Here is a 569,402-nt window from a genome sequence, read left to right on the forward strand (position 1 = left end):
CAATTGATTTGTCTCCCAGAAAAAGTGCTTCAGTGAAAACTTCTATTGGAAGAAAAACTGCTATTCACAGACTGAAATAAGCTAAGCGATTAGGTATTTCCCAAAAATCTGTAAGCAGAATTAAGATGGCCTGTGATCTCAATTTGAAATTACGAACCACGTCGAGTAGGCAAATGTGGTCGAAAGCGTAAACTAAATGACAGACTGGTTAGAAAACTAAAAAATATTACTACAATGAACAGAAGAAATACAACAAAACAATTGACTGAACAAATAAATGAGTACGGAGCGAATGTTTCAACTAGAACTGTTAAGGAGGGTGTTGAGTGCAGAAGGCCTAAAGGCATGTAGGCCAAGGAAGAAACAACAGATGATCACGCCTGCCATGGCCAAGAAACGGCTGCAATGGCCGTTTCTTGGCCTACATTTGGCCTTGGCTTACAAGGCTTCACAGTTGAAGATTGGGAAAAGGTAAAAACTAACCTACAGTATGCCTATATATACTAGTCATCGCATTTATAGCTTATTTTAATGTATTTTATTAAAATGGTAAAAACTATTGGTATATCAATATAATGATGAAATTTACTACGTAGGCCTATCGTACCGTACAAAACCTATAACCTAATTTAACTTAATTTAACCTAACCTAAAGCAACAGTGAACTACAATTCAAATTGTTTTTCCAGGTATGCTTCCCTCTGATGAGTCCCTATATTCCAGATTAGTGATGAGAGCTCTCAGTAACGTCCGTAGACAATGTGGGGAACAGTTTAACGAAAATTGTATTCAGCAGTTTGTAAAGTATCGAACGTCGGTAATGATTTGGAGTGTAATGTCTGTAAATGGCCCAGGAAGACTGTATATAGTAGACAAAACTATGAGACAGGACCAGTATTTGAATGTTTTGAAAAAAAGGCTTATTCCCCAAGCAAAAGAGTGGTTCCCGAATGGCGAATATATTTTTATGCACGACGGAGCCCCTTGCCACGCAGCGAAGACTGTGTCAAAACTTTTCTCCGTGAATCAGAGATCAGTACACCTTCCATGGCCCTGACATGAATCCAATTGAGAATCTGTGAGCTATTGTGAAGAAAAGAATGAAAAATCACAAAGTTACAACTCGACAAGGACTTATTGAACTGTTAATACAAGTGTGGCACCATGATGAGGAAATTAGGAACACCCCCCCCCCCCCCACCCCCCCCATTTCCTGATAGGTCGGATGTATAAAGATGAAATGAGAGGAAATCTCTATGTAAGCACTCAGAATAACTACCTCTACTAGGAAACAATTTGGGTAAATGTTTTCCGTGTTGTGAGTGTTGTTTGATCCAACTATTTTATGCACTACATTTTTATATTTCATAAATATTTACTTCATTATAAATATAAGTCGCAGTTTAACGATAAAAAGCAGTACAGGAACGGTAATCTTGTAATGATGTAGATTTATCTTATTAAATTATATGTGAGGTTGTGCCTGAAATTGCAAGAACCTTTGTATACCTCTATAACATTACGCTGTTGCTAGGTAAATTTTTTATTATGTTATTAAACTTGGATGGAAATTATTTGAATAGATATATTACTTAATTGTGAAATATCTCGTTCTAGTTAAACCCAAAATTAAAATCTCTTCAAAATAAAATTTCGTTACTGCTTTTAGGCAATCTGTGTAAAAGTATGTAAATTTGGATAATTTCATAATTTATCAGCATTCACTTTATATTTTGCGTTTCTTGCATCTTAAACACTAGTAGTATCTAAAAGATATATTTTAACAACAAAAAAATAAATTGAGAATGTATTTCCTGATTTATACTGTACTTAGTAGTCGTATTACGCATAAATATATTTCAAATTTACCAATAAAACGTAATCACAAAGATGCAAAAATGTAGGTAAAATGCAACACGTTCCTCGTGATTAAATATAAGTGTATGATGAATCTTGGGGCATTGCAAAAAAGCTCAAATGAAGCACTGGTAAAATAATATAAATTTTACCAATATTAATTTTGGTTGCCATAATACAATTAATACTGGAATATTTAATATTCATTCACCAGTGCTTAAAAAATAGGTGTTTTTATTTATCAAAATTTCATATAATGTAAATGTGCTTAAAGGTGTATTTATCTACATAGATACTATAGTTGTTAATTTTAACGTGTTTTGTAATAAAAAAGAGTTCAGACGTTTCTGTACGTTTAATTTGCTACATATAAAAAAGCATATTATCGCACAATAATGTTTAAATACCGTGATTAATACTGACCCAGAATAAAGAATTAATGGTTTTATTTTGTCTCACACGCGTACAGAACTTTTGGTAGCCCGTAGCTTTAACCTTCACAAAGAGATGAAACTAATTAAGTTATACATCTCCAATAATGTTTGATATTGGCATATACATTACTAGTTAAGGATGCATCAACTTTGGATGATAACAGTAATCTAAAAGCCACTGTTATCAGTCCTGTCTGATGGTGCGATGTATTACTACATGTAATTATGTGTCAGGGAGGTATAAACTCAGAATGATATACAGTCATTTACAAAGCAATTGTTATCAGACCTGTTTGATGTAGTGATTTACACTGACATGCAATAATGAACTACTGATGCAATATTTACTGACACGCAAGCGGTCAGTCGGTAAATCTTAGCTCTAATTACCTACTGTCTAGTATTACTGTCAAATATTGAATCACGTAAACGTAACATTTTTAATCGCCTATACGATAAAGAATTTTGTGGTGTAACTCAAATGTAATCACGTGTTCCTATGTATTATTTATTGATATTATAGCTTCATATTAGTTAGATTGTGATGCTGGCTATTAATCTATGTTATAAAATGGCATTTATCCTTTGTAATGGTAACTTCAATGTATAGGTATTGGTGAAATATACGCCATTACATGAAGTTACCCCGATGATATATGGTACCCTCCACGTGTATGAATTGATTTTATGTACAATAAAAATGTTAAAACTTTGGATGTAATTAAAAAATTGCAAAAAATCTACTCATTGTAATCTTACTCTCAATTTAAGCCATAAATACAGCTATGTAATTTTATATGAGTTACAAAATTTACATTTCAATTTTTTTATAATAAATATAAAAACCTTTTTTACATCTTTACAGCGTACGAATTTGTTGCTAGTCATTTGTAAGCTTATGAGGTAATTCGTCGGACGTGTACGAATATTCAAAACTTATAAGACAGGTTGGACGGCTGTTTTGGGTTTTACGGCAATCAGAAACGCCTTTTGATGCAGGTAGTAGTTTGCCCTAACTTCAATTTGAATTGTAAATTTTTTAATTTTTACTATCTTGCAGGTGCGCAGAAGATTCCATCGCATCGCTTTTATACACTTATTGTGTCATAAGTGCGTTATAACATGATTCTAACCTGTCACAGACACGTGAATGTAGGTTCTTCCGTAATTTAGTTAAGATATAACAAGCGAATAAGTAGTAAAATAATTTAATAAAGAGGAAATTGCTGTGTTGTAATAGGCACAAGAAGAAAAAAAGGCTTCAAAACGGCCTAACTGAGTAGCAATATGAAATATTACAGAAAGTAATCCAGGCAGTTTTTCATTTTATAGTGTGCTATTTAACTTTGGGGGACAATATAGCCTCAACATAAAAATGTTAAGCTTATTACGCTGAACCAATAAACCTACAGGTTTACTGTCCTAACTTTCCAACAGGTCTGGATGAACGTTAAACTCACAATGTTGTTGAGTGTTATTAAATTTGTACTCAGTAATCCAGAAAATTAGCAGAACCACTACTAAGTTTGGAGACAATAATACGAATTTTAATCTCATTACATTCTTTATAATAACACAGAAGTTCAGACGAATTAGATTATTGTAATATGTTTGTTATATAACAATATACATACGCAGCGTTGTTTTATATTTTATTAATATCACTATTAATCCCCTTGAAATTTATTACAAAAATTTAAAATAGAAACGATTTATCTACACCATTTTGGAGTTTATATATTATGCATATTGTGGAATTTAAGAAATTCAAATTTGTGCAGTATTAATTTTGTTGTTACTATTTATTTACTAACGGCAACCCCAAATAAAAAATAGGAAATAACATTAAATAAATCAATAAATCAAAATAAATTAATTTTGATAAAAATAAAATCCAAGTATTTTATTCAACAAACACCAACGAAAAATGCACGATACAGTAACCTACTCAATTTTTCGAAAATCTTTACATTTTTGACAACATAATCTATAATGAACACTATAATCACAATTATTTAACAATAATAAAACATTATTGAATACTTATTTTTAAATTTAACAATTACATAACTTATTATATAAATAATATAAATATTTGAGAAAAAAACATGATAAATATACAACAAAAACATATTTACCACATCAATGAAAACATATTGAAATTCCACATCAATAGGTTTAAAAGCTCTTTGTTTCATATTCAGTAAACTATAAGATATTTGAGGTTACACAAGCAACTAGTTACTTTGAATCACCCCTACAACAGGTAGTACACATTATATTTGCGCTATAAGGCAGTAAAAGGAAGACTCAAGCAGTCTAAGGAGGACTGTTAGTTTACAGCAGCGATTACCTTTTATGTTCAAAGACGCTATTTAGGGACCCACTCACCACATAATGGCCTGCTGCAGAGTCTCCACTATCACTCGAGGGCTCTTTATTCTTGCCAAACTATAGTTTTTCATTAAGTATGTAGGGGTGGGTTAAATTGAATAGTATCGCTTTGTTTTACTCTAAATGTAAACAATTTTTTTCTGATGAAATTTCTTCTCACACATATGTCTATAGCAAATTTTTTTAGAAAAAACTATATTATAGGTTAAATATTACTAACGTATTTTTTTAAGATTACACAGGCCTTTCTTACTCATAAAAATGTAAGGAGGATAAACAATATAGGAGTCCCCTTACAATATGTGGCGTATCAAGCTTCGCTATTGTTGAATGTGAGATTTACAATAAAATAAAAAGATCGTTCATGCATTGTTAGGATAGTAAGAATTGAATCTTGAAATAAAATGGTTGAAAGTATTTGTATTCTTTTTAAAAGCATTTTAGTTCTATTATCTTTAAACGGGTGATGATGTTTGTTCAACTTGTTTAGAGGAGTCTCATCTAAAACAAATTGTAGTTTAACAGAAATAGATACATTTCCTGTATGAGACAAAATGTTTTAGAGAGTTCCTTAGAAGTTGTTATTTTATTCAATATTGATAATACAGTATATGATTCGGTATTAAAAGGAGGATGTTCACGTACATAACAACAAGCTCTAACAGAAAATCTCCTTTTCGACCAATAACGCAAAGTGTGATGTAGTATCAAAATTGTTTAATAGGGCTCGATTTTAAAAATGTTTTCTACAAGATATTTGAATGGTTTTAATGGCTTTTAACATAAAAATATGCACTATTCACTTTCAATTAGCTATCTAGATCTTGATATGGGTAGAGAATAAATTTGAATAAATACTTAGGAGCATCAAAATTCTGTTTCAATAAAAAAAATCTACATGATTTAGGCCAATTTCGTATAGCGTGCCCCCAATACCTGACTCTGTTGGAAACACAACATATGAATTGCAGCATAAAAATACACAATAGAGAATATACAAGGCCGCGTAAACCAGCTACGGCTGCATCTAGCTTGAAGTTTTATGGGTAAAGATAAACCAGTCTATCTTTTATTTTTGTTTTAAATTTTGGGCATCCATAGTAAAAGTTATGAAAGTGAAATACTTTATCACGTTTATACGAAATACAAGTGTCATACCACTAACATTTGAACTGCGGTTAGTACCTGAACACTGTCTACATCATTCCCTATCAATATTAATTGGTGTTTCAGCTGTTAAAAAAAACTAAGTATCTGTTTTTTTTATCAAATATATCACTCAAAACACGATAACAAATAGAGTGCTCGGAGAAAAAAATTACAATCATCAACAAGAGCTCCCAATAGTAATAATACTGAAAAATATTGTTATCGTCCAAGGATTCAAACTATTGTTTGTGTACGAAGAATGCATAAATACGTTATAACAATAAAACTAATTCTCTATTATTATTTAAGTATTTATATATTTTATACTACATATTATAAAATGTTTCAGAAAAAACCTAAAACTAGAAACCTCTGATCTGTCCCTCCGGAGCTAAGACAAGCATACAGGCTGTATGAAGGTGTATGCATATATTCTAAGATATGCAAATGCTATAGAATATTTCGTTGTCTAGCCTAAGATTGTCTGTGCTGGAAGTAACTTTAAACTAGTCTACGAAAAACTAAAAAATTTTCATACACAGAACTACACGGAGATACTTTGGGTATGATTATTCCACAGTGGAAGATAAGTTCATCTTGGAGTCATTTAATTCTGCACAGATTGATGAATTTTTAAACCAGAGTGATTGGAACGTATATAAAAACTTACATTCATTTAGTTTACAATGAATTGTACTATTCTTAATATCTTATATATCTCCCTAGTAGAAATATACTATTATTTTTATATTATTAAAATTACAAACGATATTGTAACACATATACTATAAGTATATAGCGCTCTTTTAGTAAAATATTTGCATATTAATTCTTTACTACGAATCACACCAATAATTTGGATATTAATAACAACTGAAAAGTAAAGTAACTACCGCCATAGGAATATATTTTTAAAAAAAATCATTAAACATATGTGTACATGTTGTCGTGGTACTTTATCATTATGTCAGATAGAATGTCAAACATTATAATGTATAAGGAGTTTTATAAAATCAGACTTTTTTTATGAAATCGAATAAACGAGCAAATTTACGTAAAAATCAACATATTCGTGTAAAAGAAAAGTGAAATGAATCTTATATTTATGCAGCTTTAAAACTAAATAATTATTAAAAGTTAATAAAATTTTTTTTACAAATATATACACTTTCATGAAAGTTGTTATTCAATGAATAAAAAAAAATTCAATAATTCCTAAATTCATTAGTAGAATTTCATTATTTTAAATATATTTATTTTTAAGTTATTTGAAGTTAAACTGAAACATTTTTTAGCACAAATAGTGATAATTATCTTACAATTAAGAAGGATTAAAATGGTTTCATCGGGCATATAGAGGAACTTTTTATTTATCTTCATTAACTATATAAATATTCAATTAATACAAACAGCACAATGAAATAAAGTCATGAAAATATTGATACATTTAATGTCGAGGCTAAAAATACTATTATATAAATTAATATAGATTCACATGATAGCATGAAGTAACCTATACAAAATGACATTCTACGTAAGGGAAAACAAATCTCGTTTATAAAATAAAATAAAATACAAGAGAGAGTACTAATAACGTTGGTATTAGGTTCTGTATTAAAATTTTTTCCGATTAAAATGATATGAGGTTCGATTAATAGATTTAATTATTTCAATTAATTAAAACCCCACATAGAAATAATGACCGCAATACAATAAATGTCATAACGACCAATTGCAGAGAGAGGAGAATTGTTTATGGCATTCCAATATTATAAAATCCCACCACTGTGCATCTGGTCTCTATTATTGTTCTTATGAAAGTATTAAGATATATATTTTTAAAACCTTTTAAAATATCAAATACATAGTACATATTCATATACCATTATTTATTGCTATTAGCATTGATACGCCTTGAATTATTTACGTGTATTTAGTGTTCATGTAAATGACAATACACGCCTTTATATTAAGTGTTTTATATAGCACATTCATAATGTACATTTCTTGGATAACTATCTGGGGGTGGAGGTAACCGTTGGTCCTGAAGGAGTTAATGAACTGTTATTGCTGAGCAAAACGTTATATAATTATGTATTGTAAAATTACATTAATTGACAAGGTTTTTATGGCTATACTCACCGTAAAATGGTCTTGGTTATAACTAACCCAATAATATGTTTAAGCAATGCTTTTTTAAATTGAGAGTTATTTAATAATATAGCAGTAGCATCATGTTTAGAGACTGCAATCTTATATCTTCCTCTGTGCATGACCTTTTCACACATTAATACAATATAAGTTATAAGAAATAAATAGAATAAAATTAAATACCACAGTGAACAATGTGCATAGAAATGTTGAAGAAGAAAATTGTATTGGCTATTCTTAATTTAATCAATATATTGAAAACACTCCAACTAATAATAACCTTTCATTTTGTGACGCTTTTCGAAAAAAAAGCTATCTTAGTCAAAAAGAAACAGACACATTCGTAGAAATTACATTTTTTAAATGTGCATGGAGTTGACACATCATTTGTGACATTTAAAATATGTTTACAAAGCTGTACGTAAAAGAGTTGTACATTTCTTAAATTTAGTACATTAAAGGCACCCCTTAATAAAAGTTGTAATATTGAATTACCAAAGTTATAATTACATGCAAGCCGCACTGCGCCTAGTCTTGGCCGAAAGCATACCTGATGTCACTCAACAGAACTGAGTTTAAGTTTATTACTCTTAAAAAGAATTTACCTAACTCCTTAGGCAAACTTATAAATAGTTTTCTAGCTTATATTGTCGAGTTCCAGTAAGGAATATAATTTCATCCTGGATATCAAAAACACGTGTTTGTCATTGAATTGAAATCCCGAACAAATACTTCTCTTTGATATTATATGACATGCATTTATGCTCCAATGCAGGAACGTCATATCAAACCTCTTTTTAATAATATCTTGCAAATCAATAACTAATACTTATGTTTTAAAATATTTTTACTACTCGCAATATACCTTTGACTTATATAAATATTTATCAATATTAGGAACTTTTCCTGATAGGTCAGATGTACAAGATGAAATGAGAGGCAATTTCTATGTGAGCACTCGTAAACACCTATAATAAATACCTGTACTAGGGGAACAATTTGGGTTTATGTTTTCCGTATTATGTGCGTCATATGATAAATCCATTTTATTCACTCCATTTTTATATTTCGTAAAGATTTACTTCATTATAAATGTAAGACGTAGTTTAACGATAAAAAGAGGTACAAGAACGGTAATCTTATAATGATGTATATTTATCTTAATAAATTATATGTAAAGATTGAGCCTGAAATTGCAAGAACCTTTGTATATCAATCTATATAATTACGTTGTTGCTAAGCTAATACTTTATTATGTCGTTAAAGTTAGTTGGAAATTATTAGGGCTTCGATACATTACTTATTTGCGAAATATGTCGTTATAGTTAAATCATAGCTTAAAATCACTTCAAAATATAATTTCGTTACTGTTTTTAGGCAATCTGTGTAGAAATATGTAAATTTGGATAATTTTAGTATTTATCAGCATTCACGTTATATTTTGAGTTTCTTGCATCTTAAACATTAGTGGGATCTAAAACATATGTTTAACACAAAACTAAATAAATGAGGATGTATTTCCTGATTTATACTGGACTTAGTAGTCGTATCACGCATAAATATATTTCATATTTACCAATAAAATGTTGTGACAAAGATTAAAAATGGTAGGCAAAATGCAACACTTTCCTCGTATGAAGAATCTTGGAGCATTGGAAAAAGCTTAATTGAATCACTGGTGAATGAATATAAATTTTAACAATTTAAATTCTTTTTTCAATAATAAAATTAATATTGGAACATTTATATTAATTTACCAGTGCCTCAATTATAGGTGTTTTTATTTATCAAAACTACATACAATATACATGTGTTTCAGTGTTTTTAGTTTACCCAGATACTATAGTTGTAAATTTTGTCGTGTTTAGTAACAAAGCACAGTTGAGATATTTATGTAAGTTTAATTTTCTATATTTAATATGGCATATTATCGCACAATAATGTTTAAATACTGTGATTAACACTGACACAGAATCATGAGTTAATGTTTTTATTGCCTCACGCTTGAACAGAATTTGTGGCAGCCCGGAGCATTAACCTTCACAAAGATAACTGATTTGAAGAAACTAATTAAATTAGACCTCCTAATAATGTTTGATATTGGCATATACAGTACGTAATTGTTAAGTATAAAACAACTATGATTGATATTAAGTTATCAACAAATCCATTGTTATCAGTTCTGTCTGATGGAGCGATGTATTACTACATGTAATTATGAGTTAAGGGGCATGAACTCAGAATGATATACAGTCATTTTCAAAGCCAATGTTATCAGACCTGCTTGATGTAGTGATTTATACTGACATGTAATAATGAATTGCTGATGCAATATTTACTAACACGCAAGCGGTCAGTCCGTAACTCTTAGTTCTAACATTTTATCTATAATATTATCTTCAAATATTGAGTCATGTAAACGTAAAATTCTTAATAAACTATATAATAAAGATTGTTGTAATTTATAAAAAATGTAATCACGTGTTACCTATTCATTATTTACTGATATGGAAGCCTAACATTAGTCGGAATGTAACCCTCCTGCTCTTTATCTATGATATAGAAGTTCATTTATACTTTGAATTAGAAACTATTAATAGTACAAATGTTTTTCAAATATAAGCTGTTACATGAAATTACTCCAATGATATATAGACCACTCTAAATATAAGAATTGATTTTTTATATATTTGATGTGTAAAGCTTAGGATGCTATTCGATATAAACTGTCAGCAATGCCAAAAAAGATAGTCATTTTTGTACTAGTCTCTATATATGCCAAACATTAAATTTTGTAAGTGTACATGTACTAAAAACTTTGTTTATAGTTTTAAAAATCTTCGATATCGTAAAACCTTTTGACGTCTTAGCAGCTTAAGAGTCTTGCTTACGAACATTAAATTTTTCCTCGCTATTTGTAAGCTTATGGGGTTTTTTATCGAACGTGCACGAGTATTCGAAAGGTGGGCCATTCTTAAAGCCTTGCTGATTTTTACCAAATATATCTTTGACAAAAAAGTTGTTTTTAATTTTTTGATTTTTATTTATTTTGGTTTTATTGTATCTTTTACTTTATTTTTGTACACAAGGTTCCAACATTGTGTTGTATTAAGTGCTTGTTTAAAGAGATTTTTTCCTCAAGGAGAGTAACAAATCTCACGACCGTCACAGTGCTTTTAAAATGATTTTTTCATATGTAAAAATACTCTAATTACAATTATTGTTTTAATAATTCATAAAACCTACCTATAAAAATTTCAAAATCATGAAAATACATTCATAGATTTATATTAAAGTAACTTTTTTTAGGTGATGTTGTTGCAAAACATAGTATCATTCCAGAAAAAATAGTACAATTTTGAGTATTTCCATAGTATTCGATGACTAACTTCAAACCTAACTTTTTTTTAAGACAACCCGTAATGAGTACTATTTTAAATATAGAGGTTTTTCAATAAAAACAATGGAGACTGGCCATGATTTAAATTTTTTATTTGGCGTGTGACGGTTGTGAGTGTTTCCTGATGCTTGTGAAAAAAATGAAATTTTTCGTTAAAACTAACCCTTTGAACTATAATATCATCGATGGTACTCAATTTTTTGTATTATTTATAATTTTTTGTTATTAGTTTAATTATATTTTTCCCAGTTTTTTTACAGAAAAGGAAAATTACACACAGATTTGGATTTATTAGTTTATTATAAATTAAATGCAAAAATTTTACTGAAACAAAACCTAGAGTTAGTTTTTTTTTATAACATAATAAACGTAAAGAAGAAAACAAAATTAAAATGAAACAGAATTTGAGAATACGATCAAACTGTGAAACTTTACTGGAGCACAACCTATGTTGATAGACTATTTATTTTCACGTTTAAAGTTATATCAAGGTCTTTAAAGGAAAAAGATTCCTCTGTGTGATGTGACCTCTGTTAAAACGTTGAATTATATCTTTGAGTTGGACTGAGGCGATGTCCTCGGCATTAGGGAAAATACATTTTCCACCAGTTGTTTTTCTCAAAATTGTCACCTCGCAGTCACCATCAGCATACATTTTCATCACTTGTCCAATATAATGGGTAACAGTCTTTTTGTTACAAAATCTCACTAGAAAAAAGTCACCATCGGAAAGATTGTTGACAACACTTTCTGGTTGATTAGGAGAAGTAGGGCTAGTAGAATTGTGCAACGTTTCATCTTCATCCGAGCTATATACTTGATGATATATATTCATTCGAGACTGTATTTTTTTGGATTGTAGACCACCTAAATCTTTAGTTAAGGAATAAAATAAAATTTATTGTTTATTTACGATTAAACCTTATTAAACGTAAGAAAAATATTTTTTTTAATTTAATCATAGTATTAAAGCAAAGAGTACATATATTATCATTTTCTGTTTAGCTGAAAAATATTTTTATTTCATTACACTGAGATATTAAGATGAAATTAAACTGTAACAAACAATATTAGTTATAAGAAAAAAATATCAGTTTAAAATTATATTTCCAAAAAACAAGACATGTGAAATATTTATGAATAAAGATATTAAAATTAAATAGTTTAAAAGGGATACTAGTAGACGGGCGTAGAAGAGTTGATATCAGCATTCAATAAGGTCATGGTCATATGTTGTTTGATGGGTACACATTGTCTTGTTTTTCTGCAGTTTATGCACGACAAAAATCTACAGTTCAGCTTTTTTGGACCATCTTGAGAATTCCAGACAACCTGGTGAAGCATCATTGTATTCTTGATCGGCAGCAAATTTAAATCTTTTTTTAAAATATCATCGACTTCTATCATACTGGCTCCTTCAACATGTGAAATAAGTGGTCTCATGTTGCCTATAGAGGCCAAGAAACTGCTCAATGTTTGCTACATCTTTTCCCAGACGAACTGCAGAGTCAGCTGTTCTTTTTACAGTACCGCCAACACCGTCAGCAATGCTTTTTCCGTGTCCAGCCTCACTGAAATTGTAAGAAGCTATTTGGAACCCACCCAAACAATTCATAAAGTGACAAAACAGGAAAATGTTACTCTTATTCCTGTACTGTTTTGTAGGTCCATTGCTCATGATGGGTAACCCTAGTAACGTTTCTCGTGATCTTCTTTTATCTTCCTAAATATAGGGAGAAGGTGAGCCCCAATTGCAGTTGCATCATGACGATTACATAAAGAGACTGTGCAAAATGTCCTGATATTGATTACAGAGCTATCTTCACACATGGTTTTAGCTAGGTAAGCACCCGTATGAAGGGCAAGCTGTTCATTCGAAGCTCCGAAATGACGACTTTGAATTTCACTTGAGTATTTCAGCTGGTAGTTTTCAGAAAAATCTACCACGATGAATACTTCATCATCATTCAAATTAGTTCTCACGTACTTTGAAAACTTGCTTTGGTTATGCACTCTAAACTTATGTTTCATGAAAAATACTATCTGAGAACATAACTTTGCTTTCAAAAGTTTGTAATGTACATACGACTTTGACTTTTCTTAGTAACTTTTCACAAGTCTTGTCTGTCCATTTTTAACTCGTTCCTCTGGAAATTGTTTTCCATTCATTAGTGGTATGTAATTGAATCCAATGGTACATCACAGCTTTCATTGAATAAAAATCTTGTTCGACTTGCACATCGTTACATTCCCTATACATGCAAGTTTTTCTTGGTCACATCACAGCAAAGGCTACTCACTAAATCGTTCAAATTAACATGTTCTATAACTTTATATTGTTTACGTTTTTGAAATATGAATGAAAAGTTTTCATGGTATTTTGCACATGCAGGTATCTCGCTTGTTAGTAGGTCTATTAACTACCCAAAAAGATTTTAGTCTGCAAAAATGTGGATATGAAATCTTGGGCGCCCTGGGTAGAAAACAAACTTTTTGTGAAGAGCACAACATGGAATCCGTTAGGTATCTTAATTGCTTTTTTAATTTTTTTTCTAGTAATGGTATCTTTGCGTCCAGGAGTAGGGAAAGAATGTTCATCATCAATAAAGAATTTTTGCACTAAAACCTTGATGTTATGTGAATTTGCAATACGTTTTTTATTTCCAGGCTCTTGTAACTGAGTACTCTTAACTGCCATATCGTTACCTACATTTTCACTGATGACTTTTTTCTTCCACTGTTCAGCCTTTTTCTTTTGATGTTTCAATTGTTGTTTTTCCAATTGCGTTATCTTTTTCCTGTATTTGTCTCCTACTTTTTCGAAGTCTTTTTTTTTCTGCTATCATTTTCATTGCCTCTTTGGTTTTCAAAAACAGGTTCAATGTGTAAGTCTGTAGCTGCAGACGGTAAATTTGGTGGAGGATTGTTCATCAACAAAGTTCTCAATTCGTTGCTGCTGAAGTTTATTTTTTGCGTGTTTATGGTAACGCTTTCTCCATTCAGCTCTTTGTTTTCTCTTTCCACGTTTACTCAAGTCATTAATACTAGGAATCTTCTTTTCTTCTCTTTTTTTCCTACTGCGTTCTTTTTCTTTTTCTTTCATCATAGCGTATTTTTCAGGATCTTCACAAAGCTCTCTCGTTGTTTTCTTTTTTCTCTCAGCTGCAGCTTTTCTTTTGTCACTAGGGGGTGCCATCTTTTTTTTTATTTCCATTACTTGGTGGTGTATTCATTTCTTTCAAGTATAATAGTTATGTTCTGTAAAACCAATTAAATAAAAGAAATTGCTCTAAATCTAATATCAAATGAAAATAATTTAACTATTCTTTACGTGTTGAAATTTCAAATTTATATTTTAATTTTCGTAAAAATTATGTATTATAGTATAATTAGGTTTTAGATATATTTTTTAATTCCTAATATTTAATAAGGAAACGTAATTTATCATAAAATATACTATACAAGCAACATATATTATCATAAACTCTTTATCACTCACGACCGGCTAGATCTGCTCACGACCGTCACTTTCTGGGTGTGACGGTCTTGTGACGGTCGTGAGTGAGTGTGACGGTTGTGAGGACCGCATGGTTTATTATTTTTTGTAGGGACACCGAAACATAACCTCAATCGCCATTCCAACAACCACTTGTGTGAAGCAATGCACACACAGTTTATTAAAGTTAAAAACTTTGTAATTCTTTATTGACACTTCAAAATAGCATGAAGGTCCGTGAGTAATAAAGGTTACGTAGGCATGAATACTTACATAAATGATGGAAATACTGGAGAACTTCAAACAAAATCATCACAAATTACAGACCATGCGTGGTTCAAACACTTCCACTATTCCATCCAGCTTGGATATAAAACTACTAGTGACATCTGGCATCAGTTATGAAAAACTAAAAGTTACTGTGACTGTCGTGAGTTTAAACTTGAGTGACAGATTAAAAATGCTGCTTTTTACCAACTTTCACTTTAAAAAAAAATACATCGAATGAAATAATAATAATACAAAATGCATTCTTTATTGAATCAAGACTACAAATAATTTTTATTCCGAAAAAAGGCTGAAAAAAATTTAGTTCAAAACGGCATTCTTAGCTAGGGACAAAGGACGGTCGTGAGTTCAACCATAGTTTTAAGGAAAGGAAATGTGGAAATAAACATAAATTATTACCTTTAAAAAATAATATCTATTAAAAAAACATATTTTACTACGCATTCACAAAAAAATTGGGTTTTTTTATATTTAAAAAAATGCTTTTAAAACTAAAAAGGACAGTAAAAAAAAAAACCGCTATGAGAATTGCCCAGGTACAAGTCGAGATGGTCAGCTGTTTTGGGTTTTACGGCGATCAGAAACGCCTTTTGGTGCAGGTAGTGGATTGTCTTGACGTGATTTTAAACTTTTTTTTCTATTCTCTGGTTGGTTCACAGACGTTTTTTTGCATTGTTCTTATAGATTTTAAATGCCATAAGTACGTTATAACATGGTTATAACCTGTTAAAGACACGTTAATGTAGGTTCTTCTGTTATTAAGTTGAGATATATCAAATAATTAGGTGGTAAAATAATTAATAAAGAGGGAAATTGCTGTAAGGTAATAAGCACAAAAAAAGAAAGTCTACAGTTCGGCATAAATGAGTAGCAGTATGAAATATTACAGAAAAGAATCCAGGCAGTTTTTCATTTTATAGCGTGCTATTTAACTCTGATAGTCAACATGGCCCCAACATAAAAATTTTAAGCTTATTACGCGAAACCAATAAACCTACAGGTGTACTGTTCTAACATTTCCAACAGGTCTGGATGAACGTTAAAATGAAAATTTTTTGAGTTTTATTGAATTTGTACACAGTTAATCAGAATATTCGTCGAACCACTACTGTGTGTGGAGACAAAATTTTAAAAAGTCTAACATGTAAAACTTAATATATAATACATGACTCCACAGACTACTATAAAATATGAAAGATTGCATACATAATAACTTAGAAGGTCAAAAGAGTTACATTATAATAATACGTTTGTCAAATAAAAATTTACATAGTAAATAAATAACATGGTTTTATTTATTTATTTATTAAATTAAAATTTTTACATAACGTTTAAATAAAAATTATTTATATATTATGCATAAGGAACTTTAGCAATAAAAAATTGTGAAGTAATATTTTAGTTACTATTTATTTTCTAACGGCAACCCCAGTTTACAAAAATATGTATACATCAATAACAAAATGGCTGATTATTAAAACTAATTATTTCAAGCCCATCGTTTTATTTAACAAATACCGAAAACTAAATAGACGAAACTAGAACCCACTCCAGTAAAATATGAGTAACAGGAACTGTTAAATAACTATGGGAATACTAACAGTGATAAATAAATTGAGTACTGCGTTTAAATAAATTATATATGTGTCACCTAATGTTAGTTTCCACGCTTAATACCTGACGTTCTTACCTAACGTCTCTTTTTAATTTGGTAATTCTGCTACGAAAAAAATTCTTGTAAATATTCCAGGGTAGCTTTTCAGAGGTATCTTCGTTCAACATACATCTTGGTTCACCATATGTTGAATGAAAATAGCCAATGTATTTCAACAACTAAATCATATTGATATGTTTAAACACATTGCAAACATGTAGATAAGTATATGTTAGTAGATTTCAATGTATAATGTTAAGCATTAATAGTACAAAAAGGTGTAAATATAAATAACCAACTATTGCATTTAGTTTTGTCGTTTGCATGCAAGGTCCTTACAAAACTCTTTTGTCAGTGAAAAATAAACAAGCCCTTTTGTTCTGTTAAATATAAGACTTTAGTTATATTTCCATTTTAAAGTGTGGGAAAATGATACCCTAGTAACAAAATAACTGCACAACTGGTATTGAACTACAAGGCATTTACACGGGAAGATCTCAAAGCTTTATTTACCGTAAGGCCAAACCAAACTTAAATCATGTAACTAACCCATATCTTCTCATTCCCCTTCTGTGCCATTGATGAAAAATTTTAAAATTACAAATATGTTAAAAAATCATAATAAAAAAATTATCATTGTTAATTTTATCTGGTACATTTAATGTTTCTTTTAAATTTCTATAATATTTTTATTTTAAAGCTTGCATAAATAAATTTTTATCATAAAAAAAGGTTTAGCAATGATACACTGAGGGCTGTTTTCTTTTTAGCTAAAACGCATTGCAGCCATGCATGTTTACTTAAAATAAACTTGACAAGTATATGAAGTTCTGTAGTACTTTCTAAAAATGGCTAAAGTATACGATAATTATGCAATAGATATTTTTTGTTATTTTTGAGGTAGATTATCACTCTACATTTAAAATTAATTAACAGGTTTGTTGTAAATATACCATTTAGAAACACAGGAGTTGTAGTTTTAACAAATAATAGCAATTATAGTCTAGATAAAAGGTATGTCAGTAATATAAGTTAGATTTAAATATCTTAATAAAAAATTATCTAGATATCCGAGAAAACTAGTTTCAGGAGACCTCAAAACATCATAATAAAATAACTAGCATACTTTAACAAATAATATTTAAAAGAGAAGTATTGTTTTTTGATAGACAAATGCCCAACCATACGTGTAAAAGCTCTCTGTTTCATATTCGGTAGACTAGAAAATATTTGAGTTTACACAAGCAAATGGTTACTTTGAATCACCTCTAAACCAGGCACTAGACATTATATTTGCGCTATAAAGCAGTAAAAGGAAGACCCAAGCAATCTTAGGAGGACTGTCAGTTTACAACAGCGATTACCTTTTATGTCCAAAGACGCTATTAAGGACCCACTTACCACATAATACCCCAGCTGCAGTGTATCCACTATTACTGACGGGTTCTTGCATCTTGAAAAACTATAGTTTTTTCTTAAGTTAGTAGCGGTGAATAAAATAAGGCAATATTGGATTTACTATAAATATACCAGTCTTGTATTAGTAAAATTAGTTTTATAATTTATTTCTATTTATGTTTCTACAAACACTAATACCTATCTTTTAAATTATTAAAAAAGTAAACTGTATTAATACTAATATTGTATTAATAACGTCTCTATCTTACGACTACAAAGGCCTTTCTTACACTTAATAATATAAGAAGGATAAACGATTTAAGAGTATATGTATCGCGTAGCAAGCTTCGCTAGGGTTATGCATTGTTAGGATAGTAAGAATGGAATCCTGAATTAAAATGATTAAAAGTAATAATTTTAAAAAGCATTTTAGTTCAATCATCTTCAAGCGGGCGATGATTTTTGCTCAGCTGTGATAGAGAAGTCTCATCTAGCACAATTTGTATTTTAACATAGATTGATACATTTCCTGCATGAGACGAAATTTTTTTGAGTTCCTAAGAAGTCAATATTTTCTTTTGTATTAGTAATATTTTTCGTTATTACAGGAGATGATTTTCACATACATAACAACAAGCTTTAACATGACACCTACTTTTGGACAAATATCGCAGTGTGAAGTCAGTTTTATAACATTCTGTGTATGATTAAGAATTACCATTGGTTACAAATTATTACATACTCTGATTGTATAAAAAGGTTTAAAACATGTTTTCAATGAAATCCGAATGGTATGAAGGGTTTTAGTATAAGAGTATGCATAATACACTTTCAATTGGCTATCTTATTTTGCCATGGATAGGGCAGAAGTTTTTATAAATGTATAAGAGAATCAAAGTTTTGTTAAAAAAGTCCACATGGTTTCGGCCAATTGTGTGTAGCTTGCTCTAATACATGACTCTGTTGAGAACACAACAAATGAATTGCAGCATAAAAATAGACAATAGAAAATATAAAAGGCCGCATAAAACCAGCTACGGCTCCATCTACCCTGTAGTTTTATGGTTATAGATGCAAGTCTATCTTTTATTTTTGTTTCAAATTGTAGACATCCATTGTAAAAGTACTAAAATTTCAATACTATTCCTTGTTTATTTGAAATAAAGATTTTATACTATTAACATATGAACCTAAGTTAGTACCTGTATACTGTCAATATTATATGGTCACTACTAAAGAGCGTTTCTGATGTTACAAACACTAGTTGCTGTTTATTTGATCACATTTATATCACAGAAAACACGATAAAAATTTAGTGCTAGGAGAAAAAATTAGAATCATAAACAAGAGATCGAAATAGTAATAATACATAAAAATCAGGTAAACCTCCAAGGTTTGAAACTATTGTTAGTGTACAAAGAATACATAAACAAGTTTTTACAGTAAAAATTATTTATCTTTTAAAATGTCAGTATTTCCATATTTTATACTTCATATTTTTAAAATTTTTCAGAAAATAAGCTAAAACTAGAAACCTCCGTACTGTGCCTCCAGAGCTACGGTAAGCTTATCAAGGTGTATGTATTATGCTAAGATATGCATACTATAGAGCATTTCGTTGTCCAGCCTAAGCAACAAAATGATTGCTTTAGTTCAGGTTAGTCCTCGAGGCAAATTTGAACTAGCCTGCGATAAAGTAAATATTGTTTTAAATAAATATGAACTCGGAGATACTTTAGGAAATATGTATGTTTATTCCACATTGGAAGATAAATTTTATCTTGGAGTCATTTGATTCTGCACACATTGACAAATCGGTATAACAGAGTGACTGGACGGTATATACTGACTTACTTTTTGTTAGTTCCATGAAGAATTGTACAATCCCTAATATCTAATATATCTTCCTAAGGGAAATATAATATTAAGTTTAATTATTAACATGAAATACGAGCTTGTAATTAACATACTATGTTGCTATAGCGCTCTTTTAGTAAAATATTTGCGTGTTAATAGTTTAGTACGAATTACACCAATAATTTAGATAGTAATAATAAATGAAAATTACATTACTACCGATGTATAAATAAAATCATTAAATATATGTGTACATGTAGTCGTGATAATTTAATGTATAAAGAAGTTAGTAAAAGTCAGACTGTTGTGAAATCACATAAACGAGCAAAAACTACTTATAAATGAATACATTCTTGAAAATGAAGCGAGAAGTTTCTCTTACATTTATGCAGCATTAAGTTAAATATATCTCAATAAATAATATTATTACACAAATATACACTTCCATCAAAGTTGTAATTAAATAATCCCAACAACAATTGAATGGTTCCTAAATTCTTTAGTAGAATTTAATTATTTAAAATATATATTTTTTTAAAATTAGTTTTCAAGTATTTAATTGTGGTATTTATCAAGCAGATTCTTTCTTCTTACAACTACATATCTGTAACATAGGACATTACAGAATTTGCTTAGTTAATTATTTTTTTATCTACAAACATTTCATTCAATTATTAAGATTTACCACACACTTACAAAAAGACAAACATGATTTAAGATGAGGCAAGCTTCTTTCGGTAATGAAGCAGGTCAAAACATAAACATTAAACATCAGAAATCATGTTGAGATCGTACCACTTTTCTGACGAACATGACTATATTCCAGGAGTCAATACTCTGACAATGTCCGAATCCAAGCACTACACTAGGAACAGGAGCTAAAATCCAACATCCAAATTTAATCCACCCTTCATCCCCTAGCTAACTTACGCGTTGAAAACTAGGTTGCTCCCTCGTGCTCAGAAATAGTGGAAGAAACATCGTACAGTTTAATAATTACACATCAATAATATACCTGATAAGGTAATGAAAACACCTCTTCATTTAGAATGCATTAATTTATTATACATTGTAGTCTAGTTATTTTCGAACATGATAGAGCTATAGTCTGTAGCACCATTAGATTCCAGACACTCCACTAAGATAGAGGTGAACCGCAGCTAAACCCACATTCACATTGAATTAACCCATTCGACCACGTGAGAGCATATTAGTAAATTAGTTTTATTCAAAATCAGTTAAAAAATTATTGAAACTTCAAACATACGTATAAAGCAACGAACTCCTAAACGTTCTAACGGCAGTTTGTAAATTCTCAACTGAAAATCATTTCAATGTTTTTGCTTTATTAAAAAATCAAGGTAAATATATATTTTACATAACGGATTGTATTTATTTTGAATCTTTTAAATTTTACCAGTTACATATACAAATTAAAAGTAAAAAATTTAATTACATCAATACGTACGGTCTCTCAAAGGATAGACATTAAGCAATATAACAGTGCAATTTAATAAATTATTCCTGCCACCAGGGAGCAGCACAGCACGATCTCCCACTGTCGCTGTCACGTATTAGGAACATTGTTCCCAGCGGAGTTGAAATGAATGGTACTAAAATACTACAATATAATTCTATTAGTATGCACTTCTAACAGCCAAACATAGATAACCTTCCTCGTTAATTACCAATGTGTTCCGTATATATAAATTACCGCATGTATATATAAACTGTAAATGTTAGGACATGGTGAAGTAATAGCGATCTTAATTTAGGAAGATAGTTATCTCAATTACAACTAAAATTATAAATACAAATGTTAGGAAAGATGTTAAATTGTTAATCACACAAAACATAAAGAAACAGACTTTGATGAACACTCACGTTATCCAAATATGTTTAGGTTCAATATTTGAAATATAAAACAATATGGTCATTTCATATGTAATAACCTGGTAATACAACACACATGCATGAGGTATCTGTTGATTCCATTTGGGTAACATCACAGAGTAGTATCTGCAATGTCTAAATATCTTATTTGACATACTGAATGACGTATTGAATTATTTCTTTTATTTCGTTATTCTTAAAACATAAAATATATTGTTTAAACTATAAGGTAAATAAAATATGTAACTGCGTTATTATTAAGCGCAGAAAGATTATAAAGCAAACAATGTAGTAGGAGTTGCAAGTTGTCGACAAATCTAACCATTTCCGTGGCAGTCTATATAACAGCCAAAGTTATAAATCCCTCTTTATATAAACAACAATATGTAACATTGTATTCTATCACTGGAAAAAGCTTAAAGATACTGTTTGAGAAGTGATTTTGCGTAATCATCTTTAAATCTTAATGGTCTTCTAAAATAGGTGTTTTAAACATGTTTAGTTATAAATCTCAATAAAAGCTTTGTTGCCTATAATTTTTCTCCTGTTATTTATGTGTTTATATCATATATGTTTTCAAACTAATCAAATAACTTCAATCATACAATGATAAAGCATTTATCTGGTCAAAGAATTATAAATAAATGTTTTTAGATAAACATAAAAACACACATGATTGTAATCGTACCGCAGTTTTGGGTTATACATCACATATGTGGACAAGTATCGTGAATTCTTTTTTACCTCAATCAATATTGATATCGTTTTTTGCCACATTCAAAATCACGAAGCGTTCCAAAACATAAACCTATTTCTGAGGATTGATTCGATTCTTGGCTGGTAAAAAGAAGCTAATAGAGGCTATAATTTTAATAATCCATCTGCTACCAATTATCTTGCCGACGTATGACAAAATATTTTGGCATATAATGCATTACATATGAACATATACCTCTAGAAAATATAAATTCTAAATATACTATATTCCGTTAAATGTGTAATAAGCAAATCTAAATATTGAAAACCATTTTAAATTTAAATATCTGTAGTGACATGTATTGTTCATAGATTAGAGAAAATTACAGTTTTCAAACTTTCAGGAAACTCCCTTCCAGCTGAATTAGACTTTGTATTTACATAGAAAGTAATCTTTAGCAAATTTTTAAGTCTAAAGATCAGTTTCCTATCCATATGTTGAGTTGACTGACTTACAGGTAAACAGATTTGACATGGTCCTAGCCCCTCGAGTGACGGATGTCCCTAAATAACCATTCAGCCATTAAATATAACATTTGTCATTGTTTTTTGCATGTGACAACACAATATCCTGTAAAACTGACACTAAAGCAAGTCAGCTTCCAATACAACACACAATTATAATAAAAGAACGAACGTGTGTTATCAAAGTAAAATAGCCCTAAAAACCATATTTTTATTTAACAATATTTTATTTTTAAACCAACAATTTTTTTCGAAACCAAAGTTTTTTATACGATTGTGCAACCACGCTATCTTTTGACTACTGTCGGCTTGGCAAATTTTTACTGATAAAAGAGTTATTATTTACAAAGTATATAACAATAGTAAAAACATATTAGAGTGCATATATAATGGTTATCAAAACACTAACATTTGCTATAAAAATTAATATTTTTTTATTTAAAGGTCTCTATTATCCGTTTTACCACCTTATTTAACAACAAATTTTTAAATTATAAAAAGTATTTAAAAGGTTTTTAAGGAAGAGATAATTTATTTACTGCTATAAAATAAAAGGGATGAATACTAAATAAAACTACTTGCAATAAAAATACATATTTTTAAAAATAGTTACACGATTGTGATAATAACAAAGCATACAAATAGAAAATATAATAAGTAAATTTACGTCTGAGTTAAACAATCAATGTTGATTAGTGTTAATAAGTGATGTTTATTTTAATATGAATATTTTGTTCCGATGACATTCAAGAGGGAGAGGTCTAAACTATAATCCGGAAACCATATTTTACGTAACGTAACACACCAGAATATATTCCACAAGACACGGGTAGCTGGTTTAAAAACTGCTCAGATCAAGACAAGTGGAAACGTAGTTTCTGACATTTATAAGTATTAATTGGGTTTAACAGAAAAGGGTTGCTAGTATAGCTAATTCGTCCTACAAACCACCATAATAATCTTGAAACTGGGTAACGATGGGTTCCCGATGCATGAATATTTCGAAGAGCCGGTGTGCATTGTATAGCCATAGTTTTGAATGATCCTAAATAAGACATTTACTCTAAGAGAAAAATAAATCATCAGATTCATTCGCTTTAGTGGCCATGACTACAAGAGAATGCTAAAAGGATAGAAAATGAATATCAATAATTTTTCTCAGAGAACTGTCATACTGTAATAGATAAGAACTAAAACAGGATGTATTTAAAAGTTTTACAGCGAACTCGCAGATAATTGCTTCGGAACGAAGGCTCTATAACAGTCTCCGCTGATAAAAGTTAGGTGATGGCAGCGGAACCAACAAAGCTTTCATTTTACGTTTTAGAAACAGAACATCCCACGCTGACCTGTCATTAATTTCCTCTGAGCGTAATCAGAATCCCAGTTTAGAATTTAACAAAACCCTCATTTGACATTTAAATGTCGAAAACTATTAGGCGAATAAAAATATAATAATTCGTAATTGTAGTACTACATATACAAATAAATCAAAGAATATAGTTTGTTCTTTTGAAAAGCTTCGTAATTAAGAATGTATAAACATAAGGTAAACAATTAAAAATTGTCTTACCAAATGAAAAATAAAAAATGGCATGAAAAACTAAAACACTAGCTCTGCGACACATCTCTCTCTCTCTCTCTCTCTCTCTCTCTCTCTCTCTCTCTCTCTCTCTCTCTCTTAACATCTCTTGGAAACTCATGTACTATACTGCTGGTGTTTAAATATTAAATATTTCTGTATTTGCTGCATTGCAATTCAACTTTTCTATATTAGTGTAGAGTCTTCAAATTTGTTAAAATCACACATATATGAATTTCACGAACAGCAATATAGACTTAAAACTATAAAAGGCCACGTCAACCGGCTACGATTGCATCCTGCTTGTATTGTTATGGTTATGGGATATGTAAATCTATCTGTTGTGGTTGAACTTAAGTACATGCATTCATGGTAAACGTTTAGAAAATTTCATAATTCAGTGTCGGTCATGAAAATTCTTTACTTTTGAACTAAAGCCAACGTTATAATTTACAAAATATATAACACAACATTTTGAGAACTGGAATCCACCTCTTCTTCATGAGGAGGAGGGCTATAATACTTTCAAAAATAACCACCCTCCCACCTGACGAATAGAATACGTTCTAATGATCGGGAACGCTGTGGTATTCCTTTTGTATCATATAACGATATGGGAAATGTCCGAACTCTTAATATACTTTTAAAACTTCCATCGTCAGTAACATAAAGAACAGTTTATGTCATTGTAATCTCGAGCTGATATTAATATTATTTATAGGTATGAGTGTTCTAATTAGGCAAATCATATTGATAAGGATTTGACCGTGTCATAGTTTAACACTTTCAATACCCTTCAATTTGATCTCCACCATGAACCAAAATACCTGTTGTATTATTTCTTAAGGTAAATTCTTTTGGGACTTTCCTTAAATAACTCTTTAAAGAGTAAAAGTAAACACTAATTTCTTAATTATATGATGCAAATATTCACTTTATAAATATTCACGTGAGTTGTGTCGTACTTATTACTGTTACCTCTGTTCAGCTAAGCTCAGGTTAGTTTTCAGAATACATTTTATATACTGGTTAACCGTTTTTTTGCAAATAAGCATTACATACTCATCCATTTTTCTTTTCCTTTAATCTGAATGTAAGGCTAACATTATTTCATAATTATTAAAACGCCGTTTAAAATACAGTAAAAGTCTGGATTCTGTGGAAGAAGAGTTAATACGTCCTATTTTTAAGAATAAAACACTATATTCCACAGTTTTACATATTTTAATATTTCTAGTATTACCGTATAAAAGATTTTCTAAGCTAATAGAAAAAAACTGAAACAGAAAATGTATTAAATATTCTTTCAGAACGTTGTCTCTGTAGCACCCTCAGTATGGTAAATGTTTGCTGATGGTGGGGCTTGTCAGAATCATAAAGCTTTCATTTAATGTCTGATCAAACAGAACCTCCGATGCTGACCTATCGTCATTTCTTCTGAGCAATTTGGAGGGTAGCGTTTAACTAACAGTGCCCTTGTTTTACATGCAAGCTTTCGATTACATGCATTAGACATTAAAATTGTCTCAAAAACATTGTCAAAAACAGGTTTGTGACAAAAAAATATTTTTTGATCCCCTTAATCTATTAACTTAGTTTATCGCTATCAAGAAGGTAAAAGCAGACCATGAAATAAATATAATATGTAAATAAACTTGATTTAATTGTATTTCATTATTTAAAATACACAAAACCTAGTTTTATTCTTGATTATTAATCTGTGACGATTTATGAAGTTTATATTGATTATAAAGTTTTGATATTCCAAAACTAATAAACTAAAATATTATGTTAATAATTATATATATGTTTACATAGGAAATAAAATTTGTAATACAATTTCTCTAAGATACCTAATGATAAAAAAAACTCTTCTATATGTATTTTTCTGTTTTGTTCACTAAAATCTATAGAAAGTACTCAATGCTTCAAAAAGTATAGAAAATTCGGAGCCTGCTTTCAAGATATATTTTTATATATACATATAATTTAAAAATTGATCCCATAAGGAAGCGGCCACAGCAATAACAAAATAAATAAGCAGTATTCATAACAATAACAAGGGTAATGCAAAAATTGTGAAATGGAACTAAATTCAAATTAAAATGCGTTACAGGAATTCAGAGAAGGAAAGATAAGAAGAAAAGGGAATAATATAGATAAAGGATATAGTGTAAGTTGTTTTACAATATTTTGGATACCAGAAAATGGCTGATAAACAAATAAATAATATGTATAATCTATAAAGTATTGAATGCAGTACTTACTTAGACGTTGTTGAGTGCAGTACAAGTTTCATAGTTTAGATAAAACTGTACTGTCCTTTGTGCGTATTTATAATTTTTAAAAGGTATTTCCGTTTGTTAAATAAATATAATATAAATCAGAATTTTAGAATGGTACTAAAATTTAACTTAAAAGTAGGATATTTCACAAAGTCCTGTGTAGTGTATACTGTATACTGTAAGGTAATTATAACGCCTGGTTGTTATATTCACTGACAAGCATCGGTCAGTCATGTCGGTAGCACGCTGATCTGTATCTCGTTCTACAGTTTAATCTATATGTTCCTACATCGTTTACAGACCGCGTTTGTACTGTGTTTACAAATTTATAAACTATTGCTTTCAGTTAATTGTTGTCCAAAGTTAGTTAAATATTTTAATTGATCAGTTTTAATTTATATTGTTTGAAAATATTAACGGAGAAGGCAAAAACTTTCAACTATGTATAAAAGAATAAGGTATAGTAGAATAAATAATATTGAAATTCAAACAAAGATTCATGTCTCACAATTTTCATTGGGCAATGATCTACTATAAAATCCAAAACGTTTTCTATAGTAATATATTTCAATAAATGAATGTGTTAATTATGTTAGAAAATCATAGTATGACGAAACTCTCTATAGTAACTTTATTTTAAAGATTATATTAATTTTGTTTAGTTAAGAAATTTATCATCAAAGCTGTGGGGATAAGTAAAAAAATATATTGTAAATAACAATTATAAGTATTTAATTTTCTTTCTTATATATATTTTTTATGTATATTTTCAAAGACGAAAACTGGGGGCTTGATTCGCTATGGCCTTGGAGAAAGTGTTTTCAAAGGGAAACACTAATTGGCTGCTGCTGTGACGCTCTTTTGAGTAAACAATACAACTTGAATATTTAATGTGGCTTTTAGTGTTAATTATTACATTTAAGATATTGAAACACAGCCCATATTAATTTCATTTTGAATTCTTTACCATGCACTTCGTTACATTGCTGTAAATACTGTACAATATTTCTCATAATTGTGTTAATTTCTTTCAAAAATATTTATGCTAAAGTTATTTACATAAGTATTTCAACAAATATAGATAAATAAATATTAATAAAAAAACATACAATGTATTTTAATACATATAACAGTATACTTCTTGTTATTTTACACTTATTTGTCAATGCTAATCTGTTTTATTAATAAAATTATTTAGATACAAATGTGGTAGCACTAACACCTTATTGGTACAATATTTTTTATTTTCAATGTAAATTTGTTCCATATTTAGCTGATAGTAAAATGATTATTAATTTAAGCAGTCTGGCTAAAAAAAGACAAATGTATAGATAAAAAAACATAATACACTGAAAACAGTTATGTTAATGTTAACTTAATGTTATAACTTTATTACTATCTCTCATTTCCGACCACTATATAAAGCAGGATAATATATGATTATTACATTGTCTCAACGATAATTTATTTACATAGGCAATTTAAACTATTAAAGTATAACACAGAAATATACGATTTTATTAAATGTAGGCTATTGGATTTTTATTATACCTAATAAACACAAGCTAGTGCTATTGAATTCTCGAGAAAAAAATAGCTATGATACAGTTCGTATTTAACCAATGAAACACAATTGATAACAATTTACCCTAAGACAGTTATGTGACAGTAACCTCATAATTTTGCCAGAACGATCGTTTTCATCTAGCCATTTGAAGCAAAATCTGTCTTAGACTTCAAATTTAGTTACTAAATGTATTTTTATTTCACGAGAGAGTGGCTAAATATATATTCAAGTTCCAAGCTATTACAAGGTTATTATTATTATTAGGTAATTACAAGGAAGATACTGTTCTTCGAAGCTGGTTATAAAGTTGTTACAGTTTTTCCAACCTAACTTATTATTTAGTACCAGAGAAGAGCGTTTTCTTTAAACAGTTTCGGGAATGCTTGTAGTAACCTATAGAGAGGGAATTCATTTGATTCGGCAATTTCAGTGAGACGCTCGTTATAAGAGACTCGGTCTCCATTACCATCGAATATAAAATTCCATTTATAAAGTTTATTATAGATTAGAAAGATATCTGAAGTTCCGATATAGGCCCGCCTATTATGTTAGCGCCAATGTACAATACAAATTGAGTCATAGAACGTATAATTTGTCAGGCTGTCATCGTGCTGTCGGTATTCTCAACGTGTGGGGTAGTGATATGTCTTCTGTGTTTGTCGGAGCTATGGTATTTACAGATTTATCGCGCATTAAAAGGCCTAATTTCCCGTGTACTATTCTAAAATATATTTGAGAGTGAGATAGAATATTTCTTAAATAATAACTTCGTCACGTTGTATATGACCATCAACATGTTAGACACTAATTGGTCCTTATGCTGAGGACGTAATATTGCTCACGTGACCATCATTTTGTGTTTTTTGTAAGTATCATTACTCAGTGCATTGTTTACCCATTCCCTATTACTTTGTTTTTTAGGTTCAGAAGGTTTTTCCACACCTAAGTTTAAACCTATAAATAGATTTAATTGACTTTTACGAACAGGTTCAAAAGTAGGAGCAGGATTTTTATTTAAGTGTTGTAAATTAAATTGTATAGAAATAGTCAGTCACATAAATTTTCATACAAGTATCTTTGATGTTAGTAAAGATAATTTTGTATATGATATAATGATAAAAAATTTTAAATATATGTATTATTCCAATTTCACATGTATAATACATTTAATGTAGCCCATTTAGTTACTGTCGATTCCCCAATAACAATTGTATTACTTTTAACATGCACCCTCATATTTACTCCTAATTTAATTCTCTCCAACGTATTTATAGTTTTTAGTAGTTGTTCGTAATTTCTGCAATGTAAACTATATCTGCAATACTCTACATGCAAACTTAACACGAATGATTTCTTAAACAAAACTATTATTAATATTTTGTTTTAGATTTTTTACCCGATTCTTTGTGTAAATGTAATGTTTAATCACTTAGAAATATTGCATGTTACACCCACAGAAACTCTGAAAATTAAGGAAACTATATACAAAATGTCTATAATGAAACAATATTTGTTTGTAATTTGTAGTTCTTGCAATGAAAAGAAGTTTTCCTTTGGAGAAATAGTCAATAAAGTAGATTTATCTCCATTTTGCAACGGAGAGGAAATTTTCACTGGAGGTAGCGCTGAATATTCGACTCTTGTCGTGGATTTGAGTACAATCAAATTAGGTTTTCTTATGTATTAACTCTAATCATTGTTTCGGTTTGTTAAAAAACAAGAAACCTATAGTTTACGCTTCATACAATGTTTATTTAGTAACACACAAAACATCAAATTATGTTCCACAGTGCAGTGTTGTATGCTTACCCAAATTTTTCTTGTTACATGTATTAAGTTTCTTTCTAAGAACCATTATATTGTAAAATACAGTGAATTTGAGGTGAATCTAAAAAGACTCAATGAAAAAAATGGTGAATAAGCAGTCGATCACTATAAGTCCATCATTGAGATATGTGTGTAAAAACGGGGCGGGGATTACGCGATATTCGGACAAGCTACATGGATCTGGACCAGGATTACATCAACCAAGCTCTGTTGAGCTCCAGAGCTTGAGCTATAAATCTCTTACCAGTGACCTCAGAGTAATTTAACGTTATATTACTTTAATAGATATTACTCAATTTCTCATAAAGATTAACCATAAAATCAATTTTTCATAAATGTATATAGGTACTTAATTCAGCTTTACTAGTAACTCAAAAACATGCACAAGGCATTTTTACAAAATGTTAAAATGTATTCAAAGGTTACATTTTTAAATAATATGTACGGTTTACTAAGAATGTTAGTTTTTCACTTCATTAACATTGTAATCTACAAATTATATCAATTGTATTATTAAAGGCACGTTATTCATAATCAATTTATTATTAAACATCAGATTTGAATTAAACTCTACAAACCACTCAAATTACAGAAGTTTTTAATAAAATAAAACCATTATAAGTTTAATATATGTTCGTTCTTCGATCATTTTTATTGACTATTATTAATTTTTAATATGCCACGGCCAATCAATGAAATAGTGACATGTTCCAACAGTGGCATGTTTCGAAGGTTTTCCTTTATCGTTGGACCTTAGGAGCAATGAGAATAGAATGCTTCATTATAAAATAAAAACAACTCAACACTAAACAATGACACGTGCAATATCACGCACTCGTAGGAGGCTACGACGTGGTAGGTTCAGTCCTCCACTTATCGTTGCCGCGTCCTAAAACTGTATATATCTATATTGGTTCTATTTAGGATTGGAAGGATAGCCCAGTGTGTGGAAAGGTCTTTCAGTGTACTGCAGCTATTGCCTGTTTCTTTGAAAGTCAAGACGTGTCTACTCTACAAACATCAACTAGTGGCCATGTGATACAAAGCAGTGAAAGGACAGCCTAAGCCGAGTAAGAAGGCCTGCCGGTTTACTGCAGCTACTGCCTGTTTCATTCAAAGTCAAGAAGTATCTCCTCAACAAATATCAACTAGTGGCCATTATATATGTGATACAAAGCAGTGAAAGGACGGCCTAAGCCGAGTAAGAAGGCCTGCCGGTTTACTGCAGCTACTGCCTGTTTCATTCAAAGTCAAGAAGTATCTCCTCAACAAACATCAACTAGTGGCCATTATATATGTGCTACAAAGCAGTGAAAGGATGACATAATCGAGTAAGAAGGCCTGCATGTTCACTGCAGCTATTTATTGTCTTTTATGTTCATTGATATTAGGAAAACATTGCTAAAAAACTATGTCAATTTTATTTTATATATTTACTTTCTGCATAACATTTAATTTAATTTATGTATTAAATAGAGCAAGAAATTTTTTTTAATCGCTTTCTGTATTTCTACTTATATTTACGATTTAAATTGTTGAGAAATTAAAGTGTACCTCGAACGTATAGAGCTGCTAGTTCAATCCTAAACTTTATATTACGCTCAGAGGAAATTAACGACAAGTCAGCGTGGGAGGTTCTGTTTGACCAGACGTTAAATGAAAGCTTTGTTGATTCCGTAAAGCTCCGCCGTCAGGAAACATTTACCAGTGGAGAGTGTTATAGAGACTGCGTTCTGAAGCAATTATCTGCGTGGTTGTTGTTCCATTTTAAATTTGGACGTATCTATTACATTAGGACCGCTTTCTATCATTAAAACGATATTTAATAAATACATGGTAACAATTATAATATTTAGCTCATAATGCATGTCAATATTTAATTTTTTTGCAGCAATTTAAATCGGTTTATTTCGGCCGTTTGATAAATATGCAATACTATCAGGCTTACATACATTTTTTGGGTGAAATAAAAATTAGGGAGGGTTTTTATCTGTGTTTATAAAAAATAGTCAGGTTTCTAAATTTTTTCTGAAAACTAATCCAAGCTTAATGAATCAGAGTTAACATTAATGCAAATTAGTTAAATAGCGTAACTGAAGGAACACAACTACAAAATACTAAGCTGCTCAAGGATGGTATGCGGCCACCAACTTGTGCAACGTACCACCGCGAGGACGGCGCTGACTAGAAGTCACATTATTCTGAGCCAAGTGGATGTAGTGGACCACTAAGACTAAATTTCAGAAACTACGGCTCCTCTCGTTATGAACACTTTTTACACCTGTATTACGTTTCTTCAGGACTTGGGACGTTTTACTTATGTGGCGTAAAATATCGGTTCCGGGATCTTAAAGTTGCTATTCAACCTCTATCATAATAATATCAACGCCAAATGAATTTTTATAAAAGGCACTTAAACATTTTAAAAGAAACATGTTACTCGTATTTGCATTGTTATTTTTAGTGTTAAAGTGATTTAAATAATTTAAAAACTTATGTCTTTGTAACACTATTGCCGAATAATATATTAAGATATTATATGTAATACTTTGTGACATTCTCCAAATGCAACCAACATATACCGTATGAAAAACTTTTGTATATCCTAATTACAAAATTAAAAATTTTTTTTTTGTTATTCAGAAAAGTCACCTATCGGTTCATTAACTCTAAACCGATATAACGTTCGTATTCGCTAAAATGTGATTCTTTAGGTATTGTCCGATTGATGATTGAAAATGATTACGAACTTTCGAATTTAGATTTATTTATATAATTATCTTCATAAAAATAAATAAATTAGGACTGCTACTAGGTATTATGTCATTACAACACCAAGTCTTAAATTAGCAGTTTATATGCAGTAGTTATAAGAAAGGGAATAAAAATGACGCCGTTGTAATAAAAGAGGAAGCCTTTATGGATTGGTTAAAAAACAGGGAATGGTAATAGAATTATATTTTACTGTCATTAAATTCAATTCCGCTGGGAACAATGTTCTTAATACGTGACAGTGACAGTGGGAGATCGTGCTGTGCTGCTCCCTGGTGGCAGGAATGATTAAACTGGTGCTTATTGTTTATCAAATTTACAATCTAATGTTAAATATTGTCTCTGCGGGTTCGTTGGTATAGGTTAGTTTTGCATTGAGAGGACGTATATATTAAGTCCAGTACTAATAATTTTAAATATTAATATCAATATGTAAATTTAAATTTTTTAAATAAATACAAACCATTGTATGATATCTATGTAAACTTGATTTTAATAAAACTTGATTTTAATAAAAAATTACGATCTGTTTTAAACAATAATAATTATAAAATACACTTAGATTAAATAGAATTTTGTGTCTTTGTATGCATTTATGTATGCTTGAGTTTTCAATTATTTTTTTAACTGATTTTGGATAAAACTGCTGCTTTGACGTAGCTGTGGTGGCAAGGGTCGATTTCATGTTACTGTGTGTTGAAGTGTAGTTCCCCCTCTTCTAAGCAACTCCTGGAATCTGACGCTGTCAACGGCGTCTTCTGCAAAAAGGTGTCATGCTCGCCTGAAGAGATCGTTACTGGTTATAAAACACGCTCTACACAATTGACCTAAACCATGTAGACAGCTTTTATAAGAAATATTGATATTCATAATCATTTATAAAAATTTTCTCATTATCCATGGAAATAATGAGATATTTATTTGAATGTGAATAATTTAATTTTTTTTATCAAAAACGCCTCAACAAATCAGATTTTTTTATTGCAAATATTTTCACTTTTTCATATAAACATAGTTTTCAATGCATTTAAATAACGATGATTCTACATCATACACAGAAATTAATAAAACTGATTCCACAATTTGCGTTACTGGTCCAATGACAAAAGAAAATGTTTCTGTTACAGCTTGTTCTTCTATTTGTGAAAGTCTTCTTTGTGTGTATTCTTAATATACTTTTAATAATATTTAAAAATACGATTTTTTGAAACTCATACAAACATATTTTTCCCCTTAGAAATTATTCCCTTACTTAGTCCATCACTTTTCGTTAAAATACGAATTGCTCCAGTGACACTTATGTAACACAGAAGAGCAAAAATCAACAATCAAGTCATGAGGATTGAGAAGATTAATGCTTTTAACAGGAACATAATATTTTATTATTTCTCATCTCATATTCCAAGATTATATAATTGCTACATTAAAAATTTATAAACAATCACTACTTGATTTTTAGTTCGCATGCAACCCTAGTGATGCCTTTTATGCAATACATGGTGGGGGTACTCTTACATTGTTATTTGAGTTTAAATTAAGAAAGGCCTTTGCAGTCCTAAATGTGCCTTATAAAATAAGTACGTTTATCACATTAACCCGTATATTTATTTTTTAATAATTTTAATAATAAATACAAGTGTGAATAGAAAATTTAACAGAAATAATTTGTATACATACTATTACTATATTACAAGATTGTTTTAATTTTGCAATGACACAAGAAATTAGTATTTTATTTTATCAATTACTATACAATTAATAAAAAATATTGTTTAGCAAAATGCAAGAACCTGTCAACGATAATGGATAACATTACCTGGGGCATAATCTTGTGAGTGAAGTTTTAAACAATAAAGAGTAATCGCTGCTGTAAACCGACAGTCCTCCTAAGTCAGATTGGATCATTATTTCACTGTTTAATAGCGCAAAACGATATATAGTGCCTGTGGTATAGGTGGTTTTACAGGATCCAGTCTATTTGCTGATTGAAATATACTATGGTAAGGAAAATAAATATTAAAAATATCGCATAATAAATTATTAGTGATGAAATGAATTAAATTAAAGTCTTAAGAGAGAAACACAATAAGGTTTTTCAACTGGGATTATAATTTCTCATAAAGAGTTATGATAGCTACGTAATTAAGTGCAGTAGGGCCTCAGTTTAGATAAAGCTTCAATAAGTTCCTAAAGTGAAAAATGTCTTGCAGTTGAACATAAATTGTAAAATGGAAACCAAATTCGTTTACTATCTTATGATATAATGAGTAAACATTATTAGAAAATATGATAATTGGTTATCATATATTTATCAGAGGCTAATATAAGCCTTCATGCCTTAATGTTAAATGTTACTTCAATTTATCCAAAGTAATAGCGGTATTAATACATTGTTAAATAATTTAATACTACCTTATAGTATAATATTGAAATGCTGATACTAAGACATTACATAAAGGTTACTGAATATTAGGATAACAAACACAAATTAGTAAATAATGTTTGATGATATCACAGAGCGCAATAATTATATCTAAATTAGCATAATGATACTAAAAAGTGGAATCTTAACCTTATAATTTCTTTATTTTTCCCATTTGATGACGGGAAATTAAAAGGGTAAATACAAACTCATCAACACATCCAAAAAGCTATTAGTATATTTCAAGAATAAAAAATCCATAATATAAAATGTTAACAAATCAGTTATTAAAGGCTTATTTGAGACAAAAAATGTAGGACACATTATACTCACGATATTGAACAATGAGCCGAAATGGACAAATGCAATAAGATTGGAATTAAAAAAAAAAAACGTACTGACAGAAACTTAATACTTCTACAGAATGATAATGAGCCAAAAAATTAATTTCATATACGCAGCTTAAAAATATAAAACAGCAGGCAGCACGTAGTGAAATAACCGTATTGATCATAGTTTAATGTATATGGTGGTTGATTGATTAACATATAGACAACTACGTAAAATGGATTTAACAAATATTGACCAAAGATAAAGACACGATTCTGCGAGTCGAAGACTGGAAAAACGTGCATACTGTATACATAATACTGTAAAATCAAACTGCTATTGCATTATATTCAAGCAAGTTAGGAATTATCTAGGAGTAACATGACACTAAACTATTTTTATTGGCTAATCTCTTATTGGGGATCACACTGACAGGATAACACACGCGTTCGATCGGCTCCTTAGTTTTTGTCTAATTTCAGTAGCATTGTTTAATTAATCAGATATAAAATTTATCAGTTTGAGGTATTTTAATCAATATTCATCCAGTTCATAATAGTTTCTTTCAATCCAGTATTTAATAACTTTTCAATATCCATTTTATTTCGGTTTAATTTTAAGGTTAATGTTCCGGTCTCCACCGCAGTTACGATCGGGATCAAAGGGCTAGGCTGATCGCGCTATCTATATCTGATAGGAAGCCAGTTCTCCAACGATCCCTGTCCACGTCGTCTGCATCTAGTCCTGTCAACACAACAACAATGCCAGCTGATAAGACGACCCAACTGCTTGACCCGGCGCTTGTTGAGCGTTGTGTCAACAACTTTCTATCGGGCGAGGATATTTTTCGGAAAACCTGTTTTCACGGATGTCCGAAGAAATAAGGACCATTGTTGAAGTGGCAGTGCGTGCAGCCCTTACGGCCGTCAATGAACAAGTGAGAAAACTGCGAGATGAGGTGACCAACTTGACAGCTGTATTGACTGATCTGGACAGTAGGTTGGCGGAAAGGACGGACGATCTGGAACAATACCAGCGGGGCGAAAACCTGCGGATTTTCGGAATCGAGGAGACTGTTGGTGAGGACACTGACGAGTTGGTGGAGGAGTTGTGTCGGGACAAGTTGGGGGTTGAGCTACCACCGGAGTCCATCAGTAGAAGCCACCGCGTCGGTCAGCAACCCCGTCCAGCGGCTGACGGAGTGAAACGGCACCGCCCTATCATAGTGCGGTTCACCAGCTATTGTCAGCGTCAACGAGCATTCTCGGCCAAGAAGAACCTTAAAGGGTCCGGTATCTCCATCCGAGAAGACCTGACTGCGCGCCGGATGGAGGTCTACAGGGCAGCAGTCACACAACATGGACCGAGGAGTGCTTGGACCCTGGACGGGAGAGTTCTGTGGGTCGACCGACACGGCAACAAAGGCGCGGCGACAAGATTGGCAGACCTGACCTCGGCGCAGCGTCTCACCAATGTTAACTAGTTGTAAGTTTTATTTCTTTTTCCACTTTTATTTATAATTTGGCAATAAAGTTTTAGTTACAAATGCTAAATTACTATTTCTTTTTTCCAGTTTATTATTTTTCACAAAGCATAGATATACATAAATATTTATATATTTTAATTTTTTCATTTTAAATGCCTTAAATTCAGGTTCTTTGATTGTAAATATAAATTTTTTCACTAATAATGCTTTCGCTACAATTTAAATCTAAAGTTTCTAATTTTATCTTACTTTAAAAAAATTCCACACTCAAGTATTTTATTCAAGCTACAGTATAGTTATAAACCTATTTTGTCAATTCACAACACTTTAAAATATAAATATATATTATTTATGTTCATTTACTTAAATATGCAGTATAATATTACAATTACTAATTTAGCAATGATTTCATTTAGTTTGTTGTAAGCTCAGATATATATGTTTAGTTTTATATAAAAACACAGTATGTGTTGTATAACAATTATTAATATTATTAGTTATTTAGCAAATAATTGTACATTTCATGTTTTTTTTTTTTTAAAAAAACAAGTGTTTCCATAATTCCTTTTTAATACATATTGTAAAAAAATTCCATATATAATCAATATATCAGCCAATAGTTTTAGGTTTATGTGCACATGTACGTATGTGTGTTTATGTATATGTGTATATATGTGTATGTATGTATATGTGGGTAGGTATGTGTATATTCTTCTTTATAATATTTTACAGTTCTGATTATTATTATTTAATTTTTTTTAGTATAAGTAGAAATAAATTTTTATGTTTACATTATTGCATATTTGTTTAAAAATTTAATATGTTATATAAGTAAGTATCTTGCCGATACCTTGTCAGTGTCATGATTAGCCGTAAGTTTAAGAGTGCATCTTGTGTAAATTTACAATGTTTTACAAAAGTATGTGAGAATGTATGTTGTATGCTAGGGTTACCCACAATTTCGTGTCTGTCGGTGACGCCTGTCGCTCGCTGCCCGCGCTGTCGGCCTGGGGTCCCCGGCTGATGGTCCCGCCCAGGGCGATAGCGCTCTCCCTCTCTCACAAATTATCTGCCGAACACTTTCTCCCTACGATAATATTCTAAAGGCAGCTCACGTTAACGCTCAATCGCTTTTTTGTTATATTGACGATTTCATAACTATATTTCGCTCGTCACAGTTTGATTTCATTCTAGTTTCTGAGACTTGGCTCAAACCTTCTTTGAGTGACAGGGCTGTTGAGTTGACGGGATAATCCTTGTTCAGGAATGACCGTCTACATAAGGATGGCGGAGGTGTCGCCGTTTATGTCAAGTTTCACCTTCCTGCTTCTATCCTTCTATAATCCGACACATCCAGAGCTGGACGCCCAGAATATATGTTTGTAAGATGTCAGTGTTAACAGATCACCCATCTTAGTTGCCGTCTGTTACAGAGCTCCTAACCTTGGTTATCTTGCTGAATTCGAACATGAAGTTCTTAAGCTCTTGGCTCGCTCCAGTCATGTTATTGTTATGCGGGACTTTAACACTGATTTACTTGGACCAGTTACCTACGATCAAAGCTTTTTATCAGACTTGTTTTTTCTTGTAACATGACTATACTACCACTTCATGCCACTCACCATACTGCCACTGCCGACACCTGGCTGGACATAATTGCTGTCGGTGACCCGACTCTCATTGCGCACCATGGACAACTGCCTGCCCCTGGACTTTGAAAACATGATTTAATATTTTGCATCTACAAACTTCTTCTCCCCAAACCCAATCCAAAGTTTATTAAATAAAGAAACTAAAAACATTGATCTTGACGTTCTGATTTTCGATACTTCCAATATTTCTTGGCATGAAATACTATTTTCTGATGACGTGAATGATATGGTTTTTCAATTTAATTCCCTTATTCTTCAACTGTTTGATAAACATGCTCCAATAGTCTTCAAACGTTTAACAAAAAAGCCTGCTCCCTGGATTACTGACTTTATTCGCCATCTGCAAAGACAGAGAGACACCGCTTTCCGCAAGGCTAAGCGGACAAAGAATCAGTACAATTGGAGCTTATATAAAAGGCTGAGGAATCAGACACAGCAACAAATTAGAAATTCTAAAATTTTACTACAATTCTCTTTCTCAGAAACAATCAACTAAAACCCTGTGGACGAAACTGAAAGAGCTGGGAGTGGGCAAATCTGATGGTGACCAACAAAACAAATTAAATCCAAATATAATCAATAACTTTTTTGCTAACGTCCCCATTGATATGTCCCGTGCTCGTGATTATGTCATAGAGCTAGAGGCTTCTCCGCTTGACGGAGCTGTTCATCAGTTTTCTTTCAATCCGGTGACTGAGGCTGAGGTATTCAGTGCGGTCATGAGAATGTCTAGAGCAATGCAGTCGGGGCCGACAACATTCCAGTCAAGTTCATTAAGAGCACTCTGCCAGTCACCCTCCCAGTTATTATTGCAATATTTATTAAATCTTTAATGTCCTCAACTTTTCTAGATATATGGAAGCGTGCTTAAATCCGTCCCTTAAATAAGTGTTCTCCTCCTAAAGCTCCATCTGATTTAAGACCTATTAGTATACTGCCTGCACTATTTAAGTGTTTAGAAAGAATAGTCCACCAACAGAAAAATGCTCCCGTTTTATTGGCAGTATCAATATTTTTCTTGGTATTTCAATCTGGGTTTCGCCCTCACCACCGTACTGCCACAGCCCTTTTAAAAAATCACAGAAGATATAAGACTTGCTATAGACAAGCGACAAGCTACAATTTTTACTCTATTCGATTTTTCCAAGGCTTTCTACTGCGTGTTTCACCCTCTTTTATTGATCAAATTAAAGAGTTATGGTTTCTCTGATGGTTGTGTCAGATGGGTGGGGTCATATCTCTCCGAGCGACAGCAGCGTGTCGAGACTGACAATGAGTGCTCCGAGTGGAAACCTGTCACCCGAGGGGTGGCTCAGGGTTCTGTACTAGGACCACTTCTTTTTACACTCTACAATAATGTCATAACTACTAGCATCCGACACTCAATGTTCCATCTGTACGCTGACGATTTACAAATTTACCGCCACTTTTCACCTAATGAGATCGACACTTGTGTACATGTAACGAACTCTGATATTGATTCAATAGCTTCTTGGCCTTGCAGACATGGACTGAAATTAATGAAACCGAGACTAACTGTATTTTAATAGGCGATCAAAGGTTTATTACTAAAATCGACATTAATACTGCTCCAAAACTGATACTGAACAACAAAGAAATAGTTTACAATGAAAAAGTAAAAAAACCTGGGATGGGCTGATCAGGTGTCACTAATGTGTAATAGGGTTTTTGCCTGTATACATGGCTTTAAGCGATTTGCACAATACTTGCCGTTGGATGTTAGAGTGACGTTGGTGAAAAAACTATAGTTTTACCTCACTTCAATTACTGTGACGTGGTGATCAATGGCATGACTGTTAACCTTTCTAATAAAATTAAGCGTGCACAGAATTATTGTATTCGGTTCATTTTCAACTGACGACGTGATGATCACCTTATTTTGAGCAATTCCCTATTAAAATCCAAAGACTTCATGTACAAGAGATCTTCATGTACTTAGTCTGTTGCACGCACTAATGCACAATTTTTGTCTAAGTTATTTGGCCCCAAGTTTTGTTTTTATGTATGATATTAGTGCACGTAGAACTCGTAGGGGTGCATCTTTATTATCAACTCCAATTCATAGGACCCCACCCCCCCCCCCCCCCACCCCCCCCCCCCCCCACCCCCCCCCCCCCCCACCCCCCCCCCCCCCCACCCCCCCCCCCCCCCACCCCCCCCCCCCCCCAGTTAGATCAAACAACACTTCACAACACGGAAAACAATTTACCCACAATTGGATTTATCCTAGTAGAGGTAGTTATTCCTGAGTGCATATACATAGAGATTTCCTCTCATTTCATCTTTATATACATCCCGACCTATCAGGAAACAAGTTCTTAGTAGAGGTAGTTAGTTATAGTTTGTTATAATGAGTGCATCACATAGAAATTCTTTCCTCTCATTTACATCCTTACAACATCCCGGACCTAATCAGGAAAAGTTCTTAGTAGAGGTTAGTAGTTGCTTATGAGTTGTTTTATGAGTGCTCCACAATAGAAATTTCCTCTCATTTCATCTTTACACATCCGACCTATCAGAAAAAGTTCTTAGTAGAGGTAGTTGTTATAGTTGTTTATGAGTGCTCACATAGAAATTTCCTCTCATTTCATCTTTACACATCCGACCTATCAGGAAAAGTTCTTAGTAGAGGTAGTTTGTTATAGTTGTTTATGAGTGCTCACATAGAAATTTCCTCTCATTTCATCTTTATACATCCGACCTATCAGGAAAAGTTCTTAGTAGAGGTAGTTGTTATAGTTGTTTATGAGTGCACACATAGAGATTTCCTCTCATTTCATCTTTATACATCCGACCTATCAGGAAAAGTTCTTAGTAGAGGTAGTTGTTATAGTTGTTTTATGAGTGCTCACATAGAAATTTCCTCTCATTTCATCTTTACACATCCGACCTATCAGGAAAAGTTCCTAATGTTGAAAAATGTTTATATAAGTCAAAGTAATATTGCGACAACAATTGTAACAATATTTTAACAACATTTTAAAACACGTATTAGTAAAATGATTAAAAAAACATTATTAAAAAGAGGTTTGATATGTTCTGCTTTGGAGCATAAATGCATGTCATAGAATATTAAAGAGAAGTATTTTTTCGGGATTTCAATTCAATGAAAAACACGTGTTTTTTATATCCAGGATAAATTACATTTCCTTATTGGGACTCGCAAATAGAACTACGATAAAGTAATTATATGTTTCCATAAGGAGTTATGGAAATAATTTGTAAAAGTAATAAACTTAAACTCAGTACTGTTGAGTGACATCAGGTCTGCTTTTCGACCAAGACTAGGCGCAGTGCGGCTTGCATGTAATTATAACTTTGGTAATTCAACATCACAACTTTTATTAAGGAGTGCCTTTAATGAAATAAATTTAAAAAATTTACAACTCTTTTTATAGATTTATAAGCTTATGCAAAATGCCACAAATAATGTGTCAACTCCATGAACATTTAAAAAGTGTAATATCGACTAATGTACCGACTGAGATAGCCTTTTTTCGAAATAGGCGTTACAAAATATAAGGTTATTATTATGAGTTAGAATGTTTTCAATATATTTATTAAATTAGGTATAGCCAATACAAGCTATATATTCCAAATGTCCACGCAAACGTTTAATTGTGATATTTAATGTGATTCAACTTGTTCCTATTTACCTATATTGTATTAGTGTGTGAAAAGTTCATCCAGTAGACGAAGATATTAGATTGCAGTCTCGAAAAATAGTGCTATTCCTATATCATGTCAAAACAACTCTCATTCCCAAAAAGCATTGCTTAAAACTTATTATTGGGTTGGATATAACCAAGACCATTTTACGGTAAGGACTGCCATAAAAACCTTGTCAATTAATGATATATTACAGTATATAATTATTTAACGTTTCTCTCAACAATAACATTTCGTTAACTCCTTCAGGATCAACCTCCACGACCAGAAAGATATCCAATGAAATGTACATTATGAATGTTCAATATAAAACACTTAATATAATGGCGTGTATTGTCACATACGTGAACAATAAATACTCGTCAATAATTCAAGGGGTGTCAATGCTAATAGCAATAAATAATGGTATATGAATATACGAATTATGCATATGCTATTTTTAAAAGGTTTAAAAATGTATATCTTAATTATTTTTATAACAACAATGATAAAGAACAGATGCACAGTGGTGGGAATTTATAAGGCTGGAATGCCATAAACAATTCTCCTCTCCACGCAGTTGGTTGTGATGACATTTATTGTATTCCGGTCATTATTTCTACGTGGGAGTTTTAATTGGAATAATTAAAGCTACTAAACGAACGTCATATCGTTGTAACCGGAAAATATTTTAATAAAGAACCCAATATCAACATTATTAGTACTCTCTCTTGTATTTTAGTTTATTTTACAAACGACAGTTGTTTTCTTATATGTAGAACTTCATTTCGTATAAGTTACTTCCTGTTATAATTTGAATCAATATTATTTTATATGACGGTATGTTTGGGCTCGACATTGTATGTATGAACATTTGTGTTTATGAAAATGAATAAAGTTATAGTTAATAGGTCCAAAGAAAACTTTTTAATCCTTCTCAATTGTTATTAACACAATTATAACGTTAAAATTAGTTTTTCTTTCAGTATGCATTAAATATCTAAAAAACCGACATATTGGGCATGGTGACTTTATTGTCAATGCATTGGCCAGCGAAAAATAATATTCGTTACGTGGGTCGTAAAATATGGTACACTAAACAGTTTTTTCAACATGTTGCAGCTTTCATAATGAGATCTTTCAGTGAGGGTGACTTTGCCGTTGGGAGTAGGTTTGAGATTTTAGAAGAGTAAATTTAGATAAGAGTAATTTAGATCATTTTTTAATTTTCATTTGACTCCAGGGAGTGTTTGACTTCTTTTTTTAATAAGGACTCCATCATTTAAAGAACTACTGTCCTTACGTCAACTTGTAAAATAAACACCTATTGTAGTTAAAACCTACTATATTTGCATGAGAGAGTTTTAAATTGTCCTAAAAGCGTTTGTGGATATTATAAAATTAAATTCTGTAATGGAGTATACTCCAGGTAACAATTTAAATTATTGTGGTACGTACAGGAATTAGTGGATCACTGAAAAAATACTTAGTTGTCACGGTACTAATTACGAGCGTACATAAAGTGAGAGTTGTAATAAAAAATATCCTTTTTTACCTTGCTAAAATACTAATTGCTTGGACAGGTAACGGAACCTGTGCTAACATATAGGTAGTTTTGTTGAAAGGAGAGTTCTTGTTTAAAAAAAAAAAAAAAACTAAGTAATTAATAGTAATACTTCATTGTCTGCCTTTCAAGATCAGAATTTGCATCGTTAAGTATTAATTTATACTAATTTTTAAAACGTTGATTATTACAAGTTAACATATTAGACGAATGAAAACAATATGATTGATTTAAAATATATGTTCATTAATTTAGGGTAAGAAGTTTAGTGGTATTGTATTAAAAGAATATTGAGATTTAATTAGCTCAAAATCATTGGTTAATAAGTTTAGAAGTATTTTTCTTTTTTTAAGATGTAATTGTATTCAAATACATGCTCGGCAAAGACTGATCTTTGGAATTTTCTATTCTTGAAAGGCTTCTAGCACTAAATTTAAATTATTTTACAGTCAATTATACATTCATTTTACTGGAATGTTTTTTGATAATATTTTAATCTATAAATCCTACCTGTATAATGCTATGTATTTTTTATGATATTATGTTTTAAACTCATAATATTGTTTTATTAACTAAAATTATACGAATACAACAAGGGAAACAGTACGGGATCATGGGATTTTGGGAGTTCTTGTACTTTAAAATCAAAAGTCACAACTATTAAATCGTAACGAATAAATTCGTAATAATAAATATGTATGATTGTTTTTGTTACATTTTATTCTATTTAACAGTAAACAATATTGTAAGTTTACTTTTTAATCGTAAAATATAGTAAATTCAGTTTAAGAATGTTGACACACTGACCCTGCATTTTGTGCTTCAATAAATCCCTTAATGAACGAAGTAATCACTCTATATTTTCCAGCCTTTCCAGCATAAACGACTCAAGGAAATCAGGGTTTCTGGCGTGAAATCAACTTCAGTTACAATATTAATGGTTCTTGTTTACTTTAAATTGCATTTTTGTAGGTTTGGCTATAAGTCTATAAGTTTTTCTCTCATTCTTATATCTCTAAAACATAACTGATATATAGACTTGAAATTGGCATTAAAATTCATTGCTGTGACAGCAACTTCGAATTCAATGAAGTTCTTTGTTACTGTACAAGATTTAACTGATCGTTCGGGAACATCTTAACATTTTCTTTCCGTATAACTATGATACCAGCAAGAAAATTGTAACATTAAATAAATTAAACGGAAAGAAATATATTAAAATGTTTTTTTACATATTTTCCTCTGTAAAAAACACAGCGTAAGTACAAATTCTCCATTAACTCTATAAAATAAAGAGTATTTATTTTGACACCCCTTTCCATGTGTTGCTTTAGTAAAACATACCTTTGATTTGCTGTATTCCGTTAATAAATATATCAAGGTAGGGGTTCGCTATTCTGCACGACACGTAACAGGGTCTACTGGAGTAGCACGCAAGCTTATACGTACTTGTTAATAAGTCTGATACTTAAAAGAATGTATGATTGTAATCACTTCACTAATACATTTATTTCGCAATTATTTTCCTTTTCATAAAGGTTACCTATAAGAACTGTGCGAAAATACGTATTACCGCCCAATCAAATTTGACCCCCAAGTGCACGTACCTCAGTTGATCCTGATTTTGCCTAAGCATAAGTTTACTACCATTCAACAATAACATTCTATTTCCCAGTTAGATTTTAACCGTTTTAAGGGACAGAACTAAACATTATCCTTCCCTCTAATAATAAATATGTACTTAACAGTTTTATTATATTTCTAAATTTTATTAGGTTAATTCAGAATGATTTGATTTAATTATATAAACAATATAAAATTTTCATAACTAACTTGATTGATGTCAATGTATAATGCTTTTTCAGTCTTCACATGCAATTTTGGGCTCTAAAATAATATCCCGTAAAGTAATATGATATTGAATAACATGATAAAGATGGTAAAATTTACAACATGAAATTATAAATCACATAAAACAAGTGTGTATTTAAACGTAGATAAACGTCTCTAAACACCTTTAGACCCGCAGCTCAGGTATGGGTCTAAAGGTGAGCCTGTCCCATTATCTGGCGGAGCTGATAAGCAACGGTCCGAGCGCTCCTTATCTGTAACGTCTGACCCCGGCCGCTCTACAACATCAACAATGCCTGCCACCGGGACCGACAAGGCCGCCAGAGTTGACGCGACTGTCGTCGCCGACCCTCGTCGGCAAGCACCTTTCTTCTGGCGACGTCTTCGGCCACTCGTGACCCGCATCACCCACGAGCTGAAGGGTGTCGTGGAGGAGGCTGTGCGGGCGGCGATGGCGTCCGTCGGCGATGAGGTGGCAAGGCACCGGGAGCAGGTGGGAACCTTGACCCAGCGGCTAGAGAGGAGATGGACGACCGACTGCAGGGGCGCTGTGACGAGCTGGAGCAGTTCCAGCGACGCCAGAACCTCCGCATCTTCGGGGTGGAGGAGACGATGGGGGAGAACACCGACCGCATCGTGGTGGAGCTCTGCAGGGACAAGCTCGTCAGCCATCTGCAGGTCGCACCGAGTCGGCAGCCAGCCCAAGCCCGGGCCCGACGGTAGGAAAGAGGCATCGGCCTATAATCGTCCGCTTCGTAAGTTACCAAGACCGGCGGACGATATACAACACGAAGAAGAAGCTGAAGGGCACGGGCACCACGGTGCGGGAGGACCCTGACGGCGCGGCGACTGGAGGTGCTGAAGAGGGGTGACGGCGCAGCACGGGGTCCGCAACACCTGGACTCAGGACGGCAGGGTGCTGTGGCTGGGCAGGGACGGCAGCAAGGGAGTGGCGACCCGGCTTTTCCGACACTACCAACCAGCTTCTAACTGATTAAGTATATTTTTTTACTATTTCCAGTTCTGAAATTCTACTTCCTAATTAAGCTTTTATTTATTTTCTTTTACACTGTACATCAATATTTTATTTTCTAATGAATTTCTACGAAATTATTTTTATTTTGTTTTAAGAATTTTAATTGGCTATATAATTATAACTTTTACTATTAATTTATTCTTTTTAAAAATTATTATTAGAATTATTATAGCACTAAAACAAAATTTGAATTCACTACTACCATTTTATTTATTTTCTCTCAACTTACATTTTAATACTGATTTATTATTATTACAATAAGAACCTGCAAGCTTGCATGCATGTTTAAATTTATTATGAATAATATTAGAGTAGTAATAACTTCAATTAATTTTAAGTTTATATTTAAATGATAATGTATTATTTTTTCTTTGTTTATGGTATGCGTGTGTGTGTTAAATGCCCTGACCCGCAATGTCACTGTCGCGTGTACCGCGGCCGCTCGCCGCCTGGAGTGTCGTCGCGCCCCTGCTCGCCGCCGTGCACGGCTCTGACAGCCTCGCCCCGAGCGGGCGCGCCTCTCCGCCGTCCCTGCCCGCGCTTCTCTGCCGTTCTCTCGCTCCCTACAACAATTTCCTGAAGGCCAGCACACGTTAACGCACAATCACTGTTTAGTCATATTGACGAATTTCGTTCCATTTTTGAGCCATTACATACCGACATTATCTTGGTCTCTGAGACTTGGCTAAAACCAACCACAAGCGACAAGAGCATTAATTTAGCTGGCTACAATATTTTCTAGGAACGACCGTCTACACAAAACGTGGTGGTGGAGTCGCAGTTTATGTCAAGTCTCTCAGTTTCCTACTTCCATCTTATTCTCATCTGATACAACTAGAGAGGGACGGCCTGAATTTATGTTTTTGGATGTCAGTGTCAACGGGACGCATGTTTTAGTCGGTGCATGTTACAGGGCCCCCAATTACCGGCCATCTTGCCGAATTTGAACACACACTCATCGATCTTATGGTTCGTTACAGTCATGTCATTGTCATGGGCGATCTTAACTCCGATTTGTTAGGGCCTACCACATATGAAAAAACCTTTTTGACCACAAAGTTTCAGTCATGTAACATGTCTCTGCTACCACTTCAGGCCACTCATCACACTGCTACAACCGACACGTGGCTTGACATCATGGCTGTTTCTGACCCGACCCACGTTGCACACCACGGACAATTTCCTGCCCCTGGACCTTAAAAGCATGATCTAATTTTTTGTGCCTATAAACTCCATACCCCCAAAAATAAGCCCAATATTATCAAATATCGCAGATACAGGGACATAGATCATGCTTTCACTTCTCACAGATGCTGCTGCTTTACCCTGGCATGAAGTAACCACTGCCAATTATGTAGACAAAATCGTTATCAAATTTAATGCTTTACTTACTAATTTATTTGATAAACATGCCCCAATCATAACTAAAAGAGTAATCAAAGCCCCCTCTCCATGGATGAATGATTTCATATAAGAAATTTGCAAAAGCAAAGGGATTCCGCCTTCAGAAAAGCTAAACGTTCTAAATCCACTCAAGATTGGGAGGCATATAAACGTCTTTAGGAATCACACGCAGCAGCAAAATCCATAACGCCAAAGTTTATATTTTACCACACAACACTTTCAGAGCCTCAGTCCACTAAATCACTGTGGAGTAAAATTAAAGACCTTGGTGTGGGTAAATCCAATATCAGTCCACCTGTTCCGTTTGACCTCAATATATAAATGATTACTTTATTAATATCCCTGTTAATATATCTGCAGCTAGCGATTATTTTGCTGAGCTGGAGGCTGCTCCTCGACAGGCTGCTGGCCGCCAGTTTTCTTTCACACCTGTGAGTGAGGCTGATGTGCTTGCTGCTTTCGCGAGGATGACCAGCAACGCAGTTGGGGCTGACAACATACTTTGCGCTTTCTGAAAGATACATTGCCAATCACCCTTCCTGTTTTAGTAGTCATTTTCAATTATTCTTTAAATTCATATGCATGCTCTAGTTCGTCCGTTGAGAAAAGTGTCTAATCCGCAATCCCCTTCTGGCCTACGTCCAATCAGTACTCTCCCTTGTCTCTCCAAATGCCTTGAAAGAGTGGTACATCAACAAATTTCATCTTATCCTGAATACCTATGACAATCTTATCTAAATACCAGTCTGGATTCAAGCCTAATCACAGCACCACCACACACCCTAATTAAAATCACCGATGATATCAGATTGGCAATGGACAAGAGACTAATCGCGTTTTGCTTTATACCTACCATTCAGTGTCAAGGTTATGCTAGTTAAAACTCTCATACTGCCACACTTCAACTACTGTGACGCTGTGATCAGTGACATGACAGTTGAGCTTTCGGACAGGCTTCAACGTGCTCAAAACTATTGTATCAGATTTATTTTCAATCTCAGACGTTATGAGCATGTGACATCCATTTTTTCAAAACAGCTATCACTTCTGAAACTTCAACAACTTCGCCAACTTCACATTCTTTCAACTCTACATTCAGTTATCAGAAACAAGTCACCTGTTTACCTGTCCCGAAAATTTCAAATTTATTTCCGATATAAGTGAGCGACCTACGAGAAGGGGATCCACGTTACTCTCAATTCTGTTCATCGATCGAACTTCTTCAGTAGGTCGTCTCACTGTCTGTTCAGGCATGTCGCCTCTGGAACTCTCTTCCTGATGATATCCGTATTATAGAAGGTCGGGCTCGTTTTGGGGCGGGGGTCAGGGACTTGTTGCTGGGCGGTCTGTAGGGTGGCGGATGGCGGTGCTCGTGGCGTGTTTGTGGTCAGGCTGTGTGTTTGAGAGAATGATTGTAGGAATAACAAGAAATTATTTAAAAAGTAAATTGTTAATTTAAGTTTTAATTTATCTTTGTTTGAATTTTCTACATATTCAGCTGATAAATTTGATTTTTAATTATTACATAGTAGTATATATTTTGGTTAAATTTAATTTAAAAATGGAATTTGTTATAGTTTTAAGGTCATTAAAATGTAAATATGTATATATAAATTATATATATATATATATATATATATAATATATATATATATATATATCTGTATATTATGTGAGGTTGAGTGGTAGAGAGGGCTAAATAGCCCTAACTCCGCCTCTTGAATAAAGGCATATTTTCATTTCATTCTAATAAAGTTGATATTGGATTTACACAGCAAAGTAATAAAAAAGTCGATTACTAATATTGTTAGAGTTATAAGCATGTATATTATGTGAGGTTGAGTGGTAGAGAGGGCTAAATAGCCCTAACTCCGCCTCTTGAATAAAGGCATATTTCATTTCATTCTAATAAAGTTGATATTGGATTTACACAGCAAAGTAATAAAAGTCGATTACTAATATTGTTAGAGTTATAAGCATGTAACTTTTAGCACTAAAATACCACCTGTAAACTATTACTTAATCAAATAATAACAATGGTAACCTTTACAAAGTGTGCATCTAAATAATTAGGGAAAACAACTAACTAAAGTCCTATAAAGTGCACTAATAACGTTGTTATTGAATTCTGTAAAAGCTTCTTATTTCAATGAGATTTTGGCTAGTGTACGGGATTCAATGAACAATTAAAACATCTACACAGAAATAATAGCCGCAATAGTATAACTACCCATTTCAATCAATACAGAGAGGAGAAATTCCAACACTGGGTTTGGTTATTGCTCGTACGAATAGTATAGCTTATTGCAAACGTATTAAAAGTTATATACTAAATAAAAAACGTAATACATTTACTTAAAAAAAAGTATTGTGAATTTATTCCTACGAGCTATGATATGCCTGAAATAAAATACTAGTATTTAATGTACAAATTCATTGTGTTATATTAGCTATCCTCTAACCTATTTCTTGCTTCTTTTTTCTGTAAAATTTATGCTGTAAGTATCAAACATGAGCTTATATATTTATCATTTATTATGAGGATAGATTTCATTTCTTTCACATAGTATAGTATATTAAAAATTAAAACCTGAAAATATCTCGTTTAATTATCCCGATACGTCCTGTTTATGAGCTTTGAACATTTATCCAACAGCTAAAATCTCTATAATAGAAGTTTCGATAAAACGTGTAGAGAATTGTTTCTGTCTTAATTTCTCAATGCTGTTATTTGACAGACTTCCTTACACTACTTTGGTCATACACATACTGCTTTAGAGCAAAAATATAATGGCAAATAGTTATTTTTTGGTGAATAATTTCTTACTAGCGCTGGTTTTTGACGTAAAACTTTGTTGCCTGAGACTGTCAGATTAACAAGTTATCTACTGTCAAACATAAGCAATATATTGGAACATTTTTTAATTGAGAGCCTAAAAGAAAGCTATAAACAAACATAATAAATCACACCCATGATATAAAAAGTTTATTGTAGGACCCAAACACTTTCATTGCAGTACATATAGCCTACATTTACCTAGTAATACTATGTAATACTTGTGGCATATAAAATCATGAAATTACTAACAGAACACAATATTTTAGTGTAAAAAGATCAATAATAACCTATTTTTAAGGTAATTAATACTCACTCGTGAAATAAGTAACTTTCATCGAAACAAATCTAATAACTAAAACCGAGAGAAACAAATGCTTCAAAATTTCTAGATGAAGATGATGATTTTTTTGAGTCTTTTAACATATTGTTACATAACGGTTGCAAAATCCAGCCAAAGTTTTCACCATTTATATCAGAAAATCTATTTGTTTTAATGCTATTTTTAGGTAATGCTGAATCGTGTACTATACGAACTGTCAAAATGGGTGCGGGTCAGGTCGAAATTATAATGTCGATTGCCAGCTTCAGGATTGTTTTTTACAGATTCTGTTATATTTAAAAAATACAATCCGTTCCGTAGTTGTAGCCTCTTATTCTAGAATTAGAAAACACTAGTTTGTACTTCTTAGGTATAATACAAAATATTTTAGCCTATGATTAAATATGTCGTTAAATTTTTATGCTATACCCTAACAGTTTCAATTTCCTCTGTAACTAAATTATCGTTGGGACAATGCTATATTTACATAGAATCATACACTTTCATATCGTGTTTAGAGTGGACGAATAGTAATAATGTTAAAATTTAATATCTATAACTATATTTACGTACATTCTTTTACATTTATCTACTTTGTCTGTTGTTTCCAATGGTCACTCGTCAGACGGATAAAAATAGTAACTGTTTTGAGCATCAGCCGAATATTAGATAAATTTACAATGAAATACATACATTTAATTGTATTTTTAAGGTGTTAGTGTTATAATGTTTTTACCTTAAATAGTGTAACTAAGAGTGTTGAGTTTTAACAAATCAGTGTTGAAATATTTACGGTGGTAGTGCTATTATATTTCTAACTTTAACAAATTTGTAAGCAATGGTGTTGAGTTTTAACCAGTGTGGGACTTTTTAAATTATTTTTATGAATATTCAAGTATATTGCATTTTTTGTTGCATTTCCAATTATTTCACTATATTTTAATATTTAATTAGGAAAACAATTTAGGAGTAAATGTTTTTGAAAGAAAAACCACAATAATGGAAATTGTCGTACTGTATATAAAGTATTGTAAAGAAATATGTAACAAACTATTAGATTTTATAATTTTAGGCTATTCTATAATATATATTAAACGCACTAATTATAACTAAATGCCACATAAAATATTAAATCGTTGCTGTTTAATTAAAAGAGCGTCACGGCAGCAGCCAATTAGTGATTCTGTTTGAATACACTTTCTCTTAGGTTACCAAGATCAAGTCGATCCAAGTCAGTAGCTTTGTCTCTTTGAAATGGACGATTAAAAGAAACTTGGTAAAAACATCTATATAATATAAATATATACTTGAGATAAATAAAAGTTACGAATATATTAGTTGCTACTGATCTATTTATATATTTAAATAGGTTTAGAAATATATTTCTTAAAAGCAATAATTTATAAATTTAGCCGACTCTGATTAATTTACTGACTGCTTTCATGTCAGTCATTATCACAACGTTTATAAGACGTTATATATACCTCGCAGTATACATCACTACACAGGTATTTTGGGAAATATATGAAGTAGAAGGTGAAATGTTTCTGTATTTTTATATTCTTATTTACTTTATTTTCATTTAACCAACGGCAATGTCTTTTTAAATAATACAATGCACACAGATAAATAAACAAAATTTTATTTATTATAGTAAAAGGCTAGGCTATAGACATGCAGATAAACAAGAATTCCTTACATTTTTTAATGAAAGATAAATCATTTCTAGAGATACGTATATTAAAAATAACAACCAAGCAAATTATGTAATAAAAACAATAAACAATTTTAACATAAATTTCATTTCCTCTGTATACATAAATACTACTATAGGATCTTAACTCTTGAATGCAAAATCCTAATAAACTTCGTAACTCCCCTTAGAGAAATACATTATTGTAAACTAGTAGGTATTTATATTAAGCACGTATTAAAACATGAGAGATGTTTTATACCAACTTATCTGCTAGTAGATACTGTTCTAAGTTGTAATTGAACTTTGAGGAAGATCACACAATAATAAAAGAAATAAAAAGGGCCGAGCAAAGAGCCCTGATATACTGCAGTTTCTATAATTAAGATATCTGATAAGTACATTCAACTGTTGATGGCCGAGCAGTCTAAGACGTTGGACTAAAAGTCTGAGTTAAGATAGCATGGGTTCAAATCCTGACTGTGACCGAGGCACTTTTTATCCGTACCATTGACCTTGTACTGTATCGACACTACCCTTTATTCTGTTTGACGAAATCCTCTCACAGGCCAGTGGCCCATTAGGGCGGACAGAATAAGTTTTAATAAAAGTATCAGCCTCTCTGGAAAAAATAAAATAAAATAATTACTATCTAAATCATTACAGACAGATACCTCGGCAACAATGATTTTCTAATTTAATAATGAAAATTTCGTGATCAATTATATAGAATACTTTGACAAATGGACAGGACAATCTCTAGTTAAAGCGTTCTCACCAGAGAGATGGGCAGGTAGGATAAACTTATAGATCAAAGCTAATGCAGTGCTTAGTGCAGTGTTTTAAGTGAGAATTAATTTCGTTTTTCTTTATGTGATAAAAATGTAAATAGGCTATTCAATAAATAAAGATTACTTTTACAAATAAAGCTATTTCTAGAACGAATTCCTTGACAACTAAATGTAAACTATATGTTTTTAAACTGTCTTGGATTATATGGGTGTTTTATTCGATAAGAACATTATAATTGTATTGGTATATAATATTTATGGAACTGTTGGGAAAGAAATGGAAGATGAAAGACATAACGCACAAAGCGCAGATTTTATTGGGTTATGTGCTATAATAATACATTCTTCCTCTAGAACGGATGCAATATAGTTAGAAATTGTTAGGTAACGCCCCAGTACATAAGTTAAAGCCCTGCACATCCTCAAAAATTAACAGCAGATGCACAGCTGTTTATTGTTCCAAGTTAAATTTTATTTTATTTTTATTTTATTTTATTTTACATTTCAACGGACATCTCCATTTTTACAGTTTTGAACAATAATTAAGCAATGAAAGTAAACAACCACAGTGACAAATAGAGCAATAACGATTAATAAACTATTTAAGTGACGAAACGGATATAAACTATGAATGACAATAACGTAATTAATTATTAGTGTACCGTGATTTGAACTATGGAAAACAACGAACAATAACAGCAATAAATTAGAACGAAACAATGAGAATAAAACGACGAATAAACAAGAATAGACAAGAATTAACAAGACACAATATATAAATAATATCAATATACATTTGATGGATTATGGCTATTTGAAAATAATTCAGCTGCCTGAATAGTAAACGTGATAAGAAAGAAAATATAAAATTACGTTTGTTTTTCCCCCAAAAATTCCAGGATAGTGGAGCCTGAAATAAATTGTTTTCTCCAACACTATATGGATTATCCATCGTCTTCAAAGTGGCATGTATTGTAAGTAGAGAACTTGCGTATTATACCAATAAATTCGAAAGTTTGAAGTAGAATAATTAGATATTTACTGCAACCTCCACTTGATGTTCTTCTATTGATTTAACTGTAGTATATTCTCGTTTATAATCCCGGAAAAAAGTCATAAATATTAATCGGCAAGAAGGATCTAAGACATCTCAATCAACATCAGCTCCAGAGTAGGCATGATATATCTACAATGAACCTAATAAATTACGAAACTAGAGGGGCTAACGCCGACACAGGTCAGTAAAATACAAAGTTACTATTACTTTTTAAAATATTTTTTTTCATTTTCATTATCATCGTTATATTAGTTTCTCTAACTTCTTCAGTATCATTTTGAGTACAAATTTACATTTCCGAAAAGGATAAGAGATATTTTTTATTCAAATAAAATTTGATGTATTGGAAGGCAAAGTTTTCTCCCAATTTTTCTTACTTTTAAATACTTCATATTAAACTTATCAATCATATTGACAACACATTGTGTTTTAGAGTTTTCTTATGTACAGTATTATTAAATTAAGGTATTGATTTTAATGTTTAATTTTTTCCTGTCATGAAGTACTTATTTCTTGTATCATCTAATAGTATGGCCGGTCAAAGAGAAACTGCTTATCTCATTTTAACCTTTAACGAGATTTGAATCATATAAACTCTTCGTAATTATTAGCTGAGAGCATATTATTGTTGATAAGAGAGAACACGCTTTCCAATTCGCTAATGGGAAGATAAGGGTTAATTTCTCTGTAGGACCGTATCGGTTGCGTTTCTCAAGTGTTTGACTTGAAATAGTACGTGCTGCGTGAATTATGCGCTTAAACCTCACAATTCCGCGTCACATATTATTTAGCGTACAATAGATACAAGTATTTATGTAAGACATGCTTTATTTATATGTTGGTAATAGAAACGATTTGAGCTTTAAAATATTGAATTTAAAACACTCGAAATATTCAACTACTGCGGAATTTTAAGTGACATACTGGTACGTTATTTTTAGGTTACTTTAGGTAACATAAATAACTTCCCATACAGGTATGTCACGGCTTCGATTTACAATAATTTTATGCGATGTAATCAGGTGATGGAGATAAAAGTAAGGATATGATTGCATAATGAAATTTAACATGCAGGCCACCGCATGCATTTGTATTACCTAATTAAAATTTGTGATCCCGTCTTAAGTGCATAATGTGTTTACCGATGGTAGAAGGATATCTATATGATTGAAGAAATGGTACAATTTGTCTTCCTTTTCAAAAACAGGATAAACCAAATCTCTTATGAAAAGGATGCCCTGCAGCTAACTGGATGTCATAATTTCTCATCATCTCAATTACAAAGTTTGTGAAGCTTATAACCACCAGACCTAAAATAATATATCTTGTGTTATAAAACATATTTTGGGAACAATTTAAGCTGTTGACTTGAAATTTTGAGTAGATTTTTACTTTTATAAATGTACATCCACACAGTTTCGTTTTTCTATAGGACATATGGAGTTCCGTACTGGTGCTTGCCCTCCACTGATTTACCTGAGCGTTGGTGAAACCAAACATACGCACTGTGTGTGTGTGTGTGTGTGTGTGTGTGTGTGTGTGTGTGTGTGTGTGTGTGTGTGTGTGTGTGTGTGTGTGTGTGTGTGTGTGTGTGTGTGTGTGTAAAGAATAGCTTATGTAAAAAAATGTATTCAATATTAGTTTACGAAAGAACAAGAGTTTTTATAATTAAATCAATTCAAATTGTATTTTGAATTGATTGTTTGCGGTAGTGACTTAATAATTTCAATTTTATAAATATCCAATTTTATTACTTCTCTGATAGGGAAAGCAAGTTGTATAGCTATATGTGTTATTATGTCACATGGTATATATCATACCATTGTGCACAATTTATTAATTATTTATTTGGTGATTTTCTCCCCGTTATAATATTTACCCGCAAGAACAAAATTCTCTAAAGCTCAGTTAAATCTCATAGATACACGATAATCGTAAACTTGACATTGGTTTTATACAAACGTAATTTATTTCAAATTTGAAATCTGTTTGTTAGGATGTATGTGTTATTTAGTGTGGAAAGACTTACAGACCGACAAAAATAGAATTACGCCTTGCCTTCTGGTGGTAGGGCTTGCTAACGCTCAGCCAAAAATGCAAATATTATTATAATCAAGAACAGTATGACCGTTTTACACAGCGTGTATGCGTATGTGACACTTATAAGGAATATCTTTGAGTAAAAGGGGGAAGGGAAGCCATAGTAATTCATGTTTACGCTCTAAACCCTTATACTGTTAAAGAATCACATCAACTGCTATCCATACCAACACTTACATGTATCCTCCTCATTACATTTCACCTCATTATCTGCTTCGTTCCTGGACATCCATGTATGTAAAAAGGTCAAATCTGCATTTCAAAGTTCTATCCATCAGGTGTAAAAGATCATACATTTTATTATCAATTCCTGCATCCTACAGGGCTAAAATTGTTTTCATGGCCTTGTTTTGTAAGTTACAGAGTGTTATTGCACTGTAGCTATTCTAACCAAGAATAGAGTAGTAGCAATTATGAGGGTGGCCACAAGTTGATGACTCTTTTCATAAATGCGGGCTAATTTCAGGATGTGGACGATATCCATGAAGTTTTGACGGATATATAACGATGTTCAACGTCCTAGAAATTCAAGATGTACGTATACTATAGTAACGGAACGGCTTGTAAGAACTTAGAATGCCTGTAATAATAGTGACAGTGAAAATGAATGATAAGGGTTTGTTTACAGTAACGAATATGAGATCGTATCCGAGACTGTCTTGCAAGATATGATATTCAAATAATAGCAAGTGAGAAAAGTTCGGAGTTAAGTTTGTTCTCCTATATGATTATTGCATAGGAAAAATAATATTTTGAAGAGTAAATGCAGTTAAATTGGTAAAAGAAAGTATGTTGAATAAATTTAGCATTTATTCTCTCTCTCTCTCTCTCTCTCTCTCTCTCTCTCTCTCTCTCTCTCTCTCTCTCTTCTCTCTCTCTCTCTCTCTCTCTCTCTCTCTCTCTCTCTCTTCTCTCTCTCTCTCACTCTCTCTCTCTCTCTCTCTCTCATCTCATCATAAAACGCCGTCTTCTCTCACTATTTCAGCATAACTTTCTCACTCTCAAAGACTGAACACCAGCAACGCTACTATAGATAATACGATTACTAAATCAAAGGAGCAATCACTCTAGAAAAAACAGCCTTTAGTGCATAAATAACTCAAAGGTATAAGGAGAATTTCCAGAAATTCAAATGTACTATCGTAATATTATTGGCAATCGTTTAATCAGTTTGGATTTTCTTCAAATTAAATATAAATTTATAATTACATTTCTTTTTGACAGATATAGAATGGATGGCTAATGGAAACGTTAGTCTCAACAATTTAATAGTAATTACAGAAATGCTATATATATAAAGACCTGTGTTAAGAAGTTCTACCATATTATATAATAAAGTACAACAAATATGAATATGATAAAAGTAATGACATATTTAATGAAATATTACATACCAATTATATTAATAAAACAAGTTATTTACTATTCCTGACATGAAAAGAAGTAACATTTTCGTTAAACCAAGAGGAATAACAAGATTGTAAATAAATAAATCGATATTTTATTTTCCAACATTAACATACGTACATGTTTACAATAAATGACAATGTTCGGAAGTCACTGACCAAAATCAAGTAGCTGGTCAATGTAAAAGACAACCAATACATAAATAAACAGTTTATAGCTTGCCGTTATATAAAAAAACTAAAAAGTCAACAGACTGCTTTCCACGACGTCTGCTAAAAACTACGAACAAAAGAAAGACGTATAGTACATTTATATAAAATATAAAGTAGTTATTAGATTGTAATTAGATAATGTAAAGAATAAAAAAACAGTTTTGAAAAAATATAAAAATACAAACTTACGTACTAAAATCATAAATAATTTTTCAAAAATGTGTAAAAAAATATTTTATAATATTTGAAAATATAATAAATACATTGTATAAAATTACAAACAAATATCTGAAAAATCTCATACGATAGAACATCCACCCATTCTATAAAAAAACATTCACAAGCACACACTACTATGATTATGATAGTCAAGAATCAAGAATCAAGAATCAAGAATCTTTATTTCCAAAAGTACATTACAATAATAATTTGTTCACACAAAAATTACATAAAAAAGTATATTAAAGTACAATGGATAGGCACCTCTGAGCTATTAGCTGAGTTGAGGTTGCCATCACTAATTATTTTAGGCAGATGGGCCTGGCAGCTCCTCTTTCAAAGTAAGATATACATAATTAGAGTAATGAATAAACCATACCACTATTTAAAAACAAAGCACAAAATTAAGTTGTATTTCATAATGAAAATTTCAATACATTACATTACCACAACATATAAAAAAATAAAATTACTACATAAATTCACATACACATACATACATATACACAAATCCACACACATACACATACACACATACAGATACATATTACATTTATACACATTCACACATACATACAAATACACACACATAAAACATAAATTTACAAACACATACAATTACTGAAACTTATAAACACACATACAAAACACCACTACAAAAGATACTTAGACACAATAGATAAAGATGTAACCATTACACACTCATACAATAAAACAAGTCTTCAACAAAATATCTAATTTATGAGTCGCTCTACATTAACAATTGTAAAAAAAGCCAGGCATTTCAAACTTCGTATGAATGTACCCAATGTTTTTCGACGAGGACACATCGAAAGGTAATTTGTTATAGAGCTTCGGAGCTATGAATGTATAAAAACGCTTGTAGACTTCTAATTTAGGAAAAGGAATAGTTACTCGGTTTTAAAATTTGTAACCTAATCGAGTGAACATTTACATTTCCCAGTGTGTGGCCGCCTCTTGAGAAAAATATTCTGAGTACCCTATAAATGTACAAATATCTAAGCGGAAGTATTCCAAGCTGAATATAAAGAGGAAAAGAAGAATCACGCCGATTAGCCCTGACAATAAGGGTTATGATCAATGATCTTGTTTTTATAATTAATAGGTCGAATAATAGAATAATAGGCCTCCTCCCCAACATGAAATACCATATTGTAATTTAGTGTTAATTATAGAATAGTAAATAGTTTTCAAGACAGATATTGGACATAAATACTGAAGAAAATAAAACTTCCTCAATGAATTGTTTAAATAGTTTTTTTACATTCAAAATGTGTTTCCTCCAATTACACCTTTCATCCAGAATAACCCCCAGATACTTTATTTGTTCCACCCTCTCAATTTTAACGCAACCCTGACATGGATTTCTCCGAAAAATTAAGCATTGCTTGCATTTAAAAAATATATATCTTGTTGTATGTCTTTTCTATTTCTTAGAGAAAAAATTCATAAACTTCGTCTTTACGCTCAAGACCATCCTATTTCTAGCAAACCACGTTTTCAATTTGTCAAGGTCTTCTTGCATTACGCTATACACTATTTGACTATTTATAGTGGAATAGCAAAGGGCAGTGTCATCTGCAAAAACAAGTTAGGGAACCCGATAGATTTCCATTACACAAGCTATTAATATAGACTAAAAATAGTATTGGACCCCAAAAACAGACCCTTGTGGTACTCCAAATTTAATCGGGAGAGTTGAACTGACGGAGTTCAGAAATCTTACACATTGAGATCGGTTTGTTAGATAGCTCTTAAACCATTCATAAGGGATACCTCTAACTCCAGCTACCCAAAGATAGTCTAGTAAAGTTTTAACATCTTCAGTAGATTTTTTGCCCATAAACCCAAATTGATTTGCACAAAAAAACTTATTAGAATCTAAAAACTGAAACCAACCTGATTTTCATAATTCTTTTCCATTATTTTAGAGACAACAGATAAAAGAGAAATCGGTCGATAGTTATTGAGGATCTTTATTGGAACCTTTCTTGTGAAGTGGGACAAACTAGTGCAGTTTTTAAAGAGATAGGAAAGATACCAGTTTCGAAACTAAGGTTAATTAGAAATGCTAACACAGGAGACAAGATATGACCCATTTTTTCATTTACATGCGCTGAAATACCATTAATACCAGGAGACTTGTTTAGACTTTTAAACTGTTGATAACAGCTAGAACTTCTTCAGAAACTAGTAGGATAGCAAAAAAAAAATGAATTATCCGAAAAACTTAGCAGGGAAAACATTGGGTGTACATATGATAAATCAAAGCCATCAAAACAGTTCAGATTCGTTCATTAGGTTTTCAACTGCATTAACGAAAAAAAAGACTGAACTCATTTAGCGACAGCTTGACAGTCTGAGATAAGTTCTTCAGGCCTGGATAGAGAATAAACACCTGGAATGTGATGTTTCCTCTTTTGCGAAACCAAGCATGTTATTAATTGTTTCCCATTGCTTCCTGAAATCATATTTATTTTCCTCAAAAATATTCTGGTAATAATGTATTTTTTGTTCATCAATATCTTTTTTCAACTTTTCCTATAATTTTGAAAAAAACCTTGAAATTTTGGATCGTTCAATCTTTTTTTTGATTTTTTATACAGTAAGTTACTAAACCGCTGACGCTTGCAAAGATCAATAGTCATCCAAGGCTTTAACAAACTTATATTTAGAGGTGATTTTGACTTTATACATTGAATAGTCCACAGCCCCTCTCAATTCATCAGCAAACAATGAAAACGATACATTGGCATCGTTTTCTTCACAAATAACTGACCAGTTGTACGTGCTAAGAAAACTTTCCATTTTGACAAAATCTGTTTTATTTTTAAATTCAGGAGACAAAGTATCCTTCTCTTTTGACAAATTTGGAAATAAAATATTACAAAACTACTGCATCATGGTCTTGCCTAAAAGAAGTTAAAACATCAGAATTCAAAGCTACATTTATCTCTAGTTCTAAAAAATATATGATCTAAACAGCTATTTCCTCTAGTGGGTGAGTCAATCAGTTGATCAAGGCCATTACTTGACATAATCGCTAAATACTCGTCGACGAGCAGTGACCGCTTAAGCAAGCATAAGTTCATATCCCCGGTAAACAACTAAATTCCGATCTTTGGATTCCAGACAATAAGATATTTAATTCATCCAAGAAAGATGCAGTAGTAGTGAATGTGAATGCAGCCTATAAACCGCCACGATCGCAACAGAAAGCCCAACAGACTCAATGTCAACAGTGACCTTGAGAGCGTCAGCTGATTGCATAGTAGCGCCTGATCGTCTGGCTTCATATCGATCACTCACATAAACAATCACTCCACCTGATCTGTAGCTATCATTTACAGTTTGCATACTGGGTTAATACCCACTAATTAAATACTAACTTATTTCACATTCGTGTATCCAAAACTTTCTGTTAGTACAATTACATCTGGCAAAGAAGGCAAAGTATTAAGATAAATTAAAAAAGAATCAAAGTTTTCTCTTAGACTAGATATATTCTGATGAAATATAAAAAATATCTAGTTTTGTCTCAAACAATATTGATTGTTAGTGTTTACAACTTTTTACCAAATAAAAACTTACTTACAGTTTTTTCAATTTGCTCCATTGAACTAACCAATAATAAAGGGATCACCCTGAGCCTTCCTCAGAAATATTTTGCCATTTCTTACCCATATATATGCATAATTCCTTTCCTGTTTCACCGATCGTGCAGCAGCCAGTAGTTTCCTCTTGGTAGGACTGAGACTCTCGTTAACGTAGGACAGTATTAGCAGTGGACGAAGTGTAACCAACGTCATGTGAGTTTAGGTTTCTTTTGACTCTCCGTTTTTCTAGGAATTTTAGCTTGTCTTCTCGTCTGACGAACTTAGCTATAATTCCAGCAGGACGGTCAGCATCATTTCTTTTTTTTAGACGGTGGCAGACATCGATAGCTTCTCTGGAGATGTTTATATCGAGAGCAACGCCAACCTTCTTCACAACTTCGTACACGTCTTCGTTTTTGCTTTCAGGAATCCCCTGAATCTCAAGTGTGTTGTGCGCATATATTGCTCATTGTCCTCAACCCTGAGCTCCAAATCATTAACCTTCCTTTGAAGCTGAATATTTTCATCCTTAAATCTTCAATAAGCTGAAGGTACTCAGTTAACTTAGCGCTTTGACTTTTGATTACGTTGTTTTGTTCATTAATTTGTTCATTAACAAAACTCAAACGATTTGATAATTTCAGACTCAATTCGCTTATGGTCATCGGAAGCTTCATTGAGCTTTTTTTAGCACATCAGACAAAGCTGTTCTGATATCAGACTCCGGGCCACAAGGTGACTCACAAGACATACTCTTCCTTCTACTCACAGCACAAGATGGACAGCGCCAAATTTGCTTCTCATTAATTATGTAGTCCACATCTTCTTTGGATAAACTAACACATGACGTATGGCATAGCCTCTTGCAGTCTGAGCAACAAATTTTATGCCTAGGTTGACCGGTAGCTTTTTTGCAAACAGAGCAATCAGACATAATTTTATAAATACTCACGGTCACTAAATTAAATAATAGGCTATTGCAGATAATATACGGGTAACATTAATGCAGATAGTAAAGTGCTAAAGCATTTAAACACGTAGAATATTAGGCTATGATTCACTGCACAAAGGAGAGCGGGAGCGCCAGGCAAAACCGGTCTGCACTGCTCAGCGTCTGACTCATAACAGTTTACACAATCAGGTTAAAAGTGATTTAATAATGATGTATATACTGTATTAAGTGGTTGCATAAAACTTAAATTGATACATTTCGTTAAAAAAAGCGATACTATGTTTTGTAAACAGTCAAGATTTTAGTAATATGATAATAGCTGTGTTTCGAATTAAACAAGGTGAAAGTACGTCATACAACATGTTGATTATCAGGTTGCATGCAACATTTGAAGTCTATATAGTTCATTCCATTATTGTAGGTAGATATAAAAACATACAACTATACAGAATGAAATGTCTACATCCCTCCCGCATAAATAATATAAATTATAAAACCCCACTGAGTGATAAGAATCACAAACGCTCAGACAATAATTAAAAAATATGTAGGTTCTTTTTATTTATAGGTTAAAGGTCAAATTATATTTCGAAAAAATAGCTAAGAAACATTTCTTGACAGAATGGGAGTAACCTAACACGAAATATAACTGTTAGTTTAGGAGTGTAAAATTATGAGACAATATTGATTACGAGAAAAATAAATACCGGTATTTATTGCATTCCGATATTGAAAAACGTGCGAAATGTATTTCATATTTTTTATTGCTATCATACAGTTTTACTTATGGCGTGGTAAATGGTTGAATATTTCCCCTTTGGCTGTATTGAGACGTGTTATTGTTCTGGAATAATGTATCAAGCCTTCCAGTCGACATAATTTATTCGGTTTAAAAATGTTGGAGGAAGTTGGAAAACTAGAACTGGAATCTCATGACTGTAAGTTATATCGAATTTAATAATTATTTAAGTTAATGCATGCCATCCAGCTGATTACTACTAAACGTGTTTTTTTTCTTTGTCTTATCAACGTGAAAATTTAAGTAGTATTTAAGCAGAAAGAAATAAAATAATATGTTTATAAACTAATTCTTCTCCTCATTGTAATTAAACTTTAAGGAAGTACTGAATATCCCCTAGTACACTGTCCTAGATGTGTGTTTTATCACTTATAAAGCTACGTATATTCACTTTAAACACTGCTTCATTTGTAAATTGCGTATCCTCTACAAGGATCCCAAATTTTCTTTAGTACAAATTATTTTGTAATTAACTGCACCGTTACTGATTATATCACGGTAATGCTACTCATAGCAGGCTAGGTTAGGTTTGCACGCAAGCATATAGTTACGTGGGGTTGTTTAAGTTTAATACATACATGTAATATTATTTTAATCGGTTTTTGCCACTTAATAGTCTGTTCTTTAATTTTCTCGTTAGCAAAATAACTACCAATAAGCATAATCTGTAAATGTTCATTTGTGCTCAACTAAATCTCAATGAGCTTGTGCACATTAATTGAACACGATGTTGCCAATACATAAGTGAAGTTTCATGTAACATTATAAGACTATAAGTTAGTTAATGTTTTTAACGTGCATATAGTCAGACGTATGGATATAAGTTTTAATAGCCTCTCGAGTAACACCTATTTCCTTAAATAGAATATACTGAACCAGATTGTAATTTAGTATTGGTATGATCCATATACATCTATAAAATTCAAACAGTGATTTGTGATGAGGATTTATAATATTTTTACATGTAATTTTAGGAATTATAATATAAACCTATACAGTCCTAATACAATAGTTCAATATTGAATAAAATGATAACACTGGTAACCTTTAATATTTAAATCTAAATTAAAAAACCAATCTGTGTATTGAAAAATTATTTAAAATTGTATGTGCTAATCATCTTGATACTCCATTCTGTATTATTATCGTTTTATAATTTAATGATGTGTGATTCGTTTAAAAATTACTTCAATTAAAATCCTCACACGGAAATAATAACCTTTATAAAATTAATGTCAACACGACCCGAATATGAAGAGCAAAATAGTTTAAGGCATTCCAATAATGAACAACCGCACCTAAGTTTATTTGAAGTCTAATATTCCTTTATATAAATGTTAACTCATAGCGTAATAAACCAATTAAGATGTATAAATTTATAAAGTTAAAGTATTACTATTAACATATATTTCCTAATGAAAACGTATCTATATATATATATTATTACTACTCGTAATGACTGGCAAATTATCAATAGGTATTCAACGTTTAAATAAATTTTATATTTAAATATACAAGTTATGCTTTATGCCTTTCTATACTTTTTTACTTATTTGGGGATTGTATTGAAATTATTTTAAATACTGTAATAAATTTCAATTTATATATAAAATATAAATACCAAGACTTATAATACAAGGTTTGATGGGTTGTGTAGAGTTAAAATGTTTATTATTTAATATAATTGATGTTGTTGACACATGTAAGTTGGCGAAAACAACATAAAATTATATTTGTTGAAAACTTATTAAGACTTTTGCCGTTGTACAGAATAAAAAATTTAGATATGGATATTCCTATCGAGAGACATTGACCGTTGAAGAAAATTAAACCACACTAAAGTTTAGATAGAAGATTCAGGTTACAAATTATTGGAAGTAATAATAATCGGGACTAGACCATCCAGACATCTAAAAATATATATCGTATCATAATAGTAGCTTTTGGGACAGTCAGGATAATCCCTCATCCATATCAGAATGTACTTTAGGAAAGTTCTTTTTTATTGAACACATTATCCGACATTACAAAATTCCGAAGAGATTCAAATAAGAATAACATGTTGCCTAATATTTTTACTTATCATAATTATTTGTATGTATGTATAATATTTTATTTTACGACGCCTTATATTTTATCTTTCATTGATATATTGCTATCGGTTATCAATGCTACATTACAATACAAAATACAAAATATTGGTGTGCACATTACTCATCTATTCATTTCTTAAAGTTCTGATTGATTCTAGGTATAATCTATTATAAACCAAGCAGTAAATATTTTAAAATTATATCTCTAATCTCGAGTTTGCACTTATAGAACTAAGAAGTTAATGATTAAAGTAATTAACGCTTTAATCTGGATTATACAAAATTTCAGTTAGCATATTACTGTTTCAGTGTGGAATGCAGTGACAGTATCAGAAAAAAATATTACTAACAATATTTATAATTGATATCAAGCACAAGAAATGAAACGGTCGTTTGGGGGACTGATTATCTAGTTTATTCATTGGATATAACTTTTTTAAATATATATTTATTATAGAAGAAAATTAAGAAACAAAAGCACAAGATTTTAAACAATGAAGTTTTCAACTTCAATTGTTTTATGTTAAAAAATTAAAATATTTAACCAATGAGTTACGAACAATATTTATAATCACAGATATATTAAGTTTCTCCAGCCGTACATGTGTGCTGTTTTTACAATAACGGTGTTTCAGTTAAGCGAAATGTAACTGTAGTACACTCTTTCCATTTCTATAAAGGCCTATGTCTAAGTGTATACAGGGTGAAAAAAGTAAGAACCCTCCCTACTCTATATTTATCTAAAGTTTAAATAACTTGTAGTGAATTTCAATGTGTGATTGATTTTGAAAACTTTTTTATTCCGATATTATGAGACTTTTTTGGGTACTCCGAAATTTTAAACGTAAAAGCCTCGCAAGTGATCTCTCATTTGGAATAGCATAACAAAATCGTGAAAAAAATTTAAAAACTAGATATGCCTATCTCTTTTCCCATAAGTATAAACCAGAATTTCCAGAACAATATTTTTAACTTCCAAGGTTGCCGATGTCAAAAGTTCGAACTAAAGTCCTCCTGCTATCTGCGATGAGACAAGCATAGGATTGGCCTCTTTCTCACGTTTTGCCAAGTCCGAAGTGGTATTTATTTGCTTAAAATAAGGTATCTTAAATCTTCAAAGTTTTGCACAGTTTTTTTTAAGTTATGAATTTAATGATACCCCATAGTAAAAGATCCATATGTATAAGGATCGCTCAGGCTACACCTACAAATCCATTGACCACATAGTTGGTATAGGATGCTTCCTATATTTATTTAATTATTTATAGGAATCTTTATATTTTTATTAAGAGAATTGTAAATTAATATAATAATTGAATTGTAAGATTGTGAGCCTTCCAGCAGTGCTGAATTTCTTGTCAATTCGGGTTCGAGGAATGCTAGAAGCTTCCTTTTGTCACTAGGTATTGAGCATAGGATACAGGTCTGGGTTGGATGGGTACCATCCAGTTCAGACATTGTGTTTGCTAAATTTTTGATTGGCCAATGATAGGTTGATTAGATGGTGGGAGGGATTTCTAGATCCTTCCGGTGGATTCAACCACGTTTTCGGGGGATTCTTTGCTGTGTGCTCAGAGAGAGTAGTCGTGTTAAGTGATAGCCTACTCTTGCCGTATTGATTTTTCGGCAAAAAGGTTGAGTTGTAAGATTAAAATTTCTTTTCAAAATTTAAAGTCTCAAGTTTGATTTAATTAATCTATAATAGTCATTTTGGTTACTTGGTGAAGTCTTCAGGAGAAGTGCGAGGTACTGTGAAAGTTAGAATTTAATATTGAAATAGAAAATTACTTGTTGATATTTTCCTGTTCAATTTGGTTTAATCACGAATAATCTACTGAAAAAGAAAATTTATTTAATCTTCTGAGATTCTATATATCTTTTAACAAGTTCCTAAATTTAACATTCAAAGCCAAGCGGATAATTCTAGATAATTCAATAATTTGCAAATTGGAAATTTACAGAAAATAAGTAGTTTGAAATTGATACAATTTTGAGTTTAACTGGTTGGACATTGTGTTTGTTCATAAATTAAATATTAATATTACCTTAATTTGTTTGATTTTTATTTTGAGAAGAAGTCTTATTTTATTGTTTGTTTCATTTTATATTTGAAGAAGATTATTTTATTTTGAAGTTTAATGAAGATTTTTATTTTGAGTTTGTGTTAAAAAAAAATTAGCACTGAGAACTGAAGGACACAATTATTGAATGATTGATTGATTGTTAATTTTAAGACTGGACTTGTGAACTATTGATGGGTTAAACATATGAAATAATTGAGAATAAATTCAAAGTAAAAAAGATAGCTTGGCGTTGCTGTATTATTGATTTTAAAATTTATTAAAATTACTATTATTTTATACTGAGTATAATTATTGAATTCCGTTGGAACTTGTGCATTCTTAAAATAAAGGGTTATTAGTTCAGAACACAATTGATCGCTCTTATACTAAAACAAAAATAGTTGTAATTGGTTTATAGAAGATAACCCTACTATAGACAAGTTACAGTTGGGTTCCCAGGAGATGTTTTACATCACGCTGAAAATGTGCTGGGACTCCATGCTGCTAGAAGGGAAAGATGTATTTATCAAATTCATGTAGATTTTTCGTAATAACAGTACTTATTGTGGGCAAAATTGATTCTTTTAACAAAGCAAATACAGTTATTTATTAATATTCATTTTAATAAAAAATTGTCAACAGCTTTAATCTCAAAAATCTCGGCTAAAGTATTTTCTGGGTATTTTTTGCAGGATTCACAAAAAAACATCGAAATTCCTTGTATAATAGTACCTGCAGTAGTGCTTGTTTATATAAAATATAATATTGTATGCACACTTCACAACTGCCTATGTACTTTCTATTTCAAAATCTGCAAAAAGACTCATGAATATAGGAGGTGAACACTCCTTTAAAACCTCTCCCTCGTCGCTTCACTTTATCGTTTACGATAAAAATGACCCATTACACTAATCATAACTGCGTTAGACGTCGTTTTCACCCGCTTGAGATTCAGAACGTAGTCTTAAAACAAGTGATCCTCTTGTAAAGTATTTCATATTAGCTGTCTTTGGTACGAAGGGTAACAAAATGTAATCTTAGAGTGTAAATAACCCCTTGCCATCTCCATAATAGAGTGTATATAAATTCAAAATAAAATAAAACTAATAATAATGCTTACAGTTATATTGAATATAAATCTATTGTAATGTACACTATAACATATATTGCCTTGTATATGAACATGTAATAAGTATAATTTATACATTATTGATATACATAATATTTGATTACACGTCTGAGAATAATACGACAAACTAATATGGACGAATGGTAAGTTAAGCGAGAGATTTTAGTTTTTCCTTTTGGAAGAATAAAACATATTGTCATTAGGTTTGCCTGAAAAATAATATGATTAATATATTATTTAAATATATGAGCTTCTTGGAATCTCTAAGATCTCTGATAATGTTCAACATCCAGATTCAGGACATAAACATTCTTTAACATCTTTAACAGATTTCCGAAACATCTACCTACTTGATATTTCAATAATACGTTTAGCCTTTAGAGACGTGCATCCATATTAACTACAATAAAGATTTTATACGCATACAGGGTCCTACATTTTTCTTTCAATTTATTACTAGGCTTTTCTTGAAAATAATTTACATCTAGTTCTAAGTCAATGTTTATTTGCATACACACTATATAAATTGTTCTGACTATTGGTATAGTCTCATACGGCCATTATGGTATCTATTCCAAAAACGCTCAATAACGCTTTTTCTAAACTAAAACTTTTTCCCATTAAAATACGTGCCATTATACGTTGTTTTTATTAAATAATCATTACATTTGTTAATATAAAAAATTCCTAATCATAGAGATATTTTTGGCGCTAAAAAGTAAGCTAGGGAATTATTTATAGTTAAATAAAGGTTACATAATTATTGCAAAGTGTTACGACTTAAAATCTTTAGATAGTTTTACTCACTGAACCAAACAGGTTTAGATTAAACCATACATATATTAAAAAAAAAAATAAAAAAAAATAAAAAAAAATGAAATCTATATTACATAATAAAGTAACAGTTTTCAGTTTCTTAATAAAAAATATGAAACTCTCTTCACTTCAAAAAGATTCAACTTTTACCACTAAATAATATACCCTATTTTGAAGTAGTGTCTTTGTTTGCTCTATATCTCTTCCTGCCACTTTTGCGTTAAATAAATTTTATTTGAACATGCTTAAAATCAGGCATACACCTAATTAATAAATAATATTAATTACATAGCAAAGGAAAGTGTGTAGAAAAAGTACGTTTACGGATATTATCCTTCACACAGTGAAACAAGAAAGCGCAACACTACGTTTCAAGATTGCAATATGTCCTCTTCCAGAGGTAAGTACGATAATATACATGAATGAAATCCATGTTAAAACAAAGATATAATAAAATAGTCAAGCATTTGTAAAGAATTTAGCCCTTTAAATTCTGTCTTATCTTCATTATTACGTTACCCAACGGAAATTGGTTTATCTTGAACATTAGATGCACATGTGGTGTTCGTTTAAACTTCCAAATACTAGTATTTGATATAATATATATATATCTCAACTGTAGTTAAATATAGTTATATAGGTTCCCGCTGACAAGTATTGTACTTAGCGGGGCCTCAGAAATGTATAATTTCTTGAATAAATGCAATTCAATTCAATTCAATATATATATTATATATATTATATATATATATTTACATTAAATTGTATAAATGGCAATAGCCTTATTTAATTTCAATAAACATTGAATCGCAAAAAGTGTTTATTGAAATTAAATAAGGCTATTGCCATTTATACAATTTAATGTAAAATATAAGTCATTTGACAGGTATTTGGTCTTCCGATCATATGTTAGTTTGCTTATTTAAACTCATATGTGACAGATACGGCCAAATACAAAATAATTGAATCGGAAAAAGTAAGCGCTCTGTGGTGTAAATGGTAGCACATTCACCCGGCAAGTGAGAGATCCGGGTTCGAGTCCCGGCGGAGCAAGTACTTTTTGCGATTCAATGTTTATTGAAATTAAATAAGGCTATTGCCATTTATACAATTTAATGTAAATATAAGTCATTTGACAGGTATTTGGTCTTCCGATCATATGTTAGTTTGCTTATTTAAACTCATATGTGACAGATACGGCCAAATACAAAATAATTGAATCGGAAAAAGTAAAGCGCTCTGTGGTGTAATGGTAGCACATTCACCCGGCAAGTGAGAGATCCGGGTTCGAGTCCCGGCGGAGCAAGTACTTTTTTGCGATTCAATGTTTATTGAAATTAAATAAGGCTATTGCCATTTATACAATTTAATGTAAATATAAGTCATTTTGACAGGTATTTGGTCTTCCGATCATATGTTAGTTTGCTTATTTAAACTCATATGTGACAGATACGGCCAAATACAAAATAATTGAATCGGAAAAAGTAAGCGCTCTGTGGTGTAATGGTAGCACATTCACCCGGCAAGTGAGAGATCCGGGTTCGAGTCCCGGCGGAGCAAGTACTTTTTGCGATTCAATGTTTTATTGAAATTAAATAAGGCTATTGCCATTTATACAATTTAATGTAAATATAAGTCATTTGACAGGTATTTGGTCTTCCGATCATATGTTAGTTTGCTTATTTAAACTCATATGTGACAGATACGGCCAAATACAAAATAATTGAATCGGAAAAAGTAAGCGCTCTGTGGTGTAATGGTAGCACATTCACCCGGCAAGTGAGAGATCCGGTGTTCGAGTCCCGGCGGAGCAAGTACTTTTTGCGATTCAATGTTTATTGAAATTAAATAAGGCTATTGCCATTTATACAATTTAATGTAAAATATAAGTCATTTTGACAGGTATTTGGTCTTCCGATCATATGTTTAGTTTTGCTTATTTAAACTCATATGTGACAGATACGGCCAAATACAAAATAATTGAATCGGAAAAAGTAAGCGCTCTGTGGTGTAATGGTAGCACATTCACCCGGCAAGTGAGAGATCCGGGTTCGAGTCCCGGCGGAGCAAGTACTTTTTGCGATTCAATGTTTATTGAAATTAAATAAGGCTATTGCCCATTTATACAATTTAATGTAAATATAAGTCATTTGACAGGTAATTTGGTCTTCCGATCATATGTTAGTTTTGCTTATTTAAAACTCATATGTGACAGATACGGCCAAATACAAAATAATTGAATCGGAAAAAGTAAGCGCTCTGTGGTGTAATGGTAGCACATTCACCCGGCAAGTGAGAGATCCGGGTTCGAGTCCCGGCGGAGCAAGTACTTTTTGCGATTCAATGTTTATTGAAATTAAATAAGGCTATTGCCATTTATACAATTTAATGTAAATATAAGTCATTTGACAGGTATTTGGTCTTCCGATCATATGTTAGTTGCTTATTTAAACTCATATGTGACAGATACGGCCAAATACAAAATAATTGGAATCGGAAAAAGTAAGCGCTCTGTGGTGTAATGGTAGCACATTCACCCGGCAAGTGAGAGATCCGGGTTCGAGTCCCGGCGGAGCAAGTACTTTTTGCGATTCAATGTTTATTGAAATTATATATATATATATATATATATATATATATATATATATATATATATATATATATATATTACTGGTTTACCACTTTCTTATCAGTATAAGGGGATATCATATGCAAACACTTTTTATACATATCTGTATAATTCCTATACCCATAACTAATATATTTTGTATTTACTTATTACTCTACTTATAACTGTTATGAGAGTGAGTGTTATGTGCAATGCGAATACTATCAGAGTTGTGCGATGCCATGATTTATACTGACATTTTATTATCATGAATTAGTGATACTTTGTAGTTAACGAGCAGCTCTTACACTAGACCTTAAGTACTACTTTCAAATATATAAAAGTTTAAACAGAAAATCTACTAATATCAATCATAGTGTCCAACTTTTTTGGGTCTCTTCATACGAGCGTTAACTCCAGGTTCCATTCTGTGCATTAGGTTTTATGTATTTTTAAGCGGAAGGTAAAATAGAGCTGAATTCAACATTCGCATTGAATAAAAACTTTCCCACCATAGCTACGTTAATTTTATGTGTTGTGACATACATTTTAGAACTGTGTGGCAACACAAGGATTTTTTATAACTTGACACAATTTCAGCGAACGAATTTTTTTCTGAGTTTTTTTATTCCTTGGTTTGTGAATTGTATCGCGTGGCAAGCTTTGACTATCAGGAGCTTTTACATTACATAAATCAGCCTCCTCATGCAGGTAACGGATTGCCTCGTCGTAAATTTGGATTGTTTGTTCAAATTTCGTGCTACATTTCTATTTCGATGATCTTGGCAGAGCACAGACATTTTTGGTATAACGCAACTTATTTTATATAATCCACTAGTGATGAGTGAGTATTAATATGCTTCCAAACCGGGAAAGATACATTAGTTTGTCTGTTTTTCAGTTTTTTATTAAAGAGTTAACAGCCAATTTAGAGAGCTTTCGTTGGTTGTTTGGTTTTATTCCGGGGTATTCTTTCTTAAAGTGGAAACCTAAATCTTCATTCATCTGGCTTTTGAATATCACTATTTGATATAGTGATGCACAGAGACGGAACCATAAGGTGTGGTGTATATTGTGTTGAGTACAGCTGGCGGTAATCTCTCATTTCGTTTTCGGTGAAGAGCTCAATGTGAATTATTTTGTTTATGAAATGTAGTTGTAATTATTGTCTCGCCTAAAGCTGACTTTAATACTATAGATGACCTCTAGTGTTCTTCGATATTTTAGTAATTCCGTCCTTTCCCGTGAATTCAAATTATTTTGAATACGATATAATCGGGTTAGTAATATAGTATATAGTAGGGTTAGTATAATAGTAGGCTTTGTTCATCTTTTCATTGTTATAAAATTGCGTGCTATCAAGCTTGTGTTTTTATCGGTTTAGTTCAGTAGACATTCGGTAAGATAATATCTATCAAATCTAGAGGAAATACTCAAGCTGAGTAAAGTAATCCAAAAATTGTAGATATACTGCAGATTTATTAGAGAAACAGGAATGCACATATTACTTACGAATACAAAATATTCCACCAAATCAGTTAATTAAACGAAATAAATTTTATTAAATAAGTAATTTTGAAAAGTCATAACAGACAGTTTAGTGTCGAAAAAAGTAATGCAGTAATGTATCTAATTACAACATTCTGATAAGTAACGGCTGTATACAAACATAATCAGTAAAATATATAAAGTAACAAATAAAATAGTAATAATGAAACAAAAACTACAATATCGTTTATTAAGATGGCACTTACATCAATTAATGACATAGAACAGGCAGGAGATTCTATTAAAACTGTAAAATTTCTATGAATTAAAATTTTTTGCATGAGAATATAATACAAAACTCCGTAAATTTAACGAGTAAAAAGTTTAATATAAAGCTATTCCCAATATAACGTGAAAGAACTGAGGCAGTTATCGTTTTATAGTGTCCTGCTTTAATCTTTTGCCAGTATACCCGCAACGTAAATATGTTTAGCTTATTAAACAGAGCCAATAAACCAAGAGGTTTACTGCCAGAACCTTACAACAGGTCTGGATGAACGTTAAACTTGCAATTCTATAGAGAGGTATTGCATTTATTCGAAGTGAACTAAAATCTTCGTAGCACTACTGCTTCGTTTGGTCGTACGTGAGTAGATATACCTAAGCATTAAATATAATCAATAATATAACCCCTTAGAGTACTATAAAGTAAAAAATAATGGACTTAAACCTTCAACTAGTAATAGGTTAAAATTATAACCTATTGGGTAAAAGGTTATATTTAATTTCATTCTGTTATTTAAATGGAAATTCACATAGTTTCTACAGGTAAATACAGTTTTTAATAAACTTTCATAATGTATGTTGCAAAGTTGATACATCGTTAACATAATAGCGATGGCAAATGTCAGAACTCCTATTCAAACCTTTTATTTTAAATGAAGAGAATTTCATAGAAAGTTTTCAACTTCCCTTTGGACTTGTAACTTATTTACTTTAGAACTTTTAATAACAACATGTGTTACAGTTATATATATTTTACAAGATAATGTTGCACAATAAACATTTTGTATCCATTGCAAATTTAGAAGATGTTATTTATAATATAAGTATTCAGAAAATATTCAAGACTATGTATTTATTAAACGTCCTAATAAGAGTTATATTTATATTAACTAACTAAAAATTATCTGAAACTAATAATTATATCACTGTTATTGACCATATTTTAGCGTATAGTACTATTATAGTACAAAAACAACTTGAGAAAGACACTATTTTCAAAATAAGGCTTCTAAAGAATTTATTGTAATTATGTATTTAGGTTATAAAGGTATGTAAAAAAATTTCAATTTATTACGAAAATAGGACTCTAAATAATAATATTCAAGTGAGATTGAGGCATTTTGGGTAGAAAATTAGTTTTAGAACTTTATATAATATTGTGTAAATATGTTTAGTGCAGGAATAATAACTGAATATATCGGTAAAGGATTCTAGAACACTCCGTATATATTGAAATGACATTTAAACGTTATAAACACATATCACTTAATCGCTGTAGAAAGCAATAAGTTCACATTTATACGAGCAATAACAGTTAACAGATCACAGTGGTGGGATTTTTCAATATCGGAATGCCATAAACTGCTTAGCCCTCCCTATAGTGGTCGTGATGGCATTTATTGTATTGCAGTCATTATTTCCATGTGGGAGTTTTAATTGAAGTCACTAAATCCATCAAACAACCACATCTCATTAAAATCATGGTTAGTTACTTGAACACACATACACATTACTGAGTTATTAGTGTATTTTGGGTTATTTTCATAAAATTTTCATCTTCTTCCTTAGAAAAAAACTTTTATTTTTCACAGATTACCACTTTCATAATGTTATTAAATAAATGGCATATTATTTTACAGAATGATGTTTCAGAGCTCAAATATTCATGGCAAGACTGCAAAAATTTTATAAACTAACTAGGTCTCACTTGTTTGTTCGAATAGTTGATATCTGTATAACACATAACATAATCATACTACATTTTTAGGTACAAAAGTATTTCAATTTTTAAGTACATATTTATTACTTGAGGGAGAGAACATATTCTATTTCTGCATGAAATTAAAATATCTACCTGTTTTTTATTACATAGGTAACCATGATGTAACGAAAGAAATTTTAGTATACATAGATTACTAATAAAACGAAGTGCAAAATATACAATTTAAGTTTTAGACCTAATTATACGTTATTACAGATTGTGTGTAACCCCAGAGAAGTCTTTATGTGACAAATTTTGTGAAGTGCTCCTACCTTGTTGACAATAGTAACATTCAATGAAAAAATTATGTTTTATATCACAAATATGTGATTCAATATTGGAGGGTTTTATTGGCTTCATAACTGTACAATATATATATATATATATATATATATATAAATTTTATCGAAACTAATTTGTCCTGTAACATGATCTTGCATAAAGAAGGAATACATATAAAATTTTTTGTAAGAAGTTTCTAGTTAACGAACTTATAGGCTCGCTGTGTGCCATACTTTTTTCAACTATTTTTGTTCATATTGCTAGTGACATAAAAGGCTCCTTCATCAGTAGAACTATACATCTTTCAATGTTACATTTTATCTCTATTTCCTTACAAAATAGTAGCAAATATTTTATCTTTAGTTGTTATACCTTGCAAAAGTAGTATACAGTAATGTCCTATAACGTGACCAGGCAACAACAGGTAATTTCCTTAAGGTGGTGAAATCGTGAATATATACGTACACACACCGACATAGACACACACACACACACATTACTTTAAGGGTGCGCTCTACCACTCTGGTGAACGCTGATGCAAGGGTTTTGAATCTGCCTCATTGTAGGCTCATATTTTGAGCTATTACAAACATATTGATGTCATTTAAGTAACTAAATATTTGTATACGTGCATTAGTTTTTGAAACTTCAATTTCGATTTAACTTAAGCTGCACATCAGGTGGAAAGTTTTTAAAAGAAGGGTATTTTCAACGTTTCATAAAATAGAAACGTAAATTTTTATTAAAGAATTAAATACAGACATTCGTAGATTGGAATATAGTAAGAGTAAAACTGCAAACTCTTTATTAAAAAGTTCTGAAGTTAATGTACAATGAGGCTGACATGAAAGGTCTGCAAGCGCTATTCAACGCTCTGTCAGCTGGCGCGCGTGGCAGCTACAGCCAGAAACCGTAGGCAACTCTCCCACCACTACCTGCTGGATATTTCCCCTCACCCGCTTTCACTAGGTTATATAACGTGTTGCCTTTCAGTGTTGGTGTCCCTTCAAGTTTGTTGATTTATAATATCTATTCATACATTAATAATCAAGTTCCTATCTTGCACAAATGAAAAATTGTAGTCAATATTTTGTTTTTAAATAATAATGTATTATGAACAAGTATGTATAAAGTATGAACTACAATATTTTTATTTATTCGTCATCCGATCAGTGTGAAAGGGTAGGATCACAGGCGCCACTGAGCTCACGGGCGGCGGTGTCAAAGGACCGCGCCGCGCCGGGTCTGTCCAACGGCCATGGACGAAAGACTACTTACGCGCCACCGTGGCGCGCCCATTCTATGAATGATCGTGTCGTGTGGAAGCTGTCACATACATCTTCATATCACCGAAATAGTGTTGGCGAACTCTTTCCGTAACAATAAATTCGTTAACGTGTAACAACTACCTCTACCTCCTGGGGAATAATAAATTATTGATTAATGTCAATATTTTCAAAATATGAGTGACATACCTCATTATAAGGTAATTTGTTTAGTGCAATATTATAGTCTAACTATAATAGTTTTTATTTGACTTAATGTATGATTGCTTCATTTGATTGTTAAACCAATCTCATTACATGAGCAGCTATTACCCATTACAAAATAAAAGAATTAAAATTATAACATTTTAAATTAAAATTCCATTTTTAACTTTTTACTACAAATGCATATTGCCAGAACTAGTTGACCCAAGATACCCTGGAGGGCTTCTTGTGAGAGACAGACTAGATGTTTTATAACTACAATTTTATAGAGCAGCTGATATAGTAATTCATTTAATTCACATGTATACCTATATTATACCTTTCAGTCATAGAGACTAGTGGTATGTTAAAAAACAAACTACACAATTAAATATGACAGACAGGTCCGTAGCCTATGTGTTATTAGTTTCAATGCAACATTAATATTTTCGCGTAGTGAGGATAATATAAATTGTATTTTTATAACTAAAATGAGTTGTTTCCAAAATTTGAAGAAAGATGTTAGAGACCTTTAATTCATTTTGCATCTGTATACAGGGTGAGTGGCTCATGGTGTGACAAAATTTTTTGGGTTATAATGCAATGTAAATGTAATACAATGGTGGTTATAAAATAGTCTAACTCCAAAAATTAGGTCTTAAATTAATTATATTCAGTTTTTTTCTAAAAAAACCCGTGTTTTTGTACGTAAATCTTAACTTCTCAGCAAAGTATAGACATATGTGAGCAAACTACATCATTTTTAGATTCTCCGTTAAATTTTTAAAAAGTTATCGGTTCAAACGGTAAAAAAAAAGAAAATTAAGCTTCAGGTCGATTCAAAATGGAAAAGTTGCTCAGTTTAAGAAAAACTGAAATATCATTGAACCCCATTATACTGAATGTTAATATACAAAATTTTTCTTTTTATTATGATGACCCTAAATAGTCTCGAACTCATAAGATTTAAGTAGATACTGGTGGAAATTAATACTGCACCCTTTTAGAAATATTCAGGTTTATTAAATCAATTCAAATGTCAATTATTAAACCTTGTATTCCACCAAAACAATGTTTTTGAACAATAGGTTAAAATTACTACTTCCTTAGGCAAGGCACTTTCGATTTTAATATTGGCTCACTGTCCTCTAAATACGTGAGTATAAAATATAAAAAATAAAATAATAATCTTGAATAAATCTGAATGAAATAAATTAATAGGCTTCTTCTCAAAACTAATAAAATAATAATAATAAACTTCCTTCAAATTAAATTCTCAAACAAAACTAAACAGTTCTCAACAGGAATTTTTCACAAGTTCCTACAGGATATGGTGCAGCACCTGCAGGCTCTTAATTTTTACTACAATCCTTAGAATTTCAATTAAATTTTACGTTCGACTTTAATAAATTACTCCTTTACAATTCATATATATATATATATATATATATTATAGTCCTCACTCAACAGAATTTGATCGTTAATTTCAAATTTTCAAATTCCAATTTTTAAATTAATTCACTTCTTAATTTTGCAAATTTCAAATTTAGAAAAAATTAATAATTCAGTCAAAGTATACTTAGCTCTTTGGTCGTGAAAGGTCTTGGAGTTCGGTATTAATATAATTTTATACCGACGGATCCTACGCCCGACACTAGTTTTAAACTCGCACTAAAATGACTTTACTCTCTCGCTTCTCAACTCGAAATGGTAGCAGAACGTGGTTTCTCGGCCTGCACCGACTACGCTCCTGTTCCTGCAGGTCTGTTTAAATCTCTCCCAACGCAGGTTTAGACCGCCTAACCAAGATAGAGTCCACTGTAAACTACTGTTTAGCATTCACTGCCATCAAGTCTGGTCTAGACCAGATTCCAAGCGCGTTGTGCCTGCCGCTGGATTACAATATAAATTTACTTTTTTATTCCCTATCCATTTACAATTCTTAAAATAAATTTTTTATTTATTAAATTTTTGATTTTTATTTAAAGTATACCATGTAATTGGTATACCCATCTTTTTACCACCACACCCTGTACACAAGAATGTGTCAATTCATATTAAAAATTTTGCCATTTAATAGGCTTTTAAAATGGTATGCCATATGACCATAGTTAAGTATTCTGTTTATCTACTTATATCGGTTTCAATATTAAAAAAAGCGCAAGCTAAAAAAAAGATTTAAAAAATTTAATAACAACTGTACTTAATTTTTTATGTTTTATAAAATGCCTCATAAAATAAGGAATTTGAAGATTACCAAAAAGTAAAGCAGTTTAAAATAATTTGTGTGCTAGTTACGGATTAATGGTCACATCCATTTATCAATGTTTTAATTCCGTATCTTATCACTTTCACCAGTACTGTACATTCATTCCTTATCTTGTTTTGTAAGACCAGTGTCCACATGAATTACTTCTACCTCCAATAAAATATTTTTCTGCTCAATTTAGTCAAGTGTAGGCTGCCATGGAAAATCACTACTGGAGAATACGCTGATATGCACTTTATTTACGGGTTTTGTGATGGAAATGCGCATGCTGCCCAAAGAGAGTATCAAGCTGGATTCAAATAGCAAAGTTGCTAAGTTTCAGAAAAACTTAAATACCATTGAAACCCATCGTTTTACCACACCCTGTACACAAGAATGTGTCAATTCATATTAAAAACTTCGCATTTAATAGGCTTTAAAATGGTATGCCATATGACCATCGGCTGGCACAGGTATTTACGGGTTTTTTTTATGTGCCGGGTTTTTTTTTAGAAAAACAGAAAATAATTCATTTCAAACCTAATTTTTGGAGTTAGACTTTTTTATAACCACCATTTTATCACATTTACATTGCATTATTACCCAAAAAATTTTGTCACGCCAAGAGCCACTCACCCTGTATATACTCAGTGTAATATACTCAGGTAAATTTTTATCCTATACAATTTGCTAAGTAAAAACTGTAATTTCTCTCATGTTGGTTTTGTAATATTTTGCTTGATTGTAATTTTAATGCCTTGTTGTGACTTTGTTTTTTGTAGCTGAATTTTGTTATGTTACTATTGTTCAATTCTGTAAAGTTTATTGTTGTTACAAACTTATAATTACATTCTAATTTGGCAGACGCACAGAGAGTGACATGTAGCTGTGTGTATAAGTCGTAAATTTGAACTGAGCTCATAAAATTTGTAATTTTTTAATATACTGTTATCTTTGATATAATGTATCTAAAAATTTACTTTTAATGTACATTTAACTAACCACATTGCTGGTAGCGTAGCGTGGTTAGTTAGTCTTAAAAATCTTATGTGATCTGATAATTCTAAAAAAATGAAAGAATGATTATATTTACAAGAAAATGTGTAGGTTTACATTATGTATCAAAGAATTAATAAAATTGTGTTAGTTTTGTTGATAACATTAAAATTATTTAAATTTTCTATGGTTTTCATAACAATTCCTGCCTTGCCCAGTTTTTCCACGTATTCCAGATCGGTAGAAACTCTAACCTGACAATATCACTGGAATGATTGCGTTTCTGTTAGTTTTCAAATATTTCAGTAGACCGAATTTAAATTAACAAAAATAAAATATATTTTACTAAAACGTTTTATTGCATAATAATAAAAGTATTTTGTACCAACGAGTAACGGTAGGAAAAGTACCGGTTACAGTTTCATACTGATTTAGCCGATTTCCACACTACGTGGCGCGAGTGCGTTGTTATGAGCCGTACGCCACCGAACGCATTTCTTTCGGCAAATAACTGAGATGCTCCGTAGTCCTGATACTGCGATCTCTGGCCTGTGGTACATCGCAGTCTTAACAAATCTAAAACATGCACTGTAATAAAATTGAAAGTGTCATGTAATGTTATTCACATGTAATATTTGAAGGAAGCCACTCCCAGTCTGATTTTTTCAATAATATATTATGTATCATGTTTTGTCGAAATTATACTACAATATTTTATATATGTTTAGCGATAGTTTTCATGTCATGTGTATCTTTGTGTCCATTTACTGTCAGTATATAGGGGCAGACTAATGTGAATACATGTGGCGTGGGTAAAGTGGCTGAAGAGTGGGCTAGTAAGCCCATCCCTGTTAAAAACGAAGCTGTGCGCTCCACACACACGTCGAAGTCGGACGTCACGCACCTGGCTCGGGTCCCCCGCTTGGCAAATGTCGGAGGCGCTCGGTAAGTTCCGATCCCTTCCACAGCAACTACTCATTGCCCTCCCTACAACCGATTTTGCCAGCGCTCCAAGCGGATTTTTGAAACATCGTACTGCGATTTCTGGCCTGTGGTAGAGCGCACCCTTAATATGAGTTGCATGTATACAGTTATAAAATATACTACTCGTAAACAGGTAGAATGTATAGACTAATTATTATCAATCTGCGTTCCTAGTAAAGTAAATAGTTAGCTAATTGTCTAATAATTTAAAATGTATTCGAAGAGACCTTTTATCAACAAAAAAAGCTCAAAAATTACCAGTTGTCAATCACGGGTTATAGAAGTGTGGTTTGAGAAATTCTGCAACGAGGACGTCATGTTGTGTGACGTATTTTGAGTGAGTTCATGGTGTGTGACGTATGTTGAGTAAAGTAATGAACACTAATGTAACATTGACGTATTTAATAAGTCAAGGCTGTTGGTAAAAGTTTTTACACATTCAATGTTCGATATATATTTTTTCAACTTTTACCAACGGGCTTCGCCTAATTAAATACGTCATTCTTACATCAGTGTGCATTAGGTCACTCAACATATGTCACGCATGACGTCATCGTTACACAATACCTCAAACCCCACTTCTGGTTAAAAGAAATTAACGTTTTTAAACTTTAACCCCTAATATCCATCCCTGATGATTGCAGCTTTGTTGCTGAAAGGCCTAAAGAAAAAATTTCTGTAGCTTTTACTGCTATATTTTTTTTCTAGTAAGAAGAGTTTCTTCCTAAAAAATGTACATATAATTTTAATACAAGCTCCCACTCGACTTTATGTTACTACAAGATATTTGCAAAGCCCTATTATGTTGTAATACTTTAATAAGTAAACATATTATAACGTAATAAAAAAAGTATTTACCGCGATGAATTATGAAATAAAAATATATTTCATCTCTCATATATATATAATATATATATATATATGAGTTGCATGTATACAGTTATAAAATATACTACTCGTAAACAGGTAGAATGTATAGACTAATTATTATCAATCTGCGTATCATATTCTGGAAAATAAACTTTTCATAGTGTTAATTCCCTGTAAGGTTTATTCATAAAGTTTAAAATATGTGTATTTGTTTTTAGTTAAATGTAAACAAATAAAAAGCCTTATAACCTTCTTTAGACATGATGTATATATAGTAAATTAAAGTTCTGGCTAAAATTTTTAAAGTATTTTCCAAAGAAACTTTTACTACTAGAAGAAATTTTAAATATAATTTAAATTACTCATATAATAAATTATTTTTTTTACCCGCGTAAATAAAATGTTTTATTTCCCAAATAAAAAAAATCTGGTAACCCTTGACGTTTAAAATTATTTAAATTGTGGAAATATTTTTAAAATTTACCAGATTGCTATTACGTCTAACTGGCAGTAGTTTAAGTTGACGTGTAAAGTGACCGAATATATACTAGAATATTAAATGAAAAAATTAAGGTGTAATTAGGTGAATATATTAAAATATAATAAAAAAACTGAAATGTATTAAAAATAAAAAAATATACTTTGTTTGTTAATATTATTTAAAAATTTTCAGTATCAATTAAAGTAAAAAAAATCCATCGAAAGCTCTTAATTAAGTGCTCTCTGAACAGACATTTAACGCTCAAGCTCCAGAGGTTAGTAGAGCTGGTTGATGTAATCCTGGTCCAGAGCCAGGGAGCTTGTCCGGAGATCTTGCTACGTTATTTACACATAATCTCGCTGCTGGTCCTATAGTGACCGGGTTCTCGATCTCCCCCAATTTCATTAGGTATCTTTAGGTAAAAGAATAACAACAATTACTCAATAGGATGTTTAACCTGTACTAGTAATACAAAGGTAATAGATACACCAAACTACGTGTCACGTAACAGGTTTCACTGAGGTTGATTGCAAAATATTTGTTCTATAGCTCGTTTCATTATCCAGGTTTCCTGTGGATGGAAACCTAATCATTCAGAAAATAAATTCTTAAATTCCTCACCCAAACCTCATTTCTTGCATGAATATCATAGGACATCCTAATCTGTGTTAAACGAAGTCTCAAGCCAAATTTAAAATATGGGGATATATTTATCAAGGAACCTTCCCAGTAACATTACATTTGCAATTTTAAAACGTGTAAAAGCACATCATACATATATAACATCAATTCAGTATTTATTTTTGATTGTAGAATGCACCATGATACTAGCATTCCATTCAGTTACAAATATCAAATATAATTTAAATTACTCATTCAATTAATTATTTAATATTTACCCGCGTAAATAAAAATTTTATTCCCAAAATAAAACAATCTGGTAACACTTGACGTCTATAATTATTTGTAAACTGTAGAAATACTTTTATAATCTACCGAATTGCTATTACCTCTAAAAGGCAGTAGTTTAAGATGACGTGTAAGGTGACCGAATATATGCTAGAATATTGAATGAATAAATTTGAGGTTCAATTAGGTTTATATATTAATAATATAATACAGTATAATTTATAAAAACCGAAATATATTAAAAATACAAAATTATACTTTGTTTGTTAATATTTATTACAATTATATAATGGCAATTAAAGCACAAGTCCATCGAAAGCTCATAAGAGCCTTCTAGATAGAGATTTAACGGTCAAGCTCCAGAACACATCAGAGCTTGGTTGATGTAATCCTGGTCCAGAGCTGGGGAGCTTGTCCGGAGATCGCGTCATCCTCGCTACGTCATTACACATATATCTCGCTGCTGGACTTATAGTGGCTGGATGGTCAATCTCCCCCTGTTTAATCAGGTCTCTTTAGGTCAAAGAATAGCAAAACTTACTCAGTAGGTTGTTTAACCAGTACTATTAATACAAAGGGAATAGGTAAACAACACTACGTCACACGTAACAGGTTTCACTGAGTTTGATTGCAAAATATTTGTTCTATAGCTCGTTTCACTATCGAGGTGTCCTGTAGATGGAAACCTAATCATTCAGAAAATAAATTCTTAAATTCCTCACTCAAAACTCATTGCTTGCACGAGTATCATAGAACTCATCCTAATGTGTGTTAAACAAAGTCTCAAGCCAAATTTAAATTATGGGGATATATTTATTAAGAAACCTTCCGAGTAACATTTCATTTGCAATTTTTTGCTTTGAATCATATTTACCTAAAATACCAATGTATATATTTTCAGTAATGCATATGATGTGATATGTTTCATTTTCAAAATATACGAAGCCAACATAGGGTTATATATTATAATTAGGGTTTAAAATGGTGCTTGTGTGTAAGCCTTTGAATAAAAAAAAGGAATAAGTAAATTTTATTAATTAAAAAATTATTAAATTAAAAATGCATTATATAAATAGTTAAGAAAAAATAAAAAGACATAGTGTTACAGTTATTAAATATATTTTTAAACAGAAAAACATATATAACTACATTTAATATAGGATAAACTACTTTATAAATCGTCCTTTGTGTAAAAAATGAGTTCAAACTCAATGATTTATTTTTCTCGTGATGAAATAGAAAAATAAAAATAATATTAGCAAATACATGTGATTTTAATTTTTTTTTATATTTGAATACGGATTATAATACTATCCAATGTAATGCCTATAATATATAATGATTTTCATATTTAAGTCCTATAATAATTAGTTTCAAAGCACACTGTATTTGTTCTTTTCATTGTTCATTTAAATAGTCTGTTTTAAATACATTTATTGCACTTTTAACAATACTAGCAATGTTTTGGACGGATTTACTATCATTATCATTTATCAGAGTAGGTTTAATTCCTATTAACTAATTTCGAATATTACAGTATCACTTTTTATTACCACATCCAACATTTTTTATGACTTTTATTTTCAACTTATAGGTGTGTGGCGTATGTAAAACGTAGTCATTTATTTAATGTGACGTAAAACTACTTAGTTAACCCGTGACAGCACCTTCTTCTGCGCTTCTGCACATTGACACATATACATATTTCGATTTTATTTGATAATTTAGAATCATTTATACCATCTCTCACTTTCACGCCTTATTTACCATTCTTAGTAAATATTTTTTCATTATTTAATAATGTAGACTTTTAATTTTTATGCTACTGATAAGTTAAGGTAAGGTATACTTATATTATAGTAAAAGTTAATATATCATAATAAAATGTATAACACTAGAAAACTAACTGTATGTATAAAGTCTGCATATTTTAAGCCACAACAATAGAGTTACATCAATCATTTGTGTACGATTTTGGTGGAAGTAAATTTAACTAAGCAGTTCATTGGCTCCTTGGTATTTAGGAGATCTCTTCCTATGGATCACCTGCCAATTTTTAAATTCATAATATAAGAAAAATACAAAAACTAATAATAAGAAACATATTTTTCCAACTAACCTAAAGTATACGTCAAAGACGAAAGATAAGAAATTTAATCTCACGTGTCTATGAGAAATTATAATATCAGTAAAAAAAACTTAGATAACATTATATTATTTTGTTATTGTTCCTTACTACTGTATATTTATAAAATGTAGTGTCACAATTTATTGAGGTGTTGTATAATAAAGACTATAAATAATATCTTATTTCAAGAAGTAACACTGTATGAACATGTCACTATATTGTCATTTAAGGGCGAAAATCAAACTAGTTTATCATAAAACACGATTAGCAATGAGAAACTGAGCGATTTGTTTGCAGTGAAAGACGCATTGCTGACTTGCATGCCTGCTGACATTGTGGTTTACAAATTTTTAAAGTTCCTGGTGTAATCTCCAAGAATTTCTGGCGTACACATAAATTGGAGTTAATAAAATATTTTACCGTAGAAATATTGTTTATTTTAAAGAAAACTGTAATAATTCGTAATTTTATTTTAAACAGTTCAATAATTTTTTTTACATAACATAAAACTGGAGATAAATAATGAGAATAATAGTAACACCTTTTCTGAAATGAAATATCTGGAAGGAATTTTATTTAAAAAAATCTTGTATGATATAAAAACTAAATTAAGGAGAACTGACATATACTACAATGAAACAAACAACAAGCTACATAACCAATTTTGTAAGTAACAGCAATAAACCTTTAAACACTTTTATGTTTTTTTTTGTTTATACATTTTAAATTTTGGATTCTACATCTTTGTCACTTAGTATTACACCGTGGTTAGTTTCGGGACTTTTGTCCATTTTAAGTGCTCTAAAGTTGGCAATAGGTGACGTTTATGCATGTATGTAAATTTAAAAGATTATTTGAGATATTTTTGTATGTATGTATACAAATTAAATGGCAAAGCGTAAAATCAATAAACAACATAATTAAACGTAATAATTTCGTTGTATCCAAAGCTAAGAAATGTAAATTGTAATTTGAAACAAAAATTATTATACAGATAAAATATATTGATCCTTCAAAATCTTTACTATAAGATGGGTAACAATGCATAAATGAAATAAATCACGTTTCCCCCCCCCCAAAAAAAAACAGCATTTATAAATAATGTCGTCTTCTTCAGCAAACCTCACAGGATTGCCAAGAATTCATAAATAAAACTGCCCAATAAGACCACTAGTAAATTTTCAAAGTACTCTATCTTTTACTTTAGCAAAATACTTGGACATCAAAATTAAAGAACATTACTATTTATAAACTTACATAAGACTGAACAACAGAATTGAGAATATAATTAAAATTTAAGATACATATCTATCCAACAACAGTACGAATGTATCCATCAATATAACAGTTATACACAAATGTGCTGATTCAAGAAACAATGCATGGAATGTAAGATAATTTTACAGAACAAACCGTTAAAAATATATAGGAAATTACAAAAGAAAATACTTGAATTCACAAAAGTAAGTGCAAGACAAAATACGTTACATTTAACTACAATCACTACATCAAAATCAAAGGATTACTAATAAGATCACAATTATCACGATTATTGGCTGACATATTCCGTGACAACATAGAAGACTAATTGTTATTAAGAGATAAAAACAAACATCTAGCACAAACAATTCATTACTACAGGTATTTTGATGATATAATTTATCTCTTCAAAGGAAATGAAAGACAAGTAAATATGTTCATAACATACTTATAACAAATCCATCCTAAAGTAATTTTCTTAAAGAAATTTAATAAAATAATGCATTAAACTACCAAGATTTAATTATATCCAACATTAAAAAAGCACAATTTCAATATTTACAGAAAACCAACATACAGAGGTTTAGTTATCCCTTCCTTACCAAAATCGACCAAGTAACGAATAATGGATGAATTTAAATCAGTAATCGATAGATTACGAAGACTTTGATAAAGAATTAAATATTATTAAATTATTGCTCAAAATAATGGATAGAAGAAGAGCATGCTTGGTGTGTAATTAAAATTACAAAGAAAGAAAGAAAGTGAGAAGAAACAGGAAAGACATATCTAATACATTAGATCAGATTACCTTTGTAAACACAGGCACACAACAAAAGATCATTTAACCATGTTGGATTAGACAAAATTAAATGCAACGAATTAAAAACCTTCATATTAGACATACTGGCCGATTCTCAAATCAGATTTAATGAACATATAAAAGCATTGAACACGTAGTAAAATTCAAAATATAATGAAATTTAAATAACACAGGCCAAACATACAAAATCATGAAAAATCCATACATCGAAGGTGGTTTTTAAATTCTCCACACAAAAACAGTCACATATTGTCAATTTAAAAAAATTTGAAATAAAAAAATTGCTTTAATTAACCCCGTTGTATTAAATAATGCAACGATTTTGTAACAACAAATGTTTATTTAACAGACTTTTTATCGATATATTAAGATTACATATAAAAATGTAACAAAACATTTAGCCACCAAGGCAATCATGTGTAAATTTGGATTCAATAAATTAATAATCTCATTTATTTATCTTTGTCTTAAAGTACCTTAAGATGTACTCTTTAAATCGGAAATGAACATTGTATAGATAAAAAACTACAAAAGTGTTTGAAGTTTTATTCTGGTTACTTACATCACTTTCGAGGATGAATTTCTAATATGCTTTTAAAGTGAAAACTTATTCAGCCAATTTCCCAAATAGGTGTTAACAAATCGTTACTGAGTATTCAATATACAAGAAAATATTTTAGGTAACAGAAGCAACTTGTTACTTTGAATCACCTATAAAACAGGTAGTAGACATAATATTTGCGCTATAAAGCAGTGAAAGGATGACCATAGTCGCGTAAGGAGGCCTGACGGTTTACAGCAGCGATTACCTTTTATGTTCAAAGTCGCTATTAAGGACCTACTCACCACATAATGTCTCAGGTGCTATGTGTCTATTATCATTTCCGGTTTCTTGAATTTTGCAGTAACAAATATAATATCAGTAGTGTGTATTATATAATAACATTGGATAGTTAAATAATTAAATGTTAAACGCGTTGGCCTACTATGAATTGTAAGCTATTTTGTAATTAAGTTATATGATTTAAAAATTTGTTTTTGTGAAATCTCCATTAGTAATTTCTTTCGCCAAGATCCCGTAGAAGAGATTTGTTGTGTGGTTAATAAAAGAATGAACTCTTAATTTTTTAAGGAAAAGCTAATATTTTAAAGTCCTTTCCTAGATTTAACCTTACATAAACAAAGTTACAATACACCACCCTACATATCGCGTAACATACTTCGCCAAGATTGCATGCGAAGTAAAAATTCAAATAAATCATAGTTCTTTTCGAAACATATGAAATATTGGTAACTGCTATTTTACATTTAATAAAATAATACACAAAACATTTGAGATTTAAAAGGTTACTTTAAAAATTTAATCGGGCAAACATACAGATATGTAGTACATAAATGAAAACCTAACACCATTACGTCAAATTAGAAAGACATTGTGTCGGCCTGCCAATGCCTTTTATTTATATTTTTTTATTCGATATATTATTTATATTTATTCATATATCATTTATTTACATCACAGTACATCATTTTCCACCACTGCTTTTGATATAAAAGGCGTTGTATAAAACATTTTAAGTGTATAAAAATTCCAGTTAGTTTTAAAGTTATCATGTAGGCGGACAGAAAGAGAAATACATTTAAAGGAGGTGGGATGGATTTAAACAAAAAGGCAGACTTACACTATAAATGATTTATTAAACATAGCTGTTATATAAGAAGGAGACCGCAATTAGTCGAACAACCGCAGGTATTTGTCACGCCTGTTACATAAAATAGTAATACATCCAAAATTGGCTACGAAATTATTGGGGAATCCTGTTTTTAAACCTATTTAATTTAATATCAAGATCGATAAGGGTTTTAAATAATGTAGTTTTAATGCCAAGACCTTCATATAGTGTGGCAAAATACACATATCTAACCTTGAATTACGCAAAAAACATTAATAATAATAAAAAATTCTCTGCATTCCATTATAAAAAAAACCTTTAGTTCCATCTAGAGAGTTTTCACAATAGTCATGGAACTATTTCTAATGAGGACATATAGATGTGATAACAAAAATATAATGTAAGAATATGATGCTTAATTTGTTTTAGTAGCTATTAAATACATTTTATCTCTATCATTATGAAGCGAGTGATGCTTGGTACTCAAATAAGTCATTATGGTGAGCCGTAACGATAAAAAAATATATTAAAATTTTTCAAGAGTTTGCGAGTATAGTCTGCACTGATTAATTTATTATAGTTGATCAGGTATAAAAATAATATATTTCTTTCACATACAGATGTACGAACCACGAGAGGCAATACTGGTAGATGGATCAGTATCCCAAACTTTTTTGAGAGTTGTAAAATAGTAGTAGTGTTTGTGTGAGTGAAATAGTATTTAAAAGTGTTTAAAGTGTTATTAAAACTGATTAAATAAGAAGGTTCAAAGATTATAATACCACTTACTTGAAAATAGCTAATTTCGTTCATGCTTTGGTTATGCCATTGAAGTCTGACAGTTGCTTTTTACATTCAAGAATTTTTGTCACGGATATATTCATAATTGTTTATGTTATTTCTGTAGAGAGTGCACCAATCCTAGACTCTGTCAGCAAATACAAATTAATAAAAATTGTACAGACTACAATTGAGAATGGAAACTACGAGTATAAAAGGCCGCGTAAACCAGGTACGATTGTACCCAGCTTGTATGGTTATGGTGATAGGATATGCAAATTTATTTGTTATTGCTGCACTAAAATGCATGCCTCCATATTAAGTGTACTGGAAATTCAATAACATTTTACGTCTGAATTGCATTCTCTTACTTTTGAAATGAGGCTAGCACTTTCATAGCGCCAATATTTCGAATGGAATAATGCGGTTTCTGCTGTTAGATATTACCTAGTTTATTATGTTATTAACTCCACTTATAGGGTTATCTATTTATATTAATGTAATGAAAATAACTAAAACCCTTTAAATTAAAACTTTTTATTACATACACGTGTTTCGGTTTTTAACCATCTTCAGTGTACATTAACCTCTAAATAAATAAATAAATAATAAATAATAAACAATGAGATATACACATGTGGACCTTTTAAACATATGTTAAATTTAAATGACACAGTTGTAATTTTTCTTATTAGTAATCTGTATTTAATATTTTAATTTTTTCAAAAATTGGATTTGTCTTATTTTTCAGATTACTATTTAAAATGTTATGAGGATCTTTATTATAATTTAGATAAATGTGTAATTCTTCTTTTGTGTTTAACTTCTAATCTTAATGGAAAGCACTCATTTGAAATTTATAGAAAAACAACCCAAACAGATCTTCTAATACCATCATCCTCTAACTATCCTTGGAAATACAAATTAGCAACATTTCACTCAATGGTAAACAGAATGTTAAATATACCAATGAGTGATGAAAATAAAAATAAAGAAATAAAAATAATAAAATACCTAGCTGTCAAAAATGGATATCAACCCCAAATTGTAGACAAAATGATTAAAAAGAAAACAAGAAAAATTAATAAAACCAACAAAATACTACCTAATCATAATACTACAGAAATTCAAAAAATATATATGTGTACCATTCAATACTAAATTAAACAAAGCTGTTCGAAAAACCTTTCAAAATTCAAAATTCTCCATCAGACACCAAACAAAAAATAATACATTTAAACTTATTGAAAACAAAGTCAACCAAATGATGACAAACAGGAATTATACAAACAATCTGGAGTATACAAAATTAACTGTAGTGACTGTGAAAGCTATTATATTGGGCAAACTGGAAGAAATTTTAATAAAAGGTTTAAAGAACACATACAAGCTTTAAAAACAAATAACATGTCTACAATAAAATCAAATTTTGCTGAACACCTATTGGAGACTGACCATAACTACACAAATATTGAAAAGAACATGGAAATTTTAGATATCGAAAGGAAAGGAGAGAAGTTAAACACAAAAAGAAGAATTACACATTTATCTAAATTATAATAAAGATCCTCATAACATTTTAAATAGTAATCTGAAAAATAAGACAAATCCAATTTAGAAAAAATTAAAATATTAAATACAGATTACTAATAAGAAAATTACAACTGTGTCATTTAAATTTAACATATGTTTAAAAGGTCCACATGTGTATATCTCATTGTTTATTATTTATTATTTATTTATTTATTTAGAGGTTAATGTACACTGAAGATGGTTAAAAACAGAAACACGTGTATGTAATAAAAAGTTTTAATTAAAGGGTTTTAGTTATTTTCATTACATTAATACCTAGTTTATATTTTGTTTACCATTAATAATAAAAAGCTAAATTTCTTCTTTGGTTCTCATTGAAAAAGAAAAAATATCGACACACATTGCATAGTTGTATTTACGTTGAATATTCTAGTAAACTGGAAGCAATTACTCTAAGAGTACGAAAAATGAGGCTTCTATAATAATTAGTACTTCTATAAATAAAATAATTTATGCTTAATCATTAAATATTGTTAAATATTTTCAGAATTACTGCAAAAATCATATACGTTTCAAATGTACATCCGACGTAGATAAAAGTATATATATATAATATATATATATATATATATACAATTACAAAATAATTGAATCGGAAAAAGTAAGCGCTCTGTGGTGTAATGGTAGCACATTCACCCGGAAAGTGAGAGATCCGGGTTCGACTCCCGGCGGAGCAAGTACTTTTTGCGATTCAATGTTTATTGAAATTAAATAAGGCAATTGCCACTTATACAATTTAATGTAAATAGAAGTCGTTTGACAGGTATTTGGTCTTCCGATCATATGTTAGTTTGCTTATTTAAACACATATGTGACAGATACGGCCAAATACAAAATAATTGAATCGGAAAAAAGTAAGCCCTCTGTGGTGTAATGGTAGCACATTCACCCGGCAAGTGAGAGATCCGGGTTCGACTCCCGGCGGAGCAAGTACTTTTTGCGATTCAATGTTTATTGAAATTAAATAAGGCAATTGCCACTTATACAATTTAATGTAAATAGAAGTCGTTTGACAGGTATTTGGTCTTCCGATCATATGTTAGTTTGCTTATTTAAACACATATGTGACAGATACGGCCAAATACAAAATAATTGAATCGGAAAAAGTAAGCGCTCTGTGGTGTAATGGTAGCACATTCACCCGGCAAGTGAGAGATCCGGGTTCGACTCCCGGCGGAGCAAGTACTTTTTGCGATTCAATGTTTATTGAAATTATATATATATATATATATATATATATATGTATATATATATATATATATATAAATATATATATATATACTTGCAGTAGTATATACATGCAGTTTTATTACAATTTATCCCGTCTAGCTTAGCTATTTGAGGGGAAAAATCTACAATTAAAATTACATAATATTACCTATTGCTTACATTTTAACATTTATATAGCAGTAATTGAATATTTATGATTGGAACATACATATTTACTTAAATTAAGGAAAGATATAGATATTTTAAAACAGTTTAAACTGTGTATGTGTGCGTGTGTGTTATTTTAATTGGATGGTTCATGTTTGATGATTATGGTGTTGGCGTGTTTTTTACAGTGCTTGTGCGTTGGGGATTTTTTCGTTTTGTGCGTGAGAGAGGTTGTACTGCAACTCACTTCCAGTCTTTCTTGATCGTGATGACGTTGAACTTGTTATGTTGACTGACAGAATTAGATTGCTTGCTGGTTGTTGTTTTATGTTGCCTATTCCGTTGTTTAATTTATGGTGAAATATGTTTTATGTTATTCTATGTTATAGAGTATTTTTGAGTGTTTATACATGTTTGTTTACCGTGTTGAAATAAATCAAATGTGTTATGTTTGAGTGTAAAATCTGTCCTTACTCTTGTCTACCTAGTGTTGTGAGAAAACCCCGGTGTGTTAATGTTTCCCCCCAATTTGTGGCTTTATTATTTTGTGTTCGTGTGATACAATTTACCTAATATCTATGAATATGGTAAGTAGACTAATCCTTCTTTCCTTCAATGCTACTTAAATGGGTAAGCCTTTTTAGTTGTTGCTTAAAGATAGAAGATGATATTTTTTAACTTGATTTTGAATTTATTTACTCTAAGTTCGTTCATAATTTCTTCAGGTAACGCATTTAAAAGCATTGGTATCCTAGTTTGCAAAGTACATTTTCCATAACTATTTGCATATCTATTTACAATATAAAGTCTCCTTCTTAATTTATAATCTACATTTTCTAGTATCCTATATTCTTCATTTAGAAAGTTTTGTTTATATCTATATACTTTGCAAGATTATCAAACATCAAAATTCCCAACAGTCTAGGTTCAATGCAAAGGGAACCAACACTTTCATATATCCTACATAATATTTTCTTAAGATGGATCAGTTTATATTCTGGAGCTGATAGTAGACAGATATGCCATATACAAACAAAGATTGCACTAGACTAAAGTATATTATTCTCTTTGTAGCCATTGGAAAAATATTCAGTAATTTTAGTACATTTGTACAGAAACCATTTTTAACATATTTTTTAAATAGGTTACATGCGATTCAAACTTCATATTACTGTCCAAAAGTATACCCAAGATGTTTGATAGTTTGATGAAAAAACTAGATTTTGAAGCTGCATTGATCTCTACAGTTATTTGTTCTAAAACATTTATGAGAATGACATAAAATGTTGACATTATTGTTCTGTATAGTGTTTCTTGGAGTTTTGAATATTATTGCTTTTGCTTTTTGAGAATTTAGTTTTATTGAATTAAAAAAAAAAATACTTTACTACCAAATCAAGATCCTGTTGCATATTATTTAGATCTTTATTAATTACATAGAATATTATTATCGTCGGCATACTGAAGTATTTTACCTTTTAATTTTAAACTTGCTAAAATCATTTACATAAATGTTAAATAATATTGGAGATAGGATTCCTGCTTGTATCAGACCAAATTTTTTGTTCATATCCACTACTGACAATTTGCCCTATACTAGCAAACAACTTTCTATCTTTAAAAATAATCTTTAAACAATTCTAATAAAGGACCTCTTATTCCTATTTTTTCTAATTTATTTAACATAATGGTATAATCAACAAGGTCAAAGGCCTTTGAAAGATCAGTTGCTACTGCAGCCAGTACATACTTGTTTTCATTCAGTGATTTGTTAATTTCATTGGTTAAACATTCTAATAAATCTATAGTTGATCTGTTTGGCATAAATCCATATTGAGATTTATTAATTACTGAGTTATTTTACTAGATATTTTTTTAGCTGTTCACAAATATAGTGTTCTAGGATCTTTGTTATTACTGAAATTGAACCTATAGGCCTATAACATTGTAAAATCTTTTTTACTACCGCTCTTATGAATTGGCCTCAAGTAAGTTTTTTTCATGTCAATAGGTTATTTTACCATTCTTAACAATACTTTTCACCAAATGTAACAAAATAGGCTGTAGATATTACAATATTGTTCTTTATATCCTTTGGTCTAATTTGGTCTGGACCTGGTGCCGATTAGGCATTTAATTTATTAATTACTTTAATTATCATATTTTCATTTATTGGTTGAAAATACATACTGTGAGTTAATCCAGTGTCATATGGTTTCCGTCATGAAAGTCTTGAATAATATCAAATTTGCTATCAGTCATTTCATTGTTTTATACTTTCAACTGATGTTTTGAAAAAATCTTTTAAGTCATCAGCCTTATTTATTACATATGCTACACTATCTAGAACTAAAACTATTTTTTATATTTTCATAAACTGACGGTTTTTTCTTTTTATTAACAACACTATTAAATTATATCCACGTTTTTCTACTGTTTTTCATATTTTTCCTTAATTATTTTAGAATAATAATTATTTTGCTTTACAATTCTAATTCTGTTTGTTAAATTATTTCTGGCATTTTTTAAATAGCCTCATATAAAGTATGTTATACCTATCTCGTTTCCATTGTGTCCATAAATACTTTTTATGGTCTATTAGAGCTCTAAGTTCATTATTCATCCAAGGGTTGACTCTTTGGGTTTTTTTTTCTATTTGATACCTCTCTAGTAGCCATTGCATAGATTGTATTGAACTTATGAACTAGTGTTTGATAAATGAGCTCGGTATCTCTAATTGCTATAATAGATAACCAACCTTCACCTCAAATACCTTCATTGACTAGTCTATCTTTTATGATGACGTTATTATTTTCTATTGTATTACAAACACTACTATTTAAGGTTATAATTTTTAAGACTAATTGTTAATCCTGTCCAGTAATGATCTGATAGTTTTTCTTCTACTATAAATGCTGTATATTCTTTAGCTATGGTTCTAATATTGATATGATCTAGGCAAGTTGCTACTAAATTATTACCATACAGTTCTACCCTTGTGGGTTCTTGAATTGTATTTAACGTTCTATTTGTATAAAGGGACATTTAAATATTCTTCAGATCCATACATGCCCGTTAAATAACATATATTGATATCTCCAGCCATAAATAGGTGTTTAGCTCTAGTGCACTAGATTTGATGTGAGAAATATTTCCAATTCCTCATTTAAAATTATTAACATTTTGACTTGGAGGTCTATAGAAAGCTCCTAAAATAACATATTCTTTTTTGTAACTTAATTGTATAACAAGGAACTCTGTTGAATTGAAATGGAATTCTAATGTTATATCTTTTATTTGCAATTCTTCTTTAGTAAAAATCATAATTCCCCACACCTCTACGACCCGTAGGCCTACATTTAGCTACTGAATTGAAACCTGACAGATTATAAAAATTACTTTCTTCCTGAGTTACATTAATTTCTGTAAGTACTATGACATCCACAGAATCTAAGGTGTTGCACAAAACTTAAAAATTAAACTGTCCCAATGTTTTCGGAAACTTCTAATATTTGTACTTATTAAATTTAGTTTTGATTCTGTTTGTAAACTATTTTTATTTAATAAATTTGATGCATCTTTCCAATCAGATATTACATTAAAGTTCCCGTGAATATTCAAATCGATTTCTTCTAAATCAATTGTTGATATTGGTTAATGTGACGTTTGAAATTTAGGCTGAATTGAATTTTTATTTTTTTGTTAGTGTGAGGGATTTTTACTTTTTGTGCAAACCCCTTATCCTACCTTTTCCAGATCTGATTCCGTAAGAATTCTGAAAGCATTTGACTGGTTGTCTTTTTTTTCAACATAATTCTATTTCCATTTAGCCATATGTACTTAAACCCTAACCTATCCTTCACTTCTTTGGTTTGTTTCATTAGTTCTGATAAATAGGGAGTTAGATGATCATTGAAGTATATTGCCCTTTCTGGATGAAAATTTTCCTATATGTTTTGCACTTGGCCTAGACTTACGTGCACTACGGACTACTGTGTCTCTGATGGCTCTAGTCGTACACTGCCACTATGATCGGCCGCCCGGCGAGTGTGCTGAAGGTAGTCTGTGCGCTGTGATGTCTTCTTTTCTGAGCTCGATATTTCATGGCCTGGAGCAATCCTGTGATCTTCACTGGGACGTCTTCTTTGTCGTCTTGAGGAATACTGGTCACAATAAAATTTCTACTCCGCCCATACTTGTTTCTCCATTTCCATTTCCATTTTCAAATCCCGCATCTGATTCTTCAACAGCACAGACTTTCTTCCATCTCCTTGACTCGGTCTATGATGTTAGTCATAGTTGCCTCTAGCTTACTAATCATTTCAATTATACTATCGACTCTTGAGGCAATTTTATTCTCTTGCCTCAGGAACATTTTATCCAACAGCTTTTTTCAAGGCTATGTAAGTAGGATCATCACATTTAGTTTCTTCGTCTGTCCAACTCTACACTTTCTGTACGTGTTTTTACTTATTGGTCTGCACTTCAAACATTCCCACTCAGACTATACTTTACAGTCTTAGCCTTCCAAGACGTTTTGGTTAGCCCTGCACAGGTTGTAGTGCAATTCGCCTTACATTTACCACATGTAACTTTTTCTCCATCACCTGATATTGACTTTTTACATCTTCCACAAAACATCTTTACGTTATTAAGACGTATGACTGACAATTAATATGTTTTTTATTGTTTGATTAGTAATGAAGACTGTAATGTCTAACCTCAATCTTATAACCTCAAAAGGTACCGGACAAAAATTTCTTCTGCTATCAACAATGTAGACGGTATTTTCTAAGTACAAAAACCTTTTACTATATTTATAAAACAGACCCTTTCACACCATATTAAAAATGTTTTACTTCATAAATTATGTATAGTTACAAAAATTTCAATGAATAGTAAGCAGCTCTGAAAAACGTGTGTGAATAGGTGAACTGCCATATATATATATATATATATATATATATATATATATATATATATATGTGTGTGTGTGTGTGTGTGTGTGTGTGTGTGTGTGTGTGTGTGTGTGTGTGTGTGTGTTTTGTACTTTTTGCGATTCAATTTTTATTGAAATTAAATAAGGCAATTGCCATTTATACAATTTAATGTATATATATATACAGGGTGTTCTGAAAAAAGGTGCCCATAAGTCAGGGCGTGATTCCTCACATCAAAATAAGAAAAAAGGTCTAATTAACATAGGTCCGAAAATGCTTAGTTTACCAAGTTATACTAGGGTGAAAGATTTCGTCTGAATTTCAGTTCCCCTGCTGCAACGAAGCCCTACGGGTATTTGTTGGCTGTTAATTAAGATGTACAATTTAGCGTACTTTATGTAAAATGAACTGAAAAAATTGAATAAAAACCGTTTCCAGACCTGTAGCTACAGTAATTTTTAAGATATGTGACGAAATACGCGAAACTTGGTCCCGAAAAACAAGTTACATTTAGGTTTGAAGCAGAATTTTACTATGTTAAATGTACACATAAACACAAAATATTTTTTCACGGTACTTGTAGAAAATTTAATTTCGAAGAGACAGATGTAAAAATAGGTCTATATAATAGACAAACGCAAACTTTAAAAAATAATCCTTAATTACATACAAAACGCATTAAAAATAGACAAAATCTGTTAAGCTCTCTACAAATGTAATATTGAAATTTAAAACAGCTGTTTTATTAAAACAAATTAATGAGTTACTATTATTTTTTATCAAGTAAATATTTTTAACAATCATACATTATCATACATAAAAAAAGTTATCTGAATTATCATTCAACAAAAAAGTTACACTTGTCCTAAAAAAACTAACCACGTCACAGTAAGATGTTCAAAATGTTTCCCCTCATTCAAAATACAAGCATCCAGCCGTCTTCTCATAGACTGCCGAACTCTTTTCGAAGATCCCAGGTGTCTCACGTATCCTTTGAATCCCGTTAACAATCCTTATTCGCAACTCTTCTATGGTATCCACAGGCGAGTCGTAGACAAGCGTCTTTAAATTGTCCCATAAGAAAAAGTCTAGAGGATTGAGGTTCAGGTGACCTTGCAGGCCATGCTACTGGGGCTCCTCGACCAATCCATCTGTTTTGGATATGCTTCATTTAAAAATTCTCTTACTTGTAATGTGTAATGAGCTGGAGCTCCATCCTGCATGAACCACATGTTTGTTGCGTGTGTTATAGTGGCACATCTTCGAGTAACTCATTCAGATTAGTCGTCAAGAAATGTAAATAATTTTCACCATTGAGCGTATCAGGTAAAAGCTAATAAAAATTTTATCACCCAGAATAGCAGCCCATACGTTTATAGAAAACTGATATTGGTGACGGTTCTCTGAAATAGCACGTAGATTTTCAATTGCCCACATGTGAGTATTGTGGGTGTTAAGAATAGCCATTCTTGAAAAATTTTGCTTCATCAAAGATAATGTAATTTAAAAAATGTGGATTTCTGCACCTTTGGATAAGCCATTGGCATAGCTGAACACGAGGAAAGTAATCTCGAGGCAAAAGAGCCTGGACCCTTTGATAGTGATAAGAATGCAACTGCTGCTCGTGTAAAATCTTCCAGACAATTGAATTACTAAGCCCGAAATCCAAGGCTAGTTCTCTAGTACTTCTTCCAGGATGATTCTCTATTTCGTCCAACACGCCCTCCTCCAATTCAGCTGTACACGTTGTACGTGGCCGTCCTGATCTACCAACTTTTTCCAGATTTAAAGGTTCCCCGTCTCGCTTAGCCTTCTATGAATGGAAGAAAACATTTTATGATTCGGTAACTGTCTATGAGGAAAATGTTCCTGATAGAGTCGTCTAGCCTGACGACTGTTGCAATGTGCAAGACCGTTACATTAAATGCATGTCTGCCTTTTCACCATTAGTGTAAAATAATATTCATATTACCTGCCATGATGAATAAGATATTATTAGCTATCAAAAATTAACTTCAAACGGCACTCGCACTAACTTGTATTAAAGTACAGATCAACACACGCACTTAATGAGCAATGGAAAAATAGCTGCTTGTAATGTTTATTTAAATTATTATAAACAATGTTACATTGTTAAAACATATGTTTTAAATAGAAATTATTTTGTTTCTCAAATCAAATATTTTAATAAAACAGCTGTTTTAATTTCAATATTACAATTTGTAGAGAGCTTAACAGATTTTGTCTATTTTTCATGCGTTTTGTATGTAATTAAGGATTATTTTTTAAAGTTTGCGTTTGTCTATTATAGACCTATTTTACATCTGTCTCTTCGAAATTAAATTTTCTACAAGTACCGTGAAAAAATATTTTGTGTTTATTGTACATTTAACATAGTAAATCTGCTTCAAACCTAAATGTAACTTGTTTTTCGGGACCAAAGTTTCGCGTATTTCGTCACATATCTTAAAAAATTACTGTAGCTACAGGTCTGGGAAACGGTTTTATTCAATTTTTCAGTTCATTTTACATAAAGTAACGCTAAATTGTACATCTTAATTAACAGCCAACAAATACCCGTAGGGCTTCGTTGCAGCAGGGGGAACTGAAATTCAGAGACGAAATCTTTCACCTGTATAACTTGGTAACTAAGCATTTTCGGAAACTATGTTAATTAGACCTTTCTTTCTTATTTTGATGTGAGGAATCACGCCCTGACTTATGGGCACCTTTTTTCAGAACACCCTGTATATGCTTAAGACCTCACTCACTTGAGTTAATTCAATTGTCCAGATCCCCTCCTGAAGAAGTAACGTACACGTTTAGAGAGTAAGTGTGTTTTGCAACGTATTTAATTTGAATATTATGCAACTTTTGTAAATATCCTAGCATGCTTAAAAACTTTACCAGACAATGAAACAACCTGGAAATCAATTAAACCTGTATATTCTGCAAATGTATATCGATATTGTCTTTTTAGTAAGGACATTTACTAGCTTCGGTGATAAATACTCATTTTTACGTTTATCGTCCAGGAACTAACAGTAAAATATTTATTGTATATACTATGTTTTTTTGGTTTAGTGGGTTTTTTCTAATACAAGTTTTATGAAAACAATCTTAAAACAACCGCCGTAAACATAATTAAACGGCAAATCATCGTCAGAGCACTATATATACAAGACAATGTAATATTATCGCTATACATCTACCATTAGAATCGCTTATAAATAAGTGTGTAAACAAGAAATAAGTTCAGAATTTTGAAAAATCCATATATTTATGTTGCAATGCAGGCTCTGTAACACTCTCTGCTTGTCAAATGTTTGCTGATGGTGGCGCTTGTCGGAATCAACAAAGCTTTCATTTAACGTCTGATCAAACACATCCTCCCACGCTGACCTACCGTTAATTTCCTTTGAGCGTAATATGGAGCGTAGGGTTTGACTATCAGGGTGCTTTTATTAAATAGAAGCTATCGGTCACGTATACCTAGATATAATATATTACGTTTAACAGGACATGTCACACTTCCGTTCTGAATACGGTATTCGTTGACTACATTTAGCACATGTATAAATCATTATACTTGTGTAAAAATAATTCTAAATAAGAATTTAATTTTTTTTGTTTAAATTATAATAATAACATTTTAAATATTTATTAGTATATGCTGAATTATTAATAACGTAAAACTGATCCACCCAGATCTTCTAAAAGTGATATTCGTATTTTTTGCTATATTGCCTTTGAATAAAAAACTCATGTAACCTCTCATTGTAACTATAGACTCATTTCAGTTATCCAAACTTGAGTCACACCCTTGCACTAATTCCAGAGTGACAGGAAATTCCGGATGGGTAAGATGAAGGGTCAGTCCAATTATTAGACCTGTGTCAGCCTCTTCACGTCAAATAATGGAAGGGACGGTTCTCCTTCATGCTAACACGGTTAAAATATTTCAGGAATAAGAGAGCCTAACTCATCCCACAGGCATCATCCGCAATAACCAAACATAAGTATAAGCTCTTTTAGACTAATATCTCGACGTTTGTGGTCAGTGATCTACAGCTCCATGTTTTCCTGTAGAGCATCCACTGGAGCTCATAAACCAGCGCGAAGTGAACCCTTTCGAAACGTGAGTTTCAATCTTTGCAATAGATTTTAGTTTTGGGACAGTAAAACTCCTCCCAATCTGTCATTAGACTATACTAATAACAAGAACAACTCTTGCGATGCAGAATTATAACAATATTATAATCATAACAATAATCGGTCAAAATAATTGTGAAATCAACCCCATCCATTCATGGCTACAGTGTCACTACGTCAGTAGTTATTTAGCACACAGTTTTTACATTAAAAGTTTATTATGCAAAAGATATTAAAATATGTAACAATTCATTTTTATAGCCAGCTCTTCCCAACGCCCAAAGTTGTGATGTATACCACTATGTAATAAAAAGTTCTGGCTGTTATACTAAAGCGGAGAGATTTTCGACAACATGAAGTTCTCTTTATCTAGGTACGGTACGATAATAACCATTAACCAGGCAATATTGTATTACCCATTTTTATAATCTGCAAATTAGGGAAATGTTTCATTAATATAAATATTTATCTTTAACTAGATATTATTCAAATATATATCTAATCTAAATATTATTTAATGCGATTACCAATGAATAAATTTCTATAACTATCATTTAACTATGGGATGGGCTAACTGAAAAAAGGAGTATAGTGAGAAAGCTATAAATTCGTGCTTAACGGAAACAATCGATAGGGAGTTATATCCTTTAGCATCCATATACGTTATCTTCTATACAACATTCATTACAATAAGTGGATGTGCTGAATACATGAAGTTGTGATGGAGTAAGTAAAATGTATATTTGATAGGTAATTAAAATAATAATGTAACATAATTCTATACAGGCTAATGAAGAGGAAAGTTATCCTATAATTTGTAATATTTAACATTTTATATCGGCTTATTTAGGCATTTACTAAAGGTTCTTTTAGTGGCCATTTTAAAGAGACAAAAATAATCAGTGCGGCTCAACGTGGTCTTGGTATCTAACGAGAAACTGTATTCAGAATTCAATAACAGAAACACTAATTGGTTGATTTCGTGACGCTCTTTCAATTTCACAATCCTGCTTGAATATTAAATGTGAAATAATATGGTAATATTGTACCATAGTTCAAATTCATTTATGCTGAATCGCGGTAGGAAGTAGGCTCTTATTAACTAGACGCGGTGTGTGGACATTTTTTTTTTGTTCAGTTGGACCGGCAATCAGCTGATCGGTCAGTGACGTATCGGGTGATGCGTTTCCTCCCGGCTCGCTGGTCAGTTCGAGTCTTGAAGCCACGACGAGAAGGTCCTGTTGAGAATCGCAGCTCTTCCTCTAACCCTATAGTGTGGGATTTAGAGTAATTCCATTTTTTATCGCGTGTAAATTTAATTCAAGTTTTTTAATTTTTCTTCAGTGCGTATTAAATCCCTATCAGCCTCCGTAATCTTCAAAGTAGTAAGTCCCGTACCAGCGTTTAGTTAATATCTTTGATTTTTTATACTGTTGTAATTAAAATTTCTAAAGTTTCCCATCTTTCAGAGTCTGAGAATTAATTACATTTTTTGAAGTATTGTGAATTAAATTTTGGTCATAAAGTTAATATCAAGTTTTGTGTTATATTGATTTTGAGTATTTTGAGAAGAGAACTTTTATTTTATTTTGTTAATTTAAACCATTTTTTGAGAAGTATAAATTTTTAGTTTCATTTTAATTTTAATTCATTTTTAATCAGACTCTTAATTAGATTTGTTCGATTGTGTGAAGTTTTGAAGAAAATCGAATCAAAAGTTTGTAAACTTTGTTAATTTTTTTGGTAAACTTGAATTTCGGAATAAACCAAGTATTTCCGAAAAGTTGTTTAATTTATAAAGTATTAGCTCCATATAAATTTAAAATATGTGCTATAAAAACGGTACAATATTATAGATGATGATTGTATAATTATCCTCATATTTGAAATATTGTAAACGATATTGAACATTTTTGGACTTTTTAGTGACTTTGGTTAAATATGACAGTTTCTTTTGCTGTGATCTTTCTTTTGAAAATATTTCTTAAAGCTAGTTGCTTTCTACATCATGCAAATGCAATTAAATAAATAACAATAAAAATAAGGTCAAAATATAAAGATTTAGAATAAAGATATACTTTAAATATTTTATATGTGTTAAAACTCTATGGTTTTAAATAAACAACTGAAAATCTGGAAATTAGTTTATGTGATGGTGGAATACATATATATATATATAATTTTAGTGTTTAATGAATTATTACTATAATAAGAGGCAAGTTTAAAAAATTATAAAATATAGTTTTCTTAATGTATGGAATTTATTATTCTTTAGAAGGTCATTTGTTCCAGATTCCGAGGACTAAGTTTTGACGCCGTCAGATCTCAGACACTGCGCTAAGAGGAAGGTGAACTAAAGCTAATATAACATTCGCATTGTTTTAACCCTCCCCAACATAGCTACTTTACGTGAAGAAAACTCGGTTGCTTCTCCGTTCTTAGAGATTGTATCGAAAACATCGTAGTGCACTGTGTACCTGATGAGACAATAAGGATTCCTCATCACATAGATTACACAATATTTTATATATTTTAGTCTAGGTGTCTCTTATGTCGAAAACATGTAAACATTCGTTTTGACGTTTTTTTGCAGAAATGTTCCAGATCTCGTCAGAGCTAAATGACGCCAAATTCCAGTCGTCAAGTCTTGTGACATTGCCTTATAAGGAAGGTGTACTGAAGTTGAAGTTACAATAAATTTGCATCAGTTACGTATTATTTTAAAGTTCTTGGTTATGAGTACCGGAGACTACCTGACTTTTATATAAAGTTTCACATGACTATAATCATTTATTGTGAGAACTAATTATATCTCCAACGTTTCTGGTGTATCAGACTTATTACCCCGATGAGATATACAAATAAAAGGGTCTCGGAAATCTATTTCGGTCAAAAAGTGATTAATTATAACCCTTATCATGTAAGTATTGTCTAAGATATTTACTGATGCAACTTTCAGCCACCTGTTGTTTGCCTCAAGGTGTTTTTCTGTTACTGAAATCATTATCGCCTATTTATTGACACTATGCTACAAATGCTTTTCAATAAATCAATGAATTGTTTATAAGATATTGAAATGTTAAATAATTAATTTTTAAATAATACATGAATAAATGGGCTCGTGAGTAATTTACACTAGAGAAACAGGTAAGCCAAACGTTTGAAAAATGAAATTCCGGTTCAATTTTAGAACATTACACACAGTAGTAGATGAATTTGATGAATTTGTTACATTAAATACGCAATTGTGTATAACTAATAGATAATTATTGTGGTTTACTTTTTGAGCGTTGATTGTTTCTAACAAACACTCAATGATAGTCTGTGACGGTGATTTGACAACAAATTGTAGACTCAATCTCTATTTAACAATATATTACTGTCTTAGTGTAGCCTACAGATGATTAAAATTACTTGCTGTTCGTAGTTACATTGTTTCAGGGTAAACCTAAATGGTGGTCTGTAAACGTAATATGTCAGCAGACGTTGGGCTTTACTCTTATACTACAATTTGTTTATAGCAGTGGATTTGGATAAGTATTGTTTACATTGTTTGTTTGCTTTTTTGGACTAATTACTGATATGTTAACGTACCGATGAGGTATAAAAGCAAGCATAGCAAACAAGCAGTAAATATTAAAAGAATTAAAAGAATCACCTCACTAAATATCTCATATAAAATAAACTGAAATTTTGATGAATGAAAAATCAATCTGAATTAAACATCTTAGTAAAGAAATAAATGGATAAGATATTTTACACACACACACACACACACACACACACACACACACACACACACACACACACACACACACACACACACACACACACACACACACACACACACACACACACACACACACACATATATATATATTTATATATGTTTGAATATTTTAGTTCCGTATTTACATTTTTGGTTATTTCCTTCCTATTTGTTGTTCTTTTGATATTCGTATTTTTGCTATATATATAGTATTTCTCACTTATTTAAATGAAAAACGAAGATATAAAGCTTCTATATTTCGTGGGATTTGATACCCTCATCTTCAGGAAGCAAAAATATAAATATCAAAAGAACAACAAATAGGAAGAAAATAACCAAAAATGTAAATACGCAACTAAAATATTCAAAGGCCCAGCTCTTATATCATTAATTGCACAGAAGGAAATTTGGAAAGGTAATTTTATCTTAAATTTTAACCATTTGGGTATTTAGATTTAAGAAGTAACTGATGGGCTTGTTCGATATTTTTTAATTTTAGTCTATTTAAATTTTCTTCGGGAAAAGGGAGGACTTTATTAATTCTTTTAAGCTCATAACACTTCAATTTTGCCTTTTTGTGCTCTGCAGCATGTTTGGCCAATGGCTTCTCCTTGTCTGTATGAAATATATCAGAAATATTTTTAGGAGTATATTTTCTATTTAGTCAGCTCCACAAATAAGTGGGTGAGGAATCTTTAGCCAGTATTTCGTCAACTAGAAGATATTTGTGTTTAAACAAGCGACTAAATAAAATACTTTGATTCATCCTATAAAAAAGATAGTACAAAAAATATTTGCCCTATAAAGGAGTGAAATGATGATCCAAGACGTGTAAGGAGGACTGTTTCATTAGTGATTCAATTTTATGATCAAAGTCACTGTCATTAGGGCCCTATCCACCACATAACGGCCCAGCTGCAGTGCGTTCATTATCATAGATGGTTTATTACAACTTGCAAAAGCAATTACTATTTATAACAAGTGTATGGGTGAATAAAGTATAATTAAATTTTGAACATTTTGTTCTAATCTAAAACTAACGAAATATTTCGATATATATTACATAAATATTGTAACATTTAGAATTAAGGTTATTACATTCTTTTTTGTTTTAATTTCTTCACCATACTATTTAAAATTTCATTCTTAAACTTTGTGTATACATAAAATATTTACCTTCGAAGGCAAATTTAGGACTCTCTTACACATTAAATTAAACATGATAAAAATAAAGTAGAGATTGTCTTATTTTACCTGGTGACATTAGGCCTAGAAGCCCTCTCTAAAATTTAATCCCGGGACCGACGGCTTAAAGGAAAATTCGGAACCACTACCAATGACCGGGCAGACAGGCAATCGTCATAATCGTGCAAGGACCTAATTGTCCAGTGGTCACTTATCCATGCATCAGCCACTTTCAGAATTCTACAATCGGCACATACAAACTGTAAGTTATTTATTTTAAAGCAGCTTGTTCTAAGATGGGGAATTCGCAAATTGAACCAATGGTATCGCAGATGTTCCTAATACCATCTTCGAAATAAATAAATTTAAATTTATTTACGAGGTAATTGAAAACCCCTTTTAAAAACTGTAATAAGTCAAATATCACTCTAAAAGCATTTAAATCATGCTTGTAACGCCAGGATCTGCAGATATGAAGGGAAAATGTGAACATCTTACATTGAACCCATTGAAAAAAAAGTGTTTTTCTGAATTATACTGTAAAACAATCTTGAGGCCTATTAGATAGGGTATTTTAAACTGTTTAAAATATGCACAATCATCTTAAAGTGAGGTATTTTTGGTGCTCAATTATGTGATTGGGCCAACATGATAAGAAAATCAATCGGAACAATGTGTGTATAACTGAGAATAATGAAATTACTGAGAAAGTATAAACGATTAAGCTATCTTTAAAGATTGCTAAAATCTGTTTCATCTTAAAATATACGGGTGTTTCAGATGCAGAGGAAAAAGGCGTTACAGACAATTCTCATTTTGATCCATGGAATAATATACAGAGAAATATGAAGTGATAGTTCTAAGACTCTGCTTATGAAGTAGGATCGCCATTGTTTGAAACATATTTCTATAGTATGATAATAAAATTAGAAAGATATTCTAAATAAATAATTAGATATTTAAAAGTCTTACTATCTCATTCTTAATCACAGTCTTGTCATGAATAGTTGGGAAAGTCGAATAAATGCTTATAGTAAACATTTTATGCGATCAAAGCAACTGAAATGTTCCTGTTTTTTAAAATAGTTTCCTTTTTTAAGCACGCTTTTATATATGAAAATGAATTTTTGTCAATAATAGGGTTGGAAACTATAAATGGTCACGTAAACCATATACGATTGCACACACGTAAATGTGTTCCGGTAATAGAATATGCAAATATATATGTTATTGTTGTACTGAGATACATGCATCAATGTTAAACGTACTTCAAAATCGATACTGTTATTACACATCTGTATTGCATATCCTCAAAACTGTAATTGAGGAATAGTTTTTTAATACCATCAATGCAATGGAGAAATTCTGTTAACGAGTTGCCAGTTATAAGTTAGAGTTTCGGTTTAATTGATCACACAACTTGTTTAAATCACACACAAAATGCAATACCACTTTCGTGCTTGGTGGAAACATATAAGAATGCCGATAAACAGTGCCTGATAATATCTTTATTAAATCTTAAGTTGACCGATATGGTTTTAATATATATATGTTAGTACGAAAAATATATGTACAGAGTGATTCTAAAATCCTGTACGGGCTTGACAGTTCCCGAACCTCAACAGTTAAAGTAATACAATTTGGTAGGCCTATAGCATTGTTGCACCTATAAATCTACTTTATGAAGTAACGACCTTTAATACAAGTATGGTAAACTGACAATTTATATTTTATATAAAGAATAGAAGAAATTAATAAAGTAGTATGTAATTCGTACAAGGAATGTGTATGGAGTTAAAAATTCGAATGATATATGCAACATTTGTGATCATGTATCGTGAATATGTCTATATTTTCTTCATTCAAAAGACATCACCTTTTCATCGTTCAATATAATATTGCGTCTCGTATAAAGCATAAAAATACAAATATTTCTGAAGATGAAAACCTCGACTAGTAAGATATATTGCTAAAATTTGCAGTAAATGGAATATTTCTGATGCATCAAGATTACTCCCATCTACAAAAAACCTTATCCGTATATACTCAGCTTCCTAGTGAGAGAACCGGTGTCTGGCAGAGCAAGTACGTTTTTCGATTAAATATTTATACAAAATTAAGATTGGGCTATTGCTTATTACATAAATTTGAATAAATCTATAAACTTATTAAAATTTATAAATAATAGTAACCTAATAAAATTTTAATAAACATTAATTATCAAAAAGTACCTGCTCTCCAAGACTCGAAGCCGGATCTCTCACTTCCCGGTTAATTGCGCTACTGCAACGCCTCAAATTCATTTCTTTTTACAATTCACCAATTTTTTAGTTGGCTTCTTCTGTCTTATATGCGTGTGAATAACCAAACTACTATATCATCAGAATACGAAATACTTGTTAAACGACTTTCATGTAAAATTCAATAAATTTGTATAATACCAATAGCCTAGTTTAATTTCAATCAATTTTAAATAAAAAAACTTACATATTCTATCGCCGCGCTGTAACACTTTGAGCTGGTTGTGATAGTAGCTGGTTTATGCTGTTTTTTTATAGTTTTCATTCTATAATGTTGTTACTCTAGACGATACGTGTATGTTCCTGACAGAAATGTAAAGTTTAAAGAATTCTTAGAAAAATATTTTAGAACCTTTTGACTCTTTAATTCAAAAACAATTTTGGACACTCGCAATCACAAAATGTACGCACTCATTACTCTGTAAAATTTCCGTGTAAGGAATGAGGTAAAACCATTAATCTCACAATATTACAAGAAAGTTTAAGAAAACATATATTTCCAGTAACATTATCTTTGTATAAAGGGTTGAACAATCTGTTATAAAATGGATTATTAACTACGTTGTCCTATATGAGTACCGCATTTTTATGCAGTATTTTATCGACCGTCAAAAAAGACTAGGGAACCCTCAGTCAAGTTTTCTCTCCGTGTGGTGAAACCACTGCTGTAAAGTAATGTGGTCTGCCTTACACGGCTTGGGTAATCATTTCACTGTTTCATAGGCCATACAACACTGCTATTACATTTTGGGTGGTGAGTATATCTTTAAGCACTGACTTGGGCATAAAAGGTAATCACCACCGTTAACTGAATGGCTTCCTCCTTCCACTGATTTATAGTTTAATTTTAATAGGTACCAACTGCTGTGTTTTGAGTAGGTTCTTAGTCTCATTAACTTTGAACATTAAATATAATCTCTGATTTAATTGACAGGTCTACTCATACATAGGCTAGGCGTCAATAATACTTGGTAATAAATGTAAATTGAGTATTTCGTTCAAATAGTATATGCCAGTCTACAGTATTTTACCTAATTATTAGTTAGAACATTTGCTTAACACGATCATGAAACAATAAGTCAAGTTATATAGATTTGTATTTAACTGTAGAAAAACGTAAAGCAACTTGCAGTTTAAAATAAAGTCCTCAATATGTTACCATGTATAGCAATACTTAATAATAAAATTAGTCATTTATATGAAAATATATCCTGGGAAACTATATATAGGGTCATTGTTAATCTCTAAACTAAAGTTTTTTTTAAGGTAATTTCTCGTGAAATAAATTCATATCAAATACTTGCAAAGGATAGACAATCTACGGGAAGACATGCTGGGAATATATTTTTTCCATAGGTAAATACATAAGAAGCCTTACATTGAACAGACTGTTGCAATTCTTGGTTTACTTATATCGAAGGTGGACTTAAAATGTTGGAATCTTATCTTTAATGAAACTCAGGTAAATCAGTATGTGATACATACATTGATATGTGTATAATCAAATGTTGTAATCGGTTTTAAATTTATCACAATAGTTTGTGTAGTTTAATTTAAATCTGATCGTTAATAATAAATTCATTTTGAATGATAAATACCTGCCTTATTACAATTATTCTAATTGAACACTAATCTATTCCAATAGCTAAAGCAAACAAGAGTATTTTGATAATCGATATTAATAGTAAACGTAGGAATTTCCATGCCAAGGTTGTAAAAGAGACAACTTTCATTCATCCAGTGTTCAATTGAATTCAGTATATAACAAATAAAATAAGATCATATCAAAAGTATATGAGTAATTTGGCAAAATCTGTTACAGTTATATAACATGACATAAGTCCAAAATATTTTTAGCCCACATAAAGACGCCAAGAGCTCACTGGTCAGGGATTTAACGCTCACGCTTCAGAGCTCAACAGAGCTTGTTTGATGTAATCCTGGTCCAGAGCCAGGGAGCTTGTCCGGAGATCGCGTCTTCTCTGCTACGTTATTACAATTACATCTCACTGCTAGACTCCTACTAGTCGAGGGCACAAAAATCCTCTAGTTAATTAGGTTTTTTGATACAAAAAATAACTTTTTAATTTAGTTTATGAATTTTGAAATCAATACTATTAGTACAAAATGATGAAATGGATGAATAAATATGTGGCACAAAGTGCTGAGGCTAAAATTGCATTATTTTATTACTTACATTAGAGTACTTTTATAACATTCACATAATTCCAGTATTATTTTTAATGTTATTTTAGGAAACCCAAATGTTTGAGTTTTTAATACCAGAAATAGAGTAAAAAGTGTTCTTATTGTTTTAGGTATAATGAAGATTTTAATACAAGATAGGTAAGCAAGACAAGAGGACAATGTTGTTTATTGTATTATACTACATAAATTTAATGTAAAACTGGTTAGAAACAAAACACTATACTTGTAAGACGATTTAAGTCTTTCTTCCTTTATACTATTTAATAAAAAAAAATTAGATTTGACATTTAATAAATCCTTATTTTTATAACGGCATACACGGTTTAGTATAAGATACACATTTCAAAATCTGAAACACCAATGATATTTAATTATACAACAGTGGAATGTTTTGCCTATATAAATACTTAGGCTATTTTTTTACCAAAATAAATCTAATATATTATTGTTACAAATTGTGAAACAACATTCTACTTTGTTTAACGGTAAAAATTCTTCTAACATTATAACATACAGAGTGAGTTTTATGTCCTGGCACACCTGGATATAATTTAAACGGCCCGAGATATATATGTGAAACCTCGACCCTACCTATTATAACATATTTTTTTTAATTTTTCAAGTTGTTGAAAATTTTGCCCCCCTTTTCTAAAGGGGGGTAAAGGGGGGCAACTAAACATTTTCAAATACAAACCCCTATCATGTGACCATAACATAATCAACATAAGTTTCTCACTGGTAGAAATCCAATAATGCAAACTAGAGGTCTCTACGTTTATTTTAAACAGATTTTATGACAAATTTAACAATTGAGTAAAAGGGGGGGCAACTAAACATTTTCAAATACAAATCCCTATCATGCGACCCCCCTCATTTTAAAAGGGAATAAAAAAAAGAAATCCAATAATGCAAACTAGAGTCTCTACGTTTATTTTTAACAGATTTTATAAACAAATTTACAATAATAAAATCGGGTAACTGTCTTGTCCTGTTTATCGTAACATGAGTCAACACTAACGCAAATTCAAAAAACAGTTACCAGTTTTAAAATGTAGCAGGTGTTCAAACTGTTTCACCTTCGGCTGTTTGACAGTGTGCTAGACGTGTGTCAAAAACTTGAGACATGATAGGGGTTTGTAATTTGAAAAGTGTTAGTTGCCCCTTTATTCAATTGTAAATTTGTCATAAAATCTTGTTAAAATAAACGTAGAGACCTCTTAGTTAGTATAATATAATGTTTAACCTTAAAATAATGTTATTCTACTTAAGATGTACTTAAAGTAAGAGCATGGCACATAGCTAGCTCTTCTTCTACCCAGGTGCCTGGTTTGCCACCAAATCATTAATTTCATTTCATTACTAACACCGCTAGAAAATTTAGATCCAGACGCATTGAGACGTAAGATTTTACTTTATTCGTTACATATCGTAAAATGAACAATATTATTGAGAGTATTTTATATATGAATGGTTTAGTTTTAGATTAATAAAACCTCAATGATGTGTGTGTGTGTTGTGTGTGTGTGTGTGTGTGTGTGTGTGTGTGTGTGTGTGTGTGTGTGTGTTCAGTGTGTGTGTGTGTGTACATTATGAAAAGGTAGTTCTCTGTAGGAGTTTTTGTTCTCAAAGTCGTGAAATAAAAGCTTGGTTGATTTCGGCAAGCACGGCTGTCAGCAAATATTTACCAAGCAGATAGATTTACAAAGACAGCGATCCAAACAATTATGTTGAAGATTTATTTTAAATTCCTTATATTCTGTTTTATTTCATATCTTTTATCGGTATTTTAATTTGCAATAACTAATCTAACTACAAGTGTTAAGTAAAATTATTAGTCGTTTCCCTCTCTATAAGTGGTAATATTAAAATATATTTTACCATATACTGCGTTATGACGATAATGACGTAGCATTAATGTAACCAAAAACTTGACAGATGCCACTTTTAGCCGAAGCTAGTAAATGTTTTTACCTAAACGGTAACGATTATTTTGATATGGAGAGTTACCTTGTCCAGTTACAATACTTTTCCAACATAGCCAAGTTTCCAATATGCTAGACACACATTCCCAGGACTTGAATAGACTTTAAAAAATCTTTTAATAAAATGCATTATAATATTAGACGTGACTTAAATTTGTTATAATAGAGTGTTGACATTTTGACACTAAAAATTCGTTATGTAAAGATTTGGACACTATAATAACTAAAGGTAATTTTTTTGAAAATCAAGAATAAAGATTCGTTGTATGAAATCTCTGGCTGGTTTAATATCTTGGAGATAAATGAAATTAATTAACACTAAGCTAAATATATCTGCTATATATATAATTAAGCTATATATAAGCTGTATATATAAAAGCACGTGGTATTAAAAAATTATATAAATATTAAAATTTAAACTTACTTATATTTATAATATTCGTTATATGCAGTTGTTATTTCACAAATCGTATTAATTATTATCTTGCAATACTTCATTATGTATTTTGTTTTTACAGCAGTGTATGATTTGTTTTCAATAAATTAATATATATCAATGTATTACCAAATCAAACCATAAGGTATCCAAAAGCCTTAACATTGACGTTAAAATTCAAAGGAGAATACTGATTACTTATCTATATATCGTTTATATATATATATATATATATATATATATATATATATATGTTTTTTAAAACCATCAAATGAAACTTTGTTTATGTTGACAAAGGACGCCCTCAATAAACATTTGCCAAGCCGAGATCAGTCTACAGATAGCATGGCGTGACAGTTATCTACAACACTCTTGTTGGTTTTAGACATAGATGTATTTAAAGTATATATTGGTTCACGTTTATAATAATTTGAAAACAATGAGTGTTATCATTCATTTTATATTATTATGTATTGTGTGAGAATGCTGAAAGCGGAACTGCTCAATTGTTGCTTATACAGGATTTAAGGACAGAGAAAATAAACATAACGTTCAGAGAACATTTGCATTTTATGTATACCAACTTTCCTTATAGCATGAAACAGTACATACAATTTTATGTTTATTAGTTCATTGTTTTTGTGAACACATTTCCAAATGCTTTTCATTATTTCCTGTTACGCAACATTTATTCTAATAATAATATTATTGCAATTTGTAAGTAATTCAAACGCTGAATAATGTCAGGAGCCCTGAATTTTAACACCTGTGCAAGAACATAAAAATGCTCATTGCTCTTTTATCCTCTAAATTGGTCACAATATCATTCAGAGAGTCCCTTTACGTTGTTTATTTGCATATTTACAATGCCACGAAAATGATCAGTACAATGATTTAATAATCCTGAAACATTTTGCTACGTGTGTCGCGTGTTCACTTTTAAATCACAAAGAAACACATTTTACTCTACTACAGAACAATGTAAAGAACTTTAATTGGCTGCTTAATGGGTAATTAGTATGGCAATTTGTCATGATATATGTGTTTTAGTGCTCTAGGCTTTGGACCGGTTGATTTAGGTCCCCGCTAAATGTCCGTTGGGTTCCAATGGTTTTAGTGTTGTGTAAAAAACGTGATAGAGTTAACAAATAAGTTTATTAATATTTAATATTTTAATAGGTATTCTAACATTCCCTCAGGCACTTGACCTTTTCTGCACTCTCAAGAACTAACAATAAGTTATAGAACTAACTGACTCTCTCCTGCACTGTGCGGCGAATGTATTACCATAGTTTTGACTTATCAGCTGAGCCTAGTATATCAACTGAAGGAAATATTAAAGATTTTTTATGATTGAAATTATAGAAAACAAGCTGTATTAGGCACGCTTAATACTAGGCTGAAACTAATTGATTAGAAACTAAAGTTAAATAAATTAGAAATAGGCAAGAGGATTTTTATTAGTTTTCCCAAACTAATTGAAGCCAAGGTAAAATTAGGCATGTATTTATTTCCACAGATATTGCAGTTTATTAAGAATATCAATGTGGGTTCCAGCCCAAAATTTTAGAACAAATAAAAACCGCTTATATCTGTTTGAAAAAGAGAGATAAAGTGTCATAAGAAATCATGGAGCCGACAATTATGAGGAATGCGAGAAAAACCCTCTCACAGCATGTAATGATTCGGTATGATATAATTCCAGATGAAAATTATGGTAAAATTGGAATATAGTTTTCGAAAAAACTGTTCGTTATTAAAAAATGTTGTTTTTTATTATTTCCCAAAAGATATGTCATAGTTCACGTAGTAAATCTTATGGATTTTTATAAATTTTTGTACTTACCGCCATTTAGATTGATTGTGAAATTCTATCTTAAACAGTAAGTATAAGCCCGTTTAATGCCATCCATGTCTCAAGTATGAATTTTGAATATTATTTCGAAGGTTAAGTTCTGGCTGTTATATTGACTGGCACATTGGCGGCAAGAGCTGTCGAAAACACTCAGCTTATTCTGAAATGATGTTATTTAACCGTTTACCATTTAATCATATAGTTTTATGAACTTAAAAATTTAAAATTATTTTTTTCTGCTTTTATTTCATAATTTTTCAGTATAATAACAGTTCCTTAAATTAATTTTACAAAATAAATTAAATAAATATTTTTTTAAAGAAGTAATAGCTTTCTTTACACTTAACGAGGACAATAAATTTGAATCATTAAAACGGAGCTAATTTTGAAGCATGTCGTATGTTCACCTCGAATGTCGTTGTTTGCATTTACAATTCGTAACATATAGTAGTATCGAGAACAAACTATATATTCGAAGGAAATTTAATGAATTTGGAAAGATCTGGCCTTTACCCTTATTTATTATTATTTAATACGTTTCGAACAGAATGAAGCCATAGCCATTATTTGTTTTATGAAAAGTAGGTAGTAAGTTAAAGAATTTAATTAATAGAAGGTTTCAGCTGTAAGGGCCAATAGTTATAACACTGTAAGTGACGTCTATTGCAAGGAATATTAAGCCATTATATAAGTCATTTTTATAAAACGAATATAAAGAGTGACGGTATATTTTATATTGACACATTTTTTTTAAATTTATGTTTAAGATAAGACATATTCTGTAAAGAAAGAAATAGGTTCTTTTTTCATAACTCCTAAAAATTTTCAAGTGAAAAAATATATCCACTAATAAAACCTTACAACTTCCATAAAGCAAACAAACAAGAAAATATTTTTCCAGCAAAGATTTTATTTTGGATATTAAAACAAAATATTAAAAAGAAAAAAATATACTACATAATAAGTAATAAAAAGGGATATTTGGAATACTTTTAAGTATATCATTGAATATTATGACTGTAATATATTAAAAATAGTTCTAGTAGCCTTAGACACCTTTTCAGTGACAAACACTATTCATATATTTTTAGAATATTGTATTTAACATATTAAATTATCACCGAACGGTTGGCAAAGTAGGTCAGACTGTGATTAGCAATTGGAGGATTAGGAATTGTATACTGTTTCCTAATCTCTACGCAATAAACCCTTACTACAGAGATGCATGGGAGTCTGAATGTACCACTTGAAATGTGGATTGTAAATAGAATTTCTTAGATTAATTAATGCATTGATTGTTTTTGTAGTGCTTATTATTAAGTCACTAGATTTAGTATTATTCTGTTCTCTGTTCCGGAATAAATAATTATGATTTAGGTATTCTTAAAACAATAAGAACTCTTTACGACTGTTATAAAACTATCGATTACTTGTAAACTAAAAATTAACACAGAAATTAGTTTTCTATGGAATTTTGCGCAGATGTCCCATACTGAGTTGTTCTTAGTGCAACGTTGCAGGTTCTATAACATATTAATGTTAAGTAAATATAATTATTTAGTTACAAAAACCTTTGATAAATGTTGTTATTTTGAATTACTACATTTCAATAACTATATATAGGATATTTATGAATTCCAAGTCATGAAATAAAAGCTTCAATTCATGGCATTCTTTAATTTTAATAGAGGTTGCATTGCTTTCAAAAATTACAATAGTTATATTCGACTTTTCTGTTGGCGACTTCTACTAATTTTAATTTGATTTAAATATCTGAAATTCACTTCGGAAGAGTAAAATATAGAGTTTTCGGTAAATATTGTGTTTTAATCATAAACAAACAATATGTATAAATAATACAATTTACGATAATTTAGAAAATTTTTTATAATTCACTCAAAATGCAATTGACGCAAAATGATCTGAACCCTTATTATCACAGTCAAAATATAATATCAAGATTTAATAAAACACTTTTTAGAACGTTCAAAATAAAGGTAAGTAAATAGAAATATATGCAAGTGAGAACTAGATCCTTAATGTCATCGTTTTGGTACCCTCTACAGCTGAATATGCGTAACCCTATTAAATAAAATTGTTCTCTTATAATTATAAACACAGTTTCTCATAAATAATGGTTTTTCATCTACATACTCTTAGTGATAATTGTCAGATGATTGATTAAATCAAATAAATAATTTTATCGATTTATAAAGAAAACTTTAACGTATTTGTATGCAGTCCTGAGTATTACAACATCAAAACTTTATTATGTTTAGATTAAAGCACTATTATACAAGTAAAAGCAATGTAACCTTTATATGTAATGAGCTTACTTTGTTTTATATTTAATTTACTCTTATTAAAATATTTTTAAGTTTTAAAAAAATGTTATATTACAGATTTTAACTATAGTAAAATTGTAAATTTGATTACCAAAATAACAACTTGCTGTTCACTCTAAAAATTAATAGTGGTATTTCAAATATTTAGGTGCTGTAGTATTATTTTTTTACTATTAATTCTAATAATCTTGTAGTGTAAATTTGTGTAAATTAAATAGTTTATTTCCCTTAGATTCCTTTTGCTGAGACAAATATTGCACTCTTTGCCATTGATATACCGGGTGTCCCACGAAGAGGTTTAAATGTTCGATTTTACATTACTTGCCAATTTATGCACCGAATATTTTTACACTGGACACAATTCATTCAATTGGTATTTAAAATCTTCTGTGAAAAGTTTAACTTTCTAGGAATTGGTGAAACATAATAGCGGAACTTTAAAAACAGTAAAAAAATACAATATTTTTGGTTTTATAAAATTATTCACTGTAATGTTCTTGAGAAATAAAGCATTTATTTTACAAAATTAGATCATAGCCTATTAAAAACCTACAATTACAGTCCAAAACTATTCGAACTGTAATACATCCACAGAGATACACTGATAATAGCCCTTAACAAACGGATCGTAATGTCTTACAAAAAGATTCTCTGGTATCCGGTTAAGTTCCTCTTCAATTGATTTATTTAATTCCTCATCATTATTAAAGCTACGAATATAAACTTGTTTCTTTAGATGGACCCATAGGCAGAAATCACATATAGTTAAATCTGGGGATTTGGGTGTCCAATCTAAAAATTTACTCCCACGACCAATCCATCGGCCATGAAGGTTGTAATTTAGTAATCGCTTAACAGGATTTGCGAAATGAGGAGGAGCACCATCTCGTTGGAAGATTGCTTGATCCATTTCTGAAACCGTAAAATGAGGCAAAACTTTATCATTTAAAACCTTTTCATACCTATTCCCAGTCAATGTACTGTCTGAAATGTCGTAGGATAGCACCCCATTACATGTGACAGCTGCCCAAACAGTAATTGATTTTGATTTGATTAGAGTCTGTTCAAGAATGTGTGGATTAACGGTGTTGTAATAATTACAATAATTCATATTTTACAGCACCATTATGGTAGAAAAGGGACTCCTCTGAAAACAATTTGACTATGGCAATTGGGATCTAGCTCTAGAAACTCAATTATAAGAGAACAAAACTATACTTTACTGTCAATTATTTTCAAGAAAATTATGGACTAGGTGAATTTTGTAAAATTCAATTTAGTTTTTCTTAATCATTGTCTGTACTAAAGACTTTGGAACTCTAGTTTCAAGTTTAATCTTCCTTAGTGATTTCGGTTTACCTGGAAATCGGAGCATTGATGCGCATACTAGTACTGCTCGTTCGTCATTTGATTCACTAGAGTACTTTTTACGACACTTCCAGTTTCTTTCTAACAAAAGATTTTTCCACTTAAAAATTCCTGTATTGCTAGGTGGTTCAACTCCTGGGTAGGCAACTTGAAACCGTCTAATTGCTTCTGTAAAGTTTCCAAAAACCATAGCCAACATACAACAATTTTTGTTCAAACATTAACATCCGATTCTCGAATTTATAACTGTAATGAAGGAGGTTAGGTAATTTTTTTATAGCACAAGCAATATTCTTCAATCAAACAGCTGTTTTCATCAATGAACGTTATTGAACGCTGCTCTTAAAAACCACAACGCAGTAATAATATCACGCAATTCAAGAAATGAACTTTTATAGGAATAAAAACGGTAAAATTTTTAATATGTCAATATTTAGTTTCTACAATTCTTAAGGAGCTTTAATTTTCAAAGAATATTTTTAAACCCTACTTTACTAATTGTGAAGCAACTTTTCGATGCATGAATGGGTAATATAAAATCAAACGTTTAAACCTCCTCATAGGACACTGTGTATAAAATAACAAAAGGACTAAACTATTAATAAATGGTGTTTCTCAAGAGGATTTGCAAACAAACTGGCTGCCTGGACGTATAAGACTAATTTTGAAAACGTGTTTAGACTACCTATACATAATTTTGAGACTATAGTTTATACGTATTTTATTACAGCGTCAGTACCCATTGTGTGGAAAGGCACGACAGCCTGTGATAAGAATGACATCATATCATACTTTTTACAATATATTTTAAAGTGTGTCGTCATTATTAATTTTATTATCAGTGAAGGTGATTAGGAAGCCTTACTGTTAATTATTTATTCTATTAAGCATTCATTTCAAGTTCTGGCTATTCTTCCATATAGTGTAATTTAAATATGTTTCGTAAGATAATACCTTGTAAACTGAGCAAACCTTTCATTTTGGTAGTACTAATTTGATTATTCAGTTTTATTCTGACTTCATCCTATTCAAGGAAGAAGTTCCTGCCGCTTGTACAGTCAATGAACATATTACAAATCACTCTTCTTCGTTGATTTAAAGGTTATTTTGAAATACAAAATATATATATATATATATATATATATATATATATATATATATATATTAATGTAATGAAAATAACTAAAACCCTTTAATTTTTTTTATTTTCATTACATTAATATATATAGATAACCCTATAAGTGGAGTTTTAATAACATAATATATATATATGAAATATATATATATGTTTACTGCAGTAAATTATTAACGAAATTTGGAATAATGCACGTAAATGCTGCAATAGAGAGTTAACGTTATGCTTATTAGAGTCGTCCACAGAAGTTCAACAATAACAGATACATATGCATGACCTACCATCATAAACACTTCGAGCTGGTTGTAATAGTAGCTGGTTTACACTACCCTTTATAGTTTCTATCCCCTAATGCTGCTACTTGTGTCGATACTTGTACGTTCCTGACAGACACAAATATAGAGCATTCCATTGAAAATGTTTAGGAAATATTTTACTGTTTCAATCAGATGATAGTTTTTGATACTTGGCAACACATAAACTACTCATTAATTTATACCGAGTCCGTGTAAGGAATGAAACCATCTTTTGATATCACCTTATTAAAACAAAGTTAAAAAAAAAACACTTAATCCTAGACTAAATAAATGTTTATATTAATAGTTAAAAATGTTACATTACTTAGTAAATTATTAACTGCGTGGTTCTATATAAGTGCAATAATTTTATGCAGGAGTTTGATCTTCCATCACAAGTTAAGTATCCCTCCTCGTGACAAAATCACTGCTGTAAAGTGAAAAGAGATATGGTCCCTTACACGATATATAATAATTTCAGTCCTTCATAGTCCATATAAAGGCTATTATATGTTTTGTGGTTAGTAGATCCTTAAGCACTAGTTTTGGAAATAAAATTTTATCATCCACGTAAACTGAATTGTTTCTTGTTTTTACTGATTTTTAGTACACATTTAAAGGCTGCTACCTGCTATGTTGTGAGAAGGTCCTTAATACTGTTAACTTTGAACATCAAAGGATACGTCTGCTTTAATTTGACAGGTCTGCACGTAGGGTAGACTGCATTGATTCTTAATGCATAATGTAAATTTTATATTTGGTTATACTATAGGCCTACTGTTTGACTTCAATATTTTAATATTTTTTTACTTTAACATTATTTGTGTAACACTTTTACGATTAAATAAATCAAGTCATATAATTTAGTCTATAATTGTGCCAAAATATAACACTAAATTATGCTTACGAAAAAGTTTGTTAAAGTCTTACTATTTATAAATGTTTTATAAACTTAATAAATATTTGTATATGAAATGAAATCCTTGGGTATTTAATAGGGTTAATGTTTCACTTCAAAACATAATGGATTTTGTAAATGAGAATGTAAATTCTTGCGAACCATATAAATCCCAGATACTTGCAAGGAACAGCACATATACCAGATGAAATGCTATATAAATAATACGCAATGTGCCTTAATTCTGATCAAACTGTTGAAATTGTTGTCTATATCGAATATAGACTTAAAGCTTTGAGTTCTTATCTTATCTTGAACACAGGACAATCAGTATGTGTTCTAAAACAAAATCGTTGAATCTGTTATAGTTTTACTAAAATCTGATCATTAATAATACATTATTTTGTAATAAAATATACCTTTCTTACTACAGGTGATGTGTTCGACCAAACTAGTTAACTGGCTAGCCTAAATTATAGGTGAGTGAAAAATGTCAACTTTACGAAATGCAGGATTTAATTTGTTAAACGGTATTAATAGTTGACGTATTAATTTCCATAACTAGTTTTAAAATAGATTTTTTTTAATAAATCCGGGTTCCAATTAATACAATCAAATTCAGTAGATAAATTTATGATAAATGAAGAATCGAGTTCATAGCGAAACTTGCGAAACTAAATGAGAATGCTATCTAGAAACTGTTACAGTGATATAATATGGAATAGGTCACAAATGTATAAAAACTATATAAAGACAACTAGAGATTACTGATCAGCGATTTATCGCGCACGCTACACAGCTCAACAGAGCTTGGTTGATGTGGCCCTGCCCCTAATCCAGGGAACTTGTCCGGAGATTTTATTACTCATATAGCTCACTGCTGGACTTATACTGAACTAGTGCCAGTAATCCTTGTGTAATTTGTTCTGTTTTAATTAAAAGACTATATAACGTTATTTACGTATTTTAGATTATTATTATTTTATATTATTTATTATGTTTATCACAGAATTTATACAAGATGTTTACATATCTAAACACATATAAGACTTCGCATGAAAATTTTATGTAAATGTTATATAAAATAATGTGTTTATAATTCCTATACTATAATAAGATTGCTAAAATAAAAAAAATAAAAAATTTAAATTAAAAAAATTTTTAATTTATTTCAGCTTCTAAGTGTATGAAATTAAATCATATTAATTTATTTCTTTAATTTATGCAGTAATATTGAAAAAAATTAATGATACATACATTGTATTGTGCCAAGAAATACAGACCGTAGAGTTTACACTTAATATTAAGTATTGTGCACCTAAGTTCTGCATGTCCGCGTAAACATTATGTATTATATCTAGGTACACGTGATCGACAGCTTGCATAAAATATAAGCACACTGTTAGGTAAAGCCTATCCTTTCTATTGCACACAGAAGAATTTAACGATAGGTCTATGTTTTTTTCGAAAAACTTTAAACGAAAGCTTTGTTGATCCCGAAAAGCACCGCCGTCAGCAAACATTTACCAAGCAGAGAGATTTACAAAGACTGCGAACTGAAACAATTATGTGGAAGATTGTTTCAAAATTCCTAACAAAATCTCTGTTTTACGCTGTATCATGGCATTATAATTTAAAATAAACAAACTCACAATACATTGTAAAATTTTAAAATCATATTTTATTCGTAATACTTTGCAATATTACATTAATTGCACCGAATATATTACAGTTTTGTCACGATTATATGACAAAATATTAAAGATTTTAAAACATTAAGGATTTCATTTCATATGTCTATATTTTCAAAATAAGTAAATTATTACTTTTTTGTTATTGACAGAGGACGGCATCTACAAACATTTGCAAGCGAAGACTTTCCCGACAGAATGGTGGGAAAGTTATCAAAAAACCCTCACGTTGATTTTAAACACAAATGCGATACAGTAAATATTTTTTTTCTTATCAATGTTTAATACATTTGTGTTGAAATACTAACCAACATTATTGCTTTAACGATAGGAAAATACAGAATATTTTTTGTAACATGAAATGTTATATTTGTTAAATGTATCTGCTTGATGTATTAAGCTTTATACAAATGCATCATTAGAGGCAGTAAGGAAACTTGGTTCCGCTCCTCATTTCGGAAGTAGATAAACAGATTCGGAATGTATTTTTGTGACCTTCACTTGATTTAAAGATTAAGCTATTTAATATTATATGCCTAAGACGCACATGTATTCATAGGTAAATCGAGTTCAAATCCGCTAGTATAATATATTTCTAATAAGAATATAGCATAATATGTTAAAACCTGAGGCGCTACTTTTCACCTACCATTATTTAAATTATTGATTGCAAACAAAAAATTATATTACTTCAAATATCTAAAATTGAACCAGTTAAATAATCAAAATAATCTTTCCCAAAAAACTATGATTAATGGCATTAATGTATTCATTCTATGAAATTAAAACTAACCAACAATGTAATTGAGCAATAGCGTATTGTAATAGCAATATACAATGTGCAGCAGTTTAATTATTCCGGCCACCAGGGAGCAGCACAGCACGATCTCCCACTGTCGCAGACACGTATTAGGAACAACATTCCCAGCAGAATTTAAATGAATGGAACTAAAATACACAAATCTTATTCGACTACAATACAACCAATATTTATCACACCAACGCCGGATTTCTTTTTCAACAAGTCGAAAAGATTTATTTTTTGACTTGTTCATAACTTTTAATTATCGTATTTATTATAGTGCTATATATCTAACCTTTGGGCAGTAATACCGTTATAATATTTGTGGGCTTTTAATTAGCTTCAAACGTTCTTCGTGTTTGTAAGACTATTGGTATATGAAACATAAGCAGTTATTTTCTGTGATGGGTGTAAAATACTATTAGCCTTGAAATACATAACGTAATAAATAACGATGAAAGTTATGACTCTTACAAATATCCTACAAATTATTAATCACACAAGTTTATAAAGTTGGTTAAAAAGTATCTGGTGATGTTCATCCTCATTAACTCATATTATGATAATTTCTCCTATCGATAAATATCTATCTTAATGTTAATACGGTTCATTAAAGCTTCAGTCTCGATTATGAGTGACTATGTTCATCCTAATTGTGACATTTCGTACTATACCTCCGTACCGACGAGTACCAACGTTCATTTTCAATAACCTACATAAAGACTTCCACCCTGATCCGATGAAAAACCATGTACATCACCATTTAGTCTTATTATAGTGTTTCCTTCTTACCGACAAGTATCACGTTCAATTTAATTGAGGTGCATTTAAGTTTTAGTCGTGAGCCAATGAGGTACCATATTTGTTTTTTTTCCTTCTTAACGTTCAGTACGTTCTTTTCTACATGTTTATAAATAACCACGCTCAGTGTTCTTAAGGTAAATAAAAGGGTTTAGTCCTTACCTATTGAGTAAGCATGTTTAGCCTTATTAAAATGTATAATTTTTTCCCTTCGTAACAATGATGAAGCATGTCCAGTGTAGTTTAGGTACAGTAAGAGTTAAGTCGTGAGCTAATAACATTTAATATAGGTAATTTTTATGTTTAGTTTTTTGACTTACATTGTCAATTTGGTGCGGATGTACAGTACACCACGTGGTTAAGTAGAATGTGTCTATACCATTTAAAAAATTGTAGCCATTATTCATATTTTGGTTTTCATCCGTACTGATTATTGACTATGTTCAGTTTCAGTAAGATACATCAAGGCTTTACTCCTTAACCTATAACTAAGCTAATTACAAAGTTGTGATGAGTAGAACTTTTCCAAATGGTAAAACTTTGCGAAATAGACAATTGAGCCGGCGAATTAGTGACTGATGCTACGATAGGCTGTGGTGGTTCAATAGTTGTGGCTGCAATCAATGACAACTGACTGTCAAGTCGTGGTTAGATCGAAAGCGTGATGGGTATTTGATGAAATAAGAGCTGTGTGAGTACTTGTGACGACGTGAGAATATTTCAATCAAGTTGAAGGTTGACATGTTTTTGTATAGATATATTTTTAGGCTATCTATTCCAAGTTATTACTTCAACCGTCAAACTTGCAGGGGTGTTTGTAATTTTTAAATTATTTCAAGTAATAAATAAGGAATATAGTCCGTTTTAGTAAATATATAAAGCGTAGAGTATATACAAAGCAATTTTTTTTTCAGTATTTGGGTTCAAATCGTTTCAATCAGTATAGTTCGATTCAAATCTTCGTTTGAAGGAAAATATTTTTAAGACCTGCCCGTTAATGAAAGAAAATTCGAGTTGTACAAATTAAGAATATACAGCGCGCTAAAATATATATATATATATATATATATATATATATATATTATATATATAAATATATTGTAGGTCTGAAAATTATTGATATGATTGAGTCATATTGCATGTAGTGTTTGTTTAGACCTACTGCCACTAATACCATCATAACAGTATAGAGTTTGCGGATTCTTAAGCACATACACTATATACTCCATCCCCTTAATTTGCGGGGCACTGCCTTAGAATCCCCTCGATAAAGCACACTTGGTCTTTGGCGTCACACCCAAGATCTTTTACTCAAGGCATGGACACGGTCAAGACATTTTACCATGATTTATAAAAGGTGATTATTTAGTGAACGGACACAGTCAAGGCTCTTAATCCCCCCCCCCAGTTTAAATATTTCACAGTTATTTCATAAGTTACTATTACATATGTTACAAATTATTCACTGCTTCTATAGAGCAACCGAAGTGTGTGGCACCAATGTTACAAATTATTTACTGCTTATATAGAGCAACTGAAGTGTGTGGCAACAATGTTACAAATTATTTACTGCTTATAAAGCGCAACTGAAGTGTGTGGCAACAAGGTTTTTTCACCATTCATGTAAAACAATAGGACTATTCGCTTCCAGGATTTGAGTATTCCTCATTAATAACATAAAAAAGATCCCATGTTTCATTCATTTACTAAGACAAAGAGGTCAAGGTTCTTGTGAATTTGTGTTTTATTTCTGGAATTAGATATTCCAAAATTATATACATTTATTATTTTATTGTTAAAGATAATACGTGCTTTCCAAGTTTTTTAAGTTTTCTAAAGTAATTGAATCTCTTTATTCTGCACTTGATTTTGATTTTTTTATGATATAAGCGCATATAAAATAATGGTTCTTATTTGTAAATTCTGTATAACCAATAAGCGAGCTATTTAGCTATTATATTCAATACTGTATAAAAAAATATTTAAAATAAAAAATGTTAAATTGAGATGATATCAAAATAATTTTACTTATAATCTGAAAACAACTTTAAAACTGTACGAGGTATATTGTTTACATGTTAGAAGGAACAAATAGGTTTTAGAAATGCAACTTATAGCCTTTAAGGTGTCTTATTGCCTAAAATGTTCGGTATATTTCCTAATAACCTAAGCATACAAATAAATTCTATATTAACGTCTAATTATTATACATTTTCTTGTAAAAGCTAATTAAATTAAAATTTTATTTTATTTCACATTTTAAATTCAGTTCAGTAGTTTAAAGGGACACCCTTTCTTATTCATAGAAATTAATGGCAATGAACTTGGAAATCTATCCTTGAAGTTTTAATTTACAAAAAGACTAAGCTAAGTTACTATTTCGCTAATAATATGTTCAGTACCAGGTCCTTTTATATAGAAAACTGATTCCGCAAGAAGTAATAGTGTGCCATAAGAGAAGATTCTTCTATGTTAATCAAAATGTGTATTAACTGGCAAACTTACTTGGACGGAAAGAAAGCTATAAATGATATAATTAGTAGCATTTGAGAAATACGTTCATTCTATCACCAGGGCGATATTTGGATAGTTAACTGATAGTATAATGTAACATAAATAAGATGCTTGGTTTTTACAATGCTGTGTAATTCTGCATCACGTTATCACATTTTACTATTTATGTTAGTGTAGCTTACTTAAAAACATTGTATAATAAAAAAGTTAATAGATAATATGTCTGCCATTTATATGCATAAAAAGTAAATGTTGTTCTCTGCTAAACACGACAGGAACCATGCACTTAATTTAATTTGAAATTATCAAAATAGCAAAAAGTTGTTTTATGATAAAAAAAAAAATAGATTGCATATATCACTGAGTTTCCCACCAAAACAGAAATTCCAAGTATTTCGAGAGGTGCTAGTGGACTGAAAACAGCAATTAAAATGTATAATATGAACTGACTTTCAGTACACGTAGCATCATTTGGTGTTTTGTAAATATGACTTCAACATTACTTTAAATACAATTTAATACAATTAATACAATTGTGAATGAATTTACGTACAAGACATATAATTGAAATTTCTGGACATTGAGGCACGGAATATTTACAGTGTCTGAATAAATAGGGAAACTTACATGATCCGACGAGCATTTTATCCCACTACTACAATATTGAAGGAATAAGTGAGTTTAGTGAAAAAATGAGGAAGTAAACACAATTTAGGTGATGAATGAAAGCGGTGCTTATTCAGGCCATGCTCACGGCTACTGCGCTGACTTAGAGTAATGTCAAATTGATGTAACGATCAAGTGGGTGCTATATCCAGTGTAAATGATTTAGGTGTACCTAATTATCACGTGGGAGTATAGCTTGGTGTTACGAAGGAGTAATCGGTGAAAGTGGTGGTAGCTTGATTAAATGCGATGTCTGCAGGGAGTTGATCAAAGGTCCTGCCCACTTAATCGACTGTTAATAGGAGTCCTACCATCCAGCTTTGCAGCGCAGAACCTGGCGGGATCGTAAAGCGCCTGTAGGATCGGTAAAGACTTATCGGATAGGTACGATACCAGAGCGGTTGTAGCCGAAAATATAGGTCGTGTGTTTGTGAGCCGTATTCGTGATACGTTTTTTTATACGTACTTAAAATCATTACATAGATCATCGTGTCCGTTGTTTTTGCTGAAGACCTTTTGATTCCTGGAATTACCCAATGCATTGTAGGCTGACCCGTCTGTAGCAATTTAACTAAAATTCTTGTGAGAACTTTCCTTCACAGGGAGAAAATAGAATAGAATAGAATATTTATTTATTTCCATTTTTTACGTAAAATATACAGAAGGTGGCCAAATTATTAGACTAGACTGCTTTTTTAGCGAAGAATATAAAAAAAATTTATTTTAACAACTTGTTACATCTTAGATCACAACAAATACATTTTTTTAATACTTTGTGTGCATACCCTTATTCTTAATTAACATTTTTATTCTATTTGGCATGCTTTGGACCAAATTTTTACAATTACAAAGCTTCATTTATTTATTAGGCTAAATATATATTAAAAACACAATTTATAAAGAGTCAAGGATCTTTACACATGACAAATACTTTAATACAGAAAATGTTTCTTAAATTTAATAGCGGTCTTCCAAATAACTGTTGTGGAACGCAGTCTCAATATCACTCTTAGCCTGGTAAATATTAGCTGAGGGTGATGCTCGTCGGAATCAACAAACCTTTTATTTAACGGCTTTGAAAGAAAATATCCTACCGGTTAACTCTATAACGCTAACTTGCTTTTAGCCTGCCTAACAATTGGTTGGGTTTAACTAATATTACAACAAAATTTTACAGATAAGTGACGTTTTACAAAAAATACTAAAACGATTGCAATTAATTCTGGCAAGACAGAGATGATTAGAACTTTCTTGTTAACTTTACCCCATTTACTATTTTTAAAAAAATATTTGCCTCTAGTTTATTCCAGGTGACAATTAATAATACAAATACAATAAAATTATGTGGACGAACTGTTTATCTACTATATAAAAATTCATAATTGCAAGTTGTCTTGCTAAGAGCTAAACCGAGAAACACACTAAAACAATAAACAAACATTAACTATAAAGTTCTTGAACAGTATTTTAATGCAAATAGCAAAGAGAAAGGTATTATCTAAATTTTACTCCAAAGTGCGACAGTGGTTTGTTAGTACTTCCTTATAAGGGAATATGTTATTTAGCCACTGTTCTAAAAACCAACTTCAATAAACAACGCTTTTGCATCAATACTTAAAACTGGATGTTTCATTGACATTGTTTATGGTATTCATACTATAACTGCCAAAAAACAAAGGGTTTGACACTATCATATCTCAACGAGCCATTCTGTTTCATTAAGTATTACAAAAAAAATTAAGCTTATATCATTGAAAAACTAATAATAGTTTTCATCTGTTATAGCAAGAACTAAACAAAGATATTCCTATATTTGCCTTATATCGGGTATAGTTTACAGTTATTGCAAGGAGATTATATTTGTCCCGATGTAGTATGCAATTATTTTAATTGATTGGGCTAACGACGCTAATCAAACTTTATGAACAAAAACATATCAAATCTTGAAATATTCTTATTAGATTACTTTATACTACATAGTAGGATGGCAATAATATTCTATAAACTATAAAATGTAAGTTATATTGGAATATTTAGGCATTAATGCTAAGGTCTTTTTAACTACCCTTTCAAAGAAACAAAACGTTGCCTGGCTCGTTTCCTTTGGATCAAAAGGGCTGTGAATTTATATTTTTGGTTTAGTTGTTTTAAAAGGAAAAATCCTATTTTAGAATCCGCTCTTGGATTTTTTATACCATGACTCTTAAGTGTACTTTTAAATATAACAACATAGTATGCGTCAAGTATTTAGTTTAATGCTAACGCCAGATTAAGCCTCACATGTTTTATAATACTATTAAGATAAACCTGATTTTGTATTTTTATTCTGTTACGGTGGTAGTATCAGATGAAACTATCTACTGCTATCATATGAGATCCATTTTCTGATCTGTTCCTTTTTCTTTGTTCAACATAAACAAAACTAGTGTTGAGTTGTATTGAATTTTGTATTGAAGCTATGTACGTTTTTTCCACGTTTTGAGTTATATTCGTAAGATTAGAGGTAACAATGGGCTCACTGATCTAGATATTGAAAAGTTTCAGACATATTATGCATTAGAAAATTACTAATACTGGAGTACAAGGCACGTGAAGGAATGTATGGGTCGTTATTTTCATAAGCTATCAAACTATAAAACTCCCAAGCATGGTGTATACCCAAAAGGGAGCTCCTTGTGTGGTTGTAACGAAGTAAAAGTACAAAAGCAGGTTTACAGCCATAAAAGCAGCCATCCTAAAACTATTTTAAATGCAGTGAAAAAAGATATTTACTTGCTTACTGAATCCTTACCTTTGAAAATACTGCCCTCCTGGACAAACACAAACCAAAACGCAAGTTTAAATTACATAGTTTGGTCAAAAGTTCCTAAAAACGTATTTTTTAGGTTGGAAACCATCAGTCTTTTCTCAGGAACTGTAAAAGATACATAGTTAAAATATTTTTAACATGTAAACTTACATATTACCAAGCCTCAGTAATAGAATCACTGCATTACAATTTATATTAGCAGAGAAAATTGTTGTAGGTGAAACGTTTGTTATAAATAACAGATTAAAAAACTTGGTTTTAATAAAGACAATACAATAAATATTGGACTGTAGCTATATATTACATATGCGGAACATATATAAACCTTTTACCTCCCTAGTCAATATAGTTCCTGAGGAAATTGTTTCTAAAGTTAAAAATCTTAACGAGGCGGGGATCGGTGTTTCCCACTCCCCTTATGCGAAACGGTATAACAATAGAAACACTATATGGCTGGTCCTATTTGCTCTTTTAGCACAACAATATTGCTGAAATATTTAATATAGCTTTGTGTGCTAATTTGATCTGTGCACCAGGTTATTTTACATGGTAAGAGGGGGCTTGCCATAGGCCTGGGCGATATGCTACCAGATATAAAGTTAGCCTTAATTATAAGTTATCTTAATACTTGGTTACTTATTTTGTTTGCAAATCACATGAAATAGATAGAATATTATTTACTATAGAGAAAACAAATATTCAAGCAGCTATGATCGTAACATCTGCTATAAAACAGTAGTTTATTTAAATATATACATTAACACCACCCAATTAACAATTGAAAAAATATACTAGCTTCATATTTCGAAATAAAAACTACATGGTTTCAATCTACGATTTTAAAAGTCATAAAATCTTCAACAATTGCCTGAGAAAAATCGTTTTCATTAGTATTAAAATCGCTACCCCCTATTTACAGAACATGTTCTACAAATACATGATCTAAAAATAAATATGCTAAAAAAACATTATCAAACATCTATTTTATATTATGATGTAGCTATTGTTTGCAATGTGTTTCTTATAATATAGGTTTATGAGATAAATTAATATTAAATAAGCAGGAACAAATTGAATTAGTAATCCACGGACGTAAGCATGTATCCCAAATTACCAAATAACTTAACATAAATATAGTGATGTTTGTGTGAATTTCTTCTCAGGAATATTATTTTCGACTATAAATGAATACTGACTTTTACACTTTGTGTTATTATGTCTAAACCTCAATACTGGTTTGTGAATCTGCTGTGACATCATATGTATAATCCCAGGTTTACTATTGAAATACGAGCTGTCAATATTGTGTAAGTATTGTGGTACATGTGCTATCATGGATAAATATTGTTGTTTACTATTTGAGTATTTACTGTAATAAATAGAACTTCAATCATCATTGAAGTTCTATTTATAGAAATATAAATATTTTTGTTCTAGAGATTGATATCGATACTGTCCGAAAAGCTTGTACAATAGTATAAATAAATCATTTATTATAAACATTTTATAAATTTTGGTCTTAGTTACAAACCGATAATGTTTGTAACTATGATCTGTCAACACATGTGTAGTCACACGCTCTCTCGACCTCTCACTGTTATTATATATAGTTGATCTACACATTTTATAATATCACAGTGCAGCAGGTACAACGGTTTTCGCAAAATAACAGGATCAACCAACGTCGATCGCGGTTGTTGCTTGGATGGGATGGGATGAAATCAAGTCATTGCTAGCGCCTGATTGTTGGTTGTCACCTTTAAGCCGTAATTCCCCAGAGTGTTTCTTAGACCAAATTCACCTGATAAAATAAAAGAACTTTACGTTATAAGTGTTGTTCTTACATTTTATATTTTGATTGATAATGATTAAACCTCTATACAGGTCTGTGTTCCCACATTAGATGATTGCGCCCAAGCCCACTCTCACAGTTTGTTACTGTCTGTCTCTAAGGATGACTATCATTGTTTATAGTTATTGTTCGAACTGTTGCTGACAATAACTGAATACTCGTATGCGAACGTCTAAAGCACTCTTCGTTATCTGTTACTGTCAGTGTCTAGGGATAACAATTTTTTTTACAGTTTGTGTTTTGAACGTTGTTACAAAACCTTAATACAGGCCTGTGAATGTGAATTAATAACATATGTATGACTACACGCTCTCTCTCTCTCTAGCAATCTATTACTCTCATTCTATGGAATGGTATTTATATTTAAATTTTGTGATTAGATTATTTATAAGAAAACCTCAATAGTGGTCTTAGAAAAATATGGCCACACGGTATTTCTCGCCATCTGTTTCTGTTATTGTCTATAAAGAAATATTTTGCCTTGTATTTAATGTTTTATATTTTTCAATAAACAAATATTGTTTTAAATGTTTAGAAGGATTTATAGATATTAACAATACCAAATAATTTTATTATTACAGCATATTAACCCGGTAATCTACAAGAAAAGGTATTGGAAACTTTAAATACGGAGACATGATAAGTATCGTGACTTATAATATTGTAATATGGTAGTGTCTTATGAACCTCTATATTATAGTTTGACAGTACAATATAAATACGTTTATTAGTGATACAAAAAAATTGGAGCAAAACCTTGTCCGTCATATATTACAAGCTAATCATTGCAATGAAGTTAATATTCATTCTTTAAGAATGTAATATATGTTCATAATTGTAATTTATCCGCTAGCTATAACATTAGTAGCAGGATTTGTTGCGTTCATTACAATTTATCTTCACACAGAGTTTAGTAAATTAAATTAGAATACTTAACTGTTAGTATTCTAACTTTTTAAATGTATTATTATCAATTATTGCTAGTTGTACAGCGTGTTCCGTAACTTAATTGGCAAGGATATATTACAATATTAGTCATGTTAAGACTAAAATTTCACCATACGAACTTGTGTCTCCGGTGATTATTTTTCAATGTTTCTACATGTATGCGTGTTTCTACCTCATGCAATCCAGGATCTACTTGTGCATTAGGGATTTCAGCTTATATCACTGCATAAACTTCATTTGGCCTTATCCCTTAAACCTACCAAATCAAAATGTGTGGATGTGGCAATCCTCGTTTCTGCCAATCCACAGAAAACTAAACACATACTGTTTTACGTTGTGTTCCATTAAAGATTTCAACTTTTGTCTAAAGACTCTGGCTTTAATATCATTACGATCAATGGGTGATTACCATGGGAATAACTGCTCTTTGATTTCTATCCAGCGCGGATATTACATTTCAGCTTGCAATATTACCTCGAATAATTTCTAGACACGTTTGATTGTACAGTTCTCAAAAATCTACTTTGGACAAAATCGTCTGTTAAAATGCCTTATCACAATGTCAAGGAAGCCCACCAGTTTAAATTAACTTATGTGAAAACATTCATAACATTGTTAATTAAGGTTGGTTACATAGCAGTGTTTAAATAATATTTAAAATGCATTAGATGATTTAAATTCGTCACTGGCGCGATCTGGAGTAAAAATTTGATATTAACTTTTTATTTACTATCTGCATTGCACTACTGATCAAGCACTGTTTACTTAATATCTGATCTAATTTAAATGTAAACAGATGTTTAGCTAATTTTTCGATATAAAACTGCAGGTGTGAGCAGCTGTTTTTGCCAGTTTAATTTTGATTATGAAAAGGAAAAACGACATATTTTCTGAATTTCAAAATATTCCAGGTCACTTTTCTTATGTTTTGCTTCATAAAAACCTTTCCTGAATTTCAATTAACATTTTACAAAAGGAGTTAACCGAATTGGTCCAGCAGTTCTTGAGATTTGCGCTTACCAACACATTTTTCAATTAATTTTTATTTCTAAGGGATAAGATATATATATATATATATATATATATATATATATATATATATATATATATAATATCAAAATCACCTGTTGGATTAAATTTAAGACACAGTTAATTTAAATTTAAATTTATTATTCAAACATTTTATTTATGTCTGTGTTTAGGAAAGGTTACATGTTTAATTAATTTACTTGTTTTGATACCATACGTTTTTGTTGTTTGAAATGTTTTTATAACCTCCATTCTTTTGTTTGTTTATGTTTTATTATATACATGCTTTTGATAATGTTACTGAAAAGTAACGAAATATTAAGCATTTCGATTTGAATAAACGTGTTTTGTATTCTTTTTATAACTATATATAACTATATATAAAATGGGGGATTTTGGGGGCAGCTCAAAAATTTTAAATGTAAAGCCCCATCAAGTGACCTGTCATTTTCAAGCCCCTGATAAAAGAAAACAAACAACGCAAACTAGAGGTCTCTATCTTAACCCAGTAAGCCAATTGAAAATTGTATAAGCCAGAATAAACTACTTACAACATAGGAATAACTAACTTTTGGGACAACTAAAAACTGTCACTTTTAAGCACCACTCAGTTAATCTCTCATTTGTTAGGTATTAAAAGGAAAAACAATCTCAAACGATGTATGGGTTTAAATAACCTTACAGAGAATCTTACAGAAATGAGTGATGAAATCTGTCAACTCAAAAGATGTTTAGAAAATGAAAAGATGAAACGAAAACAAGATCTAGAAGAGTCTCTAGTAATGGAAGGGATAGTTGACACTGAGCTTGCTAAATTGAAAGAAGAAGTTGTCAATCTAGAGAAGCAAAAACACGTTTTGAAGCAAGAAAACGACTCACTAAATAAAAAAATTTTTACATTACAATCCGAACACAATAAATTGGAAATAAATTTTAAAGTACTAAATGGAAAAAATGCCAAGAATAATGAAACTTCTGAAAATAAATCGATCTTTCTAACGCCAAGAAGAACATTCAGACAACAAAATGGATCCCCTAAACGATTTACACTTGAAACATCAAATCAGTTTTTCTTCTTTGGACAGAGAAAATTCCCCAGCGCAAAATGATCGTCAGGACTGTAAGGTTACTACCAAAGCGCAAGTCCATCGATCTGAAAATGCCCCACCACCATCTGTAAAACGTGAGACATGTGATCCAAAACACTGTAAAAAAATCGTAGTGTTGACGGACAGCCAGGGGAAGGATATACATCCCTACATTCAAGACCTTGTTGGAGATTACGATGTTTTTGTGTACTCTAAGCCGGGAGCTAAGTTAAAGGAAATCATCTCTGAGGGTAAACCTTTTGTCAAAGACTTATGCAAAGATGACTTTGTGATATTGTTAGCCGGCACAAACAACATTAGTGACCATGACCCTAGTCAGCTCTCAATCGTTCATGGACTTAAAGATCTGTTGACACTGCAAACAGATACGAATATAATAATTAACAGTGTTCCTTATCGTTATGATTTAAACCATCTTAACGATGCAATCTTCTATGCTAACCTGGCAATAGCAAGAGTCATCCGAGAATACAAGGGTAAACTCAGATTGACGTATGGCGAGTTGAACGCATCCTCTACAGAAAACACTACACACGCCACGGACTCCATCTAAACAAGCATGGAACGAAGGTTCTGAGCTATGCGATTGCTAAAACTGTCCAGTCACGAGTCCAGCCGTCTGTGCACTCATCTTCAGGACTTTGTCCGGCCTTGCCTGCAGAGGCTTCAAAGTCTACCAGCACGACCACCTGCCGCGGAGAGACTGTGGATCTCAACCGCATAGAGCCCTGCCCCGGCCCCGACCCAGTGGGACCGCCCCCTACCACCCTGCCGCTGCCGATGGTCTCCGACTCTTCTGCTACGGTGTCAATAGATTCGCTTGTGGACTTTCCTCCTCTTGGGCTAAGCCCTGTACATGTGAATAGCTCTCTTACTCTAACAAAAAAAATACTCATCGTGTAACCAGCTTAATAATGAAAAAAACTTTTCTTTTTTAGACAATCTGTACTTAACAATCTAAACTTGACTTCATCTTCACAAAAAAATGCGTTTCCTATAAAAAGCAGAATGAAAATTTTTAGCTTAATCCATTTCAATGCTCGGAGTATTTGTAATAAAATTGATCAAATAAATGTTTTTTTTGGACGACACGAATCCCGATATAGTTTTGCATCTCTGAAACATGGTTACATGATGATAACTTAAATAATGCTTTTTTTCATAGTTATAAATTAGTTTCTTTTGAAAATAGAAGGAACCATGTAGGTGGAGGCGTTGCAATTTTTTCAAAAACTTTTCTGTGCACAGAAATCATGGAAAATGTAAAAAGCTTGAGTGTGGAATCACATATAGAGTTGACAGGTGTATCATTCTCTTTTCTTAGAATTAATGTAGTTGTTATCTACAGACCTCCAACTGGTAACTTTTAAATTTTTATAAATAGACTAAATGAATTATTTCTTTATCTTGAGTCTTCTAGTTATAGCACAATTTTATGTGGAGATTTTAATATACCCTTTCACAATCTGACTAATCAAGAGTGTGTTAATGTTAATGACCTGTTTCATTTATATAGATTTGTAGCTCTTATAAAAGATTTCACAAGAATAACATCCACTGGTAGCAGTATTATTGACAATATTGTGACTAATATGGACTCTAATCAAATCTTGCTGATAAAAAATCTTGACATATCTTTTTCAGACCATAGAGCTCAAGTAGTATATTTTAATATTTCACCAGGTGTGTGCCATTTAAAAAACACATTCAAATAAAAAAACGTTATTTTACAGACAATGATTTTGCTACATTTACAAATTTAATGCAGGCGGAGAGATGACCAAGTTTATAATGCTACTGACACAAATGAAAAATTTGCTACATTCTCAAGAATTTTTAAGTATTATTTTGATATAGCTTTCCCGCTTAAAACAAAAAAAAAACAATGTTAGAAAGAAACAGCCACAGAGATGGATAACTCCGGATTTAAAACGTGACCATGAAAACATTAGTTTTTTTACTCTCCTTATCACGGACACACCTGAAATCGAACAAACAATTAATGAGAGGAAACGTGAGTACAAAATTGAGGTTGACAAAGCAAAGCGATCTTTTCATGATAATCGAATCATAGATTCAAAAAATCGTTCAAAATCAATTTGGAAAACAGTCAATGATACCTTGAAATTGAGGCCACAAAAAGATAAGAAAAATATTGAACTAAGTGTCAATGACAAACGAATAAGGAATTGCAATGATGTTGCAGAGTATTTTAACAGTTTTTTTTCAGGACTGGGGCGGCAATCCCTATCACAGCCTAGTAGGGCTTACAACCCTGTGGATTGTATCACCGCACGCTTGAATAGTATGTATCTTTCTGAGGTGTCAGTTTCAGAGGTTGAGACGGCGGTGAGACGGCTGAGGAGTACAAATGCCGCTGGAGTGGATGAGATTCCTTGCACAGTGTTAAAGAAAATTTTTCCTCCTATAAGTGTTGTATTCTCTCACATTTGTAATTCCAGTTTATCTTCAGGTATATTTCCAAACCTCTTAAAAATCAGTAAAATCATTCCAGTCTACAAATCTCACAGTAAACAACTACCAGAAAACTATAGACCGATTTAATTTCTATCGTCCTTCTCAAAAATTCTTGAATCAATAGTCTGTCAAAAACTTGTGGCTTTCCTAGAAATCAACAACATTCTCTCTACTCAGCAGTATGGCTTCCGCCAAGGGAAATCCACTACATCAGCCATCTTCAATTTTATAAACGAACTATCGCTTTCTTTGGACAATAGACTTTATTTCCTTTGTGTTTTCTGTGATTTAAGCAAAGCGTTTGATTCCGTTGATCATAATATTCTCCTTGGAAAACTAGAAAAATATGGAGTTAGAGGTCACTCTTTTCAATTCATGAAGTCGTATTTGTCTGATAGGAATCAAACCGTCCAAATCCATGATGGCCAAAATAAAGTTTTCTCATCATATAGAGCTGTTACTTGTGGTGTTCCTCAAGGCTCTATTCTTGGTCCTGTATTATTTCTCATTTATGTAAACGATCTTCCAAAAATTTCAACAGACCTCAAAGTTACGATGTTTGCTGATGATTGTTCTTTTCTTGTTTCCAATAAATCCCCACATTTGGCTATATCGAATTCAAACATCCAGTTGCAAAGTTTAAATCAGTGGTTCAATTTAAATAAACTTAAATTAAACATCAGCAAAACTAATATCATCCATTTTCATCTAGGGAACACAAACCAGTTTAATATCCAGGGTCTTATCAAACTAGGAAGCGAGGAAGCCAAGCAAGAAATCTCAGTTAAATTTCTGGGTTTATATATCGATAATAGGCTCACATGGGGCGGCCACGTGGAACATGTCTGCAAAAGGCTTCGAACCATGGGATTTGCTCTCAGCCGTCTCGCCAAGGTCTGTAGCCAAGAGGTTCTACGAACAGTATATTTTTCTCACGTTCAATCGATTTTGACGTACGGGTTAATGTTCTGGGGTCCATCCAGTGTAGTAAATTTTAATAGAGTATTTGTCCTCCAGAAATGGTGTTTGCGAATCATCTCAGGACGTAGGAGATTCGAAACTTGTAAACCTCTTTTCGGTGAATTAAAAATACTTACTCTGGCGGGTCTGGTGGGGTACGAGCTATGCTCTTTTGTTAAGGGCAATCCAAAGCTTTTTGTAAGCAATGGACACTACCATCAGTATCCGACCAGATCAAGAGGGCTGATATCTGTGGCTGCACATAGTACTAGCGCATTTGAGAGGGGTCCATATCACTTGGGTGCAAAAGCTTTCAATGCATTGCCATTGAATATTAAAAATGAGCAAAATCTACGTTTATTTAAAAAAAAAACTAAAGACACACTTTCTTGATAAATGTTTTTACTGTGTAAGAGATTTGTTAAGTTAGATATAGTTTTAGTATTTTGACGTGTAATGTAAAAATTTATTTTGCATTTACGAATAAAGATCTTGAATCTTGAATCTTGAAATATCAAACGTAGCAAATAACAAAAGTTTAAAGAAATATTGGGAATTCCTAACTGCAGGAGGACTACATTCCACTAGTTATGAACTTTGTCCCGCAATATCTGTTGTTTACACTAGTCTTATCACTGATTCATGTTTTCAATACCATCAGTGTCTTGCCGTACTGATTTGAGTCACATTATTCCTTAATTTTATCATGGAGATAAGCGAACAGGAACGTATTACATTGTTAATGATGCGTGGATATGGTGATAGAATTCAATCATATGAACAAGTGAGACATTTATTTAATGAAACATTTCCTGATAGAAACCCTACATCAAAATCTGCTGTTGAAAAAACAATTAAACGTTTTGAAGAAACAGGCTCAGTGAAGAATCGGCCTAAGTCTGGAAGACCGAGATCAGCAAGGACTGAAGACCATTGTCTGGAGTTGTTGATGTCTGTTGTTGAAAACCCGCATGTGTCAACAACTGCTTTGTCAAGAGAAGTGGGGATTTCTCAGGGATCCGTTTGTAAGATTTTACATGAAAATAAATACAAGCCATACAAAATTCATCTTGTACACGAGCTGAACGAAGATGACTTCGATCGAAGGGTACAATATTGTGATGAAATGATGAGCAAAAAAGATAACCAGACATTAAAATTAAATAATATTGTATTAAGTGACGAAGTAACCTTCATGCTAAACGGGGAAGTAAATAGACACAATTCTCGTCACTGGAGTGATGTTAATCCTTACTGGGTGCAAGAACAACACACTCAACATTCCGAAAAAATTAACGTTTGGGTAGGTATGATAGGAGGTCAAATTATTGGACCATTCTTCACTGAAGGGAATCTTACTGGTGATGTGTACTTAGGTATGCTCCAACAACAAATAATTCCAGCAATCCAGGCATCCAGAGATGATTTTGAACAAGTTTGGTTCCAACAAATCGGAGCACCTCCACATTATAGCCGGCAAGTCCACCACTACTTGGATAATGTTTTCCCAAATCGATGGATAGGTAGACGTGGGTTTATTGAGTGGCCCGCCAGATCACCAGACCTGTCACCACTCAACTACTTCATGTGGGGTTATGTCAAAGACAGAGTGTACAAAACAAAGCCACGAAATATTGATGATCTGAGAAATCGGGTTGGAAAGGAAATACATGGGATTCCTCAACAAACATTGCAGCGAGTTGTATCACATGTTTACACCACACTAGTGCATTGTCCAGCCGCTGAGGGGAAGCAATTTGAACACTTCTTGTGAAACGTTAAGCTGGTAAGTAATGACAGGTATCTGCTTAAAAAATACATAACGATGTTAGAAAATTCTTATTAAATATCTCTTCTTTTCCTTTATAAGGAACAATAAAAAATACGGGTTTCATTAGAATTCTCCACATTTCCTAGTTTATACCTTTGATGAATACCTAAAAAATGAGAGATCAACTGATTGGTGCTTAAAAGTGACAGTTTTTAGCTGCCCCAAAAGTTAGTTATTCCTATGTTGTAAGTAGTTTATTCTGGCTTATAAAATTTTCAATTGGCAGTCATTTTTTACTGGGTAAAGATAGAGACCTCTAGTTTGCGTTGTTTGTTTTCTCTTATCAGGGGCTTGAAAATGACAGGTCACTTGATGGGGCTTTACATTTAAAATTTTTGAGCTGCCCCCAAAATCCCCCATTTTGGGTTTGTGAATGAAGCAGTAATTATGCCCAAAAGGTACCTCATAATATAACATAAATGTGTGGCGAGTTTTTTTTTCTTGTGTGAGCCGTTACAATATTAGTCGGGGGTCTCCAGATTTTTTATTAACCCTGTATATATATATATATATATATATATATATATATATATATATATAGACAGAGAAATATTATTTTATTAGCGTAACAATGTATAATTAAATAAGTTGTTTCGTAATGAAATAATAATTATATTTTCACTTTGTCAGTTTTATACGTTTAAATGTACATAAATACAGTAAAATTTGGATGAAGTTTTATACGATTTTCAAAAATATCATGAATAATACTCTAAGCAATAAAGCAATACTAGTGACTATAAAGCCCATGTTGATATATTTTATGTGATTATTGTTCTAGAGATAAATCTTTTTATTATATAAATAAATTTTTAAATTGTTTTAAATAAAGCATTTACAATATTTTTTGTGAATTTAAATAATATACGAAAAATGAAAAGCGTCATTAAAAGTACAGTTTAATTAAATTTTTTATTACAGTTTAATAATTTGTTCAATACGTCAGAACAAACAATACCATACTATTTCTAATGTAGCCTCAATTAATTGAAAGTTTAAAAAAGGTTAATACACATTTTGCTACATAACATAAAACAAACTTTACTATCGTTTTCCACTATAAAATAATTCAAAAATTTCTATAATTTCAACAATTATTGCAAATAAAATAGTAGTAAATATTTGCATGTTACAAAATGAGCGGTTGAAAATCTTACAATTATTTAAATTTAAAAAGTTGTTCTTAATTTTACAGTTATAACAGAAAGTTGAATAAAATCTCTTTGTTTCACGTGGCTAGTGAATCAATTGTTTCATTTGCGGCAATAGTATTTATTTCACAATTCTTAAACTATGATGCAAGGCTATTTTATCTAAACCTAATAATAAAGGAAAAGTTGTGAAATCGGTCATTATAAGTCCAACAGCTAAATATATGTTTAATAACGTAGCGAGGATGACGCGATCTCCGGACAAGCTCCCTGGCTCTAGACCAGGATTACATCAAACACACCCTGTTGAGCTCTAAGGCTTGAAAGTGAAATGACTGGCCGTTGACTTCTTAATGTCTTTATGTGCTTTCAATACGATTGAGGCTTACTATACGTTACGTATTTTAACAGATAAATGTTTCAAACTTCGTTATAATCTCAATAAAATATAATGTTTTACATGTTTTATATACGCGACTAACAAACCTAAAATTGATGATCTGATAGTGATGAGTAAGAGTGATCTAATGTATAATATATAATGAAGCCTAAGTATTTTTTACATACAGAACAACAATTTGTAATTTCAGTTTTTTTTTTTTTTTTTCACGCGAACACAACCGCTTATACATTTTCGCGACTGCAAGCAAAGAGGTAAACCCACCCACATATTTTTTCACTGCATCATACTGTCATAATAATATTCCTTTCAACATAATAATATTTTAAGCAATTATGTATTACCATCAAGTGTATGTTGAATGTTATTGATATTGTGTTTAAATAATATCTTATACATTTAATGCAAAATCATAGATTCATTTAACTACACCATGGCACGTGCCGATTGCGCGATTAAAGCGAATTGTTGCGTTTAAGTTAAAATATCTATTGAAAAGAGAATATTTTAATTTTTGAAACTAATGAAATAAGTTGACAATAAAAGCAGAATATAACGCAGATTTGTAAACAACACCGTATTAAATATAAAAAAAAGGTTAATAGAAATTGCGTAATAGCACACATATTAGCAAATTACTGGTTGGTATTCTAAAAACACAGCAGTTTGTCAGAGCCAGAGAGTTTAAATTAGTAATACTACATGGGTCACCCCCTAATAGTGTCATAAGTTACATTGCAAAAAGTAATCTACAATAAGATATACTTTTATAAAAATTTAAATAAAATTTATTGGCATATTATAGTGGATATATTGGAGTCTCTGCATTGGACATATTACATAAAAGCAAGATATGCAGAGCTGCGTGCTGTTGACAAGTCTGACCTCTTGCGTGTCAGTCAATATAACAGCCATAAGTTATAATTGACTCTCAGTCCACAACATTGAACGTTGTGAATATGTTCAGTAACGGGACTGGCTTACAGCTATGTTTTAACATTTACGGAATAATAATTTACTAAGTAAATATTGCTCCACGATTCACAGTATTTGTGACATTGCTACTGATGTGGGTACAGATTTTTATTAATGTATATCCTAATATATGTGGGCCAGTAATTAAAACTAATCAAATCATAGACGCTGCTTGACTCTTGGGTTTAGCTTCTACGCTAGTAAACTCGCATGTTCATTGTTACTTTAGATACATGTTCCTAGCTGAAACAAGAGCACTTCCCTACCTGGGCCAACAATTACATAAATACAATAAAATAACTTCTTAAATATATAGTCGAAATTCTATGATCATGTTGATACGTAATAACATTCTATTATGGTAATCATGAAATCTAAGTCAGAAATAATGCACATTTTTACAATAAGTTGACGTTTAACTTGACTATATATATGGCAGAGTTTAAAAATATTCTTCAATAATAAATCCTTATATATAATTTTGGTGCTCAAAGTTTATCATTATTTTAAGAACTGCATTAAACTAATACATATTACCACACCAAGTATATTGGGCACTTGGTTGAAGGGATCAAAGCTTTTTCCGTATTTTGTTTAAGATAATAATTGTTTGTTCAATGGAGGTATACATATTTTACATTTAGTATACTATATTTATTACATCATAATTAAACTGCTTTAAATATTATTCTTGTAATTATAATATTAAAGCCCATCAGTAGTCATGGATCTGCCCACATAAACTAAGATATAACATTGATTAGGTATTAAATATATAAGTTATATTTTTTATAGAAGGATCTACTTATTTTACGATGCTAAATTAATTGAATAGTCACCCACTTATTTCTTATATAATGAGTGTAATATTATTGAAACCCAACGGATTGTTTGGCAGGCTAAGAGCAAGTTAGCGTTAAAGAGTTAACCGGTAGAAGCTCTGCTTTCAAAGCCGTTAAATGAAAGCTTTGTTTATTCCAACAAGCATCGCCCTCAGCAAATATTTAGCAAACGGAGAGTTTATAGAGACTGCGTCCCAGAACAGTTATTTGGAAGAGCACTTCTAAATTAAAAATACTTTTCTGTTTTAGATGTATCTGTCTCGTGTAAAGATCTTTGAAAATTTTTGAAATTGTGCTTACAATATATATTTAGCCTAATAAATATTTGAAGGTTTATAATATAAAATATTTTACAGCCTTTGTGTTTTTCAACATAATACTAACAAAGCGCAATGAGTTTTGGCAAGACTTATATATTAAGACAATATATCAAGACAAATATTAATAGGACTTGCTTAATAACTTTACCCCATTTACTGTTAAAATAAGAATTTATGTTTCTACTTAAACTAGTATACAATTAAATAAATAAATACAATTAAAATAATGTTAGTCAAACCGTGAATCTACTATGTTTATATGAATCACTAAATACGTTGCTTATCGCTAATCTCAGTGAGAGCTCGACCAATTAATTTTTTAATATTCGATGAGCTCTGAGGAAGGTTTATAAACGAGACCATGTAAAAACAGTTTTCTTCTAAATTTCTGAAGTGTGTAAAACGATTCAAATATTTTCTATACGTATTCATACTTTCACTTAAAACTGTTAAATCTTTCAGCTGAAATCTATCAAAGAGTGAGAACATTTGTTTACTTTTCAATTTCAGAAAATATTTAAAGTAGGGTACTTAATCAGTACGTTACAATGCAAATTTTAAAAACTAAGATACTATCAAATCCTTTACTTCAGATAGCATCAATTACCAACTAACCAACTTAGGAATTAGAATTAATATCTACATTCTCTTTTCAACTCACCATTATGGTCTAAGCTGTGAATGATTGCTCAACTGGTCTTCACTTTGTGTTTAGCATTTTAATTGTTGTTTAAAGAGCATCAAAGAGATGGCAAACTCTTTCCCTTAACGGGAAACAGAACCTTAAGAAACGGAAGTAGATGATTTCTGATGAAGCAGTGTTAGATCCTAAAATTGCAAAATGTTTATTTTTTTTTCTTGGTTACTACAACAATATTAACTCAACTGTGGATCCGTAAATACATTAACCAGGAGTAAATTAAACGGTCGCGATTAACACATTTTACCGCAGTTACTTTGTTAAAAAGATATATTTTCTTAATCGGGGCAAAAAGGCTAATTCCAGGTATGGCACTTTACATATCTTGGATTAGATGTAAGTAACTAGTGCTGGAATTATAATAATGTTAACCCAAGTATATCTTTAAAACCAATTTCTTGATTTAGTCTAAATTAATTCTAGGACCGTCAAAAAATTATAGTGGAAGTTAATATAAACGGTCGAAACGGCCTATTTTTGACTGCAGTAACTTTTCGGTTGTATATACCCTTTCTCTTTATGAGGAATAACATAATAGTTCTCATGCAAATTATATTAAATTACAATAAATATCATGGACCGAAAATAAATTTATAAAGGCTGAAGAAAAACATTTTCGATAAAATTAAGTTTGAAAGACTTATATGTATATATTATTAAATCAAGCAAAAAAAAAATCAATAAAATTATTAATACAATTTTGATTCTCTTATCCTTGGATACTGAAGTAATATATACCTGATATATCTAAAAATTTTTTTAAATTATCATACTACTTGATCATATATAATTTCACTAATAATGCTACTCCTGTCGATTTATAGAGGCAAGACTTTAAGAAAGATTTAAACAATTTCTCAGAACAATATAATTTAAAAAAAATATTGATAATCCGGTATTCATTTTTCTAAATACATTTTTGACTGACATTAAACAGCTTTTGTCACTTTAAATCTGCTTTAATTTTTCAGCTTTTCAAATAGATTGATGTAAATATTTAATTTCTTTGTAAAGTATTATGTAGGTAAATGCTGATAAAAGAGGGAATCTTAACCTACAACTTTAATTCCACATTGCGCTAATGAATAATCTAAGGATATAATTCATAGGAAATGCTTTGCTAATGTTTAATTTATTATCAAACAATGTTAAAAAATCCGCCCTAATAAACATTGAAGAGAATGCTGTTTAATAAATCAGGATTAAAAATATCAAAGAGATGGAAAGAATAAGATATAAGAAAGCAGAAATTTATAGTTAGTTTAGCGTAAATTTATCAGGAATATTATATTCACCTATACAAGAGTATTAGATTGTACACTTTGTGTTATGACTAAACCCTAATACTGGTTAGAGAGTGTGTTGAGACAGCGTAGGTTTAATGCCAGGCTTACTATTGTAATATTTTACTGTCAATGTTGGGTGGCTTTTGTTACATTATATGTAGAATATTGAAAAAATATTTTTGTTTACTGTTTTAGTATTTAGGGTCGGAAGTCACTATTAAGCCGTTGCTCCCCAGGTTAAGTTTTAGAAAGTGCTCCTTGTACTTTTTACTTTACGTTATGATTGTTGTTACAGTTTTTTGTTTGGATTGATTATTATTAAACCTCTATACAGGTCTGTGTTTTCACAGCAGATGTTTGTTTCCATGCTTACTCTCCCTATTTGTTACTGTCTCTCTCTAAGAATAGGTATTGTTGTTTAGAGTGTTTTTTTAATGTTCCAGACAAAAACCTCAATACAGGTCTGTGAACGTCACTTAATAGCATATTTACGACCACACGCTTTCTCTCTAGCTATCTATTACTCTCATTCTATGGAATGGTATTTTTTATTTAAATTTTGTTATTTCATTGTTTATGACAAAACCTCAATAGTAGTCGGAGAACATTACGTGAGAGCAAACATAGCCACACGCTATATCTCGTTATCTGTTTATCTCGTTGTCTATTCATATATATCTTGCTTTACAGTTTATGTTTGGCTATTTGCATTTGGTAATAAATAAAAAACATTTTTTTAATATTTTGTGGGATTGGCTGACTTTATAACACGAAATAGTTCTTAATAGAAATTTAAACCACGTTGGGTGCTATATGTTAAATCGAGCAATCAACATGAAAAGGTCTTGGCAACGTCAAATAAGGGTATATGATAAGTAGCGTGACATAGAAAATGAAAATATAATGGCTTATCATGCACCTCTATATTATATTTTAACAGTAAATAAGAAATAAGTTAAATTTTCAGTATTACCAATTAAAAAAGAAAAATGTACAACATAATCTTGTCCGTCATATATCAATAGCTAATCATGGCAATGAGGTTATTATGCTTTCTAAAAGACTGTAATTATGTCATTATGTAATAATTGAAGCTTATCCGCCGGGTATATAAGTAGTAGCAGGATTTGTTGCGTTCATTACAATATGTTTACACACAGAGTTAGTACATTTAATTATAATACAGGTATATTGCATGTTACTATTCGCATTTCGGAATTCTAATTACAATACAAAATTTCAAATAAAAAGTACTCTTATTAATAATTATACAGCGTAATCCAAATCTCCCTCGGCAAATATATATAACACTAGTATATATGTTAAGACTAACAGTTCACCAAACAAACACGTGTCTCCGGTCATTCGTGTTCCATCTTTCTAACTGTATGTTTATTCTATTTTAAGAATTAATATCTTAAAACTAATAATTTTAAATCGTAGCAAACTTTAGTCAAGTCTTTGAGATAAAATAAGGGCAATTATACACATAAAACTAAACTTACTTAAAAATGGTGTTCATTATAACGTTTTAACTTTGAATCTCTAAAGGACCAGCATTTATATAAAAGAATTACAACTATGATTTTGTTTAGTGTAATAAACACAATTAAACAAACTATATCGAAATCAAATATTAAATAACTAATTTACAATAGATATTTTGTGAGATTACATGGCTTATTCTGAGTTTCTTCTCGAATAAACAACAATACACGTTTTTAATAAACAGGTTTTGTGTAATCCTAGGTTTACTAATGTAATATTTGACTGTCAATGTTGGAAGGCTGTCGTTACATTAGATGTGGAACAATGGATAGATATATTTGTTTACTGTTTGCGTATTTAGGATGAGCATTAAGCCATTAGTCCGCAGTTTAAGTGTTAGACAGTCCTTATAACCTCTTTAAGTTATGATTGTTTTCGTACAGTTTTTTTAAAGATTGACTATGATTAAACATTTATACAGGTCTGTGTTGTCACAGCAGATGTTTGCTCCCACGCTCACTCTTACTATTTGTTACTGACTGTCTCCAAGGATACGTATTATTGTTTAGAGTTTTTGTTTGGACCGTTCGTGAACCAAAATTAATACTTGTCTGCGAAGGTAATGTAACAAGAATTGAGAAGTCCTAGGCACTCATTCATACTATTTTACTATGAGTTGCTAGGGATAAGTACTCGTATATTTATTAACGGTTTGTGTTTTGAATGTTGTACAGGCCTATGAACATTACGTGATAGCATATGTATGACCACTTAGAATGTTTGATAGCTTACGGCAAAACCTCAATAAAGGTCTGATAACATGACGTGACAGCAAATATTTAGCTAGATGCTTTTTCTAGCCATCTGTTTCTGTCGTTGTCCATAAACATTTATATGGCATCACAGTTTATGTTTTTCTATTTTACATTGATTTTACACAAGATAAATACATTTATCACCTGTTACAAAAAGGACAAATTTGCAGTATAATCATGTTCCTCAGAAAATACAAGCTAATCATGACAGTAAAAGTAACATTAATTTTTAATACAGTAACTACGTTCATTATTTTAACTTATCCGCCAGCTATAAAAGTAGTAGAAGGAATCTCGTTATCCATCCCAGAATAAATTACATTAATATTTAAAGAGCAATTCTTTGGGGCCCAGCGGTCAGATATCGAAAAAAAGTTTTAGGAGGACAATTAAAATACACAAAATATCTTTGCAAAAATCTATAAATATATTAATTAATAAATAGCTTAAATAAATATAACAAAACTTTAACTATTGTTGGCCGAGAGAATAAATAATAAGTTCGTAGTAATTACAGTCGATGCATGTATAGTGTATGATGAAGGAGTACTGTGACGCAGAACTTTATAATAGGTTTTGCGTGAATTTATCAGGAATATTATTTTCGCCAATACAAGTGTAATAGACTTTACACATTGCGCTATGACTAAACCCCAATACTGGTAAAAGAATGTGTTGAGACAGCGTATATGTAATGCCAGGCTTACCATTGTAATATTTTACTGTCAATGTTGGGTATCTATTGTTACATTATATGTGGAATAATGGATAGATATTTGTGTTTAATGTTTGAGCGTTTGGGTTTGGAAGTCACCATTAAGCCATTACTCCCCAGGTTAAGTGTTAGAAAGTGCTCCTTGTCCTTTTTACTTTAAGTTATGATTGTTGTTACAGTTTTTGTTTGGATTGATTATGATTAAACCTTTATACAAGTATGTGTTTTCACAGCAGATATTTGTTTCCATGCTCACTCTCCTTATTTGTTACAGTCTGCCTCTAAGAATAGGTATTATTGTTTCGAGTTTTTTTACTGTTCCAGACAAAACCTCAATAAAGGCCTGTGAACGTGACTTAATAGCATATGTACGACCACACGCCCTCTCTCTAGCTATCTATTACTCTCATTCTATGGAATGGTATTTTTATTTAAATTTTGTTATTTCATTGTTTATGACAAAACCTCAATAGTAGTCGGAGAACATTACGTGAGAGCAAACATAGCCACACGCTATATCTCGTTATCTGTTTATCTCGTTGTCTATTCATATATATCTTGCTTTACAGTTTATGTTTGGCTATTTGCATTTGGTAATAAATAAAACAACATTTTTTTAAATATTTTGTGGGATTGGCTGACTTTATAACACGACATAGTTCTTAATAGAAATTTAAACCACGTTGGGTGCTATATGTTAAATCGAGCAATCAACATGAAAAGGTCTTGGCAACGTCAAATAAGGGTATATGATAAGTAGCGTGACATAGAAAATGAAAATATAATGGCTTATCATGCACCTCTATATTATATTTTAACAGTAAATAAGAAATAAGTTTATTACCAATTAAAAAAGAAAAATTTACAACATAATCTTGTCCGTCATATATTACTAGCTAATCATGACAATGAGGTTATTATGCTTTCTAAAAGACTGTAATTATGTCATTATGTAATAATTGAAGCTTATCCGCCGGGTATATATATATATATATATATATATATATATATATATATATATATATATATATGTAGTAGCAGGATTTGTTGCGTTCATTACAATATGTTTACACACAGAGTTAGTACATTTAATTATAATACATTAAATGTACTAATGCATATAATTCATATTGCATGTTACTATTCGCATTTCGGTATACTAATTACAATATCAAATTTCAAATAACAATTACTCGTGTTACTAATTATACAGCGTAACCGTAACTCCCTCGGCATATACATTACACTATTATACATGGTAAAACTAACATTTCACCAAACAAACATGTCTCCGGTCATTCGCGTTCCATCTTTGTAACTGTATGTTTATTCTTTTTTAAGAATTAATATCTTAAACACTAACAAATTAAATCGTAGCAAACTTTAGTCAAGTCTTTGAGATATAATAAGGGCAATTATACACATAAAACTAAACGTACTTAAAAAATTGTGTTCATTAGAACGTTTTAACTTTGAATATCTAAAGGACCAGCATTTATATAAAAAGAATTACAACTATGACTTTGTTTATTGTAATAAACACAATTAAACAAACTATATCGAAATCAAATATTAAATAACTAATTTACAATAGATATTATGTGAGACTACATGGCTTATTCTGAGTTTCTTCTTGAATAAACAACAATACACATTTTTAATAAACAGCAGATCTTGAATAATTTATGCCTAATTTAATATATTTTTTATAAATTCACTGTAGTCAGGTGTTTTAACAGCAATTAAAAATTACATTTACTTCACATTTAAAATTGAAATTATTTCTGCATAAAACTTAAATATAAATTGCTTCATAAAAATAAAAATTATGCTTTGAAATATTATTTCAGGTTTCATTTTATCTGTCCCTGTCAATAACAATAATTTTGAAGATTGAAGACATATTGCATGTTACACTTATGTACATTTTAAAACATGCCTTCTGTATAATATTTTCTTGTGAAGGGTTTTCATGTAATAAAATTAGTTATATTTGTTCTAACGAGTTGTTTTCCTTTAGAGAATAAGTCGGTAAAATAGATAATTATGCATATTAGAATAGATGGAGAAAAGTTTCTCTGAAACTTTCCGACTCTTTGGAAGCTTTGAGGAAAATTAATAAACAACTCTTATAATTTTTACCTATAATATCGTTTAGTTTTTGTTAAAAGATAAACAAGGCAATACTATGTCTTTAGTATGCAATGTAAATTTTTTTTATAATAATAATCATATTTTCAATTTGCAAATTGACAAGTTTAAACTTTTGTGTTAAATGTCTAAACTTTCTGTTTATATGTAAAATAAATATTTATATCGTTAAATAAGTTAAGAATATTTCGAAGTTTTATACGGTAAAAAAATTCTTAATTAAATATTCCCGTAAGCAATACTAGAGGCCCTTAAATCCACGTTGTAATGTTGATTTTAATTAGTGTTCTAGACATCAATATGCATATTGTAAAACCACAATATACAGGAGTATAAAATAAAGCATTTATCATAAAACTAATGTTGATTTTAGTCTTATTAAATATTGTTAACTAATACGAAGAATTTTAAGCGTCTTTAAAAGTACATGTTTCTTAGTCGATTAAAAAAATAATAGTTCAGTACATAGTTATTACAGTACAACATACAATAGGAACACTATTTCCAATGTAGGCTCAATTGTTAAAACAAACTTAAAGTTTAATATGCACTTTGCAATATAATATGAAAACATTTTAATACCGTTTTCCACAAGAAATAAATTCAAAAATGTCTACATTTCAAAAATATAGAACACTCCATTACAGATCAAGAGAGAAACGTAATGTTACAGACGTTTTGTATCAGTGAACGATGACAAATGTTACCGGAAAAATCCTCTTTCCTCCATAATCCTTCCATCATAAAAAAACTACAAACAAAAAGTTGAGTACATTTAGATTATAACAATTTTGCAATGTAAATATAATTTTATCTTAATTTTCACTAAAAAATAAATAAAATCCTATAACATCAATTACTACAAATATAATAATTATAAATATTTGAATGTTTTAAATTGATCGATATAAAATCTTTACGTTGTTTGAATGTCAAGAATTTTTCCTAATTTTACAGTTAAAACAAAATGAGGAAAACACTGCTCTTTGTATCACGCCATAGTCAACGAATTGCTTCATTTGTAGTAATAGCATTGACTTCACAATTCGTAAACTATATTGCATATTCTTTTCTTCTGAACAGACTTAATAAAAAATTTGAGTTTGAGCACCCAGGCACTATAAGTCCAGCAGTGAGATATATGTGTAATAACGTAGCTAGAATGACGCGATCTCCGAACAAGCTCCATAGCTCTGGACCAGGATTACATCAACCAAGCTCTGTTGAGCTCTTGATAGTGAGGGTTACATATATGGCCAGTGACTTCTTAATGCCTTTATGTGCTTTCAGTAGGCTTGAGGCTTACTATACGTTATATATCTTTAGCAAATATTTCCAAATGTCTCAAACACTTTTTTGATATAATCTCAAGACAAATACAATGTTTAAACGTTTTATATATTTTGAATAACAACAAGCCTAAAGTGATGGGCTACTAAAGAGGAATACGAGTAATTTAATGTATAATATTTAATTAATTCTAACTATTATTTTTACATACATAATAACAATTTGTAACTTTTGCTTTTATCAATTTAATTTTTTTTATTCGCGAACACATGCGCTTATACATTTTCTAGACTGCAAGCACTAAGGCAATCCCGCCCCCCCCCCCAACATCTTGTTTCATTGCATCTAACGTTTCATAATAATATTTATTTCAATATAATATTATATTTAAACAATGATTTTTTTTTTTTTTTTTTTAATTAATTAAATCTATAACTCTAGAATATACGTGTCTGCAAGACATCATACTCTATTACTAAACCTAAACTATACTCTTGATGTTCCTGAACTAGTTACAAAAGGTCCCTGCTCTATCCTATCTAACTTAACCTAATTTTTTTTTTTATTAACAATGATATTTTCATAAATTGTGTTTTAAAATTCATCGATATTGTGTTTAACCCTTTGAGTGCCGGAGCATCGCTGTCAGCGATCCCGCATTATATGCAAGAAATGCCAGATTCGCTGTTAGCGACTTCTGCAGTAACGGTTATATTTTATATTGTATTTATCTAAATTGGCTCAATGACTATACATACGCATTCCAAAGGCTTCAACGTAACTTTTGATGTAGGTTTTGTTATATTTTGGTTAGAATCTGATTTTTACGGCGGTTGTAAGGTGAGCGCGTCAATCGCGTTTAGAATCGGCCGCTACGCGGACGAGCCGTCACGTGTTCTGTTTGCGCTGCTGTTTATTTCACAAATGACATTGAAAGTTTTTAAATGTAAATGGGTTTGTAGTGTTAGTATCTTCAAATTATTTTGTTTGTGTATGTTGTTCTAGTCTGTGTGTAAGTAGAACAATGACGGCTGCGAGTTACGGCGATCGTAAGCATCTAGTACTTAATACGTTAGTATAGTTTTTATGTGTGTTCAGTGATATTTAAAACTCATAAAACATAGTCGTAAAAACATTGCTGACAATGAAGACCTAGTATTGCAGGCATTAGATTTAAGCATTATCAGTGTAGACAATACTCAGAGTGTTAGGTTAGGTTAGAAAATTTCTGGTTTTGTAGTGGTTCATATTTTCATATTTATTTTTCAAACTTTATTTATAAGTATAAAAAAAATATTTATATGTCTTTTTGTAAATAATTAAATGGAGTATAAGATAAAATAACTAAAAGTGAAAAAATAATATATTTCAATAATACTAACTTGTGTCAAAATTTAAAAAAAAATAAATGTTTTTGCTCAAACAGGTTTTGTTAATGATTTTTTTTATTTGTATAAAAACGTTTATTAAGTTATCAATGTATTATATGTATAAAGAAAATATATTTATATAAAAAAAAACAAAAACCCAGGACTTTATACTAATAAATCAATTTGTTATGAATTTCTAACCGGACCCTTGCAGAACCAGGCATTTTCGCTCGGCATTTTATGCATATATGCATACCATCTAGCAAAACGCTGCGGCACTCAAAGAGTTAAATAATATCTACGCAAAATCAGTTGTTTCATTTAACTACATCGTGGCACGTGCTATTAGCTGTTGCGTTTATGTAAATGTAGCTATTTATATGAGTATATTTTAATGTCTTGAATGTAATTGAATAAGTTAACAGTGTTATGTAGAATACAATGATTTCTAAACCACACCGTAACAAACATAATATAATATCAATAGGAATTACGAAATAGAGCCAGAGAGTTTTAACTGGGCATACTACATACATGGGCCACTCCCTAATAGTGTTTGGACGCGTTTGTTGAAGTGCGTATCGAACGCGAGTGTTTGGCGCCGGAAAATGGATTGTCATTTTACATGTAGCGTCTGGGCGAATCAGCCGACTTCCTTATATCGAGTATTCCACCGGCCCACAAGTGCAGTTTGTATCTTTTATTCTTGTGTACTTTAATACAGTTGTTAATAATATCCTTGCCGTGAAAAGATTTTCGTTCTAAATGATTTATCACATGTTTTTTTTTAAAGGGATTTTAGTAAAAACCTTTCATGATAATTACAGTATATATTATTAACGTACTATGCAATAAGGCATGTACAATAATAGTATTGCATCTACAATGTAGCTATCATGCGGCATGTATTGGGATATAACAACAACATATAGATTTGCATATCCTATCACCGCATAACGTTGAGCTGAATGTAAGCGCAGCTGGTTTACGCTGTCTTTTATAGTTCTCTCCATTGTTGTTATTCCGGCCTACATTTGTATGCTTCTAACCGACAGAATTTTGTAATTAGAAAATTACATAAATAGAGATTATAGACAGTTTCCACTGTTTTAATCGGAATTTAAATTTAGACACTTGATATCACAAAAAGTACTCGCTGTCATGTTACGAATCATTAGAACGATTTAAACTGACCGTTTCATCTCTCATAATTAAAGAATTGCATAGCAACAAGAATAAGTGAATACATCTAGCGTATAGTATAATGAAAATACTTAGTTACCAATTCTAGTTAATAGGCTTATATTACATGTTTTGAAGTATACAATTCTAATTCAATATTCGTGTTAACCAGTCTAGATATTGACATCGGGAACTTTACATTAGAGCGCGTAATGAAAATCAAGAAATACTTTTATAAAAAGGAAAAAAAATTTAATTGAATAATATATTCAATATATTGTATTCTCTGTACAAATACTCGAACAAATAACATGAAAGCAAGAGATACAGAGCTGCGTGTTGTCCACAAGTCTGACCGCTTGCGTGACAGTCAATGTAACAGCCAGAGGTTATAATTAACTCTCAGTCCACAACATTGAACGTTTTTAAGTGTTCAGTAACGAGACTGGCTTGCAGCTATGTTTTAACATTTACGGGATAATAATTTATTAAATAAAGTTTGCTCCAAGATTCACAGTATTTGTGTCATTGGTACTGATGTGAGTAGAGATTTTACTTGATGTACTACGTAATATATGTGGGATATTATCGTTAAATAAATCAACGTGTCAGTCAATATAACAGCCAGAAGTTATAAATTAACTCTCAGTCCACAAAATTAAACCTTGTGAAGTGTTCAGCCATGAGACTGGCTAACAACCATGTTTTAACATTTACAGGATAGTAATTTAATAACTAAAAATTAGTTTACGATTCACAGTAATTGTTTTACTGTTATTGTTGTAAGTACAGATGAATCACGTAATAAATGTGGGCCTGTATATCAAACCAATCAAAGCATCGACGCTGCTTGGCTCTTGAATGTATTTTCTACGCTTTAAAACTCCCATGTTCATTGTTTCTTAAACGTTCACACGTTCCTAGCTGAAACAAAAGCTCTGCCCTACCTGTGACAACAATTATACGTTTTAAGGGCTATACAACACAGGAATGTATATTGGTACCTTTTCAAAACTTAAATCATATAAAGTTTAGATTGTAAAAGGTCTTGTAATAGAACTTACGGAAAATTTCTAGGCATTTGACTTTTTTTAAATATTGGAAACGATAACAGTCATAAAATCGTAAAACAATCTAAAAAAATTTTCTCATAAATATCTAAGTTCTTTGACCACGTTGATAAGCCATTACGTGCCAATACAGTAATCGTTTAAACTAAGGAAGACATAATACAAAATTGACAAAAGTTTGAGGTTGAACTTGACAAAATATATTGAAAAAAGTTTATAAATATCCCCTCATAAGAAATCTAATTGCATTTTTCTTATGCTACATGTTTATAATTTTGTAATTTTATTAAACCAGAAAAAATTATCAAATTTTGTATATTGGCCACCCAGTTTAAGGGATCAATGCATGTTTTAAATATTTTATTTAAGGTAATGATTTTGTTTTCAATTAAGGTGTTTAAAACTTTTATTTACAGTTCTATGTTTATGACATTATCACTTGGTCTGCTTTATATATTATTTTTATAATTCTAAAATGAAAGCACATTAGTAGGCATGAATCTGCCCACAACAGCCAAGAAATACAATTTTCTAGGAATAAAAATTTTATTTTTTAATCGCATAATGGCACTCATATTGCATAAATAATCAGAGTAATGTTATTTGAACCCAACCTATTGTTTGGCAGGTGAAAAGCAAGTTAGCGTTAAAGAGTTAACCGGTAGAAGTTCTGCTTTCAAAGCCGTTAAATGAAAGCTTTGTTGGTTCCAACGAGCATCGCCTTTACCAAATATTTACCAAGCGGGGAGTTTATAGAGACTGCGTTCCAGAACAGTTTGTTTGGAAGACCACTGCTAAATTTGAGAATAATTTTCTATTTCGGAAATATTTGTCGTGTGTAAAATCTTTGAATTTTTTGAAGTTTTGTTTACAGTATATATTTATTCTATGTCTTTTAATATAAAATATACTACAGGTATATTATAAACTTTTGTGTTTTTTACAGACAATACTAACATAGCGCAATTAATTCTGGCAAGCCATATATGAATAGAACTTGCTTGATAACTTTGTCCTATTTACTGTTAAAATGGGAATTTATGTTTATACTCTATCCATGATACAATAGATTGAATAAATAGAATTAAAATGTATATCATCCCTTTAATTTACTATATATAAATTAATCGCTAAATTTGTTGTTAAACCCTAATCTCGGGGACGGCTTGACCAATTTGGCCTGTTCTTTTTTCAATATTCGATTATGTCTGAGGAACCTTTATAAAGAATAACATTCAAAACCCTTTTTCACATAATATTTAAGAAGCGGGTTAAAACGATAAAATTATTTTTGACACGTAAGTATAGTGTCACTTAAGCTATTATAGGCTACATACTTTTTCAGCTGAAGCCAATCAAAGGGGTAAAACTTTTTCTTACGTTTAAATTTTATAAAATATTAAAAATACAGTGCCTAAGCCTAAGGTTATGATTCAAATTTCCAAAACGGAGATACTATCAAGTTCTTTATTTTACATTGTATAATTTACAAACTAACCTACTAAGGAATGAGAATGACTATCTAAATTATATTTCATATCCATCATAATGGTCTGTGAATAATTGATCGAAACTGGTCTTTACATTGTGTTTGGCATTTTAAGTCCTGTTTAAAGAGCACCAAAGGGATGCCACACTCTTTCCCTTAATCAGAAACAGAAACGGAAGTAGAAGATTCCTGATCAAAGAAGTGTTTTTATTTTAACTTATATCCTAATTGCAATAATTTGTATTTATATTCTTGGTTAATAAAACAATATAAACTCAACTGTGGATCTGTAAATACTTAATCCGTAAATTTGATTCTCTTATCCTAGGACACTTAAGTATCCTTGGATACATATGTATCTGATATGTCTACACTTAATTTGAAAATTGCTTTTGTTACTTAAATAAATTTTGCTACTTCCTACAATTTTGAGAATTAGGACTTTTAGAAAGATTTGTATTTTTCTCAGAACACTTTACAGTTTGGCAAATATATTGATAACATTCAAGTTTTTTAATACATTTTTACTGGCTTTTGCCACTTTAAATATACTCTTATTTTTCAGCATGTCAAATAGAAATGTATAAAATATATATTAAAATCTTTTAAAATATTATGTAGTGAAACACTGATAAGAGACGAAAGGTAACCTACGACTTTTTTCCAGATTGCGCTAATGAATGATCTAAACGTATTTTGAAACCTAATGAAAATATTCCATGTTTTTAGGTATTGTAAGGTAAAATATATATTTACCAAAATTACACATGTTTTTTTTAAGTAATACGTATGTTAAGATCACAATCACTAGAACACTACCTGCATGGAAAATGTTTACCAAATGAACAAACAATACTTCTACTGGTGATAGCAACAAATATCTATTCTAAGCAAATGATAGTGTTATGTAATCAATCTACTCGCACAAAATAACTTTATTGTCAGTTGTTACATCGCTATATTTGAATCGTAAAGCTAATACATAGAGACAATAGCTATTTCTGGCTTCCTTGTATTTTTGAAAAATAAAAAACGTTACTCGTTGAATGAAGGGCGCTCGTCGTAGGTCAAACCGCATGTGACGTAACAGACTGCCGTGAGGTAGCATGGATAATTTCAAATCTATTCCTCATTCTATAAGGCAAAATTTCTTAATATGTCCCATTTTAAAGTGCCACGTGATTTTACATAAATTTCTTTAAAGTTTATTCTGAAATTTTTCCTTCTGCTAGAGGTATGTGCGGGTAGAAAAACAGGTAGACTGAAATTTAAAACTTTGCAGCCTCAAACAATGATAGCTTTCGCTTACCAAACGCCACTTTTAATTGTCTGCGCTTTAATTAAAATCACAGATCTCTGTTGTATAAACACGTTTTAGAACTGCAATAATCAGAGGTTTTATTACGATTGTAAAATAATTAGCTGATACTTTTTTACAGTTTGAAGCTTCCCCATAAAAGTTTTTCGTTTGGATTTGACTTAATTTGAATTGCAATGATGAAATACTCAAAGAAGATTCAAGTAACATTACACATGTAGCTACATAACAATCATTCTGTTGATGTTAAAACTACAGAATGTTATTTTCATGTGTCATAGAAGTAGTGAGCAAGTTTCTTTTAAGTGTTATGTCCTATAATTCTTTTTCTATTTATTTTTCGCACTACTTTTTTAATAAAAGCTGGATTAACAGCTTCTAATCCTTAGGATTTGCGAACACATTTCCAAAAATAGAAGACCTCCTGACGACATTCGGATTTAATGTACCCCCTTACTATTACAAATCCATTACTATACAGAAACTCAACTTTGGAGTTGTAAATTTCAAGTTGATATTCCGGAAACTCTTAACTAAACCAAAGTTTTACAATGAGCGTTTGCGATTTGCAAGGTGTGCCAAATCCCAGTATCAACAGACTCGCGCATTCTTCCAGTATATTGGAAATAGACTAATCCTATTTGTAACCCTAGTTCATCGGTTTGATATTTTTACTAGTATGAACTTGTTACAAAAATTTAAATCTAGTATCGGTTGTGGTGTAAGTTATTCACCAGCTTAGGTGATAACAAGTTTTTATTTTTATTTAAGCGTGAATGGGATATGCAAAACAATTTCTTCGCTCTCATTGCTATGATATTTATGGGAAATTTAGAAACAAATTGAACAGCATATCCTACTTTTGTAGGGGTTTTGAGCGTACATTAGACTTGCCGGAAAACGTATTAATAATATTACGTAACACGCCCTTCTTTCCTGTTTTTCCTTAAACCACAATTATTATTTTTAGTAACGTTTCCTTTTAAATACAGCACTGTAAGAATGCAGCAATTGTAAATAAAATAATTCCTTACAATACTTTTATTATGTATAGATAGAAATGTATACCTCTCGACTTTAAAGTTGTATACCTAAGCTTAATGCAATTTAAATAGGGTCTATTTGTTACTTCTTTGCTACGTTATAATATAATCAAACTCTTCAATTTACAAATCCCTGCAAAATTCCAATAGGCTAACCAAAATAATAACCTTTAAGATGCTCTTCTATATAAAAATAATAACATATATTTTCTACAACAAAAACAAAAGTTAAAAAGTACCGAATATTAAAACAGAGTTTCATTTATTACTGATTTATAAAAAATTCGGACAAATACTATTAAATACTAAATAATTTTATAACATTTTTACCACATACGTACAAACAAACAAACGCATACATTCACTTACACATACACAATTAAAGTATCCTGTGTTGAAACCATGTAACTCGCTTCTTGTTAGTATTAATTTAATCAATTTTTTCTTTTGGAAATAATATCTCCGTGGAATAATAACCTAATCGGTACTCATAGTAGTTTTTTTTCGCACAAACTGTGTAGCTAATTAAGGAATTAGGGAGGAACTTATTTCGCGCCCTATACGTATGTAAAAATTATATTTCATTTATATTTGTAGCACCGTATTCAAAATTTAGGTTATTTATACCTATATTTCTAAATATAGGTTTTTAGAGATATTACACAGGTACTCATGCAAATCTGATACGGAAAATACAACTATTACAAATTTTGAACATAGCTTTCTATTTCTTTTAGGACCACTCACTTCAAGAGATTTTATAAATAAACGTAAGTTAATTCATTTGCATAATTGACTGACATTTAAAGTTCAATCGTCAAATCACTCCCCTGTATTTTAAAATAAATTATTGAATAATGAGATGATTTATAGAAAACCCCACCTCTGATCCTCCAGGTAATATTACATATTTCACTATAATTAATGCAAAATTGTTCTTAAAAGAAATTGCAAACTTAAAAAAGTCATTTGACACTTACAATAAAACTAATTGTAGTTATAGGTGACAAAATTTCCTTAGAAAAATTCTTAAACAAGATTCAATTTTAATACGTAGCTATTATATAAAAACAACTAAACTAAATAATATATAGATATGAATTAATACATATAATAACTAAATATTCAAATATAAAAATTAATAGATATTTACAAATTATATATTAAGCAAAATTATACTAAATAGTTAGAATTTTTACAGGGAAAACTACGATTTGTGCATTCTTAGAGTAGTAAGAAAAGTAATTAGCTCTCTGTGAAGGCAGTTGGTGAGAATATCGACACTCCGGACCTTTTGACTGTGTCAGCCACTGCAAGACGTTCCTAGGGGACTGCGGCTCGGAGATGGACCCGTGTGATGGATGAGCTGCAATCTCTCTTAACGAGAACAGTACGTAGGGGGTCTTAAAGCCCTCCCATAAACTTTTAGAGTGGCTGTCAACTTTTCATGTCTTATCTCAGGTATAATTACTAATACTGTATAATTTTCACGTAAAAAGCTTTCCAAAATTATTTTATTATGAAACATTAAAATATATGCACACGTACTTCCTTAGTCTATTTGGGAAAATTAAGGGCAAATATAAAACCCGAGTATCAATTTATTTTTTATGACATATTTCAATATTTTAAAAACATAAATTTACGTTTAACATATATAGGAGTTCTCTTATCTTCGTCATCCGGATTATCAATGGATGATGCATTGTCACGATACACAAAAGCACTTTAGTGAAGTACTTACAGTTCTAGTTTATGGATCTTTGATCATGTAAGAACATATTAATTGAGTGTGTATTTTTCGGCTTCATCAGTAGTTGTATTGTGAAGGTATACAAAGAATCAATAACTGATTAAACTAGGAAAGAACATGTCTCATATGAGGTATGCTTTTATTACTTGGTCTCTAGTAGCTTAAAACTTTGTTGAAAAGATTGTTTTTCTTTTTTTAGAAATGCGCAGTTTGACTTACTGCAATTTTCATGGAAGGACACATAACATAAGGCGATATTATTTTGATGCTTCCCTATTTGTTTATTTCCTAGCAATTGCCCATGTTTCCGCAGGCAAATACTTAAAGGCCAAATAACAGGAATTTAAGTCACTTCATTTAAAACTATATTCTATACGATCCTGAGATATTAACCGAAATATATTTCAATGTAATGATCCATTTTAAATGTAAATTTATAGTCCAGTTTTTGGATCTCTGAAATTGGAGAATGAAGCAATTCTTATATGCAGTAGTAAAATTGTTCGAATTTTCTCTAATAATACCATGATGTCTTACGAATAACTCCACCCGTTCCAGGAACAAGACCAGCAGAGAATAATCCACCCTTAAGGAATTATGGTTTTAGTTAACACACGTATAAGCACTTTTAGAAGAATAGTCCACCCTTAAGGAATTATGGTTTTAGTTAACACACGTATAAGCACTTTTAGATTCAATTATTTATATTTCCGACACCGAGGTTAACTTTGCTATGTTGACCCGACCAAACAGTTATACGTATGTAACGTACATATTACATGCCTACATTTGTTAAATATTGTCTACTTATGACTGTTGTAATATATCCTATGTAAGACATTTCTGGTGCGGTAGTTGAGTTTTATTTGTTGCCCCGGAAATATACATAGGTGCAGGTATGACAAGCCTACTTATGTTAATATAATACCAAACAAAAAGGTGTAATTTATACTATTTTGTAAATTTGCAGTAAACGTTCATGTGTATTACACTGACAACTGCATCTAAACGTGACATCTACATTACACTGCTAGTAATGCACTGCATTCTGAATATTTGCTAGAATCTACAGTTACAATAATATTTGTACTAAAAATATAAATTATATTGTTTGTACTGTCGTTTAAAAATTATTATTGCCTTTCGTTTACTGTATGCTTTAAAAACTATAAATTTACAGATGTAAATTTAAAACTTAACTTAATCTAATAAACCGCATGGTTGTTTCGCCATATTTATGTATTTGTATATAAAAGTTCATTACATTCTGACAGGTTCTTTGAATTAAACACATGTCCATGCTGCAATGCTTTTATAATGGGAATATTATCAAATTTAGAGGCTAGTGGGATGGAGCCTTAAGTTAGGCAAATAAAGTCTTCTAAATGACGTATACTTAATTTTAAGTCTGTAGCTAATTTTATTCTCGAAATTTCCTACATGCAAGAAAAAACACAGAAATATACAAAGACGTTCATATAGACAATATATTTTTACGCTTATCCCCGGCAGAAAAGAGAAATCGTGTCCATATACTGAGTGATAGGTTTCAGTGAAGCTCTGCTAAATTTCATAGTTTGAAATACACTATAATAGAGCCCTTTCCTGAATATGGAAATGAAGTTAAGTACAAAATTCATAGTTGAAGGAAGAGAGTTTCCTCTAATGTCCGTTCTAAGTCATTGAGTTAGTTTGCATTTTAAATATTATGCTGAGGTTAGAACAGACAGGCAGAAGGTACTTGTTTCCAACCCCTTGCGTGATAGGCTTCGATAACGCTCAGTTATAGATTATAAGAGTATGTTACTTTATGGAGTAATAGGGAAAGTCTCGGAAGTCATAAATTGAATTTATTACTTTAAAAACAATTTAAACATATTGCTTTATAAATTGTGTATGATGAAGGAACCTTAAATATGTTTGTGCAAAATTAATAATGAATTCTGATGATTGTTTCGAAACTCAGTCAGTCTCCATAACAATTTACGCCTGGAAACTATTTTCTCGTGCCGCCTCTTGTTAGAAATAACAAAGCTTTAATTTAACGGCTTAGAAAACCAATAAAACGAGCTTCCTTACTGACCTTTTCACCGTTAAGTTTCTCTGTGTGTAAAAGTACGCACACTTTCTATCAAGTACACATAGATAGAAGTAATTTTCAATTTTGTGAGTTAAATCGCCCTCTCTCGCACTACCTCTCTTTCTCCTCGCATTCATGAGTTTTTTTATTTTAAATATAGAAATTATTGATTACAATTAGCAAACTCATTTTTAAATAAAGGTAAAATATGTTTCTAGTATAATTTTGTAACCTTTAGCAAAACATATCACGTGGTTCTAAGCAAATGTCTGTATGTCTGTATGCTAGTTGTCTGGAAGGAATATAGGCGTAACTCTATTATATAAAAAATTTTGCATGAAGCTTCATTGATACATAGGTCTCGTTAGTGCAAGGTTTTCATCGGTTTATGTGTTACCACAATCAAATTATAAGCACCAACAGCAGAAGAAATATATTAGAAACTAATCTGAATATAAGCTTATGAGATTATAACGTGTGACATTTAGCTTTAGTACCCAAAATCATGTAGCTCAATTTATGTTGACTTAGAACGTAGCACAGAGAAAAATTTAAAACGTGTAGACTTTGATTATTTAAATACAAATCTCAAACGGAATTTTATGAACAAAATTGTAAAACTTTTTATTGATTTCTTGAGGTATACGTTATCCTTTTCGTGAAATTTGTTTACTTCATAGACAATAATAAGTTTTATTACGGTGCACATACAACTAGGAAATTTGGTAGAACTCAGTAGGCTGAAACAATTTTGTTTTGTCTGGTGAGGGATGTAAAAATTTATTTTCTGTAGGTTTTCTGTCTGTCCGCATACTTCTAGAAAAAATTTGCTTGAAGTAGAACATGAAACCTTATAAAATTCTGTTACTGACCGGTGATTTGGGGTACTCGTACCTTGCATATATAGTATAAGGAGTAAGCTACATTATATTTAAATCACCCATTGTTTAAAGGACAATTTTATCTCTTTTTTATAATTGGTAAATTTTCGTATATGTGGAGGTCAGGGTTGGATTTATCCTATTAGTAATACCGGGCAAGCCGTAAATTCTAGTTTTACTTACTTTTATAAAGATATACCTGTTCAAATCAATTAAATTGTTAAAGTAGTATATGTAGACTGTAGAAATTAATTTGTAAAACTAGATATCTTTGCTCAAAGAATGGCTTATGCACTCTGCGTAAATAATGAAAACCTTATATTTTTAATATGTGTTTCAAGTAAAATACAGGGTACATTTATGCACATTATCTGATCACATATCCATAGGTATGTTAGTTGCCTTGATAAAGTGAAGACGATTCAGTATTGAGTTACATAAACAATCAAAACTTGAGACCCTTATTCAGAAAAGGATTTCTATTCTGAGGTAATAAATTTGCAACCGACGTTATTGTAGATGAGGAGCTTACTAGTGTAAAGGCCACTTGTTATAAGCAAATCAGTGATTGGATATATTGATATTTCACTTGCGTGGAGAATAATATAATCTTGACTAACCCTTACCTGATACAAATACGTCAACAATTAAGCACATATATTGGGATTTATGGAATGTAAACTATTATTGGTTCCATTTTAGAGCAGACAAAGTTCAATTTCGTGACCATATACTTCACGATGTTTAATGTTGTGATGTATACCGAGAGGTAATTATAACTTCTGCTGTTATATTGACTGACACGCAAGCGGTTAGACTTGTCGACAACACGCAACTCCTTCTCTGTTCCGTAGTATATTCTGTGTGTTTACATTTTACACAGTAAATCATAGAAAACTCATTTAATAAATTGGATGCATGAAAATAACGGGTTTTTAATAGAGATTTATCTGCAATTTTAAATAATTTAGTCGACATAGGAGTCAATCAAGCTTATTGCTGTTCGTGTTCTCTAAAGTGAGCCAAAAGATATAAACAGTTGGGATTAGCTAATTTCGTTAAACATTCATATTTGATACCTATTACTTTACACTAATAATGAACTAAGATGTATTTTTAACTAAGAACGGTGTTTATACTGGTATATTAACATATAACTCAAAGGACGTTTCTGCTCATAACCTTTATGGCTATTAAATGTCACATAAACTTTGCACTTAAATTGCACCTATAATATAATTACATCCCACTGCATTTGTTGAACAAAGTATCTGCTACATCATGATATCATTAAATTAAGTTTTGAAATAAACTGATTTACATTCTTTAGTCTTTCCTACTTTCTATTTGGGGATAACTATAGACGGTTAGTATGTCGTTTTTCTCTAGTATTTAGATGTTTATTGATTGTTGTAAAGCAAAGGATAACTAATAATACCATATGAAAAATGCTGTATTTCAATATTATGAATATAAATTTCATTTAAGGTAACAGGTTTTTAAAGATAAATATATATCTCGAATACGGTACTGTTCCTTATCAAACAGTTTCAAATGTTATAGATGTCCACTACATGTTTTGGAACTACCGTTAGATCATTAAGTGTTTTAAGAAAAGTTTAAGTGGATGAAATGGGGTTTCATAGCTTAAACACTAAATAAATAACTATAACATAAATTTTCAACTTTATTACCTGGAGTTCAGAAACATTTAATGGACATGTACATCATTTTGGAACTATCTAAATAAGGTATAGTAGCATTAGTTCGTTAAATATATACAGTTCCAATTATATAGGCTAGTCAGTTTAAAAACTATATGTGTTAAAATAAAAATGTAACAATTTTTAAGTATTGTGACTTGTATATTTCAATTAAAAATATCTAAAAAAAACTGAGTATTGCTTTAATAATTCTTTAATTTTTTTATTGGGTGAGCTTAGGAAACCTATCATTCATGTGGCTGAAAATTCTTTCTGCTTTTCTGTTAGTATAATATATCGTAAACGAACTGGCCTATAGACTTGAAATTCAGCTTGAAGCTTTATTTATATATGATAGACACTTCATGGGATCTCGTTAAGCCTTATCGATTATTTTTTAAATTGGCCTCGTGGGTATTAAAAATAGCAGATTACATATCGAATTCAGTCGAACTTGTCATTCTATAAATGTTTAAAAGTCAAGCTAAATATCCTGTCGAAAGGTTACAACCACTTTTATGACGGTTTATTTTGAAATCTAGGGTCTCTAAACTGGCTCAGTAATTTGGATTTAGCTTTGTGACGGGAGATTTTAATATTATTTTTAATTTATGACTCAAGAACTTTGTTCTTACGTACTTTTTAATAATTGTCATTTTTAATTTATTTATTTATGGATAGCTGCCTTTGTCCCCCATACGATATATATATATATATATATATATTTTGAAATAATGATTATTTGTATTTGTACATAGCTGTCTAATAATTATTGGCTCTAGTTTTTAGATTGACTGGCACGCACGTAATCGTACTTCTCAGCAACATGCAACTTTTTAAATTTTACTATTCAAACTATATATAATAATGTACGTGCTTTACGGTGTGTTGATAATTTTACGGTTTTTTTCTCTATTGATACAACATAAAAAACCCTAAATTAATTAATTTTACGGTTTAAATTAATCTATAAAACCCTGAGAAAATAAAATTTAATAAAAAGTAATTGGTATTTATCGTATTAGAATTAATCACATTTTTATATAAGTAGATTACAGTTTGGTTATATAGAGTAAGATCAAACAGCGATGTTTCAATGTATAAGCACATAATATCTTATAAAAATATATTGCGAAATTGTCCATAAATAAATCATAAAAGATAAATCAAAGTTCAATAACTATCAGAAAGCAAGATAAATACATTGATAGGTACAACTCTCTAACGGAATAGTCAGTTCTTGTGTGGATATCATACACACTTTTAGAAATTAATTATACTTATGACGTTACATATGAATTGTATGAATCTATGAAAAATATACAGTGAGAAATACATAATTGTTAGATTTGTTTTCAATAATGTACCCGTACATTTCGACCTCAACAAAAACTAACTTGCCTGAAAATTTATTTGTGTTTTGGTGTTAACTTTTCTATCGATTTCAAAGAAAAAAAACCAAGCTAATTGCTAATATAATGCAAATTAGGTTTTTGATCCTAGATAAATGCGTAGTGTATTATTTAGTATCAAGTTCACATGTAATATCTTTGTACAATATAAAAACTTTATTAACACCAAATGTTTAAACTGATTACTGTATTTATGAATGAAAAGAGTTTCATTTGAAATAAGATACGTGTTGTAATAACTTTTTTTTAGATATTACCAGATTATTTAAGTCATAGTCAATACTTAGTGTTCATATGCTATAGAAAACTATATGTATTTTCTCTATATTTCCTGTTATGGATTACAAGCTTTATCTCGCTTGTAGGTAGGTATTAGTACGTATTTTTACTAAGTTTTGTGTTTGCAACCATTTTAGCAACTATAATACCTTACTATACAATTTGTATAAATTAATATCGCAAGAATAATTTCGTTATGGTAAAACCGTTTGCTCTATTAGTGTTCTAATGCACTAAAGTTTTGCAGTATAAATAAAAAGCATTATCATGTGGGTGATAATAACTGAATATTCAATTTACCAGAAATTAATTCTGGCAAGTGTCTATTGACCTTTTGTTAGGAAAAGATATAAATGTCATTCTTGCTCACCGTGGTCTTAGAATAATTAAATAAACTGTATTTAAACAGAAACACTAATTGGTCCCTTAAATGAAACTCATAATAAACGGTTCTATCTAAACACTTATCTTGGCTCCGTGGCCTAGTTTCTAAAATTACGATTACAATTATTACTTTTTGTTATTTCTTTTAAAACGTTTATTTGTGTGACAAAATTACTGATTAAATGCAGTATGAAAATCTAGATATACCCATATATTTATGCAATTTATGTATGTATATATACATATATTTAAATATATACTTTTAGAGCAGTTTTAGAAGAAACTACAATTATTTTCTGGAAAATATTGTAATTAAAACTTTATCAAGTACACTTTATAAAAATATACAGAATAAAATAAATAAACAAAAGAAGACACACCTGATAATAAACTTTCTAAATGTAAATAACAATTATGAAAACTAAACAAGTTTGTATTGGTAATTAAAAAATAATAACATCATATAATAGAATAAAACTTTGAATTTAGGTAAATTTCTAGATCAGAATCAAAGGATTCTAATAGAACACAATAGTTTAGCGAATGTTAAGATATATGTATACATGAACAGTTTGAGATATATATGATATATCTCATGACACACACACACACACACACACACACACACACACACACACACACACACACACATATATATATATATATATATATATATAAAACTTATGAGATAATTTCTACTCTATGGTTAATAACCTATTCAAAAGTTTACTGCTTTGCTGTTATAGTTTATTTAGAAAAGAAGTTGAGAAACCTTATTTGCATCTAGACAGGAAATCATGACGGTTAAGGGTCGGATAAAGTCCTATGATTATCCACCTACTATTTTACATTTATAGCGACTTTAATGTGTTACTTTTTTGTATACAGAATTTCAGGGATGGCAAGGCCAGTTATAAACCAGCCAGAAGGGAAACGTCCCGTAATAACTTATTTAATAACAAATCTATTTATATATTTTAAATTTAATTACGAAGTTCTTTGCTAAGTGTCTAAGTATGACGTTACTTCACCTTTTATGGTATACTTTACAACATTGGTGTCAATAGTTTTATTTTCTAATGAATATTCGGCATTTATAGTACAACACGTAATAAATAAATATTTTACTATACATAATAAAAATATTATGTTTTTTCATATATAAAATTATGGTCTAATTAGATACTATAAAAGAGAGATTCGTCATTTCTTTTTAACATCCGCCTTATACCAACTTTAACATGTATACCATTTTCTTTTTTAGCTGAATATTTAAAACATATACACGGCTGTCAAGAATGAAAATGTGACACATGCATGAAAAATATTATAAGAAAAATAACCCAAAGTTTACTTGATAACTATAATTTATCAAAAACTGATAACGACATTGCTTATATAAACTCGAGTTTATTTCTTGTAAGAAGATCAAAAGAGTATAACGTTCTCCCTTACTCACTAAAACTACATTGCACCGAATAAAGGGAGGATATCGTTGGAAGATTCTGAGAGCTTTACACCCCCGAAACTGGATTTATCCCTTGCCTTTAGCTTTATTTAATAACGAAAGCTTTTATATCTCGGATTTAGAGGGTGTTTTAATACGGAAATTAAACACTTTATAGCAATATTTGAGTTAAAGTTTAGTTTCAGTTTAGTTATTTGTTTAACCATTAAGGGTATTATTTACGTTCACTTCTTCACTTATAGTTTTTTTTTTAATTTGTATATTCTAACCTATGAATTTAATTTGCTATTTTGAAAATTAGATCAATGTGTGCAACAGAGCGCCTACTTAATTAATTTTTATTCCTAAAAAACCCATATTAATTATGACCACTGTAGCTTTTTTTACGTTGTATCAATTATAAATTTTAAAACTCCATATAAAACTTCTTTTATCATATTTATTTTAGTCACCACACCGCCTCTAATGAGTGGCACGTTAATAATAATATCAACAAATAAGCACGGCTAAATAAAATAAACTTACTTAATATAATCTCTAATTCATAATCGAAATTCACCTTTTAAGATGTACCGTTTGGTACGATATTCAGAGATAAGATAATAAGGTGGATTGATTTTAGGTTAGTAGTTGGCCTGTCGGCCGGCAGGGGCGGTGCTGTCGGGGCGGCGCTCGTTCACCGTCAGTTGGTGTATGCCTCCCGCCGCGACAACTTCGCCCGCTTGTGCAGTTGCGCTGTGTCAGTGGTAATTTTGTGTCTGTGTTGTGATTCATCATGAATTCTCCTCTGAATGTGGAATGAAATATTTTGTGAGTAAATTACTATTAATATTGTTAACTACAGTTTATAAAGTTTTATTGACTTTGAAAAATATGTCTAAAAATCACAAATAATATCACATGTGTACAATTATTTTAAATTATACAATATATTTATATAAAACATATACATTAATTATACTATATTGTACATTATGTATAGTATATAGTATACATATTTCGGTATTTTAAATGAAAACATTATTAAATAATAATGTATTGGGCAATTGAATAACTTTAATAGTTAAATACTTTATGTAAACAACATAACGACTATTTGTGTGCAAAAGACTAAATAATAGCATTAAGGTAAAGTTATACTAATATATAGAAATTTTACATTTAAAAAGTATACTTTCATATTACATATTTTATATATTAACGTATACGCATAACAAGTTATCGTGGACATACAGCGAAAATTAATAATTTTAAGTGGAAGTACCATTTAAATTGCTAATAAAGCCGTTTATACGGCATTGCAGGTTGGTACGAATCGATATTGAAATTCGTTCAGCGCTTTGCAAAACTTTACATAATTTATACAACTTATTTGGTTTTGTGAGTATTATTGATAGTTTTCCTCTGGGATATTACTGAAGCACTTTGTTAAATTTGTTTATAACTGAATAATACGTACAGTAATAGTAATCGTGTCATAACAAGCACAAGTACTTCTACGAAGTGCTCACATAAACTGCAGGTGTAAGTTTTTATTGCATGCACTGTTACCTCATGCAAAAGAAAATATATATTATTGAAAATATTCTGAACCTAAACCATGTAATTTATAATTATGCAAAAATAAATGCTTAATAATGGTTTAATACTGTTCTAAAACATTATAAATACTATGCGACTCATCATAACCAAACACGAAGTGTAACATTGATCAACCAATCAGGAATTTACTATTTATTACCTTATCCTTGTTCTAAACCAAACTTAAATGAAATATAATATATTATGAAATGTTTAAAATCATGCATCATTTAATGTTAAAATCTTTGCAGCCAGACGGTCAAAATACAATACTACAATAAACATTTTTGTTCATTTATTATTTTCCAATTTTATTTTATTTCAAAAAGTTGAAAATACTTTAAATAACATCTGGTGGAATTATTTGTTTCAATCTTCATTGTATTAATTTTTCGTTAAAAAATATATGTTGATGTTTAAGATTGAGCTTGAGTTACTACACGAAGTTTGAGTATATTTGCAATTGAACTTCAAAAAGTATTGAATGACGGAATTTTAAATGAGCTTGATATCTTTGCAAATTTCAGCACTAATATACTGATATTAATAACCGGATACGTTTAAAGTTGTGTAAAGTTAACCACGGGTTTCCTGTATTTTTTTGAAATTGCAACACCCCTTATATCAGCCCCAGTTCAATCTCTGTTTATTGTAGTTAGAAAAGAAAATATCAAGTTCTATCTATAAGACATGTTTAAAATACGGGTTTTACATTAATTATAATGGTAGAATGTTCGTTTAGTGCAAATAGTTAAGGCAATGATATTATAATAGTTTTACTACTGATTTCAATCAGTAGTAAAATAAGTATCGTGATAGTACATTTCAATGTAGCGATTTTAAATTGAGTAAAGATTGCATATATTTTTTTGAATAAATCCTAACTTAATGAAAAATATCAGTGAATTGAACAGAGAAAATAATGAACTCAACATTAGTATCCATGACGTTATGAATTTACGTTTTTGTTGAAAAAAGAGAAAACATAGAACGGACACTAACGTTCTTGAACTTACATTAACTATTATACGAGTCACATAAGGCAAGTGAGCGAAGCTAACATAGGTTCAATACAAAGGGCTTAAATTTGCGCATTTCCAAAGGCCGAGAAACCCATGATTTGGTGTAATAATGTTTAAAAAACCGGCGTAGTCACTGGACTTAATAATAATAATAATAATACAGTTATTGATAACAGAAAAACAAAGATATAATCTGTACAGCTGGTTTTTGGAGGAGCCAAAACTTCATTCCGTCAAGCAAATTAGAGGGTAGAAATGAACACAGCGAACCAAGGTATTTTTGTGAAGACAAAAATGTTTTTTGGAAAAAATTTTTAAAACATGTTTACAATTGAATAGTTTTAGTGCTAATGCGCAATTAAAAATGTCTGATTGTTTAGAGTAGTAATAAAACTTAATGTAATGAGAAGTAACAACTTTATGTAACTTAATGTAAATGAGAATTAACACGTTTGTCAAATATACCTAATGTCTTTTCAATTTGGTTCATGTTACGTTAAAGGTAATAATATATAACTACTGACCAGTTTTACTACACAGCTAAGTAGCTGAGATCCCTCGGACAGATCATAGGTGATTCAATAGCAGGTACTAAAATTCTATACTGTTAATTCAATCCCTAGAAACGAAGAAATATGATGGACTGTATCTCCTAGGTAGTGTTAAAATCTTCCACTCTCCGACTTTAGTTTTATGGCTTTTTCAAAATACCGTATATTCCAAACAGAGTCGAGAAATGGGAACATCGAAAGACTATCACTTACCCATAAGACGCGATCAATAGTTTGGCTTTACAAAATGCACATGTCCATCCTGTTATATTACCATTAACTGAGTGCGGGTTTCCGAGTAATGTAAAGTGTTTTATACATCTTAAAATACAGGTAAACATGAAATAAGAAATAATATTTATTAATTATCATTGTATACATATATTAAAAACTCATTGTAACGTATTTTCTGATATAATTAGTTATTAATTTGACTTATAATATAATTTTTGATCAAGTAGTGTTTTGTATATTTCAACAACAGAAGTACGTTTCCTTATGGTTGTTTAAAAGTACTGGCATATGACCCCCTGGAATTTACTTTATGTTACCAGATCAGCTCAAAGTCATTGGCGATTGACCTCATTAGATTCGAATTCCTGTATATTCTTTTATATCGCCTTAGTATATTTTGGGATGTTTTTAATTTGGTTAATTCCTCCTTTTATACTTTGAAGACTCTCCTTGTGGCATTCTTAATGAACTCCGTAGAGAAGATGGTAAGGTTCTCATTCTAGTATTCAAACTATTACATTATCCAAAAATCTTAACGTCATAAAAATGTACCAAAATGTTTAAAATTGCATTGGTCAAGCTCTATAAACCATGGGTCACGACAGATTCAACTCTAAATTAAAACAGTTATTTCAAATTTGCCTAAGTACATTTTATATTTACCCCCCCAAAAAAAAACACGCCTTAGGGAACTATTTTCTCGTAATCAAGTTTTAAAGCCATGATTTGGTTATGTGTTATCAACAGAACCAACAACAATGAAACAATCCTGTTCATATCAACAATCTTTTAAAACCTTTCTACAAGTGTTTAAAATTTGGTTCATAACCGTTCATTTATATTATACTTTATACAACTCTGAAATAATTTGTACAATGTTTGATATTATATTATACAGATTTTTATTTAAATACAAAATAAATACGGCTTAAAACATTTTTATTTTGTTTAAATTCGTCTCGTGTTCACTAGAGAACCTCTCTAGTTGTTCTTTTTATTAATTTAAACCAATTAAAGAATAATTACACATTTTTACATTAAAAATATAGATACAATGTAAATAACAGTTTCCTTTCTTGAATAGTGGAACTTTATTATCTGTTTCAAATCTATTTTGCTGATTTGAAAATATGATATTGGTGGTGAATATTGCAGTAAATTATATCTATAACAATAACTAGAGATCAAGAAATTAAAAATACTCTTGTATTTGGATTTGGCTACGAATATGGCGCTCTTGCTGTTTTTAGTTAATACACGAAATCACGACTTTAGTATATGCGGTTTCATCATTTCATATAATGGATTTTCATGCACTTCTTTGACCGCAAGTGACGCAGAGCATTTACCTTGATATAAAATTAAGGTCAATATCACAGATAGGAGGCTTTAAATAATAATTTGAATCGGACGTACTCATAAATGTGAATCTAAATTGCCATATTAACTTATAAAATAATATTTTCTTTGGTGAAGTCAAATCCACTGTTGTAATATTCATTTGGTGGGTTGATCGTGATGACGTCGTTGTATATAAAAAAATGATGCTGTGTAGTATTTAAAACATGGTAAGGTTTTCCTTACCTATATATACACTTATTTAAAATTAAAATTATTATTTACAATTTTTCAAATAACTTTTGTCTTAAAAAATAAATATTTGTCAATTCTACATTGAAAGAAGTATTATAGAAATTAACTTCTTTATGTACCCTGTACAACGTAGAGAGAAATTCAAAAGGACCTATTGATGTTTAACTCACATCCGACTGTAGGTTATTACTAAAGTCTGCAATGATGAATAAAGTCAGATAACACACCATAATGTGTTGTACTATACACGAGTAGATGTAATTTGAAATAATAGTGCAATATTTGACTTGAGTTTTATATTTAATCCGCTTAAGTTCCATACCAATTCTAGAATTATGCACAAAAGAATATAAGTAATATTATGTAAGAAGTTTTAGTACACATTACGTAATGAATTTGAAAATGTGTAAGAATGAATTAGGATTAGGAGATGCAAAAATAAGATTATGTGTAACATGAAACTATCTATCACGCCGTCTGCGTAATAATTTATCTTTTTTTATAATAAAATATCGTTTAATGAGTATAGTCTTTTACGCAATAATGAATACATGACAGATAGTAAAGATCATTGATGCATTATTTTGAATGAGAACAGTTTAAGTTATCCAGAAACTATTGAGTTATAGTTTGCAATAATGTGTGGATATTGTTACTACAAGATAGGAGTAAGCACTATTACTTTGAGTCGTAACAGGCTTCGCTAAGGTTGCATACAAAATTTCATTTAAGTCTCGAAATTTCTTTGGTTGGATGTACTAATAGATCAAATGAAGTTGCGTGGAAAATTTAGAGTATACATATGACATAATTTTTTATTTATCTCGCTACATAATATATTCGCATTTCTTTTTATTAAAACTTTTTCCATATGAGTTAAAAAAAAAATTAAACACCAGTTTAGTGTAATATTGTATCACATTTGTTTGGATAGTTAGTATACATGCGTTATTATGTCATATCCTTTATTCTATGAGCACTAAGTTTGTTTAGCCATTGTTTCATTCTGCTATTTTCTTGTTGCCATCAGGGTATACTATAACATCTATGTAAAATTAATTATTCGCCCTCAGCCAAATCTCGTACAGTGACACTAATCGTATAGAAATAAAGCCTCGATGACAGTTTCATGCGGGCAGATATACAGACCATATATAGTCAAAAGAGCTATAAGTAGCACCAACTCTGTGCTAATATAAATCTTACTCTGTGTAGTAATTAAGCCTCTTACAAAAATTGTGTTCTCTTAGTAGTAAAACTTTGCAGTATAATTTTCTGGACAAAATGTTAATAACAGTCTATGAGAATGGCTTAGTCGGACTGGTTAAAAAAAAACAATAGAGGATGTTTTCTCTAAAGTTTGAATATAATTAACAACAAAATCATTATATGATTAATATATAATTATGTATGAATGTTTTCAAAGTCTTCATAATGTGACGAAAACTGTTTTTACTATTGAACTAGTAATAACTAAACAATTTCTAGATATAGAAATATTTCTTTATATATATATCTCTTCATATATATATATATATATCTTCATATATATATATATATATACATAATAATAAAGTTTTAATGATAATATATATACATAATACTAAAGTTTTAATGATATATTTCTGTATTGGTAGAAATATATACGTTTAGTGCGTTTTTCAATTCACCTGAACATTTGCTCAAAAATGTATTTTGTATTATCATTTTATTACGTAAATATAAAAAGTATTTACAATACTTTTGCGTAATCTCTATATTTATAAACATATTTCTGAACAAAACATCTTGATTTAAATTAAATAGCTTTTATATAGTACTAATTATTTGGTTTGGAACAAGTAGGCAAACAAGATATTCAGAAAATATAATGAAACTAGTGCCTCATAAACATATTAAGTGGTAAAACATTTATAAAACATATCTTGATATTTTACATCTTAAACTTATACACATACATTTATATAAGTTGTATATATAATATTCATTTTACAATAATTTAATTGTTAAGAAATAATCGGATAAAGGACTCAAACAACACGAAATGTCATGATTTTCGTGTTTAGTAAAATATAACAGCTTTTTATTATATTTTTTGAGATAAGAAATAAGTAAATATGATGAAAGAAGAACATCAAATACATTTCTAACAGCTACAGAAGAAAGTTACGTCGTTCTGTCAACAACCTGTGATTTACGACAAAGGAACAAGCGTGCGGAAATGGTGACGGAAATGAGTTGGAAATGAAATTTAGGAAGGATATCGTAATACCCTAGAGCTTCCCATTACACGGACAAAAAACTCTTTGTAGATTTATTGTTATTGTTAATTTTAACAATGGCCCATAGACGATTTAAAAAACTTATAGTTGAAAACAATACACTAATAATTTATTATGATAAATTTGTATATTCTACTATCTTGTAGTAAAAATATCCACCTATTATTGAAAACTATACGTATTACCCCAGTAATACGTGTTGTAAGAATTAATATATCATTAGTTAACGGCGGTTCTCCGTTATGAGGATAATCTCAGTAATATAACTACTAATTTACACATTCTGCTTATTTTGTTACGTTTTAAACAATGCCTACTTTTTTGCATTTGAGCTGTTCAAAATATTTATGTGATTAAAACTGTAATGAATATAAATGTTATCTAATGTTTTATATTAGGCAATTACGCACAATTAAAGACTTTATCTCTTTATTCTTCTCTTATTGATCTAACCCTGGATATTAATAAAACAGTAATTAGTTAAAATACATTTAGTCACTCTTACCACTGAACAGAGAATCACACAGTTCTGACCCAGAACTAAAATCACAAGTCACAATATTTCTTCAACTTCCCAATGCACAGAAATTATAGTTCAGGTTTAATTCACTGATTCATTTTAGTTCGAATCTCCAGCTTACTAACGATTGTACACAGTGAAGTTTGGTATTACTGATCGTCAAAAAAGGTCTTGAGTAAGATTCATCACACATAATAAATGGTTTTAGGTAGGCTATCAAACTCTTGAGCTGTTATAATTACAAATTTTCCACAGATTTTTCAGTTTTTTTTTTATCGTATAGAATTTATGGATTTCAACAAGCTGATATTATTTCACCGTGCGTCTTTCTAGTTCTGTAAATACACGAAACTCGTAGATTATAATACTGTATGTAGAACGTTGGGTTATAAGTAAGATACAATTTATTACTCACATGTAAATATTAAACAGCTGGAAATAATCATGAATGAATTTGGTTACGCCATACTAATGTTATTGACCCACACATTTAAGGTCTGCGAAGCCAAAGATCTAACGGGAAACCTGAAGAAGTTCAGCACATTTATGTATTGTAATCTTTAAATTGGTTCATAAATAAAGAAAATTGGTTCATTAGCAACAACAAAATATGAGTTTCAAACATATATCAATATATAAGATCAGAACATATCCCTTTGTATTGGTAGTCCTAAAGAAAATAGGACGATAAAACATTTTAACAATAATGAGTGCTATTGTTTTTGTAGAATATTCATATTTTTCTTAAAACCAACCCCTCCGACATAATTTCAAGAATTGTATTGCAGGATTGATAAACTAAAGTGTGTATGGAAACCAATTCCGCGTTTTAAATGAGTCGAAATACTTTCCCCCAAAACAATGTATTTGGTCAGGAAGACTTATTCCTGATAGTAGATTATTTATATTGATTCTGCAAGAGAAAACTATATTGGAAAAAAGGAAAGTAATTGTAGAAAATGTTTCACATGAATAGTTGGAATTGTGTTCCACACAAAGCTGTTAATCGTTTACGTAACATACATCATTTTAGATATATCACTGTGAATGGCTACCAAATTTATTTAAAATATATACTAGATCTGCTAATAAGAGTTCAACTGTCTAGTAAATAAATATTTAAAAGGCACAGTTTGGTTTATATTTATTTTAAATCTTACATAAATTAGTCGTATGGGGACAAATTTATACATATTAAAAGTTCAGTCGTACACAAATTACATTATATAACGTTGTAATATTTCGGTAGACTTTTCTTGAACACAACACACAAATTAACCTTTTTACACAAAGTTTTAAATATTTTTTTAATCAGCGTGGATAAAATTTTTAAATAGTTTTAAAAATTAAGTTCTTTTAATTATTTGATTTATTTACATAGTTACCGATTATCACTTTCTACAATAAAACTGAAGTCTGTAATACAAGTTTTGGTATTTATTAGTGGGAAGCATAATCGAGAACCAAATATTACTGACTATCCGAAAATATAATTTACTGAAAAATACACAGCTTTTTCTAATGCAAACATATTCCAAGGATTCTTAATTGTCACCAGCGTTCCGCCTTAGATGGATTTTACATCTCATTTCCGATAAGTAATAGGTTTTCCTTTTAAAATTCTGACACATGGCGGTATGTTATTCATATAGTGTGTACGGTTAAAATGGAAAATGTAATAGAGAAAAACGGTGGTACGGAATTTTTGTAATATCCTGTATAGTATTGTATAGCCTCAATAATATGGTTGGAATAAAAAAACACATTGTTCAGTTACTACCGTGCTGGTTAAATCAATTACAATCTTACAAAATGCACAACTTGAAAAAAAATTATCTTCGAAACTTTACACTTTTTCTTCTGCCACAGCTTATCACCGCGTAATGGAAAGTTATCTCAGCACTTATATTCATCAGGAAGAACGTCTTGGTTCTGTATAAGACGATGTGTGGTTGGTAGAACATGATGTGATGTAAAGTAAACACTACCATGTGACGCATATAATAAAAATAAATGACTTGGTTACTATGACTTCTTATTGAAAACACTTAAGTATACTTCACTGATATACTTCTTTTAAGATACTGTTCATTTCTATTCCTAAATATCATTCATGAACTTTTACTATGATTTTGAAATTACATGTATATCAAATTAATCTCACTTGCACATTTCTCTAAAAAAAAAACAAAAACAGTTTCGTTTTAGCCGTAAACAATCCATTTCAAATACTTTGCATTTGTCATCTTATACCTTTTTCATTTTCTTTAAATCAAGAGCATGATTGTGTTTTTAGTATATTCTTTTTGAAATATCGAGAAGTTGGCCTACAAATTGGCCAAGAGAGAGTATGGGTCTGTTATATCTTTGTTTAACGTATGATACAAATTATGTAACCATAGGAATGTCATTTGCACCTTTTAGCGAGTTTAGTGATGTCACTTTGCACGTTGCATTGGTGGGAGTACGGAAATTAGTGACGTAGACTTAATCTACGAATTTCTGCTCTTGAAGCCAATAGCATTATTTTATCGTAATGCACGTTAACAGGGCAGTATAAGGCAAACTCACGATGAAAGTATTTATTTCTTTAATTTTAGGGAATTTGATTCTAAAAGGATTGAATACTACAGCATAGCTATTAATTTTTATGAAGCATTACGAATAATATTCTCTAAAAGTTTACCAAATATATGTTTAAATCTTTAAACAGTATCTCAGCTATGAGTGGCAACATGTATATATTTAGTCAGTATTAACTGTACTATAAGTTATACCAAGCTGTACATATTTGAAAGATGTTTTTATTCAAAATATTTAGATATTAAATGGTAACTAATTTATTTTTGGACATCTCCACGAGAAATTTATTAAAATAACGTATAAAATTCAAATTATTAGAAAAACCTTTTAATGATCTTTGAAGTCACATACTTCGTGAACGTTGTGGAGGTTTTAAAATACCTCAGAGATTTTCATTTCTTTATATTGGTTATTCATTAGAAATACAAACCTTATAAATATCCAGTGATTTATTTAATATTTGTTTTACAAAGTGACGGGAAGTTTTTACCTCAAAGCAAAACGCTTTCTAACGAATGAATTGCATGACTGGCGTTTACAGGTCTGAAATTTCCCTTTCTATCACGCGAACAATCACGACAGATTTTCCTTGAAACTTTTTTACGTGTAGATTGAGTTGTGAAGCAATTATGTTTGGTTTGTCCTTTTCACCGCAAGAAAAATATTAAAATAATTTATGAAACATTCGCATCTGTTTTATCAGATAACATGTCAATTTATGGGTCATTTCAAGTGTAGCGAATGTGTCATGAATCCGATTAAACTAGATTAAATTCAGATTAGAACCGGAACTTAATATTTGGAAATGTATGTAATGCGCTAGTTTAAAAAATTAACAGTGTTACTTTTCAATTGTGAGAAGAAAATTACTCTCTTGCAGTCTAACATCTTAATACGTTTATTTCCACTATCTTTGCAGATATGAACATAAAGAATTCTGGAAACGTTCCATTAGAGTAAATGAAAATATATAAATCGTAATATAAATAGTAATATTATAATATTTACATAATTTGCTATTTTCCATGAATTACCTCTATAAACAAAACAAAAAATCGTTTAAAATTTTAAGCCTTAGAAGATAATTAAATCTGATTTGCATATTGTATCTAGAAATATCACGGATACACTCAATGGGAACCACATAAGATATCAGTAAATATTAGCTGGATTGTGAATATTTGTGTATTTTTGCCCTATACCTTCAATCATTACTTGGTAAAGATAAAGATGATATTATTTTAAATTGTGAATCTTAAGGATGTGCAATGAAAAGAGATATTTTAGGCACAATTTCGTTTAGTTTTATGATAGATTATGTATTGACAATGTAACACAAGAGACCAAGGTAACGAATTAACGTAAGATTGCACAAAAATAATATAATGTTTAAGGTGCACAAGCAGTTAAAAATGCATTTTTCACGCCGTGTTTGTTAGATTTGGATATGCAAATTGAAGTATTATTTTACTTCCAAGCTTCTTAACCAATGACGTATGTGATGCTGCGATAAGGTGTGAAGCGAGAACCATGAATCTTTCATCTTGATTTGGCATTACTTCATGGCATTACTCGTTTAGTGTTGACACGTTAATAGCTCAGAATTACATCTAACTTCATCCAAGCTGTTAGCTAAATGTTCTTTTAAAACATATTAGTGCACATTTTAATATACCCTACATTACATCTATACATTGAATAAGTACTACAACACATCTGCATTAGAGAAGTACTAATGTTGTAATAAATTTATAGGTGAGGGATGAAGGGTTTGAATTGTTTAAAATACCAAATTTAAAATGCTTTGACATATGATGATTATTATAGCTTGACAAACATAGGTCTAATACTGTATGCGCAAATGATTATTAAATACCCAAATTTAAAACTTATTTTGTTTTAAAGGTATCTATTTTTTCTAAGTATTTAAATGGCCAATGAAAAAATCTTTTCCACTTAAAAGATGCATGTGATCTCATATACAGTTTATATACCCAGAGTACGGTACTTAAGTCAAAACAAAATATTTATAGCAAGTTTAAATAAAATAGGTTTACTGTCGCAATATCGCACTAATAATATGCTGATGTATCAATAAGAAGTTAATCGTATTGTAATTATTACAGTGTGTAGCTTGAGGCACATTATGACAGGAAATTAGCACTTCTACATGTATAAAAACTATTAATAAACTAAATTTTTTATATATCATATCATAATGTAGTGAAAGTTGGTAATATTTTTAGGTAATAATACATTTCAATGAAACCTTTATGATTATTTTTTATGATTTACTATCAAAAACTTGACTTATACTATTTTGCATTCAATAATGTATTCCATAGTTAATATTTTGACTCATCGCGTGCATAATAATGAATAAATACGTTAAAAAACTTTTGTGTTACTAGGTTCTGTCCTAATTATAGAGAGAGCATATAGGAGTGTATTGTATCTGTAGAACTCAAAGCTACATTATCCGAAGTTCAACATAATCCCTCGTGCCTAATTAATTCGAGGAAGTTCGTTTGTTCATTTGCTCCATTGTGTCTCACATACAGTGGATGCTCTTAAAACCTTGTTTCAAATTAATGAATATATGATGCTTCTTAGAAGCATCTAGTTTAGGATTTGGTCTATTACCACTTTACAACAATAAAACAAAAAAAAACAATATTCAGTATATTGTTTGTGTAAATTTGTTTACAAAAATCATTACGTACCATCCAATGACCGTAACTACAGTACCAACCAATGAGGGTTAATAGTAGAAGAAGAATGCCTGAACGTTGACCTTAAAAAGTGGTCTAAGAATTTATTTGTTTTATGGATTCACTTTGCTTTAAATGACAATTATTAAAACTATTGAATATGAATATTAAGACCTGGGTTGACGCAATATCCGTTGTATCCTTGTAAGTGTTAATTACAACTTATGCATTGATTGGTGATTGATTTTGAAAATATTTTATCAACAACTATATTCTGCTCGCACTTGACTTCAGAACTTGAAGTTTTCATTCAAATAAATAAAAATTCTAAAATATACCTTTCCCAGTCCCAAAATATGTTTAATCCCAAGATTTGCTGTATAGCGCGGTGTTAACCACGTCCTTGCAGACAAGTAAATATTCGTAAATATATAATAAGTTACGAATCTTAACATGACAGAAAAGTATTCTATCAAACAAATTAATCACATGGAGTACATTTCAATAACATTAAACGCAATATCTGTTACATGGAAATAAATCTCCATTTAGAAATTTAAATGCAGTATATTAGTTGGTTCTTAAGATATCGTGCGGACAGCCGTACTACAGGATACGAGAAAATGGGGTTTATTGTGTTTTAGATATATAATTGGAGTCCTTTGAATACCTGACTGTAATTTTACTTAATTATGCAATACTCCTTTAATGTATGATTATAATTCATTATTATGATACTCAAGCTAAGTACAGATTCAAAATAAGTTTAAGAAATAAATCTAAAAATTTGGACAAACCCAAAAGAAAATAATTGAAATAATGAAAAGGCAACACTAAAAAACATAAATATTAACAAAACCACTATAAATATAACATACGATTATTTCTTTAATATATGTATATTTACTGATATGTTTTTTGTAGGCTATGCTTTTAATTCGTACACCGAAAATGGGTTGATGCCGAAACATTTGTCTTCAATATAAAATATGTGAAACGGGTTTCATGTTTTTGTACTTGATAATAATTATAAGAATAAATATAGGTTTATTCTTCTAATTATATATTTGTTATAATATTTGTTATTATATATGAATTATATTATTTACTCGTGGAGTAAATAATGTAATAAATAATAAATTTTATATCCTTGAGTAAGGGGCTGTAATAACAAGGACAATAATTTATAGAATATCCCAAGTAGTTGAACCATTAGTAACTCCATATAAGACAAGTAGTGTCGCTATCACGTAGTCTCGGGGGATACACATGTACTGCAGCACTCATTAGTTGGGCTCAACATCATCGTCGTTATCATAAATTCTGGTGTACTCCTCTCCAAATACTGTAACACATTAGAATGTGTTACAATCACGTAGTCTCTGAGGATATACATGTACTGCAGAACTAATTAGTTGGGCTCAACATGATCGTCGTTATCATACATTCTGGTTTACTCCTCGCCAAATACTATAACATATTAGAATGTGTTACAATCACGTAGTCTCTAGTGATACGGTTGTACTCCTCGCCAAATACTGTAGCATAGTATAATGTGTTACAATCACGTAGTCTCTGGTGATACGGTGTACTCCTCGCCAAATACTGTAGCATAGTAGAATGTGTTACAATCACGTAGTCTCTGGTGATACGGTGTACTCCTCGCCAAATACTGTAGCATATTAGAAATTGTTACAATCACGTAGTCTCTGGTGATACGGTGTACTCCTCGCCAAATACTGTAACATATTAGAATGTGTTACAATCACGTAGTCTCTGGTGATACGGTGTACTCCTCGACAAATTCTATAACATATTAGAATGTGTTACAATCACGTAGATACGGGTGATACTCCTCGCCAAATACTGTAACATATTAGAATGTGTTACAATCACGTAGTCTCTAGTGATACGGTGTACTCCTCGCCAAATACTGTAGCATAGTAGAATGTGTTACAATCACGTAGTCTCTGGTGATACGGTGTACTCCTAGCCAAATACTGTAGCATAGTAGAATGTGTTACAATCACGTAGTCTCTGGGGATATACATGTACTGCGGCACTCATTAGTTGGGCTCAACAACTGTTACATCATATCCTCGCCAAATACTGTAAACATATAAGAATGTGTTACAATCACGTAGTCTCTGGTGATACGGTGTACTCCTCGCCAAATACTGTAGCATAGTAGAATGTGTTACAATCACGTAGTCTCTGGTGATACGGTGTACTCCACGCCAAATACTGTTAGCATAGTATAATGTGTTACAATTACGTAGTCTCTGGTGATACGGTGTACTCCACGCCAAATACTGTAGCATAGTAGAATGTGTTACAATCACGTAGTCTCTGGTGATACGGTGTACTCCTCGCCAAATACTGTAGCATATTAGAAAATTGTTACAATCACGTAGTCTCTGGTGATACGGTGTACTCCTCGCCAAATACTGTAACATATTAGAATGTGTTACAATCACGTAGTCTCTGGTGATACGGTGTACTCCTCGACAAATTCTATAACATATTAGAATGTGTTACAATCACGTAGTCTTTGGTGATACGGTGTACTCCTCGCCAAATACTGTAACAATATGTGTTACAATCACGTAGTCTCTAGTGATACGGTGTACTCCTCGCCAAATACTGTAGCATAGTAGAATGTGTTACAATCACGTAGTCTCTGGTGATACGGATACGGTGTACTCCTCGCCAAATACTGTGTATCACGTAGTCTCTGGTGATCACGTAGTACTCCTGGTGTAGCACGGTGTACTCCTAGCCAAATTAGCCTGTAGCATAGTAGAATGTGTTACAATCACGTAGTCTCTGGGGATATACATGTACTGCGGCACTCATTAATTGGGCTCAACATCATCGTCGTTATCATACATTCTGGTGTACTCCTCGCCAAATACTGTAACATATTAGAATGTGTTACAATCACGTAGTCTCTGGTGATACACATGTACTGCGGCACTCATTAGTTGGGTTCAACATCATCGTTGTTATCTTACATTCTGGTGTACTCCTCTCCAAATACTGTAACATATTAGAATGTGTTACAATCACGTAGTCTCTGGTGATACGGTGTACTCCTCGCCAAATACTGTAGCATAGTAGAATGTGTTACAATCACGTAGTCTCTGGTGATACGGTGTACTCCTCGAAATACTGTAGCATAGTATATGTGTTACAATCACGTAGTCTCTGGTGATACGGTGTACTCCTCGCCAAATACTGTGACATATTATAGAATGTGTTTACAATCACGTAGTCTCTGGTGATACGGTGTACTCCTCGAATACTGTAACATATTAGAATGTGTTACAATCACGGTAGTCTCTGGTGATACGGGTACTCCTCGCCAAATACTGTAACATATTAGAATGTGTTACAATACGTAGTCTCTGGTGTACTGTACTCCTCGCCAAATACTGTATCATACTAGAATGTTTTACAATCACGTAAGTCTCTGGTGATACGGTGTACTCCTCGCCAAATACTGTAACATAGTAGAATGTGTTACAATCACGTAGTCTCTGGTGATACGGTGTACTCCTCGCCAAATACTGTAGCATAGTAGAATGTTGTTACAATCACGTAGTCTCTGGTGATACGGTGTACTCCTCGCCAAATACTGTTACATATTAGAATGTGTTACAACCACGTAATCTAGAGGTATATACATGTACTGCGGCAATATCATTGGTTGGGCTCAACATCATCATCATCATACTGGTGTACTCCTCTCCAAATACTGTATCATACTAGAATGTTTTACAATCCCGTAGTCTTGGGGGTATACACCACATGTACTGCGGTACTCATTAGTTGGTCTCGACATTATCGTCGTTATCATAAATTCTGGTGTACTCACTTATAAATACTGTAACATATTAGAATGTGTTACAATCACGTAGCTATGTTTTAATTTGGTATTATTTCTCTTTATTTTTAAAGAGTTCGTATAATGAACATGCAAGATACTGTTATAACAAATATTCTTCGAATATTTTTGGTTTTTTGATTACTTTTCGGACATTATATTTATTTACAAATAATTAATTTTTCAGTTTTTTTTTAAATATTTATATACTTTATACATGCACATTTGCACTTTAGCCACAATACTGTGTAATACGGGTATGCAGTGGATTTTATTTTTAGATTATTCTCTTACTACCGCCTTTTATTTCTACGCCCAATTCGGCTGTGCTACTTCCTTTTTATATTATTGCAAAATAAGGCATTATCTCTTGCAAATATTTTCCATGTGTAAACTTAAACTTTAGTTGTTAGCATTACACTGCTAATGTGATGCCTATTTAGTAACACTTCCAGTTTACACAGTGTCGAAAAACATTAATCTTACAATAAACGTTGGCTGCGAATATAGCTGTACACCTTTATTCAGCAAATATTAATCTCTTAATATTTTGCCTCTCATCACTAAGGAAACTATTTCTCATAATTTTTACCAGGCAATACGCTTACATTTTACATAATAACAGTACACAAGTTAAACGATATTAATTTAAATTGTACGTTAATAAATCTAGGAATTGTAATTTAAGACAAAACAAAGTAAACTTACGTAAAATAATTAGGAGTACGCCTATTACAGAAAATAAGCTTCATGGAAAACTTAAGTCTACTCTACTTTAGTTTTTTATACAGAAATAACATATAACAGGCTATGTTAAGCATCAGGAGAATAATAATCTTACATATATTTATTTTTCACTATAATATTATTAATAATAATTGCACGAGAAAATGTATTGTCTGCAGCATTTCATCAAATACTACGCAACTTTAGTGATAGGACTAAGAGGAACTTGGTTTACTAAGTGCAATGTTTCTGGGTAATATAAAATAAAAAAAATATATTTTTTATAAAATTTGTTGCACAAGATAACATTCACCATTGAAGTCACACATATTTCATGATTAAACATGGTCTGATCATAATCTCGTGGATTATGAAAGTCTGAGTTAACAGGGTTGGCTTTATATTCTCGTCAAGCTGTTTCATTAGGGGATCATTTTACTTCATGCAAATTTTATGCATAAAAACTTAGTTACAAAAATATAAAACATCTGTATCAGCAGACCTGTTTCATTAATCAAGTGTGGTGATGTTTGATAAAAAACTCAATTAAACTATTGGTGACAGCATAATGTAATGGATGTGTTAACATGGCAGACATATTGGTCAATGTTTACCGCTACTGTTTGTTTTCTATCGCCATAATTTGCCCTCATAATTAGTGTAATTTGCTGACTAATGACAAATACACTATTGCTACTTCACGTCTGTACTCATTATGAGACCGCGTCGCCCCATTACAGCAGCTGTTAGCTATAGAACTCTGCAGTAAGATTTACCTGTTACGTGACGTTTTTTCTTGCTTAACACAGAATAGACTTTGTAGGTGTATTATTAACGTAAAATAAAACATTTTCTTTCTTAGAGACCACATAGGTCTTTAGTATCACGTCAAAAGTCTCATCTCTCAAATAACTGTTTTATTGTGTAAACAGCATTACATTTTTCGAAACGTACAAATATTTTGTACTTTTATTCGAATTACTATATTTGGATCTAAATCACATTCTTCAATTTATGTGGTTATTTAAAACAATGCCTTATTTATTATGACAGTACAATATTTTAAAAGGAACTTATGAAATTGTGTTACAAATATACTTAATGTAACAAAGTGACGTTGATTATAATATTTTCTGATACAGGAAAAACTGTAACCTAACCAAAATTCACAATATTGTTTAGCCTGTTGAGTAAAATAAATTTAAAATAAAAAAGCGTAACTTTTTTTATTTTACTTCATAAATAATAAACATATCTAAGACCAAATTACTTCCTTATTTAGAAATAAATATTCTATAATACACTTAATTTCGAATTATTCTCATTCTTCAAATTCCTTCGTCATGCAAAAAGACAACGTCATCAACCCGGATGGCTTATAAAAGATAGTTATATAAAAAGTGGGATCTTATAAAACTAATTCTGAATAATATTTCATCTGGTTTTGTTATCAACTAGGTTGCTGACGAATCACATACATCCTAAAATAAACGCGGCATATACTAGGTAACAGACAATCTAGAAGTGGTAAAAAATCAAATGAGCATACATGTGTATGTGTGTGGGTGTTTTTTTAAAATCAATTTATGCCTAATAAAATCAATATCACTTCTAAGGTTTTGTGTAGAAATATATTCCCTCTAAACAATAATAATATTAAAGAATAGTTAGTTGATAAATAATATAATAAATACAATTTACCAGTATTACCAGGATTTTCTTGAAAGGCAAGTTTTACGAACAATTAGCAAGCTGAGCTTTGTGTACAGGTTTGTTTCTCAATATGTTTTACTTATAAGGGAGTGGAGTATTTGAAAATTCTAGTTGAAATGCAATCTTTCTATCATTTTAAACCATATTCAAATAAAGTGGATTTATAGTGATTGCCATCTCACATGATGTCTAAAGAGATAATCCCAATCCCTCCAATTACCCTATTACGTTTCTCGTGTAATGGTTGCCCTTAACAATATAATGATATACAGGGATGACAATTCTCCTCAATAGCTTTTACGCAACTTTGTACGTGCTTCAGCAAATAAATAACTCTACTGAATAAACTGTTTTCCTGATGAAATCGTCTTGTACCATACTAAAATCATGTAAAGCGATTTTAAGGGTTTTTAACATGTATTGTTCCACACATACACGTATACCTTAATATTATAACTAATTACCTTCAATCATTGTGAAATTCTCTTTAGATTTTACTAACGCAGTTTTGTTTATAATCCACTTAAGTATAATATGTTCATTTTTTCAATTGAGAATTCTTAAAATATATGGATATTTAAATCACAAAAAACAACATCCCATAATGTAGGAAACCTTCACTCTGTAATCGAGATGTAAGTAACGCCATCTAATCCAGTACTTCAGATCTAGACGGTTCTCTCTCTATCATTAGTCGGGTATTCAAAGCTAATCGAGAGTTAGGTAACTTCCTGTCAAAACTGAAATCTGTAATTAACATCCTTCGGTAAACTATTAGCCAAGATCTTGAATACAGACTTGTCATAATATGATACATGATATTTGTAAGGCATCTTAATGTTGTATTCATCGGAAATCAAATTGAATTTTAATTTTAATGATAAAAAAACTAAATAACTGTATATTTTATTGCTATATTGCTCTCGGTGTAATACAACCTAATAATATAAAGATAAAAGTTATTATTATGTAAGACGAAGAATTTATTAAAACTGGCTGGGTATTGATTTTATATATTTTGTACACACTAAAATAAGGTCTACATATATAAATGTTTTAGCGTAAGATGTCATAGCGTATTTAAAAATAATAAATCGCAAATATGTTTTATTTTATTAAAGTGACCAGTGTACACCGGGTTCTTAAAAGAGTCGGTAATATAAATAAACTTGCGTTAACTCAGGAAATGTAATAAAAGGTAATGACATTATTTACTTACTGTCTATATTTTAAAATTAATTATAGTGTCTGAAAAAGCGTGAGAACATCTTTAGTAGCACATAATGGTGTTAAATATATTCCTTGGTTCATATTATGTAAAGGAAAACATTTTTTATTAGAAATGTATAAATTTATGTTCTGAAAACATGGAATTTCATGTCTTTAATCACTCAGGCTTTTCTCTGTGTTTATCTATATGTCGTAAATGCAGTATAATAGCAGTTACCAGCGGAATCACACTCAATTTCCTAGGTTTTGCACATGTATGAGCACTTCTTGGCCGAGTAATTTATTTTTGTCCTACACCAATGTCGAGAGGCCTTCTTCTTACGAACAAGAAAGTATGTTGTATATATGAACAAGAATAATAGCGTATATTTATATTTATCGTAATTTACTCCAGTCTTAGTTAACACCGCATTGAGAAGCCTACTTTGGTTAAAAGGCAATTAATTTAGAATTCATAACAGTTTTTAAATTTCAAGTAAAATTTTGTCTACATTATCTCTTATATCTGCACTGCCAGTTAGTAGTCACCATTTACTTTGCATACTTCTAGAGGGCGTTTCATATGTATGAATACTGATGGTTCCAGTGAATTATATTTCTGGCGCCAATTGTGACTTTTCCTCCTTCCCAAGATGAAGAAAATACATTAAAAATGTATATTTATGGCCCTTGTAACTTAATCCGCTCTCAGTATAATTTATTGATTTGTGATTTTGCCATGTTTCTCGATAAAAAAAGACAAAATGAGGGATCAAGGAAGCCTAATTCTGTCAAAGGTGAACTATGATGGGTTTTATATAAATCATTAAATTTATACTAAAAGTTAGTTCGTAACATTGTATTTAAATATAATATTTAATACTTCATAACAACTTACAGTTAAAATTACGTTAAAAATGAAACTACACGTTTGTTTCTTTATATACAGATAAATATAGTTACTATTTACAACATTACACATGTTCTTTTGTTTTATATTTTACAGCTTTAAAGTCATAGATGAGATTATTTCCTACATTAAATACTAGTGGACGAAAGCCGGAGGGATTCTCTAAATAATAATAAGCCTATATTCATTCCATGAACAATAGGAATGTTAATCTAAAATTCCGGACCAAAAAGTTGAATGGTTTACGCGTGAAAGCTACTCAAACATACGAAGGCACTTTCGCATTGATAATATTATTAGGATGTAATAACGTCTGTTGAATTAAATATACCTTTATCATCAAGGACAGAAACATTTTACTAAAATAACAACTGACTTATCCATGCATTATTATTCGTTCTAACACCTAACACAAATAATAACTGATGATTTGAGTATAATTCTTTATTTCTCCATGTAATATGAAGAATATCTTAATTATTTGCGAACAGCATTCCTTATTCTTCGTACAATACGTTTTAATTGAATGTTTTGCATCTATTATTAATTATTCGACGTAACATAACTTTACAGTGAATAATTCCCACCTAGGTATTTATTCTTCTATGTTGCATAACTAATAAGTGAATGATTCTTACCTACGTATTTATTCTTCCAAGCAACATAAAATATAAGTGTTTGATTGGTAGTATTACAGTGAGCTAGAAAAACATTTTATCAGTTAAGAAAAATAGAATCCTGGTTTATAAACATATCAGGTTAAACTTGAGCTATGCTTGATCTTGAAATCCTAATTTTAACTTTTTCAATCCAAGTAGAAGGAAGAGAGAAAAGCATTTACAAGTCGTACACTTTTGAAGTGGAAACGTACAACTCCTTCATCACATGTGACGTGTAACCCTGCTAAGTAAGTTGCTACTGTACTCCTGAGAAGTCGAGATGAAATACCTTTCATGTTTAGAGACTCTCCAATTCTCGTTCCTCACTCTATTACCAAAATCGAAGAATCCTTTACGTTACACATCCCCTTGTAGTTTATTCTTATGGACTAAAATTTACACCTTTAAGATAACATATTATTACACATTTGTTTATATCATCACTTACAAACATAATATACTAATTCTTAGTTTTGAAGATTATTTTTTAACAATGTTTACTGACTACTGAATACATAAAAACTCATGTACTACTTAAACCTGGACGCCCATATAGATTTCCATAGTTTAAAATAACTAAGGATAAATATATTAAAAATATTAAAGTTGGGTCTACAGGTCTAGTCCGCTGCAGAGGAGACTGTTGGTGTTTCTTGGGTTACCTAATTATGAATGAAATTTACATGCCTGTCTGGAATTAAAAGAGCTATACCCTTCCCTTATTCGACTGTGAAAGGCTGGAACAGAGCTGGTCGACCCTCCTTAATAAACAACATGAATAAAATAAATGCCCGTTATCCCTCCACAAGATTTCGAAGTGTAGAGGATGTTTTAAGACTACGTGCAAGTAAGATATGCTTTACTTTCTTTTTAAACAAACTATTGATACACCGATTGCTTGCATTGAGATAGACTTTCAATATGTGATATAAACGAGGAACTCATCTAAAAGATATTTCTTTGATTTGTAACTTTGATTGGATGATGATATTTCTAATGAACTTTTAAAAATACGGTTAGCTGTTATTTATAATGGTTTGTTATTAATATTTGATAATACTAATTCCTGGTAAAAACGAATATTAACGTATTCTCTTTAAATTGCTTTAACACTAAACTTATTTAAAATTTTTTTTGCAAGTTTTGTAAATGATAATGGCCCTGTAATCTACGAGTAGACGTATAGATCATCACAATCAATAAAAATGTCAATGTACCATGTATTTCTCCAATATCTACGTGATAAAATACTAGTGTATACACATTAATATTAATAATTTGGGCTCCGATGCAGGTTTTAGTACAGATAACTTTAAAATAAAAACTTCGCTTAGGTTAAAGTAAAATATTGATAGCTCGTTTCCCGACATTATGTGGTATGAACAATGTCGGTTACCCACATTATGGTTACTAATAAGAGCAAAGTAAACACTTTCAATGATTCTAAGATAAATCAACTTGATTTACACGCAATATTGTCGAAGTAGATATTTTCTGCATAGACAGCATAATTTTCAATATATAGTTCAGTTTATTTTTTCGATATTGTAAGGCCATACAGAAAGATAGATGAAAACTTTTCAGTTTCATTAGTGATTGGCTTTGTTAAAGCTCAGCTATTAAACAATATTTCACTTGTTTAATGTAACATGAGTAATGTTTAATATCATCATTATAGCGTATTAAAATATTTTAGTATTTAATTCGTATTTTGATGTTATTTTGATAGTTATTTCAACATAGATTGGCACGTCTTATCAAAATGTACATAAAGAGTTTGAAAGGGTCGTAAAATTAGATTGCTCTAGTTTATAGATATATTTCAGTAAATAGCTTACCCATTACCCACATATGTTCCGAACACCAGATGCGGCAACCTCCTGGGATCGTGCCAGATCATCAGTTCACAGAAGAAAATCACTAGCCCTAAATACACTATATATAGATGGAGCTTTATTTTTATAAGATTGAAAATGTCAAAGGATTTAGAGCAAATATTTCAAAAGGTCATGACTTATAAATATCCATAAATTGGCTTATATGTTTATTTTATTACACCTTTTCTGCCAGTGTGATAAGTTTTGATGAAGAGACAAACTAAGTCTTGATTGTACTTTGGAATAAAAACGTCACTTCTCCTTACTTGTTACGAAGTTTTGCATCAATCTTCCTAAATATATTATATTCCAAAAGTTATCTAAATATTTAGCTCAAATGGAAGACCGTCAGTATGTCTCACAGTTACTAACTTTTGATAGAATTATCATAGTACCTATTTCCTTGGTACATAAGTTTTTCTTTGTGCGAGAACAACACTGTCTATTAGATATTGTGTGCCGGCCTTTCAATATTCCGTTCTAGCAGTTTATTCAATTTCACTGTCAATGACGATACCAGTTCTAGTAATTAACTTATTCATATTATTGATTTAATGTTTCATTGAAACACAAAATTATATACTACTATCAGTCTGCCCCACTTCTCAATATACCCAGTTAGCGTGATGTTTTCCGTGCCGAGCTTCACTATACCGCACGCTATTCCTGACATGACTAATTCCATGAGTTTTGCCGGAAGATTCCATCAAAATAGTTGGTAATTTCCAATCAGTGTATTATCAATATGTTGACCTTTTTTACACATTACATTTAAATTAACTCAGTTATTAACGTTTTGTACTTTTTTAGATTTGGAAATATAAATAAGAAACTATTTTATACTAGCTTTGCTTTATAATATGTCAAACTATTTACGGCCTCAAATATCTATACAATGAATCAGAAACCTGAAAGAAAATCATCCTTTTCAACCATTAGAACCCGGATTTTGAAGTACGTGTATCATCCTTCTAAATTCGGTGCAATACAGTTTGATTCTAAAAAATAGCAAAATTCAAATTCTAAAATATATTTAAAATATTTACAGTGCTCGTTTTAATGTCGTTTTAAAGAAAAATACTTCAATTTCGACTCCTGTAGTTCACTAATGCAGATTCGTTCCGCAACGAGCGCCAGCGGCAGATACGTTATAGAAGACCGGAGTGGAGAGTGCTGGCTTTGTGTTTTGGTTTGAAGAATCGCGACGACATTTCAGCTTAATCTTCATACCAATTACGGTATGATCCTTCTAGTAGGTTTTCAAACTTATTTTTGCCATACATTGTTTTGCATAAAGGGATAAGTAAGTAAAACATAAGAAATCATTAGGTCGTCTAAGCATATCTGACGAAGCCGTTGATTGAGACTCGGTTTTTCTACAGTCCTACGTAACCGACCTGGTGTGCATCTCATGACCTCTAAGACCTACATACGACGGTTTTGCGTGTGTTAAGAAAAGGTTTCTATTCGAAACTATACATATTGCTTTTACAAGCAATTAAACTCATGATAAGTTTGGCTGGAAGAACTTACGTGTGGATATGTGAAATATTATTTGATAAACATTTCTTAGACATAATATTTTCACACGAGTGAACTTTTCAATAAAATTCCCAGCTTTACAAGGTTTTTTTACATAATTATAGGAATTTTGGAAGTGGAAATTTACTTGAAACATTGCAACATACTCATGTTAGACCGAAGCTTGACACGTTTTGTTTGTTATACAAGAAGAAAGTGTATGGACACATTTTCCTCGAGAGAACCATCAACGGGATAGTGTAGCTGTATATTTTAATTAATAAGATTTGATACCACAAACCGATGAGGATGACCGAGCATGAAATGTTTACTTCATGCAATATGGCGCACCATCAAACTATCTGACTGACGTCCGGAAATTTCTCAATTACCGCTTTCCTGGTCAATGGATTGTCCGTGCTGCACCAATTGCATGGCCCCGTGTTCCCCAGACATGGAAACGCTAGAAATTTTCTTCTGGGGCTTCATTAAGGATATGCTGTATGTATCTCCTTTGCCCGCCACTCTAGCGTAATTCAGAGTAAGTATCTACGACGCAGTATAGCAAATCCTAGTCAAGTTTGAGAAGAAACCAATGTCTGCAGGATAACCAACGGAAGAACTTTTATTTTAAGTTACAAAAGATTATGCATTTCCTCGAAAACAATTCACTAAAACCAGCGCTATACCATTTTAATAAAATTTATTATGTTCTTTTAGAAACATCCTGTGTATTGTGGATGTTTTTGATTAGAATTATATTAAGAGTAAGTGACCAGAGTATTTAATGTTATTTAATATATTTATATATAATAATTAAACAAGTATAATTATCTTATATATGCTAGTTCATAAATTTTCTGTTATTTTTTTTACATAAAAGCTTTCTTCTCTATCAGTTTATCTTTCAAACAGACTTATAACGAAAGTAATAGCTAGATTTCACATTAAATGTTACAAATCGCATGTGCTTGTACGTAAAACGTTGTACCTTAAGCTTGAACATTGATTTAACAGTAAAAAAATATTACCATTAAAGTGTTTTATGATTCATGTCAGTTTTAAAATAGTTGTTCTATAAAATGGTGAACTTTTGTTGAAAGTGACGCTACCTTATCCATATTCAGATATGTGTTTAATGTACCCTTCTATGTTGTTTCTTGCATAAAATTTACCATCCACCCGAAAGCAAGTCTTGTTAGAAGACTTTAAAGTATATTGTATGAATCCCAATATACTAACTTTACTATACGCAAACAAAATATATCACAATCGTAACGTCTAAGTAGAAAACAACTGATGAATATGTTATTAAACTCTATACAAATGTACATGGTGAGAAAACATTGCAAAATTTTATTGGTTTTATGATACTTTGTGCATTGATTTATTTCCTTACTCAATCTTCTTCTCTATCATGGCAGTTCAGAAGAACTATCTGTAACATTTTTATTGTGGGTTTTGTAACCCATAATATTTACCATCCAACGTGATATGTACAATGTTTGAGTTAGTTTTGTTTGTAGTAACATTGATACACATGTAACTTAGATTTCTCAATATTATATTTTCCCAAATCTCAATAGTTTTAACTTTTAACTTAGATGTATCACATTAAATTTTAACCGTGCACTATTTATTATCCTACGTTACTTTCAATTGTTTGATAGTAATAAAACAAAATCTCATCGGTTTTTTAATAATTCTCAAACAGGTACCGATAAGTAATACTTAGTCTTTTCAATCTGAAACAAAACGAGTTTCTAAAAACGAAACTTCATATTTTTATCTCTTAAAAAGATAATATTTCTAGTCAGACTATATCAGCAGTAAAGTATCTTTTCATCGAATTTATCTAACAAATAATGGAATACAGATAGGATTCTTATTAATATGTACCAATTACATGTAATAAATTTAGTATAGATTTGAGTAAAAATATTATATAATTTCAAATGTAAAAACATGTTTTTAAATTTAAAGGTCCTGGTTATTCTTATCAATTTTACTTCCGACGCATTATTTCGGCTGACATTGTGTCAACTTTTGCATGGTCGCAGCAGAGAAAATTATATAGCAGCCACTTTACTATGGTTACCAAGTGAATCAATATTTATTTACCTAAAAATCCATATTACTGAAGGAAATATTAATACTATTAATACGAGTTAATTAAACAACTTTACAACAAACTATTAATATATATATATATATATATATATATATATATATATATATCATTAGTTTCAATAATTGTAAATAATAGATAGTTTTTTAAGATAAGGAAATTTTAAACAATTATATAGATGTCATCTTATATTTACTGATAACACATAATAATTACGTCCAATAATTTTTAATTACTACTAATTTAACTCATGATATCTGTTTCTGAACTAAATAGTTTTGTGCCTATTGACACAAAAAGTTATATAATATAGAAAGTTATTCAACCTTGATAGTTTAAGTTTTAAAATTTAAAAACAATATTACAATATTTATTATGTTTATAACAATATTTACTCGAAGTTTTTCAACTACCCTTAAAGATTCCTCTTTCAAAATAGATGCATGCTATTACATATACTCTTTATGTACATAGAGCATGGTACATAGCTCAAACAATATATTTGTTGTAAATTTCTATGAAAAAGATTTTCTGTCTCAATCTAATGATTATGTGCGGAAATATTAATAAGCAGATCAATACTAATGATACAATTTTGGCTGTAAATTAACACATTTTATAATAAATATAATTCTTAAACTGAAATTGTAAGTATATCGTAACAATAATGCATTGAAAATATAAGAAATAAATCATATTTGGATATATCTAGGCAACAATGATCCCAAAATAATGAAATCAGTGTTTCATTATTATTAAGAAACAAATAGTTGAATTATCAGATGTTGCATTGAATTTGGTGTTATATATAACCTTTTGACGTATCCCATATTTGATGGAGTAAATACACGTGGAAAACGTTTGTTAGTAGTTTCTGTACAAGTTATAGAGAGATAATGTGGGAGTGTATTGTATCTGTGAAACTCAAAGCTACATTATCCGAAGTTCAACATCATCCCTCCTGCCTAATAAGTTGAAGGAAGTTCGTTTGTTCATTTCATCCATTGTGCCTGACATAGGCTGGGTGCCCTTAAAGTTTTGTTTTAAATTTATACGGGTATAATGCTGATATTAAACATTTAATTTGAAATCTTGTCTACTATTATTTTGCACTACTTGATAAACAATAATATTAATATTGTTTACTATATATTGTTTAGGAGGAGTTGCTTTACTAAAACCCTTTTGTACCTTTTTCCTCCAGTGTCTGACGCTACATCGTCAGCCAACTGAAAGTAAACGGTCAAAGAAAAAGGCCTATGCGTTGACATTAAGAAGCGATCCGAGAGTTTATTCACTTCGCTTACTTATTTTGCTTTAAATGACCACAATATCAAAAGTATTTAATCTACCTAAGACACAATTTACGTAACTTTTACGTCATGTCGGGGGATATAGAGGCCCTCTTTAGTTGCGCTCAAAAAAAAATAATTTTTGTTATCATACATTCTGGTGTTCCGCTCCTTAAATATTACACTCGAATATGTTTCATTCTGATAGTTATTTCACTGTTAGGTATCACTTCGTAACGAGCTCGTAATAAGCTCTAGCAGCACACTGATATATTCTTAAGATATTTCCTCATTGCATCAATTGAATGTTTACGTTTACGTACTTTATCACATTGTAATTAACGTAATACATTACAAACAGTCATTTCTAACTGTTGACCTATCTTAAAAACGTAAATTAGATTTTGGCATATAACTGTTTAAATCCATACGAAAGTGTATTGTTCTATAATAGTACCTTACCTGTGTGTTTTGTAGCCTATATTTATCAAGTTAATACATGCTTATTTTTTGTACACATTTATTTTATTTGAAGTCATAGAAACAGTAGGAAATTTTTGAATCTACTAACTTTCAAGTTTAGTTGTTAGCATTGAACTGTTCGCGGCATCAGTATTTAGTACATTTTACTCGTTCACAACGTATTAAAATCATTAATGTCACGATTGAAAACCGTATCTATGTATCTTTACAATTTCAATCAGCAAATAATAACATTGTTTAGTATTTACAATAGTTTAGATTAGAGTTAGTTTAGAGTTTGACTTTTTATTATATAGAATAAGACTCCTTGCTATAATGTAAAATAATTTAGGACATTCTGAGCAGAGAATTGATAGACTGATTTATTCCTTCCTTTTTATTTCCGCTATCTTGTTTCTTTCGGCCGTGAAGATTGCCACTTGCCATTGGCCTCTGGTCAGTCGTAGGTGGTTGGTAGACGATTGCAGACGTATTGTGATCTGTATTCTGTAGTTCAGTTTTAATTATTAGTGTTGTGTATGGTTTTTTTTATTAAGTGCATGTTTTAGAGTTAGTGAAGTTGACACACAACATGGTGGTTGTGATTTCTGACTTAGGCATGCCACAACGCTTTGGCATGATTTGTTTATTGTAACCTAGTTTGTAAATATGTATTAGCTTAGTTATGTACCTGAAGAAGAGATCAGATTGCAGATATCGAAAAGTAGTGTTACGGATTTTTTGTTTCACTGAACGATGGCGAATATCCGGAAAAATCCTGTTTCCTTCAGACTGATTTAGTAATTTAGATCTATCAGTACTTTTGATAACGGGCGTTTATCATTAATGGAGTCAACGCGTAGTCCTGTCTGTTTTTATGTCTGCCGTTCAGGAGCGTTCCATAGACACTCGAACGGTCTGCTGTATCGTCGGAGTCGATCTGAACATGACATGCTCTGAGAGCGGTAGCTCGGCAAAGGTCTCGCTCTTTGTCTTCTAGTTTGTAGTTTGAGTTACGTCTTGGAATTCACCACATTATGAAGTAGGAAATGGTAGTTCTCTCTACGAAGGTGAGTAGGCTATAAAACCCCATTTTATAAATTGTTTGCTGTAGCATTGCCGTCTTGACTCTCATCTCGTGATGACCGATCTCAAGACAAACTCCGTTTTCTCGTTAGCTTGATGGCCTTTGTGAACGTGGTTACAATATTAGTGCGATTTTCAACTTTGAATCGTGTTTTGACAGATGGATTTCCTATCCCGATGCCGGTGATTGTTGTTAGTGACAAAACGCAGATGACTTAAGTAGAACGTTCTTCCACGGACCCCGAACCAGCCCTCAGAACGAGCTGGAACTGCCCCTCCCCCCATTATAGATAAAGCCATTCATGAAGCTGTCGCGTCTAGCATTTTCAGTGAGTTGGAATTACAAATTAAGGAAAAAATAATAATTTTTCTTAAACAAAATAGGAGTAATTCGTATTACGGATCACGTAACAGGGTTCACCGATGTTGAATGCAGATTTTCACATCTATAGCCTCATGTCTTATTGTCTCAAGTAAAAATAGCAATATGATTGTATCAGTTAATTTTCAAATTCATTTACACTGTAATTATATTGTTGCAGTCAATGTTACCTATAAGAACAGTTTTAACACTTTTATTAATTGTCAATTAATATCCATGGAGTTATGTACACTAAAATGTAATTAGGTGTATCCAAATTTAAAAATGAAGATTGCTGTTAAATTTTTAAGTCTACAAAGTACTTTATTTTTCAGATATAATGTTGATAAAAAAACAGGTAGACAGACAGAAATGAACGCTTTCATTGAGTGAGAAGCTACGCTAACTTACAAGCCAAAAGCAAAGTAATGGTCTATAAATGTTTTACTAAAAGACTATATATACAAAAAAGGACTCTGCGTGGCACATCAATAATTTAAAAAGTGTACTTTGAACTTATTAAATATATTCAAAGACCCTAGAATATTGTTCTTAGATAAGTCTCACACCATGAAACTACTTAAATAAATATCTATGTATAGTTTTTATACTAGTAAAAGTAATAATTCCATCTATTTAAAAACATTAAATAATGATCACAAACATATTCTTAGGTTAATATTGTGTGAACATCTGGTGGATAATTGAAGCGCGTGTTTAAAACCGTTGCGTTTATATTATTGCCAAGTTACTGCTTTATATATGAAATTTATTTCAAAAATATAAAGCTGAAACAGAACTGTTTTATCAAGCACGTCCAAAAATTTAAAAAAGGAATTTATCTTTAGTGAGAAAATGGAATAATGAATGTGTTGACATGAATGTCAGCATGGTCAGTGTTTACCAGCAGTTTGTCGTGTATCGCCACAGTTCGCTGTCATAATGAGTGGAATATTCTGGTTAACGACAAACACACCACTACTGCTTCACATCTGTACTCATTATGTGACCGCGTCGCTCCATTACAGCGACTGTTAATGTCACTTGACCATTTTTTCTTGTTAGGGTAAACTCTTTAACATACCTTGAGAGTAAACATTAAATCTAAAATAAAAACTCTTGTTTTGAACCCATACACGCTTTTGAGTTGTGGAACCACATTTTTAAGTGGTAAAAGTCTAGTATCTGGATGTAATTTTATATGTAACACTACATTCTAAAACTTAATCGTATATAAAAATTTGGAACCGTGACAGTCAGTTCAAAGTATGTTTAGCTGTAAAATATAAATAATAAAAAAATATTGTTTGTAAAATTAAGCACTTACCTATTCGGTATTACACTATACGTTCTACATAATGTTTAAAAAAAGGGGATTAGTATATAACTAGATAGTTTACTGAATGAAATTATTGTTTGTGAACAAAGAATGAATATTATAATTAACATTTCACGTTATTATATATATATATATATATATATATATATATATATGTGTGTGTGTGTGTGTGTGTGTGTGTGTGTGTGTGTGTGTGTGTGTGTTTATGTAGTATATATATACTGTTGTATCACTGGATAGTTAGTTTTTGTAACTGATATTAGCCGAGAAATGAGTAAGATTAGTTCAAAAATGAAAAGTTTCCTAAATTTTCCATAGTTAATAAATTTGCGAGAGTACATGAAAAAAATTCAATGTACCAGTATTAAAGGAATTTCTTGATGACAATTCCAAACAGTAATTAAAAAACTCACTTTCATATAATCGGTGTATTTAACACTTTCACATAATAGTAACTCTATATTTGTTTTATTTTCCATGACTTGGAAAATGGAATTTACAGACTTAGTTTAATACATGGTTATTACAAGAAGACTTATAACATACTTGATATAGATGCAGATTGTTTTAGAAACTTCGGCCAATTCAATTTGTATTTAATACATTATTACAACTGAATATTTAAACAGATGCATATCAGGCTTTTTTAGAGAAAATACTCACATTTACAAGAGAAAAAATTGTGTTCTGTTAAAAAAAATTATGTTATAATACATAACACTGCATACATACAGAGTAATATACGTTAATGGAGTCAAACAAAACTATAATACTAAGTCCTATTAGACATCGTTGACGCGATGTTTTAATAACACCCTTACAACAAAGGGATAACTACGTGAATTTATCATCACAAAGTAGTTTACGTTAATTGTACCTGTTAACACTCATATGATAATCTTTTAATGATATTCATGAAATAGTGTTATATTAATTAACTATTTTACAGTTTTATATTAAACGGCCTTAAATATAACAAATAACAACGAGTGTAAAGTGGTTTTTTGGTCGACTGTGTATAATTTTGAACTTAAGCAAATTCATGGAAATGTTTGATTACTGTACTGTTTAAAATACACACACACACACACAAACATATATATGCATACACATATGCATATATATATATATATATATATATATATATATATATATATATATACATATACTATAGATTCTACAAAATTATATACTGTCAAACCCGTTTAAACAAGCAACTAACGATACACGACCTAATTTATATTTTAGCGATATTATAGCATAGTGAATGAAATGGACAAATCCTTGGCAATAATATTATATTCAGAGGTAAAATGCACTTATAAAAACTAAAGAGATTAAAAATATTATACTTATGACAGACATATTTTGATTTAAACAAATATAAGTTGTACAACAATAACTGTACCTGGTAATAAATAATAGAAACTATACATCTGCCATGTAACGACCCAACTTCTGTGATAGACGTCTTTGTAACTGTGAGTCTTATAATTATAGGTCAACTTACGTTTAATATGTTTCCTAAACTTATATTATTATGATTGGCGAAGTTTTTTGAAAATTATGGGGAAATTTTTATAGCAAACCAGGCATCATACACGGAAATTATTATTTTATAACGCAATACCATGTCTCTTATATTCTTGTAGCAAATCCCGCGGTATTATTCTTATTTAGATGAGAGAAAAAACGAAATACAATAATTACATTTAAACTGCTTTAGTATAATTAGAAACTTTTGTTTGAAGAATACCTTATTATCAAATGAATATTAAGAGTAACAGAAAGATTTGTAATGTGGTGTAGAAGATCTGTGGAAAGATTTGTACTTACTTTAATTGCACTGAATAAATTAGTAATATTATACTATGTTAAAATTTAATTTACAATATTATTTTATTAGATTTGGTAAAATTGATATTATTGTTCTTTATTTATAAAACGATATTTGTAATGTTTGTTTAAGTATACCAGTTTTATATCGAAATTAGTTCTTTATACTGCAATTGGAACATGTGTTGTTAATGGAATACATTTCCATAGACTTAAAATATTGAAATAGGTAACATTATTAGTTAAAGAAAACTTTTTCTATGGTACGTATAAAATGAAAATTTCTACATCAACTACCAACATAAAAATTTTAATTTTAAGTTCAATGTTTTTCAAGTTATTTATTATCACTGTTATATCCGCTGTTATTATGTACAGTGCACCACACCCGAGTATTCTCCAGGTTTTAAATACTCGGTTTTTATGAAGAAATTAAATAAAAAATTGTGAAATGGTTACGGGTCAGATTATAATATTATTACACTATGAATATGAAATGACTTCAAACAATGACCTAAGACTGTTTTAATAACTTTAAACATTAATGTTGTGTTTAAATGGAATGTTATTTACGAAAATTACACATTTCAAATAACCAATTCTACGCATTGATGCAGCAATACGCTTCGCTAACGATCCATTCAAAAGTTCAATTGAATAGCCACATGTGTTGCGTAGCCATATATTAATAGGCCATATGCAGTGGAAAGCTCCTTAAAACCGATTTTGTTTATACAGTAATAATATAAATATAACATTTACTGTATATTAGGTTAATTTTCGAGATATTTAGCGAAGTGTTAGAAATAAACAAGTTACATCCAGCTACTCTTTTTGCGACATGTTATCGATAAATTACGATATTATTTTATAAACTAAAACATATTCTTTTCTTTTAGGTATACGTCATACGCGTACTTTAAATATTTTATATCTATGCTTTTATAGACCTGATTATTAGATAACCCTAATTACCTTAAATGTCTATAAATCTCCAGGTAGTGACGGAAATGTTATTTCCTTTTTGTTTTTATATTTTATGAGTTGTGTAAAAAAATTGATCAGGCTGATTGAACCTTAGTGATTTCTAAGACATTATAGGCTCCTGTTACACAAAGAGGTTATTGTAACCTACTAATTAAAAACATAAAAATATTTCAAAAAGTTATAAAGCGTAAAAAATTCGGCCATTATTGGTATAGTCTACAATAGCTTCTAGAAATCGCATGTTAGATTAAAGTTTGTAGCTTGTACAAATCAGATTATTCTTAGGCATGCAAGCCGAATATTGCATTAGTCTGTGTAGTAAATTTGTGTTAATTAATCACGCAAACGTTTCAACCAATGCAATTAGGTGGCAAAGAATAGACATCTAAACTGTGATCGTTAAAATTTTACCCAATGGGTTTTAACAAACTAATAGAACTTGATATCTGTGACTTTTTAATTGTATTATGTCTAATTTTATATTTCATATATATCTCTTAAACACAAATCATTATTTTAAATACTTTTTTCACTAAATCTTAACACTAAAAGCACGGTATTCTAACCCGATTTTGTTTGTATTGTATTGAAGCTTTATGGAATATTTATTGTCCAAAATCGTTTTTGTTATTGAGATTTTGTATAGATACACATACTAACAGAAGTTGTTTGCTCGCATGGTATGGTTTGTATGGAAATTATAGCAGTTATTGTGTTAAAGGCCAGGATATATTGAAAAAACCAATCTACAATTTTAATTCTCATATGACATAGATTTATATTTGAGTGTATCATTTTAAACATTTACTCCAATCAGCATCATCTCCATCATCGAGCATTTCACAAACAAATATTTTTATGAATTATCTGATGATGGAATTATTGATTCTGAAAGATTTGCAATAAAGAAATAAATATTGGAAAATTTGTATTTATCTACCAGTGATAGTTAAGATGAGGAGTTAAAAGTAATTTTAATGTAAACGTGATTCAGAGACAGGTTCTGTCCCAGACGTAACACTATACCATTGCAATTTTAAAAACTAAACTCATTAACTCTGGTCGTTCTAGACTTATAATTTAATTTCATTATCGCTTTTTTTATAATCCTCTTAGGTATAATATTTTCAATGTTTCAATTAAAGACTTTTAAATCATATAAATTCAAATTCAATAAAACGACATCCTTTAATATCTAGTCAAGAGGTACCTAATAACAGCTAGGCTCTTATAGACGATCAAGAGGGTTCTCTCTCTATCATTAGTCGGGTATTCAAAGCTAATCGAGTGTCAGGTAACACCCTGTCAAAACTGTAATCTGTAATTAACAGCCTTCGGCAAACTACGAGCCAGGGTCTTGAGTACAGCCTTTACATAATACAAGATGTTTTATAGCGAGTTTTAAAACATTGAATTACTCGGAATGGTAATTATTCTTATTGAGTTCTTATTTAAATACTAACGAATATCCTTTGTATTAAACGTCCATTTTCCAGTCTTCGTAATAAAATTGTGTAATATACTAAGAAGGAAAGTTACAAATACTTAATACGTAAGATTTGGATTTTTTAAAGATTTTTACATGATATGTTTTAATGTATAATAACTCATCTGGAATTAATTTCACAGGTAAACTTTCAAGTGAATAATTCGCGCCTTATGAGTTGATAGTTACATAGAGACTTGCCGAAAATCACTTTATCTGTGATCATGAAAATCTTGGTCCATATAAACATATCGGGATATAGATGTAAGATAATCGTTCTTGAAATCCTAATTCAAATATTCCGATCAAAGACGAAGCAAGAGAACCGAGCACTTACAGTTGCAAGATTCGGAAGAGGGAGTGTACAACTCCTTCATCACCTGAGTGGCGTGTAAATCTACTGAATTCTTTAGGTGTTGAAAAAAACGTCTCATGTTTAGATACTCTCTACTTCTTATTTTTTCCAATACTACTAAAATCGTATTAGTGTTTACAGAACTAGTCCTACAAAATTTAAACATATACATTACTGTATGTATAGGTTACTTATAATTTCCGTTAAGTCATAGTAAAATTTACAAAAACTACCTAATAATTGAAGTTTTCTAATATTTATTTTATTGCAATAACGTTCATTGATACCAACATTACGGTCTGGATACACCAAATCAAATTGTTTTACTTACTACACCAAAAACTGAAGAAAACCAAGAGATTTCATCAATTGGTACAACACTAACTACGAATATTATATAGCAAGTAAGGGTCGAAAGTTCAAGTCTCCTTCGGGGAATGATTTTTGGTGTTACTGGAGAGTTTTTAATTATTAAAGGGAGTTTTTACTATGAACATAACGATGTAATACCCTACCCTCTTTGTATGCAAGAACCTTCAACGTAGCTGCCCCCTTAAAAGACGACATGACTAAATTACAGTGCCCCTTATCATTCCTTAAAACTCTCGACAGGAGGTGAGCATTACTCCTAACCATATAAGTCTTGTTTTTTCAGCTGCAAAGGATCTTTCACAAATAAGTGCAATTACATTTTTTTAACTTTTTGCCCCGAGAAGAAGAAAATATTTAGGCATCGATAGTTTACTTTTTATAAACTGAATGTCGAATATGTTTTTCATAATTACCTGTAAAAAATGATTGTTTATAATTTATACATAATAGTAGGATATGAATATTGATGGGTGATCACTCTTAGACATTTGAAACTGAACTTTTTAATAACATGAAATAAGAGTTTTGAGGATACCGTGATATTAATTAAAACAATATATCGGTTTCTGCCTTATAATTCATTAGGCTTGCAGAGATTTGTCAAAGGTAATGACCATGTAATATACGAGTAGACGTGTAGTATTTCACAAACAATAGAGGTCCTCATGTCCCAGGAATGTTGTCATTATTTACGTGATACACTGCTAGTGTATATCCATTTGGGCTCCGTTGCTTGTTTGGCAAACACCTCTAAAAATGTGGAACTTTATAAAAATTATTATGATAACTAACGCTCAGACAAATCTCTTTACATTATGTACACTATCGCCGAACTCGATATTCTCCATATGGAAATGCAGCTTCATACAAACTGTAAAATCTATAGGTCAGTTAGATTTTCAGGTATCGTACGGATAATCAGGCAGACAGAAATTAAATCTTTCAGCCTATTGAGTCCGTGCTCAGCCATTTACACAACACATATCCTATATAATGTATTAAAAATGTCATGATATTGAGTACATTTACAATGATTATAAATTTTATACGAGTATTATGCAGTAATAGGCCTATGTATATTCATAAAAAATATATATTTATTTTCTATGGATTAAAAATAAAATTGTATTTTCAATTTGGAAATGTAGAAGTTTCCGTTAATATGTAAATGTTATAATAAAACACACACACACAAATAAATTATATATATGTATATATATATATATATATATTATATATATATATATATATATAATATATATATATATAATATATATATATATAATATTAGTGCAATAAAATTTATATTTATTTTTTCCTAGAATTTTTGTAGATGCACGTTTTTTCATCCCCTAGGCAATATTGTATCTTTTAGTTTCAGCTCTTAATTGAAATTCAATTAAAACATTAATACTACAAAAGCAACACTCAAATAAATTCCCTTTTATAAAAAAAATCCCGTCTTTAGAATAGGATCAAATTGTAAAATCGCTTTGTGAAGTTTGTCATAAATTTTCAACTAACAAAATCTTCAGCACCGTGTTGTTTACTGCATTTTCAAAGGATGACTCCCGATTGAAGGGGACAAGTCAGGGTCAGTGACAGCGTCAGATCCCAGACGCTGCAATAACAGAAAGGTAAACGTGAGCTTAACTCAGCATTCACACAGTTTATTGTTGTAGTGCAGTAAATAGCTTACCCATTACCTACATGTTGTTCCGGACTCCAGATGAGGTAATCTCCTGGACTTGTGCCAGATCATCAGTTCACACAAGAGAAGCCCTTGCTCTTCATGTACTTGATATGTTTGGAGATATATTGTTATTAGATGCAAGAGTTCAGATATATCTAACCAAATATTCATAAGGCCCTGACTTATAAATAGACATAACCATTATATTAGTTTGGGAAAAAACGTCACTGCGTTTTCCGTTCATCTATCCTTCTGTTTGACAGCCAATCAGAACAAATTTAGGTTTCAATGTCCAACAGTCAATATTATGGCTTAACATATTTTTTTACGTTCCGCCGGCGCCTTTAATTCTTTATAAAGTTTTACTGTTTCGAATATGTTTTTTCATAATTACCTGTAAAAAATGATTGTTTATAATTTATACATAATAGTAGGATACTAATATTGATGGTGATCACTCTTAGACATTTGAAACTGAACTTTTTAAATAACATGAAATAAGAGTTTTGAGGATACCGTGATATTAATTAAAACAATATATCGGTTTCTGCCTTATAATTCATTAGGCTTGCAGAGATTTGTCAAAGGTAATGACCATGTAATATACGAGTAGACGTGTAGTATTTCACAGACAATAGAGGTCCTCATGTCCCAGGAATGTTGTCATTATTTACGTGATACACTGCTAGTGTATATCCATTTGCGCTCCGTTGCTTGTTTGGCAAAACACCTCTAAAAATGTGGAACTTTATAAAATTTATTATGATAACTAACGCTCAGACAAATCTCTTTACATTATGTACACTATCGCCGAACTCGATATTCTCCATATGGAAATGCAGCTTCATACAAACTGTAAAATCTATAGGTCAGTTAGATTTTCAGGTATCGTACGGATAATCGGGCAGACAGAAATTAAATCTTTCAGCCTATTGAGTCCGTGCTCAGCCATTTACACAACACATATCCTATATAATGTATTAAAAATGTCATGATATTGAGTATATTTACAATGATTATAAATTTTATACGAGTATTGTGCAGTAATAGGCCTATGTATATTTATAAAAAATATATATTTATTTTCTATGGATTAAAAATAAAATTGTATTTTCAATTTGGAAATGTAGAAGTTTCCGTTAATATGTAAATGTTATAATAAAACACACACACACACAAATAAATTATATATAATGTATATATATATATATATATATATATATATATATAATATATATATATATATATATATATTAGTGCAATAAAATTTATATTTATTTTTTTTCCTAGAATTTTTGTAGATGCACGTTTTTCATCCCCTAGGCAATATTGTATCTTTTAGTTTCAGCTCTTAATTGAAATTCAATTAAAACATTAATACTACAAAAAGCAACACTCAAATAAATTCCCTTTTATAAAAAAATCCCGTCTTTAGAATAGGATCAAATTGTAAAATCGCTTTGTGAAGTTTGTCATAAATTTTCACTAACAAAATCTTCAGCACCGTGTTGTTTACTGCATTTTCAAAGGATGACTCCCGATTGAAGGGGACAAGTCAGGTCAGTGACAGCGTCAGATCCCAGACGCTGCAATAACAGAAAGGTAAACGTGAGCTTAACTCAGCATTCACACAGTTTATTGTTGTAGTGCAGTAAATAGCTTACCCATTACCTACATGTTGTTCCGGACTCCAGATGCGGTAATCTCCTGGACTTGTGCCAGATCATCAGTTCACACAAGAGAAGCCCTTGCTCTTCATGTACTTGATATGTTTGGAGATATATTGTTATTAGATGCAAGAGTTTCAGATATATCTAACCAAATATTCATAAGGCCCTGACTTATAAATAGACATAACCATTATATTAGTTTGGGAAAAACTCACTGCGTTTTTCCGTTCATCTATCCTTCTGTTTGACAGCCCATCAGAACAAATTTAGGTTTTCAATGTCCAACAGTCAATATTCTGGCTTAACATATTTTTTTACGTTCCGCCGGCGCCTTTAATGCTTTATAAAGTTTTACTGTTTCGAATATGTTTTTCATAATTAACCTGTAAAAAATGATTGTTTATAATTTATACATAATAGTAGGATACTACTAATATTGATGGTGATCACTCTTAGACATTTGAAACTGAACTTTTTAATAACATGAAATAAGAGTTTTGAGGATACCGTGATATTAATTTAAAACAATATATCGGTTTCTGCCTTATAATTCATTAGGCTTGCAGAGATTTTGTCAAAGGTAATGACCATGTAATATACGAGTAGACGTGTAGTATTTCACAGACAATAGAGGTCCTCATGTCCCAGGAATGTTGTCATTATTTACGTGATACACTGCTAGTGTATATCCATTTGCGCTCCGTTGCTTGTTTGGCAAACACCTCTAAAAATGTGGAACTTTATAAAATTTATTATGATAACTAACGCTCAGGACAAATCTCTTTACATTATGTTACACTATCGCCGAACTCGATATTCTCCATATGGAAATGCAGCTTCATACAAACTGTAAAATCTATAGGTCAGTTAGATTTTCAGGTATCGTACGGATAATCGGGCAGACAGAAATTAAATCTTTCAGCCTATTGAGTCCGTGCTCAGCCATTTACACAACACATAATCCTATATAATGTATTAAAAATGTCATGATATTGAGTATATTTACAATGAATTATAAATTTTATACGAGTATTGTGCAGTAATAGGCCTATGTATATTTATAAAAAATATATATTTATTTTCTATGGATTATAAATAAAATTGTATTTTCAATTTGGAAATGTAGAAGTTTCCGTTAATATGTAAATGTTATAATAAAACACACACACACACAAATAAATTATATATATGTATATATATATATATATATATATATATTAGTGCAATAAAATTTATATTTATTTTTTCCTAGAATTTTTGTAGATGCACGTTTTTCATCCCCTAGGCAATATTGTATCTTTTAGTTTCAGCTCTTAATTGAAATTCAATTAAAACATTAATACTACAAAAGCAACACTCAAATAAATTCCCTTTTATAAAAAAATCCCGTCTTTAGAATAGGATCAAATTGTAAAATCGCTTTGTGAAGTTTGTCATAAATTTTCACTAACAAAATCTTCAGCACCGTGTTGTTTACTGCATTTTCAAAGGATGACTCCCGATTGAAGGGGACAAGTCAGGTCAGTGACAGCGTCAGATCCCAGACGCTGCAATAACAGAAAGGTAAACGTGAGCTTAACTCAGCATTCACACAGTTTATTGTTGTAGTGCAGTAAATAGCTTACCCATTACCTACATGTTGTTCCGGACTCCAGATGCGGTAATCTCCTGGACTTGTGCCAGATCATCAGTTCACACAAGAGAAGCCCTTGCTCTTCATGTACTTGATATGTTTGGAGATATATTGTTATTAGATGCAAGAGTTCAGATATATCTAACCAAATATTCATAAGGCCCTGACTTATAAATAGACATAACCATTATATTAGTTTGGGAAAAAAACGTCACTGCGTTTTCCGTTCATCTATCCTTCTGTTTGACAGCCCATCAGAACAAATTTAGGTTTCAATGTCCAACAGTCAATATTCTGGCTTAACATATTTTTTTACGTTCCGCCGGCGCCTTTAATTCTTTATAAAGTTTTACTGTATTTCTTAGCATATTTTTGTTTAGAAGTAAATGTTTCAATTAAAGTTTGGCTTATAAACTTTTGTGGCTTATTTTAATATAAGTTCATTCACATTATTGTTTCAAAGGTATGTACTCTATAAAGTAAATTTGTTGGTATATATTTATATCGTTAAAAATATATAAATTATAAATAATTGTTTTTTTCCAACTTATTTTCTACGCATTAAAACTACGTGCTATTTAAATCGACTGTATTTATTCATGTAATATTAAGTTATAGAAACAGCTTGTATCATCGTTTATTTCAAACATAATATCATAGTAATGTTATTGAAATAGAAAAGTAATGTCTATTCTGCTATTAAAAATTAATTAATTGGTTATAAAAATAAATAGATAGCAAACCATCAGTATAAAATTAACCCTTAATATTTACTGTTAAAAACGTCAAGTCTTTTTGTTACAAACTGTCACTATAAACAGATTTAATCAGTATTTCCATTCATATAAATTGAAAGGTATCCATGTTCCTGAAAATACCTGTTTCTATTAGTGGTTTAACATTTAAGTAGAACAATAATTATAACTCTTATAATTTCGTCCTACTCCTCAACATACTTAGTTCCTGTGCGGTGTTCCGTACAGGAGATTAAACACACCGCACACCACTTTTGGCATGATTAATTCCACGAATTTTAAGGGAGGCTTATTTTATAATGATTGTTAATTTCCAATCAGTCTATAATCAGCATGTATTGCTACCTTGTTTCTCAGATGAAGTAGTACTGAATTCTGTTTAGAATAATAATTTTGTTGTTATCTTTTGAAGTTTGCCAGAATTTAAATATAGTTGCATTGATGCTCAGCTATAATGCGTATTTTTAAACTTGTTTGCCCTTAATCAGCCTAACAACTTATATAAAATCCTGAATGTAAAAAACTTTTTAAAATCCTTAATAGCGTATATTTATAAGTACGAGTATCATACTCAATAAATTCTGCACACTGTATTCGGTCTGTACCTATAGCCTACTCTATTATGAGTATATATCGTGAGTATTTGACTCCGCGATACTCATACTCAATAACTAATATACTTTTATATTACTTATTTTAGTTATACAAAAATAAACGAATCTATAAATTATCAATGAATGATCTTATCTACAATACTTAAGAAAGTTGGTTTCAAAGCATTTTTTATTTTAATACTTTTGACGATTTTTCTTTTTAACCTGCTTCTGCTAAAAGTGAAAGGTAGAATTATCACTACATATAAGAGAGTAGTAAACTACTTCTTGCTTGTAAATAAAGACATTACAAGTAAATTTATATCTTCAGGTAGTTGTTAACTGACAAACATGTGTTGCATGAAGTTCTGCTATAAATCTCATAAGTTTAAAAATTAATTGTAATAGAGAGTGGTGGAATTTGTTTAGTCTAATGCTGCGTTATCTATTCTCAGCAGCATTTTCGATATACCCTTCCATGATTTGGATGGTTTTTTTGCAAACAATTGGCCCTTGACCACAAATAAATTCTTGCTGGAACTTAGATAACCACTCCAAAGTGCATCGTATAAGTGCGTACGAGGTTATCTCACTTTAAAGAAACAAACTAATCCCAATCGGAAAGTCTAATTAGAAAACAACTACTACACTGCTATTAAAACTGTCTATAAAAGTATAAAACACTAAATTACACTTCAAATTTCTGTTCCTTATATGATGGGAATGGTATTATTATAGTATTTACTAACATTGTTACTAATAAATTAAAGTTAATTCGTACTGTTATTTTACCGCAACTGACAGAAATTTCTCCCTTAGTTTTGGTAAAAATAAATTTATGTCAATAAGATTTAAGAGCTATGTAAGTTTGAATCGTTATTTTGATTATGAATATAGTCATATAGAGCTACATAATTTATTTGGCTTCAGTAAATGTAACATTAAATGGTTTGAAACAAGTGTTTTAATTTATTAATACAAATTGTTAATAAAATGCTTATAGTTAAAGTTATCCAGTTTAATGTGGCGGCTAAAATATTCAAAATAAATATACTTTTTTCCAAATTAAAAATCGAGACAAGGTCATCATTAAGGTCTGAGTAGTTTGATAAGTGTACATAAAACTCAGTTTCAATAAAAACCCCTTGGTTATTATGTTTTTGGAGGAACTCTGTACTCTTAAATTTTACTAACTCAAATTTAAAATTTGAAAGATAGCCGGTTTATATTTGATATTATAAATATTTTTAAACTTTAACACTACACAAAATTAATTTAGTTACCGGGTACAGCCTAACCCGTTGAAATGTGGCCAATCAGTAACTAGAGAAGAGACAACTGATATCCGAAATGTGTAAAATTGATATGTATAAAACGTGTCACATATTTAAATCTTATACGATCTTATTCTCTTTGTTTACAAATTTATTTCTGCTGTAGTTTTTTCGTTGATTTCATGATTACTTATAAGCCCAATTTTAACAGTAACATATATATACTTATATATCCAGTAACACTTAGACAAATCCTATGGAGGTACATACACCATCGTTGTGCTCAAATTTGCATAATATAAATTAAATATATTGCTCAATTCCAAATTTGTAGTAGCTCCACTAAATCAGATGTTTTTATAATCATCCTCCACCAGATTTGCTTGTAGCGTAACCCTTTTTGACTTTTAAACACAAGGTATGTATTGTAGAGCTCTAGAGGTGTTTCCTTAAATGTCATATACATAATTTTATTCTTTTGAATCCACATAAGATTTTTTGTCACAGGATTAAATCTTTATAACACAACAATAATTTATTATTGCCAAGACCTTCAATAATTATTAAAAAAAGGGTAAGATTAAAATCATCGCGAGAATAAATTGTGTTTTGTTACTTAATTATTGTTTGCTATGAGGTGCGACACATTAAAACAAAGTTATATAGTGGCTTGAATTAAATAACACTGTATACTACTAAATCCTATAATCGCCCAGTGACGCAAATATATGTTCCAACACTCTCAAAACAAGGGGATAACAACATGAAATTATTACAGTCTGGAGATTCAGTACATTGTACTTGTATACGCATATATGAAACGTTACTGAGATACTAAAATTTATTTAATAAAGTATTCAAAATCTCATTTTGAACAATCTTAAATAATTATATTGTAGTTGATGAAATAACAACTGCAAGTGAACGAGTTTTCGTGGACTACACAGCATTTATAATTTAAGGAATTAGTATTTTAGGAATTATTAAATTAAGCTATTTAATTAATACATATCTGTTTTATGCGATAATGTTTTTAAAATTAAAAAAAAGTCTATTTGAATATTAATTGTAGCAATATTTTATCTCATCGTATAAAATGTTGAAATCGTCTACTTAGAATATAATATTTAGAGATAAAACGCATGTATAAAGTTATTAATATTGATTAAATACGTCTTAAATTATTCTTTTATAATGTAAGCTATAATTCGTACAATACAAATTTTTGTGGTAAACTAACATAGTTTTACAACAATATCCGTTACTCTTAAGAAATAATGGTAAAAGCAGGTCTACCATGAAAGTGACTCGTGTAAGTATAAGTAAGAAAGATTTGGCTCAAACTTTTAGGCTTGGAAATCTAACGTATTTACGTTCAAACTCCTTTTTTGATCAAGGTATGATTCAGGAAGTTCGTATCTGGGGAGAATTTTATGAGAATCAGTTTTTAAAATAATAAATATTCAAATGCTTGTCTAGTCGTATATAATAGTATTTTAAGCTTTATTACGTTTGGAATACACGTAATTTTTTCAATAATATTCCTAACAAAATAAATTACATGACGTTTTTAACTAAAGCAAATAAAATTAACATTTTTGTTTCCTTACCAAAGCCAAATCTTTCTTACTTACAATTACACGGGTCACTTTCCATGGTAGACTTGCTTTTACCATTATGTTACTTTGCTTGATAACAGATCGCCATATTAATGTGCCCAGTTTTTTAAAAAATCATTGCAATTTTTACTATAATATATAAGACTAATGTAATGCTCGCTAAACATCATGCAGCTACATCCTCCATAATCTAAGTTGAATTTGGTTCTATAGCAATGAAGCTTTGATCTAAATTATTTGCTATATTATATACTTCAATGTAACCTAAACCATTACTAAACAGTTCGTCAAGTTGTTTTAAGTAATTCACACTTGAATTAATTCATAATTGTACTATTAGCATGTGATAAACAATTATCAACGTAACGTACATAACAAGCATGAATGATTCAAGCCTTAATATTTATTCTTTCAGATATCATAAAAAGTGTACGATTTGTACCTTATAATTTCTTCACGTACATAACATGAAAATGTAAATTTTTAGTGCCTTAGTATTTATTGTTTAACGTAACATAAATATTAATTGTATGATTCGCGCCTATGAATTGTTTCTTCCATACAACATAAATATATGAGAATAATTCGCACCTTATGAGTTCCTAGTAATATTGTTGATGTGTCAATAAAACATTTTTAACGTGTAATTGTAAAGGAGAGTAAAATAAAGAACAATATATAATATAAATTACGATTTGTGATATTTTTAGGCTTAAAATCCTTATTTAAATTATCTAATCCAGAAGAAGGCCCAAGCATTTACAGTTGCACACTTCTAAAGTGGGTACTTACAACTCCTTCATCACGTGTGACTTGTAAACCTGCCGAATACCTTGCTACGGAACTCCTCAGAAGTTGAAATGAAATTCTTCTCATCTTCAGAAGCTCTCTAATTATCGTTCCTAGCTCTACCGCCGAATTTGGAGAAACGGTTATTGTGCCCAACCTATTATTGATTACTCTTGTGATTATAAAGTTTAAAAATATACTTTATCATATTTTATGTTACAAAGTATTCCCTATTAAAAAAAATGATATTTACAAAATATATTTATTAATTACTAGTTTACTGATTACAATGTCTTACTGAAAACTGAGCAACACAATGGATGACAACGAACGGCACACAGCTAACCAAAACAATTGCAAGTGCAAGGGTTAATCGATAAGTCTTGTCTACTGTGGTGTATAAGAGTTGGTGGGGTTCCCTAAATTTAAAGGGAACCCCACCAACTCTAGTGTGGACATTAGAGTTTTCTGAGAGATTGGTATGGGTTTCCAACCTTATATAAAACTACTTGTGTACAGTTTTGACAAATATAATGGCCCTGTTATCTTAGAATATTCATGTGGATATTATCACAGACAATAGGGGTATTCATGTCATGGGTACCTTGTCAATATTTGCGTGATACATTGTTATGATTATGGCTCCCTTGCTTGTTTTGTCAGTGGCCGTCACTGTATTTAAAACTGTTTATTGGTTAAATGTATATTTATACAGGAGATTTTCTGACATGTCGTGGCGTTTTTACAATGAGACAGAGTAATTGCCAGTGATGCTAAGCCAAATTATCGTAAGTGACATAAAATATCGTCAAATTCGATATTCTGTATTTAGAAATTAAGAGCTTAATGCACAATATCAAGTCTATTTTTCATATCGTTTTCAGAATGTCGGAAATTCATTAAAAAAAACAAGAATGATAATATTTTCAGCACCTCGAGTGATAGGGTTTTGCAAACGCTTAGAAATTACATAATATATCTGTTATGTAATATATTTATTTTATAATTCTTTCTTATTATATTAAAAATAATAATAATAATTAATATTCATCAGTTATGCAGAATAAGGTGCATGTAAATTTTATCTGTACACACACACACACACACACACACACACACACACACACACACACACACACACACACACACACACACACACACACACACACACATATATATATATATATATATATATATATTAATATTTATCTTTATATAAAATATAATACTTAAAATTTGGACATGCAGATTTAAAAATGTCAAACATTATAAGGGAGTGAAATACAATTTCAATATTTTTATGTGCCGCATATATTTAATTAGAAAAATCGTATCCAATGTAAATCATTGTTTAAGCAGGTATTTTAGTTCCCCAAAATAACATTTTATCTTTTAGTGTGTTCTTATCATAAAAAGTGTTATTAAGGGATCTACAACTCAAAACAAAATACAGTTATATTCGAATATTAGAAACAGAATTAAGTAAGAGTACAATTTTGCCATGAAAATGGGATCAACTAATAAGTAACTTTGTTAATTTTTTTGTAGTGATTTAATACAAATATTCCTAGAACCGTATACTATAAATTTAAAATTGGAGCTTTCCACTTACTAAACTGTTGGCTGTATGAAAGTCATCAATGATATGGCTATAAACTATATAAAACCCATGCCAAATATGTGTAACAGGTCAGCATAGAAGCTTTTGACTAGAAATTTTACCATCAGTTTTTTAGAAATCTGTGGTTAAATCAATTATTTTTGACGTACTAAAAGTATCACAAATAATATAGCTATAGAGGTCTTTTAATTCATTCAAACTATTAAAAAAAATATTCAAACAACTTAAATTTTTACATCTTTTGAGTCAAATATATCTAAAGAACAATGAACATGGAATGATAAAAATTACTATATGTAATATTGTTGATTGAAAGAAACGATTAAATAATAATGCTATAAGAAAAAGAATACGCTATAGACACATAAGATTGGGTCATTTAACTAAGTTTGAAATAAATTAAATATTACTGAAAGAATATAACGAACTTGCTACATATTTGAATTAATCAATAACTGATATTTCCGATTGGGAAACACTGAGAAGTAATATCTGTTATGTAAAAAGCTTTTCAATAAATTAATCCTGTCCCTGAATATATTTTGATATTATTCTGACAGTTAATTCAACATAGTTTGCATCTTAATCAAAAATATTTGAATAAACAATTTTTGATTAATTGTTTTCAACTAAAATGTAAAGTATTATAAAAGTGGAATCCAATATATAGTAGTTGTAGTGCAGTATATAGCTTAACTATTATCCACATGTGTTCCCGACCAAAATGCGGTAACCTACTGGACTCATGCCAGATCATCAGTTCACACGAGAGAAGTTCTTGTTATCTATATAATTAATATGTGTTGGGATTTTTTTATTGAGTGCAAAACTTAAAAGGTATCAAAGCTAACGGTCGGAAGTTCTGATTTTAAAATAGGTATAAAGAAAAGAATGAAACCTTTTTTTCCGTCTACGTCATAATTTTTGACAAGATATTATACATATGTGGATTGTAGTATAAAGCGTCTTATCGGTCTAAGGAAGGATATTATTTATATAAGGATCACTTCGACTCTGAGCAGTCCATTTATCTGTTTTCCTTTTTTCTGCACGTTTATTCTATACATAAAAAATTTAGTTACATATATACAATAATATTTACAGACTTGAAACTTGGTACGTAAATTTATGTTTTCTTATGTTAATCATTATAAAAATAATATTCTTTTTTACGTCAAATAAATATCTGTCTCAGTCTAGCTCTTCTTAGTATGATCCTAGAGTCAAGAACCATGATGAATAGGTTTCTTTTTGTTTGGGAACAAGTCGTTATGTGACCTAAGGTGAATTATTTTATTACTGTTTTTACTATTGTATAATACGCGTAATATATTCAGTTTGAGTTTAATGAGAATTAAGTTTTTACCATAACAGCATAAGATTTGTTCATATTTCTTAATCCATCTATTTATAGATACATTACAAATACATAAAGGATAAAAATTGTCTGTTAAGATGTTGTTCCAATGTAAAATCGAGTTTTGAAATTTATATTATTAAAACATGTTATATTATTGTATCTTTCAAAGAAATATATAAACACAATAATATCACAATTGCAGTAATTATATTTATTGTCTTTTTAAAACAGCAATATTTCTTTTTAAGACGCATAACTGGATAGCACATTGTAAGTTTGAAAAAGCCTAAATTTCTGCTATTTAATTTTTTTTAAACCTTTTACAGTGTAAACTGTCACTATAAATGGATTTGTCTAGATTTACCAGTGTCATAAATAAAAAAAAACTTTATCATACAAAGTACGCATATATGTTCCCGTAATGAGGGCTTATGTTTGTGATTTAATGTTTCATTCATTACAACACAAATGATATATTCCTATCAATCCGGCTCACTCATTACATTACGAAGTTCGCGTGAGGTGTTCGTTCCGTGCCATATACGAGTATTCACCACACTGCACGCCACTTTTGGAATGATTAATTCCATGAATTTTACCGGGAGGTTCCATGGGAGTGGTTGCTAATTACCAAACCAGACTACATTCAACATCTTGCCTTTGTATCTTTACATATGATAGCACCGAAATTGGTTTTTAAGAATAGGGTTGTTCTCAAATTTGAAGTTTTGAGCCATAAAAATTAAAAAAGAATGTGTAGGAATGCTATAATGTTTATTCTATAACTACTCGTATTTACGTCTTCAAGCATTAGAAGGTATTATTATATTTACTTACATTGCTTAAGATTATTATATTAAAATTAAAAGAACCTTCTTTACTTTAATCTTTATAACTTCTATTTTTAAGTACGATATCTTATTCTCTATTTTGTACAATATGTTGTTTTAACGTGTGCGCTTCTCAATTAAAGTAAGAATCGCTAAATATTGTACTCACGGATGTTAACAATGTGAGGTACTAAAATGTAATTTTTGTTAGTTAAGTAGTTAATTTTCATATTTAAGATACTTAGAAAAGTTGGATTAATAGATTTTTTAGAAAATAGTTTCCTTATTAGTTTATTGTTTAAACTACACTAGCTAAATTGATAGCTTGATATATAACATTTCCGAAACATATTTGAGAATCGTAAAACACTAAAATGTTTTATGCTGAGGTGGAAATGAATTTAACTTGTAAGTATTTTTATCACAAATGTATGGTTATATTTCACATAAATTTAAAAAATAGTTGAAATAGAAAGTGGTAAATTATTGTTTAGTGTAACGCCACCTTATCTACATTCAGAGACATGTGTGATGTACTTCACCAAGATGTGGATTTAGTTTCATGCATACAATTAAACATCCCCCCAAATCAAGCCGCAAGGTTTCTGCAAAGAAACCTAACTATACATGATATTTATAAAATAAATATTAGCCTATTAAGATAAATTAAAGAATTACTTGTAACATTTTTAAAGTATAATTACTATGAATCATAGTATTAAACCTTTGTAGTGTAAAAGCTGTTTAGTTATTTTATGGACATTGTTATCAGATATATCTTTACGATTTATCATTGTTGCTTTTTCTCTCAAGAAACTGTCAAGAATTTAAATTCTTAACTTAATTTTATCACACTTTATTATAAATGCATAAGTTTTATTAACCTACATGTGTTTCAAATTTTAATAATAATAATAATGGTGAAATCTCATAAGTTGGAAATATTCTAGTTAGTTATTAAATAAAAGATTTTATGTTATCTTTCTAAATGATAAGTTTCTTTAAATATATTTAAACTAGTAGTTTTTAAAACGAGAATCATCAATAATTTGATTTACGCTATATCTGCAGTAATATAACTGACGATTTAAGTAATTTATTATATAAATAACGATAAGTAGGATGCTTATAAATGTATGAAATTACATTCAATATATTTCATGCAGTTTTAAATAACAATATTGTTTACATGAAAATCTTAACAAAATTGTATTAAATGTAAGCAACGAAGTGGTTCTTATCAGTTTTTTTCCGAGGTGTCATTTCAGCTGACATCGTATCAATTCGTGGATCGGCCCTCGTTGCAGAATCACTTCTGTAGAAAGCCACTTTATAGTCACATATTAAATTCATTATTTATTAGCTTACTAAATTATATTAGTTATTGAGATAAAATCAAGGATGAATTGCACTGGTATATAATAAACTATTTACTAATGTATTCGTTTATGAACTTTTTAATACTTAATGCTGAATTTAAATTAAGGAATTTGAATATTTGTGCAGATTGCTTCTTACCTTTCCTGTTCATACCTGAATTTACGGGTTTGACGTTATTATCTGATAGTTTATAAGTACATTTGATTACAATTAATGCTTTAATATTAAACTAATTTATTTGAAGTTTCGAAATAATTTATGTTTGTTACCTAATGACACAAAAACAAATACAAAAAACATAGAAAGTTTTCTTGTTTAAAGTACCCTGCTAGCTATAAATGTGAATAGAAAATATATTTAGTTTTAACAACTTTTTAGTATGTATTCCACGTTTTAAACTGCCTTGGAAAATGTTCCTTCATTATAAATATGCATGCTGTCACATACGTTTTATTACATACAACCCTACAAATATATAATAATACATATTTGTGGCAAATATCAATACGTTACTTTATGTCAATATTATCTTATTATTATGGTGATCACATAATATAAGCAGGTCAATACTAGTATTAAAATCTTAATTTATAACGGATGTGTTTATAAAGCGGTATATAATCACTTGTTTTCATGAATATTATGTAAAAACCTAAATTGTAACACTATCTTATCAATAAATCAGTTATATTGTTACCATTACGTGATATTTGGAAAATATTTATTTGAAATAACGAGTAATAGTAAAATATGAGGTTTTCTTATTATAGAAAAAAATTCGACATGTCTGATTTTCCAAATTAATTAGGTGTTCCATAGTTTACCGTTTGGCTCATATACAAAACGAATTAAATTCACCTGGAAGAACTTTCGTATTACTAGTTTCTGAACAAGTTATAGAGTGAACATGTGGGAGTGTATTGTATCAGTGAATCTCAAAGCTACATTATCCGAAGTTCAACATCATCCCTCCCGCCTAATTAGTTGCAGGAAGTTCATTTGTTCATTCGCTCCATTGTACTTCGCATGCCTTTAAAGTTTTGTATTACGTTAATACATGTATAATGCTGCTTAAAAACAGGGATTTTCCTACTGCTTATTTGTATTACTAGATAAAGAATAATTGTTATACCTGTAATTTTTTATTGTTTAGGTGAATGTTGTTTTATAAAAATCTTTTTATATCTTCACTTTTCAACGACCTTAGATACATTGTGTGCCAACTAAGGGATTATTGTGAAAAAAGGCCTAGGCGTTAACATTAAGAAGTGATCTGATAGTTTATTCAATTATCGACCTAATTATACCATTTATGTAAATTACAATTATTAAACCAATGTAACATGCAATTACCTTAACTACACTCTTAACTTGTTATTTTATTGTTGCTTACAACACATGTGTTGATTCTATATTAATAAAGATTTTGAAACTTATATATCAACAAATGTTTTGTGATAGTGTTATATTGAAAAACTTATTTAAACCTTATACAGACATCAAAACTTAGATAATAATATGATACGTTTAAGTAGAATATATGTACTTGCCAAAAATACATGCGAGAGTCCACACTTTGCTATTTGAAAATATTCAGAATTTATATAATTCTACAAGGCTCCACACAATATAAATACTTTTGCACGATAAGGAACAAATGTTTTTAAATTAGTTTCAAATAGTCTGCGACGTATATTTTAGTACGTTATTTTAAGTGTTTTGTTTAAACTGTAAGTTTATATTCATATTATAAAAGTAAAGAATTTATAAATTTTGAATAAAATAACATAAACTTTTAACGACGTAAAAACATACGATTTATCACGTGTCGCAGATCTTGTAGGTGACATTAATAAGGTTTCATGGGAAATCAATTCAACATATCGTTACACTACATTTTTTATTGACATCCGCTTAGGCATGTGTTACTACGCTAAATATTAAAAAGTTATATGATTTTACTGTTTGTTTATTAATTTCATTATTCGGCTATTGTTCAGTTTCATTCGTGTTTCCTAGTAACAGCGATGCAAAAAATTTCAAGAAATTTCAACCAAATCCCATAAATTTTGAATGTTACAAAACTATATACAAATTGTCCTATACGTAAATGAGGCTTCATTGATTACTTTAATTCTATAATATATTTTTCGAGACAACATGCAAACAGGCATGTATATAGGCGTAAATAAATTATTAATACAAAACATAAATAAGGAACAAAATTCCTTATTAAACATGTTATATTGTAGAAACGTGTTTTGGACTCTTTAGTGTCCAGGTTTTATAAAATTTTAAATCACCTTATATAAAAATAAGTAAATATACCCATATGGAATAATTAACAGTGTGTTAAATTTATAGTGACATGATTGGAATTTGAAATGTTTTACTATCGTCGCTGTTTTTTTATTTATATTTAGAACTATTTGAGGATGTTTACTATAAATTTGATAACTATATTTTCTGTTTTTCTTACTTCTGGAAACTAAGCTACAGTAAAAATCCTCGGAACATGCGCAGTAAAAATCTGGAAAAAGACAAATTCCAATGAAATAAACAACATATTAAATATAGTACATTAACATAAAATTACAAGAAAGTCATTATAACATTTAAATTACTTATATATTAAATATGTGAATTTAATCATTTCTATATTTAACTTAGTTGATTTTAATATATTTTACACTGAATCACTTGATGGCGAAAAAATATTCCACAGTATAGGATGTATAAAAAGAATGAATTTCTTATTTTGTTATTACGTATAGGGAAACCCCAATAACGTGGATAAAATAATGCAGAACAGAATTTTCATAACCTTGAGCTTCACTGACGCTCAGTCCATAACGTATATAACATTCAAAGTAGTTGAACCCTTAATAATTCCCTAGGAGACAAGTTGTGTCTCTATCACATCGTCTCGGGAGTTATAGATCTGCTGCGGATCTCATTAGTCAACATCCTCGTCCTGATCATACGTCCTGTTGTTCCCTTATCCAAATTATGTAAGACAATTGAACGAGTTTTAATATAATTGGTGAATTCTTTTTATTTCATAAGGAGTTCGTAATATGCATAAGCAGGAGACTGCATTAGAAATATTCTTAAGTGTTTTATTTTTTATGAATCAAAAGTTTTTCATTTTGGTATTCTTTGACTTATTAGTTGTCTCAGTCTTAATTTCGATAATGATATACCCTAAACACCTAAATTTTATTTTTAAACCCAATTCTTTAGCTCTATATGATATACGACTGTTGTAAATTATCCTGTAACCTCTATGTTATATTTAAATATCGAATTAGGTCCTAAGGGATTTGATCAAGTACTATATAACTCTAGTTATGGGAGTGATATGTGTTTCTAGCTACACGGTTTAATGCGTATAATGTTTTTGGGGTTAAACATATTTGGTGTTAAAGTAGACTTTGAACTTATTGTATAAACTAAAACACCCGTAAATAATTTATAAAGAAAAAAGGCTGGAAATATTAAAAAAACTAATTCAGTGTGTCGAGTTTTTTATCATTAAAACAAACACTTTAAAAGGTTTACTGACAAGCACAAACATATTTCTAGTTAAAATTTTATCTGGTCTTGTGATTATGGAAACCTGTACTTAACACCTTTGCTTTTATATTCTCGTGGAACCACAACTTCATTAAGGGATTTATATTTCCATGGGAAAATGCTTTGAAAAAAATATTACACAAATATAAAACATTACGTTCAACAGAACGGTTTCATCAAACATGTGCAGACCGCTTTTTAAGGCAAAAAAAGCAATTCAACTTTGGTGACATATCAAAGAGTAATGGATGTGTTAACACGTTAGTCGGCTTGGTCAGTGTTTACCAGCAGTTTTTGTTCTCTATCGCTGCAGTTTACTATCATAATGAGTGTAATATGCTGGCTAATGACAAGCACGCCACTGCTAACTCACATCTCTACTCATTATGAGACTGAACCACTCCATTATAGCGGCTGTTATAAACATCTGTAACCAAATTTACATGTCACGTAACCCTTTTTTAATATTAAGCACAGGGTATGCTTTATAGCAAACAGGAGGGTTGCTTTGATGTGAAATGAAACATTTTATTGTTTTCATTTTACATACAATTTTCACTGCAGGAACAAACGCCTGAATCATTTTATTGCGATAACCATGTAATTGGTTTAATATTAAGACTTATATTTAGACTTCGTTTCTTAGATATCTAGTAAAAACTTTCACTTATAATAATACCTTTTCTAATGCTTTTAATTTTTTAATAAAAAAAGAACTGCAGTATTGGTCTTTTTCAATATTCACTTCATAATATTTACTGCCTCAGACAGCCATAAAAGGTAGCAGAATACTGAACGTAACCTTTTTTTACCCATTATTACCTCAGTTTATTTTAGTCCCAGGATTACAGTCACTCTAAATTCTTTAAGTATATTGTTTCTCTACATGAATGCTAGTCTATCAAGAGTAAGTACCTTGATTATAATAATCTAAGATACTCAATAACTGTGATAATTGTATATTAATTGTATTACTTTTACAAAATTGAAACCAACGAAGAACCTTATCAATCATTAATTTTATACAAGATACCTAAACAAGTTATTTTAATGTACTTTTTATTTACATTGGTTCATCTATGTAACATACTTGTGTCAAAAGTGGACTATTGATTTTCGCTTACGTATTAAAGAATTTAAAATAATTTTTTGTGCATGGATATAAGCTGCATGAGACGTATTATATGTTTGGTTTGAAATTTATTTAACCGACAAATGGATTGTCACATACATGTTTTATTGCTCACATCAGCCATAAATATATTTTAAATTGAAAGGGTTGGATTATTTTTTTGGGCTGACGCTACCTTATCCATATGCAGAAGCCTAATTTATGTACCCTACAATGATGTGGCTTGTTGTTTCTTGCATACAATTAACCTTCTACTCCAAAATACAAGTATTACTGGAACCTAACTAAGCTCTCCAAAGAGCCTATAAAGTTATAAAGAAACAAAGTATGTCCCAATCGTAATGTCTACATTGAAATCAACTTTCTAATATTCAGTAAAACTCTCTAGGAAAGTACCAAACAAGAAAACACAACGTTAAAATACTAATTTCTATTCGTTATATACTTGAGCATTAAGTAACGGCACCACTTCCTTGATCTGTTACATCAGTTTGGAAATATTAACATTACATTTTTTTAAGTAAATTTAATATTTTATGCATGATATATTTCCGACCAATGTAGTGTATAAATTTGTTTTAATCTTTTCAGACTTTTTTTATAAAATTGCATGTTAGCGCTTTTAAATTTAATGTTTTGTCAACTGCAAGGAATTTGAATTAGTATTAGACTTATTACACATTTTTTTTTTTTTATTTCTCCCGTTTAATTTAATAATTAAAATTAAATTGTGACGATAATAACAATGGCCAATTATCAATTGTTAGTTTATCTAAAACAAATGTGTTTCGTGAAAGGTTTTTTGATGTTTATATTTTAAAATGTTCTGAAAAATTATTATTTAAACTCAGAAAATATCAACGGTCATGTAGCTGACGATCAAACTTATCCAATAAATAATTTAAAAAAAATGGCACATGCTTATTGATGTATACCAATTGGGTGCAACAGAATTCATAAAGGTTTACTAACAATGTGTTTTAAATGTAAAACTACTGATTATTATCAGTTGTATTGCCGAGGAGTCAAACATCATGTCAATTTAGGCCTGGCGCTATATTTTTTTCGTAGCTACGTATTTTTTCTTAACTATCAATAAATATAATTAGTCTCTCCACATGTGAGTAATTAATGGTGATTTTATAAGAGGCAGCTTGAAATAAATATAGAGGTAGCTAATCCTTATTATCTTTCCCTTAAAAACTTTTATTTTTTCAAGAACAATGCACATACATCAATACAACATACTAGTATTTATGGACTATGCCATCCAAATGATTATCCGTCATTATCCGTATGTTATGAATCCGCTTAAATAGTAAGAAGAATGTCATTACTACTCTTAAAATATTAATGTGTAGGTGATGTGATATGATGGCAGTGAATAAGCACTTTTTTCATAAATAAAATTCTGACACCTAATAATAAGTATATACTATCAATATTTGAGATATATTGTTACCAGTAAGCGATAATTTGAAAACCTACATTTACATGAACACAAATAATAAACATAATGTTTTATTATTGTTAACACTTCAATGTAGAAATTTCAGATTTTTCAATTAATCATGTCTTCCACAGTTCACCTTTTAATAAATCTCATACAAAATTAAGTAAGTACACGTTGAAAAACTTTTGTGTTACTAGGTTCTGTCCTAATTAATTATAGAGAGAGCATATGGGAGTGTATTGTATGTGTAGAACTCAAAGCTACATTATCCGAAGTTCAACACATCCTTCGTGCCTAATTTAGTTGGAGGAAGTTCGTTTGTTAATTTGCTCCATTGTATCTCGTATACGATTTATGTTTTTAAAGTCTTGTTTTAAAATAAACCGTATATAATATACTACTTCCGTGTACTATTAAATAAACATTATTAAAAATAAAGACTATAATTTAATAATTTAGAAAACTTCTGTTCATTTCTGTAAATTGTTGCCTTATTGTAACCTCACTTTTCAGCGACCCTTGTATTCTCCGAATAAATATCTATGATAAAATATCAAGCTTTAAGCGTAGTTATAATTACGATAATTAAACTGTGACATAGAGAAATTAAATATGTTTTTGCCTCATTCTAACTAATAATTGCAACACATGCACTAATTTCTTAGTGATAATTATTTATAAAATATATTATAAAAATCACATATTGTTTGCTAATGACATATTTTCATGCCTGAATATCTTATTTTGCGATTTTGCGTGGGAAATTTCAAGTTTCATTTCGTTACACTATATTTGTTGCTGGCATATTACAATATGCATGTGGAACATCTATGTCCCTTGTTAAAATAAAATATGATTTTAATAAAATTTCTTAAAAATTAAGTTATTATACTAGCAGTTACCCGCGGTTTCATACGCAATTACGTAGTTTTCGCTCATTTACGAGCACTTCTGGTTCGAGTGAATGTTATTTCCACCGGCAATGTTAAGTTTGCTTTCCTCCCAGAATCTAGAAAAAATATGTTCAAACGTGTACACTTATGGTCACTGTATTGTATGGTAGTTACTGAAGTATTAGTATTGTAATATTCATTGTTGATTTTGCCTTATATCCTGATCAAGAAAATATATACAGGGTGATTCGGAAATATGGTAAAATATTTTTAGACATCATTGAAGAGCTAAAAATAAGAAAAAGAATGTATATAAAGGTAGTTCCAGAAACGATCCATTAGTGAGTAATGGCTGGCGAAAGATTTTGCTTTGTTTACAGGTCACCTGGTGAAATTAAGTGATTCTGAAATGTTTTATTTTTACTTTTCAACTCAAATAAGATGGTTTTATAAGGAAAATCACCTGAAACATCAAATAAAACCACTGTAGAGGTAGTAGTGTGAACCGCTTTTTAGAAAATCTTTAAATAAGCCAAAAATCTAATAAAAAAATGCCGTCTTAAATTTTTTATGTCCAATACAATTTTTAAATGACCAATAAACTAAAGAACAGTCTAGAGAACTTTAATCTAGCATAGCTCTTGCTATTGCTTCAAAGGTTGTCTTTGGCGTCAAAGTCTGACAATCTTATATTTTGGGTAATTTTGTAAGGTAGATGAATACTTACCTAATCGCTGAAACTAAAACGTCGTCAAAATATTTTTTATACCTTATAAGATATACTTCGAAAACAAAGAAAATATACGGTGTTTACACAAAACATTTAATTACATTAAACAGGCTCTCTCTTAATTTATATTTCATATCTGAGACCACATTGTATTTGTCGATAATTTAAAGACTGGGGGACGTAGCTCTGAGGGATTTTCAAAATAAGAATAGGCCTACACCCAGGGTCGAAGGAATCTATGGGAAAAATTTCAGTACAAATGTCTAATAGTTTACGAATGAAAGCAAAACAAACGAAACAATACACTTTCGCAATTTATATTATTATCGGAAAGACTTTCTTGTTGCCATTATGGGTACCTATAGCACTAATGTGAAAGAATTTAATGCCGTTCAGTCAAATCCCTGAAGTGAGTTTTAAAATAATCAAACTTGTTGGTTCCTATACAGAAATGCAGCGCTTTTTTAATCATAAAGTCTATACGCTCGTTCTCAAGTTGTCTTGTGGACAGGCATACATGAGTCTCTTGCCTCTTAAATAAAAGGCTTCAATAACGTACAGTCAATAACGTATACAATATCCAAGTGGTAGAATCATTAGTAAATCGCTCGGAGACAAGTTTTGACGCTATCACGGCGTCTCTGGGGATATAGATCTATTGCGGTACTCACTAGTCGCGCTCAATATCATCGTCATTATCATACATTCTGGTGTTGCCCTCTCCAAATATTGGTTCACATTTCAATGAGTTTGTATATGTTTGGTATTTATCTTTATTTTGGTAAGGAATTCTGAATTGCTCAAATCAAATAATAATTAAAAAATATTCTACAAATATTTGTACTTTTTAGTACATATTTATTTAAAACATGGGTACCCTAAGCACTTAAATTAGATTTTCATGCACACCACATTAACTCTACTAGTTATTTATTTTTATATATTATTATTATTTTGCCTCTGTGTTTTGTGTATATATAAAAATAGGTCCGTAGAATACATTTTTATTCATACTCTAAAATAAAATCTAATAAAATTTAAAAAAAATTTCATGTAGTTAATGTATAATTTTAATTTTTTGCCTTGTGTTATTGGTCATGCCAAGTAAGTTTTCTCGGTCACGATGTGCAAACAACCTTTGATATCACACTTAAAGTAAGTCTTAAATGTAATATTATACCGTACATCAGCAAATATTAAATAATAACATATTAGCTCCCTTCACAGAAAAAATTATTTCTCAGGGTTTTTATTATGCCAATATGTATTCATATTAAGTACGCAATTTAAAACAAACTAATTAAAATAATATCAGGTACGAAAAACTACAACTTTAATTAACAACGCAACGAGTAGCAGACTTTGCTGATGTTGTAAAATATTACTACTGCCACAACACGTATTACGTAACTTATCAAAATTAATTGATAGTAATCACTTAATTTAAAAATTCATTTTTACTGTGTTGGCTTTTTGCACCTTTTGCGACCTATGTACTAACTTTAGAATATTAATTAACGCTTACCCGTTTCCCATAGAGTACTATAAACCATCAAAGAGTTATTTGGTACCTATCAAAGACGTGACTCTTTAGAAGATTTCAATTTAACAGTTCGCTACATTACTTTCAAAGAATGCTTAGAAACAGATATAAATAATGTTTTTCAGTACTTTGGAAGTATTCTACTCTAACCTTGAAGTTAATATCAATAGAATGGTCTGTTTATTTTACATTAAAATAACTTATATGCGTTTAAAAAAAAGTACTATGTTTTGCATTTGATGAAGGAAACATATCTTTAGTTATAATACTACCATGATTAATATTGTTAATGTATCTATGCATACAAATATTATTAATATAAAAATACATTTTTAAATTATTGAATTAATTAAAACAATACTAAGAATTCCTTGAGAAGAATGTTTAAAATATTTTAATAAAAATAATTGTTTGTTGTTTTTCGTATAGTTGTGTTTGACATGTACATAAACCATTCAGTAATTAGCAAAACATATTTCTGGCTTAAATATCCTGTGATCCTAATCTAGTAATTATGGAAGGCTGTAGTTAACAGGGTTGCCTTAATGTTCTCGTCGAGCCACCGTTTCATTAAGGGATCTTTATTCCAACTAGCAAATGCTTCGTACAAAAACTTGTTTACTAAAATGTAAAATATTTTTGTTAACAAAAATGTTTCATTAAGCACGTGCAAACACAATTCTACTATTGGTGACAACACGGAGTGATGGACGTGTTAACATGTCTGCGCGGTCAGTGCTTATCAACTGTGTGTGTTGTCTATGGCCATAGTTTACTCTCATAATGAGTGTAATACGCTAGCTAATGACAAACACACCACTGCTACCTCACATCTGTACTTGTTATAAGACCGCACTGCTGTATTACAACAAGTGTTGGTTATTACCATCTGCACCCAGAGTTACTTTTTACACAAACCCATTTCGTGTTCTACACAGAGCATGTTTTGTACAACCCCAGAGGGTGTACATCAAATTTGAAATACAACATTCTCTTGTATCCACATACGCTTTTTAGTTACAGGACCACAGTGTTACGTAAAATAATAATGTTTCTTAATGAAAAGATTTTATATTTTAGAAACGGTAAAAATTTAATTTATGGAAATACATTTATGTGGTATACTATATTCTCGTTTAAATTAGTTTTGCAAATTTTGAACCACGATCAACGGTTTTAAAATTTTATCAAGATGTCAAGAATGGTTTCTAGGAATAATTAAAACTATACTTTTTACTTTTTATTAATCAATTATATAATTTTTTGACGCTTTAATAGCCATCCATTTAAACCCTACTAAAGTAATCGTGGCCGACTATCGATATTTTTTCAAGATTTCTTTTATAGATATGGATAACAATTAGGCTGTGTGCTTATACATTGCACTTTGCCCCTCCACTCTTGGATTATACGTCTACCTACTAGAACGTAAAGTAGATTAACGGTTCCTTAATGGTGTATTTAATGTAATTCAACTTTTCGAAGAAGCAGTATATATATATATATATATATATATATATATATATATATATATATATATATAATGAAATGTTTAATCTGTTGTTCTCATGAATCTATGTCACTGAGAGTACTGAAACAGTGTGTCACATCCAGGCTTAACCGATTTTAATATAGCTAGAACTTATTAAGAAGAAAATTCTAATGTTTGTAATGTACCAATATAAACAATATTTTTAAAGACGGTTTCAACAAAACGTTATACGCTCAACTATGTTTAATTGCTTTATTTAACACTTTAATATATTTATAATGACTTATTTGTGTTTCATAGTTTAAAATAAACAAAAAAAATACATATTTAACCCAATAGAAGATGTTTACGAAAGAATGCTAAGAGACCGAAGTTTTTAATAGTTCATTTATTTCGTGCTCTAAACACGGAATTACTATGTGTTTAGACAGAACACAGGCCTTTAAAGGAGCAACGTGTATTAAACTTAAGAGTACGTGCGGAAGAATCGTGGTCTCGTTGACTAAGCTTTATATGCTATGAATGTAGTACAATTAATACAAACAAAGTGGTGTATTGTGAATGAGTTAAATAACACTGTACTAATTAATCGTATTATATCCCAGTGACATTACGAGATGCTGACATCCTCACAACAAAGAGACAATTACGTGAGATTATCATCAGAATGTGGGCTCAGTATTAATATTGTATTTGTAAAGGCTCATATACGAAACGTTGTATGAAATACTAAGGTTTATTTTAAACCTTATTTTCTATTTTTACAGATATACAGCTTATTATTTTAAGTGTTTTATGCAATTAAAATGCGTGTGAAACCGTTTGTTGTGAACTATGGAGAATCCTTTATACGAGGCCAATTATGGAAATAATTAGTTATTCACTTGATACCTACATATATTTATTATGTCATCAATATATTTGTAAAGTGAATATAATACATTGCATAATTTTTATGAAGTTATAGTAATAAAAATCCGTTAAAACTATACACAAACTAGTAATATTTCAGCACAGTGAATATAATTGTTATATCCGTTACTTATAATATTATAGTTAGAGATAAAACGCGCATTGTAAAAGATTTTGAGATGGAACAAAAATTGTTATGGCAGAAATATACTTAGACAATTGAAGTTCTTATTAATACGCCAAAACTTTTAGTATTAAACCAACATTAATTACAAAACAATATTCGTACCTTCGAAGAAATAATGTATGTGAATATTGGTGAATAATTGTAGATTACTATAGTTTGGTAGTTTAGTGAACCAGGCCTAACAATCGAATGAAAACGTTTTATGAACCTCTTAAAAAGAGAAGCATTGGAGAAATTTTTTCCCAAGCATAACTGACCTAATTTTCTTGGACGGAATTTCGTTCACACTAATTCTCCCTGTATCTGGTCTGAAAGCTCAAGGAAGGTTCAACAAGAGTATAGTCTGTATACTACAGCAACAGTAAAGTTGATATAGTATAATAAGAGCAGAGATAGTATAGCATAGTAATAGCACATACTGTGTAGTATAGTAACATCACATACCATAGTACAGGAAGTATAGTATAGTAATAGCAGAGTCCTGTATAGTACAATAACAGCACATACTGTGAAATATAATAACAGTACAGTCGGTATAGAATATTCTATGTAGTACAGTAATAGCGTTGTAATATAAAAGTATAATAAACCCATACTCATATCTTCAGTCTATTTCCGTTAGGCCTGACTAGAAATTGTTCACGAATTTTAATTATTTATTACAAATTACTTCAGAAAACCGAAATGAATTAAAATAGACAGTCTTTGGATTAGGTGAGCAGTATATTACTATTGCGTGTAGTGTAAGTATTGATAAAGACCAACTTCCTAGAAGAACCAAGAACCACCTAGTAACAATACCTCATATAGATCAAAGGTATTTCTACTTAAAACATAATCACATAAAGACTGTTTTAATCATGAATTACAAATTTATTTGCGTTTTATTAAAACTATAAAAACATTTATTTATGTAAAATGTTTAATGCAAGTTGAACAACACAATTTGCAAGCAATATAATGAAACCAATTCACGATAGATCTAACAATGAGTTCTTAGTTTTGACATGTACGTGTTAAATAAACATTTTTCCCGTTTGTGATTTCAATTGTATTCACAAAACAGGAATGTAATCCGTCCAAAAATTAATTTTTAAAGAAGCTAAAAACAAATAGATAAATATATCCTTGTAAAGCTGGTAATATCCTTCTACATATCAGGTTATAGTTATTATATGTTTGCTCTTGAAATCCTAATATAACTTTACTAGTCCAAGAAGAAGGAATGAAGCAAAGCATTAAGAAGTTGCAAACTTTCGAAGTAGAAACGTACAACCCTCCATCACATGTGGCGTGTAAACCTACTGAGTACGTTTACATTAAACTCCTTAGAAATTGAAATGAAATTTCTCTCATGTTTATTATGGTATCTAGTTCTTGTTCCTCACTCTATTACAAATTCGGAAGTTGGTACCCATTTCTTTACAGTCTAGTTCTTTGGAGTAGATTTATATATACATATATATATATATATATATATATATATATATATATATATATATATATATATTATATATACTATTGTACGTACCGTGCAAATTACTAAATACTTTCCAATTGTTTATATTACCATTTACTAAAATTACCTATTACTAATAATTACTAGTGTTGTAGTATTGGTTTGACTGTAATAGCGTTAATTGCCTTGAAAAAATGTTTCTAAGTACAGCAATAACTAATGTGTTTATTAAATATAACCTACCTTATGGATTTCCTTGAGCGTCAAAATTAAAGAAAGAAGTGAAATATTGGGGTTGCAAGCTGCGCATTATCCCTCTTTACAAATCTCGACAAGAGTGGGGACCAACCCTAACCATATGCGTACTTTTTAAAAGTTTCTCATATTTTGTACCATAAGGTTTTGTCATATATACCTAGTTACAGTAGGTCCATACCCTTTATTCGACTCATTATTTCATCTTAAAATTTTGCCCTTAGTAGTAAATAGTTTGGTGTTTAAAATCTATGATTTGTGCCGAATAAAAAGAAAAAATACTAATAATACATATATTTGGGGTTTTTAGTTGTTAAAACATGGATATGTGGAAAAAAAACGTTGAATATCGGTACAAACTTGTTAAACCATCTTTTTATTTCACCCTTTGCACGCCAGTATATTTTCCAAAAGTACTACCCAGAAACGCTAAGGGCATTTTCAGCAGTTTTGCAAACTTTCACAAAATGTATCATAACTTTTTTTTTAAAATATATTGATGATTTATTTACCAATATTTTATTTATAAAATGCCCTAGTTCAGTTGGTAAATTTTAGGTGCATAAATGTAATTTAAACTTATAAAAAAATAAAACTTGGAAAAAAAATTAAATTATCAAAACAATTTTTACCACAAATAAGTGGTTTCAAACTAAATTTATGCTGATTTCCTGTTATATCCCAGTAAACTATATCTACCTCCTAACCTAATTAAAAAATTCAAAAGCCTATGTTATATATAAGTCCAGTTGTGATTTTTTTTCACTAAATGTGACACGGGCACAGTTTTTGTAAGTTGCATTGACGTTGTATGTAATGTTACACTATATTAACAAATCAATATTTGACACCGTACTAAAATAAATCGGTACTTTGGGATTATACCAACCACACCATTATGAAGAACACATAAATATAAATTTATAGAAACAAACATGATAGAACGAAAAAACAACTCTTTAATTACAAAATTACAAACTTACAACGATTATCAATTTTTAATTGGGTCAGATTCGCTTAAACTTTTTTCAATGAACTTAGAACGTTATAAAACGATGTAGTTGAGTAACAGAACTAACATTCCACCAATCAACAAGCATTTCCAGGTATTGTGATCGGTATTGCTGTCGCTGTTATCTTATCTTCATCCAGAATCCCGATTACGGCAGGCCGCGTGGCATTACATGATTATTTAAGTTTTTTGCACGGTGCATAATTGCCTTTCCATTAAAATTCAATTTATAATTCTGATCAGCCTCTCTATAATTTGATATTTTACTGATAGGTACTATCTAGAGGGATGTTTTTCTTTCGTTGACATCAGCGCGGGCTTCTACAGCACCTTCGGCGGGAGGCACTCGCATTTTGGGTAGCGGAGTGTGATCAAGAATAAAAACAAGATTTGTGTGTTTTCTTCAAAAAAGAGTTTAGTTTTTGTTTGGTAATGTTTATTTTTGTTGAATTTTTGTGGTTGGAGAAACGTAGGGGTATTACACGGAAGTACAACAAAGCAACGCACCAGCTGAACGGGCGGCGAGACTCTGCAAACACGTTATCTACTAGACCGCTCGACTTTGACCTCTGTCTGATGATGGGGAGGGGTTTGCGATAAGACCATTCCTGTTTTATATTGACAAAATATTGTTCTACACTAATCTAGTAATCAGTAGAAGCTAAATGTCAACTGTCTGAGGATGGGGAGGGGTTTGCGATAAGACAATTCCTGTTTTATATTGATGAAATATTGTTCTACGCTAATATAGTAATCAGTAGAAGATAATGTCAAATAACGATTCATGTCTGGGTGAGGTCGGTATAATCCCAAAGTACCAATAAATCTCATAAAAGGGGCATAATAAAACAACGCACATCAACACGAACGTAACCTCACTCTCGACCAAACAATCCAACAGCTGGAAATCTCAAATACGACCAAACAAACAGTCCATAAAGGAATAAACTACTTTGTGGTTTCAAAGCAACTAATCTACTATCGATTAGTCAAAATTTAGCGGCAATCAGATGAACTATAAGAAACTTACAAGCGAAAAACGTGACGTACCTATATTACGGCCGTTGGCGATTTTCAGTTCAGTAGCCGACGGCCGCAATATAGGTACGTTGGCGTGCAAAGGGTTCATGTACTTTCAGTTAAATAGGTTTAAATTACAAAAAAAAGTAATACAGCATGTCTCCATGTTGAGTGCATAACCGGTGAAATTTTCAAATTCAATAAACTTGCGTCTTTTGTGTAAAATAATTAAAAAAATTAAACGTTTCATGGGTTAGTATTAATAAAATGCAACTGGTTCTAGGCAATAACTAATTTATAAATATAACAGTAAACAATATAAGTGTACACTCTAACGATTAATAAAGTAGTACTAAGCACCAGAAATACAAATAATTTGATGTTATTCAGAAAGTTAATTAAACATTACTAGCAACTTTTGTTAAAAGTATTTAATAAACTCAACAATACTAATCTTAATAGTTATGATAAACACAAGCACGAAATTTTAGTACATATAAAAGTTTATTCCACTAGGTTATTTATGTAGTGCTGTAAATACATTAACCATTACCCACATGTGTTTCGAACTCCTGATGCGGTAATCTCCTGGACTCGTGCCAGATCATAAGTTCACACAAGAGAAGCCCTTGCACTCCATATATTTTATAAGTTTGGGGATTTATTTTTATTATATTATTATTTATTTATTATTGAATTCTAAAGGTTGTCATAAGAATCAAAATAATAAACAAACATAGGCAGCCTTATATAAGTATCTTGTTTTCATTCCTGTCTAATAATTATTTATAATTGTAATTGTAATACAGACTAATATTGAGCTATAAAGCTTCCTCTTAGTGAAAGGATGGAGGATATTATTTAAAGTTTGACGCAAACGTCATTTTTCTATTCATTTGTCCTTAACTATTTTTTACTGCTCATTTGTGCCATAACTAATAAAAGACGTTATTGACATAAATTTTGGCAAAGTTTCCTATTGATTCAAATAAAACACCTCTTGATATCTGACTCAATTGGGATTCTATAATTATACATGTCCTTCTCTACCTCTTAAGAATGATCATAAAGGCTTAAATGGGTTTTACCAACTGAAAAAACTATGTAAAATTTTGTATTCATATATCAACGTAAATTCCGTCTGACTATCCTTTTAATCGTTATTTTGTGTTATGTCTGGTCCTAGTTACTCCGTTATATTAAAATAGTTTATGTAGATAAATTCTCAATTCCGATAAAAATCTAATGTTACTAAGTAAATCCTCCACCAAGCCAATAATATGAAGATTCTGGAAACTTCAAATTTCGTACTTAGCCTCTTCTAGGTGAAATAAAATGCGTTTCACAGATTTATATTATTTGTATTTTACGTAAATATGATGTAAGCACAAAATGAAATAGTACAACGATAATATTACTTTGTTGGACTTTTGGGTTTCAAATAACGTTAGACATAAATAACTCTTTCAATTTCTTCACTAATCATCCTATCGGCTCTTTTTGTAACTGAATACATATCCCAGTTTTTTGTTTTGTTTTTCTGTTGCTGTGGTAATAAATTTTTATATATTTCTTTTTGATATCAACGAAAATCAGTAAAATAAGTTCTTTAATAATAAATTTTATTGTTTGTTGTATTTTAAAAATAATATTTTCAGGTTTGTAAAATTTCTAGGATAAAGCATGTTATACTCATATATTCCGTTTTAGCAACGATGGAAAGTAACAGTTATTAATACGTTTTGTAAAATGACCTATATAGACTATTTGAATTAAAGAATTTAAAAATATTTATCTTCTCTGTTTTAGTGTCAAAATAATGAGAATTACTCAAAATTGTCCATTCTTTAAATTGAAAAGATGTATCTTATAACGTATACATGTTACAGTAATAAACTTAGTGGTTTTCGTGACATCATTTTAAGTTACAAAAACAATTACATAGGTACTCCTATCAGTCCGCCCTACTCCTCAATATATTCAGTTCGCGTGAGGGGCTCCGTGCCAAACACTCCTCACACTGCACGCCACTTGGGTTATGATTATTTCATGAATTTTGCCGGAAGATTCCATCAGAATAGTAGATTCTAATAAGTATATGATCATAATGTCAACTTTCTGTATCAAAGAACCCACTACTGAAATCTGCATTAAATGATTATTTTATACTTCCTAAATTTATAGAAACAGATATAACAAACTATTCTATTATTTTATTTCCTATAATACACATTTCATTATTGTTTACGTCCTCAATGAGCTATTTTTGTTTAAAATTTTTAATATTTGTTTTATATAATTCTACACACTTTTAAGAACGACTATCATATGCTCTCGAAAATCTTTACAATATATTCTGCATATAGGCGATTATTATATGCTGTAATTAATTACTTAAGTAATTTTGTTATTCAATATATCGTTATATCTTATATTGCATGTCTGGAAGAGTATATTCCGGATATTTTACGAACAACATGAGGTGCAGACTTGAAATTCATCATGCAACCTCTGCGAAGCCTGTTAGGCGACACTTGGTGGGGCGTATATGTTGTAATGAATATAATTATGGGAACTGTAAAAATAATTTTTAAAGGAATTAAGTTGCTTTTTTGTTTAAATTAAATAAAAATACGAATAGCTTCTAGAAGTTCAGTATTAAAACGTATAAGTAGTTCAATAATGTAGTAATGGAAATTAAAAAGTTGAGGGATACAGAGACTACTTTCTAGCAAACTAACAAACGAAAACTCTGTGAGATTAACGAACCGAAAATATCGCTTCACCAGACTGGCCAAGTCTAAGGGTTTGTTGTTTTGTAAAGTTTCTATTGAAAAGGATCGTTAGAATAGTCTGTATCAAAACTATCATTATAGATCAAATATAATACATAATGAGCTTTACTTCCAAAACTAGAATATTGCTAAAGCCAAAACTAGAGGGCTGTATGTTTTAAAATAAATATATTACCTGTTCGCTTAGAACTACTTTGTTTAAAATTTTTAATATTATGTACAAAATGAATTCTACACACTTTTTTAATAGGCGTGTTTCAGAATGATTAGCATACTAAAGGCTCTTAAGGCTTTACTGAAAGTCGAATTTTCAGTTTTCAATATACCTTTCTATAATTTTTGTGAAGTTATTTAATATTTTGAACAACATGAGGTGCCGATAGCCGATCGGCAACCTCTAAGACGTTGGACATTGAGGCGTATATGTTTAGACATAGCGCTGGTAAAAATCGAATCCTGTCTGTGACCGTTGCACTTGTTTATCAGTATCATAGACCTTGTAGAAGTTCAGTATTGATAAGTAGTTCAATAATGTAGTAATGGAAATTAAAAAGTTGACGGATACAGAGCAACTTTCTAGCAAACTAACAAAGAAAACTCTGTGAGAATAACGAACCGAAAATATCGCTTCACCAGACTGGCCAAGTCTAAGGGTTTGTAGTTTTGTAAAGTTTCTATTGAAAAGGATCGTTAGAATAGACTGTATCAAAACTATCATTATAGATCAAATATAATACATAATGAGGTTTACTTCCAAAACCGATGTTTTTTAGTTTTATTTACTGTGTTATAAATTTATGACATAATTTGCTAATTAATAAAAGTCAGTGAAAACACATTGGGTAGTAGAGTGAAACGCCGCTTACCGCATCAGAATACGACGATCCAGTCAGAAATGGCAGCACATAATGTACTTCACAATGTGTACCTAAAACAACCCGCCATTTCTGATTGGATAAACCTTTTGAGATGCGGTTTGTGGCATTCAACTCTAGTAAGTGAGCTCTTTCAAATGAGGTATCACTCGAACCATGTTTCAATTTAAGATTTCCATGTTTTCCTCTGTGGGCCGTCCCCCCATGGGTGGCATGTCATGGTAATAGCAAGGAAAAATAGTTTCCATAGCCATATGACACTGTGCAAAGTTTATAGATGTTATCTCCTATGGTTTTTAAAATATTAAGCCGTACCCATACTTTTCAAACACCCTGTATAATGATACTGCGTTTTTTTAAATATAAAAAAATTACAGATAGTTATTTTTGTAATCTCGAGGAGAATCAGTAGAATTGTAAAAATCTATACTCTTTGAACGCACCAAAATCTAAAGCATATTTGTCTAAACTTATTTGCTCTAAGCTTTCAGTATTTTACAAGATATAAATTATATTTGTCAAATATGATTCGAAATATGATATTCAATCATTCACTCTGAAATATAATTACTGAAGTAATAAAATACTCAAATGTTATGCGCCTTTTAATAACAAAAGTAGTAATACGGAGTATGCAAATCTTCCAGTATACAGCTCGTTCCATTAGGGTAAAGAGTTGCTATCTCACAAATTAAAATTTCATTTCATTGTATTCAGTGTCTTTTGTACTCTAAAAAAGACAAAGTAGAAATTTCAAAATGTTTATACTTAGGACGGGCCTTAAAAACCGTATAAACTATACACAACATCTAAGAGTATTAGCCGTTTTAAATATAACTATATGTTTGTAATGATTCTAAAATATTTCAGGAGTTTTAAAATGATCCGTATAAAACCATTCGGTGTTTTATGGTTGGTTATGTTTACTAAATTGAATAAAATTATTAATTGATATGTTATTTTAGACCTATAATAAAGTATAATCTAAAGTACGCTTAGTGTTTATGGCAATAAATAAATTTGCGTGAGTAACCCACCTTTAAAAAAATAACCCTACGCTTGAACAAATTAACTGTCCTGTCTAAAAAAAGCATTGTTGTTTATGAAGACATTTTAGCCTCATACTGTGAGCTATTAATGGAATTCTGAACAGCTTAATGTATTATCCGTTAATAATTTTAATCCAGTTCACATTGTTGTATTAAATATGTGTATTTTGGTAGAATACTTAAATTATGCCTTGCAATCTTAAATTAATAGTTTTAACTTTACATACTTTCCGTTTCATAAAATGATGCTGTAAATCAATCGAATATATTTGTAATATAATTTTTCCATACAAATTATTTCGTATTGCCTATGATTTATTTTCTACACAACAATTCTGCATTCCTTTTTCGTAATCATTCAATATGGTTTATTAACAATAGTTTATAGACATTCTAATAACGGCTTCGTGTTTATTAATTACAACCAAAAAAATTTGACTACGCCACTCCACCTGTCGTTTAACAGGCTTCACTAATGTTGCAAGCAAAATGTCTATTGTGCAGCTCATCGGAACAAATAGAAGTCTTTGCAGCCCCAAGGTTGACATAAGATCAATTTGCCAGCCAACTGAGTAATAAGTTTCAATGAAACCTAAATTTTTTTGAGCTTTCCAACGGAAAACAGACAAATGGGTAGACAGAGAGACAACATGAACTTTTACAACCCTCAGTAATTTACATAACGTAGTTAAACACAACTTTAGTGATAACTAAGCAATAAAATCAATACTTAAATTTCAAAGTTAAATTTATTATTGACTTATTAGACGATAAGTTTTGCTAACACAAATTAAATGTGACATGTAAAGGTGTCTTATGATATTATTTATATCAAATATATGTACAAAACGATTTTGTCATTGCTAATATGAAAAGTAGGACCAATGTGAAGACGTTTGTTTACACTCAGACAAAGCCCATGGACAAGCCCACACAAAGCCATTTATAATGATAATCAGAAGGTTTTATTCATGTCTTGTCTACAGTTAAAGTCTTTTTCAGATATAAATTTTAAAATAAAACATTGCCAGTCCCATGATTTATATTCCCGTACTTCATAAAATATCAGCTAACGAAAACTACAAATCTTTATGAAAATGTAAACTGATTGTAAAGTTTTGCATAAACTCCAAATAAATTTTCCATGCACAGTTCGTGAAATTTATTGTTGCTTTATACGTCATTCGATCTAAAACTTAATTTTATAATTTGCTTATCATTTTACATGAATTACATATCATCAATAGGAAATTGGTAGATTAACTCAGCTTGTTTTCATGAAAAAATACTCACTTAATTGTTTTACTTCTATAGCGACTATTATTTACCTAGAAGCTATATGTTATGCAAAAAATATGTGTGTTTTGTTTAAAACGAAACCGTTTTAGTATTTCAACATCAAGTTTTATTACGAACATGTATGCCACCGGGAATATTTGCAGACACAAAGACTTGAGATGGAAGCTGTTACATATTCAAACACACTTAGGTGGTAAATGACATGCTTATAGTTATGTTACTCACATTTTAGCTTGGAGCGGTTCACAATTTAATGTTCTCGTCAAAACGTCTGAGTGCACATTAACTCTATTCATGTTACATTCACCTCAAGGAATATATCAGTATGTATGAGAAACTTCTAATTCAAATCTTTAACCTATGTACTGACATATATACAATAGGAAATGAATGAAAAGAAATGCTAATATTATAGTTATAACGATTCTGTTCAGTTAAGATAGTATTCATTTTGCAACGATATTCATGTTGATGAGCTCTTAATACCTAAATATTAATGAATATTCACATACTATATAATGAGAAAAATTTTATATTTTGTGCAAATATATGTATAATTGTATTCATAAAAATTAAAATTATATCATTGAAATCGTAGCTAGTTTTAAACTACTCAGAAAATAAGTAGTTGTAATTTCTATTGGCAAATCAAAGAGAACGAGCCTTTTACGAGTATAAAAATATCTGTCACAATTTGTGGTCTTGGAAATTATTAGTAAATAATTTAAATATATTTTACTCTTTGACGGACTAAAGAGGAAAGCTAATTAAAATTACTAAACTGTAAAGTGTATATCAAAGATAATGTAATTATTTTATTAGTAGATATTAGTACACACGAATAAGTCTAATTCTGACTAGTAAATGTGAATTGCCTCTCTGAATCCCGTGCACCGCAATATTGGCAGTTGAAAATTACATGTATGAAAATAACTAATCCGTCTTAACATATGTCGCAATATAGATTATTGTCGGTAAATCAAGGATATATGCATTGGATGTAATTTTTCTGTTTTGAAGACATGTATATCATGTAGGCAGAATGAGACCATAATCACGTGATAGGGTTTTAGCTGGATATATAGTTTCATTTCAAAACTAACTGTTTTATAGTTAAATAGTAACTGCTCTATCCTTTCACACCAGGATTGGATTTGGTTGTATCACTTATCAAACAAACAAGGTTGCTCACTCATTGGATGCCTATGAAAGGAATTCTCGAATTCTTTTACATATATAATAAAATTTTTAATACTTTGTAACTCTAGATATTGTAAACTTCTTGGTCAATATTTCTAAACCTGTTATTGTTCGTAATTAGCTACAGTCTTTCAATTATTAACATTTAAAATTATGAAAATTTAGATTACTAAAAAGACATCCATTGTCGTCCGCTACTTTATTTCTATAATACAGAGGTATGTAATACCAGCTAGGTTGTCTTCACGGTTTTATCTCTGTTATTATTCTGGTATTCAAAGCTAATCGAGTGTCTGGTAACACCCTGTCAAAACTGTACTCTGTCATTAATGGCCTTAGGCAAATTTTTAACCAGTGTCTTGAGTACAGTCTAGACGTAAAGTAATTCATGATTTATAAATTGAAATTTCTAAAGTTGAACTACTTAAAACTAAACTATCTTATTTTTCTCTATGTTGATTTTTACGTAAATATATATAAATGTAAACATTAGTTTATGTTATTTATTTTTTTTTTAAGTAATAAATACTGATATATATATATATATATATATATATATATATATATATATATATATATAAGTACAAAGTTACTGTTTCGTATTTAATATGACCTTGTTACCAGGGTTATTGAAACGCATATTAAATATATAATACACATAGGAAAATCTCGACACGACAAGAGTTATAAATGACATTTCGAGTGTCATAATGCTAAATAGTTTTCTAAACTTTTTTATTGATATTAACATTGAATTAGGTCTTTTTAAGGATCTCGTTTATATCTTGCTATGGACCGAGTCATGACTATAACATGCACTGACATTCGTAATGAAAAAAACGTAACAAAGTTATAAATTGCCATCACATTTGGGGCCCTTAAGGTCAAAATAAATAATTGAGCTTCTTCCAAAAAATAAAAGTAAGGGAAAGTAAAAAAACCTGATTAAACATCTAAACACTAAAAAAAATATTTTTTATTTGCATTAGGATAGTTACAAGCTCTTATCCTTCAACCAGGTAACTTTATTACTTATTTACGAGTAAGACTCAATTATATATTGAGAAGATTAAGAATATACTATCGGTTATATTGTCGTTAGTTGTTTTTAATGTATTTCATCTGTAGAAACATTTGGGAAATATTTATACTAGTGAATCATAATTCTTAAAACCTGCAACTTTGAAGGTATATCCAACCACACAATCAACAAAAACGTTTATTTGGAGTTATAAGTTAGGTCCGATTGGAGGATTTGTAGAAAAGATTTTAAATCTGAAAGTACAATATATATGATTTTTATACCTGCTTCCACAAGTATACGGTTTGAAACTACATTTAATTATAGTCTGTATTAATTACAGTTACATCAAACTATAAACTGATTATATTGCATGATTTTAACTTTACTTAAGGGATAAATTATTCATTTATTATAGTTACATTCAATATATGTCTGCTAATATATATTTTATCAGAGATTCTAAGCACGTTATATTTGCAATTTTGGTTAACTGTTCGAGTAATTTATTATAACGACGCTTTTATAACATAAATTTCTAATTTTCCTATACTATAACGTGTTTTAATTACCGTGGATGTTTTAATATAGTATATGTAAATTAAACTTTAGTTATTAAAGAACGTGATTTTTACTTTATGATGAGAGATTATTTAAGACTGTTTCATTGAATATTGTTATAAATTTAAACTGTATTTAATTAAAATTCAGTATATTATCATTATTGTACATACCTGACATTTAAATTACGTAATACATTGCAGTGTTTATATCAATAATGTTTAAATTAGGATGCGTCTTATGTACTTCTATCTAAACATTTTACGGCGTTCATCCTTATGTTATAAAAACAAACATTTTGAATCACCGGATAATTTTCAATCCAAGTTTCTGTCTACCTATTTGTGTTATAACTAATTATGTAATAACCCATTTTTGAAATTTTTAATGAGTACTATATACAAATGAAGAAGTATATAAAGATCTATTGTAATTAAATAAAAAGAAATTTTAACTCTTTTTATTACACATTAAAGATTCACGCTTCTAGTGCTATACCCAGAAAAGAGTTTTGCGCGCTTGTGTTTGGTTTCCATCAAAAATTTATTTCATTTACTTCCAATCTTATCTCAGGCAAGTAAATATTATTCCGGAACAACTTATAATTAAAAACAGAAATCAAAAATACAGTAACAAGCCTGTTTAAATTATAGTGCTCAAACCCATCCACATAGATGTACTTGCAAATTTCAACTGGTTTTTTCTACTATAGACTACTTGTTTAAATTAATTTTTCCATTACAGTAGTGGGCAAATTTTTCTTGAGGAGGTGAAAAGTAGTGATAAAAACTGTAAGTTTAAGTCAAGATTTAAATGTGCACAAACGATAACGCATGTCTTTGGCATCTTTAGCTCTCCTTTATGTTTATCTCTATTGTGAAAACACATTTATTGTTATAGAAGCAGTAAAATAAAATAAATCTATGTAATTGCTACGCATATTTCTGAAGGTAAAAAACAAGTTTTAATATTGCATTAACTAACTTATTATTGTTTGTTTATTTATCCTTGGACGGAAAATAAATAATAACTAAAAGAATCACAATTTTCTATTCGTTTTCTCCTGCAAAACAAACAATTCGTGCCTTAGTAATATGAGTAATTATTCAATTTAACATAAATAGTACCCGAATAATTTATGACTTAGTATTTTTAAACGTAGAACAAAAAATAGTTGATTGTTTCACTTTTAGATATGTTTTTTTTTATGCGACGTAAAATATAACCAAATAAATCACAACTTGGTATATATTTATCGACGCAAAAACTTTGAATTAGTTGGTAACGTATCTCAATATATTGAGATGCCAAACAAATTTCATTCTCTTTACATCTCCTTGTGTATATCACAGGAAGGTTGAGATATGATTGCTCTTGAAATCTTAATTTAACTTTTCCAATCCAAGAAGGAGGATAGGATACAAACATTTAACGTTGCACAATTTTGAAGTGGTAACGTACAATACCTTCATTACCTGCGAAGTATAGATCCATTGAGTAACTTGCTACTGTAATGCTTAAAGGTCAAAATTAAATAATTTTCATGTTTAGAGGGTCTATATTTATCCTACTCTACTGTACTTCTAAAATAAGAAACGATAGTACCCACCCACTTATATTTTACCCTTGTGGGCTTCAACAAACTTTAATATATCACTACTCTATGTGTAAGTAACTTAGTATTTCCAATTTTCTATATTAATATTTACACAAATTATTTAGTAATTAATAGTTTATAAATCTACGAGTGATGGATTTAATAAAAATCTACCAATTGCAATCACCGACCTTATAAAATTTCTGGGAGATTGTTTAAACAACCAAACTATAATTACAAAAAAGGTACAAATACAATTTACTAATAAAGTACAGAAGCAGTAGTTAAATATAACTAGGATGAGTTCTATAGCCAGTATAATAAATCACTTCAAGTTACTATACGTATTTGGGTACAAATTTCTACCTCATTATTGACTTACATAGACAGACCATTAATACTTACGTGTGTAAGTAATTATAAACAACAATTATAAGCCCTGCTAACACTTGAATGTTTCGGACGTATGTGCTAATTTTGATAGATTTCTTGTTACATTCATCAAACATAATAATAAATAATTAATAAGAAACAAGCAATCTTGTAATAATTGCACTTCATGTTGTCGAGTGAAGCAGCGATCAAATTTATCAAAATACTTCTCTAGACAGGTAAACGTAGCGTTTTTAGTTAAAAATTAAAATATTAAATTCTGAATTTGCAAACGCGATGCAAGTGCAAAGCTATTGTCTAAAGTGCACTAAGTGATACTAGCAACGTTAATATACAGTTTGTCATAGCTTTGATTTAAAAGTATTTGAATAAAAAGGTATTACGCCTTATAAACACCAAACTTTTATATTAATCTGACAGTTAATCAACATAGAATGCATCTGCCACTAAATACATTAAGAAAGATATTTAATAGTTATTAGCTAATTTGATAGTATTTATTTGTGCATTTAATGTTTAGTAAAGGATAATACATGTAGATTTCACTAGTTTATTGTTGTACTGCATTAAATGACTCACCCATTCATTACCTACATGTGTTCCGGATCCCACATGCGGTAATCTCCTGGGCTTGGGCCAGATCATCAGTTCACACAAGAGAAGCCTCTCAGGTTCAAACTGCGACCCAAAGATAAGAGCTTTCTAATTGTTAGGCCTACTGTTATCATGTTTTCCCCGTTATTAATATATTAGGACCAAATTTGTAACCCTTGAGGATAACTAACGTCATTATTCACTTCTGTACAACTGCAACCATAATGTAGTATTTAGCTGGAGTATTCGTTTGGTTGCAGTTTTGATTTACTGGGGTTATGGCTACTAATAAAATGTAACCAAGTAAAACCTTTGAACAGCCGCCATTTTGTACTGGATCAATCTTTGTGAGTGCGGTTTGCGGCATTACACTCTGCTATATAAGCCCTTTAAATTGATGTGCATATTGACCTATGCTTCTATTTAAGATTTCCTCCTTGCGGGACCCCATGATATTACAGAAAACTGATAGTTCCTTAAAATGTAGATTTTTAGGTGTAGTGTTGATGTACCAAATCTTGTTGATTTATCTGTTATCGTTCAGAAAATATTATACCTGTGCAGGACTTTATGTACACCCTGTAGATACAGCTTCTAATACTTTTAGTTTACTAAAAACTATTACAAATGATTAAGCTAGTAATAGTAATTTGTAGTAAGTTTTTAAACAATAATTTCGTAAATTAAATGTAATATAGTAGCTAGAGTTTCAATAATCAATCATTCCGTCAATTACTAGAATCGGTTACTTTTTGTGAACTACGACTCTGCAAGAAATGTGATATTACCAACTGAATTTAATCTATGGGACAAAGATTATTGGAACGGAGCTGTTTTTAGAGCATATCAGTTATAAATTAGTTGTAATAGAAAGCGGGAGGTTACTGTTCAGTGTGACGCTAGCTTATCCATATTCAGAAGCTTATCTGAATACAGTGGCTTGTTGTTTCTTGCATATAATTAACCCTCCACCCCAAAACAATTCTTGCTGCAACCTAACTAAACTCTCCAAAGAGCACTGTTTAGTAAAATGGAAATTACCTTGTACCCATAAAGAGAATAAATGAAGGCATTAATTAAATGCTTATGCGTATCATAATGCTTATGTGATGTACAAGTAAATGAAGCATAAAAATAATCGAATGGTGAACGTATTCAAAAAGTGATAGCTTATGCATTGAAGTCAAGCATTGTCTCGACAATGACTACTTATTAGAATTGTATTTAAAATTTACACGTATTTTTATAGTTTATACACATTTTATCGGGGAACGCGACATTCATCTCTACTTCTAAAATTTTAGAACGAATTTAGAAGACCCTAATATATCGTTATTGGTAATATTGTGTTTAACTAATACATTTCTTATGTTCTAGATGAGTATTAAAGTTAGTTCTGAATCTTATTCACGATTATTATGGGGAAAGCGTTGACTAATATTATATCATGTTTCCAGAACATGTCATTTTATAACTGTCTATCAGTATACCTATCTGTCTGTCCGCAAAATATCTTAAAATGAAACTGATCTATTGACCTAAAGTTTTGCATGAAGTTGCTTTTATTTTAGTAACGTCCATAATGATCCATACCACTTAATCGCTTTGTTTATGTGGTAAACAACATTTTCACATGGGTATCTTACATAATCATATTGATAACTAAAAAGTTACAGAACCAATAAACCTCTACACTAAGAGTACAACAACTGTCAATTTTACGTGTAAAGCATTATCAATTTTGCCTAAAACTGCCCAAAAATAGCCTGAATATTATCACTGGATGTGTACACTCTTAATACTGAAAAAAATGCCAGGAAATCCAACATAATAAATAAAAAAATATGAACATATCATGTTACAAGACTTATCGAGAAATTTTTTATCTCCAGAATTTAAATTTTGAATTGAAATTTATTTTCACTTAGCATTTGTTATAAATTGGCGCATGTCCAACCATGAAGTTCGAATCAGCGTCATTGAAATAAATCAATCAAAAGGCTAGAAATTATATATATATATATATATTGTTAAATAACTTGATTAATAAGATAGTAATTACATTAATAGGACTAAAATGTTTTGTTTTTTTAAATACTTTTTAAATATTGAATAATTAGAGTACGTAAAAAATAAGGAGTAACTTTTCAAAAGTCTATTAATAAAACATAATGGCTACGAAAATGTGGTAGTTCCAAGTGAAAAGTTGAAAGATATAGAGGCTTGTTTCTAACAAAGTAAGAAACGAAAACTCTGTGAGATTAACGAACCGAAACTATCGCTTCACCAGACTGGCCAAGACCAAGAGTTAGTTGTTTTGTAGAGTTTCTGTTGAGGAGGATCGTTAGACTTACGACTGTTCCAAAGCCATCACTGTACATCAAGTGTAATGTTAAATTAGTTTTATTACTCTCGAGCAATGAAATTTACTTAATACAAATAAAGGGTATTATAGTATTGAAATAAATATGGTAACTTGTTAAGTTTATACTGCTTTGACATATTTATTATATTATTACCGTAACATGTTTTACGTGCTTTTGACTAAGAAATACAAAGTTGTGCAGTTTACTAGGCCTCAAGATTTTTTAACAGTCGAAATCGCAGAAGAATTAGAGCTATTAGGCAAAATGTATTTTTAGATCATCAATCTACAAAGACAAGCATTTATCACCCCTAGTGTCATATAGTACATGCAAAACCTCCAGTCTAAATTTCTTTCAAAGAGGCAAAATGTACTGATGTCTCATACGTAAAATTGTAATGTAGATAGAGAGATTCTAGAATTTTTTAACTGTAAATACTTTGGATATACTCATATCTAAATTATGCTTCAAATCCACGCCTTTTCAACTCTTTACAAGATGTATATCAATATTTGTGTACAAAAAGTAAAGTAATGCTGGTGTCTTTAAAATTATTGCAATGCTAACATTCAGTATTTACCTATCGGGTATTGAAACCACACATCTCCGTTCGCACACCCAAAATCGACAATTAGGAAGCGAGCTCCCATCGTGGCGAACGGGATAGCGGATCAGAAATAAACCTATAAGGAAAAGAAAACACCGTGGATAGCGTGCTCAGATTCACATACTTAACATTCATTCACCACAAAAAATAACATTCCTAACCAAGATAAGAACCTTCTGTCAAAAAAAAAACAATATTGGCCAGGCAAATTTAAACAAGAAAAACACATTACTACCATTAACCTAAAATGTTTCGTGTATGTCTCAGGTGCACCTGGATAAATACAAATTAGGAACAGCCATAATTTAAAACAATAACTGTCAGTTCCACCCGGTATCCTTCGGCTAGGGTCGGGCTCCTAATGAAAACCAAGAAATAAAACTAAATAGCACTTAAACTAAACTAAACTAAATAACAAAATATAAACTATAATAACTGGCAACAATAACAAACAAATTAAACAAATAAATAAATAACAAATAGCAGGGTATCACAGAGGTTGACTAGGTATTCAGCTCATCATGGAAGCCAGTTTTCCAGCAGAGCAGGAAAATCCTGGAAACGTGTCTGCGACCACCCATGATTGAGGAAGTAGCAGGAGGTAAGAGTTCCTCTCCTGGACCTCGTCAGTGCGAAACGGCAACTTAAGCCAGCATGTTAGTGGTAAAATTTACAAAAAGGTATAACAAATATCATTTTAAAAATTAAAAACTGTATTACGTACTTCCACTAACATGCGAGAATTTAGAAGTTCCTTGCCACTCTGAAGAGGATGTGCAGAGCACTCCCAAACAGCTCAGTCAGTGCCTTCTGCAGCCACAACGAACATCACTTACAATACTATATAAATACACAATATGAGCTGAGGAGAGCTGGGCTCAAGTCTTAGAACCGGCTCAGTATGTTTAATAAATTGATTTAAATTATCCAAATACTGAACTATTTTTAGGGATAAAATAAAGTACAATCCATTGTTTGCCTAATCGTAAGAGGGTAAAAGTCATATGGTTAGTACAGCATGTGTTTCCACATTAAATGTACGCTCTAACAAGTTTATTGTCTCCTCTGAATAGGATTAGATGTTGATGAATAGAGTCTCAGCTTCATATTGTAGTCGATGTAGTCGATGTAGAACTACGTAGTTCATTATCTGTTACCAATTGTAACTTCAGCACACATTGTTCTTTATTCAAGTAGTTTATTGAACTAGAATTATAAATAATAATAACAGTCCTATATTGATATCAGTTTATATTGTTAAAAGTAAATAGAGTGGGTTGATGTTACGGGAATACAAGTACAGAATCTATTCCCGTAGTATTTTTTCAAAAGCCATTGTTTAGCACTGAATACTTTTAAATGTATTAAAATTTATTGCCTATACATTTTTTTTAAAAATATTATAACCCTTTTAGCGTTTATTGGAAGATCAGCAACAGTTTAAGTAAAATATTATCTATGATAATTAGTCAATGACCAGTATATTAATAAAAGTCTAAATGTTTCATCATTGCAAGCATTACAAGTAGTCGTAAGCAACACAACGTGTCACATTAAGAAGGCTCACTGAAGTAGGAATGAAAGCGGAAAGTTTATAGCTCATTTGAAAGAAAGTAAAACCTTCAAGGCCCAAGATAAAGAGATGGGTAATTTTACCAGCCTACTAAGAAAACCAAGGAATAGATGTCCACCATGAGGTTTGAGGCAAACTTTCTTGAAGAACTTTTCTTATTGGAAACTATATATTAATTAAAACAAACTCTCCAATAATATAGGTTTTTATTTTTGTGAGACCTTTCGTACTCAATGAGAACATCTTCGAACCCACACAACTGAATAAAAGGCCTCACAAAAATAAAACGTATATTATTGGAGAGTTTGTTGTCTATAAATTCAATATTTATTGAGATATATTTCTAATAATTAAGCTATGTGAAGTCTCATCCTACAACGGGAGATGTGGTCATTACTAAGAACAAAGGTGTCCTATGTAATATAAGATCTCATTTAAAATTTAAAATTCGTAACTAAAATATTTATAGAGGTAGTCAAAGAAAAACAAACTCACAGGCGCATAGAATTACAGGAATGTTTAGAACCCTTAATGATAAACATAACAAACTCTTTTTTATAACGGGGGAAAATATGTAATATAAAATTTGTATAAGTTTGGCAGCTATATCCATTCTTGAGATATTACCCTAATTTGTTAGCAAATACCATAAAAGTTAATGCATAATCACCAAACTCCATGTTTTATATAATATATTTACACAGTGACCTCCAACAGGTAACCAATACTCAATCAATAGTTAAATTGTAAAATGGCATGATTCAATAATTTCTTAACAAATGTAGTCAACAGAAAAGTGTTCCGATTAACTAGTCGCTATAAGTGTTACCCATAAGACCGAATTAAAATATTCGGAAACACTTGGAAAAATCCCATAGTGTGACATGAACCATTATTAAACTTTATGTTTTCTATGTAGAAATTAAGCTTAATTCAAGGTATTGTCTCAGTTCTTTTTCGATATTATGCGGACAGACAAAAAGAGATACAGAAAAGAAATACTTTCAGCTTCTTGAGTTACAGGCTTCACTAATGCACGGCCAATGAAAGCTGCAAACATTTACAAAATTTTGGCTGAAAGTTTCAGTATTAGGGGACGATCTTTATCTACGAGAAATATTATAACTAGCAAGTTTTGTTAAACTTCATAATATTAAAGAGAACTACACTTTCTCATGGTTATTATATATATCGTGTCTATTCAGGAGGTAATGTTATTGTATATAATCATATAATATCTAAGTATATTAGGAAAATAATCATTGACTTAGTGTTACATATATAAAGTAACCAATAACCGTCTTGACATTCGCGTAAATATATTTATTTAGATTATGCTATCTCTAATTATATAAAAACTTACACTATCGTATGTATAATCAAATCCTAACTAACTATGAAACTAATAAGCAATGTGAGACTTTGACCAATGTAAATGGAATCCCTAAGCGTTACACCAGACACATTGAGCAATTGTTTATAGCAGAATACCATTGATGGGGCAGTGTATTCGTATTAGAGCTAAAACAAACACAATATTATATAAGGGTTTGGCATAAACATTTGTATAATTTCTGATTTGAGACAGGGAGTTGAGGGAACAGATATTGGAAAGAAAGAGTAAATAGTGTATCATCATTTTTACAGATATTGAAACCTTTCAAGATCTAATATTAAGTAAAGACCGTGAGTTCGATTGCTGATAGATTATGCATGAAAAAATGTTTTAAGAATGAAAATAAACATAAATATCAATATCAAAACAGGAGTGTTACAAAAATCCTGAGTTTTTAAGTTTATCCGCGACTTTAAGGTTCAATTGCCGGACAGTGGTGGATTTAGAACCAATGCTGAACCATTGAAGAGTAAGACAGGTGCGAAAGTTAGGATTTTAATTTAAATCTTATAGTGAAGGGGATTCTAAGGATCTATAGTAATTGTCTTCGCAGTTATGGAAACCTTTTTACATATCACGATACAGGGTCCTCAAATACTGTTATTATGAATTCAAATCAAATGATTTAAAAAATATAAATTTAAAAAATCAGGACATCGGAATATCTTTCAGTCAACATCAGTAATGTAATTTAAAAATGCCAACGATAATAAATTTATCCAGCAAGTAACTGCCTATGAAGCCACTGGTAAACGGCTACTATTCATTAATTATAAGAGCCTAAAGATGATTTTCAGTGAAATATAGGGACAGTGAATGAAAAACCATACAAAAGTGATCAAGAATATGCTTTAAAAAACCTGTTAGCATGTTTCATGTTAGTTTTGAATTTATAGTCATGCATAAATTAATTAATACAACAAAATCACATTTTATATATAAAAATTACCTAGGAGACTAATAAAAGAAAGAGAGAATATTGTGACTAACAATAATACACATAACATTTTACTTTTATATACACTAATAATTACTAAGGCTTTGTACATTTCAATCATTCGAATTTTTAAACTATACTGACGTCTTTGTTTTATGGACTTAATTTAGTTAGGCATTACATTATTTAAATATCAAATTCTGTACTAAACCATTCATACCATTCTGAAGATTTCCAGACACATATATAATACAAAGACTGGAGATGTAAACTGTTACATATTCAAACACACTCAACTGTTAAATGATATGCTGACATGTCTGTTAGTCGTCTCTTAGTTTAGAGCGTTCACTATTTGAATGTTCTTGTCAAAACGTTAGAGTTCACATCAGCTGTATTCATGTTACATTCACCTCAAGATATCTCAGAATGTATGAGCAATGTACAAATCAAATCGCTAATCTGCATTCTGACATTTATACAGTAGGAAATGAACGTTAGAAATTGTATCGTTATTGTTAAAATTTCGATTGATATTGAAGACATAAAAACTAAAAAGAACTAATTTGTTATTATGTAAAAGATTTTCTGACAACATCACCGAGAACTCTTCCAAAGACGGACTTTTCCAAGGATGAGATATTTCCAAATAGCTGCAATATATATGTTTAATATGCAGACTTTTTTATATGAATTCTTCTTCTGAATGTACTATGTGACAATACTTCTAGATATAGATTTCGTTCACAGACTTACCAATGAGAATGAAACTTCACTTATACATAGACCAGGATGAATCTACAAAAGGTTTATATCCAAAGAAGGCATTTGGGTAAGCGTTTTTGAAGCAAGTAAACCAGTAGATAGATGCGATTTCTTTTTTATTTAAAGGGGAGGTAATTTTTTTCCAGATTAATTTTTTCATTCGATCTGTTGATAACAAAATTTAACGTAAAATTTATTTTCTTGGAACTGCTGTGAAGACTGATACGTGACGAGCGATGTAACCTACTACGACCTTAATAATAAGACCATGTGTAGTCGAAGACTTGTTTTTTACAATGCCATAGATTTAATATATAAGTAACTATCGATGTATCTTATTTAAAAAAAAACTACCACTAATCAAAATACAAAATATTAATTACTACCTAATTCGTTGATTATTTAGTTCAACTTGATTTGAAATTGCGTATCGAACATGTTAGTGTTTAACTGAATTATCTGGACACTCAACGGACGTACTTCATTTTCTCTCGGTATAAATACGTAAACACAAAGTTTCAATAATTTGTACCTGCAACCTTTTTTTACTTATTTTCAGACCTAAATTCCTAATTTTATATTGGGATATGAGTTTTCATATACTTTTCTAAAAATACAGGTTTAATGTAATATTTATCATTCAAATAGAAAATTAAGATTTGTATTCTTTAATATTTCAAAACACATAAGCGAGAGTGAGATTGAACAAGACCATAAACATAAGTGTAAATACATAATATGACGAGTGATGTATCCCACTATATGGACACCCTGTTTTATAAAGTGGGCTCAATGAAGCAGGGAAGGGGTGGAAGTACATGTCACTGTACCATTCTGTAGTTTGAAAAATCATTTTATTCTTATAATTCAGCGTCTGTGAACCCTAGCCGTGATTCATCCAAGCAATTTATAAATTTGTTCACGAATAACACAGCAATATGAGGTTGCCAAAATCTTTTTTTCTTTTAAGGGTGTTAAACATTGCCTGATCAGTATTGGCAGAAAAATTAAATTTTTTACTCGCAAGTTCAAAAGTTACCTAAATAACACATTCTGTAGGAAAACGCAGGTAAACCATTTTCTTTTAAGTAACTTTAAAAACTTCATTTCAGTTCACGCAGAATTGTAATGGTATTCTATCTTTTCAACAATAATAATTGACAGTAGTAGCAGCGATATATTTGTTCCATGGGTGCGTGTTATTTAATCTTAGTTCAGCTCCAGCCGTTCTGAAGACACGTCCATGCGCCCCTTTGATTGTTAATACTTCGATGAGATTATGGATACATATTGTTTTGTTTGGAATGATGGTGTGGTTTTGTACGTTTTCCACGTCATGGGCTAATTTATAAAAAGTAATTTACAATCCTGGTGATGGTGCAATCACATATTGTAAATACGTACAGATTTTATCTGCACCAGAATGGACTGAAATTTTACGGGAGTTAATCCTATTATTATTATTTATAGAATGTATATAATAAAGTTATGAAAATGTGTATAAACATATCGAAACTGGTCTATCTTATCATAAAATGAAACGTATTATAATAGGGATTCCTAAACTAAAAACTACTGCTTGTCACAGTTAAATTTACTGTGTTTTCAGGCGTTGCAGCAAAGCAGATAACCCCCCGGAGAAGAAGAAGGGTTACTTCCCTCACTTGTTTAACACTCTGGCAAACCAAAACTATGTAGGCCCCATCCCACCCAAGGAGTACTATTGCCCTGAATCAATGTTTGAAAAGACTTACAAAGATTTTGAAAATTGGCACAACGACCAACTTAACCAAAATGTAGTTTTTGACTTTCAAAAAGAGTTGGTCGAGTACTGTATCTCCGATGTGGAGATACTGGCCCAAGCGTGTATTAAGTTTAGAAACATGTTTTTGAAAGAATGTAATGTAGATCCGTTCATGGAAGCCGTCACCATTGCCAGCGCCTGTAATCTGGTGTTTAGACGGAATTTCTTAAAACCCAACACTATTGGCCTGGTTCCTAAAAACGGATACCGTATGGTTGATAACCAATCGCCTATTGCTTTACAATGGCTGAGCTGGGAGGAAGAACAGCGTAGTGTCCGCATTCAGCATGCGGGGAGGGATAGAGAAGTTAAAATCGAGGGATTAAAAGTAGACGGTTTTGACGGAGAACGAATCTAACGAATTTCAGGGCTGTTATTTCCATGGGTGCCCAAAATGTTTTCCATTTAATAGAGAAGAACCACTCAAAGAGGACCCTTCCGACTCCCTGCACTTAAGGTTCGAGAGAACCAAAGCTAAAATGGCTCGTCTCCGAGCATCTGACTATGAAGTTATTGAAATGTGGGAGTGTAAATTCAATCATTTAAAGAAAGAACAACAATTGGATTATCTAAATTTTCTCCCCATTCTAAGCACACTCCCACTTAACCCCAGAGATGCCTTCTTCGGGGGCAGAACAGGCAATGCAAAATCCTATCACAAGTGCGAGGACGGGGAAACAATTCAGTATGTAGACGTTTGCTCCTTGTACCCGTTTGTCAATAAGTTTTCTCCTTATGTTTTATCCCATCCAAAAATATATGTAGGGGACAAGGAGTGTAGAGAAAGAGGCATGGAGGCCGAAGGTCTCATGAAATGTAAAGTATTGCCTCCACTAAATTTGTACCATCCCGTCCTTCCAGCACGCATGAACAATAAATTAATGTTTGTTTTATGCCGTACATGTGGTCTAGAAATGCTAAACACAGACTGTAACCATAACATCGAAGAAAGAGCATTGACAGGGACATGGACGATGCAGGAAATGAGAAAGGCCGTAGAGAAGGGGTATACCATTTTAGAAATGTACGAATTATGGGAATACGAGGTGGTCACTTACGAAGACGGAGGTCTTTTTACGGATTTTATTAACAAATGTCTCAAGATTAAACAGGAGGCATCGGGCTACCCCTCTTGGTGCCTCACTGAAGAGGACAAGGCTAAGTACGTTCAAAATTATTATGAGCACGAAGGTGTCAGACTTGATCCTTTCAAAATTGAAAAGAACGGAGGTCTTCGCTCCCTTGCTAAATTGATGTTAAATTCTTTCTGGGGTAAATTTGGTCAAAGGGAAAATCAGACAAAAACATCAATCATAAGAGACCCTTTTGAATACTTTCAGTTGCTGTCCAACCCTGAAATAGTTGTAAATACTACTCAAAATATTAACGATACTGTACTAATTGTCAACTGGCAGCAAATTGAAGAAGCCGCAGAAGCCCTAAGGACAGTGAATGTTGTGGTTGCAGCATTTACGACGTCACATGCTCGATTAAAATTGTACGAACACTTAGAAAAGTTAGGGAGGCAAGTTCTTTACTATGATACAGACAGTGTCCTTTACGTACACAGGGAGAGTATGCACAAGGTCCCCACAGGGGACTACTTGGGCGAAATGACCGACGAGTTGGCTGACTATGGTCCAGGGTCATACATAGCAGAATTTGTTTCCGGAGGCCCCAAGACTTACGCCTATCTTGTCTGGTCAACAAATAAAAACGCACTAGTTGAAGTTTGTAAAATAAAAGGCCTTACTCTAAATTTAAAAACTAGCGAAAAATTAAATTTCGAAACATTGAAAACATTAGTTCTGAGTAATTCATTTGACTCAGTGGACATAGAAGAGAACAGAATAAGACGAACCAAGGACAAAGACATTGTTACAGTCAAAGAAACAAAGTCTTTTAAAATTACAGGACCCAAAAGGAGACTTGAAGGACCCTACGATACTGTACCGTTTGGATTTAAGAAACAAAAATTAACACTCTAACATGTTTAAAAAAAAACTACATTTTCACCAATCACAACGTTAAAATTTCATTACAAATCCTGAGACATACATAGAGAGAAATTAAATGTAATTATAACCCACAACATCCGTTGGTTGTGACCGAACGTTCGTTAAACCGCTTCCTTCAGATGTGTACTAGTATTGAATTATGTTATGAGAGCTGACCACGAGTAAAAATTTGAGATTATTGTATTATACAGGTTAATACGTACCATTACGTACAAAAGAACTTTTTAAATATTAGATAATTGTACTGTATTATTACAGCCATTACATAAAATTTTGCACTCCAGACCCTTCTTTGGGTGGTTGGCCGAAAGTGCAAAATACAAGTGTTTTGAGTGTATATCTGCCCCCGTCATGTTTACCTTCAAATGTCACGTTAGTGTGAATGTTTGATCACCCTCGCGTCAAGGGAGCGTCTGCTTCTAAGGCCGGCGTAAAACCCGTAAGTCCTGGAGCAGTTCGACCTCTTTTACGGCCGGCTTAAAACCCGTAAGTCCGGGAGAGGTTGACCCTTGGACAGTGTGGAGGGTGAGCCTGATTCGAAGGAGTGAATGTGGGAACTCAGTAGGATGCGTGGACTTGGGCATGGAGATGAACAAGTCTATGCTCTGAACGGCTCAGCATGAATGAGGTCTCTAAGGCAAGCCTAAACTCTGTAAGTCCTGGGACCGTGATTGTGTAATATAGTGACCACATTGAATGTGTACTGATGATGGAGCCGATATACGCTGATTCTCCTCTTCTTAAGCCCTCTGATGCAGAAAACTGTTAGATACGTCATTACATAGTTATTTGCTCGAATGTTAGCATTTTATATTATTTGTTTATTGTTTTTAATAACATAAATACCTTCCAGTCTACGGATAAAATCAATTATCACAAACATTTTACTATATCGATTTTTCTACCTCACTTAAATATGGTCTTATGTGTGATCTCAGGTCAACTTCAATACATACACGCTGACATATTCATCAAACAATATTCACTCTGTAATTTCACCGCAAAATCAGAAGGTCTATGAGCTTTAAGTAATTATGTCCCTTATGATAGTTTCCAAATATTGTGTAATTTACAGTACTAGTACTAAAACAGACTCTGTCATAGCGCATACGCATGTACACACACGCAAACACCCACATGCACTACACAACCTTACAGGTGGATACCAACAGTTTTATTTATAAATTTGTAGATGACTCGTCTCATGTTCATTCGCAAATGAGCACTCAGAGCGTTAACATGGCAACCTTCCTTAAGCTTGAATCTAGAAATGTGGTTAACAGAAGTGAGAGGTTTCGTACCACACGTGAAGAACTAACGTTTATACTGACCTCTCCCATTGACTCAATAGATTGGTCCCTGGCATTTTCAGAGTACATAGTCGATCATGTAAAAGACGGAGCCTCACCTACTGATCACTTTGGAATTACAATTAAACATCAAGGTATAGCCAAAGAAGGGATTATACCTTTTATGGCAGCATCTAAATTAACCTCTTACGTGTTTGATGATGCGTTTGAGAAGACATTCGTTAATGTGGAAACATTGATAGGGCCTTTAATTGTGACAGCAACTGTAGTAAAAGTACCTGAGCAGTTTCTTCAGTAATAGGCATTTAGTATATCTCCTTGTATTATTAGTAAAGAGACAGAGAGAGGTTAGGCACTGAGTTGAGGATCACTTTGTGTTTGCTTTGAATAGGTACACGGAGGAGGAATAAAAATAAGTACAAAGACCCATTTTACGTTTTTTAGTAGAGTGAATTGAAAGACTTCTCCGAGTATAGTGAACTGTTGAACTTGCAATGGATAAAAAATAAAGTATAAAATGTATCTCACCGAGAGGTGAGGTACAACAAAAATATGTTGGGAGGTAGCAGATTTGTCATGGAATGGCTACCACCGTAAAGAGCGATGGTTGGGGCTCTTTACACACGTGGATAGGCCTACTGGGGAAGGAGCCACGTAAAAAATCTCCTAACGCGCCATGGTCCCTACGCCCTGGTCACGCGGCAAGCACGTGTGTACCTAGCGTGGTGGGGAAATGTGACCACTCGCCACAACACGGTTGTTAAAACATATAGACCTCACCGAAACATACGAGTATTTCTAGGACGTCAGATGAACATATATAGCGACACCATTTAATATACATACCAATAGCATGTCTTGACTGGTTCATCCGAACCCTCATCTACACTCTGCGTCTAACCATGGCGCGTTAGGAGATTTTTTACGTGGCTCCTTCCCCAGTAGGCCTATCCACGTGTGTAAAGAGCCCCAACCATCGCTCTTTACGGTGGTAGCCATTCCATGACAAATCTGCTACCTCCCAACATATTTTTGTTGTACCTCACCTCTCGGTGAGATACATTTTATACTTTATTTTTTATCCATTGCAAGTTCAACAGTTCACTATACTCGGAGAAGTCTTTCAATTCACTCTACTAAAAAACGTAAAAAATGGGTCTTTGTACTTATTTTTATTCCTCCTCCGTGTACCTATTCAAAGCAAACACAAAGTGATCCTCAACTCAGTGCCTAACCTCTCTCTGTCTCTTTACTAATAATACAAGGAGATATACTAAATGCCTATTACTGAAGAAACTGCTCAGGTACTTTTACTACAGTTGCTGTCACAATTAAAGGCCCTATCAATGTTTCCACATTAACGAATGTCTTCTCAAACGCATCATCAAACACGTAAGAGGTTAATTTAGATGCTGCCATAAAAGGTATAATCCCTTCTTTGGCTATACCTTGATGTTTAATTGTAATTCCAAAGTGATCAGTAGGTGAGGCTCCGTCTTTTACATGATCGACTATGTACTCTGAAAATGCCAGGGACCAATCTATTGAGTCAATGGGAGAGGTCAGTATAAACGTTAGTTCTTCACGTGTGGTACGAAACCTCTCACTTCTGTTAACCACATTTCTAGATTCAAGCTTAAGGAAGGTTGCCATGTTAACGCTCTGAGTGCTCATTTGCGAATGAACATGAGACGAGTCATCTACAAATTTATAAATAAAACTGTTGGTATCCACCTGTAAGGTTGTGTAGTGCATGTGGGTGTTTGCGTGTGTGTACATGCGTATGCGCTATGACAGAGTCTGTTTTAGTACTAGTACTGTAAATTACACAATATTTGGAAACTATCATAAGGGACATAATTACTTAAAGCTCATAGACCTTCTGATTTTGCGGTGAAATTACAGAGTGAATATTGTTTGATGAATATGTCAGCGTGTATGTATTGAAGTTGACCTGAGATCACACATAAGACCATATTTAAGTGAGGTAGAAAAATCGATATAGTAAAATGTTTGTGATAATTGATTTTATCCGTAGACTGGAAGGTATTTATGTTATTAAAAACAATAAACAAATAATATAAAATGCTAACATTCGAGCAAATAACTATGTAATGACGTATCTAACAGTTTTCTGCATCAGAGGGCTTAAGAAGAGGAGAATCAGCGTATATCGGCTCCATCATCAGTACACATTCAATGTGGTCACTATATTACACAATCACGGTCCCAGGACTTACAGAGTTTAGGCTTGCCTTAGAGACCTCATTCATGCTGAGCCGTTCAGAGCATAGACTTGTTCATCTCCATGCCCAAGTCCACGCATCCTACTGAGTTCCCACATTCACTCCTTCGAATCAGGCTCACCCTCCACACTGTCCAAGGGTCAACCTCTCCCGGACTTACGGGTTTTAAGCCGGCCGTAAAAGAGGTCGAACTGCTCCAGGACTTACGGGTTTTACGCCGGCCTTAGAAGCAGACGCTCCCTTGACGCGAGGGTGATCAAACATTCACACTAACGTGACATTTGAAGGTAAACATGACGGGGGCAGATATACACTCAAAAACACTTGTATTTTGCACTTTCGGCCAACCACCCAAAGAAGGGTCTGGAGTGCAAAATTATATGTAATGGCTGTAATAATACAGTACAATTATCTAATATTTAAAAAGTTCTTTTGTACGTAATGGTACGTATTAACCTGTATAATAAAATAATCTCAAATTTTTACTCGTGGTCAGCTCTCATAACATAATTCAATACTAGTACACATCTGAAGGAAGCGGTTTAACGAACGTTCGGTCACAACCAACGGATGTTGTGGGTTATAATTACATTTAATTTCTCTCTATGTATGTCTCAGGATTTGTAATGAAATTTTAACGTTGTGATTGGTGAAAATGTAGTTTTTTTTTAAACATGTTAGAGTGTTAATTTTTGTTTCTTAAATCCAAACGGTACAGTATCGTAGGGTCCTTCAAGTCTCCTTTTGGGTCCTGTAATTTTAAAAGACTTTGTTTCTTTGACTGTAACAATGTCTTTGTCCTTGGTTCGTCTTATTCTGTTCTCTTCTATGTCCACTGAGTCAAATGAATTACTCAGAACTAATGTTTTCAATGTTTCGAAATTTAATTTTTCGCTAGTTTTTAAATTTAGAGTAAGGCCTTTTATTTTACAAACTTCAACTAGTGCGTTTTTATTTGTTGACCAGACAAGATAGGCGTAAGTCTTGGGGCCTCCGGAAACAAATTCTACTATGTATGACCCTGGACCATAGTCAGCCAACTCGTCGGTCATTTCGCCCAAGTAGTCCCCTGTGGGGACCTTGTGCATACTCTCCCTGTGTACGTAAAGGACACTGTCTGTATCATAGTAAAGAACTTGCCTCCCTAACTTTTCTAAGTGTTCGTACAATTTTAATCGAGCATGTGACGTCGTAAATGCTGCAACCACAACATTCACTGTCCTTAGGGCTTCTGCGGCTTCTTCAATTTGCTGCCAGTTGACAATTAGTACAGTATCGTTAATAATTTGAGTAGTATTTACAACTATTTCAGGGTTGGACAGCAACTGAAAGTATTCAAAAGGGTCTCTTATGATTGATGTTTTTGTCTGATTTTCCCTTTGACCAAATTTACCCCAGAAAGAATTTAACATCAATTTAGCAAGGGAGCGAAGACCTCCGTTCTTTTCAATTTTGAAAGGATCAAGTCTGACACCTTCGTGCTCATAATAATTTTGAACGTACTTAGCCTTGTCCTCTTCAGTGAGGCACCAAGAGGGGTAGCCCGATGCCTCCTGTTTAATCTTGAGAAATTTGTTAATAAAATCCGTAAAAAGACCTCCGTCTTCGTAAGTGACCACCTCGTATTCCCATAATTCGTACATTTCTAAAATGGTATACCCCTTCTCTACGGCCTTTCTCATTTCCTGCATCGTCCATGTCCCTGTCAATGCTCTTTCTTCGATGTTATGGTTACAGTCTGTGTTTAGCATTTCTAGACCACATGTACGGCATAAAACAAACATTAATTTATTGTTCATGCGTGCTGGAAGGACGGGATGGTACAAATTTAGTGGAGGCAATACTTTACATTTCATGAGACCTTCGGCCTCCATGCCTCTTTCTCTACACTCCTTGTCCCCTACATATATTTTTGGATGGGATAAAACATAAGGAGAAAACTTATTGACAAACGGGTACAAGGAGCAAACGTCTACATACTGAATTGTTTCCCCGTCCTCGCACTTGTGATAGGATTTTGCATTGCCTGTTCTGCCCCCGAAGAAGGCATCTCTGGGGTTAAGTGGGAGTGTGCTTAGAATGGGGAGAAAATTTAGATAATCCAATTGTTGTTCTTTCTTTAAATGATTGAATTTACACTCCCACATTTCAATAACTTCATAGTCAGATGCTCGGAGACGAGCCATTTTAGCTTTGGTTCTCTCGAACCTTAAGTGCAGGGAGTCGGAAGGGTCCTCTTTGAGTGGTTCTTCTCTATTAAATGGAAAACATTTTGGGCACCCATGGAAATAACAGCCCTGAAATTCGTAGATTCGTTCTCCGTCAAAACCGTCTACTTTTAATCCCTCGATTTTAACTTCTCTATCCCTCCCCGCATGCTGAATGCGGACACTACGCTGTTCTTCCTCCCAGCTCAGCCATTGTAAAGCAATAGGCGATTGGTTATCAACCATACGGTATCCGTTTTTAGGAACCAGGCCAATAGTGTTGGGTTTTAAGAAATTCCGTCTAAACACCAGATTACAGGCGCTGGCAATGGTGACGGCTTCCATGAACGGATCTACATTACATTCTTTCAAAAACATGTTTCTAAACTTAATACACGCTTGGGCCAGTATCTCCACATCGGAGATACAGTACTCGACCAACTCTTTTTGAAAGTCAAAAACTACATTTTGGTTAAGTTGGTCGTTGTGCCAATTTTCAAAATCTTTGTAAGTCTTTTCAAACATTGATTCAGGGCAATAGTACTCCTTGGGTGGGATGGGGCCTACATAGTTTTGGTTTGCCAGAGTGTTAAACAAGTGAGGGAAGTAACCCTTCTTCTTCTCCGGGGGGAGATCAAAGGCTTTGGGTAGTGCAGAGAGGGCCATGGGGAAATAATTTAGCGAATCGATAAATCTGACGTTATCCAGTTCCATAAGAATGACTTTAGTGCCACGCATAATTAGCTCTGGAGTGAATTTTGTTTGTTCGAGAACGTACTTTAACAGAAATTGAAAATCAAAACCCTGACCGTTATGAGCCATTACACATACGTTTTTGAATTTTTTTCTCTCCTCCATTACGTAATTCATAAATTGATTCACAGGATCACTATCAAAGATCTTTGTTCGGTCTTTGCACATTTCACAAGATTTACCATTAATACATTTCCAACAAAATTGTTGAGAAACACAAAGGTTAACTTTATGAACTCTAGATTCTTCCGTTAAAATTTCATCTTGACGGGTCTCTAAATCAAAGAAAATGAAAAGAAAGTCTTTGGTTTTTGGTTTGTTTGTGTCGACCCGCATGTAACATTGATGGTTTGGGGGCATGAATTCGTTACAGATTTTGCAAAAGACTTCACCGCACACATGTTTTGACTTACGGTTGTTCAAAAACACAAGTCTTTGACACTGTAAACATTTTTTTTACCGCCTTACAACGTTCACTCTTATGAGCCGCAAAACAGTTCTGATTTTTCATGGTCATGTTACAGTCAGGGCACAAAATTCCCCCATGCTCCTCTTTACAAGGCGGAGATAGGGTCTGACACGCAGGACAGATATTTGAACACCTGTGTTCAGCTTTGTGGTCGTAAGGGACATGGCATGCTTCGCAGAAAAAATGGCACGCAAAAGCTGCAGTTAGGCTAGTTATTACATTATAATGGCCTTCGTGATACAACAAGTTAATTTTGTATAAAGCATCATCGTTACTACCTGAAAAATACACATCTCGACCCTTATTATCGTAATTATAAACTGTAATATTATACTTTTTTAGGTGGTCTTGAAATTTTGAAAGTTCGGGGGTCCCAGCTCCCTGTTCTGAAATTTGGACACCGGCTTTAGTCATCAGTTTTCGGGCTCTAAAAGTTTGTCGCTTACCCATGTCCTGCCTTATTGCTTTGAACTGAGGATCTTTTTTTGGCATAGGCTTTTGCTACCACTATAGCTCGGGGCAGACACAGACTATCGCTATTCTTAATAACTACGATACCTTTACGTGCTTTACATTCTTCTTGAAAATTATTGTACAAACCTGGTCTTCTGAGGCCACCACTACCTACTGGAATATTGGTGCGGGTGCACTTAACTCTAAATGTGTCCATGGACTTAATCGAATCCGAATTACTTTGGATAAGTTTTCCAAATATATCCCAAATTATATCCCCGTGAACTTGATTTGCAGGTCTATAAGCGATATATCCGGAATCTTTGGTCCTAAAATTCAGAGAATCTAAAGTGAAGCCTAGGTAGTCATATTCGGTAGTACCGGCTTTCGCCTTTTCGACAATACTCCCAAAACCCTTTTTAATCCAATCAAGTTCGGACACTCCTTTGGGTACTGGGTTAAACTTGAAAACTGTTTCTGACCCATATGTTCTAAACCTTCTACAGTAGGTTTCACCGGTATGCAAAACTTTTACGGGCTCCATGTTGTATGTAATTAGCTCTAAAATAATACAGCAAGCAGCTTTGATACAAGCTTTTGGAATGGGTGTTGACTGTTCAACGTCACGTCTAAGAATGACAGCGTTACGTGCTTAAATAAGTGTAGCAGCTGCGCATGCGCAGTAAACTTTTTTACAGTACACTGTGGTATGATGTAATAACCGAAATAAATTACACAAAACTTGATTATAAATACGACACATAAATAAATGAACGAAATCTATGTTGAGTTTGTCACTACGATACAAACACAGTAACACAACGAATCAACTTGTTCACTTTCAGAAAAACACAATAACACTGTATTAGATTTAAAGAAGCAATAGTATAAAGACTTTAAAAACACACACAGTGTAAAGGAGTTTAATGTCTGTGATCGCTAAATAAAGTACAAGCACTTAATAAACTGAAAATGTAATAAAACTCCTATAAGCTAATTTACTTTTATAAAATTACTATGATAGTAAAAAAAAGCACTTAATAAATATAAAGCACACTAACACCACTGACTCACTCTAAGAAAGCGTCAATATAGCATTTAAAATTCAACCACTCGATAACACTGAGCAGAGCACTCAACACACGTCCTGCCTCTTTGACGTCCACTGAAAAACTGACGAGAGAGAAGAATGTTGCCGCTATTATAGGGAGCCGACCAATGAGAGCTCTGGGACCACTTCAATAGGTTGAGATTCCATTGCAACAGTAATATATTAAAAATAATATCTGGGTAACTAGGTAGGTAAGCAATGTCTTATTTATTTTATATTAGTAATTAGCGAGGTTTTCTTGTCTTGATAATTTTACACAATGTTGTGCAATATCAAGGAACAGAGCGACATAGGTCTTACCTCTTTGACGTCCACCTCCAGACTGACGAGACAGGGAAATCTCTGCCGACTGTGTAGAACACCGACCAATCAGAGTGCTTGGCGGCTATTTTAGACCAATCAGAGACGCGTTTATTCCGACCAATGAGGTCTCTTAAAATTGCGGTTGCAGCTGTACCGTTACTCGTCTGGGTTTTTACAGGTAACCGCAAACCTCAATCATCGCTTCCGGTATGATTAACTAAATTCAAAGTATACGAAGCGTATACGTTTTTGAAAATAGACTATAAGTAAGTAAGTTAAAGCTCTTTACATCACACTCGGGAGAGAAATTAAAACTTATTACATACCGAATGCAGTACCTATGTATTATTCCGGCTGTATTCAGGATGGCAGATATCCCGTGCTGTACTGAAGATTTTATAATAGTTATTACTTTTAATATTGTTGTAGAAAATGAATTATCAGAGTCCGAGGATACAGGTAACCGCAAACCGCAAACTGTCCGTTACGAGCAGTGTCATGAGCCGGTGCAATGGGTAAGTCCCTGTGGTCGAGATTTCATAAAGTGCTAGTATAGATTATAATATAAACATTAGTATAACGCGGTCTCGAGACGATTGGACTAATACCTCTGTATGCGTCTCTTTATAAATAAATTAAAGTAAGGGAACAGCTAGGAAACCAGAGTGAGGTATAATGGGTCTTTAGATGTCCAAGTATAAGCGGCATATATAATTACACACGGTAAAGCTTAAATTGTATGGGATGGTACTCCGTATTAAGCTACGCTCGCTTGATATTATGAAAATGAGAGCCTGGTCGTTAGAAAGTGATGGTGGATTTAATGTGGTAAAAAGTTGGAGTGCCGTAAAGGGAGGCGTGGGTTAAGTGAAAACAAAATACTTGATTAATATGGAAACTAAATGTCTAAGCAGTAGTTGAAATAAATGTATGGTGCTTTGTTAATAATGAAATACGGTTCTTTTAATTACCGGTTAAGTCTGCTTGAGAGTTGGGTCCCGGAATGAAGTGATAGACATCCAAGTGAAAGGTAACAGAAATTAGGGTCCCGTGATGGGTTGCGTGGGATAAGAGTATATGAAGTACTTCGTAGACATTAGGTGTCCAGGTATTGAAACATATGCACGGGCATTGATCGGCAAATAGTAGTCGCTCAGAAGGTACGCCTCGTGTTATAAGCTGTTAGCTTGAGACTAGGACCTCGGGATGAGAATATCCTGTTGGGAAAGTACTCGGTAAATATTAGCATTACACTTTCAGGTAATGTATGAATATTTGTCAGTAAAATGAGAGTGCCGTGTTAGGCCTGGTTTTTTTTTTAATGGGGACCTCAGTATGTTAGAAATTGAACGAAATGCAAGTTTGAATCCTACGAAGGTAAGGCTAACTAAGATTGTGCGATATGCTCGGTAAATACTCGTATATGGAGATTAATACGGTAAAGGTGTTAACTATATGTGTGGGAACCAGTACAGGGTATTAATGGTGGGAAGACAATTTTCGAATGTGACGCTACGCGTAGTGAGTGTGGAGTCGTGGAGTATGTGTAAGGGCTAAGAGACGTGGTGTACGACATATTATATGGATGCCTGTTGGACTTTGTGGATACTAGTCGGTAATGTGTAGGTGGTCTAAATTGGGTATGGGTGATACCCCTGGGTAGGAGTACGGGAGGCAGTTGGAAAGTGTTGTTGTCCCGTCAGTGTGAGGGTGAGGGCCTGAAGACGCTTGGGTACACGAGAGATGGGAGGCTATAGGCGCATACACGCTTAAAGGTCGGGGATTTAGAAATCATAGTATGTGCAATATCCGTAGTTAAGAGCCGAGGTATGGGAGACAATAGAAAAAGTGTAAAGCCTCTGTAGGATCCGTTAGAAAAGTAGGTCTTAGCATGTACAGGAGACGGACTATTGCAGGCCTATGTGGTACATTGGTCGGTAAAATGTAGATGATCAAAATCTGGGTATAGGCTTTATGCCTGACTAGGAGTGGAAAGTGTGGGGCCTCGGTAGGGTGCGGATGAGGGCCGAAGACGCTTGGGTACACGAGAGAGGTGGGAGGCTGTAGGCGTATACACACGTAAAGGTCAGGGAGTGAGAAATCATAGTATGTGCAATATCCGTGGTTAAGAGCCTAGGTATGGGAGACAATAGGAAAGTGTGAAGCCTCTGCAGGATCCGTTAGAAAAGTAGGTCTTAGCATGTCCAGGAGACGGGCTATTGCAGGCCTATGTGGTACATTGGACTGTACATTGGTCAAAATCTGGGTATAGGCTTTATGCCTGACTAGGAGTGGAAAGTGTGGGGCCTCGGCAGGGTGCGGATGAGGGCCGAAGACGCTTGTGTACACGAGAGAGGTGGGAGGCTGTAGGCGTATACACACGTAAAGGTCAGGGAGTTAGAAATCATAGTATGTGCAATATCCGTGGTTAAGAGCCGAGGTATGAGAGGTAATAGGATAGTGTGAGGTTTCTGTAGGGACCATTAGAAATACAGGTGTAGGTCCAGGAGACGGGCGATTGCAGGCCTATGTGGTACATTGGACTGTAAAATGGTCAAAATCCGGGGTATGAGCGATACGCTCGGGTAGGAGTACTGGAGGCAATCGAAAAGTGTAGGGTCTCAGCAGGGTGAAAGCGCACGGTTAAAATTTTGTATGTCGACATTCAGGATAAGAGGTAGGCGGTCAGAGTACCGATTTGGGTATAAGTTGGAACCCTGTGAGGGACTGTTCAGGCGTGGGTCTGTAAGAGACGGGGGGTTATAGATGGGCGGCTAGGTCCTGGAGTGGAGTGTTATAAATAACAGTGTGGGCAATATATGTGGTTAAGAGCCCTAAGTATTGGAGGCATTTGAAATGTTTGGGCAGAGGCCGTTAGAAATGTGGGTGCGGTTTTTCATGCACTCCGGTACTCGAAAAGATGGGTGACGGAATATGTCGTGCATGGCCGGTAAAGGTTAGGCGGTCAAAATCCGGGTATGGGTGTTACGCCAGGCTCCGAGTACGGGGGTAGTAGGATAGTGTCGGACTCCGGTAGGAGCCATCAGATACGCGGGTGCGGGTGTTAAGACTCTCAGGTACACAAAAAGGTGAGTGTCAATAGGCTTCGACACGGGACCTGTGGACGGGTGGTTAAGCAGTACAGAAAGTCAGAGGTGTGTGACAAACAGGAAGTCTAGGTTGAGATAAGTCGTCGGAAAACAGGAAGTCTGTGGTTAGGAAACACCGAAATGTATCTCCCATAAGAGACAATGCTAAAATATCGCCATAAGAGCCCATGTTAAAATAACTCCATAAGAGCCCATGTTACGGCCATATCCGCGGGAGGTCTACTGATGTGGCACCTTCCCCGAACCATGCCTATTCAGACCTAGCCTGTCTCTTCGGAATCAGTGCAAATCTTCTGATAGTAACTAGGTGCAATTTTTAAGGTCCTTCTCCAAAGAGAACGAAATAAAAACCACTTAATAATTAAATAATAAGTTCCGCGAACTACATTTTTTATATAATTTAATTAAAAATAGTCCTACGTTTAAAATATAACATTATATCGTATATACTTTACATTTTGTATTAGACGTTTAAAACAAGGAAACGTAGATTATAAACCAATATAGGAGTTTTGGTAGCTGCAGAGTTATTACAAAAACTTTCACCATTTCTTTGAAACTTAATTTCTGTACTTAAATATAAACAACAAAATACTATAAAATGACTGTATATAGTGGTGTTTAAAATAAATAAATATTTTATTTAGTAACAAACGATAATAAGTAGCAATATTTATTTTAACTTTTATACCGTAAACATTTATGTTTCTTGAATGTTATAACCTCATATAAACATGTAATATACTAATGTAAAAGAAAGCATTATGTTTAACATGCCATTAATATCCGTGAATATTAAGTACAAGAAACTATTTAGTCTCACTATAAAATAATATAAATTTGAAAGTTCGTTAAAAATTAAGTAAAAACTATATATGCTATACATATTTCATTCTTTATTACACGATTAGTCTCATGGTTATGATCGTTGCCAAATTTTCGTCCCCCGATAACAGATTTTTCCAATCTAAAACCTATTAAATAATGTCTATAACTATTTTATAGTGCAATTATAAATCCAAACCCTTTCTAAAGCTTATCTTTACAACCTTTCGACGAGCCTTCTGATGTGAAGGTAATAAAACAATAACTCACCGTCTGGTGAGTTAAACCTTTGAAATTCAACCCTATGTTAATCTGCGATCTGTAATATTAATCCTAATACTTTCATTCCTCCGTTACCATATTAAGTAAGGCTGATGAGTAATTTCATAATAAGAGACACGATTATGTATGGAGTTGGAACAATATTAAAAAAAGAATTAGTTGCGTGACAGATGTGACCACTTATAATAATGGGCTGTAAATATATATCTATAAAAAGTACTTTTAATAATGATCAAAATGTAATTTTTTATATCGGAGATAGATTAAACACTTATTATATGACATTTTTGTAAAACATTTTGACATGTCATATACAAAAATTAACACTGACATCTAAATATTCATTACACATTACCAATAGAGATTTTAATTTTTATCTTTTATTATAGTTTTCTAAAATTTTCTCAGTATCATTTTTCCGGTCATATTATACATCCAAAATAATGACTTAATTTTCATTGCCATAAATTCAAAAATAAAAGTGTTGTATTATAATAACTTAAATAAGAATAAAAATTATGGACTAAAATTTTGCTAAATATTTTGTAAACACGTATCTCATAATTAATTGTTCTGTATATCTCATTGTACTTATGTTTAGCTTTTGCTGTTGCTAAGCTTAATTTCAAGATTCATTGAATAGTTTTGATATTTTCTCCAAAAATATTGAATTAATATATTTATTTTCGTAATTTATTCATTAAATTAAGGTTAAGTCCCAATATAATTGATTAAAAGATCATAATTATAATCAATAGAAAGGCTGGATTTCTTTGGATGAAATTACACTACAGCTATGTTAAGTTAAAATGATCTAATCAATCTGTAATAATTGTTTTTTATTTTTTTACGAATGTATTAGTGAACTGTAATAAGAGTTCTGATCAACCGTACAGAAATTTAGTTTAGAATCCGAGTAGCTTCAAATACTGATATCAAATTATCCTTTAGGATAATCAAATCTACGTTGGATCATTAATAAATCGATTTGAAGTTCACAATATATTGACACGCATTAGTTTATTTGCAACGATTGTTTGGCGTTAGTTGGTGTTAGTATGTAAAAGTCAACATACTTACGGGACGCAAAACGAACATTTTTCTTCCGCGTAACACATAGATCCATAGTCCACCAAAAAAAGTAATCACTTCAGTAGTACGCATAGATAGCCACTGAACGTTAGACTAGAAACGCCTTGCCATCAAAATTGCCGCTATAGTCCTAGTGGCTACTCAATAGTGGCTACTCCTAAAATATCGCCATAAGAGCCCATGTTAAAAATAACTCCATAAGAGCCCATGTTTACGGCCATATCCGCGGGAGGTCTACTCACATCCTATCGAGATCCAAGAAGAGAATTTAGGGCACTAATCAAAAGTCACGTCACCTCAAAAGAAGGGGAGGCCAGCTCTGAACCATCCTATCCAGTCATAGCAGACATAGGGTTGCACACCCTTATGTTGAGGTTAGCAAAAAGCCTTGACACTTAAGGACCACCAACTCCATATGCCATCTTCCCCGGTAGACAAGACCTATAGAATCGCCCTATTACTACACTGGAAATTTTCGTTTAGTGATGAGCCGCTCCTAAACATCCATAAACTTGATCAAATTTAAGTGATACATAGGTTGGTACTGTGCCCGCCCAGTCGTAAGTTTAACTGGACGCTATACACCAAATAAATGTGATCTTTGCTGGGTCTAATATGTAGGTAAATTACATTAGATTTTATTCGTAAGGCACGTAGATTACGTGGTGGATTGCTTCAGTAAGTTGTGATATGTTTGCTGGAACGTAATCCTAATTTAAACTTTTCCAATCCCAGTAAGAGGAAAGGAGAACCAAGTATTGCCAAGTCCCACAGTTTACAAGTGGAAATGTGCAACTTCTTCATCGATGGCCGTGGTGTATCAACACACTGAGTACACTGAACATCGTGATACCGGACTTTCAAGTTGGTGATACTTTAATTAAGCCCATACATAAAATTTGTCGTTGCTGTAGTGGAAAGTCTCATACATAGTCTTGTATTCCTCAATAATGTCATCTATGGCAATGAAAATTTATCGTAATCAAACGTAATCACAGCGGAGAATAACATTTAGCTATTTTAGAAATGAAATAAAACGAGTGTTCTCTGAAATATCGAACTAAATCCAGTATGAGTTGAAATTTACTGCATTCCTGATAAACTATGGAATGTAAAGTGTAGAAAGTTGCTTTTAGTTTGGGCTTAAAAAGGTAAATATACTGTACATGCTTTAAACTGAAAGCGATCTGGTATTCACAGCGCGCTCACATATAAATTGTCTCGCAGAAGAGAGATGTGACCGTGTACCGGAGTGTTTGTTATACGAGTGATACGTGTTAACACATTACATCTAGTGTACAGGAATTGTTGGTACGGCTCGGCAATTTTTGTTTCACTTTTTGACGCACATAGTGTATGAATTAGCTCATTCAGTTAAAGTATTTGATCTAATTTAATAGGAAAATGATATGATTATCGGCATGACCAACTATTTTACCATATCATATTAAAAAAACGCCTGTAAGTTATAAGAATTTTTGAACCTTGGAACTGCCACAAAAATAAACAAAATCAGTAAACAGAGATAAACTAATTTATAAAATTAGTATGAAATCACGAGGACGTAGAATGCATAAACAATGAATAAATCATACAGTCGCTAAAATCAAAACAATATGCTATCTTACTGAAGTATAAATTATTGTATTTAATGTGGGCTCTGATAATACTGTATTTTGACAATAGTAATACATAATACATTGAAAATATCATTACTGCACTAACTATAGTTTTTTTGTGAGAAATGATCATAAATCTTTGTGTACTAAAAAGTAAATATGAGAGACATAAATCTTTATTAATATTTTAATTTATCCAAGCATAAATATTTTATGTGTAGACAACATGTCGTTTATTTCAGTAAGTACTAGATAAAAACAACACGCCTATCAGAAAAATTTAATATCTGACTTCCATAATTGAAAACAGTTGTATTTTACTTGAAACTTGGGTATAAACAAATATATACTGCCTCGAGAACTTCATACTTTGACTTGCTCTCTGCTAAGATAATAATGTATAATAAAACTTTGTAAAATGCTTTTAAAATAAAAATGCCATAAGAATTTTTCGTTATTTTTAGCAACTATCCAAATAACTAATAACTAACAAGGCGTAGATATAACCAAGAATCTGTAGCTGGCAGAATTCTTTAATGGGTTTTTCATTATACGTGTACAGTAAGCCATTACCACAAACGTGTTGGAAATTATACGTTTGCTCAGTTACATCAAACTGAAGTTTGCCTAACAGTGACGAAGGATGGGGAGAAAGAAATTAAGTAAATGGTGTAGTTTGAGTTAATACAAGTTGACTTCAAAGGTGGCCAACTGGCAGTCCTATGTTTATAACAATTCCTAATACTTCGCAGTCTGATCCAAGGCATCAGCCTTAACATTTGTCCGGTTCTGTTTTATAAGTAGAAACTCGTGATGAGAAGGCTACTTTATTAGTTCAAACATTGCCTGAGTCATTTTTAAATACAACCTGATGAATAAAACAATTTTATAAATAAGTTCATATTTCCAAAAAACATTAAATATGTTTTACACAATCACGCATTTAAAACATATTTTAAAGGAAGTGAATATATCGTGCAGGTATCCAAGTTAGTTTAAAGTATTATTCAATAAGATACAATACATTAAAAATTGCATCATAAATATAAATTAATAAGAAAACATGACAATGCTTAGACATGCATAAAACAACTAAAACAGCAGTCTTCTGCATTAAGCTTTCAGTTGAATGGGATTATTGTCTCTTCTGAATAGCTTCGAATTCTGACAAACTCAGTCTATGTTTTGTCATTGTAAAGAATTCAGCTGATGTTTTGTTTAAAGATTAGTTGAATGAAGATGACTCTCCACATCAAGATTGAATCATTCCAGTATTTTATTGGTTTATAAATATTTCTGACTTGATGTAAACCGAAAATTATAAGTTAGAGTGAATTACACTCCAAAGTTATTGAGCACTTTCATGGTATCAATGCTGAATGAGCCTGTTTGAACTATGTATATAAGACCCTAAACATATACGATCGAGCAAAATAAATTTAATGTAACGGATCTATATATCATAATGTTCACTAATATTATCATTTAATTTTGTTTTTATATTAGTTTGTTCCCATAAAAACTGTATTGTAGTCCTATACCTTAAATCGCTTAAGGGACTCTAAGAATATCTACATAAAGTTTAACAATCTAGTATTATAGTAGGCCCAATAGTATATAGATGATTGAGTAACAAACACAAATACATACATGAACACAATGACAGAAACCAATATATTTTATTTATAACAGTATAGGTTTCCGAACTTTATTAATAAGACTTAATATGTTAGTGATAGTCATATTTTAAAACCAGGTCCATTCTAAACTATTTATTTTACCGTGAATATGTATAGAAACATTTATTATAGAAAGACTGTAGATGGAAGCTTTTAGGTATTCAAACACACTCAAGTGTTAAATGACATGTTGTCAGTTGCGTTAGTCGCCGTATAGTTTGGAGCGGTTTTCAATTTGAATGTTCTTGACAAAACGTTTAAGCCAGCATCAACTGTGTTCATGTTACATTCACGTCAACTATGATTCTGTTTGTTTTGAGAAAACCCCAAGTACAAACCATAACCTCTATACTGATGTATATATATATATATATATATATATATATATATATATATATATAATATATATATATATATATAATGGTTAATCCACGTATATAAATGCTATTGATATATTTGTCATCTCTAATAAAATTTACGCTACTTGGTCTGATATTTAAATAATTCTTAACACTCACACACTATATAATTGTAAAGTTAAAGAAATGTTATGGTGTTATTTCTAAACAATCTATTGCTTAAAAATAGCTTTAATTTTTAAAAAAATATTTAATTGCTACCAGTTTCTAAGCACACATACCACTCTTTCCACCACATCAACTCGAATTCTCTCAAAGAGGGCCTCTAGATGACTATTGAAGATCTACCAGCAATGTGATCTATTAGATTAGATTTATACAGTTCAGTCCTACATTAATTGTATTATCTGCAGAGGAAATGTACATAATGCTATATAAAGTAAAACACTAACATTTTACCAAAAACTAGTTTACTTATATTTTATTAGATTAGCTCACACGAAAAATTTTCAACCGTGTCTGGCATTTCTGAATTATTAATCTACACCCTGTCCTTAACACTATTGCAAATGTTAAAAATATGGAGAATTATTGATTCGTTTTAACCTGATGCGATAAACAATCATCATTTGTGTAACCTAATTCGAATATATGCACATTTGACGACATTCGTGTGTTTTCACACAACATGTAGGATGAAAATTACGATTGATAGCCACGTTGTAGAGGGAAAATTTGGTTTTTAGTAGGAATATGGCAAACACCGCCTCAAATATCATCGGACAATTTTCCAGCCATATCATTAATGTGGTAATTATCAACTTATTGTAATATAAATATTTAAACAGCTCTCTCTTATCAGACGAAGAACACAATTCTCTAGTTTTTTTAGTATACAACTTTAGATGGTGAAGTGTACTTGATTTAATGCTTTTTAATGAACCTGGTCGTATTTAACACATACTTATTTAGGATATTTTATATCTTCCAATAAGAATACAAGAAACGTTGAAATACACATAGCACATATAAGCAAATGTTGCATAGAAAAATGACTACTGGTATATTTATTGTGAAAGTTTTATTCCAAAACATGGATTCTATTAAAACCGAGAGTTCTGATTGCCGTGTGGACCAAGATATCAGACTTACAATTTGATTTTGAGATAGCATGGTTAAAAATAACGCCGGTAACCCTTTCAATTGTTATTAGTACCATAAACCTAGTATTGTATTGGCTCTTTCCCATATGTAGAGCTCATTCCTAGGTTAATATGTAGTTTGATAAGATCCTCCCACAGGCTTGTAGCCCGTAAGGACGCAAAAAAATAAAGCATAACAGGTGATCGGCCACTTTTATGAGAATAATTTATTTATATTCAACAGAAACAGAAGTGATTGAGATAAAATACGATCAAGATATGAATCCAAATAAGCTTCTTGTGTGTTTGTTATAAATGTTACATTATAATGTTGTGGTATTGTAATGTTTAGACCTGGCATTTAGATTAAGTTAATTATGTACTGCTGTAATTTTTAGGTAACACTTGTAGATGTTGTTTGAGAAAATTAACACACACACACACACACACACACACACATATATACAGGGTGTATATTATGTCTGGAAACACCCAAATATATCCTTTAATAATTTAAATATAAATTTGAAACCTCTTACAATCGTGATAGAGATTGGGCATCTACTTTTTGGAACAATGTTTTGTTATGTCACACCAACGGGGGACGTCCTGCCGAGGGTATCGTGAATATTCTTAATGGAAGCCTATACCTTGTGATACATAATTTTAAAGGTAATAGCTTACTGAATTGAATGCCACAAACCGCATCTCAAAGGAATTATTCTATCAGAAAATAGAGCATTTTTAGTATTGAAAATTTACTGATGTTCAACAATGTAATTTTAACATGGTTCTTGCCACAAAATGTGTTACACTAATTTTTTAGCATTTTTTTAAATGTTCAATTAAAATAAAACAAACAATTTCATTTCTAAGCTGGTTCTATTAGCACAAATTTGCCAGTTTTTATTACAGTACAATTATGGAAATACTTATGTTATTAATTTCTTATTACAAATAAAAAATAATGTATGCTGTTAGAAAAGTCTTACAACAAACGTTTTACCTGCATTTGGTGTCAAAGCAATTGTTCGAACTGTGTTCCTTCTACGGTTTGACAATGAGCCAATCTTGTGTAAAATGATTCGACAGAGTTGCCTAACATTTCTTCAGTTATCAAAGCAATCTCCTCTATAATCCTGTTTCTTAGGTCTTCCAAATTATGAGGCTTTCTTCTATAAACATTGGATTTTAAATGACCCCATAGGAAATAATCGATTGGTGACAAATCCGGAGATCTTGGAGGCCATTCGATTTCTCCTCTTCGGCCAATCCATTTATGAGGAAACCTTAAATCCAAATACTCTCTTACCTGTCTCCCATAATGGGGTGGAGCACCATCCTGCTGAAACCATACATTATCAAAGTATTCTCCTGATGCAATTTGAATAGCTGGGATTATTTCATTTTGGAGCATATTGTAGTAAAGTTCGGCATTTTAAATTTCCATTGATGAAAAAGGGTCCAACAATTTTGTTACCTAAAATTCCACACCATACGTTCAGTTTTTGTGGTTGCTGTGAATGGGACTCAGTAATCCAATGTGGGTTTTCACTAGCCCAGTAACGGCAATTGTGCCTGTTAACATTGCCATTTAGGAAAAAAGTTGCCTCATCAGAAAATAGTATGTTGGTCAGAAAATCTCTATTGTCATCACATTTGCGCATCACAAGTTCACAAAACTCAACTCTTCTGTCGTAATCATCCTCACTTAACTGTTGGACTAAATGAACTTTAAATGGTTTGTATTTATTAATTTTCAAAATCTTACTCACAGACATAGGGTGCATATCATGTTGCTGTGCAGCTTTTCTGAGCGATGTATGTGGGTCTTCAATAAATGTTTGCAAAACATCTAGTGCATGTTCTTCATCTGTTGCAGATTGTATCCTATCCGACTTTGGCCGATTACGTACACTCCCTGTCATTTCAAAAACGCTCAATAGTTTTTGATATTGTTGAAAACACTTATGGGATTCCTTTCTGGGAAAGTGTCATTAAACAAATTACAAACTTCCCGATAAGATCTTTGACGATCGCCATATCCTCGCATCATCAACAGAGTAATTCGTTCTCTTTCAGACAATTCCATTAAAATGCCAAATAAAAACTGAACTACTGTAATTAGATAACTTGTTGACAGCAATGCTTCAGAGACACTGATTAACTCGACAGGAATGATATGACCTTTGTCCATTTGTAATTCCCAAGCTTAGACCTGTCTAGTGAAAGCTCCATGCTCAACAAACTGAAACCTGTAGACCAGATGATTAATAACACAATAATGTTTCTCATAGGCTAGTGACCTTTGTCTCTTTAAACCTTCCTGCTGACTGGAAAACACCAAGTACAGATTCATAAGTAATCAGAGAAAGTGACTCATAAGTTTTATTCATTGTAATAAAAACTGGTAAATTTGTACTAATGAAACCAGCTTAAAAATAAATTGTTTATTTTATTTTAATTGAACATTTAAAAAAATGCTAAAAAATTAGTGTAACACATTTTGTGGCAAGAACCATGTTAAAATTACATTGTTGAACATCAGTAAATTTTCAATACTAAAAATGCTCTATTTTCTGATAGAATAATTCCCTTGAGATGCGGTTTGTGGCATTCAATTCAGTAAGCTATTACCTTTAAAATTATGTATCACAAGGTATAGGCTTCCATTAAGAATATTCACGATACCCTCGGCAGGACGTCCCCCGTTGGTGTGACATAACAAAACATTGTTCCAAAAAGTAGATGCCCAATCTCTATCACGATTGTAAGAGGTTTCAAATTTATATTTAAATTATTAAAGGATATATTTGGGTGTTTCCAGACATAATATACACCCTTATATATATATATATATATATATATATATATATATATATATATATATATATATATATAATAAATATTATTAATAATAATAATATTATTATTATTTTCATCATTTCGTAAAACGTATCATATTAGGAACCACTTGACTACAAAGCACTGTTTGACCCAGAAACAAGTAATGTGTATCAGGCATGGTAAAAAAGCAGATAAACAAACATTGGAGATGCATATAACCACAGTTGTTGACCTAATAAGTTCCATAGTATGATACATTAGTGGATTTTCGACTTTACTTACTGTATCACATGCTCATTACACAGAGTATGACTAAAGGAATTGTTAATCAGATACGTTATTCATACACTAATTAGACTAAAAGTGTGTTGGGGAGTAGCTACTGTAGGCACGAAATAGTGATAAATAAGTTTCTATTTAATGTTAATTATTTCCTAAAGAATTGTCTTATAGATGCACTAAAATTCCGAAAACATGAGTTTTTTATGGATGGGTGAAGCAGAAGACGTAGATGAAACAAAATATTTTTATAGGTTAAACATAATTTGTTAACTACATATTTGCCATTTTATATATCCTTCTATTTCTATTGTAAACTTTTCTAATCTAAATTGTGTTCAAGTGAAGCCCTTGTTATTGGACACACACACACACACACACACACACACACACACACACACACATATATATATATATATATATATATAGAAATCACTGCTTGATTAAAAATATGACACATAAATACATATGTTACATATATTTATTCTACAAATATTGATAAATTAAAAACAGTAATATATTTATATGTTACATTCCAAATATCGCGTATAATTTAAATACATTTTAAAAACAATAAAAGCTTGCATACTATTTCAATATTAAATAAAAAGACACAACAGTGTGCATCGAGAGCGTAGTTATAGCGTGATCACACATATGGACACCCGGACAGACAGACGCACGGAATGCCCTTTAAACCCGTGGACATAAAGGACCTATAGAGATTTCAGGTCAATATCTTATTAACATTACATTTTAGTTTACTGACACAAGCAGACAGATATTTCATAAATCTTTTTTCTCCAAATGCAGTTTTATTTCTTCCTTAGACTAAGTGGAACCTGTGCACTAATTTTCAAGTCTCACGATCTTTTCTGTTAAGAATTAACCTATAGACAGGTGCGGACAACAACGTAGTTTAAGGAAAATAAAATAGTTAAATTATCTAGCTTAAAAATTCCATTGGAGCCATTTAAATCGTCGAATAAATTGGGAAAAATGAATAGAAATATGGTCTAAATAGGTAAATGTAAGAATAACATGAATCATAATGTAAGTTTAATTTAACAGCACTGCATAGTATTTCGTTTAGTACGTATTACTTTATTGTTAGCTAATAGAACTTGTATAAATAATATATGATACACTCTTTAAGAAATTTATTCTTAGATAGCTTGAATGACTTTATATATTTTTGAGAGTTATGAGCGTTATGTGTTGGGTTACTTCTGAAAGTTGTGACATATTTTCTCAGACTTAATTCTAATTTAACTTTTCCAATCCAAGTCAAATAAAATGAGAGCCAAATATTGCTAAGCTGCACACTATACAAGTAGAAATGTACAACTACTTCATCTCATCAAGTGGCTTATCGACACATTGAGTAAACTGGCTAACTTGCTGTCGGAGTGTAAATGTGAGCATAATCAACTCCCATAATACCCTCCATAATTTCCAGTATTTTAAAGTTATGGAAACCAAACCGGCATAAGTTTTTTCTTCATTTTGAAGTATTTTATAGATGGATAAATAACACACTAGCATTAAAATATAAAAACATGTTGAAGGTTAGAAATAAATAAATTTTGCAATGCCGAAATATTAGTAAGTAAACTAATACCTACCTATTAAATAGACTTAACCTAGTAATGCAATGCAATTTCATTGGGTATTGATTTTAATTAGGTTAAAGAGCCAATCTAGTTTATTTATACAAATGCCATGCAGAATATCACAGTAATAAATGGATCCCAATCCATTGCCATGACCAACTTTATTTGTAAACTAATAAAAAAATCCTATTGCCGATATTTTAATTTGTAATTATTTGTGTCCATTAACTGGTAATCCATAAGGTTGCTGAAACTATGACATATATTGTAAAGTCCGTGTAACTTAAGCTGGTCAGACTGGTAGGTATATAAAAAATGAACCGTACTGATCTATTCCGAAACTTTCTAAATGATACATAAAATATAATTGCTAAGCTAATAGTATGAATAAAATAAACAATAAAACGGATATCTTATATTTCATGTTGCGTGAGTAGGCAGAAAAGTAATGCACACCTGCTTGTAAAACGCTATTGAAATGAGCTAAAGAAGCGCTCCTGGGCGCATTCGTAAATAGCAGTAAGTACAATTCTTACTTTAAACGCATGGGCAAATTGAAAACCTTGCGTCAATCCATTGTATAGTTAGCAGCATAACCATACAGATGGTTTAAAATGCTATGTTAATCAGATGAAAACAACGTGATGGAATTGATTTTGAACTGTAGAAAAAATTAAATCCTACTAAAAGCCATCGTCGTTTAAAGAATGTTTACGGTGACGATGCTGTAGATACATCGCTTGTCATTCGATAGGTGATAAATTTTCGTGGTCATGAGCCTGGAAAACCCATAACTGTTGATGGAACACGCAGTGGACGTCTGATCACTGCTACAATTGACAAGCATACAAACTCGATGATTATTCAATTTAAATTAATCGGCGAATCACCCAACAGCGTATCGCAAACCATGTTGGAATAACAAAGGAACATGTCTTTTTCATTATCATACAACTAGGATTCCGGAAAAAAATCTGTCCACGATGGGTACGTTGTCTTTTAACAGACGAGAATAAACAGCGTCGAATGGAATGTTGTCAGCAAATTTTGCAGCCCTACCATAGCGAAGAAGACAAATTTGAATATCCTGACGGGAGACGAGTCATACGTACACCATTATGATCCAGAAGAGAAAATGTAATGGATATCGACATTTGGAATCTCTTGCGCAAAAAAGCTCAAAATACAACCATCCGCGAAAAAGTCCTTTTGTTTGACTGTTTTTGGGATGTTTATAGAGTTTATGAAACCGATCATTTAGAACAAGGCGTGGAGGTAAACTAATGTCAATACATACTGCAACGTCTCCGACGTCGAGTTTGTCGTGTTAGAGGCAGCCTCGAGCCAATAATTTTGCAACACGACAACGCTCGTCGGCACACTTCGCGCGCAACTCAAGAGGCAGAGAGAAAGCTTAAGTTTAAACCAAATCCGCACCCTCCCTATTTCACCGATATATCCCCCGGCAATTTTTATTTCTTCCCTCTCCTCGAGAGAGATATCAAGGGTACTCATTCGATACACTCTAAGGTACACTGCGTCCTGGATACGAGAAAAAATCTGAAGTATTTTTCAGTGCCGAAATAACCAATCTTGTTTCACGTTAGGAGACATGTTTTAGTCTTAATGGTGACTATATTTAATAATAAATAGTTGATTATGAAGCTTAAGAATTGTACATTACTTTACTTTTCACCCGATCTCCCTATTTCTTCTCTTTAGCGTTTTACAAACGTGTTCGGTACTTTTCAGACTACAAACGAATATTCATAATATTTTTTGAGCGAGTAAATGTAAATAATCTTTACGCACGATAAACTGTGAATGATCCACTACTCAACACCGCGCTTACATTTAAATTGTCTCGCAGAAGAGAGATGTGCCCATGTTCCAGCTTTGTTTGTTATACGCGTGATACGTGTAAACACATTACACCTACTGTAGTGGAAATGGTGATTACGGCTCAGCGGTTTTTGTTTCCCTAAACTCTCATACAAAATCCAGGTATCTAAATTAGCTCTTTTAATAAAGAACTGTTTAAACTAAGTAATTAAAAAACACCAGGACTATCATATATGCCAAATTCGTTTGATTTACCATTTGTGAATAGGAAATATATATTAATTTTAAATACTTTTTACTTTGAAGTGTCTCAAACTTAACCCTACATCGGGCGCTAAACGGAGTTTTCCTCTATGTATTTTTTATTATTAAAAATAGTAATACTTTTCTGATGTTGGCAGTCGTTTTCCCGCAGTGTACTTCACGAGCATCTTTCGGGGAAGCGAAACAATAGCCTCCCGCTTATCTTTGTCAAAATATGTCTGTATGAGGTCTACTTCCGTGCGAGAGACTGGACGATTCCTCCGTGAGTGCCCGATGTTGTGTTTGTAGTGCTTGGACGAAATCTGCGTGAGCGCCTTATAGTGTTTAGTTTTTATGGAGTAATAATCCGTGTGCGCCTAAATGTGTGACCTGTGATGGTTTCTTTTTAAGTTTTACAATATATTTTATTTGAATTTTGGGAAATGGAGAATGAAGACGAAAGACTTGTCAGTACAGTACCCGTGTGCTAGGGAACATTTCAGTACTGTTTATGGAGTGAACATTGTCGTTATAAGAACCAGAAGGAAAATGTTTTGAAACTTTGTGTAGTGTTTAAAAAAAAATTTTAGTAAAGAATAAACTTTTATTACAGAGTAATAATTGATATTACCATTGTATAATATGTCAAGAATTGAAGTAAGTTGTTTTTGTAAGAAGATAAAAACTAAATTAATTTCCATATATAGTTACAGTAGGTTAAACATTTTACAGTAAAATTTTTTAGATTTTGAATTTCTTATTTAGAAAATTCATTACATAAGAGAGTAATTTTTATTTAATTTCTAAAAATGAATATATTATATTTTAATTAAATCAGTATGAATATTTAAACAAATAAAAACAGTTTAAACGACTATGATATCCATTATTCACTAACCTGAAGGAAACCTCTGTGAGCGCCTGATGGTGTTTCTAATTTTTAAGCGCCTGATGGAGGGTTAAACAATAGTACAAAATCTTAAACACCATTTTCCTTTAATTTGTTAGTGTTAAAATTAAATTCATAATTTTTTATAGGCAAGTGAAAATAAATTCTGTTCAAAGTTTGTTAAAAAGTAAAGTTTCTTAAATGGTATAAAACCAGTTAATGTTTTATGAATTAAAATTAACTAAACAATCTTTGCAATAATTCAGAAATTCTCTAGAAAAAGTGTTACTAATAATATTTCCTAGATGAGGTGCTATAAATGTAGCTAATCTTAGGCTTAATTTGGTTTGTAATATTACGTAAGAATGTAGTTTCAATTCCTCTGTAAAAACAAGCAAGTTCTGAATCATAAATATTCCTTCGCTGTGTAATAAGGAACCTTGAATTTTCAAGAAGGAAGGATTAGGATAAATAATTTTAGCTGTTAGTACATGATGATTCAATAAGATAGGTCTTGGAAGGTGACCAACTGGCTGTCCCAAGTTTGTAGCATTTCCCATTACGGCTCTGTCTCTTGCCAATGCCTCAGTTATCCAGAGTAGCTATATTACATATTGACCCAAAACTTAATTACTATTTCCTATTTTACACATAAAAACTTGTGAGAGAAGGCCATTTTATAGGTGCTCTACCTTAATTTAAAACGTAAACCCATTAGATATTTTGTAAGTTTATTATTGAGAGATAATTTCCAACAATATTATATTGCAGATTTTATAAATATTTTATAAAATATATGTTGAATAAAAGGGAGTTATTGTGTATTGCACAATCTTATAAAGTACTACTGAAAAATATGTAATACGCTAAAAGTTCGAACGTAAATAAAACTGATAAGAAACACTTACTATTGTGTTACACAGTTATTAAAACAGCCTGACTAAACACAGCATTTGTTCTGCATTAAACTCTCAGTTGAACGAGTTCATTGTCTGTCCTGAATAGATACGGGTTCTGATGAACTCACTCTATCCTTTGTCATTGAGAAACAATTCGGCCGATGTTTTGGTTACACTTGTTGAATAGAGTGGCTCTGCACATCAAGGTTTATTCATTCCAGTATTTTAATTCTTTAAGTGATGACTCGTCTTTGTAAGAAGTAGAGAACTTAGATTATAGTCGATTAAACCTCATATACTATCCAAAATTTATATATTAGTAAGGTTGAATGAGTCTGGTTTAATAATGCTATAATAAAACAAATATACTCTTTATACCAAACATTGTTATTTTCAAATAAACTGTTATTAAAACACTTAAAGTTTATTGCAATATGAATTTATTCGATTGTATGTTCTACGAGCGCTATCTAGAAATTTAATTAAGTATCGCACTGTAACCGCTAGGGTCGGGACTATTGCGGACATTTTGATGTCCGGGTGTTTCTCGATTTAGTGGCAACCCAGCCGTGTTAGTAAGAGATTACGGTCGCTCCTTGTTTTAAAATAGCAGGCTATAATGTGTAGTGCATTTGAAAATACAGCGAGTTGCGAACTGCAGTCGCAGTGTTATTTGTTGGCTAAGAACAATAAACCAGTTCAGATTAATCGTTAACTCTGTGGTGTTTATAGAAACGTTATGATAAATTAAAGTGGAGTACATCATTCGAGCATTGCGCTTAAAAATGGCCAAACTAACGTGCATGATGGCGAAATTAGTGTACGGCAAAGCACTTTTACCTATGAAATCGTCTCTGAAGTCGATAAGAAGATTAAAAAAGACCACCGATTTACAACAACAGAACTTTCAACTAGTTTTACTTAAATGTCAAGAACATTGTTACACAAGGTTTGTTACGTAGAACTTAGGGTACCATTAGGTGTGGTTTTGCACGATAATGCCAAACCACATACTGCTAATCGGGCTCAAGATGTCTTGAATGCTTGCAACATAGTCCATTATTAACGACGTGGAACTATGTTAGGGTGTGCCTACCAAGTTGATGTTTCAGGTGGCAGAATTTTATAGCGATGGAGTTTTTTAGTTAGTTACCGCTGCACTACGTGCCGAAATTTATGTGGTGACTATGTCGAAAAATAGTATTTTTGTGTAACTTTTAAATGTATATGATATATTTTTTCTTCTATTTTTTTTTCTTTTATATCAAAACGTAATCTAATTTTCTATTATGTCCTAAATAAATACTTGAAATATTTATTGCAAATTTTTTTAGTAAGAACGAACATGTTTTCTGAATATATACTCTGCCGACTATGAGATAGCTAATGACAGAAAGGTAGTTGGGGAAACAAACTTTGTACATAGTTTGCTCTTAGTGCAAGGAAAAGAATTATTGATTTTGGGGTCAAGGGATTAAAGGAAAGTCCATTCATGCTCTGTTTTAGAATTATTAATGGAAAGGACCTAGAGACTTGAAACTCAGTATATAAATTTTCATAGTTAATAAACAGATAACTATTAGTTATAAGTGCAAAGTTTGATTCATAATTCATGCTGACCATTTACAGTACCTTTGGATTGAACGGACTGTAGGGTTTCATAATGTTTCAAAGTACACATAATTTCTCTAAATATCCTTAAAGTTCCATAATGTTATTTTACTGTTTTAAGAAATATCAGATTTTTTAAATATAACTTTATAACATCTTAGAGATGATGCGAGATTCGTTACTACAAAATTAAACATATAAAATTTTATATGGCAAATAGTTAGTAAAATTTCTAAACTACTTGAGCAAATCTATTAGTTTTATGCTAACTAGTAGTTTCCCGCCTCATCGCCCAACTTAGTGGTAAAAAACAGCGACACATAGGAAATATTCTTGTTAATCGTGAGTCGGAAACTTACAATATAGCCATGTTTCCCCCTTGAAAATCTCAAAGCTCTAATCCTCTGCATACTGTTTATATATGAGAATTTAATAAACAATTATTTAATAAAACTTTGATCTCGCACCATGTAGCAGTTTTTTTATGACAAATGTAAAGCCTAATTGACCATATATTCATAGGTTGTATTATTATTTTTGAAGGAGATTGTATTGGTGTTTAAAGTTATTACTGCAGTATGGGATATTGTTCTCTATAAGTTAAAGTATTTTAATAGGATCCTTCATATCTACAAATTTTTAATATTTTTATTGTAACTTTTACACTTGATAATTTGCTATATTATACATTAAATATTTATGTGAGTTCTAAACATTGAAGTTCTGGTTATTGATGTTTGCAGTTGAGTAATTTTGAATTACTTGAAATACCACCTCTCGTGGTTAATTTCTCGTTTACGGCCCCACCCCCCCCCCCCCCCACCCCCCCCCCCCCCCACCCCCCCCCCCCCCCACCCCCCCCCCCCCCCACCCCCCCCCCCCCCCACCCCCCCCCCCCCCCAAGTCTTTATATTTCAAAAAAAGGTTTTTAAAAAAAAATTTAAAAAAATTAATAAAAAAATTTAAAAAAACCCTTATTTTTTTTTTTATTTTTAATTTCCCCCTGTATTTAGCCCAAATCTGCCCCAAAATAAAAAATGAAAATTAATTTTAAAAATTTTATAGGGGGTTTCTAAGGTTAAGTTTTGGGGTTTATTATAAACCTTTTTTTTTTAAAAAAAGGGAAAATTTTTTTTAAATTTTAAATAAAAGATTTAAAAAATTTTTAAAAAAATTGGGAACGGAATTTTTAGTAAAATTTAAAAAAAATGAAAATTTTTTAAAAATTTAAAAGGGTAATTTTATTCCACGGAAAAAAGGAAATTTCAATTTAAAAACCCCTAAAAATTTTTTAAAATAAAATTAGGCTAATAAACCCCCTTAAAAAATGAAGAAATTTTTTAAAAAACCTTAAGTTTAATGTAGTTTTAAAAAGGAAAATTAATAAAAAAAAAAAATTTTTATAATAAAATTCCGGGAGGCAAAAAAGAAAAAAATTTTTTAAAAAAATAAAAAAAAATTTTTTACTTTTATTAAAAATTTAATTTATAATTTTAATTTCCAATAACAATTTTTATTTTTATTTTTTTTTTAGGTTTAATTGGGATTTTTTTTTTAAATAAAATTTTAAAAAAATTTAAACAATTGGGAAATTTAAAATTAAAAAAAAACGGAATGTAACTTTAATTTTAAAAATAAAAAAAAAATGATTTGTAATTTTTGTTTTCCAAAGGTTATATTAAAACCCAAAAACGTTTTTAAATTTTTATTTATGTTAATTACTAAGTTTCGAATTTTATTGAAAAATAAACCTAACTATTTTTTTAGGGGGGGAAAGTCAAAAATTTTTTAAACTTATTTTAAAAATTTTTTTTTTAAAAATTAAAAAAAAAAAAAACAAAGGTTTTATGAAAAAATTTTTTAAAAATAAAACAAAAACTTTGACGGATTTTTAAAAAAATTTTTCCCAAAATACGAATATTTTTTAAATATTTAGGTTTTTTTTTTTTTTTGGGGGGGGAATTTTTATATTTTCGTTACAGGTTCCCTGGAAAAACTTATTTTAAAAAGGTGTCTCAAAGGTTTTTCCAAAAAAGGTTTGGTTTTTTTTAACGGGGGGGTTTTTTTTTTTTTTGGGGGGGTTTTTTTTTTCACTGGAAAAAATTTAAAAAAGTATTTTTTTAACCGTTTGGGACTGATGTGACCTGAAAAAATTTTTTAATAAAAACCTTGGGGTTTTTTTTTTTAAAGAATTTTTTAAAAGAACTACGAGTTCTTTTTAAAAAAAATACCATAAAAAAAACAAAAAAATTTAAATCTATAAAAAAAATTTTATTTTGTTTTTTTGCTTTAAAATTTGGGTTTTAATTAAATTTTTGGGGACATAATTACCCTTTTTTCCCTATAATTTTAAACCAATTTCTAATTTGATAAATTTTTTTTTATTTTTTTTTACCTAAAAATTTTAATTTAAAATACTAAATTTTCAATAATTTTAAAAATTCATTTAATGTAATTTTAATGCAAATTAAAACTAAAAAATTTTTTCTTTTAAAATTTAAAAAAATAAGCGATAATTAAAAGCCTAAAATAAAGGGAAAAAAAGGATTATGTACCAATAAATGGCCCCTTTTTTTTAAAAAGGGGGGAAAAAAAAAGGGGGGGGAAAAAAAAATTTAATTCTTTTAGTAAAAAAAAATATTTTTTTTTTTTTTAAAGGCTTTTAAAAGCGGGGCCCCAAAAATTTATAAATTTGTTCCGAAAAACCAAAAGGGTTCCCAAAACTTTTTTCTTTTGGGGTTTTTAAAAATTCCCGAACAAAGGGGAAAAAAAAATTTTTTTTTTTAAAGTTAAAAAATTTTAAAAAAAACCCCTTTTGGAAAAAGGGGGAAAAATTTTTTTTAATAACTTTAAAAAAAATTTAAATTTTTTAAAGTTTTTAATAATTAAAACCCCTTTTAACAAGATTTGAGTGAGAGCGTACCTTTTTTCCGGGGGGTTGGGATTTAACTTTAAATTCCTTTCAAAGGTTTTGTTTTTTTAAAACTTAAAATTTTAAACTATTTTTTTTTTAATATTGGGGGGTTTTTTTAATTTTTTTGAAGATTTGGGTAAATTTTTCGGGGTTTTTAAATTTTTATTATTAAAATTTTTTTTTTTAAATAAATAAAAATGAAAAAAAACTAAAAAAAGGTTATTTATATAAAATAAATTTAAAAAAAATTTTAAATAAAAAATTTTCACATTTTTTTTTTGTTTTAGGGGTTAGAGAAAAATAACCAAATTTTTGATTAAAAACCACAGGGTTTTTTCCCAAGACTTAGACAAAAATTTTGGGTTTTCCATTTACCCCTATTCAAACAACCCCTTGGCTGAAATTTTTAAAAAATTTTGGTTTTCCCCAAAAATGAATTAATTTTAAAAAATTTTAGGTATTTTTAAAAAAAGATTTTTCTTTTTAATAAAAAAAAAAATTATTTTTTCAGTTTTTTTAAAAAATTTTTTTCCCTTAAAGGAAGAAAAAATGCCAAAATTTTTGTATTTATATTTTAAAAATTATTTTTATTTTAAAAATTCCTCAATAGAATGAAAAAACCTGGCAATTTTTTTTTTGTTCTTATTTCAAAGGAAAAAAAAATTTTTAACTAGGAAAACCCGACATTTTTAAAACAAAAAAAAAAAAACTTTAGAAATTTGACAAAACAGTTAATTTTTACAAAAAATATTTTCAAAAAAGGAAAGAGGAAAATTTTTTTTTATTTAAAAAAAACCAATTTTTCAATCTTTTGGGAAAAGTAAAATTTTTAAAGGGGGAATAATTTAAAAAATTTGGTAAAATGCAGTTTTATTTTCCCTTTTTAAGGTTTTAAAAAAAAATTAAATTTTTTAAAAAAAAAATACTTTTTAAAACGAAAAAAAAATTTTTTTTTAATATTTTGGGGAAAATTTTTAAAAATTTTCTTTAAAACCCTTTTTAACAAAAAAAAAAATTTTTAAAAATTTTAAATTTTTTTTTAAAAAAATAAATTTTTAAAAACCCAAAATTTCCAGCAAATAGTTAAAAAGGGGATAAAAGTTTCAAAAATTAAAAAAATTCCTAAAAAAAAATTTTTTTCCCAAAAAAAAAAACAAAAAAAAAAACTTTTAAAAAAAACCCTTTTAATAAAATTTTAATCGAAAACTTTTTTTTTTAAAAAAAGGGGGGGCCAAAATGGTTAAATTAATTTTTAAAAAAACTTTTTTATTTTTTCTTTGGGAAAAATTTGGGCAAATAAACTAAAATTTTTGTCAAATTTAAAAAAGGGAAAATTAAATTAGTGATTCTTCTTGAATTTAAAAAAATTTTATAAGTTTTATGTTAGTATTCAATTTGGTTATTCTCAAATTTAAATTTTAAAAAAAAAAAATCTTTAACTTTTTTGTTAGACGTTTTTTTCGTTTACAAAAAATAATTTTTGGCTTTTAAAACAGGAATATGGGAAAACCCCAAAAACCCCCTTTCCGAGAGGAAAATTTTCTTTCAAAGGTTTATTTAAGGTTTAAAAAAGTTTCCGATGCTGGTTTTTTAAAAAAACCCCAAAAAACCAAAAAAGAATTTTTTTTAGGTTTTCAAAAAAGACTCCGCTTGTCGACCCAGGGAAAATTTTTAAAAATTGAAAAATTAATAAAAATAAATTAAAACCCAATCAACAAAAGATTTTTGTTTTTTACAAATTATATATGGGACTAAATTTTGGATTTAAATCCCTTTCATTTACCTCTTATCTAAATACAACTCTGTTTACACCTTTTTTATGTAAAATGTTAAACCCCCTCAAAAAACATAAAAGTAATCACAATAAAAAACAGTTTAAAATGTATCTATAATTTTACGTAGCTATATATTTTGTTACTGGATTTTGGTTATGTCTCAAAATTACAACATAGTTAACCGGCAGTGGTAGCGTGTGGGCTCATAGTGACCCGCACACGTGACTTTTGTCATCTGTCTTGGACATATACAAAAATATTAATTTTTCCGGCCTTTCGCTATACTGCCTGCCCTCCCCACCACTCTATCCTCAGGACAGTTTTGTTCAGGGTTTTCAAGCGAGACTGGGTTGGTCGGGATAGACAGTGTGGGTCACCGTGACCCGCAGCGACCTTTTTTCATTGTCCAAAGTGTCTTAGATCTCCAAATTATTTTGTTGAAACAGTGTTTTTTATCGTTTTATTGTGTGTTTTTTATTAACAGCTTTATAAGAATATTAATTTTTTATTCTATGTTAGATGTTCCCAAAAAAAAACAGTTGAAATGGGCTGAAGACTCACGTACAAGTGCTCCCTTTACGAGCGACAGAGCGTGTAGTGCTTGGATGTGAAAACAGAATTCTCCCAGGCTCTGCAAGAGAGATGTTAGAATCCGATGTTGAAACTGTGACGCTGAAACTGATGTTGGAAGTGGGAAGCGTAAGATGAAATAGAAGAAAGGAGAGGACCGATGCCTGCAGAAATTCAGATACACAGAGCCAGAGTGACGAAGCGAATATCGGAAAATGATGGACCTGTGTCGGATTGATGAAATTTTTTTATATTTTTTTTTTTTTTCCTTCTTTGCGTATAGAGGACATTACCTAGGATTACCTCATTATTGGCTTGACTCATCGTAATATAATTCTATTATAATAACAAGTTAAAGAGAAAATCTTATAAAACTTTAATGTTTTTTTTGAAAAAATGTAATTTATTTTTCAGGTGGTATTTTCAGGTATGAAAGAGTGCGTGCCCTGAAAAAAACTTGTTTTACTTCAAACATTTTTCTCAAGATAATATTTTAAGAATAGTGATAAGTTTTGATTATTTTAAGATGTAGTTATTATAAAATTAATATATGCAATATTAGGTAAGGTTTAAATACTTCATAGTGGTTTTTTAATATTTTACTTAATAATTTTCTACTTAAGTTTTAGTTTTTATTTTATTACATTTTACAGGAGAATTTACTAAAAAATTTCGAAATAATGTATATGTTTTTAAATTTTATTTAGGTACTTTGTATCTTAAACCAATATATAACAATCATTAAAATTTAAATATTTTGTAACTAGATTTTTATACAGACATTAGAAAAATTAGTCAACACAAACTGCTATCGATTTGTTGACATACATTTCATAATTTTTAAAACAACATGTAAATAATAAAAAAATGTTTCCGAAACTGTTTAATTTCTATTACCTAGCTCCAAAATTAACAATATATGTAAATATTAATTAAATAAGTAATAGAGCTTTCAGATATAACAAGGTTTTAATTTGCGGGTCACCTAGACCCACAGCGACCGGATTCAGGTGCGACATAGGCGCGACCACTCCCGGGTTAAGTTTCATGCTTTTCTAAAATTACTTTTTCAACTCAGGAACCTAAAACTATACATTATAAGTTAGAGAAAGGTTGAAAACTTGATGTTAACTAAGCAATTGCTAAGAATATATGATTCCATGTGCATGATTTCATTATTTAAAATGTAATATAATCACAAATATATATATATATTTTTTTATTTAGTATTTTGTATTTCAATGTAAGTTTATGTGTCAATACATTGGTAACAAATTATAATTCACGAATTCTTTAGAGAACTTTATTACTGTTTGTATATGGTAATGATAATATGAAGCAAGTGTCATATGATATATGGTAGTGCTTCAGAAAGTTTAAGAACGTTTGAGCATACCTAACTCTAATTTAAGTTTTCCAATCCTGATAAGAGGAAAGGAGAGCTACACAGAGTATTGCCAAGTTACACAGTTTACAAGTGGAAACGTGCAACTACTTCATCACTTTTCACGACGTATCTTCACACTGTGAAAACCGCACAACCTTGATATCAGAGTGTACATGTCAGAATATTTTAAACCTCCACTTATCAGTTACACCATCTTAAAAGAAATTAATGGATCCTTTGTTTGAGCCTCTACGTAAACTGAGGAGTATTCATCACATTTAGACTTAAAGACCATGAACACCAGTGTATCTCCGGAAACTGCAGCATCCACACTACACAATAAACTACGTATAGTTCAATAATTTATTTAGCGGTTAATAGGGTGCTACAATATACATGTAATAGCTTACCAGAATTGCAAGAAAAATATTTTTTGTTATTTATAAAATATCAGGAGGGGAGGGGAAATGATGGATTACAAAAGTATGGATTGATTACATATGATATCGCTGTTAAAATACAAATAGTTTATTATGTTTACTATATATTAATGATAATATTTATCTTAATTTTAAGCATATTAAAGATAACAATTCTGCACGTAGAATGCAAACGATCCAGTATTTGCACCGCGGTGTGATATAAATTGTTTCGCAGAAGAGAGATGTGACCGTGTACCGCCTTTGTTTGTTATACACGTGATACGTGTAAACACAATACATCTAGTGTAATGGAAGTGGTGATTATGGCTCAGCAGTTTTTGTTTCCCCGACTTCTGCCACAGAATCCTGTTTAAATAAATTAGCTCATATAATTGAAAATAAATACTCTGAACTAGTAGAGGAGTTAGAATTCATAAAACCATAACACAGGCCAAACTCTGTTTTTTTTCACAATTTATGTGATAGAAAAATTATAAAGTTAAAAAAGATTATTTATTATCTTAAGAGTCATCACGCTAACTGATAGCTGGATGAGAAGCGACCGGATTTTATAAACATTAATATGTTTAAACTATCTAATGTAATAACTCTATCTCAGATGTCTAAACTGTTGAAGAACATAATAAACGTATCATACTATACTATAAATCTAATGTGCACGCACACATCCGACGATATTTTAAGTGATAAGTCTTAATAGTTCAAAATAATTCATTGGGAAATGGAAATAATAATAAAACTATTCATTATAGTGAACTAACATTAAATAAAATTATTTATTAAAGTTACTGCTTCTTTTGATGGGCTATAGAATTGTGTTTCACAGGGAGGAAAAACTTTCATTTTGTGTTACGGTACGTCAAGATTGATTGCTCAGTAGCCACTAGGACTATAGCGGCAATTTTGATGGCAAGGCGTTTCTACGTTCAGTGGCTATCTATGCGTACTACTGAAGTGATTACTTTTTTTGGTGGACTATGTATGTATGTTTTACGCGGAAGAAAAATGTTCGTTTTGCGTCACTTTTTCGTCCCGTACGTATGTTGACTTTTACTAACACCAACTAACGCCCAAACAATCGTTGCAAATAAACTAATGCGTGTCAATATATTGCGAACTTCAAATCGATTTATTAATGAATCCAACGTAGATTTGATTATCCTAAAGGATAATTTGATATCAGTATTTGAAGCTAATCGGATTCTAAACTAAATTTCTGTACGGTTGATCAGAACTCTTATTACAGTTCACTAATACTTTCGTAAAAAAATAAAACAATTATTACAGATTGATTAGATCATTTCAACTTAACATAGCTGTAGTGTAATTTCATCCAAAGAAAACCAGCCTTTCTATTGATTATAATTATGATCTTTAATCAATTATATTGGGACTTACCTTACCTTAATTTAATGAATAAATTACGAAAATACATATATTAATTCAATATTTTTGGAGAAAATATCAAAACTAGTCAATTGAATCTTGAAATATAAATTAAGCTTAGCAACATCAAAAGCTAAAACATAAGTACAATGAGATATATAGAACAATTAATTATGAGATATCTGTGTTTACAAAATATTTAGCAAAATTTTAGTCCATAATTTTAATTCTTATTTAAGTTATTATAATACAACACTTTTATTTTTGAATTTATGACAATGAAAATTAAGTCATTATTTTGGATGTATAATATGACCGGGAAAATGATACTGACAAAATTTTAGAAACTATATTAAAAGATAACAATGAAAATGTATATTGATAATGAATATTTAGATGTCAGTGTTAATTTTTTGTATATGACATTTAAAAATGTTTACAAAAAATGTCATAAAATAAGTGTTTAATATTTCTCCGATATAAAAAAATAACATTTTAATAATTATTAAATGTACTTTTTATAGATATATATTTGCAGCCCATTATTTATAAGTGGTCACATCTGTCTCGCGACTAATTCTTTTTTTTATTATTGTTCCAATTCCATACATAATCGTGTCTCTTATTATGAAAATTACTCAATTACTCATTAGCCTAATTTAATATGGTAACGGAGGAATGAAAGTATTAGGATTAATATTACAGATCGCAGATTAACATAGGTTTGACTTTCAAAGGTTTAACTCACCAGATGGTGAGTTATTAATTTATTACCTTCACATCAGAAGGCTCTTCGAAAGGTTGTAAAGATAAGCTTTAGAAAGGGTTTGGACTTATAATTGCACTATAAAATAGTTATAGACATTATTTAATAGGTTTTAGATTGGAAAAATCTCTTATCGGGGGACGAAAATTTGGCAACGATCATAACCATGGAGACTAATCGTGTAATGAATAATTACATATGTATAGTATATATAGTTTTTACTTAATTTTTAACGAACTTTCAAATTTATATTATTTTTATAGTGAGACTAAATAGTTTCGTGTACTTAATACTAACGGATATTAATGGCATGTTAAACATAATGCTTTCTTTTACATTAGTATATTACATGCTTATATGAGGTTATAACATTCAAGAAACATAAAAGTTTACGGTATAAAAGTTAAATAAATTTTGCTACTTATTATCGTTTGTTACTAAATAAAATATTTATTTATTTAAAACACCACTATATTCAGTTGTTTTCTAGTATTTTGTTGTTTATATTTAAGAACAGAAATTAAGTTTTAAAGAAATGGTGAAAGTTTTTGTAATAACTCTGCAGCTACCAAGACTCCTATATTGGTTTATAACCTATGTTTCAAATGTTTTAAACGTGTAATATAAAATGTAAAGTATATACGATATAATGTTGTATTTTAACGTAGGACTATTTTAAATTAAATTATATAAAAAATTTAGTTCGCGGGACTTATTATTTAATTATTAAGTGGTTTTTATTTCGTTCTCTTTGGAGAAGGACCTTAAAAATTGCACCTAGTCCTATCAGAATATTTGCGCTGATTCCGAAGAGACAGGCTAGTCTGAATAGGCATGGTTCGGGGAAGGTGCCACATCCTATCGAGATCCAAGAAGAGAATTTAGGGCACTAATCAAAAGTCACGTTACCTCAAAAGAAGGGGAGGCCAGCTCTGAACCATCCTATCCAGTCATAGCAGACATAGGGTTGCACACCCTTATGTTGAGGTTAGCAAAAAGCCTTGACACTTAAGGACCACCAACTCCATATGTCATCTTCCCCGGTAGACAAGACCTATAGAATCGCCCTATTACTACACTGGAAATTTTCGTTTAGTGATGAGCCGCTCCTAAACATCCATAAACTTGATCAAATTTTAAGTGATACATAGGTTGGTACTGTGCCCGCCCAGTCGTAAGTTTAACTGGACGGTATACACCAAATAAATGTGATCTTTGCTGGGTCTAATATGTAGGTAAATTACATTGGATTTATTCGTAAGGCACGTAGATTACGTGGTGGATTGCTTCAGTAAGTTGTGATATGTTTGCTGGAACCTAATCCTAATTTAAACTTTTCCAATCCCAGTAAGAGGAAAGGAGAACCAAGTATTGCCAAGTCCCACAGTTTACAAGTGGAAATGTGCAACTTCTTCATCGATGGCCGTGGTGTATCAACACACTGAGTACACTGAACATCGTGATACCGGACTTTCAAGTTGGTGATACTTTAATTAAGCCCATACATTAAATTTGTCGTTGCTGTAGTGGAAAGTCTCATACATAGTCTTGTATTCCTCAATAATGTCATCTATGGCAATGAAAATTTATCGTAATCAAACGTAATCACAGCGGAGAATAACATTTAGCTATTTTAGAAATGAAATAAAACGTGTGTTCTCTGAAATATCGAACTAAATCCAGTATGAGTTGAAATTTACTGCATTCCTGATAAACTATGGAATGTAAAGTGTAGAAAGTTGCTTTTAGTTTGGGCTTAAAAAGGTAAATATACTGTACATGCTTTAAACTGAAAAGCGATCTGGTATTCACAGCGCGCTCACATATAAATTGTCTCGCAGAAGAGAGATGTGACCGTGTACCGGAGTGTTTTGTTATACGAGTGATACGTGTTAACACATTACATCTAGTGTACAGGAATTGTTGGTACGGCTCGGCAATTTTTGTTTCACTTTTTTGACGCACATAGTGTATGAATTAGCTCATTCAGTTAAAGTATTTGATCTAATTTAATAGGAAAATGATATGATTATCGGCATGACCAACTATTTTACCATATCATATTAAAAAAAACGCCTGTAAGTTATAAGAATTTTTGAACCTTGGAACTGCCACAAACATAAACAAAATCAGTAAACAGAGATAAACTAATTTACAAAATTAGTATAAAATCACGAGGACGTAGAATGCATAACCAATGAATAAACCATACAATCGCTAAAATCAAAACAATATGCTATCTTAGTGAAGTATAAATAATTGTAAATAATGTGGGCTCTGATAATACTGTATATTGCCAATAGTAATACATAAGAGACTAAAAATATCATTAATGCACTAACTATAGTGTTTTTTCTTGTAAAATGATCATAAATCTTTGTGTACTAAAAAGTAAATATGAGAGAAATAAATTAATATTAATGTTTTAATTTATCCAAGCATAAATATTTTATGTGTACACAACAGGTTGTTTATTTCAGTAAGTACTAGATAAAAACAATATGCCTATCAGAAACATTTAATATCTGACTTCCATAATTGAAAACAGTTGTATTTTACTTGAAACTTGGGTATAAACAAATATATACTGCCTCGAGAACTTCATATTTTGACTTGCTCTCCGCTAAGATAATAATATATATAATACTACTTTGCAAGATGCTTTCAAAATAAACATGCCATCAGAATTGTTCGTTAATTTTAGCAATTATCCAATAAATCAAAGCGTAGATATAACCAAGAATCTGTAGCTGGCATAATTCCTTAATGGGTTTGTCATTATACGTGTACAGTAAGCCATTACCACAAACGTGTTGGAAATTATACGTTTGCTCAGTTACATCAGACTGGAGTTTGCATAACAGTGACGAAGGATGGGGAGAAAGAAATTAAGTAAATGGTGTAGTTTGAGTTAATACAAGTTGACTTCAAAGGTAGCCAACTGGCAGTCCTAACAATTCCTAATACTTCGCAGTCTGAACCAAGGCATCAGCCTTAACATTTGTCCGGTTCTGTGTTAATAAGTAGAAACTCGTGATGAGAAGGCTACTTTATTAGTTCAAACATTGCCTGAGTCATTTTTAAATACAACCTGATGAATTGAACAATTTTATAAATAAAGTCATATTTCCAAAAACCATTAAATATGTTTTACACAATCATGTATATAAAACATATTTTAAAGGAAGTGAATATATCGTGCAGGTATCCAATATCGTTTAAAGTACTATTCAATAAGATACAATACATAAAAAATTGCATCATAAATATAAACTAATAAGAAAATATGACAATGCTTAGACAGGTATAAAACAACTAAAACAGCACTCTTCTGCATTAAGCTTTCAGTTGAATGGGATTATTTTCTCTTCTGAATAGCTTCGAATTCTGATAAACTCAGTCTATGTTTTGTCATTGTAAAGAATTCAGCTGATGTTTTGTTTAAAAGATTAGTTGAATGAAGATGGCTCTCCACATCAAGATTGAATCATTCCAGTATTTTATTGGTTTTAGAAATATTTCTGACTTGATGTAAACCGAAAATTATAAGTTACAGTGAATTACACTCCAAAGTTATCGAGCACTTTCGTGGTATCAATGCTGAATGAGCCTGTTTGAGCTATGGCTATAAGACCCTAAACATATACGATCGAGCAAAATAAATTTTATGTATCGGATCTATATATCATAATGTTCACTAATATTATCATTTAATTTTGTTTTTATATTAGTTTGTTTCCATAAAAATTGTATTGTAGTCCTATAAGTTAACTCGCTTAAGGGACTCTAAGAATATCTACATAAAATTTAACAATCTAGTATTATATAGATGATTGAGTAACAAACACAAATACATACATGAACACAATGACAGAAACCAATATATTTTATTTATAACAGTATAGGTTTCCGAACTTTATTTATAAGACTTAATATTTTAGTGATAGTCATATTTTAAAAGTCCATTCTAAACTATTTATTTTACCGTGAAAATGTATAGAAACATTTATTATAGAAAGACTGTAGATGGAAGCTTTTAGGTATTCAAACACACTCAAGTGTTAAATGACATGTTGTCAGTTGCGTTAGTCGCCGTATAGTTTGGAGCGGTTTTCAATTTGAATGTTCTTGACAAAACGTTTAAGCCAGCATCAACTGTGTTCATGTTACATTCACGTCAACTATGATTCTGTTTGTTTTGAGAAACCCCCAAGTACAAACCATAACCTCTATACTGATGTGTATATATATATATAATATATATATATATATATATATATATATTATATATATATATATTTATATATATATATATATATATATATATATATATATATATATGTATAATGGTTAATGCATGTATATAGATGATGTTGATATATTTGTCATCTCTAATAAAATTTACGCTACTTGGTCTGATATTTAAATAATTCTTAACACTCATACACTATATAATTGTAAAGTTAAAGAAATGTTATGGTGTTATTTCTAAACAATCTATTGCTTAAAGATAGCTTTAATTTTAAAAAGTATATTAAATTGCTACCAGTTTCTAAGCACACATACCACTCTTTCCACCACATCAACTCGAATTCTCTCGAAGAGGGCCTCTAGATGACTATAGAAGATCTACCAGCAATGTGATCTATTAAATTAGATTTAAACAGTTCAGTCCTACATTAATTGTATTAGCTGCAGAGGAAATGTACATAATGGTATATAAAGTAAATCAGTAACATTTTACCAGTTTATTAGATTAGCTCACAGGAAAAATTTTCAACCGTGTCTGGCATTTCTGAATTATTAATCTACACCCTGTGCTTAACACTATTGCAAATGTTAAGAATATGGAGAATTATTGATTCGTTTTAACCTGATGCGATATACAATCATCATTTGTGTAACCTAATTCGAATATATGCACATTTGACGACATTCGTGTGTTTTGCACACAATATGTAGGATGAAAATGACGATTGATAGCCACGTTGTAGAGGGAAAATTTGGTTTTTAGTAGGAATATGGCAACACCGCCTCAAATATCATCGAAAAATTTTCCAGCCATATCATTAATGTGGTAATTATCAACTTATTGTAATATAAATATTTAAACAGCTCTCTCTTATCAGACGAAGAACACAATTCTCTTAATTGTTTAGTATGCAATTTTGGATGGTAAAGTGTACTTGATTTAATGCTTTTTAATGAACCTGGTCATATTTAACACATACTTATTTAGGATATTTTATATCTTCCAATAAGAATACAAGAAACAAAATATCTACATATATTATATATATCAATCCCTTAAATTATAATTTTCAGACCTAGCCTGTATGACTAAATATGTTGAAATAAACATAGCACATATAAGCCAATTTTGCATAAAAAATGACTACTGGTATATTTATTGTGAAATTTTGAATCCAAAACTTGGATTCTATTAAAACCGGGAGTTCTGATTGCCGTGTGGACCAAGATATCAGACTTACAATTTGATTTTGAGATAGCATGGTTAAAAATAATGCCTGTAACCCTTGTAATTGTTATTAGTACCATAAACCTAGTATTGTATTGGCTCTTTCCCATATGTAGTTTGATAAGATCCTCCCACAGGCTTGTAGCCCGTAAGGACGCAAAAAAATAAAGCATAACAGGTGATCGGCCACTTTTATAAGAATAATTTATTTATATTCAACAGAAACAGAAGTTATTGAGATAAAATACGATCAAGATATGAATCCAAATAAGCTTCTTGTGTTTGTTATAAGTGTTACATTATTTGGCAGTATTGTAATGTTTAGACCTGGCATTTAGATTAAGTTAATTTGGTACTGCTGTAATTTTTTAGGTAACACTTGTAGATGTTGTTTGAGAAAATTAACACACACACACACACACACACACACACACACACACACAAACACACGCACACAATATATATATATATATATAATAAATATTATTAATAATAATAATATTATTATTATTTTCATCATTTCGTAAAACGTATCATATTAGGAACCACTTGACTACAAAGCACTGTTTGACCCAGAAACAAGTAATGTGCATCAGGCATGGTAACAAAGCAGATAACCAAACATTGGAGATGCATATGACCACAGTTGTTGACCTAATAAGTTCCATAGTCTGATACATTAGTGGATTTTCGACTTTACTTACTGTATCACATGCTCATTACACAGAGTATGACTAAAGGAATTGTTAATCAGATACGTTATTCATACACTAATTAGACTAAAAGTGTGTTGGGCACGAAATAGTGATAAATAAGTTTCTATTTAATGTTAATTATTTCCTGAAGAATTGTCTTATAGATGCACTAAAATTCGGAAAACATGAGTTTTTTGATGGATGGGTGAAGCACAAGACGTAGATGAAACAAACTATTTTATAGGGTTAACATAATTTGTTTACTACAAATTTGCCATTTTATATATCCTTCTATTTCTATTGTAAACTTTCCTAATCTAAATTGTGTTCAAGTAAAGCCCTTGTTATTGGACACGCACGCACACACACACACACACACACACACACACGCACACACACGCACGCACACACACACACACACACACACACACACACACACACACACACACACATATATATATATATATATATATATAGAAATCACTGTTTGATTAAAAATATGACACATAAATATATATCGTACATTAATGTATTCTAAAAATATTGATACATTCAAAACAGTAATATATTTAGATGTTACATTCCAAAGAGAGCGTATTATTTAGATACATTTTTAAATACCATAAAAGCTTGCATACTATTTCAATATTAAATCAAAAGACACAACAGTGTGCGGGGTAACTTGCTTTCGGAGTGTAAATGTGAGCATACTCAACTCCCATAATACCCTCCATATTTCCCTGTATTTTAAAGTTATGGAAACCAAACCGGCATAAGTTTTCTTCATTTTGAAGTATTTTATAGATGGATAAATAACACACTAGCATTAAAATATAAAAAAATGTTGAAGGTTAGAAAGAAAGAAATTTTGCAATGCCGAAATATTAGTAAGTAAACTAATAACTACCTATTAAATAGACTTAACCTAGTAATGCAATGCAATTTCATTGTAAATTGAATTTAATTAGGTTAAAAAGCCAATCTAGTTTATTTATACAAATGCCATGCAGAATATCACAGTAATAAATGGATCCCAATCCATTGCAATTACCAACTTTATTTGTAAACTATTTGAAAAAAATTCGATTGCCGATATTTTAATTTGTAATTATTTGTGTCCATTAACTGGTAATCCATAAGGTTGCTGAAACTATGACATATATTGTAAAGTCCGCGTAACTTAAGCTGGTCAGACTGGTAGGTATATAAAAATGAACCGTACTGATCTATTCCGAAACTTTCTAAATGATACATAAAATATAATTGCTAAGCTAATAATATAAATAAACTAAACAATAAAACGGATATATTATATTTCATGTTGCGAGAGTAGGCAGAAAAGTAATGCACACATGCTTGTAAAACGCTATTGAAATGAGCTAAAGAAGCGCTCCTGGGCGCATTCGTAAATACCAGTAAGTACAATTATTCTTACTTTAAACGCATGTGCAAATTGAAAACCTTGCGACAATCCATTGTATAGTTAGCAGCATAACCATACAGATGGTTTAAAATGCTATGTTATTAAGATGAAAACAACTTGATGGTATTGAATTTTGAACTGTAGAAAAATTATTTCCTACTAAAAGCCATCGTCGTTTTAAAGAATGTTTACGGTGACGATGCTGTTGATACATCGCTTGTCATTCGATAGGTGATAAAACTTTTTGTGGTTATGAGCCTGGAAAACCAATAATTGTTGATGGAACACGCAGTGGACGTCTGATCACTGCCACAATTGACAAGCATACAAACTCGATGATTATTCAATTTAAATTAATCGGCGAATCACCCAACAGCGTATCGCAAACCATGTTGGAATATCAAAGGAACATGTCTTTTTTCATTATCATACAACTAGGATTCCGGAAAAAAATCTGTCCACGATGGGTACGATATCTTTTAACAGACGAGAATAAACAGCGTCGAATGGAATGTTGTCAGCAAATTTTGCAGCCCTACCATAGCGAAGAAGACAAATTTGAATATCGTGACGGCTGACGAGTCATACGTGCACCATTATGATCCAGAAGAGAAAATGTAATGGATATCGACATTTGGAATCTCCTACGCAAAAAAGCTCAAAATACAACCATCCGCGAAAAAGTCCTTTTGACTGTTTTTGGGGTGTTCGTAGAGTTTATGTAACCGATTATTTAGAACAAGGCGTGGAGGTAAACTAATGTCAATACATAGAGACTCTGCAACGTCTCCGACGTCGAGTTTGTCGTGTTAGAGGCAGCCTCGAGCCAATAATTTTGCAACACGACAACGCTCGTCGGCACACTTCGCGCGCAACTGAAGAGGCAGAGAGAAAGCTTAAGTTTAAACCAAATCCGCACCCTCCGCATTTCACCGATATATCCCCCGGCGTTTTTCATTTCTTCCCTCTCCTCGAGAGAGATATCAAGGGTACTCATTCGATACACTCTAAGGTACACTGCGTCCTGGATACGAGAAAAATCTGAAGTATTTTTCAGTGCCGAAATAAAAAAATCTTGTTTCACGTTAGGAGACATTTGTTAGTCTTAATGGTGACTATATTTAATAATAGATAGTTGATTATGAAGCTTAAAAATGTTGCATTACTTTACTTTTCACCCGATCTCCCTATTTCTTCTCTTTAGCGTTTTACAAACGTGTTCGGTACTTTTCAGACTACCATCCAATATTCATAATATTTTTGAGCGAGTAAATGTAAATAATCTTTACGCACGATAAATTGCGAATGATCCACTACTCAACACCGCGCTTACATATAAATTGTCTCGCAGAAGAGAGATGTGCCCATGTCCCAGCTTTGTTTGTTATACGCGTGATACGTGTAAACACATTACACCTACTGTAGTGGAAATGGTGATTACGGCTCAGCGGTTTTTGTTTCCCTAAACTCTCATACAAAATCCAGGTATCTCAATTAGCTCTTTTAATAAAGAACTGTTAAACTAAGTAATTAAAAAACACCAGGACTATCATATATGCCAAACTCGTTTGATTTACCATTTGTGAATAGGAAATATATATTAATTTTTAATACTTTTTACTTTGAAGTGTCTCAAACTTAACCCTACATCGGGCGCTAAACGGAGTTTTCCTCCGTGTATTTTTTATTATTAAAAATAGTAATACTTTTCTGATGTTGGCAGTCGTTTCCCGCAGTGTACTTCACGAGCATCTTTCGGGGAAGCGAAACAATGTCAAAATATGTCAGTATGAGGTCTACTTCCGTGCGATGGACGAAATCTGCATGAGCGTCTTATAGTGTTTAGTTTTTATGGAGTAATAATCCGTGTGCGCCTAAATGTGTGACCTGTGATGGTTTCTTTTTAAGTTTTAAAATATATGTTATTTGAATTTTGTGAAATGGAGAATGAAGACGAGAGACTTGTCAGTACAGTACCCGTGTGCTAGGGAACATTTCAGTACTGTTTATGGAGTGAACATTGTCGTTATAAGAACCAGAAGGAAAATGTTTTGAAACTTTGTGTAGTGTTTAAAAAAAATTTTAGTAAAGAATAAATTTTGATTTTAGAGTAATAATTGATATTACCATTGTATAATATGTCAAGAATTGAAGTAAGTTGTTTTTGTAAGAAGATAAAAACTAAATTAATTTCCATATATTATTACAGTAATTAAACATTTTACAGTATCATTTTTTTAGATTTTCAATTTCTTATTTGGAAAATTCATTACATAAGAGAGTAATTTTTATTTCATTTCTAAAAATGAATATATTATATTGTAATTAAATCAGTATGAATATTTAAACAAATAAAAACAGTTTAAACGACTATAATATCCATTATTCACTAACCTGAAGGAAACCTCTGTGAGCGCCTGATGGTGTTTCTAATTTTAAGCGCCTGATGGAGGGTTAAACAATAGTACAAAATCTTAAACACCATTTTCCTTTAATTTGTTAGTGTTAAAATTAAAGTCATAATTTTTTATAGGCAAGTGAAAATAAATTCTGTTCAAAGTTTGTTAAAAAATAAAGTTTCTTAAATGGTATAAAACCAGTTAATGTTTTATGAATTAAAATTAACTAAACAATCTTTGCAATAATTCAGAAATGCTCTAGAAAAGTGTTACTAATAACATTGCCTAGATGAGGTGCTATAAATGTAGCTAATCTTAGGCTTAATTTGGTTTGTAATATTACGTAAGAATGTAGTTTCAATTCCTCTGTAAACAACAAGCAAGTTCTGAATCATAAATATTCCTTCGCTGTGTAATAAAGAACCTTGAATTTTCAAGAAGGAAGGATTAGGATAAATAATTTTAGCTGTTAGTACATGATGATTCAATAAGATAGGTCTTGGAAGGTGACCAACTGGCTGTCCCAAGTTTGTAGCATTTCCCATTACGGCTCTGTCTCTTGCCAATGCCTCAGTTATCCAGAGTAGCTATATTACATATTGACCCTAAACTTTATTACTATTTCCTATTTTACACGTAAAAACTTGTGAGAGAAGGCCATTTTATAGGTGCTCTACCTTAATTTAAAACGTAAACCCATTAGATATTTTGTAAGTTTATTATTGAGAGATAATTTCCAACAATATTATATTGCAGATTTTATAAATATTTTATAAAATATATGTTGAATAAAAGGGAGTTATTGTGTATTGCACAATCTTATAAAGTACTACTGAAAAATATGTAATACGCTAAAAGTTCGAACGTAAATAAAACTGATAAGAACACTTACTATTGTGTTACACAGTTATTAAAACAGCCTGACTAACACAGCATTTGTTCTGCATTAAACTCTCAGTTGAACGAGTTCATTGTCTGTCCTGAATAGATACGGGTTCTGATGAACTCACTCTATCCTTTGTCATTGAGAACAATTCGGCCGATGTTTTGGTTACACTTGTTGAATAGAGTGGCTCTGCACATCAAGGTTTATTCATTCCAGTATTTTGATTCTTTAAGTGATGACTCGTCTTTGTAAGAAGTAGAGAACTTAGATTATAGTCGATTAAACCTCATATACTATCCAAAATTTATATATTAGTAAGGTTGAATGAGTCTGGTTTAATAATGCTATAATAAAACAAATATACTCTTTATATACCAAACATTGTTATTTTCAAATAAACTGTTATTAAACACTTAAAGTTTATTGCAATATGAATTTATTCGATTGTATGTTCTACGAGCGCTATCTAGAAATTTAATTAAGTATCGCACTGTAACCGCTAGGGTCGGGACTATTGCGGACATTTTGATGTCAGGGTGTTTCTCGATTTAGTGGCAACCCAGCAGTGTTAGTAAGAGATTACGGTCGCTCCTTGTTTTAAAATAGCAGGCTATAATGTGTAGTTCATTTGAAAATACAGCGAGTTGCGAACTGCAGTCGGTAATGTGTTATTTGTTGGCTAAGAACAATAAACCAGTTCAGATTAATCGTTAACTCTGTGGTGTTTATAGAAACGTTATGATAAATTAAAGTGGAGTACATCATTCGAGCATTGCGCTTAAAAATGGCCAAACTAACGTGCATGATGGCGAAATTAGTGTACGGCAAAGCACTTTTACCTATGAAATCGTCTCTGAAGTCGATAAGAAGATTAAAAAAGACCACCGATTTACAACAACAGAACTTTCAACTAGTTTTACTTAAATGTCAAGAACATTGTTACACAAGGTTTGTTACGTAGAAAATTAGGGTACCATTAGGTGTGGTTTTGCACGATAATGCCAAACCACATACTGCTAATCGGGCTCAAGATGTCTTGAATGCTTGCAACGTAGTCCATTATTAACGACGTGGAACTATGTTAGGGTGTGCCTACCAAGTTGATGTTTCAGGTGGCAGAATTTTATAGCGATGGAGTTTTTTAGTTAGTTACCGCTATGGTACGTGCCGAAATTTATGTGGTGACTATGTCGAAAAATAGTATTTTTGTGTAACTTTTAAATGTATATATTATATTTTTTTTTAAAATTTTTTTTCTTTTATATCAAAACGTAATCTAATTTTCTATTATGTCCTAAATAAATACTTGAAATATTTTTTATCTTTAAAAAATTTTTTTAGTAAGAACGAACATGTTTTCTGAATATATACTCTGCCGACTATGAGATAGCTAATGACAGAAAGGTAGTTGGGGAGTTAAAGCTTTGTACATAGTTTGCTCTTAGTGCAAGGAAAAGAATTATTGATTTTGGGGTCAAGGGATTAAAGGAAAGTCCATTCATGCTCTGTTTTAGAATTATTAATGGAAAGGACCTAGAGACTTGAAACTCAGTATATAAATTTTCATAGTTAATAAACAGATAACGATTAGTTATAAGTGCAAAGTTTGATTCATAATTCATGCTGACCATTTACAGTACCTTTGGATTGAACGGACTGTAGGTTTTCATAATGTTTCAAAGTACACATAATTTCTCTAAATATCCTTAAAGTTCCATAATGTTATTTTACTGTTTTAAGAAATATCAGATTTTTAAATATAACTTTATAACATCTTAGAGATGATGCGAGATTCGTTACTACAAAATAAAACACATACAACTTTTAATAAACTACCATTACAATTCAAGAGTACAAAAAACCTCAATATTTTTTGTAACCAACCAATCACTTGGCTTTCTTCTCAGCAGGATGTAGAATATTTTTAACAATGTATTAGTTTAAATATACTGCTCATTTTCACAACATAAAGTATAATATGTATGTGCGAGTAATGTATGTATGCGTAAGTATATATGTGGATGTATATGTATGCATGTGTGTGTGCGCCTATTTATGCATAATTTTGTAATTTTAGTTACTTTTTCTCTTTCTATTATTTAAAAAATCATTTATACAATTTATTTTCACTAACACATATATATATATATATTTCTTTTTTCTTTTTTTTTTAACCCTCATATGTTGCGGTTGGCGAAATACTAAGTAAAGTTATTATAATGCTAGACTCTGATTCACATGTTTAAAAACTATATCCTTTATTTTTTAAACTGGCCACACTACTGGTTAAAGTGGCCAGTATATTTCTCGCCTTTTGCATGCATATGTTTATGTAATTATTTATGGGAAATAAAAAAAATTCATTTATTCATTTATTTAATTGTTTACGAAAATAGTTAGTAAAATTTCTAAAACTACTTGAGCAAATCTATTAGTTTTATGTTAACTAGTAGTTTCCCGCCTCATCGCCCAATTTAGTGGTAAAAAACAGCGACACATAGGAAATATTCTTATTAAAAGAGGTAATCCAGAGAAAAATTATATTCCTTTAAAATACTTTATTGCCCTGAATAATTTTCGTCTCAAGTTTAAGTAACAAACAGTGACTTGGAACCCTAAAATATGTTTTTACAAATAACCGTCACATAACTATAATTCCTCTCCACCACACAAGGCATTTTATTGAAATTTTCTCGGTATTTAAGTAATAATTTATATTATAAATTTTTAGGCTCTATGTAGTTTAGAAATGGAAATCGGCATATTTTCATTTAATATATTGAAGCGCATTTTCATGAATCATAATGTCTCGTTGCAATGTTAATCGGAAACTTACAATATAGCCATGTTTCCCCCTTGAAAATCTCAAAGCTACAATCCTCTGCATACGGTTTTAATATGTATGAGAATTTAATAAAAATGTATTTAATAAAAATTTGATCTCGCACCATGTAGCAGTTTTTTCATGACAAATGTAAAGCCTAATTGACCATATATTCATAGGTTGTATTATTATTTTTGAAGGAGATTGTATTGGTGTTTAAAGTTATTACTGCAGTATGGGATATTGTTCTCTATAAGTTAAAGTATTTTAATAGGATCCTTCATATCTACAAATTTTTAATATTTTATTGTAACTTTTACACACGATAATTTGCTATATTATACATTAAATATTTATGTGAGTTCTAAACATTGAAGTTCTGGTTATTGATTTTTGCAGTTGAGTAATTTTGAATTACTTGAAATACCACCTCTCGTGGTTAATTTCTCGTTTACGGCAATGGTGTTTTATTCTATTACTCTAAAACAATAGATTACGAGATAGAGAGTTGAACTACTCAGTTATCATGACTCCTATAATAATATACAATATGCTTTTAAATAATATCAAAACAATAAAAAAATAACGCAAAAACTAATTAAATTATAATGGCACTGCTTAATTGATTCATATAGCACGTTTTATTACACATTAATAATACGTTTTAATATTTGGATGTGTCATTTCACATTGTTTGGAAAATAGTATTTGCGAAACTCTTTAGTGTATTAACTTATAATGATAGTTTGAATTTTTCGTAAGGCATGTACGTTATGTGCCAGATAGGTTCAGAAAGTTGAGCTATGTTTGATCGAACTTTATCGTAATTTAACTTTTCCAATCCAAGTAAGAGGCAAGGAGAGGAAAGTATTGCCAAGCTGCACACTTTACTAGTGGAAACGTACAACTACTTCATCACTTCCCATGGAGTATCAACACACAGAGTAAACCCGACAACGTGATACCTGAGTGTAGACGAGAATACTTGAACTTTCCAGAATATCCTTCATTTGTCCATTGATGAAGTGGACAGTCTTTTGAATTTTGAACGGCTTTCAAGAATGTTCAACTATTAATTATTTTAAAATTATATTTTAGAATTTATTTGTGTTATACGAGTGTTATTTGTGTTATATAAATATTAATTTAAATGAGTAATTATTTGGAATATATTATGAAGTTTTACTATGTACAATGTTATGTTATAACAGTGCGAATATATTTTATAATTTTTACTTTGAAAGAATTTTTGAAATGTATAAATCATGCTATAAATTCATTTTTAATATTTTGTACAAATACACAAATTTTTATTAGGCTCATTTTTAAATACCTTTACCTTCTAATAAGGAGGCCGTTAAAATAACTCTTCCTGCTCAGTTATGTTCTGATAGGTTTTTAATTCACATAACATTCCCCTAATTCCTGTTATACTCTTTCTCTGTAGCTCAATCACCAATAAATGGTAAAGAAACTCTGAATCCTAATAGTACATGTTTATTTTACAAAAATGTGTTTTATTTTTTTGCCAGAATTATCCACTACTTTGTTATAATGTAAAGGCGGTAAAAATACAAAAAAATTTCTTTTAACTTAATTGGAGAAAAAGATTATTGTATTTATAAATAAACCACATTAAAATGTAAGTAGTTGATAAATACATTTTTTTGGACCAAGCCACGAAGGCTTAATTATTATAAACGAACGTGGCATATTTCTTAATAAAGTAGTATTACTTTTAGAATACGTCAATTAATTATATCAGTTACACTATCAAAAGCATTCAAGCAGTCCGTAGTGTTATCTATTGACAAATATATTGGCAATATTTTGTCAATGCAGTTGATGAAATAACAATTTTATATAACAATATTGTAATGAAATGAGTGCTAAATGTGTAAAGTTGGCGTATATCCACAAGCTTTATTGCTATTGGACACTAAATGGCTTACCCATTACATACATGTGCTGCGGACACCAGATGCGGTAATCTCCTGGGCTCGTGCCAGATCGTCAATTCTCTCGAGATCATTTCTTTCTCTCCATATATTTGTAATTTTTTGGATAAATATGAATTTAGTAAAGGAAGTAAACAGCCACATTTTACATTATTATAATATCCATTGTTCAAATATACACACATGTACACATATACACACAATATATAAAACATTTCGTATACACACTAAAGACAATACCGGGTATCTTAAAGGTCCCAGACCTCCCTCCCTTGTTAAATTTTTTTTGAATACAGATTGAGTGGTTTCCTTTGGAGGATGTTCATATAACCGATTGAGAAGTGTTTGATCACTGAAAAATGTTTACTCTCCTCCCCAAACGGAGTAATTTGGAGGCGAGTTAAACGTTTAAAAAGGAACCCCTAACAAGTGACGTCATTTTCGTCATTATATATACTATAAAATAATGAAAATGGCATAAACAAAGAAGCCCCTAAAGAAACTGTATAATATTTTGTGGCCAAATAAAGTTTGAATTGTTTTATAAACCCCCCACAGTTTACGTTACATTTAAATTTATAGTAAGGTAGATAAAACATTCACTTACTAGATATTCTAAGAACTTACGTATTACAAGAATGAACAAACATGATTAACATTACATTTATTAGATCTGAATTGTCTGACCGAACACCTGTAGGAAGTCTTAGGTATACCATTAGCTGCTTAGTATGTGAGACACATTCAGTCAAGGATTGTTGATTTTTTTTATCAATAAACAAAAATAATGAGTAGTTTTATGATTTCGCGTCGTAAGTTGTCGAAACTAATAGTGAATAAAATGTTATCTGCCTTTAAATAAATTTAAATTTAATTTAAACTGCAGGGTTTAATAAAACAACTGAAACTTTTATTAACGCTTCTCCCAAGTTTGTAGCATCTCCCTTACCGCGCTGTCTTATGTCAAGGCCTCAGTTAGCCGCTATAGCTATTATATAAATTGGCTTTAGAATATATTAATCTTTCCCAGTTTATATGTAGGAACTTGTGCAGAGACGGCCGGTTTATAATTTTAGGCTTTGAAAATATCCCTTCTAGATATAACCTCGTTAGAGGAAATTTAATATTACTAAATAGTCCATAGTCACACAAAATTTTTATTTTAAATTAAAAAAAATTTTTGAAAGATACTTTGAAGGAAGATTTTTCCATCAAGTAAGGTCTTACAATGACCTTACTTGATGGAAGATACTATTCTTACTAGGTACTATTCAAGAAGATATATAGATTAATAGTTTCAATGTAAATAATAACTGATAATAACACTACTATTGTGTTGGACAGTTATTAAAAAGCGTGGCTAACACAGCATTTGCTTTGAATTAAACTTTCAGATGAAGGAGATTATTGTCTGTTCTGAATAGAGCCGGATTCCGATGAACTTAGCCTATGCTTTGTCATTGTAAACAATTCTGTTGATGTTTTTATTAAACGTTACTTGAATAAAGCTTACCCTCCACATAAATATTGAGCAATATCAGGCTTTAGGTAGTGTAAAGGAATGTTTTAAGGAGGTATGAACCGGAATTATTAGTTTATAGTAAATTAGGTCACAAAAATGTATGCCTATGGACTATGCTATTAAACTAAAGTACCACTCCTAGCTGTAGATATTCTACGTAAATAGTGTCTTTCATAATGTACTTTTATATGTACATTCTAAAAACATATTAATTAATAGATATAAAAGACAAATACCCGGTTTAACTTGTACTATACTAATAGAAACTACAATACATCTCATCCTGGTTGTCTTTTGACAGAGGTAGGCTAGTCTAATCTGTAATATATATTTTCTTGTACGGAAACTTCTTCACGATCTTTTTAATCAACCATTAACGAATAAGAAATAATTTGATGAGTTCTATGGTCGATTTAAATATTATTTTATATTTTGTCACAAATCTTAAAAAGAGATAAATAATACATTAACACTGGGATTATAAAGTAAGTCATTGATGCATATTATCCTTTATTACTTTCCATCGCAAATAAAAATTTAAAAAAATCATTAATGAAGAAAATTCAAGAGCATCAATATAAAACTAGTTTCTGATTACTATGTCGATAAAGGCTACCTTTTGAGCAAACATAAAATTTCATAACAAATTTAGAAATATATTAAAATCTACTTAATAATTTGTAATTATGCCTGCTTTTACCATCAAATTATCACATAAAGTTAAATATTCCATAGTAGAATAAAAGATAATAGTGAAATGATGCACACACAATGTAACAACATCGTTTACACTATGCACATAAATACACATACAAGATACAATATGCCTTTGATCAAATTAGCATTCAGATATATCATTGAATGTCTACTTAACTACATAAAACAGTCTATACATAATATTTACGATTTGAAAACTGATACAGATAATATGAAAATTAATGTCAATTTTGAATAATTTGGTTATGTATAGATTAAATTGATTATATTAATATATATAATCAGTGAACCATACTAGATTTCATTGATGCATAAATAAAACCGTACTGCACTCGTAAAATCTTATGTTTTTGCAAGGTTTCTGCTTGTTTGTTTGGAAAACGTGATATTAAACGAAGTTAATTTAATTCAACCAAATGCATTCACTTTATAGGAACTATGGAATTTCCATTGCAGAACATGGGAAATTAAGTTCTATATAAAGTGGCAGTAGTATGTTTACTGTATGGTTTTCATAACATTGTCTTCTACACTGGCACATTCATTGCCAAGACACACCTAGAGCCCCAAGTTCCAATCCCCTCCAAGAGAAGTATTATAATTATTTGACCATCAATATTTCAACCAATTTTTCAGGTTTACTAGATTAGAATACAAAATCCTAGCGACTCAAGTCTGCGGATTTACAATTATTGCCAAAGAATTACACCGTAAATGCAAAGAACTATAGGTTACGTCATCGATAAAGGGATTTAGTTAAGGAAAAATGTAATTGGAAACCAAATTTAGCATTATTAAGAGTTCCCAATGGGTTAAATTCAGAATAAATTTCAGTTTTGTTCATTTCAACTTCTACGTTATTAAAAGATAGTAAATATTAAGCGTGACAGTTTGAAACATAACTACTGATTGTACCAATATTATAAATCAAACATTTAAATGTCTGTTAAAACATTTTGAGACCATTAAAAGCAATGTTTTTTTAAAGGCTCTCATTCAATAAACTTTAAATTATTTTATATTCCTTTAATATTATCCCTTTATAGTACGTGGGGAATATTCTCATATACTTAAATAAAACGTATTTAGCTCATGGGCATGGAGTGTTATATTTCTGTTCTAAATTTTAAGTCTTTATTGGAGGGTTGAGAAGTTAGGGACGATTGGAAGGTATATACAATAAAAACAGGATTAAATAAGAGAGTACAGTGTATAATATCAATAAACTGTCTATATAACCCAGTTATGACCTTATTCAACAAAGTTATAGTCTATGTAGCTTTACATTAATTTGTAATTTTTAACATTAAACAGTAATAGGTTTTGTTAAATATACAAACTTAGTGTTTGTTATATTTAACAACTAGATGGTTTTTTGTTAGTATAATATAACATATGATTTCATTACTTGCGGTTCTTGTTTAAAAGGTGTTGAACCTTACTTCACAGGTATCATATGGTGAAGGCTTACGTCAAGTTACGAAATGTTTGCTCTTGAAATCCTAATTTAACTTTCCTAATCCAAGTGAGATGCAAGAAGAGCTCGCTAAGTTGGACACTTTTGTAGCTGGAACGTATAGAAGTACTTCAACACTTCCTGTGATGTGTCAATACATTGAGTAAACGGGACAACTTTCGACGTCGAGTAAAATTTCTTTACAAGATTCGATGTTTCCACGACTTCCTGCTAAGTCTATTACGAAAATGGAGAGTTTCCTTTTCCTCTATTCCTTTAAAGTTCGGGTAAAATCACATCACATTGCTAATTTCTTGAAAAAAAGACTTCCTACAAAAAGATCACTTGATATAGTTTGATATTCGTTCATTATATTATTAAATTATAATAACACATGTTTTTAATTACGTGCTGTATTAATAGTAGTTATGTTAATTATGTTTAAAGTGAATTTAAATTTATTATTTACATTTTAAATTATTATAATATTATATTGATTGTTTACTAGTAAATTATTGATGTAGAGAATTATAAAGACATGAAGATTAAAAAAATACAAAACACGTATTGTAAACGATCCCTATTATACTGTGTAACTGTGTAATAAAAAAAACATTTCATTTAAAATCTGCGTATAAACTGTTAGTACGGTCGAACATATCTTACCAAACTTCAACTTAAAATTAGAAACATCAGTACACTCAATATTGTAAACTTTAATTTGGAGAATTCTTCAGCTGTTCTTTAGTTATAAAGAGGCCATTATAAAGGTACGTGTAATGTATTTAAATTCAATGTTATCTTTTGGTTAAATGTTTCTATCTTGTAATAGAGGATGTTTCAGTTTGATAGTATTTATAATATCTTTAATATTCTTTACTATTTTATTAGTTCTTTCCTTCTAACCAATGGCATTTAGTGCATCATTGCCTCACACTGGCACCTGCATTTATTAATGAACATTGAGAGATGGACATATTTATGTTTAAGTTTTATTGGCATATAAACTTAACTTTAACCTATGCATGCTAATAACTTATATGCAATGAATACTGAATTCTGCTTTGTTATCGCATTTCGCAATCTATACCATTTCCGAGATGAGATTGAGAACATTTATACAATTGAAATCCATTCATCCTCCCAAGGTGTTGCAGCAACAATGTTGAATGCTTTTAGGAGCCTTTATGAAATGCTCACATTCACCAATGTAAGTGCATTTGACACATAAACAAGTTAGGTAAAGGACATACTGATTTATTGTTACTTTAGTACTTTATACAATTGCATCATTTCCTAGTGATCGAAAAGTATTTTATTCCTTTCTTGGTATATAAATAAAGAAGAATTATTGTTTACTTTCCTAGTTGATTTGTAAAAATCTAATTATTAAAATATAATTATGATTCTTTTTACTGAAATGTTCATAGAATGAATAAATATAAAAAAATGAATTAATAAGGTAATAATTTGATCTCAAATAATAAGTGCAATGTTTCTTGTATAAAAACACAGTCGTATGTATTTGATGATTGCAGTCCCCTATCGAAGACAGTTTATTTCATGTCTTATCGTAACCATATCATAGAGAAGGGTAGAGTTTTTCAAATAGGTATTCATATACAGCTTTATGATTTCTCTACGTTTATAATTAAAATAAGTGGCTTGAATCGTAAAATTGCTGCAAAAAATATAGCGCGCTAATATTACGTTTCATTTTTTTTTTAATGGCGATCGCCCTAGCAGAGTCTGATTATATCTATTAAATATTTAATAGATTATCATCACTCATCCATTATTCCTCTCCAGTACGCTAAAGTCGTATATCATGAGTCAACTCTGTGTTCCAGATATAGGAAACTAGGGTTGATCAGGAAACATGTCGCCTAATTTATTCCATAAAATCTATGAGTAGTTCTCACTGTAATAGCAGTTAGCGTATACTTGAATTATTGAGACAAAAATGTGTTATTTTTTATAATAATATTTCTTCTGTAAGCATCACGAGAGGCATTTAGTAATTAGTATTCTCTGTCTACACTTCTATTTAAATCTACAATATTTACACGCAAGTAGTAAAACAATTGGCCTAAGGGCATATCAATAGAATTTTCTGTTCTAATTAACGTTAACCTAATTTATTATTATAGTGTTAATATAATTTAATATTGTGATAAAATTTATTTAAGATGTGTAAGGGTGTTTTTTTTCTTTTAAATAACTAATCGTAAATGTCAATATTGTAGGCGCAAGGGTCTATTGATATGTCTAGGCCACTTCGGAAGATGACTGATTGAGTTGTTGCACCCTAAGTCTTAAAGACAGTTACTAGCCTAATCTTAAGGATGTGCCACCTCTCGGGAAGCTGCTATTGGACTAGCATCCCCTTCTTCCAATAAGGCATCACTAAGTTTAGTGGTCAAAATCATAAAATACTTCCTCATGGATATCGAAAGAAAGCGGGCCCCTACTCCCAACCTTAACCATTCAGAATTATCTCTCACTCCGAAAGCATCTTAAAGGACATTTTAGAACTAAGTTTTATATCTAAACTTCATTTTTTAAGCGAGAAAAATAGTGTTACTTCAATTATGAGCTCACTCCACATCAGTATGTAAACAATAATTTCTTCGTATTTATAAATATATTTAATCGATTTCTTTTTTATTGTCCTGATCGAATATTTTGTCGAAATATGAAAGCGATTCCTCTTACTTTTACTACCAGTATCTTGCGACTCCATACAGATTTTGAAACTAAAAATTGCATTTCATATGGTTACAAAAAGTGTCTCGATTACCTCATGTCAAATCTGAGGTTGTAAGTTTTGGGAATATTTATAATCCGTTCGTTGCAATGTGGTTGTTTAAGTAAATTCAGAATGGAAAATTCTTCCTTCAAATAAATGCACGTCTTTAGAAAAAATCACTCCCGATATTTAAAAGCTTGATATGGCTAGGGAGTTAATATATACTATTCGTATGAATAAGAGAGATAATGGCACATTATATTCTAAATGGTGGTAAAAGCTATACATGGTTGTAGTCTTCTTCCTCAGAATTAGAAAACTAAGTTACAAAAACTACGTAAATCAATACATTAAGGATTATAAAATCCAGAGTTTCTAGGCCTTATTTAAAAATTTATCAAGCAGATGCAATAACTAATGGGTTCCTTATCTTTAAGTGTTTCAATGCATACGTGTATTTCAAGAAAGAGAAGAGGGTTTATAGAGCCTAGTGGTTTATAGCTCAGAAGTTTCGAAGGGTAAGATGCGAAACGGGACGGAACCTATCAATATTATTATAAATATAGTAAAGTAAGGAGATATTTTTTCTCTCTTATGTACCATAATTAGTATTGTTAGATTAATACATTTGCTACAATAACAGATTTTTAACTATCTTACCTATAGTATTGTTGAGGAAAGGATAGAGAAACTAGATTGAAATAGTAACTATAAGAAGTATTATAAGATATAGTAAATATTAGCATTCAATATACAACATTTTCATTGTTTTTATACGAAATTATCAGTAACTGTGCACATTTAATATAATTTATTATAATGTATAAAATAATACGATAAGTGTAAAGATCTGAACTTAACAAACCAAAATATCCAAAAGGATTTATAGAGGTAAACGTACCGAAAACTGTCTCTTTAATTACTCCTTTAGTATATGGTCAATTAAAACTTGTAGTTGTTCCGAAAAGTTTATCTGAAATAACTAATATTAACTTTATATTTGTTATTTTAATATTAAGTAGTGATAGTTCTTACATTCCTTTCATATAACATTCAATAGAAATGTGTACTATTCAAATAATTACACAAAACTAACATATCCTAGAATTATAACGTACCGACGATTACTGGGAGTAGCGATGGTCGAGCGGTCCAAGACGTTGAACTTTGGATCTGGACTTTGGGTTATAGATAGCGCAGGTTCAAGTCCTATCTGTAACCGAAGTACGTTGTATCAATATATACCTTATATTGTATTGAATATCATCATATTCGGTTTGACAAGATCATCCGTGGTCCACAAAACCGGGCGTTCTAAGTTTTGAAAAGATCGGCCTCTCTTAAAAAATTTTTCCAATGATAAAGAAGATTGGTCTAAACTGTTAACAGTTCAAGATCACCTAGGATATTTTTAAATTTAGTACTAGAATATAAGCTATCTACGGACTAGATGCTTAGAAATATATATCCCTAATAATAGGCTGCAATTTGACCATCTAACTGCTTCCTTCATAACAGCTAAATGTAAGAGTAATTTGACAGAACTGAAAGAAACTACGAAAAGGACTTCCTTCTTGGAAGATAAGAGTAATATTTACCAGGGCAATGTGTTATTATCTGTTAAAGGTTAAAGATCTGTTATGTTTTAGTGATTTTTATTGCTTTTTCTGAGACTTTCTAGAGTGAGTTTGAAGTTCCTGGAAACAGGAAGTTTATGTTTATGTACAACTAATCATTTTTCTAACTTCAATTATTGCCTTACTATTGAATTTAATACTGTTTTGGAACCAAATATCTAATTAAATATTGCATATATCAAGAGTTATTCGTATAATGAACAACTTGCCACTTAAATGTAGAAGTGAAACTATATGTCAATCTTATCAATCTAATTAAATTTATTTCTTTTGTAAATTAAAAAAGAGCAGTTTTAAAACACATACATGGAAGATGTTTTTTTTTTATTTGTTATTGAGATGGTTATTTATGTGACGGTCATAGTAGATAGGCGTTAAAATATCCTATCAACGAGGAACTGAAATATTACATTTCTTTCACTGCCGTAATTTTAATCTGAAATATTTCATTAGGATACGCATACACTTAAAATATTTTTGCTCTTATACTAATATGCTGTACAACTTTAAAAACAAGCATGACGACACAATATGAAAAGAGAAATATAATGAGGTGCCGTGTCGAGCCAACACCACACCAAGGGAGTTTATCACAAAGCCATTTCGACACCGTACAGGCCACTATAGACATTCCTGTTCCGCAACAAAGGCACTCATTTGAAATACCAGGTCAGAAGTTATACAGCAGAACCCTATAGAAATGCAATGCTTTATATGCAAAGTTATAGTGAGGTAGGTTTGAATAACAATATAAAATCTTCTCGATATATTTAAATTGTATTTTTACTACATAAAAAGCCCAGTACGTTATACAAAACCGAAGACTTGTAATGTGCGGTCACAGAGTGTTCAAAGTATGAAAATCTACCTAGACCGTTCTTATCATAAGGTTTTTGTTCAAAAGATTAAAAAAAAAAAATTTATGCCTAATGATATACATCTATATTTTACTATAATAAAATCCTTTAGTAAGAATACGCATAGTTGGATAAAACTGATTCAGAGAATAAATTACAGTATTCACTCTTTGAAATTATTTATGAATACAAAAAAAAAACTTAATTTTTATTCACTTTTTAGTTGAACATTTAGCTAACTAACTAAAAAGTATATATTTCGACATAAAATTACATAGTTTCACAAGGTTTACTTTTAGTGACTACAAGGTTTTATTGACCCATGGTAATATATATATATTTTCAATAAACATTGAATCACAAAAAAGTACTTGCTCCGCCGGGAGTCGAACCCGGATCTCTTACTTGCCGGGTGTATGTGCTACCATTACACCATAGAGCGCTTACTTTTTCCGATTCAATTATTTTGCATTTCGCCGTATCTGTCACATATGCGTTTATAAGCAAACTAACATATGATCAGAAGACCAAATACCTGTCAAACGACTTTTATTTTCATTAAATTGTATAAATGGCAATAGCCTTATTTAATTTCAATAGACATTGAATCACAAAAAGTACTACTTGTTCCGATTCAATTATTTTGTATTTGGCCGTATCTGTCACATTATATTTATATATATATATATATATATATATATATATATATATATATATATATATATATATATATATAGCCTAATATGAACTTAGGTAAGATTTATGTAGAATTATAATGGTAGCTAGTTTTAAGTTGAATACAGGGTGTACATAAAGTCCTGCACAGGTATAATACTTTCTGAACGATAACAGATAAATCAACAAGATTTGGTACATCAACACTACACCTAAAAATCTACTTTTTGAAGGAACTATCAGTTTTCTGTAATATCATCTAGCAGAGTTTAATGCCGCAAACCGCAATCAAAAAGATTGATCCAGTACAAAATGGCGGCTGTTGAAATGTTTTACTTGGTTACATTTTATTAGTAGCCATAACCCTAGTAAAGCAAAACTGTAACCAAACGAATACTGCAGCTAAATACTTCATTATGCTTGTCAGTTGTACAGAAGTGAATTATGACGTTAGTTATCCTCAAGGGTTACAAATTTGGTCCTAATATATTGATAACGGGGAAAACCTGATAACAGTAACAATTAGAAAGCTCTTATCTTTGGGTCGCAGTTTGGACTTTTCTATTAGCCAGTCTATTCATAGTAGGCTATTCTAGTTTTCTTGTTTTAGTAGTGCTGTCCAACCTTTCTATCAGTGCCTTTAGTACAAAAGAGTTTGTCGTATTGCTTGTAGTTCTTCAACAACACTATGTCGCTTAACGAACGTAAACGTATAACACTTCTTATGATGGTTGGTTGGGGAAACAACAGACGATCAAACGAGGAAGTATGCCATTTAATTAACGACTACTTTCACGAGAGGCAGCCATTTCTAGAACAACTGCAGGAAGAACTGTTCAACGCTTTATGGAAACAGGAAGTGTTTCCGATCGTCATAGGTTAGGAAGGCCCGCTACTGCGACAACCGAAGACAACTCTTTAGATGTATTGCAGTCATTTATTGAGAACCCGCAATAGTCCCTACGCTCAGCAGCACAAACTCATGACATCTCTGTTACGTCTGTTAAAAAATTCTGAAAGGGTCTAATTTTAAGCCTTATAAAGTTCATTTGGTGCACAAACTCAACGAAGATGATTTCGATCGACGTATAGAATTTTGTGAAACCATGATGGCCAAAATAGATCGCAACGAAATTGATGTAAACAATATTGTCTTTTCAGACGAGTGTTCATTTATGCTGAATGGAAGCGTAAACGGGCACAATTGCCGATACTGGAGTAGCGAAAATCCTCACTGGATGCGGGAGGCACATACGCAGTATCCACTAAAGGTGAATGTCTGGCTTGGTGTGATAGGTACCCAGTTGGTAGGTCCTTTCTTTATTGAAGGAAATTTAAATGCAATATCATACCAACTTTTGCTGGAAAATGAAATTACACCAGCACTTCGAAACATGTTTTGAGAAAATTTCCAGAATATCTGGTTTCAACAGGACGGAGCATCCTCACAATACGGCATCGACGTAAGAGCCTATTTAAACACTGTTTTTTGGCAACGGTGGATCGGAAGGCGGGGGACTGTAGAATGGCCAGTGCGTTCACCAGATCTGTCCCCATTAGACTATTTTGTTAGGGGTTACCTTAAGAACAACGTCTACAAAACAAAGCCTCAAAATTTAAATGATCTGAGACAAAGAATACTTCAAGAATGTCAGACGATTCCTCAAGTTGCCCTGCAAAATTCTGTTAATAGTTTTATGTGCGTCTTTCCAACTGTCAAATAACCGGAGGTGAACAATTCGAACATTTTACTCTGAAAACCTTTGGTAAGTAAACATCTTTTATAAATAAAACCTTTGAACAGCTGCTATTTTGTACTGTTTCAATCTTTTATAGTGCGGTTTTCGGCATTAAACTCTGCTAGATAAGCCCTTTAAAATGATGTGCATATTGACCTATGCTCCTATTTAAGATTTCCTTCTGACTCCTTGCGGGACGTCCTTATGATATTACAGAAAACTGATAGTTCCTTCAAAAAGTAGATTTTTAGGTGTAATGTTGATGTACCAAATCTTGTTGATATATGAAGACCCCAGGGGAAAATGTACTTTGTCCACGTTTTAAAATTTTACAGGACATCAATTTCAAGTTTGAAAACAAACGCTATAAATGCCGTGTAATTGTTAGAAATTTAGAAATCAGTTTTCATAATGAGTACAGTAAACTTATAGACCACAAAAATATAGTAACATCCTTTAAGTAACAATTGCTACATAGTAACGTCGGATTTTTCAACACAAGTACCAATTTTACAGGGGAAAAAATGTTCTTTGTCCATCAATCTAGGTTAACTTAAAACAAACCATATTGGTTATAAGGGAAACCACTAGAGACAAATAGCACTTTATTTTATGATTTATTGTGTATTAAATCTATTCATTAAATTTGACAATGAAATGGTTTAAAAACAAATAATATTAGCTGAGTTTGTACATCATTTATTTTTTGTGGACCTCTTTTTCTTGAAATTTTTTCTTTCTCCATGTGGTAAATTAATGTAGTACTCTTTAGCTCTTCTTTCCATACAAAATTGTTTTAAGTGGTTCACATCCACATATTTTGCCTCATATATTGGTAACAAACCTGAAACAAAAGAACCCTTTTATAAACTAATATTAAATTAAATTGACTTAAAGAGGGTTTCTGCTGTGACAAATTGAGTATTTAGTTAATTATTGTAATTTTGTTGCTAAGTCTAATTAGTTTACGTTGTAATATTAGTGATCAGTATAACAAGAGAAAATAAAATACTCACTGTCATAATCATGAGGAGGTAGTATGAATTCATTGCTAGAAGCTGGTCGAAGATTCTCAGCAAACTCCTGATTTCGGTAGACTATTCCTTGTGGAACTACTGGAGAAGAAATCCACGCACCATTGTATGAGTCACGATGCATATCATTTGATAGGTTTTTTACTGCAACTGTAAATTCTTTTACTGGTCTTATGGGAAATGGGCATTTTTTTGAAGAATAAAACGTCTAAGAATCCAACCCAGTTTCTAATGAGACTTTGGTCCACTTCGAACTGTTTAAAGGGTACAGGATGTTGACGTGACGACTGTACAACTGATATCCAATCTTCAAGAATTTCAGATCTAGATTTGTTTTAATAATAGCCATAATGCTGTCCGACCCCATGCACGAATGTCCCCTAATAACAAACGTGATTTTCACTGTATCTAATCTTTTCCTTTCATGTACAAGATAATAGATATAACGGAATAGTGTATAATTTTTGTTTTGTCCTCCACACAGGAGTCACAGAAAATTTCAAGATTTCTAACAGTTTTTTCTAGATATTGCGTTATATAGTGATCAAGAAAAGACACGACTTCATTGGAGCCTTTTCCTCCAATTACTTCACTGTAGCAATAGAAAACGGATTCTGTGGTTGACAGTTCATGTATATTAAACATAACAAAATAATAGTTTCCTCCTGTAGTAGGCATCATTCGTTGTGATGTTTGGCAAATTAAGGTTTCTCTGGAAATCCATACAGATTGACTGTATGGTTTGATTTTTCTCACTAACTGACGAGCTACAGTTTTCCGCGTATAGAAATGTTGTGCTTTTATAAGATGGAAATCGTGGGCAGTTATTTTCTTACATAGATCCTGTTCAGTTTTAATTTTTTCCCTGCTTCCATCTGGTAAAGACCTTATTATTGTTTCAAGCTCCGTGCGGTGGGATTTATGGGCATCACACATTGAGCAAGTGTCGGAGCGTGGGTATCCAAATGACACATTAAGTTTTCTATTAAAAATACTTCTGTACGACTCGTATTATACAATTGTATCAACATTGTTGGATTCAGTACATTTATCCTTGTACATTTCATGCATTGTTTTAAACAGAGAATTCCTCGGGAAGGTAGATATTCTCTGTTTTATTACGAGAATAACGGCTCAGACGCCCTTTAATTTATTTAATGTGATTACATACACTTTCTATTTGGCGCTTAGTTAGTTTACGCGGACGGTTTATGTGGCTACCTCTGCGATCTTTTGGCGATACACCATAAGTTTTAAGTGAATGTTTTATGGTGTCTAATCGTCTTTTGGTCAATCCATGCAAAGCTATAAATGCCTTCTTGTAAACTTGGACATCAGAGTTTCTGCCTTCTCCTGTAGCCTATAGGCAAAACTACAATCATGAGTTCGGCTATTTTCAATATTACCTGCTCTGGACCTACGCCTGTTAACTGGTAGAACCGTAATCAATCCAGAAAGATATGATGCTTGTGAGTTCCAAGGCTCTTTTGAGGTTGCGCCTAAATTCATTGAATTCCCTAAGAATTCGTTTTTGTTCAACTTCAGGTATTACCTGGAAGCATCTATACCGCTTACAAAGGCAATTCTCACCTAACTCAAACGTCTGAGCTCTCAGTCTTTTAGTTGCATCTTTCATTCTGCCAGTAATTACTCTTTTCTCACTTTTCGGTGTTTCTGTGATATGTTATTCTATATTATCTGCCATATCAATGATTATAAGTCACTAAATTACAACAAAACACACTTTCCACAACACAAGAACTCACTACACACTATAGAACACAACTTGCAATGTTATTCAAACATAACCTCAAAACACAACCTTTGCCATGACACTGCAGAATGACTGAATCATCTGTAGGCTACAAAAGAGAAAGCTAAATAAACAGCATGGACAAAGTACATATTTCCCCAGATGCTAGGACAAAGTACATTTTTCCCCAGAGTGCCAAATCGAAAAACAATAATATCTCTGTGACATAGTACATTCTTCCCCTGATCATTTGTTTAGATAAATTATTGAGTTTCAAAGACCAACAACCAGTGAAAACCTAAAAATTAAAAAAAAAAATTGACAAAGTACATATTTGTCGCCGCGTACCGCATCAGAATATGACAATCCAGTCAGAAATGGCAGCGCATAATATACTTCACAATGTGTACCTAAAACAACCCGCCATTTCTGATTGGATATACCTTTTGAGATGCGGTTTGCGGCATTCAACTTTACTTAGTGAGCTCTTTAAAATGAGGTATCACTCGACCCATGCTTTTATTTAAGATTTCCATGTTTATCTCTGTGGGCCGTCCCCCCATGGTTGGCATGTCATAGTAATAGAAAGGAAAAATAATTTACATAGCCATATGACACTGTGCACAGTGTATAGATGTTATCTCCTATGGTTTTTAAAATATTAAGCCGTACCCATACTTTTCAAACACCTTGTATGTTATCGTTCAGACAATATTATACCTGTGCAGGACTTTATGTACACCCTGTATAATCATATACCAAATGAAATACATACAATCTACTATCATAGAATGAGCAAATATATATTTTTGCTGTATTCCTTAATAAACGTATAACTATTTAGAGTATGCAAATTAGTAATTATATCCCTATTTTCCGTTTGATTTCCATTGTTACTGGTAAAAAAGTCCATATCCGGTAATCATTCCGATTTTTATTTAATCAATAAAGAAATATAAATGTTGATCCATTTCTATTCAAGTCCCAACTATACAACGACATTTTAAAATGTGTTACAATTGTAGTTTACAACACTATATATTGTTCTAAAATATAACTTACCTATGTAAACTCTTTACACCTACAAATTTATACAGTATACAACGCATATATTAATGCTTATATAAGGTAATGATTTTATAATATTTACCGAAACGATTCGAGTCACTGTGTTGTATTTAGGTAAACATAGGATGACAGTAATGTGTTTACACGTTCCAGTCCTGTCCACTCCATATAGTTACAAACGTGGACAGGACCACATCGCGCTGTATATTAATTTACATGTCAGCACAGTGTGAATGTATGTCATTACCTTTGTCAGGACCGTATGTAAAACATATGAATTCGATGTAATTTGAATATGTTTCATTCTAAATGACCCTACATTTGCATCACATTGAACTAATTTGCTCGTTTAAAAAACAAAAGAACATTTATAATTACAACGCATATGTTGTCTCATGAGATATATCTATACATTCAGCACTATGTGTACCAAACTCTGTAGACAACTACACTACTGTTGATTCACGTGTATAGTTTCCCTTAACAAATGTCTGTTTAAGGTAGTTGGTGGGAAAAGACTTTAATCAGGGCCCAAGTACAATTTAACACAATTTAAAAATTCAGCACCACTTTCGAAAACAAACTACTACTATTTGTGATACACTAATTCGTCATTCTTTTTAAAAACAGATCAATTTTGCGAAACTGCGCCCATAGAGAAAAATGTATCAAAAGGCTTTTAAAATAGTATGTAAATTTTATTTCAACAACTTTTCAAAATGTTGTTTTAAGTTATGCTTTTAATGCTGTTTACTGTTTATTAATAATTTTATACTTTAATAGCCATGCTCAGGCATTGTTATAGTTAAACAATTAGTAATGGGTTGGAGATGACAAGGTTATGTGTTAGGCCTATGCCATAAATTTCAAGCTATCATGCTAAACGCGACGAGCAGGAAGTTTTATATATAGTTTCAACTGATTTGTGCTTTTATGGAGACTTTTATAGTTTTTAAGATGCCTTATATTTCATGATTTATTATATATAAACTGTACCAAAAACTAATCATTATCAGCCTGAAAATACGTAGTCGCCTACCTCCTAATATACAGTAACTTCAGATGAATCATAGCTACAATAGTGTAATATATCTCAGTTGGAATAAAATAACCTTATTCAATCATCACCCACTTAATTTAAAACGAAGCATTTCTTAAGCAATGGAAAGAATAATGCATGCACTAAAAAAATACATCATTAAACCTGTATGCATTTTTGTAGCTAATATTTTTATTCTTTTTCAGGGGATTAGCCTGTGAAAAACCACACAAATTTATTGTCACCCAATCTGCTCGATCTGAAACATTGGTAAGTGTTAATGTGGAATGTACATATATACCCGTTCTAAATGTTATGCACACTGATGGGATCTTGGAAACTGTGAGATACAAGAAAAACTTTTGGGATAGTAACAATATCAACAAATAAATGTTGTTACGTTAATTAATGGTTGGGTAATTTACTACCTGCTCTCAAAATTTATTTTGGTATATATTTTTAAACTGTCCCAGCTCTTTATTAATTCCTACTGGAATGCTTTTTACATAAAATCTTCATGAACTTTTTCCAGTTTATAAATATTATAATAAACCAGGACCAACTAACCGGAGGTGGAGGGGTTCAAGTATTTTTTTTAATGCGTCGACTCGTTTTTTATTTAAACTAATTACAAGAAATTATATGTTACTAATGTAAATGTACAAAAACCACATATTTAATACTTTTCATGTGGCTTTTATAAAATAATTCATAAGCACCTGTTTTTTGTACAGTATTTGAAGGGAATATTTATGATACCAATCGGATGTTTGGTAATCCTGACTGATAATGCACTAGGCATAGTGATGGAATTAGATGTTTAGTGTAACACAGAAATTACATTACAAGGATAGATTTTAATTAATTAATGTGCTCTCTATACTATAGTGTATGGTTTAGTTAAGATAGTTTAATTTGGACCCCGCTGACAAGTTTTGTACTTAGCGGGGCCATTGAAATGTAAGCTTTTGGAAATAAACCAATTCAAATCAATATATATATATATATAAATACATTTGCGGCGATGGTCAGGATCTTAAATAGGGTAGTTTTATGTCCAAACCTAACAACATAGCAATGTGAGCCAATGTTCAGTTTCTGGCTGTCGTAACACCTGCTTGATTATACAGCTCTGTGCAACTGTGATTACTGAAGCTCCTTATAGTATGTCCGAAGAGTCAAGATCTCTGAGGGTTAGGCGACACTTGTACCGCAACAAGCAATCACTGTCTCACTCGCAGTCTGGTCTACCTGCTATCACTTGATGACACACTTACTAGTGTTTGGTCAGAAATATTGTAATTAAAATATATGTTCAAATTTTTCAATCTTTCCTAGTTTATATGTAGGAACTTGTGAAGAGATGGCCAGTTTATAATTTTAGGCTTTGCAAAAATCGCTTTTAAATGTAACTTCATCAGAGGAATTTTAATATTAATAAACATATCCAAAATCAAAAAGAAGTTTAAATTTTTTAAAGATTTTTAAACACATTTTGAAGAGGATTTATATATTTTCCCTCAAGCACGGTCTTACGACTTACTACTCAAGCAGATATATATATATTTAATAGTTTCGATGTAAATAAAAACTTATACAAATATTACCATTGTGTTAGAAAGTTGTTTAAAATGCCTGGCTAACACAGCATTTGTGGTGAATTAAACTTTTAGATGAATGAGTTTATTGTATGCTCTGAATACAGTCGGATTCTGATGAACTCAGTATAAGCTTTGTCATTGCAAAAAATTCTGCTGATGTTTTTATTAAACGCTAGTTGAATAGAGCTTATAATAAGTAACTAAATATTTATGTTGGATTACTTAATATTTTAGTAATTTTTTTAAATAAAATAAATGTTATTGCATGAAAATACTGTTTAATCACGAAATGCCTGCAACATCTCGGCGATATTTCAAGTTGAGTTGATAATTTACCCTTTTGGTTAAAAGATACTGAGTAATGTTTAAATCATTAAACATTATTTCATCCCCAACTTACTTAAAATCAATTATATCAAATAAATTTGGATACAAATTTACTGTGATTACATTATGTCTTTTAGTTCTAACGTATTATCTGTTTTGTTAAAATGTGTTGATTTATATTTGAATATTCCAGAAGATGGGGGTAGTAAATTACATTAAATACAGAACCATAAAATTTATTTACATACAACATATGTATACACACAATCACGCACATACATATATAGGTTTATTTATTGTTAATTAATAAACGCATATGCCTATACAATACGACAATTTGTAGTAATGAAAAGTGAAAGAGTATTAAGAAAATAATAGAAAGTTACCTCAATAAAAAAATCAATGAAAGAACCAGTCCATTGCAAGTTGATAATGCAAATCTTTTTGTTTTAGTTTTAGGCTGATCTAATAAATTATTCATGATATTTTTGACTAATCGAGAGATATCCTGTGATCAATGCCCAATAACAAAGTAATAAATGTTTGTCATAATGAGCAACTAGTAATTATTCAACATGAATAACATTCCTTTCAATACAAACATATACTACTCTAACATATATATGCTTTTACATGTGCAAATGTTTTTAAATCTTAATTTAAAAATAATTGTAAGACTTGAAATCAGTTTGTCTATAAATATTGCTATAATATGTATTAAAATAAAGTTTTATCATTTTTAGTCTATTTATATCTTTTACAATGTTTAAGCATGTAACATAAATATTTGCACTTTGAGTAAATGTTTGCAGTTCTAAGACTTTTTATTAAAAGATTCATTTATCAATTGATGACTAATGTATTGGAGCTTCAAATTTCTAGCCTTAAAAGTTGCTAATAGCATAGTGTAACGTCATAAAACAATAAATTAGTTCATAAAATGTTTAATATTTTATAAACACAAATCTACTAATGAACTGGACCATTATAATTTAATTATGTTCATAATTAATTATGGAAGTCTTGCGTCTTGCATATTGCGAATATAACATAAATTCGTCTTTTATTTACAAATGAAGATTTACTTTAATAATACCATTCACTATGACTATTATTCTTAAAAGTGTATCTAAGCATGAAAAGTGTATGACAACTTCCTAACGTAATACAAACACGTTGACTGATCCATACCAAGTAATAACATGTTTTAACACACATAATTTTATAAATCAATATATTTTTATTTTGAAATTTATTTTGGATACAAATCGGTATTCAGGATAAACATTTAAATGTATAAAATCACATAACACACCAAACTGCAGCTTTCTTCATCTAACATACAAACATAATGGTGACGGACAGCTCAAAGGATAGCATGTAACGTGTTATGTTTGTTGGATGTTTTGGCTCACTTCGCCTCTGGCAAAGTACACTTCGGTCATGGTACACTTCAAGTGCTGGAAACTCTAGATCCAGTTGGTTACACTCCAACAGTGCACTTATTAACTCGTCTTGCACCATTAACTTTAAACCCCTCAGTGTTATAACTTCCCACTCTACGTGCAGACTGTTTTTTCCCCCTTTTGCTATAAAAATATTAACTAAAGTTTATTGCTAACGTCATTTCATAGTATTGATTTAAAAATCTTTAAACTAAACGTATCTTAAGATATCACAGATACTGTATATTCCACATATTAGTGTGAACAATATATTGTATTTTGCAAGTTTTGTTTATCGGAGAAGAAAAAAATAGAATAATAATAAAATGCTAATTTTCATCCCATCGGCACATCGTCCCACTCATCCATGGAGTAAAATGCCTTTGTCAAAAAAGTCTTAATCGAGATTTGAATAGTTGGGGTTCTTAAGTCGTTTGAAATCTCCAGGTAGCTTAGTGATTATCTTGCCACCCACTTGCGATGGCAACAATTGTAACATATTCGTTCTATGCTGTTCAGTTTTGAAGTTGCCCCTGCCTCTGGTCTCGTACTGCTAGACATCCCTTCCCTTACTCGTTAACATTTGAATCGGTAGTACAGGATGGTATTGAGAATATGGAGGGTGGGTGAGGTCGCAAATCGAAGCTCCACGAAGGCAATTTTAAACGACTCTTTGGGTTTTAATTTAGCATTTATTCTAACAGCTTTATTTTGTATTCTAAATACTCTAACAAACTTTTATTTAGAACAGCTGTCTCAAACCGTAGGTCAAATTTGGATGTACTTTGTCAAAGTAGGCTATTTTTAGTTCATACAACGAGCAGAAGTATGCTAGATTGCGTAATACATAAATGCCTAAGACAACCTTTGAGCAAACTCTGTCAATGTGATCGCTCTAGGTCAGTCTCGGTACAGGTACATCCTCAGAAATTTGGTAAAGTCGGCTTCATATAGGAAAGCTTCATCCCCCATCACAATTAGTCTGTACTCGTCTTCTTGTGAACGGATACCAAATTTGATTACGTTAGTATTGGCATAGTCAGTTTTCAGATTTATCTCTGTAAAGTCCTCGATGTATGCGTTTAGTTCAAAAAAGGCTGTAAAATCAAGAACTTGTTTCGTATTTTATCTGATGCAGAGAGTTGTATCGTCCGTATATTGAATCACCTCTCCTATTTGAATTGATGAATTTAATCCGTTGAGGTAAATGAGAAAAAGTATGGACCCAAAATTGAACATAATACGGTACCTGACCTTTACTATGCCTGACCTGGTGTTCACGACTTGCACACACGACTCTTTGCCAGGCAAGTGTGACGAAAGCCATTTATTTGCTGACCTTAGACACCACATGTTCATAACTGATACAACGGTGCCCCATGTTGCGCACTGTCAAATGCATTTGAAAGGTCGACGTAAATGAGAAAAAGTATGGGCCCCAAAAGTGAACCCTAGGAAATACCATACGGTATTTTACTATGCCTGGCCGGGTGTTCGTGATCTGCACAAACTGCTCTCTGAGAAAGCCATTTTACGGCTAACCTTAGATACCACATGTTCATAACTTATACAACAGTGCCCCATGATGCACACAGTCAAAGGCCTTTGAATGGTCAAGAAATATGTTGAGCACTTGTTCTTTCCTCTCCAAGTCATCAAGAACACAGTCAATGAGCATTATTACTGCTAGGGGTTAAGAATTTCAAATCCTTCAAGAAAACCTAAAATCTTCCAATGAAAACATTTTCAAACGCTTCATCTTCTTTAAAGATCGGAATCACTCTTTCTGTCTTCAAAGCTGAAGGGAATTGTGAATTTAGTAAGTGGTTTCAAGAAATACTACAAGCAACGCTTTATCAGCCACACTGAAGCGACATTCCGTTGATGTCGCTGGACCTCTTGGCTTGAGGTCTCTCGACTGCCATTTCCACCTCCCCCACAGAAGAGATAACCATGAAAGAGACCAGTCTCACTAATTAATTTTGAATAAAGTTGTCACAACTGAATTATGTGCTTTGAACAGCGACAGTCGAAACATTATTGAATTCGTTAGCCATTATAAAGGGGTCGTCTGTTAATTTAATGTCTTTTTTTGTTTCGGGTTTGATTGTTTCGAGTATTTTTTTTGTGATGTAACGCTTTTAATTACTTCCCACACACTTTTTAAAGCATATTCTGCGTTCTTAAATGTTTTTCTATATTATGCCATCCTTTAGCGGATTTTATTTCCTTGCGAAAATTTTGTTTAAATGTTCTATAAATATTTTCGAAGTTTTCTTTACTGGATGTTACATACATTTAATAGTAAAATTTAATCCTTTCTTTTAAGTAGGGAATATCCTGAGTAATCCACGCGTTACTCTTTCTATGAGATTACTCCTTTATCATTCTATCATGGCAAGTGTTATTTAAGTAATAATTAAGGCAGTCATTGAATGCAGTGAATGCTTCATATACATATGTGTTCAAAAGCATCCAAAAATTACCAAGTTTCTATTTGGAGGTATCTATTGAGAATTGTGATGTTTTCGTTTTTTTTTTCAAATCTATTTTAAATTTTGCTAAAGAGGGTTCAAATTTAGGATTGAATTGTTTGATTAGTCTCCTGTGCGAAATAGCCAGAGATAGCCGTGTCGACAACAGCAACCATGATGTTGTCGATGGCTGTACTAGATCTGATAGTCACTCGAGTTGGCGTGTTCACGAACCAGAATAAGTTAAAATAAATGAAAACTTTGCGAAATCACTGGGTTAGAGGGTTGGTGTGGTACATTACATCAATGCTGAAGTCACCAATAATAATGAATTTCAACTTCTTGGAACGTAAAAAATTTACAAGGGACTCGAATTGTTTAAATACTTTAGTGCAGTATCCGTTCGACGATCTATATAAGCCAATTATTACAAGTTTTTCAGCAAAATCTAGACGGATTTGTATAACTTCCACTTTAAAGTCCAACTCACAGGAGTGGTAAACTCTGAAGGTTTGGAATACCAGCTTCGATTTGACAAAAATTGCCACACCTCCCCCTTTGTATTGAGTTCGAATAAATATTGTTGCCAATTGATACTTGTCAATTCTGACCAGAGCAACATTTTCGGGTATAAATCCATGCTAAGAAATAAGGAAATTATCTGGTTGCAGTTCATCGTCAGTTTTGTTGGATGCGATCTGTGCATTTTGATGCAGCAATGAAATTGTTTGAGGGCGATTTAGAATTTTGTTGTTTAATTTTTAATTTGGAATTTTGATTTTTTTTACTGTCTAGTTTTGATATTCCTAGGTTACCATTATAGTCATTAGAGGTGGACAGTTTGTTGTTGACACAATTCTTCGTCTTCTTGGCCGCTTTAGTAAAAGTCTCATATGGCAGCGTACGAGGCTCGGTTACACCAACCGGATTGGAGAAGATTGTCTCTAGGTATCTGTAGGACGCGTAGATGGCGCTGCATCAGGAATGTGACCCAGCTCCTGCATGCATTCTACTAGGAGCCTGGCTAAGAGTAGCTTACTTTTAGTTTTCAAATGCATACCGTGTCTAGTACATGTACCCCTTCTAATAAGGTTGAAGTCTAATACCTCTGTCCCACTATGCCTAGCGCACAGTTCGCAATATAGGCGTTGACTAGTGCCGTCTCCATATTTATTGGATAGTCAGTTGGGAGGTCGTGTTAGTGGGGCAGATTCGAGACAATCAACTTAGTAGTTTTCAGCTTGGCAGTGATACAGTGATATTGTTAGTAATTATATTATGTAATCAATATAATATTATTCAAGCAAGTCTTAAAACTTATAAAAAAATAATCATTAGTTTTGATCCAATTAAGGTTTTCTTCTACATACTTAAAAAATTTGTTTTATTTAACTTATTGAATAACGGTTTTAATTTTATTTGTGGATTTAATAGTATCAATAATCGTGGATTACTTATACGTTAAAACTGACCCTATTCAAATTTTTACTGTAGTCAAGACAATATCTTGCAAATGGTTTGCCTTTGTCTTTGTTAAACCATTGCACTGTCATGCAAGTTCATAAGTGGTTAGGCGTTTTACAATACATTGTTTGTAGTAAAATATATTTATTTATTTGTGTTATCCCTTGCAACCTCAATCCATTTGTTGGATAAAATAATTTTTAAAACGCAAAGATTTAGATACCAAAGATTTAAAAGCATTTATATTTTTATTTAATTTCAATCATACCAAACCTTCAATTATTTTTTCATTATATGTCTCCATTTTTTCTTTTTTGTTATGCAAATATATTTCTCCTCACATAGGTACTTGAAAACATGTGCTGCAGCTCTCTATATTACCAGCAGCAATGAATGTAACTCCTCCTATTGATGCAATCATCAGGATTTTTACCCAAAATACAAACCAATCACAATATGAGACAAACGTGTAGGATAATGAACCACTGCGACGCTCTGCGCCACCACCTCACTACGGGAATTGACAAAGCCATTTCGTCACAGTGCAGGCGGCTATAGACCTTCTCGTCTACTAACAAAAGGACCACATCTGAATGATTCCATGAGTGGTTTGAATTCAGCAAAATGTCTGTCAACTTTAAAAAAATATGGTGGTCTGTTGGCTGCTTTATTAAAAAATAGCATAGTGTTTATATTATACCTAGTATAATAGTACGAAACAATTGAATAAGTCATCTTACTGTTTTTTTAATAATAAAAAACATATACATCTTTTAAATGTATAATTATTTACCCAAATCGAGAAACATATACCAAAGGATGTTAAAAAAATATTTTCGTTCATGTATATATACACAGTTTAATGTAACATTATAAATCAATTTCAAATATTCAAAGGCAGCATTTCGTTTCAAGTTAGGTAATACGTTATTGGTTATTATAATTTATTAATGTCTATTACAATTATTTCCATTGAAAATTATAGATAATCTTTAATCATCAATATGTTCTTTAAAATAGAACCAATTTTCATTCGTTTTAAATTACTATATTTAAAACATGTTTACCACTCTGTCAAGAATATATGATATGCTACTTAAATATTCTGTAATTATTCTAACCATATTAAACGGTGTTCACAGGTCTACTTTGGGTTGGTACTATTATTACTTCAAAATTTTTATCTATTTATCTTAAAAATTTAACACATCTGAATCAGATATAAAATACAACTACTACAGTTTTGTTTTAAAAACTTTGTTCAACTGCTAAGAAAGTTTTTTTTATATGTATTAGCATTTTTGTAAAAAAAAATTTTTTTTACATTAAACACATTTCAACAGCAATAACTTCAACATTTTAGTATACACAACTCACCGATGCCTTTTTATGAAAAGGTTTTTAAAAATCCATTACTGAATATACAAGTTTTATAAAACTTAAATCAAAATCAAAATTATCTTTACAAAACGCTAATAAGAAGGTTTAAAACTCTCCAGCAAAGACCTATAACTGTCTTCAAATTCTGCGTTTTTTTCACTTCATTATCGTTTTATTCTTCTCTTTATACTTTTACATGATGCTTCGTTATAAGTTTTATTTACTCTTTTTAAAACAAATATCACACAATCAAACATACGTTTTCCAATCCGTGAAGTTAGAGGTCTTGTACAGATATTTCTATAGTAGTTAAATACGACGGAGATCTTTTTTCACAAGGTATATAATTCCTAAATTAGAAGTATATTTCTATTTATTTTGTAACTATAGACGTCTATGATAATTTATTGTTTGGCTAATTAATTATAGGGGATTTTGTGTTGAATTTTAAATGATAACAATAATACTGTAATGCTTATATTGTATTGTTCAATTGTAAACATATCTTGTTATATGAAAGTTTTCCAAAAATTAAACGTAAAATGTGGATTACCTTTCAACAGTATTTACGGTGGGACTGAAAACCAATTCAAAGAGAAAAGTTTTGTTATTAAATTAGTTTCTAGCTTTGAAACGCTTCGTCAATAATTGAGGTGCCATAATAAATCTTTTATAAAATGTTTCAATAGTAAAGTTAATACTATCATATCAATAGTATAATTCTTCGTTTGAAGGTTATTTTTGACGATGGAAGGATTGTGAAGGAAACAGTATTTCTTCCGAACATTTGCAATCGTTCAGTGAAACAAGATATCAGTAACACTACGTTTCGAGATCTGCAATCTGATCTCTTCTTCAGGTAAAGAACTAACCTAATACATAATAATTACAAACTAGGTTAAAATAAGCAAATCTTACCAAAGCGTTGTGGCACGCCTAAGTCATGAATCACAACCCTACGTGTTGTTTTGTCAACTTCACTAACTCTATAAACATGCACTTAATATAAAACTATACAAAACACCAATCATTAAAACTGAACTACGGAATACAGGTCACAATACGTCTTCGTTTCGTCTACTAACCACCTACCGCTGACCAGAGGGACTAGCAATGGTAAATCGTCACGGAGGCTAAAACAAGATGGCGGAAATAAAAAAGGAAGGGGGACAGGAGTGGGCCCCTTTCGTTTACTATTGGTTCAATGCGAGATGAACTTCTTAAAATCATATTGTGACTCCGCATTGGTTTATTACAAATATCTGATCCGTTTGATACCTTTGGTTTTCTCTTTAGTTCATGTTTTTAGAGAATTGGCAACCGAAGCAGCCTAATCTCGACCGATGGTTGAATGATTGGTTGGTCTGCCAATTTAATGTACGTTGCCTCAATTAAATTTCCTTTTGAAGAAATGTGGTTCCCGATGTAATATGTTGGCTTCAACCCAATTCATATGATGGTCTTCGGACCAACAATGGTGTTGCAATTTTTCACTTTCTCTGTGAGACCCTTTCTCGTGTTTTCTTTGTACTCTTTTATCCTTACGTTTAGTGGTCTTTTTGTCTCGCCTATGTAATTCCCTATTGCAACTACATTTTATACTGTAACAACAGTAGGCTATCCTTTTTTTGACTTGATTTTTGTATATTATATTAACTCACATTCTAAAACGTTTTGCTATTAAATATATTATTTTAACTAAAAATTATTTTGTTTTATTTTTAAAATAAAGAATTGACAAAGCTATAATTTTCCGGCTAAAGATTTTAGTGGACCAGATAAAAAAATTGTAATTAATAATGAACGTAATGTAAAGTCTCAACTAGAATCAAACGTTTTCATTTTAGTTGATTTGTTTGCTGTCTATATTTATGTCTGTCTAAGATGTCTCGGGGAAGAAGTTAGCCTACTAGAAAATATAAATTATAAATGAAGGTTCAAATCTGAACAAGGAACATCTAGTTTTATGGTGGTGTAATCTATGTCACTCTACGGGATTCGGCTAGGCCTTAACAAACATATTTACACTAGTCCTCCTAGACAACTTTTAAATAAAACCACAAAATAGCAAATAAATTAATTACTACCTAAACTGAGAGTAATCGTAATAGATTTTAAAAATTCTACATAGCAACTAACTAGTATCACAACGTATACTACAGTATAATTTTGTTCACCTCAAGTATAAGGGAATTTTAAACTAAACACTGATAGTGTATACAACAGAAAATTTTAAATTTTGTACGTTGCATTATATTTTGAAAAATATGTTATCCAAATTTTTTTTTAATTTGCTTAATAGAGACTTTAGAATTATTATATAATAATTAATGTCCATCCAAGGCAGTGGCAATGAATCGAATGAATCTGTAGGCTGGCACATTGATTATTTTGTGTGTTGGTGAATGTCGTGGAGGGGGTAGATTTCTCTAACATATGATTGTCTAACTGACAGCGTAGGAGACTTAAAAAATAAAATAAAGATTTGTAATTTACAATGCAACTTTAATGAAGTTTATTGCTTCACACCTACCTTGTCTAATACAAGTAACAAATGTTAAAAACTAATTTTCTTTACTAATGATTTCTACCAATCCTTCGCATGTGCAATAAAAAATACCTTAACATATATTAATATTTTAAATAACTAATAAAACTAAATAAAGGAATATCAGGGCATAACGAGAGTTATCGCTTACTGACATAAGAATTGAACTTTACCAACTTTTTACACAAAATTAATAGTGTTTCACGGGTTAAGGAATACAAATGCACCGATCTTTTGTAATAGTCTTTAGAATTTGAAATTCTATGAAATGCTATTAAGTATATAATCATAAAGACACGTAAAGTAATACCCGACTGTCCAATAACGTATCGACAGAAACAAGTTAATAAGGTTCTTTCATGAATCAATAGGTTCCACTGAACTAGGTCTCAATTTTCTTTGGGAATAGTGTATCAAGAGCTATAGAAGAAGTGATCATAGATCTGCTGTCACTTGAACTTTTTGCCTATGAAATCACAAGGTCCCTTCGTCAGATCAATAGTAGGCTATGCACCATGTTTCAATTCCCTACACCGTTCTGTCAAGAATTATTGCACAGACAGACCAATAGACGAGCTACCCTTTGATCTTTTTATAGTACAATCAATATGGTTCCTTATTTAACAAAGTACAAATAATTTACCAATTTTTAAGGTCTTTACAATATTTCTATAAAGATTTAATCGCTATATACTTGGGCCGACAAAGAATGCAAAATTGTCGATTACTTTGTAAATAATTGAAACTCTACGAGTATAATTTGGTAGAACTCTCCAACAAAAATAAGATACCAGATTTACAAGCTAGTTATGAACCGATTGGTGTAAACATTCCACATTCTTATGCTAATATCAAACAAGAGCCCTACAATGCAATCATCTGGGCATTAAAACAATATCACTTGCTCGTTACCTCTTATTGTGTTTCACAGCGTCAGCTGGGGCTGTGCGCCAAGTACTGCATCTGTATTTCGTTATATTTTCATAAACCCAGCACATGCAACTATTTATAAGTGTGTGTTGTTTGTTTGTATAAGTATTAATGTATAAGTTCCCTTGTATTAGACAAGTTATGCTGGTAATATGTAGTGAAAAGTGTAGTAATATTTATTAAGTGGTATTTGGTTACAATACATAAACAATCAAACCAAACATGTCCCAAAGTTAACGATCAATTCGGTACATCTAAAAGTCAATTCATACAAGTCAGATTTTCATTCAGTAATTAAAAAAGCATAAATGTTTCTATTTATTCGCATTGTAAGCGAGCAATTAGGTTCAATAAAACCTTTACTGGTACTTCGTTATAGTTGTTTTGAAAAATAAAATTTAACATTCACATTTTTAAAGCAAAGTAACCTATTATTGGTAAAACCCATTATACTATCATATTTATTTCACTTTTATATTACTGTATTTGAAAATTTACTATGGCTCCTATTTTAAAACGAAAATTTTTTTATTTTATAAAATAATATTTACCACTATTATTTGCAAATTTAATATTTTATAATATTCCAACCTTTTAAATAATGAAAATATATTTATCTAAATACAAACAGGCCAGCAAGTGGAAAACCAAGCAAAATAGGAATATATATAAAATATCTTTTTTAAATTAATTTATTCTTTATTGTTACTAATTACTTTTTTTGTTTTAAGTATTTATTTTATATCTGACATGTTAAATTATTACCATTAAAAATTATACTATATTTAACCACACTTTTTAGATTTCATATTCTTATTGAGAAATCTAAAACACAAGTAGGTAGCCTTAGAATTTTTGATTCAGACCAGATGTTTGTTTCAACTCCATTTCATCTTCCGTTTTGCTTAGTACAGTGTCTGAAATATGGTGCTGTCAAACAACTTGATTCAAGGAACCTGTCTCTTTAGATCCAGATAGTCGGTAACTTTGTACATTTTACGTCGTTTAAAAACCTTGATTATGAATTAAAATGCAACCTAAATTTATAGGTGTGTCATTGTCTCAGGTTTATAGTTGAGTGCACTACGAGATTTTAGACACGTTCCAAATCCCACAGAGATATCTATGTTGGGAATGACTTATTCAACGTGAATGTTTGAGTTCAGCTTTTATTTCTCTTTTTGCTTATTTTACTATACGTTCCTATATGTTTTTCGTGTTGCATTCCTTCTTTTCATTTACGGTCGTTTAGTAGATATAAAATTATGTATCAAAACTTTACCCAGCAGGGTTTGTATAAGGGTAACAATATAAAATTAAAAGAAGTTTGCCTAAAAGACGAGAAAAATCGTTTAAGTAATGTTATAAATTTTTTTAACTTTTCAAAAATGAGTCCCCAACTTTAAATATGAAAACTGTTATATTACCATATTATTATATTATCATATCTTTTAACATTTCATAAATCATTCTTCAATAAGAAGAACATTAAGTACTAACTCATTAAGTGAGGTTATTTTTTTTATTTTTGCGACATTTTTCAGAATTAATAAACTAACAAATGTTTTGTAGTTACCATCAAACGAATGACGAAACTATGCCTTATTTACTAATACACTGACAACTGAATGCAAAATGAGGCATATGGTATGTAGCACATTCAGGCATTGAACTGTAAAACAACGTGATATCAGATCAAACCAATCAATCCTGATGTACAATGTTCAGTGTTACAATACTTCAATATTACTATCATAATACAGTAGTAATGCACATAGTTTTAAAGTAGTTCGTTTTATGGATTTATTTAGTGGATACGGTTGTAGGATTTATAATCATTTCTGGTTGATACAATTTTGAAAAATTATATATAACTTACATATATACATATAAAAGTGGAAAAATATTAATAAAATAACTGCGGAAAACCTATACCGAGACATTCATCCATCTAAAAGATAAGTTCACGCAGTTGTATGTTAAAAGAAGAAAGGCCTTTTCTATTAGTTGACAGCCCATATTCTAGTAATGTACATAGCCATTTAGGGATGGGGCTGGAAATCAAATGAGCAAGATATGATAACTGTAATTTTGGGACCAGGAATTACATTTGTAGATGCAAGGTCTATGTCCTAGATTATACTATTGCACTGTAAGTGTGCCATGCCTCCAAAGTTTTATATATATCTAATATATATATAAATAATATATATATATATATATAATATATATATATATATATATATATATATATAACCCTCGGACGGACAAAATTACATTAAATCGATATTTTGATGAATATGGCTCATTACTGTTTAAAACAAATAGTAAATTACGAACATTATGAAGCAACTTATAATTAACATGAACATATTGTTATCTGTTGGGTAACTACTGTCCAGGTTTGTTAGACATTGGTTAGATTAATTTAATTTGCTTTTGACGTACTTCAATTAGTCTTATGTTAATGTTAGCTTTATAGCTATCTGTAAAATACGGTTTTTTATATTTTATCACTAACTAAGTTAAATTCTAAGTAAATCTCAATGGAAATGTCTCAAATTAAACTTTTGCTATGTCAAAGATAATGTAAATAATTTATTAATGTAAAAATATATGAGGCTATTATGTGGTTTTTGTAGCTGTCCAAGAAAGCAATATGTTTCTTAAAATCTTGTAGATTTCACTGCAGTTGCATAGTTTTCAATCGTTCATTAGACACCTTCATTTGGCTGGTGAATGCTATACACTGTTTTTATTAAAAAATGCAATTTACTGTTTGGCAAGAGCAAATTTTCAGTTGATTCGAGTGTTTACATTGAACCAGTCATTGGGTTGTTAGTCACTGATGTCAAGTCCTATAAATATGGTCACAAAAGCAACTGAAATTTCCATTATTTCATCATTGCAAATTCATCGCAAATCACCATTGCTATAACATAGTTAAGTATTGTTTACAAATATATTTAAGCAAATACATAACTTTGTAATTTATATTCAATATAGTTATATTTAATAAGAAAAAATTATAAAAGAAAGCAACTAATATAGATATTGTATGTAGTAAGATATATGTTTCAATGTGGTAATACTATAATGGAAATATTTTATATTTGCATTAAACAATACTAAGTAGTACCTATAATTATTCGCATTACTCAGCTAAGCAAGGATATGTAATATCCGGGAAAGGTGTAAGGATATAGAAACACGAGGAAATAGGTCATGTCAGAACATCACAATAGGTCACCCACTCAGCTCTGATGGTTTGCATTTTTATGGCCTATTCAAACCTTTGCTGGAACCCTTTTACACAAAGAACTCTCAAGTCCACATTTTATGGTATTAAAAATATTTGGTATAAATATATATCTTCGAACAGAAAAATGTTTTATCTTCAACGATTGCAGTGTATAGTAAAATGTAATTAACTTAAAATTAAGGTCACTGATTAAAAACGTGCTGGTATTACACTAATACTTATTAAATATTTTAAAAACGACCACATTCAAGAAAAATCGCTAAGTAAAATAAAATTTTAAGAACTTGTAACCCAATCTAAACTATATATCTTATGTAATATAATATAAACAATACTAAACTTACTATCTAATTTCCTATATATTTGTTCGGTTTTACTTAATAAATAGTTCAAACAATCCCACTATATAAGTTAGTGAGAGATAGTAAACAATTTAGATATTAACTTATTAGTAATTTCAGTAAAATTAGTAATATACTTTCTGTAGATTCCTTTTCATAATTGAGCCTTAAAATGTGGGAGATTAATGCTTCAACAAATGGCAGCAGTTTGGCTTACCAGTCTGGCTGTCTGTGAAATTTATATTGATCGACCATGGCCTCAACACTTCAGTGAACATGTCACTTATGCCTCCCAGCATGCAATGAGGACCTGCTAGGTCTGTACAGGTGTAGAATTTTGCTTACAGAGACCACCAAACTTCATATTTAGTGCAGTAAATAATACTTTCAGTATAGTATTACTGTTTCATTGCATATGGCTATAGTAATTTTAGGGAGGACATGGATCATATACGGAGGTTTTTCCAATCTCAGCCATTCGTTTATTTTATGCATCACATGATCGACCATGCACCCCGTAAATGGGTAACAGTAATATGCTGCCCGGAGACACTGCATGTAGGAAGTTAACTTGCTGCAGGACATATAGTGTTTTGACGATCCGCGATACCCGACTACATTTACGAGAGGATCTCTTCCTGTAACGAGTTATCTCAGATCGGATCTCGCATAGTTGATTCTTCACTTTCCTAAGGTAACCTTAGAATTGGGGAGGAATAGTCTTTAATACTTCGAACTCAAACCTTACTATGAGCTCCCCGATGACATTAGAACATTTTCATACAGTATCATTTAAGTTAAGGTAAAAAGTGTTAATGCGTTGAATGGTAAAATAATTTATTTTTTGGAATTTGTAACAATAGTTTTTATAAAAAACTGGTATATCAGTAAAGCGCTAGAACATAAATGCATTTGCATTAGTTTGCTAGAAGCACAACTATGCAAGTTGAATCGCAAACAATAATCAGCATATAGTAAGTGTTATAACGGTTTTATTGTTTTTTTATTCCAAGTAGGCTATTTGATTAAAGATATTGTTACTAGAACAACTATATGTAATGTTGTTATCTTGCCCTTTAAGCTAATATTGTCAGGGAGGGTTATTATTGAATTTAGTTTTAGATTTATTTTTAACGAGGTTGTAAAATGACAGGTATTCGCGCAAAACAATTCAACCATAGTTCTCTAAAAGGTATGTCTTTTTGAGTAATTTTGTTATCTAAATATGTTTTTGCTCAAGATGTTATGAATGCAAACATTGGATAAGATATGGACTTGGTTGAGTTAATTTTTTTTTACTTTAGTATGAAATAAAAATAAATAAAAGACTGTTGATGTTTAGAAAGTTACAAATGAAATATAGGTTACATAATCGTTAAATTCACGTTTATTTACTCGTCATTCTTAGCTTGAGGTAAATTGAAAAATACATCAATTAAAAAAGTAACTTGCACCCACTTTTCAAAATAATATTCCGTTACAAAATAGTAGCAGATACAAATTTTAGACATTGTTAATGTAACACGGAAATGAATTTATCTTAAACAGGTTACAGATACATTCTGTTAGGTAATGAAACGGGATATTACTTTTAGTTTGTTAAGTCCATCACAATAAAATTGGGCTTTTCTAAGTTTTGCATGTATTTGTGTGAATGTTGATTAGCGGTTTCTAACTGGTAAAATTATTGGATAGGGTGGAATATATTTTAAATTACAAAATAGGTATGAGAGTTATAGTATAAAAGGGCTTAAGTGGCGGAACCAGTTTATGGACTTATTGTATTTAGTATGCCCTAAATAATAACGTAAAAATAAATAATTCAAAATTTTTAGCCTCTATTTACATTTTCTTAAATATATCCATATTTAAACACCAAAATTATATATTTATCTTCTTAGTATTTAATGCAATCATTTTACAGAGCAGCTGGAAAAAACTACTCGCATTTTATATAACGCAAATAATTTTAAAAATAACTTTTTATCTTCATTACACACAACTCAAAAACGTGTACATAAATCAATACCTTGTAAAAAATAATTATTTACCAGTAGTATTATAACCTTAATTTGAAAATAGATGTACTACATTAGTTTACTTTACATTTAGTCTTTAATAACGTACAGGGATTGTTATTATAAATCAGTCTTGTCATTTTGTAACAGCATGCTAAGAAGCGCTTAAATACAAATAGTGCACTGTGTTCCCCGGCGTAATATATCGGCTTCCGCACGAAAATTAATATTACGAGTAATCTTGTTTGACGAATAATTGTTGACAATTAAAATCACTGTGTAGATTTCGCTGTAACTCATCGCTTAAAGCTTTTCTGCTGCTTTTTATGAGCGTGTCGGATTTTGCCAATAATAATTTTAGTGGATATACTTACTTTATAGCTTTTTTCACGTTCTAAAAGTAGCGCAGTGTAAATTAAAGTAATGGTATTTTGTCGATACGTCTCTGTATAACGTCATATTTCTAAATTCATTTTCTATATATTCCTTGACATAAGGATATTCCGAATCAGACACACAATCCTATAATTCCCTACACGTAACCATCTTGACTCTTGATTCCGTGTTACTGGAATGGTTTGAAAAATATTTTTTAATTAGTATTTTTTGTCGAAAATCATGGCCAAGAAATAAAGTAACGAAGCGACTCAAATCTTTCATAAGGAAATTTTATTCACTGACTAATTAACACGACCTAACAACAACGACAAGTGGAAATAAAATTCTATAACACTTTATCTGAAATGGTAAAGATATCAATGTACCTTCGCTTTGAATAATATTTTAAATAAATTAAACCTGAGGACATTGCATTAACCCATATTAAATTTGTTCAAGAAGTCATTAACTTCATTTTTTAAACGATAGGGTTTATGTTGGAAGTATTGGGGATGGAAACAATTGAACCCTAGTATTGTTGGCTTTATCTAATTTTATAACATTTAGTTGTGATTAGAATGAATAAAATAAATGTATAAAATAATTTTGTCTAGGATGAGCTTCACAATCGAATAACCAAAAGGCAACGGAAAAACTGAGCGAGTAGAAAAGTCAACAGTTAACTCTAGCGAATAATCGTAGTACACGTACATTGCACATCGTGGAGTGTAGTTGCAGCAAAATATTGAGCTTGCTGTTCAGAACGGGTAAAGCTTCCTATCTTCAATATAGTGTGCATCCATCCACGCGTTACTCTTTCTATGAGATCACTCCTTGATCATTATATCATGCAAGTGTTATTTAATGCAACGTTATTTGTGTTTTAAAAGTATCCAAGAATGAGCAAGCTTCTATTTGGAGGTATCTATTGAGAATTGTGATGTTTTAGTTTTTTTTTCAAATCTATTTAAATTTTTGCTACAGAGGGTTCAAATTTTAGGATTGAATTGTTTGATTAGTATCCTGTGCGAAATAGCCATAGCAACCAGTCACTCGAGTTGGAGTGTTCACGGACCAGAATAAGTTAAAATAAATGAAAACTTTGCGAAATCACTGGGTTAGAGGGTTGGTGTGGTATATTACATGAATGGTGAAGTCACCAATAATAATGAATTTCAACTTCTTGGAACGTAAAAAAATTACAAGGGACTCGAATTGTTTAAATACTTTTAGTGCAGTATCCGTTCGACGATCTATATAAGCCAATTATTACAAGTTTTCCAAGAAAAACTAGACGGATTTGTATAACTTCCACTTTCAAGTCCAACTCACAGAAGTGGTAAACTCTGAAGGTTTGGAATACCAGCTTCGATTTGAAAAAAATTGCCACACCTCCCCCTTTGTATTGAGTTATAATAAATATTGTTGCTAATTAATACTTGTCAATTCTGACCAGAGCAACATTTTCGGGTATAAATCCATGATAATTAATAAGGAAATTATCTGGTTGCAGTTTATCGTCAGTATTGTTAGATGCGATCTGTGCATTTTGATGCAGCAATGAAATTGTTTCAAGGCGATTTAAAATTTTGTTGTATAATTTTTATTTGGATTTTTTTTTTACTGTCTAGTTCTGATATCACTAGGTTACCATTATAGTCATTAGAGGTGGACAGTTTGTTGTTGACACAATTCTTCGTCTTCTTGGCCGCTTTAGTAAAAGTCTCATATGGCAGCGTACGAGGCTCGGTTACACCAACCGGATTGAAGAAGATTGTCTCTAGGTATCTGTAGGACGCGTAGATGGCGCTGCATCAGGAATGTGACCCAGCTCCTGCATGCATTCTACTAGGTGTCTGGCTAAGAGAAGCTTACTTTTAGTTTTCAAATGCATACAGGTGTCTAGTACATGTAGCCCTTCTAATAAGGTTGAAGTATAATACCTCTGTCTCACTATGCCTAGCGCACAGTTCGCAATATAGGCGTTGACTAGTGCCGTCTCCATATTTATTGGATAGTAAGTTGGGAGGTCTTGTTAGTGGGGCAGATTCGAGACAATCAACTTAGTAGTTTTCCGCTTGGCAGTGATACAGTGATATTGTTAGTAATTATATTATGTAATCAATATAATATTATTCAAGCAAGTCTTAAAACTTAACAAAATAATCAATAGTATTTCCAAATAATGTACATACTTAAAAAAAAATTTGTTTTATTTAACTTATTGAATAACGGTTTTAAATTTTATTTGTGGATTTAATAGTATCAATAATCGTGGATTACTTATACGTTAAAACTGAACCTATTTAAATTTTTACTGTAGTCAAGACAATATCTTGCAATGGTTTACCTTTGTCTTTGTTAAACCGTTGCACTGTCATGCAAGTTCATAAGTGGTTAGGCGTTTTCACAATACATTGTTTGTAGTAAAATATATTTATTTATTTGTGTTATCCCTTGCAACCTCAATGCATTTGTTGGATAAAATAATTTGTAATACAAAGATTTAGATACCAAAGATTTACAGGATTTATATTTTTATTTAATGTAATCTCAATTTCTCAATTTTTTCTTTTTGTTATACAACATATTTCTGCTCACGTATGTACTTGAAAACATGTGCTGCAGCTCTCTATATTACCAGCAGCAATGAATGTTACTCCTCCTACTGATGCAATCATCAGGATGTTTACCCAAAATACAAACCAATCAAAATATGAGACAAACGTGTAGGATAATGAACCACTGCGACGCTCTGCGCCACCACCTCACTACGGGAATTGACAAAGCCATTTCGTCACAGTGCAGGCGGCTATAGACCTTCTCGTCTACTAACAAAAGGACCACATCTGAATGATTCCATGAGTGGTTTGAATTCAGCAAAATGTCTGTCAACTTGTATAGTTTGGCTGCTTTATTAAAAAAAAGCATAGCGTTTATATTATACCTAGTATAGTAGCGGCGTATACATTCCGCCTCAACAGCCTGCTTCAGTATATGAACGGTTATGTGTGTCTGTTGACGAAGTCCTCTCTTCCTGTCCCACTTCTTGCTGGTGATTTCAACCTTCCCGATGTGAACTGGACTGCTTCCGTTCCTGTTTCTACAAGTGGCGGCTCTCAACATATGATAGATATGGCAACTGGTTTTGAATTGACCCAGTGCAACAAGATCTCAAACGTGCGAAATGTCACCCTTGATCTCATTTTCTCTACGGACCACTCACTTGATGTTATGCCAGCCCTGGATCTCCTTCTACCCGAGGAACCTGCTCACCCAGCTCTGCATTGTGGAGTCTGTCTACCCACAATGTTGCCTCCGGCCCACTCTACTACCTACAACTTTCTGCATTGTGATATCGATCAAATCTCTAGAAAACTCAATTACCTCCTTGGGCCTGTTGCCTTCCAACCCCCTGATATTGTTAAATACTTTGAGCTTATGACGGAACTTATTAGAGAAACTGTTCTTGAATTTACACCCACTAAGAGATCTGGCAAGTCCTGCTTTCCATGCTGGATGTCTCCTGAACTTAAGCAACTAGTTGTAAAGAAAAAACTTGCTCATAAAAAATACAAAGCTACCTCGAACCCAACCCATTACAACGAATTTAAAAATCTAAGATCTGCATGCAAGAGCTTGAGTGGTAGATGCTACTCTAACTACATTGCTAATGTTAACTGCTTGATACCTCGCAACATTAAATCTTTCTGGAGCTTCATTAACTCCTTGAAGATTTCCTCCAAATCTACTGATTCGTACCATCTTGACGGCGCAGTCGAATCATCTCCGGAGGGGATCTGTAACCTCTTTGCTAATCATTTTTCATCAGTCTTTACAAATGATGTCGGCCCCCTCCCGGACTACGAATTCGATGAATCTGTTAACTTATCCGAATGTGTGCTAGTCGAGTCAGATGTGGAGAGGACGTTGGCGTCTCTGGATCCATACAAGGGGACTGGATTCTATCCCCCCTATTGTACTTAAACACTGCTGTACTTTACTTGCGCCCCATTTGACTGTTTTGTTCAACGGTTTTCTGAAGATTGGCACCTTTCCCGACTGTTTGAAAACTAGTTTTGTGGTCCCCATCCATAAATCCTCTGATATCTCGGATGTTAAGAATTATAGACCAATAGTTATTCAACCAGCGCTGGGCAAGGTCTTTGAAGCCTTAGTACTCGATCGAATCAGTTTCAGCTGCAAAAGTCTCCTAAACTCCGAACAGCAAGGGTTTTCACGGGGAAGATCAATTACTACGAATCTTGTTCTATACGACCATTATATTCGATCTTCCTTCAGCGCCGGCTATCAGGTTGATAGTATCTACTTGGACTTTAGCAAAGCCTTCGACACCGTGAGTCATCGTCATCTGGTTGCGAAACTACGTGCCTATGGGTTTATGGGCAGCCTCCTACGCTGGCTTCATTCATACCTTACCGATCGGATGTTAATGGTTAGATCTTCTGGTGGTTTTTCCCAGCCCTTTCATGCTTCATCGGGTGTCCCCCAAGGTTCACATCTCGGCCCCTTTCTCTTTTGCATCTTTCTAAGCGACATCACCAAAATGTATCAGTTCTGACTACCTTATGTTTGCTGATGATATCAAAATCTTTACTTCTGTTAGTTCCATTGATGACTGCCACAGACTTCAGGTCAGTCTGCGTAGTATCTACGATTGGTGTGGTTGGAACAGCATGAAACTTAATATTAAGAAATGTCACGCCATATCCTTTCATCGTTCCGCTGGATTCATCCACTATGAGTACTCGCTTGATGGTTCATCGTTGGAGAGAGCTTATTCCACACGTGATTTAGGTGTTATCCTGTCTGCCAACCTGAGCCAAAATGACCACATTGACTCAATCATTAACAAGGCTTCTCGGATGCTCGGATTTGTTATCAGGACTTCAAGAAAGGGACTTAGCATCGAAGCAATGAAAACAGTGTATGTGTCCTTGGTGAGATCTGTATTGGAGTTTGGCAGTGTAGTGTGGTCACCTTATCAACTAGGTCAGATTCAAAGACTGCAACGAATTCAGGATAGGTTTATGCGTGTGGTCGGGGTCAGATTGGGTTTCGAGTATTTGGATGTGCCGGTGCGTGCTGTGGAAGAGTTTCTGGGCCTGAATCCTCTCATTGTGAGAAGGCAGTTGCACGACCTGACATTTCTTCAGAGGGTGCTTGTTGGTGATCTGGACTGTCCTGCCTTGCTTCGTTTGATCAACATCAGAGTTCCCGGCCGGACTCGCTCCGCGGACTTCTTCTGCCGTCCCTCATGTTCTACCAACCATGAATTGAACAGCGTCATCCCTCGTCTGCACAGGCTTGGAAATCTGGTCTCCGCGAACTATGATTTCTTCTACGACAGCACCTCTAGTCTGAGGACTTTATTCCTATCCTTAGAGCACTGACTTCCGAAATCTATAACCAATAGCGGCACTTAACTGATTTCGGGTGTACTTCATTAACAAAGCTCATATCTGTCTTTATTATTTATTGTATTGTATTTATTTTAATCGTCTCTTAGGCTATTGTGTATTCGGCATCTTCTGTTATTAATTATTTAAATTGTTATGTATTTATCTTTTCCGTAGCATGTTCAAGTTGTTACGTATTTGTAGTAGTTACTAGTATATATTACATTGTTAATTTTTCATAGTCTATTAGTGTTATCGTTGACTATCATTATGTTGTTTTCGTCTTCTGTTATTAAGTATTTAAATTGTTATGTATTTATCTTTTCCGTAGCATGTTCAAGTTGTTACGTATTTATAGTAGTTACTAGTATATATTACATTGTTAATTTTTCATAGTCTATTAGTGTTATCGTTGACTATCATTATGTTGTTATCAATTGTTTTCGTTTCTGGTTCTTGGTGTTACTCATATATCTAGTTATGTTATTTTCATTAAGGATCTAGCTTTTTACTGTACAATTTTGTTAATGTTACTTATTAGTGTTTTCGTTGTCTATCTTATGTTGTAATCAATTGTATTCGTTTCTGGTATTTAGTGTCACTCATCTATCCAGTTTGTTATTTTCATTAAGTATCTAGCTTTTTACTATACAATCTTGTTAATATTACCTATTATATATTTATCCATAATCTAATTGTAGTCATGATGGCTTTTATTTTATTATTGCAGACAGCCATCTGCAATCTGTGTTTAGTTTTGTAATTGGCGTATTGCCGTGAATAAATAAATAAATAGTACAAAACAATTAAATAAGTCATCTTACTGTTTTTTTTTTTTTATAATAAAAAACATATACATGTTTTAAAATGTATAATTATTTACCCAAATTGAGAAACATATACCAAAATATTTTCGTTCATGTATATACACACAGTTTAATGTAACATTATAAATCAATTTCAAATATTCAAAGGCAGCATTTCGTTTCAAGTTTCGTAATACGTTATTGGTTATTCTAATTAATGTCTATTACAATTATTTTCACTGAAAATTATACATAATCTTTAATCATCAATATGTTCCTTAAAATAGAACCAATTTTCATTCGTTTTAAATTACTATATTTAAAACATGTTTACCACTCTGTCAAGAATATATGATATTGTACTTAAATACTCTGTAATTATTTTAACCATATTAAACGGGTACACAGGTCTACTCTGGGCTGGTACTATTATTACTTCACAATTTGTATATATTTATCTTAAAAATGTAACACATATGAATCAGACATAAAATACAACTATTACAGTTTTGTTTTAAAAACTTTGTTCAACTGCTAAGAAAAGTTTTTTTATATGTATTAGCATTTGCTTTTAAATTTGTAATACATTAAACACATTTCAACAGCAATAACTTCAACATTTTAGTATACACAACCTCACCGATGCCTTTTTATGAAAAAGGTTGTAAAAATCCATTACTGAATCTACAAGTTTTATAAAACTTAAATCAAAATCAAAATTATCTTTACAAAACGCTAATAAGAAGGTTTAAAACTCTCCAGCAAAGACCTATAATTGTCTTCAAATTATGCGTTTTTTCATTTCATTGTCGTTTTATTCTTCTCTTTATACTTTTACATGATGCTTCGTTATAAGTTTTATTTAGTCTTTTTAAAACAAATATAACACAATCAAACTTACGTTTTCCAATCCGTGAAGTTAGAGGTCTTGTACAGATATTTCCATAGTAGTTAAATACGACGGAGATCTTTTATCACAAGATATATACTTCCTAAATTAGAAGTATATTTCTATTTATTTTGTAACTATAGACGTCTATGATAATTTATTGTTTGGCTAATTTATTATAGGGGATTTTGTGTTGAATTTTAAATGATAACAATAATACTGTAATGCTTATATTGTATTGTTCAATTGTAAACATATCTTGTTATATGAAAGTTTTCCAAAAATTAAACGTAAAATGTGGATTACCTTTCAACAGTATTTACGGTGGGACTGAAAACCAATTCAAAGAGAAAAGTTTTGTTATTAAATTAGTTTCTAGCTTTGAAACGCTTCGTCAATAATTGAGGTGCCATAATAAATCTTTTATAAAATGTTTCAATAGTAAAGTTAATACTATCATATCAATAGTATTATTTCATCGTTTGAAGGTTATTTTTGACGATGGAAGGATTGTGAAGGAAACAGGATTTTTCCGGACATTTGCAATCGTTCAGTGAAACAAGAAATCAGTAACACTACGTTTCGAGATCTGCAATCTGATCTTTTCTGCAGGTAAAGAACTAACCTAATACACACTAATTACAAACTAGGTTAAAATAAGCAAATCTTACTAAAGCGTTGTGGCACGCCTAAGTCATGAATCACAACCTACATGTTGTTTGTCAACTTCACTAACTCTTTAAACATGCACTTAATATAAAACTATACAAAACACCAATCATTAAATTGAACTACGGAATACAGGTCATATTACGTCTTTATTCGTCTACTAACCACCTACCACTGACCAGAGGGACTAGCCAATGGTAATCGTCACGGCATTCTAAAACAAGATGGCGGAAATAAACAGGAAGGGGGACAGGAATGGGCCCTTTCGTTATTATTGGTTCATGCGAGATGAACTTCTTAAAACCATATTGTGACTCCGCATTGGTTTATCACAAATATCTGATCCGTTTGATACTTTTGGTTTTCTCTTAAGTTCATTTTTTAGAATTGGCAACCAAAGCGGCCTAATCTCGACTGATTGGTCGGTCTCCCAATTTAATGTACGTTGCCTCAATTCATTTCCTTTTGAATAAATGTGGTTCCCGATGTATTATGTTGGTTTCATCCCAATTCATATGATGGTCTTCGGACCAACAATGGTGTGCAATTTTTTACTTTTCTGTGAGACCCTTTCACGTGTTTTCTTTGTGCTCTTTTATCTTTACGTTTAGTGGTCTTTTTGTCTCGCCTATGTATTCCCTATCGCTACTACATTTTCTACTGTAAACACAGTTTTTGGAATCCTGTGTGCCACTTTTTGGTTTTGTTTTTACGAGACTTTGTCTAAGAGTGTTGTGAGTTTTAAACACAGTTATAATGTTGTACTTTCTACCTACCTACCGATAATCCCGGCAGATAAGGGATTGATACAAACGCAAATTTATCACAATTCTGTTTTTCTGACTCAGAAATGATTCTTGTGGTTCGTTTGTACTTATGTCTAACTAATTGAGGGTATCCATTGCTCTGAGATCCGATTAAATTTTCTTCAATTCTTCTTTTAGTCCATCTTTATCTGAGCACAAGCTCTTTGCTCTATCAAACAACGAGTAGGCTACACCTTCTTTGACAGACTTTTGATGGTTGGATTGAGAATTTAAATATTTTCCTGTGCGTGTTATCTTTCAAAAAACAGTTTTCTTAAAGACATTAACTTTATTTATCGTGTGAGTTGAAAATTTAAATAAAACTATATATCAACTCACGTTCTAAACGTTTTGCTATTAAAGATATTATTTTAACTAAATATTAATTTGTTTTATTTTTAAAATAAAGAAATGACAAAGCTTTAATTTTCCGGATAAATATTGTAGTAGACCAGATAAAAAATTGTAATTAATGATGAGCGTATGTAAAGTCTCGACTAGAATCAATAGTTTCATTTCAGTTATATATATATATATATATATATATATATATATATATATATATATATATGTGTGTGTGTGTGTGTGTGTGTGTGTGTGTGTGTCTGTCTATGATGTCTCGGGGAAGAAGTTAGCGTACTAGAAAATTTAAATTATGAATGAAGGTTCAAATCTAAACAAGGAACATCTAGTTTTATGATGGTGTAATCTATGTCACTCTACGGGATTCGGCTAGGCCTTAACAAACATATTTACAGTAGTCTCCTAGACAACTTTGAAATAAAAACATCAAAATAGCAAATAAATTAATTACTACCTAAACTGAGAGTAATCGTAATAGATTTTAAAATTCTACTTAGCATCTAACTAGTATCACAACGTATACTACATTATAATTTGTTCACCTCAAGTATTAGGTATTTTTAACCAAACAAAGGTATTAAGTGTATACAACAGAAAATTGTAAATTTTGTATGTTGCATTATATGTTGAGAAATGTGTTGTCCATGTTTTTTTTATTTGCTTACTGTAGACTTGAGAGTTATTATATAATAATTAATCTCCATCAATGGCAGTGGCAATGAATCGAATTAATCTGTAGGCTGGCACATTGTTTCTTTTGTGTGTTGGTGATTTTCGGGGGGGGGGGGGGGTAAATTTCTCTAACGTATGATTGTCTGGCTTACGGCGTAGGAGACTTAAAGAATAAAATATAGATTTTTAATTTACAATGCAACTTTAATACAGTTTATTGCTTTACACCTACCTTGTCTAATACAAGTAAAATGTGTTAAAAACAAATTTTCTTAACTAATGGTTTCTACCAATCCTTCGCATGTGCAATAAAAATACTTTAACATATATTAATATTTTAAATAACTAAGAAAACTAAATAAAAGGAATATCAGGGCATAACGAGAGTTGTCGCTTACTGACATAAGAATTAAACTTTTTACACAAAATTAATAGTGTTTCCACGGGATAAGGAATACAAATGCACCGATCTTTTGTAATAGTCATTAGAATTTGAAAGGCTACGAAATGCTATTAAGTATATAATCATAAAGACACGTAAAGTAATACCCGACTGTCCAATAACGTATCGACAGAAACAAGTTAATAAGGTTCTTCGTGAATCAATAGGTTCCAATGAACTAGGTCTCAATTCTTTGGGAATAGTGTATCAAGAGCTATAAAAGAAGTGATCATATCTGCTGTCACTTGAACTTTTGCCTATGAAATCACAAGGTCCCTTCATCAGATCAATAGTAGGCTATGCACCATGTTTCAATTCCCTACACCGTTCTGTCAAGAATTATTGCACAGACAGACCAATAGACGAGCTACCCTTTGATCTTTTTGTAGTACAATCAATATGGTTCCTTATTTAACAAAGTACAAATAATTTATCAGTTTCAATGTCTTTACAATATTTCTATAAAGATTTATCGCTAAATACTTGGGCCGACAAAGAATGCAAAAATGTCGATTACTTTGTAAATGATTGAAACTCTTCGAGTATATTTGGTAGAACTCTCGAACAAAAATATGATACCAGATTTACAAGCAAGTTATGAACCGATTGGTGTAAACAATCCAAATTCTTATGCTAATATCAAACAAGAGCCCTACAATGCAATCATCTGGGCATTAAAACAATATCACTGCTCGTTACTCTTATTGTGTTTCACAGCGTCAGCTGGGCTGTGCGCCAAGTACTGCATCTGTATTTCGTTATATTTTCATAAACCCAGCACATGCAACTATTTATAAGTGTGTGTGTTTGTTTGTATAAGTATTTATGTATAAGTTCCCTTGTATTAGACAAGTTATGCTGGTAATATGTAGTGAAAAGTATAGTAATATTTAATAAGTGGTATTTGGTTACAATACATAAACAAACAAACGAATATATCCAAAGTTAACGATCAATTCGGTACACCTAAAAGTCTATTCATATAAGTCAGATTGATTAATTAAAAAGCATAAATGTTTCTATTTATTCGCATTGTAGGCGAGCAATTACGCTCAATAAAATCTATACCGGTACTTCGTTATAGTTGTTTTAGAAAAATAAATTTAACATTCACATTTTTAAAGCAAAGTAACACATTATTGATAAATCCATTATGATATCATATTTATTTGACTTTTATATATTTGAAAATTTACTATGGCTACTATTTTCAAACGAAAAATTTTATTTTATAAAATAATATTTACCAGTATTATTTGCAAATATTTTAAAATTTTTATAATATTCCAACCCTTAAAATAATGCAAATATTTTATATAAATACAAACAGGCCGGCAGGTGGAAAACCAAGCAAAATAGGAATATACTTTTATAAACTATCTTTTTTAAATTAATTTATTCTTTATTTTTACTAATTACTTTTTTGGTTTTAAGTATTTATTTTATATCTGACATGTTAAATATTACCATTTAAAATATACAATATAACCACACTTTTTAGATTTCATATTCTTATTAAGAAAGCTAAAACACAAGTAGGTAGCCTTAGAATTTTTGATTCAGTCCAAATGTTTGTTTCAACTCCATTTCATCTTCCCTTTGCTTAGTACAGTGTCTGAAATATGGTGCTGTCACAAACTTGATTGAAGGAACCTGTCTCTTTAGATCCAGATAGTGGGTAACTTTGAACATTTTGCGTCGTTTAAACTCCTTGACTATGAATTAAAATGCAACCTAAATGTATAGGTGTTATCATTGTCTCAGGTTCAAAGTTGAGTGCACTACGACGTTGTAGACACGTTCCAAATCCCACAGAGATACAAGAATTTTCTACACATAAAGTATCTATGTTGGGATTGGCTTATTCAACGCGAATGTTGAGTTCAGCTTTATTTCTCTTTTTGCTTATTTTACTATACGTTTCTATATGTTATTCGTGTCGCATTCCTTCTTTTCATTTACGGTCGTGTATTAGATATAAAATTATGTATCAAACTTTACCCAGCCAGGCTTTGTATAAGGGTAAAATTATAAAATAAAAAGCAGTTTGCCTAAAACACGAGAAAAATCGTATCAGTAATGTTATAATATTGATGTTTCTAAAATGAATCGCAACATGAAATATGAACACGGTTATTATATTATCATATCTTTCAACATATCATAAATAATTCTTCAATAAGAATAACATTAAGTACTAACTCATTAAGTGAGGTATTTTGTTTAAATATAACTAACAAAAGTTTTGTAGTTGACCATCAAACGAATGACGAAACTATGACTTTTTACTAATACACTGACAACTGAATGCAAAGTGAGGCATATGGTACGTAGTACATTCAGGCATTGAACTGTAAAACAACGTGATATCAGCTCAACCCCTTCAATAATGATGTACAATGTTCAGTGTTACAATGTTACAATACTTCAATACTACTATCATATTACAGTAGTAACGCACATAGTGTTACAGTAGTTCGTTTTATGGATTTATTTATGAATTCGTTGTAGGATTTATAATCATTTCTGGTTGATAAAATTTGGAAAATGTATATATAACTTTCATATATACATATAAAAGTGGAATATATTAATAAAATAACTGCAGAAAACCTATACCGAGACATTAATCCATCTAAAAGATAAGTTCAAGCAGTTGTATGTTAAAAGAAGAAAGGCCTTTTCTAATAGTTGACAGCCCATATTCTAGTAATGTACATAGCCATTTAGGGATTGGGCTGGAAGTCAAATGAGCGAGATGTGATAACTGTAATTTTGGACCAGGAATTACATTTGTAGATGCAAGTTCTATGACCTGGATTTTACTAATTGCACTGTAAGTGTGCCATGCCTCTAATATATATACCTCGGACCAAATTACATTAAATCGATATTTTGATGAATAGGGCTCATTACTATTAAAACAAATAGTAACTTACGAACAATATGAAGCAACTTATAATAGAATGAACATATTGTTATCTGTTGGGTAACCACTGTCCAGGCTTGTTAGACATTGGTAAGATTAATTTACTTTGCTTTTGACGTACTTCAATTAGTCTTATGTTAATGTTAGCTTTATAGCTAACTGTAAAATACGATTTTTATATTAATCACTAACTAAGTTTAATTCTAAGTAAATCTCAATGAAAATTTCTCAAGTTAAACTTTTGCTATGTCAAAGATAATGTAAATGTTTTATTAATGTACAAAAATATGAGGGTATTATGTGGTTTTTGTAGCTGTCCAAGAAAGCAATGTCTTTCTTAATATCTTTAAGACATGTTTGTAGATTTCACTGCAGTTGCATAGTTTTCCATCGTTCATTAGACACCTTCATTTGGCTGGTGAATGCCTATACACTGTTTTATTAAAAATGCAATTTATTGTCGGCAAAAACAAATTTTCAGTTGATTCGAGTGTTTACATTGAACAAGTCATTGAGTTGTTAGTCACTGATGTCAATTCTATAATAAGGTCACAAAAGCACTGACATTTCCATTTTATCATTGCAAATCATCATTGCTATAAAATATTTAAATATTGTTGACAAGTATATTCAAGCAAATACATATCTTTGCAATTTATATTCAATATAGTTATATTTAATAAGAAAAAAATATATAGAAAGCAACTAATATAGATATTGTATGTAGTAAGATATTTGTTTCAATGTGGTCTTACTATAATGAAATATTTTATATTGCATTAAACAATACAAAGTAGTACCTATAATTATTCGCATTACTCAGCGAAGCAAGGCTATGTAATATCCGGGAAAGGTGTAAGGAAATAGGAACACGAGGAAATAGGTCATGTCAGAACATCACAATAGGTCACCCACTCAGCTCTGATGGTTTGCATTTTTATAGCCTATTCAAACCTTTGCTGGAACCCTTTTACACAAAGAACTCTCAAGTCCACATTTTATGGTATTAAAAATACTTGGTATGAATATATATATCTTCGAATAGAAAAATGTTTTATCTTCAACGATTGCAGTATATAGTAAAATGTATTAACTTAAAATTAAGGTCATTGATTAAAAACGTGCTGGAGTTACACTAATATTTATTAAATATTTTAAACGACCACATTCGAGAAAAACCGCTAAGTAAAATAACTTGTAAACCAATCAAAACTATATATCTTATGTAATATATTATAAACAATACTAAACTTGCATTATAATTTCCTATATTATTTGTTCGGTTTTAATTAATAAATAGTTCAAACAATCCCACTATATAAATTAGTGGAGAGATAGCAAACATTTAGATATTAACGTAATAGTATTATTCAGTAAAATTAGTGATATAATTTTTGTTGATTCTGTTCATAATTGAGCCTTAAAATGTGGAGATCAGTGCTTCAATAAATGGCAGCAGTTTGGCTACCAGTCTGGCTGTCTTTGAAAATTTATATTGATCGACCGTGGCCTCACCTTCAGTGAACATGTCACTTATGCCTCCCAGCGTGCGTTGAGGACCTGATAGGTCTGTAGAGGTGTAGAATTTTGCTTACAGACACCACCAAACTCCTTTTAGTGCAGTCAATAATACTTTCAGTATTGAATTACTGCTTCATTGCATATGGCAATAGTATTTTTAGGGAGGACATGGATCGTATTCAGAGGTTTCCAATCTCAGCCATTTCTTTTTTTGCTAGAGAAGGATCGACCATGCACCCCGTAATGGGTAACAGTTAATATGCTGGCAGGAGACACTGCATGTAGGATGTTAACTTGCTGCAGGACATATAGTGTTTTGACGATCCGCTAGTCCGACTACATTTACGAGAGGATCTCTTCCTTTGACGAGGTATCTCAGATCGGATCTCGCCATGGTTGGATTCTTCACTTTCCTAAGGTAACCTTAGAATTGGGGAGGAAGAGTCTTTAATACTTCGGACCCAAACCTTACTACAAGCTCCCCAATGACATTACAACATTTTCATCCAGTATCATTTAAGTTAAGGTAAAAAGTGTTAATGCGTTGAATGTTAAAATAATTTATTGTTTGGAATTTGTAACAATATTTTTTATAAAAAAACTGGTATTTCAGTAAAGCGCTAGAACATAAATGTACTTGCATTAGTTTGGTAGAAGCATAACTATTTTAACAAGTAGAATCGCAACAATAATCAGCATATAGTAAGTGTTATAACGGTTTTATTGGTGTTTTATTCCAAGTAATTGATTAAAGATATTGTTATTAGAACAACTAAATGTAATGTTGTTATCTTGCCCTTTAAGCTAATATCGTCAGGGAGAGGTTTTATTAAATTTAGTTTTAGATTTATTTTTAACGAGGTTTTAAAATGACAGGTATTCTGCGCAAAAGAATTTTTAAACTATCAAACATACAACTATAGTTCTCTTAAGGTATTTCTTTCGATTAATTGATTTTGTGAACTAAATAAGTTTTTGCTCAAGATGTTATGTATGCAAACATTGGATAAGATATGGACTTGGTTGAGTTAATTTTTTTTACTTTAGTATGCAATAAAAATAAATAAAAGACTGAGGTTCAGAAAGTTCCAAAGAAATATAGGTACATATCGTTAAATTCACGTTTATATACTGGTCATTCTAAGCTTGAGGTAAATTGAAAAATACATCAATAAAAAGTAACTTGCACCCACTTGTCATAATAATATTCCGTTACAAAATAGTAGCAGGTAAAAATTTTAGACATTATTAATGTAACACGGAAATGAATTTCTCTTAAACAGGTTACAGCTAGATTATGTTAGGTGATAAAATGGGATATTACTTTTAGTTTAACTCCATTACAATAAAGTTGGGCTTTATTCACCAATAAAGTTTTGCATGTATTTGGTGAATGCTGGTTAGCGGTTTGTAACTGGTAAAATTATTGGATAGGGTGGAATAATATTTTAAATTACAAAATAGTATGAGAGTATAGTATAAAAGGGCTTAAGTGGCGGAACCAGTTTATGGACTTACCGTATTTAGTATGCCTTAAATAAAACGTATAAATAAATAATTCTAAATTTTTAGCCTCTATTTACATTTTCTGAAATATATCCATATTTAACAAAAAAATTATATATTTATCTGCTTAGTATTTAATGCAAGCACTTTACAGAGCAGCTGTAAAAAACTACTCGTATTTATATAACGCAAACAATTATATAAATAACTTATATCTTCATTACACAGCACAAAAACGTGTACATAATCAATACCTTGTAAAAAATATTTATTTACAAGTAGTATTATACCTTAATTTGAAAATAGATAGACTACATAGTTTACTTTACATTTAGTCTTTAATGACGTACAGGGATTGTTATATATAAATCAGTCATGTCATTTTGTATCAGCATGCTAAGAAAGGCTTTAATACAAATAGTGCACCATGCGTAATATATCAGCTTCCGCAAGAAAATTAATATTATGAGTGATCTTGTTTGACGAATATTGTTGACAATAAAATCACTGTGTAGATTTCGCTGTAACTCAACGCTAAAAGCTTTTCTGCTGCTTTTATAAGCGTGTCGGATTTTGCCAATATTAATTTTAGTGGATATACTTACTTTATACCCTTTTACGTTCTAAAAGTAGCGCATTGTACATTAAAGTAATGGTAATTTGTCGATATGTACCTGCATTACGTCATCTTTATAAATTTATTTTTAACATACTCTTTCACATAAGGATATTCCGGAACAGACACACAATCTTATAATTCCCTACTCGTAAACATATTGACTATTTTAATTCCGTGTTACGTGTATTGTTAGAAAAATATTTTTGATATTCTAATTAAGATATTTTGTCGAAAATCATGGACAAGAAATTAAGTAAAGGAGCAAGTTAAAACTTTCCTAAGGAAATCTTATTCACTGACTAATTAACACGACCTAACAACAACAACAAGAGGAAATACAATTCTATAAAACTTTATCTGAAATGGAAAGATATCATTCTAACTTCACTTGAATATTATGTTAAAGAAAATCGACCTGAGACTTTACATAAACACTGTTAAATTTGTTCAAAAAGTAGTTAAATTCATTTATTAAACAATAGGCTTTACGTTAAAAGTCCAGTATTATGGATGGAAACATTTTAACACTAGTATTGAGGACTTTTTTTATCTCATTTCATAACATTTAATTGTAATTAGAATTATTATAATGAAATAAATTTGTATAGTATAAAGGTGCATTGATATTCGGTTATGCTAGTTTTAATAATTGCTTACAGTGTTAAAACTACATAAATACTAATTATGCATTAACTGTACAAAACGTTTTTGTACCAAATAAAAGAAACAATTTATTGTAAGTAAGGTTTATACATAATAACTTTTACACCATACACAAAAAGTAAAAATACGATTATTAACTGCGTTTAATGTGAACTAAATTGGTTTTAATGTTGGTTGGACCTAAAATAAATGGAAAATATTACGAATTAAAAGTTTAATTTTTATCCGTTCGACGATCTCTATGAGCCAATTATTACAAGTTTTCCAGCAAAATTTTGGTGGATTTGTATAACTTCCACTTTCAAGTCCAACTCACAGGAGTGTTGAACTCTGAAGGTTTGGAATAACAGCTTCGGTTTGACAAAAATTGCCAAATCTCCCCCTTTGTATTGAGTTTAAAAAATATTGTAGCCAATTGATACTTGTCAATTCTGACCAGAGCAAAATTTTCTGGTATAAATCCATGCTAATAAATAAGGAAATTATCTGATAGCAGTTCTTCATCGTAAGTCTTTTTGGATGCGATCTGTGCATTTTGATGCAGTAATGAAATTATTTCAAGACGATTTTGAATTTTGTTGTTTAATTTTTATTTGGAAGTTTGATTTTTTTACTGTCTAGTTCTGATATTCCTAGGTTACTTTTATAGTCATTAGAGGTGGGCAATTTTTTTGTTGACACGATTCTTCGTCTTCTTCGCCGCTTTAGTAAAAGTCTCATATGGCAGCGTACGAGGCTCAGTTACATCAACCAGATTGGATAAGATCGTCTCTAGTAATCTGTAGGACGCGTAGATGGCGCTGCAACATGAATGTGACCCAGCTCCTGCATGCATTCTACTAGGTGCCTGGCTAAGATTAGCTTACTTTTAGTTTTCAAATGCATACATTGTCTAGTACATGTACCCATTCTAATAATGTTGAAGTCTAATACCTCTGTCCCACTATGCTTAGCGCACAGTTTCTCAATATAAGCGTTGACTAGTGCGTCTCCATATTTATTGGATAGTCAGTGGGGAGGTCGTGTTGGTGGGGCAGAGTCGAGACAATCAACTTAGTATTTTTCAGCTTGGCAGTGATACAGTGATATTGTTAGTAATTATCTGATGTAATCAATATAATATTATTCAAGCAAGTCTTAAAACTTATTAAAAATAATCAATAGTTTTCATCCAATTAAGGTTTTCTTGTACATACTTAAAAATTTGTTTTATTTAATTTATTGTATATCTGTTTTAATTTTATTTGTGGATTTAGTAGAATAAATAATCGTGGATTACTTGATTGTGACTTAAAACTGACACTACTCAAATTTTTACTGTGGTCAAGACAATATCTTGCAAATGGTTTGCCTTTGTCTTTGTTAAACCATTGCACTGTCATGCAAGTTCATAAGTGGTTAGGCGTTTAAACAATACATTGTTCGTAGTAAAATATATTTATTTATTTGTGTTACCTCTTGCAACCTCAATTCATTTTTTGAATAAAATAATTTGTAACACAGTTTTAGATACCGAAGATTTAAAGCTTTTATATTTTTATTTAAATTAATCGTATCAAAACTCCAACTATTTTTTTTATTATACGTCCCATTTTTTCTTTTTTATATGCACCGAATTTCCGCTCACATAGCTACTTGAAAACATGTGCTGTAGATCTCTTTATTACCAGCAGCAATGAATGTAACTCCTAATATTGATGCAATCATCAGGATGTTTACCAAAAAATACAAACCAATCACAATATGAGACAAACGTGTAGGATAATGAACAACTGCGACTCTCTGCGCCACCACGTCACTACGGGAATTGATCACAAAGTCATTTCGTAACAGTGCAGGCGGCTATATACCTTCTCGTCTACTAACAAAAGGACCACATCTGAATGATTCCATGAGTGATTTGAATTCAGCATAATGTCTGTCAACTTATAGGGTTGGCTGCTTTATTAAAAATATCATAGCGTTGATATTATTCGTAGTATAATAGTATTAAATAATAGAAAACGTCCGCTTACTGTTGTAAAAATAAAAAACATTCTTTAAATACAACATTATTGGCCGAAATTTAAAAACATTTACCAAGCAAAAAAAAAAAAAAATACTTTCAGTGTAAATATTGGTTCATGTATACATACACAGTTTAAATTTACATTAAAATAAATTTCAAATAATCACAGGCAGAATTATTTTTAACTTACCTAATACATTATTGGTTATTCTAATTACTTTTCATTTAAATTTTAATAGAAACTTGTAGGTATACTTGTATCACCAATATGTACTATAAAATAGAACTAATTTTCAATTGATTCGAATTACTAAATTTAAAACATGGTGAACACTCGGTCAAGAATATATGATGTCGCACCTAAATATTCCGTAATTATTATAACCATATTAAACGGGTACACCAGTATACTCTTTGTTGGTACTTTTGTTACTTAAAATATGTTAAACATTTAACTTAGAATTTTAAACATCTGAATCAGACATAAAAAACAAGTATTAAATTTTTTTTTTAATTTGTTCACAAGCTAAGAAATATTTTAATATTTAATTGGTTTTTTGTTAAAAACGTTTTGAATATATTACACAGATTTAATTAGCAATAATCTTAACGTTAATGTATACCGTACTCACCGATGTCTTTTTACGAAGAGGTTGCAGACAATCATTCTTGGATCCAAAAATTTTATAAAACTAAAATAAAAATAAAAATTATCTTTACAACAACGCTAACAATAAAGATGAAAATTTTCCAGCAAAGGCTAATTATTTTCTTCATGTTCTGTGATTATTTTTTAATTTTATTGTTTATTCTTCTTTTTATACATTTACATGATGTTTCGTTATATATTTTATTTACTCTTTTTAAAACATATATTACACCAACAACCATAAACATTTCAGTCCATGACTTTAGAGTTCTTGCACAAGTATTTCCATAGTAGTAACCTATGATGGAGTTCTTTTATTACAAGCTATATAATTCCTAAGTTATAAATATACTTATATTTATTCTGTAACTATAAGAATTTATTATTTGGCTAATTTATTATTGGTGACGCTGTGTTGAATCTTAAATGATAACAATAATACTCTAATAGTTGTATTGTACTGTGAAATGGTAAAAATATATTTTTATATGAAAATTTACAAAAAAGTACTAATTGGATTACCTATCAACAGTATTTACGGTGGAACTGAAAACCAATTCAAAGAGAAAAGTTTTGTTATTAAATTAGTTTCTAGCTTTGAAACGCTTCGTCAATAATAGAGTGACCATAATATATTTTTAATATAATGCTTTAATAGTATGATCTATATTGATCGTACGAGTTAAAAATAAACTAACTTCAAATTGTAACTTATATTTCAAACGTTTTGGTATTACAGATATTATTATAACTAAATCTTATTTGTTTCGCTTTTAAAAGAAGGAAATAAAAAAGCTATCATTTGCCGTCTAAGTATTCTAGCAGACCAGATACAAAATTTGCATGAATGATGAGCGTAAGTAAAGTCATGACCAGAATAAAAATGTTATTTATGTTGATCTGTTTGCTGTATATATTTACGTCTGTCCCAGATGTATCGAGAAAAAAGCCTACTAATAAACTTTAAATTATTAATTAAGTTTCATTTTTGTATGAGGAACATCGGTTTTTATGATGATGTATTTTATGTCACTCAAAGGAATCTGGCTTGGCCTTAACACACATATCTACACTGATCTCATAGGCAAATATGATATGAAAACAATAAAACAGCAAATAAATAAATTACTTCTCAAACTGAGAGTAATCGTATTCAATTTTAAAAGTCTACATAGTAACTAAGTAGTAAGTATCCCAACGTACACTACATTATAATTTGTTGAACTCATGTGAAAAGTATTTTGAACTAAACATATGTAGGAAATCAAAAAGAAAATTGTGAATTCTTCATGTAGCATTTTATTTCGAGAAATATGTTATCTATATTTTTAACATTTTCTAACTAGAAATTTTAGAGATAATATATAATAATCCATGTCCATCCTACGCAGTTTCAATGAATCAAACGAATCAGTACGTTGGCACATTGTCTCTTTTGTTTCATGGTTGTGGGGGGAGGGAGTTTAAATTTCATTAACGTAAGATTGTCTGGCTTACTGCGCAGGAGATCTCAAGAATGTAACCTATAGATGTAAACTATAGATTTGAAATTTCCAATTTAATTTTAATAAAGTCTATTGCGTCCCACTTACCTAGTCTCATACAAGTAACCAGTGTTAATATAATATTATGTTAATTACTAATTTATGTGGATCCTTAGCATCTGCAATAAAAATACCTCACCATACTTTAAATAACTATTTAAACTAAATAAAATGAGTATCGGGTTATAACGAGGGTTATCACTTACTGATAGAGGATTGCACTTTATACTTTTTATAAAAAAATAAATACAGTTTTTCCCGGTTTTGTACGGGGTAAGTGATACATATGCACCGATGTTTAAATAACTGGAATTTTGCTATGTAAAGTTATTAAGCATTTAAGCATAAAAACAGGTAGACTAATACACCGACTGCCCAATGACGTATTGACAAAACAATTCAATAATGTTCTTCGTAAATAAATAGGGACCAAGTCTCTGGGAAATGTGTATCAAGAGTTACGGCAGGAACTATCAGATCTACTGTCACTTAAAATTTTGCCCAAAAAATACTAGGTCTCTTCATCAAACCAAGAGTGAGCTATGTACCGTGTTTCAAGTCTCTACACCATTCTATCAAGAATAATAATGCACAGACTGACCGATAGACGAGGTACCCTTTGATCTGATTTTACTAAAATCAATATCGCTCATTATGGAACAAAGTAGAAATAATTTACCAATTTTTAGGTCCTTAAAATATTTCTATCTACGTTATGGCTAAATAGGCGACAGTTGGGGCGACAACGATTGCAAAATTTGCGATTGCTTTGTAAATTATTAAAAATGTATATGTTAAATCGGTAAAACTTTGCTATAGAATAAACAAAGTATCAGCTTTACAAACAAGTTAAGAACCGATTGTCGTAAGCATTTCACATTCTTATGCTAATATAAAAAACATTAAGTATAGTTCTACTGCTTCAATGCGAGTAGATATGAATATGCCGGTTCTAGACCACTTTTGGGACAGACAGAAAATCAACTAAAAAAATTTGATTCGATCAGGGTAAAAGATCTTGACACAATAATTCAAAAGATCTATAAGGAGTTATAGTGGTAAATGAACTGGAAATATTGGCTTTTTCGTCTTTTCAAATTAAATATTAGTTCTTATTTAACATATCTGCCAAATAATATGCATAAGAATCAGATAATATATATATATATATATATATATATATATATATATATATATATATATATATATATATATATATATATATATATATATTTGTATATACATAGGTGTGTGTGTGTGTAAATGTAATACTTTATATAAATATATAATATAAAATAAAAATCATCAAACTGTAGATTGAGGAAATGGCGATGACGGATTGGTCTAATAGTAAGTCAAAGATTTGAGTTATAAGTTCAGTTTAAACCCTATCTGCGACCGTGGATTTTTATATCAATAAAATCTTAAATTTTATCGAATATTCTCTTTATTCTGTTTGGCAATAAATGAACAATAAAAACGGGCACGATAAGATTTAATATGAATCGTTTTCTTCTAAAAAAAGTTTTTTTTATCAAGGGACAGGATATAACAGATTCAGAATTTTCATGTATTTAAGGTTTATGTACGATATTTTTTTTTGTTTTAGTACTAGAATGTACACCTAAAAATCGACTAGATCCCACTGATAAATTAATGTTTTTAATTAATGGTTGCCATTTGAACTTGTAACCGATTCCTTTATCCCAAAAATGTAACGAGTATTTACAAGGCGCTGACTTCCATCTTAAACGTAGACAGCCTTGCTCTCCCATAAAATGTCTTAAAAGCAGTTACAGGTAAAATAGCTATTACGTTTCAAATCATTTTATCAGAAAGCTTTTTCCGAGACTGTCTAGAATGGTGTTCAAGTTCTCGGAAACAGAAACTTTATGCTTACTGGCAGACAATTATTTTACTTAGTTCCTTCACTTTTTGTCTAGTAAAATATTACATGATTAAAGAGTAATTTTGATATGGAACAACTGGGAATTTAATTTATAAGTTAGATTATCTATCAATCTTATCAAGTGGAGCAAAATAGATGTAAGGCGCAGACATGAATGATGTTTTAATTTGTTTATAATTCTTCCTGTTTAAATTTATGTACATACATGGAAGTTAGTGAGGTTATTTATAATTTGGGTCATATTTGATAGGAGTTAGAAAATCCTATCGACGAGGAACTATACTAGAACACTTTTTTTATTTCGGTAATTGTAATGGGAAATATTTTATTGGTATGCGTTTACATTTAAAATAGTTTGCTTTAATTTATCTCCCATACATTTGAAACAAGTATCACAAGAATTATCAAAAGAAAATTGTAATGAGTTGCTGTGTCGCGCTAACACCACACCGGAGAGCTTATAACAAAGGCATTTCGACATCGAGCAGGCGATAGTTTGTTATAGACCTTTTTGTCTCGTAACAAATCCACTCATATGAAAGACCAAGCCAGAAGTTATAACGCAGCATTAACCAATACAAATAAAATGTCTTATATGCAAATTTACACTGAGGTAGGTTTAGGTTTCAATATTACATCCTCTTATTGCATTTAGATACTTTTTACGGGCTTAAAATATACTATACAAATTTAAAACTTATATTGTTCTATTATAGATTAAGTAAATATTGCAAAACGTTCAAGACCGTTCTTTTCGTATGATTTTTATAAAAAATGTAAAAAATTATGAAAATTAATTTTTAGTTGTACTTTAATGGTGTGCAACATAATTTACTATAATATAAAAGCAGTACTTTTTTTGTTTATATAGTATGTTATTTAGGATGGAAAGTATAAAAGGATAACAGAATTTGGAAAAGTATAACAAATTGTGTAACATAATTATAACGATGGCAAATGTCTTAAATCGTGTTATCATTACAAATTACAAAACAGCAGTTGTAATTACAGCCTTATTCTTGACTAAAGAAAGGAATATGTGTGACTTTAAACTAAATTTTACGGCTTCAGAGGTACGTAGCAGTTTAAAAATCTCCACAGTTATACTAGACCTGCGCTGTGGCCAAAGCAGGAATTTATTCAATCGTCTACCATGTGGTTACAAGAAATCACAATACTCGTACTTTTATACTAATTTATTTCAACACAGTTTATGACATAAAAGTGGATTTTTTTTACGGATGGTAACTTAAATTTTAAGATTATAAAACACAATACCACATTTTAAAGTGTGATGTCAATTTTTTACTTAATTTATAAGTCGCTTGATTCAACTACAGCTAATGCTGCTTACATCGTCACTGTCGTAGCCTGCCCACTTGCCCATTACGTCTAGTTTAACCCAAGACAAAATATGCGTCGTCTTAAGATAAGCATTGCACGTCAAAACTTATTAATGAAGTGAAGATGTTCTTATAGTCCCAAATGTATCAATTGCTCTATTAGTTATTTGTAATCAGTACATTTTTGTTTAGCGTAACTATAATAGATAAAAAACTAATCAATATTAAAGATAAATAAACTAAAGTATTGAACACTAATTGAAGTAATCGATAAATTATAAAACCAAACAGGTAGATTGCTAGGAGAGGTTAACAACAGCATTAAAGAATATATACGATATCAGTAGCAATGCCATTGTATCAACCTAATCGCGATTCAGGCCAGTCATAGGGGGCGGACGTCTTGATAGGATCTTCATGACAAACATGTGGTTAATTGTTGTCGTGTTGGGTTAATATCTGTCACTCCTAAAATAAAGCTACTATTTGAAGGGATTCCATGTATCTATCGTACACTAACGATGTACAAAATTGAAATCGAGACAGTTATTTCGATAAGGGAGCGACTGCTACCGGAATAGGGCATATCGTGAAGACCTACAACGCGACACTTACAACTTTATATATTGTAAGTAACTCATTCATTATGTAAGTTACATGTAAAAACAAGAATACGAAGCAGGACAACATTATATTTAATCTTAATGAATTTCTTAAACAACCATAATGCAGCTTCCAGGATATTCGGGATGGCCAAGCGTGACTCTTGTCAAAATCACATGAGAAGAAATAAAAAAACACCATCTCAGTTACATCTACCTGGAAAAAGTGAAAACTATCCATGAATATTTTTCTTCCTGTCAAAGCGAAAAGGGCAACAATATATTAATGTTTAGGCTAAGAATATACCATGTCTTTAATGCCGTTCTGTCTCTCGCGACGGTAGCTCTTTCTGCTGAGCTAGATCATCGCAGCCTTAAAGAGCCCCACCCATTTCAAAACTTATCACCAGCAGTTAAATAAATTCAAGGGGTAGGGATGTACCGATGATCGAGATTTATCGGGTTTTACATATTGATATATTGTTATTCGCTGTTCGTATAAAGATTATACTGCCACAAGAGAACCCTCCTTTGAATGGTGGGATGCAAAAAAATAAAGTTTGTTTTAAGTAATAATGATTAATTTTGATTTCCACAACTTTAAGTTTGAGCATGACATTGCGTTTGTCAATGTAAATGTTAGTCATGGTCATTCTCCTTCAACAAGATTTGTTTCCACGTAAACGAAACAAGAAAATGCAGGAAACTGCGTACATATAGCTTTGATATTTAACTCAGTTTTTATATTGGCCACCCTGATCTCCCATTTAATTATATGTGATTTATTTCTTTGGGGTTACTCAAAGGAACAAGTTTGTACTCATAGCTCCAATACTGATGAAGAATAAAAACAATAAATTAAAGGGGAACGTCTCCGGAGACCGTTTAATTTCATTGTAAAAGCTTAAGATTCATTTCTTAAGCGCTGCTATCAGTGTCTTGCTGTGGATGCATTACAGTTATAATAATTGTGGATTTGTTTACTGTTTTTAAATTATAGGTTTCAAAATGCTACCATTTTGTATCAACAATTTCTAAACAGCTGCAACTTTTAGAGTATACTTTTAGAAACCTATTTAATGAATTGTGTAGAGTTTGAAAATGTTTGGTGTATACATAGGCAAGTAATACAAAATCAAACGTTAAAACCTCTTCGTAGGTCACCCGGTTTAACTTGCCTATGTAAATTTATGTCGCCAAACTAATTAAAAGGGCCATAATTTTTTTTTTAGTTTTTTAGGCTACTCGCCGAAATAATTTATGTCGCTGTGTTGTATTTAGGTAAACATAGGATGACAGTAATGTGTTTACACGTTCCAGTCCTGTCCACACCATATAGTGACAAACGTGAACAGGACCACATCGCTCTGTATATTAATTTACATGTCAGCACAGTGTGAATGTGTCATTACCTTTGTCAGTACCTTATGTGAAATATATTAACTGTATATAATTTGTATATATTTCATCATAAACTACACTGCGTTTACATTACATCACATGGTTTTTATCGTAAAACATTATCATTTATATTAAATGCGTATATTGACCCATGAGAAATGTGATTTTAACACAAAAACACTACTACTTATTAATTTTATAATTTACTAGTGATATTTATGTGTTTCTATAAATATACAAGCAGGAATGGTATTTTTCTTACTGTATAAACAATGTGTGATATGGCAACAGTCGTCTGATGGCATGGATCGGTGATGGCCGGGTTACGTGGTAGGCCTATTCATGAAATTCAATATATGGGAAATGCCACACTCGGCCTAATTGGTAAAACGGGGTGTGTTTATTTTTGATGCACGTGACCCTCAACGTTGATACAATAAAAATCCTAAAGGCATGTGAGGAATACATTTTTTTATAACTCATAGCACCTGATGTGTATAAAGATAATGCATGATCTTGGTAGTAAAAATATGAATAAATATATATTACGGCTGAGTTGGATTTTGTGGCAATTGAAATAGGGCGATTCTAATTTCGGTAAATCATAACGTATCCCGGTGTGTACACTTGTTCAATATCAATATAAAATATTTAGTAGGGCTGGCATGTACTAAATAAATTTATAAATGTCATATGCATTTCAAAAGATATTATTAACCTTGGAGCATCATAATAGCAACGTTGCGTCATTTTAAATTGAAATAGTTGCTGTATTAAAAAGAAATGGTTGACAGAACACCTAATAAACTAGCCCGCGATGTATGTAATATTAGTGTTTGTACTTAGTTTCAATCTGTTTGTGTTATTTTGGGACTTTAAAGTTTTTTTACCCGCATTTAAAAAAATGATTTATTATTTACAAACTCTCCAAAGAACTTAATCATAAGCATGAAAATACTTAGTTTATTAATTACTAATACGTAGTAGTTTCAGCAAGTTTTTAGCTGCAATAGTGTAATGTAAAAAAATTTTATAAACAAATTTAATGTGTTGTGTGTGTTATGTAACATTATGAACAAATTAATGCTGATTAAGTTATTGGTTGGATAGTCCACTCGCTTCGTTAAAACAGCTTTTTATACATATTTAAAATATAATACAGCTCTTTTCTTAATAGTTAGAGAAACGCTTTATGCATTAAATATATATGCAATTTCTTCTAACTTATGTTATCTTATGTAATATCTTATACCTATATATATATAAGAATATAAGAATTTTAACCAGAGTGGTCCAATTACAAAGGAGTATGCATTATGGAGCTTTAGAGGATTTAAGAATAACATTGGAATAAACATATATTTTAGATAGAGTTGTTCTGAGGGATGGATCCAAAGGGAAAAAGATGATGGCATATCACTAAAATTGTCCTAGCTACATGTAGGATGATACTGCCAGGTCTGTCAGGGCCTCAAGGGAATTGATCAAGGTCCATAGAAAGATAAGGAATTTTCAACTAACTTTCTCGCATTACTATAACAGCCAACAACATCGAGGTGAGACACAAATTTGTTGGGATCTATCTGATTATCCTACATAAGACAAATTTCAAAACGGTATTATTATTGCAAACTACTTAAAAAAGGGCATCGGGACCCAGCAAGGTGCTAATACAGCCAACGAGAAAACGAAAGGTGTGTTGAGATACAGCTTATGGTCCTACTGAGACAAGACCAAGAACGGCACTACAATACTTACACGAATTATGCAAGGGAGCGTTCAGTATCTACGCACCTTGGTAAAGAGAAATTTAGACCACTTTGGCTACTTCATAACGTGGTGAGTTCCAAGGCGGTACTACTAGGCGGTGAAAGTAAGTGTGAAAAGACCTTTTTACATGATAAGTTCCACCAATGAGAAACGGCCGTTAAATTGGATGATAAAGGCAAGGGCCAGTAAATAATTTCATAGATTTCCTCTGCACCAAGAATATAAATTCCGAAATAAACTATTATAATGAAGCATCTATATGTACAATAGTTTAAATATACCTCCTTAACATTTTGATCTGTTTTCAGTTAACTTAATATAGATTATTTAACAATATTTACGCGCTATTACCTAAACAATTACACAATAATTGGTCTCAAAATACATTTTTAACTCGTATATTAATTTTTTCTTCTTCTTACTTTCATGCCTATAAATCTCCTTTTTAAGTTGTTAAAACATTCCATTGCGCACGTACAATGATAAGTTATCACACTGAGGAGTTCAAGTTAATGGTGCAAGACGTGTTAATAAGTGCACTGTTGGAGGATAACCAACTAGGTCTCGGAGTTTCCAGCACTTTACTATAACGGAAGTGTACTCTGCCAGAGGCTAAGTGAGCCAAAACGCCCAACAAACATAACATTACATACTTTTCTTTGAGCTGTCCGACCTTATTATGTTTGTTTTTCTAGATAATGTAATTTTAGCTTCACTTATGTGTATAGTAGTACTCTTATACACATGTATGTATAGCCTGAATATTGACTTGTTTCCAGAATAAATTTTAAACTAAAAAGTAATTAATTTATATAAGTATATGTATAAAAATATGTTATTACTTGATATAGGTCAGTCAGTGTGCTTTTATTATGTTAGGGAGTTTTGTTAAAATTTTCATAGTATGAAGCTTGTATATGAATACAAGTGTTAGTTAGTAGTATTTTTTAAGTAAATATACATTTAAATGTAAAATAAATATAATGTTTATCTCCTTGGTATTAACGCAACTGTAACTGTGCAATCATTATAATCATATATATGACTATACAAATTTATTCATATAATGCATGAAACACATTCGTTATTCAGATGAGGTGTAAACACGAGAATAAATCCCACCTGTTCATCGTTATCTACTCCACACAAATGTTAATATATAACATTTTCAAAAGTATTGAATGGAATTTATGCTTGTAATAGATAAAAAATTATCTAACTGTATGATGACACATACTATATAAATATTTATAAATTAATTCATTTCACGTTTTGTAACTATTTAAATAATTATGACTCGAAGATTCTTTACACACAGCCTTCATTTTATTTAGTCTCTGAAAATTTCTAAAGGTACTCATATTGAATAATTAATAATTGTTTATTGTGACAACAATACATTACTCTGTCATTGGGTATTGTTCACAGGACATATCTCGAGTCGTCAAAAATACGATCCTTAGTTTAATACGTTTTCCTAAAATTTTACAAATTAAGCTTTGCTTATTGATTTAAAATGGTCTAGTTTCTTTCATAGTTGGACTCTTAATATTGAGGTAACTATTTACTTATTTCTTAGTAGTCCTTCACTCTGGCATCTACATTTTCTTCAATTCTATACATTTATACTTTACATTTATTGATTTGTTGGATTTACTATACATTATGATTGGTATAGATTTAAAATTAAATTTTAATTTGTTACAATTTACGTTCCTACATACAATAAAAGTTTAAAAACTTATATAAATAAATAAATATGCGTGTGCGTGTGTGTATGTGTTTTTATAAAAGAACAAAAATAATTTTTTAATTTGCTATATTTTGGATTAATAATAGCTAAGGAAGTATTTAATATTAATGAACTTATTTCGAATAAAAACATAATAAATATGAACTAAGGAAAACATAATTAAACATAGTAAATTACATTTAACAATGTCCAACTGACTTTAAATGTTTTATGTAAATAATTTGTATAATATTAATAAATTAAAAATCGATCATTCTAAATAATTTAAGGATGGAATGATACTAATCCTTACTTTCTAACTACTAATTTAGCAAACACTTTCAAATTATTAGTAAAATTATATAGCATTTTGTTCCAATGGATGCATTCTTCAAAAATAAGTGATAAAGATTCCTCTACCTGCTTTAGTTTTAATTTGTTATAATTTTTATCAGATAATAGTGGTACTTAAAATCAATGATTCTGAATTTCTTATACGTTAAAACATGTCACTATATCCAATTTGGTCTTTATTGTAATCAAGGAAGCTATTCCAAATCTATTCTTGGTGTAAACCTATCCGCAAAACACAGTTAAGTTACGAAAAGCTTTCCTGTATATTATTTTTTATTTATCATATCAGGTCTCCAATAATTTTTCAAATAGATCTTATTATCGTTTGCTGTGCAATAAATTATCGCGCACATAGCTACTCCAAAACATAAAATGCAGCACTCTGTATTACCGGCAGTAATAAATGTAACCCCGTCCAATTGATTCAATAACAGAAATCTGCTCCAAAATTCAAACCAATCACAATATCAAACAGAAATGAAGGATAATGAAGCACAGCGCATCGCCGCGCCACCACCTCACTACGGGAATTGATCACAAAGCCATTTTGGCACAGTGCAGGCGGCTATATACCTTCTCCTCTCCTGACAAAAGGACTGCATTTGAATGATTTCACGAGTGGTTTGAATTCAGGAAATTGTCTGTCAACTTCCACGGTTTGATTGATTGATAACAAAACCGTCATGCCGGTTAGATCGTATGCAGTATAATAATATACAATAATTGCAGCTTCCCACTGTTTAAATTGTGTGATAGAATAAGAAAGCATTACAATTTATGTATAACATTGTATATTGGACCAACATGTGAAATATGTACCAAATTGTTATAAAAATAATGATCTGCTGTTTCTCTCTCTCTCTCTCTCTCTCTCTCTCTCTGGAAAAAAAAGGAAAAAAAAGACAGACATATGACAAGCTAAGCAATATAAGAATGTACTTAATATAAAATCAATAGTTAAAAAAAAAAACAATTCAAGGGAATTGGTAATGTTAAGACATCAATGGACACACAGCAACAAAATTGAAAAAAAAATATAACACGAATTATGTAAATCATTGGTTTTTAGATATTCTTAAGCCACATATCTATGAAATCTATTTTTAAAGTATACTATCTTTTTCTATCGCAAAAACTTTATATACACTGTTAAATAACAAGATGAGTTTGGTTTTATTGTAGTTTAAAAGCTTCCAAATGTTGTACTCTAATTATTGCACGACAGTCTTTAGTAAGTTCTTTTACGCTTAGTAATGGCAAATTTTACGGTAATTTTGCAGATATTTGTGGGTGCTGGTGTGAAGCAATTATGTGATTTTATATTTCATAAATGATAATGTCATAGCTATGAACATACCTTAAATACTTAAAAAAACTTTAAGGGTCATTTGGAGAACGCTATTTAATTTCGGATATATTTGAAGTCAAACTTCACAGAGAGAATATATCATCACAAAGACTAGTTTTTATTATAGGGTTGTATATTAAAAAAGAACGGTCTATTCATATGTTAGATAGCTCATACTCTCGTAATGTACTTAGTAAATGGTAGGACTTGGGCTGGAAGTCAACTGAGCGAGATTTGATAACTGTAAATTTGGAATTTAACCAGGAAATACAATTGGAGTTCCTCGAAAAATTACATTTATAAAGTGTATTTATGGACATGCATAGGTTATTTGTAATTTGTAATATATAATATGTTTGTATTGTTTATAATTTAATATTTTATTACTGCTTGTAAAATAATAAATTACATACTCTATGCAGTATATTGTTGTGTAAGTACGTACCAGGCATGTTACACATTGGTATGATTAGTTTACCATGCTTTTAAAGTACTTCATATAGTCTTATATTATTGTTAGCTTTATAGTTATCTGTAAAATACGGGTTTCAAATTGTTTCCAAAAAACTTACGTTGCCTTCTACGTAAATTGGTATTTAAATGTGTTAAATTAGAATTAGCTCCATAAAAATAATGTAAATGATTAATCGAGAAAACAAATTATTTGCTGTTATATCGTTTTTGTTGTTGACCATATAAAATATCATTTTTACTTTTTTCAGATGTGAATGTAGATTTCACTGCGTCACATTTTTCACTGCCGTTGCAGAGTTTCCATTCGGTCATTAGACACTTTCACTTTGCTAAAATTAATTAAAAGGTTGACGGAGTTTTACATAGACTCAATAGCCAAGTCAAGGAAAGGGTTGAACAAACTCTAAAGTTTTGTTCATGATTCATAATTTTAATACTTACTTACGTATAATTCTAAATACTAATATATTTATTATCTTACGTTCACTACTGTCAAATATATTCCAGCATATATATATTTTTGAAAAAAGCAAGAAATACAAAAGTAAATATAACGAGTTCAATTATATTAAAATTATTTTTGGTTAAATGAGATATTTGTAGCATATAATCTTTTGTTTTATAATAGTTATAGTATAATACATAATATATATTTATATGTTTGAAATAATATTAGAAAATAACGACGATTATTCGCAATCGGGCAGACTAAGCAAGGCAATGTTATTTTCAGGAAAGATGTAAGCGAGTAGGGAGACGAGAATGTAGGTCATGTCACAACATTACAATAGGTCACCACTCACCTCTGATGGTTTACTTTTTTATGGTCTATTCAAACCGTTGCTGAGCTGAGACCCCTTTACTCAAAGTTCACCCAAGTTTACATCTTACGATGTGATAAATGTTTATCCTGACTATAATGATTGGTATTACTTGATGTATATATATTTATATATATGTGACATAAAACTTTAATTTAAACATTTAGGTCACTGATAACCACAATATGGATTGGGTTTGGTAAAATTCCATAACCAAGGTAAATATAAAGCATTTTACCTATCCCTAATTAAAATAATTTACAAGAACTTGTTAGAAAATTCCAAACTTAATAATAAATCTAATTTAAATAATAGAATAGAAAATTAAAAGTATAACACTTACTATCTAATTTCCCATATTTTTGTTCCATTTTGATTACTAAATATTATGATTTATCTCACTATTAAAATGTTATATTAAAAATGAAACATCCAAGTCTTATTGTATTAATATTAATGAAAATTTAGTATATATTAGTTTGCACTAATAAATTGATTTTTCTAACCAAAACTATAATATATTGGGTTCCGAGGACAACATAATTAGTGTGTAGTTATAGGTAAAGAAAAAGTAACAGCTATGAATAGGGGAAACTAAAATAACACCATCTGAGGAATCGATCAATCTAATAGTGGTAATGAGTCAGGTTTAGAAGAAAATGAAGGAAACTGTGGCAGAAATACAGTTTAAGACAGAATTTAAGCGGGAAAGACGTGGGAACTATAATTTCAAACGCAGCCCATTCTGGAAAATTTTCATTACCGAGACTTAGACACCAAATAAAAAATGGGCTCTGGCCAAGATAAATAGCAAATCCACATCGTTTTCTATGGCTATTGTGGAAAAGTCTAGTTATCAACGTTAACCAATTGGTTTAGTGCCTAAGATATAATCGAACTCCACTAAAATTTGAAAAATTTTATGAAAAAAACGTTTTTAGGATGGACATTGCTGTTAGTAGCCCATCTAGCTGTTGTAGAATCTGAACATTTGTATATATTCAAAGGCGCAATTTTCCAGTCTAAGGGACGATGAACAATTATTCAATTTGTAAAACATCTAAAAGTACATTTTGATTTATTGAATGAATACTTTAATTTCGTATAATTCCTAAGATACTTTGAAAACGAAGTTATCTCCATTTATCAACTACAATTTACTTTAGGGTAGAAGAGGATACATTTTAAAGTTAAGATATAAGTTGCCATTCTTCAAAAATAAGTGATAAAGATTCCTCTACCTGCTTTAGTTTTAATTTGTTATGATTTTTATCAGATAATAGTGGTACTTAAAATCAATGATTCTGAATTTCTTATACGTTAAAACATGTCACTATATCCAATTTGGTCTTTATTGTAATCAAAGAAACTATTCCAAATCTATTCTTGGTGTAAACCAATCCGCAAAACACAGTTAAGTTACGAAAAGCTTTACTGTCTTCTATTTTTTTATTTATCATATCAGATCTCCAAGAATTTTTCAAATAGATCTTCATATATTATCGTTTGCTGGGCAATACATTTTCGCGCACATAGCTATTCCAACACATAAAATGCAGCACTCTGTATTACCGGCAGTAATAAATGTAACCCCGTCCTGTTGATTCAATAACAGAAATCTGCTCCGAAATTCAAACCAATCACAATATCAAACAGACATGAAGGATAATGAAGCACAGCGCATCGCCGCGCCACCACCTCACTACGGGAATTGATCACAAAGCCATTTCGGCACAGTGCAGGCGGCTATATACCTTCTGCTCTCCTGACAAAAGGACTGCATTTGAATGATTTCACGAGTGGTTTGAATTCAGGAAATTGTCTGTCAACTTCCACGGTTTGATTGATTGATAACAAAACCGTCATGCCGGTTAGATCGTATGCAGTATATTAATATACAATAATAGCAGCTTCCCACTGTTTTAATTGTGTGATAGAATAAGAAAGCATTACAATTTATGTATAACATTGTATATTGGACCAACATGAGAAATATGTACCAAATTGTTATAAAAATAATGATCTGCTGTTTCTCTCTCTCTCTCTCTCTCTCGCGAAGGAAAAGACAGACATATGATAAGCTAAGCAATATAAGAATGTACTTAATATAAAATCAATAATTTTTAAAAAACAATACAACGGAATTGGTAATGTTAAGACATCAATGGACACACAGCAACAAAATTGAAAAAAAATATAACACGAATTATGTAAATCATTGGTTTTTAGATATTCTTAAGCCACATATCTATGAAATCTATTTTTAAAGTATACTATCTTTTTATATCACAAAAACTTTATATACACTGTTAAATAACAAGATGAGTTTGGTTTTATTGTAGTTTAAATGCTTCCAAATGTTGTACTCTAATTATTGCACGACAGTCTTTAGTAACTCTTTTTACGCTTAGTAATGGCAAATTTTACGGTAATATTGCAGATATTTGTGGGTGCTGGTGTGAAGCAATTATGTGATTTTATATTTCATAAATGATAATGTCATAGCTATGAACATACCTTAAATACTTAAAAAAACTTTAAGGGTCATTTGGAGAAAGCTATTTAATTTCGGATATATTTGAAGTCAAACTTCACAGAGAGAATATATCATCACAAAGACTAGTTTTATAGGGTTGTATATTAAAAAAGAACGGTCTATTCATATGTTAGATAGCTCATACTCTCGTAATGTACTTAGTAAATGGTAGGACTTGGGCTGGAAGTCAACTGAGCGAGATTTGATAACTGTAAATTTGGAATTTAACCAGGAAATACAATTGGAGTTCCTCGAAAAATTACATTTATAAAGTGTATTTATGGACATGCATAGGTTATTTGTAATTTGTAATATATAATATGTTTGTATTGTTTATAATTTAATATTTTATTACTGCTTGTAAAATAATAAATTACATACTCTATGCAGTATATTGTTGTGTAAGTACGTACCAGGCATGTTACACATTGGTATGATTAGTTTACCATGCTTTTAAAGTACTTCATATAGTCTTATATTATTGTTAGCTTTATATTTATCTGTAAAATACGGGTTTCAAATTGTTTCCAAAAAACTTACGTTGCCTTCTACGTAAAGTGGTATTTAAATGTGTTAAATTAGAATTTGCTCCATAAAAATAATGTAAATGATTAATCGAGAAAACAAATTATTTGCTGTTATATCGTTTTTGTTGTTGACCATATAAAATATCATTTTTACTTTTTTCAGATGTGAATGTAGATTTCACTGCGTCACATTTTTCACTGCCGTTGCAGAGTTTCCATTCGGTCATTAGACACTTTCACTTTGCTAAAATTAATTAAAAGGTTGACGGAGTTTTACATAGACTCAATAGCCAAGTCAAGGAAAGGGTTGAACAAACTCTGAAGTTTTGTTCATGATTCATAATTTTAATACTTACTTACGTATAATTCTAAATACTAATATATTTATTATCTTACGTTCACTACAGTACTGTCAAATATATTCCAGCATATATATATATTTTTGAAAAAAGCAAGTAATACAAAAGTAAATATAACGAGTTCAATTATATTAAAATTATTTTTGGTTAAATAAGATATTTGTAGCATATAATCTTTTGTTTTATAATAGTTATAGTATAATACATAATATATATTTATATGTATGAAATAATATTAGAAAATAACGACGATTATTCGCAATCGGGCAGACTAAGCAAGGCAATGTTATATTCAGGAAAGATGTAAGCGAGTAGGGAGACGAGAATGTAGGTCATGTCAGAACATTACAATAGGTCACCACTCACCTCTGATGGTTTGCTTTTTTATGGTCTATTCAAACCGTTGCTGGGACCCCTTTACTCAAAGCTTACCCAAGTTTACATCTTACGATGTGATAAATGTTTATCATGACTTTAATGATTGGTATTACTTGATGTATATATATTTATATATGTGGCATAAAACTTTATTTTAAACATTTACGTCACTGATAACCACAATATGGATTGGGTTTGGTAAAATTCCATAACCAAGGTAAATATAAAGCGTTTTACCTATCCCTAATTAAAATAATTTACAAGAACTTGTTAGAAAAGTCCAAACCTAATAATAAATCTAATTTAAATAATAGAATAGAAAATTAAAAGTATAACACTTACTATCTAATTTCCCATATTTTCGTTCCATTTTGATTACTAAATATTATGATTTATATCACTATTAAAATGTTATATTAAAAATGGAACATCCAAGTCTTATTGTATTAATATTAATGAAAATTTAGTACATATTATTTTGCACTAATAAATTGATTTTTCTAACCAAAACTATAATATATTGGGTTCCGAGGACAACATAATTAGTGTGTAGTTATAGGTAAAGAAAAAGTAACAGCTATGAATAGGGGAAACCAAAACACCACCATCTGAGGAATCGATCAATCTAATACTAGTAATGAGTCAGGTTTAGAAGAAAATTAAGGAAACTGTGGCAGAAATACAGTTAAAGACAGAGTTTAAGCGGGAAAGACGTAGGAACAATAATTTCAAACGCAGCCCATTCTGGAAAAGTTTTATTACCGAGACTTAGAGACCAAATTAAAAATGCCCTCTGGCCAAGATAGATAGCAAATCCACATCCTTTTCTATGGCTATTGTGGAAAATTCTAGTTATCGACGTTAACCACTTGGTTTAGTGCCTAAGATATAATCGAACTCCACTAAAATTAGAATAATTTTATGAGAAAAACTTTTTTAGGATGGACATTGCTGTAGGCCATCTAGCTGTTGTAGAATCTGAACATTTGTATATCTTCAAAGGCGCAATTTTCTAGTGTAAGGGATGATGAACAATTATTCAACTTGTAAAACATCCAAAAGTACATTTTGATTTATTGAATGAATACTTTAATTTCGTATACTTCATAAGATAGTTTGAAAACGCCGTTATCTCCATTTATTAACTACAATTTAGTTTAGGGTAGAAGAGGATAAATTTTAAAGTTAAGATATTAAGTTGCCAGTTCCTATAAAACTGTCAATATCTTGTTTATACCCTATAATATATAGCTTGTGAAGAGGCTTTACTTTAGTTCTCTCAAAAATTACTATTACCAAAAATACTCTTACTCTCGCTAAATTTATTAACTTGAGATTAATTTTATTGTTTAATTTTTTGTTAATGGTTTAAATTTTATCATATAAAATAGCACACTCTAATATAACGTAAAGTGACCATAGGAATTATGCATTATACTCTATATAATGAATAAATATTTGATTTACTAACAATTTTTATTATACTTTTGAAGATCATACACCTTTTGCTACAAGTAGTGCCTGAATATTACATTTTCTAAGAGTATGCGAACAGGACAGCAGAACAGCACAGTTCATGTTTCAGATGAATACGATTGCCCTTATCTATTTAAATAATGGCTTGTATTGTTCGTAAAGAGTCAGTTGCTGAGCAACGATCTTGGAGTATTATGGTATAGAAAATTTTATACTTAGAGCAACAGACTAGTAGTAATATTCAGTACAGTTCTGCTTTATGGTACTAGGTTCAGACTATACAGAATGGTATTAGAATAAAATACTGTTCATTGTCTAAAATATTTTAAACTTTCTAGCGATTTTGAAGATCAGGTATTTGTTTTATAGAATCTACAGTCTATCAGAACAATCCATGAGTAATAGAGTTAAAAGTTTATATTTTTAATAATAAGCAATTAAACGTATATGAATGAACAATTTGGATATCTAGCGACTATAAAAAATTATATTATTTATTTAGGTGATATATACATATTTCATCTACAACAATAAAAAATAAGGAGTACATTTTATTTCAATTATAACGGTATTTCACTACAAGTATTTGCTAAGAAAAATTCTGACTGAAAAACGATGTTGTTGCATTTAGATCTAATATTTTCATGGAGGTCTAATGTATCCCGAATTTAATATCATACTTGTGATGAGGCTGTAAATGAGAGGTACGCAGGAAAATTGAAGTTAAGTTAACAAAAATGCATTTATATTTTACCAAATGATATTTATTCAATAATGTTTTGTTATATCCGTATAATATTTTTGCTGAATGCCTCGTGTGTATAAATTTTAATTAACGTGATATACAAATTGTTGGGTTAAATGGGTTTTAGGCAATGGATGTATTGTTTTTGGAAAAATTTAAAAACCGTGTTGAATGCATTATTCGGCATCATAATGTAGGTATATTTAATATATTTATAAGTACATTCAAGCATAATTCTTAATTTAGTAACATGCATTAAATTTTTAAAGTCCTTAAATATATACCATATCGCATTTATTTTGTCAGCTAAACAGATTTAGGTTAATGGCGTTAATTTATTTATACTCCTCTTAAAACATATTTAGTAATACCAATATACAGCAACTTAAAGTGCATTTAATTGATGCAATATTCCGTTTCAAAATGGTGGCAGTTAAAAAAGGTAGACCTAAAGAAGTTAAAACGAAATTGTATGTCTTATAATCACAGATAACTTCAGATTGGTAATATAAAGGAGTACGTCAATTTAGTTCAACTCTAATATAACAAAAGTTTTCTATGAATTTAACAACACTTAATCGTAAAACTAAATCCTTACAGTATTTACTCCCACTTGTCAATTTATCAAAAGCGTACAGTGAATAATATCTTGCAGACGTGAGGGTATTTTATAAAACAACGCTAAAAGCGCTTAAGTATAAAAAGTGCTCCGTTTTCCCCTGGCTCGATATATTGGCTTCCACAGGAAAATTAATATTGAGAGTAAATCGGTGTGATGAATATTGTTTACAATAAAATCACTTTTTACAGATAGCTTTGTATCCATACAAAAAGCTCTACTGGTGACTTTATAAGCGTTTTATATTTTATTCATATTTAGCAGTAATATTTTAAGTGCAGCATAAATTTAAAGCTTTTTAGTCGAAAAACTAACGCATCGGATGTTGAAGTAACGGTAATTTGTCGATACGCAACATATCTGTATCAGGACTTCTTTGTAAATGTTTTTCATTGGGTATAATATCGCGTAGCAAAATTCCCTCACAGACACATAGCTTATGGTACACTAATCTTAACAAGCTTTTCTGTTTTGTTTCCGTGTTATGAGTAATTTTTTTATATTACCTGATACCTGATGTCTTCTTCATTGACCAGCGTTTCTGGATTGAAAGCGTCACAATAAAATAAATAACTAACAAAATTTTACTATTTACTATAAACTACTATTTACACTATTTACAAATGCAAGTGGCGGCAAGGCTAGGCTATGTTGCACGCGTTCTCGAAAAAATCTCTGATTGAGTTGATCTCTGGTTGTTTGAGTATTCAAGTTAGTTTAAATAATACTGTTTTCAAAACAATCATTGACAATAAAATTAAGTGACAATACAAACGTATACGGAAATCCTAATCGGGGACTAATTACCACAAGTAAAACAAGAAGAATATAATTCCTTACATCTTGGTCTAAAATGGGCAATGGTTTTACCAATGCTAACTTCTAATCATATTTAAATACTATAATAAATTAAATCAACAGGGCATTATCAATGTTTACTTTCGTTAACCAAGTCCTTAACTTTGTGTACTTAACTTAAGATGTGGTCATTTTTAGAAGTAATTTCTTAGCTATATAATCCCAAATTTTTGGGAATGGTAACATTTTTAATAAAAGCCTAAAAGCGTTACATTTCATGTTAATGCTCTTTTGTATGCTCAATCAAACATAACCTTTAACTGTAATACCAATAGCTATCATTAAGTACATTTTTATATTTAAAAATGTGATAAAGATTCGAGTACTTTTTTAATTTATTTTAAATATTTTTTTATTAAATAAATACCAAGACCGTTGTAATCTTATTAGGACATTTTGGTTAAAAACTTTCTTACGCAATTTTAGGTGCATTAAACCTTGTAAATATCATAACTATAAATAATCTTTAAGTAGATATTTGATTATTTAACGTAAATATTAACTAACTTGGTTTCAATTTTGATCTTAACAAAAACTTATTTTAACTAAAATAACATCCTTATTGTGAATTTATTTAACGGTTAAAATAATTTAAAATTAAATAGTTTTATTTTTTTAATTTTTAAAATAAATAAAATTTGGACATAATAAATATTTTTTCTTAACTATATAAAAGCAATCAATATAAATAGTATGGAATACCTTTAAATATGCTTTTTCATAAAATTTGGACAATCAATAATGAATTGCTATACACAAATCTTATATTGTCCTTTTCGGTAATAATTTACTTGTATATAAGTATATAAATGGTTTAGTTATACCAAAAACATGTTCTTAAAAATTTATTGAGGAAAAGCAAGTTTAATTTATAATTTTATTTGTCAAATTTGATAGGAGTGAAAAAAGATTATATATAAATAGTGGGCAATACTAATTTTAAAATAAACTGTTATTTAATAGGGAAGGTTTAAATCACTGTATGTATATATAAACTCGTACATATACGAACATATTGTGATATTTCTGTAATTTTTCTTGTATGAATCCATTACATGATTGCCGTTAATCAATCACTTTACCAAAAGCAACGGCAAGTACTACAGGGATATTAGAACAGTCAACAGCCAACCCTAGGGACCATCGTACCCGTACATACGAATCGTGATGTGATGTTCAGGTAACTAAATATTGACTTTCCTATACAAACGTCTATACCTTCCATGTGTCCTGCATTAAATTCTATAACATTTCACGCATGCTCATTGTAAAATAATGTCTGTGAAAATAGCGTAATATTGTAATAGTGACCTGTATATAGATTTCACGTTTATGAAAGTTCTTTATTTTATCGACTTACATTGAAGCTATACATGAAGCAGTTAGCTAAATATTAACTTTGCTTTCCAGACATTTACAACTTCCATATAGTCTTAGTCGAACTTTGATATTACTGCAAGCCGTTTCATTCAAATTATTATCAACTTCAAGTAGTGTACAGCTTGTTATATTAAAGTAAATACCTGTAATTAAATCTCATACGTTTGACATTTCATTATTTGATCGACGTTGAATCTATATCTAAAGGAAGAGGAATATAAATATTGCAGAGAAACTAGAATATTAAACAACACATCAGAGGGACACTGGTGCATTTGGATGTAGGTTGTGTTGTGACTTCATTGTAGATTAATATTGACATCACTCTGCAAGCGTCTATACCTATCTGTATAGCTATCGAACGTAGAGAGTTTCATAAAATTTCGAATGCCAATGTAAAATATTAATAGGTGTATTAAAATGAAAATTTAATTTCAATTTTAACATATTGCTGGTGGCGTAAACTACAGTGACATTTGCAACTTTCAATGATGTACAGACATACTATAAATAACTTATAAACCCTCGTAACCTATAAAAGATATTTTATTACAGCTTGAGATGAGAAACAACAATATTAAAACATTTTATGTACCATAAATATGATCCAACCCATGTTTAATTAGTAATAACGGCAATAATAACACGATGAAACGTCCCTCCACAATTTGCTAGTTGTAAAAAAGGAATTGTTATTTAACGGAAAAACGTTTCAATCTTCTCAAGAAACCTAATATTGTAACAAAGAATTTCAACTTATATCTTTTTAATTTCATACAAAAACTATCATTTTATTAACTGTAAAAATATACTCAGTTTACTACTAATTAATATTTGTTGCGTGGTTACTATCATAGGACCTATGTATTTGTTACTTTTGCCGAAGAGAAATTAAGACTCCTTTATTTGACCAAAATTTCCCCTAACTAATAACGATTTAGGATTAGTAGGAGAAGAGATCCGCAAAACTTTTAACACTCTAGGTCGTCTAAAATTACAGTAACATGCGTATTGTCAGTAAACTTTGCACATACTTAGCCTTCACATTGTTTAATAACATATAAATAAGTTCTGATACACCTGAATATTTTTAAACAGATAACAATATCGATGCACAATCTTCACCATACTTATTAAAATTCTATTATGAATAGAAACGACAGTAAGAAAATAGTCTCTACATTCAAAGAGGATAGAAAAAAGGTAACTTTAAATTTTCAACTTGCAATATCTATCTTGTGATTTGTATTTTACAGTTACATTTAATAGAAACACATTGACGCGAAAAAAATCATCTCTGTGACATTCCTAGCAAAGGTAATGTGCAAATATTCCCTTACATCTCAGGTTGTAATTAAGTCCTGATACGCCGGGATATATTCCAAACAGATTGAGATATCGATTTAAAATATTCCCTAAACTTATTAAAATACCAAACCGATTTTAATAAGGCACGTATTTTGTAAAATACTCCCAAACGCAGTATCCATCATTTTGTTGATTTAAATTTTAATATTTTCTAAAATGTTTCTATATTTGTCCATCGTACGTGCCTATTTATAATCACTGGGTTATGATAATTTAAACGAAATTTGAGGGACATAAACTATTTATAGTTATATTAGACAAAGTTTTGATATAGTTTTGTTACAGATTTGTATAAAATGGGTTTCGGTTATATTAAATTCGAGTGTTTAAAACAGTACTTGTAATAAATCTTTTACTGATTACACTTTAATATATAATACACATAAAATTTTAGGTTTTGAAATATAAAAAGTAGTAATAATCTTAGTACAATAGCTTAATAATTTGAAATGTGTAGAAATAAAGGTAACTAGCAAAATGTATTACCAATTTACATTAAAGATACGAGTGCACTGTCTTCAGTGTGTTTAGTTAGAGCAATAACAACTTTAACTCTTAGCTATACACTATTTATATACTATATTTCTGATCAAACCCTTTCAAATTAACCATTCGTATGAAACAAAGTTCAAAACGGCTAATGAATGTAATAAAACAGTTTCGTATAATTACATTAATTGTGATTAGACAAAACGTTCGCTTAATTATATAAGAGCGTTGTGTACCCAGGACAAGTAGCTTTCGCAGGTTTGATCCATTTTCCTGTCTCTAATTAGCTTTACTTGTCTTATCTGAAGCCTAAGTGTTTAAATGTAAGTCTAACATTAAATTCCAAGAAAATTTGTTATTAATATTAAAATATATAAGATACAATGTTAAGTACGTGTTTGTCAGTTTAAAAAAATGCATTAATTTCAAATAATAAAACTTTTGTATCAGGGATACTTTCAATAAAATATGATTGGTTTTATGTTCATGAAAGTACATATGGCGCTTGTCAAGTAAACGTTAATGATCAACTAGAATGTTTGATAAATATTTACAATGAAAGTGATGCTTATAGATTTTGTGCTTGAAGAAAATCCCTTTATTTATTTTCAACACTCACGTCGAATTTATTCTTCAGCTGTCGATATCGTATACCATGGGTCTTTGTCTTTGACAGGGCTCCAACCCATGGTATTGGCTTATAACTTTGTATTAATGTTATTAATACGTTATTAATAAAATGTCGAATAACGATTCATGTCTGGGTGTGGTCGGTATAATCCCAAAGTACCGATGATTCTTTTCAGAAATATAGAGTTGATTATCTCCAGAAGGGGTCATTTCTGGATACTCTGTACCTTCTAGTTGTATCTAAATCGGGTACAGCAAAAACGATGAGTAATGTAAATCTGAACAAACGTATGCATCCCTAGGGTTGGAACGTCTCTAACCGCTAATGCCGAGGTATTAGGGTGTTACTTGATGAGCATTATAGGTGGAATAAATTTATGACAGGTCCCATTTAGTTTGAATATTTTCAAAAAAATGTATTGCTATTTTGGTTTTAAATTGTATATTTTTCTTTAATGCAATTCATTATTTAAAGTTTTCTGTCTACAATCATCTACAGTATGTATCGTTTTTTTATTGTTTTTACTTCAGGATACCTTATTAAGAGTGTTCGTCAAAACAATAACTGTCACTGTGTTGTATTTAGGTAAACATAGGATGACAGTAATGTGTTTCCACGCCCCAGTCCAGTCCACTCCATATAGTGACAAACGTGGACACGGCCACCTCGCTCTGTATATTAATTTACATGTCAGCTCAATGTGAGTGTATGGTCATTACATTTGTCAGGGCCGTATGTGAAATACATTAATTTGAAAACTTTTAAATATATTTCATTGAATGTTATCTAAACCTTGCATAACACTGTACTATGTTAGTCTTTTTAAAAATATGAAAATTGTATATTTTTATTGTGTATGTTTTCCCATTAGGTATGTTAGTATAGTTGGCAACATCACTGATATGAGCCAGGTGTATAATTTACGATATAAGTAAAGGCTTAAGGCAGTTCGTGAGGTAACATTTTTATATTTATTGTCAGTGGCCAAGTGCCTATTAAGATAAATAAAACCCTTAGAAATGCAATACTTTGAACATATTTTAAATCACACTAACAGTATCTGTAATGCATTAGATATTTATGTTCTCGAGAAAAATACTTGTGGCACAGACTACGCCAATGCAGTAAACTGTATTGGGAGCTGCTTCCTAGTTTTCCAATGTTTCTAAGTGTTGTTTATTTTTACACTATAGTCCTACATTGTTATCAATTTTATATTTTAAAACCCATTTTCCTCAATGTTGTTGGTGTATAAACCCAGAAAATTTCGTAATTACTATAAATATATTTATCAAATTACACTTTGCTATCACAAGCTTGTAGTTTGGAGATCCATAACCAACCTAAAACTATTTTAATAAGTAGAAAAAAATCTTAAGAACTTATGAAACAAATGCCATGAAATCCTGAGATAAAGCTATTTGGTAAAAAACAGCGTTCCCTAATTTTTGATTTTGTCTCAATGGTCTTTAATAACACATTCCATGAATTGTAAATATAATGCACATATTTCAGCAAAAATAAGTGGTATTAGGAATGCTGCGTGTGTTGTTAAATGTTAGGTATAACGCGCTAGATATACTGTAAATGTCCTGCTTCAATGATCGAGATATGAGGAATACTTTGATGATTAAAAGTTGTTGCCAATATCGTTTTGAAATTACTGTAAGAAAAATTCTGTGAAGCTACGGTTCAGGTCAGGTAGTTGTGATCTAATATGAAGAATGCAATTCTTTCATCTTTTGTTTCAAAATTTCTTTCGTTAGAAAGTTGGTAACAATGTAATCAGAAAGTTTTACTTTAGTGAAGAAATGAGGTGCCTAAATAAATTTCACGAAAGTTATAATATCGGTTGAGTTACTTTACTGCCTGGTCAGAATCATCTCGGATTTTCAATTCTGTGTACGTTTTGCCATCAGTTAATATTTCGCTGTGTAACTTAAATTGATTTTAAAAAAGCATCGTTAAATAATAAAATATTAAAAAGATTTTCAATTAATACTATTATCATTAACCATTTTCAAAATATAAGTACTATTTTTTAGTTCTGTGATATTCATTATACAGTAACAGTATAATCATTACATTTCCATAATCACTAAACAATAGGATCATTACAAAGTCGATATTTGTAATGCATGAACCACATGGATGAATTTTAAACACCATATAAATCCATCTTTATTGTTATATAATTAAATATAATTCATCCAAATATAATTATATATTTATATATATATATATTATATAATATAAAATTCCGTTGTAGGATGACATATTCTATCATTACATATTATCATTGTATCTAAAGTGTACCTGTATGATGGTTTTTTATGATACAGCTCACCGTTTTAGATATAAGTTAAATTGATGAATTATAACCACTGGTGAAATCTATCAACAAATAATAACCTATAAAACACATATGTAAACAAAGTATACATAACATTTGTACAGGTCCAGCTGACATTATTGTTTTTTTAATAATTTTTGTTTTAAGCAGATTATTCTAAGTATGAATGATACTAATGATATTTTTAAATATATCTTAAATGTTTGTGTTTTAACTTACTCTACTTGCTTTAATTGCAATCTTGTGGATTATTTAAAATGAATAATAGAGACATTTGGTGAAAAAAAACTGTTTAATTTTGTCTCACTTCTGTCCAACAAAATGTTTTGTCAATATTTTGTCTATGCCTTGAAGGGCCTAAATCAAACTTATGCTGTGTTATTAGAATTCTTAAATGAATGAGCTAAACGTATTTTTATGTTTAGATTTAGTATTCTAAGCCTATTATTATCATAAAATTAATTATTAATACAGTTTAACGTTGAAAACCAAATAATTATTCTATTCCCTATTTATACAAAATATTATCATTTGGGGTATCATTATATCTCTCCAATTTTAGTTTTTTTGTTCAATAGAATTTCCTTCATATAGCTACTCCTTAAAATTTACTGCATACATTTTTTACCCCTTTGTGTAATGAATACCCTACCTCTGTTGATGCAATCACCGGAATCTATACCCAAAATACAAACCAATCACAATATGAAAGATAGATGAAGTATAATGAACCACAGCCCAGTGCAGTACCGTCATCTCACAACGTAAATTTATCAAAAAGCCATTTCTACACAGTGTAGGCGGCTATAGACCTTTAGGCTATAGGCTATGTGGACCTTTTGTCACAAAACAAAAGGACCACATTTCATTGATTCCACTATCAATACTAAAAGGCTATTTAAACATTCGTACCACATAGGTTTTTTAGAAAGAGCCGATTTAATGCAAATGTTGATTTCAGCTTCATATCACCTTCCGTTTATTGCAAACTCCTGGATTCTGGAGTCTGCATCCATCTGGACATGCTATCAGCTCACTTCTTCGAGACTGACTTACAGTAATTCACAACCTAAATACTCCTGTCATATTACAGTAGTAAATCAAGTATCCAGTATTTAAATCCATTGCAGGATGTGTAATAATTTCAGGTTCATTTACTTTGAACAAATCATATATCCCTAGAAGATTCTAATAAGTTAACTGAATAAAAGCTATAGCGAGGCAATATTTCATCCAAAATAGGACTTAATAGGGTTGTATGATACAAGAATAAAAGCCTGATGATATGTTTGACAGCTCATATTCTCGTAATGTACTAGATAAATAGCAGTTGGGCTGGAAGTCAACTGAGAGACAAGTGATAACTGTAATTTTGGCCTTCAACCAGCAAATACATATGGATTTGCAGCTTCTCTTTTCCATGAGTTTATCATGTGTACTAAGTATTGCAAATGTGCCAAGTTTGTTATATCTCGAATAAATTACATTTATTCAATATTTTAATGGCACTAAACATGTTACATATAAAAAAAGTATATAGGTGGCATTTTAATATATTGAGTTACCGCGAACCATAGTTATCAAATAAAAAAGCTACTATGTGATTAGTTTACCCTGCTTTTGAAGTTATTTAAATAATCTCATTTTTATGGTAACTTTACGACCAGCTGTTAAAAAAGGAATTTATATGTTTAATAAAAGACCTAAGATATAAATTTAGTATAACAAACTAATGTAAATCTATCTACAATTTACCTCTATATGGCCCTATATTGTAGATTTATAACTGTTTAAATAAATAAATTAATATTTACTGTAGGATTTCGGATATGTTCGTAGGATTTTGGGAAAGGGATGATTCAATGCGAATGTTGATTTCAGCTTCATCTGAACTTACGTATATTGCAACCTCCTGGATTCTGGAGTTTAGGTTATTAGGATATTAGCTTTATCGTGGGATCGTACGATATTATTTTACCACGTATATGTTTTACTGCTGAATTTTCATTCTGTATTTAGACACTTTTTATTTAAGGCCTATACTTGAACTATTCTATAAAAAAATGCAATGTAATTGTGGCTATAAACATTTTATATTGACGTGAAAGTTTCATACATTAAAAAGCCAAGGCTATGATACGGTGTCAAAGTTCTTTAATTTTATTGAAAAATTGTCTTTGTTATAACAAATTACAAATTATAGAAAACAATTGTTATGCAAATACTTACTCTGCTAGTTTATATTTAAAATAAATACTTGGGAAAACAAATTTTATAAGAACCAGTAATATATTATCAGGAACAAAATATTTTTAGGATAATATTTACTCTTTATTTGTTCTTACATTATAATATAAAATACGCATTAAACGTTCAAAAAGGAATATAAGAATCTTTATACGATTACTCGCAACAGCGCTGCTTAGAGAAGTCAATGCAATGTTCGGCGTATATGTGACTAGGACTGGGACATGAGGATGTAGGTCGAAGCAAGACACCAAAAAAGTCACCATTCAGCTTTGACAGTTCACTGTGTAAGAGTGAAAACTAAACTATACAAACTACTGTTCAAGATCGTGTACCTCAGCCAAGTTATTATAACATTCTCATGTGCCAGGAGCAGGTACATGAGGATATAGTTCGAACAAGACACCTAAAAAAGTCACCATTCATCTTAGACAGTTCACTGTGTATGAGTGAAAACTAGGATGTAAAAACGACTTTTCACGATCGTGTACCTCAGCCAAGTTAATATAACATTCTCATGTTCCAGGAGCAGGTACATGAGGATATAGTTCGAACAAGACACCAAAAAAAGTCACCATTCAGCTTTGACAGTTCACTGTGTATGAGTGAAAACTAGGATGTAAAAACGACTGTTCACGATCGTGTACCTCAGCCAAGTTAATATAACATTCTAATGTGCCAGGAGCAGGGACATGAGGATATAGTTCGAAGCAAGACACCAAAAAAAGTCACCATTCAGCTTTGACAGTTCACTGTGTGTGAGTGAAAACTAGGATATGCAAACGACTTTTCACGATCGTGTACCTCAGGCAAGTTGATATAACATTCTCATGTGCCAGGAGCATTGACATGAGGATATAGTTCGACGCAGGACGAAAAAAGGTCACCGCTCATCTGTGACAGTTCACTGTTTATGACTGAATGCTAAAAATACTAAAGATTGCTCATAATCGGACACCTCAGACAAGGTAATATTACGATCACCATACGTGTACTGGGAGAAGGTACTTGAGGATATAGGTCGAGGCGGAACAACAACAAAATATAAACGCTCAGCTGTGATGGTGGTTGTAAATAGGTATTCTGAAATATCAACGATTTTTTGCGATCAAGAAGCTAAGGCAAGGCAATATAATAATTAATGTGCATGTACCGAAATCGATGACACAAGGATATAGGTCAAGGTAGGACAACAAAAAAGGTCACCGCTCAGCTGTGGTGGTGTCTGTGAATGAATACTCTGAAATATCAACGATGGTTTACCATCAAGAAGCTAATGCAAGGCAATATTATAAGAATATACGTATCGGAAGCGAGGAAACACGGATATAGGTCAAGTCAGAACAACACAAACGATCACCAATCAGCGGTGATATTTTGTATAAAATAATTGTGTGAAATATTATCGATTTATCACGATCGACCATGTAAGGCATGGCAATATAATATTCAGCGAACAAATGCCGGAAGCAGGGACACGAGCGTGTGGGTTGTATCAGGACATTATTATTGCCCACCTCTCAAATTTAATATTTTTAATTTTTATGCTGTATTTAAAGTTTTTCTGAAAATTCCTATTACAAAGTAAACAGTTATGTGTATATTTTGTGATATGAGGATTATTTATAATATACTAGCTGCAAAATATATCAATTATTAGATTCATTTTCAACTTTGAAACTGCGGTGTGCAGTATAGAATTAATATTTATAAACCTAAACATTAATTGATTGTAATGAAACGACCTAAAATTACATGAATATGGAGTTGATCTTATTGTGAAAACAAGGTAAATATAAATTCATTAACTGTTCGCATATTACCAAGTAAGATAATTTGAAAACATTTGTTATATTCGAAATCAACCTGAGACTATATATTTACTATGACTGCTGCAACAAATAAGGTGTCCATGATACTATTATCATTACAAATTAAAACTACAACAATATCTAATAATCTAATATTTAATAATACCTAGTAACATATATTTATTTCGTAACAGTACAATAATGGAAGAATCAATAATTTGTTTTACTGAAACATTTAGAATAATTAATTTTGCAATATAATGAAATACTGTTAAAGTATTCCTTTTTAGTCATGTTCAATACGTAAATATTATTGGCTTACAAAAAAGATTATTTTCCTTTACAGTATACTTTAATTTACTGTGGTAATGAAATTTAAAATAAACGAATCGGAATTCTAGGTAAAATAATTATTTCCCTCCACATATTTAAAGATAAAATTAAGTAAAAATGATAATTTAGTTTGATTTTCATTGTTTACCGAGCACAAGAGATTTTAGCAAAATAGTAGTCAATTCAGATCGTTTGCTACAAAAGAGGAAGATTTATTTGACCGTTGATATATAAATGTATTATAGACACCATCTTTTACATATAATCAAATCGTGCTATGATGTTATTTTAACTAAATAATGACTAGGCCATGCACTCGTATATAACATTAAGAATAGCCTACTTTGAACATTGATAGCATTACAGGCCTGTTTATTTTAAAGATCGTATTATCACCTTTACGTAGGGTACTGTTACTTGCATTGTAGTAAATACCTGTATATAAATCTCATGTGTGTTACAGTTCATTGACTGATCGACTGACGTTTAATCTATGTCTGTAGGCAGAACAAAATAAAATACCGCAGTGGAGCTAGAATATTATAATATTATCTGTTGTTACACACAAGACAACCTAGAGGCATACTGGTACATGTGAATGTAGGTCGTGTTGTGACGTCATTGTAGATTAATATTGACAACACTCTGCAAGCGTCTATACCTTGGGTAGCCTGTATGGAGCGTTGAGTGGTTATAAAATTACCAGAGTAAAATATCACTTTCTTTCACAACAGTTTTATTTCGTTTCTTTCATATTAGTGGAGGCATACCGAAAGGTGATATTTGCAACTGATGATTACCTGACATCTAACTAATTCCGATTTCCGGTGTTAAAAATCCATTATTAATTTTCCGAGAAACATCGCTTACTACTATCAACATCTATATGAACTCAAAAACATTTTATAAGAGGATTCCATCCTCAGGAAACATTAAAAGTGACAAGTAAATTTTGTAAACATTTTATAAGTATGTCGTATTAAAGGTTTAAATGTTAAATGCAAATTCTTTTCATTTTACTAAAAATAAAGTAATTACAATAGAACTGATAAATATTAAAATTGGAATTTTCCCGGTCAGGAATATACACTAACCTGAAGAGTTGTTTATGCTAGTAATTGTTTATAATGTGAAACGAGACACGCCAGAAGTGTGCTGCCATATTCAATAATAATAAAGAAATTACGTCAAAAGTAATCAGATTATTTTAAAAAAAATTAGTTTTTAGACTAACTTAATAAACATTATTCACTTTATTTATCATGCAACTAATTTAGCACTTATAATTATAATACTTGTATGATAATTCACCTTTTTCATAATAATGCTTGTACTACAAGTATTTTTGTATTAAAATGTCCAATTGAAATTGCTGTTTACAAAAGGTACATATCGATCACACACCTAAAACTTATAGATTATATACAATGCACCAAGTATGTATAGCAGCAACAAATTTTCAATGATACATTTATTTTAAATGCTAGGAATTCGGTTTATTTACATACGATAAACATTAACTGTTGTAATAAATTGTCACTTTAGATTGAAGGCTTTGAAATAGATTTGTATTTTAATAGTAACAAAAATAATGTTAAAAATTCACATCCTGGGTCTGGAGAACCAATGAATTCTTTAGACTATTTATGAATGCACCAATGCTTATGGGCGACAAGAATATTAGAGTTTGTTGAATTTATTAAGAATCATACCATCGTCGGAAATCATTTTGGCGCTGTACTAGCCCTCTGCGTGCTTAACAATTTAGCTGCGATCCTTTCAACACCTCGCTCGGCTTTGAGCTTATATTTTTTCAGTGGAGGGTTCTTGATATTCCATCATATCTCCTTTATAAATTGTTTGATTCTTTGACATTCTTGGAACTCTGTATTTCTACGTAAACATCCTATTAGCGTTATAAATGTAATACTTTGAATAATTGTTTATACAAAACAATGCTTTAGCGCAACTAACTTTTACTAATATTATATCTTTGTTTTAAAAACATAGGTAAACTGGGATATTTTATATATCTAAACTAACTATCTATTTTTATGATTTTTGATCAGAGTACGGTCCTCCACTACTGTGATGAGTAATACTGATCAGAGTGATAAACCGTCACCGTAATACTGATTGAACCGTCACCGTTAAACTTTTAACCTCATTTAGTATTAGCGCAGTTTCAAATTCTATAAAATGGTAATCTTATTATATCTGCTCCATTCAGTAATTTCGCAAGTATTAAATACAAGGCAGATTCTGACGTCTGATATCATTAGCTCAGTACAGGTGAGAGGCTGGAAAAATGTATTTCTGTTAATCGGCGATATATTCAGATCGAATTTACATGTATATAAAAGTTGTGCATTAAGTTTAATTTATAGGTCTACAGAGTTCGATTATAATGCTGGTCACTCTATGGGATGTCGCTAAGAGTAGGTCAATATTTCTATGTTATAGTTAAGTTTAACCATGCTAGGAACTACAAAAGCACAAAATAAGTAAATTTAAAAAATTCAAGTAAACAAATATTACATTTTAGCGTATGACATAGTAACAATCGCAGCTGAACTATCCACAAAATATTTTAAGCATTATTTCATCAGTACATTTTAAATTTTAAAGAAAACATAATTTCTCTATAGACAACCGTGGGTTTTATGATTTTGCATTTCCATAAATGCGATTTGAATAAGCGTCATTGCAGCATATGATTTAGTAGGCTGGAAAAGTTTATAGTTAGTTTCTGCGGGGAAGTGTATGGTTCTACGTCTCTCTGAAGAACATCTAAACAATGACATGAGCTGTTGTATTAAAATTTTCCATATAACATCAGATAAGCATGTTACTAGACACGAGGTGTAGTCTACCTTATCTAAATAATTATATAAATTATCTATAATTTACACTTTCCTTTTTAAAATTTTACATAAAGATATCAATACGTAAATACTGTATTTTTATTTACTCTAATAGTTCTTGGAAAACAAATAACACACGTTGTATTAATCATATACTTAATGAATCCTCCGAAAGCAACCGTAAGAGCAATCTTAGGAATAAATGCAATCAGAGGTTTCTCAGCATGTTATACTACGTAGACAAAAAAAACCTCCTTAACTAAGAAATATTTTAGCCAGAAAATAAGTATATTATTTTGAAGACAACCCAACAGAATAATATTCTATTACGAATTACAGATTAGGAATCTTAATTCTATTAAGATTATTAGAATAGTAGCAATTCTAGAACCCAATGATAGAACTCAGATGTAATAATACCAGGAACATTAAATATGACTTATTCCCTTATTTTGGCACTAAGCGATATGATACAAACTTATAACTGCAGCTTGACAAATGGCCAAGCATTACACATGGCTTGTACAGGAAATGGATCGAAGTGTTAATAAGTGCAGTAATGGCCAGTTTCCAACAGTGCCAACTGAGATTACAATAAAGTTGGCGATTCTTGCCAACATAAAACGTGGGAGTCTCTTAAACTATCTCTGGAAGGAACATGCCATACTACAAATTTATCTTCCCGTCATAAATTTTACTATTTTACCTTTAGAATGGATTACACATTACAGTAACGACTTACCGAGCTACAATAATACCTACAAATTTATTTCTACATAATACTTTGGTTCAATAAATTACAACTAACAGAAATTTTTAGCTTATCACTCAGAATAAAAGGCATTTATACTTATAAATTTATGTTATACTACTAATATTATTTTCCAGTTCAAACATAAATTCTCAGTGTTTATAATCATCAACTCTTACATTATATGATTTTACTTGGTTTACTGTCTTGGTGTACTTTTTCTCGCTTGAGATTTTGACCCTTAGAAGGTAATATATATATATATATATATATATATATATATATTATAACCTAACGCCACTACACTGCAGTATAATATAGAAAATTAATTAAAATACGTCTTTGTTTGAAAAATATTTTACCCGAAATTTTATCATGGGTGCCTTAAACCCATTATCATAGTATATTAATTTAATTTAATATCTTACTATTTATTTCTCATGCATAATTTTTACACCCTCATGGGAATTGATGGCTATACTAAATGCAAATATATATTGGTTTGCTTTTTAGACATAGTATACCCTTAAATACTATTTGAAGTTAAGGTTTAATATTTAATGAACAGCATACAATTTTTAATCTATAAGATGTGAGTAACTTATCTTGTACTTTACAAGCATTTAAGTGATACTATCGAATAAAGTCTACAGAAAAGGTACTTTTTTAGCATTATAAGAAATATGGCATGCAAGTTCAATATACTGCTTCATCATATGTAACATAAAACATTATATAATACATACGAGTAGTTTACTGTTATACGGGAATTAGTAGAGTGTTGTATTTTGCGATGATTTGATGATATGCATTCACAAAATCCTGGGGAAATCTAACTTTTTAGAATTTTTTGATGTTGATATTTTAGATACAGATTTTTTCCATCAACGATTTAAACAGGTAATGTTTAAGTCATAACGTATAAGTGTGTTTGGAATTTCCATATAGTTCATAAAAAGGTTATTTTCCTAAACTTATATAAAGAAATGTGTGAAACGTTCCAATTCTTTAAAAATATGTTATAAAAGTGGGAAGACTCAAAAAATATAAGTAGATACAGATTTTTAATAAAATGTCTTATACAATTAATCTTCGAAGTGCAATAAATTAACAAATACTATTACTTGTATCAATAATTATTAACCCTGTACACCCAAAAGACAAATATGATAGCAAAATGGTGTTTCCTCCAAGTCAATAAGGAATTTATTGTTATTTTTTCGTATTGTATTTATTTCATTCATAAATTAATGCTGCGAATTCTGAAAAGTATAAAATCTTGATTGACATAACCTGTACAAATTGTTTTAATATTTTAGTTTTAACTGAAAATTACACTTAAGTTCTATTAATGCATATAATATATATGTTAATTTTAACACACGTGTTCTTTTAGAGCTAAAAGGGTTTATAAAATAAAAAATGAGTAAAAAGTTTATAGAGATGGTAATTTAACTTTCGGACGTAAGAACCTACAAGAATGTCCATGACATAACCTTCTATGGTATGCAGTATTCAGGTCAGGCCACAATAGACTGTACGGTAAAATATGTATGGCACAAACTGTATAACAAAGAAATGAACTTTACATAGGCCAGATTTTGTCCTGCTTTACGCTCCCTCGTATGCGAGTCTGGATAATTGCTCTGCGTAACTTCCAATATAAATGTAATAAATATACTAATTATTAAAACCTGTTGAATTTGTTAGGTAAATACAAGACTCTATGTATTGTTATGCAAGTATTTAATACGTATGCACGATTTCTAGTAAAAATTAAGTATTCTAAGGATGAAATGACTAATAGTTCATATTCTGGTTCCCAAATGCTTTAGTCCTAAAAAACTTTGCTTTATACACAAATAGTCTTTGCTTTCTGCAGATGTTTCAATCGTAATTTAAATTATAAAAAACAGAGGTAGTGACTGTATGGCCATATACTAATATAATAAGAATTTGTAGGATTTTGTATTTCTTTATTTTTATTTATGACTAATACACTTAAAATAATATGTAATAAATAGTCTTCCTCTGTATATTAAAGCTATAACAGTTTGGAAGACCTCGTGATTGTATAAAGTCATAAAACATAAAAGCGTTCCAAATTGCAGAACATCCTGGAAGACCATTTAAGAGCCTATGAGAAGTTAGACCATTTTATATTTTGGTATGTTTTCATTAATTCTGCTGCTTATGACGATATGGAAATCTTTAGAAGCAGAAATATTCCAAACCTCAAAGACTTCAAAACCTTCGGGTAGCTAAAAGCTCCGAGAATTAATCACCTTCAAGACGTAGAGAGATCTGAAAGGCTGAGAATTTCCAAAACCCCATATAGTAGGCCATGTTTGATGCTAAACCTAGTATTCGCCTTGTCCAAACAAATATAGTTTTGTTTTGTTTATACATATGTACTTTAAACACTTTAACATTAATCATTAAACATTTTAAACATATTTTTATATAAACAAGAAAAAGTTTTTTCGTATATTTAACATATTAAAATTTTAAAGAATATAAATTGGTTCTTATAACCAATTTCAATGATTGTGAAAAAAATCATGAAATTCATGAATTGATGTATCATCAAATTATAAAGTTTTAAAATCTGGCTTGTAAAAAGCATTCTCATACTTTTAGATTAAAAGTTTGTTGGTAGAAAACTATTTTTAAAATCTGGAAGATTACACGATTGTGAGTGCAGAAGCAATAAAGTATCCATTATAATTTAAATTATAATATTCTTCAGAAAGAAAGCTGTTATTTCATTCAAATTTGTTCTAAGAATCCTCACTATTCCTCCAAATACTTACATTTTAACTTGTAAACATATCTTTTTAATCTCCAATTCACACTTAAATATGATTTTGTGTTTTTATTTATAGGTTTCTTACTGAAATTCCCTAAGTATCGATGTTAGAAAGTTAGGTGCAAAAATTTTTTATTTAATTTTAAATACACATTTACGTTATACAAAAACTGTTAATTTACCCACAATTGGGAACTTAAAACATACTTCGACTACTGGAAATGTTGTAATGGCGTACTGGAAATGTCAAAAAATGTAAAATTTATATATAAAATAATTAAAACTATTTTATTTATAGAACATTAATTGACTTATTAATTGTTTTAGTTCCCATAATTCCAAAAACGACAGTAACACACTTTCGTCATTTATGAAATAAAATCCATTAAGAACTTGGAGCAAGCAAAATATTTCTAGCGAACATTTTGTTGAAAATTCTGAATTTAATAGAGTGCGCTTATTACACAGGCTCACTGAAAATGTTTGTGGTACGTTTAAATAAAGGAATCGTTTCCATTTTCAGGATCTATATCAAATTAAAGGCTGCTGAGATCGTTGTCAAGAAACGCTATAATTATATTGCAGCCATCCTTGAAGGCCTAAATTATTTCTATTCCTTTGTTTATCTTTCCTGGTAAGTTGATATTTATGAAATATTATACATTTCAGTCATCTATGATTGCAACTGTAACTCGGAATAAATTAAATGTTATCGTTATAAAAGTGTAAATACGAATCGTATAATAATTCTTTATATTGAATCATTGTTATAATTTCATTGTTTCCTTAAGTTTCATTACCAAACATAATATGGCAAATAAATATAAATTAAGAATATTCAGGCATAAAACATTGATTATAATACAATACAAATACAATGTTGTTTACACCTTATCGGCTAAGCTGTGACAATGATAATTAAATTTGCTAGAACAATTTATTTGAGCCCTTCTGTCTCTTTGCATAATATATCAAAATAAAAAGACCTGTAGACTAAACATTTCGTCATTATGAAAGTAATATTGCGTTCAATGATGGTCCATTCCATTTCCAATTTTTCTTATGTGTAACTATGATGGCGACAATAAACTTCAGTGTAACAAACTTTCAAATGAAACCAAGTTCAATTCAATGCCATTGTAACAATTGACTCAAGTAGCTATCGATTTGAAATGTAATATACAGACTGACGGAAACCGGACACTATTGTAGCGTACATCTACCTTGTTTAGTTTACGGTGCGTTATTATGAATTTAAAAGTATTAACAATTAATTGATGAAAGAAAACTAACGAATTTAGTTAGGACGGCTTTTGTATTTCCTAAGCTTGAAAATAAATATACTCAAATGACAACTTACTTTGCTTATATTTTTGATGTTTTATGATATCAAGTATTACATTTCTTCAACTTCCTGGGACGGCATTACATTGGATACACTATTTTAATGTATTACACTAACAAACAAAACACAGCACATATGGCAATATTTGATAGCGGTTATCAAATAGGTCCATAATAACATATTCATTTTAACTACCTAGCATACCTCACGTACAAATACAGTTTACTGTTTAAAAAATAGATTAAAATACAAGATATAAAACTAAGGTAAAACGCTTATCAACAATGTAAATTTGCAGTAAGGCTAATATATCACTTTCATTATCCTAAACTATCTATTACCCGCGGTTTCGCACGCTTTTCGTAAGCTTTGCCCGTTTATTAGAACTTATCGTTTAAGGAGAAACGTTCAAAACATTGAGTTGAAGACACATTTGAAACTTATCTATAAAATTTAACTGACGTAATTATAGTAAGTGTGTGTTTATTACAGATATGATATAATGAACGTAAATATAATAAGTATATTCAATAATAAATGTATCTAAAGGTAATTATTATACGTAAAAATTCTACTAAAATAAGTTTTGATATAATTATAGTTTAAAAATTAATTATCTAATTATATTTTATTGATTTAGTAATATGTAAGCCAAATATATTTTTACACTAAGACTCATTTAAATTTTTGTGTTCATTAAAAGTATGTCTATAGAAACGCTGACTGATTGAATTATCATTTTTCTATTCTGTGTATGTTCTGTTCTCGTCAGTAAGGATAAAACAACCCGAGTAAACATATTATTGCATTTAGTCACAAACAGATCTTTGCGCTGCTTCCGCAGTCACAAGATGTTTAGGATGGGTAGATTCTCGGGTGGAGGCCGCTTCCTGTAAAGATCGCATGAGAAAGATAACAGGTACTATATCAGTCATGTCTCTTCGTAAGAATAGGAGGCTATCACTGTTCCAGCCTTCTCCATTCAACACGGCAGGGGATGTAATAAATCCTCTTGTTTTGGATTTAGGAGCGTTTAATATAAATGATGAAAAGCAGCCAGAAGTGAAATCTGCCGTAAGAACCTACACTGCACACAACTATATTCCATATATAGATAATTTCATGGGTAGAGGTGATGGCTGTGCAGTTTTCTTTACCATGCATTTCAACAAAACCTGTAAAATTTTAATTTGATTTTGGAGAAATGTGCAAGCGATGTTTCAATAGAGCGAAAATGTAAGAATACTATCTATCTGCATGAGTACGCCGGTTAGGAATTTTTGGGACCTACCGGTGTATAATTTGACAATTGCAACAATTGAAAATTGAAAATGTTGCTTCTCCCTCTATGGTCTTGACTTGATTCATTATTGAACTTTTGCATTACTTATTCAATTTACTGTGTAAACACTCTTAAATCGAAAAAAAAACATTTTAATCTTTCATTTAGACAGCACATTGAATTAAAATACCTCACCTACAATTTCCAAGGACATTTACCTATGGGATGTGAGTTAAAATGTCAATTTGGGCATGTTGAAAAAGGATTTATTTTACTGGGCACTATTGTAACGTTAAGCTATGACTGTTTTAGTTGGCTATAAAACCGGTGTTGTCTTAGTAATGATTTATAACCTATGTTCAAAACTGTTGATAAGTTAGACATTATAACCTAAATGTTAAATTTTAGGTGGGTAGCAACTTTAACGAGTTCTTCTGCTTTTCTTTGAACACTACAACACATTTTTGTTCAGCACAATTTGTAAACATTTATAAAGTTTCTGTAACAAAATAATATGTACAATGCCTTGGTCTTCTCAGATTTTAAGTAGTACTATGTTAATATATAATATAGTGTAATACCATCAAAATTGTTATGTGCATGTACAGCAATAAAAAATAAAGTTGAATTTAGTCCAGGCATTTTTTTATAACACAAAAGGTTTTACACGCAGAATTAAAACAAAAATTGATTTTATGTGGCCCTATGGCGTTATTTATATTTTATTCATTAAGTATCTTACTAAGTATATAGAAATGTGAAAAATATATGATTTTATAGATAATTTCAACGTCATATATTATTACCACTTGTTTAAATATTACTGAAATTACCGCAATTTAATTGAGTCCGATTTAGTACACTACGTAGTTTATATTTTCATTAGAAAATGTTTGAAATTCTTTTGTTATTATTATATTAAATTTCACAATAATCCTCCTTATTGTCATACTTTGGTTAATACACATACTGTTTATAAAATTTCTCGGCTTAAGCGAAAAATTCTAAAGGCTAATGTTGCTTTAAGGGCAGTCTGACATGAAAAAAAAATTTTTTTTGGGGAATTTTGGTTTTTTATTTATTAATATTCTTTAGAATTTTTCTCTTTAAAATGGTATATAATATACCTTATTACTATAATATTAACCTTATATAAAAAAATATATATATAAAAGGCTTGCAACTGTTGTTTGGCGTTGAGCACCACTCCTTATAGTAAACAACAATCTATAAAATAGATATTAATTGGTTTTGTTATGTTGGTACTGTTTTTGCTTTTAGTCTGGTTTTAGCTGATATCACACACTGTCAGCAATATGACAGATGTCATCTGTTGTTATTATTTTATGTTGGAGGTTATTGTGAAGTTTTTGAAATACTGTGTTTTTGTGATTTGCAAGTTTCCCTGTTGTTTTTATTTGTAAAGGAGTTTATTGTAATTGAATGTAGATTAAAATGGGTAATAAGAAGAGAGTAGGAAACTAAGGAAACTATGTTACAAGAAGAAGACTGTTGTTCGTAGCAAGAAAACAGTAGTAACTTCAGGTAATGAAGAGGATAGGCCTAGAACACCCAAAGTTGTTTCCACATCCAATGAGAAATTGAGCCCTAACCTAGCCTGCTATGATAATTCAACTGATACCTTACAGTATGACATAGTAACATTGTACAGCTAGAATCAGTTTTGAAAGATGTTGCAGTGTGTAGGGTTTGTCATGGCAACCTATCATTTAGTCGAAAACCATTAGCAGGGCTCGCAGTACAAATTTCCGTCTCCTGTAGCTGTGGCATGACAAAAGCTTTTGACAACTGTCCCAAAGCAACAGATATTAGGCCTAGGCCTATTGAGGCACCAAGCAAAAGTTCACAATGCTACTATGACTTGAACCTAAGGTTAGTATACGGCTTGCGTGTGTAATAGGGAAAGGGCTATACTGCTGCCCAAACTCTTTGCGGCATGATGAAATTTACCCGCTCCGCCCAGCAAGTTCAATCAACATGAACAGTTTTTGTCCAGCCATGTAGAAAGTGTGTGTGAAAACTCTATGAAGAGAGCAGTGACAGAAGCAGTTATTGAAAATGGAAATTCTAATGACTTATGTGTTGCGGTTGACGGAAGCTGGCAAAAGCGAGGCCACACCTCGCTAAATGGCGTTGTCACAATTACTTCAGCAGATACGGGTAAAGTAATAGATATTTATTCAATGTCAAAATACTGTAACTGCCCTCAGAGAACAAGCAACCAACACTTAGAAATATGCAAGGCAAATTATGTAGGTAGCAGTGGAGGTATGGAAGCTGAAGGTGCGACTGCAATGTTCAAAAGATCCGAGACTAAATACGGTGTTCGCTATGTGGAGTACCTTGGAGATGGTGACTCCAATGGCTATGCAGCAGTTGTGGCAGAAGCACCATATGGCCCAGATGTGTCCATTCAGAAGTTGGAATGTGTAGGACACGTCCAGAAGAGGATGGGGACAAGAATAAGGGACTTTATCATGAAAAATATAAAGGCTTGAAGCTTTCTGACGGAAAATCTCTTTCTGGGAAAGGTAGGCTAACAGGGAAGGCGATCCAACAAATCCAAATATACTATGGACTAGCCATCCGTAGGAATACACACAGCGTGGAAGCCATGAGGCGAGCAGTTTGGGCGTTGTACTGTCATGTTCAGTCTACTAACGATTACGCCTTTACATATTTTATGCCCAGACACCGAAGACACATGGTGTAAGTATAACAAAGCCGCCAAAGAAAAAACTAAATATGACCACAGCCAGCATTTTCACCTCTCACCTGTTCTAATGAAAGCAATCAAACCTATTTTTAAATCTTTGTGCAGCCTAGAACTACTCAGAAAATGTCTCAAAGGAAAATCTCAAAATCCTAATGAGTCTATGAATAATGTCATTTGGGCTCGGCTCCCTAAACGCACCTTTGTTACACTAGGTGCTCTTAGGCTAGGTGTCTATGAGGCAGTCCTATCATTCAATGATGGGTACAGCTCCAAAGTGAAAGTTTTTTAGAGCACATTGGGCTAGAACCAGGACTGAATATGCGGTTAGCTTTTAAAAACGTCTCGACACCCAGCGGATTCGCAAAGCAGATAAAGCGGCTACCGACATTGAAAAAAAAATCAGGCAATCAAGGACTTTAGCCAAAAGGAAGCTGGAGGATCTGTATCAAGAAGCAGAGGATCCAGACAACCCTTCCTACAGTGCAGGCCATCATTAAACCAAGGTAATGAGTCCAAAATATGCTACCTTCTTGCTTTTTTCTTGATTTTGCCGAAACTTGTTATTTTTTAACTTTGGGGCCCTATAACTCAAAAACTACTAGGCCTACCACAGTCAAATTTTTATACAGTATTCTACTTACTATTGCCTAGTTCCCCTCATGGGTATTTATAAATATCTCTTGTCAATGAGGCACAGTAAACATTTTTACTTATAAAAAAAGTTAGTTAAAAACAATAAATTATAAAAAAAATTATAACTTTTTAATTTTTTTTTTCAAATTTAAAAACCTCATGATAAGACCTAGATTATAAGCTATTTAATAAGTAAAATAAAAATCAGGACTCTATCTATAACCATTACAGAGATATAGGTTCCCCAAGTTAACATTATGTTCTTATGGAGGTCGGACTGCCCTTAACGAAACTAATAACATTTCTCTAGACGTAACATATACAACCCCTGAGAGCATTCAGACAGAGAGAAGCGTTACAGAACAACCTGACTTCGCCTATAAATCACTGAACTGGGAACTTTTTACCGGAGTCTACAGACGTTTCCAGCATAGGTTAACAACACATTACAAACACGTAACAGTTGTTTGTTAGTTTCCTCAGCACGTGGCACTGGTAGCAATACTAAACCGTCAACAATTATGGTGGTGTAGTTAGATATTTTAGTTGTATGTTAGTGTTAACAACAAATTACAGTTGTTTGTTAGTTTCCTCAGCACGTGTCACTGGTAATGAATTCTAAATCATTTTAAATTATTATGCTTATAATTGGGAATGCTTGGAATTTGGGAAATGTAAATTTTATATTAGTAGTTTCACATCTGACGATGGTATCTTAGATTTTAGAAGGCATCGTGTATAAAAATAAAATTATTGGATAATTGTCACTTTTTCTTCATCAATTAAAAGAAAATACTATATTCCAATAAGAAGAGCTCTTCCTTCAACGTATATTCATTGTTTGAATTTGAGGTTTGCTGCAAAGAAGTACAGTTTTTTAATAGAATATATATATATATATATATATATATATATATATATATATATATATATATATATATATTTCGAATTTGCATATTTAGAAATACAGTTCTATCCAAACCTCATTACATAAAGTAACTAGTTTTTGATAGCCCTATATCCCTATCAATGGTAGACGTCGCTAAAAATAAACTATATCTACTAGTCAATATCGTGTAATATTTAACATCATTAAACAGAAAAAAACGCATAAAGGAGTTTTCATTCCAAACTTCTAGTTTATAGCTCAATCCGAACGTGAGTTAGGTAATTATATGCGTGATAAGGTTTTTAACGGTTATGAAAATCCAACAGAATACTCAGCATCATAATGAAAATCTGGGTATGTAGAAAAAAATACATCATGCAAAAGTTCAAGTCTATAGCAATTTTCAGTTTCAAAACATACTGCGAAAGACAGACATGCAGAATCATGCATTCAGATGGACAGAGAAAAGAAGAATCTTCCTATTTCACTGAGTGTGAGCAAAATGTACGATTTTCCCAGTCTATAACTAAATAACTTCTTATTATATCTTCTCTAATGTTCGCCCAATTATTTAATATGTAATATAAATTAGGCTACAATATATATAACATTTGTGTATTAATTTTTAATTGGGTGTATCAGTGTGGTATAAAGAAATTGGTTTAACACATAATATGTGAGAACAGTAGGACATTTATTCTCCTTTTCCTATGAAAGATATTGATTGGAAGCCAAGATATGCTATATTATTAAATACAAGATGTGAGCTTAGGGTCTCATATGTTAGAAGACCCATTGTTACGTTTCAGACCGTCTACAAAGGGATTACACAAGAGCGAATACAGAGACTCCTGAATATGTAATAGCTGTTCTAAGACAATGTAACCGTTTCTATATCAACAGATCCGAGACTGTAACCTATGCATCTAATGATTTAATTTCTACTCGAATAACACATCCGTTTATATTCAAGTCATTGTTATATAAAAAATGTCTTCAATAAAATCTGTCATTTAAAAATTCATTCTAAATACGTATAATTATATTGTGCTATACAATCAGTAAAATTTTGATGTCGTCTAACAGATATATATATATATATATATATTATATATATATATATATATATATATATACAGTATAAATAAATAAATATATATATATATATATATATATATATATATACAGGTTGTCCAAAAAGTCCCGGGTCGGTTAAATATTTTTCCAAATATTTAAAATAGAGCTACAAAACCTTACACAAAGTTACTGGACCTAAAAATCTACTATATCACATATTCAGTGATCCGCTACTTCCTCAGGGGGGGCGGCACGCTAGGAGTCAGAAGGAAATCTTAAATGTAAGCATAGGTTGATATGCATATCAAATAAAAGGTCTTTATTAGTAGAGTGCAGAGCCGCAAACCTGACCTCAAACGGATAACCGAGTCAAAAATGACAGCCATTCAAAGATGGCTAGAGTTTGCAACTTAGGTTAATGTAAAAAATATTTTTTACTATACTACCCAAAACTGTTTAAAATTAATTGGTGTTGTAGAATAATAAGTTTCGTTATTTCTGAGAGAGATAGGAGTTTTGGGTTAGTAAAGTTAAAATCAAAAAAGCTCATCAATTTATTTTGTTTATATATATAAACTGTTTATATATTAATATAACTGTTTTGTTTATATATATATATATATATATATATATATATACAGGGTGTAACTGAAATACACCGAAAAACTTCAGGAGGTTGTTCCTGAGGTCAAAACGAACAAAAAAAGTTGCTATAAATGTATGTCCAAAAATGCATCGTTTTCCGTCTGTTTGTGTTTATTACATTAATTTGTTTTTCTAAACAACCATTAAAGGTACAAAGTTAAACTTTTCAACATATGCTAATCTAATAAAGATTGTCAATGTTAAAAAAATTGAAAATTTTTACTCAACAAAATTCAAAATGGTGGCTAGTTAAAATCTTTGATGGTGAAATTCTCAAAAACTACTTCCTGTATAAAAAAATTTACTAGAATATAAAAAAATATAAACTTATTTATAAAACGAACGGTACCTCATTTTTTGAAATCGCTCAAGAAATAAAACAGTTATGGCATTTTTCTTAACCTAGTAACATATCACATTTACAAGTTTTCGGATTTTTTCGGACTGATGATAAAAACTTGCAGTCCAAGTAGCTCCTGAACCATTAGAGATATAGAAAAACTCTAAAATGCAAAAATGTCTTATTTTGTAGTGTACAATATAAAAACAACATAAAATACAGGGTGTTCCATAAAATATTTTAAAGTTGGCCGCCATATTGGCAAACATTATGAAAACTTGCAGTCCACGTAGCTCCTGAACCATTAGAGATATTGAAAAACTCTCAAAAGCAAAAATGTATTATTTTGTTAAGTAGAATCTAAAAACAACATAAAATACAGGGTGTTCCATAAAATATTTTAAAGTTGGCCGCCATATTGGCAAACATTATGAAAACTTCCAGTCCACGTAGCTCCTGAACAATTAGAGATATTGAAAAACTCTCATAAGCAAAAATGTATTATTTTGTTGAGTAGAATCTAAAAACAACATAAAATACAGGGTGTTCCATAAGAGATTTTAAAGTTGACCGCCATATTGGAAAAATATATATGACATCTTAAATAGTAATTTAAATATTACATTCGTGATGACACTGTCTGACGTAAAGCAACAACAATACATATCTATGTTAAGATACATTGTTGAAAGTCACTTAAACAAGATATCTCGCTGCGTCATGTTTTTTATGTTTCATTGTTTCATTAAATATACTTTTCATAGATTTCATCATAATAATTTTGAATCATCAACAATTTTTTTGTTTGAGTCTTTTCGATATTTGAACAAAATTTTTTATCACACCATAAAAAATCCACAGCTAATACTGTTATTAATTAATTAAAATAAATTTTTATATTTATATTTACATGGAAAATTTAATTTCATTTCGTCCACAGTTCCTGACTTTAGATATAATCTTTTTATTTATAGCATGGAATACTTATACGGAATTAAAGGAACCTTCTAAAAGTATTTTAGGAACAACCCGGCTAGCATCTGTAGGCTACATTTACTTAGGTATTGGAATCCTCTCATAACATAACCTAGCGTGACTCTAAACGTTTTCGTTCTTCTGCTTTCGGTACCATGTGAGTCTTACATATATATTTGGATGCTACTGATTTGCGAAAAAAAAAATTTTCAGACGAACTAACACAAAATAGTTGAATCTTTCTATTTCTGAGACTCCCTCTTCCCTCTTTGTTTCTTTATAATCATTACGCGTAACCTCATGCCTTAGGTTGTACGACATGTAGAGAGGTGTTGGATCACAACTCTTTAATAGTAGTGTTCCAAAATTTGATACGTTGTAGTAATATATAACTATTTACTAGTGGCAGTAGGCTATTCATAATAGTAAATATGATTACTAAGTATAAATAATATGGCAGTGAACAAATTAATGTGAATAAACGTTTCAACACACTAAATCAATTAATTTGTTAATAAATTATATGCAATCTACCACATAATTAGACTTTTATATTAATATTTTACATTAATATGGTGTATATTTTAATGATATATAATTTCATATGTTATTTATCTTACAGTTGCAATATGTAAATTTATGAGTATAAGGAAACAATTAGATTTTATACATAAAATAATAAGAGATATTTTGCATTCAAGGAGATCTTTTACAAAATAATGTTAAATGTTTATTCTTTGTTTCAGGGACTTTGTACTTCACATGAATTTAGATTAAATTAAGGTGAGTGCTGAGGTTTATTTAATATAATTTGTAACCGTTAAAGTATGTCATTAGTTTCATAAGAAATCTATGTTATGAATTCAAGAAAAAGTTAAATGTTTGGGTTTTGTGAATATCACAATTAAATGTTACCAGCATGTTATTAATAGAAAAGTGCATACAGCACTAAAGAAAGACATAGTATAACACTTTAATAGTAACCGTACCTACTTATTTTTTTACTTTAGATTAAAATGCCTCGTTTATAAATGTAACACAAATTGTAATTGTGATTATTATTATTTAATTAAGAGTGAACTAGTTTGTATGAATACCATATGCACACAAGAATTTCTCTGCAAATTTCAAATTATTGAGTGAATATTTGTAATAGTTTCAGTAAAAACTGAAACTTGTACGCCATAATTACTTTATACACTAAAATACACCTTTTAGAAGTTCAGAAGGTTGAAATGCCTAAATGCTAAAACTAGTCTGCCTTCGTTCTAAACATGTTATAAATGCTCACAATTATTTAAGAAATTAATATACTTATTATCTATACCATTATAAGTATAATAATACAACTATTAAAGAATATCTCTTTTTGACTATGGCTAAAAATATATCAAAAACCATAATGCATACGGGGGTTGACACAGTAAATATACCCTTTTCTGTTTAAGTCTGGCTCAGAGTCGCTCAGATCCAATTATATTGAAGTTGTGAGCGATCTCTGGAGCCTTCAATTTTACTTTTATCCTGAAAATGGAAGTGAACCATTTATTTTAAATGCTGTTATAACTGAATTCGATTTTAATATTCGATTCAACCAAATTACAGGATATTCATGAATATTAAAGTAATAATTTTTCATAGCTCCCATAAATTAGCTTCTTTCAATCCTTGTAGTCAACTGTAATGCTTTATTAATATTATCTGAGTAATCTTACACACAAGTGGGAGATGCATGATAATATATAGGTTTTAACCGTATATCGAAATATACACTACATATATGTTTTTAATTCATAATTGCTACCGCTGGAAAAATGTTTTTTCTTCTAAACCTTATCTGCTTCTAAACGTGTATTTGTGTACAGTTAATAGTCTTACGCACTTGTATATTATTTATTATATAGTTAAGCATCCATGGTTTGTCAGCTATTTTTAAGAACATCATAGGACTTTATGTTAGACCGTTTCTAATCTTTGATCAGTGGCTATGCAGTTTTACTAGTGATAGGTTACTGTCGACTACTAGGTGGTCCTTAAGTGACTACTTATTTTGACGGTTTATGGATGTGGGTTTTGCACATTTTTTGAAAATAGTATGATAGCTTTAACAAATCGTAAAGAAACCGTTATATAAACATCTGATCTGAACAAACATAAGGTGGCGTAAATGAGAAATATATTAGGAGAGATGAACATGGAGATATAACCCAAACAAAAAATTACAATGATATGCTTAACATTTAAAGAAATATTTTTACGTTAAATAATTATGTATATCACAATATGTTTAAATATAAAAAATACAAATTTTATAATTGGAAAACGTATTTTTTCAAGATATATATCCTCAGCCCGTTATAAGATGTAGTGAAATATGTTTGTCAGTTCCGCTATTGCCTTTACATTTTTATATTAAATTATTAATTTAGTTATTTTTAAATTTGCATTTTATTTCATGCAAAAAGTCCAAAAAGAAATAAATACAGCATACCTGGCGTAACTTATAAGTAGGGAGTCAATGATCACGGCGGGAATTTTGTACCCTATAATAATTAAAATATTACAAGAAAATTAACATAATACAAAAATATAGAAACTACAAATTTGGAGACTAAATTATGTGGGTCATGATACAAAATTTAGGCTCTTGAGGCTCGGGATAAAATGTATTATGTGTATAGTAGTAATAAAATTGTTGGTACTATTTAATTTATACATACCAATAAATCTGAGTACCAATTCATTTACTGCGTACAAATGTGGTTTGTTCTGAAACATATACTAGTAATGAAAAATTTGTAATTATATAACCATATTTTTATATATCATGAAGTAAATTAGTAATATGTGTTCATATACATTAAATTACAATAAATAACAATTTAAGTATTAATCCTTGAGAGGTCCCGTCCTACCCACAAGTAGAAAGTCCTCTGTATAGCTGCTATGTAATATTATGTCGTGTTTTTTATGTTACCTTTATTTTTATGCTTCTAAATGTGATTTTACTCTTATTACTTTTATTGCATCTGTTGATGGATAATTTATACTTATTTTAGTGTTAATAAATATTTAATTTGTTTAATAATGATTTTTTAATTTAAATGACACATATTAGTTTATTCAAGTTCAATACACAATAAATACATTTAATCTCTTTACCAAACATTGCTTATCAAAAGATTGTAACTTAAAAATAAAATATATGAACATACTAAGGAAACTGCCGAATAAATAGTTATTATTTATCCTCTGTCGCACAATTATGGAACCATTGCATGGTTTTGCCGTATTTTCCTTACATGTAGTCCTTGAACAAACTGAACACTTTAACAGCCTATTTTTTCTCTAACAGGGCAGTTGAGTTTTAAATTTAACTAAATAATATAATTTGTCAACGATAATGTTTGTTACAAAGACACACTAAAATATCGATATCTAACGACCCATTTTATTTAAACAAACACGCAATTTGTTTAAAACGACAACGGGATCGGTCTAATGCGTATATGTCGTTTAAAAACCGTACTAACGCGGTCAGTCCCGTGTCGAGATTGCACTTAACAAAGCACTCAGTGTAGGACTACCCCTAATCACACCGACAAGAATATGGACGAATCATACCGTGTTTAACGGAAAAGAATATGTCATATAGTCAGGGATGCACTTGTGAAGTATTGGAAGGATTTATCATTTAATAACAATTCTTTTTATCAGACTAACTATGTTTGTTAGGTGCCATCTAACAAGGGGACCTCTTACGGGTTAAGCTTACTATGGAAAATATTTGGTGTTATGAAGGTAGAACTACATTTTATTTTCCTTATTTAAAATCAGTAACACTTCGTTTGAAGATCTGTGATGTGATTTATTCTTTTGGTTACAAACTAAAATCTAGATTAAATAAACTAATCATACCAGAGTGTTGTGATCAGCGTAAGTTAGGAACTATAATGACAATGCGATGGGTCAACTCCATGAACACTATCATAAAAACATGCACTTTCAAACACAAAAACGAATTAATAAAACTGAACTAAAACTACAGGTCACACGAGGTCTACACGTAATTATCATTCATTGACAAAATATCAGTAGTCACTAGTGTAGTAAATTTGACCGATGATCTTACCTGATATTCTTACCAATATTGGAGTTGTGGCTTAAATAAATTATCTATGATGAAAAAATAAATAGCTGATGTAGTGCTCAAAATTTAGTATTCCTTATATTTCGTATCACGAAACTATTTAAATGTTAGTAAAAATCTATTTACAATAAAACGCCTTCTAGCTTGGTAACAAGAACTATCCACAAAATAAATTACTAATAATAGTCCAGTTATTATATTAAATATAATCTTAAGACGAACAAAAATTTGTACCAACGTACCGTATGACGATAACACATGGGGGTGGTGACTTCTGAGGTCGTAGTAATAAATACTAGAAATGCAAAGTTTACTTATAAGTTCAATTTAATTTTACTAAACTTACAAGCACCACTTTTTTAGATGGTAAATGAAAAAATATGTATTGCCACGTTGCTGCCAATTAGAATGTAATAACTAAAAGTATATCTTCTAGGTGGGCCTAAAATATCCAATGTTCTATTGAATTATGCGTACGACGTTTTACTTTACAAAACAATAATATTTCACTTCCCTTCACAATAGGTAGACTCACAACCCGGGTATCGGCGTCTTGGCACGAGACATTGAAGCTGTAGTCTAAGAACGGTTACTTCTAGAAGAGGAGTAGATGTTGGGAAGTGGTAGCCATCTATTCAAACAACACGTGAGATACATCAGCTACGTAAGCTACGTGAACTCGCCTAAAACAAAATTCGCGACGGTATTAGCCATTTAATGATTACAAATTACTATTTATAACAACGTGCTCGTCGCCATAAGGACGACGCCACAACCTTTATCTATCTCAATCAAGCAAATAAAAGATCTTCAAGGGTAAGTTACTTTACTATTCACATCTTTACTTTACGTTACATTCATTTTATACGTTTGGCATCAAAGGGCTAATTTAATAATACGAAAAGATAAATTTTACTTACGGACAAAGCGCGCGAGGTCTGATCGGTTATGTAGTTGGGCTGCTACAAAGGGTTAGAAGAAAAAAAATTCATACGCGTGCCAATTAGGTAGTTACTCCGCCCAATTAATTTAGTTCCGGAACATTGGATGTAAAATAATATTATATTATACTGGCTGATTAGGTTGCGAAATTTACATTGTATGAAATTTACTTAACTAATTTACGGTACAGAATATCCCCCCTGTTTTGATTTCGCAACCTAGTTAGTCGCTTTACTTTAAACATATTCTAAATAACAAACTTAATTCAACCTTTTATTAATTACATAAATTCAAATTCAACCATAACAATACGATAGCGCGGGGTTTCAAAAGTTTCCTATCAAATCCGCTAGATCGCATGCCAATGCAGTTCTATGACTGCTCGCTTAGGGACCAAAAATAGAAAATCAATTTAGGCAAACTATTTTCATGCAGTGCACGTTGCAGCGTTTTAGAATTTGCGGGTCGTTGCAAGAATAAGGACATTTAAGGCGATTAAATCGTGAACAAGTGTAGTGTAGTGTTTTGTTATATAGGCGCCACATTCATACTTCTTTTTTTGCATTCATACCAGTGTTTTGTGTATAGTGTTTTGCCATTAAATACCCTGAGACTTGCGGACAAGTTTACCAATATGGATCGAATACTTTGGAATGAAAACGTCCCCTCACGAGAAGCTAAGTCTCACATTTCTTATTAATACTGCATCACTCTTAATATATATTTACATACAACATCCTATACATCTTACATCTACATAATTTTAACACTTCAAATATATCTACAAAATTCAAAATTTCAACATTTCGGCATACATACAAAACACAGACAATTTTTCATATTTGATTCCCTCATTACAAACAGTCAGGATCAACTTTGTCTCATTTCTTTATACTAAGTCTATTTACAAATTCTTTTTCTATATTTTATTTCCATTGACACATTCGTTAAGAATTCACCAAACAGTTAACTTCCTGGATTTTATCTTATCTTTTAAATTTGGCAGCAAGTGGTTCCTTAAGCTAGGGATGCTACAAAAATTTTTTTTTTTTTATACAGAACAGGTCTTAATTTAATTTTAAATGTACAATATGAACCTTTTTTACATTCAAAACATTTTCAGTGTGTTGTACAATACAAGTTACAGGGCTTAAAAAATATAAAATTCTATAAATTCCTACATATTTTTGGTGCTAATTTTGCACAAAACTTTTCTACCTTATTGCTTAAATAGTGGGTTCTAATCCATACTAAGGAATGCAACTTAAAGGGATGTTTTACATTTTGCTCTGAGTACTTTTGTCTATTACTGTTATGTGCTATACTCCTTTTTACATTCACCACAGCTCTCTTTAAATTGTTTACAACAGTTTCCTTGGACAAATTCTCACCAATTAGATCATTTAGCTTCCATAAATTAGATAAAGCATTATTACAGGAATGATTATAACATTAAATCAAAGGCAGCAAAACCTGTGCTTTCATTATGGGCGTTGTTTAAACTTAATTGTATATAGCCTAGGTCATTATCCCAATTACTATGACAGTTGTGATAGAAACTACGTAATAATGTAGATATGTTTCTAATATGCCTTTCTGATTGATTTTCCACTAGCCCTGTAAGGCGCTAGTCTACGGTGTTCAATTAAAATTCTTAAATAAGAACTTCTTAAAATACAGTGATGTAAAATTATGCGGCATTGTCTGACACTATTATTTTAGGTACAGAAAAGTAGTTAAAAATTATGCGGTCTAATTTATTACATATTTCAGCACTCTTACATTCCCTCAAAGGGATTAGCCATAGAAATTTACTGGGCGGCATCTACAACTACAAGTAAATATACATTGCTGTTTCTAGTTCTCACTAAGGGACCTAAAAGATCTATGAATAAACAATCCTTATTGTTCTTAAATGGCACAGATACTAATTCGCCTTCATATTTTCTTTGGCACACTTTACTCATTTTACAAAACATTACATGTTTTCACTTTTGCCTTTATAATTTCGTCTAAATCAGGTCTATAAAAATACTGATTAATTTTTCTTTGCGTTCTAGCAATGCCTAAATGACCTCCTATTAAAGAACTGTGGAAGAATTCATATACTAAATCAATTAACTGTACAGGCAAAAATATCTTACTCTTACTTTTTACATTCCTTTTGTACATCAGTAAATTGTTTTTTTTATAAAATAACATAAGTTGTTACTATTGCTTTTTACAGATTGAATGATTCGCTGAGTTTTCTTTATCTTGAAGTTGATATTTTTCTAAATCTTTAAACGCTAATGGCAAATCATTAATTAACAACCACAAATTATCCTTGTTATTTGCACTTATTTATTTATCTGCATTTTAGGCTTTACATTAGATGTTCGTTTACATGTTTGCCTTCGGGAAGGAGTTTGAATGGCAGAAGGAAATCGATAATCTATTTTTATCCTGGGTCTGGAACGGTCCGGCAGTCACTGGGGCTCGGATCAGCTGTTCCCGTCGAACTCGCCCTCAAACATACGTGAAAGGGCGTCTGCCAGCGCATTATCGGTGGAAACTTTTAAATTCCACCTCAAATGGCAAATTCAAAATCCTCTCGATCCACCGGGCAAGTCTTCCTACCTTCCTTTTGTGATTGAGGACATAGGATAAAGCTTGGTTATCAGTTATTAATTTAAAGGTTCTTACTTCTAAAAATTCGTGCCATTTTTTCTATGCAAATTAGTGCACTCAAAGCTTCTTTTTCATAAACAGTATATTTTAATTCGGCATCAGTAAATTTCCTAGAGTAAATAGGCTATTGGCATTAATTCATTTTGGTCGTTTTCCTGTAACAAACAACCACCTGCGGCTATTCCACTAGCATCTGTCATTACTATAAATTGCTTTGAAAAATCGGCTAACTGGAGTACAGGAGGATTCATTATAGCTTCTTTTAACTTTACAAACGAATCTTGACATTCACTTGTCCAAACAAATTTAGCGTTTTTTTTCCTTCTTAAACGATTTAAAGGAATTACATAATTCGGCATAATTATTTATAAATTTTGAAAAGAAATTGGTCATACCTAAAAACTGTGAAATTTGTTTGGCGTTCTTAGGCGGCATAAATTCTCTTATACTCCTTGTTCGCTCCGGGATCTATAGTTACTGTATTATTTTTTATTAAGTTCCCCAAAAAGGAGATTTCCTCAAAACAAAACTTTGCTTTCTCTAGGTTTGCCGTTAAGCCATGTTTGCTTAGTCTATTTACAATCTCTCTGACATGTACTAAATGCGAATCAAGGTCTTTACTGTACACTAAGATATCATCACAAAAAATTTATCACATATTTAAATTTTATATTGTCTAGGACTTTATCCAGATAGGCGGACAATACAGCACTACCAACATGTAAACCAAAGGGTACTCGTTTAAATTTTATATTTACCAAATATAGTGCTAAATGAGGTAAGATCTTGACTATCAGGTGATAATGGACATTGCAAAAAACTTTTTCTTAAATCTATTATGAAAAATATTTGGCTCCACTAAGATGTTGATAATAATTATTTAAAATCACCAATGGGAAAATCAATTTTCTGTAACTTTTTATTTAATTCGGTATAATTGACTACAAGTCTGTCCTTTTTGGTTAAAAAGGGCTGGACTGGAGTAGGCTGAAGTAATGGGTTCAATTATTCCTTGGTCCAACCAATCCTGTATTATTGTTTTTCATCTTATTTACAGTAGGAGGGCTCATAAAATAAGGCCTAATATTTACAGGTGTGGGGTCATTTAGAACTAATCTCACTTCCAAATCCAGAGCCTCTCCTAATTTTGGATTAAAAACATTTGGAAATCCCCTATAAGGTTTCGTATCTCAGCCTCAGCTCTAGTGCACCCTATTTTTACATCAATGCTGTTTTACTTCATGTTTCAACAGGTGTGTCTGACAATAGTTATTTTCTCATTACAATTGAATTTTAAAATAACATGAATCTCCATCAAGATCTTAAAATTAATTTGCTATTAGATATAAATGGGTTTCCCAATACAATGTCCCATTTTAAATTATCAAATACAATAAATTTTACTTTCCAACAAAATTTTAGAAATTTTTTATCTTAGCATAACAATAACCAAAACATTTTATTTCAGTGTTATTTGCAGCAAAACATTCTATCATCTGACTTCAATTAATTTAGAAACATTTTTATTCAACAATAGGCTATCATAAAATTCTTTACTAATTTATATCTCTTATAGCACCATATCTAATAAGCAGTTTGTTTTTACATTTTTACCCACTATAGCTTCAATTAAAGGCATATTGTTACACTGTATAACATTTAGTCTTAAATTAGGTTTTCTATAGTTTAATTTACTCCAATTTTTTAATTACCTTACCATAGACTCTCATAAAATAGTGTTTTTCTCTTTTCTTACTGTATTTACTATTTATAAAATTATTATTCTTAAACTTATGAACCGGGGAGGGATATTTTTAGGTGTTGTGTGTAATACCACTCCCCTATCGACTAGTTTTTTGGATTCCTAAAACAATTTTTTGCTAAGTGACCAGGCCTATTACAATTGAAACATAACTTTGGGTTTTTGACAGTAGGCCTACTTTTTCTAAGTTCAACATGTGGTGGATACATGTTGTTAACATATGTCTTACTTAAATTGTCCCTTAAGTTATCATTAAAGGTTATATTGTTACTAGCTATACACACATTTTCCAAATCTGTAAAACAAATGGGATTGTTTTCAAAAATTAACTTATTTCTATCTGTAGGCTTTAATACCGCTTTTTATAACAAGTTACCAAGTCCTGTTCACTTATGTTACACAATAAAACTTGACTGAGCTCTTTGATGTCATAGATGTATTCATACAGTGGCTCATCAAACCTTTGTGGCCTATAAACTAAATCTAGTCTAAGTCTTTCAATTAGGCTACAGGATAAAAGCACTAATTACTTCCCTGTGTAGATAGTTTCACATTTGGCATGACAGACTTACACTGTATTATTTTTGGCTAAAAGTGGACCTTTTCCATAACATGGTAACAATGCTAAAATTTCATTTTCTGATAGGCTAGTTTCACATTTTTAGTTTTAACAAAGTTTTCAAAAAGTTTATTAGCTCAGGTACTACTAAGCCATTTGTTACTGTAAAATTTTGTAAATAACATTCTACAGGGTTGTTTAACTTATTAAACATATTTTAAACCAGACATAGGTTGACTAATACAATCATTGTTTGCATTATAAATAGGCATTATAGGCAAAGTGGGGGGGTTTACTGGCAGTAGGCTGTGATATTGTTGGTGGTTGTACAGAAATAGGGCCTATTTGTTCTTTCACTGCCTGTTCCATAGCCTCATCTTGTTCTAATGATTCATTTAAATTGGCTTCTAACACTTTAAGCTGTTCTAGGTTCACTGTAGGTACTAAGTTTTTAGCTAACTGTTGTTCAACATTTACTAGCCTACACTTTTAAAAGCTGATAAAGTTTTCACTATGTACAGAACTTAGTTCTAGCTGGTTGTCTAAAATAAACGGTTTATTAAAATGTTTACACTTTTCTTGGAATTTGGTGATTTCTAAAGGTGAACTAGCACTGTTCAATTCACTGCACTCATGTTCTAATAATATCACTTTTTCACTGAGAAGTTTTACTTCCTGATTGTGGTCTATTTTTAATAGGCTACTAGGAGTAGGTAAAATATTGTTTCTCAAACACTGTCTTAAGGACTTTCTGAGTTCATTTACTGTACTGTCACTATTTAATTTAATACCTCTAGATATCAGTTCAAATACCAACTCATTCTTTAGACAAAATATTCTATTTTAATGGCAGGCATTGTGGCGTTTTCACTCAGTTTCACCCAGTTGATGGCAGAGTAGGCACATCAATAGCAGATTAGCGCAATAAAATATGTGTACCGTATGACGATAACACATGGGGGTGGTGACTTCTGAGGTCGTAGTAATAAATACTAGAAATGCAAAGTTTACTTATAAGTTCAATTTAATTTACTAAACTTACAAGCACCACTTTTTAGATGGTAAATGAAAATATGTATTGCCACGTTGCTGCCAATTAGAATGTAATAACTAAAAGTATATCTTCTAGGTGGGCCTAAAATATCCAATGTTCTATTGGAATTATGCGTACGACGTTTTACTTTACAAAACAATAATATTTCACTTCCCTTCACAATAGGTAGACTCACAACCCGGGTATCGGCCGTCTTGGCACGAGACATTGAAGCTGTAGTCTAAGAACGGTTACTTCTAGAAGAGGAGTAGATGTTGGGAAGTGGTAGCCATCTATTCAAAACAACACGTGAGATACATCAGCTACGTAAGCTACGTGAACTCGCCTAAAACAAATTCGCGACGGTATTAGCCATTTAATGATACAAAATTACTATTTATAACAACGTGCTCGTCGCCATAAGGACGACGCCACAACCTTTATCTATCTCAATCAAGCAAATAAAAGATCTTCAAGGGTAAGTTACTTTACTATTCACATCTTTACTTTACGTTACATTCATTTTATACGTTTGGCATCAAAGGGCTAATTTAATAATACGAAAAGATAAATTTTACTTACGGACAAAGCGCGCGAGGTCTGATCGGTTATGTAGTTTGGGCTGCTACAAAGGGTTAGAAGAAAAAAATTCATACGCGTGCCAATTAGGTAGTTACTCCGCCCAATAATTTAGTTCCGGAACATTGGATGTAAAATAATATTATATTATACTGACTGATTAGGTTGCGAAATTTACATTGTATGAAATTTACTTAACTAATTTACGGTACAAATTTGAGTGAGTTGTATGTGCCTGAGAATGAAAGAAATATGGATGGAATGTTCAGTTGAAGAATATAACATTTTCCATCAATCAAAGGCAAGTTCTATATTTACTATTAGATATTGACACCAAGAGTAATGTTTGTTGAAAAGAAATAAAGCCGGTATTAGAGTTTTTACTTTGATGGGAAATAAAAAGTCAAAGCCCAGAACGAGTAAATCACTGAGCAGGATAACTGTTGTTTGTCAAAGTTAAACAGATGTTCCGTACGAGGGTGGACCGTTCAACAAAACAACTCGTAAATAGTTAAAACCATTTTGTGCAATTACACATTCCTCGCTATACAATTATGATTATATTATTGTTGTAAATAAATCGTAATAGTAAAATAGTTTTACTGCTGGACAATTTATATTTTACTCCTTCTAAGTCTCTATTTTTAATGTCATTTGTGAACAAAAATATTTTATTTATAGATACGCAAACACATCTTTACTGCTCAAACTATATGAATATGGCATCTTCGATGAAGGATTATGATAAATGTTATTATATGTTTAATAATTTAATACGAATAGCAACATGAGCCGAGATATGGGGCTGCTCAAAATTGTTTATGTTTCATCAGTGGAATAGTTAAAGACATTGGGAACTTTCATTATGGAGCAATGTGCTTGATACATTGTGTATTATTTTACACTTTTTATATTAGACTGCATTTATAATAGAGTTTTGTTTCTTTTTATAGTAATAAATCTTCAATATATAAAGGATATCGTGGACTGTATTTTTTTAATTGATGGTTTTTAACTTCGAAACGCTTGCAGGTTGTAAATGCTTTTTAACTATCCATTGTCAATAAACTGCTATAAGTTGCTAGATAAGTAAATACACATGTGCACTTCACACAGGAAATGCAATATGTTCTTAAATTTATCCGTACTTACGTAAATTCTACATATTTCATTGCTTGTTATTCTACTGAATATTATAAACTTTTTCTTTTAAAAGTCATTACAATTGTCAGCATATTACCACTATATTTTACAAATATAATTAGTACTTTAGTACGTTCTTATACGTCATACAATAATCCCATACAATATATAAACAAAGAATGTAAAGAATTTTTGTTCTTTTTTTATCAAATGTTTTTTTTTATTACAAAAACTATAATTTTTTGACTTCATTCATATCATTGTATAAAATTATTCAAATTATTTAAATCTAAATTTATAGAATTCTACGATAAAGTATATCATACCCTTGTTTCCACAAAAATTCAAAAGGAAATCAAAGTGAATATTAAAGTTGCTTAAAGTACAATTAGGTAATTAAACGAGCAAAAATTCATTTTTCTGAGTTTTATGACTCGTCACTTAAATATAAATAATAAATTGAATGTAATAATACACTCGGAAACTTCTTTTAATGTAACCATAATTGAATTGGGATGTTTTTCCGTAATAATGAAAGCGTAAATTTCAATCATTTTAAATAAACAAATGTGATTATGAAAAAATTATAATTAATGATTACTTCCTCGGTTACTATCAGTAAATCTGTTTTTTTATTGTCCGTAACTACAAGCTGAGAATAAAATAAGTCACTTTTTCAGTTTAAAACGAAAATTTATAAACTGAAAACAATTTGCGTAACTGTTCTAAAATTTAATTAAAGCTTACAATTTCATTGCCTCAAAAATAATCAAGTTATAGTGTAATTGCTTACTATTTTTAAACATTTCGATAGGCAAGGGCAACTTACCCAATGAATTGTCATGATATAGTAAACTTTTGATTGTTAAATCCTAAATTATCGATCAGCAAACCCTTACTCAAACTCTGTTAATCGGTGTATTATAAAAAATTAATTTTGCATTATAACTGCAATTTACATACAAAGTAAAGGAACTTTCTTAATTTTATATCATATCCAATAAATAATATACAAGTTAGGATTTTGTAACACCCTGCATCGTGTAATAGGGTTTGGTGGGGTTTCGTGTGAAAAGTCTATAGCTCCTTTAACCCACCTATATGGGGAACTAAGTAATTTGTTAAATGTCGTATTATTGTTTTAATTTTGTAATCATGTAATTTTTTGCTACTTTTGTTCCCATAATGGTCAAATATTAGTGTATAGATGTTTGCCAATGCTCAACCGAATTAATCGTTGTTACGCGGGAACTCGTATAGAAAGGAAACTCCATGCAAAATTTAATATTTTGATTTTGAAATACCGTGTGGACATACAGACGTAAATTAAATTTTACAGGTCCTCAATTTTTAGGCTTCACATATTCAACAAATAAATCATATTTTACAAGTAACGTTTTTCCAAATTTAAACAAAAATAGACTATTTAATGCATTCCTTCCCTAAGTAATGTTAGAACACTTTAAATCTTCATACACTATTGTTACAACGTTCCATGTAAAATAAGCCTTTTTTAATATTAATATAGCACAATACTCTTACTTGTGTTACTCCTTATTATATTTGTACATTATACATATATTTTAAACATTGAACATTGGCTATGCTAAAATATTCTTAAATGGACGTACTTGTCTAAAACACCTTCACGTTTGAGTTTATATGAGAGGCTTAAAATATTTTTCTACTTAAAGCGATTAATAAATTTTTTATTTAGGTTAATGAACGCAGTAAACTTACAGTTGCATGAAAAACTTAAATTCGTACCTCGTAATGTATTTAACAACTAGTTCAGTGAAATTTTATATATCATTCACGACAAAATATTATCACGCCAAAAACAGAAAAAAAACACAAAAACCAATTTTTATTGTATACTGTATAAATATGTAATATTTTTTAGATGAAAGACCGCTTAAATATCTATCAGCAGAGGACAAAACCTTCTATAGTGTGCAGCATTGAGTTCAGGTCAACAATGGACTACTCGATAAAATATTTATACCCATGTACAACAGAGAAGTGAACTTTATGTCGGCTAGATTGTGTGCTGAGCTGGATAAATGCTCTTAGAAGCGTCTATCCACTCGTGTGTAAAAACAGGAAACTTCATACCTTGTTACCAACAAGTATAAAGTACAAGTTTATTCCTCTAAACTGGAATTTATTTATTTGTGTTAAGAAATACGATATAATTGAGGTCCTACTGAATATAATAAAGTACTGCAAGCTAAAGAAATTTAAATCATGTGAAATGGTTGTTGAAGTTCTTAGAACGAGTCACGTTAGATTTTTATCGTGTACGATTTATCTGTACAGCTAGAAGTATGTCTAGGAGGCGAGAACAAATTTTTTCTTGTATTCTGCTGTTTTGTAGTTGTTAAAGTTTATAGGGGATGTTTCTAAGAAAATAATAGATTATCAGATATACTTGCTTTCCTAGGGGACATGATTTAAGGGTATTTAATGGTCATCCATACTCTTCAACCTTTTTTATCAATTTCAATGAATAAACTGACTAACCGACACGCATATTAGTTATATCACTGCTTTGATAAGAGAGAAAGAGATTAGATAACGTCTTTATAAAGAGAATATTGAAATAATTGGTTTCTAGTCTAAGAAACTAGGAAAATAAAATAGGAAAACAACGTCATTTCATAGTTTTTATTTTCTTTAACTCTACCTTTTCAACCTTCTGCAAAATTAGCAGAGCTTCGGTTTTATATCTAGTATGTTTCATATGAATAATTCCTCTGGAAATTTTAAGAAACAAGTGCTTCTAAGCTTGAAAAATGCAGATGAGATGTCGGTTTCTAGACATAAATATATACTCTATCAGGCATTATGAATTTGTTACAAGAAGCGGTTATTGGTATAGTACGACACAACGCGTATTGTGCAACAGGCCGAGATTCCTTTCAAAATTTCAGACGAAAAGGGAATATTTATACGTCTTTCCCAGCAGACAAAGAATAAATTGTGTCAGTCTAGTTAGTGTTAGGCTAAATTTACATAGTTTAATATGCACCAACTTATTCTTGGCTAAGTATTTGTTAAATGCTGTGAAGCAATTTTAGTCTACAGATGAAATCTGCAGCATATATTCACACAAGATAATTTTACACTATTGCTTATAAATTTTAATCTCGTTGAAAATAATAAAAGTAAATTTATGAAGGGTACTGGAATTCAAGAAATCTCTGTACGAAAACACTCTCACAGATGTTATAATAAACTTGCTACTGTTATATACTTTTTTTTACTCTATGATTAAAGGTTTCCTATGTTAAAGTGTCGTGTAATGATTTCATTCACATTTTGAATAATATATATATATATATATATATCAATATATATATATATATATATATATATATATATATATATATATATATGTGTGTTAGTTCAATAAACAAGCGTGTGAAACTCTTATTTTGGTGGTAAATTGTGTTTGTAACAGTAAAAATATCCTCTTTTTTCAGAATCAATAGTTGAATTATTTGTATAATAGATAATGGACGCCAGTCCTGAAATTAACTTTTCAGGAGAGAAAGTGCCCTCATCCAGAATATTTTGGCAATTTTCAGTTGTTCTTATCAAATGTAGAGCATGTAGAGCCCTTACGCCTTCTATGTATCAGTAGCTTGTCTACAATAAACAAAATGTACTTTAATTGTTTGTATTATATCATTAGTTTTTGCTCAGAAAAGTATGCAGGTTAGAGATAATATAATAGTACGTCAGAGATAAGATCTATTTTCAGAGCGTTCAAAGAGATATGTCAGAAAACAGATGTTACTTCGCGTATAAATCAGTCAACGGGAAAAGTTTTACCGCAGCTCGGGAAGCAAGAGTTCGTTTGCATTACACTACTGTTTGTAAAGAATGTTTATTACTTTTCTCCGACAAGAGTTTTAAACTAGAGTTCTTCGTATACAAACCTGGTATGATCCATTTTTCACTCCAGCAATGTGCGTGTTAGAAAAATTGTAATATACTAGGTATATATTATTTATAGTATAACTGTTTATTATTCAATTATAGTAATTTTATATCGTTAATGGGTTCTAATTAGTTTATTACTACTATGGATGTTTCTTTATAGTAAAGGTATGATAAATTAACTCATTGTTATCTTACTAAATTATAAATGCAAAAGTACCTTTGTTTGTTTCTCTGTTTTCAAGCACAAACTATATAACAGATTGTACTGAAGTTTTCCATGGAAGTTCTTACGACCTCTTGGATGAATATCCGACCATTCTTATTAAAAAATCCCCCCGAGCTTTCCGTACTGATCTCTATTGCAGCAACATGTATTGTTTCAACATTGTGTCAACTATTCAAACAAATTAATGCATTATATATTTTTATTTAAGACTAAAGTGGGAATGGTAATATATGAAGTATTGAAATTGGTGTCCATAGATATTGTGGGTCGGGATATTTACACTAGCTGAAGAACTTAAAATGGAGGGACTGGGCATTAGCATAATTCAACAAACCGTTAATAAAAGTTAAGGAAACAAGCAAGCACAGTGATTAATGCAAGTGGAGTGACGATCTGTACAATATACAACGTATTATACTAATTAGTTTAATAACATAATAAAAACTGTAATTACGAGGAAATTCGTTTGTTATCAGTAAAGGATGTTATAATATAAATCAAAATGCTTTATTAGAATATATAACGGAGTCAATAATAATTTATAATTTTTTTCGGTAATCTGTTGATAATAAATAAACTTACAATTGTCCCTTAACAGTCCACTTAACAGTCGGTCCCTTAAGGCATACTAAATAATGAAAAATTTACTTTTATTCCCAGAATCCAAAATATTGTTTCAAGGTTTGATAACGGTTTGCTTTCTCACAAGACGTTTTGATTTGGTATTAATAGCACCTATGCGACTTGCTCTTGTAATGTAAAGAAGTAAGTTTTACACGGTGTCAGACAATGTGCCACTCTCATCACACTTACCTGATGACTAGGGATGAGGACAAGTCAAAGGAAAGAGTTAAAAGAGAATGCAATCCTGCATCAGTGGCTGTTTGCGGAAACCGTTTTGAACATCTAAAGAATAAAACAGAATGAAAGGATTCTCCTTTAACACATAAGCTTGTCGATAAACAATCACAGTCTTAGAATAGCTCTGTATCGTTCTTCATTCAAACCTTCTTCTGTTGTCTATAAACCTTCTTTAGATTCTTTATGGTTTGCCTCCTCCATCACAAACTATTAATAACTTACACTCTAAGAAATGTTTTAAGCGTTGTTGTATACTTTGCTCAAAATTCAAGATTAAGTTCCTTAAATGATTTCCTTATGTAAATAAAAGACCAGGAACCAGTATACACAGGTTTGAATACTTAGATTTAGTAGATTTCGAGATATAGTAGATAAGAATAAAAGGTGGAGAACAAAGTAATTAAGAAATAAGGGTATGTATTGTGCCTGTACTCATCGGAACCTCCAAGGTGGTGGAAAAATAAGTCAAGTCTTTCAATATATCCATATCATACTTGAATCAAACTCTTGTCTAATATTTTCTACAATCGCTTCTTAATTCCTTTATGGTTAGCCTCCTCCATCATAAACTAAAATCACTTATATTCTTGGCATTGGATTATACCTTGTTCCCAATTTTTTGACGTGACAACGTCTTAAATTAGGTTGCGGCTCGGAGTCACTCATGAAAAATTGTAACGCCCGGTAACGTTACGATGCCCGTCCAGTGGGTCCGCCGCACGGGATCCGCACGGGATAAAGCAGATAACTGTGGGTCCGCCGCACGGGATAAAGCAGATAACTATGTTTATTCGTGAAAATGTGGAGTGCTTAGATTCGTCATTTACAACAACTACAACAATAAAGGTAAATAATTGTACACTGATATTTCATTATCGTAAAACTATGATTGATTGATTAATTGTTAGATTGACACAAAAGTTGAGAAACTGAGTTTATAGGTTATGTCATACTATTGACAAATGTTGATAGTGTTAAGTAAATTATTAGTTTAAATCACTCTGCAATCGATCGTAATTCAGTCGATTGAGAAGAAACAGCGCGTATTGCTAGTCAAACATTTAAAATAACAAATTATAACCTCTAACCTGTCATAACAGTGCGACCAAACAAACGAACTAAACCGACCAATCACCACGCGCGGAGTTAGAATTTAACTGTGTTTAGCAAGAATTTCAAATTCCAATTTTAGTAAATGTTTTATTCAACTTTACCATTTACAATAACAAATCTTAATTAATTTCAAATTATGTACAATGTTTTAGTAAACAAAATATATTTCTATAGTTAAAATTTGTGCAATTCTTATTTTCATTCAATTCCTTGTTCTTATTGTGGAATTTAATAATATTCATATCAATAAATATTCTACCGAGAAAAAGACGTTGACACGTAAAATCTTCGCCCGTAAAATCGACTTTACAGGCAACCATAATTTTTTTTAACTAAAAATTACTGCACAAACTGGCCGAGTTTTCTTTCATACGCTTTGGAATTGGAAAAATTAACTAAGGAATTGAAAAAATTAAAAAAAGGATTGCTATTAAACATTGCGTAATGTAACGTAAACTATTTCAATCAGTTTTTTGCGATATATCTATTAAGTTTTTAGCACATTTAGTTCTCCAAAAATTTTGCAGAACTCATACAAACTGAAGAAGGGCTTTGCTAACTACTGAGTCTAGCAAAATATGACATATTACAGTTTTAAATTCAAGTTTATATATGAAGTGTATATTTGAGTTTATAGCAGGTTTAGTTCTTGAAATAAACTTCAGAACACTTAAGACATATGAAGTATTTTATTAACTACTGATTATAGGACGATATTCAATGTTCCAAATTTATATTTTACCCACCTTTGACATATACAAATTTAGAGTTTGTAGCACCAAAAGTGATGTAGATCTGCTCTAGGAACATTTACTATCATCGATCCTGAATTTGGCCATACATAAATAAATAATAAACAATTAAAATTATGTACGTAGTTTTTTTTATATTATCGTTATGAAAGACGGCCAATTCTCCACAACACCTTTCCTTTGAGTAATAATTTTCACGACTTTTAGCCTATAATATGCATTAATTTTGGATTAGACTAATAAATTATGACATTTATATTTTTTACAATCGCTACTAAACAACTGTGTGCCACAACCGCTAGACTACTATTACTGCAAATTGTTAAAATAGAAATAGAAAATTGTTATATTATAATTTATCTATTTTGAATTATAATCATAAATTAGAAAACATTGTAAGACATTGCTTATTTTATTTGGGAGAAAAGTACACTTAATTTTATGCGTGAGATTTTTAATACACTTAAAGTGGTTAAAGGTTAATGATCTGTCCCACGTAGTTGTATTGTCTCTCCAACATCCATGAATAAGCACTTCTGGGATTGCGGTAGAGACATATGGATTTTCGTTTCTCCTATTGCACGTGTACATTTACTGAAATCTAGATAATGTATTATAAGATGGAACAGAAATGATGAATAAGGTTTAGCTGTTTTAGATAATTATAATTAGATAGGACCATATTAAATTTGTTGTTACTATTTACTTACAAAACACAATATGGAAGTTGAGTTATTCAGTTTTAATTTTCATTCGACCCATAATAACTTATTACTATTTAAATACAAAATTTCAAGTTTAAGTAAATGTAACCACATCCGATAATTGGTGTATCTGTTCTAATGACAGGATCTGGTGTGTTACGTAATTATCAAGCTCTATTATAAAATAATAGCGGTAAAGTTTCATACCCACTATACAAAGCAACCGTCAATGTGAAAATGTTTTACAACGATAAGTGACGCCAAATCAATTTAAATAAGAAATTAATTATTTTGAAATAAAAAATAAGACTTTAATAAGACTGTGTGTCATTATCTTAATTTCCTTGTTAGGTTTTAATGTTTAATCTGTATTATGTTATTAGGAACTAAGCCAAACAGTCAATAAATTTATTATTTTTATTGACTTTCAACCGATGGAGAGCTAAAGTAGCAAAAATATTTAATTTTTCAGTGTTATTTAAAGACTTTTGCTAAATTAGGTTAAATAATAGTTATGGAGATAAAATCGTTAACATTTATTTTATATTAATAAATCCATACTTCTTTGTTTTGTAATGTTAGTTATTGGTTATTGATGAAGGATGATAGGAAAGGAGAATAGGAATTTGATAATTTGCCATTGTTATGGAAAACGTTTTAAGTTTGTAAGTGAGTAGGATATACAAGAAAATATGATAAATTTACGATCTACTATAGCTCTAAGCATTGCTTAGGCTCAACTAACAATGTCTAGGTTAAGAACATTGCAACAGTTTTATTAATTTTAGAAACGGAAAAATCATTATTATAGTATATTATGCACTATATTATTAATTAAATACGATATATCTTTGCCTTTTTAATCGTCATAATATTAGTTGGCAATTTCCCAACCATATAAAAATTATCTCTTATTTCTTGACTCGTCGAATTGTTTAGTTGTGCATAAATTTTGATTTATTCCACTAAATTTTATTCATTTACAAGATTTTTTTTAGGAAAAACTGTTGCTCAATTAATATGCAAGGATCAATCTATTTCTTTTCAGTTCTGGAAGGATATATTAACTGAAATTTTCCTAAATATTTTTAGGAATACATTAGTATTAGCAAACGCGCCGCAATAAAAAGCAAAGACAAATTGCTCGCGGGAGCAAATGGCTTTGACATTATTCAAAAAGACCAGCAATTTATCCACCACTTAGTGTGTAACATCGCTAGCACTCTGTTCAAGGTTTGTCTTCCTGCATTCACATATCTCACCAGATCTTTACAACATTTTCAAAAATTGATAAGTGTGTTAAAGTCTGTTCCATTTTATAACATAGGTTTTATAGCAGCGTGTTATGTTTCATTTTTAATATTTATGAACAATGTAACGTATTTCAGCATATTTATCCTAGGGTTTAAAGTAATTCAATTTAATGTTTGGGTAATATTCTGATAAGGTACTATATCTGTTCGTACTTTATCCAAAAGTAAGTTGATGTTTCAATTAAATAAAGGTACAATTTTTATTATCTAATGTTAGAGAGCAGATATTAGAGATATACGTCACTTACGGGTTTTGGAGGATCACCGTGTAGGAATGACTTAGATGTACTTTTATAAAACCTTACACAAAGTAGCCTGATAAATTTCTCTATTATTCTCTGGGAGGATATAAATACATTTGTTTTTTATTGTCTTTCTATCTGTTTGCAGAACAACTCAAGTATAAAATAAGCTATAGACTTAATTTAGTATTTAAACTCAACGTTTCTGCCACAGTACACGTGATGTTATATATTTAAACCATATTGTATTAGGAGTAATAATTTATATATTTATTAAAATTTATATTTTTAAAACTCCTTTTTTACATTATTTAGTAGTTAAAAATTTTAAAAAGTAAAAAAATAACTTATATTTAGGATTGTATAATCCTGAAAAATACTCTAATATCAGTATTAATTTGCACATAAATATCCCCAAAAGATAAAAGAATAAAAACAAAATGGGCCTATTAGGAGAATAAAATTCCAGCAGAGACCATTGTGAAGTGTTGGGGTCTGATCTTTGTTCAATGAAGTGGAACGTTCCTTCAATATAACGTTATTTTCTTTTAAATTTTGCAATAAAGAGCCATCCGATTTATTTGCAGGAACTATTCATTTAAATTCAATAAAACTGAATAAATGCATTGTTTTGTACTTTAAATATTTCGTACACGTATGTTAAAATATGTTATAAAGTTATAATTCTAAATTAATAGTATTTTTATTAGGGGGTATATGCAGGGATTCAATAGCTTAGACTTCCATTTGGTTCGATTTAAAATAATTATTAAAAAGTGTCTCTTTATTACTCTTGTACTTTGTTAAACTAGAAGATGAATAGATAGGAAGACCCAAAATTCTTTAGTGGGGAATCCCATTTTGAAAGATAGGGAATTATAAATTGAGAGTTTAAACAAAAAACTAAAATATTATGAGATTTTACTTTGTTGCTATCAAAATGTGATTGATGGAATGTTTTTAATCTGTTTCAACAGACAATAAAAAGGAATAACTTAACTTGTAAATCCTATGCACACATAAAATATCAGCCATTATATAAATTTATAACTGCGGTCAAGAGTATATATTGAAACTTATTTATAACATAATGTGTACGAAAGCGTTGAAGCAAACAACTCTGCAGCGGATAAAGCATTGATATTTAAGTTTCAAATATTGGTACGCTTCAATGCACGATAAATGGTTTAGTCTGTAAATCATCATTAAATTAATTAGCAATATTTAATTTATTTTACAATTTTAGCTTTGTGAGATGGCCCTTTTTTCAACTTGAATAAAAGGATACAAAATGCCCCATTTTATTGTATTATTCTGCTAATTCGTCGTTTGTACCTGTGAACAATAATTTAGCATAGAAAACCAAAGTTCATTTAGTATTTCATTGTTTGTTATTACACAAAATATGTATTTGTTCGTTAAATTAAATTGTGTTATTCAGGGACAGTGGATGTCTACACAAGGAAAAAAAAACTCGCAACACAACAGTCCAACCCGCAATCCGCATTATCACTAACAATCCTTTACCACCCGCCTCCCCATCACCCACCCCAATCGCATTTGCTTGGTTGTAAATGTCTTGGAAAGCTTGATAATAAAACAATCCCGTTCTTTCTGAATTTCCTTGTATAAAACATAGTTATATAACATATCATTATTTGAATTCATTATTTGAAAGTCTTTGGGGGAAGCATGAGGATAAAAAACACTCCTTTTTGGTAGGAATTTCCAACATGTTGAATAGAAAATAAATTTCGAAAATAGGTATTTTTAACAGTAATTTATTTGAAAACCAGCAATAATACCAGGAAACACGTAATACAAATGTTTTCCAATATATTAATAATATTTATTATTTAAGTTAAAAATGGTTGCATATTTTCAGGATCAGAGTTTCAATCCATTTTTTAATAATCCAATATACAGGTTTTTATTTTTTTATGTTTAAAAACAATAATTTTTGGGTATTATTGTTTTAAATTATTGAATTGAATGAATAAAATGTTTGTATATGACGAATTAAGCAATTCTAGATGATAAAAGAATTCGTATAGAAGCTTTATATTGATTACAAAGTTACATCCCCACTTAGTGAAAAACTTGTTTATGTACATTTTAGATTGAACGGTGATTAAAATTCTTCTGCCTCGGAATCATTTCAATTTACTAATAAACCACAAAGTACAACACATATGGGTTTGTCATTTTAAATTTTTGTATCAGGATATAAAACAACTTATACAAGAAAGGTTTCTAATTTCGAATTTCCTTATTAATCTATATTTGTTATTTTGTAGTCCTTTTACTTATCCAGGATATATTCACATTTCTAGACCTTTTTTAAGGAGGACATTTTTAATGGGTTTAATGAATGGTTAAATAAAAAAAACCATTTTGAATATAAAAAAATAAAACATGTAAATTGATAAGTTTCGTTTACGTTGCATCAAACAATAATATTTTTTGCGGTTGTGATGATGATTATTTTTATTTATACGATGTTACCGATTTATTACTAAACATTATTCCTGGATTCAAGTAAGTAATGCTACTCGCATTACTTACTTACATAACAAACAAATACAAGAAGAACAATTATCAAAACTTATACTTAGTTCATCTTTGTAGAAATTCGGAGTAAAATTAATCTACAGTGAATTATTACACAGTAAGGTTAATCAATCGGTTGCTAGATCAGTAGTAGTGGGCAATGAAGGAAAATATATTCTAACTATTTAAGCTACCTTAAACGCAATACTTAACTGTAAACTTAGAGTACAGAGTGTCGGCGTAACAATGGCGGGGATCTATAATTCACCTTCCCGCTGACTCGAGTTTTAGCTAATTCCATTCAAAGTACTGTATAACGAGAATTGATAAACGCAAATCGAATTTCATTGGTTATAACTTTTTATTTATTAAAGTTCTGATTTTTGAGTTTTCATACAGTAAATATTATGTTATATTTATTGGTATTCATAATTAATTTCAGAATAATAAATCTACAAATAATATAGTGCAGCTTTATTAATTGAATGAAATTAATGAATCAAAGGTAATTTATTTAAAAATAATAAAAAAAACTTTTGTTTCCACAGCATTCTGATATGTTGCATTAAATTAGATTTTTAAGTTTCTGTACGCATATTTTTCTTTTTCATAATGCGTTTTTGAACTAATATAAATAATATACTCTACGTAATCACTAAATTGACAGATCCAAAACATGCATGGCAATATTGAATATTTTAAGTGCACACATATGACCCGCTACTTTTACATGAATCCATACAAATATCTGTGTTTCACACCTCAAAAAAATTCACTAAGCACACTTACAGGACGTTTTATTAATTATATATTATTATTTTATTGCTTTGTTTGATTATAGTTTCCTAAGTGTTTAGTAATTTTTTTAAGTTGTATATAAAACAATATTAGACGTATTTCATGAAAACGTTAATAATACTTATTCAATACATGAATAATACTAAATATGTGATAACCTAATGTAATTTATAAAATGCACTAAAAAATATTGTAAAACGTTACAAACATTTCCTAGCACAAAACCACGAAAAGACCTTCGGTATTATATAGAAACATATACTCGTAAATATGTAAAACTTTTGGGTTAAATATTTACCAATTAATATGTTCTTAATTTACGGATAAATAATTTTTATTACTAATGAATTTAATTTTAATAATTAAGTAAAAAAAATACAATTTTTGTTTAGAATAATATAAACTTAAAGTGTTGATCGTAGTAACAATTATAAAGTTATACAACAAATTCGTTTATGGTTTAGAATAGAATATGTAATTAATAATTGAATATTAAAAGTATTATTCACCGGTATACAAAAGTGAAACTTACCTGCATACAAACAAAGACAAGCTTACGGAAATGAAAACACTAGGTTTGTGGGTTTATTTTTTAACGTTGTTTATTTGCCTAATGAAGTGAGACCATGATTCAATAAAATGATTCTCTCCATAATGATCTCGAATTCCAAAGATATGTTTTGTTAAAATAAATAGTTAAATTTTGTATTTGTATTTAATATATTAATGAAATATACGTGTTATGTATACGTATACATATATAATGTGTAACTGTCTGCACACTCCGCATGTATTTCGGAATTTTAATAGACATTAATGATGAAAACTTTCATTCCCACCAAATTAGATTATAAAAAGTATAAAAGTAAATAAATAATTCTCTTTAAAATTTATTATTAATTATAAGGTGATATTATTATCCTATCTAAAGCCCTTAAAATGATATCAACTGGGGAATAATATAAATAGCAGAATAATTAACTGTTAAAAAAAGTAAATTATGCATGTTGAAGTAAAGGTAGCTATAATATAGTTGCAACTGAGCAGTGCTCTGAGACGTTCAATTTTATATTTATTGTTACAATAGAGTGTTTAATTTGATTGAATGATGTGTTTAGTTAAAATAATTCTGATTGTTCAGCTTTCGCAAGCTTTTATAAAAGAGTATCGAGCACGTACAAATATCTAAAACAGAGCAAATTTTATTTCTCGGAGTTCATACGGAGCTGAACAATTCCAGGAATCAGCACTTGAACATCAATGACCAAGCGCTCTCTGTGGTACCACACTCTGAAACTTGGTTGTTACAGTGAATTTCTATTTTTTTGCAAACATGTTTGGACAGCTGTTTGATTAAAATTGGTTTAGTTTTTTTGAACTGAACTGTTTACAGTAACAGTTGTGAATTTTAAATTTGTATTTGTAGTGTTTGATGAAAAAAATACAGATTTCGGACAGATATACTATAAGAAAGGTAATATTATTTTATTAAACTACGTTTCAAGGTCATGCAATATTAATTTACTTGAAAGGAAAATGTATAATTTTATAGATTATAAAATGTATAATACTACGTTGTAAGATGTAACAAAACTTTAATCACCAGGAAAACAGAGGGTCCCAGTATATAATTGTAAATAATAAAACATAATGCGCTGGTTTTTTTGTAAATTGAATAATTGTTAAATTTCAACTACAATGTTTTTCGTAAGCCTTTAATAATAAATGATTAATAATTCATCGAAATGATGCTATCGTTGAACAATGTTTATTTTAAGAACATTAAATAATGAAAACGTGGACTTTTATTTTATAACCTTGAAGATCATTTGAAGTTTTGTGCGAAAGTTTGCTTTGTCGCGAATTATTTATTTCTAGTATAAATTGCACTAATGTTACCGATTTGTAAGTTGCATTAATTTGTTCTTTTAACGGAACAACGTAAGTCTTACGCGGTTTTACAAAATGTGTCACTCTCATTACACTTACCAGGTAACTGAATATAAGTAAGAGTCAAAGGAAAGAGTTAATACGTAATTCGCTCTACTTTCTCTTCATTGGCCGTTTTAAGAATCTGTTTGGGTATCTAAAGAATAAGAAAGAATGGAAAGATTCGCATTTAACACATATTCTTGTTGATAGAACTTACTGAAAAAAATTCCAGACTTTGAATATCTCTATATCATTCTACACATGAAGTCTCTTATTATCTACAACCTCTTCTTTAGATCATCTATACAAATAATATTTTTTTAATCCTTTATCTATAAGAAGAAAACATCCTTAGCATTCGTTTTTGTATTATTCGTAAAGTCATAAATATATAGTTGCATAAGATTGAAATGAAGTTTGAGAAGTTATAGGTAGTTTCATTTTTGATATGTATGGGAAGTTTTTCCGTTGAATATTCAAACGGATATCCTTGAATATTCCAAGAGGAAGTTGCAATCTAAGTGGCATCGTTGGAATAGGAAAGAGAAGACCTTGCTTGTGTCAAACACATCAATTAGATTACGATATCTCAAGATGCATTACGGTGGACAATTAAATTATGAGTTCAGAAGAAATACGATTACAATAGGAAGTAATTGTGATTAGGTCAACCAGTAAACACGAAATATCACGAAACCATTTTATTAAAATTATGATATTTCTCAGGATATCCTTGACAGCAACGAAAACTTTCTTAGTTATAATATTATTTAGCCAGTTGCGTTCCTTTCACAAAGTTGTACACATGTGCGAGAGCAATAAGTTGAAATTAATGTACATTAATTTTTTCCATCTAAAATTATCCTCATTGATAATTATAATATCAACGATACCCAATTAGGCTAGGATTTTCAAGTTCTTCTCATTTAATTCACTCTGAAAGGTGTTCCATAGGAAAAAATAAAACATTTTTGTACAAAACTGTGTAATATGGAGGAAAAGTTATGTTTGATAAGTATCTCAATAATTTTATGAAACGTTTCATATTAATTAAGGCTTTGTACTCTACAAAAATCCTGGATGTGTTTAATTTCAAATTTTCACTAGTATATTAATAAATAATAAGAATTTTGTAGAAATATTTTCAAATAATTTATGTTGGAATATAAAGTTTTATTTAGAGACATACATAATATATCAGTATAACAGTGCTAAAGATTATTTTAATAAAATTAACAAATATTTCTGCTGTTTTTCAAAAACCACCTACAGAGTACTTGCTTTATTGAAGACACTCCGAATTCTTTTTAGACAATGAACTTATAAATTATTTACTGGTTCAGGAATCTAACTCAAAAAGGGCGCTTTTTTCAAGTACGTGTTCAGAATTTCCGTCCGTATTCCATGTATAAATACGACGGAATGCTGTGCGTTTTAGAGATACCTTAATGTGCTTAATGATAGCAGACCCGCCCTTATACTCATGTTGCTTCAAATATGTTTTGGGTGATATTTTAAATTTATATTATTATAGCTCGGCAAACAAAACTGAACCCGCACATCTCCGTTCGCCAAAGCGGATAGATAATTAGGAAGCGAGCCCCCATGGTGACGAACGGTATGGCGGATCAGAATTAAACCTATAAGGCAAAAAACACACGTGGACAGCGCGCCCTCAGAATAATTTTACTACTATTCTGGAGGTCATTAACACAGAGTAGAGAAAAAAAAATTCTTTAACCAAGATACGAAACCCTTTCTATCAAAATAACAATATTCGCCATATAAAATAAAACAAGCTCATTACTACAGTCAACATAATATTTCAGTCATATGTCTAGGCGCACCTTGATTTAAAAAAAATAGAAACAGCAGCCATAACTTAAAACAAGAATGCCAATTCCACCCAGTATCCTTCGGCTGAGGGCGGGCTCCTAATGAAACCAAGAAATAAAACTAAATAGTATTCAAACTAAACTTAAAAACTAAACAACAAAATAAGAACCATAATAACTTCAACATTAACAAAAATAAATAAAATAACATATAAATTATGACAAATAGCAGGGTATCAAACATTTTTTACTAGGGGTGTTCAGCTCATCATGGAGGCCTGCTTTCCAGGAAAACCCTGGAAACTGTCTGAGACCACCCTTGATAAGAGGGACAGAAGGAGGCAAGACCTTCCACTCCTGGACCTCGCCAGTGCGAAACAGCAAGTTAAGCCAGCATGTCAGCATATTAGTGGTAAAATTTGAAAAAAAGGATTAAACGAAAATAGTTTAAAAAAGCAAAATTTTATTACACGTTTCCACTAACATGTAAGAATTTAAAAGTTACTTTGCCACTCTGAAGAGGATGTGCAGAGCGCTCTCAAGCAGCACAGTCTGTGCCTTCTGCAGCCGCAACGAACTACACTTACATATACTATATAAATAAACATATACATGAGCCGGGGAGAACTGGGCTCAAGACTTAGAACCGGTTCAAAAAAAGAAAATGTTAGTAGGTTTAACACAGAATGGGGTATAGATTTGGAGAGATCCCTTGTCCGGGAATTGCAGGAATTAGACAATTACAGGTAATAAAGTAAACAAGTTCTTTGCTCTAAATTATAGGAATTTGAATTTGTTGCTTACCTTATGGTTGGAAAAATCTTTAATTTTTAATTTTGGATTAATATTATATACAAGAAAATGTGTTTTTAGAATGCATATAGAACTATACATGTGAAAACTGCTTGAAATATATTATTTTGGTTCTAATTTTAACTCTAGTTTTATTTTCAGTCTACTGCATGTAGTTTCAAATTCAAAGCTGTGCTTCTCATTAAAGATGTGGCATTTAATCTAACATCAAGATTTAAAGTCCATTATCATCGATGACGTCTAAAGTGTTTTAACTCCCATAATAAAAACCAATTAATTAATAAAATAAGGTTAATTCTAGTTCATGCGTTTTTATTTTCGCATAGTCAAACAGCAGCCTCTTACAGTTCAAATTAAGTATGTTCAAGTAAGTTCAAGTCAATAAAGTATGTTATGCGTTAATTTTGTAGAAAAATTAGTTACTGTGATCGCGATACTGACTTCATAATTATATGTACAATTATTGTTTCTAGAGAGTAATAAAATAAATTTGGTGAAACTTAATGTTCAGTACAATAATTGTAATAACACCTCTTCATAAGAACCTTGAGTTCAGAAAATTAATATAATAGTTAGAAGTAAAAACAATATTTAGACAAAAAAACAAAAAAATAATATATTTGATAATTAATTGGATTTATATGTTCGGTAGGTAGGAGAGAGGGAAGTATGCATGTAGGGAAAGGGTTAAAATGAACGAATTATTGGTGCACAGGGATTCCAGACTCCCAAAGATTATCTGCAGTTGTTACACAGCAGTGCACAAATACAGAAAATATCTCCTCCAGCCCAAACGAATTTTAAAAGCGTCTTGGATTTCAACACAGAAGTTAAAGAACAAACACGTATCCTATAATCAGATTTACTTTGTATCAATATGGAGGACGAAATATCGTCACGATGATTTCATATTTACACAGGAGTATTAAGTTGGGTGGCGGGGGTCAGGAATCAAATCTGTGGGTGAGGCACACTAGTTATGATTTTATAGGAAACATTTTGGGCAAATAACACAATCATGGCCTTGGTTCAAAACGAGTGACTTGATCTAAGAAATGAACCCCAGCACGATTCATAGCTCAGTCGGCGAAGGGAAAATACGCCGTGATCACAAAATTTTAAATGGTGTCGGAGCGGTATACTTTAATTTGCCCAAAACAATGAGAGACGAGCACTGATACATTCTATAATATCTTCTGCCTCTATGTAGCCATCCAATATAGCATATATATTACTATATATAACACTACAAAAGTAAAACAAATTCATATTAAAGTGAAAGTATATGTTATATTATGAAGTAACAGAGTTATAAATATTTAAAAATCGGTTTTTTCCCAAAAAACTATTTTACAGAGGAAATTAATATTGAGATACTTTTACTCCGAAACGGAAGATTTTAGATCTCTCTTGTTATTAAAAATAAATTTTAATCTAATTATATTAATATATTAAACTTTTCAGTTTACAGCTGCATAAGGTTATGATAAGTACAAGGTAGTAATACGGTACTTCAAGTGTCCCATAACACGCTTTGCTAAGATTGAGTACAAAATCTCAAGTCTACAGGTTATTTAATGCCTTAGATGTAGACAGACAAAATATTGGTACAGGTACAAGTAATGCATTTTACAGCTCAATAGGATACATTATAGACAAATTGTCAGGGGAGAGGCAGGCATACAGACAAAGTGAATTTTTTTCCATCTCCTTAAGTGATGTAACTAATGTTTAAATAACAATTAAAAAACTTATTAAGTTAAATTATTATATTTATTAATTTAATTAAACAATAATCTCATCAAATTTACAGTATTTTTTAGCATTTACTGAAATTGCTTTTGACTTTCTATTATTTATTTTAAATGATACAAAAGTTGGAAGTAACTTTTGTCGATTGCAATTTTGTACATGTTTTGAATCATCATAACTATGTTAATTTTGATACAACATTTTTGTACACAATATTTAGAACAAAAAGTGGAGAATTATAATTATAATTTGGTCAGACTTTAAAAAATTTATAATTTGGTAAGAATAATTTTTCTGAATAAAAAAAATTTTGTATGCCATTTATTTACGCACATACCAAGTAATTTAGGGAACATTTAAGAGTTGTTATGAAGAAATACTAAATTTATATGATAACTATTCTCTTATTCTTGTTAATAGTTATTAAGATTAAATAATCAGAAGTAGTCACAGTTGGCAGTAACTAAGACAATAATTATTTTTATTTAAATTTAATTTATGTTAATGCTAACAAGCAATATATTTCAGACGCCAAAACTTTCGGGAAGTTTGACAGTTCCTGGAAACGATTCCTGGCAAAAGACCAAGCCCAGGCGTTTTATACGGTTATAGTCCTTATTGAAGTAGTTTTCAACTTCTAGTCGTTTTATAATACGAATTGGTTATTGGGTTTCATTCCATGACATATATTTTAATGAACTAATGTATCTAAATTCGTTTCTGTATAGTGGCCGTACAAATTTGTAAAATTTTCTAACTCCGTTATTTATGATCCTACAGAAAAAGTATTTTGGAATGCCTGCAAAACTCACCTACATTCTTTCATAAGCATGCTTAAGTATCTTCAACGGTTTTTAAGATATTAATTACGTGTAAATCTTTTAAGAAAATTTCAAAGAAGTGGTGATAGGATTTATGATTCAAATTAAAATTTGGTAAATATATTTAACTTACAAACAATTTAGTAGGTTCGCTGTCCAGCATAGTACGCAACTCATTTCCATAATGGCGGGCTTTTAAACCTGTTTTTAAAATTTACAACTATACTATTTATGAACCTACAGAAAGAAACTTAAACTTATTTGTACACGTATAGTATTTCCTCATTTTTGTTGCAATATATATGTTTGTAACAGTAACAATTTTTAGGATATTGAGTACAAGTAAATTCCATGAGAATAAATGCGCAATATTTCATTTGTCACTGAAAATACCAACTTTTCTACTTAGACGGGAAGTTCTATTTAAGTCATCTATTTAAGATCATGTTGAATATAGATATGGAGAGTTTTAATTGAAAGAAAGTTTTGCCCCATTGAAGTAGATGTTTGAAGGCTATTCCCTCTGTATGGATCTTTTACTTCTTATAAACTAAGTTAAAAACAACTAATTTAAGACAGGCTATTTTGTGGTAAAATAAGTTGTCTTAATGAAAACTTTGAGCTAGATTACTAGATAACTAGAAACCACAGGGCCCATTTTACCTGAGCCCTACACTTTGTACTATGCCTATTGTTGTTATTAGAAACCCCTTCGACATCTAAGTCAATCAATCACATTCAGTCAAGACCGTGATTATATTTGATATTGTACTACCTTTTAAAAATATTTATGTATTATCTAGTATTTTACATAGTTTTAACATGAGGAGGGTTGCAACAGGCTTATTTTGTGTTCACAATATATTTGAAACTTTTGTTCTTAAATCAGTCAAATATACTAAATAGTATCGAGGGATTATTAATATTTTTTTACAGGATTGGCCTTTCTAAAATAACCATTAAAATTTAATCTTTATATTGGACTTTTCACATATTTCTATACATTTATATTAGTAAAGGTTTCAATATGATTATATTGTGCATTACCGCTTAGCGCTTATCTCTCAACGAAATAATATTTTTTGTAATCAGAGAATGCCAAAGAGTTCCTACATAATTATTCATACATATTTAGTTTTTGAAATATTATGTGTTTTAAAATTATTGCTTACGCTTGATCTCTAAATGTGGATAAAACTGTATCATAGTAGAATGTTTTCAAACGTTGGATTATTCTATTTATTACACATTGTTGTACTAAAAAATAACTGATCGAGTTAATTAAATCTATTAAATAAATTTTATGCTTTATCTCCCTAAAATATAGGTTTTATCCAAATTACCTCGTGAAGTTCATGCTTTAATATCATTGGTTTAATGGGAAGTATTTTATCTTTATCAACATTCTTTTTTTATACAATAGTTTATTTTATTCGAGTATTAAATAGGATAAGAACCCTCCATGTAGGTAAGAAATATTAGTATATAGTTATATACTGTTCACTGTTCAAGTGTTTTTATTAGGCATGACAAGATCTTCAAAAACTCCGTAGTAAAAGGACAACGATAAGTGGTTCTGAGGTGTAAACGGCGCCGCCATTATTCAAAATGGTCCACAATTTACTTTATACTTACATAGGACCGTCGCTTCCATTGTTACATTGATCTTGCTTAACAATTAATCAGTGATTTAAATAAGTGGACAAAACCTGTAGACGTACTTAAAATGTGTTACGTTTTGCTTTATACATTAATTAGAATACTTCTACTAAATAAACTTTTCTACTAATACCTGTCAAAATAATACCATTCATTTTGCAATTCTAAAATACAATTAACTTTATACTATTATTTAGCCTCTGAGGTATATAAATAGTATAATAAACTGTTATCATATTATTATTTTTAAATTTAAAGGTAAAGTAAGTTTCCCTTAACAATCCTTCTTTTTTGTACTTATTTGCTAATGCCCAAGTCCGGTTTTTAAATAGAAAAATCATTATGTTTTACAAAGAATTAAATCAATAATTTATTCTGCATAGAAGAAAATTCTACTAAATTACAGTTTAAATAATATACACAACCCTTAATGCACCCAAATATTGACTGCATATAAAAACACATAAATGCTACATGTAACCTATCTGTTTTATCATCTTCTGTAAGTACATGCTTACAACGTCACAAATAAGTCATAATATTACCTCAGTCCATATTCATATTCAACTATAAAAAGTTTAATAGTAGTCAATTTACAAGGTAATAAATATGTAAATAATACTAAACATTTCTAGAAGAGATGAGGGAATTTTCTAAAATGTTAACAAAAGTGTGTCAAGTGGATGCTGTATACAATGTATTGAAAGAAGAGAGAAAGGATGAGAGAGCGATTCGACCACAAAGCTGAAGCCACTTCAGTATGGAGTTTTTTCACTAAACAACCGTGAGTTTTTATATAGTTCTTTCCTGATTTACTTACAGTAATAAGCGGAGTTGAAAGTACAACTTTGCTATGTTATTATTTTCGGCGAAGAAGGAACGTTTACTTTTTGTAGGAATAATTAAAAACTACAATTGTTACGGCGTTATAAATACTAAATACTTATAGGAATGTGTCCCATTACTGTTCATATGAAGCTGTTTTTCAGATTTGTGTAAGGAGATATAAATTTACGTCAAACCTTTTAAATTGATACTGATATATTAATATGAACTTAGAATATTACTTTAACAAATTTCAATACGTCTCATTAGTAGTGAAAAGTTAGAAACTTCTCAATAGAGAGAAAAATATTGAATCGTTTATACTGTTTCAAGTACAGTTTTCTATGAAGTTCTGATAAACAAAAACTAATGTTATACTAAGGCTTGTTGTTTATTGGTATTACTGGTAATTACGCTAAATTTAAACTTACATAATATAATATCATACCTACATTTCACATTCAGTAACGGGTTTTAAATTCTAATACATCCCGTTCTGAATTAATTCATAGTGAAAATAATGTTTTATATTATTATAAATGGGTGTAGCATTATTTAAAAAAAAACTTTTAAAATAAAGAAAATTTTTCTAAATTATATATTTTCTTAAGAAGTGCATCAATTATTATGTGAACGAGCAGGTTGTATAATAAATAAGAAAGCTAATAATTTCACTTGTATCTACATATTATAACCAAATAAAACTTCACATCACTTAAATATAAATGAAAATAACTTCAGCAAAGAAAATACACCCGCTATAGCACAAAACAACGTCAGATCATATTACCAAAAAGGACGGCTCTGATTGGCTTGAAGGAGAAAAAACTATTGGACTTACAATAGCCTTAAAAGCAATTTTTATAAATCAATAATATATATTTATATAAATTACGCGTTGTTCAGCTCGGAATTCATATTGCAACATTTGTATTAATTTTTTTTAAGAAAAATGGATTCATGGATCCAAAAATGTGTACTGACATATAATTATTACGGAATAGCTATAAGAAAAGCTATACATACATATATTTATACATACATAATATATATGTATATTAATAAATATAAATAAATAAATAAATATATATATATATATGAAGATTTTTTTATACATATTCTATATCTTAGAACGAAGAAAACTATTCCCTAAAATTAATTGACCAAATAACAATGTGTACTATAAATTTGCTTCATACAGAGTAATAAATTAAATTTCCCTAGGAAATTTACTTTTTTTTAATATAACTGCACGTCTTACACCGGAAATTTAACAACATTGTGTTGAACATATAATCAACTTAAATTCTTACCTGTCAACTTGTTGGTATTTTTAACCTCATAACGTGAATACAACATGACAGACTTCCTTTGTGTTAAATATATGAATAAACGTAGTAAAATACTTTATTATATTTATTATTTTATCATAATACATATGTTGTACATGCAGGAATTTGTGATCTAGTATTGAAACTGAGTAATTTAAATAAACCTAAACTATACTTAATAAAAAACAAATTTATTATATTATATTTTATGCTATTGAAATTAAATAAGAATGTTTAAGTGTTATAAAAATAAAAATGTTCTTTTCGTAGAGCTTGAGTTTTAATAACATCTGCATGAATTATACTCGTTAGATGGACGTTTAAATGTTGTATTCTTTATCCGCATATAAAATTAAATTAATATAATTTTACAGCAAGGATGAGCTCTCCTAACTCAGAGCTAGTTTCGTGTTTGATATCTGTGAAAGTATTTCTCTGAATATTCAAACAGACTTTCTTGAATAATCCATGAGAGAGCGGTTATCTAACTGGCGATACTCTAGAAGGCATAGCGAGGAAACATTTTGTGTCAATACGTTCCCGTATAACGTGCCTGGATATAATACTAACGGAAGTTGTGATACAGATTTTAATGAATTAAATAAATTCTGTAAACATAATCTATGTGGCTTCTGCGGCTGCATTGCATCTCTTTATTGTTCAATATATTATTGTTATTAATATATTACTTCAAAGTACGTAGATATGATTTTTTATTTAGAAAAATATTCTGGCTTCAAATTCTACTTATAAACAAGATATAATTTTAGTGATTGAAATATTTATTTTCACCGTCAAGTAATTCCAAAATGATAATGTATTATGTAATGTAAAAGTACATTTTAGTATTTTTACTCTAATGAAAAACTACATTCACAAAATAATGGAAAACCTAATTGCTAATTTTTTTCTAAATAATTCATTACAGTGCAATTAATAACGGGAAGCATCAAAATAGCACCTCATATCAAATTACATCTTACAAATAAAAAACAATATTGTCTTTATCCAGAATGTGGGAGGTCTATATTTTCTAACAGTTCTCCTAGGCCAATTATTATATTTATACAGCTGTAACGCAATAGCATAAATTATCTGTGTAACTTCAAACAAAGTTGGTTTTCTAGTCACACGATTGTGACGTAGTTGCATGATTTTAGCTTCTACCGCTGGTGTGTAGATGTCCTTGATTTTATAATAAATCATTCCTTCTCCCTAATAAATTTTACTATATGATTATCTCACTCCAAAATTTGATCATTGTTTATGCACTTTCTTCCTCGATCCTAGTTATTTCTATTTGTAAGTCTTTCCTAGATTGTGAGAAGGAGTTGTAGAAAATGGCCCTTTGAGCTTTATAGGAACAAAAGTAGGCCACGCATTCGAAGGAAAAGGTCCTTGTTTCACGCGGTAGGTTCCCAAGGGATGTTGTCCTTCTAGTGAATTGCAAACAAGGCCCAAGAAGTGGTCAAAATCAGTTCCTCTGCCCATAGATGTTAATCTAGAACGAGATTTAATATTTATCTCAATATTTTGTGTATTTTTAATTTTATCCAATGCAATTTATCAAACAGTGGATATTTTTCATGTTTCCATGTTGTGATGTTGTAATATTTACAGCAGTGCACTTTAGTTTTATGGACACGTCGTTGATTTTTAAATTTCGAAATCTATCGGATATCCTTAAAAACCTTTACGTCTGTTGTATTAACATGAAATATTTTTGCAGAATTTTTATGATTTTTCTAATTCATTATATCTTAATTTATGTTTGAAATACATTAGGTTGATTATAAGTATATATATGTTATTAAAAATAGGTATCAAATTTAATTTATAGTGAAATATAAATTATATTTCAGTTATTGCGCTATATTATAAGTGCTATGCCTGAATGTTTAACATTGTACAACTTATAAAATGACATATGTTTTATATGTAAATACATACACGCGTATACAATATTTACGTACTAAAATTATGGGTTACCAAAATATGAGTACATACAAATATATACCAAATTTGAATAATAAGTAACCGCTTGAAATACAAGAGTATAAACATTTTAAAATTGATAACATTGAAATAGTATATTTAAATTTCAACATTATTAACTTAAAAAATTTCAAGTAAGTTTTAACTTTAAATTTAGATCTTATATAACGCTAAGCAGCGTTAAGAAATGTGCTCAAAAGCTATATGTAATTGACTGCCGGGTTATCTGGTAGGTTAGTTGTTACTGATCTGCTGGTTACCTGCTATATCTGTATACTGGTGTGCAGGTTTCATACGTTGATTTTACACTCAAAATCTATTCCATTTAAGTAGATAAATTTTAGTAATATATTGTATTATTGTTACTGAATGTTATCTTAATTTTTAAGATTATTAGGACATAGAAATACTACCTATAGTGGTTTCCTATGATTTTACAAGATATTCTGAAACAACTGTAAGAATTATCGCTACTTTACCAATATTTTAAAAGATATTACATATAACTAAAACATGAATAAAAGACATCTATAAAAACAATAAATGGATTATAATAGCCTGTATTGCACGTGCCTGCGTACAGCAGAGTTGTAAAAATGCACTGAATATCTTACTGGGTTTATTTTAAAATATTCACGCAGATATAAAAAATATTATGTTTAATCTTTAGTAAACCTGAGTAATCCTTATTTGACACCTGAGTAACTCTTTTCATAACACCCATCGTAATGTATATAATGAATTGTTATTTTTATTAAGTGTCCATTATTTTATAAATACATTAAAATGAAAATAGATAAAAAAGAACATGGCTTATAGCGAATAATTTATAAAGTGCTGGCGATAGGTCTATTTGTCACAAAATCCTTAAAATTTATCTAAAAATAGTGTGCGTGTGACTATTGCTTGTTCCAAAAAGAGTAAACCTTGCCTGACGGTTTGTATGGATACCTCAAGAACGAAATTGGCTTATAGACTTTGAACTGTATTTGACTCGTAGTTTATATACAGGCAAAATCAACTTTTATAATGGCGCTTGTCACTCAATTTGACCTATCTGAGTGTTAGTTTATACAACCATTCTTGTATATAACAATTATGGAAACGATAAAATTCTAAATTTAATAAATAGAAAAAATTGTGTCGAGTCGTTTGACATTTTGGTATTTAACACAGCAACGCGTTAAATGAAGATTCTTTGTTGGAGATAACATTTTATTTACTTTCTGTTGCGTCTTTCGATAATCTGTTGCAACGGTTTATTTGAATGGGGGGAAATTCAAAAAATTTCAATCTTGATGAATTTCTCTTTGTTGGCTTGGGCTGAGAATAAGAAAATCCCTGTGATATGGATATTTTACAACTCAGCGTCATATCTAAAAAATGACTTAAGCTATAATGTACTTCCTTTTATATTATTTGTTTGGATATCATTATGGGTAATAATGCCTAATGGGTAACGGGTAATGAGTATTAATAGGTGGTATTATGGGTTTATGGGAAATCCTCTCTTGCCTCTGAATTTTTTGATGCATGTATAGTTTTTCTAAAAGCATTTTGCATGTTACTCTACTTATATAAGTAATATAAGATAAATGATATAAGAATCATTGTGTTTACGATGAGCAATTATTTATATGGGATATATAAAATGTTTAATATAACTAACTATAAGCAATATACATTGAAAAATATTTATTATGTACTTTACTATTAATTTGGAAATGGAACTTAATTTATATATATATATATATATATATATATATATATATATATATATATATTGCCCGTCTTAAAATTTTATTTTCAATCTCAATTTATATTTGTTAGCTAGGAATATACACAATTGATTAAGCTTACATAATGAAATTTTGTACGAAACTTTAGCGCAGACTCTTAAGCGATGTTTTTTCTAGAATTTTTGTACCTTGTATTTATTTTGTCTTCATCTGTATACTGTTGCATAAGTCCCTATCTCAAATTATAGGAGAGCTGGAGGGATGCAGTTTTTAACAAAGCAATAGACCGGTGCTACTTTTAGCATGCTTGCGTGGTAACGGCTTTCATAATGTTATAAAATATTTACGGCAATGACAAAGATTTATTGGCACGTTTCTGTCTAATATATAATACACAATTTTTTTGAAACTTTTTGAAATTTATTTATTGCTTTTCGTACCACGTTTTTTCCTACAGAATAAAGTGTTTAATTGTTGAATTTTTTAATAAGCTCTCACTCCAGTGGTTGTCTCTAGAATGCCCTCGTATATCCTAATAGGAAGGAACAGCTCTTGGTCACGCTTACAGCATATAATAGAAGTACTTTAATGAAAATGATAAGACACCAAAACACGTTTTGCCACACAACATACAAATTATTTTATGCGCTAAGATTAATCCAGGATTTCAATTTGTCGAGTTTTTAATTTTATCACTCAGTGTTTTATCAAAAGACAAAAATAACGTTCTGTTTATTATCAGAAACTCCAACTCAACTACTGTAATGTACATAAGTACCATTTGTTCTGTATGGACTTGAGCAAGCACGTAAGCAATTATATACTACAGGCGTTATGATATAAAACGCATAATAATAACAGTAGTTTATTAACCTTATTTTAATAAAATTTTATTACTTCGTAGTAGATGCACAAAGTTGTTATTTTTATTCACTTCATCCCGTTTTTTTTTAATTTTAGTTTTTATCTAGATAGACACAATAACGTATTTAATAGTAATGAAAACCTTTTATGAGAACTTATTAGTGCACATTTTACAATCGAAAAGAGACCTAGAGTAGTTATTTTGACAAATATATACTATTTATCTTTTATTGTACGAGGAAGTATACGTACTACAAATCAACGTATTGCAATTACTACATCAAAGCAATCATTCAAGGCAGGTACATTTTGGAATAGAAGCTAAATATTGAAATTACTGGTAATAAGTGTACGTTGTATTCATAAATAAAAATACATATTACATGAGTTGATTCGATATTTTTCTTCTCCGCATTAAAACAAACATTACCCTCGGTGGCAAAGTTCTCTTCTTATTTACCTAACTCTTCAGTCCCGCCCCACTTCCAAACTCAATTTAGCTCAGTTTTCACAGTGTGTTAGGTCCATTCCATGATGGCTGGACATCATGAATTACTGTAGTATAATGTTCAATGAGTATTAAGTTATTTGAATTTATTTTGGTGTAATTTGTATATAATATATTATATTATCTGTTAAAATAAATATAAATCACATTATATAATAGGTAATATGACTTGTAACAGTTTAAATATCGTGCAAACCCTTTTACTTCTTAGATATTTATTGCGCTCTTTAGTACGCTGTTATTAAAAACAAATTTTATTATTTAATTATGACCTTACTTGCTATAAAATGTTATTACATTTCTAGAATCAATAAGTAAAACTGCAAACTCCTCAATAGCTTGACAAGAATAGATTTATTCTTGATGACTAAGATTGTTGATAAAAATATATTAACGAAACGTTTATTGCTAGGAAATAAATTTCACCTACTGAGTTTGTAGAAAGGTTTATATATATATATATATATATATATATATATATATATATATATATATATATATATATATATATATATATATATATATATATATATATACAATGAATATCCTTTTACGAGTAACTGAGATTTTTACTCACTGTGGTTGTAAAATTATATCTTCTATTATTGATATAATCCATAAAGTGCAGTAGAGTGAAAATAATGTTACGCGGAAAGGTTGGGGAGGATACATTAGAATGTTTGATAGGTATCATTCAAACAATATATAGAGTGAATTTATTTAAATGTATATATATATATATATATATATATATATATATATATATATATATATGTGTGTGTGTGTAAAGCAATTAAGACATATTATTACTAGATAAAAATCTAGGGATGTCTTTTCTTACAAGTATATTTATTTCCATATATTATTTGCTTATGTACATGTGGCTCTGTCTGTATGTATAACCTCAAACTTATTTTTATTGCAGAAGAAATATGTGAAAGATGATCTTGAATTATATTTATTATTATGGGTTATCAGAGTGGAACTTTAATAGAATAAACATGCAGTAAGTACGTATATAATGGAATAATCATCAAAGGCAAGGTACCAGCTGATCAGGTAGATCGAGTAGAAGCTGAAGATCGATTGAGTTAAGAGGGTTTCAGTACTGAGAGGTATTTAGTGATCAAAGTGAACTGTAGCATTCTGCCAAAATCTATCAAAACGTTTTATTTTTAGTAGTCAATATTATTGCATATTTACAATCATATTGATTACTACGGATGAAAGGTTTTGGTTACAATAACGTATGTTTTAACAAATTATATAAAGTTAATAAATATTTTTTTTATGTATTTTTCAACCATCTAAACACTTACTTTAACATCAAATAATATCAGACTTCGATTTAGGCCGGAATATTTATAATTTTAATACCTGAATTTGTTTACATTTTCTATTGATTATAAATGTATACTCACTACATAATGTATGTACTCCGAGAAGGTTATTGTAAGCTTATGCAAAAACATTTAACATTTTTGCTTTTAAAATGTTTGTAATTACTAAAACGAGGAAAATAGATTAAACTTTTAAAAATGTTTATGCATAATGCACTTTGTGCATTTCAGATAATATACTGAAAATTCGTTATAAAAAAGATATTTTAACAAATAATCAATTTAATACGATACTAATACATGTGTAAAGTAACAGTGTACACACTTACGATATAATCTACTTTTCCGCTTTTATTTAAGTAATACCATGGCCACAATAATTCTTCAAGAACCCATCCTGTTTACAAAAATGTTTGATTGTTAATGGTTTTTTTTTCCTCATGTAATAAAAAAGAAGGAAACCCCTATTCCCAGTTTTAACTCTGTCAAAAAGTGTGGGACAGAAATAAGTATTTGTTCAGTGTAAATAAGTCGGTCCATTCTTTGCTTTAAAAGTTCACAAAGTTATTTCACAAAAAAGATTCCTACAAAAGTTCGTCACTGCAAAACTTATGTTTCGTAATGTACACGTAATACAAGAATTTTCTATAACACATTATTCTACGAAATAACAAAGGACCTTAATGCTACTTCCGCAATTACTGGATATTCAAGATGCATAAGGTTCGGAGTATGGATTGCATTCTCAACAGTTCCCATAAGGATGCATGCTCTATTCCAGCCATTGAAGGTAATAAGGCTTGCAATAATTTCACACCTTTTGCAGTTATGTACTGCTTACTTCAGTTATTCATAGCCTATACCTATACACTTATTTAAATATTGTACTGACTATAATTAAGTTAGTAAATTTTTAATTCTTAAATTACGAAATACATCTGAGTTTTTTGAACCCTACAGTTTAGATGTTACAAATATCACAAAAATAGGGGCACTGAATAACACACACACACACACACACACATACATATATATATATATATATATATATATATATATATATATATATATATATATATACAGTGAAAATGTAGTCTATAAATTAACATGTCACAGTTGCCATAGAGCCTACATTGGAGAAACTTGTACGTCACTTAGGCTGTGGATGAACAATCATCGTGCCGATGTTCAACATCAAAATTAACTTAAACCCGTATCTGTACACGCTGTCCAACACAATAAAACCTTTGAAAATTGTTTCTCTCTAATTGGCATCAAGAAGTTTCAATCAAAATTATGACAATAAAGAATACACAAAAGTATTACTAAGAAGATATGGACAAGCAGTCATAATGGCTCTTCAATCAAAATCACCAGTTTGATTAAATTTTAGACACAGTTAAATTAAATTTATTATTCCAACATTTTATCTATCTCTGCGTTTAGGAAAGGTAACATTTTTAATTTTCTTTTTTTTGTAACATATGTTTTTGTTGTTTACAATGTTGTTATAACCTTTATTCTTATATTTGTTTATATTTTATGTTATACACGCTTTTGATAATTTTACTGAAAAGTAAAACTATTAAGCATTTCGAGTCAAATAAACGTGTTTTTTTTTCTTTTATATCTATAGGTATATATATTTTTTATCCAACTATTACTAATTATAATTGTTATATTTCTTATGGTTTTATTATAAATAAAAAACAATATTTTCTTATTATTGTTTCCCCATTTTTATATGGTAATCAGTCGTAAATTGCATATATGTAAACTGTTAATCATAGTTTGTATTGAAAAGCACTCTCCTTGATTTTAAAATTCACTTTAGTCCATGATTTTAAAGCTCGCAGAGCTTAAAAGAAATCAGAGTGGGGTGGGTGGCACAACCTGCGTTTCGTTGTAATATAAAGCATTTGAATTGTAAAAATAGATTGAATATATAAAGTTTTTTAAAACACTGTTCAACCGTCATCAGTTTCGCTGCTTAATAAAATGAATACTTTATATCTCGTAAATAAATATTCCGCCTGTTTAATTTAATTTAGTTGTTTTGTTTCATTCCATTGCACAAATAGAAGTCTTTTTTACCCAAGACATAAAACATTATTTAATTGTTCAATTTCATATAAATATTTATTGTAAATTTTATTATCTAACAAAACCGTTTATTTTGAATGTAAGTTGGTGTTAACATTACCATAGTGACTAAAATATTGGTTTACAATATTTGTTTATAAAACATGTAAATTGATAACAAATGATTTGCGTAATTAGCATAATATTTATTACAAAAGATATATCCTAATATTAGTAGCAACTTTTATAAACTGCTTGGATATTGCACCCATAATATTTATAATAATATTTTAATATACTATAATGTATGTTAGCGAAGGGAAATTATATACTAATCTGAACGCTGTGTAATGACTCTACTGGTTTAGTGAGCTTCTAAATAGATTTCTTACATGTTTACCTTGTAACTTAATATAAGTTATAAGTTACACAAGAAGTAACTCATTCAATGCTAATAAGTAGCGTACGGCAATAGTGATCGCTCAGCCTTCTATCTGTACAATGAGTGGTCAATTAGCTAATTTGGTACATTAACGAGATATAACGATTTTTTATACGATATGATTTAAAGTGTAGACAATATTAATATTAATAGTAGGGATGTATTTAATTTCAGCGAGTTACTACCATATTTAATTTTCAGCAATTTTATTTGGATAATATTTCTAGCACTGATATTGTGCTCATCTCAAAAAATTTATAAAATCCAAATAAAAAAAAAAAACTGTTAAGAGTAATCATATTGTGAATAACTTCTCTAAGGAGGCTCTTATCATAAAAGTACGATATAATAAACTATTTGAGAGAAACGTTTGAGAAAAATTTTTATTTTTTTTCAGATATAAACCACTGAAATTGAAGTGTAAGAATATTAACTTAACTTAACTCAAGCAGACAACGTAGTTTTAATAAAGCCTTAGTAACTTAAAAAGCTTTATATTTATGAAGTGTGTTCTATCCTACAGCACAATTGCACTAGTATAGTGCATAGAGTATGGTTATAAATAACGCTAACGTATACCAATGCTGTCAAACAAGGTCCTATATAATTTTGGCAGGGCAGGAAGGGTCTAATCATATATATTTTATATCTTGCTCGGTAGTAAACTGTTTCAAAATGGAAGAGTTTCTTTAGATCTTATTTATATAATCCCTAATATAGTCCTTTAAACTGTCTAAAATTAATTGCAGTAGAATTTCTTTTACAAACAGTAAAAATTATATAATAATTTACCTACATTTAAAACAGGCATTTTTTATATAAATTTCTTAATTTTTCACACGCCTCTTGAATGTTAGGACAGAAATGAGACTGACATACATAATTATAATGGATTACCAACGTAATTATATTAGCGAAGTTTATTTTTACCCTATAAAAGACACTATACACGGTGACCATAAGGCTTTCAGTGTGCTAGCAGTTTGAATTTAATATCAAGGGCAATTTTAATGCGTTTTATTGAATTAAATGTTATGGTTCTATAAAAAAATTTATTGTTTAACTCATTACTTAGGCATGGTATAGTTCATAATGTTTAAATACAGGTTTAATAGTGCCGAGATATACATTCTGAGATTAACTATGTTTTTTATTTGATATTTCCTAAAAGTTTGATTTGGCGGTCAAGTCGCTATTATAATTTTTACAATGGGTCTTCCTACAGCTATCTTGTTCTACTTTTGTCTTTATCCTGAGGGAAGAGTATACACAGTAATCTTTAATAACTCCAAAGGGTGTACAAAATAAACTTTAATATAACAAAACCTCTCACTTAGTGTAAAAAAGATACTTGAAAGCAATTTATGATAACTGAAACATTGATTTTTTTTAAGTTCTTACCGTTCATCATTGACATACATTATTATAATCAGTTGCAGTGTAAAAAAGAAATATATAACTATATCAGCCTAGTCATAATATTAAAGCTGATGGTTTAAAACTTGTACGGCCAGTGACATCCCCTTGATGTTAAGTCAATCTTCCTTTGCTTTCGATGTAACTAATCGAAGCGAAATTCCATTGGATAATCTGGAAACATTACTTTATTCTGAATGCTACCAAAAGAAGATAGCATATAATTTTAAAGGCATTCACAAAGAACGAGTGCATGCTTGTTACTTTTATTTGAATTAAATCGATCTTGGTGAAGCTAACTGTATAAAAAGAATTATATCAACTCTTCTATTGAGCTCACCCTTGGCTATATATGTGTCCTCAATAGGGCATTTTGTGCTTTAGATCGTAATCTTAATATTAATAATCTAGAAATTTATGGATTTCGAGGATTGGTACTGTATTGGCTTAATGCTCAGTTGCTAAAGTGCGTTCAATATGGTGAAATCCGCAATAATTACTGGAATATTTTCGGATTTCAGATCTTACAAAGACAGAAGTTCCTCAGTGATCTATCCTTGGACCCTTAATTTTCCTCTTATACATTATATTACGGAACCGATCTTATAAAAAGCCATTGAAACATAAGCAATGAACCTGCTATGACTCTTTTCGCAGATTATGCTGTCATTTTTTGTTTTATAATCAACTGTCACCTCAGTACCCCGTTACAACTATATACAACTATATCATGTATGAAACATGTAAACAGTTTCAAAAGCTATTTAACGGCTAACACGACCGAGAACTCGTAATCTTTCCAAGAATCTCTCGCTATAACCATGTCTAGATGAAACATATAATATTTTGTATAATGAATAATCTTTAAATCGTTCCAAGAGTGTATTCTTCCTTACATATATATTTTGTGCTCTATTAAAACAGTACTGTTTTATTTCTATTGTAAAATGACTTGTTATACATATATTATAAATTTTACAGAAAATCATTCTGTTTTATAGTGTAAACATTATTCATATTCTTGGTACTGTACATAATTTTCGTGTTTAAACATACATAAGCATGTAAATTAAGTATATTTGATAACTGGAACTATATATTATATCTATCATCTTTTGAAAATAAAGAATAGAATATACAACCTCAAATTAGTTGGTTTAATATTTAAACATTTATTTTAATAATCTGCTGCGTCTTAGTTTATTGTTTGCGTTCTTCTCTAACCTAAATCGTTGGAAACTAAAATATTATTTTCATGAGTAGTTTTGTTCAAAGTATTAAGTAATCCATAATATTCATATGTTGCAAATGTTTTATTAGCTTAGACAGCTAAATAGGCCGAAAATATGTTAAGTGATCTATACAAGCAAAATAGTATTAAATTAAATCAAATTAATGTTCAATAAAATGAATACATATTCTTACACTGACGCAAAATAAAGGAAGATTTTGAACCATATAAATTAATTTAATATCGAATTTCCGGGAAACTACAAAGCTTAGGTTGTCAATAGATAGAGTAAAAAGTGTACCTAAATATTTTATTCTATATAAATGGTTGTTATTCTCTTTATCATAGGTCAAAATTTATTTTAAATGTTTTAGTTACTAAGGCATTTTTATAATACAATACTTTTAAAATGTAGAAAATTCCATTATGAGTAACTTATTAGAATTATGAATATATTCATGAAAATATTTTTTCTTCTATCTGCACTATCAGACTAGAACTCAGTATATGCCGTTTGTAAACCATTCATATATTATAACATAAATAGGATAACATATAAAATATTAATACGCGTCTACGAATAATGTTGCTTTAGGCAACATTACGAGCAAAACAGTGACTTAAAAGCTTGCGAAAAACCTCTCTCTTCAACTTACACTATCTCGCGCGACTTCAAGTTGGACCTCGTTTATAAAACAAGTGCGGAGAGCGCAGCGAACTGACGTAACAAACAGGGGTGTTGAATAATAAACCACCCTTAACAATAAACAACACGTGACTCAGCCTAGAGCTGCTTGTTTAGTGTTATATTTCATATGTAAAGGGCATTTCTAAGTGAGTTATTGTTTGTTTTAGAAATGAATAATAACATCCAGTGCCTTGTCATGTGGGAGAAAGTGTTGTAATACTAAGATAAGGTTTTCAGCTGTATGTAATATATATATATATATATATATATATATATTTTTATAATATCTATATATATATATAATATATATATATATAAAAAAATATAAAATTATGTCAATAATTTTTTAGTTCTTAAAGTTAAAATGAAGTGGTTACAACGACTATATTTTTAGTGTTTATTGTAATAAGGTTATTATTAAATATTCAATGATTTCCATTTTTAAGGTAACAATTATAAAGAGAAAATTAACGTGTATGTGAAAGTTTTACAGTATTACAACAACTAGCGAGAAACTTCTCCTGAGTTTTAACTCTCTTATTTTAATGTTTTAGTTCAATCAAGATAGACATTGACAGTAAAAAATGTAAAGGAAGTGAATTATTATATTAAATTTTACACACAAATCTTTTAAAAGATTTCAAATGAAGTTCCTTGCTTTTAAAAATTAATAAGCACGGACATTGGTGCACATTACAAATACGTCTTTTAATATATACGCACGTGAAAATCATAGAATTTATTTAAATGTCCATATAGTAATATTTACTTAATATTCTTTTAACTCCTATTCCTGCATAACTTCTCAAGAAAAATGAGTAAATCTGTAACTTTAGAAAAAGACATGTTTTCAAAACAGTTAGATTTATTATTGTACACTAATTTATATAAGAGCAAAAGAAGTTGATTACATTATGATCTATTAACGTGGTTTAAAAACGCACCATTGATTAACTGTTTTTATTTCAAATTATTTTAGGTAAGGTCCTCATTAATTTCTTTGTGTTAATCCTTTAAATTTCTTCGTATAATTGGGAGGGAGAGATGTAAAGTGCAGTTCTTTAAATCAAGGAAAACAGTTCCATATTAAAACTATGAATTTTTGAGATTCAGTAAACGAGGCATGTTGAACGATTTTCAACAAAGGGACCTAGAAGATTGACATAAAACAAAATAATAAGTATAATGTACAAGGCGGGTCAGGAGCTAGTACAATGATTAAGTTTTAATCCTTTAAAAAAAGTAATCATTTCCTAGAGGTTTACAATATAGGGCTATTTGCCAAGTTAAAATATAAAAATATTTTTATATAATTATAAACATTAAATACTCGTAATTATAATATTATATATTTATTATTATAAAATATTTATAATTATTTAGGACTAAAATAGTTATGGTTTAGCTTTTAGTAAAAGATTAGCATGACCATTTATGCATAAAAACAGTGAGTTTAGGTAACATCAGTAATACTCTTGAGTACCAATAGGAATAAAAGTTACAAATTTAATTTATGCATTAGTCTGCAATAACTATTAAAAACTAAATTATTACTAAATGTGTCATAATTAAATGGGTTTCAATATTTTACTGTACAATGTAAATTTTTTTATATTGACCAAATTAATAATCTACACAGCGCAGACTAGGGGGAGAAAAGTTGCCGAGTTTTCCTGATCGAAAATATGACAGCAGAAGCAATGCATTACAGGTTTATCGCTACCTTCAAAAAGGACAACCTATTATAAGAAATTGTATATATTGTTTTATTTATATTTAAAAAGATGAATTTATATATAAGTAAGAATATCATAGGGCAACTGACACAAATATGTTTTGTTTCAGGTTCTTAAGAATGTGTGGGATCAGATGGATGATTTTGAGGATTAATTCACTTTGAGACACCACAATGAGAAGAAACTACTTTTTAAGTTAAACTAAAAAAGAAGTTGATAAGATATAACAGAACCGTATGGACCACAAACATATCTAACAGTAATTTAAAGTTATAATGAAATGCAGTTCTACTTTTGAGTTCTGGAATAGCATTTCTTCCCTGCTACATTGACATTTCCAAACATGAAACTTTCAAGGACAAAGTTCAGATGAACGAGAAATTTTTCATGGCTTGGTCTTTACTTCTTGTACTTCTCGTACATCAAGGTAAGTTTTAATTTTATTTACATATTCGTGTGGGAAGTTTCATATTGAACTACTGATATATTATTAAATAAAAATAAACACGCTAGTTCAAAATACTTTATTATATGAATTATGAACATGCAATCTTTCTAAAAAAGGCCTAACAAGTTGAAACTAAAAATGACTTTGTAAACAAATTATTTAAATTCACAACCAACTTCGTATGCCATTTATTTCATCATCGCAGTCATTTAACTGGGATACGCATAGATATATGGAAAAAGAAATATTTGCATTGTAATGCTAATAACGTCTCTATTATTCATAACACATTTTTTATCTCTAAAATCTTTAACAAAGTTTATAACATTTAAATCCATGACCTTGATACCTATTGTGTACCTATTGTGATAAACTGTGTCTATTTCTATATGAGGATACAGTTTTACAACACAGAGAAATAGCAGCGACATTATGAAAAGTTTAAACTTGCTCTCTTTATTATAAAATCCTACAAACATACGATAAATTTTAAACACAGGAGAAGAAAAGCTGCAAAACACTAAGTTAACAGCTAAGGAAATAACCCATCAAGACACAGCTGTAGGAGGACCGTGTGCTCTTGTAGATTGACAAATGGCTGACGTCATCCCATCTGAGACCTGCTGACTTTGTGCCTCAGCCTGGAGATGGAGACTGGAGAGGGGTTGGCTACAGTGTGTCAGAGAGATGATTTAATATCATCTTAAGGCAACCCTTTCTATTACCAATCTTTATAATCTGTTTTAGTTCGGTATTTATTTCCAAATTCTTGTCCCTATATTAAATAATATTCACCATTAAGGCTGGAAAGAAATTAGATAAATAACTATGTTGTTAATGTTAAGTATCCTGTTTGTGAATTTACAAAAAAAGTATATTTTTTCCTTTACTTTGTAGACGTATTTGTAATATGACTAATTACAATCATATATAACATAAAATTATTTGCTAATTGTCAATATATCAAATATTGTATTGTCAATATAATTGCCAAACTAATTTTTTTGACCTTGTCTAATTATTTTACTAAAACCTATAGTGGTCTTAGTAAAAATTAGTAATAAAACAATATTAGTTTTAGTGAAAAGTTAAGTAAGTTACAAATATTATTCTTATTTTAATGGAATATGGAATACGCTAAAAGGAACACAGTGGCTTAATTTAATACACTTAGAAATGGCAAACATATTAAAATTATGAAAATAAATTGTATACGTTTCTTAACATGAATTAAAATGGATATTACAAGAATGGATCCTTCCTTAAGTAGCAAGTTATTTACCAAGTCCAAATAAACGTATTTTTCATTCACATGTATAAAACTGTGGTAAATGCTATCAACAAAGTCTAGTAAATGTGTTAGAGGAGCAAACAGGTTTATGTGCTTACAACTGTTTGAACTCTCAGGCCAACAGAATAAACATCCTTGTTCTAGTTTTTAATTTCAGTATGTGTTCGTAGAGTTGTTTACACTTTATAGTATGTTGTAGATGTTGCTTATATTGGTACTGATAACTTACTTACATTAAATATATAAACCAATATTTAAAACTTTTTATTTTTTGTGAGGCCTTTCGATATCAAGGATATCTTCTTCATAAACATCACAAAAGTACTAAATTTTTTTTGTATTGACTTTTGTGATGTGTCTGAAGAAGATATCCTTGATATCGAAAGGCCTCACAAAAAAGTGTTAAATATTGGTTTTATGTTTTAATGTAAGTAAAAACTTTATAGTATATTTTCGGTCTGTGCACTCAAAACCTATTTAACTGACTTAAGCAACATATACAAAATAAGAATTACTTGAATCTAGCATGTACGAAGTTTGCTTAGATTACTTCGGGTCAGTTTTTTCAACCTTTTAATTTGAACAAGAATTAGTTATCCATTTATTTTTACTTGAATATCATAGTTAACAACCTTCTCGAGACGTTTTAATGTACCTTATGTTGGTTAACATAATTACTAAAATACAATTTATCTGGAAATATTTGTTAATACATTTTTCTCTACATTTTGTGCATAAAATAACGGGGTAAATAATTGTTTATATCTGCATAGGTGCCGATGGATCCAGGAGATTTCGTACGGATTTTCTTCAGGACCTTCCCACTCCAGGCACCGGACCCTCCTTCGACACTTCCATCCCCAGCAACCTCACGGGTCTCGTGGGCAAGACCGCTTACCTCAACTGTAGAGTCAAGAACCTGGGGAATAGGACGGTAAAGTTTGCCATGGCTATTGGCACATACAATTACTATCAAAGTATTTATTTTTTTGTAATTCCTTTATATGTTTCCTGTATATGATTTAGTTTTTGTAAATAGTGATTATATTTTTAACTAGCTTGAGTTGTTTTAGATGTTTTTTAAATAAAGTTAAACTTCACACACTCTTACTAATTAATCTTTTTCGTAGAAACATGGTTATCTTTATGAAATAATGAAAATCTAAACTTTTTATTTTGAAATTGTAAGATTTGAGTACTTATACCTATAGTCAAATATCTTTCGTCTCAGTAGTAAAGTTATATTTAACAAATTTCAAAATGCAGAAAAAAACCTAAACAATTATACTGAAACACGAAATCATGTAATATGTTATCATTTAACAGCTTGGCAAAATAAAATAAAAAGGATAATTCTCTTAAACGTCAATTTTCCACATTTATACAAACATAATATTGTATTATAAAGGAATAATAAATGTATAATTTTTAATAGCGTCATAAAAAAGAGACAAGGATCCTAATTTATGTTATTTGGCAAAAAAATTATTGATATTTGTCAATAATAGTGATTTTGAGGTAACAGAATCTGAAATGCATATATATATATATATATATATATATATATATATATATATATATATATATATATATATATATATATATATATATATGGTGTGTGTGTGTGTGTGTGTGTGTGTGTTTATTAAACAGGGGAAATTAAACGGGGGACTTCTAAACAATTGTCGTTTACTCTGGGATAGGCTGTTTACAAGGTAATTCTCAAGAGTTGGGCATCCAAGATTTAGTGTCACGATTGAAGTTGTTTTATTTGATTATTCTTTAGTTTACAATTTTCGTTCAATTAAAGAAGATAACGTAAAATTCCTCATTATAATTGTTATAAATATAATTATAAAATAAGATTACAACAAACTGTAAATTAATGTTATTGAGAGTTATGTAACTATTTTCCAGGTCTCATGGGTCAGACACCGTGACATCCACCTGTTGACAGTAGGCAGGTACACCTACACCAGCGACCAGAGGTTCGAGGCCGTACACTCGCCACACACTGAAGACTGGACACTCAGGATACGATATCCACAAAAGAAAGACACGGGCATCTACGAGTGTCAGATCAGCACCACACCACCCATCGGCCACCCTGTATATCTCAATGTTGTTGGTAAGTATAAGCTAGAGTGAAGAATTATTTAAATTATTACAATAAAGTAACATTTGGCAATATCAAAATAGTTAAAAGAGTTTTTTATTAAATCTCAATATCAAAGAAATTGGCCTGCATAACAAATACAACGTGTTTTAAGTCATTAAAAAGTCACTTAAGTGTGTTTGGTGTTAACACTATTTTTTTTAATATATTATATTTATTTACACTGGTGGTAAAAACTACTAGAATTATTTAAGTAAGTTAGCGACATATGTAACTTACCGTATATTAAGATAATATATTTGTATCGTCAATGCACAACAAAAATACAAATTGCCCCCTGATAATGGATTAATATATTAGTTATTTAGAAAACATGCGTAATATTTTGGAATTAAAATATAAATGGACGTTTCTTTGATGCTCGTGTATGAATACTATTGCATTTTACTAATAAATGTGCAGAAGCTAACTAATTATAAACATATAGTATGTTCTGTTAGATATAATAGCAATTTTAATCCGTATAAGCTACTATTGTACTGTAATACTAATAATTAGGTACAAGCATAGGTTTAAATATTTTCATTGTCGAAGTATATCTTAAGTTTTAATTGTGTTCGTAACAGTTATTTTTTAACAACTAAGGAATAAAATTAATTAATCAATTTATTTTATGCAGTGTACCTTTAAAGATATGTAAACAAATTTAAAGATATTATGAAAATATATATTTTTTTCAATACAAAATATGGTATAATTATATAAAATATATTTGGATCAATTCATCCTAAGTATTTATTGGGTTTCTTAATACTATCTGGCATTATTCATAGCTTACCTAAAACTTTATATTCTTTTCCAGAGCCAATAACAGATATTCTGGGAGGACCTGAATTATTCATCAACAAAGGAAGTACGATCAACTTGACATGTTTGGTCAGGTTCGCTCCTGAGCCTCCACCCATAATGCTATGGAGTCACAACCGAGAGGTAAGGTCATGTTTACAAAGAGTTATACATTTAATGATTATTTATTTAGTTAACTTTCAATATATTATATATATATATATATATATATTAGTAAATATATTTGACTTTTTGTCAATAACAACCTGTTACAAAGGCCATAAAACTCGCATGTCTTTTACGCTTTCAAGAAGTCCAACACTAATCCCTGAACGTTTATTGGATCTGTGGTTTCGTGGTAGCCGACCTACCATGCATGTAAGAGATCCGGTTTTGAAAACCTTGCTGGAGCAACTACTTTTTGTAATTTAATATTAATCGAAATTATAAATGATACGTATATTTTGATTTGTGTGCATAATATTCAGTTAAATTAACTACACTATGCTTGTAAGAAGTATGTAGAAACTTTCCTATTTAAATTAGTTTTCTTAAAGTTTTGTAAATATTGATAAGCTCATTATAACTTCGCTAATATAAATATGTCTCGTGTAATTGTGTCTAGATAGAATATCTGTTACACATAAAATTATATTTGTATTTGATCGTTTTAGCAAAATAAGATTTTGTGTTCTATGAGTGTTCAAGATTAATAAAATCATAAATAATATTGAATTATTATCAACTTATTATTTAATAACGTAATGATAGGTAAAAAAATAAAACACGTTATATAATTGGATTCGTTGTGTAAAGGAAATATTTTGCTGACAGAAGAAAGTATCATCACTAAAAGAAGGCTGCTGAGCTTATCAATACCATCACCTGCAGAAGAAACTGTTACGGGAATTAGGGGTAATGTTTCAAAAAAAACAGGTCAACTTCTGACACAACGGAATGTGACTAAACATTCAAGATACCTAACAAATAACAAAAGGGATCAAAGATAATTGCGTCGTTGGAGAGAGAGCGTTCAGTGGGTTAGGTCATTTCCTTTGCTCTGACCCACCTGTGCCCCTCTTACATGAACATTGGGTCGGCACTGTAACCCTTCACTTCTTGTACAGTAAATTCATATATTCTCGAAGTGCCAAAACCATAAATAGACGAACGTGGGAGTTTGAGCTCCAGAAAGGTACTTACTAAATGATTTTATTAGTAGTAATAATAGCGATCGTGGAAGTTAAAATTGTGTAATTAAGAATTGACTGTATCAGTGCTAAATGAGTCGTGTGTAAATATATGTACTTTATAGCTAATATTACAAATTAGTGTCAGATTTATAAACAATATTATTCTATTTAAATTATCGCCAGTTTAAATTTTGAAATATTATATTTAGGTTTATTTTTAAGATAAATAATTATTTAGTAGACACATTATTCCGCGAGTACACTTTTAACAATTGATGCAGAACTTATTTTTCAAGAAGCTTGGTATTTAATTTAGCGTTTGTCTACGATAGTTTAGACAGGAAATTTGTTAAATAAATGGTGGAAAAGGATTCGAGGTTTCATGACTTGACATCACCCTTTGCATTTTCACTGCTTGGAATAACAAAGTGACGAAGCAGACTGAGGTATACGAATCTTATAGGTAAATAGGTCAAGCTCTGGTACAAGTTAACATGACTAAACATTCAAAATACCTGAAAATAAAAAAAGGATATTATATGGATATCGACGTTGGAGATAGATTGCTCAGTGGGTTGGGTCAGCTACTTTGATTAGGACACCTTTTCCTTTTATTACTTGTCTAGTAATTTTTCGAATTTGAATGTTATCGAAGCGCCAATAACCACACAAGAAGATGTAACGACACAGCAATGAAGTGGAGCTCAAGAAGTGAACTTGACAAGAGACAGAGTTAGTAGCAATAGACGTGATCGTAACAGTTGAAAACGGGTTCATAACTGTTGACAAGTATATGAAAAACTTTATATAAATTTATATATATATGTGTGTGTGTGTGTGTGTGTGTGTGCGCGTGTGTGTGTGTGTGTGTGTGTGCGTGTGTGTGTGTGTGTGTATAAAATACTCTTTTGTGATTCAATTTTTATTTAAATATATATTATATACAGTCTGATCACATGTTGTAACAGAGGTGAATGTTATTTTCTTTGTAACAGGTTATTAACTTTGACTCACCGCGGGGAGGCGTGAGTCTGCTGACGGAGAAAGGTATCATTACCACCAGCAGGCTGCTAATACAGAATGCTGTTCACACAGACAATGGCGTGTACACGTGTGACCCGTCCAATGCTAACTCTGCAAGTATCAGAGTCCATATACTCAATGGTGAGTGTCTGTTTTGCTGAATTAGTAATTTTTACTATATCAATTTTAGTTTAATTGTTGACAGTAACATTTCAATAATTCTGTAAGCCTTAAAACTGGTTCTATTAGTTTTATAAAATTTAGTTTATATATTAATTTTCATTTATAGATGTTAAGTCATGTTTGTAGTGTCAACATGAAATGCTATACATTAAAAGAAAATATAAACTTTGAAATGCAAAAACCATTGTAAATGTAGTACAACAAATATGTTTTTAGTCTCAGTAGTTGTATGTTCAAATATTGCTAAAGTTAAATAACGGATAGTAAGATATGAAGCGATCTACGTAGCCCAAAATAAGTATCAAACCCAAATTATAATTTTAGCAAACCCTTAAAGATTAGAATAAAATATTTATATTACCAACATTTTCACAAGTGGTTGAGTGCTTTTATAACTGTTCAAAACACAATTTGAATAATAATATTTAGCAATCTACTATTTATCCATGTAAGTAAGTCGTACTTGAAGTAAAATAAGTACACTAAAACTAAAAGTTTTAAATAAAAAATTCTTAATATGATATCAAGAATTATCTCATATTACTATAATGTTACTCTTTTCTTGTGGGAACATAAGAGTATTATTTTAGATTTTTCATTGTTTTGCAATAAACATTCGATGAAAATACGTTATACGTAGTATATTAAGTTGCAGAACTTGAAACGTAAAATTACTGATTAAAATAATATCACTGAACGATAAATATCTGAAAAACTGTCATCTTCACTATCCTTCCACTGTCAAAAAATAAAACTTCAAACAGTATGAATCTGACATGGCTTACTGTAAAATTTTGAAATATTTCTCATACATGAATATTTATCAAGATATAATTTCATTTTTTTTCTAACATTTTAACGCGTATCCATATTGTAATAAAACATTTAAGTAAATATACGATTAATTAGATTAGTCCTAGTAAGACTTAAAAATACTACAAGAAAATGACAACTTTAGAAGAGGAATATCCAAATTCTAAATTCCAAATAATTTGGGTTATATTAGTATTATACAGGGTGTCCAGCAACCATTCGAACAAAATTTGCCACATTGTTCAGCAGGCCAAAACTAACAAATAATGCAATATAACAGGTGCCCTATTTTACTTCGTTTAGCGTCTGTCTGTCTGTATGTGTTTTTAGTGGAAAAAATTACTACTCAAAAACCACTTAAGATACAGAGTTCAAACTTAACAGTTATGTTAATCTAGTGTTGTTCCTTTTTACCGAAAAAAATAAAACAAATATCTCATTGAATTTCTAAATGGCGGCCGTTCAAAATTTTCACATTGTATTAGCTTTGAAACGGCTACTTTGTCAACAAATTCACCAGGATAACTTTTTTTTGCATATTTTATTACCAATTCAAAAATTTTTGTTTCAAAAAGATTGAATAACAAATAACTGAGTTACAGCACCAAACGTAAAAACAGGTTAAATCCATGCATTGCAAGTACATACAACAATGTAGTGGATTTTTACGAATAAACTTTTTAAGGTTCTTTATTAAAATACTGAACAATTATTATAACCTAAAAAATATTACTATCATTTTTGTTCCATTTACAGTAATCAATGTGTTACACACACACAAATAAAAAAAGAAACAAACTATCCACAATTCTCTTAAAAAACAATAGCATAATATTACATGAAAACAGCTGACCAACAATCAGCAACCAAATCTGGTGTTTTAAATGAAGAAAAAGTAATAAACAAACTATCAACACATTGTTGAGCAAGTCTATGTTTTGAACGTGATTGTCACTGTTTGAGTGTTCTGTTCTTCTTTGTAATTCCTGTTAGTTTTTCCTGTTAATTTAAATTTCTTTTATTACTTTGTTTCTTGTACGATATGAACCGTTTTACTTTTGAAGAGTATGCTGATATTCACTTTGTGTACGGACTTGCTGGAGGCAATGCCAGATTAGCTAGCAGATTGTACAGAGAGCGCTTTCCAGATAGGCTGCACCCAGTTCATAGCGTCTTCAGTGCCGTTCATATTCGTCTTAGGGAAACTGGACATTTGAAAAATAATGTTGTAGAACGGGTAAAATCCGTACGGACTGTAGATTTTGAAGAAGAGGTTTTATTATTCATTGAAGAAAACCCTTCCACCAGCGTTCGCGCTATTGCTCATAATTTGGATGTATGCAAAAGTTCTGTGTGGAAAGTGTTAAATGAAGAACGTTTGTGCCCTTACAGACATCAGAAAGTACAAGCCTTAGAACCTGCAGATTTTCCTCTCAGGATAGACTGCTCTCGTTGGTTCCTTCACAAATTAGTTGATGAACCCGATTTTTTAAGGTATGTTCTCTTTACTGACGAAGCGTCATTTACTCGAGATGGCATATTTAATAGCCGAAACAGCCATTTATGGGCTGAAGAGAACCCTCATGAAATTGTGCAACGTAAGTTTCAGCACAAATTTTCTGTCAATATCTGGGCTGGAATAGTAGACGGATATTTGATTGGGCCACACATTATACCAAACAGACTGAACGGACCTACTTATGAAGTTTTTTTGAGGGAAATCTTACCTGAGCTGTTGGAACATGTTCGTATTGAATCTAGACAAAGAATGTGGTTCCAACACGATGGAGTACCGGCCCACTTTTCCCTTATTGCTAGACAACATTTGAATGAAGTGTATGGAGATCGTTGGATTGGACGTGGAGGTCCCGTCCCTTGGCCTCCATGGTCACCTGACCTCACACCCATTGATTTTTACTTGTGGGGACACATGAAGCAATTAGTGTATACCACTCCCATACAGAATGAAATGGATCTAGTAGCTAGAGTTGTTGAGGTTGCTGCAGTTATTCAAGACAGTAATCCTTTTGAAGGGGTGAGAGAATCGTGCTTACGACGCTTCAGAATCTGCAACGAGTTACAAGAACGCCACTTTGAGCAACGATTATGAAAGTTTTACAGTAATGTAATGATTGATTTCTTAATAAAAAATATCATGTTCAATAAAATTTTTCAAACACATTGAATTAATTACGCTGTTTCACACAATTGCCATGTAAGAAAACCCTATACCCAACCATAACGTAGCACTATTAACATTTTTTTTAGATTTAAAAACCAGGATTCACAATTAGTTTAAGAACTTTTTTTAAATTTACCTTAAAACAAATTTAAAAAATAAATATTAAATTTCAGGTTATAATATTGTTCACTATTTTACAATTTGATGTAACTTATAATAATATTTTTCTTATAATATTGTATATATATATATAGTATATATATATACACATATATATATACAGGGTATATATTATGTCTGGAAACACCCAAATATATCCTTTAATAATTTAAATATAAATTTGAAACCTCTTACAATCGTGATAGAGATTGGGCATCTACTTTTTGGAACAATGTTTTTGTTATGTCACACCAATGGGGGGACGTCCTGCCGAGGGTATCGTGAATATTCTTAATGGAAGCATATACCTTGTGATACATAATTTTAAAGGTAATAGCTTACTGAATTGAATGCCACAAACCGCATCTCAAAGGAATTATTCTATCACAAAAATAGAGCATTTTTTAGTATTGAAAAATTTACTGATGTTTCAACAATGTAATTTTTAACATGGTTCTTGCCACAAAATGTGTTACACTAACTTTTTAGCATTTTTTTTAAATGTTCAATTAAATAAAACAAAAATTTCATTTTAAGCTGGTTTCTATTAGCACAAATTTGCCAGTTTTTATTACAGTACAATTATGGAAATACTTATGTTATTGATTTCTTATTACAAATAAAAAATAATGTATGCTGTTAGAAATGTCTTACAACAAACGTTTTACCTGCATTTGGTGTCAAAGCAATTGTTCGAACTGTGTTCCTTCTACGGTTTGACAATGAGCCAATCTTGTGTAAAATGATTCGACAGAGTTGCCTAACATTTCTTCAGTTATCAAAGCAATCTCCTCTATAATCCTGTTTCTTAAGTCTTCCAAATTATGAGGCTTTCTTCTATAAACATTGAATTTTAAATGACCCCATAGGAAATAATCGATTGGTGACAAATCCGGAGATCTTGGAGGCCATTCGATTTCTCCTCTTCGGCCAATCCATTTATGAGGAAACCTTAAATCCAAATACTCTCTTACCTGTCTCCCATAATGGGGTGGAGCACCATCCTGCTGAAACCATACATTATCAAAGTATTCTCCTGATGCAATTTGAATAGCTGGGATTATTTCATTTTGGAGCCATATTGTAGTAAAGTTCGGCATTTAAATTTCCATTGATGAAAAAGGGTCCAAACAATTTTGTTACCTAAAATTCCCACACCATACGTTCAGTTTTTGTGGTTGCTGTGAATGGGACTCAGTAAATCCAATGTGGGTTTTCACTAGCCCAGTAACGGCAATTGTGCCTGTTAACATTGCCATTTAGGAAAAAAGTTGCCTCATCAGAAAATAGTATGTTGGTCAGAAAATCTCTATTGTCATCACATTTGCGCATCACGAGTTCAACAAAACTCAACTCTTTCTGTCGTAATCATCCTCACTTAACTGTTGGACTAAATGAACTTTAAATGGTTTGTATTTATTAATTTTCAAAATCTTACTCACAGACATAGGGTGCATATCATGTTGCTGTGCAGCTTTTCTGAGCGATGTATGTGAGTCTTCAATAAATGTTCGCAAAACATCTAGTGCATGTTCTTCATCTGTTGCAGATTGTATCCTACCCGACTTTGGCCGATTACGTACACTCCCTGTCATTTCCAAAACGCTCAATAGTTTTTGATATTGTTGAAACACTTATGGGATTCCTTTCTGGGAAAGTGTCATTAAAACAAATTACAAACTTCCCGATAAGATCTTTGACGATCGCCATAATCCTCGCATCATCAACAGAGTAATTCGTTCTCTTTCAGACAATTCCATTAAAATGCCAAATAAAAACTGAACTACTGTAATTAGATAAACTTGTTGACAGCAATGCTTCAGAAACACTGATTAACTCGACAGCAATGATATGACCTTTGTCCATTTGTAATTCCCAAGCTTAGACCTGTCTAGTGAAAGCTCCATGCTCAAACAAACTGAAACCTGTAGACCAGATGATTAATAACACAATAATGTTTCTCATAGGCTAGTGACCTTTGTCTCTTTAAACCTTCCTGCTGACTGGAAAACACCAAGTACAGATTCATAAGTAATCAGAGAAAGTGACTCATAAGTTTTATTCATTGTAATAAAAACTGGTAAATTTGTACTAATGAAACCAGCTTAAAAAATAAATTGTTTATTTTATTTTAATTGAACATTTAAAAAATGCTAAAAAAATTAGTGTAACACATTTTGTGGCAAGAACCATGTTAAAATTACATTGTTGAACATCAGTAAATTTTCAATACTAAAAATGCTCTATTTTCTGATAGAATAATTCCTTTGAGATGCGGTTTGTGGCATTCAATTCAGTAAGCTATTTACCATTTAAAATTATGTATCACAAGGTATAGGCTTCCATTAAGAATATTCACGATACCCTCGGCAGGACGTCACCCGTTGGTGTGACATAACAAAACAGTGTTCCAAAAAGTAGATGCCCAATCTCTATCACGATTGTAAGAGGTTTCAAATTATATTTAAATTATTAAAGGATATATTTGGGTGTTTCCAGACATAATATACACCCTGTATATATATATATATATATATATATATATATATATTTCTATATTAAATTAGATAAGAAGATAAACAAATTTTGGGATGTTAAGAATATATAAAATTAATATTATATAAATATACCTAATACGTATAATGTATTCAGCTTTTCTATTTTATAGAACAAATTATAAACAACTAAAATCTTTATCTAACTGTAAAAGAATTTATCCTAAAGGAAGAATATAAAACCCTGATTATTGTAAAATGTTTTCTACATAAATCGGAAATATTTACAACTATTTATAACTTAAGTATATATGCGGAATATTTTTGTTATAATACCGTAATAATGTTCCAGGGGAACACCCAGCGGCCATGCATCACGGCGGCTCCTCACGGTCCTCCCCACCACTTCTCAGTGCCTTGCTGATACCCTGGCTCCTGCAACTAATCATGTAGCACAAGCTGTGCCGTGTCACCTGAGTCACGGCACCCTCGGTTAAGTGACAGACTCTCTCGTGATCCTTCGTGATTATTCAGACAAATTCGTGATCTTTGGACTGCCTCCTTGACCACTCGGACAACATTGTTACAAATCGCACAATTCCGTAATCATTCTGGTATACCTAAAAACGCTGGAAAATGTTTACTTTTAGGCAATTCTTGATCGGAGAATTCACGTTAATTGGGATACTGTTTTGATCCTTCAGAAATCAGTGAGAATCCCGGAGAGTGGTTTGATGGATTTTTAAAATGAGGCAGGAACTTATCTCTCTGTGTCTAAATACATTTCATCGACCAGTGACTGAGGTACTGCCCATAGCGACACTATTGTAAGATGTCACGAATTTGAATACTATAGTATTCATTGCCGATTCGGTAAAGTAATGTAGATTCTATGTGTTGTTTAACGGAGTGGCGCTACGTCCAGACCAATTATGGTACGCAATAAATGCTCAAACGACCACTTGCATGTATTGTACTGTTGATGTACCCGAATGGAAATATTAAACTCTTATTATTTTAATCGTTTGAGACAAAGCATAAAAATGTTATTTTTCATATTTGTTATTGTTGTATATATTATAAATATAATATAGCAATATAATATATTTAGCATAATTTTAATTTTAACATTTATTTCCAGATGTTAAATATTTCTTATCAATACTCTTATTGATTTCTCAAATTAAATTGTATTTTTCCTTATAGGGTGTTTGTTTATAATTTTTTACCTTAATACACAATATAATTTCATTTAATTTGTATTATTACATTATCAAATTATTGTTTATGATTTTTATAAACCTTTCATGATCAAATGTATTAATATAAATGGATGATTTAAAAGAAACATAGATATTTTTACTTTTTATATAGTTATACTTGTAATAATGATGGAAAATATGTTATCATAAACTGATCCAACTGTGGTTTCCACGACCATTGGTCACAAAGTAAATATAAACGACAAATAAGTCATTATCAATACAGTCTACTGGTTTATACCTAAGAAGAAAGAAATATCTTAATTAATTTGTTATTTATGTTTGTCAATCCTTATTATATTTTTATAAAAATGGCTAGTCATAGATATGTTATGTGAATTAGTCAATTAATTGCATATAAGTTATTGTTGGTTTATTAATTCTGGAACAAAATAACCTGATATCGATGATGTCATGTGGAGCTGGCGCTTTTGGAACTTGACATAGACTTCATTGTAGCTTTCATACCAACTTACCTGACGCATCATATCTATAGCTAATAGGTTTTAACTCTTATAGAAGTTATTTTTAAATGCTGCAAATTATAATTGTTGTTAATAAGTGTACATGCTGTATATTGTTAACTAATTACAACTATCCTTAAAAATAATTTAAGTGTTTTTTTTTTTTTTTGTTAATAACCATGCAATGGGAAATACGTCATCCCGAAACACGTATACTTGACAGATTTACGATCGAGTATAAGAAATATATTTTATTTGTACTCGTTTTCTTAATAAGTTGCTATCCTCCTACAACCCATAAATGAGCCTTTTTATTATAGACCGATTAGGTAATGGAAAGTTATAGTTTTTATTAAAAGTCTATTTAATTGGATTTACGGTTAACATGAGGCATGTGTATCTAAATTTGCTAAACTTAAAAAAGACATAAACATATACCTGTTATTTGGAAGAAAATGTAATATATTTATTTTTATAGTAAACTATAGACCTATTCAATAATTTATTACAGACTAAAGTTTTGATAAACTTTTAGGCTATTTTCTTTTTTATACTAAATGCTATATTCCAAATATTTCTCTAATGATTATTTGCCTAAAAAACACACACACACACGCGCGCGCGCGCGCGCGCCCTATCAGTTGTGTGTGTGTGTGTGTTAAATGATAGCCACATAAATATTAGCGGTCATTGGATAAGCTTTAACGAATCTCTCGTAAAGAAAACAGAAATTTAAATTTCCACCGTCCTTTCTGTCTGTATCTATATCTGTTTGTCTGTATGATGAAACGATATCTTGAAAACCAACTAACTTATTTACTTTAAACTGTGCACGAAATTTCTATCTTGTATGTGAAACACTGAGATTGAAGGTGATGTAATTGCATGGGATTTGGCTGATCGTTAGCAAATAATTATACTTGGCTATGGTGGGTAGCCATTATGGCAACAGGAAAAGATAAGAATAAAGTAATTTGCAATCAAACCAAATACAATTATAAGAGATTAGAACATGTGACATTTTTTAAACGTGACATAACTATAAAAATATTTAAAATCTGTTTGTAGTGGTTTTTTACGTGAAATTATGTATTATTTAAACATATAATGCATAAAAGTACAATTATAAAAACAAACATTAATTGAATGTGTCATCTGTCGAGAACGATTTTACAATAATATTGTAATTTGTTATAAAACTCGTTTATAGAATGAGTTGTTGAGTTGAATAAATTGACACAAGTAAAATTATTAAGTCAATTAAATTAAGTTTGTCTGTCTATCTGTCCACAGTAAACCCTGAGAATAAAATGAGCTATAAATATGCAATTTTTCATGCAACCTCAGCGAGGCCCCTTATGGCACGTGGTGTGGCGTACTTCTACCTTGTACGTTATAAACTCAATTGTAAAAAAATTTTTTTGTAATTGTTTTTCATATAACATGTAAGTGTTCACTAATACATTTTCTGTTTATATAATTGTCGTATGGTTTTTAATATTACATATACTATGTATTAGTATGATTGAATTGTATTGGTACACTTTAAAAAGCTTGTTTTAGTTTAAATTTAATATTATTGCTTTAAATATTGAAGAAAGGTTATAAAAATAGTTTGTTATGAGACTTTGGACCATGTAAAATACTGCATGACTGTAATATATACGATACTTAAAGCATTTAATTTGTTGAACTGTTTTCGATTGTGTACAGATGCTCGCGAATTTTGGAAAGGACGAAATGATTTAGTGTGTTAACACGTTGTGTTAAGTTGTAATTTTAAATAATATTAATATTGTAATAACAAATGTGTTTTATTTAAACCTCGTCTTCTCCAAGGTTTTATGTAATAAAGTATACTATGTCATGGAAGTAACCAAATTGAAGTTTGGAGAGAAGTTTATAATTTAGTCATTATTTCTTATTTTGCAAATAGAATATTCAGATTTTAAAATATATTTTTAACACCCATACGAAAGTAAGGTTGAAATATTGAAGTGTAAAATCTAAATATAATGTGACCAGCAAGTTCTGACATAAAAATCATTGCAGCATTGACGAAAGATTAAGGTGTACATAAATATTTCTAAACTTATAATTTTATGTTAAGAACTCCACATTAGAGGGTTATATTTATGTTAGAATAATAAATCGTAAACTAAAATACTTATAAAAACTCTTTTATTTCGGACACGTGTTTCGTTATCAACCATCTTCAGTGTGAACATTAACCTCTAACTAATCAATATACAAATAACTAAATATGCACATGTGGACCATTTAATCAGATGTTAAATTTATATGACACAGTTGTAATTTTGATTAATATTATGGGTTTAATATTTTTTTAAAGATAGGATTTGTTTTATTTTTTTAGATTGCTGTTTAATATATTGTGAGGATCTTTGTAATAATTTAGATAAATATGTAAATACAACCCCATATTTTAGAAAAAATGATTCAGAATAAATAAAGAAAAATCAATGAAACCAACAAAATACAGACTAATCCTAATAATAATGAAATTCAGAAATATATATGTTTACTTTTCAATACTAAAATAAACAAAGCTGTTCGAAAAACCTTTTGAAATTAAAAATTTTTCATCATTTACCAAACAAGAAATAATACATTTAAACTAATTAAAACAAAGTAAACCAAAAAGATGACAAACAAGATTTATACCAACAATGTGGAGTATACAAAATTAACTGTAGTGTAAAAGATATTATATTGGACAGACCGGCAGAAATTTTTATAAAAGGTTTAAAAATTATGGTTGCCTGTAAAGTCGGTTTTACGGGCGAAGATTTTACGTGACAACGTCTTTTTCTCGGTAGAATATTTATTGATATGAATATTATTAAATTGCACAATAGGAACAAGGAATTGAATGAAAATAAGAATTGCATAAATTTTAACTATAGAAATATATTTTGTTTACTAAAACATTGTACATAATTTGAAATTAATTAAAATTTGTTATTGTAAATGGTAAAGTTGAATAAAACATTTACTAAAATTGGACTTTGAAATTCTTGCTAAACACAGTTAAATTCTAACTCCGCGCGTGGTGATTGGTCGGTTTAGTTCGTTTGTTTGGTCGCACTGTTATGACAGGTTAGAGGTTATAATTTGTTATTTTAAATGTTTGACTAGCAATACGCGCTGTTTCTGCTCAATCGACTGAATTACGATTGATTGCAGAGTGATTTAAACTAATAATTTACTTAACACTATCAACATTTGTCAATAGTATGACATAACCTATAAACTCAGTTTCTCAACTTTTGTGTCAATCTAACAATTAATCAATCAATCTTAGTTTACGATAATGAAATATCAGTGTACAATTATTTACCTTTATTGTTGTAGTTGTTGTAAATGACGAATCTAAGCACTCCACATTTTCACGAATAGACATAGTTATCTGCTTTATCCCGTGCGGCGGACCCACAGTTATCTGCTTTATCCCGTGCGGATCCCGTGCGGCGGACCCACTGGACGGGCATCGTAACGTTACCGGGCGTTACACTTTTTCATGAGTGACTCCGAGCCGCAACCTAATTTAAGACGTTGTCACGTCAAAAACATATAAAAGCTTTAAAATCAAATAACATGTCTACAATAAAATCAAATTTCGCTGAACATTTCTTAGAAACTGGACGTAACTACAAAAATATTAAAAAGAGCAAGGAAATTTTGGATATCGAAAGTATAGGGGAAAAAATTAAACACGAAGAAGAATTACATATTTATCTACATTATAACCAAGAAATGAAAAGGATTATTATGAATTTATAGATCTCTAGTTAAAAGTCATATATTTAAATTAATTTTACTTCTTCATTGTGTCCATATGTTATTAATCAGTTAGTCAAAACTATCAATACAAGTTTTTTGTAACCTGCGAAAAACCATGGGTTCGAAATTGTAACAAATTATGTTTTACTACTTTGTTTTCCAAGTCAACAAAGTTTTCTTACACAAATAACTTAGTCGTCACTACAGCCCTCGTTCTACTTAGACTTAAAGGACCTTAATGCAGCTTATGCAGTGACAGGGTATTCAGGATGGGTAATAATGACTTCTGTTGAGCTCATATGTGGACGAATAACATACACTGTAATATACATGTCATCTTGAAATGAGGGGAGTTGGCTCTGATAAATTTTCTTCGGGTCAAGCAGGGAGGGCCTGACACTCGAGAGCAGCTCAAGTGACTCAGCTAGATCACTAATATTACTTATCATGTGTTTGTATTTATCAATCATGTTAGTCGCGTCCCTTATGCCGTCCATCTAGTATGTCGCTCAACGAAGACCTATTTATAGTAACAGTAATTCTTGGCAGTAAATTAGACCCTTGGAGGAGCCCCTTTTAACTCATTATTGGATACATTTACGCTTAGTGATTTGTCGCCCCCATTAATCGCTTTTCACACATTTACATTTTGTTATTTGATGTAACGAATAAATATTTCACTGCCTCTATATCAACCTTCAAGAAGAGACCCTTCTCGGTGGAACAAAACAAATTACTGATATTTGTATTACTAATTACACATTTTTTTTATTTAGAAACAGTTTAGTTTTAAGCATTAGACTATTAAATGGGAAAACATGTATTAACCGGATTTCTTCAAAAAGAAGTTACATGTAAACTAAAAATCAATTTGATAGAACCTTAAGACAGATAGCTTACATAATATGGTCCCTCAAGGCTCCATTCTCAGATCCTCTTTTTAGTCCATGTCAGTGACATAGGATCATCACTTCTGCACGGAAAACTCTTGCAGTATGCTGATAGCACAACTTTCTGCTTCAGTGGAAAGTCAAAGATGGCTAGGGAACAACAGGCTTTTGTTGAAATCAACAACTGTCAACGCCTCAATCTTATTTTTAAACACTCCCATTTGAATGCCACCTGAACAGAAATAAAAGTGGGACCACTTCATATCAAGTTCCATTTATTTTGAAAACAAAAAAAGTTCAATACTGTAGTTTATATCTCTACATTATTCTAGAATATAAATTAGCTATGTGAACACTATAACTGAAACTTTTACAATTTACAACGACAACATACATGTTTATTTAAAGTAACGGTTTGCACACAATTCACCGAAACAATTCATGTCACTGTGTTGTATTTAGGTAAACAGTGGATGACAGTAATGTGTTCACACGTACCAGTGCTGTCCACAAAGCGAGGAACGTGGACACAAGTACTTCGCAATGTGTATTAATTTACATGTCAGCACAGTGTGAATGTATGGTCATTACCTTTGTTAGGACCGTATGTAAAACATATTAATTCGACATAATGTTAATGTTTTAGTAGTTTATATCTCTACATTATTCTAGAATATAAATTAGCTATGTGAACACTATAACTAAGAACCTTTACAATTTACAACGACAACATACATGTTTATTTAAAGAAACGGTTTGCACACAATTCACCGAAACAATTAATGTCACTGTGTTGGGTAAACAGTGGATGACAGTAATGTGTTCACACGTACCAGTGCTGTCCACACAGCGAGGAACGTGGACACAAGCACCTCGCAATGTGCATTAATTTACATGTCAGCACAGTGTGAATGTATGGTCATTACCTTTGTTAGGACCGTATGTAAAACATATTAATTCGACATAATGTTAATGTTTTACCCTAAAAATCACCATATATTCGTATAAAATTTTACTACTTGGGTAATATTAAACATTTAAAAATTATGAAAATATATATTTCCACTTCTTATGTTCTCCCATGAGGGATGTTCAGCATATTGCGTATCTAACTAGTACAAGACCAAAACTGCTATGGGCCACGTGTATAATTTATGATGCACAAAACTGTTTATGTCAGATAATGATGCAACATTTACATTTTACCGTCAGAGGTATGTGCGTTTTATAAGAAATAATACATTTATTAGTAGAATTTTCACCAGTTTTAAAGTCACTTACACCAGTTTTTCATGTGTGTGAATTAAATTACATATGGCCAAACTGTGCAAAGTGAAGTAAATTTTATCGATAGGTTATTAGAATTGTGTGCAAATGTTAGTACACTTTTATGAACTGTGTTTTAAATGTACTGTATGCTCTTTATAAAATTGTTGTATGTTGCCAAACATGCTTACACATTTTATACAAAAACAAGTTGTAATTTTGTGTAATTAGATGTTTGCGGATAATTTTATTAATTAAAAATAATTTTATTTTATTTTAAATAATTTGGTTTCTTTCAATCTCTTCATATTACTGTATGCTTTTGTTTAATTATTCCTTTACACTGCTTATCTCACAATCTCGTTATATTAACCCTCCATCAGGCGCTTAAAATTAGAAAAACCATCAGGCGCTAACGGAGGTTTCCTCCAGGTTAGCGAATAATGCATATCATAGTCGTTTAAACTGTTTTTATTTGTTTAAATATTCATACCGATTTAATTACAATGTAATATATTCATTTTTAGAAGTTAAATAAAAATTACTCTGTTATGTAATGAATTTTCGAAATAAAAAATTCAAAATCTTAAAAAATGTTATTGTATGTTTGACCTACTGTAATAATATTTATGGAAATTAACTTAGTTTTTAATTTCTTACAAAAACAACTTACTTCAACTCTTGAGTTATTATACAATGTAATGTCAATTATTACTCTGAAATAAAAATTTATTCCTTACTAAAAATTGTTTTTTAAAACTACACAAAGTTTCAAAACATTTTCCTTCTGGTTATTATAACGACAATGTTCACTCCATAAACAGTACTGAAATGTTCCCTAGCACACGGGTACTGTACTGACAAGTCTCTCGTCTTCATTCTCCATTTCACAAAATTCAAATAAAATATATTGTAAAACTTAAAAAGAAACCATCACAGGTCACACATTTAGGCGCACACGGATTATTACTCCATAAAAACTAAACACAATAAGGCACTGTTCCGAGTAAGCGAAATAGACAGGAGGTCTCGGAAGCGGCCCCTCCCCAAACTTGGAGCAAAGCATAAAAAAACCACATGCCACTAGTGGGAAGAGAGACAAAGAGAGACAAGACTTCGAGAACGTGATTTATAATTAAAGAAGTGGCGAACATTTTTATACAAAAAATACAATTACTTCAGCACCACGGTGCACCGCGTAACTTAAAAACTAAATAACAAAGGATACAATTCCAATATAGACAATAACATAATAAATAGAAATAATAACCTAATAAATAAATAATATAATATAGAGATTTGATATATAAATAACAATTTCAGGTACGGCATGTAGGAAAAATTATCTTTAACTGGTAAGTGTTATGAACTAAGGGGAGGGAAAAGGTTGTAGAATTTCTAGGCCCACTATTTTTAAAAAGTAATTTGGTTTCAGGTTTGTAGCCAAAAAGTAAAAAAAAAATATTTAAAGCCGATTTTCGAAGGAGGCGGGGGCTTAGTTGCCTCCACGAATCCGAATTAAAGATGAAATCCTCCCCTTCAGTTCATGTAACTAAACTAAATACACACTAGCCTTAACACTGGCTCTCCTCCAGATCTAATATCTGGCAGCGCTCCCTGCACCCCAATCCTCGCAATTTCAGTATAAGAAAAGTAAAAAAAACATTTTGGATCCAACCTTGTTCCAGATGAAATGAATAGGAGCACATACACTCCGGTTGGATGCCGGTACAGAAGCGCTGGCAGGGCGCGGGCATTCAATGTTTGTTTCAGGATGTTACCATTGGGCAGACTCGCCGCACCATTTCGTTGACGGCACTCACGGGGACCCTAATGAATCCCAACATAACCACTAGATATTTAGAAAAATTTTATTGTAACCTGAGAAATAATAACAACTTAATTATGTTTGCCACAAAGTATAATATAAAATATTTAAATTTAACAATTAAAAATAACGATCCGTAACTAACAGTACCTTTTAAGTATTGAAAAACTGTTTCCTAAAAATAACTCAAGACACCAAGTATTTTAAGATACACTACTTGGTGACAATATTAAATATTACATAGGCTAGAACAGCCATACTAAATGATTAAGCGTGATAACATTTACTTGTAACTATAATTCGCTGTATTTTAATCATTCTATTATTATAATTTGCATTTTATTATTAAATATTAATTGTAAGGTAGGCCTAATAATAATTATATAATTTACAAATAATAACAGTACATTATTTCCCAAATAACAATAATTAAATTATAATCCGTTCACGCTACTATAAGGCAATTAATTAATTAACCAATAAAATGAAAATCATTAATGTTGCCACCCAATTTTGCACGCAACACAAAACACGAGCTAACGAAATTTGCAAAGTCTGTACCGTCTTGCTTACACTAAATAAATACAAGGTGAATACTAAATAAATAATTTCCGTTCGCCGAACGGAACAATTAGAAAGCACGGCGCAAAAAAATAAAAACTTAACTGGCATAGTTAATTAATTAACAATTTAGAACGTTACGAAAGACAGGAAGGAACACTTAGCGACACGAAAAACGTACACGAGGAACACATGTTACAAAATAATAAATAAGCTACTTATAACTAAACTACGATAATATATGTCTGCGTGGGAGAGAAAAACCGCCAACAAAATAAAGTTAAGAGGGTGAGAGAGACAATTACCTGCCGAAAGTAGTGGAGTTAGCCAGCCATGGGGAAACGGAACGAGCAGAGAACAGCCAGAAACACAGTAGCTTCTCCGAACATGTCTGACCGCTCCGAACAGTAGCCGGTGCCGGTGAACAGCTGGTCGGTAAACTAGTCAAGGTCAACCAGCTGACCTCAACCAATCAGTCCAACCAGGCAGAAAATCAATACTAGACGGAGTGACTCCCCACCGACTGATAAGAGTGGCCGAGGTGGGAAAGGTAAGACAAAAACGTTCAAACTGAGCCCCGGCTCAGCACTCACGGGGATTTCGTCCAAGCACTACAAACACAACATCGGGCGATCACGGAGGAATCGTCCAGTCTCGCACGGAAGTAGACGTCATACTGACAGATTTTGACAAAGATAAGCGGCAGGCTATTGTTTCGCTTCCCCGAAAGATGCTCGTGAAGTACACAGTGGGAAACGACTGCCAACATCAGAAAAGTAGTACTATTTTTAATAATAAAAAATACACGGAGGAAAACTCCGTTTAGCGCCCGATGTAGGGTTAATACGTATATACATGCATTAATTGTTTTGTCGTACTATTTCTTGTTTTTTTAATTCTATTTGATTTTTTCTCACTATATATTTTAATAATACCAAATTATGTTTAAATCTGCTTTCTGCAATATATTATAATCTTATAAATACTTATTTAGTTTCAATATACAAAACCTATATTTATAACAAATAAAACAGTCTAATACTTATAGACGTCAAATTTTTTTAATTCTAAATTCCATTAATTTTGTTAGTAACAATTTCTTTATATGTCTCCTTATTTTTATTTTGTGATGCAACAAATCATTTATTACTATTTATGTACTGTAGCACTTGGTATAGCCAACAGCAATGACAGTAACCCTCCCCACCCCTATACTCATGCAATCACCGAGTTCTGCTCCCAAAATACAAACCAATCACAATGTTACATTGACATGAAGGATAATGAACCACTACTCTGCGCTGCCACCTCACTACAGGAATTGATCACAAAGCCATTTCGGCACAGTGCAGGCGGCTATAGACCTTCTCGTCTCTAGACAACAAGACCACATTTAAACGATTCCACGAATGGTTTGAATGCAACAATATGTTTGACAACTTGAACGGTTTCCCTATTTCATAATAAGTTCATCATATATATAATATCGTCCAGGTTATAAGAATATAAATCATCGTCGTATTGTTGCTTTCTTATAGGGTACGATGATTCATTACTTATATTTCAGTTTAAAAATTATTCTTTATATATTTTGAAATTTACCGAAGAACTATAAACATAAATTTTTATTCTTCGACATACACAGTTTAAGGGGACTTTATACGACTATCTTACTCAATGTTAAAGGAACTATATGACATATAGCCATAACCTTTTTTGTCCTTGTAGGTTATCTTATATTTTAGTATACTACAGAAGCTTTTTTCAATATTACATACCTAAGTATTTTCAACTTTTTTTTTTGTAAAAAATCACCTTTTACAACAAATTGTAGGGTTAAAAAATTGTTTAGAGGGTATAATGTAACATTTTATGAAAACATCCTGGTACATATTAGGTAATAGGGTCATACAAACACCATAAACATTTCAAGTTGATATCTCAATAAATACCTAAGAAAAAAAGGCATAAACTAAAAAAGCAAAGTTTCGAGATACTCAATAAACTGATAGGCCTACCCAACCTGTAGATTTCTTGCTGTGTTGAGGTCAAATGACTTCAATAATGTCCTGCTCTGTATGAAGGATTGTCAGGATCCTCTTCTTCTTCAAATTGATTTTCTAATCTTTTCCTTTTTAGTGCTCTGGAGTATCTTAGTTTCTTCTGTAGGTCGCGCTGTTTTTTCTGTCTCTCGTAGTTGCGATGCTTCAAGTAATTTCATAGCCTTGACAAGATTTGTACCGGGCCAGAATCCCAACTTTTCAATTATTTCCACTTTGCTCTTGAAACCATCGTTGAAAGCACATACAGCAGAGTATACTCCATACTAGAGAGTTGGCAACGTCACAAATACTCGCTTCGGATTTATGGACCATACTGTGTTGTTTGAATGACTCAATGGGGTTTTGAGTCTTCCTCTTACAACATTTTTCAAAAAGTTTTGAGTCAGAAAGATCTTTAAAAATACTCTTTATTTCCTCCATCACAACTGCTGGTAGGTGGAAATGCTTACTATGATTATAGGGTTCTTTATTGAATAGAATTTTGTTGTATTTGCACCAAGACCTCTCACCTTTTGGGCAAATCCGATGGATGCGCGAAGCAGTTTCACTATTCGACGAAACGTGGAAATGAATAGCCCAGATACCTTCCCTCATAGCCGCTACGCTGTGGCAGGTTCATAGTATAGCCAAGCTATAAAACTTCTGCAGTTTCTTTATTGCTACCTCAGTTAATCTATTTTTTTCGCCTACAGTTTTCCTATCTGTGAGCTCTTTTTTTCAGATTTTTAATATTTAACAATCTGATTCCCATTCTTTTTTCTACATGGCCTATACACTCTAACTTGCTTACCTCTACTTCTTCTCCATGAATCGTTTTCTCATTTACAGCTGCAAAGCCTTTGGAGTCCCCATCCCCCAAGTATTCCAGGTACCGTACAACGTACATTTGCTGAGATCTACTGAAAACCTGAACAGCACCGTGCACTTCCATTTCCCCACTTTTTCCTCGATAGTTTGCCGTAATTTAACTTTATGAATGTTTTAATTTTTCTCCGGACAAACACATAAATTAGACATTACAGATTCATCCAGCTCCTTCCCAGTATCAACTGACGTCACTAACAAAAAACTTCCGTTCAATGATACTTGTCCCCGTTTTTCCCACGAACCGTTAACGGCCACGCACAAATCACTACTCTTGTTCATAGCAACAACTTCTTCCACAGCTTTCTTCATACTTACCCGACTAAGGTCCTCAATAGTCCTAAGAAATTTATCTTCATGTTTTCTGTAGTTTGTAGAAGGAGCAGGAACGTTCAACATACCGCAAATGATTTTACCTGCTGTTTGACCCGTTCCAATAGATCTTAGGCCATTTACGAGTCTAAGATTTACATCATAAAATGTTTCCTTATTTCCAGTAGAGTGATCTTTAATCTTATGACAGTTCTCAAAAGTAATATTTTCATCGCAGTTAGAACATTTCTCTTTTAATTTCACAACTAAAACCTCAACAACAAATATTTTAATTGTTAATTTATATTTACAAAACTTATAAACTGCAAGTTCCTTTATGTTTTCAAAAAAAAAATATGTCCAAAATGTCATACACTACATTTTGTGAATGCTCTTCATTGTATAAAACATTGCCTTTTACTTTACCTTTACGGCGTGAGTCCTTATGCTCTAGGCCTACTTCACTTGCCACGGTAGGCCTAGGAGTCATAGAAAACGCCGCTTGTTGAAGTCCTCATTATTACCTAGGTTAGGCGTTGTAATATTATCAGACTCTGTAGGAATTTTATCACTAGTATGCACAATATTACGTTGAACAAACATCTTCGTTTAACTCTTTCTTCTTGAACCAAATTTCTGTTTATTACCCATTATAAATATCAAAATACAACAGACGAACGGAATACAAAACAAACCTCCCAACCTCGACACAAGGCAAAAAATAAACAAACACAACACAGATGCAGCTGGCAAAGCTAAAGTTTGTTCATTGATCAGTGTTGCCAACCCATAAAACTAAATATTAAGTCTTTCCATTTGAAATGTATATGAAAAGACAGATGGCTGAAACTTTTGCGTGCGGCGTCTTAAAACTGTATGCAAGCGCTCAGCATTTATTTATTTTTTTTAGTTAGTTATACCTAATTGTATACACAAATAGTTATATATTTGCAATGGGGAGAGGCTAAACAATTACTTACAATAATTAAAAAAAATCGAATTATTATAAAACGTTTGGTTGAAAGTCCCCTTAAACAAACACCATACAGAATAATTATTAAAAAAAAAACATAACTGGCAGCATGTCATTTCAAATTACGTTTTACAGTACTGTGTTTAATAAATAATCAAAATTGTATGTTTAAACTACTAACCTGTATTGTCTCTAAAGGATGCAAAGATTCATTTACTTATACACTGCTATTTATAATTTATTCCAGCAGGATTTTCTTATCGATAGATATATCATACAAGTAGAATGATTAATATAATGACTGCCATAAACCATTTGAAAAAATAATGAATAAAATTCTTTGTGAAGAATTAGTGACTATTGTACTAGGCCACAAGTCTCTTGGACTTTTGCATTAAGAGTTACGAGAGAAAGGATCAGAAATGGAAGAAATTATGCATCTGACTTGACATTATGCCTCTAAAATGAAAATGTATTCACCTCTGACCAAGAGGAAACTATGTACCGTGTTTAAATTCTCTAGACCATTCTATTAGGACATAAGAAAAAAAGAAACTCTAAATCATTGCCATTAGGAGGTATACCAACATGTACCCAACAATTTTTGCAGACAAATATTTTCTATAATGTACATTATTAAAAAAAATTATAAAAAATGTATTTCTTTTAGGAATAAAAATTAACTTTAGGAAAAAAACATATTAGATTTACAAAGAAATTATAAACCGATTGGTGTAAATATTTCACATTCTTATGCTAATATGAGATAAGAGACCGAAAAAAAGCAATCATTTGGGCAATAAAACAATTTATCTGCTCGTAACTTTTATAATAATTCACAGTTTCAGGTCGGCTATGAGCCAAGTAGTGAGGCCGCCATTATATTTAGAGTATGTTAAACTACTATAAGTGCTATTAGATTATTTTAAGTTACCCTTCACTTCCCTGGAAACAATTTTACAATAAAGGTATGTTTATTAGTGTTGACTTTTGTATCACCGAAAAACAGTCGTTATTATCCATCGGTATTTGGATGAATTTTAAACAAGATATTAAATCCCATCTGTTTCATTCTTACATACTGCACCTAAATATAACAAATCTTTACAGTAATTAATTAATGCTAGAATTCTAAAAAAAGGCTTCTAATATTCCATATACATTTTATTTTAAGTAATCATGTTTGTTTTAATCATATTCTCTGTGTTACTCAGGGCACTATATACTTTTGTTTCCGTATTCCTTCATACTGCTTATCTTACATTATTTCTCGTTATATAAATGCGTATGTACATGCGATAATTCTTTTATCCTACTATATTATGTTTTTTTTTTTTACTTTCATTTGATTTTTTCTCACTATTTATTCAAACAATTCCAATTTATGTTTAAATCAACTTTCTGTTATATATTATATTTTTATAAATACATATTTAGTGATTTAGGTTCACTACACTAAACCAATAACACACTCTAGTACTTATAGACGTCAATGATTTTATTCTAAATTAAAAAAAAAAATTATGAACATATTTCTTTATATGTCTTCTCAAATCAAAACCATTTTGTACGATTTGTGCACTGCAGCACTTTTTATTACAAAAACAGTAATGCATATAACCCCCACCCCCTTCTACTGATGCAATCACCGTGATCTACTCCCAAAATACAAACCAATAACAATATCAAACAGACATGAAGGATAATGAACCACTGCGTCGCTCTGCGTTGCCACCTCACTAAGGGAATTAATCGCAAAGCCATTTCGTCACAGTGCAGGCGGCTATAGACCTTATCGTCTACTAACAAAAGGACCACATCTGAATGAATCCACGATTGGTGCATACACCATACAACACCGTACAGAATCATTATATAAAAAGAAAATAACTGGCAGCATTTCATTTCAAATGACGTTGTACAGTACTGCGTTTATTAATTATTCAAAATTTTAAGTTTAAACTACTCTCATATATGGTCTATAAAAGGATACAAACATTCATTTACTATACACTGCTATAAAATTTACACCAGTAGGACTTTTTATATATAGTCATATATCATACAAGCAGAAATATTAATACAATTACTGTCCATAAACTATTTGACAACATAAAATAAATAATTTGTGAACCAATAGGGACTAATTATACTAAGCCTCTAGTGTTTGGTACTTTAGCATCAAGAGTTATTTGAGAAATGATCAGATTTGCTGTTACTTGAAATTTTGCCTTTAAAATGAAAAAGGTGCATACCTAAAACCAAGAAGAAACTACGTACCGTGTTAAAATTCTCTAGAATATTCTATTAGTAAACTAAGAAACAAAGAGTTAATTTAAACAGAGAGATGTAATTACATTTTTTGACAAATAAATAGGGTTCTTTATTGAACCAAGAAGAAATTACTTACAATATTTTACACTCTGAAACATTTTCATTAGAAGTTATAGCATCATATCCCCAACAATTGGGCAGACAAATAGTTTCTACAATGTCGTTTAGAAAAAACTTATACAATATTTATTTGTTTTATGGATGAAAATTAACTTGGGAAAAACAATTATTATGGTTTAATAACAAGGTATTGGATTAAGAAAGAAGTTATGAACCGATTGGCGTAAATATTTCACATTCTTAAGATGATATAAGATAAGAGCCTGACTATGCAATCATGTATATGCAATTAAAACAATAGCTGTGCTCGTAACTTTTATTATGATTCTCAGCGTCAGGTGGGCTACGAGTCAAAGTTGCGCTCTCTCTCTCTCGTCTCTATCTCTCTCTGTGTGTGTTTTTGTTTGTTTGTGGTATAGTTTGTTATTTGTTTTTCAAAACTCCCTTAAAACCCAAAAATTTCTTAACTATAAACATACCTTAACTACTATAATAAACTTATTTGTTATTTTGCGTAACTATATTTCATTTTGAATATATTTTATAGCAAAAACTTCACCGAAAGAATCTGTCATCTCAAACACGTTTTATAGGGATGTACATCACTAGACGAAAGGCCTATTCATGTGTTTGATAGCTCATACTCTCGTAATGTACTTGGCAAATGATAGGGATTGGGCCGGAAGTCAACTGAGCGAGAAGTGATAACTGCAAATTTGGAATTTAACCAGGAAATACATTTTGAGTTAGAGCTTCTTTGTTCTTGGTTTCGCCTCTTCTTTTAAGTTCAGCAATATGCGAAGTTATTTATACCTCAAGAATTACATGAATACAATATTTTTATGGACAAGCAAAGGTTATTTATATTTTGTAATATAAAATATATTTGTATTGTATATAATTTAGTTTTTACTGTTTATAAAAATTATAAATTACATACTCTATGCAGTTTATTGTAATTAAATAAATGCATTTTAATCAGTAGTGTAGGTATTTACCAGACCTGTTACTCATTGGTAAGAAGTTCACCATCCTTTTAAAGTACTTCAAATATTCTTATATTATAGTTAGCTTTATGGTTAGCTGTAAAATAACGTTTTTATATTTGTGTCAGATAACTTACGTTACCTTCTAGGGAAATAGGTATTTAAATGAGTTACATTGAAATTTGCTCCATAACAATAATTTAAACGGTTAATTGATTAAAAAAATATGAATCTATTATGTAATTTTTTTGCTGCCCATATAAAAAATATCCTTCTTACTTTATTTAGATGTGTATGTAGATTTCACTGCGTAACATGATTCTTTGCATGTGCGGGGTTTCTATTCGGTCATTAGACACTTTACATTTGCAGGTGAAAGCTGCTTTATTCTATACTTGTCGTAAAATTAATATACAAGTTGACAGAGTTTTACATAGACTTAATAACCAAGTCAATGAATGGGATGCAAAAGCTCTAAAATTTTGTTGATTATTCATTATTTTAGTACTTAATATCGTATTGCTCAATATTGTTAAATATATTCAAGAAAATTCATATTTGTGTACCAAATTAAGTAATACGAACGAAAATATAACGATATAAACTAGTTAGTAAATTTATTTTTGGTTCAATAAGATATTGATAGCATAAAATAATTTTTTTGTAATAATACAATACAATATATATATATATATATATATATATATATATATATATATATATATATTTTATACATGTATTTGTATAAAATAATATTAGAAAATAAAATCGATTATTTGCAATCAGGCAGACTACGCAAGTCAATGTTATATTCGGGGAAGATTTAAGGAAGTAGGGACACGAGAATATAGGTCATGACAGGACATCTCAAAAGCATTGAATAGGTCAACCACTCAGCTCTGATGGTTTGGATTTTTATCGTTTATTCAAATCTTTCCTGGAACCCCTTTACTCAAAGTTCACCCAAGTGTGCTACATCTCACGATGTGATAAATATTTATTATGTACTTGGTATTAACAAATAAGTTTATATATATATATAAGTTTTAATTTAAACATTAAGGTTACTGATAGCAACAATATGGATTGGGTTTGGTAAACTTCTATAACCAAAGTATGAAGCTTTTTTCTTATCACAAATTAAAACAATTTGCAAGAACTTGTTAGAAAAGTCCCAACTTAATAATAAATATAAGTTAAATAATAAAATATAAAATTAACATAAAAAAATTACTGTCTCATTTTCCAAAATTCCTGTTCAATTTTATTACTAAATACTATGATTTATCTCACTATTCAAGTGTAATGTTAAATATTAAACTTTGAAATTTTAATTTATTGATATTAACGTAATATAATTGAAAAATTTGGTACGTACTTTACTGTGATAAATCAACTTTTAAGTAATAGGAACTTTTTCACACGCAGCTCGTTCTGTGAAATTTGCATTAACTGAGGCTTAGAGACAAAATTCAAATGCCCACCGGCCAAGATAGATAACAAAGCCACATCCTTTTCTATAGCTATTGTGGAACGTTCTAGTTATCGATATTAACCACTTGGTTTAACTGCCTAAGGTATAATAAAGCTCCACTAAAATAAGAATAATTTTATGAGAAAAAACGTAATATTTGATGAACTTCTTCTATGATGGATATTTATGGACCAAATATAGGAATTTTGTTGTTTGTAAAAAGTCAGTTGTTGAGCAACGAACCTTGAGTCTTACAGTACAGAAAATTTTATACTTGCGCCTAAACAGAATCTTCAGTATTCTTCAGTGCAGTTCTGTTTAATAATACTCGTTTCAAAGACTATAAAGAATGGTATCAGAATAATATACTGTCAACTGTCTAAAATAATTTAGAAATTTCTATTGATGTTGAAGATCGGATATCTGTTAGATAGAATCTACAGTCTTTCCACACAATCGATGATTACTAGAGTTATAAGTTTATATTTTTGAATAAAAAGCTATTAAACGTGTAAGAATGAGCTATTTAGATTTTTAGCCACCAAAGTAAATTATAGTAGTTATTTAGGTGATAGGGCTACAAGAATTTTATCCGCAACAATAAAAGGTAAGGAGTAAATTTTATTTCAACTAAAATGGCATTTTACTACAAGTATTTCCTAAGATATATTCTGATTTAAAAATCATCTAGCATTTACAGCTAATATTATCAGGAAGGGCTAATGTATAATCAATTTTATTTCAATCTGTGATCAGGATGTAAAATAAGAGGTAGGTGGGAAAATAGAAGTAAAAATTAACAAAAATGCGTTTACAATGTACCAAATTGATATTAATTAAATTTTTGATTATTGTAATTTCAGAATCATACTTGCGTCCAATATCTTGCGGGTAGAACATTTAATTAATAATATATACAAAATAGTTGGATTAAATGTATTAGGTAACGAAAGTATTGTTTTTTTTTTTTATAAAAACATGTTAATGGAATTATTCGGAGTCATGATGTAGATATTTGATTATGTATAATTATACTCTATCGTAATTTATTTTTATACTTTTTACATACTTGCAAACAAAATTCAAATTTTCTTTGATACATATGATATAACATTAACTTTACCAGCTAAACCTTATTTTTCTTAACATTGTTAATTAATGTATGCTCTTCTTTATCTAAAATATTCAATAGTAATAATACACAGCAACATACCATGCACTTAATTCATATAACTATATGTTTCAAATTGGTTGCAGTTAATAATGGTAGACCTAAAAAATCTAAACGTAATGTATGTCAAATAATTGCAGGTAATTTTGGAATGATAATATAAAGGTATACGACATTTAGTTTAACTGTAATAAAACAATATTTTACTATTACTTTATCAAAACAATCAAAAAACCTAATTGCCTAGAGTAGTACTTACTCCCAAATGTCGATTTATCAATAACGTACAGTGAATAATATATGGCAGGCGTGTCGTTATTTTATAAAACAACGCTAAAAGGCGATTAAGTTATAAAAAACTGCTCCGCATCCCCCGGGCTCGATATATCGGCTTTCACAGGAAAATTTATATTGAGAGTAAATCTGTTTGATGAATATTGTTTACTATAACATCACTGTATTGAATTAGCTTTGTCTAATGCAAAAAGCACTTCTGATGCCTCTTTAAAAGCTTTTCAGATCTTGCTCATATTTAGTAGTAATTTATTTAAGTGCATATACTTATTTTAAGGCTTTTAAACGTCGAAAAAACTATCGCACCGGATGTTGAAGTAATGGTAATTTCCTTATACGCAACTTAAACTGTATTAGGACTTTTTTGTAAATATATTTCAGTAGGTATAATATAGCATAAAAAATTCCGAAGCAGAAGCACTAGTTTATGATACACTACTCTAAACAAGCTTTTATGTCTTGCATCCGTGTTACAGGAATTGTATTTTTACATTCATAATAGTTAAAATAATATGGTTTGGCAAAAAATTCATGGACCACGAATTTAAGGAACAGGTGAAATTCAAACATATCATCCGTATATCCTACTCTGTGATTCCTTCACAAAAGAAAAAACTAGAAAATAAATAAAATTCCTTACATCTTGATCCAAGATGGGCAATGCTTGAACCTAGGTTAACGTGTAGTCTCCTTTTAATACTATGGTAAATAAAGACAACATGACACTTTATATTATCACTGTTTACTTTCGTTAATAAAGTCCTTAACTTCGTATATATAAAGATGGGGCTCTTTGTTGTAAATCCTTTTCTTACCTACATAATCCAAATTCTTTTTATTAGCTTTATAGTGTTGCATCTACTTTGAATCCTCTTTTGTGTGCTCAATCAAACATAACCTTTAAATGTAATAGAAATAATTATGATAAAATAGATTATTATGACTTAAAATGCGATACTGATTCAAGTAATTTTTTTTTTATTTGCAATATAAAATTAAATAAATACCAAGGCCGTATTTAGTGGGAACATTTTAGTGCAAAGCTTCCTTAAGTAAGTTTTGTTGTATTTAAGTTGAAAATATAATAATAGTTAAAATAATATCCTTCCTGTTAATATATATATATATATATATATATATACAAAATATATATATACAATATATATATATACAATACAATATATATATATATAACAGTTACAATAATTTAGAAAATACAAAAGTCTTATGTAGAAACTAAAAAAAAAAAATAACATTTGGAGAAGATAAAAATTTGTTTTCTAAACCATATATATATATATATATTATATATATATATATTATATATATATATATATATATGGTTTATATATATAGATACATATGCAAACAAAATAAAATAATATGGAATATCTTTATCTATATTACCTTTTATGCAATTAATTAATGATTAGCAGTAGTACATAAACGTTTTAGCTATGCCAGAAAATGTTTTCTTACAAATTTAAAGAGAAGAAACAAAATTAACTTTACATTTTATGTGACTTAATATTTAATAGCGGTGACAACAGATTTTAGCTAAATAGATGGCAGTATTAATATTTGTAAAAAAAAAACATATTTTTGTCAACAATGCAGGTTTATTTCACCGTAAGCTAATATTGACCCGTACATACACAAAATTATTGTAATATTTCTGTAATGTTTTCTTGTAAGAATCTATTACATAACTTTCATTAAAGAATTACTCTACCGAAAGCAACGGCAAGTACTACAGTGAGATTAGAACAGTCAACATCAAACCCTAGGGACTATTGTACGCATACATGCGAATCGTGATGTGATGTTCAGGTAGCTTAAATATTGACTTTGCTATACAAACGTCTATACCTTCTAAATTACATTTCTACAACACTCCATGCATGGTCATTGTAAAATATTGTTTCTGAATATTATGGTAGTATTGCAATAGTGACCGGTATATAAATGTAAAATTTATGAAAGTTCATCATTTTATCGACTTAAAATTGTAGCTATACATAAAGCAGTTAGCTAAATATTTACTTTGCTGTCCACAAATTTTTTAAATTATTCATAGCTTGAGTGGAACTTTGATATTTTTTTAATCAAAATATTATCATTTTCAAGTAGTGTACAATTCGTTATAATTTAGTAAAGAACTGTATTTATATATCATGCCTATGGTAGTTAATTATTTGATCGACTGACGTTAAAAACTATATCTAAAAAAAGAGCAAAATAAAATATTGCAGAGAAAACTAGAATATTAAACAACACACTAGAGGGACCACTGGTGCACATGGATGTAGGTCGTGTTGTGACGTCATTGTAGATTAATATTGACAGCACTCTGCAAGCGTGTATCTATACTTTCACAAGACATTTTATTACAGCTTGGAGGTGAGAATCAACAATATTATATCATTTTAAGTACCAAAATATTTATCAAAACCCATGTTTAATCAGTAATAAATATTATAACTACATGATTATAACGGTGTTTAAGAGAAACATTTTTCAATCTTCTTAAGATACCAAAAGTCTAAAAAAAATTAAACAGGTTTATCCCACAGTTATATAATAATACATGAGGTGTAAAATAATTTCAGATTCGCCTTGATAATTTCTTAACAGATAGAGATACCGAAGTACTATCTTTATAAAAATATTGTTACGGATAGTTTGGAGTTTAAAAAAATATATCTGCTTTTTAAAGAGGGTAAAAAGAGAGTAATTATAAAATTTACGATTTTTACAAATATCTTGTAATATATACAATATTTTAAAGGTATATTTAATATAAAACAATGACGCAAATAAAACCATTCGGCGACATTCTTAGCAAAAGTTATGGGGGTGTATTTCCATCCATCTCAGGGTTGTAATTAAATTATGATACGCCTGGATATATTCCAAGCGGATTGAGATATTAATGTAAAATATTTACAAAATTTAATATAATTCTTTTGGGTTTTGTGATAAATAAAAATTTCCTCACTTTTCAAAGTGGGATAGAATAGAGTATCGTTCAATTTTAAAATTGTGACATGTGATTTTTACAAACCACTCTATTGTATTATCGAATGTTATATATTGCATCATTTAAAACAATTCTTTAAACAATTATAACCTTTACAGCACAGCTTTTATGTATGATGTTGCATTTTATCTACTCTTATTACATAAGAGCACAGCTCTTTATTTTCGTCACAATGCTACTCACCCTTTGCGCTACAAACCTACATTGTTTTACTATAATATTTTTTACAATAATTTGCATCACTTTAATATTCATGTTCAGGTGCCTTAAAGATTCTGCTTTATAAAAAATCATTTAACAGCTAACAAACTACAAAAATAGCTCCAATTTAAAAAGTACCACAATATTCTGTTTAACCAGCAGTTAAAACCATTTTAAATAGTATAGCAACATGGGGAACAATTTAAAAAATTTACATTTATATGTTGGCATATTTATTAAAATTTTTATTTTGCTATTTGATACTTTTTGTTGAAAGGAAAATGCAAACAGTAATATCATTGGAATGGTAAATTTATAATAACTGGTATCAAAGGTACAACAAATACCTGTAATTAAGAGTTTGAAGGACATAAGTTACGTGATTCCTAATTATAGCTAACAAAGTTTTGAAATAGTGTTATTGCTGAGTTGTATATAGTCGTTTTTAAAAGATATATTCAATTATTTTAAGAACACATATTTTACTCATTACTCTTTAATATATTATACACATAAAAATACAGGTTTTTGAAATTAAAAAAATTCTAATAATCTCAGTATAAAATGAATGAATGAATGAATAATATTTATTTCCCAAATACAAATTTATAACACGTACAGTGTATCTATACCACCATAAATCTTACATCCATTATTAACATAATAGATAATCATCTAGATATGGTATAAACGGTTTCAAAATATTTAATAATACTATTCCATCAGGGAAAAATAGGGTCGACATGGGCAAGTAGCCTGTGCGTAGACCCGAGCCATTATGGCAACGATATAGGAGCGGATTTTTAGAAAAAAAAAATAGTTAAATGTGATAGAATATTTTGTAATTAAGAAAAAAATTAAATAGTAAAACAATAAAAGACATACAATAACATTAATGTTTATAGTTTTGGAGCAAATCAGTTAACGATGACAACTAAACCCACCTCTTTAAGCTAAAAATAATAAAAAAAATAAAAAAAAAAATATATCAAACCATAACAATCTAATATCTGTCGGATACAACTATTTCCTTACAGGGGCAGCCGGATGCAACAATACATGACGCAATGACTGAGGGGTAGGTTTTGGGGGTCAAGGGCAGGACCTCCTATTGTACCCGGTCACAATGAGGGCCTCGACTTCCTCGCCACTGAGACTGAGAAGCAGTTACGACACTTTCCTTTTAAAAGTCGATAATGCAGTTGTTTGAAAAAGTTCTACGCCTTCATATTTTAAGCACAAATTTCGGTTAGAGTAGTTGAGAAATGTAATAACAATTAGTAGTTGAAAAAGATTTAATAAGATTTGAGGTAGTAATTTCTATGTTTCTAGAGTATCTAGTGCTGTAAATATGAGTAATTGAAATAAATATTTCGGTAAAAATTATTGAACGTGTGTATTAATAAAGTTTTAATGAAAATTTGTACGACTGTAAAAACTCTAGTCCTTTGGAATAGGGTACTGGTCGGGCAACGCTTACTCTTCCTAAAAGCAGCTTTTAATATTGATTTTTGAATTATACTAAGGTTATGGATTAAAGTTTTATTTGCTCCATCCCACGCAATAATACCAAAAGACAGAATCGACTGTACAAATGCAAAATAAGCTACTCTAATTTCGTTTACGTTCAGAATATTTGTTAACTCTTTAAAAGCAAAAATACATTTCCTTAATCTGTTTTTCAAATACTCAACATGTTCCGTCCATTTCATACCATTATCAAATATAATTCCCAGATATTTGTAACTGCTAACACGCTGTATATTTCCACAGTTACAATTAGTGTTTATGTAATTTCCACAAGAGTGAATGGTCAAGTCAGAGAGTACATAATCTGATTGTGTAGACAACGAAATTTGCATAAATTTAGTTTTTGAAATGTTTAGTGTTACAATATTTTGATTTTAGCCATGTTTTCACTATTGCCAAATCACTTAGAGCATTTAAGCGTACTTCATTCCAGGTCTTTCCCCGCGTTAAAATAAGAGTGTCATCGGCAAAAAGAACTAATTTACTTGTTATATTCAACTTAGATATATTATTGATATATATTAGAAATAAAATGGGCCCAAGTGTGCTTCCTTGGATCCACTCCGTAGTTAATGGGCATTTGATCGCTGTTGACACCACAGACCGTTGTTATCTGTCGCCTATCTGTGAGGTAGGGCTGGAACCAGGAAAGAGCGCCGCCCCGAACACCCACAGCCTTGAGCTTATCCAAGAGCTTATTCCTGTTTACAGAATCAAATGCCTTTTTAAGATCTAAAACAATTAACATTACACGCTCTTGACTTCCTATTGCTTGATTTATTTCCCTGCAGACATCGAATAGAGCATTTAAAATGTTTTTGTCTGACCGGAATCCATACTGATTCTTCGACATAATATCATGAGTAAAGAGATATTCGACCAACTGTTCTTTTATTATTTTTTCCAATATTTTAGACAAAACACTTAACAGAGATATCGGTCGGAAATTACTTTTATCGGTATATTCGTCGGCTTTATGAATCGGTATAACTTTAGCTATTTTAAAATATTTGGGAAAGTACCAGAACTAATGCTCAAATTAATTAAGTGTAGTAAAGGTTTGCAGAGAATATTTAAAAAAAAAATTAAGAACTTGTACCATAGTTCTAATTCTTTATGCTGAATCGCGGTAGGAAGTAGGCTCCTGTTAACTAGACGCTGTGCGTGGACATTGTTTGTTCGGTTGGACCGGCAATCAGCTGATCGGTCTACGTTCCGACCCGGCAAGCCTGGAGAGGGAGAGAAGTGTTCAGTCTAGTCTTGGCGATTGAGGAGTACGTGTAGCGGTCGAGTTAGTAGCTGAAGTTCTTTCTCTAACCCAATAGTTGGGATTTAGAGTAATTTATTTTTTGTGGGTAAAGTCAATTTGAAGTATTTAAAATTTTTAGTGCGTTTTAAGATCCGATCTGCCTCCGTAATCTTCAAAGTAGTAAGTCCCGTACCAGCGTATAGTTAATATCTTTTATTTTATAATACTGTAATTAAAATTTCTAAAGTTTCCCATCTTTCAGAGTCTGAAAATTTAATTCAATTTTTTGAAGTATTGTGAATTAAATTTTGGTCATAAAGTAAATATCAAGTTTTGTGTTATATTAATTTTGAGTATTTTGAGAAGAGAACTTTTTATTTTGTTTTGTTAATTTAAACCATTTTGGAGAAGTATACAGTTTTAGTTTAATTTTAATTTTAATATCTTTTAATCAGACTCTTAATTAGATTTGTTCGATTGAGTGACATTTGAAGAAAATTGAATCAAAAGTTTGTAAACTTTGTAAACTTTTGGGTGAACTTAAATTTCGGAATAAAGCAAGTATTTCCGAAAAGTTGTTTAATTTATAAAGTATTTGCTCCATATAAATTTTAAAATATATGTGCTATAATAACGGTACATAATTTGCGCCAATCTGCTTTTTCTTTTTGAGCATAAACTTGTACAACAGGTTATTTACAGGAAAGAACTTGTAAACTGGTATAAACTTGTATAATTCATGAAAGTGTGTGTAACTTGTATAAGACTTGTGTAAGACTTGTATAAACTTGAAAAGTGTGTATAAACCTGCATAATTTGGTGTAGTGAGTAAGACTTAGGACTTAGAATAATATTGTGAGTTTGGAATATTTGAGTTATTTTAAGAAAATTATTTTAAAATAAAAATGGAGCTAGCGCATGTAGATCTGTTGCTCAAAAAAGGAATTAATATTTGAAATAAATTTTAGGGGCGGAAATGCTTCTGAAAGCGACACCGTTCAGGATCTTATAAAAATGTTGAGGTCTCTTTTGAAATTAAATATCAGGGGCAACGCTGGTAATCTGAAGGGGCGTATAGAACCTAGCATTGCATTAAAGGAGATAAAAGTTGATTTGGAGGCATTATCTGTCAAGATAGGAAACTTGTCCGAGGAAAAATCTACAGGCGAGTATTTGAAACTAGTGTGTAGGCACAAACATCTCACTATGAGAGTTGATGTATTATGTGAGTTGTATAAGTGGGAAGGAGCGTCTGAAACCTTAATTTCAAAACTTAAGGATGGTTTGATTGAAATTAAGGCAAAATTAGGAAAACTTGGTGTAAGCGAGGAGGAAATAGTTAATTTTGAAACTAGTCTTCTAAATACAAGCCTGGAGGAGGAGGAAGTCGAAGAGATGTGCAAGCCCGTGTCTCAAACTATAAATAAGGATATTATGGGTTTGAGTCTTCACCAGGAGAAACATGTAGAAGGGAATTTTGCAAAATTACCAAATCCCCTAGAGCGATTTTTAAAAATGTTTAAACCCACAGATGGACTAAATGTTTCAGAATTGTTGAATTATATCGAAATAATGTTAAAAATTAAGGGTGAAACTAGCTTAAGTGATAGTGAGATCATAAATATGAGTGTAGGTTATGCCACTGGTCCACTTTACAATAAAATGCTTCAATTTAAGGTGAATGCTAGTAATTTTAGTGAAGTACACAAAGGACTATTAGATTATTTTGTTCCATTTGGTCATAGAGAAGCCTTGAAGAGGGACTTAGTAACTAGATCACAAAAACCTGATGAAAAACTGAGCAGTTATATTTTAAACGTTAAGCAAAATGCAAAATTGCTATTGTGTGATTATTCTGAGACCGAACTGACAGAATTGATAAAATTAGGTATCTCATCTCAAGTAAGGGCCCGACTGGTATTTTGTACAAATCCGAAAAATTTTGCCGACCTTGACAATTTGTGTATATATGAGCAGAACGTAGCCTATGAAGAAGTGAAGGTGTGCGAGGAACGTAAAGTTTGTAGATCGGACTTTGTTCTGAAAAGTCATGTAAACTCAACTGCAAACTCGTATGTAAACAATCCCATGATGGTAAAGAAAGCAATAATAAAATGTTTTATTTGTAATAAACCGGGACATATCGCTAGGGATTGTTTTAAAAATATTCAGAGAGGACAGATACCGAGATTCGAAAAATCTGCGGTCCCAAAAAACTTGTAAATAGGGGAGAATTCCAAGAAGGCAGTGCGAGAGTGGAATCTCCCGGTCACGTCCCACTGACATTAAAAATAATTATAATTATGGAAGAGGTCGAGAACAAATGAGGGCAAGGGGTAAGAATAATGTGGGAAATTCCTGTATGAATGTAAAAAGGGCCGGATGTAACCAAGGTTCAATGACCCTGCCCGTTGTAAAAGTGTTTGTTGGTAAGGGTACATATCATAATGTATTATTGGACACGGGAAGCGGAGTGAACCTGATAAGCGAAAGCATTTACGACTCATTGTTAAAGAAAGGACTGGCTAGTATTCTTGAACATACTGATATTAAATGTTTGTCGGCAGATAACAACGAATTATCAATCCTGGGTAAATGTATTGTAAAAATAAAGATAGAATGTTTTTCTTGGAAAGTTCAGTTTTTAGTTTCGAAAAATTTGTCTTGGCCAATAATTCTGGGTTCAAATTTTATAACAGAAACTGGCATGGTGGTGGATTTAAAACAGGATATGTGTTGGTTTAAGTTTAAACCAGAAGTCACAATAGAGTTATCTAATATACTATACAGCCGCATGTGAAACTGACTGACTGACTGATATATGTATACAAATTCTAACCTACTTCTAGAAGTGCTAGAAACTTGAAATTTTGCACGCAGGTACCTTTTGCCGTATAACCAACAGGAAAAGTCTGAAAACCGGGAATTTTTCATTTTAAACCCCTCAAAAAAAATTCGCAAAAAAAACGCGCATTTTTTACCCTTGCAGGCATTTTTTGTAAGCCCGATAGCGGGCAAACCGTTGGAGCTAGCTCGGATCTGACGAAAAATCGTTAGTCAGGAATGAAGTGATCTACAAAAAAGTTTCAGTGACTTTTTGCTCTATCTTCCATGGTTAAGCGGCAAAACGCTCGAATATTTGACATTCCAGAGATTTTTTCGATAAAAATAATGTTTCGAGCCCGATAGCGGCCGAACCGTTGGTCGTAGCTCAAATCTGATTGACCCATCAAATTAGCAAATTGTCCGATCTACTGAAATGGTCCAGTGACCTTTTGCCCTATCTCCATTGGTTTGGCCGAAAAACGTGATTATGTGCAATTTTTTTGTAATATTTACGTGAAAAGTTTGTTTTTGAGGTTAATAGCGGCGAAACCATTGGTCGGAGGTCAAAATAAATCGAAGGTTAGATTTAGGAAATAATGTGAGCTACAAAAAAGGTCTAGTGACATTTTACTCTATCTCCATTTGTTTGTCCGCAAAACGCTATTAAGTGAAAATATTTGGAAATTTTTGCCTACAAATTTACATTCCGGGCTTGATAACGGCTAAACGGTTGGTCGTAGCTCAAAACAAATCTTCAACAAGAATTAGGAAATGACGTGATCTACAAAAAAGTTTCAGTAACATTTTGCCCTATCCTCAACGGTTTGGCCGCATAACGCGTTTTAAAGTTTTAATTTTTTGAGTTTTACGTGAGATTTTGTTTTCTGGGCTCTATTTCAGACAAAATCTTAGTTTTAGCCCATATTAAAAATTTGATTTTAATACAAAATAATGCGATCTACACAAAAGGTTTAGTGACCTTTTACTCTATATTCCATGATTTAACCGTAAAACGTGATTATATTGCAAATTTCACTTAAAAACTTACTTTTCGTGCTCGATAGTGGCCGAACCGTTTGGCCCTAGCTTGATTGTAAAACTTTTTGTAAGTAGCTATAGATAGGATCTACAAAAAAGGTCCAGCAGCTTTCTGTCGTTTATCTTTCCGTAAGCCTGATAAATGCTCTAAATGGCTAATTCTTTGTCGTCACTTTTTAAGTGTTTTAAATTTTGCAACTATAATTAGTGCGGTTCATACTGGTTCCATATTGACCTTGTATTACTACTTTAACGAGTGACTAAAACACCCCTCCATATCGGGAGTTGGCTAAGCGTTAGTGAAGCTTCAATAGTAGATAGGGACAGAGTGTTTATTTTTTGTTTAATTTTATGAAATATTAGTTCGTTGTCAAAAACTCTGGCGTGGAATGATAATTTCCGAAGTAATGTAAACCCCCTGATCAACGTTTTTATTTTGATAAAAATTCCTCGTACCCAGACACAAATTTACTAGAAAAGTACCACGCGTTCTTTAACCCCCGAGAAGATAAAACCCCCTCTCCCGGGAATTCCTTGGTTGATGAACTCCTGATTAAATTAAACCCCCTGATCAACTTAAATATTCTGATAAAGGTAGTTTTAAATTTATTTACACTATATCCGTTTACACAACAGCTGACCAGTGCAGACTTTTATCCCAAGCGTTGTACCGACTAAACCAGAGATCGTAGCTCAAATCCGAGAGTTGAATCGAAAGACAAAATTAAATTTCCGACAAGAAAGGTCTAGTTACTTTTTTCTCGTATCTCTAACGGTTAACCCGTAAAATATCATTAAAGTCAAAACTTTGATGAAAGGTGGCCTGGGGTGTGTCATTAACCCCCGGTAACATTAATCCCCCCCGGGATTTCTAGGTATGACCAGATAATCTCCTGAGTAAATTAAACCCCCTGATGTGTTAACCCCCCCGGTACCATTAACCCTCCCAGGGAATATACTGGCTTGACCTCATGTCTGAATTTTACTAATCACCAAATCTCTTAACCCCCCTTGGGAAGTTCCTGGTATGACCAGATAGCCCCCCGATGTCTTAACCCACGGTAACGTTAAACCCCCCGCCCCCTTGGGAAGTTCCTGGTATGACCAGATATCCCCCTGATGTCTTAAATCCTGGTAACATTAAACCCCCCAGGGAATATACTGGCTTGACCTCATGTCCGAATTTTAACAATCACCAAATATCTTTAACCCCCCCTTGGGAAGTTTCTGGTATGACCAGATATCCCCCTGATGTCTTAACCCTTGGTAACATTAACCCCCCCCCCAGGGAATTTCCTGGCTTGACCTCATGTCCGAATTTTAACAATCACCAAGTCTCTCTTATCCCCGAATTTGCAAGCGTAAATTTAACCGCTCATTTCCGAATTTGGCCAACACCCAAAAGGGGGCCTGGGGGCGTAGCCCCCAGCGAGCTGAAGGCGAGTTTCAGAATAATACAATCCTTATAAATAATGTGAACCAGAGTATTGTGGTAGGGTGCAATAAGGCAAAGGAGGGTATTTTAAAAATTATTAACGAATTCCCTCAAGTTTTTACCGATAAAATAGGGCAAGCTATTGACTTCGAAATTGACCTAGAAGTCAGCGACCCCGAGCCAGTGAGATTGAAGCCGTATCCGCTATCCCCCCCAAGCTGCAAGAATTAAGAAAAATTTTAGATGAACTGTTGGCACAGAATATAATTAGACCCAGTGTGTCAAATTATGCTAGCCCCGCATTTTTAGTAACCAAACTGGGAAGTGATAAATCTAGAATGGTGATTAATTACTCAAAATTAAATAGTAAGTTGAAGAGAGTGGAACATCCAATTGGAGACGTATACGAATCATACCACTACCTACAAGGATGTACTTATTTTTCAAACTTGGATTTGAGTAATTCGTTTTACCAATTAAAACTCACAGAAAAAAGCAAACATTTAACCGGTTTTGTTACGCCGTTTGAATCATATGAATTCAATCGTGTACCATATGGGTTACACTTGGGAAGCGGAACAATGAGCCGCTTATTAAACAAAGTGTTGCAAGGTGTAAAGTTCCAGTATGCTTTAAATTATGTAGATGACATAATAATATTTAGCAAAAGTTTACCAGAGCATATAGAACATGTCAGAGATGTTGTGGAGAGGCTGGCCAAACATGGACTTACGGTTAACCCGAATAAGGTGAGCTTTGCATGTAAAGAGATCAAGTTTTTAGGTCACCTAATCCCTAAGGACCAGATAAGAGTCGACCCGGATAGAACTTGTGCCATTAGAGATGCGAGAGAGCCAAAGGACGCAAAAGGCGTAAGTAGATTTATCGGAGCAGTGAGCTATTTTGCAAAGTTCATCATCCCAAACTATGCAGACAAGGCAGCATGTCTAAATGAATTGAGAAAAAAGAATAGGAAATTTGAGTGGACTCAGGAGTGCCAGGAGAGCTTCAACAGCTTAAAGGAAAGTGTAAGTACACCACCGGTATTAATAATACCAGATTATAATAAGCCATTTATCCTATGTACGGATGCGAGTGACAAGGCAGCAGGAAGTTGTTTAATGCAGGAAATAGAAGGTGAGAATAAACCAGTGGCTTATTATTCCAAAAAATTTAATGAATCCGAACAAATAAATTTGACTGTGTACCAAAAGGAAGCACTTGCAGTGGTATGCGCGATAAACAAATTTCGCAGCTACTTAGAAGTAAGGCCTTTTACCCTAATAACGGACAATAGTGCACTAGCGTGGGTACTAGGCAATTTTAGGAAATTAGGAAAATTAGGTAGGTGGGCAGCTACAATTTTGAGCCTACCATTTAAAATTAAACACGTAAAATCAAAAGACAATGCAGTGGCAGACTATTTATCTAGACTATTTGAACGTAGAGATAAGATGGAAAGTGTGGAGGAAATTGAAGAATACCAGTACGGTATAGAAAATGATAGTGTAACGGACAATAGCATAAGAGTAGCAATTAAGGAAGAAAATGTAAATAGTGTATTTGTAAATAGTGTAGGTAATTTTCCACTAGCTTATACGGACTTTAAGGTTCAGCAAACCCAGGACAATATAATACGAAACATATATAATAGTATAAAAGGTGGTACTAACTCTGAAAAATATTTCTTGTGTAAGGGAGTTGTGATGTATAGAAGTAAGCCTACTAGTAAGCCAAAGATATGTCTACCAGAACATTTAGTAGATATGGTGTTTAAATATTACCATGAGTCGGAAATCGGTGGCCACTATGGAATATTAAAAACTACCAGAAAGATATGCGATTTATTTTACCATGCGGATCTTGCCGGGCTGATAAAAGACAAGGTAAAAATGTGCGAAGCTTGTGCGTTAGCGAAAACCGGTAAGGTTTTTCATGGCAAACTGATTTCTGGTGTATCAGATAGGCCCATGGACAAATTGTACATAGACATTTTTGGCCCTTTAACCAGGTCCAGTAGTGGAAATAAAAATATCCTGATTGTACTTAACGACCATTCAAAAATGGTATTTTTAAGCGCGATAAAAGACGCGAAAAGTAAATCAATAATAAAAGTATTAGAAAGTGAAATTTTTAAAAATTTTGCATATTGCAAAAATATAGTGTCGGACAATGCACAGTGTTTTAGAAGTGTCGAACTAAAGAACTATTTATTCGCCCGGGGAATCATTCATCAATTTGTAACTCCATTTGTACCACAGGGAAACAAAAGTGAACGTCAGTTGAGGACAGTAAAACAGATGTTAAAAATTTACTTTAATTCGGATCAAAACTAAGTGGGACACCAAATTAACTGAATTACAATTAGCGATAAATTGTGCGACCTCGGAAGCTACCAAAAATTCACCATACGAAATTATGTTCGGAAATAGGCCTAACTTGGAATTGACCAACAGATGGAACATTAATGATTTATTGGACTGTGATGTGTCAAAACCGGATAATTTGGATAGGTTTCAAAGAACTGTGTTAAATTTAAAAAAGTCCATTTCGGCTAACAGGAAGAGGGCAGGCTATAGCGATAAGGAATGTGAACACCCATTCAAAGTTGGAAGCCTTGTATACGTGAAGACACACTGGCTGAGTAACAAAGCGGAAAAATTTTCAGGCAAAAATGGCAAACCGGTTTTGTGGACCCTACAGGATTATATATAAATTAAACAGAAGTGACCTTTATAGTGCAGGATATAAAGGATGAACGATCCGTGAAGAAAGTGCATGTTTCACAATTAAAGTTAAAGTACTAAAAGTGAAAGTTGAGAACTCAATAAACATTAGCCCGGGGCAAAGGTCAGTATGTTTTATTTTCAGGAAAATTATATTGTTGAAAAGGAATTGAAGATGGGTCTAAAAACAATAAAATGACAATATAATTTTTTTTTTTTAATTAACTTCAAGAATTGATTATATAATTATGTATTAATTTGGCCCAAAACACAAAACAAGTTAAGTATGAGAGTCCAGTAGTTTATTATTATTATACAAATAAATATTGGAATATAAAAAGGGTGATGTGACGACGTTTTTTATTTCAGCAGTTGTATGGCTAAGATGAGAAGTCATAATATAAAATGCCAGTGTAAGTGTGTGATAGGAGTGTGGTTGTAAACCATGTAATTTTCAGGGACAATGAATGGCATTAATGGTGGATAAAGTAAATACACAGATGTATTCTGATGTATTGTGATATATCATGAGATATATTTCTTCCCTGTTCCTTCAAATGTAGAAGGACAGGGTAATTTTGGTAATGTTGTGGTGTTGTTGTCCCCTGTTCCTTCCAATAGAGAAGGACAGGGTAATATTTTTTTGGTATACAATGAGTTGTATTGATAGTGATATTTCTTCCCTGTTCCTTCAAATGTAGAAGGACAGGGTAATATCGTTTTTTTATCACTATATGAGGTTTATTGTGTGTAAACAATTGATTATTGTGCCATTGTAATCCCTGTAAATTGATTGTATTGTAATTAACAACATCTGGTAATGGTTTACATTCGTGACACTGGCGCAGGCGTACAATAAGAACACCGTGAAAGACTGACAGCCATACAATTATACGGAGGGAATATTTTGTAAAAAGGAATGTCCTCCAAGAGCTCAATGCCTCGCTGGCTGAAATTGTTATTAGATTGGAGGAGCAGGTAGCAGTGCTATTAGCGAACCAGAGCCAGCCAACCACGAGATCAACGAGGCCGCCGCACTGCACCGGCCGCACAATCATTGGAGAAGCTACTTGCCTCGACTCCTCACCCACCACATCCCTCTGCGATGGCTACCTGGGGAGCCACACTGGACGTCGGACACTCCTACCACATCACCCCTCGGACTACACATCACAGCCTCCACGTAGTGATAAGTACAAAAGAATTGTTATTTAAAAGTGTGCATGTGGAGGGATATTATTGTACTTAGTCCGGGATGAGTGTTTAAAGGTTTAGGTTACTACCGTGATTGCAGCTTCGGGCTAGGGAAAATATGTACCATAGTTCTAATTCTTTATGCTGAATCGCGGTAGGAAGTAGGCTCCTGTTAACTAGACGCTGTGCGTGGACATTGTTTGTTCGGTTGGACCGGCAATCAGCTGATCGGTCTACGTTCCGACCCGGCAAGCCTGGAGAGGGAGAGAAGTGTTCAGTCTAGTCTTGGCGATTGAGGAGTACGTGTAGCGGTCGAGTTAGTAGCTGAAGTTCTTTCTCTAACCCAATAGTTGGGATTTAGAGTAATTTATTTTTTTGTGGGTAAAGTCAATTTGAAGTATTTAAAATTTTTAGTGCGTTTTAAGATCCGATCTGCCTCCGTAATCTTCAAAGTAGTAAGTCCCGTACCAGCGTATAGTTAATATCTTTTATTTCATAATACTGTAATTAAAATTTCTAAAGTTTCCCATCTTTTAGAGTCTGAAAATTTAATTCAATTTTTTGAAGTATTGTGAATTAAATTTTGGTCATAAAGTAAATATCAAGTTTTGTGTTATATTAATTTTGAGTATTTTGAGAAGAGAACTTTTTATTTTGTTTTGTTAATTTAAACCATTTTGGAGAAGTATACAGTTTTAGTTTAATTTTAATTTTAATATCTTTTAATCAGACTCTTAATTAGATTTGTTCGATTGAGTGACATTTGAAGAAAATTGAATCAAAAGTTTGTAAACTTTGTAAACTTTTGGGTGAACTTAAATTTCGGAACAAAGCAAGTATTTCCGAAAAGTTGTTTAATTTATAAAGTATTTGCTCCATATAAATTTAAAATATATGTGCTATAATAACGGTACATAATTTGCGCCAATCTGCTTTTTCTTTTTGAGCATAAACTTGTACAACAGGTTATTTACAGGAAAGAACTTGTAAACTGGTATAAACTTGTATAATTCATGAAAGTGTGTGTAACTTGTATAAGACTTGTGTAAGACTTGTATAAACTTGAAAAGTGTGTATAAACCTGCATAATTTGGTGTAGTGAGTAAGACTTAGGACTTAGAATAATATTGTGAGTTTGGAATATTTGAGTTATTTTAAGAAAATTATTTTAAAATAAAAATGGAGCTAGCGCTGTTCCGAGTTAGTGAATAATACAGGAGGCCTCGGAAGCGTGCCCCTCCCAAACTCGGAGCAAATCATTAAAAAAAAAAAAAACAATCACATGCCACTAGTGGGAAGAGACAAAAACGAGACAAGATTTCGAGTAAATGATATATAATTAATAGGTGGCAAACATTTCCATGCAAAATACAATTATGCAGCACCACGGTGCACCGCGTAACTTAAAAACTAAATAACAACAATAAATATAATTCCAATAATGACAATAACATAATAAATAAATAATATAATAATAACACAATAAATAGAAATTTGGTCTATAAATAACATATATCAGGTACGGCAGTAGCAAAATTTTAACTGGTAATTTTTATGAACTGAGGGGAGGAAAAAGGTTGTAGAATTTCTAGGCCCACTATTTTTGAAAAGTAATTTTGTTTCAAGTTTGTAGCCGAAATTTAAAAAAAATATATTTAAAGCCAATTTTCGAAGGAGGCGGGGGCTTAGTTGCCTCCACGAATCCGAATTAAAGATGAAATCCTCCCCTTCAGGTCATGTAACTAACTAAATAAATACTGGCTAGGTACTGGCCCTCCTCCAGATCTAACATCTGGCAGCGCTCCCTGCACCCCAGTCCTCGCAAGTTCAGTATAAGAAGTAAAAAAAACACATTTTTAATCCAACCTTGTTCCAGAAGAAATGAATGGGAGCACTACACTCCGGTTGGATGCCGGTCCAATAGCGCTGGCAGGGCGCGGGCATTCCATTTTTTTTGGTGTTCGGGCAGACTCGCCGCACCAGTCCCGCTGACGGCACTCACGGGGACCCTATAGAATCCCAACATAACCAGTAGATATTCAGAACAACTTTACTACAACCCGAGAAATAATAAAAACTTAATTATGTTTGCCAAAGTATAATAAAATATTTAAAATTTAACAATTAAAAAAAAATAACAATCTGTAACTAACAGTACCTTTTAAGTATCAGAAGACTATTTCCCAAAAATACCTCAAGACACCAAGTATTATAAGATACTACTTGGTGACAATATTAAATATTACAAACCAAACAAATTTTCAAATATATAAAACATTTACTTATAGGCTAGAACAGCCATACTAAATGATTAAGCGTGATAACAATTACTTGTAACTATAATTCGCTGGATTTTAATCATTCTATTATAATAATTTACATTTTGCTATTAAATATTAATTGTAAGGTAGGCCTAATAATAATTATATAATTTACAAATAATAACAATACATTATTTCCCAAATAACAATAATTAAATTCTAATCAGTTCACGCTACTATAAAGGCAATAATTAAATAATAAAATTGAAATCATGAATGTTGCCACCCAATTTTGCACGCAACACAAAACACGAGGTAACAAAAATTGCAAAGTCTGTACCGTCTCGCTTACACTAAATAAAAACAAGGTGTGTACACGGAATAAATAATTTCCGTTCGCCGAACGGATCAGTTAGAAAGCACAAGAGCGAAAGATAAAAAAACTAAACTAGCATAGTAAATAAATTAACAAATATTAGAACGTACGAAAGACAGGAACGAACACTTTGCGACACGAACACGTACACGAGGAACACAAGTTACAAAATAAATATATATAAATTACTTATAACTAATCTACGATAATATATGCCTGGGTGGGAGAGAAAAACCGCCAATTAAATAAGTTAAGAGCGAGAAAAAGACAATTACCTGCCGAAAGTCGGTGAATTAGCCAGCCATGGAGAAACGGGAAGAACAGAGAACAGCCAGAACACAGTAAGCTTCTCCAAACGTGTCTCCGAACAGTAGCCGGTGCCGGTGCCGGTGCCGGTGAACAGCTGGTCGGTAAACTAGTCAAGGTCAACCAGCTGACCTCAACCAATCAGTCCAACCAGGCAGAAAATCAATACTCTGACGGAGTGACTCCCCCACCGACTGACAAGAGTGGCCGAGGTGGGCAAAATAAAAGACAAAAATAAATTGTCCAAACTGAGCTCCGGCTCAACCTCCCCCACTAAAAAGGGTGCAACCCCAAACAAAACCTCTCCCCCACTGAAAGAAGAACCAACAAGCTCTGGCACAGGAAACGGGAAGTCGAGAACCCTAACAGGAAACGAAGTCCTGAGCAGGAGGCAGACAAAACACGGTCCTCCTGAAATTTTGAGAGGCGCCTCTCTTGGAGAAAGAAGAAAACAGAAAGAGAGTTAAAACGACACCACAGGGAAAACCAGGGGTGATCAGTCCCCGGACACCCCCGCAGCCGCACCAGTATCCAGAGCATGACCAGAGGTATCACCACGGAAGGCCTTCAGATGAGAAACGTGGGCCTTCCGCCACAACCTCCCCGATACGGGATCAACCAACTCAGCAGTAACTGGGGAGAGAGAGAAAACGAAGAATCCGGTGAGGACCTGTCCACCGATAGCAAAGTTTGGCTGCCCGTTTATCCACGGCCGAAATGACCGGATGGGCCTTACAAAAGACAAGATCCCCCACCTGGAAGGGGTTAGCAATACGTCCCTTATTGAATTTTCTCCTCACCCTTTCCCTAGACTGTAGGAGCTTAACCCTGACTGCTTCCCAAGTGTCACTCACATTGGGAGTACCAGGCACTGGTAGAAGACTATCCAGACTCCAGAGATTAGACAAGGGATCAGAAGGAGGACGACTAAACATGACCTGGAAAGGCGTGGAATCATGACTTTCGTGAAGAGCAGAATTGAAGGCTAACTGAAGCCAGCTCAGGTTTTCATCCCAGGTAGTTTGTTTCTCAGCGTGATAAGCGATGAGGGCGGCTCTGAGATTGCGGTTGAACCGCTCAGCATGAGAAGGCTGGGGGGTAGTAAGGAGATGTCGTAACATGTTTGATTCCATGCCCAAAACAGAAGCGATGAAACTCCCTCGACACGAATTGTGTGCCGTTGTCTGAGACAAAGGTGGCGGGCACTCCAAAATTCTGTAGAAGGCGGGACTTGAGTGCCTTGACGGTGAGCGACGCCGTGGCACTCCTAAGAGGAATCAACCAGCAAAACTTAGAGAAAGCATCCACAGCGACAAGCAGGGAGGTGTTCCCTGACTTGCTACGGGGAAAGGGTCCCACATAGTCAATGAATACTTTTTCGAGAGGCCGCTCCGCCACCTCGGAGGAAAGAAGTCCTAATTTGGTATTTTGTGCTGGTTTACTGACCGAGCAAAGATGACAAGCTCGTACTCTACCAGCAATGTCTCTGTCCATACTCTTCCAGATGAACTTATCTCTGATTTTAGCGATGGTCTTGTGAATCCCTAAATGACCGCCCACGGGAGAAACATGAAAGTAGGAAAAGACCATCGGTATGAGGGCACTCGGCAGAACAATCTTGGGACCACCTCCGCGTCGGGCACGACAGCAGAGGACACCCTTGGACAAGAAGTAAGGAGAGTGGGCTTCTCCCTCCTGGAGCTCACCAATGATGTTTGACAACTCGGGGTCTTGAAGTTGGTGAGAGCCAAAACTCTCAAAGGCAGCAGGGAAATCCAACATCACAGTCCCACACAACGGTGCTTGAGAATCAACAGGATCGCTGGGTAGATGATACATTCTAGAAAGAGCATCGGCGACGACGTTTTGGGTGCCGCGAATGTGCTGCACCCTGAATTTAATGGCCGCAATTTTGACAACCCAGCGACCAATCTTCCCGAGTTGTCGAGGATGGGCCAATAGCCAGGAAAGAGCCTGATTGTCAGTTTCCAGCAGAAATTCGGAATGCTCTAGGAACCTCCGAAACTTATCCATGCCGAAAACGACCGCCAGACACTCCAGCTCATAAATAGAAGATTTCTTTTCCTGAAGGGTCAAAGTCCTAGATGCAAAAGCTATAGGTTGCCGAGCACCGTCGAATTCTTGAGAAAGCACAGCTCCTACAGCACAGGATGAGGAGTCAGTCTGCAAGATGAAGGGCCTACTAAAGTCCGGTATTCGCAGCACAGGAGTTTGGATAATTGCCTCCTTAAGCAGTTGAAAAGCACGTTCTTGATCTTCACCCCAAACGAACTTTGCGTCTTTCCTTCTTAAGGCGTTCAGAGGGGCGGCCAACTCGGCAAAGTCAGGAATAAACCTACGGTAGAAATTAACCATGCCGATGAATCTGGCAACACCCTTGGCATCCTTCGGAGGAGGGAAATCCCGAATGCCTTGGGTCCTGGCAGGGTCTATAGATACACCCCTAGACGACACGAGGTGACCGAGAAACGATATTTCAGACTTGGCGTAAGACACCTTCTCCGGATTGACTGTAAGGCCAGCCCTACCCAACCTAACCAAGACCTCCTCAAGATGTTTAACGTGTTCCGTGAAAGACTCACTGTAGACCAGAAGGTCATCAAGATAATTAAAGACATACCTGAACTTCACATCGTGGAAGATGGAGTCGAGCAACCTAGTTAACGTTTGGGCCCCCACAGCTAGCCCCATAGGCACAGATCGGTACTCATACAAATTCCACGGAACACAGAAGGCCGTGAGAGGACGTGATTCCTTCTTCAACGGAATCTGATGATATGCTTAGTTCAAATCAAATATAGTGAAAAATTTGGCCTTACCGAACCAATCAAAAGCAGAATGGAGATCGGGGAGAGGCACTGAGTCTATTTCAATTTTGGCATTAAGTTTTCTTAGGTCAACCACCATACGATGTTTTCCATTAGGCTTTGGAACCAAGAACGCTGGACTGGCATACGATGAGTTTGAGGGCTCCATAACTCCTTGATCCAAGAGATCCTTGATGATACCACGCATAACCTCCATCTTTGGAGGAGCCAACTTGTATAGGTGGGAGCGTACTGGCTGAGTGTCAGTCAGACGAATTTCATATTCAATGAGATGGGTAGAACCGAGCTTAAGTGTGAGGACCTCCGGAAATCTTGAGCAAAGCTCACGGAGAACCCCAGCTTGCTCCTCATCCAAGTGACCGAACGGGTCCCCAGGGGCAGAACCTTCCTCACACTCCACCTCCACAACCTGCGGCGTCGATTTGCATTTATCAGAAAAGGGGACTGACACTCGCCGATTGAATTTGAAATAAGACTGGCCCGCCTGAAGATCCAGCACCAAACCAGTCTTTTGAATAAAATCCGCCCCCAAAATACAATCCATACTCAGGTCCTGGGCCACAAGGAAGCTCCACACCCATGAAAAACATTCAACCTTAAACTTGATTGAAGCCTTCCTCGAAATTGGAAGAGGGGAATTAGAAGCAGTCCAGCAAGTTAAAGAAGACTCCTCGGTGTGCTTCACCAAACCCAACCTTGAAATGGCTTCAAAAAAACGGGAAGAGATGAGGCTACAGGCTGACCCGGAATCAACTAGGGCCTTATGCACTGAGTCTCCCACTAAGATATTGATATAAGGGCACACCGAAGATGCTGTCCTAAGCCGTAGGTTTCCCTTTTCTGCTAGGCTCGTAGTGTCCAAACTATTAATCAAATTTTTCGCACAGGTACTATTTTTTTGAAATTTTTTCTTAGACCTCGGGGGAACTTCAGATAAAACCCCCCTTCGATCTAGTTTTTTGGACCAGTGCGATATCTCCTAGGACACTCCCGACGAGTATGACCTCGTTCACCACAGGCATAGCAGATGGGTAGACGAATCCCACCTGAGTGGTGTGGCCCATCCACGGGATTCTGTACGGCCGTGACAGCCCTGGAGGGCTGGATGGAACGATGATTGTTCCTCTCCGCCCTCTGCCGGTCAGCAAACTGCACGCTGCGCGAAGCAATGCACAGACGGTCCAGTTCAGAAAAGGTGGAAGGGCGACCAGCAAAAACTAGACGGGACCTCTCTTCAGGATTGAGACCCTCAAGGATGGTGGTGACCACAGTACTTTCGGGGATGTTGAGCCTTAACACCCTATCAGTGTCCCTCACCTCGGCCACAAACTTTGCCAAACTCTCTCCGTTGCCCTGAGGCCTAAAGAATTTCTCCACACGGAGACGTTCCCTCAACTGACCAGGAACAAAGAAATCCAATGCCTCCCTATGAAAATCATCCAGGGTACCACCCCTCTGGAGAACTCGAACCAGACAGTCACCCAAAGGTGGCCTACAAAACGGAGAGATGACATGCAGGAAGCTCGCTCCCTGAAGACCAGGCAAGTCATGCAGTCGCAGGATCTCAGAAAGAAACCGCAGCAAAGCTTCAGTATCTAGACCATCCACCGTTGGTAGTCGCTGCAGCAACGGGGTAAGTGGGTTTGGAAGCTTGTGATACTGAACAAAGGATCCCGTCACCACAGTCCCCAGTCCTCCAGATCCAACAGGCATTTGGGTCACAGGCCCCCGGGCCCCGTCCACACCAGACTCCCCCGACGCCACGCCCACATCAAAATCAGCAACAACTGACCCAGGGATCCGGCATTCACCCTTAACAGCCGCAGCAGAGTCAATCGCAGACAAAGTTTTTTCAGGAGCCTTTGCCCCCTCGTCCCTCTCGAGTACAGTCAGCAGGCCGTCAACCAAGGTGACGCGTTCCTCCAACCACTCCTTATCACCAGAACTGGCAAGCTTGGCTCTAAGTAGCGACAGCCTCATATGTAGATGGGTAAGCCGGGACAAATACCTAGCCCTCTCTCGGCCAGTAGGCGGCGACTCCAACCAGTCCTCCTGACTATTCTCAAACGTCTCCAACTTAGCCTCCAAAATAGGCCTCTGCTTCTGGAACGTCAAATCTCTAGGCCAGGTCGTGTCCAGTTCCATATTATCACGCAGTTGCTTCCGCATGGACTCGCAGTCGGAACCTGGAGTAAGCCCACGAGCCAACAACTCAAAATGGAGATCCTCCTTCAACAAGTATTCAGGCACCTGAGAGACAGGCATGATAAATAAATAAATGACACAGACTAACAAGTAACACACACTGACTCGAAGTCAACGACTAACAAATCAATAACTAAGGCGACAAGTGAACGCAGTGAAACAACACTCTCAGCAGGGTCCCCAGAATTCCTGCCGTCCACGAAACACGGCAGCGAAACCAAAATACCGCAACAAAACACTACGCCGTACCAGAACAAAACCAGAAAAAAAAAACAACGATGACAATGTATAACAAAAACACACAAGTAACAATAATCAGAAAATAAATAAACAAGTTCACACACTTCCTGTCGATCGGCGAAAAAAAAAACACAGCGAGACGGCACAGGCGCAGGAAGTCAACTAACAACTTCAAACTCGTGCCTCTCACCACCAGTGGCAAAACAAAAACCCCGGGCCCGCAGAGGGTAAAAACACGAAACCACGCTCTGCTACCATTTTGTTCCGAGTTAGTGAAAAATACAAGAGGCCTCGGAAGCGTGCCCCTCCCAAACTCGGAGCAAATAATTAAAAAAAAAAAACAATCACATGCAACTAGTGGGAAGAGACAAAAAACGAGACAAGATTTCGAGTAAATGATATATAATTAATAGGTGGCAAACATTTCCATGCAAAATACAATTATGCAGCACCACGGTGCACCGCGTAACTTAAAAACTAAATAACAACAATAAATATAATTCCAATAATGACAATAACATAATAAATAAATAATATAATAATAACACAATAAATAGAAATTTGGTCTATAAATAACATATATCAGGTACGGCAGTAGCAAAATTTTAACTGGTAATTTTTATGAACTGAGGGGAGGAAAAAGGTTGTAGAATTTCTAGGCCCACTATTTTTGAAAAGTAATTTTGTTTCAAGTTTGTAGCCGAAATTAAAAAAAAATATATTTAAAGCCAATTTTCGAAGGAGGCGGGGGCTTAGTTGCCTCCACGAATCCGAATTAAAGATGAAATCCTCCCCTTCAGGTCATGTAACTAACTAAATAAATACTGGCTAGGTACTGGCCCTCCTCCAGATCTAACATCTGGCAGCGCTCCCTGCACCCCAGTCCTCGCAAGTTCAGTATAAGAAGTAAAAAAAACACATTTTTAATCCAACCTTGTTCCAGAAGAAATGAATGGGAGCACTACACTCCGGTTGGATGCCGGTCCAATAGCGCTGGCAGGGCGCGGGCATTCCATTTTTTTTTGGTGTTCGGGCAGACTCGCCGCACCAGTCCCGCTGACGGCACTCACGGGGACCCTATAGAATCCCAACATAACCAGTAGATATTCAGAACAACTTTACTACGGTGCGCCTGAATTAGCACCCCCTGGACATAGCACCCCCTCGCTACTGACGTCATTTTGACGTCACGAAAGGGGGTGCTAAATCAGCGCAGTGGCCGTGTCCAGGCCCTGAATAAGCACCCCCTTCGAATACGGGGGTCCTAATTCAGCGCCTTGACCGTGTTCATGTGCTGATTTAGCACCCCCTTCGAATAGGGGGGTCCTAATTCAGCGCCTTGACCGTGCTCATGTGCTGATTTAGCACCCCCTTGAATCTGGGGGCTGCTAAATCAGCGCCGTATTGATGAGATGAATAATTACCCCAACGGAATAGAATAATAAACGTTTAACCATATTGCGATTTATTTTTCAATAAAATAATATATATATATATATATATATATATATATATATATATATTATATATACATAGTAATTTAAATATATTGCAAGGAGTATATTTACTGCATTGCTGTGGTTTACTTAATATTTCAAAAAGAAACAGTTCATTACCAATTATAAAAATACTATGCATCAAATATGCTTAAGTAAAAAACTAGGTTCTAGGCATTCAAATACAGGTTTATTTTAAAGTAAAATTAATTTGAAATCACGGTACGAAACAACGCAGAGGAACTGATATTGCGTAAATCCGGCATGTGTAATAAATATACATGGTCAGAGATTATATCAACCACTTTAATAACAATTATTTATTTATTTTAGTTTTGCGAATACCTATCAAAAGGGGGAAAATTTAGAACCGTGAAATTGTAATTTTGCAACGGCTAAGAGCCAATTATTTTTAAGGGGCATCATAAACTGAATTATACTATTTAAACTGAATAGTATAATTCAAACACACTTGACAAACAATTCAAATATTATTTTATATCTACAAAAATCAATATCATTCAATTATATTCATATCAGTTAGTTCAACTATAATTAAAAAAAAAAACGTTGAGAACAATGTTTAAACGCAATAAATATACTACCGTATTTCCAAAGGCGTCATTGCTTAGGTCAAAACATACATTTATATACTGAGTATCATGGATCTACATTGCTAGATTTCCCCTCTGTCGGTAAGTGCACGTTTTTGTTGTTGTTGTTAAAAATGGAATATCTTGGAAAATCTAAAAGGAAAACCTAATAAATTTATTCCTAACAAGTATTGGCTAATACAATTTAATAATAATTTAGTAATAAAATTTTATTGGCTAAAAATATATTATGATGTTATCTTCAATACTTTCAAAATAGTGGCTATTAAAATATTTTACCTTTTAACTTCTTAAAATCTGCAATTATTCTAAAATATTGCAAGAAATTGAATTTGAGAGGGTTATATCACAAATCGAATGACCAAATATATAAAATATCATATGCACAGATTTACTGTAACAAAACACTGTCGACATTGAGGTTCTCAGCGAGTAGGTCACAATACAAAAATCGAGTAAAAGGCAGCTCCAGAATATCTTTTGCCAATAATTGTGCTTACATCTTAGTCCCTTCATTTAAAGTACAGGAAATCTGTTTGCCAAGCAACTTTTTTTTTAATAAATTAAAAAACTACTAGATATATTGCAAATTTATCAACAATGAACGCCTTTATGAACAATGAAGGACAAAAACAAACCTCTTAATTAAAAATAATAAACTGTTGTATTTATCATAAAGCTTAAATTTATTCACAATGTGTTAACAAAAACTAAATAAAGTGACTAAGGTTGTCTGTTAAATATTAAGAATAATAAACAACAAGAAAAATCGTAGGGCCTACAGTAATATTCAGACAATAATGCTTTTATAGATGACAAAATGAAAGATAAGCGGTTTTATTGGAAATACATCTGATAAATAAATATTTCCTAAAACAACAGATATTTAAATAAATTCATTAAACATCAAATATATGATTCTATTCTATCCTTAGATAGGCCTGAAATATGTATTTAAATTGTTTTGCATAATAAAATTACAAAAAATAAAAAAATAGGGATAAGATACTCTAAAGCTGATGTTAATTTATTTTCACGAACCATGTTATTTGTGACACAATCCACGATCAGATTTATTCTTGTATACCTGCTGGATTTTAAGACATTAAAAGTTAATCAGATTTAATGGCCGCCATTTCGAAAGCATTAATGAATATTTTTTATAACTGGCCTTATTACCACAAATATTTGATCCAAATTAGGTAGGATTTGGTTATTCGTTTTAAGATATTAAAGCGAATTTGTCTATAAAACACATACAGACTGACGGATAGGAAACTAAGCACCAAAGATCTATTTCCATATTCTGAAATGCGTTTGACATTTGACAACCTCTACCAATATTATCAAACATTATTCATGGACCAAAGGCAAAAAAAATCATATTTACCTTTCTAAAACTCAATAATTACTTAAATAGCCACAATTTTGTTTAGTTTTTGTCTTTTTTACTTTACTATTTATATTTGATGGATTGTTTAGGTTAAAATTTTGTATATACCTTTATAACCTTAAGTAATAATTACATCAAAAATTTAAATTTCTTACAATCTTTGTTTTAAAAATAGTGACTTCTAAAAAATCTTTAAGCGTAAATATCTTAAAAGCGACATATGGTAAAAAAAGGTCTAAATTATTACACAATTTAATTAAAAATCCAACGATACCAAGTTTTAAAAATTGGTTGTGAACTAAGGGAGATAGTTTGTTTTTTAAAACCAATTACCAAACAATATCCGCCTTTATTACAGCACTGAATGTGGGCTGCAACAATTAGCTGTTTTGATTTTAGCTGCTCTAATCAGGTGATTTTAACATTACATTGCTGAACTGTGGTCATAATATCCTATTTCTGAATATAGGTTTCTTTTGATTACGACGTCAGAAAAAAACACTAATACATGTTGATTATCTAGACCAAAAATTAAAACAGTAGTTATTGTAGTTCTTTACTGTTGATCGCTTAATATATCTATTTAATATTTTGTTTTTTAAATGGAAGACCTCAGACTTACTTCTGACCCTTATCTTGTAAATTTATACGGAGTTTGTAGATATGCTATTGATTACGGTGGTAAACGTAGATGCTTAAATGTACCAGTAAAGATTGCTATGTGTTGCAGTTGGTAGTTTGTTCTAACCGAGGTTTGAAGATTTTGTTCTACCCAGAAAATAAAACATCAGAAAACATGAAAAGTTTACTGTTAAACAAAATTAAATATAATGTATTTGTGTATAGTATTTAAAAAAAATATTAATTAAGTAATATTTATGCTTCTATACATCTGTTGATTACCTAGTTTACAAATCAGTTATAAAAATTACAACGAATTGAAAATTAGAGTGTAAACAACATCCATTACACTTTCCGATATAAATAGCCTTAAAATAAAAGTACAGCTAAGCTGAAGTGTAATTTTAAATTTTACCTATTTTAGACGCCATTTTAAAGACTTCACTGAGATTTCACTCTTCTTTTTACAATATTGTAAGAATTTTCATCCTTAAGTTTGACACTTCCAGATACATGGGGTTAGAAGTGCACGTGTGACTAATGTAACACACAATAGTTAAAGATTCTTTAACTGCATACAAACAGGCGTAATTTCCGTTTTTGTCCATACATAATTACCGTGTTCTAGTTTATCTTTTCTCTATACTCGTGTAGAGAGTATAATATGCCACACCTTGGGCCTGTACCTTGGAACATTGTTTTGATTTCTTCTTATATTTTTTACGAAATTTCATCAAACAAATTCACTATACATAATAAGTTCTGTATTAATATAGGAATAACAACTGAGAATAACATCGATATTATTACTCGACCACTCGATACGGCCACATCAGTTCTGAACAGTGGGGTCGGTAGTGCGAGGACGGGTTTCGTCAGTTTCGTCATAATTATGTGTGGACCTACAGTCCTACAATCGATATTTGCAGGTTGATTTCACTCTGTATATTTCATATTTGGTAGACGGCCGATATATGACGAGCAAAGATGTTAAGGCAAACATAAGGAGTTTCAAGTTTTTTATATGTTTACTAGATGATAAAACCGCCCCTTCGTACGGAATTTTTGCAGAATAACTGGTACGTCATAGAAATCTTCTTCATTGTCTTTAAAAAAATGACATACTACTGATGAAATAAATTATGGTCATTGGAAAATATTCCAATTTTAATTTCAATGCAACATTTCATGATTTTTTGAACTGATGTTCTAAAGTAATTACAAAATCACGATCCCTCCTTTCCTATAGTACTGCAGGTAATAAAAGACTTATGATCCACATTTGAAAATAGGGTTATTCATAAAAGGAGGAACAAAACATATGTGAGAATATTTTACATGTAATAGTTGATATCACTTAATATGAAAGTCCCAATATGAATTCTATTATTCATTCTCGTAATATGACACTAATTATCATCGATACCGTTAGAAAAAGTAATATAATCGAGGGTATAATTAACTAGTTAGGAAGAAACCTTTGCGGATTAATATACTTCATCCTTAGCTACCAATGCCTCATCCATAAGTTTTTTACCACAGTGTTAAGTTCATAAAACTAATAATGTATCTTCAAGTTGTAGCCTCATGTGAAATATACCTTTCTTCCGACTCAGCCGGAAGGGATATTGTGTATTTGATGTTTCTATATTATATTCCTTTAATTATGAAAGATAGTTAGGCATGATTCTATACAGGATATTTTACACGTAAGCAATAGTAATACTTATGGGCGTAACCTTGAGATATTTTTGTGAACACCATTCTACGGATTTTAGTGTAGTGTTAAGTCTATGGAGCTGTTCCATTGTGCAGATGATTCACGGTTTGACTAATAGTGCATAAGATAAAAAATTACAATCTAGTTTCTTACTGCAGATGGTTACGAGTAATTATTTAAGGGCAGGTACTGAAAAATTATTTCTGTAATAAATGACAAGTCAAAAACTGTAATTTCCATGCTTCATCTGTTTCATTCCAGTAAAATGTAATTAATGTAATAAAATGTAATCAAAATTAAATATGAAACAAAAATGCCACAAAGAAAATGTTATACTGTGTGACAGTGAACTATTTTGCCTAAAATACGAGCCAAAATTGTTTACAAAATTATATTAGTTTTTTTTTTATTTGAGTTAATTAAACTAAAAAAAGAAGACTCCATTTCCGTGAAGCTATGAAATGAAATAAATAGTTTAATTATGGATTCATATATAAATAACATAGTTTTAATTATATCTAGAAACATGTTTCATTGAGTTTTCACAATTGGATTAAGCTTGAACTGTTAATACTCAGTGAATACCCTTAACTAGACTATGAGTAGATCTTCCATTGGTATGGAGGCCCAGTACTCAATACCTGTACAATAAAAATGACACAGCATAGATACTAGACTAATTGTGTATAAAACCATAATTACATTTTACCTTCCGTAATATTCAAAAAATTGACTCAAAAATAGCTTTTACTTTCACAAAAATGTATAACTGTAGATACAGCAGTAAATATCTTATATTCGAGAGGAAAACAAATGATGGTAATTTTTAGAGTATTCTTATAGTTGATGTGAAAGAACTTAATATACAATAATACAAATCGTATATCTCAAAAGAATGAATCTATACATCTAAATTAAGACAGCTAATTAAAATTAAAACAAGAGCAGCCCTTATCATTAGTTTTAATTTGTCTCTAATTACTGTATACTCGCAATTAAAAAACGTAAAGGGAAAAGAGCCTACATGGGCTTTAATGATCTGTGCGTAGAGAATTTGTTTTTTAAATATATATTTAGTAGTGCGTTAATTAAACTTACAAACGTATTAACTGAAAGAATAAGCTGAAATAGTATAAATGAAGGATATGATTTAATTAATTATTTTAACAGGTGATATTTAGAAAAAATTTAGAAAGTAAAGTCATGAGTGAAAATTATTACACAAATATGACAATGCGTGTGAGAGGGAGGAGTGCTCAGGTCTATTAGCCTTGTTAGTCGGAACATTATTATGTCTATGGTGTATGTAGTCTATGCTAATTTTGAAGAGAAAGTAGCCATATTTGATTATTATATTATTTAATCGTTTATAGGAAATTGCAAAACAATTGTAGATAGTAGCTTATAAGTGGCAGCGTCACAAAAATCCAGATAACAACTATTATATTTATGATTAAATTGAATATGTAAAAGATAAATATCCTTTTTGCTGGTTGAATGCTAGGGGGTGCTAATTCAGTGACTGAGCCATGTCCATGCGCTGAATAAGCACCCCCTTGGAACAGGGGGGTGTTAATTCAGGGCCTCGACAATGTTCATGCGCTGATTTAGCACCCCCTTGTAGTCGGGGGGTGCTAATTCAGTGCCTGGTCCGTGTCCGTGCGCTGAATTAGCACCCCCCTGCCATGACGTCAGAGCCCGAGGGGGTGCTTATTCCAGGGGGTGCTAAAGCAGCGTCCCCCTTTACTACAACCCGAGAAATAATAAAAACTTAATTAGGTTTGCCAAAGTATAATAAAATATTTAAAATTTAACAATTAAAAAAAATAACAATCTGTAACTAACAGTACCTTTTAAGTATCAGAAGACTATTTCCCAAAAATACCTCAAGACACCAAGTATTATAAGATACTACTTGGTGACAATATTAAATATTACAAACCAAACAAATTTTCAAATATATAAACATTTACTTATAGGCTAGAACAGCCATACTAAATGATTAAGCGTGATAACAATTACTTGTAACTATAATTCGCTGGATTTTAATCATTCTATTATAATAATTTACATTTTGCTATTAAATATTAATTGTAAGGTAGGCCTAATAATAATTATATAATTTACAAATAATAACAATACATTATTTCCCAAATAACAATAATTAAATTCTAATCAGTTCACGCTACTATAAAGGCAATAATTAAATAATAAAATTGAAATCATGGATGTTGCCACCCAAATTTGCACGCAACACAAAACACGAGGTAACAAAAATTGCAAAGTCTGTACCGTCTCGCTTACACTAAATAAAAACAAGGTGTGTACACGGAATAAATAATTTCCGTTCGCCGAACGGATCAGTTAGAAAGCACAAGAGCGAAAGATAAAAAAACTAAACTAGCATAGTAAATAAATTAACAAATATTAGAACGTACGAAAGACAGGAACGAACACTTTGCGACACGAACACGTACACGAGGAACACAAGTTACAAAATAAATATATATAAATTACTTATAACTAATCTACGATAATATATGTCTGGGTGGGAGAGAAAAAACCGCCAACTAAATAAGTTAAGAGCGAGAAAAAGACAATTACCTGCCGAAAGTCGGTGAATTAGCCAGCCATGGAGAAACGGGAAGAACAGAGAACAGCCAGAACACAGTAAGCTTCTCCAAACGTGTCTCCGAACAGTAGCCGGTGCCGGTGCCGGTGCCGGTGAACAGCTGGTCGGTAAACTAGTCAAGGTCAACCAGCTGACCTCAACCAATCAGTCCAACCAGGCAGAAAATCAATACTCTGACGGAGTGACTCCCCCACCGACTGACAAGAGTGGCCGAGGTGGGCAAAATAAAAGACAAAAATAAATTGTCCAAACTGAGCCCCGGCTCAGCGCATGTAGATCTGTTGCTCAAAAAGGAATTAATATTTGAAATAAATTTTAGGGGCGGAAATGCTTCTGAAAGCGACACCGTTCAGGATCTTAGAAAAATGTTGAGGTCTCTTTTGAAATTAAATATCAGGGGCAACGCTGGTAATCTGAAGGGGCGTATAGAACCTAGCATTGCATTAAAGGAGATAAAAGTTGATTTGGAGGCATTATCTGTCAAGATAGGAAACTTGTCCGAGGAAAAATCTACAGGCGAGTATTTGAAACTAGTGTGTAGGCACAAACATCTCACTATGAGAGTTGATGTATTATGTGAGTTGTATAAGTGGGAAGGAGCGTCTGAAACCTTAATTTCAAAACTTAAGGATGGTTTGATTGAAATTAAGGCAAAATTAGGAAAACTTGGTGTAAGCGAGGAGGAAATAGTTAATTTTGAAACTAGTCTTCTAAATACAAGCCTGGAGGAGGAGGAAGTCGAAGAGATGTGCAAGCCCGTGTCTCAAACTATAAATAAGGATATTATGGGTTTGAGTCTTCACCAGGAGAAACATGTAGAAGGGAATTTTGCAAAATTACCAAATCCCCTAGAGCGATTTTTAAAAATGTTTAAACCCACAGATGGACTAAATGTTTCAGAATTGTTGAATTATATCGAAATAATGTTAAAAAATTAAGGGTGTGAAACTAGCTTAAGTGATAGTGAGATCATAAATATGAGTGTAGGTTATGCCACTGGTCCACTTTACAATAAAATGCTTCAATTTAAGGTGAATGCTAGTAATTTTAGTGAAGTACACAAAGGACTATTAGATTATTTTGTTCCATTTGGTCATAGAGAAGCCTTGAAGAGGGACTTAGTAACTAGATCACAAAAACCTGATGAAAAACTGAGCAGTTATATTTTAAACGTTAAGCAAAATGCAAAATTGCTATTGTGTGATTATTCTGAGACCGAACTGACAGAATTGATAAAATTAGGTATCTCATCTCAAGTAAGGGCCCGACTGGTATTTTGTACAAATCCGAAAAATTTTGCCGACCTTGACAATTTGTGTATATATGAGCAGAACGTAGCCTATGAAGAAGTGAAGGTGTGCGAGGAACGTAAAGTTTGTAAATCGGACTTTGTTCTGAAAAGTCATGTAAACTCAACTGCAAACTCGTATGTAAACAATCCCATGATGGTAAAGAAAGCAATAATAAAATGTTTTATTTGTAATAAACCGGGACATATCGCTAGGGATTGTTTTAAAAATATTCAGAGAGGACAGATACCGAGATTCGAAAAATCTGCGGTCCCAAAAAAACTTGTAAATAGGGGAGAATTCCAAGAAGGCAGTGCGAGAGTGGAATCTCCCCGGTCACGTCCCACTGACATTAAAAATAATTATAATTATGAAAGAGGTCGAGAACAAATGAGGGCAAGGGGTAAGAATAATGTGGGAAATTCCTGTATGAATGTAAAAAGGGCCGGATGTAACCAAGGTTCAATGACCCTGCCCGTTGTAAAAGTGTTTGTTGGTAAGGGTACATATCATAATGTATTATTGGACACGGGAAGCGGAGTGAACCTGATAAGCGAAAGCATTTACGACTCATTGTTAAAGAAAGGACTGGCTAGTATTCTTGAACATACTGATATTAAATGTTTGTCGGCAGATAACAACGAATTATCAATCCTGGGTAAATGTATTGTAAAAATAAAGATAGAATGTTTTTCTTGGAAAGTTCAGTTTTTAGTTTCGAAAAATTTGTCTTGGCCAATAATTCTGGGTTCAAATTTTATAAAAGAAACTGGCATGGTGGTGGATTTAAAACAGGATATGTGTTGGTTTAAGTTTAAACCAGAAGTCACAATAGAGTTATTTCAGAATAATACAATCCTTATAAATAATGTGAACCAGAGTATTGTGGTAGGGTGCAATAAGGCAAAGGAGGGTATTTTAAAAATTATTAACGAATTCCCTCAAGTTTTTACCGATAAAATAGGGCAAGCTATTGACTTCGAAATTGACCTAGAAGTCAGCGACCCCGAGCCAGTGAGATTGAAGCCGTATCCGCTATCCCCCCCCAAGCTGCAAGAATTAAGAAAAATTTTAGATGAACTGTTGGCACAGAATATAATTAGACCCAGTGTGTCAAATTATGCTAGCCCCGCATTTTTAGTAACCAAACTGGGAAGTGATAAATCTAGAATGGTGATTAATTACTCAAAATTAAATAGTAAGTTGAAGAGAGTGGAACATCCAATTGGAGACGTATACGAATCATACCACTACCTACAAGGATGTACTTATTTTTCAAACTTGGATTTGAGTAATTCGTTTTACCAATTAAAACTCACAGAAAAAAGCAAACATTTAACCGGTTTTGTTACGCCGTTTGAATCATATGAATTCAATCGTGTACCATATGGGTTACACTTGGGAAGCGGAACAATGAGCCGCTTATTAAACAAAGTGTTGCAAGGTGTAAAGTTCCAGTATGCTTTAAATTATGTAGATGACATAATAATATTTAGCAAAAGTTTACCAGAGCATATAGAACATGTCAGAGATGTTGTGGAGAGGCTGGCCAAACATGGACTTACGGTTAACCCGAATAAGGTGAGCTTTGCATGTAAAGAGATCAAGTTTTTAGGTCACCTAATCTCTAAGGACCAGATAAGAGTCGACCCGGATAGAACTTGTGCCATTAGAGATGCGAGAGAGCCAAAGGACGCAAAAGGCGTAAGTAGATTTATCGGAGCAGTGAGCTATTTTGCAAAGTTCATCCCAAACTATGCAGACAAGGCAGCATGTCTAAATGAATTGAGAAAAAAGAATAGGAAATTTGAGTGGACTCAGGAGTGCCAGGAGAGCTTCAACAGCTTAAAGGAAAGTGTAAGTACACCACCGGTATTAATAATACCAGATTATAATAAGCCATTTATCCTATGTACGGATGCGAGTGACAAGGCAGCAGGAAGTTGTTTAATGCAGGAAATAGAAGGTGAGAATAAACCAGTGGCTTATTATTCCAAAAAATTTAATGAATCCGAACAAATAAATTTGACTGTGTACCAAAAGGAAGCACTTGCAGTGGTATGCGCGATAAACAAATTTCGCAGCTACTTAGAAGTAAGGCCTTTTACCCTAATAACGGACAATAGTGCACTAGCGTGGGTACTAGGCAATTTTAGGAAATTAGGAAAATTAGGTAGGTGGGCAGCTACAATTTTGAGCCTACCATTTAAAATTAAACACGTAAAATCAAAAGACAATGCAGTGGCAGACTATTTATCTAGACTATTTGAACGTAGAGATAAGATGGAAAGTGTGGAGGAAATTGAAGAATACCAGTACGGTATAGAAAATGATAGTGTAACGGACAATAGCATAAGAGTAGCAATTAAGGAAGAAAATGTAAATAGTGTATTTGTAAATAGTGTAGGTAATTTTCCACTAGCTTATACGGACTTTAAGGTTCACCAAACCCAGGACAATATAATACGAAACATATATAATAGTATAAAAGGTGGTACTAACTCTGAAAAATATTTCTTGTGTAAGGGAGTTGTGATGTATAGAAGTAAGCCTACTAGTAAGCCAAAGATATGTCTACCAGAACATTTAGTAGATATGGTGTTTAAGTATTACCATGAGTCGGAAATCGGGGGCCACTATGGAATATTAAAAACTACCAGAAAGATATGCGATTTATTTTACCATGCGGATCTTGCCGGGCTGATAAAAGACAAGGTAAAAATGTGCGAAGCTTGTGCGTTAGCGAAAACCGGTAAGGTTTTTCATGGCAAAACTGATTTCTGGTGTATCAGATAGGCCCATGGACAAATTGTACATATACATTTTTGGCCCTTTAACCAGGTCCAGTAGTGGAAATAATAATATCCTGATTGTACTTGACGACCATTCAAAAATGGTATTTTTAAGCGCGATAAAAGACGCGAAAAGTAAATCAATAATAAAAGTATTAGAAAGTGAAATTTTTAAAAATTTTGCATATTGCAAAAATATAGTGTCGGACAATGCACAGTGTTTTAGAAGTGTCGAACTAAAGAACTATTTATTCGCCCGGGGAATCAATCATCAATTTGTAACTCCATTTGTACCACAGGGAAACAAAAGTGAACGTCAGTTGAGGACAGTAAAACAGATGTTAAAAATTTACTTTAATTCGGATCAAACTAAGTGGGACACCAAATTAACTGAATTACAATTAGCGATAAATTGTGCGACCTCGGAAGCTACCAAAAATTCACCATAACGAAATTATGTTCGGAAATAGGCCTAACTTGGAATTGACCAACAGATGGAACATTAATGATTTATTGGACTGTGATGTGTCAAAACCGGATAATTTGAATAGGTTTCAAAGAACTGTGTTAAATTTAAAAAAGTCCATTTCGGCTAACAGGAAGAGGGCAGGCTATAGCGATAAGGAATGTGAACACCCATTCAAAGTTGGAAGCCTTGTATACGTGAAGACACACTGGCTGAGTAACAAAGCGGAAAAATTTCAGGCAAAAATGGCAAACCGGTTTTGTGGACCCTACAGGATTATATATAAATTAACAGAAGTGACCTTTATAGTGCAGGATATAAAGGATGAACGATCCGTGAAGAAAGTGCATGTTTCACAATTAAAGTTAAAGTACTAAAAGTGAAAGTTGAGAACTCAATAAACATTAGCCCGGGGCAAAGGTCAGTATGTTTTATTTTCAGGAAAATTATATTGTTGAAAAGAAATTGAAGATGGGTCTAAAAACAATAAAATGACAATATAATTTTTTTTTTTAATTAACTTCAAGAATTGATTATATAATTATGTATTAATTTGGCCCAAAACACAAAACAAGTTAAGTATGAGAGTCCAGTAGTTTATTATTATTATACAAATAAATATTGGAATATAAAAAGGGTGATGTGACGACGTTTTTATTTCAGCAGTTGTATGGCTAAGATGAGAAGTCATAATATAAAATGCCAGTGTAAGTGTGTGATAGGAGTGTGGTTGTAAACCATGTAATTTTCAGGGACAATGAATGGCATTAATGGTGGATAAAGTAAATACACAGATGTATTCTGATGTATTGTGATATATCATGAGATATATTTCTTCCCTGTTCCTTCAAATGTAGAAGGACAGGGTAATTTTGGTAATGTTGTGGTGTTGTTGTCCCCTGTTCCTTCCAATAGAGAAGGACAGGGTAATATTTTTTGGTATACAATGAGTTGTATTGATAGTGATATTTCTTCCCTGTTCCTTCAAATGTAGAAGGACAGGGTAATATCGTTTTTTTATCACTATATGAGGTTTATTGTGTGTAAACAATTGATTATTGTGCCATTGTAATCCCTGTAAATTGATTGTATTGTAATTAACAACATCTGGTAATGGTTTACATTCGTGACACACTGGCGCAGGCGTACAATAAGAACAACCGTGAAAGACTGACAGCCATACAATTATACGGAGGGAATATTTTGTAAAAAGGAATGTCCTCCAAGAGCTCAATGCCTCGCTGGCTGAAATTGTTATTAGATTGGAGGAGCAGGCAGCAGTGCTATTAGCGAACCAGAGCCAGCCAACCACGAGATCAACGAGGCCGCCGCACTGCACCGGCCGCACAATCATTGGAGAAGCTACCTGCCTCGACTCCTCACCCACCACATCCCTCTGCGATGGCTACCTGGGGAGCCACACTGGACGTCGGACACTCCTACCACATCACCCCTCGGACTACACATCACAGCCTCCACGTAGTGATAAGTACAAAAGAATTGTTATTTAAAAGTGTGCATGTGGAGGGATATTATTGTACTTAGTCCGGGATGAGTGTTTAAAGGTTTAGGTTACTACCGTGATTGCAGCTTCGGGCTAGGGAAAATATGTACCATAGTTCTAATTCTTTATGCTGAAATCGCGGTAGGAAGTAGGCTCCTGTTAACTAGACGCTGTGCGTGGACATTGTTTGTTCGGTTGGACCGGCAATCAGCTGATCGGTCTACGTTCCGACCCGGCAAGCCTGGAGAGGGAGAGAAGTGTTCAGTCTAGTCTTGGCGATTGAGGAGTACGTGTAGCGGTCGAGTTAGTAGCTGAAGTTCTTTCTCTAACCCAATAGTTGGGATTTAGAGTAATTTATTTTTTGTGGGTAAAGTCAATTTGAAGTATTTAAAATTTTTAGTGCGTTTTAAGATCCGATCTGCCTCCGTAATCTTCAAAGTAGTAAGTCCCGTACCAGCGTATAGTTAATATCTTTTATTTTATAATACTGTAATTAAAATTTCTAAAGTTTCCCATCTTTCAGAGTCTGAAAATTTAATTCAATTTTTTGAAGTATTGTGAATTAAATTTTGGTCATAAAGTAAATATCAAGTTTTGTGTTATATTAATTTTGAGTATTTTGAGAAGAGAACTTTTTATTTTGTTTTGTTAATTTAAACCATTTTGGAGAAGTATACAGTTTTAGTTTAATTTTAATTTTAATATCTTTTAATCAGACTCTTAATTAGATTTGTTCGATTGAGTGACATTTGAAGAAAATTGAATCAAAAGTTTGTAAACTTTTGGGTGAACTTAAATTTCGGAATAAAGCAAGTATTTCCGAAAAGTTGTTTAATTTATAAAGTATTTGCTCCATATAAATTTAAAATATATGTGCTATAATAACGGTACAAACTTCAGCTGAAATGCCATCGCAACCGGGGGCAGACCCCCCCCCCCCGCAGACCGCATACATGACGTAAGATGTGTTCCTCTGTGACAGTATGCAGTGTGAAACAACTGTTTCTGTCGGTAGTCCTCGTCAGTCATAACTGGGTCGCCGCTAGAGTTAATGTTGTTTGCTAATATTTCACCTACATTCACAAAGAAGTTATTAAATTCGTCTGCTACATTTTTAAACAAATCGTTGTTTACATTATTATGTGGACAATATTTTTGGATTTTAAAAACGTCTTTTGTACATCCCTCCCTGCCAATTCTTTAATAATTCCCCAGAGAATTTTTGGATCTTTTCCGGATTGATCAATCTTTGATCTATAATAATTCCTTTTTGTTTGTTTGATCAAGTTACTGACATTTGCGCGATGTACTCGAAAGATTCCTCTGACAATTGGGTTAAATGGTTTGTTTTTTTACCACTTTACTTAATTTATCCCGCTCACGTATTGCTCTGATTAGCTCATATGTGATCCATGATTTCAATTTTTTTTTTGTCTGTTCGTTTTTTACTACTTTTTTAGAACTTACTATTGAGTTTTTGATATTTTCGTATAATATATTAGCACAACTATCGACTTCCAGACAGTTCAGCACTGCTTCCCAGTCGGACTTGGCGAGGTTGTCAGTGAGTAGGGCATGGTCTACGTAAGTGCGATGGGGGAGTTGAGTGTCAGTGTCCGTAGCAGTTTCTGTTATCGTAAGGGCAGTACTGTAATGGTCCGTGAAAGCCGTCTGGAAAATGGCGGCTTTCACCTTGGTCATGTCACTGTATCGTACAAAAATATGGTCGATGCTGGACTGACTCTTTACAGTTACTCTAGTAGGTTTATCAATACATTGTACAAGTCCCGCTTCAACACAGCAGTTTTTTATATTCGTCGATGTGTACGTCATTTTTTAGTAAGTCCAAGTTTATGTATCCTAGTAATATGCACATTTTGTTTCTACCCATAAATTTATAATAATTGTGTAAACCTTCCAAGAACATCTCCGTGTCACTGTAAAAAGTCCTGTATAAAGCTAGTACATTAAAATGTTTGTTAAAAAATATAAAATCTAACGCAATACCGTAAACGTCCCCTAAAACCACTTGTTTTACAGTTGAAGATAAGTGTTTCCCTACATACACGACCACTCCATCGTTCTTGTTCCGTTGTCTGTCAGTTCTGTGACAGTCAAACCCCTCCAGTCGAGCCTCCACCCTCCCCCACCCATCAGCCAACACTCTGTGAAAACTATCATATCCAACTGACATCTCAACGATTCTATAAATATAGCTTAATTTATCAAAGTCTCAGTGGTGTAAAATCTGAAGAACTAAAATGAAACTAAAAACATTCGTTTCCCAATTTTCTTTAAGGATGCGAGTGCACTGTCTCAAATTTGTTTAATTAGAGCTAATACCTACTTCATCTTTTCGCTATATATTATTTGTATACCCTTTTATTATTTGAAGGAACCCTTTTAAATTAATTATGCAATAAAAATTGTGTTTACAGATTTTATGCACGTAGAAAATCCCTTTATTCATTATTAACACTCACGCCGGACTTAATTTTCAGCCGTCGATATCGTATACACGGGTTTCTGTCTTTGGCAAGGCCCCAATCCCCCTGGATTAGCTTGTAACTTTTGTAATAATTTTATTTACCACCACAGACATATTATTTAGAGACATAAAGCAATACTTTCCTTTATATTCCGAAACTTTGTTGTTTTTTTAGACGCTGCAACTGTTTACATACGTTACATTTATATTAGAGTATTTAAATGTTGCCTTACGTAATTTTATATATAAAATATTTTTATATTAATATAACATCATAAATACTACATAGCACATAACGCACTGTGTGTTATTTAGTATAATCGTTAAAAAGCGAATATGTTAATGTTTGAATAAACTGTATATACTTTACGATGTGGCCGTTAAGTCCACTTAAGTTTTCTTCTGAATTTTCAATTCTATTTGTACTAGGGTCTGTCTGTAGTAACATTGTATAAGTAATATTTACTTTACATTTCTGTAGTACTACAACAGCTCAAAATAAATATAACGTTTATAAATTATTTTGTTTTTATAATAGCTAATGCATGTAATATTATTATGGACTTGACTATTGTGACAGATGCCTTTACTTTCTTGCACCTAAAGACTTGCTTTACAATATCAAACACGTATGAAAACTATAACATTTCGCAGAAAAGTTTGAACAACAGAGTTTATGAAAACCAAATTTAGATAAATCTAAAAGACTTGCTTTTGCCCTATATATTAAGGATCTCTGTACCTTTTACCTAATGACGTATCACACATTAAAATCGTTGACATCGCAATTTGTCTGAGAAATTCAATCATGCGTTTTAAATTTTATACACATATTTCAACAAACATTACTTCTATTAGGAATGCTGCAATGCTGGTAAACGTTAGGTATATCGCGCTAGATAAACTGTAAATGATATGCCTATATTACATGGCCGAAATAATACGAGTGCATGGCTACATTTCGTGTGTTGCCTATGTTGCTCTTGTTATTCTGTAAATTTAATACATATGTTTCAATTACCATCCGCATGAGGAATAGTTTGGTGATTAAAACTTATTGCCAATAACGTTTTTACTTTACTGTAAGAAAAATCCTGAGAAGATACGGATAAGGTCAGGTACTTGTAGTATATTGTCGGAAATTAAATCCTTTCATTTTGTTTTTCAAGATATTTTTTACTTTAGAAAGTTGGTAGCAATGTAATCAGAAAGTATTACTTCAGTGAAGAAACGAGGTGCCTGAATAAGGAGCACGAAAGTTATAATATCGGTTGAGTTACTTTACTGTCTAGTCAGAATCACCTCGGATTATCAAGAATTCTATTTACGTTTTGCTATCAGTTAAGATTCCACCTGTAAGTGGAAATGATTTAAAGTAAGATATGATTTAATAATGAAACTGTTTAAGGAATGTTCAATCAATATTGGTATGATTAACCATTTTCTAACCAGTTATACTATTATTTATTTAAATGATATTCACTCTGCTGTAACTGTATAATCATTCCATTTACATTAATGACTAAACAATAGAATCATCACAAAGTCGTTATTTTGTCATACATTGCCATTAAACATTATTTAAACGTTGAAGTTTAAATCCATCTCTGTTGTTATATAATTCATACAAATGTTATGCTAATTTTTAAACAATAATAAACATTTTGTTACAATCTAACAATACTTCGATGTAAGATAAAACGTCTCGTAATTATTTTTAATACAGTTTTGAAGAAAATGCACACTACTTCAATTTATATATAATTATGACAAATATCCCAAATTATAAGTTTGGAATAGTAACTAGTTGTTGACTGTGTCAACCATGAACTGCTCTGTTGTTGACTATTGACTATAGGATTTCTCTTGCGTCATAAGTATGTGATGGTATATATATTCTAGAATAATTTTTATGAGTCTTCCATTATTCATTATCTTGTTGACTTAAAGTTATCAGGTTTATTTCAATTATATAAATATGTGTTGATCTTGTAACTGGGTATTTCTATTTCTTTAGTGTGTTTTATCAAACACCATGTCTTTTATTACATAAACATAATAGATGTTTTAATAATAATTAATACATTGAAAAAGGAAGAAATTATAAAAGAAGAACCCATAAAAATCCAATTTTTAACACAACAAATAATATTTATAAAAGTCGAGGTGATATTATACTTTTTAAAATATATCTTTTGGAATAGCTGATCTGATATATGAATGATAATAAGGATATTTGGAAATGTTTAAAATTTGTCTTTTCGACATATGAACTTACTTTATATGCTTTCATTTTAATCTTATCAATGTTAATCACACCATGGATATATTTTGTGCAATCCTTTAAAGGAATAATGGTGACATTTGTGAAAAAAAGACACTGTTCAATTTAGTCTTAATTCTGTGCAAGACAATGTCTAGTCAATATTCTGTTTTGGCCTTGAAGGGCCCAAATCAAACTTATGCTCTATATTTAGAATTCTTAAATGAATGAGCATGTATTTATTTCAACGTATTAATTTATTCAAATTTAATACTCTAAACCTATTATTATCATAAAATTAATCTGTAATACAGTGTAACATCTAAAACCTAAAATTTATTATATTTCCTGTTTATAGAAAAAACTATTATTATATCTCTCCCTATTTTGGTTTTTTTCTTTAATAGAATTTCCTTCACATACCTATTCTTAAACATTTACTGCAGCAATGTTTTATCCATATGTGTAACGTAACCCCTACCTCTGTTGATGCAATCACTGGAATCTACACCCAAAATACAAACCAATCACAATATCAAACATAGATGAAGTATAATTAACCACAACGGGAATTGATCACAAAGCCATTTTGACACAGTGCAGGCGGCTATAGACCTTCTTGTCTCTAAACAAAAGGACCAAATTTGATTGATTCCACCAGTGGTTTGAATTCATCAATTTTGCCTTACAACTTGAATGGTTGGCTGTATCATAATAAACCATTATACGGGTACATCATACATACTGTAATAATATGAAATATTGGAATAAGTCGTCATACTGCGATTTTATTATGGAGTTGAATAATAAAAGATATAAATACCTAATAAAAAAATTATTGAAAAAAACTTAGGAATATGTACGCTACATCTTTAAACGTAATCACCATGTTCTTCAGTATATACGATTCAAATAATTTGGTTTATATCTATATTGTACAATATAGTAATTATTATAAATTTATAGATATTTTATGTCTAAATAGTAAATATCTTTTATGTAAAGGGTGATAGTTTTTAATCTTCTCACACTATTATAATTAAAATATATTAGGCACTAATTCATGAATAAAAGATTCTATTAATAACTTACAAAACCAGTAAATCTTATTTTAAACGTTCAAGGTCACATTTCCTATTCAAAATCTAATAATATATCTTCATCTATATTATCCAGTTCCGCTTAAAACTGCCATCATCTCTAAATATATGTTTGAAATTAGGTTCAACTTAACTAATTAAGTGGTAGGTGTACACAACTCCTCAGTGTTTTCTCGATTCAAAAAGTTTGCAAACATTCACCCTTTTTTATATTATAATACTCTTGTTATATGAATCTAAACAAAAAACCCTAAAGTTTTTGACAAAGTCTTTCAAAATTTAAATAATTAATAATAAGTAGGATTTGAATTTTTGCGGTGACTCTAGGATATTGGTCGAAGCAGGCAAACAAAAAAGTTCGCCGTTCAGCTGTGATGGTTTCTGTGAGTGGATAATTTGAAATATTCGAGATAACGATTTAAGAACGATATCAAGATGCTAAGGCAAGGCCAATTATAATAATCAGTACTCATGTACCGGAATCGGTGACATAAGGATATAGGTCGAGGTAGGACAGCAAAAAAGGTCACCGCTCAGCTATGATGGTTTCTATGAATGGATACTGTGAAATAGGAACTATTGTTTTTAGTGTTGTCGAACAGCTGACGCAAGGCAATGTAATAATCAGAATGCATACATCCGAAGCGAGGAAATACGGATATAGGTCAAGTAAGGACAACACAAAAGTCACCGCCCACCTATGTAATATTTCTATAAAACAATTCTGTGAAACACTAGAGATTTATCACGATCGACCAGCTAAGGCAAGGCAATATAATATTCAGCGAACAAATGCCGGAAGCAGAGACACGAGCGTGTGTGTTGTATCAGGAGTATAATGGGCCACTCCTCAACTGTAATATTTTCCATTTTTATGCTGTATTAAAAGCTTTTCTGAAAATTCTTATCACAATAGTACACTTGTACGTTTATATTTTGTGATGTGATGAGTATTTTCAATATACTACGTGAAAAATATATCAATTATTAAACTCATTTTCATCTTTGAAACTGCGGTGTGTAGAATACGATTATAAAAGCTCTAATAAAAAGTGATTGTCATAAAACATACTAAAATTTACATTAATATATAGTATACTTGATTGGATCGTTTAAAAAAGGAAAATATAAATTCATTAACTGTCTGCATTATAATTAAGGAAGGTAATTTGTAAACTTTTGTTATACATGTTAACATATGAAATCAAATTGAGACTATACATTTGCTATAACTGCAGCAACTAATATGGTTTCCATAATACTTTTATCATAAATTAATTAAAACTAACAGCAATATTTTAATTATGTATTAATCAAACCTAATTATTTTTGTTATTCTAATCCAAAGAGAAGTTGCTAATTTTTAATAAATCATATATTAGTTCGACTCCGTTGTTTTATTTTGAAAAGTGTATACAACCTTCCTCGCCACGAACCTAAGAGAAGATCTTTCGCCTCCCACTGGGCAAACGAACTCAACCTACCACAACTGGTGTCAGGTGTGGGGTTGGTACTGACTGCAAGAACGTCACCAAGATGCGAGGTAAGTGATTGAATAAATTCAGCATTAATCTTCTTAATAAAATATTTCCGAAATTCAAATCTAACACTTTTGAAGAAAATATTTCACTTTAATTAACTGCAATTTCATCTTACAAACATTTTTGTGTCCCGTAGATAAAAGAGGTAGTTTTTCAATTTATTAGAGAGTTTTGAAGTAATTGAAATAATTGTAATAGAAATTACTGGCGGCCATTAACCGCTCTAAGAGTTCCGACCCCCCCCTCAACAGTGTTATTGTAAGGTACCCGCCATAATGGCATGTGACTGGTGATTTATGAATGAATATTACTGAAGAGATAAAGTGTTAATTAATTGATGTAAGAGTTTTGTTAGAGATAGAGAAAGGGAAAACTATAATGGTATTATAATTATTTTTGTAGGTCGGGGAAATATTAATTCGAAATCTACATTGTTTGAGGTGGCATATTAACTTGTATTAATTATTACCAGAGTTACGTTTCAAGATGTCCGTTGTTGTTGAATGAAAGTGACGCTTAGAGCTGCTGTGGGGCTACACACGAGATTGTTCGAATCTGTAAACATTGATGGCCAGTGATGCCACTGGTGATAAATAAAAATTACTGTTTAGGGGCTGCCAACCTAAAAGCTCTGCATTGAAATGGTGATTGTGATGAATAGTGGGACAGTTGTTTGAAAATATAAGTTTATTGAAAAATAAGTGTTTGTAGAATATATTAACACATTAACCTAATAAATAAAAAGCTTTTAAATTAACCTAGTCTTAATTGCATGTGGAATTAACGATACACATAAATTAAGGAGGAGGTCTATGAGTGAGTTGTATTATGCCTGGGGTTAGTGGAAATAAGCCATTAATTTGAATTTATTGATTAAAAAAAATTGATTAAATTGAAATAAATAAATACTGTAACAATCCTTTTAAAATAAAAGAGTCGGTTTCAATGGCTTATTCTTGCTATCAGGTCAAAGGGCCCAGATCACTCCGATCTCCTTAGGAATTAAGTACTATGATAAATAGTTTTTTTTTTGTTTTGACTTGTGAATTAAAAAAAGGAAATTCTTTTATAACGACAAAACTTGATGGAACTTAAAAACAACTCACCTAGGTAGTTAACTGAATTTCGGAGAAGTGGGAATTTTCTTAAATATTTAATGAACACTGCAAACGACTTGTGATCTTTTGTAATTTAAAGACGTGGTTTTTAAATTAGATTTTTGTCACAATGGGACTTTGATAATTTTGATTCTCACCTTTTCTTTTTGAAATCCGACAACGTCCAGATTTAGGTGTGTGAACTCCCAAGGAACGCAGTGATAATTATTTGGGAATTATAAATTCATATTTTAATTTGATTGGTAAAAACATTGAAAATATAACCTAGTTTTAAAAATTTGAAAAAATATTTCACATTGATCGGTCAGTTTAGTGGATGATTTGTTCTTTTTCGCTTTAGAATTTAGTATCGGCCATCAATATGAATCCCTACTTTCTGATCAAAGAGGAAAACCAATATGAATTAAAAATCCGCGGGCAACTTACGACCGTAGCGCAGAGGACCTACGGAAACGGCTGACCAAATGTGTCAAGGCCAACATGCCTGTAGACCCGGCTGTTTTGGCATCTTTGGACGTAGAAGGGGAATTAGAGGCCTGTGAGGATAAGCTAAATCGGTTATCGGCATCCATTGACGAATACGAGGGAGAATATACGGATACGGAAGGCCAGCGGCTTCAGGCCCGGTTATGGCACAACTACCTCAGGATTCAATGTATCCCAGTAGTGACCGAGGCGGACGGGGGACGCCAGCGAAAGTTGTTGAGTGAGGCTAAACGCCTTTGTGATGCGGCTAGTGAACGAAGGGGCGCAGTAGAAATGGGGAGTGAGGATGGTAAGGAGATCGTAGATAGTGAGCCTATAACCAACAAAACGCAACCGCTCCGTGCAACCGCGCCCGTGGCGGCGAATCAAGCTAATGTAGGGGATTCGACACCAAGCCCGGCTGACCAACGCACACAGCTGGTCAGTTCAAGCGCCATACCACCGGCGCCACATGACTCGTACCATCGCACACGAGCCGTGCCCGTCTACAAATGGGGGTTGATGTTTGACGGTAGATCACAAAGCGTAGGGGCGTTCCTCCAACGCGTTGAAGAACTCCGAAGAGCTAGGGGCGTGACCCCTACCGAACGTTTTGAGTCTGCTGTAGACCTATTCTCGGGACCAGCCCTAGTGTGGTATCGATCCACAATAGGCCGGATAAATACCTGGGGACAGCTGTGTCAGGATTTGGAAGTAGTCTTCCAGCCACCCGACCATGACATCCGGTTACAGCAGGAGATTTTTAACAGAATGCAAGGAGAGACCGAGTCAATCGACCTCTTCATCGCGGCGATGGAGGGTTTGTACGGGCGACTAGCTACCAACGTGCCCGAAGAAGCTAGGCTGTGGCAAATGTATCATAATCTGAATCCCCAACTTCGAGATAGGCTAGCTCTATTTGATGTTACATCGATTGAACAGCTGCGGAAACTAGGCCGCAAGGCAGAAGCGGGACGCTTCTGGTCAGTAGAACAGCGCAATGTGCATAGGGACCATGACGTGATGGAGCCGGACCTAGCTTATACACCCGTAAGACGTAGGCCAACGCGTGACGCTGCACACCCTCAACCGGATAGGAAAATATTCCAAACAGCTCGGCAGGCTGACGTAACGTGTTACAACTGCCATGAAAAAGGGCATATGTCTGGGGAATGTAAAAACAGTAAAAGATCTTCCTCTGATAAGCTAGTATGCTGGCGTTGCAACAAAGTAGGCCATATACAGCGAGATTGTCGTGTTAGGCTGAACACAAATGGCCCTCGTTCGGGAAACGAGGCCGGGGTAAGTGGAAGCGCCGCCATGTCACCCCGCAAGTAAAGGATCATGCTTCCAAGCAACTTGAGAAGGCGACATTAACGATCAGGTCCAATACAGAAAAAGATGTTACAGCTCGAAAGGAGATAAGGACAGTGCCCATAGTTCGTGAACTTGTTGATGAGTTAGTGGCAATTGGCCAGATTGAAAACGCGGAGGGTAAAGTTTTAATTGATACAGGAGCGCAGGTGTCCCTATTGAAGCGGGGAGCCTCCTCCTCTGACCTTTTAAAATCAGACGTGGTATTAAGAGGAATTTCAGGAAAAGACTTAAAACATATGGACGCCAGCGAGTAACCTTGAACCTAAAACCGGGAGTTCAAGTACCAGGAGATTTTGTCGTAGGGAATCTTCCAAAGGGGTATTTAGCGGTGCTAGGCTGCGATATCTTGGGTCAGGGAAATGGAGAGATTAGCGTAGGACGCGGCGTGCTCAGGTTGCTGGGCAAGGACATTTGGCTGAACCGTTTAAGAAAGGGAGAAACCGTGCCAGACCCTAATCGCAGTGATGAGAGAAGTACGGAGCCAAAGACACAGCGCTATGTGTTACTGTTGCAACGAGGTCAAAATCCCACCACTTTGTGAAAAGATCATTCGTGTAAAAACTAGTCGTTTCGCCACAAAACCAGACGAGGTAGAAGGCGCAGAAGTAATGATTGAGCCCGGTGAATTTGTAATGCGTGGCGTCTACATAGCCCGGACTTTAACAAAAATAGAACAAAATTGTTGTTGGGTCAAAACCGTGAATGTGAGTGTTGAGGAAGTCACGTTGGCGAAATATCAAAAATTAGGGACTCTTGTTAGCGATATTGCCCCCGAGGAGGATCAACAGTCTGCTCGGTGTAAATTGGTAATAACACAGGGGCCTGCAGAGTATTATATCAGAGAGACTGCCGCGGAATGTTGATGTTGAAGTTTTCTTCCTGCCTAACGGTAAATTGAAACACGTAACATCAAGACTAGGCAATTTGCTCAACAAATTGACTGCCAATGACACGGTAGTTGTAATAGGTGGGACAAACGATGTAGATAAGTCAAAGCCTTATCCGTTGACCTTGCAGCAGGCTTTTGTAACTTTGCCGACGAAATTGGAAGCGACTGTCAAAGTGCTCTCCATATTTGATCGCTATGATAAGGATCTTAAGACTGAACTGAGTGACGCGAATGGCCTCCTCAAAGCCATCGTCCAAAATTTAACGAAACAATGTCGAGGGAAAATTAATTTCTTGGATCTAAAAGGGGAAATGAACCGACGTTGGTATACGAGGCACGGACTACACTTAAATGAGGAGGGGAAGCTAAATTTAGCACGAATTATTAAAGACAGGGTTCTATTCAGTCATAAAGTAGCGGAGGCAAGGGTCAGAAGGGTTTGAACGGTGGGATGAGGCAGAGTTTGAGACGTGCATAGATGCGAAGCTGACTCATCTCCCACCAAAAGAGAAATCCACTCTCATGGAGTATGGACATGTTTTGGCTTTCAGGGACAACCAACCCCTTGGTTGTACGTCTGCTGTCGAACATGTAATCCGAACTGGGGACGCGGCACCCATTTATAAGCCTACCGCGTGCCACACCATCAGAAGGCCGTGCTCGATGATCTTATCCGAGACCAGCTGCATATGGGCATCATTGTCCCTAGCCAAAGTACGTGGGCCTCGCCAGTGGTACTAGTGCCTAAAAAGTCCCCAGACGGTACCCCTAAGATGAGGTTTTGTGTTGACTACCGGGGGTTAAACGCCGTAACTACCCCAGACGTGTACCCTCTCCCTAATATCACGGAGACTTTGGATTCGTTGGGTGGTTGCACAGTTTTCACCACTTTAGACCTTCGGTCGGGTTTACCATCAGATACAAGTTGACAAAGAAAGTAGGCCCAAGACCGCCTTCAATGTGCCGGGAGGGCACTATGAGTACCAGCGCATGCCGTTCGGATTAAGCACCGCCCCCGCCACCTTTCAAAGATTAATAGACTCGGTTTTGATGGGGCTGAAGGGTGACAAATGCCTGGTCTATTTGGATGATATAGTTTTATTCTCAAAGGACCTGCCTTCTCACCTGGAAGCAATAAAAGAAGTATTTTCCAAATTAGAAGGAGTAAATCTGACAGTTCAGTTAAGTAAATGCAATTTTGTGGTTGACGAGGTGAACTACCTTGGCCATGTTATAACAAAGAGAGGGGTAGGACCAGACCCGGGTAAGGTTAAAGCCGTGCGCGATTTCCCTGTGCCAAAGACCGTAACGGACGTAAGGCCATTCCTCGGCCTGTCTGGTTATTATCGCCGTTTTATCGATGGGTACGCCACGATCGCTCAACCACTTTTTGAATTGACAAAACAGGGACGCGAATTTGTATGGGCACCCGAATGTCAGGAGGCCTTCGATCGATTGAAACAAAAACTGACCTCGGCACCCGTGCTAGTGTACCCGGACCTTAGTAAACCTTTCGTGTTGGCCACGGATGCGAGTATGTTTGCCTTGGGAGTCGTCCTATCGCAGGAGGTAGATGGAGAAGAACACCCTGTAGCCTATTGTTCTAGGCCGTTGTTTCCGGCTGAAAAGAATTACTCGACCACTGAGCGTGAATTGCTTAGCTTGGTCTGGAGTACCAAGTATTTCAGATGCTACCTATTAGGCCGCCCTTTTAAGGTCATTACCGATCTGCTCTAAAAGTGGATGCTTTCCCTTAAAGATCCTAGCAGTAGATTGATGAGGTGGTCGTTAAGGCTAGCAGAGTTTGATTTCACCGTGGAACACAAAGCCGGGAAAATGCACAGTAACGCAGATGGGCTCAGCCGATCGGTACACGCGATGAGGAAGGATGTGCTCCCCATAGTCGACCTTGAAGTACTAAGGACGCGACAGCGAGAAGACCCTGTAGTGCAAGGCTTACGACAGGCCAAGAGTTTTCGCATGAGTCCCGAGAAAATCTTGTACCGTCTGAGTTCCGGTAAGCAAAAGATTGTAGTACCGGCATCTCTAGTACCGGAAGTTATTCGGTTGAATCATGACTTGCCTACTGCCGGACATGCCGGAGTAGCAAAAACATTGGAACGGGTACGACAGAAATGTTGGTGGAAAAAGATGGACAAAGACGTGCTAGACTACGTTAGGACGTGTCGTAGCTGTAATCAGCGGACTAATTGTGGACAAGCTAAAGCGCCTCTAGGGAAAATCTTCAACGAACCCCGAGAGCCCTTTGAAGTGATTGCGGCTGACCTAGTGGGACCACTACCTCTCAGTGAGTCTCGTCACGTTTACATTTTAAGTGTAATGGACCATTTCTCGCGGTATTGCGAATTCATCCCGTTGCCCGATCAAACAGCAGAAAGTGTCGCGCGAGCACACGTACAGCGTGTAATAACAAAGTTTGGCGTACCAAAGGCTCTTATTACCGACCAGGGTGCGAACTTTACCTCTGACCTAATTAGTCAGCTCTGTAAGTTCTTACATGTCCGTAAGATACAAACTACAGGATTCCACCCTCAGTCGAACGGCCGTTTAGAGAGAGTGCATTCGACTATTGCGCGCATGCTGAGCCATTTTGTGAAATCGACATCAGACCGATTGGGACGAGTACCTTCCCTACGTCACGATGGCGTACAACTCCCAGAGTCATGAGTCGACAGGGTTTTCTCCATTTGAAATGGTTTTTGGCCGGAAGATGGAAATGCCCATGGAGGCTGATCTGACCATCACCGAGAGCGATGATCTTTACAATGATCATGTTAGAAACCCTGCGAAGTAAGCTCAGGAGACGGTGTTGAAATCGCTGAGAAACGGAAAATAGCAGCTCGCGGCCGTTATGAGAAGCAATACAATAAGAAGGCTCGAGAATTGAAATATGAAGAAGGGCAGATGGTCTTTCTACACGTGCCTAGTGTATGTCGGCACCGAGTTAAGAAGTTATCTAAATTGTGGAACGGGCCGTACAAAATAGTTAAAGTACTATCCCCGTTGAGCGTTGTATTGAAAATCCGTAAAAGAGAGGTGACTGTCCATGTAAACAGGATCAAGCCCTGCATGAGGAGAGCTCCCGTGCCTCCCCAACAGCAGTGTATCCACGTGGCCCTAGGCCTCAAGATGCGAGTGATAGGGTGGAAGATTACAGTGATGAGGTAGAAGATCGTGCAGGTGTTCCGGGGAACCCAGTAGCAGTCGCCGGACCCTCCGATAGGTTGCAACGCCCAAAGAGAAATAGTACCCGGAAGGTGGGGAGATTTTGTTAGACTCATAAATCTATTTTGATAGATAAGCGTAGTTTATTCGCTACGTAGCCCGGGATTAGGCGAGATGTCAACTTTATTTTTGCTGTATAAAATACCATTGCCTCTGTTATAGGCCTAATTGGCATGTTATTTACGCTTGGAGTCGCCTGGGGTTTTCACCGAGGTGTCGTCTTCGAAAAGGAGGGAGATGTGCTCCTCACCGACAGCCATTGGACCATAGTGATGCAGTACAACTTGACGGAAGTAGAAGAGGAAAACCAGAACCTAAGTATATTGCTATTCAAGGTAAAAGGTCAGTACGATGAGTTCTTTCAGGACCTCTTAGCGAAGAATGTAAGCATGCACTCTCCGGTACGAGGATTAGAAGCAGGATTCAGGTACGAGTATGTAGGTTTGCAGCAGCTGGTAGCAGACTATGTCGGCCAAACCAGTGACTTGACTACCTTAGTATCTAGTACTCGGCAAAAACGAGGCTTAATCGATGTGGGAGGCCAGGTACTAAAATTTCTGTTTGGTACTGCAACGGATAGTGACCTGGAATTAACCAATAGTAGGATAAATGAAATAGAAAATCTAAGTGATGACCTTTCCCATAACACTAAAGACCAAATAACCGTTTTAGGCAATATGCAATCGGAAATTTCCAACCATTCTAGAGCAATAAACAAAATTATCTCTACCATAAAAGAATATCACGAGGTGATGCACATAACTATGGCCCGTAATTATATCAGAGAACTTATATATGCCAACCCAGTTGAGAACCCTTTTTCAATACTTGAAGTTTGAACTCAGCCCTTTCGGAGGTTAAAGATGCTATTAATCTAGCTGTGCAGAGGATGGCCAGGCTTCACTTGGCCATTGAGGATCTAGCTGCCGGAAAAATGACCAGTAACCTGTTGCCTCTCCATCAGTTCTTGAAGGTCCTGACGTCCGTGGAAAACGTAATACCACCCCCAGTAAAATTGTTTTTAGATGTAAAATTAGAGAATTTGCATAATTTCTAATTGCCACAATACAATCATATTTAACGAATTCTCAATTGAGGGTATTAATTAAGCTACCCCTGAAAAAATGATAATCAGTTGTTTGAAACTTTCAATGTGATAGTTTATTATCCCGTTTACGACCCTTCACTGGGTGGGTGAAATGGGAAGTGGCAGATCAAAAACTTGTGATTAGTAAAGACAGGCAGACTTATTCGGTTTATTCACCAGAAATCTTTGCAAGGGAATGTAAATTTGGCAAACTCACGGTGTGTCCGTTGTCAGACGCCTTATTAAGCGTCTACAAACGACCCAACTGTGTAGTAGATTTATTAATGAAAGAGCACGTAACGTTATGTAGTAGAAAGTTGATATCTGGCTTACAGTCCCCCGTTCTAATTAGAACACCTACGCGCTGGCTCTACGCCACATCGAAAGAAACACGAGTTATATTAAATTGTTTTGGGCGTGATGCGAACCTGAATGTAAGTGCGATCACCCTGAAAGGTGAGGGTGAAATACCGAAGCAAGACAGATGTGTTCTGATCTGATACGGCAGCTCCTCGTATTCGAGTGAATTTGGAAAGATTGTTTTCCCAGAAGTTGATGGAATGTACAGTAGTGAAGAACGCAGCTTACTGGTACATGATGTAAATGAAACTTTGAAAGTCTTGCAGGGACTAGATGATCAGCTGGGCACCCTAAGTGTTAAAGAATATTCCATAGAGGGTACAGTTCAATTACTTAGGTCCCCCTATCACAGACGGATGGTTATTAAGTATGCAACGTTTAGTGGTACGTCTCTTGTTGTGGTGTTAACTGTTGTTGTTCTGTTGCTAAGATGGAGGGTGCGAGTTGCCGACCTGCTCCGTGCCGCCCTGGGAGATAGCACACAGCAACCGCAGGCCGCCCAGACAGAGTCGCCTCTCCAGACCCTCGAGGAGGCTGTACGCACTGTTCCTAGACCAGATGCTGAGCAAGGCGAAATTGATCGAGACCAGAGTGGGAGTATGTCAACCCCACGAAACCGCAACGGACGTCAAACTGACCGTACGGTAATCTAACAATGAGTGGAAAGTTGGGCCCTGGACACTTTAAGTAAGTGGGAAATTAGTTGCAAACTTACAACTTCATCGGGATGTGTGTATGTGTATTACTTAAAAAAAAAACTGGAGATCAACCTGTGTCGAGACTGAACGAGTGCTTCTGGATTCTTAGTCGTAGAGACGTGGTGGAAGAGTGATTGGGGATCCCCTAATATGTTTGTTGATGCTCTCTGTATGCTGATAACTTGGTTTTGACTTGTGTATGTATGTTGACGCAGACTGGTAATGGCAGAGTTATTCTTTGAACATTCTATTAAAGTAAATAGCATATCCTAAGAGGATCAAGAATGCTCGAGTCAAACTGGTATCTATGGGAAGGTAAAGCCGGCACCCCCAAACCCAAATACTCTTTCCTATGAACTCCCCAACCGGACTATAGATACACTGAAACAGCTCGAATAACTTTCCTAAATTTAAAATGAAGTGACATTCCAGTAATAACGCCGTTGAGAGTGTTTTGCTAAGGGATTTTCCGGACCCCATTAGCAAGACAGAAAAAGATGTCTTTACCAGGTCTGCAGAATTGTATTAAGATAGTAGGCAGGGTATGAACCCTTATGTTTATTCATATTTTATGTATTAACTGAAAATTTAACTGTTATTTAAGGAATTTTTGTGTCACATGTAAGTTGAAAGGGGGTCAATGGTTAGACGTAGTCACTCAGTATTTCTAGAGTTAGGGAGCTGACTTGCCGGTTACTGCGAGGTTGCTTGTACTGATGGCTACGGAAGGTCAATCCTGTGTCAGGAGAACTCCGCGGCTTCTATGTAAGCCTGATGAGCAGCTCCATTTAGTGTTAAGTTTACAATTACTGAATTTCCTATGTTACTGTATCTTTTACAAGGGACCAGTCCGGGTGACTTTCAAAATTAGGGATGACCGAGGCAACCGGCCCCAAGTGAAATCTCATGAGCCTTATCCAAGAATGAGGGAGTAGCGTTCCAAATTATGATACATGTGCCTGGAACAATTACTTTGTTATAATTGGTTTTCTTTTAAGGGTACATGAAGTGCACTAACCCAGAGTGGCAAAACAAAACAAAAAAAAATAACATTTTCGACAGTCACCCTGTTAGCTTAATTTTAATCACATGTTGTATTGTCGCTATTGCGATGCCAATGTATTTGTTGTAGGGATGTCATAATGGTTGTAGACGTTTGAATGTCTAGTAATCTTAGATCTTAAGAATTCGTTAGCCTAAGGGAGACTGGCCCTTTGACCTTAGTAAGAACTAGTCTATAGCGTTAAGTTTCTTTTATTTTCTGTTATTCATGACATGTTTTTATTTCTTCTTGTGGTGATCCTAAGTTTTTTTTTTTAATTGTGTATTCTGATATTTTTAACTTGGGTGTGTTTTGGTTTTAAGCCATATATATGTATGTATGTATGTAGTTCGGTAATAGTATAAAGAGAGAGACCGTTGTGATAGTGAGTAAGAGAATATTATGTAAATGTTGTAAAGAGAGAAGGCCTAAGTCGCGAATAGGTGTCCGAATTTAATTTTCGAGTCAAAATTCCGTCCCTAGTATTAATAGTAATGTTGAAGCTTTTTTAAATTTTCTTTTCCACTATCAATTCAATGCATCTACCTGTGGCATACCAATAAATTAAAAAAAGGATCAGATGTAGACTGGGTGGCAGTTGTACGTTTGGCTAGGATGGGAGGCACAATAAGAACTCTTCGGTACTCCACAAGTACTCAATGCTGAGGGGAGCATGATCTAAAGGTGGGGGGAGTGTGACACCTCGGTGTTAACGCCCCAAAATTTTAACAAATAAATTAGTTTAACCTAATACTACGAAAATGTCTTATTGTTACTTTAGTGATTATTTTTAACCACCTTTATACTGGTAGGACCTCCACAATATGTAACAATGCTGCCGTACACATCAAGTGCCATCCGGATTGATATAGGAAAATATAGGCGTTAAGGCCACTTCAGGACTTCAGAAGAAAAGGACAGGAGTTCTGCCACACCCTGTATATGCATTAAATTGAAGCCCGCGGTGATGCGACGACACCGGTGTTGTCGCAGCCACGTGTACGGAATGCGCTGAAATCAGCAATAGTTGTGTTGTACGCAGGCCTTGAGCAGTCTAAAAGCACCATGTACTTCGTTAATTACTAAATGAATCGCCTAGGCGGGCAGCAACCTCTCAGAGTACCATCCTAAGGCGAAAACGCCCTCTGATTGGTCCGGAGCCTTGGCAGCGGGAGGATCGGGCGATGTTGAGGTGATGCTCGGGGAGTCGGCTAACTTGTGCGGAACGCGAAAGACGTTAAACTTAGGCCCTCTCCCCCCCTCTCTCTCTATCCATATTTTAAACTTCTCGGAAGCCAAATTCTAAATTTTTAATTATGTATTAATCAAACCTAATTATTTTGTTATTCTAATCCAAAGAGTGTGCTAATTTTAATAAATCATATATTAGTTCGACTCCGTTGTTTTATTTTGAAAAGTTTATACAACCTTCCTCGCCACGGACCCAAGAGAAGATCTTTCGCCTCCCACTGGGCAAACGAAGTCAACCTACCACACCTTCACATAGTGTACTATTACTTGCATTGTAGATAATACCTATATATAAATCGTATATCTGTGACAGTTCATTAATTGATCGACTGACGTTTAACCTATGTCTGTAGGACGAACAAAATAAAATACCTCAGCGGAGCTATAATATTAAACAACACACTAGAGGCATACTAGTACATATGAATATAGGTCGTGTTGAGACGTCATTGTGGATTAATATTGACAACACTCTGCAAGAGTCTACACCTTGTAATGTCTGTATGGAGCGTAGAGTGGTTATAAACAATTTCTGTTATACTGGAGTAAAAAATTACTTTCTTTTGCAACAGTTTTGTTTCGTTTCTTTCATATTAGTGGAGGCCATACTGAACGGTGATATTTGCAACTGTTATTTACATGTAGACATCTAACTTGTTTATAAAATTTACCATTATCCGGATACTGCTGCCAAGATTATATTATAAATTTATATAGAAAAATAGCTTATTCCTAGTAAAACAAGGTAGGCTAGAATGTTTTTGCCAGAATAAGTAATAGTAACGAAATTAAGTTGAAAAAAATAATTTTCGTTTACAAAAGTTTGTGCTTGGATAAAATTACAATATTTAATCATATGTTTGTCAGAAAACCACTTGATCATTTATATTAATAACATTTGTATTATAATAAACGTTTCATCATAATACTGATTATACATTTTTCTATTAAAATGCCTAATAGAAACTGTTGTTTTCATAATTTCCATGCCAAATGTACACCTAAAACGTATAGATTTATACAATGGACGAAGTACGTATGGCAGCAACTACAGTTAAAAATCTTTGAAGGAGTGAAATTGGTTTTAAGTACAAGACATTTGGTTTATTGAAGTAGAGTAAGCAATAAATGTTAAAATAAACTGTCAGTTTTGTTTAAAAACTCTTTAAATAATATATTTATAATTTTATTTTACCAAAATAAAAATAAAACTCCACAAACTGAGACAGAGGAACCAATGAATTTTGTAGATTCTTTATGATTATACCAATGTTTAAAGGCGAATAGAATATTACAGTTTGTTGAATTTATTAAGAATGTTTCATCGTCGGAAAGCAGTTTGACGCAGTACTCGCCCCTCCGTGTGCCTTAACAATTTAGCTGCGATCCTTTCAACACCTAACTCAGTTTTGAGCTTTAATTTTTTCAGCAAAGGGTTCTTTATATTACATCACATCTCCTTTATACATTGTTGGACTCTGATATTTTTAGCACTCTATATTTATACGTAAACATCCTATTCGCGTTATAAAGATAATAATGGGAATAATTCTTCTATACCCAGATAATGCTTTAGCACAACTAACTTTTAACAATATTATAGCCCTGTTTACACGAGGTATAGTGTATATTGTTAATTAATTATATTAATTCTCTATCAATCAAACTTTCCTTTTCATGCATATTGCATAAAAGGATCAATACATAAATAGTGTATTTTTATTTACTGTAATAATTGTGGGGGGGAAACAAATAACACACGTTGAATTATTAATATCCTTAATAATTCCTCCGAAAGCAATCGCAAAAGTCCTTTAAGTCCTAAGGGCATTCAGAGGTTTTCTCAGCATCTTATACTAAGTAAATTTAAAAACCTCCTTAACAACATATAAATATTTTAGCCAATAAATAAGTATATTATTTTGAAAACAACCCAAAAACAATAATACCAGTTATAGTAATGATATAACCCATATGTAAAATACCAGGAACATATAAATATCCCATTTCCTTATTTTGGCACTAAGAGTTGGTGATTCTTGCCAACATAAAAATGCGGGAGTCACTTAAACTCAATTTTCATTGCGATTTCTTTGATGTTTTTTATCTGGTGTGTATCTCGAGAAAAGTCGTTTATGATTTTCCAAGCTGTTTTTCGAGAAGTTTTCGCAATTACCCAAGGCCATATTAACATCATAGGCTTTAGCAGCTCGTATGACTCTTCTATAAATCCTTCGGTAATTTCTAAAAAAAAATTTGAAATGTTCGTTTTGGATTCCAATGAAAATTTTGTGAAAGAATTTAAGCTTTTCTCAAGATACAAGAATTCCATTTGTCAACCACGTGCCTTTTTTAGGTGCGTGATTGACTTTGGTCCTTCTGAACGGACAAGCAACATCCAGATAATAGTTGAAAACTATCACTGAATGCCGCATACATGTCATCGGACACTTCCAGAGTTATCCAAAAATTGCCAGGGCTCAGCTTCCAAAACATCGTTTAAGTGACGAATGTTCTGGGGCCGAATCACTCTTGCAATTTTAAATTTTGAATTTTGACTTTCAAGTTTGGACCCACGGATCACGGCCCCCTGCGCAAAGTGGTCAGAGATTGCAGAGTTCAAAACAGAGACTGTGATGTCAGGAATGTTTGTGACAACATTGTCGATGACAGTACTCGTCGTAGCGGTCACTCGTGTCGGTGAATTCACGGACCGAATTTAGATTGAACCAGGAATCTGTGGGTCGTAGTCCGTGACGCTACCGGTGTGTTGCCACTGGAGCTGGTCTTGGCGGTGATTACTGGTGATTGACTAGCCGCGCCGCTCCTAGTTTCATAAATTAATGCTGCCAATTCTGAAAATTATAAAGTCTTGATCGACGTAACCTGTACTAATTGTTTTCATGTTTTAGTTTTAATCAGAAAATTACAATTGAGTTCTATTATTGCAATTAATATATTTTAATTGTGAACCATGCGTTCTTTTAGAGCTAAAGAGGTTTATAAAATAAGAAATGAGTAAAAAGATTATAGAAATAACAATTTAAACTTTAGGACGTAAGAGCCTCCAAGAATGTCCTTGACATAACCTTATATGGTATGCAGTGTTCAGGTCAGGCCACAATAGACTGTACAGTAAAATATGTATGGCACGAACTGTATAACAAAGAAGTGAACTTTTACATAGGCCAGATTTTGTCCTGCTTTACGCTCCCTGGCATGGGAGACTGGATAAATGCTCTGCGTAACTTCAAATATAAATGTAATACAAAATACTCACTAATTAAACCTGTTGAAATCGTTTGGTTAGTACAAAACTCTATGTATTGTTATTGTTATGCAAGTATGTAATATGCATGCAACGATTTATAGTTAAAATGATGAGATGAATAATAGTTCATATACTGGTTCACAAATGCTATAGTCCTAGAAAAAAATTGCTTTCTACACAAATACTCATTGCTTTATGCTGATGTTCCAATCATAATTTATACTATAAACAAACAGGGATGGTGACACTATGGCCATGTACTAATAGAATAAGAATTTGTAGGATTTTATATTTATTTCTTTTTATCTCTGACTAATACACTTGAAATAAAACTGAGTAAAATAGTCTTCTCATTATATTAAAGCTACAAAAGTTTGGAAGACCTCGTGAATGTATAAGGTCATAAAACATAAAGATACGTCTTCCCAGATTCCAGAAGATTCCTGAAGTGCATTTAAGAGCCTAAGAGAAGTTAGACTATTTTATATTTCGGTATGGTTTCAATAATTCTGCTGCTTACTTACGACGATATTATGGAGAGCTTTTAGAAGCAGAAATATTTCAAATCTCAAATACTTCAAAACCTTTGTGTAGCTAAAAGCTCCCAAAATTAATGACCTTCAAGACGTTGAGAGATCTAAAAAGGCTGATAATTTTACAAAACCCCATATTGTAATGTTTGATACTAAATCTATTATTCGCCTTGTCCAAACAAATTGTTGTTTTTTGTTTATACATATGTTTTTAAACACTCCAGTGTTGCTACCATTGCAAACAAATGAAAAATTTAAAATGTTTGCTTCTCCCTCTATGATCTTGACATGATTCACTATTGACCTTTTGGAACTTACTTATTCAATTTACAGTGTAAACACACTTACGTTGAAAAATATATTTTATCTTTCATTTAGAAACCACATAGAATTAATATACCTCACCTACAATTTCCAAGGACATCCACCTATAGGATGTGGGTTAAAATGTCAATTTGCGGCATGTTGAAAAATCATTATGTTACTGGGCGCTATGACTGTTTAAGTTGGCTATAAAACCGGTGTTGGTTAGTAATGATTTATAACCTATGTTCAAAACTGTTGATAAGTTAGAAATTATTAACTAAATGTTAAATTGTAGGTGGGTAGCAACTTTAACGAGTTTTTCTGTTTGTCTTTAAACACTACAACACATTTTTTTCAGCACAATTTTGGAAAAGTTTCTGTAACAAAATGATATTTACAATGCCTTGGTCTTCTCAGATTTTGAAGTAGTAATATGTACTCTTACTCCGAGATATGGAAAACATTTTTATATTTTACATTAAATAAGAATTTTCGAAAAATTAAAATCTACATTTACGTTATGAATATCGAGTCCAACACGAAATAAATACGACACCTGACGTAACTTAGATAAAGGGGGTCAATGGTCACAATATTTCTAATATACATCAGTATTTCGCACTGTATCAATAATGTAATTCTAAAATAACATATTACAAGAATATTTAAAGTAATATTAAAAATGTGAAAAAAGTAGTTTTCGGACTAAAGTCTGCGTAATTGAAAAACATTTTAGGCTCTTGAGTCCCTGCCATAAACTATAATATGTGCATAGAATTAATTAGACGTTTTGTACCATTAAATGGTGTTAACGCCAATAAATCTGACAACAGTAAATACTATGTACAAAACTTAGTACGGTTTTGTTCTAAAACAAACATTAGTAATGAAAAATGTATAAAATGTATAAAACTATTTTTCTATATCATGAAGTAATTTTGTAATATGTGTTCAAATACATTACGATAAATAACTATTTACATATTAGGCTTAATATGGAAAATATTTTTTATTACGAAGTTTAAACAAAATTTCAGAACATTTATCAAATTTTAAATCAGTAACACAACTTTTTAGACATGTCGTATGATTTATTTCTTTGTTTTGAAAACTAACTAAAATCTAGATTGAATAAACTATCATACCAAAGTGCTTTGATAAGCATATCAGGAATTACATTGGACAATTTGATGGGTCAATTCAATGAACCTTATCGTAAAAACATACACCCTAAAACACAAAACACAAAATTAATAAAACTGGACTAACGATACATGTCAACACCCATGTCTACACCCAATTATCACACAATTACAAAACACCTAAAGCCACGAGTGGAGTACATTCTACACATATTTTTACCTGATATACTTACCCATATTCGAGTTTTGGTATCATAGAAAGATTATATATATTGATGAGATAAATTGCAATGTAGTACTCTAAATTTAGTATTAGTTATATTTCGTATCATAAAACGATTTAAATGTTTTAGCAATTAATTTACAAATCAAAATCTTTCTAGCTTGTTACCAGGAACTATACACAAAAGCAATTGGTAATAACATTACATTTATTATATTAAATATGTTCTTAAGCCGATGGAAAAATTTGAATGAGTTGTATGTGCCTGACAATGAAAGAGAGATAAATGGAATGTTTTTGTAGAAGAATTTTACCTTTGTCCAATCATCAAAAAGCATTTCTATATTTACTATTAGGAACTAACACATAAAGGTGATGTTTGTTCAAAGGAAATACAGCCTGTGAGAGAATTTTAGCTTTGATGGGAAATCACAAAACATTGCCCAGCAGGAATAAATCTCTGATCAGGATAACTGTTGTTTGTCAGAGTTAAACAGATGTTACGGACGAGGCGTGTACTGTTCAACAAAACAAGTGGTATAATTGTTAAAATCATGATGTGCAACCACACATTCGGCGGTATGTACTTTTGGCAAAATTATAGTTGTAAATATATCGTATTCTTAAAGTAGTATTGCTACTATACAATTTATATTTGGACTCTTTCTAAGTCTCTCTTATTTAATACCCTGAGTGAAAACCCCCGTCTTCTTTATAGATAAAAAACCTCTTTTACAGCTTAATTATATGAAATTGGCATCCTTAACGAACGATTAGGATGAAACTTTATTATATTTTGAACAATTTTGTACTAAATGGCAATGTAAATCGAGTTATGAGGCTTCTGAATTTTTTTATATTAAATGAGTGAAATAGTTAAAAGACAGTGGGATCTTTCATTATGAAACAAAATGCATGATAAATTGTACATTTTAGATAACTGATGTAAGACTGCATTCAAAAATAGACTTTTTTCTATTTCGAATATTACATCTACTATACCCAAAGGATACTCGTAAACAGTATTTTTCAATTAATGTTTATAACTTTCAAAAGCGTGTGGATTTTGAATGCAATTATTGTTGAATTCTGTTGTTCTTTTAAACTATCCAATAACAATAAACTGCTATAAGCTCAGTTCCTATATAAGTGAGGGTTGGGCATTTGTTCTTCTCCAAGATAGACCTTCTCAGAAACTGGTAATGGCGTAGTCCATAGTACACAATTCAGCTGGATAAATTAGTTAGTCCATAGATGCACTTGAACTTAAGTATATCATCTCTGTTTATAGATAAGAGAAATAAAAACACAATACAGTTTGTTACACATTAACTTCCTGATCTGCAAACAGTTAATTATAATTTTGAAAACAGACGCCAATACACGGACAGACAAATATAGCCTTAGAGCCCTGAAATACTTTCCTTCCTAATTAACAGAGTAAAGAAATAGAGAATTGATTTTAGAGATGTGAAAAAATACTTATACAAAAGTATCAAAATGCCCAATTCTTAAACGAGTACACTTTGTCCCAAGAAAGCCGGGACTGTGTAAAAGCGGTGGTTGTCCAAGTCGTCTAATGAGGGCCTTTAGTATAGTATACACTTATATTATAAATTACATGAATGCGGATTTACCATTTTAAAATATAGTATATATTTTTTTTAATCAATAATACTTTATTTTTTCTGTTTTGAAATTAATTAAATCTTTTAAAGTCGCTCGACATATTTGCATATTAAACTCTATACACTAGTTTAATGTATGCTAACCTAATTAAGATTCATTGTATATTTTAAATTTTATTTAAATCTATTAAACGATAAACATTCGGTTTTCTGAGTTGTGTGTTAAATGATTCGCAATTTGAATAAAACTAATGAATTTAATGTAATTAATACACTCGGAAATTTCGTTTAATGTCACTACACGTGAATTGGGATGTTTTCCACACACTTTCTCGGTTGCCGTTATTAAAATCTGTTATTTGTATATGGGTACCTACAAAGCTGATAATAAAATAAGTCACTTTTTAGGTTTAAAACGAAAATGTATATTCTGAAAATAGTTTGTTGCACTAAAATAAAACTTAATTACTAGTTAAAATGTAATTGCCTCAAAAAAGACATCAAGTTTATAGTTTGGTTCCTTACGATTTTAAGACATTTCGATAGGCAAACGCCAACTTACCCAATGAATTGTTATGTAAACTTTTGGTTGTCACAGCCTAAAATTATCGACCTGCAAACCCTTACTCGAAAGAGTTTCATCGTTGTATTTAAAAAAATAAAAGTGACAATATAACTACAGTATATATACAAACTACTTTTGATATTTATCTAATCAAATATATAAATGGCTGGAGCTTGTAACAACTTCATCGGGCTTACATATGATATGTAAAGTCTATAGCTCATTTTATTAACTACCTACTTGTGTAACTAACTAATATATTAAATGCTGTATTATTTTTTTCATTTTATATTAATATTTTTGCTTTTTTGCCATAATGATTAAATATTTTGTAAAGATGTTAGCTAAAGCTCAACCGAATTAATCGTTGTTACATGGAAGCTCGTATGGAAAGGAAACTCCATGCAAAATTTGATGTTTTGATTTTGACATACCGTGTTGACATACAGACGTAGATTAATTTTTCCAGTTACTCAATTATTAGAACTTCACACATTCCCACAAATAACTCATATTAAAAAGTAATGTTTTTTCCAAATTTATACCATAATAGACTAATTAATGCATGACTTTCCTAAGAAATGTTAGAACAATTGAAATCTTGATACACTATTGTAAACAAAGTTCCATGTAAAATAAGCCTTTTTTAATATCATTATAGCACAATAATCTTACTTGTGTTACTCCTTATTCTAATTGTACATATTACATATATTTTTAACATTAAACATTGGCTATGCTAAAAAATCCTTAAATGGATCAGTATAAAAACACTTCTTTTAATCTTCCTGTTTGAGTTTATATGAGAGACTTAAAATATTCTTCTATTTAGAAATATTAATGCAATTTTTACTTTAGGTTACTGAACGCAGTAAATTTACAGTTGCTTAAAAAAACTTAAATTCGTACCAGGTAATGTATTTAACAACTACTCGAGTGAATTTTTCATTAATCTTTCACGACAAATAATCTCACACCAAAAATATAAAAAACTACACAAAAACCAATTTTTATTGTATATAAATACGTAATCTTTTTTACATAAAAGACCGCTTGAATATCTATCAGCAGAGGACAAAACCTTCCATAGCGTGCAGCATTGAGTTTAAGGTCAACAATGGACTAGACGGTAAAATATTTATACCCATGTACAACAGAGAAGTGAACTTTATGTCGGCTA

The 569,402-nt window shown here is 31.3% G+C and overlaps 1 protein-coding gene across 1 annotated transcript; it reads left to right on the forward strand.

The window, feature by feature from the left end:
* Window positions 1-173,375: 173,375 nt before the first annotated feature.
* Window positions 173,376-486,550, forward strand: LOC124365803 (zwei Ig domain protein zig-8-like). Its single transcript, XM_046821826.1, has 9 exons — window positions 173,376-173,495; window positions 334,239-334,302; window positions 420,664-420,700; window positions 470,381-470,698; window positions 472,784-472,944; window positions 473,928-474,138; window positions 474,989-475,116; window positions 477,161-477,329; window positions 483,373-486,550. Exons 4-9 carry the CDS (start codon window positions 470,641-470,643, stop codon window positions 483,471-483,473), a joined length of 828 nt encoding a protein of 275 aa, XP_046677782.1. The 5' UTR covers window positions 173,376-173,495; window positions 334,239-334,302; window positions 420,664-420,700; window positions 470,381-470,640; the 3' UTR covers window positions 483,474-486,550.
* Window positions 486,551-569,402: the final 82,852 nt, after the last annotated feature.

Source organism: Homalodisca vitripennis, chromosome 7 (genome assembly GCF_021130785.1).
Source record: "Homalodisca vitripennis isolate AUS2020 chromosome 7, UT_GWSS_2.1, whole genome shotgun sequence".
Lineage (NCBI taxonomy): Eukaryota > Metazoa > Arthropoda > Insecta > Hemiptera > Cicadellidae > Homalodisca > Homalodisca vitripennis.

Excerpts from the sequence above, each read along its gene's own strand:
- LOC124365803 (XM_046821826.1), top strand. The coding sequence starts at position 470,641 with ATGAACGAGAAATTTTTCATGGCTTGGTCTTTACTTCTTGTACTTCTC. Across the intron at positions 472,945-473,927 it reads AGAACCTGGGGAATAGGACG|GTCTCATGGGTCAGACACCG; the intron begins GTAAAGTTTGCC and ends ACTATTTTCCAG. Across the intron at positions 475,117-477,160 it reads TATGGAGTCACAACCGAGAG|GTTATTAACTTTGACTCACC; the intron begins GTAAGGTCATGT and ends TCTTTGTAACAG.